We start from the raw sequence: 576716 nt of genomic DNA, 5'->3' as shown, positions 1-576716 counted from the left end.
CTTAGTTTTTGACTATTACAAATAAATCTGGTAAGAACAATTGTGTACAGGTCCTTTTTTATTTTTTTTTTAACAGACTTTAGTCTTTGTGGGTTTTAGATAACAGCAAAATTGGACAGAAAGCACAGAGTTCCCAGAATAACATTTGTTATAATTGGTGAACTTACAACGTAACAGTATTTTCACCCCAAGTCCATAGCTTAAGCACGGGTTCACTCTTGGTGTTGTACATTCTATGGGTTTTGATAAACAAATGATGACATATACCCACCATTATAGCGCCAAACACAATAGACTTACTGCCCTAACAATCGTCTCTCCCCAAGCCCTGGGTCACCATTGACCTTTGTACTATCTCTGTGTCATATAGTAGGAATCAAACAGTAGGTAGCTTTTTCAGATGGTTTCTTTCACCTCGTAATATGCAATGAAGTTATCTCTATGTCTTTTTGCCTTTTTTAAAAGTAGGCTCCACCCAGTGTGGAGCCCAATATAGAGCCCAAACTCATGAACCTGAGATCAAGACCCAAGCTGAGATCAAGAGTTGGATATTCAACCAACGGAGCCACCCAGACACCCCTCCTCCATGTCTTTTTATGGCTTGGTAGCTCATTTCTTTTTAGTGATGCATAATACTCCATTGTCTGGATGTTTCGCAGTTCACTTACCCCATTTGCCTACTGAAGGACATCTCGGTTGCTTCCAAGTTTTGACAATTATGAATAAAGCGTCTATAAACATCATGTGCAGACTTTTTGTATGGACCTAGGTTTTCAAGTCATTTTGGTAAATACCAAGGAGTGATTGCTGGGTCATATATAAGAGTATGTTTAATTTTTTTAAACTGCTAGACTTTCTTCCAAAGTGGCTGTACCATTTTGCATTCCCACCAGCAACAAATGAGAGTTCTTGTTGCTCCACATTGTCACCACATTGGTGTTGTCAGTGATTTGGATTTGAACCATTCTAATAGGTATGTAGTGGTCTTTTTGTGGACATTTTTTTCCCTTTCAGATGAATACCTAGAATTAAATGCCTGGATCATATGACAGGTCGTTTTTTTTGTTTTGTTTTGTTTTGTTTTGTTTTGTTTTGTTTCAGATTTTTAAGAAACTTCCAAAATGTTTTCCAAAATGGTTTTATCATTTATATGATATAAATGGAAGTGTATGGAAGTTCCAGTTACTTCACTCCCTTGCTAACTTGGGAGTTGGTTTGGTCAGCCTTTCTAAGTTTAGCTTTTCTAATAGGCATGTAGTAGCACTTCATTGTGGTTTTAAAAATGCATTTTCCTAATGCTCATGATGTCAAGCATCTTGCCATGTTATCTGCCATCTATATATTATATTTGGTGAAGTATCTGTTCAAACTTGGTGAAGTGCTGCCCCACTGGGATTTTGAATGGAATTTTGTTGAATCAATACATCAATGTGGAGAGGATTAATATCATAAAAATACTGAGTCTCTTAATCCTTGATCACATCTCTACTCATTTAGATCTTTAATTTCTCACAGTAATGTGTTTTAGTTGTCATGGTGTAGATCTTGCACATCTTGTTAGACTTCTCCCTAAGTAGTTTATATTTTTGATGCTAATATAAATAGGATTATTTTTAAACTTCAATTTCTGATTGTTTGTTCCTAACATATGGAAATGCAATTGATTCTAATATATTGCTCTGTTGTTTTGTTTGCTTTCCTCTCTCCTGCTGGATTGCTCATAAATTATTTTCTTTATCATTACTATTATTTTTTAAATCTGCTGTTTGGAAACTACAGAGTCTATTTCAATGTTTGAATTAGTTTCTACTCTTTTGCTTTTAGTATCTATACTTTTGGGCTTTATTGTTGCTTTCTAGAAGCCTGCTGTTTGTCAGTTAAATTAGTTTTCCTTTGTAAATAATCTGGGTTTTTTTCCCCCCTTTGTGATAACTTTAAATATATATGTTTTTTATTTTGAATACTTTTTTGGAATACTTTTAAGTTCAACTTTTCTGTCTAGGTATAGAATCAGCAATACTTATCCTGGTATATAACATGCATTATTTTTTGTTGTTTTGGTTTTTTTCTTTTTAAGATTTTATTTATTTATTCTCAGAGAGAGAGAGAGAGAGAGAGAGAGAGGCAGAGACACAGGCAGAGGGAGAAGCAGGCTCTATGCAGGGAGTCTGTCGTGGGACTCGATCCCGGGACTCCAGGGTCACACCCTGGGCTGAAGGCAGGCGCTAAACCGCTGAGCCCCCCGGGGCTGCCCTATAACATGCATTTTGAATCTGAGGATGCATGAGTTTAGGTACAGTCCCATCTCATATCTTCTCGTAGGGCTCTCTGCTATTTCCTGTACTCTCTTCCTGTAGAATTTCTGTGAGAAGTCATACTCTGTGTTGTGGTTCATAATTCTCATCTTATTCTTTCATGCTTCATTCCTGGTGAATTCCTCAGGACAGCCTTCCAACTCACAAACTCTTTACCCATGTTTAGACCTATTGCCTACTGGGTTGTTTTAAATCCTAATAACTATGCTTTTCATTTTCAAGATTTCTAATTGGCTCTTTTTCTCATCCACCTATTATTGTCCTATTTCTGTCTGTTTTGTTTCATGATTTCTTATAGTTTTATAATTTTTGCTCATAATTTATCATTTTGAAGAATCTAAGGACACTCATTTTCAGATCTTTCTCTCCTTTCCCCACTATTTTAATCCTACCTGGCTTGAATTAATCCCCAAGTAGTTGATTTTGTTGGCTTGTCCTTCTCAGTATTTTAGTTCTTTGTGTATTTGAGCATTTTGATTTGTAAGCTTTTCTCATATTACCAGTTCTTTCTCTTCTCATGCCAGCCCCACTACCTTCTTCCTGCTCAGGAGTTTTGTGCCTGCTTTCTCGTGGTCTTCTAGGACTGTTTAATCTAGAACTAGTCTAGGGGATATTTAAGATTTGGTCACCTAGCCAGATGTCTTGCCTGTTTGCTAGGCTGTATTTGTGTGTGTGCAAAAGGAAACACCAAAGCATAATCTTAAGATGTTATGTTGACTGAAATTGTGTTTTTATGTGCAAAATAAGTGACCACTTCAAAGGGAACTCTTTTGGAGAGGTCATGGTATAAATATTTTCAGAATCAAGTAAATATTTACAAGCATAAATGAATGTTTTCCAAAATTCTATGAAAGTAATTTTATTTTCCTCATACACTATCTCCTGAGATTTTCATATTTTCATTTACCTCTGTAAGAACAAGATTTTCCATCTCATTCTTGGTTATTTTGTTTTAAAAACCACGGAATAGAGACCTTATTTATTTCAAGGCAATACTCAAACTCACGGTATTCAGTGATGTGTAGGGTAGCCTAGTGAGAAGGCCAATTTCAAGTATGTCAGAAGTTCACTAGTCTTTATCTTGTGAAAATTTCAATTGTAGGATGAGACTGAGCAGGGAAATGGGGATTAATAGGTTCTTTCTTTCTCCTTTCTTTCTTTCTTTCTTTCTTTCTTTCTTTCTTCCTTCCTTCCTTCCTTCCTTCCTTCCTTCCTTCCTCCCTCCCTTCCTTCCTTTTTAAAAGAGAGAGCAGGGGAAGGGCAGAAGCAGAGAAAGAGAAAGAATCTCAAGCAGGCTCCACACCCAACATGGAGCCTCAAGTGGGGCTCTATCTCACAACCCTGAGATCATGAACTGAGCCCAAGCCCAAACCCTGAGATCATGAACTGAGCCAATTCAGATGGCCAACCAAATGAGCTACCCAGGTACCTCAGTTTTGAATATTTCTTATTTCCCCAGTCCTCCTAGAATTAAAGCCAGTATCTGACAGACATACCAACAGAGATCTGAAATGGCAGCTAGGAAAAATAGCATATGGGGGTATTTAGATGTCAGATGCATGATGGTAGAATTACCTGTAAGGGAGAGGGGCAGGCCTATTTTTAATTCAGTTGTTTCCTTAGAAAAGCAAACTGCCAGGAATCCAATACTGTGTCCCTGACTGGAGAGTTCAGGGTATTTTTCATTGATTCTACAGCTGGAAAACTCCCAAGTGTGGGCTTAGGGCCACTGAAATGAACAATTATACCTAGAGTTTGATTGACCTTGCTCAACAATAAATCCCTTTGGAAAAGAAAAATAGAATTGACACTGCTTGCTAAACCACTCAATGCTAGATCCAAAGAAATACAGAAATTTGATTTTTTAACACTTTCATCTGAAATTAAGCCTCTTGGGTGATACAACTGAAAACAACATTTCTTTACAGTGAAAATGTGCTTGGCAGCCCCTCAATATACAAAGTTCAACTTTAGGACAAAGAAAAAGAAACATTCATTATGTAATCAGGTCAAATTGTTGGTTACTGAAAAGAATTCCCGGTTTAAACCTCATCTATTATATGAAGTAGATATTAGGTCTTTGATTCTGCCATTGCCAGTTTAATCGCAGCAGTTCTTTATTCTAAATATTTTGACCTTGGGGATGCCTGGGAGGCTCAGCGGTTGAGTGTCTGCCTTCAGCCCAAGGCATCATCCCGGGGTCCCGGGATCGAGTCCTACATCAGGCTCCCCACCAGGAGCCTGCTTCTCCCTCTACCTGTGTCTCTCATGTGTCTCTCATGGATAAATAAATAAAATCTTTAAAACAAACAAATATTTTGACCTTGGAGAACTTTCCCCATGGCTTCTTATTTATTTAGATATTGTTATGTATTCACCATGGCATCAGTGAATGCAGGATGGATCCCTCTTTACTGTTCACAGGACTTGACAATAAATACGTGAAACTGGTGTTGTAAATAAGAAATAAAGTAGTGGTTTTCTAAACTCCCGGGTAAAGAGGGACAGGAGCGGGAGGTGAAGATGGAGCAGAGATCCCTCCAAATTGCAATCTAGGTGATGAGGAAGTGGATGTGGGGATGCCATTCTTTCCTGTCTCTCTTCTCTTTCTCCATTTAACTCAACCTTTGTCAACCTCAAGACACACACCGCCAGTCTCTCCACCTAAAGCAGAGGCACAGACTGACCTCATGTTTGTTGAGTATGACAAGTTTTGAAAACTTAAACCACACGATGAAACAATCAGAAACTTCATCTAAAAATTCAGATTTTTAACTTCTCATGAAAAATGAGATCATCTGGCTACTCCATGTTCATAGCCCATCAAGGAAACAATTGGCAACTTTTCGGTAGTGGCAAAAATTCTCTACTTAGGCAAGGTTCCAACTTTGATTGCTTCCCTCATTATATTAATTGCTGGGTTCTTCAGCTTGTAATTCAGGGTGCAAAGCATATCATTTCCTGCATTTTTATTTATTCATCCAGCAAATATTTATTAAGAATCTCTAAGATCTAAAGGTACAGTAGTGAACAGACATAGCCCTTGCCCTCATAGTGCTCATATTCTGGTGAGAAGAGGCAGATAATAAAAAATAAAATTTATTATAAAATATTAAGGTGAAAAGTATTATAAAGAGGGACACCTGGGTGGCTCAGCAGTTAAATGTCTGCCTTCAGCTCAGGGCATGATCCTGGAGTCCTGGGATCGAGTCCCATATCGGGCTCCCTGCATGGAGCCTACATTATAGAACTGTGTATATTCTTGTACTGTAGGTTAAAAAACTCAATGGTTATGGGGTTTTACTCCTCTCCAAGGTTTTTTATTAAAATAAACATATGGAAGTGGGATAGTCAGTCATTATACTGCTAGCATTTTGTTCCCCACCTAGAATTTTGTGATTAGTGTCACCTACTTTCTATCTGGTTTCAGCCCATGAACAGACACTGCAGACCCCATCAACACATTCATGTGAACATTCAAGCAGCAACAGGGCCAGACAGCTTTCATCAATATGTGAAGATTTGAGCTTATTCCCAAAGGAACAAAAGGCAGAATAACATGCTCTATTTCATTTTGTTTCCATTGGCCTGTTATGACTCTGTTTCAGAGAAACATATAAAGTAAATCAGCTCAAAGATAAAGACGGCATAATGTGCTTTTCAGTCACGAGAACTGTCTTGGATTTATGCAATTACTTTTTCTCTCAGTGTCATACCGATGTTCAAACGATACCATGAATAGGCACTATTTCCCTGTTCACCAGTGCCATCCAGTCATCCAGTAAATAATAATCTAAATTCTGATTTTTCTTATTTAAACACACAAAAGTACATGTTTTCTGTGTTCTGTTATGTATACTTAAATCCACTGTGGTGAACTTGATGCTCTTGTACACTTTGGCCACCGATTTAAATATGAACTCATGATAAAAGTGATTAAGAGAAAAAAAAAGTGATTAAGAGGAAGTAGGTTAGCCTCATTAGCTTTCCCTAACTTTTTCTTTTGTTTACTATTCTCTTCATTTCTGAAAACACCTGAGTCTAGTCATTTCTTGATCACATATTCGTTAGTGTCTGATTTGCATTCTTGGAGCCCGAGGACGGTGTCCTCTTCCACCCAGCAAAACGTACCTGAACACGGGAAATGTTCAGGAAATGTATATTAAATGAGAGATTAAGGAACTCCTTCATTTATTAGATTTGGGGTTTGATATCATAAATGTTGTGTTCACTGATTCTGTCACACTTTCTTCTCATTGTATATCTTAGGGTTTGCATTTTAGAAAATGAATCAGAAATCTATAGGCAAAGAGAAAAGAGACATACCTTAACCTCCCTCCCATCACCAGGAGCATTCCGTGCTCTCCAGTGGGTCTCATTGTTAATGTAAAGAACTCAGCCCTTCATTCACTTAGTTTTTACGGTGTCCCTTGAATAATATGATGTGTTAAGATTTATAGGGCAATGCTCTGATCTCTGAAACTTGCGATCTCATTGCAGAAGCAGTAGTCACACATGTGGAGCAACTGGAGAATGCTGGAATGTGGAGTATAGAGTGTGTGATATTGGCAGTAAGTTCTATGAAAGATGAGGAAGAGGATGTTGGTATTGGCTTCCTGGAAGGGTGAGTGAGGATGGACATGGGTTTTGTGGAATGGAAGGGATTTTGGTGAACAGGGAGGAGGGCAGAGACATTCCAATGGTCAGAAACAATCTACATAATGAAGAGTTACTCTCAGGGTAAGGAAATGACCCAGACAGTGTTCTTCAAACTTTTAATTCTTGCAGAATTACATAGACTTAAATCTTAAACTGGACCAGACTAGGGGAAAAAGTGTAGGCCCTTTTGACTTGCGTTATTTATTAGTGGTTGAAAAGAGTGAAAATAGGGTAAAAATTGTCCTGAATACAGGGGGGAAAAAAGAAATAAGACAGCCAATTTATTAAAATGGCATAAGTATGTGAAACAGATGGAGAAAATGTGAACCTCCACATACTTATCAATAGTGCTTCTCCCATGAGAGGAAAGTTAGGATACAAGAGAATGGTGAAGGTAAGTAGACCTGTCTGGAAGTTTCTCCATATGTAGAATAAGGATACTACTATTTCATTGTTTCATATTTGGGTTTTATCCTGGAATGCTAAATAATATTTCATGAAACAGAATATCCTCTAATGAACAACATAGCACTAATTTTTTTAGGATTATAATATTACAGAATATAATAAAATGTGGACTTTTTCTTGCCCCTTTGTCACAGGGCCTAGAGATTCATTTAGATACATGAGAGCTTTAAAAAAAATTCAGGTACTCTAGATGAGGCTACGATTCCAGTAATTGCACTATTATTTGAGTTAGGTCCATCAGCCTGTTTTTCCTCTAACTCCTTACAGGAGTTGATAACACTACAGAACCTGGAGTCTTCAGAAGTGAGAGAATCCAGGAGGGGGAGAAAGCATGGAGAGTAGAGAATGTGGAGGGCACCAGGGCAGGACACTGGGCAGTCAGAGGGCAGTACGATGGTGCTGGTCATTTTTGGTTATAGGTTCCAACATATGGGTAAGACTTGTGGAACGGAGCCTGGGAGAGACAAAAATATGTTCTTACTTCACAATTTGGTTTAGAGTGGGATCGATTCCAGTAAAGTTAGAAAAAGTGGTTAATGAATGAGAACTTGAGTAGGAGGTAGCACAAACCATTCCAATATACCTATATACCTGTATACTCCAGTATACCCGATCCAGTGGTACCTGTCCCTGGATCCCTCAGTTTGAGAACTGGAGGGAGAGGGAGATAGGCAAGTGAAGAAAGGTTGGCTTCTTGGTTTTTGCTATTAATCTCATCATTTTTCTGGATTCAGTCCGTAGTGGATACAGATAATCCAAAAATAAATCCAGGCATGTAAAGAAGGGGAAAGAAGTGTAATATGGGCAGCAGCTAAAGAGTAGTCAGACACTAGCATGCCAGTCTGCAGAGCAAAGCAGGGCTGAAGCTCACAGTCTGCTGGTTGTTGGCCTTGGACGTTTGCTCAGAGATGGGAGCCTGGGCCCGAAATCTTCTAGGCAAACCATCCTGCCAATCTCCCACTGCCATGGTTTTATATTTATTTCTCTGGCTTACTTATAGTTTGGATATAGTAAAAAGTTTACAATAAATCATGTAGCATAAGATGAAAACAAGTCACATAAAGGCCATACATTCTTCAGGACTGGCATTTTATAAGAAGGGAGACTTGCATTTTGAATTGCGTATCATCTGTCTCCATCTGTGTGGTCTCACTGACACCTCGGACTTGGTAAGGTCACAGGTAAATGCATTGTCTGCTTCCTATGGCAGTTCTTCCTACAAGGTTCTCTGTTTCTTTTTGTGATACCATCAATTCCTCTTTCCATTCCAAGAATGGAGGTGCTATTTCACTTCACTGTTATCATCTCTGTACCACTTTCAATCAGTTTCCAAGTCCTACTGGAATACAAGTCCTCCTTAATGCATCTCGTATGCTGCTCCTTCTTATTGGCTCCACATCCTGAAGCTGGATGATTCTTCCAAAGGCATGGTTTGAATTGTGTCAATCCTCTGCCTACTTCCCTGTTCGAAGTTTTGTCATGGTCTCCATTGACTGAGTCCATTTACACTTCCTCCTTATCTTTATGCGCTATTCTTCACATATATTTGACTTCTACAACTACTATAAACCTATAAATATACCATCATTTTCTTTAAATATTTAATTGACATTTCAGAAATTAAATTTAAAAAGAGAAATCTTTCATACATACATCTATATTTTTAACTATCTTTAGTGTCTTCATTCCTTTCTGCAGATCCAAATTTCTACCTCGTGTCATTCTTCTTTAATCTGAATATTTTCTTTTAGCATATCCTGTAGTGTTGGTTTGCTTGTGACAAGTTGGCTCAGTTTTTGTTCATCCAAGAATGTTTTTATTTAAACTTAATTTTGGAAAGATATTTCACTGATGATAGACTTAAAAGATAACTTTTTTTGTCTTCTGATAGCCATTATTGTTTGATGAAAAGTCAGCTAATATTTTTATCTTTGTTCCCAGGTATGTCGTGTGTCCTTTTTTTCTCCTCTCAGTTAAGATATTTTTTCCTTAACTTTGTTGGGCTTAGTTGTATGTTCTGCTTTAGTTCACTGAGCTTTCTGGATCTGTGGGTTGTTGTTTTTGAATCAAATTTGGAAAAACTTTGTCATATGTTTATTCAAATTGTTCTTCCCTATTTCTATCCCTCCACAACTTTAGTTCTTTCTTGGACACAAATTATATGATTTTTAGATCACTGGGTATTGTCCCCACAGATTGCTGAAGCTTCCTTCATTATTTTGCAAGTTTTTCCTCTCTGTGTTCAGATTGAATGATTTTGTTGACCTGTCTTCAACTTTAGTGGTCTCTTCTGTTGTGTTCACTCAGCTGCCAATCATGTCTAATGAAGTTTTTTAATTAAGATATTGTATTAGTCATTTTTGTTCATTTTGTCCTTTCCTATGGCTTTAATATCTCCTCCTAATCTCTTCACCAATTATATTTAATTTTTCATGTAAGTCCCTTAGCATATTTTTCATGTAAGTCCCTTAGCATATTTTTCACAATCATTTTGATATCCTTCTCATCTAATTTCAAAATCTGCGTCATCTGTGACTCCATTTCTTTTAACTAATTTTCCTTTTGACTCCAGATCACTTTGTTTTTGGTTTATTTTTGCCTAATATTTTTTATTATATATTGAACATAGTGATTGAAACATTGTAGAGAATGTTAATTCTGTCATTTTCCTCTGGAAAGTGTTGAATTTTGTTCCACTCAGGAATTAAATTATTGGCATATCATCTTGAATAAGCGTTGATTTACCCCTAAGTCCTGGAATATAGTCTTTACTCCTGAGGCATGGCTCTTCTGGAAATTATTGATGGGTTGAAATTTTTACTAGGCTTCTCTAATTTTAAACTCTGACTCTCCTACATTGGGCAGCTGCTATAATCTTTTCTTATTTCTTTCATCATTTTAGGTAGTTTTTCTTTGCTGAGTTCCTTGGAGTCTCACTTCTCATGTGAACAGTTCAGCAGTCAGGATTAAGTCAAGGATTAGTCAAAGATTAATAGAGGTTTATATGCAGTTTTTGAGGTTCCCTCTTAGAACTTCTTTCTCTCTAGAATTTCACTCCTTCATTTCTAGCCACTCTAGTAGTCCCAAACTCTCTTATCTTCTGATTCCTATAATAAGATTATGGTTTTGCTTCCAGCTTGATGGGGCTGGGGGCTGCCTCCAGTGGGAAAACCCCGGATGGATCTCAATTAGTGTGGGTCCTTTTTCATCAAGGATCAAATCACTTCCAGTTTCTGCCTGTGTTTGATTACTGTCCAGTGTTTTGAAACAGTTGTTTTCCATTTTTTGATCAGAGTTTATAATTGTTATCTTTGGAAAGGTTAGGTAAATATAAGATACTCAGCCAATTGGATAAAACCAGAACCTCTCTATAAACTATGAATGAATTCAAAATTCCACATCTGGCTTTTAAGACTGTTGTCAGGCTGCTGCAACAAATATACCAGAGACTGGGTGACTTAAACAACAAGTACTTATTTCTCACAATTCTGTAGGCTAGAAGTCTGAGATCAGGTTGACAATGTGATTTGTTCTTATGAGACTGCTTCCTGCCTCGCAGACAGCTACCTTCTCTCTGTATCCTCGCATGGCAGAAATAGTGAGGGGGGAGGCAAGTTCTCTTCTGTCTCCTTTTCTAAGGGCACAAATCTCATCATAAGGGCTTCACTCTCATGACCCAATTACTTCCCAGTGACCCCATCTCCAAATAACATCACTTTGGGAATTTGGGTTTCAATATTTGAATTTTGGGGGAACACAAACATTCAGTTCATAGCATTAACCTTACTTTTTTACTTCATCTTCTACTTCTCCCCATTATTGATGCTCAACTGCTGCCAATTTGACATACTTAAGTGTTCTTCCAAACTTTGTATCTGTGCCTCTGCTTATCTTGCCCCCTCTCTTCTTCTAACTCAACATGTCCAAAGCTACAGTCAGAATTCTTGTGAACTAATAGCAACACCTCTCCTCCTCTTCTCTGATAGACTCAGGGGTCAGGCAGAGATTAAATGATCACTTTTAGTATTGACAAAGATACTTGAAGAAAGATGCTTTAAGGATCTCTCACTACATGGCAGAAAATAGACGAGAATGTAAGACTCATCTAGATGGGCTCTAGCCAAAGGGAAATCAGGAGAGGCTAAGTCGAGCATGCTCAATTTCTGCTTTTAAACTCACTATTTAATTCTCGTGGGAGGACTAATGAGTGAGGACAGAGAGCAGGAGTGTTCCTGTAGCTGGAGTTCCTCCACGTGGAAACATGAAGAAAGGAGAATAAATGGCCTCTCCATCCCAGCTCCCCTGAATGTTAACCAGGACTCAAATCTCAGTCCTCCTTTTTTGCAAATCACCTCCTGTGCCCTTCTACCTGGATGTAGTCTCTCCAGCTGTGAATGCTCATTTTACCTTCTCTGAACTTTTTCAGTAGCATTTATTCTATCTTGTAAGTATAGCAATTTATCTATTTCACTGTGACCTCGCCTCTTTCCTAGAATCTTCTTAAAATGGGGCTATTTATTACTATTCATGCTCTCATATTTCCCAATTATTAACACAGTAACTGACAAATGGTAAGCTCTCCATGAGTATTTATAGAATGAGTAAGTGAAATGAGCCATATTAAAACAAAACAAAACAAAAAAACAAACCAAAACCGCAGGTAGCTTACACCAAATAAGCTCAGGCAAAAAAGGATCTAGTAATTTAAAGCAGAATAGGCCAAGCCATCATGGAAATGAAAGAATACATTTCTGTTTAAAGTAGCTAATTGCTTCTCACTGGAGAAGGTGGTAATGACATCATCAGCACCAATATTGCTTGAGACCATTATCTTCTATTCCACAATATGAGAGGTGTTCTAACAGGTGTGCTTGGAATTGAACTCATGGGACATCTAACAGCAGCTTCTTGGAGCCTCAGCCAGCCTCTCTAGAGGTTTTAAACATTTTAAATTACATAAGAAATTAGAATGAGGGAAATGAATGGATTAAAATGGGGAATTGGGATTCCTCTTGAAGGTTAATTTGAGACTCTTTCTTGACTGTGTTCATTAAATTCTTAGTTCAGAAATAATTATTCATTTTTACCTTTATCCTTAGGTACTACTATCAAGAAATATACTGAGAAGAAAGTTCTGAATCAAAAAGTAATTTTTACATTTCCCCTGGACAGAGTTGTGCCTTTTTAATATTTTTAGAAATTATAAATATTAGATATAATTTTTTTGTATTAGGTTAGGGAAATGTTCCGGCCTAAAGGATGGCTTACGATTTTCCTTTTGCTTTTTGTATCATAAAGTTAAGTATATAGATGAGCAAAATAAGAAAAAAATACTCTCACCCTTAGCAATAAGCAATGTTAACATTTTGATATCTAGCCTTTCATCCTTTTTCTATGTATACATGTGTATATCTAGCTATGAATCTACATATATACAAATTTAGGAAAATCATAGCATATACCCTTTAGTTAATAAACTTTTTATGACGGTTTTAGATTTACAGAAAAATTGAGGGAGTTGTGAAGATAATACAGATTTATATATAACGCATACCAGTTTTCCTATTACATTAATATGATACTAATGCCACATAGCTAATGAACCAATACTGATACATTGTTATTATTGATACCAATATTAATATGCAATTACTAACTGAAGCCTATGATTTATTCATACTTCTTTAGTTTTACCTCATATTCTTTTTCTGTTATACTACATTACACTTAGTTGTCATTTTCCTTAGACTCCTCAGAATGTAACTATTTTGTAGACTTCTGCATTCTTGATGACCTTGATAACTTTGAGGAGTACAGTTTTCAGGTGTTTTGTATAATGTCCTTTCCTTATGATTTGTCTGAGGTTTTTCTCCTGAGGTTATGGATTTGGGGAAAAGAGAACCGTAGAAGTAAAATGGCTATCCTCACCACTTCATATCAAGGGCATATACGGTCAATATGACTCATCACTGTCCATGGTGACCTTGATACTGTGGCTCAGATTGTCTGTTCTTTCCATAGTAGAATTATTTTTTCAGTGTGCAAAGTTTCTAATTTCTCCACATCCCCACCCACACTTGTCTTTAATTGGGTTGTTTTCTGATTGTTGAGCTTTGTGAGGTCTTATCCAATATGTGATATTTTGGATATTTTATCTTTTTACCCTCTTAACAGCATATGCTCTTTTAGCTTGCTTTTTTTCACACAATAATATGTCATTAACATCTTTCCATATTTTTCTTCTGTAATGTCACCTTTTAATGGAGATAAATTACTACATTATATGAATGTACAATACAATGTATTTGTCGGACAAATATTTAGATGGGTTTCAGTTTTTTATTTTTAGACAAAAAGAAGGGAGTAGTGGATATCCTTATAACTAAATATTCTCTTAATAATTACTTATGATAAATTTCTTTAAGTTAAAATTCTATACTCAAAGGTATCAACATTTTAGAGGCCTTTGCTGGGACAGATTCCATTTTTTTCCTGATCTTACATCCTTACAAAGCACTTCATTTCCTCTTTAGGTCAGAGTCAGAGATAGGACAGGAGTGCATTTTGAAGTATCATATGCTTTGATAACTAGTATATTAAACACACATAGATCTGAGGCCTCAGAAGCATTCAGCCTCAAGGGCAATCTTCATTCCAGCCTTTCCAAAAATGTTTTCATTCGTTCAGTTTACATTATATACCTTAATTTAGGCCTCAAGTCCTCTAGAAAACCTACCTACTGATCCTCCCATCTTGACAATGGCTCAAAGGGAAGGTGTTCAATGAAGCAATCTGGATGGTATGTGTCCAGTTCCTCAGATTTGGGAGTTATTTGGGGTTCCTGGAGGGAATGGTCATGGCCCCTTTGTCTCAACATTGCTATCCTTCCTTTCTCAACCTGAGTTACCGTCCCTCCACTGCAATCCCATGGCATCCAATCTTAGCATGCACTTTCCAATGTTTCTGCTCTCTAGGAGATTTTAAATGTCTTGAGCTGAACTGTCTAAAAATCTTATTTTTGTATTTAAAAATAGAGTAAATAGAAACAAATGTTTTGAAAACTCCATAACATTCCCTAAGAGTTGTTTCAAAGTGGGCTTGGGTATTCCTCTCTGCAGTGAAAGAATCACTGAGGCTTTAGCTTTGTTGCTACACATCCAGTGTGGTCTATAAACTTCTACTTGTGGCAGCATGGACTCAGACTCTGAGTAGCAAAGGGAGGAAGCTGTAGCAGGAACTGGGCTCACTGGCCTAACTCTTATTTAAACGTTTTAGATGTGGCTTTGTGCTGCCAGACACTGCTGCTAACCTTTGGCCTACAGTAGTCTTGACAAATATGGAGGCTGTTAGTCAAAGGAACTCGGTCTCCCCAAGAACGTGTTGCGACACATTTAACTCAGAGCCATGTCAGTTGAAGCAGATCTTGTGCTTTAACAAGTACCTTGGATCTTTGGGAGAATAAACTAGTCATAGCTTTACAGGCCTTTTAGGGAAAGCTACTGCTGTGCTGTGTGTTCTTGGCACTTGGGAATGCGTAGCACTGCTGGATGCCAAGAATATAAACAGCCAGAACAATATGTTCAGCATTTAGGAAATACAGCTGGATCTAGCAAATGTATATGACAGGACTCACTCTGTGGCCAAAGAAATTTCCTCTGCACATTTTATTTTCCTAAGTAATGCTGAACTGGAGGTCCTAATAACACACCATGCAAGCCCCACGCAATTTTGGATATATGCTAGTTGAGGGGCATCCATATTGACTTCACTTATGTTTCTCTTGTGTCTTTCACTAGATTCTAGACATCTTAAGGTAAAGGCTCGTGTCTGAACTTCTCTGGAAATCCTGCCACTCCACAAGTAATGCCATGAACTCAGATAAATTGTCGGTAGGATAGAGCAAATGCTGTGACCAAACAAGCAATAGTTATCAATTTAAGGATTAAAACTGACCTAACCTTTGGAACCCAAGTTCTCTCTTCCCTGCCTCCTCCCCTACCCACTCTTTTCCTTAAGTACACGTGGCCTAGGAACACACTTCCAAAGCTTGAAATTTGTACTTCTATCCAGGAAATTTTTAGGACATAATTAAATACGTTATAAGAACATACATAGGTCATTTGTAATCTTTTAATCTGGATGAAAACTAATGTTCTGGGACAGGTGTTGTTGCTACTCTTAAGAATGCATTTTCATTTTCTCTGTCCCTCGTGCATCCTGCCTGAGACTTTCGGAGCTCCTGTATCAAGAGAGTTATAGAATAGGGGGACAAAAAGAGTGAGAAGGATAATGTTCCCTTCTTCCTCTCCATCTTTCAGCTCTTGTTACTAGTGGGAGAGGAAGGAAGTTAATCAAAATTAGAATTACTTTCCACTGTTTATAAAGCATGTGTTCCTTCCATAGCACTTTATGTATGTCATCTTACTTAATTCCATGACAATTTAACAAAGTAGATGTTCCCGTTTTACAGACAGGAAAACTAAAGGGCTAAAAGACTAAGTAGCTTGTTCAAAGCCATAGAGTTACAGATCAGTATTTGAACCTAGCACTATCTGATGGTATAGAGCCTATCAGGTTGTACCCCTACCTGCATCCTGCTGAGTCCTTTTGCCAAGCAACTAGGGTGAACTGCTGTCAGGTGAGCAGGAAATCTTGGTTATGGCTGCAGGCCATGATCACAGGCAAGCATTAAGGAGGAGATGACAAATGAATAATGCTTTTATTTTTTAATTTTTTAAAAGATTTTATGTATTTATTTGGCAGAGAGAGTGAGAGAGCAGAAGCAGGGGGAGCAGCAGAGGGAGAGGGAGAAGCAGGCCCTGAGGTCATGACTGGAGCCAAAGGCAGACACTTAACCGACTGAGCCACCCAGGTGCCCCTGAATAACGCTTTTAAAAAGTATCTACTTGGAGCATTTGGGTGACTTGGTCAGTTAAGTATCTGACTTTTGATTTTGGCTCAGGTCATGATCTCAGGGTTGTAAGATCAAGTCCCAAGCTGGGCTCTGCACTGGATGTGAAGCCTGCTTAAGATTCTCTCTTCCTGGGATCCCTGGGTGGCTCAGCGGTTTGGCGCCTGCCTTTGGCCCAGGGCGCGATCCTGGAGACCCCGGATCGAATCCCACGTCGGGCTCCCGGTGCATGGAGCCTGCTTCTTCCTCCGCCTGTGTCTCTGCCTCTCTCTCTCTCTCTGTGACTATCATAAATAATAAATAAAAATTTAAAAAAAAAAAAAAGATTCTCTCTTCCTTTGCCCCTCCCCTGCTCCCTCTCTAAAAAAAAAAAAAAAAAAAAGTATCTACCAAAATTTTTCACACACAGGGCTGAACAACTTGTTGTTCAGAATTAGTTCCTCTTTCATACCATTTCCACATCACTTTCTAGCAATATCACAGTAATCACTATCTCTGAAAGGACACTACACAATGCAAGGAGGTGGCTGAGGAAAGAGCAGGAAATGGTACAAAGAGAAATGGGAAATACAATGTGATGAATCTTTTCTTCTGCAAATATAATTACCTTCTGGGTAACAGGATAGCCAGACTGATTAAATGGATCATTCGGATTCTGTCTCACTGTTCTCAATCCTAAATCTGTTTTCTGGGTTTTTGTATATGGGTGGGGAAGGGAAGATCCAGTTAAATCTTTGTTACATTCTCATCATGGAAAAAACATTGTGGACGTAACAAAGACTTATTCAGAACAAACTTTATTCCTGGATATTGTCTTTCTTCCAAGGCATCTTTTCCAAAGTACCACTAACATATGTAGACCACTATATTGCATCATCCATTAATCCGTTAACCACCATTTATGGGGTGCCTCCAATGCATCAGATGCTGGGGACATAAAAACAAACGACACACTCCATGCCCTCAAAGGGATCATGTTTAGTAGGGAAGAGAGACAACCGAACAAATAATCACTACATAAAAGTTCAATAATCAACAGCTATGCAAAGTATGATGAGCACATCCGGCACATATAACCGTCTTCCAGGCAGAAAAATTTCTTATGCTTTCCATTAGAAAGCAAATTTCCCTTGTTACGAAAAATAGGTTGCTTTCCCTCAGACTATTAACCCCAAATTAATCAGTCTCTGGTTGTTGTTGCCTTGTAGCTAGAAAGGCTTTAACTCTCCATTACTGAAATCTACTGACATATAGCCAAGCCCAATATAATACAATCCTTGGGGGAAATACCACATTTCTCTGGGCATGCAATTGAGAAAACACCATACTTAGAAGCTATGTCATTTTCATTGCATAACAATTTGGGGAAATCACATCAGGCACATATTTAGAAGGTAACCCATGGTAACCATGAGAAGTTGCTTTGGTCTCACATAGCTGAACATAAAAATTAATCCCAGCTTATCAGATGTCTAGAAGGAACAGGAAAAGTGAAAGTTATCATATCTTCTTTGCATTATTAAATTAAACAGCTCTCTGGGCTTATATGAGCTCTTAGGAAGCAAAAAAACCTTTTGTCCCACACTTGGTCTCATGGTTGTAGTAGGTGTTCTTCATGTTTGATTTTTTTTCCTGAGCTTTTCTGGAATGCATCTTGCTCATGCTTAGGGGACTATGGTTCAGTGGAGGCCCCCCTGAACAGGCAATCTAAGGGCCCTCTCTGCCTTTTAATTTCTTCTGTCTCTGCCTTTCTGTAAAATAAATACTGCAGTCAGTGATTCTGTTTCTTCACTCAAGCGGATTCTCTGTACCCAGGCTTCCTGCATGCAGTTTTGATGAGGATTCACTGAGTAATGGGACAAGTGAGTTTGCTGAGGAGAGGTTCTGGTATGACTTTGTGCAGCTTCCCCCTGAGACCACATCCATTATCTGTTATCATTCACCAACGTGCCCACTTCATTTATAAGTGAAGGAGGGAAGAATTGGTTTGGAGGCAAAATATGAGGGGAGAAAGGAAGTAGGGCACGGGGAGGAGGACATAGCAACTGATCTCTTTCTGGCATTTTATACTGAATCGGTATACTGGCAGTTAGGATATCTGGGAGCCAAAAGCTGATGTACCCCTTTAATTAGATACTTGGGAGTGTGGGTGGGGTGGAGGTCAGAAACACAGGCAGGACTTCAAGAAGCTGTGGCCAGTGCTATTCCAGGGAGGAAGTGATAAACTGGGAAACAGAGCTGGGTGGAGGCCACAATTTTTTTCCATGGTGAGTGATATCTTAAAGAGCCTTCTAGCACCCACAAACTGACTGCCTTGGAATCATCTCCACATAGGCTCCTTGGAGAGGCAGATGTGAGGAGACTTTGTGGTCAGTAGACAAGAGGGATTAGAACATGGGGGAAACTGGGTGGTCACAACTGTGTTGTTGGACTGGTTTGTGAACCCACATGAGGCACTTTGGGGGGGCTTTGAGGGATAATTACAGTCACTCTGAAGAGGTCTTTATTCATTCTGTACTGGAATTTATGTGCATTCTCTCAATTTGAAGTGTTGGTTTAACAAAATATAAACATTATGTTGGCTGAATACATTGTGTTGGGCAGGTGAAATTTAGCCTCAGCCATCAGTTCATATAACTCATTAGAATTTCCTAGAGTTTCCAGTTTTTTGATATGCATCCTTGATGTTCCACCAAATTATTTGTCAGATCATGTGGTGGAGACAGCTATAACACCCAATATCTTTCTTCCTTTGCATCAAAACTAGAGTTGGATTTGTGATGGCAATGGTGCCAGGTAAAAGGCTAAGTTTTCCAACCTCTCTTGTTGCCAAGAATAGATAAGTGATAATATATTGGCCAGTGAAATATAAGAAAATTATCCTGAGAAGCTATCTTGAGAAGTTGCTGACTTGGGATGCCTGGGAGGTACAGTCTGTTAAGTATCAGACTCTTGGTTTCAGCTCAGGTCATGATCTTGGGATCATGAGACAGAGCCAGCTTTGGGCTCTGCACTCAGTGTGGAGTCAGCTTGAGATTCTTTCTCTCTCTCTCTGTCCTTGTGCCCATGCTCTGTCTCTCTCTAAAATAAGTAAAATAGGGCACTTGGGTGGCTCAGCAGTTGAGCATATGCCTTTGGCTCAGGTTGTGATCCCGGGGTGCTGGGATTGAGTCCCGCATCGGGCTCCCCACGCTCCCCAGAGCCTGCTTCTCCCTCTACCTCTCTCTCTGCCTCTCTCTCTGTATCTCTCATGAATAAATAAATAAAATTAAAAATAAATTAATTAATTAAATAAATAAATCTTTTTTTTTTTTCTTTTTTTTTTTTTAACTGCTGATTCAGCTGGGAGGATGTTTGTTCCTCTCTTCCTCCTTCTCCTCCTTCCAGACAACGACTGCAGACAAAATAGCTAAACCTCATTAAGTAACCCACCAGACAGAAGCCATCCACCAAGACAGTGGAGCAGATGAAGGGGTCTGTCTTTAATGACCCCAGACTCTCTCCCTACCTCCAAACTTCTATAGCTTAAGCGAGAAAATCATCTTATTAAACCTTTTTCCTGAGGTTTTTGTTATAGGCAGCCACCTAATTCATGCAAACCATGTGCTATGACTGGTTTGGAAAGCTATGACAGCTTATGTTTTCATTTAAAAAATCATTAACTGCACGTTTGTGTAGGAACATGTAAAAAGTTAAGTGATAAAAAAAATAGTGTTTGATAATTCAAGACAACAAGGTAAGAGACTTCACCTGACAGCAGCTTGTCACACATATGGGATGACCGTAAAGAATGTGGGAATTGTACCTCCGGCTGGGGTGGTTTAGGTTGGCCTGTCTTAGTAAGTGGGGTTTAGACCAGGCAGCAGGTCTAGAGACATATGTGAGGGCAATGACACAAGTCAGGTGAGCATAGTAACAAGACAGGGCAGCCCGTGTTTGTGAAACAGCGAGCAGACCCTCAGCTTGAGGGGAGTTTTTGTGGCGGGGAAAATACCTGACAACCTCCAACAGAGAGCCACCGTCTGTGTTCGTTCATGCTACCTTCATGTGTTGTCTTAGAGACCTCCAGCACATCTTTTCTCAGCTTGGTCTCCTCGGATTGGGAAGTTGTGGTCTTTTTCTCATTTGCTTTCACAGCCCACTCACACTCAGCCTCTCTCCTGAATGGTAACCAGAACCTGGTGCCCAGATTAGCCCATGACTTTCCCTTGGAGGGGACTTCTTTGGTTAGAACACGAAGAAGGTGCTTCCCTGCTACATTTTCAGCAGCCTCCTCCTTTTGGGCTAAGCCCTGGGTCATACCCAAGACTCCCAACTGGAAGATCCCTCTGTCGCTGAAGAAATGGCGGTACCATCAACCAGACTGGTCTCAGTAAAGGACTGGTGTGTGGTATAGAGTGTGGTTCGTGAGCATCCCACGAAGATTCTGGGCCTCTTTGACCATGTGCTCTCAGCCCCATTGCACAACCTGCTGGGCTCCATTACTGTGAAGGAGACTCAAGCCAGGCCAGAGCTGGTCTGAGGCCCTGCCAGGACAAGGCTACTTGCATTAGCTTGAAATTCCCAAAGGAATCTCCTTTGTTGTTGGCAGAAAACCTGGTCTGTTGCTCCTAGCTCTCCCTTTTCAGGAGGAATAGGCAAAAATTAGGCTGAGCTTCATTAATATTCTCAGCAGCTTTCACAGAGCAAAGAATTGGGAGATGTGCCTCGTTGAATTACCTTTTTGTGAGCAGTGCGGGCGAAGGTGGGCAGTGTGGTCTGTGTCTGCAGCTGGCCTCGCCACCTCTGCACTTCTCCCCTTCCTGACCACTCACTCGTCGGAGGGCCAGGGTTAAGGTGCCACGCTGACAGGGCGTTTCAGTCATGCAGCTAATTAAAATCATTCTGAGCCTCGACGTGACAGGTCCTTCAGACTCATAGACCAGGAAACCACTAACAAATGTCCCTTCTCTGACCGCCTCCTCTTTGTTAACCTGTTGATTCACTTTCAGGAGGCATCAGCAAAACAAAATGTGTCTCTCGTGAATAAATGAATGAAATCTTTAAAAAAAAAAAAAATTCAAACCAAACCAAACCAATAAAAATACTGATGAAAAGCCCGGTTTTGTGGCTGACATGTTTTAGGTCTTCCAAGTCAGCAAGACAACAAGCCAAAAAAACAAAATTAAAAAAATAATAATAATAAGCCTCATCTTGGCCTTTTGGGGCATGGATCTGTGAGGAAAATTTAGAATTCTGAAAAAAAAAAAAAATCAGACAGTGATCTATCAGTTACAGACGCATGAGTCACCCCAGGCTGTACGGAGACAGACCAGAGTTACCTGGAAAACACACAAAAAACCCCAGCCTGGCCAAAGTCCAAACACTAGAGGGACCAAAAAAAAAAAAAAAAAAAAAGATTCCCAGTGAAGAAGAGGCTGTAATCAAAGTCCTGACAGCACCCAGCCCCGATGAAAAATCACTGTGCAGAATTCCCATTAAGGATATTTGAAACCAAGGCCCTTATCTTTCCCCGCCTTCCCTTTTACTCAGCTGGGGACCTGCAGCCCCGCTCGCCTCCAATCTTATCCTGTGATAGAGACAAGCTGTGTTCACTTAGGTCAGATGTGGTCAGGGTGCCGGGATTAGGTTACTGCTCCCAGCTGATGGAAAAACAGCAGCTTCAAAGCCACCTGGCTTGCCAGTTCTCTCCAAAAGGTCCACACCCAACAAAAACAATTCTTAAATTCACCCCACTGATGGGAGCACCTGAAAAAAATGGGATGATTACAAAAAAAGGAGACCAAAAAAAAAAAAAAAAAAAAACCAGCTCACTATCAAGTTTGAAGAAGGGAGACTATTTGTAGCCTGGAACGCCTTAACAAGATTTTGAGGAAAGATTGACGTAGAGAAAATAGTTAATATATTTTCATTAATGCACAGCCACAATGGTCTTATCTTTGGAGAGCTTTCTTTTCACAGCCACACAATGGCTGATTTTTCAAACGCTAATTTCCTGTTCCTGGTTCTGTTCCTTGTGGGATTTATTAAAGGAAAGAAGAGTATAATCTTCTCGTTATTATGTGGTGGCCAGATAAATTACCTAAACATTGAAGTGAAAAATTTGCTTAGATTTATTGCATACAGACACTCAAATTTTAAAATGTAATGGCTGAAAAAAGCAGAAATCTATCAGTTCTATTCATGAGAATGTACATTAAGCATTCAACAAATGGATTTCAAGAAATAACTTTAGGAGAAAAGGAATACGTAAGAACACAAGACTTACACGTATTTTCCAAAAGGCACAGCAGAGGTGAAGCGTCTGTGCTAAATGGAAGCCTGCTATACTATGGTATAAACTTTTGGAAGTTCTCAAAATATCAAAACTTCTGCTTAAGATTTTATTTATTTCAAGCGTTTTTTTTTTTATTTTTTATTTTTATTTTTTATTTATTTATGATAGTCACACAGAAATAGAGAGAGAGAGGCAGAGACACAGGCAGAGGGAGAAGCAGGCTCCATGCAGGGAGCCCGATGTGGGATTCGATCCCGGGTCTCCAGGATCGTGCCCTGGGCCAAAGACAGGCGCTAAACCGCTGCACCACCCAGGGATCCCGATTTTATTTATTTCAGGTGAAGGGAGAGAGTGAGAGAGAGAGAGAGAGAGCACAAGCTGGGGGTGAGACAGAGGCAGAGGGAGAAGCAGACTCCCCGCTGAGCAAGGGACCCTGACGTGGGCTCCATCCTGGGATCCTGGGATCATGACCTGAGCAGAAGGCAGACACTTAACTGACTGAGCCACCCAGATGCCCCCAAATACAGATTCTTTAAAATGCTTTTGCAGATGGATATTGCAATATTCAGTAGAGGAGGCCATGCTACAATAAACAACCCCCAAATCTTAGCGACTTAAGACAACAAAGATTTGGGAAGCCTGGGTGGCTCGGTTGGTTGAGCGTCCAACTCCTGATTTCAGCTCAGGTCAGGGTCTCGGGGTCATGAGATCGAGCCCCACTTCAGGTTCCGTGCTGAACGTGGAACCTACTTGGGATTCTCTCTCTCCTTCTCCCTTTGTCCCTTCCTGCTCATGCTCTGTCTTTAAATACAATCTTTAAAAATAAAAAAAAAAAAAAAAAAGATTTTTTTTTGCTCATGCTGTGCATCCATCAAGGGTCAACAGAACTATTTTGGTCACTGTGGTCTGCTTAGAACTCAGGCTGATGCCAATCACAGGCCACCGTCTTTCCTCAGGCATCCGGGGCATCTCGCTATCTCTGGCTATCGCCTGAACTAATGACACAGGGAATTCACAGCAGATTTTAAGACAGTGCCTAAAGGCAGATGCAAATTTTAAATCCCCAGATCATTGTCCTGGGAGTCAGGGCTCTTACAAAACCCTCTTAAACCAGTGGAGTCTTTCTTTTCTTTTTCTTTTTAATACAAAAGGTTTTCTACATTCTAAGTATTATATGGTGACAAGCACTGTGTGGAAAATAAAGTGCCTGACCTTTCTTTTTTTCCTTTTCTTCAGTAATGTTTATCTCCCAGACCTTGTCCCATTGCCCATGTTTTGCTGACAAAAACAGGACACTGTCTGAACTTTTGGAACATGTTTGCCAAGGTTTTCGGCAAATCGTTTCTGCCACATTCTCAAGATCCATCATATGCTACCGTAATAGAGCCAGACTCTGGTGCCAACGGGTGGAAGAAATATTGATGAAAATTTCGAACTAGAAAATCATTGGAATTATTATTTTCTTGTCAAAATGAAATAGGAAATGAAGACTACACTCCCCCCGCCCCTTTTTTTTCTTCTTTTCTTCAGAAGGTGCAGGAGGTTTAGGAGGATACATTGAGGTGGGGAAGTCCTAGGACCCGCTAGTTTCTAGTGTCCTCAACACAAAATAGAAGAATAAAAAGGAGACTTTGGACTTCTCATCAGGCCAATTCAGAAATATACTCGAGGCATGATATAGTAGTAAACCACAATATAACATTTCCATCAACAAGTTTTTAAAAAACAATTTGGATTGTAAGAGTGTTACAGGTTTATTATGGAAAACCAGGAAATAATGAAGGATAAGAAGAAAAAAATGGTCATAATGCTAGACCCTAGAAGTCATAATTGCAAAAATAATTGGTGTTAACCTTCCAACGTGTCTCCTGCCTCTGCAGTTCTTACGTGGTCGAAAATATACTATAGAGGGTATGACCCTTAGTCCACCAACTCAGACATACTTGAAATATCAACTGTCCTCATTTTTCTAAGGCACAAACTCATTTCTATAGCACGTCCTTGCTCTGTCTGCAAATCAAAATTTTATCTCCATCAACTTGAGACAACGCACTTCTTTCTAGGATGTACCTGAGTTGACAGGGGTCCGTGATAATGTGACCTCAAGGGATGGGAGGTGAGCACTCGGGACCTCAAGTAATCATCTGTATATGCCTTGCTAAGAAATTTCCTGTCCCTGCTGTTTCTCCAATTTTTTACCCCCCCCCCCCCCACCTAGAAACAAAATCCCAGGACCCACCCAAATCTAGCTCTTACCCACTCCTGATTTCTTTCCTTCTCAATCCAGTGGGTACCTTTTTTCAGGTATGGGAAGATGCTGGTTATTTACCTGTTGCCTCCCAGCTCCAAACTCACCCCCCTTTTACACTCTGCCCTGTTATGCTGGGACTGGGACTCTGGAAGCTATAATTCCCAGACGTCTTTGCTGGCTGCCTTTCTGCTGGGCCTGCCAGTTGGCAGCAGCAGAGGGAATGGAAGGCAGGAGGAAGGGAGAAGTGGCTTTCCTCCTGTTTGTGGCCAGTCCCGTCGGGGTTGCCCAGGGCTGGCAATTTGTCCTCCAGCAGCAGGTGCCTGGGACCTCGGCTCTCCCACCCTCCAGCGCCCAGAATCTGCCACGTGGGTCCCCCGCTTCGGAGCATGCCTTTGCTGTCTCAGTTCCCTGGCGCCTGGAGAACCAACTTCCAAAATTAAAATACCTGTGAGATTTAGGATTTCCTCACAGGACCCTAACTGGTGTCTGGGAGAAGGATTCTTTCTTCTTAATGTTTTTTCCTCAGAGGAAATCCCTCTGTCAGATGTTTGCATCCCAGGCATCTGGCAGAGGAGCTCCTTAAAGGGTTCAAGTGATCGCAAACACAAAAGCTAGAGACTTTGCTAGTTCCTTCTGGTTCCTGCCCAGTCGTGCTTCTCCAGGCATATGAGCACAGAACTGGACTACGAGCTAGACGGGGTGGGGGTGGGGGTGGGGGGGACAGAGCAATGGAAAAGGAGGAAATTGTTATGGCAAAAATGCTGTTAAATTGTAATACCTTTAAGTCATGTTTTTTTCCTGTTTCCATAGACATCCTTGTAGTCCCTTTCTTTGTCAAGCCCTGCCCAAATTGCAGACCTTCGAGCAACATAAATATTATTATTTTCAGCCATTAAACCATTAAGTTCTGGAGTAATTTCTCATGCATCTACATTATCCATTACTGACTCTGTATTATGTGTGTGTGCACGCACGCGTGTGCTCACATAAATAGATCTCACTATTCTGTATGTTTGGTTTTCAAAGGTTAAAAGTAAGAACCTTCATTAACCCGGCTTCAAATGTGACTATAGACACTCCTGAAAAACATTTAGTAGATTTAATACACAGAGAGCTGAAGAACTGTACATCAGTTAAAAAAAATTTTTTTTAATTTATTTATTTGAAGGGAGAGGAGAGACAGAGAGAGAGCAAGAGCAGGGGGAGGGAGAAGCAGACTCCCCACTGAGCTGGGAGCCTAATGTGGGGCTCCATCCCAGGACCCCAGGATCATGACCTGAGCTGAAGGCAGATGCTTAAAGGACTGAGCCACCCAGGTGCCCCAAAGCCCCCTTTTCTGAGAGTTTTTCAACTTTGTTGAATATATTGTTAAAATCCAAGTTACAATTTTTTTCTTGTCCTGAATTATCAAGCAGTTGACCTATTTTTTTTTTTCTCCATTAAAGTTGATTTAAGTACCCAGGCTTACATAGGTTATATGAGATTTAGTTCCATGGTTGCTTGAACCAAAAGAAACTCAAGATGGATGGTCTGTGTTAACTCTATGCAACCATATGTGTATTTATGGAGCTGAAAAGCAAGTCTGAAATTTTATGTGCCCTTTAAAAGATAAAATCTTTGGAGAGAAGCATGTTCCCGCCTTCATAAATAGTGCACCAGTAGTTTGTGCACCATCTCATAACAATAATAAATATCCCTCAAAGACAACTACACGTTTGCAATTGATTTTGATCATTATTCCACACTGAATAACTGCAGGATTCGACAAAGTCAGAATGATGATGCAGACCAATCTGCAGAGACCATCTGCAGTCAATTTGCATTGCCTGTTTAATCCTCCAAGTGGCTGCAGGCGAGGACAGGATTTGGGGTATCCAAGGCTCAAGTACAGCAAATACAGATAGGTATAGGTATGATGGGGCAGATAGGTAAGAATAAAGGTAATTTAGAAATGTTATAATTGGTCTCAAATATGCATCAGAATGAATAAAGCTCAAAATGTTAAAAGTTGTCTGAAGAGCAAATGTAACAATAAATGAAGGTAACTCACGAATTCCATAAACAGGCGTACAAATTGCATTCATTTTACACGAGGAAAATTAAGCCCACACCTTTAGAAGTATAGAATAATTTCTTGAAGCAATTTTAAATGATAAAATGCTGGAATGATGGCTTAATTGCATAAGAATTCTGCTTAATTCATTGGAAGTCCCCAGAAGAAGTCAGTCTGAGAACTGGGGAATTCCATCATTGGTTAGAGGCCATCTTCATTACTGTTGGAGGTGGGTTCGGTCTGGGGTGACTAATAATAAAAAGGATTCCTGGGTTTGTCAAAACATCATTTGCAAACAGCCTTTGGAAGGGCAACCTGGTTGGTGCTATGGGGTGAGAATTGGGCAGAGTGGATTTCACGTGCTGGGTGGCCTGGGGAGCTGCTGATTCCCATAGGATGCTCAGATAAAACCAACCATAGCCCCTTAGGTGGTTTGGAATTGCTCTGGGCTTTAGAGGTAGAAGGAAAAAGGCTTTCATTGGTCCACCATACCTGCACCAGGAGGCTTGGGGCAATCTTATCAAATAGTTGCAATCTTTAACAGAATTAAAAAAACTGGCTTTAAAATCAAAACACAGACTTTCTTGAGCTAATGAAAGACAAAGGCTTCCTTGGTATTAAGGCAAGATAAAAATAGTTAAATTTTTTTCTTTCTTTTTTATTAACATATGCAATAAAGTGGGCAGGTCCTAAGTGCCCAGATCAATGAATTTTTGTCTATGCAAAGGCCCATGAAACCAGCATCCAGGTCAAGATAGGAAAAATTTTCTGTCCCTCGAGAGGCAGTGTTGCTCCTCTTCCCTGTCAGTACTCCCAAAGGTAACCACTATTCTGACCTTCAATACATAGGTTAGTTTTACTTGTTTTTGAACAGAAAGGGTATTTGAAATACTTAACATAGATATCAGTAGTTATTACCTCCCAGAGATGTCACAGGTCATATATTTATTTTCTTCATTTACTTATTTGTTTGTTCAAAACACTGTCTAATATCAACTCTGTCCACCAGGCATTGAGAATATAATATTGACCAAGAAGGCTTCAGTGTCAGCCTTTGGGAAAGGTTACAGTAAATGCGAGAACACATGCGGGTAAGCAGGTGATTATGGTGCAGAATGGTAAGTGCTGCCACGTGAGGAAGTGCCGGATGCTACGAAGAAGGGTGCGGAATGTGGACTTGGGGAATAGAGGTGGCTAACCGGACAGAGACCAAGAGGAAATCAATACAGAAGCCCAGGGAACAGTAGGAGCAAATGCTCAGGGGCAAAAGAGGGCTTTGACTATTTAGGGAACTGAAAAGACAAAACATTCCTCAGGACCAGTCAGGGGAACTGGGGCCAGATCCTGGGGGACTTTGCAGAGCACGTTTCAGAGTTTATACTTGGCTTCAAGGGCAACGTGAAGCCACTGAAGCCTTTTCAGCAAGGGGCTGTCATCAGCACATTGGTTGTTTGTTTTAAAGCAGCACATAGAAGTGGAAAGAACGGTATGGAGAGAGAAATGATTTGAAAAACAACTTTGAGGTTTTTGTGTGGGGTGAAAAACTCAAGCTGGCACCCCTCCCGCCAGACACAATTTTTATGACACTGAGCGCAAGTGGCGAGAAAGTGTGCAACAAAACATACTCGAGGAAAGAGGCTGTGTCCAGAGAACATGAAGCGATGTTTGGTTGTCAAGCTGCTTGAGTCCATCTCAGTAGAAAGCCATCAATCCTTGGAGCAAGTTAAGTTATACGCCCGATGTTCAAGCTGCACATGCAGGGTTCCCTTCAAAGTCCCTCTAGTGAGACTTGTCCACTGCACCTGGAATTTCACAGGACAACTTTACCTAAATCTTTTTTTTTTTTTTTTTGGCTATCTACATTTCTATGATGATCACCATCAGCCTGAAAAATCTAACGGGGAAAGTGTCAAAACCACCTCCACTAACTTCTCATTTCTGGGGTCCCCTTCTCTGAACCCTGTATTTAGATTAATGTCCTGAATAATCTTTTCAGACACCTGCTCTGTTCACTCGGAGTTCAAATTATCCAAGTGGATATCCAAACTAATTAGATCGACAGGTCATCACCAAAGTCCCATTCTGCGATAATGTGTAGACACAGTTTAAGTTGTTAAAGGCTTTACTCCCTTGGCTGCGACAAATTTCCCTCTTTCCTAGTCATATGGAATCCATGATTGAGCCCTGTGACTTTCTGCCTCATACTAAAAATCACATAACATTTCTCTATCATAGTTTTTTCATTCAACTTTTGTCATGGCTGAGGTATTTGTATAATACTGACGTGTCTGGAAACCGGGCATCTTTATTACCATGCTGACAAATTGTGAAACCAACAGTTGGTAGGTAGGTATCGTTAGAAAAATCCTTGCTATGGAAACTAATTCCAGTACAACTTCACCCTGGCAACTAGTGATTTATAACAAACTTCAGTGACATATATAACTCTTGCCCTAAGTGGATCATAAACCTTTGGAGGACAAGTGTGGGCTGACTTGAGTCCCCCTACCCAAATTCATAAATTGAAGTCCTAAGCCCCATTGCCTCAAAATGGGGCCTTATTTGCAGGTGTAATTAGGTAAGATGAAGTCATACTGCGTTAGGGTGGACCTCTAATCCAATATGACAGGAGTACTTAAAAAGGGGAGAAATCTGAACATAGACAGCATTCAGGGAGGACATCATGTGGAGACTGACATTAGGCTGCCTCAAGCCAAGAAACTATCAGAAGCTGAGAGAGAAGCCTGCAACAGATCCTTCCCCAGTGTCTCCTAAGGGTGACTGGTCCTGCTGATACCTTGAATTTCAGACTTCTGGACTTCAGAACAGCAAGACAATAAAATTCTGTTGTTCTAAGCTATCCAGTTTATGGTACTTTGTTACCGCAGCCTTGGCAAACTAATACAGCAAAGATTATGGTTCACTCATTTTTGTGTGCCCCACAGGGACTGGTGAATGTTGACTAAACTGATGTTGCCATCATAGAACCCAGGAGACCAGAAGTTGAGCCAGTGAAGACACTGACGTGCTTAGAATTGGGACCTGCCAAATTTCCTCCCTGTCTTGAGATACACACTTGGGAATGTGCTGGGGGTGATACCAGTTGCTTGTGCCCAGTGAGCAGACAAACATGCAATCAGAGCATCCAACAATTCCCTATCCCACCCCTACTCTGAAAGGGGACCACAAAGAGGTTTCTTAATGTACCAGACGGGACGCCCATCCAGATGGGGCTGAAGCAACCACAGCAGGGTGTTTTAGAAGGGCACGCAGCCTCCTCTGTGTCCTGGGAAGCTCATCCCCCTCAGTTCTTACAGACATATGTGGAACCAGATGTACCCTTTACCAGCATTAAATGGATTTATAACTCTTGCCTGAGTGCACCTTTCTTTCAGTCAAATCCTTTGTCCATTGTGACTCATGAGAAAAAGTTAATGAAGCTTGTCTGAAATGAGCTTCCACTTAAATTGGAAGGAGGAGCCTACCAGCCACTGAATGGAATGGGAATATACTGGCGGGGGTGGGGGGATGGAGGGTGGGGACCTAGAGAAGACTAGTTTTCATCTTTTCTGTTTTGTGACGTCTTTTCTTCCACTACATATAACACAAGGGTTGCTCAGACTGGCCTTGTCTAAGCTGCACACTCCAAAGTGGAGGCCATTGCCCTGTGTACCCCTGCACTGAAGTTGCTTTCTGATTACATCTGATTATTTTGAAATTCCAAAGTTGGTAGTTTGTTGGTGGGGAGATATATGTGTATGTCTCTACACATACAGACAGATGTGTGACACGTATGAATCTTAAGTGTGCAGCTCAATGACTTTTTATATATGGATACACTGGTCCCATGGCCCAGGTCACCAAGATCTAGAACATTTCCAACACTCCAGAAGATTTCCTGTGTTCCTTCCCAGACTTTTACATGTACAACTTTTAATTAACCATTAAATTATTCTTCCTAAACCTGCTAACAAAGAGTGTCTTCTGTACATTTAAGAAGCTATGGCAGTTCCAAGAAATACAAAATGTAAAATCAGGCCCAAAGCTTGCTGTGTTGTCTGTGTATGGTCTGAGTGGAACCGAGTTTGCAAACTGGCTACCTGTGCATGAAATCTGCTCTTTGGATATGGTTTGTGTAGACTAACTGCAAAGGGTCTTCTAAAAATTGAGCCATAATTTAAAATTAAGGTATTTCCCATGAAAACTCAAATTGGAGAGGGGGAAAGGAGCTTCTCTCCAAAAACTGGGAAATGTTGTGCGTTCCATCTTGGAAGAAGTCACCTGGAGCTAGGCAATGGCTGCCCTCCTTGACATGAATGTGAAGATAGGGGTCCTGCTTCTCTCCACCATTTAAGGCAATGTCCTCATCTGCACTCCTGCCCACTGACCTCAGGCACTCATGTCAGCTGCTCGGTCCTTGGGCCAGCTACAACTAGACAAAATGGTAAATGTAAGGCAGACTTTTAGCAGGAGACTATTTTCCTTCCAGAGGGAAAAAATACCTTCAATACTACCCAAATATTTTTAAAGAAAAATGGAATTGGATTTTAAATTACTACATTATTTCTCATAAGTTAATACAGTGATTTATTTTTCTGAAAGTGGCTATTATTTACTGTATATCATTCCAACTAGGTTTACATGCACACACACATACGCAGATACACAGTGTTGATGTCTAACATCTGCATGCTGGCTAATGTTTAATTTTTCAACATCAGCATTATACTGGAAGGCACTCATCTGTGGTATGACCACAACTTCAAATTTGTTTTTGTATCTTTTCTGCATAACTAGTTCCATTGGGTTTCAAACTACAGAGTGAATTGAGTCATCTTTCGTGACTCTGTTTTCAAAGATGGTCTTGAATCACCTTGTCAGATCAATGTTAGACATGCTTAGTGTTGAACATTACTTCTATGTATTTCTGAAAATTCTCTATGAATGGCATTTGAAAGTAGTGTCTATCATAAAAACCTAAATATTTGTGAAATAAATGTATTGTAAAAGTTCCACATTCAGATGCAGTATAAAAAAATTGCCATTTTCAAGGAAAACTAATGGAATATAGCTTTTGAATGGAGAGTGTCTTGGCTTTGCTTTTTTTCTAAGCAACTTTTTCTCCTTTTATGTTTTGTACAAGCTCATAACAATTTTGTTCCAATCTGTAAGATTTGTAATATCACTACTTTCCATTTGTTCTACAGCATAAACACCCACGTGTCAATGCTACCTTATCATCAAGGGCTCGTGAGCAGAATTTCTTTCTGATATGTCAAATTATTGTTAAGCAGCTCTAGAGTCATCAGAGGTGGTTAATTTGTAAAATCAATTAACAGACATGAGAAGCATACAGACAATGAATAACATGGGAGAAAGAAGGAGGTTAATAATACTAAATGCCTTTAGGAATTTATTTAACCATATTTGATAAAACTATCATTTCACACACACCCATATGCACACCCATATAAACCCATGTGCACACACCACCGTGGTTTTATTTTTTAAGTTGATATGAAGTGCTCTATGTGCTTTTAATATGTATTTTGCATAGGATAAGGATAATCTTCATCTGTGCCAAGTCAATTTATAAGCACGATGACTATTATTCTTCAGTTACCACACATTAAAATGTCATTTTTTAAAAAACAAAGCCTCTAATAGGCTAATCATTTTAAGTATGATTTTGATCCTATTCATCCTCTAGGTTACCAGCAAAGTGCATGCAAGGCCTATAGCCATAGACCCTATACGTAGACTCCTTCATTATTTGCATTGCAAAACCAATGGATACTTGCCTCTTCATTGTGCCAGAAATCTCAACATAGATCTCTTCTTTTCATTCCACCCTAGAGTGGATTTCACAGTAAGAACATCCTGCAACCTCTCCAGCCTCCTTCTCCTTCCCCTGCTCCTTTTTATAGCAACAGTCTTCCAATAAGTTTCCCAAACTAGTTGTTTGTTTCCAACTCCTCCCTTCTCTTGAATATAATCCTATTAGGTCTTCATCTTGGCCCACTGCAGTGAAATGGGTCTCAAATCCTGTGATGCAAAATCCATTGACCAGGACTCAGTACCATTCCCTTCTAGACTTGTTTTCCTTGACTTCAGCCACCACAACTCTTCTAGCTTTCCTCTTACCATTTGTCCCTCTTTCCCAATCTCCTTTGCTGGAGCCTCCTCATGTTCTGAGTCTCTAAACAGGCCTCAGTATTCAGACCTGGAGCCAAACCCTTTGATGCCCTGCCCCATGTCCCTAGGTTCATCTCTCTGTTCTTCTGCCTAAGGACTTTCTCTAGCTCCTCAGGCCTTGAAGATCCAGGGATTTAAAACCCTCAGCAGCATCCTCAATGAATGAAGACAGGAATTGCTGAATAAAGATGGCAGATTCTTGCCTCCTTGGCAGGCCAATTCTGAAGGGTGTTCTATTGGGTCCCTCAGAGGGTCCTTAGTGGAATTGAACTTCAGTTGTCCTTGGTGGAAATCAACTTATAAAAACACCATTTGTTCCTTTAATTGGTTTTTATCCTTTCCTTGCTTTCCTTTCCCACTTCCTTATCTGTATTTTCCAGGATCCCACCTTTCAGTTAAATTGTGTTCATTCAAGTCCTTGTCATAGGGTTATTTTCAGGAGAAATTGAAACTAAGATTTTTCCTTCTTAGTTCATGTCGACTCTTTTAGTAACTGGGGATTCCTAATACTAGTTCTTTAAATATCAACATATTTTTACAACTCTCAAATGTACACCCAGCCAGGTCCTTGCCCATGAATCTGAGACTAGTATTTTTGGCCTCCAATGAGACATCTTTAGTTGATGTCCAATAGGCAGCTCAAATGTAAACTATACTGTTTTCTTCCCCTAAATCTGCTCTTCTTCTGTCTTTCCAATCTCAGTAAATAGCACCTCGTCTGTCAAGTTGCTTAGATTAACTGGCGGTTGTCCTTGACTTGTATGCCTTTTTCTCACATCACATATCCAATCATTCAAGGTGGCTCTATCTTCACCATATATGCAGAAACAGAATGTTTTGGCTTTTTCTTTACCCATTTCACCACCACTGCCCCAGTCCCACTACCATCATTCCTCATCCACATAATCAAATTGGCTCCTAGCTGTTGTCCCAATTTCCACACTTGGCCTCTTACATCCTATTCATGACATAGCCATTGGAATGACCTTGTTGAAACCAAGTCATACTATGTCACTTCTCAGCTAAAAATCTCTCAAAGTTTTCATTACACACTTAGAATAGGAGCTGAAAACCTACAAGATGCTCCATGACCTGGGTACCTTCATTACTCTGAGCTTATCTCCTACCACCTTCCTCCACTCTGCTTCAACCGCATTGACCCTTTATGATACCATTAACATGACAAGCACACTCACCACTCATATCCAATGAGGCTATGATTTCACCAAACTTTAGCTTTAGCCATGATGTGTGTGCTTGTGTGTATTGAGGTCTATGATATCTATTTCTTACTTTGGGTCATAGTTTCAAAAAAGTACTTACCTAGACATTCACTTGAATCAGATTGCCTTTGCCGATGAAGGATTGAGATTTCCATGAATTTATGTTTCAATATTCTCTGAAGTAATCTACCCAGTATTTATATTGTTGCATACCAAAAACAAAAATGAAAAAAATATAATCTAAGTGTTTCAACTCCTAAGACATGAGATGGCAATTAATTAGACTGTTAGACTACTGGGCACAGCACAATTTCTCTTTGGGGTCTATATTCACGGGTAAAAGGACTTCATAGGATTTCCCCCAAACCGTGAAACATTTTACTTTAGCAGCATTTCATCACTGAGAAAGTAGGCGTGTGTGAACATAAATGCCTGACCATTTGGAGAACCAGTAGCACATATTAATTGAAGGCATATAGGAGAGAATAATTTTTCTAATCAGAGAAAACATACAAAAACTCTAGTAATACCTTAAACTTTCCATTTGACCAGTGTCCTGAAATAAGCAGCTTTATTTTATTTTCTCCATGTAACTTTATTTAATCCCTTGTCAGAAGTTACTTGTGATTTTCATGATGGTATCCTTAGAGATGACACAATAAATATTGCACAGAAAATTCCTGTCAAAAAATTAAGGGGAATGTACTGATTTGAACCACGTTAGGAAGAAGGCTGAGCTTAGATGTTGGATGTGGGTTGAGTATCACAAGGAAAAAAAAGCTACGAGATATCAGAATGAGAGCAGAGATTGGAATCATGGATGTAGGAAGGTGATTAAATATTCTAAAGGATGATTTTTGTGCCATCTTGGAGATCAGTTGATATAAATAAATGTGAGAGCCTTCAGTGATTATTATTATCATCATTACTGTACTCATCTAGGAAATTATAGCTTATTTGGCACTTTATTCTTCATATTAATGATGTGAAGTTTCATGACAACCCACTAAGAAAATAAAAATGAAAATAATAAATCAGCCTGCGGCACTTAAAAGCCTAATGAAATCCAAACACTTCCCAATAGAAGATGACTCAGTGACACAGAATTGGCAGCTGTTTGTTGTTAGATCATTAGTTTTTACTGGCTTTTTTCCTATTTTAAGAAGACATCTGTAGAACCCTCCTTTCTCCCATAATCTGCTTGGATTTATTTAGAGAGACCTGGAGTGGAATCATCAATTGGAAAAATAGAGTAGAAGCATCCTTCAACAGTTTAACTACCTTTTTCCAGTGGGTTTTAAATTATAGCAGTTTTTACTGAAAGTACAGAGTAGGCCCATTGAGGCAACTTTATTTGCCCTAAGAAAAAGTGAAAGGAAAAGCCCACCTGTCTTAAACTTGGGTAAGGGAGGCATGATCACATTTGAAATGACAATTTTTACAATACTGTAATTGGAGTGAGAAAATGCTGAGTAAATGCTGAGGGTAACATCTTGTCCTGGCTGGTATCTAGCAAATGAAAACTTGCAAAAATGGCTCCTGGTGCCTCTAAAGTTGGGGATATGTCTGGTTTTTGAAATCTTTTAGGTTTTTCAAAGATTTTTTTGTTAATTCATTTGAAAGAGAGAGAGCACAAGCAGGGAGGAGGGTCAGAGGGAGAGGGAGAAGCAGACTCCCTACTGAGCAAGGAACCTAGTGGAGCAGAAAGCCCAGATAAGCAGAAGGGTCCTCAATCCCAAGACCCTGGGGACACGACCTGAGCTAAAGGCAGATGCTTAACCGACTGAGCCACACAGGTGCCCCTGGGGATAACTTTAAAAAGGAGGCATTCTTGTCTGCTTGAGTGGATAACTTGGCCCCTCAATGGGTCAGCAATGACTGACTCCACGTGGATAATGACTTGACCATATTTTGCTTCTATAGCCCATGTACAGCTACTTTAGCATATTGAACTTGATGTATCTTGTGCCAATTCTGCCCCTAAAGATAATCTTTAAAAAGATTTTTTGCTGCTATATTTATATAGTATGTCATAAATAATATCATCAAATTTGGACGACAACCCTGCAAATGCTAATTTATCTGTGCAACACCCTTTACTGAATACTCTCAGGCACTTTATTGAGCCCTCAGAATATGGCGGTGAGCAAAAGAGCTATAGTCCCTCTGTGAACCTATATTTCAGTAAGATAGCTGAGCAAATGGCAATTAAACCAAACAAATGAAACGATTTTCAATTATGACAAGTGATATGAGACAGAAAATAATAAGGCAGGTCAGGGAAGGCCTCTCCGAAGAGGTAATATGTAAGCTGATCCAAAACAGGAGGTCAGAGCCACCTCCTGTTTCCAGAGCCCTTCCTGGCTTAATGTGAAGTCTGTGTGAAGAGGGAAGTGTTAAAATAGAAGATATTCTTTTTATTCTAGGCAAATAGCCTGGCATTTATTGATAGATAAAAGAATGGAAATTCAGAGAAATTAAACAATACCGTCAAGATTGAACAACAAGACCTCCAGTCTCCTAAGCCAGCTCTGTCTGATTCCAACATGCTTTCTCCAAAGCTACACCCATTTATCCTGCTGAACATTCACCAGCTTTTTAGATTGTATAGACTAGCTTGGGATCACTTAAAATTGAAACTCACCCAGATGCACTCCCTGTCAGCAAAGCAAAAGCTTCCTAATGGCCACTTTGCAGAAGTGCCAATGTTGTTCCCCTTTCCAAGTGAGCTGCTGGGGAAGGCTGTCCACCATATGGAGCAGGACGTGAGCTTTCTGTGTCTCCAGTGGGACTGTAGAGTTTATGGTATAAAATTTTGCACTTCGCAGTCCAAACTCATCGAGTTTTTGATGTGATAATTTAGCGCTATTAAAAGACATCCATGCTAGTGTTTGCCAGAGGGGAGGGGTTTGGGAAGACAGGAGAAATAGGTGAAGAGGTACAAAATTCCAGTTATAAAAGAAATAAGTTATGGGGATGAAAAGTACAGCATAGGGAATACAGTCAATAATATTGTAATAATATTGTACGATGGCAGATGGTAGCTATAGTTATGGTGAGCATAGCGTAATGCATGGAATTGTTGGATCACTATGTTGTGCACTTGAAACTGATATAACACTGTATGTCAGTTATATTTCAATACAAAAAAAAGACATTCATGGGAAGGGCTTCAATGGTCATTGAGTGCTACTATTTTTCTGCTTATTAAATGAATGATGTGTGTTTATTAATAAGTGCATAGACTTCCAAATATATAGCCCTCTCAAATCCACACAATATTATTTTTATTTTGAATCACAAATGCATGTGCTACCTTTAAGAATGATATAGTCAACCATAAAAAAGTCAAAAAACAAGAGATCGAATTCCAATTTATTTTTGAAGCCAAAGATTTATTTCTATTAGCTAAAAATCATGCCGAATACTTTACAGATATTAACGTATAAAATCTTCCCAATAATCCTACTCTGTAACATTTAGAATGTCTATTTTACAGGTGAAAAAATTAGGATTCTATGAGTTTAAGAAAAATGTTCCAGCTCAGAGAACTGAGCATTATCAGTGCTGGGATGAGAATTCAAGTTTTGTACCTTTCCCTGCTGCTCTCCTAAGAGTTCTCAAAAATGTTTTCCTTTTAAAAAAAATTTTTTTTATTTATTTATTTGACAGAGAGAGAGAGAGAGAGAGCACACAAGCAGGGGGAGTGGCAGACAGAGGGAGGAGAAGCAGGCTTCCTGCTGTGCAGGAAGCCCAGCCTGGGCTTGATCCCAGAACTCTGGGATCATGACCCAAGCTGAAGGCAGACACTTAACCGACTGAGCCACCCAGGAGCTCCCAAAATATTTTCTTTTTTTAAGAGGAACCAATAAACTGATGATGCATGTTTACACTCCCGTATTTCAAAGCATAATCTCCTTTCTAGTTCATGCCTTATGGGTTATAAATATTTCTGCAGAAGCTGTTTTCTGATTGAAGGAAGCAATCATTTGAACCTATTATCTAAACTTTTACACATCCTTTGCAATTAATTGCCTAGGACATGCCAACTTTTCTCCTTTCATCAGTTGAAAGATATAAAAATGTCTCTTACTCAATGCTTGTGTGTGTGTGAAAGGAAAAGGTGACAACGTGACACTTCCCTTTCAACCAAATAATTTGAAGGACATATTTGATTCTGCCATCAAATATACAATACATTTTGTTATATTTTCATGATAATAGCACTGAAAAATAGGTACAGTTTCTTTTTTCTTGTTGTTAATCTGTACCTAGCATTCTGCGTAGCATGTTTAAGAGAGAAGGGTCAGGGTGCATGAGAAAAGGAAAAGATAAGAATTATTATTTTATAACTTATCAATCTATGAAGCCTGGCATCTCAGACTTTAAAAAATAAAAATGAAAGAGCCACACCATTACTAAAATTGTCCAAATGTGTGTGTCTGTGTTTATAGCCACCACTTATACTCTAATACTATAGGATCACAGATTTCCTTGTTTAAAATTTAAATAAGCCTAGGGATCAGAAAGAATGAACATATTCTTTTTTATTTTCTATTCACAGTGAGGGTACACATGAGACTGGTCATATCAGAATATGAATATTTTGACACAAGCACTACTACTATATTTGGTATTGTTGATCTAGATTAACTGGGATATAATCAAGAAAAAGTAAAAAGATGTTCTGTAGTAGCATTTTGCTTTCATGCAGTAACACCTTCCAAGCAGAAGCAGGTATTTGGCCCACCCAACCTTTACCACTTGCCAAGAAATGGATGTTTTTAGGGGCTCATATTCTCATGCAAAGGCCCAGCTACACCTCTGCAGAAGCAACAGGGGTGGAAAACCCTAAAGTATGATTTAATTTTTATAAAAATGGAATGGGTTTTCTCCAATGAATGTAAAGCTAAACCAAAGACCAGATGTTCTGCTACTTTTAAAAAATGGTTTGGGGGAGAATGAGTAAGCTTTTTGATATCATTGTGGAAAGAAGTGATATATGGGCTGTGGCTAGATGAGAAAAGAGATGCCCAGCTCTATCTCTTAGGGCAGTGCAGAGTGTAACACTATTGGGCCTCTTGAGTTATTGAGAACAAGAAAACCTATGTTTAGAGCCAAGTGCTTATAGCTTTGTGGCAGTAATAGACAAAGAGAATTGTAGACATTTATATTTGAAAGGGAGCTTGCCCTATCATTTCCTCCATCTCTTTCATAGCTTTTCCAGTAGGTAGACTTCAAATTTTTGCTTTAGAGGGCTCAGAGATGGTGTTCATTCCTAGTACTGATGTCCACAGTTAGAAAGAAAAGATTTACATATTCCTCTATAAAACATAATAGCTGCTTTAATATGTAATATATTTTTTTTATTATTTATTTATGTAGTCATACAGAGAGAGAGAGAGAGAGGCAGAGACATAGGCAGAGGGAGAAGCAGGCTCCATGCACCGGGAGCCTGACATGGGATTCGATCCCAGGTCTCCAGGATCGCACCCTGGGCCAAAGGCAGGCGCCAAACCGCTGCGCCACCCAGGGATCCCTTTAATATGTAATATAACCATCACATCTTCTTTAATCTTTTCTTCTCCACAGTAGACCATTTCATTTTTTTCCCTAACTTTCCTCATCTCATATGCTTCTGTATCTCTAACAGTCTCTTTTGCCTTCCCTCAAATGTTCCCTAGTTTGTTAGTATTATTCTGGTGTCTTTGCACTTACAATTGAACAATATATTCTGGTTAAGCTGAAGGATATGAGGCAGTGATGCTCATAGCTCTGTTTTCACCTTCAAGCCCTATTAGTAACAAAGAGGTGCACTGAATCTGGACTCTTTGACTAAAGGTTTAGGGTATTCAAATACTAAAGTTTCAGATCCCCAAAATTATTGAAAGGCTGCAAGATAGAATGGGGATACCCAGGCTCTTATTCCAGGTTAAAGAAACATCATAGAAAGAAAGAAAGAAAGAAAGAAAGAAAGAAAGAAAGAAAGAAAGAAAGAAAGAGAAAGAAAGAAAGAAAGAAAGAAAGAAAGAAAGAAAGAAAGAAAGAAAGAAAGAAAGAAAGAAACATCATACAACTGTCCTGGGATGATGGTGGCATTAGGGAGAGAGGAAAAGAATGATTTGGTTTCTTTTATAGTCTTAGAGTAGAAATTTAGGGCTCACACTAATTTCTAATAAAAGCTTGTATTTCACTTTTTAAAAAAATTTATGTGGGTTAAAAAATTTCTCCCTAATCTGTATATATATAAAAAATACACATCCATCAGCAAGTAAGCAAATGAAATGCACAGAGAGGGACTATTAGCTACCAAAAATTTTAGCCATATAATTATTGAACAAAAAGAAAACATTGGACAAAGCATTTTTAGAAACCATATAATTCTTCTACTTATCTATCTGCATGTGTATATGTATGCATACATGTGTGTGTATACAGATATATATGTATATCCTTTTCTTATCAGGAGCTCTTAGGCCTCAGCATACCTTGCCCAGAAATAATAGTTAAAATCCTATTAGTTACATACACTTCTTGCCAAGTTTTTACATGGTGGTATCCAGGGGATTTCAGGGCCCATGTAAGGGTCTTCCTGAATATATGGAGGAACTAATGCAAACTACAGTGGGACTATATCAACTCCCAAATCCAGGACCTATAATTCTATTACCTAAAGACTCCAGGCAGGTCTCCAATACCCAATACATATATATAATTAATTTTTGCAACTAAGAGTACCTTCAGTTTGCCTTCATTTTGTTCATTTCACTCTAGCTGTCTGGCCTATGAACAATACTTTGAGTTTTAATTCCATTATGTGTAGTATTGAATAAGTTTCTTTTAAGCTTTGACTTAATATTAAACTCTGGCAATAAACTTTGACAATAACATTAAACTCTGAATATTTAATAAGCATGTATCCCCATTCAAGTCATCAATAAAATGCTAAACAGAACAAGGTCAAGAACAATGTCCTGGGGCACTTTGGTACAACTCTTTTTCTGGCTGACATGGAGATACAACTCCTCCCTTTGTGATATATGGATTTAAATTAACCTCAATGATATCTGGAGAACTGGTAATAAAGTTGACTTGCTGCTAGTTGCCTGAGTGTTGACCTGGGAGTTTCTTAAGGTGCACTTAGCTAAATCAAGATTTGACTCGATGGTCACTTGATTTCCAGCAAGAGTGCAAAGACAATTTAATGGGGAAAGACTAATCTCCTCACCAACAGTGCTGGGATGATTGGACATCTATATAGAGAAGAATGTAGTTGATCATCCTCATACTATGTCAAAAAATAATAATATGATATGAATCAGAAACCTAAATTTAAGAGTTAAATCTATAAAACTGTCAAAAGAAAACAATTTCACTTCATGATCTTGGATTGGGTAATGGATTTTTAGAAATGACACAAAGCACAAGCAACAAAAGAAAATATGTATTTTTTAATTCCTCAAAATTTAAAATTCCAAGGAATTTCAAGGAAGATGAAAGACCGACTAGAAAATTTTGGTGAATCATTCTGCAAAAAGGAATGAAGTACTGATACATGACACTATTTGGATGAACTTTGAAAACATTATGCTAAACAAAAGAAACCAGTCACAAAAGACCACGTATTATATTATTCTGTTGACATGAAATGTCCAGAAAAGCCGAATCTATATAGACAAAAGTAGATTAGTGGTCTCCTAGGCCACTGAGGAGGGAAGGATGGGAAATGACTGCTAACAGATATGGGGTTTCTTGTAGGGGTGGTAAAAATGTTCTAAAATTCATGGTACTGATGGATGCACAAATCTGAATATATTAGAAACCACTGAACTGCATACTGTAAATAAGGTGAATTGTATGGTATGTGGATTGTATTTCAATATACAGTATATAATTAGAATTTAGAATCTGGGACAGTGTTTTGTTAATAAGAAAAAACCAGGATGATTGAGTGACAACCATGGAGTCCCAGACAATCCCAGTTTCCAAAAAAGGAATAGAAAGAAGCCACTGGCCAGCATCCTTTTTGTAATTTTAGAAGAGTTTACGAGCCCTTAGGAAAGAAAGTGATAAGCATTAGGAACCAATGTAAGTCTATGCTATACCAACACCACTTTCCTTTCAACAGTTTTGGTAGGTTGGGAAAGTTCTGTAGACATAGTGCACCTTGATTTCACCTAGTGTACTGAAACTATTTTAAAGATGAAGTTTTGGGGGATCCCTGGGTGGCTCAGCGGTTTCACACCTGCCTTTGGCCCAGGGCGCGATCCTGGAGTCCCAGGATCGAGTCCCACGTCGGGCTCCTGGCATGGAGCCTGCTTCTCCCTCTCCTCTGCCTGTGTCTCTGCTCTCTCTGCCTCTCTCTCTCTCTATGTCTATCATAAATAAATAAAAATAAGTTTAAAAAAATAAAATAAAGATGAAGTTTTCCTGCTTCAAGACTATTTCCTTCAAGAGAATACTTGCATAAATACCAAAAGAGAGCCATGGATCCTGCTTCATCAGAAGAAATTTTTTCTGGCTTCCTTAGTTAAAAGGAACATGTGTGGTCTACAAAAAGCTGGTGTGAGACTTGGATCAAGGTAGGTGTAAGACTTGCATCTCTAACAGATGTCACATTTAGCTTCTGGAGTCATTGAGTAGGTGACATCAGTAATGAACAACATTAAAACAGAACATGAATTTGCCTACGACGAGGCCATATAATGCTAACTGTTCCCAAAACTGCAGTGCCAGAAATCAGCTTCAAGATAAAGAACACCTCTCTCTTTGTCTCTCTCTGACTCTCTCTTTCCCTTCCCTCAGCTCTCTCAAAACAAAAGACAGGGGGAGAAAAAGATATAGACAAATACAGCTCTCAGCCACAGGGAAGAATGAATCTAGAATGAGGTGCTGGAGCTGGTTTGCCCTGGCTCACTTGTGCCTGTGCTCATCTTTTCCCGACTCTGTGTTCACTGAAGTCATTTTGGCAGTCTGAAGTCATTCATGTTGGGAGGATACACCACAAAATTTGGCAAATGCTACAAATCTGGCCTTTATTTCCCCTGGAGAGCCTGTTGTTAAACACTTACCAGCATAGCTCTGGCAAGTCTCTCAGTGCTGGCCAACTCATAGTAGTGTGGAACAACAGGACATATTGTCTCTGAATGTTAGCGGCGTGCAAGTCACAGCACAAAGACACCAAGGTGAGAGCTGTGGTAATACACACTACAGGAAGCAACACCCACATCCACAGTGAAGAACAGCAGTAACTTAGAGACAAGGAAAAAAGGAAATGGGGCGGTACTTTTAATTAAACAACAGCATCCAATTTATATGTGAGGTCCATATTTTGGTGAAACGGTTTAGTTTTTGATATATAACTATGGGAACCATTGTATTCATTAAGTGTTCTAAATTTATTGATTGCTTAGGAACAACTTTGCCTAGTTATAAGATTCAAGAATCCATTTAGTTTTATCCCTTGGAGTTTTTTTCCTTTGCCTCTGACTCACACAGTGGCAGGCATGGCATCCAGGACAATATCCCCCAATAAGAGAACCTTTCTTATAAAGTACGAGTGAATGAGTGACACAACTTTTGGATTAACAGAAATGGTTAGAATAGAAATGTAAAGTAAATATACTTAAAATAGATTCTTGGGAAGACTGAAAATGAAATTAGGTGGGCATATGTTTATACCTATGTACCTTGTAGCCAAGAATTCCAATGGAAAAACCAACATCAGTAGAATTGGATTTTGTTCCCCCAAATGCAGTCAGAAACAGCATGATCTACTTTCTATGGAAGCATCCAGAGGCTTCCCTTATGGGAAGGCAACATCTGTTTTAAGAAGTCCTTTGAAGAAATACTACATAAACATGTGGGAATGGCGTGTTATATACACTCCCTGGCTTAAAGAGTTGCCAGAGGAAGTAGGGAATTGAGCCCCCAAGACAGAGGCCATTTAGTTACCTTGGCTGAGGCAGCAACACCAATTTCAGCCTCTCTGATGTTTAACACATCAAGAGAATGGAGGGAAATAAAGTTACGACTGGAATCAATCTTGCCACTTTCCTGGCATGATATCAAAGGTTGCTTAGGTATACCTTTGCAAATGAAAAATTAAAATTTGGGGCTTGGGGGAAGAATTTGGGAAGAAAGATCTAAAAATTTAGTTGAATCGTCCATACACAAGCCTGTTCTCATAATTAGTCAAAAAGAAAATTTATCAGGTCCAATATAACATCAACTCTTCTAGGCCAGGGGTTCTCAATCTGGGGTCCTTGGATAAAATTCAGAGAGTCTGTGAACTTGAATAAAAAAAAAAAAAGACATCTTTATTTTCACTAACCTCAAACTGAAATTTATCATTGTCTTCAATTATGAATGTAAGCAACAAACCATAGTGACTCTTCCTATGACTCATCGGTAACAGAAATCACAGATACTCTTTTATCACACTGCAGCAATTACAGAAATCTTCATATATCGCTTACTCTCCTGCCATTTTGAAATTATGATAATGATTCTATTTGCCACTATGTCTTGTGATTTAAGTATTGTCTGCACATAAATGGCTATGTCAGAAATTTGGTGTTTTAATGGTTTGAACATTATACTTCAATATAATTGGTTTCCTTTGTGATTACATGTAATTCTTTGTGTTTTATTTTAAGCATTTTGAAACCTCTGGAGAAGGAGTCCTTAGGCTCCATTAGATGGCCTAAAGTGTCAAAGGCTTACAAGTTAAGAACAACTGGATGCAGAAGTGAAGAGCCATGGGGCAATAGATCTTTCATGAAGGCCATCCTTCCTGTGTGTCGGAAGAGGAAAAAAGAGGCTCCTGATATTCCTGTTCAGTTATGATGTCTGCTTAAAGTTTGAAGACAAAGATGGCTTATCTAATATTTCCACCCTTACAAAGAAAAAGAAGCAATGAAATAAGAAGAGTAAGAATCTAAATCTGGAAGGAAGTGAGGGGTAGGGAGAATTATAGTAAGACCATTTGAAAGTGTGAAACCCTTCCTATTAGGTGTGATCAGATAATCCTGGGTCACGGAGTTCATGCTTGAGATGGACTAAGGACAGTGAAGCATCCGAGGGCCAAAGCTGTGAGCAAGAAGCCAGGACAACTCTGTGGTTTGTCAACTCTGACATTACGTTACCTTCCTGTGTGATCTTGGACGAGTGACACAATGTTTGGTGATTCAGCTTCTCCATTTTCTTGGCCCCACATTCCATTCAGCTGGCTGTGCAGAAGTCCCAAGACAAACAGCCTGCTGAAAGAGAGACAGCATTGATGATTTTTTTTTTTTTAAAGGAAAGACAATGCCAAGGAGCCTGCTTCCAGGCCTTCCATGATGGCTCCATTCCTACCTTCAGTTCCCACCCTTTGTCCTTTATGTATTCCTGGTTTCACTCCCAGCTTGGCTTTCCATTTGCTCCAGGCCAACTGTCTGTAACAGTCAGAGAACATAATCCTATCTCAAAAGCCATCCTGTGGGCAGCACAAAAGAAGGGACCTTCTTTCTTTCTTCACTGTCATTTCATCCTTGCACACCTTGCACATCCTTGTTTTTCTCCCAGATACCTTCTTCTCTCTCTCTCCCAATGAAACCTACGGCCAGACCATCCAGTGACACTGGCATGCAGCTCTGTTTTTCTAAACTTGAAAAACATAAAAATGTTCTCAAAAAAAAAAAAAAATTCTCACTTCCTCCCAAAGAAATGAACGTCAATTACCAGTGCAAAGAACGTTTGACTTTATAACACTAAAATGCTACATGTCTGCAGAAATAAGAATACAGTTTTGTGAGAATTCCCCTGGGTCTGCAGACCTCTGAGAAACACCAGTATCCATGCTTCATCACAGCTCTGTTAATCTTTCAACGTTTATTTGATTTTGACAGAAATCAAAGTTTTACCCACACTGGGTGAAGCTCAGGTGATAAGATTTCAGGCATCGGGAATTGGGCAGGAAGAAGCAAAGGCAAATGAATCCTATGGACAATCCTGGAATTACATGCATTGTTAATCACTGATTGTGTCTACACCTAAGATTGGCCTTGGTGAACTTTCTAGCTAAAGTGTTTCAGGTAACCTTTTCACCATATTGAATTGAAAGAGACCAGAGGCCTCCTTACCTGCCCCAAGGTCATGACAAATTGCATCTCTTCTGTCAAGGAAAGAGCAAATGTAGTGCTGGTTGTCAAAATCTCTGTCATGCAAATCAGGCATTTAAATGGTTTTTAAAGATAATATTCAGTTTATCCATTTAATCTTGTGAATAACCTCTGACATTATTAACCAGAAATCAATCTCGTCAACCACTGTCCCATTTAAATAATTGGCCTGGAGGTTTTTCCTTAAATAATCCAGCCCATCATATTTTCCAATGTGCTTCGGAGCAGAGCTAAATAGTTTTTTTTATAAGCCCGCTTTCCTTACATTTACATTTATTTTCCATTTTTAGGCATGCAATCAGTTTTTTCCCCATCAAACTATGTTTTATTAATTGGATTTCCACCTGTGTGTCAGGCAGAGGAAAATGTAAGTTTGAGCACAATAGTAAAGCCTTTCCAATCATAGCAAAGAGATGAAAAAAGGCCAGAATCAGAAAAACAAAAGTTTACTAAGATAAGACTTGTACTTTCACCGTAATGACTTCTGAGTCGGGCTATCTGGGACCCATGCTGATCTCATAAGGATCTATGTACTCATGATCTATAGAGTCTATGTACTCATTCACACCCAGCTATATTTCTCCTCTAACCCTGACCTATGCTCTTTTATTTTTTATTTTTTTAAGATTTTATTTATTTATGAGAGACACAGAGAGAGAGAGAGAGAGAGAGGCAGAGACACAGGCAGAGGGAGAAGCAGGCTCCATGCAGGGAGCCCAACGTGGGACTCGATCCCAGATCTCCAGGATCACGCCCTGGGCTGAAGGCAGCGCTAAACCGCTGAGCCACCCAGGCTGCCCTATGCTCTATTTTATAATGAAAGGAAAGTTTTCTGCCTTCAGGTAACTAAAAATATCTGGTGACCAATCCAATGTCATTTTTTTTTACCCCACTCACTAGCAGATGGACATAAATTAATAGGGATAAGGAAAGAAACCATCGCTCATGAAGCAGGCCTGCATGGCTTTTAAGAGCCTGGATTGCACCTCCTATTCCCAAGCAAGAGCAAAAGAGCCTGGTTCCCACGTACTCTACTGAATGGACAGGTAGTTGTGGCCTCAGCCCTGCCACCAACTTACCATATAGGTGAGACTTCCGGTGGTAGGCCACCAGTGCTGACCCTGAGGTGGGCAAGCCTTAGATAACTATAGCTTTGAATACATCAGAAATGCAGAGCCCTCTCAGCGAGCCACAGGTAAGTGTGCTATTCATCACTGAAAAATCTACTATTCTTTTGATATCAAGATGAAGTTGATGTCAGAGTTTGGGCATCAGGAGGCACATGACCACATTCCTTGGAATGTTTACTCTTGCACCAGAATCAATTCACTTTTGAATCCCAGTTATTTTGGATCAAAGGAACTTTTTTTGTAATCTGGAAATGTTTTGGATTCCATGAACTCCCTCCCCCACAAAATGCAGCAACCTACATTCATACTTTTTTTTTTTTCTCTAAGCACTGAATGTAAAAACATTTTCTCTAACCACTAATCATTTACTTATAAGTAGTGCATTTAATGGGAACTTGACTTTACCTATTCTGCATTCATTCAGATTCATTGCTCTGAACACATTGGAACAGATGTTACAGGGGTCATAACATCAAAGAAATATTTACACTTGTGAGTGTGTAAGGCTTAAAGGAAGTTGTACCAATGGTAAACTGATACGAACCCTTCAAAAGGGGCTCAGTTTTACAAACCTTATTCCAGCAGACTTTTTATTTTTTTAATAAAAGCACATTCCCCTCCCACAGTCTCAACTGTGCCACTAAACCCATATGCATAGTAAGAATTGATATTGGAAAAAAGAGAAGACTCAAAGATAGTTCAAGCTCAATAACATAGGAAAAGATTTTCCTAGAAAACACATCAATGGTACCGAACCCTATATATATATATATATATATATATATATATATATATATATATTATGTTTTTTCCTGTATATGCACACTTATGCTGAAGTTTAATTTATAAATTAAGCACAGTAAGAGATTAACAACAATAACTAATTTAGCCTCATATGCTAAATACTATAATTTACTAAATTATCATATGCAATCAAGTATATTTCTAGATTTTCTATCCTGTTCCATTGGTATATCCAACTACTTTGAGTTTGATTTCTCTCTTCTCCAACACCCTTTTCAGTTACAAGAGCTAAAGATTCACAATATTTTAATGTAGAAAGTACTGGGGGGAAAAAGAGGTTGCTACCATCGATACACTAAATAATTGCTCCATCAATACAAATATTACTATTGAAAGCAATGGTGATTTTTCAGGATGGAATGATCTTCATTTAAAACCTTAAATATGTTTCTAAATTATGCTATTCCTGAGATTTTTCTCATTTATAAATAAGAACCCAAGAAAAGAAATTATTAAGTTCCAATAGATACAAAACTCTTTTGGAAGTAAAAGTACCCATTGGTTGTTTATATGAGTCTTATATAAGTATTTTTATGAATTGGATCTTCTATTAAGACAGCAGTATCACTCAAGTGGCTTTAAAATTTTTGTTTGCCCACCTAAAACCAGTCCAAAAGCTCTAACTAGTCTCTCTGGAAAGAACATCTCAACCAGGTTTGAAAACTGTTACACTTTATCTAGAGGGGGGGAGATTTGTTCTCTAAATATCAGTTAACCAAGACAAAAGACTCACCTTATTCATCTGTTTCAAGTAAGAGGATTTGTCAGTTCTCAGAATTTGAAGTTCATATGTTTTGGAGTTGCTATGTGATTCAATTAGTGTTTCCAATAATTTTATACTTAGAGAAGTGGAGAGGCAGGATGGAGAATCTGGATCAAAGAAAATAACAACATTATGTTAAATCAAGTATAAGGAATAATTTTAAATAGTATTCTTAGAGTACCCATAGCTAGATATTTCTCAGTAGAAAAAAGTCATTAAAATGGACATAAGATTCTTGGATGGCCATTTATGAAGGATTTCTTTCAGCAATTTTCAAATTTGTCTTTGGATTAACTGTCCTCTAAACCAGGCAAATTATACACAATGAAAAGAAGAGATCTCTGGCAATATCGTATGCAACTGAGAGGGCAGAGGAAATGTTTTTAGGCAGCAGTCATAATTTTTCCTTGACTGCTAATATCTGCTTGCTAACACTTGCACACATCCCCAGGGTGCTGGGGTTTGTAAACATTACTTGATGATGACATACTGAATAATATGAAAATGTGTCTCTCATCCACACCCAAAACCCTCCAAAGAACATTTCATATTTTCAGACTGTGGTCAGCATGCTTTTTGGGGACTATTTGTAGTTCTTAAATGGAAAGTTAAATGGGTTCTTTATTAAAAATGAATTCCTGGGCTATCCTTGCAGGAAACAAGATGGCCATAAACCACATAGTCAATTTTACAGTCAAATGCTATAGGAATTGAGGTTGTTTCTCACATGTCTGATAGGAAATGTTGCAAATTCTAAGAATAAATTATTTACTGAAATGAGCATGTAAGTAGCCAGACATGTATGTCTTTGCTAATTTTTAAATACCTAAAAACCTCAAGCACTTTTAGGAGTCAAAAACAAAAACAGTAACATTTCTGTCAGTTCTTGATAACCAATAACACTCATTCATTTTTTAGCAACACAGAATATAGAGTGTGATAATGAGAAGAAAAGATACAATATTTCTGAGAGTTTAAATGCATCTGAAATAAAAAATATTAGTTTGACAGGTTTAGTACTTTTCTGTTGACTAAATTCAATAGGACTGCTGCAAGCAGAGGATCTATGATAGGAAAAGAAACCTCTTGACCTCAAAAGAACTTCTCTTTATAACAAAATACTTACAAAGCCATTGTGATTCATGAAAATTGTGTACACAGCAAGCATCTTCAGTGTAAAATTATGGGTGAATCTATAGTCCCAACCAAATCACAAATGAAAGAGTGAGGTTATATTTTATAAAAAGGGAGAAATAATGGAGAGAGAAAAGAGAAGAAAAATTTGATGCTGTTCTAAAAAAAAGTGTTGCACATTTATTCCTTTATTGTCTGATTCTTGTTTTTTTTTTTTTGCATATGGTCACAGGAAAATGGACACAATGAAAAACATGAAAACTTACTCAACACATGGACATAAATCACAGGAAGAAAACCACCGAAGGATGATACTAGAAAGAAGTTATCAATTAAGTAGAAATGATAACCAAGTTCTTTGGTCCTTATGCATTAAGCTTAATAAATGATATAAATTAATTAAAGTGTATTTACTGAGTCATATTGCCTTAAATCACATTTTTTCTCCAAAAAAAAATGTTTTTATTTTGCCTAACCAAAATTAAGCTCATCAAAACTAAAAGCACAGCCATTTCAAGGAAAAGTCTTCCTAGTTACAGATTCCTTAAAAAACAAAAACAAAACAAAACAAAAAACCCTGTAGAGGTCTTTGCCAAAGTATGAAACTGTCTCATTAGAATGAATGTATACTAATAAGAGCAAAGATCTTACTTTGTTCACTGCTATATCGCAGCGTCTAGAAAAGTTCCCAATAAATACAAAATATTTATGGCAGTTGTCCCTCGCACAGAAGTAATAAAGAGCAAAATAGTACATTTTTTCCGGAATATGGTTGGATTAATTCTTATAATTTAAAAGAAACAGTGCTTATTGGCTGGAAGTAATTGGAACGCTGTTTAAGGAATTCAGAAGATAGTGTTGGTTAAGTGCTATTGTATACTTAATTAATTAAAATACTGAATATACTCTGGCATCTCATGTGTGAACTGGTGAGTCTGGGTCCTCTCTTACTGCCATTTATCTATAGATCAGAGCCAGCTTCCTGTGCATGCAACCTGCACAGCTTCACAAAACCCTGTACTTAGAAGACCCCTTGCTTGGTGTAATGCTGGGCTGCAACCCTGCTGGAATTCCTTACTTATGAACAAGAAGACCAGTAATATTTATTATACTGGGCCTCAAAAATTATGTAGCCGGTCCTGCTGCACATAGTTTCTATAAAACTTGAGTCAACAAGAAAAGGATACTATATGAATGACACAACAGAAGACAGCCGAGGAGGAATTAAATGAAAGCCTATATACTTCAAAAAGTTCAAAATAACATCAACCTGTCTCACTTCTTTAAATTTCCATTGTCCCCTCAAAAACCTGTTCTCAGGTCGTGAGCCATCCCTGTGCATTTATTTGTCATCTCTGTGGCTGACAAAAATCTTCATGGAATTCCAAAGTCCCCAGTAGTCTCTTCGCAGGGCAAGTTTTTATTTTGCAGCTTTTGAGAACCACTCACCCACTCCACTAAACATTTTTAAAGATTTTAATTTCACTTGGTAGGTCGCTCTTTGTAATGTAGAAATCATAGTACTCAAGGGAACTGTAAAGTCAGCTTCTTTAAAAAAATGAAAGTCACATACCGGGGATTTACAAGTCTCCAAAGTCTGAAGGCTGTAGTGGGATGCTATTGTAGACATTCCAGACACACCGCCAGCACTTGTATTATACTTCCTGTATATTCCATGGTTCATGGAAAATGTCCTTCGATGCATTAAGACATAGTATTTGCCATGACTTGAGTTCTTTACACTTAAGATTTTATCACTGAAGGAATATTACCACCTCTTACATTTAAATCTTAAAGACATTTACAATGCAGTAGTTTGGAGTTAAATATACATCTTTACTCTTCTGTCACAAGATATAAGGTCGGACTAATCTCTTTTGGACTGTAGTGAAAGGGCACATGGCATAGTTAAGCTCACTCACTGGGTCACGAGTGTATTTCAAGCAAATTGTAAATCATGTTTAATATCATCATTTGCATGATATGTTTGCAAACCTAAAATTGTCCCGGAAAGAAGAAAATCCATAAGACTATCCTGAAACTATATTTATTTAATTAAAACTAGAACCAGATATATTTGGGAAAAAAAGTAGATTTCAGAACCAATTTTGTCAAATTCATAAACAGGCCTTGGGTTTGAGTTTGGAGGCGGTTGTCTTGGGACACACATTTGCCACCTGTTCCAGTAGGAAAACTCTGCTTCGTTGTTACCTTGATCAAAAACTTAAATCTTTATTGCTAATTTCAACTACTGCAAGTTGAGGGAAACTTCTATGCCCAATACCGTGTTAGAGACTTTCCATACACCTTTTAATTCCTATAATATTCTGAAAAGCCCTGCCCATCTCAAGCCCCTGCCCCATGCCTCTGCCTGGCTTCTATAACTGGACCCCAGTCATGCTACCTCCCTATTCTCATTTTCCCGTCTCTCTTTGCATTCTCCAGTTGCCTCAGTGCATCTCAGAGTGATGCCTGCAGGACACACCACCACTTCTCTGACTGGTCGTCAAGCATCTCCCTGTCTGGAGGGCCCCTCTCTCCTCCTCTCACATATCCAAGGGCTTCTCTTTCTGCACCTGGTTTGTCTTTCTTCTTCCACGAATACTGCCCACATGTATATTCTTCCCATGAATTCCTGGTGTAGAACTTCCCTGGGAGAAGAATGAGAGCCTGGCAGGTAGAATATAGTTTTGAAATAAGGAAAACAGGTAGAAGTGGGAAGGAATGGGCTGTTGTGGCTGGATTATAAAGTGGAGGTGGAGGGGTGTCTGGGTGGCCAGTCAGTTCAGTGTCTGACTTTTGATTTTGGCTTAGGTCTGGATCTCAGAGTTGTGAGATCTGTATCTGGCTCTGTACTCAGCCAGGAGTGTGCTTCCTTCTTCTCCCTCTCCTTCTGCCCTCCCCCTGTTTGCACTCTCTCCCTCTCTCTCTCTCTCTAAATAGATAAACAAATAAACCTTTTTCTTTTTAAAGTGGAGGTTGAGAAATGGGAGCAGAGCAAACCAAAAGAATAGTTAGATTATTAAGGCTGTAGAGAATAATTCATTCTTATAGGCAGTAGTAGCCAGTGAAGGTCTCACCGCATGGGGGAGACCGGATCATATATGTGCTTCAGAGAGGTCACTCTGGTGGTAGTAGGTAGAGGATGGATCGGATGGTGAAGACGCAACAAAGAGAAGAATATATCACAAAAGGATACCAACTGTGTCAAGAGTTTAAGAAACAGCAAGAGGAATGGCCATGTGAAGTAGAGGATATGGAGAAAGAACTTTCCAGGCAGAAGGAACAGCAGTGTAAATGCTTCTGGGTAGAAACGTGCCTGATGTATTGGAAGAACACTAAGGAATCCAGTGTGACTGGGTTATTGAGCAGGAAAGGGAGAACGGCAAGACATGGCTAGGGCCAGAGTATGCAGGACCGTATACACCTCCATAAGGATCTTGGAATATGCTTCTATGTTTGAGGAAGTCATTGGAGGGTTTTGGGCAGTGGATTGAGGTGTTTATGTTTAAGTTTGTAGAAGCATCACTGTCACTGCTATGTAGATGATTAGCTACCGGCAGGGTGGGCAGGGAAACAGGGCTATGACAGTATTCCTGATGGAACATCAGAACTGGTGGCTTGGGGAATCCCTGGGTGGCTCAGCAGTTTAGTGCCTGCCTTTAGTCCAGGGTGTGATCCTGGAGTCCTGGGATCAAGTCCCATATCAGGCTCCCTGCATGGAGTCTGCTTCTCCCTTTGCCTGTGTCTCTGCCTCTGTGTGTGTGTGTGTGTGTCTCTCATGAATAAAAAAATAAAATCTTAAAAAAAAAAAAGAACTGGTGGCTTGGACAAGGGTATGCTGGTGGAAGTCATATGAAGAGCCAAGTGTCAGGACTTGGGGATGTATCAGATATGGAGTGTGGAAGAGAAGGAGCAATCAAGGATGACCTCAAGAGTAAGCAATTACCATTGGCAGTGGATCAGGCTGTGATGAAAATGCAGAAAGCAGTGTGACAGCAACACATGGGATATAACTTGTACTAATGGATGCTCAGTTACTGCCAGGTAATTGAGTAAATGAGAGCCGTGGGCTGATCATCATCTCTACCTAATTGTAAGGCTATGCCTCACACTATTGCAGGAATGAATGGATTTTTCTTTCTTTAATAGTGGCCATAGCACCCACTTTTCCCTGCCTCAAATTCTCTAAGCATCTTATATCTTCAGATTCTTGAAATAGCAGCCCCAAATCCCTCCTCCTCACTGCCTCGTGCAGAATCTGGGATGATTTACTCCAATTTTCTGTATCTCGGATTTGGCTTTGAAATATTATTTCCTTCTGGCGTGCCCTATATTCTAACCAGAATAAGCTGTGTTGTCAAGCTGTTTTTAACCTTAATTTTTTTAAATAAATGGGTACAAATGTATTTTTAAAAGGACTGGTCATGTTTTAGTTTTATATTAAGTCACACACATGGATTTCAGTGAAAAACGGTTTCCTCAAAGTTATAGAAAGAGCCTTTGTTACAAGTTTAAATTGGAACTTTTTTTTTTCACTAGCAGATGAGAGCTCTGTATTGCAGCCAGTATCCAGCTGTGCAAGTTTTCAACAGCTGGAATTATAATAAGCTTCATTCTATGAAAATGAGCTCATTACTCTTTAGTTTGTGCTGATGCTCAATGAATCCATAAAGTGCTTCTCCAGGTTTGAGGAGAATTTCATGAAATTGCATAAAGAATGTTTAAGGCAAAATTTTAGATCTGGCAATATTAAAATTAGAGTATCTTTTTGCTTCCCCTCAATTTTGAAGTCAAGTCTCAAAGCTGGGCAAATTAAAAATATTAGTATGTATATGCTAATGACATACTCAGCTACATTTAGTATATTAAATATGCAACATTGAAATTAATGTTTTAACCAATATTATATTAGAAACCTATATTAAAATAATAAAAGATATCATGAAGCTTGATAATTATAGTAGTTATATTTTTATCCCAATAGTTATATTTTTAAGCTCACCAGACACTATGATGCATTACCTCATCCTTTAAAACATGCATTTTAAATCATGTAGAAAAATGAAAAATAATACAATTAGTTTTAGTTGTTTGTTCTCCTTACTTTCATTCTGATGCTAATATTTCTGTAATGTGATCAAATCCCATCCTTAGGGTTGATTTCATTACGTCTTTAGATTAAGTTTCTGATCACTAACATTGTAATAAAGTACCTTAAATATCTAGAGCTACTGGAAGAAAAAAATGGTATTAAAAATTTATTAGAAGCAGGAACAAAGAGTGAAAGATCAATTTTTGGTCTGAATTTAAGTATGTCTTAATACTTTTGGTTGAACATTTGAGTCATGTAGGAAATAAGAGGGAATAAAAGAGTAAACTTACTAGGTCCTACAATTTAAAACTATCCACTTCTCAGTCAAAACATTTTCAATGTTCCATTTTTATATTCCTTTGATGCGAATTCCAAAAAGCCTCAATGGAGAGACAGAGGACAGAAGACTCATAATTAAAACAATAATGGCAGTGAAATTCAACCTCTAGAGTATTTTTAGTGTCAACTTTCCTCTGTGAAAATTGTAGAAAATCACAAATAACTCAGTTTGATTTTGATCAGCTGGGAGTGTTCTAATCAGCTCAAACTCTGACACCTTTGACCAAAGTCCAAAGCTTCCATTCACTATTAAATCACTGAATGCAGATTTGTTCACTTGAGGATGTAACCTTTAAATGAATGCACTTTTGTAAATGCCACTTAAGAGGATCCTTCTAAAAGCCACAGTGAGATGCCACACTGGTCTTCTTGTTAGATTTTTCCCAAAGCTGATTTCCTCAGAGGGAAGGGAAGAGTGCTGTCTGGCATCAAAACCAAAGAAATTCCTGGGGTTTTAATCCCAAACTCTACCTCTGACCACATTCAACCTGTAAATTTCCTCTGTGCAAGATTTCACAACGCAGAATAATGTCCTCACTTGTGTGTGCCTCGCAGAGTATAAAGTCCCTCTGTAACAGGATAGCATCCTAGGATACGTGAAGGAAGGAGATTCTTAAACAATTTTGAGCCCCACGACTAATTGGCCAGCCCCATCCCTGAGGAAAGATGTTATTAACATTATGTCTTAGATCTAGTTTATGCGTTACAGAAGTGACTCCTATTCTGGAATATTTTCTTCTGACTCCAGTATCTGGATGCTATGTGATTCGAAGAAAGAGCCTTATTATTACCTTAATTTATTCTTGATTTATTAAAACATCAGACCTGCTTTTTGTGCGGTAAACTAAAATTTAGGAATCCTTGGAGCAAGCAGGCCTTAAGAATGCTGAGTTGTAAGGGCAATACTCACTGTTGTTATGTTGCCTAAGATGGTAACTTCTAGATACTTAGGTGAGATGGGAGAAAGTCTCAGACACAGAAAGCCTTTATAGCATACTTGCACTAATTTAGATTATGATAACGCAGCAGAAATGTCTTGCTAACAACCACCTGCTGGCATTGCTAGCTTGCTAACCAAACAATATTTTATTTGGCTTGCATGCAGCCATTTAAAGAAGGAATTATAGAAAAATCCATTAGTGTTTGGTCTAAAAGAAATCTTTCTGTTTGGAATATGAAACATACTCATTTTTCAAAATACTATGCATTGTTTATACAAACTCCTCTGAGAAGTTAGAATCCTAAATCAGCTTGTAAAGATGCTCAGAGACATAGAATTCTCGGCTAATGCTTTGAGGTTCTCACCTCTGAATTTGTTTTGTAGCCTATCCTAATGTGTGAAATGTATAAGATATGGGGAAGAAACCCACAAGCCCATTCCAAAAACAAGATTCAATCCTTTCTTTAAAAAAGAAAAACATTTTTTTAAAATTATTTCTTCACAGAGAGAGAGAGAGGCAGAGACATAGGCAGAAGAGAAGCAGGCTCCCTGCAGGGAGCCCAATGCAGTATTTGATCCCAAGACCCTGGCCCGAGCCAAAGGCAGGCACTTAAACACTGAGCCACCCAGGTGCCCCTAATCCTTTCATTAATAAACAATAATTATTAATTCAATCTATATTTACTGGGAAGTTAACATGTGCCACCAACTTTAGTAGGCACTTAAAATATAGATTTGCATCAAACACAATCACAGCTGTCATGGAGCCTAGGGTTTAACAGGAGATGGCCTACAATAACTAATTATTAGCATGATATATGTCACGATGGAGACATACAGGGGATATGGGACAGTGCAATGGGCTAGGAGACCTAAACTGGCAAATGTCCTCTAGGACTCCTCTGAGGAAAGAGCCCTAAGTGAGGGCTAAAGTTCATATTAATCAGGGGAAAGTGTTGAGAAAGAGAGATGGGGGTTTGGGGGTGTAGGATGATGCCAGAAGCATAGGAAGGGGCTGTGGGAAGCCACAGAAGGGATTTAAGGGTTTAAATATACATATACATATGTCTGTATATGTATCTGTATATATGTAATCATATATAAATATACACATTAGTATATAAATACGTATTTTAGAATATACATATAGATCACACAGCAAGGGAAAATACAGGTAAGGGGGATGAAGTTAATTAGATGTGGATTATCAGTGAGAGGACCACTGAAAAGTCTCAATGACAGGTGCTCCTGGCTTAGTCTAGGTGCATAAAATGCATAAAATGCATTCCAAGATGGTTGGAAAGCCTTGATTTTTCTCTGAGATAAGTGAGAGCTTATCTCACCTCTAAGTAGAGTAAGGAAACAGAACTACCTACCCGCAGGCAAATCCCCACTATTTGGAACTCGGGGTATTAAGAATAAAACTTGCCTCCTTTTCAGTTTGGTTCAAGTTGGCACTATTTTTACCTGCCTTCCTGAAAGAAGAGAAACTTGCTATCTTGACAAAAATTGCAGCCAACATTTTTTGATTAAAGAAAGCAGCATTTATTTTGATCGAACAACTTTTTATTTTATTTCAGTCTTGTCTTTGATCCGGTTCCTGTCAGAACTTTTCTTTTGCAAGAGGCCTTGAATACTACCAGAGGCGATATCTGTAATTTAAAACAAAGTGGTCTAGTCTGGACTAGTAATTGCTTCTGAATGGTTTTCCAAAAGAGGGATGCCTCTATGGTAAATGCTCCTTCCCTGTCCAGCTCTCACCCAACCAGCATCCATCCAATATCTCCTAAGGCCACTTCTAGCCTATGTTTAAATCAAAGCTATGGGTGATCAAAATTATTCATAGATATGAAGCAAATCCACTAGAATACAAGTTCTGAAAGGGAGTTTTTATGTTTTTTCCCCACTATGTACTCCAGAATCTAGATACTCAACAAATAGTCATTGAAACAACAAGAAAACAAATGCTGACTAAGAAATGTCAACATATCTTCAAAGATTACATCTTTTGTCCAATACCCAGGGCTTACTGAACTAAGAAAGTAGATTCTTTTTACCTTGCTATTTAGATCCTCCTCAGCATGGTCCCATTTCATATGTTTTTAGTCTTGTAAACCTATAGCATTCCTGACTCTCCTCCTACAAAAATAGTTGTAGGTTTTTGTTTGTATACCTTTTCTTATTTTGTTCTCTCAGCAGAGAGTTGTGCTTTTTGTCTTGCACCAGTCACTTCCTGTTCTACCATCAATATCCTCATTACCCTTGCAGAACCAGCTCAAAGACCAGCTCTTTCAGGGAGCTTTTCCAAGGAGTGTCTCACCAGATCTAGATATACTCATTTCTCCTCTTAAAAACCTAAGGCCCTTTGTCCCTCGCTGTGTCTCCTTTAGTCTGCCTTTCATTAAAATAATTTATGTACTATCCAGTCCTATTGTATTCAGTATTTGCCAAGGAAAACCAAACCATTCCAGGTATTTCCTCTAGTGGGAATTTAATAGAGGGGATTTATTAGGTAGGTGACAAAATAGGTTTACGAGACAAGCCAGAGATGATCAATAGCAGAAAGCCCTTCCTACACTTAGAGCTGGTGAGATAATGAGAGAAGAGGGCAGAAATCATATTGCCAGGATCCAGAGCCACGGTGGGGGGGGGGGGGGGTCACAGGGAGTTGACTGTCTTCTAGGAGCTGTAGCACTAGAGGTGACACAGCAGCAGCCAGAACTGCCAACCAGTTACATCCAAGGTCTTCTCCCCTTGACCAGGTCTCCAATACCATTAGCCAAATCTACCTGGAAACCAGTTGACAAGGGAGCCTAAGAAATGTAGCTCCATGAAATACGCAGAAGGGCCGGGGAAGGTGGGGATGAATATGAAAACAAATAGACAAATAAGCTGATGATTATTTTATCAAAATAAAAAAAAGAATAGAAAGAAAGAAAGAGAAAGAAAGAAAGAAAGAAAGAAAGAAAGAAAGAAAGAAAGAAAGAAAGAAAGGTCGTGTGACGATAGGTAACTTTATAGTACCCTTCGACACCAGCACGATGCCTTACACAAAAATCGTGATTAAACTGTATTATTATATTCTATGTTTAAAAATAAGAGTATGATTCTGTGCAAAGATGAAAATAAGAAGTTAGACATAAAGTGTTATTTAACCATCACTTCTTTCTGTATGTCCACTAACCACCAAAATAATTTTAAAATATATAGAACCAATTCTTTAAAATGTCTTGATGAATTTGTCACTCCATCTCTGCTAGTCTTGGCTTTCTCTTTTTTCTTCTGAGTCTCTCCTAGGTTGTTTAATTCGCCAAAGCAGAGGTTTTAGATTTTGTCTGGGTCTTGAAACCCTGTGAAAATCTGATGAAACCATCAATTCTCTGCTGGGCATACGGTGGAGAGGAGGATGTACATTTGCATGTGTACTCTGAGTTGTACACATGAGCTGGGGGTTTGCATAGCCCAAGCCCTGCCCATAGTCTCCTACATCACCAACACCTGGAAGTCTTGATATTCACCTTTTAATCAAGTGACATTTAGAAAACAGCACACAGCATATACCTGATGAGCTACCCCTTTCTTCAGTGTGGGCACCTCTAAGTAACCCAAACAGTGACCATAGTTTGAAAGAACATTGTCTAGAGCCTAAATATGTTCTCAGTTGGGGGTGAAATTGCTTCTCAAAAGACATTAGACTATGTCTGGAGCCATTTTTTAAATTTCATGACAGGTACAGGCGTTCTGCTGGCATCCAGTTGGGAAAGTCTACAGTGGTGCTAAGTATCCTATAATGCACAGGATAGCTCCCATTTTAAAGAACCACCCAGTCTTAAAGGTTAGTCCTGTTGTGGCTGAGAAGCCCTATTTCAGAGCAAGAGCAGTTATATGCTTCTACCGGGTTCAAAAAGCTCATAATAGTTTACAATGCAAGATATAACTTCCATTCCTCTAAGAAGCTATTATGTGTCCCCAAATAGGTACTTACATATTGTAGACACACTTAATTAATCAGATTTTACCTGTCTCCTGAGTTCTAAGGTTCTTAATCTTTCATGTCAACTCTGACACTGTACTTTTGTGTCTAGTCTACAGCTTATTCATCTGCAAACAATGAATTTCTAGTACACTGAAAGAAAAACCCATTCTTCAGCCCAAGAAGGCAGGTGTTAAGGAAAATATATACCAAATAACATAAAAAGACATACCCCAAATCTTAACTATATAAAGATTAAGAATATGAACTCAAAGTACCCCAGAGCATCCAAGTACAAGTCTGCTTTGTTCTTTTCCCCCAGACAGGTATGTGTCAAAAGCCCCAGACTAAATACTCCCAGACCTCAAGCCACACTCCTATAATTCCACATCAATAGTAATGAGTTTCCAAAGCTGTTTCAAGGTAGGGCCTTTGGGTAAACTGGACCCAGGAAATCTATTCCAGCATTCTATTTTGGAACAGGTTTATACTTCAGGTCTAGGCTGATCCTAGGGCAGTGGTTTTTCTGCTGGTGGCATATCTGATACACATATCTTACTGACTCAGGCCCCATGTCAGCTCTGTCAGGTGGAGAACCATAGTTCTAGAGAGTATAATCTCCCTTGAGGGGATCTTGTCCAGAAAAGAGCCTGGACTTCAGTAGAGCTTCTCTTCTAGGGAAGGCCAACAGACAAGATTCCATCCATATTATACTGGAACTCTTACACTTTGGCTGTGCCTTGGAGACCTCAGAAATTCTAGAACTGCCAGGCAGTTACCTGCAAACCCAGGCTCCCAGCTGGACCTACTGTCAGACCAACTCCTGAGAACTCATACTTTTGACTTACCCCAGCTACAGGCCTCTGGCTCACTCCAGCACCAGGCCACCCTGAGATCCAAGCTACAAGCAGACTCTCATTATCCCAGGCTCCAGGGTCACCTTGTGCCAGGTCAACCTCAGACTGGTGCCTGCAATACCAGGCTCTGAGCAGGTCCCAGCACCAGACTGGTTCCCATGGATCCAGGTATTGGGCCCTGTGGGCCCAAGGTCCAGGTTGGCACATGTGCACCCAGGTGGAAGAGCCATCACTACAGACTCAAGCTCCAGGCCTACCCCCAGCACCAGCTCATGGGTTGTGGAATGAAGCCCACATCCTTTAGCCTCACACTATCTAAAATTCTGACACCTGACCTCTGCATAACTTTTCTAACTTTATTCACTATTGTAATACTGTGTGCTCCTGTTTTTTTATAAGCTTCTAGCTCTGTGTTTTTTTACTACTATTTCCTCCTTCATCTGAAATGTCCATCTCCAAATATCTTAAATGCCCTTATTTTTGAAATGCCCCCTCTTTCATAAAGACTGACTTCATCCCACAGTCAAAAATACCCTCTTTTCTTTTAGAATATCCTCTGAACTTGCTGTTTCACTAAAAGTACTTTTCACCTCCTTCCTCCTGCAATGTAACTGTGCATGTCCTTTATGGCTTGTTCATTTTGGTGTCCCTCCCCAAAGCCTGCCAGCATGGTGCTTTTCACAAAGTGGATGTCCCCCATGTTTTGGTGGAGTAAAGTCAGCAAGTAAAATATTGCTGCAAGCTTAGTGCTTATGCACACAATGATTTGTGTACAAGTATTTGCAGTTCAGTGTTACTTATAATGAAGAAAGTTTACAAGTCACTTAAATGTCAAATAATAATGATATGGGCTTTAGCCTTATAACGGACTGTAATGGAGATATTAAAATAGTCTTGAAGAAAATTTAGTGATATGAGAAACTATAAAAGTATATATTGTATCAACCAGGATGAGACCAGACAAGCAGAGCCAGTATCAGGTACATATATATGAAGAGATTTATTACAAGGATTGGCTGACATGATCATAAGTCTGAAATCCACAGGGCAGGCTGTCAGGAAGGGGTGCACAGTGGAGCCTGTGGATTGATACTATTGTTCACAGGCTGGGTCTTCCAGTCTCTCTCTTTTGAAAGCCTACTTGTAGGTCCTTTTAACTGATTAAATCAAGCCACACAGATAACTCAGAATGATCTCCTGTCCTCAAGATTAGTTAAAAACCTTCATTTCCACTTAGAGCACATCTTAGTGCTTGATTGCCTCAGTGGAGATGGTAGCCTAGCCACGTTGACACCTGAAAAGCCTTCACATACATACAATTGACCCCAGTTTGGTAAGAAGCAAATATAAAAATAAAAACATAGAAAACAAGACTGAAGAGAAATACCTGAAAATGGTGAAAATGTTTTTTAAGATTACAGAAGATTTGATCTTCTATACATCATCCTGCCTATGTCAAAACTTTTAAATACATATGATATTGCTATTTTAGTCAGAAAAGTATAGGATTTTTTAAAATGTTAACACATTAAATACTCAAGGGGAGGCAAGCAAATAAATTGTCACATATTGGAACTCCTGGGTGGGTCAGCAGTTGAGTGTCTGCCTTTGGCTCAGGGTGTGATCCCAGGGTCCCAGGATCAAGTCCCACATCAGGCTTCCTGCATGGAGCCTGCTTCTCCCTCTCCCTCTGTCTCTGTCTCTGCCTCTCTCTCTGTGTCTCTCATTAATAAACAAATAAAATCTTAAAAATAATAAAATAGTTACTGATTTAATCAATACATTTTACTGTAAAAGCTGCTATCATCTAAATAAGACATTCTATTGAAAAGTATCATTCATCATCTTATGGGCAATGAATCTCAAAATTTGGAAAGCCTTGCCTGACACAAGGTCTCTAGTTAGCTCTTACGGAAAGGGACATGGGAGGGTCTGGGACTCAGCTGGTTTCCCCAGGAAGGTGACATCTCTTATAAGATCTCTTATTGGGATCCCTGGGTGGCGCAGTGGTTTGGCGCTTGCCTTTGGCCCAGGGCGTGATCCTGGAGACCTGGTATCGAATCCCACATCGGGCTCCTGGTGCATGGAGCCTGCTTCTCCCTCTGCCTGTGTCTCTGCCTGCCTCTCTCTCTCTCTCTGTGACTATAATAAATAAAAATTTTTTAAAAAAAAAAGAAGATCTCTTATTGACTCAGGGGAGGCAAAGTTTCTAGATGATTTGGTTTTCAGTTGCATAACTATTGACATCTTGACAAAATCTAGTGTAGTACATCAGTATTATGCTGTGCATTGTGAGTGTAATGAATAAGAAGAGAAAGAGTTTTTTCTAATGTAAACAAAATATTGTTCTCATAATTACTGTCATACAAGTCAGCTTTGATTCCTCAGTGAATTCAAGATTACAAAAAATCACAGCTGGAAGAGATTTTAGACCAACACCTTCTTTTGACAGAGGAGAAAGCCAAGGGTATGAGGAGTGAAATGACTTTCTCAAGGTCATCTCAGTGAGTTGGGACAAAGACCGGACTGTCATCCAAACATCTTATGTGATTTTATTAGGTCACCCTGCCTTCTTCCTATGACTTGTTTGGGTCAGAAAAATCATTAACCCTCATGAAAGCATAATAGGAACAAGAAAAAATACTGTTGAACCTAATAATTTTCCTTAATTGTAGTTATTTTTTAATGTAATTGCATCCATTGTGTTCAAAACTGTGCTGTCAAACATTGTAGCCACCAGCTATATGTGGTTAATGTGAACTTCAAATGTCTCTAGCATGACTGAGGAACTAAATTTTTTTAATTTAATTTTAATTAATTTAAATGTACAGACTTGGGATCCCTGGGTGGCGCAGCAGTTTGGCGCCTGCCTTTGGCCCAGGGCGCGATCCTGGAGACCCAGGATCGAATCCCACATCAGGCTCCCGGTGCATGGAGCCTGCTTCTCCCTCTGCCTGTGTCTCTGCCTCTCTCTCGCTCTCTGTGTGACTATCATAAATAAATAAAAATTTTTTAAAAAATTATTAAAAAAAAATAAATGTACAGACTTACACTTGATTAAGTTATTATAAATAAATGAGCTTAATTCATAATAAATTAAATAAATTAAAATGATTTAAAGTTTGGAACAATGTGGATATATGAATCTACTTTTGTAACAGTAATTTTGTGAAATCTAAAGATTTTTTTTTTTTTTTTTTTTTTATTTATGATAGTCACAGAGAGAGAGAGAGAGAGGCAGAGACACAGGCAGAGGGAGAAGCAGGCTCCATGCACCGGGAGCCCGACGTGGGATTCGATCCCGGGTCTCCAGGATCGCGCCCTGGGCCAAAGGCAGGCGCCAAACCGCTGCGCCACCCAGGGATCCCAATTTTGTGAAATCTAAATGAAGATCGTATTTCCAGTGAAAATTGGTATGGATTGCAAGTATAAAATACACACAGGATTTCAAAGACTTAGTTAAGTACAGAGTAAGAGAACATAAAATACCTCATTAATAACTTTTATATTGATTACATGATGAAATGATAATATTTTGGATATGTTGGTTTAAATAAATATTACTAAAATTAAGTTAACCTGTTTCCTTTATGCTTTTTCCATGTGGCTTACTAGAAAAATTTTAATAATAAAAAATGACCCCCATTATATTTCTATTGGACAGAGCTAATGTAGAACCTCAAATTTTTTCAGATTTGTAATAAGGTTTATCTAAATGTCTCTCTTGTACTTTTAATTACATTGGGGCACATATGAACACACCCTGCTGCTACTCATTCTGGATCCTCCTTTGTTAGTTTCTGAAACACACCAGAGAGGAACACCAGCAATTTGGAAGGTTGGCTTCGCGATGTACTTCTGGTGAAATAGACACTTGTAGGATATTTTAGGGATTTGAGAGTAAAAAAGTAGTTGAAGGAAATCATCCTTATGCAAGGGACCTATGTTGTTCCCCTGTTATTGCACCACATTGAAATAACTGATGTAAATCCTAAAGATATATTTTTAATAGTGTCTGAACCACGATTGTTGTTTTGTTGATGAAGATGTGGAGGCTCTGAGGCTCCAATAGGACCTTTCCCTTGAATAGTGCATTCCTTAGCACCCCCTTACCTTTTCAGTCAGGGTAACTGTAACAAACTTCAATATTGAACTGATACTAGGTTTCTTAGCATAATTCCATTTTCATAATCTTTTAATCCATGACATTTCAGGCATACAGTATGTCCCTCCTCATTGGCAGACAAATGTTTCTTACTAGGCTTTGGTTTCTTTTTTCTGTTACAGGCTATCTTCTGTCCCTTCCCCCAAATTCATTTGTTGAAATCCTAATCCCTATCACATCAAATGTGACTGGGTTTGAAGATAGGGTCTTTAAAGGTATAAATCAAGGAAAAGTGGGGTCAGATGAGTGCATCCTGATCTAATATAACTAATGGCAATATAAGAAGAGATTAGGATACAGACATGAAAACACAGGGGTAAGACCATAAGAGGACATAGTGAGAAGGTGGCCATCTGCAAACCAAGGAGAGAGGGAAGTCTCAGAAGAAACCCCAGACCTGCCAAGACCTTGATCTTGGACTTCCAGCTACTGGAACTGTGAGAAAATGAATTTCGGTTGTTAAAGCCATCCAGTGTGTTGTGTTTGTTATGGCCCACCTGAGCAGATTAGCACAGCATTCTTCTCAATCGCACTTGGCCAAGCAGCACTTCTCTAGATGGCCATCAAATGCCATTCTGTTGGATGTTACTCTTATTTGTCCTTGAAAGAATTGTTCCTCCACTTGTCCTAAGGCATTACCTGTGTATTCCTCAGTTTCCTCCATAGTGAAATTCAGAAGTGCCACATAATCTACTTTCTAAAGTGAGACCATCCCATATATTTCCTCCAGATTTGATGAAAACCTCTCTAGCCAGTTTTTCATGATGGGTTAAGCAAACAGAAAAGTAATTTAATATTTATGGATTATGCCTGGAGTCTAACAATCAGCCTTAGGGAATTTGAGAAGCTGTGAATGAAGTAGAAGGAGCAAGGTCCATGCAGAATTAGTAATCCAGGTTGAAATCTGGCTTTGTACTTATTCCCTCCGTGGTCTTGGGAAAGATTATAATCCTCCTGAGTCTTTATTTCCTCTTCTTTAAATGAGAGCTACTAGTTCCTACCTCAAAGGGTTACTTTGAGGATTAAATGAGATAACATATGCCAGGTTCATGGCAAATAGTACCACATAATAAATATTAATCCCTTTGCCCCTAAGGGAATGAAAGTTCCTTTGAAATATGACTACAGATCCTTTTTAAAAACAACAACAAAAGTGTTTTATAGTTAAAGAAGGGGGAGGAGGAACATCTGTTTATGGTGTCCTTTGGTGAAAGAACATTCATTTGTATTCCAGGGTAATGATTTAGCCCGAATTCTCCAGACGCTTGAATGCAGTTAGTTGAAAATGCATCATCATTTAGCCTCTCTGGAAGGGAGGGGGTCCCTGGTGAGCTCTTGGAATAAAGGCCTCAGAGCAACCATTCCCAAATTCTGAGTTCACTTTACCACATGACTGAATTCTGGAAGACTTGCTTGCTTCTCTCCTTCTCTCTTGATCAAAATAATAATGGTAATGCTTGTTTCACTCAGAAGAAAATTTATGCTTAAGAAATTATTTATGGGAAGATCTAAATATTATACCTAGAATGTTCATATTGTACATTTACACACACACACACACACACTTCCATCTACCTACCGATGAGATGTACCTATTACAATGGGGAATTTTCCATTTTTGTAGAAGATTCAATTCAACAGACACACGGCACCAGTTGTAGGCAAGTTTCTCCCATGCTTCTAAGCAGAGAGGATACAAACAAATAAACTGGACCTAGTATTGCTCTCAAGTCCTGGCCATGATACCGCTATTAAAAATGGAGTTTGAACTCAGCACCTCACATGATTTTGAAGTGAACACTAAATGGAGTAGAAGAGTCATTTGCCCCTCCCACTTCTTCTCTAGTTCACTGCTCTGACAAGACGGCTTAGCCCCCTTGGTTTCATTGCTCTTGGGAACCTGTCCAGGCCATGTAATCCCTTGTTAAACTGCGTCTCCTCACTTGGCGCTGTGCTCCTGGCTGGTGGGACAAAGCCTGGATTTCAGCCCTCCATGCTGCGCTTAGTTGAAGGGGTCTGCTTTAAATACACACACTCTTCATAAAAGAAAATAAATTGGTCTATCCAGATGTTTTAAACAATAACACATCAGCAAGGTGATATTCCACCAACACAAATGACAGGAACAGCAAGTTCATTTATGTATTTTTTCCATCAACTTTTCCAAGATTCAAAGGAAATGTGACTCTTAAAAGCACAATACAATTAGAGCATAATCCTGTTAAATGTCAATATTTTACATTTCCTCCCTAAAGGCGTTAGACGAGAAATAAAATATTTCTATAAAAAACACCTCTTAAAAGTATTAACTAGGTGCTATGAGTGATATGCAGGTACATAAAAGCTTTTCTGTACTTGAATTGGTGAGAATGACTTTGGATGCCGTATTAGTAGCATGCTAGGGCTGCCATTACAAAATACCACAGGCTGGGTGGCTTAGAGAACAGAAATTTATTATCTCACTGTTCTGCAGGCCATTAGCCCCAGATCAAAATGTCGGCAGGATGGGTTTCTGAAGACTTTATTCTTGACTTGTAGTTGCTTTCTCTCTATGTCTTCATGTGGTCACCTCTAGCTCTGTGTGTGTATCCTAACATCCTCTTCATATAGGGACACCAGTCATATTAGATTAGGGTCCACCCATTTGACCTCATTGAATCTTAATTACATCTTTAAAGGCCCTATCCCCAAACATAGTCACATTCTGAGGTACCCGGGGTTATGACTTCAACATATGAATTTTGTGGGGACACAATGCAGTCCATAACAAACACTCAGGGCAGATCTTTGGACTCACCTCATAAGTGAGGACATTGCTGATGTGACATTTGAGCCATCTAGTCATCCCTTATTCACTAGTCATTTGGATTGACCACATAGGGTGGCAGGGTGGTGATGACTACATTCTGGTCATTTGAGTGATATGGGCAGAACCAAAATCAGATTGTGGTTTTTCCTCTCTTCCCCCACTACCCCGTATTCTTGCCTTAGCCAAAGTAGGTCTTTTAGAAGGCAGTTGAGGGATCTCTATAAAGAAGGAACAGATGAAACTAGAAGAAGAATAAAGTTTACTTTGATAATATACATCAATGGCAGCTGCATTCTGTAGAATAGAGACCAAAGGAACAATGTGAAACCTCTCCACTTTGGTCATTCGACAATTTAAGAGAATTTAGAAATGCTGGATTAGAATGTAGACTTTCCTGTCACATGGTAGAAAAATTACATGCCAGGCAGGGCCTGGGCCTCTTTACTTCTTGTATCTATTCAATCGCCCTGAGACTCGTCCCTCCTCAGAATTGGAAGGGCTGGATGGGCTCTCAGGTTTTCTGAGAGCCCATCCAGTCCCACCTGCTTAATCCTATAGGTGAAGAAGCTGAGACTTCTAGAGAAGACGCTTGGCCAAAGTTATAAATATGGAACCAAGTCAAAGCTGCACTTTGTATCCACAACTCTAGCCAGCACCCTTCCCACCACATCTTATTGCCTCTTGTTCTGAAATGCTGTGGTCCTGATGACTTTGTTTCTGGTGGGGGGGGGGGGTTCTGTTGTTAAACTCTCAGCATACTGCCCCCATTGCATGGTATATATTTATGCACATTTTATTACAGTATAGCAGAATTATGCACCTAACAATATATAATCTATACTGCCCTCATATTTTTTATATAGTTTTATAATGATATATATCACATGATACAATAATACAATTGTATTATATTGCATGTAGACATTGCATTAGACTGATGGTGCCACTGTTTTGTCAGGCCCTACCTGTGTCAGGGGCTGCCTCTCCGTACAGTGCCCTCTCTGGCTCTTAACTTCCTACTACTCACCCCTACCAATTTCTTTTGCTTAATGATCATACACTTTTCTCCCTGTAGCCCTAAGAAAACCATGTCTGGCTCCCTTGTCAAGGCCTTTTCTTTTCCATAATGCTTTGCCTCTGTTCTCCTCTTTGCTTTCCCTGTTTCTTCAGATTCTACAGATGACCTGGTTCCTAACTGATTGCCTGTATTGAACACCCCCCATCCCAGCTTCCCCTGAGCTCAGGCATGCTCTTCTAGTTTTTCTATATTCCTCTGGGCTTCTGACCTGTGCTTTCCCTGAGGCCCTCTCTTCCTGTATGTACTGTCCTAGAATCTTGCTGTGATACAGAAGTCTTATTTAAGGCAATTTCATATTCTGGCTGAAGACACTGCTCCCTCATGTTCTTTAATCCCCAGTCCCATTTTCCAAGCATAGAGTGGATAACAATATACCTTAGTTGTAGTTTTCCATACTTGCTAATTTTCTTTCTTTGTTTCTCATTTGAAGCAACATCCCAGTTCCTCCTGACTCAATGGACCCAACCCAACAATTATCCTCTGGGTCGTCTATCCTTTGGTTTCATCCAATAACCAAGAATTGTGATCATAAAGTCATCAGATCACTGCAGCACATAGTCACTGCCAACTCTAAATGCCTTAATGAATTCATGGTTTAGGTCTTCAAAAATTCAGCTAGTCTTGTGTTTCACATAGAAGTGATTTCCTTTTCGTCATGCTGAAAGTTTAATTTGGTTTTAGTGCAAGCTATGTTATATCGAAACATCAGAATCATGACCCTGACTTCCAGAAGATCTAAACACAAGCATGGATTCAGGCTTACTTCAAGAAGCCCTGAAGTGGTAGTCTATCTAAATTTCTCATAAAAACCATACAGACATTTGTTTTGGTCGTTTTTCAAGAACTGAGTTTTTGGCACAAAAAAAAAAAAAAAAGACATTCTGAGAATAAGAAATTTAAGTAGCTATTAATAATACATCTCACCCAAAACTCTCCTGAAGTGCTTTTATACCTTTCCACTGATCACGAGACATGGCAATATCCAGGCTCCAGTGGGCCCAGCACAGAATAAGCGCCATTGGTTGGGAGGTGCTTCATCCAGGCAACATTGCTTTGCTGTGCTTTGCCCACCTGTAAAAGGTTGTGGATTATACTCTACTGGCTTGAAGTTAAGTCTAAGGACTTTGTCTACATTGAAAAAGTTTAATACAGTGGGAAACACTACTATGAAATGAAAAGTAAAATGAGCCTGACTCACCTGTTAATGTTCATTCCTTTGAAATATTTTTAAAGCATAAAATTCCAGTTATATTTTCCTACAAATTACCAAATAACCACAGAGGTGAGTGTAGTCTCCTGTACTCAGACCACCTGGGAACAAGTCTTGCCACTTATTTAACTTCTCTATGTCTCCGTTTTTTTCATCTGTAAAATGGAGATAATCCTAATACCCTCGTTTTCGTTGGTGTGAGGATTAAAGAGTCAATACATGGCTGGTCCCCAGAATCATTTCTGGCACATGGTAAGCACTATACATACAAAAATTAATTGACATAATTAATATAATGGACAGTCTTACATTTGAACTGTAATGAAGAATCTTACTGTCTTATTATTCTTTTATTGCATGAATGTGAAATTATTCACGTAGACTACAAATTATCCTCGCATGTGCTAATGTAATTTAATGTATTAAAGTAGTACACAATGTCCTAATATTCTACATCTGGCCTTCCCAATAATATAAAACATTTAAAACAAGTTGCAGAATTATAGAAGGTGGATTATTGGGGTTCTAGCCCTTGGAAAGTTGGAGAGAGAGTGAGTCAAAGAGGAATAAAGGCAGTTAAGGACAGTGTTTGTCGGTAGCTACCAATAAACTCAGGGGGTCTATTTACACAGTACGTAACCTCAGACTACACCACCACACGTTCTAGGGGACAGTTGGTTTCTCAAAGCCAGATTTCATGAAACCAGCACTGCAAATGAACTTCCATGGAAAGGCTGTTTGGGGCTAAGGCTGTTGGATAACTTCAACCTTTTGGGAAATACATTTGGGAAAAACCCTGATTCATAAAGTTAGAGAAACCACACTCTGCATATTTATTATTTTAAAGTCTGTCCCAGAGGGGAATCAAATCAAAGAGGACTTATTTTTATTAAATAAGATACTAGAATTTGTTGCTAATCAGGGGCCTTTAAAAACAGTCACAGGATTGAAGGTTCAACTTGAACTTCTTTTTTTTTTTTCTTATCTGCTTTACCAAGTGGATGCATTTTCAACTACTCAAACAGATCACATCAAAAAAGATATTAAAGAAGTTTGTTCTCCTTCATCATAGATGGCTTTTACAGAAAGCATAACGAAAATCAGTTTTTCAAAGTAGATTTGGTGCTGAATGTATAAAGACTATAAAAAGTATTTTGCTGAAGTTTTCACAAACAGAATGTTAAGTAGATTCTGTGTAGTAATCAATTTAAAAACTTATTTTTCAGGTAGTAAGAAGGTAATTGGCCTTTTCAAAATATTAAATCATTTTAATAACTGTTTAAAGATCTGGTCTGTGAATTCAGAAAGCCAAATATCTGCCTATTTAACATTGTGTAGAATAAACACCTGAAAAAATTAATACAAATTTCATTTTTCATTTAGAAGTACATATTCCCTTATGCATGAGCCCCCTTGATGCCAAATTGGTGCTTTATTCTTCTTCTTGGAGCCAGCTAATCACTAGACTTTGAGCATTTGAATATTTCTGTGCTGCAATCTTTTCATCCGTAAAACAATTATTTCTGTAATCTATTCTATACAATAAATAATAAAGGTTACAGATTGCTTTGAACTGTTCAAATGAAACAATGTTTCCTAAATATGGGATTATTATTATAGAATAACAGAACAAGGAGGGACAATCAAAGTCCTAATAGTGTTTCTAGACCATTTATCCATCATCTTCTGTGTGCTCTGCTATCTTGTGTGCATTATTTCTAAATATTCTGGGACAGGCAAGATGGTTGCTTGTATATAAATACTTATATATTAAATCCCTCTTTTTTTCCTTTAAGGATGCTGGGATACGAGGCTGGAGGGATGTGAGTAGGTGAGCCTGGAGGAAATCCGAGAAAATTAAATAAATCTGCATTCAAAATAAAGACTGAGAGCTATGGTAAGGAGCTGAGAGGATTTATAAACCATACCTGGCAAGGAACAAGAGAAGAGAAAGATGATTTTTTAAAATACGAGAATAAAATGCAGTATAATGTAAACTGCTCCTTTCATTGCCCATACAACTTTTGAGTAAAATCACTCCACTAAAATGGTTTGGTCTGAGTAGAGTCTTCACTGCAGATGTGAAGAAATGTTGAGTTGGTACCCTGGGCGCCAACAGACGGTGCGCAGGAAGATTGGTGCATATGGGCTTACGCTACAGCACCTCTGAAGCTAAGTATTGACCTGATATCATAGACAAAGAAATCTTGGGCTCCGAAAAACTGCATTGTGTTCTCAGAGTCACCCCCATTATCAAGCAACAGAGTTGGAATCTGAATCAGGTTCTCTCCAGTCTCAAGGTCTATGTGCTGATGATTTCCTACCCAGTGAGAGGTAACGTCCTCCACACTGAGAACCTATTAATTCATCTTCCACTGCTCAAAGCCTAAGAGTGCCTGGCACATGGGAAATGTTCAATCAGGCATTTGTCACTGATTGCAGGCTCACGTAATTCATGGCGGTACTGGATTGTGCAGCATTGTCCTGCTGCTCCGCTTTCCACTGCATGCTCAGCACTTAGCAGAGGACCTGGCATCCAAGAGGTGCCTAGAAAATGCTTAACGAACGCATTCTTGGATCGACACTATCTAGCCCACAAGGTCTTTCAATTCTTCACATTTTTTTGTAGCCCATTATTAAGGTGATAACTTTGGAATGGAATAGTCCAGAATGGTGGCTTTCTGAGTTTTTAATATTACAACCATGCTTAGATTGAAAATATTTTTGTCTGCAATCTACCTATTTCCACAACTGACATCTCATGACAAACCTACTGAATGCACAGGGCTGAGTATTCCAGACAAATCCAACAACTTTGGGCATTCTGAGCAAGAAGGATTTAGCAATAGATTCTGAAGTCTTCATGATCCAGTTATTCCAAAGTGCCTCATTTTTTGCCTGAACATTACATTTCCAGATCGAGATGTGCAAGATTTTGCTGGATGCCTCACAGAGTCTAACACGGGGCTCTTTCATTTGATTGCATGATTCATTTCAAAGAAAAGATTTCTGATTTCAGCCCGTGGCTTAGAGCCCTAGATGTTATCTCAGCATGGACATGTAGAACATAAGTGCCATTTCCAGCATCGTGTAACACAGCAGGGCCTGAGTAGCTTGCTGACAGATAAGCTTCCCTAGGAGCAAGACATGAAATAAAACCTTCCAGAGTTTAAACTTAAGAGCTAGTTTTGTTTACCCTTGAGGAGTTAATGAGATGCATCCTATCATGTTGATATGTCTGCTCACATAACACCATGTACCACTTCTAATAGAATTTGCCAAAGGTGTAATTTCACAATTATCTGTACGATGCTGAGATGAATGTCTATCTCCCTGCCCAAGACTATCAGCTGCCTGACTCTATGCTGTCATTATTGGTTGGTTGTTTTCTTCACCGCTGTATCCCCATTGCCTAGTGTCAGGCTTAAGTCCTCAATAAATATTGTTGAATGGATCGAAGGAAAAACTCTACACTTGTAAATGGACAGGGTCCGTTTCCTAAAAGAAGCATCAAAGCAGTAGTTCTTAACTTTGCTTCAGACTTAGTCCTAAACCAACAGAATCAGGACCATTGAAAATACCTGACTGAAAGCAGAGTCCTGGGTTTCAAATCAGAATCTCTAGGGGTTATGGCCTGGCAATTTACCCTTTTAATACATAATCCAGGAGGAATCTTAGGTGTGCTAAAATTTGGAAACTCGCTGTTACCTAGTTCTCTTATTTGATGGCAGACTGCACTTCAAAGGGACGATTTTCATTTTAAACCTGTGATTTAGAGCCCCAATCTTATTTGGTGCCTATAAATGGAAGGCAAATGCCACCAGAGAAAGACAAGCCTTCACTCAACACTGATTGCACTGTAGACTTGCTTTGACCACGTGTTACTTCTGTCTGTTTTACTTTAAGACAGCACAAGTTCTAACAAAAAGCTATGCTTGAGATTCTGGAATTCTCAGTCATTGGGGACAGACATGCAATTCTTCCCATCATTCAAGAAGCACCTGGGACAAATTGTTCTGAGCCAAGTGTGTATGTTTGATGTGAAAAGCACACCTCTAATTAATCATCTTGTTCCCAGCTGGCCCGCTCTCCCCAGAATTGCTACAAGCATGACTGAAGGCCCAATCCCACCTGTTTTCCAGGCACATAGGATTCATATAAATGGCCTACTAATTTTGTCTCTGAGCTTCCTTTCCTAATTTGGTTCATTTGTTTATTTTTGTCAGATTGTGAACTAGACACTTCACAATCAGGTAGCTGTAATGGGCAAAATGTTGACTCATTTTGTTAGGCATCTAGAAAGGGGGAAAGTGTTTCCTTTATTGAATTTGAATTATGAAAGGTAGGGGTGTTTCAAAACAGAAAAATAACCATACTGCTTATAATTTGTGCTCCCAAAAAGGCTGGTTAATAGCCAGACCAAGTCAAATAACACCTTGTTCCCACTTGCTAGCAGTGAATTTCCAGCAGGATGGCTTTACAGAATAAATCTAATGCAGTCTTCTATTCTCCTTTACCCGTTCTGCTGTATTTCTAGAGCATGTCTCATTTTTTGAAAAGATTGTTTTCATCCATCATGTTCTCCTTTATTTAAAGATCAAAATATTTTTTTTGTTTTACTCTTCTCAAATCTTAAATGAAGCAATTGATTACTATTACATGGAGAACTCTTTACACTTTAATGAATTCTTTATCTTAGAATAACATATTGTTTTATGTTTCAAACATGGTGACAAAAAATGAATCTCAAAGTCAAATCCATTCAAATGCCTGCTGTACTTAAGGTAGGCTTAAACGTTGCCATTCATCTTGGCACTAAGAAAACAAAAACAGTGTAAATTTGTAGAATTTATAGTTCATTGTCAAGCCAATTTGGATTTTCTGAAAGTCTCCCTTGAGGTCACTATCCTGAAGATTCTAGCAAGATCTTTCCTTGTAGGAGACACATCTTCTGTGGACTGGTCTAGTTTTCCAGCCCCATGAATACTTGGAATGGGAAATCTCCTTTTTCTGGAAGCATTGTGCATAGAATGAGTGCCAGCCATAGATAAAATGTTCCCGAAAGTGTCAACAGAACCTTAGTTATATTGCAACATCTCTGTCTCTCAATCAGGTGTCAAACCTGGCAAGGAAGCTTTACTAGAATGAGCACATTCTCCAGTATGACTAGGCTAAAGGAAACCAGCTGTCACAGCTAATTTACCAAGTCCCAGATGGTAGTTGCTATTGAAAATCAAGGAGATGTCTGTAGTTGGAAAGTTAATCCAGTTTGGAGGAAATAAAACGACTGGGTCAAGTGTACACCTCTTTTCTAATAGAACAAGAAAAAAGGACCTAGGATTTGTGCCGATGATATGAAAGAAGAAAAATCTACATCAATATCTAAATGATTTAGTACTTTTTTTCTCAGGACTTTAGATTTAAAGGTAAAAACACAACCTTAAAATATTGAGATGATAACAGACCCAAAATAGCACCTCACAGCCACACACGAACAGTGAACCAACATTTTGTTACCTGCAGCCAATACAAAGCACAGACTATCCTATTACCTCCACAAAAAACCCTTTCCCAGTTTCCTGCCCGGGTCTTCGTTCCTGGTGGCACTTGCTACACGAGAGGCTCTCAGAATATGGGCCTCTACCAGTGGCAGCAGCAGCCCCTGGGAATTTACAAGAAATAGAAAACCTCAAGTAGCTCCCCAGGTCCTACAGAAGCCTCAGCTCTGGGGTAAGGCTTGACAATCTGTGTTTAAAGGATCCCACCAGAGGGGGCGCCTGCGTGGTGGAGTTGGTTAAGCCTTAGTCTCCTGATTTTGACTCAGGTCAAGATCTCAGGTCTTGAGATCAAACCATTTGTGGGGTTCTGCGCTGGGCATGGAGTCTGCTTGAGATTGTCTCTCTTCCTTTCTGTCTCTCTCTGAATCCCATTCCTGGTGCAGGTTATCTCGCGTGCAAAAAAAAGAGCCCACCAGCTGATGCTGAAGTTCACTAAAATTTAAGAACTACAGTGCCAGGCCATGTGTTGCTCTCTCATCTTAATTACAATTTGCTTCATTTACATTTAGGCATTTCTCATTGTAGAAGTGGCAAATGGGAACTGGTGCACGACTTAGGTGGCTAAGAGAGGGGTTCACAATCCACCCACTTTGGGACCTTAAAGGTTGCACAGTGTGAACATTCTGCTGCATCTCTCTCCTTATTTTGATTTTGATGTCAAATAGATGCTTTCCTGAATTCATAGATTCCACACATTCCATATTTTATAACCAGCGATAATTTCTACTTATCCAATCCCATAAGACTTTGTCTATTTCTTTCCAATGGTTCCCAAGAAACAAATTCTTTTTTTAAACAAATTCTTAAAATGACATTTCTATTATATCTCAAGTTCCTCCCATCACCTAGCCATTCGTTTTATTAAATACAAATATAGAGCAACAGTTCTCAATTTTGGCATCATGTTAGAATTATGTAGATGAGCTTTAAAGAAAAATCCCAATACCTGGAATGTACCCCAGATTAATTAAATCAAAATACCTGGGAGTGAGATTCAAGCACCAGTTTTTTTGTTGTTGTTCATTTGTTCATGGGTTTTTGTTTGTTTGTTTTTTAATTTAGAGCTCTTCATTGATTTCAGTGTGCAGCTAGGATTCAGAACCACTAGATTATAGCATATAGATATATTCTATTTTAACATCTTTATTATTCTTGGAAATTCAATTCAGGATCTGGTTGCACAAACCCCTGTGTATCAAGTACTCTTTAATCCATTAAACACTTTTAAAATCCATATACTTGTTGAGGCAAAGAAAATAAACATTTTTTTCTTGGAATTCGATATCCACAAAAGTTGACAATGCCTTATCTCAATGATGAAAATGTGATTTCTTTAAGTAAAATTCAGTATTAAAAGGGGAGAAATAAAAACATTGATAGAAACAAAATTTCGGATTCTCTTATATTTACAACTTGTTCCTGATGCAGACTAGCTTCAAAGGACTATCTCAGAAAGCTGAGTTCGACAATGTCAATACAGTTCTCCCAAATAATGTAAAAGAAAATATGGAGCAAGAAGCTATGTGAGAATAGAATCTTAAACTCAAAATAAAAAACAGCAGCTGCTTATCTGAGAATTGACAGATATCTACTTTCCGACACTTCAGTCACTTTTATGATGCATTTTTAAAAAATAGAATGGAAAAGGACTTTCATTCTTACCAATGCATTTACACTACATAAAATCATGGGTAATCGTGCCCGGAGGAACCCAAATATATAAAATGCGGAAACTTCAAACTTAATCATACCACGCAGTGAAGAACAAGCAAACAGAAGCAGAGTCATGTTTTCCACAGAAGAACAAATCTGACTTCAGTGGATTTATATTAAGAAGCCAATACGTTCAAAAGAAATGAAGGAATACAAAGCATTGTTATAGAAGTATGAAATTTATGCTTATTGAGCATACAGGATACTCTCATAATTATACAACCTGTTTTGGGTACAAAGGAGAAATATAAAGAATCCCAGAGTCACTTGCCTTAGCCCTTAATTTCACTGTCTAGTTCAGGGATGAGAGGCTGTTTTCAGTAAAGAGGCAGGTAGTAAATATTTTCTCTTTTGTAGATCATACAGTCTCTGTTGATATGACACAACTCTGCCATTTTATCACAAAAACAGTCACAGACAATATGAAAACAGACGAGTGTGGCTGTGATCCAATAAAATGTGTTTTAAAAAAACAGGAAGCTTAGCCACATGTGGCCTACAGGGAGTGATTTGCTGACCCCCTGGTCTAGTGCACTGTGACTGTGAGTGACCACCGCAACTCACTTGCCTTGAAAGTCCCTGTCTCTGCCCACACTTAACGTGGCCTTGGGATCTGTCAACAGCCCTTGCATCTTCTCACATTGTATGTGAGAAGTAGTAATCTCATCCATTTCACATTTTATGCTGATGACTCTGAAACCATGATCGCTAGCATAAACCCGTCTCTTGAGATCTAGGCTCTTATAACCCGAAGACTTGATCCTAGAGCCCAATGCCTCCTCTCTATATCATTTAGATGTTCCATTGGCAACTCAATCTCAACACTAAAACCAGTGTCTTCCCTGTAAAACCTGCTCCTCATTTGGACTTTCCTATCTACCCAGTTATCCATGCTGACCCCCTGGGAATTAGGAAACACCCCCCCGCCCCCGGCCATGGCTAGGTAAAACTGTATCTATGAACTACTTCTTGATGCTGTGCAGCATCAAAAGCCATAAATTACAACTACATACAGTAACATGGATAAGTCTCAAAACACAGTGTTTTGAGAGTTCCACTGAGAGTGCCAAAGGTAGAACACATTGTGATTTAATACCATTTGTGTAATTTAAAACATTCAATAATAAAAATAACACTGTATATTTTTCAAAGGTATACAAAAATCCTGGTTCATAAACTAAACATTCTAAAGTGGGAGTCTTCTGAGTGGAGATTGAGGGAAAAATATAATATCAGTGAAATAAGAGAAGTTTACCAGTCCAAAGATAATAGTCACCATCATGATTAACTCAGTTCTGCATTTAAAATAAGTCTTTAAAAAAATAAAATAAGTCTTTTTAAGTAGAAGAGGTATACTACATGGCTGCAAATAATATGTGCTATTAAAATGGCTAAAACGAAGGACTGCCTTTGCCAATACTTATATTTAAAAGTTTTACAAGCTTGACATTGGAATGTAACAATGGAAATCTTAACTATCTAGATATTGATATGTTTCAGTTACATAGCATAAACTTTTGTTCATCGCATTGATCATTCAACTGTATTACCACAAATAGAAGTTTCTAGAGCTTCCTAAAAAGTTTCTAGAGCCTGATGTCAGCCGACTTCATGATGAAAATTTCTTTAAATCTACTATTGTAATGAGCTGTTCAGACATGGTGTGGTGTATCAGAACCCAGTAACACATCCACCCAGGCATTTTTCAACACTACTTAAGGCTTCTTTAGATACATCACATAAAAGTTTGTAAGAGGAAACTTGAGAGAATTAGGTTGTTGGTTTCAATTTGAGAAATTATTGCTGGATCAAAATATAGATATATACCTTTTATTTTCTACAATAATAATTCAAAGTGAAAAAACACCACCAGTTGCTGATAAACAGAGCCTAATCGTACTGAAAGATGATTGGCTGGCCAGTCTCTAATATGTGCCTTGATGAGATTTCCATATATTCTGTTAAATAACACCAACTCCTGAAAATTAGTTAGGTGCTAAGACTTTCTGATTAAGGGAGAATATACTGAATGTGAGACCAAGCCACAACTTTTGTCAATACAAGCATTAAAAAACAGGAAAAGGGTCTTATTTTATACAGAGAGTATAGACCTTTTAACTGGTTACTAAACTTTTCACTTTTTTGTCAGTCACAGTGGCATCATGTAGAGGGACAGACCTAAATGTAGATTATTCCTCTGGCTCTTCAAGATCACTTTAATTCTATTTCTCTCAAGATGATAAGCATATGCAAACTCAACATCAGAAGCATTCTTGGAAAAAGCTGTAACATGGGCAAATACCATTGTGAGGCTCCTATATGTTCCCTGTCCCTTCCTCTTCATAACTTCCTTGCCCCCCCCCCACCTGCCCCGCAAGGTTCTTATTCCAGCTTACTCCAGACATGCCTCCCTCCTCCCATTCAGAAGACTCCTGTGCTCTGTCTCAAGAGACAGTGTGTGTCAAAATGCTTTCCAAACAGCAGGGCACTTTACAAGGGCCTTTTGCATTACCCACAAATTTCAATATCAAGTAGAGTAAAACAGATGCTATTTACTTTAAAATAATAGAAATCTTAACTTGAGGAAGCAAGAATAAATTATTGATAATGGACTCACTGATCTTTTATTTCCAGATAACTTGGCAGTGAATGATGACAAGCTGATGTGTTACGGCCCTTGCTAGCAAAGTCTGCATTTTCATAGAGGGCAGCGTACTCTAACCCTAAGGAACTTAAAGATATCCATATCTAATGGTAAAATTCCAGACCCTGTGCAGGTATGATAGAGACTTTTGGCTGAGAGAGAAGTGTTAGAGTGGAGATCACCCTGGAAACCCCATCTAAGACAGCCACATGCCACACGGTACTGGCTGCCACTAAGCTCAGCCCAGGTTCTATAAATATTGACCTGGCATTCGAGAAAAAGTCCAAAAATAAATGGTGACTATATAAATTCTAATTTTGAGTGTGCTGACCAGTTTCTGTGACTCTATATCCTATTTTGAACAGTTAACACTTTGTCTTTAATTCCTGTCTTATAAGATTTTATGATATGGGGACTTTGCCATTAAAAATAATCTAGGTGAACAGAGATGAAATTATGATTCTTTTAAGCAATATGTATATTTTACATCTATAACTGAAGTTTGTTACTGCTGTATGGATTTTTTTTATTGTTGTTATTTAATGATGAGTCTAAAACTATTCATGTTTTGAAATCTCATTGGAAATGGCAAGCTATGAACAACTGGCCTTCATCCAAACTTTTGGAACAATCACACACGTTGACTCACTGGGGTCTTGTTACATCAGTCTGGATTTCAAACTATAAATTCAAGCCAATTTCCTCAACCTAAAGTGCTATGTCACCATATTTGGGCAAGGACTGTAGTGGTTCTATTATAAGCTTCTGGGCTGAAAAGCAAAGTGGAAGCAAATTTTTTTTCTCTACACAAAGTTAAATCACCGTGATATGGATGGTACACACTAAACAAATAAGTTCATTTTAATGTAATCATGTGCTATAGTTAGGAGACTTTCTGAAAATGATGTTAAAAATCTATGTTTCTTCCTCTTACTCCCACCACCTCTAACTGATGTTTTCGGTAAAAGTGATCCAAGATCTGCACTGGACCTTCGATGAAGATGGGAAACCCTTGCTCATATCAAGTTAATGCCGGAAACAGTTCTATGCCTATGTTGAATACCCTTTTAATATCTGAGTCCCAACTCTCAGGGCAGATGTACAGGCTCAAAGTAAAGTTAGTTTTGTTAAGAGACAGAAGGAAGGACAGAGGCTGGACATCATACATCTTTGACTTAGGGATACACTCTCTTGGATTTCTCTGATATGATTCCAGCCTAAGAATTTTCTCAGCAGTTTATTCAGCAAATATTTATTAAGTCCCTTCTGTTCAGTCATGCACTGAACTGGGTGCTGGTAGTATAGTGGGACACTAAATATCATCTCTACCCACATGGAGCTTATAATCTAGTGTCAGAAACTAACATTTAGCAAATAATTACATAAACATCCATTTAGGTTACAACAAGCATCATAAATTCAGGAGAAAAATAAAGTACTGTTAGATTGCATAATGGGGGATATACTCTGGTTTGAAGAATCAGGGAAAAAATTGAATTGAAGCTGGAGTTTGGTGATAGCCAAAGAGGAGAGAGAAGATTGTATCAGGCAGAGCGACATTCCAAGGTCTAGTCAGAAATGAACTTGGGAAGGCACCTGGGTGGCTCAGTTGGTTAAGCATCTGCCTTCGGTTCAGGTCATGATCCCAAGGTCCTGGGACTGAGCCCCACATTGGGCTCCCTGCTCATCTGGGAGCCTGCTTCTCCCTCTCCTCCCTGCTTGTGCTCTAGCTATATATCTTTGTGGCTATCTCTCTCTTTCTCTCAAATAAACTCTTAAAACAAATGAATTTAGGTTATCCACGGATTGAAAAAAGTCCACAGGGGTGAAGAATAATGGATGGTGGTGAGCATGAGAAAAGTTGATGTTGGTGATATAGGCAGATGCTGGTTACTTAGGACCTCAGAGATCATGGTCAAAATGTAGATCTTTATCCCAAGACTGTGTGGAAACACTGAAGAGTTTTAAGGAGGAGATCTGACCAACTCATTATTTTAAGATGTGGCTGCTTTGTATGAGAATGAACTAGGAAGAGTCAAAAGGATAGAGTGATTATATTAATATAACAACTGTAGGCAGCAGATGGTGGGGGCTAGAACTAAGGTATGTTAAAGAAGAATGCATAGGTGTGAAATATATTTAATTTTCAATTCAAGAGCTTAGTTGGGAATAGAGAGGAGATTAATGAGAAGGAAGTAGGAAAAGTGACTCTAATGCCCAAGTTTATGAAATGAACAACAGCATGAAGAGCAGTTCTTTTACTGAACTTTGACCAGAACAATAATGGCAGGAACGGCAAGAGTTAATTTTGAGGTTGTACATTTGCATTTTCAAACACACCTTAAACATTGAGCAGATAGATCGGATAGTGATCCTGGGATTCAAAATTATGGACTTAAAATTCACAAGAAGGTCGGAGCTCAAGAGTCACATTTGAGCACTTGGGACTCTTGCAGTATGATTAGAAAGCGAACCTATCACCATCTTCCACTGTCTCTGTAAAATACTTCATCCCCATCAGTGGATGAAGACATGGACCAGTACCATGTTAAGATGTCTTTGTGCTTCTCTAGGTTTGAAAGATATTTGATGCTGACTCTTCCCTGGCCACATCTGTGGATTCCTTCAAGAGCTCTCATTAGTGGGAACTTTCCCCCCCGGGGTTGTCAGGTCCCTCCTCTACAGCCCCTGAGGAATCTAGCAGACCACACCCATTTAGTCCTTTTGGCCAGTATCTAAAACATGTCCATGCTGTTATTTCTTGAGAATTGCCCACCTCTCGTCCATGTGTATCCTAGATCAAGCCACAAAATACCATAGACTGAGTGACTTAAACAACATTTTATTTCCTCTCACTTCTGGAGGTTGGAAGTCTGAGATCAGGGTGCCAGCATGGTGGGTTTCTAGTGAGATTTCTCTTTCTAACTTACAGATGGCCACTATCTCGCTGTGTCCTCACATGGCAGCGAGAGAGAGAGAGAGAGAGAGAGAGAGAGAGAGAGAGAAGAGAGGTCTTCCTCTGCTTTTAAGACAGCAGTCCTTAGCAGATTAGGACCCCACCATTGTGACCTCACTTAAGTTTACCTTATCTTGTCTAAAGACCTTATCTCCAGACACAGTCATTGTATTGGGGTTGTGGCTTCAACATATGAATTTGAAGTTGGGGACACAGTTCTGTCCATGGCATTGGGAAACACACAGTCATTTCTCAGACAAATTAATAGCCATCTATCCTTTATTCCTGCCAGTGGCACAGTCACCAAACCTCCACTAAATTTCCAAGGGGATTCAGACATCTGTTTATTGTGTCTTCCAATTCACAAAATAAGTTTAATAAATACAAAATTAAAAATGATTTTCAGTCTCACAAATAATTGATAGCATGTAAATGAATGGAAAAAAGTATCATTTGTACTAATATACTGGCAAAGATTTATTTTTATTTTATTATTTTTTTGAGATTTTATTTATTTTTCATGAGAGACACAGAGAGAGAGGCAGAGACACAGGCAGGGGGAGAAGCAGGCTCCATGCAGGGAGCCCGATGTGGGACTCGATCCTGGGACTTTAGAATCATACCCTGGACTGAAGGCAGGCACTCAATCGCTGAGCCACCCAGGCATCCCTATTAGCAAAGGGATTTTTTAATTTAAAAAATTAAAATTATCTAGTGTTAATGAGATTATATAGAATGAGGCATTCTTTTTTTTAAGATTTTATTTATTTATTTGAGAAAGTGGGAGAGAGAGAGCTCATGCACACCAGCAGCTGGTGGGCGGTAGGGGTGGCAGGGCAGAGGGACAAGCAGACCTCCACTGAATGCCCGATGTAGGGCTTGATCCCAGGACCCTAAGATCATAGCCTGAGGTGAAGTCAAATACTTAGCCCTCAAGCCATCCAGGTGCCCCAAAAGAGGCATTCTTAGAACTGTCAGAGGAACTATAAATCGATAGAATATTTTGGTCAATAAGCAATTAGGCAAAACCCATGATAATATTGAATTGACACACTTTTGGCCCAATTCTCAGAATTTAATATCCAGCATTATTTACATATGTGCTCAAATATACATATTTGGATCTGGATATAGACAGGTTGGTAGGTAGATAGACAAATGGATGTTTGCAGGTACCCTGCTATTTAATAGAATAAAAAAAGGAAATTGTCTATGGCAAAATTATGGCAGGAAACAGAATCAATCCAGGTCACTCAAGTACCCTCAACTTTATGGTCAACTAATATTTGACAAAGCGGAAAGACTATCCACTGGAAAAAAGACAGTCTCTTCAATAAATGGTGCTGGGAAAATTGGACAGCCACATGCAGAAGAATGAAACTAAACCATTCTCTTACACCAGACACAAAGATAAACTCAAAATGGATGAAAAATCTAAATGTGAGACAAGAATCCATGAAAATCCTAGAGGAGAACACAGGCAACACCCTTTATGAACTTGGCCACAGAAACTTCTTGCAAGATACATCCATGAAGGCAAGAGAAACAAAAGCAAAAAATGAATTATTGGGACTTCATCAAGATAAAAAACTTCTGCACGTGGGGGATCCCTGGGTGGCTCAGTGGTTTAGCGCCTGCCTTTGGCCACGGGGTGTGATCCTGAAGTCCTGGGATCAAGTCCCACATTAGGCTCCCTGCGTGGAGCCTGCTTCTCCCTCTGCCTGTGTCTCTGCCTCCCTCTCTCTCTGTGTCTCTCATTAAAAAATAAATAAAATCTTTAAAAAATAAAAAACTTCTGCACAGCAAAAGAAACAGTCAACAAAACTAAAAGACAACCTACAGAATGGGAGAAGATATTTGCAAATGACCTATCAGATAAAAGGCTAGTATCCAAGATCTATAAAGAACTTATGAAACTCAACAGCAAAGAAACGGGCAAAAGACATGAACAGAAATCTCAGAGGAAGACATGGACATGGCCAACAAGCACATGAGAAAATGCCCCACATCACTGGCCATCAGGGAAATACAAATCAAAACCACAATGAGATCCCACCTCACACCAGTGAGAATGGGGAACACTAACAAGACAGGAAACAGCAAATGTTGGAGAGGATGTGGAGAAAGGGGAACCCTCTGCACTGTTGGTGGGAATGTGACCTGGTGCAGCCACTCTGGAAAACTGTGAGGAGGTTCCTCAAAGAGTTAAAAATAGACCTGACCTACGACCCAGCAATTGCACTGCTGGGGATTTACCCCAAAGATACAGATGCAGTGAAACACCAGGACACCTACACCCCGATGTTTCTAGCAGCAATGTCCACAATAGCCAAACTGTGGAAGGAGCCTCGGTGTCCATCAGAAGATGAATGGATAAAGAAGCTGTGGTCTATGTATACAGTGGAATATTCCTCAGCCATTAGAAACGACAAATACCCACCATTTGCTTTGATGTGGATGGAACTGGAGGGTATGATGCTGAGTGAAATAAGTTAATCGGAAAAGTACAAACATATGGTCTCATTAATTTGGAGAATATAAAAATTAGTGAAAGGGAATAAAGGGAAAGGAGAAAAAGTGACTGAAAATATCAGTGAGGGTGACAGAACATGAGAGACTCCTAACTCTGGGAAATGAACAAAGGGTAGTGGAAGGGAAGGTGGGTGGGGGGTTGGGGTGACTGAGTGACAGGCACTAAGGGGGGCACTTGGCCGGATGAGCACTGGGTGTTATGCTAGATGTTGGCATATTGAACTCCAATAAAAAAAAAATTAAAGAAGAAAAAAAAAAAAAGGGAAAGTGCCAGGGTGGATAGGGTGGTGGTGTTCTGTGGCTGGTGCACATCAGCTCCCAAGAGCTGACTGTAATTCTTCCCAATATTGCATTCAGTAATTTCAAGTCGGTATCTTGAAATCAGTTGTTGTGGAAGTATTTATACCCACAGAAAGTGCCAAACGCCAAACATTTCTTAGCCCACGACTGGTTTGGGGGAACAGCAAGGGATGGTGAGGCAGCAGATTAGCAACAGCATGAAGCCATTATCACCCTTAGGCAGAGGAAGGTAATGTTAGCAGAACAGGGGCAGAGGCTTGGCGAAAAGAGCCATCCATGGGGAACGATCTTTATGGAAGAGTTCAGTCACTTCCAGAACATGCAGTTCAGAGAGGAAAGGAGTGGAAAATAAGACCATGATTTCTTTCCACACACCCAAATCCACTGGCTAAGCACCACCAGTGGTTAAGGGTCAGCCTCCGTGGACAGAGAACATCAGGTTAAGAACAGAGCATAATCTGTGAGAAAGGCAAACAGAGACTAGCCAGTTCGTTATTTAAATATCTGTCAAGACGGAATAAATTACGTATTTTGGAACATGTGTTAAAACGAAAGACTACGAAGACATGAAAAAGAAGGAGGCAGGCCTCTGTGTAATAACACAAAATTCCAATAATACATTGTTAAACATGGTGAAAAGTAAGGTATGGAAATGTATGCATTTTTAAATACCATTTTGGAAAAAATATACAAATATATATATATGCTCCTTTTCATAGGCCACACAAAACAGCTAAAAAATATATATATACCAAACTCTGAAAGCGATTACCTTTGGAAGATGGGGTTAATCAAAGCAAAGGGGGGACTTGCACTTTCAACCTCACAGATTCCAAATATGCTTGAAGTTACGGACAGGCAGTATCTTTATAGCACATTTTCAACAAAGCAGTCGGTTAGTGTCTCCAAAGTGGATGACCTCAGGTTGGCTATGCTTTCATGGGTGTCATCTAAAATGCGTGATCTTTTCCTTCAGCTGCACACCTGAAAGTTCTGCAGATCGGTCTCCGGAACGTGAAGGCATCGTCACATCTTCCTGCTACCTGAAAATCAGTATGGACATGGAGGGTATGATCATCAGCCCCGAGGTGTGGGTAGACTCATGTAGGAATATTCTAGGGAACTTACGTGCAGATGTTCGGTGAAGAGGTCGAGGTATCCCCAGTACAACGCCTAAAATCAAAGCATCTTTAGGGACAGCAGCAATTGGCTTTAAACTGTCAAGCACTCCCATAGGTTTCTACGTTTTCATTTTGTTTCCACTTAACAGAAGTGGGGAAAAACAATGATAATTCGTGATATCTCAGTAATCTATCTCTGGAACTCTCTGGCAACATGCTTAGAAAATTATGCTTTTTTTGAAAAATAATCCCCCCCAAATACAACTTATTTTACTACCTAAAATAAATGAATCCTTTGTTCCTAATATTGAGTACACATAAATCATTCCAAGTAGGGCTCTTTTTGTTGTAAAACTTGATTTTTTTTTTCATAGAAAAGAAGACCCCTGTACCATGTATTAGATATATGAGGAAAAACGATCAGGTTTTTCAAAGCCAACAATACTTGCAAACTTGAATATATTTAGATTTCTGGGATGGCTGAATTATAATCAACATGGAAAAGAAAACATCACTAAAACAGTCTCTTGACCAAAATACACACTCCACCCTGCAGCCACTTCCTCATGAGACCACGTGGGCATAAAACCATGTACCCTCTCTTGTCTGCTTGTTACTTGTCAACTAGTCGCCATAGCTCATCAGAGGCATCCAGGTCGAGTTTGCCCAAACATGTCAATTAGAAGCCTTGTTAGCAGATGTTATGGACACCTAGGATAGCTCTATTACCCTCCTATCATCCGGAAGCATCATGAAACTGAAATCGCTTCTTCAGAGATTTGTTGCTCAAATGCTCCATGATGCAGAGCAACTATGAAACACATCTCCTGAATAAGTCAGACAAGACGAAAATAAAAACCGTCATCATTCTATCATTTAGAAGAACTGGAGAGAAGTGACATAAAAAGCGGTACTTAAAAAGGGAATAAAATTCCCCTCAATTCTATACTAGTTAATGATGACAATAAAAACGTTAAATCCTGGAGCAAGCGTGCGAGGGCCTTTATCAGTTCAGCGGCTACTAAAAATCTCTTCTCTTACTTTAAAGTCAAATAGATTGTCAACGCAAACATTTAAAGGCTTTAAAAATATGATTGCTTTTTGGAGGGGTAGGGAGTGGAGGATGTAGGTGGGAAAGGGTAAGTAGGCACAGGGAATATTTAGAAGTATATATTTTTAAAACATATTTCATATCCCTGGGAAATCTATTAAGTTCTCAGATTGATGGTTTTAATGTTCTCAATGGATTCAAAAGATGTTAGGGTATTTTGTGCTTACACTTCCTGGTGAAATGGCATATTATCTAGTCACTTCATTACTTTTTATACTTTAACCTAGGCACTTTGCTTCACGAATCATTATATTAAATGAGTTCTCTTAATAAAACTGCTTGTCAGAGTCTCACTTTATAGAACAGAACTGGTGGGATTGACCAATATCAGCTAACCAAGAAAATAAACAGCAAGCCTTTTCCTTAAAATGAATAGTAGGGTTTACACAATCTGTATGCACACTATGAGCGGTGTAGTCGAGCCCCGGGAAGCCTAAAGAATTATTCTGGATTAGATAAAGTGCCTCCACAAGACATTTTTCCAGCAAAGAAAGAGATAAAGTTCATCTCTTTGAGTGATAGGGAAGTTAGTCTAACAACATGACTTGCCAAGGAATAATTTCACTCTGAATACTTTTTTACACAAAATGGTGACTCACAGATCTGGGAGTAAGGAAAAGGAAAAAAGTTCTGGGAAGCTAAACAGACTTTACCTTTTACATATTTCTGAGCTGAACTGGTAACCAGGGTACATTTTCCTAGCTGAGTATTTGATTCCATGAAAGATACTTTTGTTTTATGAGCATAAGAAATGAGAGCAAGAGAGAGAGGCAGGAAGGGAGAGAAGGAGATGAAATGGTATCTTGTCTCTCGTAAATAGCTAATTACTATACCTACAACGAAAGATCATCTTTTAAAGAGATCTCTATGGGGCACCTGGGGGGCTCAGTTGGTTAAGCAGCCAGCTCTTGATTTCTGCTCAGCTCATGATCTTGGGATTCTGGACTCGAGTCCCGTGGACAGCTCCCGGCTCAGGATCTTATTCCTTGCTTGAAATTCTCTCCCCCCCCCCCACAAAAAAAGAAATTCTCTCTCCCTCTTCTTCTCCCTCTGCCCCTCCCTCTGCCCCTCCCCCTGCTTGTGCCCACTCGCTCTCTCAAATAAATAAATAAATCTTTTTAAAAAACAGATCTCTGATTTTAGTAACAAATAAAATACTTACCTGTAATTATAATCATTTTCCTTATAATTATCTGTGAAAGGTCATCAATATACAAGTCATTTCTTTTTCCAATTGCCAAGGCTGCAAAGGGTTCTCTTGAAATTCTGCTTCATTTCCATTGGACCACAGTCCAAGATCGTTGCCTTTGGGTGTTGCTGATAATATAATAATTCCAAGTGAGATATAGATCCTTGTGTAGGTAAGTGACACTTTATTAGGCCCCGAGAAATGATTTGTCCTAATAAATTTTCTTGAAAGATTTTATTTATTTATTCATGAGAGACACACACAGAGAGAGAGAGAGAGAGGCAGAGATATAGGCAGAGGGAGAAGCAGGCTCCATGCAGGGAGCCCGATGCAGGACTCAATCCTCGGACTCCAGGATCACACCCTGGGCTGAAGGCAGATGCTCAACAACTGAGGCACCCAAGCTTCCCTGTCCCAAAAATTTGAAGGTGGAAATGCATTTCGCACAATGCTTCACTTTCCACTTACCCAAAGCCAGAGTAGACATCATGTCTTCCCCCACTCCCACAGGGTCACATTTGATACTCAGACTGTTTCAACTCACACTACACACCTCTGAGTCATCAATCAGCCATCCAAGTAACATTTTGATTTTTAAAAACAAAGTTTATGGGACCTCGATGACTAACAAAAAGGATTTGTTTTAAAATTCTGGTACATTAACAATGGAATACCATTCAGTCCTTTAAAATAATGTTGAGCACACCAATCAATGACATGAAAATAGGTCTATAATATAGTGTTAGATGGAAAAGGCAGTTGCCAAATACTATGCATAAAAAGTATGTAGTTAGAAATATATGCACATGCAGAGTTACAGATATCTGGAAAATTGTATCGGATTTTTGATGATTATCTTTTGGTGGTGGAATTAATGGTAATTTTTATTCTTTTTGGGGAGAGTACGTATAACTTAGAACAGCAGATTTTTACTTATTTCAGCCCTATATTGGCTCATTTTTCCATGTAGAAATTATGAGTTTGGTAACAAGATTTCACATGGTAACTCTAGTGACAGAATGTTAATAGCCATTGTATCAACCTGATGGTAAAGCTTTCTCTTTGACTCCCTAGTTTGGTTGCCTTCCTTCCATAGCCATTCCATAGGCATTTAGTCATCATGGGATGACCAAGGGTAAAGGGTCAAAATAAATATTGTGATCACTGCCTCATCCTTCCAATTACTCTTCACTCCTCATCTCTCCCAGGCAAACACACTGTTGATAACTTTGATAATCAGACAGAATTGGAACTGAGAGAATCTCCAAAGAGAACTAGCAAGTACTGACATATATACTGACTCACTAATATGTATAATAATATGTATATTGTAATATAATCCACGTTTTATATGCAGATTCTGTGGATTAGAGATTTTAAGTGATGTACTCAAGGTCACCAAGCTAAGTGGCAGAGCTTGGATTTGAACCCAAGTCTAATTGACTGAGGACCCCATACCTTTCTGCCAATAGGTACCAACCTCCCCAAAATATTTCTTGCATACCTACTGCACGTCAGACACTTTATATATATTCATCTGATCCCCAAGATAACCTTGGTGGATAGTTATTATTATCTTCAATTTACAAATGAGGAAACTGGTGTTCAGAGAGTTTAAACGATTTCCCACAGGTCCCACTAGGGTTGCAAACTCTACTCAGATTTTAGTACGTCAGAGCTGATCCTACCACACCAATGTATTTGCTAGTGTTGCTGTAACAAAATACCATAGAGAGGTGGCTTGAACAACAGAAATTAAGTTTCTCACAATTCTGGAAACTGGAAAACTAAGATCGAGGTATTCTCCTGAGGTCTGTCTCATTGGCTTATAGATGGCTATTTTCTCATGCCATCTTCAGAGTCTTCCCTGTGAGCACATCCCTAGTGTGTCTCTGAGTGTCTAAATTTCTTCTTATTTTTTTTCCAGTGCAATACATTTTTATTGATCTTTTTTGTGTGTACCACGTTCAGGGGTAGAAGGGGAGTGGGGATTCAAAAATAAATAGCACATGTTCTCTTGTTCCAAAAAACTTGCCATCTAGTAGATAATCTTTTTCCAGTTTTATTAGAAATAATTGACATACATCATGTATAATTTTAAGGTTTGATTTAAATATATTGTGAGATGGGATCCCTGGGTGGCTCAGCGGTTTGGCACCTACCTTCGGCCCAGGGCGTGATCCTGGAGTCCCAGGATCGAGTCCCACATCGGGCTCCCTGAGTGGATCCTGCTTCCCCCTCTGCCTGTGTCTCTGCCTTTCTCTCTCTCTCTCTCTCTCTCTCTCTGTGTCTCTCATGAATAAATAAATAAAATCTTTTAAAAAATAAATAAATAAACAATAACTAAATAAATATATTGTGAGATGATTACAATAGGTTCGGCTAACATCCATCTTCTCACGTAGATGTGTATGTACATAATACAAAGAAAAGAAAAAATTATCCTTGTGATAAGAACTCATAGGATTTTCTCTCTTAAGCACTTGTCTATATCTCACAAAGCAGTGTTAGCTAGTCCTCATGTTGCGCATTATATATCCCTAGTACTTCTTCTAACCAGTGAAGTTTGTAACTTTTGACCACCTTCCACCAATTCCCCCTCCTCCTTCTCTCCATTTTTGATAATCCTAAGTCTGATCTCTTTTTTCTCTGAGTTTGGTTTGGTTTTGATTCCACAAAAAGTGAGATCATAAAATATTTCTTTCACTCTCTGACTTATTTCATTTCTCATTGATGCCTTCAAGGCCCATCCAAGTTGTTGCAAATGGTGGGATTTCTTCATTTTCTTTTTATGGCTGAATAATGTGCCACTGTGTGTGCGTGTGTGTGTGCGCACTTATGGCAGAACTTCTTTATCCATTCATCCATCAGTGGACACTTAGTTGTTGCCAGGTCTTGGCTATTATTGTACATAATGCTGCTATAAACATAGGGGTGCAGAGCATCACTGGTGAGATTGTAAATTGGCACAGCCTTTATAGAAAACAGCATGGAGGATTCTCAAGAAATCAGAAATAGAGCTTACTATCCAGTAATTCCACTATGGGAAATATATACAAAGGAAATGAAAACACTAACCCCAAGAGGGATCTACACCCCCATATTCAAATTTCCTCTTCTTGTAAGAACACCAGATTAGTGCCTACCCCTACTAAAAGAGGCCTTAATTACCTCTTTAAAGGCCCTGTCTCCAGGTTGTCTTTTAGTTTTGTTGACTGTTTCTTTTGCTGTGCAGAAGCCTTTTATCTTGATTAAGTCCCAATAGTTCATTTTTGCTCTTGCTTCTCTTGCCTTCGTAGATGCATCTTGCAAGAAGTTGCTGTGGCCAAGTTCAAAAAGGGTGTTGCCTGTGTTCTAGGATTTTGATGGATTCTTGTCTCACATTTAGATCTTTCATCCATTCTGAGTTTATGCTGAGTGAAGTAAGTCAATTGGAAAAGGACAGTCATTATATGGCTTCACACATATGGGGAATATAAAAAATAGTGAAAGGGATTATAAGAGAAAGGAGAGAGAATGAGTGGGAAAAATCAGAGAGGGTGACAAACTAACTCTGGGAAATGAACAGGGGGTATTGGAAGGGGAGCTGGGTAGGGGAATGGGGTGACTGGGTGATGGGCCCTGAGGGGGGCACTTGATAGGATGAGCACTGGGTGTTATACTATATGTTGGCAAATCCAACTCCAATTAAAAAAATATAAAAATATAAATTTAAAAAAATAAATAAAATAAAAATAAAGGTCTTGTCTCCAAATGCAGTCGCATTCTGTGGTAATGGAGTTAGGACTTGAACATATGAATTAGGGGTATAGGGGCATGATTCAGCCCATGACAATCATCCCACAAAGTCATAATACTGATCTTTGACGGACTGTCTTCAGTTCAGGTTGCTACCGGTTTCGAGGACTGTAAACTTCTTAATCTCTATGTGTACATAATTCCAATATGCATAATATCCAATATATCCACTACACATAAAAGTTTACAAATATACTCATTGTATTTGAGTGAATAGATGGGCTGAACTACAGGCAGGAGGATAGAATATCTAGCAGCAGGCTAGCTCACTGTTGAAAAGGAAGTGATTACGCCCATCCTTACAATGGTTTATTGTTTCAGCTCCAGAAGGAATAGCATCAATACTGGGCCAATCCTTGCCCCATGTTGCAGAAAACTCAATCTATGCCCTGGGGTTAGGTGGGGTGATGCTTTAGGGATGTTTATGGCTTCCAGACATACCACCTCCTCACATCCTGTGGGGGAAACTACAGCTGAATGAGTCAGCGACTAAGTTGGGAATCAGCCCAGAACTTCTAGAACAGTAGATTCAACATGTAAAAATGAGAATAATACCCCATAATCATTTTCACTACGAACCAGTTGATTTTGAAGATATGATTCATTCAAGATAAAGCCAAGTATTCCATCTACATACTTTTTGAGCCATTAAGAAAAGAATTGTATGTATATATGTATATATATTTAGGGCATTTCTCTTTTTTATACTTCCAGCAAATATGGAAAGAACACAGAAATTCAACTCTGCAGAGATAAGGAGAGAAAGAAAAGATACAGAGCTATGGACATGCACACATACAAACTCACATATATACATATTAGAAGACAAGGGGTAAAGCTAGTCAATGATCATTGTATTCAGATTTTATAGACACACAAAAACTAAGGAATCTGCTTTGAAATCTAGACCACCAACACTACTTCACCTCATAAGACATTTTTCCATTTGTTTCCCCTTTGTTTAGTGTAGACTTCATTTAAGATATCAATTACTAAACAGACTTCTAAAACCAAGAGAAGGGGGATCCTGGGTGGCTCAGCGGTTCAGCGCCTGCCTTTGGCCCAGGGCATGATTCTGGAATCCCGGGAGCAAGTCCCACATCAGGCTCCCTGCATGGAACCTGCTTCTCCCTCTGCCTGTGTCTCTGCCTCTCTCTCTCTCTCTCTCTCTCTCTCTCTCTCTTTCTGTGTGTGTCTCTCAGGAAAAAATAAATAAAATCTTATAAATAAATAAATAAATAACCAAGAGGAATGTCAACAAAATTATGTAGCTAACAAAAAGGTCAGCATTTTTTATTTGTTTGTATTTGTCCTAATAGACAAATGAATTTAATTGTTTAACTAGACAGGTTTATCATTAGAATATTTGTTAATATAATACAAATTAATTCAAAAGGATTCGGATAAGATTTCCGGGAAAAAAAGCTCAACTTGAAGCAATGTAGTTAGATGGTCCAAATTGTTGATGTCACTCTCTACTTTCTACTCAGAAAAAAGCTTTCTTTTGTAAAGTACATGATCTTATGCCAACAAAACATTGTTTTCAGCTCTGCAATGATCTAGTTTCCAATGTAGAACTGCAGACACTTACTTTCTATGGAGCTAGGAACACAATGAGATGATTCATGCTTTGGGTCATTTACTCAGGTTATTACATTTTAGCTTTGGATCCTAGAGTCCCTCATCCTCCTGTATATATGTTTTTGATTCCTGTTTCAGGGAATAAGACTGAAAAAAATAATCCTGGAAGTGGCCTATTACCTCTGGCATTCTATCAGCTGATGAGCTGGAGTGAAAGCCTAATCATAAAGCCCTCTGACAAGATACCCTAACCAGCTGGGTCATGGATTCTCTGTCCATTGCCAGTCATAACATTGGCTACAAAATCTTGGAGAGGACAGGCTTTAGCCAGGTTTTCAGTATCAACAATTACATAACTATGTAATTACAATGGTTGTCTGATTCTTTTAAAAAAATATTTATTTATTCATTTCAGAGAGAGAGAATGAGTGTGGTGGGGAGGGGGAGAGGGAGAGAGGGAATCTTAAGCAGACTGAGCACAGAGCCTAATGTGGGGCTTGATCTCACCACCCTGAGATCATGACCTGAGCTGAAATCAATAGTTGGACCGTTTAAATGACTGATCCACTCAGGTGCCCCTAAGCTTCTAACCACCGTGCTAAATTTAATGTTTCCTTGAGTCAAATACTCAATCCCATAGTTTCTTTAGGTTTCTTTGACCCTGGAAGATTTAAGGAATAGATTCTATGGGGCAGGAAAATAAAATGGGGAGCATTACCCAAAATTTAGAAATACCACTGGTAGGGATCCCTGGGTGGCGCAGCGGTTTGGCGCCTGCCTTTAGCCCAGGGCGCGATCCTGGAGACCCAGGATCGAATCCCACATCGGGCTCCCAGTGCATGGAGCCTGCTTCTCCCTCTGCCTGTGTCTCTGCCTCTCTCTCTCTCTGTGACTATCATAAATAAATAAAAATTAAAAAAAAAAAAAAGAAATACCGCTGGTATCATTTTTAGACTAGAAGAAATAGAAGAAAGTGCACAAAATAACAGCATGTGTGTACAATTTTTAAAAAATAAAATGGTGAAGCTTGTTCTGAAGTTTGTCGGTTGCAACTTTAGGGTCCCCTTTCTGGTTTTCCTTCCTCCTCTGACATTCCATACGTTCACTCATGTTTTTATCACTTATTGTTATAGCAGGGTGTGACTTGCTGTTTTATAACTCTTTCCCACTGTTTTTGGAGTTCAGTGCTCATCCCTCCTCACTAGGGTAATGATAGAACCCTCGCTAGGGTGTGGTCAAGACCATGCCGCTATGGTCTGGTTCCTATTCAGCTCACGTCCTTCTTTTTTTTTTTTTTTTTAAGACATTATTTATTTATTCATGAGAGAGAGACAGACAGAGACAGAGACACAGGCAGAGGGAGAAGCAGGCTCCATGCAGGGAGCCCGACCTGGGACTCGATCCCAGGACTCCAGGATCACGCCCTGGGCCAAAGGCAGGCGCTAAACCACTGAGCCACCCAGGGATCCCAGCTCACCTCCTTCTAAAGTCACTCCTGTTCTGGGTCATCTTGGTATCTTCCGTATACCCGCTAATCCATGGAAAAAGAATCACTTTCCTGCCAAACAGTGGACACGTTGCAGACGTGAATTCTCAGTCTGTAACCGATTGTTCAAATGTTAAACATAAACATACAGAGTTTTCATCAGCTGCGTTTCTGTAAGTGCCCAATCCCCCTCCCCACCCATTTTGCACTTCACATATTCCCACCAGAGCTGAAGGTTTTACATTAATCTGGGAGAATGCCTTCTTTATCTTTTCTGCTGTGCTGGGTGGAGTTTTATAGACTCCTTGAATCCATGGTGGGGAGAAGAGAACTTCCATGCTGAAATATTCCCTAAAATGGTCTCTCTGGCTGTTCTTTGGCAACCCTTGTGTTTGTTGTTTCTCTAAGGAGATACTCTTTGATTCTTACTCACAGTGTATTATGCTGTCTTACTAAGGTTTAGATTTAGCTAACCCACTAAAATAAAACCTACTTTGAATAGTTGGAGAGAAGTTAGCCAGCTCCGTTCTTTCACTCCTGTCTTTCCCAGCTCATCCCTCAATATAAAGCCCATGTGAATCGTGTGTCCATGGTCCACCTTTTGTGCCACAAATCGTGACCTTCTCCGCATCTCATCAGGCCTCTTCAACCAGCGAAAATGGCCATGCCATCTTCCTCCCCAAGCTACCCACTGTCATTGGGCTCAGAATTCTGGAACGGAGGCATAGTTAAAACAAGGAACAGATTGGTTGGGTAGAACACTTGAACAGAACAGAGAACTTGAATTTTGAAATTCAAATTTTTGCAGGGTCCAGACTCTGCGTGAATATATATGAATGTGGGAAAGTATGATGATGTCGCAGGTAATTTATTGGTCTATATGAACAAGGAAAGCTCTTAACATTGATATTGATCATAAATAATGGATAAGTAGGAAGAAAAAGCTTAAAATTTTGATTTGTCTTAGTTGTTACAAAGTATATCTGCTACGCTAGATGGTTTCTAGCATGTTTAATATTAACTGAGCACTTTCCTTCCTAAAACCCACTTTTTCACAACTCCTACCATGCTAGTTTTCTTCAGCCTCTCCTGCTTAGTCTAATTCACAGGTTCCTCACCACATCTCAACCAAAAAATATTGGCATGAATAAGATTCCTTTCTCGTCCTTTCTTCTTTGTTATTTTCATTCTAACTCAGTGAAAATAAGTTCTATTTGTATAACTTTAAATACCTTCTATCTACTAGAAATCCCCAAATTTATATCTCTAGTCCAGACTTTGATTCTGAGCCTCAAACATTTTTGTTTGGAAGATTTTATTTCTTTATTTACTTATTTATTTATGTATGTATGTATTTATTTATTATTTATTTGTGAGAAAGAGAGAGCACAAGTGGGAGGCAGAAATAGACTCTCCACTGAGCAGGGGCCCAATGTAGGGCTCAATCCCAGGACCCTGGGATCCTGACCTGAGCTGAAGGCAGACACCTGACTGAGCCACCCAGGTGCCCCTCTGAGCCTCAAACTTGAATAGCTAATCGCAGGCAGTTATCTGTAGTTGGAGAATGCAACCAAAATGGAATTTACAATACTTTCCCTAATACCCACTTCTACCCCCATCTACCTGACCCTCACCCAGTAGTCCCTACCTTAGAAAATGGCACAATCCTTTTCTATCCAGTTACTAAGGCTAGAAGTCTGGGGGTCATCCTGAGCAAACGCTGAGGGTCCTACCTACAAAATACATTTTTGTTCAACATTTCTGACCTGAGTTGCTGAAATATTTACCTAATCTATATCCTTATTTCATCGATTGAGGCACCTCTCAAAACTATTCTCCACATAGCTGCCAGATGATCATGCTAAATAGGGATTTTTCCCATGTTACTCTCTTGAGTAAAAGCCTTTTGAGGGCTCCTATTGCATCAGAGTAAAATCCAAACTTTTCCCCATATCTTACAAAATTCCCCATGACCCTGTCCTCCCTATTTCACAGTACTCTCCTCCTTACTTAAGTCCTGTCACACCAGCCTCTGTCTTTTCTGGTTTCCTGAAAGATTTTTTCCTTAATTCATCACATGATGACTGTTTCTCCCCCCCTTGAGTTTCTGTTTAAAAAAAAAAAAAAGTCATTAATTTAGGGACGCCTGGGTGGCTCAGCGGTTTAGCTCCGCCTTTGGCCCAGGGAGTGATCCTGGAGTCCCAGGATCAAGTTTCACATCGGGCTCCCTGCATGGAGCCTGCTTCTCCCTCTGCCTGTGTCCCTGCCTCTCCCTCTCTCTCTCTCTCTCTCTTTCTGTGTCTCATGAATAACTAAATAAAATCTTTTTTAAAAAAGTCATTGATTTAACTCAGTTGTGTGTTTACTGTTTGTCTCCCTCACTGAAATGCAAGGATGGGGATCTTGACTGCTGATCACTTGTGTTCACATTGCCCATCATGGTGCATGGCATATGGTGAGGGGCCAATAAACACCACTGAGTGAACGAATAGAAGAATGAGTGCCAAAATTATACAATAGATGATATGTAGGACACTAGCAAAAACTAAAAATGGTAATTAAAATTCAAAGGCAATAATTTATGTCTACCTCTTGTTTAGTCCAGTTAGGATTAAACTTAATTTTCGACATGCTGGAAAAATCTCATTCTTAATTCTGCTTGATCACAGAAGAACATTCCACATACCTATGACACACATACGCTTAGTATTCATGTCTGTAGAGTCTGTCACAGTTAGTTAGTCATGCCTGAAAGTTGTTGGCTTCCAATTCTCGGAAAGAGAAGAAATACTGATTTTATTTGGGAGAGCTTTAGATAATTTTGACAAATCTGTGCATTTACAACTTTGGGGGAAAAAAAGATGCTTTTATTGACCAAATATCTGTACAGATCAAATGCTTTAGCAAAAGTATTTATAAGCTTGTAAATATTACAGTTGCCTATCCTGGGGATGGTTTTAAGAGGTCATTCCTTTTCATTCTTGACATCAGTTCTTTCTCAGAGTGCCCACTTTCTCATTTTTTGTCCTCTATCAATTATTAGTTTGGTCCACAATTGTCATAGGCTGAAAGTAACTATGCTGAATTTCATCCTCTTTTTTGTATATGGAGAAACCTCAGCATGAAACAAAGAAAGTACTGTTTATAAATCTTTATTGGCTGGATACAAAGTTAGCAGCTGCAAGCAGTTAAACATTAGGAGACTTTTACTTCCTTGCCCCCTCATTTTGGCCAGTTAAATCCTCTTCTGATGAACCTACAAACAAATGAGTTGATAGAGATTTGGAACATTATCTAAGTCTTACTTTGACTAATCTAATTTTCTGCAAAAATATGCAAACTTGCCTAGGTTTGCTTGATTAGTATGTTTTGGATTTTCTTTATGAAGAATTTTTTTATTTGATGAATCTATGGACTGTTCGCTGGTGATTATAAAAGGCAATACTTTTTATTATTCTCCTGCTAGGAGAAACACTTTAAAAAAAAAAAAGGCCAACCAACAGTAGCTTCTAGTTTAAGCCTTTAGAGATATGAAAAGTTTTATATCATGTATATTGCTCAGGACAAGAATAAAAATAGGCTCTGCTCTTCCAAAATGGAAATTCCTACTAAGGAACATTTCACCATAACCTCTAAAATTATTAATTAGCCAGCCTACTCACTCATGGCATTAACTTTTCCACTGGAAGAGAATTTCGAGCCAGGTTTCCATGAGTTAATGTAATGTTTACAGGGGATGCACATGGGAAAATGCTGTAGAATAAAACTGATTGTATCGGACTGAATCAAATTAAGTGCCATAAGTAGGTCAGATCCAGGACATCATAAAGAGTTCTTAAGAAATGTCAGGGTTACCATAACTCTCACCCTTAATCCTCATTTGAATGCTAAATGAAAATACTTTAAGAACAAAGATTTTTACAAAAATGTACCCAAGAAAATAATTGTGTGTATTACAGGAGAGAGAAAAAAATTTTTAACCCTCTTAGGATTGCTGGGTGGGTCTAAAAGTTAAAGTGAAAAAAAAAAAATCCAACAAATTTTTTCAATATAGGTCTTATGTGACAGGGGAGCCCAAGAAACCCAAAGAAACAGTTAAGCCTGTGTATTTTTATGCTAGGTTCATGAAAAGTGAACAGCATGTTAGAATAAGATAGGTTAAGGAGTATGTGGTAAGCATAGTAAACTGGAGGAAACTTAGTAAGGCCTGTTTCTTAGAATCCTCCTTGGTGTCCCCTTGTCTTCAGAGATAAAGACGCTCCTTTTCCCTGAGTAGAGGAAGGTTACCTCTGACATGAGGGTTTTATGATCTCTTTTAAGGAAGAAAGGTCAAGTCAGAAGGGGGATGGTCAGAGTGATCTTCTTGCTTCTGTCATTTTCTCAAACTTCTTCAGCTTAAAATATTCAACATGCCAAGGGCACTATATTTGGCGGTAATGTGTCCAGAAACCCACTATTATCAGGAAGAAAACCACATACAATAATATCCAAAGGGTCATAGGTGATTATACATAAAGGTATATACACACAATAACAAGACATGTATATTCCCTTCTTTGGTTTCTCTTTCCTTCATTGGAATGATTGGATGATTTGATTGTAGGGCTCGATTTCTTTTCATAAACAGTAGAATGCTAGAGTTGGACAGAATGGTCTTTGATGTTCATGAATTCAGACAATATTTTCCTGTGAAGAAACAGAGGCCAGGAATAGAAATGAATTATCAAGTAAGGCACATCTACCTAGCAGAGGTGATAGATTTAAAATCCCCACCCCCCCCACCCCCACCCCTCTTCAGTGTTTTCTCAATTACAGCATGCTTTCTCTTGGCACATTTTCTGACTAAAGGAAGATATTCAAAGAGGAAGTTTAAAAGAGTAAATTGAATTGGCAGATGAGTTAATAAGAATGGTTTTCCATATGTCTTCTAGGCTTTCTTCAGGGGTTTCTGTGAAAGAATGGAGTCCTTATGTCTAAGACTTCCATTATGGGTAATGAATTGGTTCTCCCCAGCCCCACCCATGCAGGTAGCCTCGCACTAAAGACCAACCTTGGGAGAAGTGAGAAAAAAGCCACTTGAACCATTTCCTGTGTTCTGTGGTTCAGCTGAGACATGCCAATTGAGAAAGATTGAATCCTCTAACACAGAAAACAGATGAGCAGCAGGCAGGTAATGGCAACCAGAAGTAAAGATTTAACAAACGAAGGAATCAACTTGGTGTAGGGAGACAAGGTGAGAACACTGGCTTTGTGACAATCCAAATTGAGTGTAATCCCATCCATGCCACAGTGAGAAAATGCCTTCTTTTGGCCCGATTTGCTTAATCTGTAAAATGGGGATAATAGAGCCTACCTCTCAAGACCTCTTGTAAAGATTAAATAAGACAACACATATGACAGATTTGGACCAATAAAGATGCTTAATATATTTAAGGAGGGAGTTTGATTAAAGGGGTTGAACACATGGTCTTTGGAATTGGCTATACTTGGCTCATATCTGATGCACCGCTGGACCTCCTACTAAGGTGCCTGGGACATTGTAGAAGCTTCATGAAATGTCAGTTTCTAGCCCTTCTGCTCCTGGCTCTACCTCTTTCCATCAGCATGTTAATATAGAGCCATGGTTTTCAAACTGACGTGTGCACCAGAATTACCTTTCCATTAATATACAGCAGTGGCTCCCAAGCTGCTGTATGGACCTGGAGGACTTGGTAAAACAGATTACTGAGCGCCATCCCCAGAGTTTCTGATTCAATGGGTCTACAGTAGGACACTTTTGATGTCAACGTAGATATAGGGCAATTACTTTTGGATACTGGATGGCAAAGTCTTCAGCTCTTTGGGCTCCTGTATGGTTTCTGATTGAAAGCGCTATTAAAATACCCCAGCTGAAACATCTTAACTTGCTCTGCTACCAAGAGTGACAACACACCTGATTTCTATTCTCAGTTCTACATTGTTTTTAGTTCTCTGTTCCTCTGCATACTGCCTTTGAATGCAGAGCTCAGTTTGAAATCAAAAAGAACAAGACAATTACTAGGTCAATACTTGTTGAACCGAATAATCCATCTCAAGTGAAAAGCATGGAACATATTTTCCAGTTCTATAATTTTCCCAGATTTCTCATTATTTCTTTTTACAGGTGAAAACTTGGGGTAATCAATTAAACAGTAAATCAAATACTGTGATCCAAATACTGTCTAACTCATCACAGCTTGGGACACAAAAAATGCAGTGGATTTAGGGCCAACCTTGTATGTGTAGGCACTTTGTAGTGTTTGTATCAGAGATCAAACACCGGTGTTCCAGTGTTAGCTTGAGGACATGTTTCATTTGTTTTGTTTTACCTAAGTATCTTATTTGATGCCTATCATAGACTGAGTGTGTCTTTCTTCCCCCAAATTTATATATTAAAAACCCTAACCCACAGTATGGCTGTATTTGGAAATGGGGCCTCCATGGTTGTAATCAAGGTTAAATGAGGTCATAAGGGTGGGGCCCTGATTCTATAGGATTAATGTCCTTATAAAAAGAGACACAATAAAGCATGATAAAGATCTTTCCTTTCTCTCTCTCTCTCTCTCTCTCTCTCTCTCAGGGATGGGGGGGGGAACCATGAGTGTGTCTCTCCTCATGCACATACCAAGAAAAGGCTCTGTAAGGACACAGTGAGAAGGTGGCCAGATGCAAACCAGGAAGAGGTATCTCATCAGAAACCAACCATGCTGACACCCTGATCTCAGACTTCCAGCCTCCAGAACTGTGAGAAAATAAATTTCTGTTGTTTAAACCACCTGGTCTATGGTATTTTGTTATGGCAGTCCAAGCAGACTACTACAAGGTTTACATGTTAATCCAGAGTGCCTTCAAAAATTCTGAATTGAGGGTGCCTGGGTGGCTCAGATGGTTAAGCATCTACCTTTGGCTAAGGCCATGATCTCCAGGTCCTGGGATTGAGCCCCAAGTGGGGTGCCCTGCTCAGTGGGGAGTCTGCTTCTCCCTTTCCCTCTGTCTCTTCCTCTGCTTCTGCTCTCTCTACCTCTCTCACTCGTAAATGAGTTAAAAAAAGAAGAAGAAGAAGAAGAAGAAGAAGAAGAAGAAGAAGAAGAAGAAGAAGAAGAAAAGTCTTCAAAAAAAAATACTCTGAATTGGTTGTTGTGCTGGGTATTTTCCATTTGCTCCTACTAATCTATTCTCCACCATTCCCACTCCTCCATTTACACTAATTGGGGTATTTCATCTGTTTTCTTTTAGAAAAACTGATGATATGATTGTCGACATTTTAAAAATTGAGAGATTTTGCATGAAAATAAATCTAGATTGTCAGGTAGTCATGAAGAATGAAAAGATTTGGCAACAATGCTGGCAATGATGAACTGGCATCTCCCTTTAGACTGGGCGTTAGCTCTCAAGTTGGCCACAGCTCCCACTTGGCATACTCCACTCTATTACTTTACCAGGCTGGCTTCTGTGGCCATCTGAGAACATGATCCCTATTCCTCATGAGATGATGGGAAGGGCTCAAAAGCCCAGATGCTTGGAAATTTCTATACTGGCTGTTGTAGCTGTTGCTGGTAACAGCTCACACTTGCAACCTTCCTGGAACATTGTCCTTGGGTGATTGAAACTGTTTTGCTTGGGAGTTCCTAGGAATGTGTCTCTTTCCCCAAGACAAGACCAGCTATACATTCTAAGCTGGATACCCTATCTTGGAAGGAGCAATTGTTTCTCCCAATCAGGACAAAATGTCTTCCAGAGATGAGCTGGCCTTTACTACACACTGGTCTGGTTCATTGGCTTAGCAGCTTACATAGCATTACTTTGGAACAAGGGACCCACTTTACAACCAAAGAAGTTCAATGGTGAGCACGTGACCACGGGCTCTATGAATCATGCCACATATCACACCATCCAGAAGCAACTGGTATGACACAGCAGTGGAATGACCTTTTAAAGACATATAGCTAGGGACACCTGAGTGGCTCAGTCAGTTTAAGACACACAGCTAAGGCATTACTCTTTAGCATGCAGCAAAGAATTTTAACTGATGGTGATTGTATTGGTCTTGTGTGCCCTATAACTAGAAAGTATGGATCTGGTACCCAAGGAGTGGAGCTAGGAATTCAACATCACCTACTCCACCCATGATCAACTTGAGGAATTTTCGTTTCTGGTTCTGGGAGGGGAAATGCTTCCACCAGGAGAACACACTGAAAGTCACTCTAAACCTAAAGCTTTGGTTGCTATCTGGGTATTTTTTTGTGCCAGATCAACAGACAAAGAAAGGACTAACCTACCCTGGTGAGGGAATTTGTTCCCGATTGTTGCAAGAAGGTAGGACTATTTCTACTTAAGGAGGGAAAGGAGGAATGTGTATAGTACTTAGGGGAGTCACTGGGTCATCTCTTGGCTACTTTCAGGTTGTCTTACTGTGGCCTGCACCATGCCCATGACCTAACACAGGCCTGGTACTCAGAGGCTCAGGACCCTCGGGAAGGAGGATTTTGGGTCTTCTATAGATTTTCCTGCACAAGGATCCTCATCTCAGGCTTTTTTTTCTAGGTTATCGCAAGACAACATTCTACTCTAAATTATTGACCGTTTCCCTGATACTATATTAAAACTTCCCCTCTTCCCGCTAACACCTTAAGGGAATTATGCCATTTTGTCGAGAGTCTGATCTCAGGAGCATCTAGAGGAAAGAGTGGCCCACCTTATTGCCATAGAGCATTTTTTCCCCCATGAGCCCCGAGGCATCTGCATATTTTGAAGGCCCTGAAGGCCTCTAAAGCTATAGGAACAGTTACTCCTGTTGCAAGCAAAATGAAGAATGTGGTTAAGCTAATTATCCAGGAGCCTGAAGGTATTCCAACTAAATACCAAAGAAAAAGGTGGATGTGTTTTCAAATCAAATCATTTAAATCATTTAAGTTCTCTATTTCATATAGCTTATGTAGATCTGAAATCATAACCTTTAGAAATTGACAGTAACACTTTATATACAGTAAGCTTTTTTTTAAGAGGGAGAGGGGCAGAAGGAGGAGAAGAGAGAGAACCTTCAGCAGGCTCCACACCCAGCACAGAGCCAGATGAGTGACACCATCTTATAACCCTGAGATCATAACCTGAACCAAAATCAAGAGTTGGATGCTTCACTAATTGAGCCACCCGGTGCCCCAAAGCTTTTTTTTTTTTTTTTAATTTCAGAGCCTAAAAGACCTGAAAAATATGAGTTTAATTACTACACAAGAATTTTCCAAGTAACAAGTATTAATATAACTCTTTTTTATGCCAACTTGAAAATAGTTTCCAAATTGTGATATTCTTTCTCTTCCTCACTTTCCCACATCAGTCATTTCCCAAATCTTAACTATTTCATTGAGTGAAAGGAAACTCTGGAATACAGAGAGAAAATCTTTTCTTAAATATATCTTGTTAGGCTTGTCCCTCATACTGTTGGAATAGTTGGTAGTGACACTTTCTGCTTTTATAAATGGCTTTGCACAATCGCAAAGCACATGGCAAAGAAAACAGTGGTATTTACACTGACAGGGAGAAAAATTCTAATTCTAAAAGTGAAATTTCATTTTATTGGGAGTACAAGTAATAGGTATTGGTGGGGGTTTTTTTGTGTGTTTTTTTTTTGTGGGGTTTTTTTGGTATTACTGTTTTTCTCCATAACAGTTACCCGAACTACTTAGTTTTTATATCAGACTGACATTTATTTTCCTCTAAGATTTCCTTTGGAAAAAAGGCAAGCATTCCAAAAGTGTTTCTACTTTTTCTTAAAACCATAACACATTATTTGGAAAATAAAAATACTCAATGCTTAATACTCAGGTTTGAAAAAGTTTGTAAATTGTGTTTTAAAAATTATGCAAAATCTCTTAAAGTGTAATTGAAAGCATTAAGTACACTTTCTCCAAATTTTGTTTTAATTGTAGAGCCTTTTTTCAGTAAAATCCTGGTACTCTTCAGCTACACCATTTTGAAAGTGCTAACGCTGGAAAAGGTAAGGAGGATATCCATGCGTACAGTCACCCACAATGGGATGTCAGAGCCTGAGTCCAGTGAAGGGCTCCTGTGAAAATGCAGCACCCTCCATGGACAGTTAGAGAGGGGGTAGTGAACCCCGAGCTGAGTCAGAAGGACATCCGTGCAGGAGTCAGCCCAATATGGAACATCAAATGAGGAGAGTGTCTATACAATTTGGAGCCTGGACAAGTTGGAACTAGCGTCCAGTTGAGGAAGGTGGAGCATTGGCCTGGTTTACCGTATTAAAGTCCGAGTTTGAGGGCACCTGGGTGGCTCAGTCGGTTAAGCATCTGCCTTAGGCTCAAGTGGTGATCCCAGAGTCCTGGGATGGAGCCCTGCTTGGAGCCCTGCATTGGACTCCCTGCTCAGTGGGGAATCTGCTTCTCCCTCTTTTTCTGCCCCTCCTCCTGCTCATGCTCTCTCTCTTTCTTTCTCTTTCTTAAATAAATAAAATGTTAGAAGAAAAAAAAATTCTGAGTTTGTGTCCTGGGTAGCCCATCACAGGGCATTGGAATCCAAACAGGTGAGGAGGAGGGTATCCACATGGGAAGTGTGTGTGTGTGTGTGTGTGTGTGTGTGTGTGTGTATTTTGGGGGGGTGATGTTGAATTCACTTGGCTAGGATTTTGTTGAGAACATTTGAGAATCTCTATATTCATCAGAGATATTGGCCTACAGTTTTCTTTTCCTGTAGTGTCCTTGATTGTGGTAATCCTTTCACAAGAGATATGCACCAAATCACCACACTGAACACTTTAAACTTACAGAATGTTATATGTCATTTATATATCAATAAGTCTGGGAGACAAAAGTGCCTAGGTGATGAAAGTCAAGGAAAGACCAAGGAACTGTTCTGATTTGATATAGTCTCTGGAGATGACAACTAAATGCAACATGGGATCCTGAGATGGTTTTTCTATACAGAATGTTACTAGGACATTTGGCAACGCTTGAATGGAGTTTGAGAATTAGAACATCATTATAAAGCAATGTTAGTTTCCTAATTTTGGTGAAGACTTTGCATTTATGTCAGGGAATGTTCTTGTTTGTTGGAAATACATGATAAGGTGTTTGGGTATGATAGAGAATCCTACCACTAACTTATTCTCAAATGGTGCAGGGCAGAAAAAGAGAGACAGAGAGACAGAGAGACAGAGAGAGAGAGAGAGAAGAATTCTTAGTACTGTACTTAAAATTTTTATGCAAATTGGAGACTGCTTCAAAGCCAGAAATTTCAAAAAAATTGTCTCTCATGAATTTTAGTACAGAAGAAAAAATGTATTTCCTTATAATTAGAACATGCTCATTAAACTGCCACAATAATATATTTTCCAGGAAGCTCTGAACAGCAAGGAGGTGAGGGAAAGATGGATAAGGAGTCTGATGAAGGTGCAAAGGACAAACCTCTTTCTCTTGATCCCATTGCTGATCATGCATATTTCAGTAGAGTACAAATATTACCCCAGCCTCTCACCTCTTTTTGTCCAAATTTCTCATGACATATCAAAATGGTTTTTAAGCACTGAATGGGAAATTAATCAAACAGGATAAAAACACATAATGGAGATTTTCCCTTTTCTATTTAGTTCCCATGGTCTTTTAGTAAGGTGTTGCAATTGTCTGAAACCAAGACTTGGCACCACTCACTCAATGAATTCGAGAAACTGACTTACCGTAGGAAAAGCTGGGAGATAACCACTGAATTTAAATCATGTGGACCCTGACAGCAAAGTGATTAAAGTCAAGAATGTAGAAAGGGCTAAGAGTCTGTGCCAGCCAGCAACACGGGTGGCTAAACCACATCCTATGAACTGGTCCATCACTGCCTCTGCAGGTTTTATTCTTTGATTTTTTAAAACATTCTAGTTTTTCAAAGCTTGCTCCATCATGTAAGTCTTCCAGTATAGGATTATATCCAGGAATAGGCAGAAAGGGAGTACATAGCCAATTTCTAGAAGACATGGGTAGGTGATTTTTGAGGGGTTAGTAAGAGGCAGGGATTCCCTGCAACGTAGGATTTCCCCTATTTCTACTCTTCTTCAAACTCTGTGAAAGGGTTCTATATGGATATACTAATAGCATTGCAGAACTGACCCAATACATCAAAATACATTGAGCTGATTTATAATTAATTATTTTATTAATATGTACTTATTATTTTATGTATTTATTATATATTAAATAAATTATAATTATGTATAATTTCTATATAAATATATTATTACATTTTTTTTTAAAGATTTTATTTATTTGAGCCACAGCAAGTGAGTGAGAGCATGAGCTGGGGGCAGAATGGCAGAGGGAGAGGGAGAAGCAGACTCTCCGCTGAGCAGGGAGCCCCATGTGGGACTCGATCCCAGGACCCCCGGATCGTGACCTGAGCCAAAGGCAGACACTTAACCGACTGAGCCACCCAGGCACCCCTATATGTTTTGCATGTAGAAGGGAGCAGTGTGATAAGCAATGTGAAATGGTAGATAAACTAAAAATAGCACTGAAATATATTTTCATTCCACACTTCATTTGGGTGAAGTAAACATTCAACAATGTGCACCACTCCAAAAATGATGAAAATGTGGTGGAGGGTACGCAGTTGGAATTTTGAATTCAGACGGAACTAAATCGAAGTCTAGCTTCACCCCTAGAGGTCATCTGGCAAGTTACTTCATGTCTCCTCACCCCTAATAGGAGTTACACTACCTCATGCCAGCATTGAAGAGGTTAACAAACAGGTAGTCTATGAGTAGACAACCAATGGTCATAACTTTCCAGAAAAAATTGCCCCAGTCCAACCTCCCTTTTGGCCTTGCCCACCAGACTCAGACCCAGATGCTCTTGCTCCATAGTAAGGACAGCACCCAACCTTGATGCACAAAGAACCGTGTCCTAGGAATATTCCTTCCCCTTCTCTCCTCTCCCTTCCTGTCACATTCATGACTAGTTTGAATGTATCACTGATACATAGGAATCAAGGATATAAAGGTCGTAGGACGTTTTCATAAGTACAAAACACTAACAAATAGAGGATTTTATTTTCGAAACAGGGTTAAACTGAGGTCAACGAATTATTGCCACTTTTTGTTTTCTATCTGAATTCTCTCAGATGTGAGTTACATCAGAAATCCAGCTTTTGATATCAGACATCAAGGCCCTTTATACACATGTGCACCCCCTTCTGGGTCCCTAGCAGGAGTGCTTTCATCGATGGAAGATTTAGTCAAAAGAATCCAGGATTTTTTTTTAATCTGGGAAGGTTTGCTGACTCAGCAGAAGTCCTAGAGGAACCTCACACTCCCATCTCTCTTCCCACCACTTTATCCTCCCATCTGCTTTCCACCTCCTCCTGAAGGCTGTCCGATTGTGACAGTATCTTGACCCTGTTCCTCTGAAATTCTTGTGAAAAGCTTTAATTGCTTCCTCTTTGATGATTGCAATTTCTTCTCATGTATGCTTTCAAAACCTTTGCTTGTGAAATTATCTTATCTGTGAAATTGTAGAATCTAACTTCTGAAAACAGTCCTCCCATCCTGCCCTGTTTTGTATTTTATGTAAAGCCACGCCAAATTCAGAACCACCCACTTTCTAGATTTTGATTATACATGAGGATATTTTTGCAGCAAGCCCTATTTGGTTCATTCAACCCTTTTTCTTTTCCCAGCAGTCAGTACAGATCTGAGTTGGGAGGTGATGTTCTACTGAACTTGCTGTCAAATACAAAACATGTATTCCAGCCAAAGAAGTTTGCTTAGTTTGGAATATTGCCTTAAGCATTTATCTCCTCAGTAGGTGAGGCCACTCTGAGAATTTCCTAATGTTCCTGTAAATTAAGGCCATTCCCATGATCTATTTCAATGAGGTGATTTTCCCACTCCATATTTGCTTAACTTCATCATACAACCTAGTATCCTATTTAGAAGGATATTGTCTGTGGATGAGATGGAAGACAGAAAACAAATTGGCTTATTAAATCTTCAGGCAGTAAACAAAGACTTCTTCTAGTCTGAGCTCTTTACCAACAAACACAAATAATCCTAAACACATAAATCTGTGTTGATAAATCTGAAACCCCCATTCCCACCCAACATACAGAACGCCTGTCATTTCCTTGGAAACAACTGTTTAGCTGATTATGCGATTCTTACCACGCTGTTGTCCTTTACCTTCACCAAAAATGTTTTCTGCTCTGTCTTCTGGTTGACTCAGCAGATTTTTTTTCTTGGATAGTTTCTGTTTCTGGGTGTCCTCTTTCCCCAGAAGACATTTCTTTCCATAAGCAGAGGAGGGGCCTTGGGCCCATGCAGAAGAACCACAGAATTTGTGACTCACAGATGGTGAAGAAATTGAAAAGAGATCACACATCTCATGTTGGCTATCTTCAGATGTTTGAAAGACTCATTAACCATCATTCATTAAAGAACAGGTTTATGCTTTACTTCTGTCCAGAGAAATCCACAAAAGAGCTTCCCATATGAAAAGTAGTCTGGTCACAAATCATACCTGCCTTGCAGAACACCTGTCCATGTGGGTTGCCATTTGGGAGGACTATTTGAAATCAGTATTTTATTATATTTCATCTGTGGTATATTGCTACATATGATAGAGTTTCCTCTTAAAAGATATTTATTCAGATCCCTCATTAAATCCTGGGTGATGACTGCTTACTTTTCTGAGGTACCCCAGGACCCTCTAAATGATTTTTATGATATACCATATAACCTAAGTTTTAAATCAGACCTTTCTGAACAATACCCTACAAATTTTGTGAAAGTCCTATTTGGCATTTTTCACATGATACTCATGAATAGAAAAATTAATTTTTCTAATTAATTAACTAATTAATTTTATTGCAAAACAAATTTGTGTGGTCCCCAAAGTGTTTTTCTCATGGTACAGCCTCCTTTTCCACAGGAAGGGGTAGAGAGAAGAGGTCTTTGGTGCACCAGATACTGTATTAGCTGCTTTCTATATATCATCCCATATTTCCTCACAGCAATCTAATGAATTATATTGTTAGCCTCATTTTGCATTTGAGAAACAAAGGCTCAAAGATATCAAGTAGCTCAAGTGGCTGAGCTGGGATTTCATCAGATTCTAATGCTCATGCTGCCTCAATGGAGCATGGCCTCTGCAAGGAAGGTATTTCCCTTCCCTTTCAAAACATTTCCATCTAGAACAGAAAAAGGAAAGAGATAAACCAGTTCATCCTGAATCTGGAGGCAGGGCAAAGCTCTCATTCTCCCAAGCTCAAGAGAAAAAAAAGTATATGTATAGTAATAAATTGCTTTCAGTGAAATCTGTAAGAAAGATTGTAAGACACAGTAAGTTGATGGTTTTGTTTAAATGATACGAACACCAAAAATAAATAAATAATATGAACACCAAACATACAAATATTTATCACTGTCACTTTCTTATAAAAGCACCACACAGAATTTTTCACATAATTATTATACACATCTGTTCCACATCTGTAGTCTTTCTGCTGGGGGGGCAGCAGTGAAATCACACTCTCTCTGTCTGCTGTAAGGCACTTCTCTAATTCTTGTATGAGCATGGAAGGGAACAAAATGGAAGAAAAAGAAATGTTTTGGGACACCCGGGTGGCTCAGTGGTTGAGCATCTGCCTTTGGCTCAGGCTGTGATCCTGGAGACCCAGGATTGAGTCCCACATCAGGCTCCCTGCATGGAGCCTGCTTCTCTTCTGCCTATGTCTCTGTCTCTGTCTCTGTCTCTCTCTCTCCATCTCTCATGAATAAATAAATAAAATCTTTTTAAAAACAAAAAAAAAGAAGTGTTTGGATATGGCTTGGAGGCCTAAGGCAGTTTATAGAAGAAAAAAAATTAAGAATCCAGATAGAAAGTACCTAATATTTCAGATGGTTGAGGTATCCAAGGCAACAGAGCTGTAGAAATATTCTGGGATAAATAACTTTATGGATGGTAATGTTAGTGAGTTAAGATTCTAAGAAGGTCCAATACAAACTGTTCTACCTATATTTGATCTATTGGCTATCAAATGGTTGTTTTTGCTGCTGGTTTTTGTCTTTTTTACTTTACAAACTGTGAAGTAATTACTACTGTGTTTTTTCAGATTTCACAGTGAGTTAATAAACCAGTCCACCAAATTAGAGATAGACTCAACACTGCATTTAGCAAAACGCCTTTTGACTATTTTTCCATAGCTGTTAAATCCACATTATATATTTAACATGAAAGGCTTAAATGTGTATTTGTGAGTCAATGTAAAATATGTCCATTCATGTCCACAACTAGTGAATACGTTAGGTTATGAGGCAAGGGGGAATTAAGGTTGCAGATAGAATTAAGGTTGCTAATTAGTTGACCTTGAATTGGGGAGATTATCCAGTTGGGCCCGAACTAATCACAAGGGTCTGAGCAAAAGGGGGACAGAAGAGAGTACCAGAGTGATTCAATATCAGAAAGACTCAATTGACAATCCTGGTTTTGAAGATGGAAGGGAGTCCTGAGCCAAGGAATGTGGGCAGCCACTAAAAGCTTTGGGGAGGAGGGGGGACAAAAACAAAAACAAAAATGAATTTTCCCTAGAATGTGCAGAAGGTAATAGAGCTCTGCTGACATTGTGTTTTTAGCCCAGCAAGACCCATTTGAGACATCCCTCCTCCAGAGCTATAAGATAATACATATGTGTTGTTTTAAGCCACAGCATTTGTTACAGCAGCAATAGGAAACTAACACAGCTAGTATTCTGAAGCAAAATATTAATCAGCGTGAAAGTCTGGGTATATTGACTAATAAAGATATTTATATTTTAGTTATCTACGAAAATAGAAAATATCAGAAATTCCCAAAGGAATTTTAAGTGCATTTAAATGCTACTAAAAAACTAAAAAAAAAAAAAAAAAAAAAGAAACAACAATGGAGGGGATGAATGGGAGTAGATGAAAAAGTAATATAGCTCATTAAGAATTGTTGAATGACTAGTGATAGGTATATGGGATTCATTATACCATCCTATCTGCTTCTGAATGTTGGAAAATGTCCATAACAAAATTTAAAAATATTTTAATCTCCTTAATTAACTATTTTGCAAAAGGGACACTTCAAGCAAAGCCACTACTATATAAACAAATTCTCTGCATTTTTTTTTCTCCTCGAATGAAATCTAAAGACAAAAATCTAAACCTTTCCTCTTATGATTTAATCCAAAGCCTTTGGCACTGGTATATTTCCACTGGAGATTATTAATACCATATTTTCATTGCAGATGATTTGCTTTATGCCTAAGTCTGAAATACAAAGCTCTCTGTGCCTACTCACAGAGAATTATGTGAACATTTTTGATTCTACTCAACATAAAGAAAGGCTCCTAGTAACTGAATTTTATGAAAAAGAAATCAATGCAATTTACAATAGCATCAAAAACAATGAAATACTTAGCAATAAATTTAATCAAGGAGGTGAAAGATCTCTTCTCTGAAAACTATAAGCCACTGAAGGAAGAAATTAAAAAGACACAAATAAACGGAAGGGTATCTTGTATCATGGATCAGAAGATTTAATTGTTAAAACATGAATATTACTAAAGCCATCTGTAGATTTAATGCCACCCCTATTGAGATTGCAATGGCATTTTCACAGAAATAAAAAAAAATGCTTGTAAAATTTATATGGACCAATAAGAGGCCCCAAGTAGCCAAAAACGTCCTGAGAAAGAAGAACAATTCAGGAGCCATCACACTTTCTGATTTCAAGCTGTAGTAGAAAGCTATAGTAATGAAAAAAAAAAAGTAACGAAAAAATAGGAAGGAACTAGCACAAAAACAGACAAATGGACTAAAGGAACAGAAGAGAGAGCCCAGGAATAAACCCATATTTAATAAACCAATAAACCCAAGCATATACAGTCCGCCAATATTTGACCAGGGAGTCAAGAATACTCAGTGGAGAATAGAAAATCTCTTCAATTAACAGTGCTGGAAAAACTTGAGATTCACATTTAAAAGAATGAAACTGGACTATCTTACATCACTCACAAAAATTAATTTGAAGTGGATTAAACACTTAAATTTAGGACTAGAAACCATGAAATACCTAGATGAAAACATAGAAAGAAACCTCTTTGACATGGTCTTGGTAAGTATTTTTGGATAGAATACTTAAAGCACAAGCAACAAAAATAAACAAGTGGGATGACATCAAACTAAAAAGCTTCTGCACAGCAAAGGAAACCATCAACAAAGTCCAAAAACAATTTGTGGAATGGGAAATCCACATATGATATTAGCAATCCATATGAATATGAGAATCCATATGATATTAGCAAATCATATGTATGATAAGGGCTTATTATCCAAAATACGTAATTCATACAACTCAATAGCGAAGAAACAATAACCCAATTTAAAAAATGGGTAAAGGATCTGAATAGACATTTTTTCAAAGAAAACATGCAAAAGGCCAACAAGTACACAAAAAGATGCTCAACATCACTAGTCAGTAGGGAACTGCAAATGAAAACCACAATGAGATACCACCTCATGTCCGTCAGAATGGCCATCATCAAAAAGCCAAGAGATAACAAATGCTGGCACAGATGTGAAGAAAAGGAAACCTTTGTGCACTGTTGGTGGGATTATAAATTGGTGCAGCCACTATGGAAAACAGTATGGAAGATCTTCAAAAAATAGAACTATCATATGATCCAGCAATTCCATTTCTGGAAATACATCTAAAGGGAATGGAAACACCAATTCAAAACGGTACCTGCACTCCCATGCTCATAGCAGCGTTATTACAATAGCCAAGGCATGAGAACAACCTAACCGTTCATCAATGGATGAATGGATAAAGCTGTGGAAAATATATACATTGAGGAATATTATTTGGCCATAAAAAGGGGAATCAATCCTACCATTTGCAAAAATGTGGATGGACCTTGAGGACATTATGCTAAGCGAAATAAGCCAGACAAAGACAAATACTGCATGATCTCACTTGTATGTGAGATCTTTAAACATAACAAAACTAAGAGAAAAAGAGATTAGGGGCACCTGGGTGGCCCAGCGGTCGAGCCTTAGGCTCAGGTCATAATCCCAGGGTCCTGGATCAAGTCCTGCTTAAGACTCCCTGCTTCTCCCTCTGCCTGTGTCTCTGCCTCTCTCTTTCCGTGCCTCTCATGAATAAATAAATAAAATTCTTTAAAAGAGAGAGAGAGAGAGATTAGACTTGTGCTAACGTGAAGGGGGGAGGTGGAAGGAGAGAGAATTAGAGGAAGTGACCAAAAGGTACAAACCCCCAGGTATAAGATAAATGAATGCCAGGGGCATAATGTACAACATGATGACTATAGCTGACGCTGCTGTATGATATGTAGAGAAGTTGTTGAGAGTAAATCCTATGAGTTGTCACCATTTTTTTCTTTTTTTCTCTCTTTTTATTTATAGGCGATGGTGAATATGAGCTGAACCTGTTGTCATCATTTCACAATGTAAGTCAAAGGATCATGCTGTACACCTTAAACATACACCGTGATGTATGTCAACTACTTCTCAATAAGGTTGGAAAAGAAAAAAAGAAAATGCTCCCAGTGATAAACTGGTGAAGCCAGAATGAATGTCCTTTGCTCATTTTTTAACTGGGTTATTTGTCTTGCGGGTGTTGAGTTGTATAAATTCCTTATATATTCTGGATAGTAATCCTTTATCAGATATGTCATTTTTCAAATATCTTCTCCCTGTCCACAGGTTGCCTATTAGTTTTGTTGACTGTTTCCTTTGCTGTGCAAAAGCTTTTAATTTTGATGAAGTCCCAATAGATTATTTTTTCTTTTGTTTCCCTTGCCTCAGGAGGCATTTCTAGTAAGAAGTTGCTATGGCCATTGTCAGAGAGGTTGCTACCTATGTTTTTCTCTAGGATCATGTTGGTTTCGCATTTAGGTCTTTAATCCATTTTGAATTTATTTTTGTGTAATGTGTAAGAAAGTGATCCAGTTTCATTCTTTTGCGTCTGGCTGTCTAGTTTTCAAGAAATAATCAATCAATCAATCATTTCACACACAGATTTCTGCATGGAAGCAGACCTACTTGTGGATCGACTAGAAGAATTAGCTCAGTTCACTGTAATAAAAAAGAAAAAAGAAAAAAAAATTCTAGGATTATTTTTCGTGCCATTTTAACTGAGGTCTTGGTGCCTACATGATTTGAGTATCTATTGTATGCTTTGTCCGTCTCTGCCCTTTCTTGATTTTTCCTTTTCTTGTGTCAATTAGCAGTAGTATTTTTCTGAGAAAGCCGAGCATCACTCTTAACAGTTGACATCTAATGTCCTTACGGAAATCACATCTCTTTGTCTTGAATTCATGTGTCCTGTGGAAACTAATTCGTAGATTCTTGGCCATTATCTATACATATTCCCTTAAAATAGGTTTCTGTTCTTACAGACTTATAAATTATGATGCAACATTAAGAACCATGACATAAATTTTCTTTTCCAATTCCCAGAAAATAGGAGACTTAAAATCCATTCAGTATTTAAATAACTCCAGGAAAGTTTTCTTTTGTTTTTTTTTTTCTTTTACAAATTCAATAGTTACGCATTTATCTTTTTAACACCACCAACTACTACCACTACTGAGAAGCATTTCCCTACATTTGATCTGTGCAGTGTGAGAATTTGGCCTCTGGTTCTCTTTGCTGGAGAAGGAAAACAGCTGGTAACCATTATGTGTATTATACACCTTCAAACAGTGCAAGACTGTTATTAGGTTACCTTTCTTCTCTCCTCCAAGATAAGCAATTCCAACGTCTTTAACTCTTTCTTACAAGTTCCATTTTCCAACCCTCTCGTCAACATTCATAGTCTCTTCTGAATCCTCTCCAAATTTCAGAGTTCTCTTAAGATCCCCAGCCCAAACTGGAGAGCACTTTCTTGTAAAAATCTGGCCTGTGCTAAGAGAAAGTCCCATCTATTTAATAATCCATCTATTTAAAAAAAAATAAATTAATTAAAAAATAAAAATAAAAAAAAAAAAAAATAATCCATCTATTTAAAGTTAAGTGATCAGGGAGGGACTGCTCCCATAGATCATAGATATTGGGGGTATTTTGGTGCTAAAGTAGCATGAACATCAAAAGCATGTTTTGTTTTTGCCTTAAGCTCTTAGCTTCAGCAAGAAGGGACCTAGAAGGGACCCTAAGGCACGTCTAAAGTCAAATAGCAGACAGCATTTGGTCTAAATCAAAGGCACAAGAATTCTGCTGACTCAGAATCACTATCTTTGAAACCACTTGTTCTTTTTTTTTTTTTTAAGATTTTATTTATTTATTTGAGAAAGAGAGATAGGGAGACAGAGCACAAGTAGTGAGGAGGGGAAGAGGGGGAGAGAGAGAGAAGTCAGCTTCCCAGTGAGTGGGGAGCCCCACATGGGGCTCGATCCCCTGGGATCCTGACCTGAGCAGAGGGCAGACGCTAAACCAACTGAGCCACCCAGGTGCCCCGTGAAGCCACTTGTTCTTACACGGTTAAGTGTTGATCACCAAATCCCACTGTGGGGGTATGAGTGTGTGTGTGCTTGAGAGAGAGAGAGAGGACAGACGCAGTTGCAGTTCCTTCTTATCACGTATCTGTTTGCCAGCCTTCAAATGCAGATAATCCCTTTATGGAAACTTAGCAGTTTTATACAATCGTTTCTTAAAAGAAGCCAAATTGTCTAATGACGCCTGGTGAAACTTGCCCATATTTTAAAGCAGAAATCTTGTCCCACTTCCCTTTTGTCTTTTCTACTCATTTATTTTGTTGCCCCTTTTCTTTCCCTCTGTTTTCTCTGTTCTGCTTCCTTCCTTCACTCATATTATCTTATATCTACATACCTCATCTGCATGGAGCAGGAAAAACATTAGTAAAAATATGAGGAGGGGGGAGGGAAGTGACTTAATCAAAGACAGAAGAGTCACCACGGGCCACATCTGAAAACAGAGAGGAGCGATGGTAGTCGGTCCACACCACTTCCAAAACATGAAGCCATAGAGCAGCCAGGAAATAAAGTGCTCGAGTGATCAAGAAGATGCCACGACACCTCAGACTCCAACAGCTCAAAATCTGAGAAGCTTTTATTCCTAAGATCAGTTGTGAGTTGTTGTTTCATCAAAAACAGAGTTTGGGATAAAACAGTCGTTTTTATTATTCTCTCCACAGCCTGGAGGGGGAAAAAGATCTCCCAGACCCTGCACTTCAAAAAGAAGCTCTGTTTATTAGTGTGGCCAACGTGAGAACTAGGCCTCAAAGTCAGAGGAGTAGAGAGAGGCCTCGCAGCCCCGACAAACCGCTGGCAGGCTGACGTCTTCACAGCCAACCTGCCTGGCAAATTGGTGTCTGAAAATATTATGTCTCGAGTGTTAGGAAGTCCACAGGCGGAGTGTTTGTGGCGTTATCAGACAAAAATCTCTGTGTACCTGGACACCGTGTCCAAGTGTCTTCAAACCCCAGGCTTCGCACTGAGTTATGTCAACATATGACTCAGAAGAGGTGGAAAGGGAAAAACAGGCACAAAGAAGGCAAAGCCGAGGAGAAAAGAGCAAATAAAAACATAAGCCAAAGTAAGCCAGCTTGGTTCTGAAGAGAACTGCGAAGACTTTTGTTGTTGTTCTGAAACCAGCCAGAGGGAAAAGAGAGAGATGAATCCGGGTCTTCTCATGCCTACACCTCTCGTCTCCTCTCAGGGGAACAAGGAGGTAATCAGAAAATGATCTGATTAATTTTTTTTTAAGATTTTATTTGTTTATTCATGAGAGAGAGGCAGAGACACAGGCAGAGGGAGAAGCAGGCTCTGTGTGGGGAGCCCGATGCAGGACTCGAACCCAGAACCCCCGGATCAAGATTTTGTTTATTTATTCATGAGAGACACAGAGACAGAGAGAGAGACAGAGACACAGGCAGAGGGAGAAGCAGGCTCCATGCAGGGAGCCCGATGCAGGACTCGAACCCAGAATCCCCAGATCATGACCTGAGCTGAAGGCAGATGTTCAACCACTGAGCTACCCAGGCGTCCCTGTATCCGATTTTTTTTTAAGATTTTGTTTATTTATTCATGAGAGACACAGAGACAGAGAGAGGCAGAGACACAGGCAGAGGCAGAAGCAGGCTCTGTGCAGGGAGCCCTACGTGGACTCGATTCCGGGTCTCCAGGATCACACCCTGGGCTGGAGGCAGCACTAAACTGCTGAGCCACCCAGGGATCCCCATCCTGTATCCAATTTAAAAAGAGAATTAATGGGATCCCTGGGTGGCGCAGCGGTTTGGCGCCTGCCTTTGGCCCAGGGCACGATCCTGGAGACCCGGGATCGAATCCCACGTCGGGCTCCCGGTGCATGGAGCCTGCTTCTCCCTCTGCCTGTGTCTCTGCCTCTCTCTCTCTCTCTCTATATATATATATATATATCATGAATAAATAAATAAGATCTTTAAAAAAAAAAGAGAGAGAATTAATACTGCCTTTGATAATCCAACCCATTTCCAGAAAACACCAATTATTTACATATTCTGGTCTCTCAGCTTTGGCAGGGAGTTTCCAGAACAGTTTATAAATACAGTTCACTCATTTTTAGAAAACAATCTTATGAGGCAAATCAGACTGTTTCTTTGAGGATAAATTAGGCATTGGTCTCTCACATAACTGAGCCGCACTGAAAAACACTGATCTCAAGTCGGAGGCACTGATGCTTGCCTCAGTATCACCGAGATAATTCTAGTCTCAAAGCATACTCACTTAAAGTGAACATATCTGTATTATTAAAAATGTTTTTGTGAAATGAGGAAGCTTTCATTTCTTTTATTGTGTGCTCAGAACTATCACCACCAGGACGGTGCCTGGGTGGCTCAGTTGGTGAAGCAAGAACTTTTGATTCCAGCTCAGGTTGTGATCTCAGGGTGGTGGGATCACGCCCCTGCATTGGGCTCCAGGCTCAATGGGGAGTCTTGCTTGAGATTCTCTCTCCCTCTCCCTTTGCCCCTCCTCCCCTTCCCACCCTACACACGTGGGTGCACAGGTGCGTGCGCGCTCTCTCTCTCTCTCTCTCTCAAATAAATCAATCAAAGTAAAAAAAAAAAAATCATTGCCAGGAAATGCTAACTGAAAGAAAAAAAAAAAAAACCAATCTCAATTTCTTTTCCAGGATACAATAGCAATGAAGTTTCAGTAAAAATGCAGTGATTTCTGTTTCCTTGTAACTGCCAGTGCTTAAAAAAAAAAAAAAAAGGCTATAAACCTGCCGGTCAGAGACTGAATCTAAAGTGAATTTTTTGTACAGTGCACAACTTACCCTGTATACTCAGTAAAGCCATCAGCATACCTATAGAGTGAATAAACCCTGAGTTAGACTCCTGGAAATAAGAGAGTGTGGTAAAAAATAAAATAAAATAATAATAATAATAATAATAATAAAACACTTAGAGGATTTGGCCCATTTTTACCAGGCAATTTAGAAAATCCAATGTTCTCTGCTTTAATATAATGTGGGGTGGTTGATCAAATAATCCCAAACACATATAATAAAATCCGATGTCCCAGTTCCCCTGGCCCTGCAGACATAACCAACCACATAAATATAATGATTTAAATAGGAGAAAAAGAAGACTGAACAAGGATGGAGAGACGGCAGCTGTCATTCAGTCAGACATGACACTCTTAAGCATTTAATCAACAGTTTAAATCTTAATTGGAAATTAAGACATTTTAAGAGATTTTTTCTTTTAAATATAAAACCTGATGTTTTTCAAAAAAAAAAAACCTGATGTTTTTCATGTTCATATATTTTATACAAGATTCTTAAACATGTCACATATGCTTCTAGTGACATTTTCTGCTCTGAAAAAGAAGAGTAATGAAAAGTTAATGATTGTGAAATGCTAATGACCCAAGAGGTCACATGTAATAAAATCTGTGTCGTTCAATCTGATAAACTGAGAAGGACAATGAATGTGACTTTTCTAATTTTAAGTAGAGTACTATAGGATAAAACAAGTGTTAATCCCACTTCTTCTTTAGGACTTTTATTCTAGACATGATTTCCTTAAATACCACGGAAATAAAGGGTGTCCATGAACTACATGAACACAGACTCTAAAGAATGTGGAAAGAGTGTGCTTGGTCTCTCAGCCACCACAATGAGAGGAGACCCACATGTAGTGTAGCAATGTCACTGCAGCGGCTGCTCTGTGCCAATACTGCACCAGGCTGATAGGCTTGTGGTGGCAAAATCAATGGTTCACACACTCATTCACTGAGCCTCAACATATACTCCCACATATACTAGGTTACGGGCTGGAGAGTCTTTCTGAGACTTCTCAGTGGCAAGCTGTGTTTTGTTTTGAATAGTCATTGCCTTGCAGTAGACCTGCTGGGGTTTTGCTGTTTGTGTATTGTTGTTTTTAACTGCTATGCCACATGTTTCAGAACTTGAGAATAAGTGGTGTTAAATAGCAAAATTCAACCAAATAAATTTGAAGATCTAATTGGCGCTATTAAGCGATTCATGAATTGGGCAGCACCACATCCAGCACATAGAGAGACACTCCAAGGACTTGTACAAAATGGAAGGTTGATATAGCCTGAGTGGCTCAGTCAGTTAAGGGTCCAACTCTTGATTTTGGCTCAGGTCATGATCTCAGGGTCATGAAATCAAGACCTGTATTGGGTTCTGTGCTAGGCAGGGAACCTGCTTAAGATTCTCTCTCTCCCCCTGCCCGAGCCACCCCTCCCACTCACCCGCCTGCATGTGCTGTCTCTCTCTCTCTCAAAAAAAAAAAAAAAAAAAAAAAGACAGTGGGTGAAAGAAAGTTATTAGAAAAAAAAAATTGGGGCAGCCCTGGTGGCTCAGCGGTTTAGTGCTGCCTTTAGCCCAGGGTGATCCTGGAGATCCGGGATCGAGTCCCATGTCGGGCTCCCTGCATGGAGCCTGCTTCTCCCTCTGCCTGTGTCTCTGCCTCTCTCTCTCTCTCTCTCTCTGTGTCTCTCATGAATAAATAAATAAAATCTTAAAAAAAAAAATTGTCCCAGGGCTTTCTATGGGAAAAAGCCAAGGGTCTTACCATGCAGATGACCTCATCTTCCTTTGGGCAATGGAGAGAGGCCATGTAGCAGACTGATTGAAAAACTTCAGACTGAGCAGTTAAGACTACATTTCTGGAGGAATTTAAGACTGCAATTAAACTATGTATTATGCAATTAGATTATGTATGATTTTCCTGAAAAAGGTTTGGGAAATAAAGCTAAGTGACACCATTTTGGGGCTGTGTGGTTTTTTGGGTTGTTTTTAACAGAGGTTTTGGGCCAATGTGTACAAAAAGAAAAAAAGAAAAGAAAAAGAAAGATGGCCAATAGGCAATGTAAATCCATTCCCAGGTGCTACAAAATAGTAAGCAAATGTTACTTCCGCTCTGGGATCTGAGCAGATCCTGTGTTTAAAATGGCTGTTCTAGAGGAAATAGAATTTCTGTCAGTGTGCCTGCTCTCCTGTAGGCACATTGAGAAAGACTTTCATTCATCATGTGGCAAATAAATATAAAAGACCAAGAATGGAGTTACATTGCGTAGTGCCTAGCTACTTGTAGAGGCTCATCAATGTTTCTTGGATGGATGGATGGATGGATGGATGGACGGGAGGAAGGGAGGGAGACAGTGAAGGAAGGAAAGAAACAGAAGATAGCCATCACCTCAACAGTTAGGGAGTCAACATTTTCAATACTAGCCAGGATATATTTTGGTCTCTGGACATTAAAGGGAGAAGTTAAAGGAGAGAGAATTTACCCAACATCCTCTCTCTCTACTTCTTTTCTGCTCCCAAATAAGAAGAGGGCTGATGTGGATGGGTTAGGGATAAGGACATTCTTGGGAACACAGAACTATTGGAAGAGTGCAGACAACAGAGGGCTTGAGGTTCAAGGATTCGGGTCTCAGATATTTCTACCTCTCCATCTCTTTCTACCAAAGACGTGACTTAAAGTTAGATTTATTGGGGCGCCTGAGTGGGTCAGTAGGTTAAAACATCTGACTCTTGATTTCGGCTCGGGTCATGATCTGAGTTGTGAGATTGAGCCCTGCACTGGGCTCTACACTGGGTGTGGAGCCTGCTTAAGATCCTCTCTTTCCCTCCGCCCCACCCCCCTCACTCTCTAAATAAAGAAAGAAAGATGAAAGAAAGAAAGAAAGTTAGATTTCTTAACTCTCCATTTTCTCTAAACAATATTAGAAGAATTTGTGAAATAATCAATGTCTTTCTCAAAGCTATTTAGATATTTAAATTTCATCAGTTCAAAGAATTGTTCACATTGCATGCATTTCTTATTATGGTGTCAGTAGTGAAATTTTGCAATGGTAATTCTTGCCTGAACCAAATTCAACCTTTTGAGTGTCAAAGAAAGTACTTTAGGGACCCTGGGTGGCTCAGTTAGTAAAGTGTCTGCCTTCAGCTCAGGTCATGATCCCAGGATCCTGGGATCAAGCCCCACATCAGGCTCTCTGCTCAGTAGGGAGTCAGCTTCTCCCTCCATCCCCCTTCTGCTTGTGCTCTCTCTCTTGCTCTCTCTCAAATAAATACATAATATCTTTTTTTAAAAAAGGAAGTATTTTAGACAGTATTAATTCATGTCATAGAAATTAAAAGAGTCTCTTCTTTTAAAATGCTGAGGCTGGGATCCCTGGGTGGCGCAGCGGTTTGGCACCTGCCTTTGGCCCAGGGTGCGATCCTGGAGACCCGGGATCGAATCCCACATCGGGCTCCCACATCGGGCTCCCGGTGCATGGAGCCTGCTTCTCCCTCTGCCTGTGTCTCTGCCTCTCTCTCTCTCTCTGTGTGTGTAACTATCATAAATAAATAAAAATTAAAAAAAAAAAACTCTGAGGCCTTCTAACTATATATTTTTCTCTTGCAATACATAGTTACTGGAGAAAAATTGGAAAATATAGAAAAATGTAAAGAAATAGAAATCATTTGTTAGATTTACTCTCAGAGATGAGAAAAGCAATGTTAGAAGTTCCTTTTCTTCCTCTTGGGAATATGTGTCCTAAAACTTTAGGAACATAGTGGGGGTCATATGACTGAGCTCTGGCCAGTATGTGGACAGAGTGATGTGCCTCAATTTCAGGCCATACCTCTGACACCACCTTCCTTTACCTGTCTAATGAATGCATTTTCCCTAGAAGATAGGTAGACCCTGGACCTTCATATAAGTACAGAGAGAAGAGTTGCTCTACATTGTACTATGCTTTGTACTACGATATAACAAGAAATAAATTTTTATCATTAATCAACAGAGACTTAGGGGTTGTCAATTACAACAGGTAGCCCAATCTGACTAATGCAGGTAATCACTAACATTCAGCATTTATTTTCAAGTCCTTTATCTACGTGGATATTCAATATAATTGTAGTCATATGAAAGTATGCCTTTGTATTCTGACTTTTTAAAAATTTAACATTATTTCATAGAATTTTCTGTTTTATTATAAATACTTCATAAGTGTAACTTTTAATGACTACATAGTATTCTGTTGTATATGTACATTATATTTATAGAACTAAAACCTCTTTTAGGGTGATTGAGATCTATCTAGTTTTTCACTGTAACTATATGATGAACATGTTTATGTGCAAATTTGTGTACACATATCTTTTTATTTTCCTTAAGTAGAGTTTTAGAAATAAAATTACTGGGTGAATATTTTAAGTATCAGTTCTGATATAGATTGGCAAACTGTTTTCCCTAAAATTTGCATTCCCATCATAGGTGATATGGGAATAGCTGTCATATCTTCACCAGTATCAAGAATTATTATAATGCATGGAAATAGCATCCCCTTGCCAACAGGGTTAACAGACTATATGGAAAGTAAGTTCCATGATATCTGCTGCATTTTACAGATTATCTACTTCTTAAATTAGACTCACTATGTTTGCAAATTCCAGCATAGGAAGGGTGGAATCATCAAGAATAAGAGACCACTTTAATAGCATAAACTGTTTGAAATCTATTAGAATGAGGGCAAAGGACTGAGAGATAATATTTGAATACAGCTCTGAGGAATAAATTGGGAACCTGCCATTCAGACAAGAGGGCAAAGGACAATACAGATGGAGAAACAAATATGCAAATATGTGGAGCCATAAATGAGAGGCCAAGTGTGGAAAAGAGCAAGCCCATCTGTATTTTCAGAACATGGGATAATGGCATAGAAGCTAAGACCGAAAAGAAGCTACAGCTCATGAAGGGCTAAGCATGTCAGGCTAAGGAGGCTGAGATTTATTCTATAACTAAGAGAAGGGAGATATGTGAATAACTGAGTTGATTTTTAAGAAATCAAAGTGACTTTGTATTATGTACAAGCCACTTTATAGACATTATTGCTTTTGATTATGAAAACAAATCCACGAGGTAAGTTCTAGGACCATATTTACAAGAGATGTCAAAATTGAAATCAGCATCAAGTCACTTAAATGGAAGAACTGAGATTTGAACATAGGTCTTTCTGGCTTCAAGCCTGTGATCTTTTCATTGTGCTATGTTGCTTTCCATGCTATGACAATGTGGAAGACAAGTTGGAAAGAAAACACAGTAGAAGCAAGGAGTCATATATTAGAAGGCCATTGTATTGTTTGGGGAAGAGAAAATGAGATCCTTAATTAAGTATCTCTAGAATAAAGTGGGATTCAAAAAGCCAAGACCAAAGGAAAGACATTTTTAAGAAAAAGGGACTAGATTTAACTTGGCAGCTAGGGAGATGGAAGATAGATTGGAGTTTAAGGGATCGGAGCTGGATTTCAGTGGCTTCCAGACTAAATGAGACATGATCTTATAGGAATTAGGTTTAAAGGTATGGTTGAGACCATTCTGTAAGATTTTCCCCCAAGCCATTTCACACCACTGCTATGCCTACTCATCATAATTCTTCAAGGCTATTACATTCCAGCAATTGATATTGCCAGAAACTGTGTTGTAGTCAAATACATCTTTCTGTTTGTCAACAGAATATACTGTAGGGAAGAAACTTTCTCATAATATTAGGAATTAATTTTCAAGATACTCAACACCCTAGGGAAGTGCCAGCTTCAACAAGATGGTAACAGATTTCTCATGAAGTCCCTGAAAAATTGCACTAAAAAGCATGGCATTCTGTCTACAGTCAGCCTCTGCAATAATTTACTCCAAGTCAGAAATGAACCTTCTGTTTTAAGTAAAATATAGAGGAGATATTTGAGGTTCTAGGCAACTAACGTATCTTTGAATACATTGTGCATACTATGGACTAATCTAATATTATTAGATTAGTTACTAATGTTTTATGTTAAACTCTATAGAGACTATACAAAGACTTTGAAGAAAGACCTTAAGAAGACTCCAAATGTAGCATTTATACATTGGCCTACATTATAGTGCAAACCCACATTATAGTGTTTGCAAAACTTGGCCTTGTCTATGACTATTAATACTTGATCATTAATGGAATGACTGCAGATGCCCAAGCAATCAGTGATTCACAAATGGTTTCAGTTATATCATTTAGACTTTCCGTTACCCTTCAAATCCTTGAATTTTCTAGCATTCTAGAGCGTCTTTCAGACTTCTTATGAAGTTCTACACGTGCCTGTCAGTCAGAGTCTAGTCAGAAAACAGAAATTAGCTGTTTCCATAAGAGGAGTTTAACACAGGAAATTCTTTACACTGGTAATGGAAGATCTGAGAAGGCAAGCAGAGGATGATAAGGAAACCAGAGATTAGCAAGAGGAGGAGGAGGAGGAAGGGAGAATTAATGTTACTAAAGTTCCAAAGCAAAGGCCCAATGTCAAGTGGAATCACGGTAGACAACTCAATGGGAGGAGGAGAAGACACACCCTGTTAGGAGACATACCTTGTTAAAGATATTGCTCAGAGGAAAGAGAGAGGAGAAGTATCTTATTCTCTCCCTTCCTCCTGATTTCCAGTCTCTTGCGTGGGCCTCTTATTGGCCAAACCTATCCAAAGGCCAGAGTGCAAGGGAACCTGGGAAATGGAGCTTCCTCAACACGGAGTAGGTCGAGGAATGCATCTGACAGCAAAACAGACACATGGTTAGCAAAAGGTGCTAATACTTAAACAATATGTTAGTCATGGGCTCAATAAGAAAGCTGAGTTCCACGGAAAAACCTAGACATGTATTGAGAATAATAATCTTGGCTTCACAAATAGTTTCCCATAAGTACTGATAATGGTAAAATACTCATGGTTCTTCGAGGATGAAAAGAGTGCTGATAATCTCATAAAAGGAGGACATAGTGGGCATCCACATCATAAAGGAAGTTTTGGAACAAAGTCTCCCACTGACACCTTCCTGGATTATTCTCCCTGCTCTCAGCATTTAGCCAACTGAGACTAGTATGCGCAGTATCAGATGTGATCTAAAGCTGAACAAGGCTAACTAGCATTTCGTGGGGCTCTGTACTTTCTATTATGTTTCTTCCTCAAAAGTCTGCCATTGCTGGGTCACTTCACTACTTATTGGAGTTGGTCACTTCACTCTATGGAGTTGGTTTCAGCAAAATATTACCTTCTGGGATGTTATGTCATCATTCACTTCCCAGTCAGAGTCAGTTTCTTATGTTGAGAATAAACCAGAATTCCCCACCAATGACTCTTCAGCTTATGGTGACGGAGCTATATACACAGTCCAAACACTGGTGGTAGCTGGCTCGGAGAAGTGCTTTAAAGAATATTATCTACATTTTGAGTTCTCTTGGAAGTCAAAAATCTCCCCACTCCTCCATGTTTACCAATATAATACAAACTTTATTGGAAACTCTAACTGCAGGCTTTTATCTTAATTATCACAATCATGATCTATGCAGCATCGAAGTCACAAACTCAGTGGTCACCATGTGCTTTCTACTTGCCTAGAGTGTAATGGAATCATACACGACCTTGATGTCCAGAGTTGACTGTCACAAAGATTCCTGAAGGGATTATGACACTTCCAGAAAAAGTGTTGATGTTAAAAAAAAAATGTGCTTGAAGTATATCTTCCATCTGAACAAATTGTATGATTAACTGCCTAGAGCCCTAAAATACTTTATAATGGTGAAAGAGTAATGCCTGAGTAATTCAAGACATTCAATTGTTCACTCACAACATAATAGTAATAGTTAACATTTAGTAAGCACTTACGGCATACCAAGCACTGTTGTATGCACTGCACATCTACTAACTCCTTTAAACATTACAGTGTTATCGTTTTCATTCTGAAAATGAGGGAACCGAGACAATGAAAGATTATTTTTCTAATGCTAGAAAATTAGAACTTGCCCTAGAATCACACAATCAGGGTCAGGGACAGAATGTGAACCCAGACAGACTGGCTCCAGAGTCCATATTATTAAATACTCTGCTCCCCGCCTTTTTCTTCTAGATGGTTATTACACTGTCTTGACCATCTTTCATTCTCTGGCACTTTCAGAGAGCATCTTGTGTGAAAGTTTCGACTTGAAGCTTTGCCTAGTGATCCAAAACTGAGTTAGATGTTACAATCGTAGATTATATTGCGGCACATGAGCCCCCTCTATTCTATGAAGAGTATGTCTGTTCAGTGGTTCATATGGAATTTTCATGACCACATCGTAGGAAGAACTATCTTATTAACATAGACTTGTGAAAACACCTGGAAATAAGTTTTCAGCCATATCATGTAGTTGTTACAGATTGCTGTAAACAATTTATCCCAATCAAGTATAAAGGTTCTGCGGACAGGACTCTTATCCAAGCTGCCAAAATTGGAGAGGCAGGCTGAAATGATGTTGATCTTTAAGTTAACCTAAGTGTTTATCTGAGGAGCTGGCCAACACAATTTGACGGATTTCTCTAGCTCATTCTGTGACTCTAAGGTCAACCACAGGAGCCACCCTACTGAGTTGCAAATGGGGAAATAACTCTAAAAACTTGCTACAGCCATATGCTTCCAGCTTACCTGAGGACTCACACAATAAACAGGAACATAACTGAGTTACTGCTCTGTTTGTACACATTACTTACGCATCTGCACCCTCAAAATTATTTTTGTTAGAATTACAGATATAGATCAAGTATGATCGAATCATTCTTGTTTCATAATAGATACACAAGGTTGGCATCATGATGTTGCTAGTTGTGAAAGCTTTCCTCCAAGAGCTGAACTAATGGAAGCATTTTACTGCAAACCAGTTAAGATTTTTTGTAATTCTGAGGACTCACAAAAACCATAAAGCAATAATTCTCTGGCCACTTCCTGTTCTGAAGTGGTCTTGCTTATTTCTGTTTCCAAAGAAATCACAAAAAGCAAACTGTATATTCCTTAAAAGGGGAGATATCTGAAGTATGCCAAGGGTATATGGTTCAGCATTAGTTCTGAGATGGAATAGACTCAAATTACACAAGCAATGTAATTTTTACAACATCAAAGAACTGTCTTGTTGAATGCTGCTATAGTTATGTACACCTACACGTTAAATTATTCCAGGGGTACCTGGGTGGCTCAGTCAATAAAGTGTGTGACTCTTAGTTTTGGCTCAGGTCATGATCTCAGCGTATTGGGATGGAGCCCTGCCTTGGGCTCCATGCTCAGCGGGGAGTCTACTGGAGATTCTCTTTCTTCTGCTCCCCCTGCCCCTCTCTACCCCTCCCCCTAATAAATAAATACATGAAATCTTTAAATTCCTCCAAAACTTAGAGGCTTAAAACAATGACAACACTTATTTTGCTCATAAATCTGAAATTTAGGATACCTTGAGGGTAGCTCATTTTTACTCCACTTGCTATCAGCCAGCACGGCTCAAAGGCTAGGACTCATTCATATATATTAATTGTGGTTGATGTTGACGTCCGCCAAGTTATTAGCCAGGACTTTAAGCCAAAACACTTACCTGTGGCCTCTTCATATGATCTGGACTTCCTTACAACATGATGACGGATTCTGAAGGGCAGGTACCCTGAGAAAGAGAGAACCAGGCAGAGATTGGATTTCTTTCTATGCCCCAGCCTTGGAAATCATGCAACGTCTTATCCATCACATTCTATTGCTTCAAGCAGTTGGAAAGATGTATCCAAGTTCAAGATAGGGAACAGACCTCACCTCTAAATGGAGACAGGTCAGGGCCACTCTGTGGAGAACTTGTGAAATGGGACACATGTTGGTGTAGCAATCTTCAGAAAACACAGTCAGCCACAAAGGTCTACTAGTTTCTTTGAACATTTCTTTAATTTTCCCAAACAGAGCAATGTCACTTTTAGGGAGGCTCGCCTTTCAGCCTCTATTTCTTGGAGGATGCCCATGAAAGTACTTTTCTTTCTCCTTTCTGGTTTCAAAGAAGATTCTTTTTCTCTTACTCCAACATTGGCAACACCAGATAAAGTACATGAAAGGCTGCAAGACACATGACCAGCAAAGTTATGTGTATTACAGACAGTATCTCTTTTTTATGTCTGTGGTCTTTAGAAATATTTTTGTAATGAACTAAAGGGGAAATATATAGAGTATATGGATTAAATTTTTGACAATTGTGATTAGCTTTATAATGCTGTGTAAATGATATTACATAACACTATTCCTGGATGCCTGTGCTTTCTTCTTTGAAAATATTGACGTTAGTATCCTCACACCTTTGGGATATTATAAATATTACCAAGTTAATGAATATGATTTGTTTGCAATGCAAAAAGAAAGCTATGCAACCAAAGGATAATCATTTTACCTTTGAATTTGTAGGTAACAAATCATATTTGATCATAGTCAAGAGTTTTTGGTGTGATTGAGACGGTTTTGTGAGATTCGGTGAATTGGCAATCTATTCCCAAAGAGGATAAGAGCTGTAATATTATTTCAAATCATACTGTGTGTACATTTAAGGATGGGATGATTGACTATGAAGCTTTCAAACCCTCTATAAACATTTTGCTTTGGTCTAGATTTTGCTAATTGTGGTATATCACATTCTATCAAATATTCTGAATTAAGGGAGAAAATAATAGAATATCTTAAAAAGATGGATTTCTGTGACTAACACAATGGTAAATACAGCTGAAGCAAGTGACTGGCATACCCTTAATTCAGAGGATATTACTTAGTGAAAGAAAAGAATGCTATCAAAGAAGGAAGGTTTTGATTCTAACACCTAATCAGACTAGCTGAAAAAAAATAAATAAAGGCAAAAGCGTCTTAGATGTATGGGCAAAGTAGTTCTGCATAACTACTGAGAAGAGTAAAATTTGATCATATTTGTTAAATTGGTAATTTTATAAAGAGAGAAAAGTCAAGAGAGGAAAATATGCTGCTTTTGTTTTAGGAAAAAAGTGTTGAAACAGTGTTGTTTTCACCAGTGTTGTTTACAAATGCTCTGAACATTTGTGGACAAGAACCAAAGAGGGTTTTTGGTGGAGGTTGTTTTGTTTGTATTTGTCTTTGTAGTGTCTGTACTTCCTAAAATTGCCCTGGTAACTGAATTTTAAGACTATTGCTCAAACTCGGTAGATTTGAGGCAAATTGTTTATGAAAGCGTTGTAAAAATTTAAAAAAAACTTGAATAAGACCATCTTTAAAATTAGAAGCTATGAATTGGAGTGGCTGGAAATTAAAAAAAAAAAAACACTTCCTTACTTTCAGCAAAGGCAAAATTGTTAGTGAGTCAAGATAATTTTCTTAAATAGGTGTCTGAATTTGCAGGAAGGAGTGAAAGAATAAATAGCTGAGAGGCCCAATTATTACAGGTTAATGCAAAATAAATAGCACAACTGGAATAACCATTACCCACCCACATACTTGCACATATTAGTAATGAGCCTCCTGTCAATACGTACACATAAGTCACTTTTATTCTTTTACGCTTGTGTATGGAGAAGCATAAAAATGAGGAGAAGAAGAAGCAGAAGGGGAGGTCATAATATAATCATTTTAGAACTCCATGATTTAAATATGATTTCAATCCCATCTTTCTTTTTTTTTCCCCTGCTATTGAATCAGTATCAGGAAATCTTTCAACCTAAGATGACAGTGCTTATAACTAAGAGAGGAAAGTGTCTGTGATGTTTGAAAAAAAGGGAGGAAAAAAAAAGATCAAGAAAAAAGAAGGATATAGGAGAATCGGCAGTGAGATGACAGAAAGCCAAAGAAAGAGAAGAGAATGAATTAGGAAACAAGGAAGAAAGGAAATAAAAGGAAGGAAAAAGGCAGAAGCAAATAAAGGAGGATCCTGTAAGCCAGAGGCTGACCAGGTAGGTTCATTGACTAAACCCAGCCTGTTGTCTGTTGGTGTGCAGCCCTAGTGAAGAATGCTTTGTACATTTTTAATTGGTTGGAAAAAAATGAAAAGAACAGTATTCTATGACATTTAAGGTTGTATGTCTATAAATAAAGTTTTATTAGTTACATAAAAACTTGTGTCCGTAAACAAAGTTTTATTGAAACACACGGATGTCTATTTGTTACATGTTGCTTAGGGTTGCTTTAGTGCTGCAACAGAGGAGTCGAGTAACTGTGAGAAGGACTGTATGGCCCTCAAAGACTAAAATATTTATGATTTGGACCTTACAGCAAAAGTTTGCCAACCCCTGGAGTAATCTATAAATATTTATGAAATATCATCCATGTGCTCAGCACCACCCTCTATGGAGAACACGAAAGAACAGAGAAAATCATGAAGACCTGGCTCTGATCGCCTGGGACTTACAATCTGGCTGCAGAGGGAAAAACTCGTAGCAGCTGTTCTTCATCTTACTAGTAACTACAAAAATGGCATTAATGTATGGTTTATTTCTTCCTTGTTCTTGCTGAACAAGATAGCGTGGATAGCTTATAAGCAGAACTCAGGCATTCAGAATACAATTGCATTCTTAAAATTCCTATTTATATCCTTAACTTCTAGTGCAAGGTGATCATCCACATTTCCAGCAAATACAAAATACCATGAAGGCTTGACCTTGAGTGGATAATCCAGCAAAACCAGTCTCTCAGTAAGACAATTCCTAAAAGAAAAGAAGGTTTGGTGAAGGATGTATAAAAATGTCTGAGGATAGGGGCACCCGGATGGCTAAGTGGTTGAGCATCTGCCTTTGGCTCAGGTCCATGATCCCGGGGTCTTAGGATCGAGTCTAGCATCGGGCTCCCGGCAGGGAGCCTGCTTCTCCCTCTGCTTATGTCTCTGCCTCCCTCTGGTTGTCTCTCATGAATAAATAAATAAAATCTTTTTTAAAAATGTCTAAGGATAAGTGCAACCCTTTATGTCAAGTTACCAACCCAAAGGGAATGGTATGGATTATCCCTTTTGAGCTAAAATAGAAATAAAGTTGCACAGTGCTTTGTTGAAAATAAATTTCTCCCCCACTCCAAATTAAGCTTTCGTCTTCCCCATTGCTCAGGAGCCTGACTTGAAGAGATGGGAAAACAGAGGAACTACTCACTCAAGTGTTTTCTTCAAAAGTAGCAATTTTTCACACTCTGTAAGTCTCCAGCATCTGATTCGATGACTACTAAGTGGCTATTGAAAACTTGACTGTGCCCAGTCCGAATTGAGATGTGCTATAATTATAAAATACACACCCGATGTTAAACACTTACTGCAAAAAAAAAAAAGAAGAATGCACTATATCTAATATTTTTTCTAGATCTCAATTATATGCTGAAATGATATTTGGGATGTATTTAGTTAGTCAAACTTTGTTTTTTAATTTCACCTATTTCCTTTTATTTTTTATTTTTATTTATTTTTAAGATTTTATTTATGAGAGACACAGAGAGAGAGAGAGGCAGAGACACAGGCAGAGGGAGAATCAGGCTCCAGGCAGGGAGCCCAACATGGGACTCAATCTCCGGTCTCCAGGATCATACCTTGGGCCAAAGGCAGGCAATCAACCCCTGAGCCACCTAGGGATCCCCTTTTATTTTTTAAAGTGTTAATTCTACAAAATCTAAAATCGCCTGTGTGGTCTGCATTATATTTCAAGTGGACAGAGCTGCTCTAACATGCTGAAGTAACAGTTGTTAGATCTGGGTTCAAGGAGTAGCCCCCATGGCCTCTTCCCTCACCTCCTTCAAGTCTTTGCTCAAATGTAACCTACTCAACAAAGTCTCTCAATGAAAATTACAATTCCCCAAATTCCCAACCTCCTTACCTAGTTCTCTTTCTTTTCAGTTACTGTTGTCTAGCTTACTACATAGCTTATGTGATGATTATATTTATGGTTCATGGTCTTTCTCCCTGCCCTCCATGTGCTATAACTATTGTATCTGTTTTCTGTCACTGATGTATCCCTAGCACAGAGGGTAATGCCTGGTACTTGGCAGAAAATTTAAAAAATATATACATCTGCTGAATAAATGAATGGTAAATGTTATAAGACACACTGCAAAATTTTCTATTTAAACATCAATGGCCAGCATTTGAAGACTTTAGATAAGGTTGTCAAAGGATGGTGCTTTCTTTAAGCTTCTCTCCTGGCAAGTCTCCCTCCACCCCACACGCAGATCTATCCCCCAGGCCTCCTCACCTCCCATGTTGAGACCTGGCTATTTGTTCTCTACATTTTACTTCTAGACCAGCTAAGAGATTTAGGAGTTGGGATTCCAGAGATCAGATGTTGACACTGGAAGACTATTATTGAGCCTCCTCCATGAAAGTGAATTGATATGCAGCATCTCAACAAAACCTTTCTGAGATACAGTTTGCACATATGCCTTCATTTAACTGGATTAAAGTCTGACAAAGTGAGGTCTGTCCGTTAATCTCTGGGTTTGAATTGAAAGCCATCAGCAGCAGAAGTTCTCAAGAAATGGTATGTAAGACGAACAAAGAGCAGAAACACACTCATAAACACAGAGGGGAGGGCACATAGGATACAGGAATATCCTATACTGGACTATGGGGGGGGATATGGGAAAAATAGGTGAAGGGGAGTGGGAGATCCAAACTTCCAATAATGGAACAAGTAAGTCACAGGGATGAAAAGTACAGCTTAGGGAATACAGTGAACGGTGCTGTAATAGTGTTGTCTGGTGACAGCTGGTGGGCTACACTTACAGTGAGCACGGCACAACATGTAGACTTGAAGTATAGTTGACCCACAATCTCATTGGGGTCACAATGTTATATTAAAGAAAGAAAATACCTCTGAGTGCTGAATTAATGACCTCAAATCTATAATAGTGCAAACCACAGAAATTGGGCTATAGGTCTTAATGACACCCCAAACTTTTCATATCAGGGGAATAAAACGAAATGTGGCTCTGAAAATGGTCCAAATCATTCGGAAGTTCTTGACTTCCTCCAAAGCACATCAAATTCCATACTCTTAAGATGTCTGCTTAAGTTTTAAACACATTAAATCATGCCCAAAACCATACCTAAGTGGAGATTCCTTATGTATGTACAGAAAGAATTATTACAATATCTGCTTATTCCTTACATCAAAGTTGCTAATATCCATTTCACTTTACTTTTTCTTCCATTTCACAAGGAAGAGAAATCATCTTGTTTATTTTTTTGTTTGTTTGTTTAAACCTACTTCTCAACTTCTTGATTGCAAACCTTACATTAAACCCACTTACATTAAACCTACTGCTCAACTTCTCACTGCAAACCTTACACCAAAATAGAGCTAACAACTCCTATTATGTGACCCAGGAGTTGCACTGGTCGCCTTGTAATAGTTTTCCAAAGGAACTCCTGCCTTTGTGGCTGATAAATACTCACCATTAGAGAGTCACTCACTCGTTTATGCTATCTAATCTGAGATAAGATTTTTTATCTTTTTTTTAAAGATTTATTTATTTATTCATGAGAGACACATACAGAGAGAAGCAGAGACATAGGCAGAGGGAGAAGCAGGCTCCCTGCAAGGAGCCCAATGTGGGACTCAATTCCAGGACCTGGGGATCACGACCTGAGCCAAAGGCAGATGCTCAACCACAGCCATCCAGGTGCCTCAAGACTTTTTATCTTTAGAAGTCTCTGTTGAAAGTCAGAACTCCATGGAGTGCCATCCATGATGAGGGCATTATTAGACATTGTATCTCAGCATAAATTAGTATGGCCAATTTTCCCCTATTTAATCAAAGTCCATTGACATTGATGTTTTGAGAAAGTGAGGCATAGGAGGTGAAAATTGATAAGAAGTTCAGGAAATGGGAAAGTACTATATACTTAGAGTATTGGACTTAAATCCAGTAACGATGAGTCCTTACAGATTGGCAATAAAAGGCTTTGGTCGGCCATGAAGACATCAAGCGCTGGGAGAAGAAACAGAGGATCAGGATGAGCAAGTGGAGATGGGAGGAAGGGCGAAGCTGTGTAGACACTTGAGTTAGGGGACACCTGGGTGGCTCAGAGGTTGAACATCTGCCTTCAGCTGAGGTCATGATCCCAGGATCTGGGATCGAGTCCCTCATCGGGTTCCCCGCAGGGAGCCTGCTTCCCTTCAGCCTGTGTCTCTGCCTCCCCCTCTGTCTCTCATGAATAAATAAATAAATCTTTAAAACAAAAACGAAAACAAAGAAACTTCAGTCAGTACTCCATGGCTCCTCTATTCTTTCTCGCTCATCATTAATATTGGTCAAAGTGCCTCTTTTTATTTAAAAAAAAATAAATAAATACTGCCTCACTCAAGGACCTGGCAAAAAACTAGAAGGTACACTGATACCAGAATGTTCGAGGAGACTTTAATTAAAACCACTTTTCCCAAAGATGTGCACAGGGTTTTGGAGAAACAAGAAGACATGGACTCGGTAGCCAGAGACCAGCAACACGAGGGGATTGTTATCCGCCCTGTGTCTGAAAATGCAAAGGCAAGGGAGAGTCCGAGAGGCCAGGTTCAGAACTGGATGGAGAGGTGTCCTCACAGGAGCCACGGCCTTTGGTAGAGGAATAAAGCTATTCCTCAGCAAGCTGGCAGACAGGAGACAGAAACGCCTGCCCTCACACTCCTCCTCACCCCCACCTTCCATCCACCCCACCCCACCATCAACAGGAAGTCCCGGTTAGACCAAGGGAGCCTGACCTCCTCCAAATGCGGCAACAGAAAGAGAATCTGTTTCTGTCAACTTTTTATAGACTATTATATTTTAAATAAATTATTCTTCAGTTCAAAGTGAGTTAATGCTTTCCTCCTCTTCTCCATCTTTAGTCAAGGCCTCAGAGGGAGAGAAGATTTGTACAGGCACTAAATTCTGGGTTGAAAATAACGCATCGTATTGGAGACAATGGAGTACAAATGTAAAGTGCCCCTAACTTAGAACAGATTTTTATTAGTTGTTGCAACTGTATTCAATCAACTGTACCCAAGCAACTGAACTAAACTATTCTAAGCAAAAGCCAAAAAAATGACAGGCCCATGAAAAAGTTATTTTGGAAGCTGGAACATTTGCCTTGGTTATCGCACTCTTAAGTTACTTGAAAATTTTGTACACAGAGCAGACCCAGGATACACAAACACACACATACACACCCTTATAACCAGCAAGCTAATTGGTGCCCAGTAGCTACCCAGTTCATAATTAAGTGAAAAAGAAAGGAAAAAATACCATTGTCAGGCTCAGGAAAACAAATAATTGGGATGTCAGCTCTATGCCAACAACCTACAAGGAATAAAGCACTGAAATGAGATTCCAAGTTAAGTGGAAGGCAGGATGTATTTCTAGAGTTCTGTTTCCTATAACCACTAACAAATAAAATAAAACAAATAGAACCTCAAGGTCCTAAATACTAAAATTTATATCTCGCATAGGAAAGAATCACGGTTTCCAAGTTCCAAGTCTGAGGCTCACGACTTTTCCCATTACAATTCCAACATTTTCTATAAAACAAATGCATAAATTAGTTAACAGTAACCAAGAAATAGTGCTGTTTGGGGCTTGGGAATTTTGTTTATTGGGTTTTGCTGAATTTAGCAAATACTTTTTTCTTAAACCAATGAACTTGTAATAAAAAGAACAAAGTCAAGGCTGTGATAGATGTATGATTCTTTTTTTTTTTTTTTTCTTCAAAAAAAGCTTTGCTTTCATTCCTGGAAGAGAAGAAAGTGACTGTACAGTGAAATCAGGCCTTCAACAGTTCACAGAAATTTACTGCAAGCCCTCTCTTTGAAGCCAGTGCTGAAGGCACCAGAGGCTCTGTATTTACTATGTTTTGAGCACTGGCATTCTAACAATCTAGCATAGTTGATAATGAGTCTCTATCTGTATGTTTGCCTGGGCCTAAAGATAGCAAATCAAAGATAGGAACTTTTTAATCCACCGAATACTTACTATTTCCCCAAAGCCACTGTTCTTACTGAAGAATGACTGGATGTTAACTGAAGGCAAAGAAATCCACTTTTTAAAAAAATCTGATGATTTGGAAATTGCAAATTCCTACCTTTTCCACCACTGATGATCATTTATAGCCAAGGTAGTATTGCTTCTACATGCACCAGGTGAGCGGAGTTGTTACAACTTGTATCTGATCTGATTGGTATATTCTCATAACACACCAGTTTTGTAGCAAACAAAACCACCTAACATTTAGAATCTAAATGTAAAGCTTATAGAAGATGAGAAATGTAGCCAGCCCTCCTTTCATATCTCCTCCCACTCCGTACACACATTTTGTGGAAATGATCCAGTTTTTATGATCTTTATGATAACCTTTTTGTATATTATTTTTTCTTTCAAGAATCATTTTTTCACATATGCTAGGTTTGTTAAGTATGTTAACAATTATTTAGACAGTAAATATGTTTTCTGGTCCTGATATTACCCAGAATGTTTTTAATTCTTATTCTTCTCCTCTTTTAAAATACCATTTTGTGTCTTCACATTGATTCATTTCATTTCTTGATTGGATAGAGAAATACAGGAAGGTTACTTGAGAGGTATACAAGGGAGGTATCTAGGTTTGGGAGGGGACTTGAAACATATAATTTGAGGAGTTCTTTTTTCTTTTAAGGTTTTTATTTATTTATTCATGAGAGACAGAGACATAGGCAGAGGGAGAAGCAGGCTCCCCACAGGGAGCCCAATGAGGGACTCGATCCTGAAACCCCAGTATCATGCCCTGAGACAAAGGCAGACGTTCAACCACTGAGCCACCTAGGCGCCCCTGATTTTAGGAATTCTATTTGGGGGAAAAAGAATACAGAGTTGTGACTGCTCATTTTACTGTATGTAAATTGTAGCTTAATAAAAAACTAGGTATGAAAACAATTTTTTATTCAGAATGAGAAACAACAAATTACAAAATCTTAAAATATGAGCAAACACTACAAATGTCACAAAATCCAGAAAAATAATATAGCATTTATATTAATTAATAGCCAGTATACTTCTATAACGTACTCAATTTTCTCTCCATTTTTTCATTGCATCTTTTTTATTCACCTCTTCATGACAACTATATAATAACATTTTTCAAAAAAAAATTAACATTTTTCTATACAGAGAAGCATAAGAGAATCCCAATGGCATAGTCGATCTAAATTTGTTTCCTATTACTGATAGCGTCAGAAGTACTTTTAATTTCACAACTTGTTATTGGTAAAGTGACATAATTCTTTTGGATCCTTGTTGTATCTGAGAAAATCATTAATTTTTTTTTCACATAGAGTGGCACAGTTGAAATATTCACAGACTCACTTCAGCTTTATACATTTCAAACTCTGCTTCACCTCCACCAACCACTCCCCTCGGGCATTGGGGTTTTTCCCATGGAGATACAATCTGCCTCTGCATCCTGACATCAGATACCTTTAACTATGTGCTAAACGAATTTCCTTTGTCTTTGAAATTCAAAATTCTATGTTTATGACTATATGTGAAGTTTGCTAATGTACTTGTATTTTTTTTCAGCCCTTCAGCCCTTCTATTACAAAAATCAATCCCTTATTGACTGAGGTTTGTGAGTTTCTATCATCAACTCTTAAAAGTCCTCGTGCATATCCTGAACTGCTCAAATCTCCTTTCCAAATCTATTACCTCTTCTCTCTTCATATTTATTTCTTTAATCTTCTTTCAGTAATGGGAGAATTCCTGAGTTGTCTTCCAATTCACTGGTTTTTATGTCCGCCATTTAAATCTGCCATTTACTGCTTCCTTCACCATCACGTCTCACCTCCAGGACATGATTCCTGACCTCATGTCTTGCTATATAAATCAAACGTCCTCACGATTTCTAGTAAGAAAATTATTCACATATTTTCTAAAATTATCTTTTGTTTCTCGCAGTGTCTATTTTATAGGGGATTTTGTCAGAGGCTCTGGAAATCCCTGCATGAGTCTTTCAGAGTCAGGAGAGGGTACCAGGGTAAAACTTAGATTTTTGCAGTTATTGTTGCTTTATTTAGTTGTTTTAGGGGACTGATCTGAGGGAAATAGAAAGTATGCACAACATTTGAAGGCATCACCCTTGAGCTGGAGTCTCTTCCCATTGGTAGCGGTGGCAGCCGACCATTGCTCCATTGTCTGATCAGCAACACAATCTCTCTTTGGGATTAGCTAGGACAGAGTCCTCCTCCTCCTCCTTTGAATGTATGTGGTATAATACAAAGTAAATACTTGGTCTTTGTCCCAGTGATAAAAGTGTCTTTTATATGCTAATGAGATGACTGGTGGCTGGGGAACCCTAGATGCCCTCATACTACCACAAAGGCCAAGGTGTGATTAAAGGGTTGGAACTTTCAGCCCCATCCTCTAACTACCAGGAAGGGAAGTGGGGTCTCTAGGTTGCATTAAATACCCAATGGCTAAATAAATAAATAAATAAATAAATACCCAATGGCCAATGACTTAGTCAATCATACCTATGTAATGAAACCTCCATGAGAACCCCTTAAACAATGGGTTTCTGGGAGCTTCCAGGTTGTCAAAGACACTCACATACCTGTAAGGAGGAACATCCCACTGCAGTTCGGTGTTCAGGATTCTTCCAAATTTCATCCTGTGTACCTCTTCATCTAGCATTTATATCTCTTGTCTCTTTATATCCTTGTCCCTGTATAGCACCCCCGCCACACACACACCATTAAACTGGTAAACCTAAGTTAAACATTTCCCCATGTTTTGTGAACTATTCCAATAAATTATCAAACCTAAACAGGGCAGGAGGGGGACCTCCAATTTGTAGCCACATCAGTCAGAAGTGGGAGCAGCTCTAGACCCAATACTTTTGACTGACATCTAAATTGAGGGCAATCTTGTGAGAGTGAGTCCTTAAGCCCATGGAATCTGATGTTAACTCAGGGTATTTAGTGTCAGAATTGAATCGAATTGTAGGCCCCCCAGTGGGTGTCAGAGCTTGTTGATGCCAGAAGGAAAAAAAAAAACCCTAACAACATATCTTGCCAGAAAAGTGCACAATTGGGACAAAAGCCATTTTCTATAATTCTGTGTGTCACAAGATCATTCTTCTTCAGGGTCTTAGCTTAAACTTCTTCATGCATTTCTTTAAGTACATCAACGCTTACCTTGGCCTCCAACTCCTGCCACTGCAGACTTGGGAAGGCCAATTACCTCAGTGTGATTTAATAAAAGAAACCGAGTAGAAAAAAAAAGAAAAAGAAAAAGAAAAAGAAACCGAGTAGGAAGAAAGTTACTTGTCTAAGAGGAGTAACAAATCAAAGAATCATAAAGACTTAAGTATTGAAAATGTGTAAGTGGAGTCAAGTTTCTCTATTAATTCAGGTCCAACCTACTATTCTATCCAATCTTATAGTTTCTTTCTATATATTCTACTTTCTTACCAGCCAACTGCCTAAACCTTACTCGTGTAAATTTTTCAGTTCATATCTTTTGGCTTTTATATATTATCTCTATAAATAATGATAATTTTCTCTTAACAGGAATGTCTTTGCTATTTCATTGTTTTAAGGAATGTTGGTTATTTATAAGATAGTCTCTATCATGTTTAATAACTGTCCTTCTAGTCCAAGCTAAGAGTTTAGTATTTTTGGTTTTGTTTTTATTTGTCTTTAACGAATTGGACATTAAATGTCATCAGATGCATTTCAAACTCCACTGATACCTCAATGTCAAATAACTTATTTGTTCATTCAAAAATTTTATTAACAAACTTGCTGGTATTAAAACATGTTTGCATCTTTAGAATAAATCCCACTTGGCTATGGCATATTATTCTTCTAGCATACTACTGAAAACAAATTGCAATGATTATTTAAAATTTTTTAGCATTTTTGAAAGTTTGCTTCATATTCATAAGTGAAATTGGCCCACGGTTGATATTTTTCAGCAGTTTGTTACATTTTGATATACAGGTATATGATAATTGCATAAAATGAATCATATACTTTTTATCTTTTCCTGCATTTGTATCTTTTCCTGTGTTGTAGAGTATTTTAAATAAAATGAAAATTATTCATTTCTGTCAAGTGTTAAGAATTCATCTATAAAATTGTCTCAGTCCAACAATTTTTTTGGAAGTATGCTTTCCAAGCAACAGTATTTACTTTTTATAATTACACAGGAAAAATGTGACCATTTATGATTTTATCAAAAATTTAAAACTATCAATCATCAAAAAGATTATAAAATCATCTTAATCACATTATAGCATATGTATTAATTTTTTGCCCATTAATTATTGTGGTTCATAATTTTCCAATATTTATCTGCTTATCATTGATAATGCCCACTCTTGCCTCCCAGCCTCGCACAAGGCTTTGACTGTACTGCCCTCATTAGGAGTCTGCTAACGGAGCCCTGGCTTTTTGCCTAGAAATGGCCATCTACAGCAAGTGTGAATTCAAACTATTTAAAAATTGTGGAAGGTGGGTGCCTGGGTGGCTCAGTCTGTTAAGCATCTCCCTTTGGCTCAGGTCATGATTCCAGGAATCTGGGATCAAGCCCTATATCAGGCTCTCTGCTCAGTGGGGTGTCTGCTTCTCCCTCTCTCTGTGCTCCTCCCCCAGCACATGCTCTCTCTTTCTCTCTCTCAAATAAATATATAAAATCCTTAAAAAAAAAGAAAAAAGCAGTCATGGTAGGTATCATGCTCATGTGGTCTATGATCACTGTCACAGATATTTGTACTTCAAAGACCCGTCAAAGCACACACACCCTCACCTTACTGCCTTTCTTTTAGATCCTATTCCTCTGAGGTGGGAGATACTTCCACCTACTTGTACATCTGCCTTCTTATGCAGTAAACCAACCATTGGTTGTTTGGCCCATCACTCAACCCAATTCAGCTGCATAATATCTCTCATAAATTCCATTCAATTTGAACAAGCAATGGTGTCCTTTCCTGGCCTCAGCAATGCTCCAGATTTTCCTCTGCATTTTCATGGGAATTTGGGGGAAAGGAGGATCCAAACATACGTGCTGATTGCCATCTTGAAGCAGATGCATTGTATACTGTTCTGTGAAACAGGCCTAAATAATATGCTCAAAAATTATTACCTGAAAAATAAAGATTCCCTAGTAAGCAGTTGCTCTCTTTAGTTTTCTCCTACATTTCTCTCCTTGCCTGTTGGAATTCATTACACACCAACAAGCTCTTATGCTTTGGTTCCCTGAAAACAGAGTGGAAGATATTCACTAGACCGAGAATTCAAGATGATCAGAGACTATGGTTTTTGTACTGCTAGCATCTCCCCTAAGAAAGGTGCTTAATAAATATTTTTAAATTGATGGAAGAAATAGCCATGCAGATAACTGCTTCTTTAACACAGGGTGGGTGGCACGCAGAGTCACTGAAAACTCAAGAAACATTGGAGCAGAATGATCACACACAGTGCTACTTATGTCCTTTCCAAAGGTAGAGGAAAAAGTAATTTTCTTCAATCGCAGAGGCAGGAAGTGCAATACCATTGACCCAACCTGAGACTCAGAGTCATAATGATAAAATACATGATGACAGATTTCATAAAAATCAGAACATAACACACTTTGTCATTTTCCTCTACCTGGAGTGTATAAAAGCCTATGTAATAGTAAGGAGGGAGGGTGGGTGGGAAGTGTTTCTTCTAAGATGACTTGCTTCCCCTAAATCCATGAGAAACATATTTTGGAATTCTCACTAGAAGACTGAGATCCTTAGATTTAAAGCTGTATGAGTTCAGGAAATTGATACTTGGCCAGGAATTTAAAGACTGCTTTCTTTATTAGGTAAGAACATAATTTCTGAATTTACTAATGCTTTTGGAACGTGAGTTCCTTTTTAAAAGTCTAAGATGTAGGAAAAAAAATTCTATTTCAAAACATTTAAAATGTAGGGGTAAACTTTATAAATGAAACTATTTTTTAAAGATTTTTAAAAATTTTATTTATGAGAGAGAGCAAGAGAGAGAGAGAGAAAGAGCATAATCCAGGGGGAGGGGCAGAGGGAGTGGGAAAAGCAGACTCCCCACTGAGTGGGGGCCCGATATGGGGCTGGATCCCAGGATCCCAGGATCATGACCTGAGCTGAAGGCAGATGCTTAACCAACTGAGCCACCTAGGAGCCCTTATAAATGAAACTAATAATATTCGCCTAAAGTAACTGTAAAAATTAGTAGCAGAGTATTGCCAATTGTCTTACATTTGAAAGAGCTGAAAATGTGAAAAGGAATTCTTTACTATAAGAAGAAAATACAATTCTTATGAAAAACTTTAAAAAGTCAGAAAGCTTTTTTGAAAAAAAAAAAAAAACCTAAGAATGATAAGATGTGATAAGATTTTTGAAGACAACTAATCCTTCCCTTTGGCAAATCATTAATGAGGATCTAGTATATGTCAGGTACTGTTCTAGATGTTGGGAATTAATAACAAATCCCCTACCCTCATGGAATAATATTCCAGTGGATAGAGACAGAAAGTAAATAAAATAAGTTAGTATTTCCTGTTATACGGTGATAAGTACAGGTGAGGGAAAGAGTACAGAGGTGGGGGATTGTATAAGCTTCCTGTTGCTGCCATAACAAATTACAAGGTGGCTGAAAATAACACAAATGTATTATCTTACAATTCTGGAGGTCAGAAGTCCAAAAAGAGTTTCACCAGGCTAAAGTCAAGTTGTTGGCTGGATTGTGCTCCTTCTGAAGGCTCAAGGGGAGAATCTGTTTCCTGGCTTTCTCCAGCATCTGGAGGCCGCCCACATTCCTTAGCTCCTGGCCGTCTTCCAGCAACTGCATCGCTCCCACCTCTGCTTCTATCACTTAACCTTCTCAGACTCTCACCCACCTGCCTCCCTCTTAGGAGAACCTTCGTGCCTACTTTGGGCTCACCCAGATAATCTAGGATCATCTATCTCTTCAATATAAAAGTCTTATCAGGCTGTGGACTCCAGGTACCCAGTATTGACTGCCTTGCATTTGGCAGAGCTAAAACCAAGATTTTCATCTACTCTGTTTTCTTCAGACATCTCTAAGTCTCTGTAATGCTCTCTGGCAACACTAAATAGTTCTGGGTACATCATTTTGCTGGGGATGACTGCTCTAGGGGGTTGTGTATTATCTTGTTTCCTACAAGTGATAAATGTGAAGCCGGTGCTATGGAAATCTTGTGCATTCTATTAACTCTTCGGGTTCCTCAGAAAATTAGAGATTTGACCATAAACTAATACAACTTCTGAGGGACCTAAAGAATCATACCTCTGCCTGAAAAAATAGCCCAGGCCTGTAAATACATGCACATGTTCAGGGAACCTCACCTCTCCCAGGATACCCAGAGTCCCTCCTCCCCTCCAGAGTAATAAACTGAATAGTAATTTGGAGAGAATAGCTTTTGAGCTTTAATTTTAATGTTAAGAATTTTGAACTTCCTTTTAACTCACAAGGAAAAGGACATTTATTTATAGAATTTAATTTTGCTAGATCTTAGTATCTATGGATTTTAATTTATTTCTTTAAAGATTTATTTATTTATTTTCGAGAGAGAGAGAGAGAGAGAGAGAGAATCATGTAGCGAGAAAGGGGCAGAGGGAGAGGGAGAGAGAATCTCAAGCAGACTCCCCACTGAGCGGGAAGCATGTTGAGAAGCTCTATTTCAAGACCCTGAGATCAGGACCTGAGCCAAAATCAAGAGTCAGACACTTAACTGACTGAACCACGCAGGCACCCTCTGCTGATTTTAATTTAAAAGAGAGGTTGGGCAGCCCGGGTGGCTCAGCAGTTTAGCACCACCTTCAGCCCAGGGCATGACCCTGGAGTCCCAGGATCGAGTCCCACGTCAGGCTCCCTACATGGAGCCTGCTTCTCCCTCTGCCTGTGTCTCTGCCTCTCTCTCTGTGTCTCTCATGAATAAATAAATAAAATCTCAAAAAAAGGGGGGGAGACATTGTTTATAGATATCATAATTTCTTCCTAGGACTGTGAGCTTTGAAAGAATGTTATATTTGTGAAATCTCTAAATTGTTGAAACTGCATTAATGCAATTTCTATACATTTCATTATCGGAATGTCTTTATGATAGCATTTGATCTCTGAAATGACCTGGGACATCATGTGGGCTAGAAAATAGAATAGGAAGTGAACACTAAGCCTTGGATACAAACCGGCTCTGGAGGTAGTTGTATTAATCTATTTATCTGACCCACTACAGAGCTTGCCTCAAAACTACCCTTGCCCACTGGAGGTCTCTGAGGAATCCTCACCCCTGAGGGGTGCTTAGTAATAGGAGTGGCCACATAAAGGAGGAAGCAGGACTGTCCCTGGAGGGGGACAGCCATACTCTGGGCTGCCCATGGGTTCGATGGTGAATGTACCAGTGCGTTGAGAGAACCAAGACCCAGGAAAGACCAGGAAGGAACATTCTCCATGTCCATGACATTTCCTTCCTGCTAGTGGAGCAGTGCTGGCCTTTCTTCCCCCTCCCCAAGCCCTATCCAAGTTTTCAGAGAAAAGTTACTTACCTAACTGGTAAGCTTGAGAAGAATAAATTGTGTACCTTCATCAGACGAGCCTGTTTACCAAGGCCCCTTTGGGAGGCGCAGCCCAGTGCAGCACTGTTTGGACCCAGGAGTGTGTAGGAACGTGTACCCAAATTTATGGTTCATATTAAGAAGTCCATGGGGCTTTAATGCCACCCGGTAGCCTTTGCCAGTAATGAAGGTGATATTTGGGTCACTTAGTGTTTGTCTTATTTCTCCATTAAGTCAGAACCTAGGCATGAAAGAACGATGCTATTTACTGAGCCCTAAAAGATCCCATCAATGGGAAAGAGGCGTTCTTTCTGCTGGAGTTACTAAATTAGCAGATGAGAAAATTGGAGCTGCTAAAAGACAGCTCATCACTGTATTTGGAGATGAGGGAAGTCCTTCCCAAAAATAAGCCTCTTAGAAGAAGGCAGAATCAGGAATATTGGAGAAGAATCCTGATGCCACATATTAACTATCTGTATCCAGCTGGGTCTGATGTCTGTGCACTTTTCCAGTACAGGAGCCAACACATTGTCTCTTTTGCTCAGGCTCTTTGGGTTTTGGACCATTGCATCGCAAGAGACATGACCAATACTGTTTAAGGATGAGCTGTTTTTCTTGAATCGCAGTCATGAAAACATCCGCTTTTCAATTTGTCTCTGAATTAGATAAAATGTAAAGTAAAAAGTTGCAAACCATTAGCACGAGCCTAAGAGGTTAATGGGAACCGGAAGAAATGTGAGAGAAAAATTAAATATGCTTCATTCAAGAAGGTGTCAGAAGAAAAGGCACATTAATTAGAAATTAACAGCGCTAAGAGTGTAAAACTGATTTCGTGTTTGTCTCATTAACGTTTTAGGAGTACCACTATGCCTCTCCTCATAGAAAAGGTTCCCAATGACTGCCTTATCAAGACTCAATTGTAAAACTGAGACAGAATTTTGCTCTGAGCAAAAGAAAACCACGTGGAACTGCAGAGGATGGGGATTCTACTAGAAATGTTCTCCGCCAGCATCAGAGCCACTGGGTCATATCTCTGAAATGGCACACCCACCGGGTACAGAACTGGTGATCACAAGGGAAGAAGACAATAGGGCTTAAGAGACCAAGAGGAAATCTAAACACAGACAACTCACTTAACTGTGAAATTGGTTACTTAATGGTTGGTGTGTCTAGACTGAATCCACACGTCACCCTGCATAGGGACGTCAAGAATAAATAAAAGATGGGGGTGAGAAATAGGCTACCCTGATGCCCGAAATTGTAAAAAGAAATCATGTGTAAATCAGATAACCCCTAGAGTTCATAAATTTTTATGTGCTTTTGTGGGTTCTCTTGCTTTCCTTTTAAATGCAATGGATTCTTAAGGCTATTTACACATTGTTGATCTTACCTCTGAAAGTCACTGTCAAAATTGAATGACTTCACTTCATTAATTTTAGTCAAATCTCTTCATGAATCTGCGTAGTAAGAGATTTTTCTTAAAGGTGCTGCCATTTCAGTCATGAAGTGGATAAAACGGAAAATTAATCTTCTGAAGTAACACAAGTTGATAAGAAATTGATTTTTTTTCTATTCCTCATCACAGAAACTGGAAAAAATTTAGGTAAGACAAAAAAGAAGCAGGATATTGTGCGCCTGAAACTAATATAACATTGTATGTCCACTATACTCCAATAATAAAGAGGTTTTAGTTAAAAATTGTTAAAAATAAAATCGTGTGAGATGCCTGGGTGGCTCAATGGTTAAGCATCTGCCTTTGGCTCAGGGCTTGATCCTGGGGTCCTGGGATCGAGGCCCACATCGGGCTCCCTGCATGGAAACTGCTTCTCCCTCTGCCTGTGTCTCTACCTCTCTCTCTCTCTCTCTCTGTGTCTCTCATGAATAAATAAATAAAATCTTTTATAAAAAAATAAAATAAAATTGTGTAAGCCAGAAAAGAAAAGAAAAGAAAAGGAAAGGAAAGAAAAGAAAAGAAAAGAAAAGAAAAGAAAAGAAAAGGAAAGGAAAGGAAAGAAAAGAAAAGAAAAGAAAAGAAAAGAAAAGAAAAAAAGAAAAGAAAGAAAAGAAAAGAAAGAAAAAAGAAAAGAAAGAAAAGAAAAGAAAGAAAAGAAAAGAAAAGAAAAGAAAAGAAAAGAAAAGAAAAGAAAAGAAAAGAAAGCCCAGTAAAATGACATTATTTACCCTGGGAGAAAAATCTAGCTAATTTGGGTTCTATCCATACTTGTCAAATGTTAACTGATGGAGAGCTTTCAGTATTAACTTTAAAAATTAGATTCCCAGATACTCAAGAAAAAAAACCTTAATGACTATAAAAATGAGATAGCTTTTTAACTGTATGTCCAATGTATGTGACTTGATATGTCATGATAAATACTTCTTTTTTTTTTTTTTTTTTAGATTTTATTTATTTATTTGACAGAGGAAGAGAGAGAAGCAGACTCCCCTCAGAGCAGGGAACCCAATGCAGGGCTCGATCCCAGGATCCCGGGATCATGACCTAAGCTGAAGGCAGACATTTAACCAACTGAGCCCCCCAGGCACCCCTAGATAGTTCTTTAATAAAGTTCATGCACAGTGTTAACACTGTCATTTTTGTCTACATAATCTGTATTTTTTGCAGCTATTATTCTTAATGACACTGAATATGAATATGATCCATTTTATTTTATTTTTTAAGATTTTATTTATTTATTACTGAGAGACACAGAGAGAGAGGTAGAGACACAGGCAGAGGGAGAAGCAGGCTCCATGCAGGGAGCTCGACGTGGGACTCAATCCCAGGACTCCGGGATCACATCCTGAGATGAGCCTCTCAAGTGTCCCATGAATATGATCCATTTTAAAGAGAATCTTTTATACTTCATTTTCTCCTGAAGAATAGCACATATAATCTTTCAATTGTGCACAAAAGCCTCTCAGGCCCAGGCGGCTCAACACACTTTCAGTTGTAAACTTTGACCATTTTGCTACATTTCTTTATTTAGTAAATAAAGTTGAATAACCATCTTCACTGTTACTTGTATATGATCACATTAGCTCGGGTTTTTCCATTTCAAGTAGCAGAAACCAACTTGCGCTATTGTAAGCAAAAAAGGAATGTATTCACAGAATATCAGGGTTTTCTGGAATCAGCATGAAACTGAAGAACGGGGTTTGGGGTCAGACTCTTCTTTGAGCTCCAGACCTGTACCTCCTACAAGTGGATTTCTTAAAAGACATCTCTGGATAACTTCCTCCCCTTTCCAGACAAATTTCTCTCCTGCTGACAACCCTTCCATGGTTCTCCATTGCCCCCAGTAGAGTTGGATATCCTCCACAAGGCAGGGTTCTCTGACCTTAGTTGACCTTGAATGTGTTGCCTGCACTAACTTCCCCTTCTCACCTCCCATCCGCCACCCAGCCCTCTCCTGCCCGGCCCCGTCTCTACTTCATCAGCATCCTTTCATGCCAAGTCCTGTGTTGAACGCCCAGCTAAAACTTCCCATCTGATTTGCCAAAGCCCAAAGCACTTCTGTAAATGGATTGCAGATATGCCAAGATGTGAGCTTTTGGGCTGCCGGAGGCACGAACTTGGCCCATTTACACTTGCAATGGTGTAAAAAAATACCCGTCAACACTGCTGTACTCCAGCTATGCAGATCTCCTTTCAATTCCACAAATGCACCAGCCTCTCCTCCACCTCAGGGCTTTTCCTATTCCCCAACTCTTCACTCAGCTTTTGCATCAGTTCTTCTAGGAGGCCTCGCCTGACTGCCCACATTTGGTTAGCACACCCTATCATTCAGTCCCGCAGAGCCCTTCCTCCCCTTTTGAAATATTTGTGGCACTGAAAACACGAAATTTCTTTCCTCGGTGTCTGACTTCCCCCTCTCTACCCAGTACAGCAGAGAGGCAATCCGGTTCACGACTAAATCCCCAGCAGCAAGAACGATTTATTGAATGGACAGCCAATAAATTTTGTGGCTGAATGATTGTTGGCAATCTTGATTTCCCAGATTTAAGTAAATTAAAAGAACAGCAATTCCCATCTACTGTGTGTGTGTGTGTGTGTGTGTGTGTGTGTGTGTCTGTGTGTGTGCTCTTTAAAATTGTTTTTAGGATCAAAGTCCTAGCTTATTTGAAAAAAAAAAAAAGACGAAGCATTGAAAACAAAAAAGGAGCGACTTGCCCAAGTGTAACCCACCAGGGGGTGATCAGGAGTGAGAATTTGGGTTTCCTGCCTTTCTTGGGCATTAATTAGAAGTTTGGGAACGTTTTGGGCACATCTCTTGACTTTTTAAGCCTGAAATCCTGAACAGCAACTAGAATTCCTTTTTCAGAAAACACGCATGACTCCCACAGTCAAAGACAGACTTTTGGTAGCATGAGATATTTATTAGCCTGCAAATTATACCAGTCACCACATGCTCATATCACTTCCTGCTGGTCTGTCTGAAATTTCAAGAGTTTAGGAGAGATTTGGTTATGAAAATTCTTGATTATCTGTCATCTATAAATCTTGGGTTTTGATTTTAAAATGCATCTAAAAAATGTGTTCCTTAACTAGATGGGGAATCTTTTTGCCATGAATATGCATATCAAGTTGCTATGATGTACACTTAAATATCTTATAATTTTATTTGTCACTTGTCCTTCAATAAAGCTGAAATTAAAAAATAAATAAATGTGATAGTCAAAGTTCTTTTAAAATAATTAACTGATTGATTAAAAATGGGAAAAATATATTGAAAAAGATAAGAGTTTCAAAAATAAGCTGTGTGATAGTTAGACAAAAAAATTTTTTTTTTTTACACTTTTATGAAATTACTGGCTCTCCACCAGGCCTTCCTCTAATGATTCCTCACAATTTATAGAAGCAACCAGTACGGGAAAGCTTCCAGTAAGAAATATGGGAGGTGAAGGTAGCAATCATGTGTAATTCTGATGTCTTTTCAATGGATCATGTGACGTTTCTGATTATAAATATATGGCAGACGAGCACTGGTATGAAAAATGTGCTGTTATGTAATGCGTAACAATATGTGACATGGAAAATGTAAGCACTTTAACTGGAAAGTGAGTTATTTGGTCTTTCCATTTGTGTTTATCTTCAAAGGATAAATTAAAAGCAGAAGATGTACTGTATGGATTTAGGATCTAAGAGCCTCTACTGTACTCTGGAAATCGTTCAGCAATTTGAAAGGACAGCTTACCCAGCTGGCCAGACAGACACTCTTATCTATTCTCTACTATTGTTGTTGCATGTTGAGATGATGGGGTTAAAGAAAAATGTACCCTGAAATGAGAATTTCCAACTTCTAAATATTCAACACAAACCCTAGGGCCAGACAGTGTTTATTTTAGTTTCTGTTCACAATGACCTGTGAGGTGCTTCATGCTGAAAGTTTTCTCATTCAGAAAATATTTCAATCTTTCATGGTTTGGCAGTGTCTATATGAAAGAGGACTCGATAGACAGAGAAATGATCTCTTATATGGCCATTTGAAATGTATTTATTTTATTTTCATATCACCTGAATAATTTATGTGATATATTTTGCTACTTATAGAGACGAGGAACTCAAAGGCAATTTTTTAGAGCTAAGAAAGCTTTTTTCTCCCATAAACATCAAGCCTGTACTCAGAATGTCCTTATGAGCAATATAATAAAATAAAAGATGAATATTTAATATATAAGTAGAAATAGAAAAATTCATCCTTACGTTATTGCTATACACCTCAATGAATAAAAGAATTACAAACCATGAAACTGAAATGTCAAGATGACAAAACCTCCAAAAGGGAAATAGCTCCATTGGCCAAGAATGTATAAATTATTTCTACTTTCAATACCAGCATAGAAAACCATACCGCATATTTTAAGTTTGGAAAATAGGAACTAATTTTAAAGTAGCATGTGAAGATAGCAACAGGGAATATGAAGTGCTTACCATGCCCTGCTCCTTCCTAGCCCGTCCAACACATAAATTGTCAGAAGAGCCTTTCTAAAAAGCACAGTTCTGAACATGTTGCTTCCCAGGTTACAAATACTCGAGGGCTTCCTCCTACCTATAGAATAGCTAAAAACCTTTCTTTCGTTTGGAAATATATACTGAAATATTTATAGATAAATTGATGCTCTGGCTGAGATTTGCTTCAAAACAATCTGGGTTATTGGAAGAAGGGAGGAGGTGGAGACACAGATGGAGTAAAATTAGTTAAGAGTTGATCATTATGGAGGATGTGTCATAACTACACAGGGTCTATTATTGGATTTTATCCACTTTTGCATGTTTTATAAAGTTTTTTATAGGGTAGCCTGGGTGGTTCAGCGGTTTAGCGCTGCCTTCAGCCCAGGGTGTGATCCTGGAGACCCGGAATCAAATCCCATGTCGGGATCCCAGCATGGAGCTCCCTTCTCCCTCTGCCTGTATCTCTGCCACGCTCTCTCTCTCTCTGTGTGTCTCTCATGATTAAATAAAATCTTTAAAAAAAAAAAGTTGTTGTTGTTTTTTTAAAAGAAAGAAAAGGGCATGCCTGGGTGGCTCCATCAGTTAAGTGTCTACCTTTGGCTCAGATCATGATTCCAGGGTCCTGGGATTGAGCCCCACATTAGGCTCCCTGCACTGAAGAGAACCTGCTTCGCCCTCTTCCTCTACTTGCTGCTCCCCCTGCTTGTACTCGCTTGGTCTATCTCTCTCTCTCTCTCTCTCTCTCTCTCTGTCAAGTAAATAAAATCTTAAAAAGGAAAGAAGAGAACGAACAAAAGAGAAAGAAAGAAAGAAAGAAAGAAAGAAAGAAAGAAAGAAAGAAAGAAAGAAAGAAAGAAAGAAAGAAAGAAAGAGGGATCCCTGGGTGGCGCAGCGGTTTGGCGCCTGCCTTTGGCCCAGGGCGCGATCCTGGAGACCCGGGATCGAATCCCACATCAGGCTCCCGGCGCATGGAGCCTGCTTCTCCCTCTGCCTGTGTCTCTGCCTCTCTCTCTTTCTCTCTGTATGACTATCATAAATAAATAAAATTAAAAAAAAAAAAAAAAAAAAAAAAAAAAAAAAGAAAGAAAGAAAGAAAAAGAAAGATTGATTCTTCAGATTGACTTGCAAATTTCTCTGTGATTTGGACCTAATAATTTTACCTTTCCTCAGTTTACAGTCCACTTCTCACATCCAAATTCATTGTCAAAAGTGTTATCCCTGAGCATAAACTTTTCTCGGCGTGGTGCCTTTGTTCAAGTAGTTTTTCCTTCCTGGAATGCTCTTCTCTCTTAGCTTCACTTGTTAGACTTCATTTTCTGAGCCTGGGTCCCCCCTTCTGTAAAATGATGGTGTTAGAACAGATTAACTTCAAACAGCCCTTCCACTCTGTGATGAATGAGCTTGGTTGACCATTCACTACTAAAGAAAAAGGATTGACTTAGAAGTAAAGGACTGAGGACACAACCAGCCACAGTCTGCGTTGGGACTGATAACCACTGATAAGGTGGTTGGGGATTTTTGATCAAATTATGTCCCCCCCCTTTCTTATATTTCATAATAAGTAACTTCTTAGAAACATAACCCAAATGAAAACTGTTTTAAATAGTCTCTAAAGTCTACTTAGCAGTAGGTCAGGTGATTTCATGGAATGAGTGTGCCTTAGAGAGATAAGTAGTTAGAGATCGAATGGATCCTAGGGACTGGCTATAGGAATTCGGCTCAAGAGCATGAGACTATATGAAGCACAGAAAGGAAGAATGCCTCACCTGACTTGAGCTCCCCACATATCATCTCAGGACTATTTCCCCTTGTTTCAAATGACCTAGAGGAAACATTTTTGCTGCATGAATTTCCATCATCAAATGTTAACTACAATTATTTGGAGAATAAAAACTCTTAACAGGCACTGAATTTAGCAAAAGAACAAGATTTTTTTTCCCTTTTTTAAATAAATGTTCTTATTCCCTGATTATAAAAGTCACACACATTTTACTTGTTATAGTTTTACAATAATTAGGGAAAAATTCACTTTAATGATTGCTCTTTTTCAAAATGTTCTTAGAAAATGAACCAAAGGACTTTTGGTATATATCTCTGTCCCTCTTTGATGAAAAGTACCTTTCCTTACCCACCCACTGGGGTAAGTACTAACAAAAGGCATATTTGTGCTCTGTGAGCTCATCTGATACCACACGCAATTGATTGGACCAGGAGATAGAAATTCTGTCCACCAGGATTCTATAATTGGGACTGAAATTAATCAATCTGGATGGGTAATGTAGCAATATTAAATCTGAATTAGAACATGTTTGGATGATAGTAACAGAAATGAAAATTCAGATGTACTTAAACAACATATAAATAAATTATTGGCTCATAAACTTAGAAATCCAGGGAGATGGGATCCCTGGGTGGCTCAGTGGTTTAGCGCCTGCCTTTGGCCCAGGGCGTGATCCTGGACTCCCCAGGATCAAGTCCCACATCGGGCTTTCTGCATGGAGCCTGCTTCTCCCTCTGCTTGTATATATATATCTCTCTCTCATAAATAAACACATAAAATCTTTAAAAAAAAAAAAAAAGAAAGAAAAGAAATCCAGGGAGATGATGTATACTGCATGGCTGGATGTAGGTGTTCAAATGACATCTTCAGGACTGAGTCTCTCCAGTTCTGAGTTTGTTTTCTTTGGGTTCTCTTCATTCCCAGGCAACCTCTTCCCCTATAAAGAAGTTACCCATCGGTAGCTTTACACCTATACTCTACCATTTTAGCACCCTAAAAGAAAGCACAATTGTTAATTCTACAAAAATTCTCAGGGAAGATTTTAATGGCCTAATTTGAATTCTGAATCCATGAACCAAGAGCAAGGCATTTCAATAAACTGAGAGACAACTCAAAAGCCTACACTTGAGGTCAGCCTACACTTTTCCTTGAGAAAAGTCAAGGTGCTTTATTTCATCATAGGATTATATATTGGAAAAGAGGTGATTATTAATTGGTTAATTGGATATTGGTTAATTGGTCTGTGGACTAGGGCCAGTCTTGGATTAGCCAGTTCTTGAATAGGAAATGTATAAACAAAAAGGTCTTAGCAGAATGGACGGACTGGATGGCTGAGCTAAATGGCTGTGATGCTTTCTCAATCTTCTGACAGGAAGTTGAGCCTTACTCATTGGTCATTGTTCATCTTGGCTTGGATTTTGTTGGAAGAGAATGACTAAGGCATTTGGACCAATCAAATGATGAAAAATATACATAGCACTCCTTCCTAGTCTAGATAAATATCAAAACTTGGTTTTCCAATTTCCTGGGTTAAGTCTCACGTATTGGGAACAAGCTGGTGTATCCAATATGACATGGTGGCCTATTGATCCAGTGGGCCTTATTGGTTTGTGTGCTTGTTACTATGGTCTGAATGTTTGTGTCCTTCCAAAATTCATATGCTTAACCCTAACACCCAATGTAATGATAGTTGGAGATGGGACCTTTGGGAGGTGATTAGGCCCCACCCTCATGAATCAGACTAATTCCTTATAAGAGAACAGAGAGAGATTCCTAGTCCCTTCCATCCTGTGAGGACACAGTAAGAAGTTGGCAGTCTGCAATGCAGCAGAGGATTTTCACCAAAATCCAACCACATTGGCACCCTGATCTTAGACTTCCAGCCTCCAAAACTGTGAGAAATAAATTCTTTTGTTTATGAGTCATCCAGTTGGTGGTATTTTATTATAGCCGCCTGAATGGAGTAGACACTTGTTTACTTATCTTTGAAGAAAATGAAGTTATACAGGCTTAGTATTTGCCAACAGGAAGAATGTGTGGGTTTCCTCTAGTATCATTCATGTCCAAAGAAAAGTACATAATCAGTTTCTTATTTCTACAAAATAAAAACTCTTTTTGGTAAATTTTAAATAATTTAGAATTAATATAGACCCTTGAACAACATAGGAGTTAGAGGTAGCACCCACCACAAAGTTGAAAATCCACATATAATTTTGATTCCCCCAAAACCTTACTAATATCCTACTGTTGACCAGAAGGCTTACTGATAACATAGTCATTTACAAAATATGTTGTATGGTATATATATATTGTATTCTTACAATAAAGTTAGCTAGAGAAAAGAAAATCATAAGGAAGAGAAAATATATTTATATATCTTATATATTTTATAACATATACTTATATATAATACATATTTTATATATATTTATATTACATATATATTTATATGTATATTTATATATTAAGAAAATCATAAGGCAGAGAAAATATATTTATAGTACTGTGTTGTACTATATATTTTGGAGAAACAAATCCAAAAATCCACATATAAGTGGACCCACACAGTTCAAACATACGTCGTTTGTGTTCCATGGTGAACTGTATAAAAATTCAGTTAAATTCCATTCAAGTCAAGCTTATCTTGGTTATAAATCCTTTCCTGATCACTCTACCTGTATCAATTTCCTTCCACTTTTTTCCCCATCTTCTTTTCCTCTAATAATATTATTATATATATTGCTCATTGAGCAATTGTTATGTGCCAGGCACTGTGCTAAATATTTCTCTAAGAAGAAATTAAAGTATCTAATTAAATAGAGTATCTAATTAAATCCACTCAATGAATAGGTTATTGGTTATTGAAGATGGTGTTTATGTCCCAGTAACAGAGAGGCTAAAACGCTTTGTCCACCATATAATTAGTGATCAAGCATAGCTTTGAACCAAGACAGCCTGATTCCTGAGGCCACACCTTCAGCCAGTTCCCCACACAACCTATCACTGCACTTTAGTCTGTGCCACTTATCTATATAGTACAGTGCCTGGCACATAGTAAGCACTCAATAAATGTCATTGTTTTTTTAAATTACATTACAACATTAGGCTCTCAAAAAAAATCCTGTATTTTCTTCTCCCCATAACATAGCCCCCTAAAACTTGTGAAGCATGCATAACAGTTAATGTCTTATTGAATTTAATCTATCAAATAGACCAGAAGTGGAAATCTGCTAAAAATATCATTATGTCTACTAGCAGGAGTAATGCACACTTTTTTTCAAAGTTAAAAAGCAGAGATCTCTTGTAATTTCTTCCAGTTTCATAAATGTACTAATTACTTCAACTCTTGGCTATTTTTTTTTACTGTAAGAATTGCTGTTATTAATTATTGCATACATATTACCTCCCGTGCTCAACTCTTCCAGTTCTTTTTTTAAAAGGTTTTACTTAAATTCCAGTTAGTTAACATAGTGTAATATTAGTTTCACGTGCACAACATAGTGATTCAGCACTTCTATACAACACCTGGTGCTCATCACAAGTGCACCCCTTCATTCCCATCACCTATTTAACCCATGCCCCCACCCACCACCCTTCTGGTAACCATCAGTTTGTTCTTTATAGTTAAGAGTCTGTTTTTTGGTTTGTCTCTCTCACCCTTTCTTTTTTTCCCTTTGCTTGTTTGTTTTGTTTCTTAAATTCCACATATGAATGAGATCATATGGTACTTGTCTTTCTCTGACTTATTTTGCTTAGCATAATACTTTCTAGCTCTGTCCATGTCATTGCAAATGGTAAGATTTCATTCTTCTTTATAGCTTGGAAATATTCTTGGCTATTGTTTTAAGGTGGTGCCAGGTAAAAAATACAGGATGGATTCTCTGGAACACATTCTCAGATTCCCATCAGATTTATTATTAATTAATTTTCTTTTATTTCCAACTTTATTGAGGTATAATTGGCATACAACAGTGTGTAAGTTTCAGGAGTACAATGTAATGACTTGATACATGTATATATTGCAAAATGAGATTTATTTTATTTTATTGAGCTTAATTTTATTTTTATCATAACATTTTCCAAATACTTTTAATACTGATGCATGAAATAATGAGTATTATTTTATAATTTAGAATAGAGCTAAGATTAAAATTGAACCGTGTTAGGAAAATACTGATTACATTTAATGCACTAGAAAAATCCTTCAAAGTTTATCATTTTTGAAAATATACCCTATCCTCTTGTGGACATCTTATACAAGGAGAAAGATCCCAGGTCACATATAACACAGTTATGGCAATTGAAGACTTTTCCAAGACATTTGGGGTCATGTTTAATATGCATGGTAGGCAAAATTCTAAAATGATCCCTGAAGATTTCCAATTCTATTATGATGAGCTATCAAGCCCCGATTAGTTATGTTACATGGCAAAAGGGATTTTGTGGGTATCATCAAGATCACTAATCAATTGACTTTGGGTTAATCAAAATGATTATCGGGTAGGTCTAATCAATCACATGAGTCCTTTAAAAGAGAGTGCTTTCTCAGGCTGGTGGCAGAAGTCAGAGATTCGAAGTACAAGGATTCAACACACCATTGCTGGCATGAAGATGGAGAGGTCCACATCTAGGAACAAAAAGCAGCTTCTTGTTTCTGAGACCAGCACCTGGCAACAATCACAAGCACTGGATTCTACCAAAAATCTCACTGAGCTCGGGAGCAGAATCTTCTCTAGAGCCTCCAAAAAAGATCCCTGCCCCACCTTGATTTGGTGCTGGTAAAACCCTAATGGGAGAATCCAATCAAGTACACCCAAACTTCTGATCTACTCAACTGTGAGATAATAAATGTAATTTTAAAGTCGCTAAATATGTGGCAGTTTGCATACAGCAATATAAAACTAACGCAGGCTTTTTTTAAATTCTTTTTATTGACTTAAAAATTGCCAATATTCACCTACATAAATAATTATATCATTTGGTTCAAACTAATATTATTTTACAGTTTAGAACATAGATTGAAACTTAAAATTCTTTTCTACAAAGTAAAAGAGGAGTTGAGGAATGTAGTAATTTCCTATGCACAGAAACAGGACTCCAAGAACTGATAATTGAGTTGAGAATTCAACAAGCCATCCTTTCAAAATAGCTCATGAAAGCTTTTAAGAACAGAAAGGGACAGAAGAATCTTCACTGGCAGAAGGAGTACCAGCAATTATGTTTTCTTCACAAAACATGTGTTTTTCTTTACTCTTTACATATGCAAACCAAAAGATTCAAAAGGTGAACTCAGTGCAAGTAGATAGAATGTTTTGATGCCACAGTGGGGATTTTAGGAGTAAAGACCAAACAGCTCCTCCTAGTTGTCACTGAGGGTGTGGCGTTTATTATCAAATCAGGAAATGTGTTTCTGGTGAAGCTTAACTCTGAGATGCAAAAAAGAAATTAGTCATGTGTTCTGACCATTGTTGCCTCCATGACTCTAAATCAATGTTGCTCCATCCATCTAGATAAAAAGAAGCTGTGGCTAATTTTGAAACTTATGGCCAATACAGTGGAATCCATCTACTTAGCGAATCCTCAGGACCATACTTCCAAATTAATAGTGTCCATTCTTTGGGCAGCTTTTGTTCATGAGTTTCCTCTTATATATTTTAGAATTTGCCAGGTAATTTTAACAACAAAATTTTCATCATTTGCAATATTATTTAAGGATTATACATAGAAACTATTTTCAGAACAAAGGAAAACTAATAGAATAAGATACTTCATACTCGCAAGAATCTTTTTTAATATCCTTAGAAAATTGATACGGTTCTCAATACTTTAGTTTGTGAAAATTCATTTCCAGGGGTCCTCTTCTTCCCCTAGCTGATTTAAATGTTCCTGATTATTTTCTGTAAGCAGAGGCATGATGGGTGGTTTTTGTATATTCTATTAACTAATATAAAAGGGGGGAAAAAGCTTTGTTAACATCATTACATATTCAGTAGCTCTTACAGAATATTAGAAGAGAATTTAGAAGTCACCCAACACAATACAAGCATGAATGTTTCTCCTTCAAGTGCCATCAGTGACTGATCATACAGCCTTTTTGTGACTACGACAGTCCATTTCAGTCCTGGATAGCTCTTACCATTGAGGGTCATCGTTATGTTGAAATAAAATTTCCACCTCCTTATAATTTCTATCCATTGTCACAGAAGTCAAACTGTACTTAAGATTGTAGCTATTTTGTTCTTAACTTGCTAATTATTATTTCATTATAGGTCTTTATCTAGTCACTGAAAATTCTGGCCAACATACTCATTCTATCAAACCACATTCTACATTGTACCCTGACACATGTTTCCACAGAAGCAATTCCCACAAGTAGGATTTTAATTTCCAAGTGGCATAGTCTTAAACAGTATCTCCATAGCCATTTCATTCTTAAAATTCATGCAAAGCCATTTCTCACGTTCCTTCTGAGACACTCACGTGAACTGAGATTGTGAAAATGAGTTACAGTGCCTTTAAAGTCAAGGGTGTTTTAATTCCTCCAAATAGAAATAGTAAAACTAAAATGTCAGAGTAAGCAGTAGTAACGCTAACACAGTTAATATTGAAGATAAATGTTAAACATGTGCACACGTTTCCTTGTAAAGAGCACTGGCAAATGTAGAACCAAGAGTACTTTCATTATGGACAAATCTACCTGAAAAGTTCTATTAAATTGCTCTACATGCCATATCTTGGCATTCTCTAAGATTAAAAGAAAATCACAAAGGTTTATTTCTAGAGAAAGGTAACTAGTAATGACTATGACTGTAGATTTAAAAAAGAAGCACCTTTACCCTATTCCTGATGATTTTCCATTAGCACAATCCTGGTAGCTTTGGTTGACCTTTTTCTTGTTTTGTCTCTCCTCTGGAGAAGTGAAATGACTTGCTGAAGTAAATTTGGAAAGAATAACCATGTGACACCTGGGTGGCTCAGTGGTTGAGCGTCTGCCTTCAGCCCAGGGCCTGATCCTGGGGACCCGGGATCAAGTCCCGCATCAGGCTCCCTGCATGGGGCCTGCTTCTCCCTCTGCCTGTGTCTCTGTGTCTCTCTCTGGGTCTCTCATGAATAAATCAATAAAATCTTAAAAAAAAAAAAAAAAAAAAGGAATAATCAGACAAGCCAGCTGAACTCTGCACTCCTTTTACCCCTAGGTATGGAGCCTGGTCATTGAGATCTTTATTGCTTCACTGTTCCTCCATGCATCTGGCCTTGCTGGAACAGTCACCTGCCCTCCGTGGGTCAGTCCAGTGGGGCCTTCAGTGGGCAGATGAGCCTTCCTACTTCCCGGCACAGTTAGCAGGCCCATGTCACTCCCATTGTGAACCATTTCCTCCATCCTAGCCCTCACTGGCCATCTCTGTATGATGCAGGCAGGGAAGAGATGGCTGTTTTATGAGCTACACTGCCCACCTCCAGGGACCCCAAGAAGAGGAAATCATGAAGTAGAGTGAGAAAGATTTTTCTGATGATTTAAACAGAAGGGAGAAACAAAGTTTTTATTCTAGCTAGAGAAAGAGCTTTATCTCTTCACCTTTTCTCTTCGAAACAATGCAAGTTGGGATACAAGCCCATATTCCTTGCTAAAATATAAATTTCAATTTTCTAGGTATATGTAAAGTGTGCACATGGATACTTAGTGACTATAAATGTGTCCGCATTTTATATTCAGCCATCATTGAAGGTGAAGTTAAAAAATTGTAATTGATAAGAGCTGTTTTATAATGATGTAATTGTTTAACCCAAGAGTAAGAAATAATCTAATTCAACAGACTCATTCTACATATAAGGAAGCAGGCACAGAGAGATTTTTTCTTCTAAAGTGTAATCAAAGGGACACAGATAGCTGTACTGATAAATCAAGGACCAGAGTGCCAACTGTATAAAACTAATTGATAAATATGGAACCAAAAGCTACCTTAAATGCCACGCTGCAGACCACTCTTACAAATCTTTGCAATATACTAATGATGTAGACAGATATTATTTTATCCAGTTTTTACAAAAGAGGGTGATTAAGTAATAAAAATCAGCACTTCTGGGGCACGTGGGTGGCTCAGTGGTTGAGCATCTGCATTTGGCTCAGGTTGTGATCCTGGGGTCCTGGGATCGAGTCCCACATCAGGCTCCCCACGGGGAATCTGCTTCTTCTGCTTGTGTCTCTGCCTCTCTCTCTCTCTCTGCGTCTCTCATGAATAAATAAATAAAATCTTTTTTTAGATTTTTTTAGAGAGGCAGAGACACAGGCAGAGGGAGAAGCAGGCTCCATGCAGGGTGCCTGATGTAGGACTCGATCCCGGGTCTCCAGGATCACAACCTGGGCCGAAGGCAGGCACTAAACCGCTGAGCCACCCAGACTGCCTGAATAAATAAAAAAATCTTTTTTAAAAATCCGCACCTCTCCTGAACTCATAAGGCAAATGAAGAATAAAATGAATAACCTAATTTTTATCAGTGCTTCCTACACGAGATTACACATACTTAACATTTGACAGTTAATTATACATTCAGTAATTATAGGTTGAGATATATACCTTGTATATATACAAAGTGTTGGGTTAATTTTCAATAGAAAAGCATTTTCCTCTTAGGGTAATGAGGAGCTTTAGATGAGGCTGCACAACTATAGATTCTTAATCATATTCCCAAGTAAGTAAAAATGAAAATATTTAAGGCAAGAATTATGCAAATTTTATATGACAACGGGCCTTCAAGACAGTTTTTTGCTGTTGTCAATATTAATGACATCTTGTAACTTGTGTCTTAGGTAGCGGGCAGCAAGCTTTCCGTTCTCACCAAAACTGAGCAAGCTTTCCATTGCATCCCCATCTTGGTCAGGAACAATAAGTAATGTGCCCATTTTCACTCCCATTGTTTTATGCACTATGAAGTCATTTGAACCTTCTGGTCTTCTTTCACATCAGCAATTCTGACAGGAGACTTTTCTTTGAATTTTGCTGCTTAGGCAAGAGTCCAATATTGAAGCGGTAGACGAGAAAGCATAAAAATGAATCAGGAAAGCTGAAGTGTCATTTGGGAGAATGGCAAAAAAGAAATACAGCATCGCAAATCAGAACAGATTGAGGGCTTAAAATCAGTGGTTGAGCAGACCTTTCCATGTGGCTGTGAGGACCGACTTACCCCAGGAATTGTCACCTTGCAGGAGCTTCACCTGTCACCTGCAGGCTTGCAGGAGCTTCATTAAATAACCTCCCATCAGGAGGCTCTGACTGTAGCTTGGCCGTGTGCTGTGTTCAGCTCTCCACGCTTGGGGAAAGGATACAAAGGAGTGTGAGAATAACCCTCTGCCCTTTGGGGGTTTATACTTTAGTTGGGGCAAGGAAACTAGACAGCTGAAATAATCAGACCACAATTTCAATGTAAAATGTCTTAAACAACTCAATCCATGGACCATGTTAACCTGCGCTCTGTTTTCTCTCCTTAGAACATAATGGCGATACCAGGCATGCTCAAAGCCCATGGTCCTGTCCAACATGCCAAAGCCCTTCTGCTCCAATCAGTTGGGTTGTATATTTACAGGGGTCAGTTGTCAGGTACCAGACTGTTTATCCCATCTGTACTTGTCTTTACAATCATGCAATTTAATTATTTTTGAACCTTTGAAATAGAAGTGTGAAATGCGCATTTTCCTTGAAAATTAATTTGAATTACTTTGGAAAGACGTGATCAAGTGGGGAATTTAAGATATTGGTTTTGACTTGGGTGTGGGCAAGACAATTGAGAAGATTAGAAGAAACAGGATAGTAATCTGGAAAGATACTTCACTCAGTCGGTCTACATCAAGAGTCAGCAAACTTTTTTTCCTAAAGTGACAAATAAGTAAGTATTTTCAGTTTTGCGGTTCACATGGTCTCTCTTGCTGCATAACTCTGTCGCTGTAGCTAGAAAGCAGCCATAGGCAATATGTCTAAAAAATGGGCATGGTGGTATTCCAGTAAAATTTCATTTATGAACACTGAAATTTGAATTTCATGTAATTGTCTTATACAATATTATTCTCCTGGTTTTCCCGACTGTTTGAAAATCTTTTTTTTGACTGTTTGAAAATCTAAAACCTGTTCTTAGCTCACAGGCTGCACAGAAACAAAAGATGGGCTAGATTTGGCCCCTAGATCTGGTGATCTGTGCATTGTTAGGTATCCTAAAAAAAAAAAAAAAAAGATATGAATTCGAGATTGCTACATTGAAAGGCATACGCATTTTTATTTTCAGTTATTTAATTTCACTTCATACAGTATAGCCATGGTATAATTTTGACTATTTTTAATAGCTATACATTAGATCATCAGTACACCCTAGAAATAATCACAAGTCCTCCCCTAGGATTTCTGATCTAGTGTCTACTATCCCCTTGTTCTTCAAATGTCCCCTTGGTCAGGACATGTTGAAGTATCTGAGCTCTGGAATAAGACTTTTGATTCATCCCCAAGGAGCTGAAATAAATAAATAAATTTTGTTTGCCAAAGATAGCTTGTGGCTTGGGTAGTGGAAATCTCTCATTTGTCCTGGCCTCTCACTGTCCTTCCAACTTGGAAAGCTATTGAATTGGAGAAAACTGCAATATCTATCTCCAGTGCTAGAACAACTAAGAACATTCAGTTTAAATCAAGTGTCTTGACAGTTCTTTTTCCTTATTATTTTGCTTTTTTTATAATTTGATTCTATTTTTATCAAATGATAATTAGTATAAAGGTTTTTTTTTTAAGATTTTATTTATTCAGGAGAGAAACAGAGAGAGAGGCAGAGACATAGGCAGAGGGAGAAGCAGGCTCCCCATGGGAAGCCAGATGTGGGACTCGATCCCAGGACCCCAGGATCACTACCTGAGCCGAAGGTAGACGCTCAACCACTGAGCCACCCAGCTGTCCCTAGTACAAAGTTGATAATGAAAAACAGCTATTTTACCCCATCCCTCCCCATCTTTCCTTCCTCTGCCACCTTACTCACTCCCTGTACACACTTCCCTTTCTTTTATCTTCCTGATTCCACCATAATTCCTCGTAAAATCAATACTTAGAGTTTCTGCTACCCTAGTTTTTTTAATTTGATTGTAATTTCTTCCCTCTGAATGCCCATACATCCATAGTTACTTTTTTAAAATTCATACAATAAGTATTTCCTCTCTGTACAGTCATGGATTTTTGGGTTTCGTTTATTTTGTTTTTTGTTTTCTTCCATTTCTTGCATTGTCACTCACCCAAATCTTTTTGTTCTGTCCATTGGGATCTTTTTTTCACATAAGAGGTTTTCTTTAAATGTTTGGTGACCTTTGGCTGTCTATTTAGATTTAGAATTGAGGCACCAAAGATCTGTTTGGAAACTCTGGGCACATGATGGAGCTTATTAATGGGCTGGCATCACTGGAGATGACTGGGTTGGCATCTGGCCATTTCATTGTATCTACCCATCACTCTTTCCAAAGAGACTCAGTCCAGAGAGAAATTCTCTCATCTGCCACATGAAGAGTAAACATGTAAACTCTTGGTCAACAATCCTCCCTTAGGACTGTGTTTTCAACTGGTAGGAAGAAATACAAGCATCTGAACGAGGCAGGCTCACTGAATTAAGTCTCAGACCCCACAGTAGGGACACATCACTTCTCACATTCCACTGGTGAGAACTATTTCCATTGCAATTCCTAACTGCAGAGGAGGCTGTAAAATGGAGTCCAGTTGTGCACAAAGGGACTAACTGTGGAAGAAGAGAATATGGCCAGTCTCCATCATATTCCTTACAGAACCTCAACGAACAGAAATAAAAAGTCTTTTAGTAGGAGTGAATTCAATGCCTACCATCAAAGAGTTTACAGTGTTACTGGGGAGAAAAGAATCCATATAAAAATTTCTTTTAAGGAGCCATAACAATACGCCAGTCTATGTGGAAAGGAATATAAGTATAATCAACACAAGAGGAAAAATATCATATTGGGCCAGAATAACCAGAGAAGACCTATACTTATCATTATTGTTGCCACTAATAATCATCATTTTCTTAGATCGTAAATTTGTTTCCTATAATCCTATCTTAGCTGAAAGTGGGAGTCCTCTTGAGTTTTCAGAGATCTTGAATATATTAATAAGTTGCAAAAAAATGCTATGCCTTCCTTCAAATATTTTTCTCACTTGCACACAGAGACAACAATCATCAGGAACAACTTCACACAGAGCACAATTTATATCACCTTATTTATACACTAATTATATTAAATGATAATAGATGCCAGGATTATCTGCCAATTAGCTTAATAACCATTTCATTCAGCACCTAGAGTAGCCATGGTTATAGCATTTGTTTCCTGTGTCGTCTTTTCCATGGATTTGAGCTTACACTTTCTTCCAATTTCAGTCTTTGACATCATGTTCCAAGAGAAATAAAATTTGTTTTCAAAAAGCAAACTGGTAGAAAAGGAAATAATGTGTTATATTAAGGAAAGGAAATATTAAGACAGTAGTTAAAGAATCTATGTAATAAAAAATTGCTAAAAGTAATACTTCTACTGGGCACAAAATAAAAGAGACACAAACATATCTAAAAATGTATAATAGAACTCCAAGTTATATTTGAAGGAAGACATAGCATTTTTTTGCAGCTTATTAATATATTCAAGATCTCTGAAAACTCAAGAGGACTCCCACTTTCAGCTAAGATAGGATTATAGGAAACAAATTTACAATCTCATTTGAAACAACTTAAAAAAATGTGGAGAGAGAGAGCTTGATCTCTCTCAAGAGAGAGGGAGAGAGAAAAAAAGTATATGAAACCATAGTCTTCAAGATGCAAGACATCAGGTAACAAGGGACAATAAACCATAAGAAACCCAAACAAATGAGGTAGGACAACAACTATGAACTTTACTTAATCAAATTGGAAAATTTTGCAATTCAAAACATACCACTGTAGAAAAAAAGACAAGTTATACACCATGAGACAATATTTTCAAAGCATGTATCTGATAACTTGTATCTTAGAATACATAGAAAGTTCTCAAAACTCAACAACAAAAAATACAACTTAAAAACGAGAAAAAATTTGGAACAGCCATTTTACAAGATATATAAATGGCAGATAAGCACATTGAAAGATGCTTAACATCACTAGTCATTAAGAAAATGCAAGTTAAAATCATAAAGTCACTATATATTTATTAGAATGGTTAAAATGTAAAAGATGGACCATTGTAAGTGTTGACAAGAATGTTAAGAAACTGCAGTCTGCATACATTGCTGGTGGGAATGCAAAATGGTACAACTGGCTTGGAAAACCATTTGGGATTTTCTTAAGATGTTAAAAAATATACCTATGATATGATCCAGCCATTCCACTCTTAAACATTTACCCAAAAGAAGAACATTCACATGCAAATATTTTTTTATGGTTTCTATTTCTAGTAATCAAAAACCACTCAAATGTCCATCAGCAGATGAATAGGCAAATACATCATAGTTTATTTAATTGAATACTATTTAGTAATAGAAAGAATGAATATATGTGTATATATTCATTTGTATGAATGTCCATACAGTGTGTGGATATGTATCTCCACACAGTATGGCTCTGTTTATATAAGAATCTAGAATATGCAAACTCATCCATAGTGACAGAAAACAAATTAGTGGTCACCTGAGGATAGATGAGGCAGGAGGATGGGATTCCCAAGGGAATAGGGGAACCTTTGAAGGTGATGGATATGTTCACTATCTTAATCGTGGTGATCATTTCTTGAGTGTACACACAGACCAACATTTATCAAATTGTACTCTCAAGTATGTGCAGTTTATTATGTGTCAATTATACCATTAAACTGTTAAAAATCTTAAAGGAACATTTTAGAGAAAACAGTTTGTCCATGTTTTTTTAAATTTTTAAAAATTCTCTCATTATAGCGCTCTCTAAATAATGTTATTATTTGAGAATAACCAAAATCAGTTTGCTGGAATATTAGAGTCAGTTGTCTAGGTCATAACTTCAGGTGATTTTAATTAGCCCACAATTAAAAAACAAATTTAATAACGAACAGAGAATGGGAGCACCCGGGTGGCTCAGTCGGTTAAGCATCCAGACTCCTGGTTTTGCCCTGATCTCATGGGTTGTGAGATGGAACACCACCGCCTGGGGCTCAGTCCTCAGCGGCAGTCTGCTCAGATATTCTCTCTCCCTCTGCCCTGCCCCCCTCATTTGCACACTTGAGCTTCTTTCTCTCTCTTTCAAATAAATAAATCAGTCTTAAAAAAAAAAAAAAGAAACATAATGAAAAAACAAAGATTTTCATAAGTCAAGGAGAATATCTTCTAATTTGATATATCATGTGCTTAAGTTGAAAAACTCACTTCCTCGGAGAGGTTAGAAAGTATCAGAACAAATGTGATGTTCTAACTAGAATTCATGGTTAGTATTGCTCCCTTCCAAACTGAAATGAATTTATAATTTGGGCCTGTATACATTTGGGTTATTCTGCTTCAGAATTGAATTGGACCAAGAAAATGGGAAAATCAATAGAATGTGTGAGTGAGTAAGCTATCAGGAATCCTTCAAGAATTTTGTATATATTGACAAAAATGTGACCACTGTGCTGTAAAAAAGAGAGGATAAATGATCAAGTATCTTTAAGATGAGCTGTAATGAATCACACAGAGCTGACAAAGATACTACAATTGCTTTTAGTTTCCAAATTAACCTAAACATAAATGGGTTCTTCAGTTTTTAAAAGATGAGTAAACTGAAACATCAGCAGAACACGATACGGGATGTTTCAAAACGTTTTATGAAAAATTGTGTTCCTAAATACCATGTTGTATTTTAAGATGAAAAGTATAACAGACTATTGTGTGTTTTTGATGGAGAGTCTCTGAAAGGCTATAAATGATCACTGATCCGTAAGATCTGTCCAAGAAAGTTTTGCTCCTGCGTAAGGAATTAATCTACACTGAATATTGATAAGGCCTCGGAGTTCACTGCTTGCAAAAGTAGAGCAATCCGAATAAACTTTCCTTGACTTTGCAAGCTCTCAGCTAAATTATTTCAGAATCTAAATGTATTCAAAGCCAAACTCATCTTTACATATATGGGAAATGTGTAAAAACCGTTAGCTTTTACATATATGACATTTGTAGATTCATGAGGGACTTTTAAAGATCAGTTTCTGTTTCTGGGGTGGTAAGGCTCTTGATCCCAACTTCTTTGTATGAACAAATTACTTGGTGGATAAGTCAATTTCCAAGGGAGTCAAGAAGTTAAAGCATACATACCTAAAAATAAAATCTTGTTTTCTTTTCTTTGTAATTGTATAGCCATTAGATCATTTGTTCCAGTCATCAGAGCATTTTGCTCTGGGAAAGATATAGTATTTGAGGGGCACGTATTCAGCAGAGAGAGAAACAGAAAAAAAAAAAAAAAAAAGCCAAGACATGGGAAATACAAGGAGAAAGCACTAAGTCATATTATTTGCTAAGTTTGAAAAAGAATTCATGTTCCCTACATCTGTTTGGCTATAATTTACAACTTATATTAAAAAAAACCTTTTTTTTTATTTAAGATTTTATTAATTTATTCATGAGAGACACAGAGAGAGAGGCAGGGACACAGGCAGAGGGAGAAGCAGGCTCCCTGTGGGGAGCCCGATGCAGGACTCGATCCCAGGACCCCAGGATCACGCCCTGAGCCGAAGGCAGACGCTCACCACTGAGCAACCCAGGTGCCCCTAAACCATAACTTATGTGAACTATTCTCGTCATCGTTAGAAACTGTTGGCATCTGTATTGTCAGAGTTCATCAGGAAACAGAATTCAAATAATTTCCCCCTGAAAGACGTTGGTGAAGGCTCTGGTAAAAAGGCAAGGGTACAGCCAAGGGATGAAGGGATGTTTGAGACCCCGAGGGCCCAGCAAGGTGTGAAGTCTTGTCACTTTGAGGGCTGCCATCATAGGAGGGAGCCAGTGAGGGCTGGAGCTTCAGAGATCAGTCTGGCAGACAATGTGGTTCCAGACCAGTGTTCTCCGCCATTTCTTTATAGTTCTTACATCTACCTCAACCTGCCTCACTCCAAAAATTAAATCTAATCCAAATTCTACCTAATGAAATAAAAATTACCAATGAAGAAATAAGATTTTATCAGGTAGGGTTGGGTTGTTTGGTTTTTTTTGTGTTTTTTTTAACCCCTACCCACACCTCAAGAACCAGTTTTCACCCTCCAAGAATGCATGTTCTAGAGAGAGGCAGGGGCCATCAGAACCGTGGCCCCGGAGAGGGAGCAGGTTTCAAACCAAGGCCTCCAGGAAGCAGAGGAGTCTTTCGTCTAGTCCAAGGGTCAGCCCCCAGGGGCAGAACAAGGTCGTGAAGGAGATGGAGGGGGACCAGCATGGAGATCTGGGGGGACCAGAAAAATAAGTAACCATCCAAGAATTTTCCAGATTTCTTAAAACTTAAATGAGGTGAATGGTGAAGGGCATGGATTTTATGTCAGGAAGCTCTTGACTGATGTCCCGGCTTTGTCCCTCTCTTTATGGCACAAGCTTAAGGACCAGCTTCAAAACTCTCTGAGCCTCAGAGAGAAAATTGGGGCTATTTATATCCATTTCTGGCAGTTACTTTGACAATAAATTAAAATAGCACATGCAGAGCACTTAGTAATGGGATCAGCTGGATAAATAATTCCCAAATGTGAATAATTTGAGAGCTCTCATCATCTAGCCTTCCTTCCTTTCATTCATCATCCCAAGTGCTTACCCCATAGTGCCTTGTGCCTTGTGCTGGGCACACAGAGTAAACAGGACAGAGACTCTGCTCCAGCATGCTTGTAGGCTGGGGGGGCCGGGGTAACAGTCCTCCTTGTGCGATTCAGAACATCCAAACATAGTTGGACGGTTTGAAGGAAACTGGTTCACAAAAAGAATGGCCCTGGATACCACAGGTGACAAACGGTAACGTATCAGGTTACAGAGTCCTGTGTGACATCTTCTGAATAAATCTGTCCCCTGCTGAAGCAACCAGCCACTAAATTCTCCAGCCCATTGCTTTGCCCACACCTTCGTTCCAGAGGAGGATCATTAGGTGGTATCATAATTTCAACCAGGCTGGTGATTCATAAAACATCATTCCAAGCTTCAGACCTTGTGACTGAGCAGAGGACAGTATTTATTTCATACTGTTGTTGATGGTTGAATTAAAAAAAAAAAAAAAAGCACTTACTATAGAGTCTGAGTCTAGCTCAGTACTTAATGAAATCTAAATGTATTATTTCTCTTCAGGTGCCCGGAATCTCCATGACCTGATGCTGGCACTTGAGCTTGCCTTCGTTTTCCATGTTTGACCCAGGAATGATTTTTAAATTTTCTTTCCTTTTTTTTTTTTTTTTTTTTGAGATTTTATTTTTAAGGAATATCTACACCCAGAATGAGTCTCGAACTCACAAGCCGGAGATCAAGAATCACCTACTCTTCTGACTGAGCCAGCCAGGCACCCCAATTTAGTAATGATCTTAAATATCTATCTGTTGCATCTCATGTTCAGAGTTAATAACAGAGTATCTTAAATTTATCTAGAAAATGGTCAGCATAGATTTAGAGATGTAATTAGACTTTCACTTTTATAATTCAGTTGAATCTCTTTGTTATAACTAATTAATCAACTAAAAAGAGTCGATAGAATGAGCACCTATTGACCACCTATTATCGCAATACTCTCATTGGTTTGAAAGTTTATTTAAGAGATAATGGGTACAGTTATTTTTAAGCATCTGACACAACCTTCAGGATTAGCTGCATATGAGATACCAGAAGCACACGAATGTAAAAGGATGGAAAATAATTTAAGGAGTGGAAATCCTTGACGTGTTTTAAAAAATATTTTAAGTTTGTAAAAACAAAACAAAAACAACAACAAAAAAATTCAGCCTTTCGAAACAAATCTTTAAAGCCACCAATATAAAATAAAAGTAAAACCGGAAAAAGGAGCAATGCACAAAAATAAAAATTCTCCCGGAAACTGTTACCTACCTTGGGAAGCTGAGCGTTCTCTGTCATAGTTTTGGTGAAGTGTTCCAGGATGAATTAGACTCCTTTGCAAAAAAAAAAAAAGCCTTTTGGGAGTTACTTTAATGAGAAAAGAGTGCTCCTGGTAAAAAACAAAGGGCACAGATGAAGGCTTTTAAAAGTGCTGATTAAATAATAAAGTAACTTAAAATATAAACAAAATGCTTATGAAGTGGAAACTGGCTAGCTTTCAAGGTCTAATTTAAAGCCCTTATCACATATTTTCCCCCCTGGTTGTAGGCGCCCTGACAAACTGCTCAGACAGGCTGCCCATGAGGGCTGCCCATGGGGCAGTTTATTTTTCCTTCTCACACCTGTGTTTAGCCAGTAGGAGTTTTGCAAGCTTGGCCGCTTTCAAGGGAAGAAGATGGGAAGGATCTCCTGCGGAAAAAAAAATACAATCAAGATAAAGAAACAAAACTGCTGCAATTTATCTCCATCCAGCCTTCCTTCCTGTAGAAAGCCGTGAAATAGAAAAAGACACTATGGGCTCTGAAGGCAGAAAGTTCCAAAGGTCACTAGTCAATGGCCTCCCTTCTAACCAGACCCAGAAAGATGAAGAACAAGATAAAAGCCAAAGGTTTTCAGAAAAAAAAAAAACAGCCTACCTTCCTTTAAAGTAAACTTTGGGTCAGAAGTTATTTCTTATCAGGGATAGGTTTTTTTTTTTTTCAATAGGCCAGGGTTTCAACTCGAAAGGGTATTGTCTGCAATATGAGTATTACTCTTAAAGGAAACTCATTTTCACTTGGAAAAAAAACCCCTGCCTTTTAAAATGTAGCCCTTAACAAAATTTAAAAAATAAAAATAAATAAAAAATAAATTTAGCCCTTAAATTGTTTTAATTTCAATCCTCTTGAAATGACTGGATCTGATAAATTCTTTTTGTGCATAACCATGATCTTCAACTAATGAAGTCAATTCAGTTCAGATTTCATAATTGCTCATAATCCCCAATCACCGCCTGCCTAAGGAAACATCCAAATGACAACTTCACCACCTCCCCACACACAGACATGTGCATCTTTTCGTTCTTGACATTTTGAGTTGTTCTAAATTCTGGGAGAGCCCCATCGCCACGGCATTTCCACGGAGAAACAGGGCACGGTTCGAAGTGAGGATTTGTTCTGTCTCGAAACATACATGCCATCCCACAAATCCTGGGTTTCCTAAGGGGTTTCTGGGGTAGAGGAAAGAACCCGCTACTTATTAAAGGTAGGCTTCCTCTCAGAAAAAAAAAAAAAAAACGAAGAAAGGAGGCTGCCTTGTGCATGCTGCAGCCTCTTGGGACTGTGTCCTTGAAACAAAATCAGAAGAGGTGCAAGCAAAAAGACTTTTTGATCAATTTTTTAAAACACAACTTTGTCAAGGTGTAATTTACGCACCATAAAACTTCACCCATGTGAAGTGTACAACTCCATGATTTTTAGTCGCTTTACCAATTTGTGCAGTTACCATCACAATCTAGTTTTAGAACATTTATTTTCATCCCCCCCCACACACCCCAGTAAGATTTCTGCCCATTTACAGTCCATTCCTGGGCCCCGCTCCAGCCCCCTATGAATTTACTTTCTATCTCTTGTCACACTTCCCTCTCCAAACCTGCAGGAGAAAAAGAAACCCAAGGATCTATCTACTAAACCCAAGTATATGGTAGGATGCTACTTACTACTGTAGAGCCCACCCTGTCCAAAGAGTCCCCAGCATTCTTAAGAACTGCAAGGGCGTCTGGGATCCCAGGCATTATCAGCTGAGTTAGAACAGAGTCAGTGAGGTCTTCAATATTTAATTATCTCTCCAGTTGGAGATAATAGACTTACAGAGTTACCAGGGATTTTGATAATAAAAGAATACCAAAGCAAGCCCTGTTATCTTAACTGAGGAAATGTCTCTGTGTGCAAAGTAAAGAAAAATAACCAAAAATTTCAAGTAAAAGGGTAAACTTCCAAACAGTCCCACAAAATTCAGTTAAATGTTTTCATATTTTTGCTTATAATTTATAAGAGATACACGGTTTCCTCAAACAAATTATTTTTCAGTAAGATTGAAATATAAAAGCTTCTTCTGAAATGTAGGGCGGTCCTTTTCCCCCCAAGCTCTCATATGCATGTTATTCTAATGTATTTTGAGTACAGTAAATATATCAAACTCTCATGCTTTTTGTTGACAAAATATTTGTCTAACCACTTATTTCCTTCCCCCAGAATCTATGTATTTTAAGAAAGCTTTAGCTTTGGGTTTATCTTGCTTACAGCCTGATTTCCAGGTATCCTTCCCTCTGGCTTCCCAGAACTTTACTAGGAATTTTACAAGGGGCCTTTTTATAGTTGAAAGAGAAAACTCCTTTGTCAAATGATGATGAGAAAAATTAAAAAAAAAAAAAAAAAAAGAAACCTCTAGCCCAGACAGGACTCTAAATTTGGGGAAATCCATGGCACTCTCTCAACTTGAAATGTTGGTCACCAAGATTACTCATGAAGTTATTTTACACTGTTTGTAAGAACCGATATTTGCTGTGTTTTTTTTTTTTTTTTTAATCTGTGCGTTAACAAAAACAAATGTTAGTTTTGTGTCTTTGATGTGTTGGGCATTTTATAGACCATAGAGTTCTTTACCCCGTGGCAGTTACCGGAGGTGGAACTTTTGGAGAAAACAAGTACTTGCAGAAATAAACATTTTGCCAGTAGCTTTCATAGGTTCTCAAAGCAAACAAGAGGTCGGTACCACCAGCACGACTGGAGGGCAGAGCTTTGAGTTGGGGTCTCTTGGGGCTTGGGGAAGAAAACTGTAGAGTCCTTTTTTTGAAGATCTTTTAAAGCAAGTGTGACTTGGTCTGAAAACAGTCTGATGTGATGAGTTGCTAAATGCTAGAGTCTTTCAGCTCTGCCTTTAGAGGGAAAGAGGGAGAAACTTTAAATGGGAACCTTCCACATTCTTGGAATACATAACAATTGAAATATAAGGTTGGGGGGGGGGTTGGCAGCAGGGGCCGGGGGAAGGGCATTCACTCTGTGATGAAACTGATGTCTACCCCCCAAAAATGCCAAATCAAAGCGAGGAAGGGACTCCGGGAAGGAAGGCTGTAAATGGCCTTAGCTTTGGGGGAGCCCAACGAGATCTGTCTCCAGGTGTGACGGGCCCGGTGGACGGGGGCAGCGACTTGCAGCCCTTTCTCCCCCGCAGCCCGTCCAACTTGGCAGCGCTGAGGTCGTCCACGACTGACTGCACTTCGAGTGGAAACAGGCGCCCCAGCCGCAGCCAAGACGGGCTTCCCTGCACATTTTGAAAAGCAAACTGCTCCTTTGTCTTTTTGCAAAAAAAAAAAAAAAAAAGTCTCCCCTGAATTTCTCCCAGACCGTCCCAGCCCCCCAGAGAACTTAGTGGAAACTCATGGGAGATGCTTAGTGGCAGCTCCTTGAACGCTGGCTTCTTCCCGCGCTCCCCAGCCGCCGGCCGGGTGCAGGGGTGCAGGAGTCCAGGGGGTGCGGGGTGCGGGGGTGCAAGGGTGCAGGAGTCCAGGATGCAAGGCTGCAGGGGTGCAAGGGTGCAGGAGTCCAGGGGTGCAGGAGTCCAGGGGGTGCGGGGTGCAGGGGTGCAGGAGTCCAGGGGTGCAAGGGTGCAGGAGTCCAGGGGTGCAAGGCTGCAGGGGTGCAAGGGTGCAGGAGTCCAGGGGTGCAAGGCTGCAGGGGTGCAGGAGGTGCGGGGATGCAGGGGCGCGGGGGTGAAGGGGGTGGAGGCTTGCGGGAGGTCCTGGACGCGGCGCCGCGGCCGCGAGGAAAGGGAGTCCCAAGTCGTGCACTTTGGAGGGAAGCGGGGAACCGGAGGAGGGCCAGCCCCGTCCCTGCAGCTGCACGGAGGTGGCCCTGGACGGCCTTGCCTCCCCGCGAAGTACGCCCCCGCGAGCACACCTTTTCCTTTCCAGAGGTGATGCGATTCCTCCTCACCCCCCCCCACCCCGCTGCAGCCCCCAGGAAAAGAGGGGGGTGAGCGGGGCCCCCGCGCGCCCGGCCCCTCCCCTTCCTCGCCGCCTACCCCTTCCAGCCGCTTCCCATCCCTCCCCCTCCAGCCCCGAGAAAGTTTGACGACCGCAAAGGAAACCGAAAAAAAAGTTGTCGGGCCCGGGTCCTGGCGGGCGATCAGCATCTCTTTTGTTCGCGGCGAACCCACAGCCCCCCTGACGTCACCCGGGGCCCGGGCCAATGGGCGCGCGGTCGGCGGCGGCGGCGGCGGCGGCCGGGGGGGGGGCGGAGGGGGAGGGGGGCGGGGGCAGGGGGGCGGGGGGCGGGGGCCGGGCGTCCCTCCTCCGCGGCGCCCCGGGCCTGGCGGGGGGCGGGAGGGGACCGTCCCATATAAGCCCGGGCGCCCCGGGCTCGGCCGCCCGCGCCGGCTGCGCTCTGCAGGGGGAGGAGGGCAGCGCCGCCGCCTCCCGTGCCGCCCTCTGCTCGCCCCCCGGCCCGCCCGGCCCCTGCGCCCTCGGCGGCCCCGCAGGGAGCCCCCCGCGCCCCGCCCCGCCCCCCGCAGCTCGCACGCGGAGCCCGGCTCGGCGGCCTGTCGCCCGCTGCTGAGCGCGTGTCCGCGCGGCGCTCGCGATGCTCGGGGCTCCGGGGGCCCGGCTGCGGCTGCGGCTGCTGCTGCTGCTCGCGGTGCCCGCCCTGGGGGCCGCGCTGCGCCCGGCGGGGGCCGCCCGGGGCCGGCGGCAGGCGCAGCAGATCGTGCAGCCCCAGGGCCCCGCGGCCGGCGGCCAGAGCAAGCGTGAGTACCGCCGCGCGCCGCCCGCCCCTGGCGCCCAAGTTTGCAGCGCGCGTGGGCGGGAGCGCGTGGGAGCCGGGGCGGCCTTTGCATGCTCCCTGCGGGCGGGACCCCTCGGTCCGTGCGCTCCGGGCTCCCTTTGTTACTGAATAACTGAGCAGTTTTGAACTGGGAATGGGGGGAGAGGGGGCCCTAGGTGGCTGTGGGGCTGCCAACCAACTTGAGAGCGCTTTGGGGGCCCCTCAGGCCCCTTCTCCAAGGACACGGATGGGAACAACTTTCCCAGCTTTGCAGAGACACACCCTCCCCTAGCCTGGGCTAACGGAAACTGCGTAAAGTCCTTCTTGACTTACCCCACCCCACCCCACCCCAAAAGCATTGAAGGTCCTTGCATATTTTAAAAGGAGATTGCAGGTATCTGCTTTCCAAAATGTTCCCATTCCTTTGATGTAGCCCCCTGGCCAGATGGAAATGACATCACTGTAGAACATTTAGCTAAGTTAAAAGAGGAGGGAGGGTGGGGTGGGCGGAAGGAATACCCAAATATCTACGTGTGCAGATTGTGGTTGACTCTTCCGGGAGCTAATTTCTTATATTTTTTTTGTGGAATATTGTTATCAGGATACTAATTCTGATGTTCTGATGAGTGAGTTATTTTTCTGTGTTTGTCGCTCAGTGTCATCCATTTAGTTGTGCAAGAAAATTCCATACTTGGGAAGAAAGGGGGGATGCAGATGGAATAACTTTGTTTCTTGAATCCTTTATAGCTGGCTGTTACGACAATGGGAAACACTATCAGATAAACCAACAATGGGAGCGCACCTACCTGGGAAATGCCTTGGTTTGTACCTGTTACGGAGGGAGCCGAGGCTTTAACTGCGAGAGTAAACCTGAACGTAAGTGGGGGGGGAGCCTGGCAGTTGGAATCCTTTAGTATATGGGGAACTGGTACCTGTTAATTAAACTTAGCATTGGTAATAAAAATACACACACCTTTTCCCCAGTACAATTTTCTGTCTTTTCCTCTTTAGAAAGTGTTAAGAACCGCTTCCATTTGCCTTTCACAGGTTACTTCTACCTTTAAAACAAAAGAACCCGTGTATCCCAAAGTAGTCCCTAGAGTCTCCTTTTTGTTTTATTCTCCCAAAGTTGTTGATGAGAAAACGGAAGGTTTTGTGTTCCCCGTCCAAAAAAAAAAAAAAATACTTATAAAATTTTAATTTATTAGAAAGGAATTTCAGATTTTCAACTGTAAGGTTATGGGCCAGGAAACTCTCTGGGCACTATATTATAAAGTGATTTGCCAGCTACCAAAAAACCACTAACCACTTGCTTCAAAGTTCTCGTTCTTTTATGACCGTTGTCCTGTTTCTTGTTAATCATGGCAACTCCTACAGAGGAGCACTGGTGAGGCTGACATGGAAATAGTAGGATTAAGAAATGACAGTGCCTGGTGGGAGGTGGGGCTCTTCACATTGTTTGCTTTTCCGTGGACCTTGGGTTGGCTGGCTGAGTCAGAGATCGGAATCTGGAGCCTTCCTTCACAATCCAGCAGCTTTTTCCTAAGGGCCTGAGAAGCCTCTACAATAGAAGTTAATTTACGGAAAATTGGGAGAACTGGTCAAAATTCAAACGCTGAGGCTTCATTAAAGCCTGGGGTACAATCTAGATCTCCCATTTAAATGTTTTCACATTCTTCGGTTGTACCATGCTACTCAGGGTGGAAGAGTGAGTGTTTCTCTGGATGGGATTAGTGGAATAGAAATGCTTTCACATACGTGAGGCCCACGTGGACTTTCCTTCTCTCCTCAGCTGAAGAGACTTGCTTTGACAAGTACACGGGGAACACCTACCGCGTGGGTGACACTTATGAGCGCCCTAAGGACTCCATGATCTGGGACTGTACGTGCATCGGAGCTGGGCGTGGAAGAATTAGCTGCACCATTGCAAGTAAGAAGGATATTCCGTAAAATGACGCTAAAATATCATTTATGTCAAGTAAGAAAGACATTCCATAAAGACGCTCAAATATCATATATGTGAATTTCTCCAGTACCATCATTGTCGCTTTCTGTTACGCATGACTGGTTTACCCCCCCGCCCCCCTCACCGTGACCAGTTGCTCTGATGTGGTCACCCGGCTGGTTCCGGGGCTTCTGGAAGGTGGCTCTGTGCCCAGGTGGAAATGGTGTTGAGCCTGTGTGGAGTTACGAGTACCAACCGGATCTCTTGAGTTCCATTTCAGTTAAGACATACTTAGAGGAATTGTCCATTTTATATTACCTGGGCATCTTCAAGCCAGCCTGATGAAATGATCATCCTCAGTGATTAGGAAGATGGTCACAAAGAGTGAATTAGCCACCGTGGGGTGTGCTCTTCTTGCTTGTGAGGCAGAGACCTCTTGCATCTCACAGATGCAGTCTGGTGGCTTTGTGACCTATAGTTTTTACCCAGGAAGCAAATCTCTCTATTCCCAAAGGTAGGATGGAGTGATAAGCCTACTAGTGTTTCCAGAGACCTTTGGGGACTGTGTCGACTCTCATCAATTCTAGTTTAGCCAAGGCAGTCTTTCCACTATGATTCACCGGGTTACCAACAGGCTCCAGTAAAGTATTCCGTTTGTTTAATCCATCCTTTAAGTATAAGTTGCTTGAAAGGCTTCTCTCCAAAAGAACAAAGCAGTCCCTTGTGAACAGACCCAATCAGCTTTTCCTATATTTAACGTTAGGGTTTATTCAAGTTTGTTGGCAGTCTTAAGACTCAATGGTCCACAGCATTTATAGTTGAGGGGACATTCAGCCTTTGGATGTGCCACTATGCCTAACAGCTTGGAAGGGTACCCAGATTGCCTTACTTGCGAGGTATATACGTCTACTTGATTTGTGCCAATATGACATATTTGTCTTCGGGTAAAATGGGGGCTCTCCCACTCCTGAAAGCTGGACAGCTATGCCCAATGTGATGTGGCCTTGTCATTCAGTCGGGCTCACCCTGCTGTGTGTGTGTGGAGGTCATGCCTGCCAGCCTTTCTTTTCTGCTCTAGGACCAATTTCCTGTGATCTCTGTGAGGAACCAGGATTTATGACCTCTTTTCTTGCCATTCAGTTTTCTGTGTGATTTCCCATCATGCTTAAATTAAGACATTTAATTGAGTAACCCAAAGTGGCCAGATCTGTTAAGTTTTCCCCTACTTCTGATGGGCAAGGTGTTCTCTGTGTCCTTACTTTGGCTAACCTAAATACCTACCCAAATGGAATATGAAATCTTCTCTCCTCTCCTCTCCTCTCCTCTCTTCTCCTCTCCTCTCCTCTCCTCTCCTCTCCTCTCCTCTCCTCTCCTCTCCTCTCCTCTCCTTTTTCTCTCTTTCTTTTAATATTCTCTCTCTCTCTCTAACATTTGCCTTTTGTCTTGAACAGACCGGTGCCATGAAGGTGGTCAGTCCTACAAGATCGGTGACACCTGGAGGAGACCACATGAGACTGGTGGTTACATGTTAGAGTGTGTCTGTCTCGGTAATGGGAAAGGAGAATGGACCTGCAAGCCCATAGGTGTGTGACTCTGAGGGATGAATGAGATGTGGGGAGGCAGAGTCAAAATGTTGGGTTAAGTGAAAACCCATGGGGACCTGGGATCTGAATGTCAATTCAAAAAAGAATGAAATGGAAATTTCATTTCAAATACTGAAATATTTTATAATCTGTGGTCCTGAAGGAGCCAGATCAAAAAGTGCAAATCATTGATAAAAGTCTTAATTTTGTTTCAAAAGCACAAGATAGAATTGAAAGGTTTAGAAAAAAGTCATTTCTTTGGTTTAATATTTGGTCTCAGATTTCTCCTTGGCCAAGTTGTAAATTAGTTAAAAGGAAAAGAATGGCACTTTTGACACATTCCTATATTGGAACAGGCTGGGCTGAAACAATATTGTGTGTGCTCTATCACACCTTGGTAGTTTGTTTTTTTTTTTTTTTTTTTTTCAAAATAAACATTTTTGAGCTTCTTTTGGCCTCAATCTTCAGTTGAACTCTATAAATACAAATCTAAGTTTCTGCCTATAAATTTCACTGTTTACTTCTTATTCGTGAATTCAAGGGCTTTTGTTTTGCTTTGTGTTATAGTTGTTTTTGCAGGAATCAAATTTTAAACAACTTTCTCATCTTTTTTTTTTTAACCCATTCATAATTAAGATTGGAATTGTGCATAGTTTCCCACAGATGAACACATATCTAGATCGTTTTCACCGAAATACTGGTGTGAACAGTGGTGCTAGCTGAGTATATGCAGTCCATGTACTTATTAGGAGAATAGAATTTCTGTCTGCCAGCTGGGCTTGAGCTTTCTTTCGCTTTGGTTACTTACTGTGTGCTTAGTTACAGGGCGTGCCCTTCTTTTTGAACAGAGTGCCACTTAAAAAAAATGTGGCTGGATTTTTGCTTACACAATATACTTTAAATTACAAGGAGACTGCACAATTCAAAATAACCCTTTTTTCCCCCCTGTTTTTCATCCAAATTTCCCTACAGCGGAGAAATGTTTTGATCACGCTGCTGGGACTTCCTACGTTGTTGGAGAGACCTGGGAAAAGCCGTATCAAGGCTGGATGATGGTGGATTGTACTTGTCTGGGAGAAGGCAGTGGACGTATCACCTGTACTTCTAGAAGTATGTTTTAACTCTTTATGCTCAAGATGAGGCCAGGTATTGTTTTCTGGATTCCTAGAGAGAGTTGTAATATGATGTCACTTGGAGCACACCCAGTATATCAGGATGCTTTGGTAACATTTGGATGTCCCCAATCAACTTATTCTGCTTCTTCAAAGAAAAGGAAAGAGTTTAATAAGGTCTTAGCAATCAGCTACTAAGAAGGAACCCGAGTAGTCATTTAAATGCCAACTGTGCTATGGACTTGAAGATCAGTTGCAAGTGTTTAAATTATCACTGAGATATTTTCCAAGTATTAAGAGCAAAGAAATCGTTAAAATAACATGCAAACACCTCTTTGGGCATGTAGATACTATTGACCTAGACTGGAGGAAAATTCTAAAGTTTTAGGTTTCCTTCTATGTTTGAAGTTTATTTATTTTTTAAAGATTTTCTTTATTTATTCATGAGAGACACACAGAGATAGAGAGGGAGGGAAAGAGGGAGGGCAGAGACACGCCCTGGGCCAAAGGCAGGCGCTAAACCGCTGAGCCACCCAGGGATCCCCTCTTTCTATGTTTGAAGTTTAAATAGGGCATATTCATCAGCAAAATTGAGGAAAATAAAAAGTACTTATAGGTTAAAATTGTGTGTCTACCTGGGGTTAAGGACAGTGTTTCTTACCCAAAGCTCCTAAGTGGGCTTCTTGTGCCATAAAGAAGCTGGCCTCTGGCACACACGACTCCTCCTTCTGAGATTGCCTTGGGGATTCAAGGCTCCTTTCTTTTATACCTTTCAAACAAATAGCAACCATAGAATTGATTGAAGCAAAACCATCATTAACAGTTGGTGTTATTAATAAATCTTAAATCTAAAATATATTGAAACCTATTTTCTTTCTTTATCTAGCTTAAAGTATTTAACCGTCTTCACATGCTCATCACCCAAATTTGAATTCTTTGCTAATAAAAAATAAGTCTTTGACGGAAAGTGATAATAATTCTGACAGTCTTTCCCAGAAACTTGCTGGTTCATTAGATCTTTTGCATTTAAAATGGTATTATGATCGTCAGACTTTCAAGACCTTGGTGGCGATGACTCAAACCCTCATCTATTATTTAAAGCTCTTCTAATAACAAGTTTGGGATAAGTTCCTCAAAGAAAAGCCGTTTATTCCATGAAGTTTTATAAGTCCTCCACTTTGTACAGAATGGTATAGGAACACAAAACTGAATTGGACAGTAGCCCAGCCTCCGAAGAGCACTTAGTAAGTAGGTCAGGGAGATGAGAAAGGCTTATACATATTCATCTTCTACAGAGCACAAAATTAAGGACTTCAAGACAAATACTGAGAATAGTGCTATGGGGGTTTTAGGGAAGACAGTCCTTTTAGCTGGGATTTGGGGAAAGGCTGTATGTAACCAGCCTGTCTTCATCCAGACCTCCATTCTGGTGGTAGATCCACGTGTCTGGGTATTTGTATGGACTTATATCAACGGTCTGATTGTTTTCTCTCACCCAGTGAGATGACTTTCTGATTCTGATGCAAATAAGATCCTCTCTTCTCTCTGGATAGCATATGGGCAAAACTGGATTATTACTGAAACAATCCACTCACCGGATGATTGAACACATAGGCTGATGGCAATTCAGTCACAAATTACAAAATGCCATTTTTTCCATGGAGGGTTAATGCCAAGCAATTCAAAAGAAACCATTTGATTGGTGATTTTAAATCCATGTGTGCTGGGGGAGGAGGGAAAGAGAACATTTTAGTCAAAGTTGGTAGTCCCCTGAATTTTCTTACATAACAAATGAAGAGGCAGATGCTGCTGTCTTTTTAGCTTCTTTGGGGCAAGTGGGGGAGACCTTTTGAAGCTTACTCTCCTCTCTATTGTTTATTAATCTCTGAAGAAAGTTCCCTCTTGGAAGGCCGGTCATATACAGTAATTATAGGGAGAAAGCAGAGAGAGCCTGGGAAGGAAAGAGAGGGAAGAACAGAAAGCCAGAGAATGAACTTGATCAAAGGACCAATGTGAAAACAATTTTTAAAAAAATTAATGAGTGAGAGATGACGAAAAAGTATTTTGGCAAACAGGGAAGCAGAACAAGACTAAATCATGCAAAATCACACGTCTCTCTTTCTGCTGTAACAAACCAAATCCCATCTTTCAGGAGGTCGATGCCAGTGGTCGCCAGAGCTGGGTATAAACATTTCATCGCCAAAGATTAGCTCACTGAACTTTCAGTGACTGCACTCTTTTTTGGGGGGTTGATTCTGGAGCTTTTTTTCAGGTTGACCTGATTTGCATATTTAAATGCTTCCTTTCTGACACAGACAGATGCAATGATCAGGACACCAGGACATCCTACAGAATCGGAGATACCTGGAGCAAGAAGGATAACCGGGGGAACCTGCTTCAGTGCATTTGTACGGGCAACGGCAGAGGGGAGTGGAAGTGTGAAAGGCACGCGTCTCTGCAGACCACTTCCACCGGTGAGCATGGAACCAGCAGGGCCCGAATCGGGAAGGCATTCCAAAAAAATATTTCAGCAACTCTATCTTTCCTTTGACGTGCCATTTGAGGATGAGTTGCAAGGTTTCTGCTAATAATCTGAGTTCGTTTACAGATTGTTAGTCATTAAGACTTTGTCTAATGTCAGGTTTTAAATATAAATAAAAATGAAATAACAATCTTAGTGGGGGGGAGAAAAGCAGTGTTAGCCCCAAGAGATTAAACTGACCTTTAAGGAAATGCTAATATTATAAAAGCTACACAACTGATGTATAGATATATATACACATACACATCCCCACGCCTGTGCATTTTTAATACCTGAAGTGCATTTTAATGGAAACGGAAGAGTTATGATAAGTTACATGACTATTTGATTCTTCTGCTAGAACAAGGGGAAAAAAAGTACAGTTGTTCTTTTTCAAAATGGAATATATTTCCTTGTCCTGACATTCAGCTTTCTTTGTAGCAGAAACAATCCTTTATGTGTGGTTTCCATGCTCCAGCAAAACTTTGTTGCATTCCATAAAATAATGCACAATCATTTTCTTCATGTATTGGCATTCACAATTCCAGAAATTCAAAAGAGGCCTAGAGATGAGAATAAATGACACAATGTCTAAGGATTTAAAAAGAGAGAGAGAGAAGTTTTCATTATTTCTAGTATGAGAATGAGATCTTTGCATTGTAGCTTGCTTTGGAAGAGTCTGAAAGACAGAAATACGACGATTGAGGGTGTGTGCTTGTTACATTCTTAATAATTTCTCAAGTTTTCACTGAATAACGTACTAGCCATTGTTGCTTAGCCTTTTATCAATGAGTCATTAGGCTAAAAATATTTATGCTTTGTTTAGATTTTCCTCCTTTTGATGAGTTTTCATCTTGTTCTGAGCACTTCTGAAGGTGAACAAGATTAGATTCGGTGGTATCTTTGAGTTATGTGATTATTATCAGTGAAATTACTGTTAACCAAAAAAAGAAAGAAAAAAGAAAAACCAATTACAAAGATCAATCTCCTGAAATAGTTTAAATTAAGACTGTAGTTGGGATTTAATGGGGGTAAAGATTCAATAAATGTCTATTTTTATTAATCTTATGAATATTATAGAGAAAATGTTCTGTTCAAAAAAGTTTGAGAAACATTGGGTTGAACAAAATGGAACCTCTTTCTGTAGGATCTTTACGTTCTTTTGCGTTGTGGCTCTTCAGTGGAGTACATAAATACAGATGACGTCTTCCTAGCGTGTGTGACCATGGGACCCACTGTCTGACATGTCTTTGGGTGACTTAGGGAGACGCCGATTTCAGTCTGCAGTTATTCTGGCATCAGTTCTCCCTGGCCTTTGGGAGAACAGATTTCTAAAAGTTTTTTTTTTAAAAAAAGAACAACATATTCTGTTGTTGTCTTACTCTGAAAGGAAAGCTGTGTTAAGAGGATGGATTGGTTTTAGAAACACACACAAATCCCCAAATGATCCGGAGGAGAAACAAAATGTGGAAGGAGGGGCAACTTCTAGAAAATCCCAAGGTGTTCTCTGATGAGCTCAGAGGCACACAGATGACCATGGGGGGGACTTCTCAAAAACAACATCAGGAAGAGAAATGCCCAATGCTATTGAACTTACGAAAGCTGCTAAGAGAGCAAGGGTGAGGCAGACCGTCTCAGGACAAGGGAGAGGCATGAAGACAGCACAGGGTACGTGAGGGAATGAGGAGATGAGGCCATGGCAAGGGAGAAGGGGACCATGAGCTTCCTGGCGTGAGTAGGAATTGTTGAGGGCATCTGCTCTGTTGAGTGGCGGGATAGTGCCTGCGATGTAGAAATACAATCCCAGTAGCTGCAGATAAGCTGGGAGATGGAGACCATCTGGAGGACTCTTACAGAGTATTTCCTAGGCTGCATGTAGAAGCTTCTGCAGAAAGGAAGGGGCATTTCCTTCCAGTTGCAGGTGGTAACGCGGTGGATTTCAGAGCGATCTGTGTGGGACCCTGAAGATCCCTAGTCTGGAAGGTAGTTGTTGTCTCTTATCCAGCATTGTGACTGTCCCTTCTCATGCCCTCAGGATCTGGCCCCTTCACAGATGTCCGGACGGCCATTTACCAGCCCCAGCCTCACCCGCAGCCGGCTCCCTATGGTCACTGCGTCACGGACAGTGGCGTGGTTTACTCTGTGGGGATGCAGTGGCTGAAGACACAAGGAAATAAGCAAATGCTTTGCACTTGCCTGGGCAATGGAGTCAGCTGCCAAGAGACAGGTCTGCATTATCTTTTCAAAAAACAGTGCTGATAACTTTTTATTATTTAATTTTTGGAAGGCAATACATTCATTTACAGGAAAAAAAAAGGTAAAACAATAAAACAAGCTTATAATCTATAGAAAAGCTTATAATCTTACCACCCTGTGATAGCAACCAGGTTGGCATTTCATATATTTTCTTCCAATCTTTTTAATCTATGTATTTTCTTTCCCCTACTGGGGATTCAACTGCTATGTATTATCTTTATTTGTCTAAAATGTTGTTACAAGAGAGTTGCTTTCTGAATAGCAAATCAGCCTTAGTTTAGACTCTAAATCGCACGTTTCTGGAGCTTCTCGATGGAAGCTTCTCTCAACAACCTGATGCGTTTTTCTCTGGGCTACCAAGTGGTAGTAACGATAGCAGTAACAATCGATGCACTTAACTTTTCCCCTAGAATAACCTCGTGTATTAATGATGAAGGCACCCACAGAGTCATATACACCCCTCCAGTATACTCTGAGCACCATTCTTAGTCAACCTGTATTCATATACCTTTACAAATGGGGAAACTGAGGCATGGCAGCAGAGATGGCAACAAAAGACATGGACAGAACTCAAGCATCCCTCCATCTGCAAAAGACCGGTTTCCTGAGTAACACATATTTTTTAAAGATTTTATTTATTCATGAGAGACAGAGAGAGGCAGAGACATAGGCAGAGGGAGAAGCAGGCTCCATGCAGGGAGCCCAATGCGGGACTCGATCCCAGGACCGCGGGATCAACTCAACCACTGAGCCACTCAGGTGCCCCCCAAAGTGACACATTTTGACTGACATTAACTAGGTGATTATCTCTACTGGCAGCTTGAGGGCACAAGCTCAGTCTCAAGCTAGAAATAAGCAGCTACTGGTAGGAGATAAGTGCAGCCTTATTTACCGAGACCCTTTTGGTTTTGCTTGTAGCCGTCACCCAAACTTACGGTGGCAATTCAAACGGGGAACCCTGTGTCTTACCATTCACCTACAACGGCAGGACTTTCTACTCCTGCACCACAGAAGGGCGGCAGGATGGACATCTGTGGTGCAGCACAACTTCCAATTACGAGCAAGACCAGAAATACTCCTTCTGTACAGACCATACTGGTGAGTCTCCCAAGGGCAACACACAGCAGAGAAAAAAAGTCATTTCTCATCCCTACTTTCATTTGCCAGCCTTCTAGCCATTAATCTTGAGGCTGCAGAAGAAGTAGCACTTTTGTTTGACCTGGACCCAAGAGGCACGAAGCCGACTTGGCCGCCCAAGATCCTTCCATGTTCCCCAGGACCCTTGGGAAGTGACACCAAGGGGGAAGCCCTCCAGTTCAATTATTTTAGACGTGTTGGGATCACGATGTGATTAAAGATACGGGTATATTAAAGTCCGTAGGCAATCCCGCAGGGCTAAAGAACACACAGGGTGGATCCCTGAGTGCTTGTGCTTCTCTTCTGGTTAAAACTATGTTTTATTCAAAGCAACCATTTGATCTTTTCTTTCCTGGCTGGGAAAATGAGAGTGAGATTGGATTTAAATCTCTTTTGAAGGTGAAGGTGAATACGCCAAGGAAGCTTGCAACTCTATTATCAGGCCTCCTTTATTCTGAGGTAGACTCCCTGTGAATTAGCTTCAGAAACCTGGCTCACTTGGAACCTTCCTGTAGATATGCCCCGCTGTACGCTGAGAGGCTCAGTTGTGTAATATTTTCCTTCCTATTTGTGTACTACCCTGGGCAGTTTTGGTTCAGACTCGAGGTGGAAATTCCAATGGTGCCTTGTGCCACTTCCCCTTCCTGTACAACAACCACAACTACACGGACTGTACTTCTGAGGGCAGGAGAGACAACATGAAGTGGTGCGGAACCACGCCGAACTACGATGCTGACCAGAAGTTTGGATTTTGCCCCATGGCCGGTAAGATGAAACCCCGTGGGCCATCCAATCATGGAGTTAGACAAAAGAATAGTGTCCAATTTACTCCCATTTCACCCATTAAGGGTTTAATTTTCAGACAGCACAAAACTTCATAAGATATATGCACAGAATTATATGTTACATACAATTAATATATACTATACAATTACTTATATGATTGTAAAATCCTTTTGATATAATTTAACACCCAAAAATATGTAAATACATTAAGAAGAATACTTTTTAAAACATCTGGAAATGCAGATTTTTCGCAGGTTTGTCGTTTGTAAGGAGCACACAACTGAGTAGCTTAAAACATTCCGTGTGCAACTGCTGCAGACACGGACCTGCAATATTGACACACAACTGTGGTTCACTCAGAATCAGCTCTATCACTTAGGAAATACCAAAATAGCCAAAACTATGTTTTCTGATAAGTATGGGATCTTTTCTCATTTAGAGAGATCAAGTTGGTACAGATAGGGAAAGGGAAGTCCATACCTTTTGTTTTCAAGTTTCAAGAACCCCGTAGATTACATTTGATCTTTGACTTGTAGAACCAAGAACCACGAACTATGCATCATCAGGTGTACGTATAAGGCAGTGAAACCCAAGAATACTACTTAAACTCACTTTCATTTCTTTCAACATTTCATTCTCAAGAGAGAAGGTTGGATGTAGAAGAACACAGAGTTTCCCTCTGGGATAGAATAAACTGGAACTAGAAAAAGTTATGGGGCAGTAGTCAACATCGGTCTTCTAGAACAATGCAGACCCGTTGTGTGAACCTGTAGGTATTATCGTGCTTTAACATCCCCCAACCTTTCCTGCAACAATTCCCTACCACCTACTTCCCCTTTGGATTGAGTTTGCTCTCTGGGACTCAAAGCTCTACACAGGCCCAGGATAGCACTGAGACTTCTTTGAGGCACACCAGACTGCTTTCACAGTGAGAGTTCTTAGGATAACCACGCTGCACCGATGACACCGCATATGTTTTTAGACCCTGTATCATTTTCCCATCCATTTCTATCCAGCCCATGAGGAAATCTGCACAACCAATGAAGGGGTCATGTATCGCATTGGAGATCAGTGGGACAAACAGCACGATATGGGCCACATGATGAGGTGCACATGCGTTGGGAATGGTCGTGGAGAATGGACTTGTGTTGCCTACTCCCAGCTCCGAGGTATGCTTGCTTATTAATGAGAACATTTGATAGAAACAGGAGCACAGAGAGGACCAAGTTTGTATGCGGAAACTTGTAGTTTACCAAGAGCAGGAGAGGAACTATGCGGGGCCACACCATCGGTCTCCTGTGCAGGATAAGCCTCTCATGTTAGGCAGCCAGTGGAGAAAAGCTGGCAGAGCAATTCTAGAATTCTGAAGCATCCCAGGATGTGAGTACTTACACTGAGCTGAGAAGATGACTCCAAAGGCACAAGGATCTGATCCTTTTAGCTTCTAGATATGTCATTGGAGTCACGTCAAGGAAAGATTGGATAGTTTCTGTAAAGAAAAGAGACTTTGCTGGGTTTTTAAAAATATTTTATTTGAGAAAGTGAGAGAAGACTAGTAGGGGAAGGGCAGAGGGAGAGGAAGAAACAGGCTCCCCGCTGAGCTGGGTCCCAGGACCCTGAGATCATGATCTGAGCTGAAGGCAGACACTTAACCCATTGAGCCACCCAGGTGCCCTGACACTTTGCTGTTCTAAAATCAGATCCTTGCAGATCCAAACTGAAGGTGACAGAGAGACCTATTTCTTTTGCTCAACTCAAATGTTTTCCTTTGGATCCTGGTCTATGATAGAGGGATGGCGATTTATTAAAACCATTTTAGTACTTCCGTTTCTTTGATTTGAAAACCAAGATTTAGGTAGAACTCTGAGCTAATAAATATTTCGTGTAACTGGTATGTTGACCTTGGCCTGAACTCGTTCTCCTTTTGTGGGTAACACACTGCAGGAGTAATCATAATTCCGCATGATATTGCAGAAGTGAAAGGAACCCTAGAAAGACATACAGACCAACTCTTCACTTTCCAAATGAAGGAACTGAGACCCAAATGGGGAAAGTAATTTCTCAGGATCTCTCAGAGAGTTAGGAGCAGAGTTGGCCTAATTTTCTTTTTAATTTCACAAATGCCATAGATGTTATATTATTTCCCAAATCCAAGTATCCCCCCACCCCACCTGTTACAGAAATCAGACCATGACACCGTGCTGGGTGCTTCCTAAGTATATTTGATCTTTATCCCTATTTCTCAGAGCAAGCAGAGATCTGAAGGACGTTATCATCTAAGCAAGAACTTTTCCAAAAGTAAAACGCACATTTATTAAAAAATTACCTTTCCACGGGAAGGTATATTTTACCACATCCTGGTAGTTGTATATACTTTGGCCTCTGATATTTAAGTTTGTAAGAAAGAGCTTATGTGATAAAGAATTATTTTTTCCAAAAATTGTATTCCTGACCAAACTTTGAAAAAGTGCTCATTCTATGCTGGTAGAAAAGTTATTTCAGTGGAAGGTGTTGATAATTTGGTGAAAAAAACTGTACACTTTGAGAAGCTTGGTATTTTGGGGGTGCCTGGGTGGCTCAGTTGGTTAAGTGTCCACTCGGGTCATAATCTCAGGGTCCTGAGATCGAGCCCAGTTCCACACTCAGTGTGGAGTCCACTTGAGATTCTCTCTCTCTCCCTCTGCCCCTCCCCCAGCTTGCACAAGCTCTCTCCCTCTCTCTCTAATAAATAAATAAATCTTTATTTGAGAAAGAGAGCACACACACCAGGTGGAGGAAGGTACGGAGGGAGAGGGAAGAGCAGACTCCATGCTAGGCAGGGAGCCCAATGTGGGGCTCAATCCCAGGTCTCCAAGATCATAACCTGAGCCAGAGGCAGATGCTTAATGGACTGAGCCACTCAGGCCCCCTAAATAAATCTTAAAAAAAAAAAAAAAAGCATGGCATTTTTAAATTTCATTGCAAAACTTAAGAAAGTTCTCCACCATCCCACTGTTTCCTAAACAGATCAGTGCATTGTTGATGACATCACGTACAATGTGAACGACACATTCCACAAGCGTCATGAAGAGGGGCACATGCTGAATTGTACCTGCTTTGGTCAGGGCCGGGGCAGATGGAAGTGCGATCCCATTGGTAATTAACTCTCGGGTCTAGATGGTTTTGGTTGCTGGGACTCGTTAACAAGTTTCAGATGAGGAGAGCGATTTCATATTACATCACTGAAGTTGACTTTGATCAGTGGCTTGCGGAGAGCTTGGTAAAATCTTTTCCCTAGTCATGACCCAGTATATCAACTTGATGTTGTCACTGAGTTTGGTAACCCATGCAGGTTTATTTTAATGGAATAGAATTAGTTCTTTGGTTCTGAATCATAAAGAGAATCCGTGTTATGAAAGAGAACTTTCCTTTGCTGACTGTGCAGATGCTCATGCCAGTAAATACCTCCTTCCAAATACTTTATTTTTCTTGGCTGCCCTTTATAATAGGTCTAAGCAAATAGCGAAGGTTGAGCCTTGACAGAGCTGCATGGCCAGCTTTAAGGTAACCCATTAATATTCCTTTACCAAAGGAGACCTGTTGCTCACTAAGAAAACAAACCCATCAGATGAGTTTGTTTGACCTGAGATGATCAAAGCTGATACAGAAGCCGGAGAGCTCTTTTCAGAAACTGCTCAGCAAGTATTCATAGTCAAAGTCTAGTTCATCCATTTACATGTAAACTGGAGTCCTTCAAAATTTAAAGAGGTGTTTAAAGTGATATTTTGTTCTTACTATTCAAGCGGCGAGTTGCATTAATGTAGGCAAAATAATATCTAATTTAGTTTTCTCAAACTGCCATTCAGAATGTCAGTATGTACTGAAATCTAAATCATACGATTTTTGTTTAGAAATAACTGTCTTTTTAGAAAACTAAGCATTTCTTCCACTGGGTGTTTTTTTTTTTTTCTTTTGTATGTTTTTTTATTGGAGTTCGATTTGCCAACGTATTTTTTTTTCTTTACTAATTGTCTTGTAAGGTGAAAGATATGAACAAAATATTTAGTAACCACATATATTTGTAAGGACAAATAAATTGTAAGTTTCCAATAAACTAAGAATATGCTAGCTCCAGCACACTGAAATTCAGTTTGTAGCTCTGAGTCTTCAATGCTGCTTCTTTTACTTTGTGTGTATTTTAGACCAATGCCAGGATTCAGAAACCCGAACATTTTATCAAATTGGAGACTCATGGGAGAAGTATGTGCATGGTGTCCGGTACCAGTGCTACTGCTATGGCCGTGGCATTGGGGAGTGGCATTGCCAGCCTTTGCAGACCTATCCAGGTAAGTAGCTGTGTTGGTGCAAACCGAGAACTTCCAACTGAGTTGTGAAAACGGGGCAGCATCAGTGTTTTTAACACTCTGACACCTGTATTGGCTTCCTCTCTCTTTCCCATCTTTTGCTCTTATCACAATCTAAGAATCCGATATTTGACTAAAATGATTTTCCTTTCTCCCCAGTCAAGTAAAATATGTATAAGGCGGTGAAAATGTGCTGGTGTGTCAATTTGTTTCTGAACACTGTAGAGCATTCCGTTAAGTTAAAACGCTCCAACTAATTTGATCTCCTGTCTGCACATGGAAATAGAAACCATGCTGGGAGCTACGCTGGGAGCGAAGGGTTGGGGTTTTATGTTATGACTCTCAACAGAGAGATTGCATAGGGGGATGATATGAAATACAGTATAGGGTATGTGGGTTCGCTGTGTGTGTTCGCTCAACATTTCATCCAGGGCCTCTTTGTGTCAAAATTTTCATTTGTTTGATCAATTGGAGTCTAGAACAAAGTATTCTGGGTCAAGAGTTGAGTAATTTAGTCAATTTTCTGCCCACGCAGTTCAAATACGCCCAAATGTTTATTGCTGGGGATTTTTTAGGTCACAGGACATAATGAATGCCTAGCTGTAGGTGTGATTAACTCATTTTAGAAAAAGAAAACAAGTTTTTAAATTTAATTATAATAAGACATGGTGAATTGGGAAGCTCTCATCTTTAGTACCGGTTATTTGAGCAGCTACCGAGGTGCGGAGCCTCCTAGATTTCTGTTAACCTTAGGCTTGAAATAGGGCCCAGATTCAGAAACCAAAAGAAGTTTTCAGAATGTCAGAATCTGCCTATGACAGAAATTAAGATTAAGTAAACTAAACCCCTCCATAGTGTAGTCAGAGATTCACTATCGTAGGGAATCAGATACGGAACAATTTGGCCAAAGGTAGAGTTTGCCAAGACGTGGGTCCGGGCTGTCCGTGTGCTGTGAAAGAGATCCATGTCAAGCTCCACTCATCGTGTTCCCATTTGTAAAATGAGGAGTTGAAAGCCCATTGCCTTTAAAGGTCTTTCTAGCACTAACAATCTAACGATCTCTGATCCTAAATACTAACCACCCAGATATACCCTTTCAACAAACTTGGAAGAAACCTGGTTCTCCCCAACCCTCAGGTACTGGTAGGGCTGTCAGAGGTGACTTTGCCTTCACAGGCTCACAGCACAAATTCACCTGGCTCTTAAGTTGTGTTTCATGGCAGATTTGGGTGAAGAAATCACTTAATATAATTTTTTTTGTTTAATAATTTTTTAAAAATCTGATTGCAGAAATACCTTAAGTTCAGAAATTACATAATTGTTATTTTTCTTTAGTGAGGCAACTAAATGATAGAAACATCTAAAGAAATGCTCCCTGGTTTCTATGTTAATGATTGTTACTGGTGTGGCAACTTGTTGAAAATCATCCTCCATGATTTAGAGGGAAATTTTTTTTCTCACTCTTAACACGAGCCTTTTCACAAAGCGGCTCTCTGGGAGCGTTTAGGTGGACATGATGGGGTGAAATCTGGATGGGAAGGAAGCCTTCTGCTTTGGGGTTTTACAAGTCGACTTTGTTCCTACTATTTAAAAAGGGTAAGCGGAATGCCCAGTGAATATAGAGGAGGAGATTTGGAGAGGGGGACGGTGTTTGCCCTCAGCACGTGGTTGGGTGCTTATCTCCATGCCTGGTTTGCTTAATGGTTCATGCCTAGCACATGGGGCTTTATGGGTGTGGAAAGAATGAAGGCGCCACAGATTACCGGTAGACTGCCTCTGAGCCTTGCCCTGTTTGCTCCTCCTACAGAGGATTTGGTGGAGTTGTTCAAACTGAGAGTAGATAAGAGGCATTTGGTTTGTCAATAAACAGCTAGGAAAGCACAGATCTCAGCAAATAAAATAGAGAAAAAAAGGACTGAGTCGCAAACTCATAAATATTTAACTTCCCCAGGGTCATCGGTACTGGAAATGATTCCTTTCAGCCTTATTTTAAACTGATTTTAAAAGTATACACATTGTGTCATGTTTCTACTTAGCTGTTTTATGGTTAGTCTGACCATACTGAATAAGAGAGGGAGTCCGGTTTTTACAATGGTAATTGCTAGTGTAGACCAGTTGGGTTCATTTTTGTTTTATCACATCTAATTGATGTCAGTGATGTCAGAATTTTCAGATTTCCTGTCTTCAGATCATATGTAGATGAAGGTAGAGTGGTAATCAGAATTTAGTTGACCTTACACATGATGGACACGGTCGCTTTACTTTCTGAACAAAAATATACTAAATGCATGAAATCCACACTACTGTTCTGTGCAGTTCCCTTAAGGAACTGGGCTATGGTTCAAGCGTGACTTTCAAAACCTACAATTTTGAACCAGTGCTTAAAGTTTTAGAAAGAAAAGAAACTTCTGTAGTTTTGCTCCATCGTGGAGGTAAAAACCAATGAGTCGCCTTTTCCTTTTGCCACCCTCCTCTTCGTGGACCAAGGGAACATGATTATGGCTAAAGATGGGCAGTAGAGGACATTTGTATTGCCTTCCTGAAACTTGATAGATATTTTACCGTCATAACCTTTTGCTTTTAATTACACGCTGGTTTTTTGTTTTGGGGGGTTTTTTTAGAGCAGTTTTAGGTTCCCAGCAAAATTGAAAGGAAGGTACAGAGCTTTCCCATAGAGCTCCTGCTCCCACACATGCACAACCTCCCCATTACCCACATTCCCCACCACACTGGTGCATGTGTCACCATCGATAAACCTGCGTCGACACCGTCTTCACCCAATGTCTGTGGTTGACATTAAGGATCTCTCTCGTTGTACATTCTGTAGCATTGTAAACTTTTCCTTCCCTCAAAATTATGATTGCCAAACTACGTAAAATACACATCAGGTGTCTCTTTCCTTAAGGAAAAAAAAAATTAATTGGATTTCAATTTGCCAACATAGGTCATATCACCCAGTGCTCATCCAGTCAAGTGCCCCCCTCAGTGCCCATCCCCCAGTCACCCCAACCCCCAGTCCACCTCCCTTTCCACCACCCCTTGTTCATTTTCCCAGAGAGTTAGGAGTCTCTCATGTTCTGTCTCCCTCCCTGATATCCCACTCATCTTCGCTCCTTTCCCCTTTATTCCCTTTCACTATTTTTTATATTCCCTGAATGAATGAAACCATATAATATTTGTCCTTCTCTGATGGACTTACTTCACTCAGCATAATACCCTCCAGTTCCATCCATGTTGAAGCAAATGGTGGATATTTGTTGTTTCTAATGGCTGAGGAATATTCCATTGTATACATAGACCACAGCTTCTTTATCCATTCATCTTTCAATGGACACCGAGGCTCCTTCCTTAAGGAAATTATAGTAGGACTTCTTTAGAGGATCATATTTAAACAACTTTATGCCAGTAATCATAAATAATTTATTGATGTTCACAGAAGTCACATCTCCAACATTTAACTCCATTATTTGTCTTATTTATTGAAATTTATTAAAAAACTTATTTATCTTTGTAAGGATCTTCATGAACAAGAAGACTAAGTTAAAAAGTCACATGCAACTAACTTATGCCAATTGATTAAAACAAACATCCAACCATGTTCTGCGAAATATACACTGCTTTAGAATGGAAAACTGAGAATTTTATTTGTGGATTTTGGTATTCACGTGGCTTTGAAATATGTACATTAAATGGAATTAAGATCCAGAGAATATTTGTTAGTCTTCCACCACTTTGAATTATTCCCAGTGTGGAAACGAGTTTATTATTTTAAAACTTCTGAGTCTACAGAGACATGCAAGTTATGTATTTGTTCTACTATAGAAAGCCTTGTTTTTAAAGAGAATTCAACAGCAAAGATAATAATTAAGTTTGAAAATCCCCTTTTATTTTTTCCTATGAGCTTTCAGAAAACTTAAATCTGTTAACAGTCTGGTGAAATGCCTTATGAAACTTGCAAAATGTGGCTTTTTTTGATAGAGTAGCAGTTAGAGATTCTTGGAAAGGTTATGACAGGGAACTTTATTTTATTTCTAATAAGTAGACCATTGATTGGCATTGTAAAAAAGACAGTGTTTAGGAAAAAGACGCTGTTCTGTTCTGCAAGCTTAAATGCTATTTCATTATTATCTCTTTTTCATTATTATCTTAAATGGCATCTACACTATTAAGAAATTAATTCTGCTTCCCTTATATGTTTTTGTTTTTGTTGTTTTTAAAGAAGAACCAAAACCATACTTTAAATTTTGTTGGAAACAGTCATACGTATTGAGTTGTGGAAATACTGAATTTAGTATATACTGCAAAATGCCATTTCAGTTGGTAACTGCTGAAAAGAAAAAAGTTGATATCTTAATAATTTGAGCACTCTGTAGTAGGATTTTGGAATACAGTTATTTAGTAAAACTGGAACTAAAACTTTTCCTCTAATAGGATGCATAGGCTGATAAATAAAACTGAGTCTTGCGGCGTCTGGCTGGCTGAGTCAGAAGAGTGTGCAACTCTTGATCTTGCCCAAGGTCATGAGTTCAAGCCCCATGTTGGGTGTAGAGAGCCCCACGTTGGTTAAATTTGAAAAAGGAAAGAAAGAAAGAAAACTGAGCCTATAATTATTCACCTAGGATTCCATCCCATTTAGAAATTGAGTTTTACATCATGTCGTATGGCCTTTGGAATGTTCCCTTTTTAGTGGGTAGATTTGTTCATGATGAAGATGTTCACAAATGAGAATTTGCTTTAAAGAAGCTTAGTATGCTAAATAAATAGAGTTTGGATTCTGTGTCCCTTTATTTGGGTTAGGGTAGTTTCGCAATTTTCTCAAAATTCTTACTTTGAAAATGGAGAGTAAAAGCAAACTAAGAGGCATTTTTCAAATTTTATTTGCTATAAACAAGTTCTATTTGCATTTCTCATGTGAAGGACAACGATCTATTGACCAAGAAAGAATTTTGTTGCATTGATTTCCAAGGTCGGATGTAGAAAAGTGATCCCAGAATTTTTTTTTTTTTTTTTTACTCTACTCACATTTACTGATCAGCAAAACTGTCTTTTAATGATGGCCATCCATGTGCACTAACTTTTTAAGCCAAAGTAAGTGAATACCCAAGATCACCAAATCTCATATTTTCATTTTCAGGCACAACTGGCCCCGTCCAAGTAATCATCACTGAGACCCCCAGTCAACCCAATTCCCACCCCATCCAGTGGAATGCCCCAGAACCATCTCACATTTCCAAGTACATTCTCAGATGGAAGCCTGTGAGTATCCCACTCAGAAACTGGTCACACTGAGGCTGCCGAAATGAACACATTCTAAACATTTTTTTTTTTCCAGCTTTTGAGCCAACAGGTCTGATTAACTGTCTGTGACTGGACATACAGATTTAGCTTTTTTGATATTTAGAAGGATTTAGAAAGATCTTCTTAACAAGGACTTAGAAATGATAATCCCTGAAACAATTCTTCCCCAATGTGGGAAGAGAATCTAAAGGCATCGTATGTCTTGCAACTCTATCAGAGGAAAACAATTACTGGCATCATTTCCATGATTTGAAAAATTAACATTTAGTGATTTGTGTTCACTTTTATAAGGGAGCACTTCTTAAAACATTACTTTTGATCCTCTGAAGTTATTTAGATTGAAGGGAAAAAGAGATGGTGCAAGGGAAGAACACATGAGGGATGCTAGTTGGTTTAAAAAGTAAACCTTGTGATATGCTCCTGCTCCTTCTAATAAGGAGCATCTGGAAATTGCCATGCTGAGGAAGATACAGGTCCAGTAAGCTTTAGTTTTTCTTATCCTTTAAACCTGTCTGCTTTCTCTCCAAAATTCGTAAAGAACAACTTGAGAGACACTATTTTAAATACAGGTAGAAAATGCCCACTTTTAGTCACAGCTATTACATTCTAGCAATTAACAACAAATCGAGGGGCACCTGGGTGGCTCAGTTGGTTGAGTGTCTGCCTTTGGTTGGGGTCCTGATCCCAGGTTCCTGTTCAGCGTCAGCTCCATGGTCAGCGAGGAGCCTACTTTTCCCCTCTGTCCCTTCTTTTTTTTTTTTTTTTTTAAGATTTTATTTATTTATTCATGAGAGACGTAGAGAGAGAAGCAGGCTCCATGCAGGGAGCCTGACGTGGAACTCGATCCGGGCTCTCCAGGATCATGCCCTGGGCTGAAGGCGGTGCTAAACCGCTGAGCCACCCGGGCTGCCCTGTGCCTTCCTTTCTGCTCCTGCTCTCTCTCTCGCTCTCTCTCACTCTTAAATAAATAAACAAACAAATAAATAATTTGATTCATGCAGCTGTATTTAAACTCTCAAGGGAAAATCCAAACTGTGAAGTCATTTATTTTTTTGTAGTATACTCAGTGCTCTTGTCCACAGTATGTGGAGCAGCCATTTCCAGAACTTTGTATCTAGTAGATGTTAGTCAATGGGATCACCATATTTTCTCCTCCAACACTTCCTTGTCTTTCATCTTTTCATCTCATCACCAATTTTATTTACTTTAAAGCTAACTCTGAAGTGTTATGTGAGATCTCTGTAATAAGGAACATTTACAGGTAGGTCTAAAATGTACATTGAATTGGAAAAATCTTCATTGAAACCGCAGTGATAAATTTCTTTGAGATTTTTAACAACTAAGAATTTTCAGGTTTTTCCTCAATGGATGTTACCTGAGAGTTTGTTCTTCAGTGTTTTCTTCTGATAAGCTAACTGCCTAGAAAAGTTCACATTGAATGAAAGATTAATCATTAAATCTGAGCTAATTGTAATGACTAATTTCAGATTTTTTTTTCAGGGTATTTGAGTTAAATTTTAGATTTAAAATATACTAGGATCCATCTCATTGGTTTCAAAAATATAAATGGACACTGGAGTATTTGAATTATTGAGGAACTGGTTGATTGGATAATTTAAAAAACTCATTGGGCATTAAAAATGTATTTTGACTTAGTTTAGAATATTTACACTTAAAAGGATCTCATCTTGTTTGAAGTAAGGCTGTTTCTTTTCCACACATTTTATTGCAATGAGTTTTGTGATCCATGACATGTTAATGAAGTTGGACAGGATGTGAAAATGTAAACTGGAAGCAAAGATTAAATAAACCGAAATCACATTCTTTTGCAGTCTTGCCCAAAGTTGGGAACTGCTTTTGATGGGGTAATTCATATCCAAGAATGAGTCATACAGCCAGACCAGTCGAACCTTATATGCGATCGTCCCAGGAACTGAGTCACAAAGCAATATTTTACTTTTGACTGTTTCTGCAGGGCAAGAAATTTCTATCCTACAAAGTAAAAGATAGAATATGTGGCCTTTTCCCACTTCAGAGAAGAATGTCTCTTTGTTCATTGTAGAAATTTTGAAAAATGGGAGAGGCAAAACTTGGATTCATCATATTTTCATGCTGATCTGAAATAAATTATTCTGACAAAAAAGGAAGGTGCCCAGCACCTGCAACTGTGTGACCTTGGGCGTGTCACATAACTATGTTTCTTTACCATAAAATGAGGGCAATTATACTATTAAGTAAAACAACACAGAGCATGGCACACAGTGAGCTACCGGTAAATATTAGCTAAAATAATAATAAGTATTAAACTGCTGCAGGTCCCTGTTCTGATTCCAGTTTTCCGTGATTTTCCTCCACAATGGAGCTGCAGAGGTCTCCGTTTCTTTGACGATTCCTCGGTATCATCTATGACTGTTCATCCTTGTGAATACTTGGGTGATTTTTTTTTTTTTTTTTTTTTTTGCTTTTAAATCTTTAGAAAAACTCTCCAGGCCGTTGGAAGGAAGCCACCATTCCTGGCCACCTGAATTCGTACACCATCAAAGGCCTGACGCCAGGCGTGGTCTATGAGGGCCAGCTCATCAGCGTCCAGCACTACGGCCACAGAGAGGTGACACGCTTCGACTTCACCACCACCAGCACCAGCCCGGCGGTGACCAGTACGTACCCCACCCCCCCTACCCCCTACCCCCCCACCCGCCCCTCACCCCCCGTCCTCATGTCTGTACCTGTGTTCCTCAGAGAAGCGCTTCGCTTCTCAAGTCCTGTGCTTCCACAGCGGGCACCCACTTTTAAGTGGTGTCCCCACAGCGGCGAACGTTCTCCGTGGCTGAAGGCTCCCTCTCCCCTTTCCGTGACTCTCTCTAGGTAACACCGTGACGGGAGAGACGACGCCCCTTTCTCCCGTCGTGGCCACTTCTGAATCCGTGACTGAAATCACGGCCAGCAGCTTCGTGGTCTCGTGGGTCTCGGCTTCGGACACCGTGTCAGGGTTCCGTGTGGAATACGAGCTGAGCGAGGAGGGAGATGAACCACAGTATCTCGGTAAGCTCCGTGTGCCGTCATGGCAGCCTTGGGACTGGTGCTCGCCTCAGACTGAACACGCTTCCGGTGTGAGGAAGGGAAAGGGCTCACCTCTAGAACTGAGCGCGCTATTTCCTGAGCCATATACTCACATTTTTCCTGCTCCCCAGTATGAGCTGCATTACCCATTTGCCTCAGCACAAGTCTGTGCAACCATAGTATTTTCTTTCTTATATGACTTTTTAAAAGGTTTTATATATTTATTTGGGGGTGGGGTAAGGGAGGAGCAGAGGGAGAGGAGCAAGCAGACTCTGCACTGAGCGTGGAGCCCTACGTGGGGCTTGATCTCAGGACCCTGAGATTGTGACCTGAGCTGAAATCCAGTCAGATGCTCAACCGTCTAAGCCACCTAGAAGCTCCTGGTGTTTTCTTTGGGGAAGGGGTTGTGGGTTTGAGGACCACGGCAGAAAATGTTAGCCTTTGCGGGTGCACGGTACCCTCATTCGTGCTTTTCGAGTTCTCATGGTTAGGGCCCCTTAAAAAACTGCATTGTAGCATAATATATTCATGGGCACAGAGCTTGATGAATTTTTATAAAATGAACACACCCATGTGACCAGCACCCAGATTAAGAAAAAGAACATCTGTCCTATCCCATCATCCCTTGCCCATGACCACTACCCTGACTTCTGACTACAGAGAGCTATTTTTACAACATGGGGGTGGATTATAAAAATTATGTATCTATAGAGAAGAAATTTAGAAAAATGGCAGACAAAAGAAGAATGAGGCCATAATGGATTGATAATTATTGATTATCCATGAGTACATTTCCTTCTAGACTTGCCCCCTTCCCTTATGAACGGATAGTTTTAAAAGTACCGCTCTTATGGGCTGTGGAGTGATTTGAGGGATTGATTTGCTCCGACTGGTAACCTTTCCTTTTTATTTTAAAGACCTTCCAAGCACGGCCACTTCTGTGAACATCCCTGACCTGCTTCCTGGCCGAAAATACATTGTAAATGTCTATCAGATATCTGAAGAGGGAGAGCAGAGTCTGATCCTGTCTACTTCGCAGACAACAGGTACATGTGTACTACGCGCTGTGAAAAGAGTCTTTTTTTCTGTAGAACAGGCCTCGAGCAATATTTCCTGACTGTTTTTCTCATTTGCTCCTTTTTTTTTTTTAGCACCTGATGCTCCTCCTGACCCTGCTGTGGACAGAGTTGATGACACCTCGATTGTTGTTCGCTGGAGCAGACCCCAGGCGCCCATAACAGGTGAGGCTAGCCTCCTTCTCTTGGCCTCCGTGTTAATCCTGATGGCACTGGTGGTGAGGGAGCCAGTTCTGAGCTGTGGACAGGGATCGTAATTCAGAATGTGATTTTTTTCAAGTCTGACAGCTGGACTTTCTTACAGATCATTTCTAGTCATGTCCATTTTATTGACCGCCTACACACACACACACACACACCACGCACAACCTCTAAAGCCAGCCCACTGACTTTTTAAACCAGGCATTTCTGAGGTCGAAGAGGGGTAATTTTTCTGAAAACCTCACTCTAAGACTTCTTCTTAAAGAGGTGGCGCAGTTGCCTTCTTAGCTCATTAAGTTACTCAGTTGCCTCTGAAGTTTTTAAAAGACACAGACAGCGCTAGACAACCTGCACTCAAGGTGATTCATTAATTGCTTTCATTGCCCAGAGCTCAAAGACAAGAAATCGTTTTAACGTGAATATTTTCGCCTCATGGTGTCTCTAATAGACATTTATTAAGGATATCAGGTCTTCAAGGATGATATTTATTATTAAAAAGGTTTGCATGGCTGCTCTTACTCTATCTTTGTACCGAATAGCCCTTATAAGAAGTGGCAACATCTAAAGAGAAAGAATCACTAGTTCTTAACTAATCAAGCAAGATGCTAAGGGATTTTCTGGGAAGAGGGATTTATGACTCATCAAACCTCTGTTTCATGAAACAGCGTGGCTGACTTTTTCCCCTTGAATCTGCAGGATACAGAATAGTGTATTCGCCATCAGTAGAAGGGAGCAGCACAGAACTCAACCTTCCTGAAACTGCCAACTCCGTCACCCTCAGTGACTTGCAACCTGGCGTTCAGTATAACATCACTATCTATGCGGTGGAAGAAAACCAAGAAAGTACCCCTGTTTTCATCCAACAAGAAACCACTGGCGTCCCGCGTTCAGGTAACTTAAAGTCACTTCCTATGGTATCTATGTCTTAGAGCTTACCAGGGTAACACGTCTGACCTCACTTTTGTTGGAGGAATAAAACCGCCCTCGGACTGTCCTCGTTTCGCGGGCCTGCTGGGGAGAACCAGAAGTGTAAGATGAGAGAATAATTATTCCCATGGGAGGGTTGTTTTGTGTCTGTCAACAGTTCCCATATGCAAGTAATCTTACAGATTAGTTTATCCCTAAACTTAAGAAAATTGGCTGAGATGTCCATACTATAAAGTAACTTATCGAAGCTGGCTGCTGCCCCTCCTGATTAAAAATTGTCACCATAAAGTCTTCATAGTCTTCCCCAGAAACTTCCGTGTCAGTTCATCTGTGACTCTCAAGTTCTACAAAATGGTTCAGTAAAATGCAAACCACATTTTTTCAGTGGTCACAATTAGGGTTGTTTTTGTATTTTTTAAAAATTTTATTTTGTGTGTGTTTATTTTAAATTCCTTGATGGGACACTTAATACATTGGAAACTCATCTGCTTTCCTACATATTTTAGGTAAAATAAAATAAAAAGCTTCATATGTCATATGTAAGCAGTATGACTGAACCATAGAAATATAAGCCAAAAATGCATATTCTCTGGTTAAGAGACAAAACTTAGCATTGCTTTGGGATGAGAGGCACCATGAATTTCCTTACATGCCTCTGGGAAATTGGCTTTTAAAAAATCACCTTCAGCAGGAATTGTGAATGACCAGTTGGCTCTTGTCCATTAGATAAAGTTCCCCCTCCTCGGGACCTGCAGTTTGTAGAAGTGACAGACGTGAAGATCACCATCATGTGGACCCCCCCTGAGAGCACAGTGACTGGTTACCGCGTAGACGTGATCCCTGTCAACCTGCCCGGAGAACACGGGCAGAGGCTTCCCATCAACAGGAACACCTTCGCAGAAGTCACCGGACTGTCCCCCGGGGTCACCTATCACTTCAAAGTCTTCGCCGTGAACCAAGGAAGGGAGAGCAGGCCTCTGACAGCGGAACAAACGACCAGTACGTCCTGCTCCTGACCATCTCCACCCCCAATTCTCCACCCTCACTTCCAATCTATGGTGATTGTGCAGCAAACCAGGAACTCCTAGGTGTACAGTTAGAAATAGGAAAATGCCCAGTGGCTAAGGGGGAAGGGGAGGCAGAAATCACATTACACTTTGAAACCAAACGGAGACCAGCTCCATGGATGCTAAACAGTGACCATTTCCCGAATACACGTAGCCCTGTAATGGCACCAAGAGAGGAGGGCTGGAGAGAACCTAATTTTCTTTGCTAACAGAGATGTGGATTGTAAATTTGAGTCTATTTTTTTGTAACTAAAAATATATAGATGAAACTGCAAATGTACACTCTTAACCCTTTCATAGCAGAATTATTTACGAATAGTAGTTGCTAAAACAGTAATTGCATGTGAAGAACCAGGGCCTCTGCTCTGTTCCTTACAAGTATTGTCCTGACATTTAATACTCTTTTGACCTAATGAGAGAGGTCTTCTTATCCGCATTGGATTCATGAAAAAGTTGAAGCTCACAAAAATCTGCAACTTGTGAAATCCCAGAGCTAGGAAGCAATTAAGCGGAGTCCATATAGATTTCTGCCATTTTGACTCCAAGTCCTGTTCTTTCAGCTTCTGTACTCGATTACCTCTTCAGCATTTCCTTCATCGGATAAAGGTTTTAAATTACTGCGGAGAAAGTGCTAGTTACCACACTCAAGGAAACTCACAATTTGTGTGATTTTTCTGATAGTGTGCACTTACCAGTGTCCTACCATGATTCTGACAGATGTTATAATTATTATCTAATAATTCGTATTATCTAATACAAACCATGGGAAAATTACTTTTATTTCTCTAGCAAAGGACTAGCCATTCAATAAATGCAGACAATATTCTTTATGTTCCTTCTAGTGGAACATAAGGGGCAAGGATGATGCCCCTTCATCTTGCCCTCCTTTTTTTTTTTTTTTTTTTTATTCATGATAGGCACACAGTGAGAGAGAGAGAGGCAGAGACATAGGCATAGGGAGAAGCAGGCTCCATGCACCAGGAGCCCGACGTGGGATTCGATCCCGGGTTTCCAGGATCACGCCCTGGGCCAAAAACAAGCGCTAAACCGCTGTACCACCCAGGGATCCCTTGCCCTCCTTTTATTGGGCTTATCTCTCCTTTCTTAACCTGTTTGATTCAGAGCACATTGTGGCATTCATGAGTGGGTTTTTTTTTTGTTATTGTTTTTGTTTTTATAGCACTATCTCTATAATGTTAGTATAATTTTAGAGGGTGATGGGAAAATCATGCTGGAACATTCCACTTTCTCAGGATCAAAGTCAAAGCAAAAAAAAAAAAAAAAAAAGGCTGCAATTTCTCATGATTGACACAATTTTGCAAAGTTTCAAGTAGCACTCCATTTCATAATGGCTCAACATTTCCAAAGTTTTGAGTTTTACTTAGCTTCAACCTTAAGAAAACTTTAGAAAATTCAGTCAAGCTTTTTGAGTTTCAGTATGATCATTACTGAGGGTCAAATATTTCTTGATGTGTTTCCTCTTTTTTTCTAGAATTGGATGCTCCCACTAACCTCCAGTTTGTCAACGAAACTGACTCAACTGTCTTAGTGATCTGGACTCCACCTCGGGCCCGGATAGCTGGGTACCGACTGACCGTGGGTCCAACCCGAGGAGGCCACCCCAAGCAGTACAATGTGGGACCCTCTGCCTCGCAGTACCCCTTGAGGAATCTGCAGCCTGCAACTGAGTACACTGTCTCCCTTGTGGCTGTCAAAGGCAACCAGCAGAGCCCCAAAGCCACTGGAGTCTTCACCACTCGTAAGCCAAAGTTTGCATGTCTTTTCTTAGTGATGTCTAGATTCTTACCTATATTTACACTCTCCCTGCTTCATCCAATTTTTAAAAAGTTAACTAAGGAAGGCACTTGATGGGATGAGCACTGAGTGTTATACTATATGTTGGAAAATTGAATATAAATTTTAAAAAAGTTAACTTAAAAGACCTTAATACAAGGTTAAAATAAAAAGGAAGATTTAAGTGCTGCTCAAAATGTGGTCACGGACCAGCCCCTTGATCCATTTATTATTGGACAGTAAGGAGCTTGTGGCGGCATATAAATCATGGAACACGGTATTCAGTTCAGTTGGTCATGTTTTGACGCAAGATTTTCTTGATGAAGGTAGCAGTGTGTTAAATTTCAAATGTTGCCAAGCTTCTTATCTCCTCCAGGACCACTTTGAGTAACACGGTTTAAAGCACTCAGTTATTTGAAAGTCGAATGCTATTGTATTAAATGAACATACCAAATACCAGTTGAGGTGAGGAAAAAAAATCAGCACCTATGTCTACATCCTGCTACTATGGGTTTTGAGTGGTAGCAGTAAGTGTAGAATGAAAACATTGACCAACTGAATGGAAACCAATAGAACAAGAAGCTAAGGAAATGATTTCTTTATGAGACAGCAGCAGATTAAAGTATTTCTGCAGAACAGAATAGGTTTTTTCTTTTCTTTTCATCTTTCTTAAATTACTCTTGAAGTTCCACAGAGGGAAGAATGCTGACAGTTTTTGGTCACGACACTTTATGGGAAGTGGCCTTAAATCTCCTACACATCTACATCACAATAAAGACCTATATTCATAAACTGATTTCTATTAAAAATATTCTCATTTACATTACAATGAATTATGAGACCCATAATTTCTAGCTGAGCATCAGTTATTATTTTTAACTTGACATTTTGAATTGTAGAAGTGCCCAATACTTTTCAACATATATTACGACTATGAACTAGTTTGCATTTTTCCAAAAGCCTTTAAAAATATAGAAGTTAAGAAGCCTTCAAAAAGTGAATATAAATTTTGCTGTAAATAACTATGGGATTTGCCTCCCAAAGAAAATTCTTTACAAACTTGTCCTGGTAAGAATTCATAATTTACCAGAAATGTATTTCTACTTAAATTTGGTGTATGATTTTTGGCTAGGGAAGTCTTTTTCTTAAGTAGTTGCTAACTATCAGCAAGGAAAATCTGCTTTTCATTTGTAAGTTAACCTTTGAATTTTGCTATATTATGTTATGTGTTACTCTAAAATCTATTAATATTAAATCAGTGTCTTGTAATTCTTATAAATACCTATTTCTTAGAGATGCACTTCATGAGTTAGATTTAAATCGGTAGATTTATCCTTCTATTGATCACATATAATTCTACGAATGAGCATTTTTACTTTTTCACTCATTAACGTAAGAACTGTTTTATGTAGTTTCTGTTGTTGGATAAAAGCATTTTGGGGATCCCTGGGTAGCTCAGTGGTTTGGCGCCTGCCTTTGGCCCAGGGCGTGATCCTGGAGTCCTGGGATCGAGTCCCGCGTCAGGCTCCCGGCATGGAGCCTGCTTCTCCCTCCTCCTGTGTCTCTGCCTCTCTCTCTCTCTCTCTAGGTCTATCACAAATAAATAAATAAATCTTTTTAAAAAAGGCATTTTTAGTGATACTAACAATAATCTAATTTTTGAAAATTAAAAGCATTTTAATGATACATAATTAAGTATTGTTAAGTAAATAATAATTAATTAAGTACGGTGGCTCAATTTCGACTATTTCAATTACTTTCGGAAACTGATATATTGGACATGTTATCTTTATGCTCTGCACGGTGTATTTATATAAAATATAATTAAATATGAGTTAAGGCACTGATTGTCAAAACTAATTTTATTGGCTAAAGGCTAACCTAGTGCCTTGCACACAGCATACCTTCCAGAAATATTCACTGACTAGGCGATTGAGGGAAGAATGAGAATGAAAGCAGTTCAACCAAGCTTCAATTTAAATAAACCTACTTAAGTAGGCAGTTCCACAACTTCATTTAAACTTGAAGTACTCTCTGAGGCTGTAAACATCAGTAGAGCTTGCATATTTTTGCAATTGCTGTTAAGTTTCTGTAGCTTTTTACTGTCTTACCATGCTTAATTCTGGGAATAACTTTTCTGGATTTTATAACTTGTGCTAAATTCTTAAAAGCAAAAGTGAGGGTGGAATGGTGGTGGGGGCTGCTGTTTCTGGGGAAAATACAGCTTACTCTTTTATAAATAGGGCAAATTTTATTTCTTTAACAGCCAGGCTGTTCTTCACCTACCAAGACCTTCCAGAACTCATAACTCATACTTACAGTCACATCCTTTGTTTGACATCAGTTTGTGGGTTTGTGGTTTGGAGATTTTCCTGTAATGGTCTTCCCAGGCAGAGAGCATCATCAGAAACTTGGGAAGATTCTAGCTGGCTGGCTCGAGCAATAGAAAACACCCAGTCTTAAAGCCCAAGAGAGTTGGAGAGAATGTAATTGGTGAAAAGGTTGTGGCTTTTACAGACGTTCCATGCAAGAAGCTGCTCGTTCTCCGAATTGTTTCTTGTGGCCATTGACATGGTCCCATAGGGCAAAGCCACGGCATTTCGGCAAAGTCAGCAGCAGCCAAGTGGTGTGTGATTTCAGAAACTCTGGCAAGGCACCATGGGTCACCCATCCTGGTTCACCCTGAAGACACCATTGAAATAATAACGTAGTTAGGAAACAGCTCACTAAACCAGTAGAACTCTAGGTCAGTCGTTAGAGCAGTTATTACAGAGCAGCCCACACACATACTTGATTTTTCTCCACACAGTATTTTCAAATCAATTTTTTAAAAGCACACAGTAAAGTCTAGCCGGGAGACAAATAGGAGAATTGCAGTGGTGCCCAAATCCCCACATGGTCGAAGGGAAAACAAGTGACTGCAGCTGAGGTGTGAGCAGGGTCTCAAGACTTTTCATCTCCATGGGGTACCTCTGGAGGATAACTATCTCCCCGGCCATTCATAATTTAGCATGAGTGCATTTAATAGTTTCCACCCCCCAGCCCCAGTAGGCACAGAATTTGGTTGGGGCATAAAAAGGGAGGAATTATGAAGGCACCAAACATGTGACCTGGGCTGGCAACACAACTCGAAACCCTTGAATTTGACTCACTCTGTTCAAATGTCTTGGCTTCTGAGACCTCATTTTTCCCATAGCAGCCAGTTATTGGAATGCTTATTCCCCTTATTACAAGATAGAGTTGTTCAGCCGATTACATTTTAGAGACTCTAAATCTGTAATAAGGTTTGTAGAACTGCTGCAAATGTCTGTCTTCAGTTTGTGTACACATACTCATTTCTCTTCTTTTCTTGTTTTTTTTTTTAAAGCTGATACTTTCACTGAAATAACAGCGAGGTCAGGATGCTAAGAGATGCAAAATTAACTTATAATTCTTAATTCCAGTTGCAGAGTACTAAATTTTTGCAATGTGGTCTAGGAATCTTTAGAAATTAGAAGTATGTCCACGTCGCAGGTTTTGTTTAATTTTTGTATGGTATTTCTCATTGCAGCCAAAAATAATGGGCTATTGTTATGGAATAATTCAGCATAGAGCTCTTTTCAGATCACATCTATAATTTAACAATTGTTTTTAAATTAATGATTGAAAAAGCAGAATGATAGTCCATTTGTGGTGACCAGTTTTACATTTCAAATGGGATTTTATACTGACTGCATAGGGAAATTTATCATCATTAAACTTAAATCCCAAACTTGATGAAAAGACAAAATCAAAGAATCCAAGGACTTGAAAGTGTCCTCTGAGGTCCTACTGAGACCTTGTTACTCAAGTTATTCATGGACTGGCGTCACTGGCATCAGCATCACAGAAATGCAAACTTCTAGCCCCACGTCGGTCCTACAGAATCAGAACCTGCGTGTCAGCCAGGTGTCAGATACTTTGTGTGGCGCATCAAAGACTGGGAAGCACGGACCTACTCCAGATTCCTACCCAGTGAGGGCTATTACATTCAGGAGCCCGTAGCTGGGTAAACAGAGGCTCTCCATGAAAATACTTGCTCTGAACGTTCGGTAGCATCATCTGTGATTCCAAGGTTTGACCATGTGTATCGATTCTGGTTCACAGTGCAGCCTCTCAGCTCCATTCCACCTTACAACACGGAGGTCACCGAGACCACCATTGTGATCACATGGACCCCTGCTCCAAGGATTGGTTTTAAGGTAAGTTGCGGATGTTCCTCATCTCCTGTGATACAGCCCCAAAGTACCCTCGTGTTTCTGGATGTGGTGGAAATAGGACGTTTGGGAGTCAGCAGACCTGGGTTTTGTTAGCCACCTCCGTCTGCGCCTCTCGGCCCGCACCATCCAGGTATATAACGTGCCCGTTGCTTCAGTGAATGGCTGGAGGGCTGGACTGAGGCTGTGGAAGTGCTTTGCAAAGGATAGAACGTTAGTATGGAACCGTTGCTGTGATGTGATTTTTCTCCAGCCTTTCCCCCAGGGGACTGCATTTTAAAATATCTAGGGAAATGCCATTTGTGGTGTTGTTCTAAATGGATGTCAACAAGTTCACGAAAACCAATCTAGGGAGACCAATTAAACTCAGAGTCACTTAAAAATCACATTTTAGTCCAATCGGTTTCATCTCCACTTGTTCAAAGCCCCTTGGGTGAATCTCTTAATAGAAGTCAAGATTAAGGTCTTCCCTGTAGATATCTGGATTCATGTTCTTTAAAGTCATGATATTAGGGAAGTGATGAATACAAATGAATATGCTTAAAAGAATTCCTTTCTTTGGCATTTAGAGTATGGGGAGAGAAATATTTATTATAATTGGAAATCAAGACTAAATCCCCATGATTGCATGTTTAAAAAAATACACCAAAGGTCACTTCTTTTTTGAAATATGCAAATAGCCATATTGATGATTATGCTACTTAAATATAGAGAGAGCCTTTTTGAAGATTGCCGTTTTAAATTTCCCTTAATCGTGTCATTCTGACTTTCAGAGAAGCCTTATAACCTACAAAGGACATCTCTAGAGTTGAATACTGTTTGATGAGACAATATTACCTAGGTTTTGAAATAAAATACCAAAAAATTGAAAATTATGGGCACATTCATTTTAATTCTTCTTTTGTAATATATTGTCCTACAGTGTAAGCTGTGAACATACTTCTTCAAAAGGCATGTTTCTGAAGTACAAAATGTTAAAGGGGCTGCTACCTTTAAATTGAATGTTCATAACTCATTAAAGAGAGTGCTGGAGGAGTTCTTCCAGCAGCAAAGAAAATAGAAATGAACTGCCCTGTGGCCCAACGCCCCTAGGTACTTCTGGTTTATATTGGGAGATTATTTATCAAGCAAAACAGCATGTAATGACATTTTTCTGGAACCTTCCATGACAAGCCAGTGAAATGCGGTTTTGGAAGACACCTCTTCCACCTTGCCCCCCAGTCCGAGGAATTTCCAGCTAAAATCTCTAAAAGAGCTAAAGGCAGGCCCCAACTCATCCCCTACTAAAGTCGCAGTGTGCACAGGAGTTCACATTATACAAAGCATAACCACAACCTCTCAGCAGTAATCCAGCTATGGAAATACTTGTCCTTGGTGTTTATTTTGCTTTCCTTCTTCTAGCTGGGTGTACGACCAAGCCAGGGAGGGGAAGCACCACGAGAAGTGACTTCAGACTCGGGAAGCATTGTTGTGTCTGGCCTGACTCCCGGTGTGGAATACGTTTACACCATCTCAGTCCTGAGGGACGGACAGGAGAGAGATACTCCAATTGTAAAGAAAGTGGTGACACGTAAGAGGAGTTGTCTCTCTTAGTTTCTAAAACTGTTCTGATTTTTAACATAGCTAGATATTAGTATCACTTTTTGCTTCTGATAATGGCACGAGGGAAAGATCCCATCCCTACTCAACTTATTGGCTATTTCTAAATTTGGAGTGGCAAGTTCAACTCTTGTCTTATACGCGTTGCCACCAGAACTCTTCTTTCCATGTCAGGAGTATTTATGAACTGGCAAGACAAAAGAATTTCGATAGTATTGCAAAATCATTAACTGTAAAAGGAAATGCTCTTGGAGAATTGCTGTTCACTATGGTTTCATAGTATAGCTTCTCTATTTTTATTGATTCTTGAAGGGAGGGAGGGGGGAAGGAAGAAGAGAAAGAAAGAAAAAGGAAGGAGGGAGGGAAGATGGGAGGAAGAAAGGAAGAAAGAGAGAGAGAGAGAAAGCAAGGAAGGAAGGAAAAGAAGAAAGAAAAAAAAAAAAAACCTTTCCATAGGTCAAGTGCTTGACTATGGAAGTTAGCTTTAACTTTTAATTTTTTTTTTCTGCATAGCATTGTCTCCACCAACAAACTTGCACCTGGAGACAAACCCTGACACTGGAGTGCTCACCGTCTCCTGGGAGAGGAGCACTACTCCAGGTAAGCCTGGGATGTATCAGAGGGCAAGCCCTGGGTAATCACTCCCCTGTCCCAAGATTTTCTTTAAACTGAGGATATTACTATTTGCCTCAAAGGGCTGTTGTAGGACACCTGGGTGGCTCAGTGGTTGAGCGTTTGCCTTTGGCTCAGGTCGTGATCCCGGAGTCCTGGGATCCAGTCCCACATCAGGCTCCCTGCAGAGAGCCTGCTTCTCCCTCTGCCTATGTCTCTGCCTCTCTTTCTCTGTGTCTCTCATGAATAAACAAATCTTTAAAAAAAAAAGGGGGGGGGCTGTCATAGCACTGAACAACAAGAGAACCCTCAATAAATGCCGAGTCTTCCTTCTTTCCCCCTTGTGGGTCCATCATTGGAGTCCAGCTTAATATGCCCTGAGTCACAAATGCTTGGTGCAGTAACTTCCTCCTTTCTGTTTTCTCTAGACATTACTGGTTATAGAATTACCACCACCCCTACAAATGGCCAACAGGGATATTCTTTGGAAGAAGTGGTCCATGCAGATCAGAGCTCTTGCACTTTTGAAAACCTGAGTCCTGGCCTGGAGTACAATGTCAGTGTTTACACTGTTAAAGATGACAAGGAAAGTGTCCCTATCTCTGATACCATCATCCCAGGTAATGGAAAAATAAACTGTTATCCTACGAGTGGCAGTTTCGATGAGAGTGGGGATTAATGTCTTAATCCCCGGGTGGTTGAGTGTGTCAGGTACATTTGGGATTTAGTTCTGACCTCCCAACCACACTCTCCAAAACCATGAAGTCAAAGCAACTGTTTGGACAAATGCTTGCTGTTAACACTGCTTTACTGTCTGTGCCTCACCAGGATGCTGTTTGTTGCGATGGGTATGTAATGGAGTGGCAACCATGGCATTAACTCTGTACTGTCCGCTCACGTGGAAATATTACTAAAATGATGTCATGTGTCGTCCTCGGTACTGACAGGCTAAAAGTAATATGGTAAATGCATCCCATCGGTACATTTGTCCCTGATTTTACAGTCTATATCAATTTTCAACAGCTGTCTATAAAATCGTACCTGTCTCCATATGTGAGCATTGAAAAATAGCACTTGGTTGACTCGTCCAGTTCTCCGTCTTGCAGTTTCAAATCCTTTCTCTTTATAAAATTGAAAAAGACCAAGAAAGGCTACGCCTTCAGCTGTTCTTTCTTGTGGACTGAAAGGCAACCCTGAAAAGACCTATAGGGATAGGTTTGTTATTTGTCCAAAATTGGATTGTGACAGAGTGAAAGCATTGGACAGACTGTGTTCTCCTCTGCACTGTTTGCTAGAATGCTTTTACTAATGCTGATGAAATAACTTTGATTATGAGTGCAGCAAAATATTGGCAGTGGTCTTGGACTCAAGTCTATCTGTCTTGCTCCTGAACGTGCTTTTGAACGGCACATTTCACACGATGCATTCATAATGCGTTAGCGGTATGGCCATAACGTTGTCATGAGTTTTTCTATGGGAAAACAAAGACAACTCACCGGCCGATTTTTTTTTTTTTTTTTTTTTTAGCCTTCTTCATGCAAGCTCTGTTTTCTTACTAAAAAAGTTCTGGCTTTTTTAAAAAAAAAAAAATTGCAGATGCTTATTACAGATATCATGCCTAGGTTCTAAGAATGGTTTTGACATGGTAAACAGGCCTGTAATTTTTAAGAACCTGAGAGGTTCACACTCTACTGTTTAGAGACACTTTTCAAATGTAAGAAAATCCCTTAAGAATACTGTAACCTGTTTTATCCTCCCAGGGAAGCAAACTATATTCATGATGCTTAGAACGTCTTTTCAGAAAATTTGGCAAAGATCGCATATTACCATCATTGCTTTAACATTCTGTCAAGTTTGCCACTAGTAACCTGATGTACACTGCTTTATTTTTTCCTTTTTTGCCTCTATCTTCCTTTTGCCCCCCCCCTTTACTTTGTAACTCAATAGAGGTGCCCCAACTCACTGACCTAAGCTTTGTTGATATAACCGATTCAAGCATCGGCCTGAGGTGGACCCCGCTAAACTCTTCCACCATTATTGGGTACCGCATCACAGTAGTTGCGGCAGGAGAAGGTATCCCTATTTTTGAAGATTTTGTGGACTCCTCGGTAGGATACTACACAGTTACAGGGCTGGAACCGGGCATTGACTATGACATCAGCGTTATCACTCTCATTAATGGCGGAGAGAGTGCCCCTACTACACTGACACAGCAAACGGGTGAATTTTGAAAACTTCTGTGTTTGAGACATGGATGGGGTGTTGCATGCTGCCACCAGTCACTCTGGTTAAATATGGATGTTTCACTGGAAAAGCCAGCAATTTGCCAGCGATCGAGAGGAGGGTGGGTTGGGGTTGGGGGTAAGGAATTGGATGTATCTGCTCAACTGAGTGGTCAGAGGCATGTGCAAGATACACTTTCATTTAAACCACAAGTGTGCAGAAAGCTAGAGAGATCGAATCTGTTCAATCCAAAATGGCAAAGGTTAAATGAATTTGCAGACCTGGAGCTTTTTCTAAACATATCTTACACGAATACCAAATTGGGTCATGAGCACCAGTTCATAAGAAATGTAGTTCCAAATTGTACCATTATGCTCTTACTTCTCCTCTTTGGTAAACCCTCCCGTGTTCCTGCTTCATAGTTGACTAAAAACCCAGTCAAATTTAGGGTGGATTGGAAGGGGGTTGGTTTGACATAGGAGAAACAGAAACTTTGGAGCACAGTGGACTGCCTTGCCACGGCCAGGTAAAGAAACTCCTGTTTAACCAGTCTGGGGCCGAGCATGCAACATCACCAAGGTTCTCTGCCCTGCATGGTAAGAAACATGCTGAGAACCAATTTGCATGAAACTTTTCACTTGTAGGTAGAATTCACGGAGTGGGATTGTAGCGATGCCAGTAGCTGTAGTCACCTCGTGTCAGGGGAAATTTAGGACCCTCTTGTCTTTTTGTCTGTGTGCATGTTTCTTTGGAAAGTACTGCTGTGTTTCTGCTGTGTGGCAACTTAAGCCTCTTCAGCTTGGGATAAAATAACTGTCGGTGGTATTAATAATGTACTGAAAATCCACATATTTGAACGTAGATTAAAATTATTCTTTGATATGTACTGATGGCAGAAAGGTTAAAGGGGCCTAACCGTACTGTGAGTAGTGTTTTATTTTTAACAGTAGTTCACTGTGATTTAGATTAGACTTAGATTAGACTATTTGCATGATAATGACTCATTTCCTTTATGCATGAAATACTGTGTTTACCTTTCCAGCTATTTTTATTAGCTTTAGTTTTAAAATTACTTTAACCCGGTCTTCCTTCTTATTTGAAACCAGCTGTCCCGCCTCCTACTGACCTGCGATTCACCAATATTGGTCCAGACACTATGCGTGTCACCTGGGCCCCACCTCCATCCATTGAATTGACCAACTTCCTGGTGCGCTACTCCCCTGTGAAAAACGAGGAAGACGTTGCGGAGTTGTCAATCTCTCCTTCAGACAACGTAGTGGTCTTAACAAGTAAGCAGTCAACTGTATCTGTTCAATAAATACTAAGTGAGAGCCTGAGGAAAGAATTCCGAGTTCTCAGGTAGGAGCAGCTGAAATCAAGGCAGCTACAAGATGGCGAGCTAAACTCCCAATCTGCTGTGCAGCTCTATACGTTTTGAAAGATGTCGTGTTTATGGCTATTTTCATGTATGTATTTTTGAGATCTGTAACTTTTTAAAGATCATAGTAGAAAAACACCAGCAGTGAATTTCGAAGCCTTCAAACAAGTTTTGCTTCCAGATGAGCACATAAAAATAAACGAATGTCAAGAGAAAAATGTCTGACTAAATCTAAATGTTTGGAGAGAGAAACAATGAGGATTGAAAATAGTGTCACCATATCTGTTTAATTCCCATTTTTTAAAAAAAAGCATCAAGCAGGTAATCTCTAGCGTTTGAAAGCCTGGAAACAGTGGCTTGTTACTCAGGATAGATCAGGACGCTTTTTTGAAGAAGGAGCCAGAAGCGTAACTGGTACTTCAGAAAGAATCTGTTGGCAGGATTTCTCTGAAGGCTGAGGACCTAGGAAAACAGCAACCATTTATGGAAGCTGTGTCTTTCTAGATCCTACCTTTTTGAAATAGACATCGTTGATTAAAGAAAAGAGGAGGCTGAGACATGGTGCTGTGTTGCCTGTCAGCGTCCCTTCTCGTTCTTCTCCCTGAAACACTAAAATAAACACATGAGAGCAGCATAGGTTTCTCCATGAGGAAAGAAGGAGCTCACAGGTACCTTAGCAAAGGATGGTCTAGAAACATCCTCTATGTCGCAGACATTTTAGAGCAGAAAAGGCAGCTCAACATGACCATAGTCTTATAGTCTTGGCTTCTCATTTCATGACTTAGGGTGAGGACATCCTTATATCCACATATCATCGGGGCTGTTGTTTCTGTTCTGGAGCACTCTGGAGTCAGTAGTTAAAGCATCACTCAGTACACAGCCCCTGCTCCGGGACCACTGTCCGCCTCAGCTGACTGGTCACATGTTCGTCATGTGTTCTAAGATTTTATTCTAGATCCTGCTCTAGTTTGCAAAGTAGACATTTCCCACCGCCCCGAGAAGCCATTATTTCCCAGTTTTATAGATGAAGCAACTAAGGTCTCTAGTGGTTCCAGTAAATCACCCCTGGGCAAGCAGGAGAATAAGGAAAGTGGAGTCCAAGCATCCAAACCTTGTGGGGTGACCTCTACAGAAATGGTATGGAGGGGAACGGGGTCTATGGAGGAAGAATTCAAAGGTTAAAAACCTTACTCTGTACTTTTTGGGGAACTTGAAAACAAGAGAAAAGGATACCCGGGAAAGCATAGGTAATGTTTTAAAGTGTCCTGTTCTTCAGTGTGGCAGAAGCAAACGTGGACTATGACTCTTTTTCAGTCAATGTTAATTATTGAGACCACTCGTCTTGGCCTGGGTCAAATCCTTTATGATCTCAGGCAAGTATGTCAAAGAAGATAACTTCTCTGTGCCTCTGTCCCCTCGTATGTAAAACGAGACTTTTGGAGGTGAGGACACATTCGTTGTCGTGAATGTGGCGATAGTTTCACAATTCACACATATGCCAAAACCTGTCAAATCTGTACACTTTAAATATTTGCAGTTTCTTGTATGGCCACAAGTCTGCTTCAAAGAGTAGCAAACTGCTTCCTACGGTTGTTGGTGACGGGTCAATGATAATCCACAGAGCCCGGGTCACTGTCATCACGTGCCCTCAACAGATGTACTATTAAGTGGATGACAGAGATAATACTGTGTGGCAGCAACCATCTTACTGCAGACCAGCTGAATCGTCCTCTCAGGGGTGCATCTGAGGGCAGGGCTCAGAGATGTCAGAGGGCAAGGTGACCTTTCCATATCACCTCATTGCAGCCCACCTCCAGGGAGCAACATTCACATCAGTATAAGTAGGTTACAGGACCAAACGTTGGTGTATTTTATTTTATCAGTTGAAATAGTCCTAAAGGTGCTTTGGTTTTTCATGCTTTTGAGCACGATTTAAAAATAAGTCCCCTTTGCTTCTTCAGATCTCCTGCCTGGCACGGAATATTTGGTCAGTGTCTCCAGTGTGTACGAACAGCACGAGAGCACACCCCTTAGAGGAAGGCAGAAAACAGGTGGGTCATGTTGGCAGGGTGCTGATCAAACAGCTTCACCTACCAGTTTTCAAGAGCAAAACGGGATGCTGCTTCTGAAAATACATCTCCATTTTTGGGGTGGCAGCGTGCTTATAGCCGTATCATTACTTTCTGATCACTCTGGTCTTAAAAACGAAATGACCCTTCTGCAAGTAGTACCCTGACTTTTAGTCACTAAGGTTATACTCTCTGTTTCCAAAGGGGACCCCAAATAGTCCAGAAACTTTCTTGTCTATCCTTGTAAAACATCTCCCAAGAACAATATAATCTTTATCATTTAGAGATGGTGAATATTCCTTCTTATTAGGCGGCTCTGGTCAAGCCTGACCCAACACTGTCATTGTCATGGAAGTCTTGTCCCTCCTTTGCTAAGCCAACAAGTTTATCTACTTTTTTCTGCTTGATGAAATATCCATTTGCTATATAAGGAAGTTGAATCGAATCCCGTAATATTACATTTCTTCTTTAACATGAGGGATTCTATTAATTTTTCCCTTTTAAAAAAAATGCTATGTGGTATATCCATTAATTTATTTGTCATTGTCCACTTGGTTCCAAAAAGGAGTTGTGATATTTCAATTTATTGATACTACAATAAAAATTTTCTGGATGGCCCAGAGAAATTAAGTGATTTGAATTTGAGATAAACTCTCAATTCTTATTAATTTTTTTGCAGTACGCTAAATTTTCGACTCATGAGGGCTTACCTGCATTGTGATTTGTCTGGGATGATGTCTTATTTTAGTTTTTGAGAGTTTTATGTTTGGCATTATTACTACCCTGTTGACCTGTCAATTCCCTCTTGAATGCAAAAGGCTTCTTTGAGAACCAAACACTTAACTTGAGAGTGAGCATATCTTGCCTTATTTTGAGAGACACATTTAAAGGATAGAGACAGAATACTTGAACACTGAAGCATTTGAAAGTAATTCCCAGAATATCTTAGACACCTGTCTTCAAAAGGGATGCAGAAACCTTGGGTAACAACACGTATAAATCACTTATATTACTTAGCAAAAGAAAAGAGAAAGCTTGAGTTGGCCATTTTAACTGGGTCAGTTTATGATTTTGAAATTTATGTGTGGTTTAGAATCAGTGCATCATGACCTGAGGTTTACGGCAATTTGTCGTGCTAATGAGAAAGGACAGAAACTCTGGCTGTGTGTTACCTTCCCTACATTCTTCCTCAGCTCCTAACCTGGTGATGTCTTTTTCTTCCCTCGGGTGGGAAAAACAGGTCTTGATTCCCCCTCTGGCATTGACTTTTCTGATATCACTGCCAACTCTTTCACTGTCCATTGGATTGCTCCTCGAGCCACGATCACTGGCTATCGGATTCGCCATCATCCAGAGCATACCAGTGGAAGACCTCGGGAGGATCGAGTGCCTCCCTCTCGGAATTCCATCACCCTCACCAACCTCAATCCCGGCACAGAATATGTGGTCAGCATCATTGCTCTTAATGGCAGAGAAGAGAGTCCTCCCTTGATTGGCCAACAGTCAACAGGTAACTTGTTTTCTGGTCTGCCAAGAAACTCAGAGGACTTTCTGTGCAGGTGGGATCTTCTATGAAACGGCTTTGTGTTGTCTGAGTCATCATCTCTTAAAAAAATAAGATTGTAGTTAGGAGGCATGGAGAGAGAAGTGAGAGAATATGTGGAGAAAATCTTCTTAGACTATATTGCAGATAATTTATCACCAAAATTGTCTCACCAGATTTAGGTATTTATACGTTTCTAATACCCAAAGTTTTATTATTCAAATATTAAATAAGACAATCCCTATTTCAAAAGTTCCCTTACAAACAAGCATTATTTTAATGAAATGGTGTCAGTATTTTTGGGAGACAGATGCTGAAGTCTTTAGGGGAGAAGGAGCATCATGATACCTATACCTCAGTCTCAAGTTGATTAACAGAAAAACACAGGAAGAGAAACAAGCAAATGTGGCAGATGTTACCAATTAGCCAGTGCCCAAAAGGGGATATATTCTTTTTGTAACTTCTGTGTTGTTTTAATTTTTTTTTACGTGTTCTCCATGCTCAGCATGGAGCTCAGACTCACAACCCTGAGATCAAAACCTGAGCTGAGATCAAGGGTTGGATGCTTAACCGACTGAGCCACCCCAGGTGCCCCTGTTTTAAAAAATTTCAAAATAAAAAGTAGAAGGAAAAAAGTGCTTCAATAAATTTGCAATAAGCATTTTATCACAATTTGAGTTGCCTCCTTAACCCTTTACCTTTAAATTCTTCATGATTTTTCATTCTGCTAATTTTGTGTAATATTTACATTTTTATAAAGGCAGTTATTTGAAAAAAAGAGCAAAGAGTGAATCTGGGTGTCGTTTGAAAGTTACAGATGTGGGATCTTTTGCTTTTTTTTTTCTAGTTTCTGATGTTCCAAGGGACCTAGAGGTCATCGCTGCAACCCCCACCAGCCTATTGATTAGCTGGGATGCTCCTGCTGTCACAGTGAGATATTACAGGATCACCTATGGAGAAACAGGTGTGTTAGTAAAATGCTCTGTCACTCTGATCAAGTCAGATTCTGCTGTGGGTAACCTGATAGCTCAAGGGCGGATACATATTTAAAGAGACTTTGGCAAGTCCATTCAGTGGAGCCTTGTCTCTTTCAAGAATATGTGAAAAAAATGTGTATGCTGTAATTGGTGGCAAAATCAAGGTATAAAGTTGTTTGTATAATACTCAAGGAGGAACAATGGAGCTGAGAAAGAGTTACAAATTCACAAATATAGTATCAGTGGTGCAATGATAAGCGATTTGTTTTTTTTTTTTTTTTTTTTACTTTCCTGTATTTTCGAAATTTCATCTAAACTGAATATATTTCATTACTATTTTGAAAAGGGAATACAATATATGCCATCTTGGGTCGAGGCCTTACCTTCTTTCTCCCTCTAATGTTAATGTCACGACTCAGTGACATTTGAAATCTGGAATGTTCAAATAGCATTAAACTGCAATTTTCTCCCAATTTTTACACACTTACTAAGGTTCACTACATGCATAAATCAGTATGTTTCCACGAAGGCCCTGTTAATAGTACTGTCTTAAAGGGAATAATCAAAGGTGTGGCTAAATGCTGTCTCAATATGTCAACGTCATCACTGTTCAATCCCCCACTGTTCCTCAGCCCCTCACACTTGGAAATGACCCCTTTTCACACAGGAGGAAATAGCCCTGTCCAGGAGTTCACTGTGCCTGGGAGCAAGTCCACAGCTACCATCAGCGGCCTCAAACCTGGAGCAGACTACACTATCACCGTGTACGCTGTCACTGGCCGTGGAGACAGCCCGGCAAGCAGCAAGCCAGTTTCCATTGATTACCGAACAGGTACCGACTCCTCCGCTGGGTAGACAGACGAGTATTTACTCAGATAGTCTTGCAGTGTTCTCCCAATTTATTTTCCTCATGGTGGATGGAGTCGCTTTCCTTTGTTAAAAAAAGACGAAGCAGCACAGGCAGCTTGTAGAGTTTTGAGCCAGATATACAAAGAAGCACCACAAAGGGCTGAGATGTCGTCTGTTATGTAACTGGATATAGTCTGTGCCTACAATAGAGATAGGCATAGAGGCCTAAAGGGTGTTCAATAATATTTGCTAGTGAATGAATGAATGAGTTGATAAGGTAAGAAGACAAATGCCTACTTGGAATATAGTTTCCTTGTGAATGAAACAGGCACCTGGGAAGTAGGTAATGGTATCTAAATGCACACCCCACCTCCCCAAGGCAATGTCCCTGCTTCTGCAAAAAACAAAACAAAAACACCGGGGAGTCATTCATGGTAATTAATGGTAATAAGAGAGCTCCCTGTGTCTACCAGGACTAGAAACAAGCTTTGTCCACTCTTGCCTCCTGGCCTGGGGCTTCACTGGTTTCTCCTTGTTTTTCTTTGTAGAAATTGACAAGCCATCCCAGATGCAAGTGACTGATGTTCAGGACAACAGTATTAGTGTCAGGTGGCTGCCTTCCAGTTCTCCTGTCACTGGTTATAGAGTGACCACTACTCCCAAAAATGGCCCCGGACCATCAAAAACTAAGACTGCAGGTCCAGGTAAGAATAGCCAGTGTCTCACATACATCAAGATAAACAGAAGAGGGCCACGCAGGATGCCCTTTAAAATGAATGGCCACCGAGGTCTGAGCGCTATCCATTTTCATATGTCCAAGTTTTCCCGATTGTAAATTCAGGGCTCGAGATTGTTACAGACTCCCACCACAGTAGAATTTTTAGGGTAAATGCTTTTCTGATTTTACATGCAGAGTTCTGTTGGATGGTATGGACATCTTGCATTATTAGCTCTCCCTTTGTGGTTTTGTTGAGTCGTGCACGCAAAGGAGAGCGATGGCCTAACTTTTTAAGATCCTTTTAGCTCTTGTTTTTGTTTTTATAGAAAATCCTGGTAAAGTTAGGGTCCTAAGGCAGTATCTTTAAAGTCCAACTAATTTTCTTTTTTTTTGCCCCCAAGAGCAGCCTCATTCGTTGTTGGAAACATCATATTCAATTTTAGAGTGTATCCTTTGGAGGACTTTACTCCAGTATGGCAGTTTGCATTAGAAATGAACATATTTGTCCAAGAGAAATCCATATCTGACTCTTCCATGTTTTCATGATAATGCTACACATGAAAATTCCAGGCCACTAAGCATTTCTTACCGAACTCGGGAAGTCACTTAGCTGGCCTTCCAGTGGATGACACAGACGCTGCATTTACTTTTCACTCCCTTTGCAGATCAAACAGAAATGACCATTGAAGGTTTGCAGCCCACAGTGGAGTATGTGGTCAGTGTCTATGCTCAGAATCGAAACGGAGAGAGTCAGCCTCTGGTCCAAACTGCAGTAACCAGTACGTAACCAATGCTTATTTCTCATTTTCAAAGTCAGTTTTGTTCTTAGGCATCTGAATGCCCTCTGCATGTCTTTTGCAAGTACACCTAGAGAAAACCCAGCTTGGTTAGTTTATCATCTTGAGCTGAGCCCTTTACAAACATTTTTTCCTTCTTGGTGCCAAGCAATGAACATACAGGGAAAGAAGCTGAGCTATCATGGTTGCTGTGCTTGGAATTTCTTTTGCTCATATGGCCTCAGCAGAATCTTATTTGCCTATAGCAAATCCACAGAATATTTTGCCTGGACCTTCTTTTCTACGACTGGATGGTAAAGTTGATTGCAGCATGCTTCATGAAGCTATTATGATTGGAGCATTTGGAAAACTGTCTGGAGCAGCATTTAATGTAAATAATAGAGGGGGGAGAGAAGGGTTCAAGAAAGATTATAATGATCGGAATCTAACATTGAAAATCAACCTTACCACTTCCAAGGTATAGAAAATCCAGGTCTATGAGACTAACATCACACTGCCAAAACAAATCTTGGTAGAATATCGTAAAATTGATACAAATAAATTGTGGGGACATTTTGCAGGGTGTCTGTGTGGCTCACATACACCTACTTTTTAATAAGTGATGTAACATTAAATCTTCTCTAAACCAAAAGAAACTTAATCAGGTGTCAAGTAATTTTCCATTTGAGAGTGGGTTAATCGGAATTTAATTCATCAAAGAAAATGATATCTGCAGAACTGCTTTGCACGTTATAAAAATGCTTATTTCACAACTTGCTTTTCACATAACCTCTTACCATTAATTTGCCTAACAGACATTGATCGCCCTAAAGGACTGGCATTCACTGATGTGGATGTCGATTCCATCAAAATTGCTTGGGAAAGCCCACAGGGGCAAGTTTCCAGGTACAGGGTGACCTACTCAAGCCCTGAGGATGGAATCCATGAGCTATTCCCTGCACCTGATGGTGAAGAAGACACTGCAGAGCTGCAAGGCCTCAGGCCGGGTTCTGAGTACACAGTCAGTGTGGTTGCCTTGCACGATGATATGGAGAGCCAGCCCCTGATTGGAACCCAGTCCACAGGTATATCGTTCACTGCCACCGCTGGGTATTCACGGGCGCCGTGGCTTTATGCCCTGCTGAATGAGTTAATTATATCGGGCTATTGAGTCCCTATAAGGGGGTTAAAAAAAAAAAGAAAGAAAGAAAGAAAGAACAGTCCCTCTATTAGGAAAGACCCTCTTTAGAAAGGAATAGTCATGCACAATAAAGTTTAGGTGATATTCAGATACAGTCTAATAAAGGGAAGTTTTAGAGTGGTTTGGTTTAAGGCCATAAAGCAAGATATTCAAAGATGATCCTAAAATTGTGGATTGTTTCCTGAACCCTGACTCCCTGTGGTTACACCCACTGTGCATAAAGGAAAGAAGTTTGGCATCCTAGAGCTTACTCTAAAAAAAGAATCCAAACTGGGCCATTTCTTAGCAGCATGATTCTGAGAACACGTAGGTAAGACCTTCCTTCTCTGGTTAGATATCCTGTGCTGGGTGTGTGGTTTGCTTAAAGGACTGAGAATCGGACGCATAGGAAAGAGTTTAGGGCAAATGCTTTCCACAATACTTTATCTGCTTGTGCTTTGTTTCTGAAGCAGAGTGGAATGCTAAATTTGTGTCCTTGTGACAGCATAAACCCTGGAGGTGACTATCTGTATTATTGCTCTTTGCTTCTCTTTTCTGCTTCTGTTGTGAGCCAATTTTCTTCTTATGCTGCACCACAGAGAATACTTCAGATTTAGCAGCACTGTCTGCTGTGGGGTTCAAATAAAGAGGATAAAAACATAATTCTATCTTTTGGGGGTTGGAACACTGTGAAATGGTTTTCCATACAAAGATCATTTATCTAGAAAAAGGGCTATTGCTCATCTTTCCATACAAATGGAAGATCAGTCCTAATGCCAATAAGTCATTTTGATTTTTTTTTTGTTTTTATTTTTTAAGGGAAGGCAAAAAAAAAAAACAACCCAAAAATAAAACAAAAAACAAAAACAAAAAATGACTTTTAAACCCTAAAGTCTCTTACTTAGATTTCTGGCATTTACCCAAGTGCTTCGAGTGATTCTGAGAATTGGTGGATATAAAACCCAGTTTTTCAGCAAACATTTTCTTTATTTTGTATCCCCTCTTGTACTTTCTCATGCTGAATCTTCGCTTGACCAGGGAACCCACCTAACCAAACAAGCACAGTTTATTCTACTTCTTGGAATTCACTTTTATTTTCCCTTTCCTCAGTTCCTATAAGATAACCTCTAACCAATGACCATCCCGACAGCCATTCCCGCGCCAGCTGACTTGAAGTTCACTCAGGTTACACCAACAAGCCTGACCGCCCAGTGGACAGCACCCAATGTTCAGCTCACTGGGTATCGAGTGCGGGTGACCCCCAAGGAGAAGACAGGACCGATGAAAGAAATCAACCTTGCTCCTGACAGCTCCTCTGTGGTTGTGTCAGGACTCATGGTAAGAAGTGCCCTTTTCCATGGGAATCAAGTACAGTTGACCCTTGAACAACGTGATTTTGAATGGGTGGATCCACGTATATACACTGATTTTTTTTTCATATTACAGGACTATAAATGAATTTTTTCTTTTTTAGATTTTATTAATAACATTGTCCTTCTCTAGCTTGCTTTATTGTTAGAATACAGTATATAATATAAATAATGTACAAAGTATGTGGTAATCAACTATATTTATCAGTAAGGCTTGTGGTCAGCAGTACTAGTTGACCACATCTAGTTAAAAGTACAACTTTTACTAGTTGAGTTTTGGGGGGAGTCAAAAGTGATAAGCAGATTTTCAGCTATGCAGGGGGTCAGCACTCCTTCCTCCCACATTGTGCAAGGATCAACTGTAGTGCCTCTTTCACAGTGTGAAAGTCACAGAGACAAAATATAGTAAATCTAATTGTGTTCTTTGCCTCTGCCATCAAATAATCAAGTAGAATTCTCTGTATTGACCTAAGCTCTTCCAGATGACTGTCTGGGTGGGACTTTTATAAATCACGTTGGATTTTACACAGCTCTTTAAGTGTATATGCATGTTATGTATTTTAAAATGGTTTTATGAGTGTATGTGGGGGTGGGAGGCAATTCATATGTCCATAGGCTGAATGCATAAATCCACTCCGGTTATGCATTTTCTCAGCTTTGTTACCTTGGCAAGGAGTATTCTCCAGTTTATACCAACCTACCTGACCCTCCCTCCAGTGAAACGTTTTTAATCCTTTTAGACACGCATGTGGAAAACTAGCCCGGAATCTAGGAAATTGATGTACTTCTTAACATAAGGCCAACCCCAGAAGAAATGACAGAAAGAGTATTCAGAGATAGGATATTCTCTCTGCCTCTCCATGATCAGACAGATTCATGATTGGCACTTGTCAGATCATAAAGGAGAAAAGCAGGCTAATACCTATTCTCCCCATTTTAAATCAGCTCAGTGTAACTATGTAAGTTATAGCTTACTTGGTGTTAACCCCTAAGCACATTTTTAAATTCCTAGAATTTACATGTGTTATTGATCATCTGCAGTGTAGGAATGAAATTCATCTAGGAATTTATAATTCTGTGCCAGTTTATTTTTTCATTTTATAACCATTGTGTTTTTCTGGTGCTGTAGTGAAAACACCTGGGCTTCCGAAGATCATGTTGCTGAAGCTTACCGTGTCCTTCTTTCTAGGTGGCCACCAAATATGAAGTGAGCGTCTATGCCCTTAAGGACACGTTGACAAGCAGACCGGCTCAGGGAGTTGTCACTACTCTGGAGAGTGAGTAATCAACAAACATTCTCCATAAACAAAAATTAAAGAATGGTAGATGATTTTCTAGATCACCAAATTAATAGGATTCCCAGTTTGGAAACCGCTTTGCCTGCCCATCTTTTTACAACTGTCACCTTTTACGCCCCTCCAGAAGCTGGCATACTGGCACATAAATGGGATCACTTCAAAAACGTTATCATGTTAGTGTTAGGAACTAGGACTGACACCTAGTTTATGCTCTACATGTTGGAACTTGTTTTCATGATGTTTGGGAAAGACACCCTGGCTTCTGCTGTACCTTAATAGTGCAGTAAGTATCGGACGAACCTGGGCCTGCAATCTAGTTTTGTGCCGTATCAGTAATTTATACTATGCTCTTTCAGAAATCACATAAAATATCAAAGTTTTCTCATCTATAATATATGGATGCCATTGCATACATTGAGAGAGAAAAAATGAAGCCCTATAAGAAAGACCACTCTACCAACAAAACATATACATATATATATATTATTGCTGGCCGGCCATATCATTGTAACGCCTGCTACACATATTTTATATCAACAAATTAATAACTTTAACACACTTATTGAGGTATTTGTAGATACCATAAACCCAGACTTGGGAACCACTGGTAGTATCTGTAAAGGTTTTTAGTTAAAAAAAAAAATAGTTTTAAAAAAAAGGTACGTGAGGTGAATCTTTTCGTATTTTCTAATTCCCATCAAGCTCTCTCTCTCAATGCAACAGGAGAAAAATCTATACATGGTTAGTTATGTGTAGAAATGGACATATTTGGTGTATAGTAAAGAAATGCTTAGAATATCAAAACCTTATCAAAGTGAGTTAGCCAGGCACTAACCTCTAGTTTTGATCTGTGCAGATGTCAGCCCTCCAAGAAGGGCCCGGGTGACAGATGCTACCGAGACCACCATCACCATTAGCTGGAGAACCAAGACCGAGACAATCACCGGCTTCCAAGTTGATGCCATCCCAGCAAATGGCCAGAATCCGATTCAGAGAACCATCAGGCCAGATGTCAGAAGCTACACCATCACAGGTCAGGGAACTCACCTTACTCATCCCGTTCATTGATTGCCACTCACAACATACATTAGCTTATCAGTTACTCTACCACTTACACAGATTAAATTTATTGTCAATGTTTTAAATAATCCAGCTATAATTTTTAAAAACTTATTTTCATGTTATGATTAGAAATAGCTGTGTCCTGTGAATGCTTGATTTTATCTAATGTTTGTCAGAGAAATGGCATAAGTTCCATTTATGAAATCTAAGCTTTCATCAGTGCACCCTTTCTTACTAGAAAAAAATGTAACACAATGCTTAAAACCAAGAGAAACTTAATAGTGGCCTATAGTTCTTAGATTATAAAACATAATCCAATTTTAAAAAGCAAACAATACTACTTCATAAAGATCCAAGTTGTAGTCAGAGAATGTTCAATATCTTGCTCAGTTTAGGTCTTTCTGAAATTTAAAATTCTGATTCTAGTTACCAATCAGTGACTCATTACAACAAAGAGAAAACACACTTAGTAGGTGCTTGCCCCTCATTCTCTGAGACAGCCACTAATTTTTTTTTTCTTAAGATTTATTTATTTGAGGGATCCCTGGGTGGCTCAGCGGTTTGGCATCTGCCTTTGGCCCAGGGCGCGATCCTGGAGACCCAGGATCGAGTCCCACATCGGGCTCCCGGTATGGAGCCTGCTTCTCCCTCTGCCTGTGTCTCTGCCTCTCTCTCTCTCTGTCTATCATAAATAAATAAATTTAAAAAAAAGAAGATTCTTTAAAAAAAATTTATTTATTTGAGAGAGAGCAAGAGATTGAGAGCATAAGTGGGACAGGCAGAGAGAGAGGGAGAGAGAGAATATCAGGTAGACTCCATGCTGAGCATGGAGCCCCACATGGGGCTCAATCTCATGACCCTGAAATCACGACCTGAGCCAAAACCAAAAACCAGACGTTCAACTGACTGGCCACCTATGCACCCCTCTCCATGACGGCCACTTCTAACATAGCATTTTTTAATTTTAAAAATTTACTTTAGCCAGTATCTCTGTAGGCACCGGTGATTTTCTTTTGAGATAATGTTTTTCATTAACAGCACCCATGCCAGGCTCTAATTTATTGCTCAAATATGGACCACTGGGATCCCTGGGTGGCGCAGCGGTTTGGCGCCTGCCTTTGGCCCAGGGCGCGATCCTGGAGACCCGGGATCGAATCCCACGTCAGGCTCCCGGTGCATGGAGCCTGCTTCTCCCTCTGCCTGTGTCTCTGCCTCTCTCTCTCTCTCTCTCTGTGACTATCATAAATAAATAAAAAATTAAAAAAAAAAAAATTAAAAAAAAAAAAAAAAAAAGAAAATGTGGACCACTTCTGTGGTCCATATACACAGGAGATGATAGAGGAACTGTGAAAATTACAGATGAGTGTGAAAATTTTCCTAATAAATTAAGATCAGATAAAAGGCATCTATCTCTTCACAAATCGCAGGTTTACAACCCGGCACTGACTACAAGATCTACTTGTACACCCTGAATGACAATGCCCGGAGCTCCCCTGTGGTCATTGACGCCTCCACTGGTAACTACTTTTTTCTGAAGAAATGCCACTGACTTATGTGTGATCAGTCACGTGAACTTAAGAAACAAAAATGAGGCTGACTGTGAACCATTTTTATAGTTATGGAACTCTTAGATTCTCTAAAGTCTGTTTCTAAGGGTGGGGAAAGAGTGTGGAAATAAGTTCCCTGGTTATTCATTTTCTTAGAGATTTACTTTTGTTTTCTTTCAGCCATTGATGCACCATCCAACCTGCGTTTCCTGGCCACCACACCTAACTCCTTGCTGGTATCATGGCAGCCACCCCGTGCCAGGATTACTGGTTACATCATCAAGTATGAGAAGCCCGGGTCCCCTCCCAGAGAAGTGGTCCCTCGTCCCCGCCCTGGCGTCACAGAGGCTACTATCACTGGTATTGCTGCTTCCGTGTTGCCTTTTTTCCTGCGGACTCCCTAGGACGCACGAAGTGCTTAGCAGATTCCAATTGTGTCTTTGATGCTGTATCATGAAAACAAGAAGCCCCATTTCTGTTAACTTCAAAAAGCACCCTCTATGGAGGAGCTGTAGGTCTCAATACATCTCAAAAGGCATGAATTCATGAAAACACAATAATTCTAATACTGTCATAATGGCATAACTAGAATCTTTTTATTGGCTGTACGTTTACCAAATATTTGTCAATCCTGTCCTAGGAAAAGACATTTTTCAAAACAAACTAGCAAATTGTGATCCTGCCCTCCCACCAGCTCCCTAAAGATCTGATGATCTTATAGGACTTGTCAGAGTACCACCTGCCACCACCTTCATTACCCAGTTTCACAGAATGGGTTTTGAGGCAAAGTGATTCCCAACCACCCACACTGGACAACATGCCTGGAATGGGGAATAACATGGTCTATTTCAATGGGAAAGATCACAAGCCTCTGGTATTATTTTTGGCCAGGAGATTAAAATTTTAAACTCTGTATAGGATAGCATCTGGACTTAAATATCCAACAGAACACAGAGATACCAGAAGGAGATTCTGCTTTTTTAGAAACTTTGGGGAGAGGAAAATAGAATGAGATATGGAAGGAAGTAGCATTGGATACTTCTTACAGGGACCACACAAAGATTGGCCACTCTCTCCTACAGAGTACTTCGCCATAGTCTAAGTTTTCATTGATCCCGCCACTGAGGACCATCTGGTTATTAGGCCCTAAATAGATTCATGTATACAATCTGCAGTGATCTCTCCCAAATGTATATCCTGCCAGTGGTGTATGATGCTGAGAGATTTCCTTGAATTCAAAAGGGCAAATAAGAACACACGTTAAAAGAATACCCATAAAAAGTTAGCATAGAAGCACTTAGCTGTTAGATTTGGGAGGAAAGTTATTAATTTACCAAGTGGCCATGATATGCAGAATACTGGGGTTTTGTGGAAAAAAAGTGAAGTCGATTTTTACCTGTCAAGAGGCCAAAGGCTAACTAGAGAGGATGCTTGCTTCCCAGTAGCATCTCCTGGTCAGATGAACTCCCACTTGACTAGCTGAGCCCATGGACATAACGTGATGATCTGTCCTTCCATCAGGTCTGGAACCAGGCACCGAGTACACCATCCAAGTCATTGCCCTCAAGAACAACCAGAAGAGTGAGCCTCTGATTGGAAGGAAAAAGACAGGTAAAGGGCGCCTTCTGGGTAATAGGAAGGTAATCAAGATAAAACTAATTTGAAGTAAAAAAAAAAAAAAAACTAATTCTAAGTCATCAATTTTGCGGTGAAAAGTTTCTTCAGATTTTGATACTTTTCTCACGGAAATTTTTTCTTAGACAGCTTAGCATGTGTGCTGTGCTCTTTGATAGCACAAATAACCTGACATAATCTGCAGCATTTGGTTTTATTTTTTCTTAGCCAGTTAATATAAAGCCTTTTATTCACCTTTAAAAAAAAAAAATCTAAGCCACATAGTAAAATGTAGAAACCAGGCTGCTATTATTGCTATTCTTCTATACCTTCTGTTGAAGTTAATGTTAAAAAAAAAAAAAATAGGGAAAATAATCCTTCCTATTACCTTTATTTATTATTTGGTTTCTGAAACTTGAACTAAATAATCTTACATTTTCATCTAATTTCAGTTTAATTTGAAGAAAATTCTCTATTTATACCAATAGGAGAGTTTTAGAAATAAACATGTATGTGGTTTTATCTATTTTTACCATTTCAATTCATGAAAAATTGTTGAGTAAAACGTCTGGAATTCAAATAATTAGTGTGGATTCTAGTCCCTGTAATATGATTCTCGAGTGAAGAAAAGAAGAAAAAAGGTCTGCACATTTCAGCTCCATTAGGCTTAATTTGAGCAGAAGTAGCTTCTATGGGGCTTAGCGGTTCAAAGCTTTGTGGGTATGATAAATTCATACTAACGCTTTTTTCATTCTAAACTATGAAGAAACCTTTGAGAAAAATCATAAAGATTTCTTTTTTGGAAAAAGTGTCTTGTGATCTAAGAACTGCTAATGTTCTCGGGGCTTTGATCAGATTGATAAACAGTCATTGTTGCCTGAATTGGTAATGACTACTGCTGCTACTTTTGGGAGCTTAACACGCTTTGCTTTTTTGGCTCTAACCTCTCTTGGCTAGATGAGCTTCCCCAACTGGTAACCCTTCCACACCCCAATCTTCACGGACCAGAGATCTTGGATGTTCCCTCCACAGTTCAAAAGACCCCTTTCATCACCAACCCTGGGTATGACACTGGAAACGGTATTCAGCTTCCTGGCACTTCGGGTCAGCAGCCCAGTGTTGGGCAACAAATGATCTTTGAGGAGCATGGTTTTAGGCGCACCACACCGCCCACAACGGCCACCCCTGTAAGGCATAGGCCAAGACCATATCCGCCGAATGTAAATGAGGAGATCCAAGTTGGTCATGTCCCCAGGGGAGACGTAGACCATCACCTCTACCCTCACGTTATGGGACTCAATCCAAATGCCTCTACAGGACAAGAAGCTCTCTCTCAGACAACCATCTCTTGGACTCCATTCCAAGAAAGCTCTGAGTATATCATTTCATGTCATCCAGTTGGCATTGATGAAGAACCTTTACAGGTAATTGATTTTCTCTCTACTTCTGGGCAGCCTAGAAATAAGTGAGCTAGGTAACGGAAGTGACCAGAGCTCTAACATAAGGTGGCTACATTTTTAGGGCCTCTTAGAAAGGTAGCATGCCTAAGCCCTGATATTTCTTTTTTTTAATCTCAGTATGGCTGTACTTTGGGGGATGTACTGTACCAAAGAATAGCATCAGCTTTTGTTTAGTAGAGAAAATAAAACCATTTCTATTATTCTCGCACATTTGAGGCTCCTTAGTAGTATGGACAAAGAAATGATCTGAGGAAAGGGAGATAAATATTCGGCCTGAAGTTACGTTTGCCCAGGAAGGGCTACAACACCATCCTCGGGGCGCCTGGCTGGCTCAGTTGGGAGAGCACGTGACTCTTGATCTCAGGGTCGTGAGTTCAGAGCTTCACGCTGGGTGTAGAGATTGCTTGAAAATGACATCTTTAAAAATAAATTAAAAAAATAAAATGCCATCCTTATGGCTCGTCCTTGAAGAATCCCATTATCTACAATACGTCCGAGGAAAAAGAACTTAAGTGAAGCTGTGCACATCAGCTGTTAGAAGTGACTGATTCTCTAAAAGCACTTTTTGGTTTGGCCTGCTGGTATCAATTTTTAGTGCGTTCTTGTTTTTGGAAAGTGGCAGAACTTTAAAAACTGACTGCACTGTGAAACATCTATGGGCTCAGAAACATGAGTTTGAGGATTTGCCCAAATGCTCTAAGGGCCCCCATGTGAGGGTCACATGCCACCGTGCAGATGATGAATGTATCTCCCCCACAGCACCATGTCCCCGTGTCATGTGCCAAGGGCATGGCCGGGGGACCCCAGTGGGCTGGCGCAGACCTACAGGCAGGGCAGGACGAACAGGCAGCCCTCTGTTGGATTACTGAGGGCTCCAGGTGATGGACGGGAGATTTTTGGCAGATTGAGAAGATGGCCCCCCAGCCAAGTTCCATTTCTCCCCATGGCTGGTTTGGGACCTTCACACCCTCCTTCTTTGTCTCCCTTCGTTTTATGAGCACAGTACAGGCTGTTGATAAGAGAATAGGGTGAGTCGTGTCAATTCCTCACGATAACACTTTCTCCCTCACTTTGGATGTGCCAATGATTGCAGTTCCGAGTTCCTGGCACTTCTGCTAGTGCCACCCTGACAGGCCTTACCAGAGGGGCCACCTACAACATCATAGTCGAGGCACTGAAAGACCAGAAGAGGCACAAGGTTCGGGAGGAGGTTGTTACCGTGGGCAACTCTGGTATGTGAATGCCTGGTTCCTCAGGCGCGGGCTCCCCTCTGGACTACCCCAGGGACGCTTCTTCTCTCGACTGTTCCTTTGTGGCTCTTGTCATTTAACTTTGGCACGTGGTGCCGTGAAGTAAAGGAGCAACTTGAAATTCGGTGATTTTCTTTTCCCTCATAGTATGCTAGTTTCGTTGTAAAATCTTTATTTATCTCAATAGATAGAGCCTCACAGAGTGACATGAGGATAGACCTGGAAGGGACCTCAAACCTGGCTCAGGCCAACACTCTGATGCCCTGCTAGCGAGTGTCTTGAGGTTGATACAGGGCACAAGTCTCCCAATGGCTTTTGCCAGACCCTCTGCTCCTCACCGTGTTGCTGTCCTCCTGAGTGATTGCTGAGTACAGAAACCGATTACCTGTAAAGGAAATTCTCGATCTGCAGACACTAGTAACTGCTGGTTTTTATTCCTGCTATCAAATGCTACTAACATAGCCCCTTTCTGTTCAAAGAGCTACCCTTCTTCCAATGTTACTTCAATTTCTTTTTCTGATTATATAAGCCCAGAGCCGAAATAGAGGTTAAATGATCGCTGACTCCTCTTTGTAGCACCTGCAAAGTCCTTTTAAACCAGTCGTTGTAGCACCTGGCTTTTCAACCTGCATCAGCTGAAGAGTCACCAAGAAACATGAGATAGGGAATCATCAAAACCATGAGTCTTCATTTTTCCCACCAGAGGGTTCTCTCTATTCCTCAGCAGCAGGGAGTGCTAAATTCTGTCTCCGTCAAGTGATGGGCTCTAATCCTAGGGCCAGTTACTGAATCCAGGGTTGCAGATGATGGTGCTATTTCACCTGCATAAATACATGTGAATTTAAGCAGTTGACATTTTGGTGGGGGATCATTTTGTGCTTGTTGGGTTATGTATCCATGGTCATGCATGCCTTCTGCTTTGCGTGGTTTTACTAGTAGAAAGCCACATGAAAGGAATTTTCAAAGACATTTGTGCTTTTTCCACATCGTTTTCTTTAATAGGTTCCATCTCCATAACTTAAGTCAGGTGGAATTTTAACTGGTGGCTATTTTTAGGAGGGTTCCTGAAACCCCTCGTAACACTTTAGGTTCCTTTCATTTTCCTTTCCAAACCCGTATCCCCAGCAGCCGTATTTTGCATTCTAGCCAGGTGCTCCTGGCTTTCAGACATGTCAGACGTTAGTTTTTCCCACTCTTATTTTCTTCCAGGGCGACGCCTTTTTCACTGTTACACATTTCAAATATCTATTGCTTTGGAGTTTTTGATTTTTGCACCGTAAAAAGAAACATACACGGTGGGATTCAAAGTCACAGAAGTTAGTTTATGTAATTTTTAGAGAATCATTGGAAGTATGCTTTGTTTACACAGATTACTTTAAGCTTTCTCAAAACATAAAGACCAGTATCTTAGGCAACATGAAGAAACTCCATTATTTATTCTTAGTCATTCGTATTCCTTGCTTTCTCATACTTGGAGCAATTGATTTTATTGCCAAAGTAAAGCTGTCCTACTACTATCATACTGATGTACAAAATCTAGGATCTTTGCACTATGGTGCAAAAAATGCAGTAATAAAAGTGAATATTGCCATTTTCATGGTGTATAAAAATGGCCAAGACTTTTGCATTAAAAGCAAAGGATGCTTTTGTGTGTGTGTTGGCAATGGACCAGTGCTTTGAATTCATGATATCCTGTAATCTTTACAAGATCCTGAGCAGGTAGATATATTTTTATTATTAATCCCATGTTACAGATGAGGGAAGGAAGGCAGAGAAATGAGAAATAACTAGCTTAGGGTCGGTCAGGTACTGATGACGCGACATTCCAGTCTTTGCCTCCTCGAGTTCTTAACTAGCTTAAAATGCCTTAAGATATGTTCCATGTGCTATGGACTAGTTTTACCAGAAATGATTACCTTTTTTTAATATTGGTGGCAAAAAATATAAGATGGGCTCCTTTTGAGGTGTTTGTGGCAGGTGTCCGTGGGCAACATCTAAGCATTGTTTATTAAGCAACTAATGCATTGGTGAATCTTAATGCTGCTGGGATTTCTGTTTTAGACTAAATCGTTAGAATAACAATTCCGTTTTCTTCTTCTGGTCCAAAACCACCAATAAGATGTCTTTTTTTTTTTTCTTTTTCTTCCTTTTCTTCATGTAGTGGACCAAGGCCTAAACCAGCCTACAGATGACTCGTGCTTCGACCCCTACACGGTTTCCCATTATGCCATTGGAGAGGAGTGGGAGCGGTTGTCTGAATCTGGCTTTAAGCTCTCGTGCCAGTGCTTAGGCTTTGGCAGTGGTCATTTCAGATGTGACTCATCTAGTGAGTAGCTTGCTTTGTCCATCCCCTCTAGTTCCATGCATTTGCACAAGGTGCCGAGGAAGCATGTTTGGCAGATACGGGCTCTTCCAAACATGAAGCAGACGAGGGGAGATTGCTTAACTCAAAGTAACATTTTGCATCATGAAAAATGATGGGAAATTTTACTTGTTGAATATTGCTTCACTTCAGGGGTTCTGTGTCAGTACAACTATTAATTAAAAATAAATTTGTGATGGTAATAGGATTTTTAAAAATTTTCTGTTAAGATGATAAAGTCAAACTCTCTGGAGCCAAGTCTAATGAAGAGTATCAGAGACAAAAGAATTCCAAATCTCTTTTAATCTTTAATGTTGAATGAGCTCAGAGGTGAGAATTTATACTCACACTCTCTTTCAAAACAAACCAAACATACACATATCATTGTACACATACTTTCATATATACACACACTCATATCACACATACACATAAGCACATCAGATAGCTTGAATCTTGCCAGATAGAGAGTACTGATAATCATCTGTAGATAATTGAGAATCAAATCAATATTTGATTTTCAAACTATAAAAAGATTTTAATATTTTAAATTGTATTTTCAGTTAAAATGATCCAGGGGGTAACTTACTCTGCTTTGAGATTTAACATTAGAATTTATAAAACTTTCATTTATGCTTTGTTTTTAGGGGGTGTGATTATTATTATTATTTTAAGATTTTATTTATTCATTTATTCGTGAGAGGCACAGAGAGAGACTGGCAGAGACACAGGCAGAGAGAGAAGCAGGCTCCATGCAGGGAGCCTGACGTGGGACTCGATCCCGGGTCTCCAGGATCATGCCCTGGGCTGAAGGCGGCACTGAACCACTGGGCCACCGAGGCTGCCCTGGGGATGTGATTATTATTAACAGTTGCTTTATTTTTATAGGCATTAACCATTATAGCTTATAAAAAAGACATATCCAGAAATTATATTTAGAGAAATCCAACATAATAGATTTTTTAAAGATTTCACACTAAAGTATGAAATGGTTTAGTTCAGACTAAAATATGAAGGTGAGTAATTTTTTCAATGCAGACTACTGTGTTCAACCATCTGAACATGGAAATATTGAGCAGGTGTGTCCTATGCCATTTAGGAGTTGGAAGTTTTAACATTTGGCATCAGTTGGGTGGTTTTTCATTTCTGAAACTGAACTATTTTAAGTTTGTGTATTTATTACCTAGGTAAGTACTTAGGCACAATTGTGGGAACAGAGAAAGTGATTTCTGTGATTCTTGGGCTCAACTTATATATTCTTTGCTTAGATTTCATAATTGTCGAATAATTTTTCAAGTTTAGGAATGAAAAAAGTTTAAGGGATGGCTGACTTCTACAAACTTCTGAAGTGCATTTTGTTTCAGTTAAAACCTTGGAGATTAAAAGTCATCCTTTATGGATAGATAGCAGTTAAAAATATGTAACTGTGAGTTTTAGATATTCCTCAGAACCTATCTTACCTAATAACCAGTGATTTATAATTTTGTTTTTGTTTTGTTTTGGGTACCCAGGTTAATTCTTTCACTCTTTCCATTTACAAGAAACAGATTGTGGCATGTAGAAACCAGCTGAGCTTTGTTTCTTGGTTAATGGAACTACTTTGTATCCAGGTTCTCTGCAAATCCGAAAAGTGACTTTTCATTTATGATCCATTCCCAAAAGACTATTTAAATCCTACTTTGGTTTTCAATAGTCTTAATCCTTAAGAGTGAGAATGCAAATGAAGGTCACTGACAATTGACAATTCTCGGGACATGATTGTGGTGGAATGAATTGCATCTTAAAATATCCTAGAGAATGTTAAATGGTAAAGATAATATTTTTAAAGCGAACCAAAAAAGTGGTCTGTCATGGAGATCGTGACCCTCAACTTTTCTTGCCACTCCTTCCAGGTACCTGCCTTTTAAAAATCCCGTGACATGTTCCAGCATGCGGTCTTGTTGAGTCAGAACACACCAATCACTCTTTGCCTCTGCTTTTCCCCACCCCACAGAATGGTGCCATGATAACGGTGTGAACTACAAGATTGGCGAGAAGTGGGATCGTCAGGGGGAGAATGGCCAGATGATGAGCTGCACATGTCTTGGAAATGGAAAAGGAGAATTCAAGTGTGATCCTCGTACGTGCATTGCCACAGATCATTTTTAGTGCCTTATTAAGCACTCCCCCTTTTATTACGGAGCTGTAACTCTCATTCACAGAAATGATTGGAGACTTTAGGTCTCCTTGAGGAGTGGACACTGGGTTTGTTAATCTTTTGATTTGGGAAAGTGGAGACAAGCTTCAAAAATGAGCCGTGATTTAATGTTATTACAGGACACAGTAGCATTTTCCCGACCTGAGTGTTTTGACCATAATCTGCAGTGAAATATTGCAAGAAAGCTTTATGGATCTTTAGATTCAACTTTTAAAATATGAACCTTTTCCAGTTGATCAGATTTAGTTTTTGGGAGTGCTGCCCTGAGATCTGTCCAGCAGTACCTCTGTTACCAATGTATCCCATAAACATGTGGGATTTTGGCTGTGGTGATACATATTTTGGAGAGAAACAGAACCCACCCCTATATAAAGGTGAAGTCTGTATTCTCAGCCTTACGTGAGCTTCTGATTTGTGTCTCCATGTAGATGAGGCAACATGTTACGACGATGGGAAGACATACCATGTGGGAGAACAGTGGCAGAAGGAATATCTCGGTGCTATTTGCTCCTGCACATGCTTTGGAGGCCAGCGGGTAAGGCCAGCCTCCCTGCACAATTTAGATACTATAAAGGGGAGGCTCCGCACTGGTGATTAAGGGGTCAGCTTCCTGGGTGTATGCTGTACACAAAGGTGTGGTGGTGTCCCTTAGGAAAGTTGAAATGCTTCATTTCCTGTGGGCATGTAGCTGCCAACATGAGGCTACTCTATACCCCTTCCCAGTTCTCCATCTCCTTGGACGTCTCAGCCACTTTCACATCTACTATTCTGAGGCTGCCTCTATTTTTCAGCAACTGAAGTGTTAAATGCTGGGTGGCATTGGACCTCTAGATCCATGATGATGGATAAGGTGTCCCCGTGGCGTTGTTAAATATTTTGAATAGCATCCTGGATCTAAGAAAATACCACTTCCTTATACCTTCTGTCAATCCAGTAATAGGTTCCTGCTACAGGTCTAGCACTGTGCTTGAGGAATATGGGACAGACAGAGGGATTGAGAAATGGTCCTGGCTGTTAATGATACAACTGGAGACATTAAATTAGCATACATTGGAAGTCAAGCTTAATTAAGTGAGTTTCTTAGTGGGTCTGACAAAGAGTTTTCAGGTAGGCTGGAATCAGCAAGAAAATTTCATGGAACAGAGGAACATACACTGGCTGGGGTTTAGGATGTTTAAAATAGGCTAAGACCAGAGTTACGCATACCACCTGGGATGGGAAGGAGTGGGCATATGTAGGTTCTAGTGAGCCAGCCCTCTGCTCAGTGCTTGTGGTAACAAATCAGATGGGAAGAAGTGTGGGCCACTTATGAAAGGCCTGGAAGCCTACAGTTTAAGCCAGAAGTTCTCAACCATTTCTAATCTGTGCCCTCCTTCACTATAATAAAAAAAAAATGCTGTGCTTTCCTCTAATGTTATTTGAAATTTCAAAATTAAATGACTCTTGTAACTCAAAAGAATGGAACATAACATGCCTTTTGTTTTCAGTGAAAACGTCCCCTCCGATAGCTCCTCACATTCTGATACATGAAGACCATGCTCCTTACCCCAGGGTAGGATTCACTGGTTGATGCCTTTGGCATTAGCCAGTTGTAAGTGTCCAAAAAGAAAGGGAGGGAGTATGATGGAAAATGATTTTTAGGAAAAGTAATCTTGCAGCAGGGAAGGGTCTTCAAGGGTCTGGGTCTGCCCTCACCTGAGGACTGGGACAGCCTGAGGAAACTACTCTGATCTCGTTCCACCTCTAGTGGTTAGGTGGGGAGGGAGAGGCCCCCTATTCTGATAGAGAGAAGCTATGGAGGTGCTCTCTGTCTCTCATTAACACTTACAAAAGAGTGTGATGGTGGACACTTGTGGTAAGCGACTGGTATAGAAATGTGTGATGAGAAGTGACTTTGTAGGCTATGGTCTCACTTTAGCATCTCCTCATTATTTATGCACATGAAACCTTTCATTTGTGACACCTGTTCTAAGAAAGTACCAAATGAGACACTTAAGACAGCAGTGGAAACTGTTACATTTTTATGTGAAAGCAAGATTCAGTGATTCTAGAAGTAGGTTTTTACCTGTATCATATTAGGTATCGTGAGGAATATGCTTTTAAATGAGAAAGATGTCTGAAATATTTAAGTGACAGTGTAAGACAGAAAGTGATTGTATTATTTAAGGTTCTTTTGGTTGTAAGAGGAAAGCTGGATTCAGGTTAGTTTAGGCTTTTAAAAAAAGACTCACATGACTGAAGAGTCCAGGATCTGCCTGCTGCAGGGCTGCCCCAGCAGTGGCCTTGAGTCTCTCACTCTCTCATGTGCTTTCTTCCTTTGTATTGGCTTTGTTTTCCAAAGGCTTCTGCTGATAGAAAGGTGAATCTGTCAGCCCCATGTTTATCCCCTATAGGCCTCGGAGCAACAGTGAAAGAGAACATGTTTCCTCGCACTTTGAACAAAAATCTCAGAGAGAAGTCTTAGTGGTCCAGCTGGGTCCTGGTCCCGTCTTTCATCCCATGTCTAGCGATGGGAGTTTAAGAAGGAAGTGACGACAGAAGGAGCATGGCCAGGAGTTGCTCAGCTGTGGGACAGTCCCAAATCCACCAGCAGTTCAGTGTGGCTCTCCCACTCACTCTTCGGGTCTGAGTTTCCTATAAAATGAGGGTGTTTGGCCCTGTGATCTCAACTCCCATTTAAAAAAGCTCTAGGATTCTCAGAAAACTTCTCTGTGACTTCTAGTACAGAAAGCTTCTTAGGACATGGGGACTGGAACGAGACTTAGCCGGTGGGTGGGGTTTGAATAGGAAGAGAAAGGAGGACATTGCGGGAAAAGCATAAGTGGACAGGGGCAATTATAAGATATGAATAATACGCCAAAACGTATTCTATAAGTTATAAATGCATAAAATCATCCTCAGAGCTTCCCTAGTGGTCAACTGCTCATACTTTGCCAGGTGGGTAAGACCTGAAACTCTTGGTTAACACAAGCCCTAACTGATGTTCCCAGGTTACTGTAAACCTCATCTGACTTCATGCCTGTGTTCCCTCAGGGCTGGCGCTGTGACAACTGCCGCAGACCGGGGGCCGAACCCGGTCACGAAGGCTCCAGCGGCCACTACAATCAGTACTCGCAAAGATACCATCAGAGAACAAACACTGTATGTGCACCTGCACCCTGAGTGTTTCTACCCTAAACGCGGTTAGATACCTAGTAGGGAGTCTCTTTCTGTAGGCAGCTCTCTTCTGAATGAACCCAATATTCTTTTTTTCTAAAAAAAAAAGTATTTTAAATGCCTTGAGGAGGAGACTGTACCCTGTGACATAATGAAGGTTCAAATGTATGAAACTCTTGATTGAATATCTCCTCTTGCCTAATAAGTTCATTGCTAAGTTCTTGAAGCTAGAGATACTCTCCTCTCTGTAAATAGTTGTCATAAAAACCTCCCCGCTTTTGTTCTGTACACTTTATGGGATTTTTTCGTAAATTTTGCTTCTATTTTAACAATGCTGGTTTTTTTTTTTCCCCCTTTTTCTGTTTTAACAGAATGTCAACTGCCCAATTGAGTGCTTCATGCCTTTAGATGTACAGGCTGACAGAGAAGATTCCCGGGAGTAATATTTTCAACCCAGAGAAACAAGCATGGATCTCCGCCAAGGTCCATCCAAACTGGAGTGATGTTAGCAGACCCCATCTTAGAGTGTTTCTTTCTTAAGCCCTTTGCTCTGGAGTAACTTCTCCAGCTTCAGCTCAACTCACAGCTTCTCCAAGCATCACCCTGGGAGTGTTTTGAGACTTTTCTCATAAATGAGGGCAGTACATTCCTGTTTTGCTCCGAAGTATTCAGTACCGCTCAGTATTTTAAATGAAATGATTCTCACTTGTGATTTGGTTTGGGATTGATAGGGAAGCACAGGCACCAACCAACATATAAAATGTATTGAAATGATTTTCTCAGAATTTAAAGTAGGAAAGTTACCCAAACACTTCTGCTTCCACTTAACTGGCCTGCAATATTGTAAGAATGGCATATCCTTGTTACTGTGATATTTAAAATATCCACAGTGTCCACCTTTTCCAAAAGATTCTAGTAATGATCTAGAAATATCTTTCTCTTATCTGTTATTTATCAATTTTTCCCAGTATTTTTATATGGAAAAAATTGTATTGAAGACATTTAGTATGCAGGTGATAAGAGGAATTTGGTATAATTATGGTTGGTGATTATTTTTTATACTGTATGTGCCAAAGCTTTACTACTGTGGAAAGACAACTGTTTAATAAAAGATTTACATTCCACAACTTGAACGTCGTGGCTTCTTTTTTTGCATAAAGAAATTTGGGGGAAAAGAAGAATCCCCATGAAGGTTTCTTTTCAGTTCAGCAGGCATTTGAAAACGTATGATCTTGTACAGCTCTCTCCTTCTTGGAGATTTAAGTACAAAATTCTCCAAGTCTCTCATACAAAAATGGATCCATTCTTGTCACTTCATCTTTTCAGTCATGGAACTGGTTTCCTATTCCTGCTTTCCTCGATTTTAGTGGACTCAAATATTTGTTGAACTTGCTAGCCAGCTCTTCAGAAGTGGGATTGAAAGAACCTTTCTTTCCCTGTTCTTTTCCAAACATCATTCTTCCCTCCCTCCCTCTCCTTTTTTCCCTTCATTGAATAAACACCTATTCAAAGAGGCTACCTACAAGGAAGATAAAAAGAGGACAGAGATGTTAAGCTACTTGAATAGTACATCCTAGAGGATTTTCCTTGTGGGGAAGTGGTGTGGTACAAGAACCCCAACCCCACTCATCTTGATTCCTGCCAGCTGACACTTTCTGGGTGCCCCAGCAGAATAGAGTTTGCAAACTCCTGATCGACAAAGGATATCTCCTTTTCGATTTAACTTTGGGGAAACAACAAAACTTTGAGATTAAATCTGGCATCTAGAATAGTAAATATTGTCACTGGAAATAGTTAATTTTTAGTTAGCAAATATTAGTAATTCATGCTATACAAGATGTGGAAAATATTTCTTATTCACTGTTGTGTAATCAAAGAAAATATTTCCTAAGTATCTGTCAATGAGGGATGCCTGGCTGGCTCAGTGGTTGACCATCTGCCTTCAGCTCAGGGTGTGATCCCAAAGTCCTGGGATCAAGTCCCTTGTTGAGCTCCCATGGGGACCCTGCTTCTCCCTCTGCCTATGTCCCTGTGTCTCTCATGAATAAATAAACAAAATCTTAAAAAAAAAATGTCAGTGAATATTAAGACTAAATATAGAAAGATTTCCTCAGGGTTCATTTGTTATAAAAAAAAAATCTCACATTTGAATTGATTTAGTTTATAAAATGCCCTGACATTTAATATCTCACTGGGATGAGGTTTTGCAGTCTAATTCTATAAAGAATGCAACTCAGATTAGTTTCCCTTAGCAAGACACAGACCCAAACCCTAGATTTCTGTTTAATATTCTTAATCATTGTTTTATTAGGGCAGTAATGACCAAGGTAGCAGCAGCTCTATGTTAAAAAAAAAAAAAAAAAAAAAAAGATATAGGAAGAGATTGTGGCGCTGTTACATGACTGTCTCACATAAAGTGTCATCATTGGTCACTCAAGAGAAAATGTGCTTCAATATAAATCTACACACCACTTAAGATGCAGGCCTGAGGGAAAGCAGGCTGGTCCCTCTGTCTTCATATATGAAGAGGGGGCCCCGGGTACCATGCGGGTGAAGGTCTATACCTCGACTCCATCTTGCTTAAAAGCTTAAAAGTTTTGTATCTTAAAACATAAAAAGCAGCTATCAGTTGAGAATGTGTTTTGCACCACTTGCCTATCTGCAAACCTAGAACTATCTTTCCCAAATGTGAGTTTAAGTAAATCCGCTTGGACTATATTAATCAAATGAATAGCAATCCCTTTTGACAATTTATACTCTGAAATGGAAAAGACACAAGCTCTACATTTAAGATTTAAAAATACCACTTTTTCCAGAATGTCTGCTAGAGTCTCAAAAGAAATATATTAATCTTAAAATAATTAAACTTTCAATAGTGAATCAGTAACTGTATTTCAATAATAAGCACAAATTAAGCACATTTTATGTTTTGGCATCATAATGCAAGAATGGTAAAATTTTCTTTTTAACTATTTCTCAGCAAAATTATTCAAACATGGGAACTAAGAGGATTTCCAAAGTTCTTTCACAGTTTTTACTGACTCGTGATACTTCTTCCCCTGAGAATTCTTAAACAGGCCAGATTGAAAAGGCATAATTAAATGACCAATCTGTTTTCAGGCAAGAAATTGCCAAGTCAAGAAAAAAATCAGGTAAAATCAGATTTTAAAAAGAAAATTTGTAGATTTGAAGCTTTACTTTGCCTTGCTGCATTTGATTTGTAACAATTTATTGTGTATTTATATTGTTTTCAGCTCTAATGACCTAAGTGAATGATGCAAATTAATATGTATAATAATATCACTGTAAATCTGTGGGGCACACTTTCCAAGGTAGTGAATAAAGAAATGATCACGTGGAAATTACAAGTATAGGAAATGACTTTTCTACTTAATTATATTTCCATTGAAAATTCTATTCCATTTCTAGTTGCATGAAACTCATTAAAGTGATTAAGGAACATCACGTCAGCGCATTTAAATACTGAAATTGCTTCCTATTCAGTAAATTCCCATTACTGTGGTAGGGAAACTGGTAGGCTACAATTAAAAAATCCCATTTTCAGGAGATTCATTTCAACCATTAAAAAAAAAAAAATAAGAAGACCACTCCTGGGATTTCTCATATTTGGGAACATTTAAAGATAACCATAAAGGCTGATAAAGCAGAAGCCGTGCAAAGATGACCTTGCACTGCCGTGGATTTTTCTAAGAAAACTCTTTTAAAGAGTATGTGGTGTTCATATTTGAAATAAGAGCTGTTGTCATTGCTACATTGTCTCACTCCATATCTTCATTAAAATAAAAGATTAATTTGAATTCCAAACAAAAATCTATATATTAAAAAGGAAGGAAAGAAAATAGTACAATAAAAGAGCAGAGAAATGGTGCTTCCGCTGAAAGCCAAAAACGGAAATTCCTTTTTTAACATTTCTTAGTAGAATAGGTATGATATTAAAGCATGTTCTACATTTCCTTGAATTCCTTTTTACTTACTCTTTAGAGACATGTGGGTTTCAACAATATTAGCCAAATTTATCTCTGAAATAGCTCCTGTGTGGAGCCCCAACGACCCACAATTAGCACAGCTTGGAGGCTGTGGGAGGCAGCCAGCAGGTGATTGTTGGCAACCTGTACTCACGGGGGCCGGAATCCCATGTCCTGCACACTGCCCACCACGACAGACTCCTCTTATATAAAATATAACGAAGGCTAAAGATTCTCCCTTGGTCTTTTCTTTTCTATCTTTGCATTAAGATACTTTGGAAACTACCATTTTGTTCCAGAGGGAAACATTGCCTCTGCCAGCAAACCACTGGACAGGACTTTACAATGAAATCTACTGATCTGTGTAATTTAGCATTAGTTGTAAGATGCTGAGCCAAGTGCTGAAAAGCTATATTTGACTCAAAGACATGCTGCCTTGGTGGAGAAATGGAAACCCTCATACATTGCTAGTGGAGCAGTAAAATGGCCCAGCTGCTGTGGAAAACAGTTTGGTGGTTCTCCAAAAAGTTAACCCCAGAATTCCCATAGGATTGAGCAACTCCACTCCAAGGTATATACCCTGGAGAACTGAAAACATATGTTCACATAAAAACTTGGGATGCCTGTGTGGCTCAGCGGTGGAGCGTCTGTTTTTACCTTAGGCTGTGATCCCGGAGTTTCTGGATCTAGTCCCATATTGGGCTCCCTGCATGGAGCCTGCTTCTCCCTTTGTCCCTGTCTCTGCCTGCCTCTCTTTGTGTCTCTCGTGAATAAATAAAATATATATTTAAAAAAACAAACTTGTACACATGTGTTCATCACACCACTATTCATAGTCTAAAAGGTGGAAACAATCCAAATGTGTATTAACTTATGACGAGATAAACAATATGGGATATATCCATACAATGGAATACTATTTGTTAAAAGGAATGAAGTTCTGAAACATGCTACAACATGAACCTTGAAAACACTATGTTAAATGAGAGAAGTCGGGCACACAAGGCCACATAAGAGTCCATTTATATGAAGTGTCCAGAATAGGCAAACCAATAGAGAAAGTAGATTAATGGGACAGGGGGAAGGAATAGAAAATAACTCCTAATGGGGATGGGCTTCATTTTGGAGTGATGAAAATGTTATAGAACTAAGCAGTGGTGATGGTGATACAGCTTTGTGAATATATAGCACTTAAAATCACTGACTTGTACATTAGGAAATAGTTAAAATGGTCAATTTTATGTTATGTGAATCTTATTTCAATAAAAAAAGAGAAGACAATGCCACTTTATTTATAGAAAGTTTCTGCAATATACTTTTATTTATTGATAAGATGTGAGGTGTGGGGAAACAGAGTAGATGGAAGGTTTAAAAAGCTCAGAAATCTTTTGGCTACCTATTCAGAAACTGAAAAACATCTTCTACAAATATACACTATTTTTTTAGTGATTTTTTTTTAATTTTTATTTATTTATGATAGTCACACACAGAGAGAGAGGCAGAGACATAGGCAGAGGGAGAAGCAGGCTCCATGCATCGGGAGCCCGACGTGGGATTCAATCCCGGGTCTCCAGGATTGCGCCCTGGGCCAAAGGCAGGTGCTAAACCGCTGCGCCACCCAGGGATCCCAATATACACTATTTTTAAAGCAATTTCCATGCACTAATATCATCCTCCACTACCTTCCTTATGCTTCCATATACACAAAAGCATTATGAATAATAACTATCATTTTAAAAAGATTTATTTATTTATTTATTTATTTATTTATTTATTTATTTATTATTTATTTAATTTGATAGAGAGAGTACAAGCAGAAGGGGCAGGGAGAAGGAGAGAATCTCAAGCCGACTCTGTGCTGAGTGTAGAGACTGATACAGGAGTCTATCTTACAACCAACCATGAGATCACAGCCCGAGCTGAAATCAAGAGTTAGACACCTACCTAATTGTCCCACCCAGGGGACCCTAGCATTTTTCACAAATGGTTATTTTTTATGTTCCAGGTGGTGTTCTAAGTGTTCTTACATACTTTGTCTCATCTACTTCTCATAATAACCCTACAGGGTGGGTACTGTTATCATTTTACAAACAGAAAAGTGAGGGAAAGGCTGAGTAGAACTGCCTAACATCACACAGCTCCTAAGTAGCAGAGTTGGGTCTTGAATCTGACAAACTAGTTTTGTGTGGTTTTAACCAGAAGTGCTTTCAACTGAGAGCTACTCACCCTCTCCAAGAGCAAATCCATTCCTATTTTATAGGTGAGGAAACAAACTGCAAGAGGTCAAACAACATGCCCAAGATCACACAACTGGTGAGAGGCAAAACATGTGATTATCATAAAAAGCACAAGGTAGTATTCTGGAGGGAAAAAATGGGAAAAAAATCCAGAACACGCATACCAGTGGGTATGGGAAAATTATTTTCTTGACCTGGTTAGTGGTGACCTAGGTGTTTGTTTATAAATTATTCTTTAAACTGTAGGTGTTTTTTCTTTTTTTAAGATTTTATTTCTTTGAGAGAGAGGGAATGAGGGAGAAAGCACAAGAGGGGTAGGGTCAGAGGGAAGTAGACTCCTCACTGAGCAGGGAGCCTGATGTGGGGCTCAATCCCAGGACTCTGGGATCATGACCTGAGCCAAAGACAGCTGTCTAACCAACTGAGCCATGCAAGTGCCCCAAACGGTAGGTGTTTTATGCACTTTCCATAGCTATGATTCATTAGAATTTATTTTTTAAAATGGATTTGTGCCTAGTAGACCACATTACATACAGTTTCTACCTGAGAGATAAACTCAGGAGAGATGGCAAGAGATATGTGAGGTAAAGGTTAACAGAAACTTTGGAAAGTTTGTCTTAAGAAACAACAACGACAACAACAACAACAACAAAAAACTAAGAGAAAATGTCTCTCTCTAACCCAGAACTGAAAGTCTAGGAACAATCTTATGGGAGTTTTGTGGGGTGGAAACGGGGAAATGTTCATTAAGCAGGTGGAAGTTCTTATTATGGGAGAAATACAGTTATAAATTTAAAGCAATAGTACAGCGGAAATAAAAAGTGGTTCAAGCTTTATAGGATGATATAAGCAGGGTCCAAAAATATCAATCATTGAAATGAATATAAATGAGCTGAACGCAAAGGTAAAGGCTGGCAAACTGCATTTAAAACAAAAACAGGGGATCCCTGGGTGGCGCAGCGGTTTAGCGCCTGCCTTTGGCCCAGGGCGCGATCCTGGAGACCCGGGATCGAATCCCACATCGGGCTCCCGGTGCATGGAGCCTGCTTCTCCCTCTGCCTGTGTCTCTGCCTCTCTCTCTCTCTCTCTCTCTGTGACTATCATAAATAATAAAATAAAAAAAAATTAAAACAAAAACAGATTTCAGATATATCTGCACTTAAGGCATAAGAGCACCAAAGAATGAAAGAAGTAATAGACATATATAAACCAAAAAAGAGCTAGTCTCGCTATGTTTATATTATATAAAATAACTTTCTATATATTTTATCTAAGAAAAAATTTTTAGTAGTATTGGAGTTAGTACATAATAAAATCACTATAAAAAATAGTAACTTAATGCATGCAAGCACTTTTTTAGCTTCAAATATACATGAAGCACATTTATAAATCTGCAGGGAGAAACCAGTAAACTCATCTTCACAGGGGGAGGTTTCAATCCATCTTTCTCCACTGTTGATAGATTAAACTTAAAAATCATTAAACTACAACTATCAGTTTAAAAGAAATAAAGGAACAGAGGCACAAATGTAATAAAATGACATCACAGGAATGCAACAACGAAATTCAGATATTGGGAACTCTATGGAACCAAAACCCTGGTATCTTCAATAATTCACTGCAAAAAATAAATAAAAATTTAAAAAGAGGAATCAGACAACTAAGAGACTTGAGATGCACCAGTCAAATGCAATGTGTCTCAGGCTTGGATCTTACTAACAAACTCGGGGTGGGGTGGGGGGAAGCTAATGTGGAAAGTGACTGGGTATTTGATATTAAGAATTGTTATGCCTTTTTATTTATTTTTTTTAAACTTTTTTAAATTCTTTTTTATTTATTTATGATAGGCACACAGTGAGAGAGAGAGAGAGAGGCAGAGACACAGGCAGAGGGAGAAGCAGGCTCCATGCACCGGGAGCCCGACGTGGGATTCGATCCCCGGTCTCCAGGATCGCGCCCTGGGCCAAAAGCAGGCGCTAAACCACTGCGCCACCCAGGGATCCCTGTTATGCCTTTTTAAAAAAAGATTTATTTGAGAGAGTGCAGGGAGAGGGGGAGATAAAGAGAATCTCAAGCAGACTCCCCACTGAGCCTGATGCAGGGCTTGATCCTAGGACCCTGAGATCATGATCTGAGTTGAAATCAAAAGCCAGAGAGTTACTTAACCGAGTCACACAGGTGCTGTAGAACTGGGATGACTTTTAATGTGATACTTGAAATATGGTTACATATATTTTTAAATACTTTTTTATTTTCTAATACCTGTATTTATAGAAAAAATTGTGAAGATGGTCGAGTTCCCATATGCCCTATACTGTTTCTCGTTAGAGTTAAGAAATTAACTGTGACTCACAATAGCTAAAACATATTTCATTCATACTTTTGTTTTCCTGGTGACCTTCCTCTGTTCAAGCAGTCCATCTTGGAGCCATTATATTTAGTTGACATGTCTCAGTGTCTTCTAGACTGAGTTCCTCAGACTTCCCTTGCTTTTGAAGATCTTGAGTTTTCAGTACTGGTATTTTGTAAACTGTCCTTCAACTGGGTGTTGCCGGGTGTTTCTCTTATGACTGAACTGGAGTTGTAGATTTTTGGAAAGACCACAGAGGTAAAGAGACAATTCCATTTAGAGGTACACATTACATACGTGACATGCTTATTTAACCCTCGTCACCAGGCTGAGGTCCAACAAAAGTCACTATGCAGTCTGCACTTAAGGGGTAGGGAGTTATGCTCATCTTCTTCAAAGTGGAGTATCTATATAAATTACTTAAAATTCTGCACAGATTTATTCTCCATTCGTATATTCAATGATTCATTAGGACAGCCATAAAATCATTGATTGGGTTATAATTCAACACTACATTACTTCACTGCTTAAGTGATTCCAGTTTTGGCTATTAGGAATTCTTTTGGTTTGCTCCTATGTCCTTTGACATACTCGCATCATCGTGTGTCTGTTTTTAAAGTACTTCCTTAATTTCTGGCACTGTAAGGCGCTCCAGCAGTCTTATCTCGTATTATTTCCTGTCCTAGTTAGTCCTAGAGTTAGCTATTTCTCTAAGGCGTCCTGAATCCTTTTATTGGTGTGACATTAGAAACCACGAATTTGGCACTAGGTGTGCTCATTGCTACTGAGGTATCATTATTTCTTGGCCCTCTCAGCAGATAAGCATTATTATATATTTTAAAGAGTAAAAATGCTACTTAAAATTTTTTTAGAGGTAACTTAAATATCTGTAGAAGAAATACCTATGTTGTGCTTCACAATAATCAGTGTTGAGCAGTAAGTGGGGAAATAGTAGATAAAACTAGTGATCATGAGATGTATTTGGATGACAAATAGAGTTTAACTAATTTGATTGTGTCCACCTCAAAACTTCCATAAAATGGCATTTTAAAAATTCAGAATACTATGTACCAACAATCTTAAAAACTTAAGACAAAATGGTCAAATTCTTAGGAGCAAAAAACTACTTTGCTAGAATTGACTGAAAAAAAAAAAAAAAAACAGACAAACCAAGAAGTGGAAACAGTGACTAGAAATTTTCCCATGATATTTATACGTGTTCCTGATTCCCTTATGGATAGAGTAGATTACATATATTTGACTAACCCTCCTACAGATAATTATGAACACAGGACAAAAATATTACAAAATCTCTTTGAAACCATTGGAGACCAACCAAAAGGTGGTGGAAACCAGACAGGATCAACCTTGAAAGGTAAAGAAGGGTTATGTCAAGTCTCCACAAATTGATCTATGGATTTAATGCAATTCCAAATCAACATCCCAACAAATTCTTTCGTAGAAATAGACTAGTTTGCCCTAAAGATGATATGGAAGTACCAAAGCCCTGGAATAGCCAAAACAAGTTTTAAAAAGGATAAGTATGAAGGACTCCCATTACCTTATTTCAAAATTTACTACAAAGATGCAATTTTCAAGACAGTGTGGCACTTGTGTCAGGACAAATATAACTATGGAACGGAAAAGAGTCCAGAAATAGACCCATTGCAAATAACGGTTAACTGACGAAATAAGCAATCCAATAGAGTTTTTTCAAATGATAATGAAACACCTACATAAGTGTATGGAAAGAAACTGAAATGAAATTTAACCCATACATCATACTAAGATTGAAACATTTCAAACAAACTGTAATAGTAAAAACCATAAATTGTCTACAGCAAAACCAAGAGTAAATCTTTATAATCTTTGGGTAGGTAGACAAAGAATTCTAATGTTTAGGGATAAAGATGCAAAGATCATCATGGGAATCATGATGCCTTTGGGTAGTTCTGGCTCAGGACTCTCTAGAGGTTGCAGCCAGATGTTGTCCAGGACTGGAGCTGGAGGAGCACTTCCAACACAGCTGGCTCACAGAGGTGGCAGGCAGTGTTGGCAAGATGGTTCCTGTCTTTGTGGACTGTTGCTTAAATGTCTTTACAACATGGTGTTCGCCAACCCCAGGGCAAATTACCCAAAAAATTCAGGCTGAAGTTGCAATGCCTGTTATGATCTTGCATCAGAAATCAACAGTATTTTTATATTTTATTGATTACACAATATTATGATAGAATGATGACCTTAAAAAAAAAAGACCACTTCAGAAACTTTGATTTTGGGAGGAGGTAGATTAAAGACAATAGAAAGAGAGGATCTCTATATTAAGATGAAAAATGACAAAAGGTTTTAATTGGCCACCGGTATCATCTCTATCAACAGTCAAGGCCACATGTGCAGGGTACATGAGGGTACCATTCTGTCCTCATGCAGGTAGACACTAGCCTCCCTCTGGGTCCCACTTTGGGTAATAAGCCTGTAGATGGAATGCTGGGTCCACTTTTGAACAGCAAACATTGATTACATTTTATGCACCTCCAGAGGAGACGAGAAGAGATTGTGGATTGTGGATGTTATGTGAAACATTTTATTTGACATGAAAGGAAAAGTATGTACTAGTATTTATTACTCATATATGGGATCAACAGAAAACTTACTCATGCCCTCTATGATTCTAGGTCCCACGCTGCAATCTGCTGTTTGCTTAGAAAGTAGACAAGCTTTTTAGAACTGACTAAAAGAAAGGCTGCAGGAATGGAATCCCCATGAGAAAACCAGTGAGACTGCAGGATGCTTATGCTAGTTAACTCTAGGATCTGCTCAGTTTCTCTGGCTTACTTGATAATTTTTAGATGTTTCACACAATGTTTTGGGGAATGAGCTGAGCTCTAGGAGGCAGAAATGTTCCCTGTATTTCGTAGACTCAAATATTTGTGGATAATGTTTGTCATGCTAGAGAGCTTATAACTTTAAGATATTCAATACAACCAAAAGCAAAGAATCCAAGATAACTAAGGCTTAATGTTTTATTTTTTAAAAAAGATATTGTCAAATATCACATGTAATTTTCCATCTACACATAAGCAAACCATAAAATACTATGCAATGAAATCAGTGATGAAAGAGCCGAAGGTTTGTATGAGCAAGGATTATTCCCAGTTCATCGCAAGCCTCAATCACAACTTTGTCAGCAGCAGAACCAGAAGGAGCAGCAATGTAGGCCACACCACTCTGAGGGAAGAAGAGACACTGACTTTCAAAACACAATTTTATGTCAAGACATACAAAAATGAAAATCCCCCTCTAGAAAGCATAAGCTAACAATGATTCACAATGCAGACCGATTCACTCAGTTAAAACAGCAAAATAATAGGATCTGAGTTATTCGTACATCAAATGCAGAAGTAAAATAAATATTACTGATATATCACACTGCCCTAACTTGAATATAAAACTCAAAACTTAAACAAAAGCAGGATTCTAAAATAGTTTTTACATGATAATCAATTCTATGCAAATGCACATCAATACCACACTTACCCTTTTAGCTCTGTCTACATTATCCCTGAAAGGAAAGAAGGCGTCAGAGCTGATAGAAACTTCACTAAGTTTGTCCACCCATTCCTTCTTCTCTGTTTCAGTTAATAATTCAGGGACTTCCTCAAACAATGCCTTCCACTTTATCAAATCTTCATCCTATGAGTAGGGCGGATAGAAAGAGGAGAGAAAGATTTTGGACATGACCTTTAGTACTTTTTGATGCAAATCAGAATGCCAGAAAGCAGTTGGGCATTTCTCCCAGGATTTAATTACAATGGCTCATTCCAGTTTACATCTCTAGAATCTTTTTTTTTTTTTTTAATGTTTTAACATTTCATTAAAGAAGAGTAATTCTAAGTGTACTAAACAAAGATTATACCACTTACTTTGTGAATCAGTTTATTTTAAATATATTTTGGTTTTTAATCTCTGCCTAAATTAGATCTATTACCTTATATTCCTGTGTCAAAGCAAGCAAACAGATGATGATGGATGTTCTAGAACTATATTTACACAGCCTCAAGTCTATAGTCAGTCTTAACAGATGAATCAAGGTATGATTCATGGTATTCATATTTTTTAAAACGTGCTTCTATTTTGGATGGTATTTTGGCAAAACAATGTACTTTTAACTCCTGTTCACATACATATAAAGCTTCTTCCAGAACTATGAACAGGATTTTGCTAGGTAATATTAAATAGGCAAATAGAAATATTAAAGTAGAAAAGAGAACGGCTTATGTGTTAAGTACCTTATGGTTATAGGGCACACTCTTCAGGGACACTTATTAGGTCATGGATTCCTGTCCTTGAACTTGTAAGACAAGGTAGTGTGGTCCACTCACCCCCTCAGAAGACCATCTAGAGTCTGATTACCAGACTTCTCTCTTTCGTTTTCCATACAGGATTAAGTACTTGCTATGTCCAAAAATGGGGCTAATTTCTCTATTTTTGGGAGGCTACTTGATAGCTGTAATTTTATGGCTCTTATAATGCCTTTTTCAAAATAGAAAATTATTAGAGAACATGAAATGTAACAAAAATTATCAAAGGCACTGGTACAAAATGTGGGGAGAAGACACTGGTTACCTGCTATCAGACAACTGTATTTCATGTTGCATACACACCTATCATGTAGCAAGCATCATCATGCTTGGCGCTTGGCGCTAACCTCAGGATAGGTGAAAACATAGTCCCTGCCATCAAACGCTTAAAAATCAACAGGGGAAATACAACATATAAAACTAAACCAATGGTTATAATTTAAAAAGACAAGGAAGGTCTGTGGTGTCAGAAAGGGATGAAGAAATGTAAAGAAGGTTAAAGACAGAAGACAATAAAGAATTGTTAAGAATGTAAAATTATAGACAATGTAAAATTTTAAGAAAAATCCATTTTCTCTCAGTGACGAAGGTAAAGTCTTACAGAAACAGGTAAGCTAAGCACACCAATATACTCCACCCACAAACCCAATGACAAGACTTTTACCTCGCCAATCGTTCCAGTAACATACTGATCAATGGCATTGGAGATTTCTGCTCTCTTCACTCCAGTTTTAAACTTCATTGAAAGCACTCGTGGATGATGTCTAAGCCACCAACAGTTGGCCTTATCCCCTGCAAGGCGTGTGCAGTGGATTCGAGATTGCTGTCCTGCTCCAATACCGATAACCTGAAGTAGATGAACATTAGATGAATATCTCTTCCAACAACTTATTTTTCAACAACGTATTTTTCTTAACAGATCTTTGGTGTATATTCCCCCAAATTTAGCGATTTTGTGGGAAAAAAAATGAGGCCAAAATACAAATTAATTTTAAGTCATTATATTTTATAGAAATTTTTAACTGCTATTTTTACATTTTACCTCTTCAGTGACATCTGAACTATAGCTACTAATACTGTGGAAGTTTATAGAACTCTGGGATATCAGTAATGAGGCAGGTTTAGTGGACTTTCTTAGAACCAGAGTCAAAGGAGACCAGTAACCACAATCTCCCAAGTTTCCATTATTAGAGACAAGCTGTCTTTTAACAATCGACAATCAACTAAAATACTGAATTTCAAAGTATCTTCCAAGGCATATGCTAATATCCACACTTTTCCTCCCCCACTTATGGGCCAAATAATTTAACAGATGCCAAGAGAAGTGCTCAAGACACTGTGAGAAGGGTTCCCACTGCTGCTGAAGCTATGGCAAAACCAGAACCAGGTTAGTTCAGAGTTAGGAGAGGCCCCAGTGATAAGCTAGCTCAGACCTGCATTCTATGGCTTAATGCACTAGGAAACAAGTTAAATATCTTGCTTAATGTAAGCAAGAAATGTTCAACATCTTCATTGTGGCCGTGTTCATGTAGCTACATAATTTGGGAAAACTGCTCACAACTTGATACTTTAAAGAGTGAATTTTATAAATATATATAAATTACATCTTAGTAAACTGGATTTTAAAAGATCACATTAACTTGCAATCTGCTGATTCTTAGTAACCTTAAAAATACACATAAAAATACCCAACAAGCTGCAAATCATGGAATAATGGGTGGCAGTACTATCTCTTACTCTCTTTTCACTGGAAATACCACACTACTCAGGAGGAGGGGAGCGAATAAACTAGTTTTATAGCAGCTATTAGAGTCCCACCAATCCAAATATGTCAACTCAGTCTGAGCAAGAAGCAATACGACCAATTTTAATATGTCATTCCAAAGATAGTTTGTTGTCACTGCTGGCTTTAACAGTGCCCCATGATACTGAGTAAATACTGATAAACCCAGAAGAGAAAGACCGAGCAGATTTTCCTTTTCAAGCAGCCTAGGACCTGAGGGATGAACAACATTTTTTTGTAAAATGACAGTCTGTCCAAAGTGTGTCCGAGTGCTTGGTTACCTGGCCATTCTTGGCATAGCACACAGAGTTAGACTGCGTGTACTTCACAGCAATGGTGGCTACAATGAGGTCTCTGAGTGCAGACTCTGGCAACTGAAAAAACAGAGGATGGTCAATTGCAACAGACTTTTGTAACTCTAAGTATCTTACGTGTTGTTTATTTAAACAGACCCATAATGTAGTTGTATCCTTCAAATGACAGGATGAAATGAATTCATAGAAAATTCTACTGTGTTTTACTGAAAAAACCCAATCAATAATCAACATACTTGTCATGGAACTCAGCAGTGCTTAATGCATCACAGACTCAGACTAATGCCATCTGTAGTGACTCTTGCTTAAGCCTGTTTACACGGCATACTAGTGATGACATACCATATCTACTACCCCAAACTGACAAATACCTTCTTAACCACAGAACAAAAAAACATATATGGAAGCATGATAAAATTTATGATCAGAAAAAACACAGAATAGTTTTCAGACATCACAAACAACTGTGATGTCCATACACAGCCAAGGCCATTCAGGAAAAAAAAAATTAAGATCATTTTCTGCATTGTCTAGAAAGTTTTAGGTAGAAACTATTCAAAAATACTTGTAAACTACCAGTCCAAACAGAATAAAACAATTGTAGCAAAAAATATCACTATGTTTAATAAAAAGAACAAATATAAACTGAAAAAAGGATGATCTAATATAGGTATGCTAAGTGGACAAAGGCTATAAGCAGCAGCTAACTGATCAATTAGCTAAGTAAGTGAAAACCTGATAAATCAGACTTCATCAAAATGAAAACTTCTATTCTTGCAAAAGACCCTGTATTAAGAGGATAAAAAGACAAGCTACAAACTGGGAGAAAATATCTGTAAACCACGTATCCAAAAAATAACTAGTATCTAAAATATGTAAAGACCTCTCAAAACTTAGTGACAAAAGCAATCTAATTAGAAAATGGGCAAAAGACACGAAGAAACATTTCACTAAAAGGATATACAGATGGCAAATAAATTATGAAAAAACACGCATCATTAGCCATTAGAAAATTCTAACTAAAATCATACCTAACTAATGAAAGGAGACAACAAACACTAAAAGGTAGTAAGGATGCAGAGACCTGGATCACTCATATGTTGCTGGTGCAGAATGTAAAATGGCACAGGCTCTCTGGAAAATAGTCTGGCAGTTTAAAAAACTAAATATGCAATTGTGATACTACCCAGCAGCCACCAATTACACTCCTGGGTCTTTGTAACAGAAAAATGAAAACTTAAGTTCACATAAAAACCCATTCATGAATGTACTCTGAATAAAAATTATGAAAGGGGGAAAAGATTAGAGGTCACCCAAGGTTAAGGAGGGGGTGGAAGCAGGGCAGAAGTCAGTGTGATTCATGAGGAACCCTCATGGTCATGGAAATTTCTTTCTGTCCCTCGACTGTTATCGGTATCATTAGCATGTACTATAAAAAGCAGGAAACTACTACCAGGGGAAATGGGGCAAAGAGTACATGGGAATTCTTAACAGTGCAGGTGAATCTGCAATTTTTATCTCAAAATTAAAAACAATTAAAAAACAAGGTTAGAATTTAAGAGTTTATTATTCCAAGACAGTATTAATGTAGTATATATTTTCCTATTTGTATCTGTTGAGTCACAAAATATACATTTTATTCTTTTGGTTCTAAGAAAGATTAACATAACCCAGCTTCCCTACAGGTCTGCCTTGAAATGTAACCCTGGTATTCTGAGTTAGGATTGAGGAGTATAAGACATTTCATGGGGTGGGGATGGGAGTGAGGGAATCCAGTCATATAAACATATCACAAATAGTTAAAACAAATTAAAGCATGATTTAAGAAAAATGGGAGAGGAAGTAATTCAAGCATGATCACCAATGCTTATTAATATACACTCCTGCTTCTCCCACTGTTCTAAACCTAAAAGGATGTTGAGGCTGACATGTTAACAAAACACTGTTTTAAAAGAAGAGGAGGAACATAAATATAAAACTATCACTCTTATGCTTGAGTTTCTACATTTCTAAATAAAAATACACATGAAACAAGTAGAGAGGAATTTAGATAAAACATGAATTAAAACCATATCTCATTTCTTGGAAAAAAAACATCCAAGTTAGCACAGCCAGGGCACAAAACCTTTCAGGGGCTAAATTATTGATCAGTACAATACCTATTAACCTACAAGGAAAACTTACAAAAGTAAAAGCCTCAAGAGTTAGGCAGACCTGTCAACACAGGTACCATGGAATCTAGGTCAATACTAACTAGCCAGATTAATAAAGAAATACAACAACAACAAAAAAACCCCCGCCTCATGTTACTGTGAGCTGCTTGCGGTAAGTAATGTTGGAAACAATGCTTCCACCTGAAAATCCCAGTACCTTATAGCCTTGACCAAAGGAGCAGACTGCATAGAATTTAAAGGTATTTTTACACATGACGCCTACCTACTGTGTTCCTTTATTTCAGGGCACCATTAATTTTCAAAAATAAAAATGGAGGAGTATCTACTAAATCAACAAAGACCACATCCTCTTTACCATATACTTATTAACAGACTGAACTCTTCCAATAAAGGTTTTAAAGCTTATTTTTAGCAATTCTACTTAAATCCTCAGGTGTCACATCTGGGAACAACTGCATCTCCTCATGTTTTATTTCTGTTATAAGGAAGGACTTAAGAGACTAAACCTTTCCCAGGAACGAACAGAAAAACTCAACACTAAGGTAGTAAAATAGCAAATACTGAGAGACAAAGATCCCAGAGATAAAGGAAGTAGGAAGAATTGAGTGTGACCATCTATGGTTTTTGCCTCAAGGTATTTTCCAAGTTACAAGGCAATAAGCTAAATGGTAAAAGGGACACTAAACACCTGGTGCTTTCAGCAGGAGAGGGGTGGACCATGAACAGACCAGTCCTCACAAAGACTCAAGCCCAAATTCAAATCCTGCCAGAATAAAGACCGTCTGACTTCCACCTGATTCGCCTGGCAAAAGTAGAAGTCAGTTCTTTTTAGAGGGGAAAAAAAATACCATCCAGACACTAAAAATACGTGTACAGTTTTTTTCACATTAAATGCCCAGCATTTAATCAAAAATACCAGACGTTATCAGCAGATAAGACCACAAAACACTGTAGTCACACATCTTAACTACTAGGGGGGAAAAAAGAGCCAAAAAGAGCCAATGTTAGAACCAGCAAAAAAAATCCTTCAAAACTAAAGTTCCAAATAAGAGAGTTCAGAAAATAAATACTAGCTCATCTGTTTCCATGTTATGAAACCTTGGGCAAATTTCTTTTCTTTTTTTTTTTAAAGATTTTATTTATTTATTCATAGAGACACAGAGAGAGAATGAGAGGCAGAGACACAGGCAGAGGGAGAAGCAGGCTCCATCCAGAGAGCCCAATGTGAGACTCGATCCAGGGTCTCCAGGATCACGCCCTGGGCTGCAGGCGGCACTAAACCGCTGCGCCACCCGGGCTGCCCTTGGGCAAATTTCTTAACTGTAACTTAGGTCACAGTTTTGTGATCTTTACAACAGAGATGAGTGCTCACTTCAGCAGCACATATACAACAGATGATAGTAGTCACCCACTCCCAGTATCCAGAGTGCTATGCATATTAAATGACAGAATACACTTATGTAAATGAAAAAGAATCACGCTATCACCCCAGGGATATGTCCTTCCTAAAGGATGACAGACAGCACCAGAGCAAAAATATGACCACAAAAAAACGGTGATCATAGCACTGAAAATGGAAAACAAAATATCGTAATACATCTATACACAGATTGCCACGTGGACTTTCAGATGAAGGTGTGGTTCTATATTTATTTAACTAGAAGCCTATTTGTAGCTTAGCACAGGGAATAAAGGCAAGTCAAAGAACAGAATTATGAAAGACATGATTCCATTATATATAATTGAAGATAAATACCTCTATGTATGTACATACGCACAGAAGTTTCTGGTATGGTCATTTCTTCTCTTTTTAAGCTCTCAAACTTATCTGATAACTCAAAGCTGAGCTAGACATTTGCAGATCAACCAGTTTTGAATATGAGTCTTAGTAAATGCATAACCTTATACATATTAAAAACAAATTTACTGAATTACTAGCATTCAGTTCAGAGATTTTCAAACTTACATCTTTATTCTTGGTCACAATGTTGCTAAATAATGACCTGTCAATGACACCATTATTTCTCTTCTGACTTAAACGAAGACCAAAGAGAGTTCGAACTTCGTTTTCATCTGGATTGTAAGACTGATCCATCTAAAATGCAAATTTAGAGTCAAAAGTAAAACATCTACAATCTTCAACATTTTTCACCTAACTCATGTTCAAAAAAAAAAAATCATTATAGCAAGGTCATATGCATTTTTTCTAATTTAGGCATGTGTAAGATCACTTTAGCATAGGTTTAATAGAATGGCCATGCACCAGTATTTTTTTCCTTTTTAAAGATTGTATTTATTTATAAGAGAGAGAGAGAGAGAGAGAGAGAGAGAGAGAGGCAACAACATAGGCAGAGGGAGAAGCACGCTCCATGCGGGGAGCCTGACTTTGGACTTCATCCCTGGTCTCCAGGATCACACCCTGGGCTGAAGGTGGCGCTAAACCACTGAGCCACCCAGGCTGCCCGCACCAGTATTTTGTTCTAAAAAATTTTATAGGTTTTGCAACTGTGTTGTTTTGTAACAGCAAACATATTAAAATCAATGATTCTAGTGATAGCATTTCTGGCTATACTAACTGAAAGCACTATGGAAAAAAGATAGATTTGCTTAAAAAAAAAAAAACACAGGTAGTGGCATAAAAAATAAATTCTAATTCTGCCTTCTTTCTAATAATGTATTATAAAAAATACAGAGGTAACACTTGATCTAAAAGGTTAAAAGGGGGAAAGCAGCATTTGGAGTCGAGGTCTTTGTTATTTGAAAGGAATATATGTCTTTTTTGGGTTTGTTTTTATTTTAAGTAATCCTTACACCCAACGTGGGGATTGAATTCACAACCCTGATCCTGATATCAAGAGTCACCGACTCTTACTAACTGAACCAGTCAGGCACTCCAGGAATATATGTGATTTGTTGCTATCTTCCTCTCACAAAATTTGAACTGGAAAGATATTAAGATGTAAAAATCACCTGTAAAGGCCACTCTCTCTGTAGATATTTTCCTAAACTTGACAGTATCTCTTCATTTATCCTTTGAACGATCTTTGCCTTAGAAAGCACTGAATTAGAATTTCCATTATATTGAGTTAGGATTCCACAAATTTTTTGACATCAACACTTTCTGTAAAATGGTATTATGAATTTCTATTTTAACTCAAAGAACTCTTTGCTTTATCCATGTACAATTTTAGACCATGAGCTAGTTCCTAATAGATAAAAGCTAGTATAAATCACTAAGGAAAAATTTCAACAATTAGAAAAACAGGCAAAGAATATGGTCAAATACTTCATAAAAGGAACTGAAAATAATCTTAAATATGAAAAGATGTTCTTTACCCCACATATAATGGGAAACTAAAGCTGCAATGAGAGGTCATTTTTATCTATCACATCGATCAGATGAAAAAACTAAAGAACACAACGCTGGCAAAGGTATTAGAAACTGGCACCCTTCACATTCCCATTAAAACATAAAATCTGTTGGAACAACCTCAAAGAGGAACAGGACCTATCAAAACTACTAATACACACCAACCATGACCTGCTCCTAAGCTCACTGCGGTTTTGTGTACTAGCTAAGGATTGGTGACTGGCTACATAAGCCACACAGACGTGGAGTAAACTTCCAGGACGGTTAAACTATGTGCATTTGTGTCAGTGGGAAAAAACAACAACAAAAAAGAAATAAAATTTTGCTGGAAAGTATCAACTATTTCAGGAAGGATGACCAAGAAATTTAAAATATTAGTTACTTTTTAAAGTAATAGAAGGGAAGGTTGGGGAGACTTCACCAAGTAACAGTTAATACCTTTTGAACAGGAGAAACCATACGTATGTATTAACTACTTCCTTAAAAATTTTAAATTTATAACTAAGAGAGTCAAGAAGCTCTCTCTCCTCATCCAAAACCCAAAAATCAACAGAAAGGAAAAAGAAAATTTGTGGGATTAAGAATTAAAGAAACCTCAGCAAAGAAAGATAAATTAAAAGTTTCTAACCATAAACACTAATTATGGGGAAAAAGAAACACAAACTAAAAGAGCAAATTACTATTTAAACATGAATTAAACTAACCTGAAGAACACAGTAGTTCCCATTTTTCTTTTTAGAAAGTATTTTCAAAGCTTCATCTTCATAGCCTGGGGCAACAATACCATCAGATACCTGTAATTACATAAAACAATTTGTACTTTCAAAAATTAAGGAATGCTTCTTAAGCAATCTAAACACAAGTATCTATCTTAATGCAGCAGCGTTTTCTGGTTTCTACTTCCAAAAGACAATGCTAACACCTAAACTCGGAAAAGCCTACATTCGAATACAGCTTTGTACAGCTAACCTTATCTCATTTGTTATCCTTTCAGTTTTAACTAAGAATATACAAATGATTCACTCTAATACATGTACCTTAGGAAGAAAAATGATTTCTCACAATTTTGTTAAGGGAGTGGTGTTTTGCACTAGAAAGAACATGTTCTAGTCCCTACCAGGTAAAATTTTTTACCCTACCAGGTAAAATGACCTTAGGCAAAGCAAGTTCCACTAGAGCAAGACACGGGGCTCAGATTACATCTCTGCTAATAACCTTAGGCAAGGCGAGTACCTCAACAGCAAGTCAAAGGGATCAGGTTTAACATCTCTGACAGAAGACTCATAGTTCATCCTACAAAGCCTTGTGCTATAACATAAAATGCAGCAGGTCAGCTCTACTGCGAGTGGGGATGGTAGTGGTCATGGGAAGAATCCCTAAAGGAACTAAATATTCTCAAGGCCACGTAGCCTTCATTTCTACCTATTTGTTTTCCTTCCAAGCTAATCTGAGCTATCTTCTTTTTTCTTTCTGTCTCCTCACTTAAAATCTCACCTTTCTGGAATGCCTGCTTGGTATTCAACTGATGGGGGTTAGCTTTTCAGAGTAGTTTATAATCTTCCCTTACACATCTCTTTTGTTACAGACCTACAGAGGTTTATAGGAAGGTTCATTATTACATCAATCAAGAGCGTATCCTATGATCTTTAGAAACAATAACTGGCATTAAGATAATGACTACTAGATAACAAAAAAGGACTAAGTATGTAAGTTAAAACCTAACAGCAAAATATCCATTTGAAATATTCATTAATCTCAAAATTACAATTCAGTCAAGGATTCATGTTCTACATAAAATATGAACGTTCTAAACGATAAACTTAACCAACTTACAGATGGCGTAAATAAATATAAATTACGGTTTCAACAAACACTATGAATATAGCGAGCTTTACTCAGTTATGAATGGATCAATATATGTGAATGTCCACTAACCTCTCTGGAGATAATTTTGGCAGTAGGGACATCACAGATATCAGATAATGCAATAAAGTCACCAAATGAGGACATCCTATCAGCCCCTGCAAATAAAAATTAAAATGAGGTATGTATCACAAATACCCTTACTCAGAAAGATGTTTAAAAAAACCCCTAAGGCGATCATAAAAAATCCATTTCTCTAAATCTAACTTTATTATTTAAGATCTAAATAATAGATTAACAAGTCATTTAACTGAAATAATTGACAAAGTATTCTTTAGTTTTACCCTTTAACAAAGTGTTTGGCAAACTTTTTCTGGAAGGGCCTGATAGCAAATATTTTTTAAGTTTTATAGGTACCTAATCTGTTATACCTATTCAGCTCTGCAGTTGTAGAAATCAGTCACATCAACAAAGGGACATGGCCCTGTTTCAAACACACTGTATTTACAAAAACAGGTGGCAGGCTGGATTTATTTAGTGCATGCACCATAGTATGCTAGATGCTAGAAGGTCAATTGTGCTATCAAGTTTCTCTATGATCTTCCAAAAATGTTACAATAATATTCACAGGTTATTAACCTCATGAATTAGATATTTCTAAAACATATAGAATACAACTCTAACCAAATTCCGTGTAGTTAAAATAATCATATAATTTTATTCATATATTAATAAACAATACAAATGCATTCAATAGCCTAATGTGAAATTAGATGCACCAAATTCCACCTGTGTTTCCATTTATTACATGAAAATACGAACACATACTTTTATAAACAAACTTATTCCAAGGCACTCAGAGTCATTCCTAAGTATTAAAAAAAAACCAAGATAATTTGAAATCTGAAACAAAGATTATTACTACTTTATCTATTTAGGATAAAATATTTTTTTTCTCCTTCAAAAACAAAGAAACAAGAACTTCATTACTGTTCTGACCTCTTGCTCTTGCATATGCAGTTGATATGGGTGTAAGGGTTTTATACAGATCATAGACCATGCAGACTTTGGCCTCATCTTCACTGAGTGGAATTCCAACAGCAGCACCTGATACAGAAAACCATAAAATAAACCCCCAAGTCTCAAGTTACTACTTGTCCTCTCCTAAATCAAGACAACAATTTTCTTAACATCTAGTCTATGCAGCATAATTTCTGGTGCCTGTGCCAAATTAAACAAAACATCTGGCTAGATAATTAGACACCAAAAATATAGTTGCAGGGGAGAGGGCAAATGGAATCTTTTCCCTCTGGCTTCTGAAAAGAACCACTGTGTGAGTCAGCCAGCACCATGCATGCGTATGAAGCTAGTTTACTCCATTAAGGACTCTCGATCTCCACCCTGCTTGATACCACATACCATTTATTTCCTCCTCCCTGTTTACATTAATATCAAAAGTAAATATCAAAGAATTATGTGTTAGAGTTGACATAGAAGCAAAAAGGTATCTCATACAACGGCTATAAAAAGCTACAGATAAGGTGTCAATTCCATTTTCAACCATGTAGAAAAATATTTAGGCATACTGCATTAAGCCATTTTACTTTATTTTTTACACGTTTCTAACGCAAAAAAAAACGTGATTTTCTAATCCTATCTCACAGTAATGTCATACAATTACATATATAAAAAACATGTACATGTTATTACCAGATTTTGTCCTACTACACTAAAACTGTTAACAGACTTCACAAAAGCAGTTTGAAACTTTAGAAAATGTTTATATTCACATTAGAACATGCCAATTTTTTCCAAAATAGAAAAACTGCATCTTGAACAGATTCAGAGCATTCTAGAGAGTAACGCTTTTTTACCTGCTGGGCTGACATGTTTGAAAGAGGCAGCGGCTGGAATGCCTAAAGCTTCTTTGAGTTCCTTCACCAGCTGCCAGGCATTCAAAGCATCGCACAAGTTTATAAATCCAGGGGCTCCATTTAGAACTACATATAGAAACATATATATAACACATTACCAAGCAGGATCAATAAAATCAGATATATGTAACATTTCTGAAAAAAAATTATGTAAAGGCTGCACAAATGTTTTCAGAGAAGTATAATTAAAAGGCAAACACATATATACAAACATAAAAAAGAACCTGATGAGAAAAGAACAAAATACTAGAGCCTAGGCCTGCCTCACAAACAAGCAAGCAAACAAAAACTCAAACCACATACACACACTCACATACATAATGCTACTGGAGAAACCAAATCCAGCCAATCTAGAAATAAACCAATAGAGAATTCAGGAATGGGAAGAACAATGACAAGACCAGTGATCACCAGGGATCTACTTCAGTACACAAGTAAGATAACACAGTCACGGCAATTACAGAGATAGTATAAAATCTAACTTATAAACCCTGTCAACATAAGAACATTATTACAAACTAATCCAAGAGCTGTGGGTGGGAGAAAACAAGGGAAAAAATGCATTGGATTTTTCCTCTTTTATACCAGACTCATTAGGCTCTGCCTAAAGTTGAAATGTAGTTAGAAGGATTACAACTCCCAAAGTTTCTCATTGCCTATTTTCTTAACAATGGCAGGATTTTTTTTTTTAGGGGCTATTATCTCTTGTGAATAAATTTCAGAGTCTGCACTTACAAAAAAAAAATGGTGACCATTAATTAAAAACAAATTTACAATTGCATTTTCTTTCTTTCTTCTTCTTCTTTTTTTTTTTTTTCCTACAATTGCATTTTCTTGTGTTATCTTGGATGGCACATACTTTTAAAAATAAACTTCAACAAGTATTTACTGAGTGCCTACCACAGTGTTAGGACTGTGCTAGGTACTGGGGATATTATCAATGAATAAACTAGCCCCTCCCACAAAGAGATTACAGGAAAGACAGAAAAACAAAATAGGCAATTAATTGTAAACAATAAAAGAAAATATTAGGTATTTATACAAATGAGTTGAAAACAAGTCCACAGAAAAACTTGTACTTGAATGTTTTTAGCAGCTTTATTCATAGTTAAAAACGGTCTATTTCTGTTGTCTTTCAAGAGGTAAATGGATAAACCAACTAGAATATATCTATATACAATGCATTATTATTAAATAGCAAAAAGAAATGTGCTTTCAAGCCACCAAAACCATGGAGGAACCTCAAATGCATATTGCTAAGTGAAACAAGCCAGCATGAAAGGCTATATACTATAGGATTACAACCTTATGATGCTATGGAAACAGTAAAAGTATGTGGCTGCAGGAGTCAGGAAGCTAGAATGCAGGGAATTTTTAGGTGATAAAGCTATTCTGCATGATACTGTCAAGGTGGATACATGACACTACACATGTCAAAACCCAAAGAATATACAACACGAAGAGTGAGTCCTAATGTAAACGATGGATTTTAGTTAATAATAATGAATCACTACTGGTTCATCAATTTCAACAAATGTACATCTGTAAGTAATGGAAGATATTAAAAGGGGAAACTAGGGAGAGGAGACTCAGAGGGAGGGGATCTCTACGAACTCTACTTTCTGAGAGATTTCTCTGTAAACGTAAAACTACTTTATAAAAGAAAGTCTATTAAAAAAAACAAAACAAGGATGCACCTCGGTGCCTCAGTTAAGCGTCAAATTTTTAAAAAATTTTTATTTAAATTCAATTTAACATATACTGTACTACTAGTTTCAGAGATAGAATTTAGTGATTCATCAGTGCATAGAACACCCAGTGCTCACTGTATCACATGCCCACCTTAACGCCCATCACGTGGTTACCCCATGCCCTACCCACCTCCCCTCCAGCAATCCTGTTTCCTAGAGTTAAGTCTCTTATGGTTTGCCTCCCTCTGTTTTCTTTTTTCATTTTTCTATCCCTTCATCTATGTTCATCCACTTTGTTTCTTAAATTCCACGAGTAAAATCATATGGTATTTGTTTTTCTGATTTCACTTAGCATAATACCCTTTAGTTCCATCCACGTTGTTGCAAACAGCATTTCATTCTATAGCTATAAAAAATAGCTAAGTAATATTCCACTGTACGTATACAGTGTTTAACTCATGATTTTGGCATAGGTCATGATCTCAGGGTCATGGGATCAAACCCTGCATCAGGTTCCAGTGGGGAGACTCAGTGGGGAGTCTGCTTCTTTCTCTCTCTCTCTTCTGCCCCGCCCTCTGCTCATACTCTCTTTCTCCAAAATAAGTCTTAAAAAGAAAAGCACCTCAAAAACAGGTATCTTGACCAATATGAATGAAAGAGTTTTGAAAAAAACATGAAATTACATATAAGGATTTCTTGCCTCAGAATCTAAATGGGAAACATTATAAGAAAATATAAAATAGTAATTTCTAATTTTAAGAAATTCTAAAAGTAAAAATCATACAAAATGTCGTTTCTAATTATTCATTCAATAGAGACTTACAGAACATGTCAAGCAATATTCTAAGTACTGAGGATGCAGCAATGAACAAAGACAAGGTCTCTGCTCTCAAAGATGATTAATTGGGAGATGATGATTAAAACATAAGTAAATGCAGCAAATAGTGCTGTGATAAAAGTGACAAGCAGCTACTTCATTCTGGGTGATCAGAGAAAGCTTCCCTGAGGAGGTGACTTTAAGGTGCGATGTAAATGACAAGCAAGTAAGACCTTGAAGACCAGAGCAAAGGCCACAGACACCAGGCCTGCGGACCAAACAGAAAACAGGCCCTGGGAAGCAGAGGACAGGGGAGTGTTGTCAAGGATGTAGACCAGTCAGATAATAGGGTCTGCAGGGCACACAGAGGCATCTAAGTCGGAAGAAGAGCCAATGAATGGTCTCAAATAGGGCATACTATCTGATTTTATGTTTATGATTACTCCACTGTGAATAGAAAAGACAAAGCAGAGAGCAATTAGATTTCTGCAGTCTGGGAGACTTCTGGAGTCACTGTGGAGGCTTCCGCAGTGTTAGAAAGATTCAAAATATAACTGAAGTAGCCTAATAATAGAACTTGATTCAATGGGGAAAGAAAAGAGTTTTTCACCATCTCCTCAAATCTCTGACACTGCTCCCTCTTCCTCCTCTCTCAGCAGCTAACAAGGAGAAAAGAAGAGACAGGAGTACCTGCATCTTCCCACCGTCAAATGTACCAACCAGTACATGAAGAAACCTGTCCTTGCTGTCACTCAAGGCCAGCCCTCCTACTGATGCTTGGGCCTTCAAGGCCTGCATACCCTCAACTCTCTCCCCGGCCCCCTGCATCTACTTCCCCCTCTACCCAACATACAACATGCTCCAATTCCCACCTCAAGAGTAAAACAGAATAAAAAAGTGAAAAGCCTCTTTTAATTTTACAGACCCATGGAAGTCCTAATTAACCTTTCTGTTCAAAGAATTATCTTTATTATTGTTATTTCCTACTGTCATATCCAGCCCACTTCACTTGGGCTGCCACATCCATTATTCCAAGGAAATTGTTCTTGAAATTTTTCCTAGATCAAACAGTTGCTTTTCTGTTCTCAGCAGCATTCCAAACCAGTTGAAACCCAGCGGTCTTCCAGCCTTGTTTTTCCTCTGCTAGTTCGTCCACTGCTTGACCTCTTCTATGAAATCCATCCTGCCTGTCCTACATCTTCAAAATCATCTACATGCCAAAGACATTCCAAACTGTTATCTCCCATCTGACCTCTCTGAGGAACCTGTAGTTATCTCAACAGTTTTTGCTCACACGTTCACCCAGCAGCTCAAACTTCAGGTGGCTATAAAAGACATTATGTAATTTATCTTCTCAATGTGAACCACATCGGATACAATACAGAGAAAGACCCGCACACCCCCAGACACAGCAAACTAGGCCACATAACACACAGCCTTTACCTGTGATGGGAAGCTTGGGCTTCAGTGTGTATAACTGGGCAGGAGTTTGATGAGGGTTCATTCCATACCTCAAGGGCATTTGAGATATTCCTTTGCTATACTGTCTCCTGAAGTAATCTGAAATTGCCTCATCATATTGTGCCGTATGAGTGAAAGCCTACAGAAAATGTAAGATTTGTGAAACACCAGCAGCACTTAAAAAGGCAGAACAAGAGAGTTGTAGGTAGCATGCAGCAAACTATACTCCTTGTCACATACTTGACTGTGCAGGAAAGACACCCAGTAACACTGAAAATCACAACAAATCATTCTCTTTCCAAGTCTCTTCCAATCTTTTCAATATTATACCTCTATAATAATAGGGTCTCTTCATTTATAGGAAAAGGATAGCCGCTCCAGGCAGATCCAGTGAAAACTGAATACCATGTGGTTTGGCAAACACTGCACTGGATAAAAGTGCATCCCTACCTTCAAGGCTAACTGGCGTCTGGTCTCCAAGGAGGTGTCTTTACTGTCGGAGCTCTGCATCTCTGTGGACACGGCCACATAGTCCTCGGGTTCACATACTACTGTCACCCGAGCATGGTTTTTGGCTGCTGCTCTCAATAGGGTTACTCCACCTTGGGAGAACAGAAGACAATTTTTATATTTCCATATCAGTTTAATCTCTTTCAAATAAAGTCACTGTACACATACTCCTACTTTAATTCTTGACTTAAAAAACAAGGAAAACATACCCCAGGTGAATCTCTATACAATTAAACAGCTTAGAAAATACAGATGAATTAGTCATCCCAGAAGAAACTGGGAGCAATAATGATTTTCTGCTCCCCCAATTTTCTGATTCTCAGTGAACCTATTTTAAAACATAAATAGTGCTTGGGGTATGTGGGTGGCTCAGTTGGTCAAACATCTGACTCGTGATTCCAGCACAGGTCATGATCTCAGGGTTGTAAGATCGAGCTCCACATCGGGATCTGGGCTCAGAGTAGAGTCTTGCTTGTCCTCCCTCTGCTCCTCCCCCTGCACGTGCGCGCGCGCTCTCTCTCTCTCTCAAATAAATAATATCTTTTAAAAATATACAGATAGTAACAAAAATAAGTAAATAAAATATAAGTAATCTTCCCCTGTCAGGCTTCAAATACGGTTTTGCTGACTTACCAATATCAATCTGCTCAACAGCCTGTTCAACAGTTACATCTGGAGAATCCACGGTCTTCACAAAGGGATACAGATTACAGACAACGACTCTACACCAAAAAGGAATTTAGCTGTTGTTAGAAATGCAAACTTATGGGGTTTACATATAAATCTCTTGCTAGCTTTAATGTGATCAGAGTCTAAAGATCTAAAATATAAACTGTAATCCTAACATTTTAGAATTCTAAAAAAAATATATATTGAAATGTCAGGAGCTCCCACTGTTGTACAACACAGGTAACTAAAAGTGGCTTTGATCAGCATGTGCTCTCACAACATTATCTCCTCCAAATCATATTGCAATGTTACTGCCTGGATAAACTTAGCTACCCATTATATAATTCAGCTATCTTTTTTTTTTTTTAATTTTAACAAATGTAAAATACAAGGCTACAAACAACATCCTCAGTTTGGAATATAATCACTTTTATCTACAACATTCAATTTTAGAATCTATTTCTAATGGGTCACATACAATGATGAAAAATGACAGACCATTCTAAGAGTGAAATACGTTTCTTTGCTTGTTTTGTCTTCAGAGAGATCATATACAATGACATTAACAGGCAGGCCAAAAGAATAATTTAAAATACAGAACTAATATAAAATCAACAACCAGTAATAAAGTAGAGTTCCATGCCAAGGCCTGCAACGTGAGAAGCTCTGTAGGCAAGTTCACTGCCAGTGAAATAAGCACAACTGGTAAAAACCAATAAAAAAAGAATAAAAGATAAGGAGAAAACACTTCCCAATGCCTATAATCCTGATAACAAAACCAAACAAAATGTCACAAGAAAAATAGACACCAGTAACAACAAAAAAATCCTCAACAAAATACTACCAAACTGAAAACAACAAAATATAAAGAAGCATACGCTGCATCCAAATCTGGTTTACCCCAGGAATGTAAGGTTGATTTAACATCTAAAAACCAATTAATATAAGAGCTTATGTCCATAAAACAAAGGACTGAAACTACCTGAGCATCTCAACAGAAGCACAAAAAGGATTTGAGAAGACTGAACATTCACTCATAATAAAAACACTCAATAAATAGAAGAGAACTTGTTCAAAATGATAAAAAGTATTTAAGAAAACCCCCCAAACCTACAGCTAATGTTATATTTAAAGGTGAACTATTAAATGTTTTCCCCTTAGATCAGTTGCAAGACAAGGATGTCTACCCTCACCACTTCTATTCAACACCATACTGGAGGTTCTAGGAATGTCAATTAACAAAGAAAATTAAGTAAAAAGCAAGAAGATTGGAAAGAAAAAAGTAAAACTATTTCTATTAAGGAGATGACTAGATCATATATATAGAAAATCTTAAGGAATTCAACCAAAAAAACTATTAGTACTTAGTTCAGCAAGGTTGTAGACATATGATTAACTGAATTTACATACATGAGCAATGAAAAACCCAAGGTGAAATAAGAAAACAATTTTACTAACAGTAGCATCAAAATAACAAAAACACAAGACTTATGCTAAAAAGCATAAACCGGGATCCCTGGGTGGCGCAGCGGTTTGGCGCCTGCCTTTGGCCCAGGGCGCGATCCTGGAGACCCGGGATCGAATCCCACATCAGGCTCCCGGTGCATGGAGCCTGCTTCTCCCTCCGCCTGTGTCTCTGCCTCTCTCTCTCTCTCTGTGACTATCATAAATAAAAAATTAAAAACAAAACAAAACAAAACAAAAAAAGCATAAACCATTGTTGAAAGAAATTTTTTAAAAATCTAAACAAATGAAAAGATATTCCAGTTCACAGACTGAAGATTTAATATTAGAATGGCAACCTCCCCTAATCTGATACAGATTCAATCCAATCTTTAGGAAATTCCAACTTTTTGCAGAAATAGGCTAGATGACCCTAAAATTCATGCTGAAATGCAAAGGACCCCAGATACCCAAAACAATCCTGAAAAAGAACAAAATTGGAGGACTCACACATCTCAATTTCAAAATTTGTCACAAAGATCCAATAATGATGTGGTGCCAGCAAGATGACAGAGATATAGTTCAAGTGTGCCAAGATCATTCACTGGGGGAAAAAGTTTCTTCAACAGACGATGCTGGGACAACTGGCCAGCCACATTCAGAAGAATGAAGTTGGACACCCTAATTCACACTCATATATAAAAAGTAAAAGAAATCAAAGACCTAAGCATTAGAGCTATAACTAAAAAACTGTACAACTTCACTATCTTGATTATGCCATTGCTTCTTAGGTATAATACCAAAAGCATAGACAACAAAAGAATAGATAAAATGGACATTACCAAAATTTAAAGGTTTTATGATGGTCAAAAGATACCATAAAGAAAGGACAATCCACAGAATGGGATAAAATGAACTCTTATAATTCAATAAGAAAATGATAAATAACACGAAGAAGATGGGCAAAGGATTAGAAAGCACATTTCTCCAAAGGTATACAAATGGACAATGAGCACACAAGATGCTCAACATTACTACAAAATGCCAATAATAATCACAATGACATGCCACATCATGGGTAACATATGTTGGCGAGGATGTGGAGAAACTTCCTACACTACTGCAATATAAAATGATGCAGTACTTTTGAAAATAGTCTGGCAGCTTCTGGAAAGGTTAAACATACTTATCAGATGACCAAGAATTTCACTCCTAGGTATGTAACCAAGAAAAATGAAAATATATATCCACACAAAAACTTGTACATGACTGCTCATGTTTGCACTGTTTCTACTATTCAAAATGTGAAAATAATCCAAATGCCCATCAGCTGATAAACCGATAAATAAAATGAAGTATATAATGGGCTATTTTTCAGTAATAAAAAAAATAATAAAGTGCTAAGACATACGAACATGGATGAACCTTGAGAATAAGTTTAAGAAGTCAGTCACAAAGGCCCACATGTTATATGATTCCATTGGTATAAAATGCTATGTATCAATAAATCTATATACACAGAAAAGACTATGGTTTCACAGGGCCTAGAGGTTTTGGGGGAAATGACGAATGAATGCTAATGGGTATGGGACTTTTTTGGGGAGGGTTGATGAATAGTTCTAATATTAACTGTGGTGATGGATGCCCAATTCTGAATATACGGAATACCACTGAATTATACATTTTGATTTGGGAAATTATATGGTATATGGGTCATATCTCAAAAAGTTGTTATATGTATTGAAAAGAAAGAGTGTATATTTTTATGCAAATAACTATGTTGTTATAACTATAATTGTACCAAAATTTAGGTCATAACTTCCTACAAAAATAAAGGCTTGTTTTGTTTTGGTTTAGCTTAAGTATGAACTTTGGTAACATAAACTTGGCAAAATTAAAAATGTTTATGTATGTACTATGTCACACAGAAGGTACTCAATGAATGTTTATAAGTGAATAAATAGGAAACTAAACCTAATGTTAATTTTGGTCTTAAAAGGGGAGGGGGCACCAGGTTTGGCATACACATTGTCTTTGATCCTTAATGCATTAAAAATTTACCTTCCAATTTTTACCTTATAAGACTAAAATCAAGTCTGGCCATGTCAGCATTATCTTCTGGGATATTACGAGCCAAGATTCCTAATTTAACGAAGTTAAGTATTAGGTTCAAAAAACACATCAGAATAAGGTCCAAAATGGACCCATCAATCAAGTTAAAGCATCTAATGACTGCCTAATTAAGAAGACAGTAGAGTTAAAAATTTAGATTAGCAAGTATATTTAAAAAGCTTTTGTATCAGTTCCTCATTCCCTCTTTCTTTCTTTTAAAGATTTTTATCTTCAAGTAATCCCTATACCTTATACTCACAACCCTGAGATCAAGAGCCATACACTCTACCAAGTCAGCCAGGCTCCCCCCAGGCTTACTCACCCTCTTTAAGCAACAAAATGTAAAAGAATTTTCACATAACTGTTGCCAGTTCCATTAACCTACGTGCTCCCATTGGTAAATGGCTTGTCTGATGATCCTCAGCCTTCCTCAGCCTAACAGCCTTTAGTTCTGCCGAATTTTACTCTAACTTGTAAAGTAGCAAGATACTGGTTTCTCACCATTTCTGGTTGCTACGTAATTTGGTGTCTCAAACGAGCAAATTAAAACACTCTGAAAAAGAATTCTTTTGAAAGTCAGTTACAAGGGTGCCTGGGTAGCTCAGTCAGTTGAGTGTCTGACTTGTGATTTCAGTTCAGGTCATGATGTCAGGATTCTGGGATGGAGTCCCTAGTCTGTCTTGCATTCCTCACACAGTCCGCTTTGGGATTCTCTCCCTCCCTCTACCCCTTCCTCCACTCATGCACATGTGCACGTTCTCTCTCAAATAAATCTTTTTTAAAAAAAGTCAGTTACACTGTGAGACTTCATTTTAAGTTGAATTGTAATAAAAGTCTTCTCACATATGAAACTGAAACACTTTCATTAGCTCCAGCAGAAAGTATCACTCTAAATTAGTTATCAGGTCAGGACTAATAGCAAGCAGAGGAAAACCATGTAAATCCATCACGTAATAAAGCAAACTAGATTTTTTTTTTTTTTTTTTAGCAAACTAGATTTTAAACAGGTTCTAACATATTATGAACGTTGGCAGCAAATGTGACAAAACCAATACAGACTCACAGATAATCTTCTGAGTTTATGACCTGCCTTCTTCCTCATTTATTCTACAAAGTAATCAACCAAAATATTCCTGAAGACCACTGACTTTTAAATGAAGGCAGCACCAATCACTTACCAGCATGGACTGCAGGATGCAAGGTTTTCACACGTCCCCCTAACATTTCAGGAAATCCTGTGAGCTCAGAGACATCTCTGAAAACAGATGAACAGAATATTGCTGTTCCTGCTGAACTAACATTTTATTACACTATTCTAAAGCATCTTCCAACATTACATCTTTTGTTCTCATTTGGGGGATTTTTCAGAGCCTCAATGTTCAGAATTCAGAAACTGAATCATAAGCCATCCATTCAGCTGAGAAGTAATTTTACAATATATACAAAAGACACTAAAAATAGATCTCAGAAAGAGACTGAAGTAAAAACAAAAATTTAGCTTTATGATTAAACGAACATAAAGACAGCAAATCAAATGAGTGGAGAAATAAAAGACTGTTTTATGTTTTAGTAAGGTGGTGTTAGTATTGGAATAAGACTGGTTTAGCCCACATAAAAATAAATTCCCAATGAATCCAAGGTATGAGTATTAAAAAAAAAAATCAAAGAACTACCAAAATTCAATATATAATATGCTCAAATCATTAAACAAAATACTAGATGTCGGGATCCCTGGGTGGCTCAGCAGCTTAGTGCCTGCCTTTGGCCCAGGGCTTGATCCTGGAGTTCCAGGATCGATTCCCACGTCAGGCTCCCTCCATGGAGTCTGCTTCTCCCTCTGCCTGCGTCTCTGCCTCTCTCTCTCTCTCTGTGTCTCTCATGAATAAAGAAATAAAATCTAAAAACAAACAAAAAACCCCAAAAAACAAAATACTAGATGTCTATACAAAACGTTAAAAGTTTTATACAGAAAAAAATAAGTTGGGGAAAAAACTGTAAAATATGACAACGGGTCGAATGCAAAACAAAACTTAAATATTGATTCAGATCACCAAACTGGCATGAACTGCCCAACCGTAGCCTGATTTACAAGCAAATTTTAATGACATGAAAAAATGTCAACAATATGTTAGGCGAACAAAATCAAGAAGCAAAACTATCTTCTGCATGAGCTATAAATTAAATATTAAAAGACTAGAAGGAAACATATCAACATGTTAAACAGAATTATAAGCTATTTACTACCTTCTTTATAATTTTCTACAACTACCATTGTAGTAAAAAAAAAAAATTTAAAGCAGCAAATTCCAACAGGATATAGAATTTCCTGGGTAGAGTCTCCTATTAAGAAGCATTTGCAGATGACTAGTATCTGACCAAGGGCTCACAGTATTTTCAACATCAACTAAAAGGTGGCAATATTATGGCATCCAAATCAAAATTCCCTTTCCTGACATCCAGGAAATAAAATCCAGTTTCTCCAACTGAGGATTACTGCTGAAAATAGAGAAGGCAGATCTATTTTTAGAATGCAAAACCATGTGGGGTAATCAAAAAGTTTGTTGCTCCTTTAGATTTCAATTTGCACACAACGGGCAACAGGTGCGGTCTTCCAACAATTCTCTGCAAGCTCACTGCTGAACAGTCACCAATTAAAATCCCATCAGTTCACCTCACACCTCCAGGTTAACTCCCTTGGATAAAATCTTGGTTCTGTGATTTTACTAGCTGCGTTGGCTGTATGAGCTTGGGAAAGTTATCTACCCTCTTTGTGCCTCAGTTTCCTTATCCATTAAATTTATTTCCTTATTTATAACACTACCTACACTGAAAAGTTGTAGTAAGGGTAACATGAGTGTGCGTGTAATGATGACGTGGGAACAGTCTCACACTTTAACGGGAGAGGAATACATTTACATTCCCAGTTTTTAAGAAACACGTAACTATAATGCGTAAGCGAGGAATGAATGGGTAGAAGTTCAGATCAGACTAGACTCAAGAGCTGTTAAGTTTTTAAACTGGGGAATGGATATGCAACAGGAGGGCTCATTACATTCTTCTACTTTTGATTAAGTCTGAAATGTTTCTCTTTATAGTTCAGTTCGGTGGAGGAAAAAAAAGGTTTGTAGAAGAGCGGCTTAATTTGGAGGGTCCAACTACAACAGCATCCAGCATGCTCCAAAAGAAAGAACAGTCTAGAGTTTTCGGATCCTCGCCCTGCTGCTCTTCAGAAAAGGCTGACCTGTCTTTCAGGATTCTTACACGGCTCTTGGGAGAACATCGGAGAGCTGACACCAAAAAAAAACTTTGGAAGCTCTGCAGCATTTATTTAATAAATACAGTTAGGCAGGGGATCCCTGGGTGGCGCAGCGGTTTGGCGCCTGCCTTTGGCCCAGGGCGCGATCCTGGAGACCCGGGATCGAATCCCACGTCGGGCTCCCGGTGCATGGAGCCTGCTTCTCCCTCTGCCTGTGTCTCTGCCTCTCTCTCTCTCTCTGTGTGACTATCATAAATAAAAAAATAAAAAAAAAGAAATAGTTAGGCATCCTCGCCACGTGAACTCGACACATCCAGGAAGAGCTGCGGACTGCCCACAGAGGGCAGGATTCTAGGTTAATCATCTGACCTAGAGGGCAAGCGGCAAAAATGTTTCACGTGGCAACAGAAGCACACGGATGTCTCACTCCTACTCCACAATGTGTTTCAGGAGTGGGCCTGTATGTCCTCCTGCTGGTGTCCCTGCCGTTCCTTAGGGCGGTCGGCCCCCGGGCCTTTTTTTGCACCCCGAGTAGGTAGGTGCCTCGTCTCCCGGCCGGGAGGCCAGCTCTGGGGGTGCGGGATGGCGGCCCGATCGACCTTTCGCTCCTTCCTTCCTTCTTCCCGCCGCCTGGCCAGGTAACCAACAGCTTGTGGATGAGGCAACCCCAGGCCGACCGGTGCCCTTCAGGTCCTGGGGAACCGGTGCGGGTGTTCCTGGGACCCTAAGCTCCTCGACGGCTCGGCCGCAGGGCCCCGGGCGGGGGGGGGGGGGGGCGCTCGGGGTTTCCCTCCGCCCCAGGAAGCGGGCCCCGACGGCCGGGCCCCTCCGGGGCGCCGCGACCCCAGACCTCGCCCCGGGAGCTGCAGCGCGGGCCGACGGCTGGGGCGGGCCCGGGGGGGGAGGGGGGGGTCCTGCGGGCCGGGGCGGGCCGGGGCGGGGCGTCCCCACGCACCTGGCGCGAAGCCCGGTGGCGCCTTACCTGACCGCCAGCCCGGCATCCCGGAGAGCTTTCGCGGTCCCCCCAGAGGCGAGGAGGCTCAGACCCACAGAACTGAGGCTTCTGGCAAATTCCACCAGGCCCGTTTTGTCAGAGACGCTGAACAGGGCTGCGAAGGGAGACGCTTCCCCGTCAGCCGCGGCGCGGCGCAGCTCAGGGCGGGAATCCTCAAGGGCCCGGGCTGGCGGGGCGCGGACGGGGTCGGCCCTCCCCCGCCCCCCTCCCGGGCCCTCCCCCGCCCCCCTCCCGGGTCCCCGGCCCTCCCCCGCCCCCTCCCGGGTCCCCGGGCCTCCCCCGCCCCCCTCCCGGGTCCCCGGCCCTCCCCCGCCCCCCTCCCCCCTCCCGGGTCCCCGGCCCTCCCCCGCCCCCCTCCCGGGTCCTCCCCCGCCCCCCTCCCGGGTCCCCGGGCCTCCCCGGCCCCCCTCCCGGGTCCCCGGGCCCTCCCCCGCCCCCCTCCCGGGTCCCCGGGCCTCCCCCGCCCCCCGTCCCGGGTTCCCGGCCTCCCCCGGGTCAGGCACCTGCCGGGCCGCCATGGCGGGCTCGGGGCGCCGCGGGCGGGGCTCGGCGCGGGCGCGCAGGGCTGCGGGGCGCTCACCGAGCTGGCCGGGCGCCATGGCTGCGGGCGGCGGGGTCGGGCCGAGCGGGGCGGCGGCGGCGGCGGCACGTGCGGGGGGCGGCGGGCGGCGGGGCGGCCGGGCGCGCGCGGGAGCGGGGGGAGGGCGCGCCGGGCGGTCACCTGACCCGCCACGTGACCCGGAGCCCCGCCCCGCCCCGGCCGCCGGCGGCCCAGGCCTGGAGCCGAGGGAAGGGCGGGGGGAGGGGCAGGGCCCTGCGCCGGGGGCGGCCGGTCCCCAGAGGCGGAGCCGCAGCCCCGGGGTCTGGACGTAACCGAGCAACACCCGGAGGGGTTCCCGCCCCGGAGAACGGAGGGAGCGGCTGGGCCCCGTCTCCTCCCTTTTTAGTAACTTAAAAATAAATTAAAAAAACATATATATAAATAGATAAATAAATGACGAAGACCTGATGGTCAAAGATTAAGCGATTGACGCCACAATTCGCGCGATATAGGCACAAACGAAGTGAGATGCACATTTAAGTTTTTTTTTAAGATTTCTTTTTTTTTTTTTATTTTTTCATGATAGGCACAGAGAGAGAGAGAGAGGGAGGGAGGCAGAGACACAGGCAGAGGGAGAAGCAGGCCCCATGCAGGGAGCCCGACGGGGGACTCGATCCTGGGTCTCCGGGGTCGCGCCCTGGGCTGAAGGCAGATGCTCAACCACTGGGCCACCCAGACGTCCCATTTACAGATTTTTTAAAACGTTCCTTGTTAGAATTATATTGCAAAACACTGCTATCTTTTATTCTTAGTCTGCGGTTCACAGCTGCAGAAAGGAGTCTTATTTTCTTATTACCCATATGCTATTTATTTGTGTTTTTCCTATTAGCCTAATTCTTCCATGTCTTTTTTACTCCCCCAAATGAATGCTTATTGGCTAGAATTTATAACCTCTGATTATGTGTATTTCTTGCTCTGAATATTTCTCACATTTGTAAAAGAAATATTAAGATTAATACACTGTCATCAGATTGTTTGCCGACCTGGCATTTAAGAAAGATAAGATTCATAGCTAACGATAAAGGAAATCTCCCTGCCTGGTCATCATTAGGTTTTTTAGAGGAAATAGCAGACAAAAAACGAAAATAATGCTAAGGTTAGTGACAGGAGGAAAATCAACAGTATTTAGGCATCGGGTAGTTTTCCTGCATGTGAATTTCAACTATTTAATTTAATGAATATTTATTGAGCCCTTTCTGCCTGAATGACAGAAATACAGTATCAGGAAGAAAAAGATGGTTATTATCTAATCATTATCCTTTGGGGCTCATGATGAAACGAAAGTATAGAAATAAAGGTACAATGAGAAAATAATATAAAGAGAAAATATCAGATTAAATTGAATTTTTTTGTGGTCTTTCAGAATGATGTCATATGTACCTACTAAGAAAGAATGAACCCTGGGCTCCAGACCAAGTCACAACTTTTTCATTTAAAGATGTTACTAAAATAGATTCTGATGATTCCCACCTTATTTTTAAAGTCCAGACCTGGAAAAAAAAAAAAAAAAAGAAAGTTCAGACCTGGTAACTACCTCATATGCTAATGGCAAGAAGAGTAAATGAATTTTTGGCTAGCTTCGTGACCCTGGCCACATCACTCCGATTTTAGGGGCTGTAATTGCCTTGTGTATAATATGGACATAATATTTGTTCTCCAGGCTTCTTCAGCTTGTAAGAAGCTAAAATTAATCTATTGAAAATGAAAACCGTAAAGTGACTGATAAGGGTAACAAAAACTTGTAATTTCCTTTTTGGTTCATCCCCCTGAATAACTGTGTCTCTCTCTGGGCTTCAGAGTACTCCCTCCTTAAAGATGCTAGTCCCAGGCAAGCTGGTGTATTAGATGGGGGGGTGCTCCCACGAAGACGGGAGTTCATCTCCCAGGGGTTTGTCACTAGGATTACAGTTTCAGACAGAAAAGAACCTTCTAGCGACTACATCTTGGTTTCTTCTCTTCTTACTTCACGCCCCTCCCAAAGGACACTTGAAGGCCCCGAGGTCATCTTTATATACCCTAGTCCCAGTCCGCCCTTACCTGTAGTTTCGCTTCCCGCAGTTTCAGTTATCTGCGGGGTCACCTGCTGCGGGGAAGCTGAGGATCCCCGTCATGACCAATCAGCAGAAGGCCAATAGTCGCCTAACTCTACATCACAGCTGCTACGTCATCGTCATCATGTCACGGAGGCGTTTCATCATCTTGAGTCATCAGGAAGGTGAGTACAATAGAGTAAGATACTTTGAAAGAGCAAGATTTATGTAACTATCATTAGAGTATAATTGTTCTATTTTATTGTTAATCTCTGTGACTGATTTATGAATTTAACTTTATTATTCTTATAATAGAGGAGGAAAAGGTGCGGTATATTATATACAGGGTTCAGTACTGTCTTTGGTGTCAGGCAACCAATGGGGGTCTTGGAACGTTTCCCCTGTGGATAAGGGGACTACTGTATCTAAAAATATTTAATATATTTATAAGTGATTTCAGCTCCTCAAGTGTGCTATAATATGTTTTGACTATATCTTATTTCTTCCTTACCCCTTTTTCCAAAAAGCCTCCATCTCATTCCTAAAACTGGGATTTCTTACCAACCTCTAAGGATTAGTAGTAAAACTGCTCCATTTTAGGCTAACTTATTCCAAGGGTTTATCCACTCATGTGGATATAGTTTACCATAAATGGAGTGATTCCCAGGAGAGAATAAGATTAATTCTACAAACTCCCTCTCTAATCTAAAGGTTAAAGTATTTTATGAAGCATTTGAACATTTTCCTTGAAGGGTATCGAGCCGTTTGGAATTGTAAAGTTGGCAATGATACAAAGAATGAATTGAATATTTGGAAGCCAATTGGGAGACCAATTAGGAAGGTTTTGCATTAACAAACTCCTAACATTAACAAACTCCTAACCAAACATTAACAACTCCTAACATTAACAAACTCCTAACCAAAGACTTGAAAGCAAGGAAAAGGAAAGATTTGTGCGAGACAAAATCAGGTAAAACCAGCAGCACATGGGGATCAATTGCATAAAGGAAATATGAAATGGAAAGAAATAAGGGAGACTCCATTGTTTCTAGGTTGGTCATCTGAGTAGTCAGTGAAGCACATAATCAACATTATAAACAATAATACTAAAAGAAAAACAGTTTCAGCATGTGTCTATTTTTATTTGAGGTCAATGTGAGAGTTTGAGTAAATAAATTTGAGTTTCTAAATGTTGATTTTGAAGTATAAATAATGATGATATCAAAATGAAAATATACAGTAAGTTTTTGGAAATACAAATGCAAATAAGGAATAGGCATGAGGCTAAAGATAAATAAATTTGGAAAGTTAATGACACTGAAGTAGTAGTTTAAGCCTAAAAGAAGATACCCTTGCTTAATTAGGCTCAGCAAATAGACTAAGTCAGAAGGCCAAAAAAAGGAAATTTGCTCAAGCAAGTATTTAATGTCCTAGGAGTACATGTGGATTTTAACTGTTTAGCTTTCATATAATTAATACGGTAAGCTGGTAGTTTAATAATAAAAAAAAATTGCTACTACGGCAGATGTTCATCTGATGAATATTTATTGAGAATGCTATTCACTTACAGATTCACTCAAAAAAATATTGACTGAGGCCCTAGTATGCACAGACTAGAGGGCAATGAGATTGCAAAGGTAAGCCAGACAGACAAAAAAAAAAAAAAAAAAAAAAGAGTCCCTGACATCATGGAGTTTATGTTTTTAGAAGAGATGAGAGTCAATAACAAGAGATACATAAAATTTATAATATGCTAGATAAAAAGAGACTTCATGGAAAAAAAAAAAGCAGAATGAGAAGAGCGTTTTGGACTAAATCTTAAGGGAGAAGTAGCTCAAGATGTCATGAAAGCCAAGGACAGAGAATAAAAAAAAAAAAAAAAGCTATTTTAAATATTTTTGGAAGGCACTAAAAAGACCAGAAGGTGATCATTATGACTAGCAGTGTTATCATTATCAAGATTAATGGTGACGTTGGTAAGACCAGCTTCAGTTAGCGGAAGCCAGGCTGAAGGAAGACTGCCAAGGCAATCTTGAAACCCATTTGAACTTGGTGATTGTGAACTTGGACTGTTAAAATGTATCATTTTCCTGTAGCAGCTCAGTAGTCTTCATGCAGACACAAAGAAGGTAAATGGTTCAATTCATCCAGGATTGGGGTTTTGCCAGGAGGGTGAGAAAAGAACAAGAGTCAAGGGACTTTGGTATTTTGGCAAGTGTGATTGACTCGATAGGCTGTAAAATCTAAGCTGGTCAGGAGGAGAAATAAAGACAAGAGGGAGGCTTTAGCAAGTCAACGGTGAGGATCAAGAATAGTAGTTATGGCAAGCTGGAAGGACAGAAGGAAACACTGTTTTAGAGAATGAGTTTCTTTCTTTTTTTTTTTTTTAAAGATTTATTTATTTATTTATGATAGAGAGAGGGAGAGAAAGAGACAGAGACACAGGCAGAGGGAGAAGCAGGCTCCATGCAGGGAGCCTGACGCAGGACTCGATCCCGGGGCTCCAGGATTGCGCCCTGGGCCAAAGGCAGGCGCTAAACCCCTGAGCCACCCAGGGATCCCCCGGGAATGGGTTTCTAAGGGTGGAGCAGTTTTGGTTGTTGAACATGTTCAGGGTGTGGTCATGTGAGTGAGAAGTTGAGGTAGAGTGTAGAGAGGCTAATTCAGGTCCCCAGGACTTTGCCAGTTTATAGCTCTTGTCCTTGGGTACTTGTTGATAGCATCAAATTCTACCTTCAAAAGTATCTTGATTTGGAAGATAAATTATATGGTCTGAGTGGAATTTTTATCATTTTGATATTAATTTAATAATATATAACTCAGCCTAGAAAATGCATTTTAGGGGCGTCTGGGTGGTATAGTTGGTTTAGCATCTGATTCTTGGTTTTAGCTCAGGTTGTAAAATCAAGCCCCGTGTTGGGCTCCAGGGACAGAGTCTACTTGAGAGTCTCTTTCTCTCTGTCTCTCTCTCTCTCTCTCTCTTCCTCCTCCTCCCTCTGCCCCTCCCCCCAGCGCACTCTCATGTGTGCTCATGCTTTTTTGTCTCTCAAAATAAACAAATCTTTAAAAAAAGAATACCAATTTTCATAATATATTAAACAGGAATTTCTTAAAGGCAATTATAATGGATTATATTCACAAATTCCTCTTACATTTAACATTTTCAGGTATCTTTTTCATTTTGACAATAGCTTTAGCTCCCCTGGGTATTTAAGGAACTTGAAATTAAAGCCAAATTATCATGATTTTGCAATTCCAGTATTAAGAATTGATTCATCAGTGGATGTTAAAACTGCAAATGGGGTCCAGCTACTGTGCAGATAATAAGCATTCTGGGGAAAGATTTACAAAAAAGTCCTTTAGTTTTGGTTTTTAATATGAAGTTCCTTTTCCAGCTATCTACCAATTAGACCAGTCCCCAGCTGGGATTGGTGCTCTTCTTTGTCAGTGCCCCTAATCCTATTTTTCCTAGACAAAACTGCCTGGATTTTCAAATATTTGCTAATATCTTGGTCTTTCTGGCCAGCCCTGCCCAACTGTTGAATTCCTCTGCCACTTATATGAGATCACTTGTGTCCCCATTTGTCAGAACTAGGGCTGGAGATTACTACTTAGCCCCAGCCTCCATTATATTTAACCCTTTACTAAATAACTACAGTTTTGTTTTTTTTTTTTATAGTTTTTACAGCTTTCTTAGCACCTGGACCCCTGCTACTCACTGCTTCAAATGATAAAATGTCATAATGAATTAATCCCAAGTTAGAAAAAGAGCTTTTCCGTTATCTTTCCTACTAAAGTCGTTCTTTATCACTGTGTCCCCAGATCAATGATTCTTTCTCTTGCTTTAATCCCAGAGTTTACTTTAATGTAACATTGTATTGCATTTATCTCTTTATAAAACTGTCTATCCCATTGTATTTTATGGCCAGGGAATATGTTTTATTTTTCTGTATTTACCTGAATGCCTAATGTAATAACTAGTAGATAATAGACATTAACTTCAGAGGCTCAAAAGACCAGGCTCTACTGCTCTCTCTTCTTAGTCTTTGTCACCTCAATTTCATAAACACCATTCTTATTTATAGAGATTTTGGCACCAGGCTCACAGGCTTTTTTTTCTACCTCAACTTCTGTGATTATCTTGGTAATTCACTCTCCTTATCAGAGACACATTCAGTACTCTGGTCTTTCAGTTCCTCAACTCTGTGTGCAAAAAGGTAACTCAGAAGCTTTTAACTGATACCAATTTGTGGCAAAATTCCTTAGAATTGTCCTGGAGAAACTCCTTATATATTATTAGAATTGTATCCCAATGTGAAATTTTACTTGTTAATGACATTATATTTAGTTGGATCAAAATTTATTATCCAAAGTCAAAGCTGACAACCTCTGCCTTTTGAGTTGGTTGTTTACCCCATTCACATTTAACATTATTACTAATATATTTGAATTTATGTCTGTAGTTTTACTATTTGTTCTCTAGTCTTGTGTCTCTTTTTGTTTTGTTATTTAAATGTCGTCTTCTGGATTAAGCAGGTATTTTCTAACGTACGATTTTAATTCCTTTATTGAGGGCAGCCCCGGTGGTTCAGCGGTTTAGCGCCCCCGTAAGCCAGGGGGCATGATCCTGGAGACCCAGGATCGAGTCCCACATCAGGCTACCTACATGGAGCCTGCTTCTCCCTCTGCCTGTGTCTCTGACTTTCTCTCTCTGTGTCTCTCATGAATAAATGAATAAAATCTTAAAAAATAATTCCTTTATTGATTTTTAAGTATATTTTTGAGTTATTTTTCTAAGTAGTTGCTCCAAGAATTGCAATACATGTCTTAATTGATCAGAATATATTTGAGATGTATACTAACTTAATTCCAGTGAGATATAGAACACTTGCTCCACTATGGTTTCCTTCTTTCCTTACTTGTGTTGCTGTTGTTAAATATATATCTCTGTGTTATAAGCTCCAAAATTAATATTTATATAAACTTATATAAGCTATAAATCCCCGTATTCAATTTTATAGGCATTATTTTGTGCTGTTGTTTTTTAAAAAATAATTAAGAGAAGAAAAGAGAAGAATGTAATTTTGCTATCTTTTGTATTTGCTATATAATTGTCTTTAGTGGCACTCTATTTTTTTCATGTGGGTTCAGATTACAGTATAATGTCACTTCACTTCTTTCTCCAATTTTTTTATTTTTTTAGATTTTATTTATTTATTCATGAGAGACACACATAGAGAGGCAGAGACACAGGCAGAGGGAGAAGTAGGCTCCATGCAGGAAGCCCGATGTGGGACTTGATCCCAGGTCTCCAGGATCACACCCTAGGCTGAAGGTGGCGCTAAACCGCTGAGCCACCAGGGCCGCCCAATGTCACTTCTTTTCTGTTTGAAGAACTTCAGTTAGTATTTCTTGCAAGGTAGTTCTGCTAGCAACAAATTCTTTTGGTCTTTGTTTATCTGGAATTATCTTGCTTTCTCAGTTTTGGAAGGGGGTTTGCTACAGGTAGGATTCTTGTGTGACAGCTTTTTTTTCTTTATCTTTTTCTTGTAAGTAGTTTGAATATGTTATCATACTTCCCTCTGGTTTCCGTTTTTTTATTAGAAGTCAGTTATGAATATTACTGGAATTCGCTTGTACATGATGAATTATTTTCTTTTGCTGCTTTCAAGATTTTCTCTTTGCTTTGCATTTTAACATTTTGACTATAATATGCCTAGTTGTGGATGTGATGTCTTTGATTTTACCCTATTTAGAGTTTATTGAACTTCTTAATTGTGTAAATTAATTTTTAAATCAAATTTGGGAAGCTTTCAAACATTGTTTCTTCAAATATTTGTTTCTGTTCTTTTTCTCTCTTCTCCTTCTAGTAGTCCCATTATTCATATGTTCATGTACTTTCTCATAGCCCATGTTTTTCTGAGACTCTTTATTTTTCTCATTTTCTTTTCTTTCTATTCTTGAAATTGTTTTATCTGTATGACTCTATCTTTGAGTTCACACATTCTTTTTCTGTCAGCTCAAATCTATTCTCAAGCCTCTCTAGTGAAAATTTTATTTCTATTATTATATTTTTCAATTCTAGCATCTCACTTGATTCTTTTTTATAATCTGTATCTTTTTATTGATGTTCTTAATTCAATGAATTGTTGTCATTGTCCTTTCCTTTAATTCTTTAAATATGATTTCCTCTAGTTCTTTGAACATATTTATAGTAACTACTTTGAAGTTGTGTTTGCTAAATTCAAAACTTCCTGAAAGGCAATTTTTATTATCTTTTTTTTTTAAAGAAATAAGACACTTTTGAGAATGAACATCATTGTTGTTTAAGAATATTTAATTTACAGTCAGATAAAATGCATGGAATTTCACGGTTCTGGTAAAACTGGGATGTATAGTTACACAATGTGACAACTGAAAAATGAGATTCCATATTTCTTTTTTGAATTTCTATATACAGAAATGATGCATTTCTGAGACAGAGAAATTCTTTGTTCAGAAAGGAATAAGAAAAAAAAGCAGAAAGGAATACATGAGTTTGGGAACTTGATATAAATAAGGAAATGTCCTAATACTTTCTATTGAAGAAAATCTTAAAAGTCGTATTAGAAAGTTTGTTTAAAGATGATGTGTGGCAGACACTTAATTGCCTATGTAAAATTTAATCCACTCCCCCCCCCCACTTACTTATTGCTGGAAGACCCAAAATTTTTTTTTAAGATTTTATTTATTTATTCATGAGAGACAGAAAGAGGCAGAGACATAGGCTGAGGGAGAAGCAGGCTCCGTGCAAGGAGCCTGATATGGGACTTGATCCCAGGTCTCGAGATCACGCCCTGAGCCAAAAGCAGATGCTCAACCACTGAGCCACCCAGGCATCCCAGAAGACCCAAATTTTATTCCAATTCACTCCTTTCAGAAGCCCAGATATACTTACAAAATAAGCTATTTGTTGTAATCCTATTTCCCTTGGCAGTGATAGGTGCACATATGACCACTTTTTAGGTAATTAAACATGGTAGAAAGTCTATTGTAGGGCCTCTGGAAAATTCTTCTTATCTCTTAAAAATAGAATCATGGAAGCAACCCCTTTTCTGTTGGCTATGATTCTTAGAACTGTAGCAACCACCTTTTAACTCTCTTCTAACTATTATAAGATCTACTTTGAGTCTAAAGAAAGATGAGAAGACTCTGGGGTTTTGATACCATTATGAAGCCTCTGAATTAGCCAAACATTGAGCCACCCCATTTTCAAACTTCTTAGTATTTGAGTAATTCTTTCATTTGTTGTTGTCCAAGCCAGTTGATTTTTGTCTTCTATACAAGTAGCTTAAAGCATCCTTAAAAAAAAAAAAAAAAAAAAGTTTCAAAAAGGCTAGCAAAGAGTAGGACTCATTCACACTTAATAGAGTGTATTGTTGACTGTTGTAGTATGTAATCCTGTGCTGTCCAGTATGGCAGTCATTAGTCACATGTGACTGTTAAGCACTTGAAATGGCCCAGTCTGAACTGAAAGTTCAGTAAGTGTAAAATAAAAATCATGTTTTGAAGACTTAGAACTAAAATGGTAAAAAATATAAAGAATTTCTAATAATTTTAATTGATTACATGTTGAAATGACATTATTTAGGACATACTGGGTTAAATAAAATATATTATTAAAATTAATTTTTTTTTTTTTACTGTTTTTAATGTGACTACTAGAAAATTTAAAGATATGTAGTTCCCATTGTATTTTTACTGGACAGCACTAATCTAGATAGAATCCAAGAATTGTCCTATCATTTGCCAACTGAGGTAAGGCACAGAGTTCTTTGAAATGCTTTATATTTGACACTTTGCAAATACTATTTATATAGCAAGATTCAAATATAAACTGCAAATTTAGAAATTATCTAAAATGAGGAAAGTGGCACATTTGGTTTTGCCTGCATTCTTAAAAGTTCCAGAGTCTCTGAGATACCAAAAAATGTACAGGCGCAAATAAATACATATTGTATTATTTCAGTTCTCTAGATCAGAAATGTAAGTTGCTCTAACCCTAAAACCCTGAATTTGGGGTTCTATCATTGGTATGTTTCTATCAGCAGGAAAAGCTAAATTAAAACTTGATTTAAAAATATCATTAAAAAAAAAAAAGAAATAGAACACAGCCTGATATAGGCTCTCCTTATGTTCCTATATAAGACTCCAAGGAAGTGGGTGAACCTTACCCTTTCCCTCATGCTGAAAAGTAATCACCATGTAAAAATGTTGTTTTATTTCAGAGTTGCTTGCCAATATGTCAGTTTTTAAATTTAGAAATAAAATAGTTGAATATATAAGTAGATTTTAAAGTGTACATTTTGGCTGAATGCATAGGAAAGTAGAATTCTGTATTTTAAGGTTTTTATAAAACTCTTGTTTGCGTTAACTTTTAAAGGAATAATTTGTATGTCTTTATATTTTATATAATTTCTTTCAGCAAAGTATGTTATACTGATTTCTAGCAATATATATATATATATATCCCCATTACAAAAGTATAGCAATGTTTATGTATCATCATAAACATATATATAATATGTATTTATATAAATATAAATTATATATATTGCTACATGCTGCACACTGCTCTCTATACTTCACATAGATTAATTCATTTAATCAGCTGTATTTTCTCAGAATTTATTCATAAAAATCAAAACTTCAATATTACATCATAATTTAGCACTTAGATCCAATATCCTTAGTGTTTGAAGAGAAAAGGTCAGCTTGCAAGGTTAAAGTAAAATCTTCAATCTAACATCTGGAAAGGTTCCATATAAAAATCAATAGCAAAAGAAAAATATTTTGGATCGCTAGAAATAGTAAGAGCATAGTAAGATACTTGGATGCTTTTCTTGCAGCAAAAAAACATGTATCCTTCAAGAGTAGAAAAAAGACTCCATATGTGCAATTATAGATGAAATACAATTGTCATCTGTCATATGTCTCCTTTCTCCACGGAGAACCTAGTTTAGGATTAAGATTAAATATCAGACCCAGAGACCACATGCTGCATCAATTTATTGTTGAGCCTGGATGTCAAAAGAACTTCCAAGTAGAAGAATTATTTCAGAATAGTGTCAGTATAATTTATTATTACTTTTTTTGATCATTAAATGCAAAGGGATGTCAACTATAAATTCGTATGATGTTTACATTTAAGTTTTGTGAAGGCCAAGTGTAACGTGTTTGGGTTCTTTGATACCAAGTTTTCAATAAGCATTTAAGAATATGTCTCCTTTATTTATTTATTTTTTTGAGAGGACCATTGATTCAATATGTGGATAGTAGCAGAAGATTATAAGGCAACAATTAGGTCCTTTAAATAACATAATAAAGAATAAACATGATTTTTGCTCTTAGGGAAAACTTGATGTGTTCTGGTTAAGAGTGAAAGGAAGCTAGAAAAGCTTATTTTGGATAAAATTCTTAGTTTTCATTTTTAAGAATAATACAAACTAGAAAGGGACCAGAGGACCCATGGGAACACAACATAAATGTGTAATCACCAAAAATTCATGCTTACTAAGAAGTTAAAGGCAAGGAGATGGGAAGGAATAAAAGGAGGCCATTTAGGTCATTTAAGCTTAACAAGGGCAGAGAAATGAGGATGTTCAAGAAAGTGCAATCACAGAAGAATATGTAGACCATTTCCTGCTTAGATTATTCTCTACGTATTCATGCAATGAATTCATGCAGTTCTACACACAGTATTCAGCATATCAAAAGAAAGGCATTTCCTCAGAGTAATGAAAGCAAAGATGATTTATTTCTAGACCAGCACTCCCAGGAGAACGTACCACCGCTAGGGAGCAGCAGAGGCTGTTCCTTGGGTCATCAGCTTCCACTCAGAATCTCACATCAAAAATAATCAACTGCATTTGCACAATGCTTTCGAGTCAATGAGGAGTTCTTATCACTCGTTTTCATTATAACACCATCTGGGATATCCCATTCTTACCCATTTTTCAGATGCAGAAGGGAAAGGCCTATGGAAGTCACAGTGCCAGGAAGAAGTAGAGTTGGAGCTGCCTTTTCCCACCCCAAAATCTGTGCTAGTACTAATAGTGAGCATGTGATAAAAGGCACCCTCCAGAGAGCATACATTTCAGTCTAGAAAGGGGCCACCACTGAATGTTTCAATTCTAAGGTACACCATCTATTTTATATCAGGTTTTTTGTTGGTAGGTAGAAACAGAGGTGTAATACTTCACATTAATTTTTAAGTTGCATTTTAATTTCAGAAGACTGAAAGAAAGAATGTTGTAAACTTAAGGAAATAGCATATATGGATAATTCATGTTTATATTTGTGTGGGTATTCATATTTGTGTGTGTGTGTGTGTGTGTGTGTGTGTGTGTGGGTGTATGTGTTGATAACCTTTTAAAGAAATTGATACATTGGAACTGTACTTTTTCACTCCTGGGCTTGTCTTTCTAAATCTCCCTCTTTTTTTGTTTCATACTAAATTTTATCTTGTATAACACTTTAGGGCCAATTCTCACTTGAAATCTCAAAGTGATATTTACCAGATGATTCCTGATTGACTAACAAAGTTAGAGAAGGATGCTATGGTAGCCCTTCTCGAAAAACATTTATTCCTTTAAAATGGCAGTGTTCAATTTCAGGTCAGGTAGTAGTGGTGGTTAGTGGCAAAATAGGAGATATTTTGCTGGAAGTGGACTTTGCAGTACTGCTCAGTTACACTATGAGGGGGGATACATTCTTCACCCTTATTCTGTACCTTTATGAAAGACCACCCCTTTTTTGCTTTACATATATTTCCATCTGCCAACAATGACCAGACAATTTTTAGCATGCAGGAAATATGATTGCTCTGACACACAGGGTTTTTAAAGGGTTGAGAAACCATGGGCTAAGGAAATCAAGGAATTAGATCATTTGAAGGATCTATGCATTCAATAAACATTCATAAAACACCTAGTATGGGGCAGCCTGGGTGGCTCAGCGGTTTAGTGCCGCCTTCAGCCCACGTCGGGTACCCTGCATGGAGCCTGCTTCTCCCTCTGTGTCTCTGCCTCTCTCTCTGTCTTTCTCTGTCTCTCTCATGAATAAATAAATAAAATCTTAAAAAAAAAAACACCTCGTATGTGTCTTACACTAGGTTGGCACTGGGAACATTAAGATTAAGAAATAATTTTCAAGCAAAAAAAGAAAAACCAACAAACTTTTCCATATCACATGGTAAGATTAAGAAATTGCCAACATTAAATGCAAAATGGGTGCTTGTAGGTCAGTAGAAGATCCTTCTTCTTAGCTTTAAGTAAAGGAATAATAGTGCAATGCTATTTAACAAATATTTCATTATCAATTTTTTGATTATAGAAAAACATAGAAATACATAGAAATTGATAAAACTGGGTTTGTGTAATCAGCTTCCCAAATAGTCCCTGATGATGCCCATCTTCTTGTCCACTCATCTTTGTGGCTCCCCTTCTGCCCTGAGGCAGGCAGGGTTGGTCTTTATGACCAATAACATACTGCAGAAGCAATGGGGCAGCTGTCATCTGGGACTCTCTTTCTTTCTCTGTCTTGGCTCATTCCTTTAGGTGAGGTTATCAGCCATGTTGTTGTGAGCAGCCGTATTTAGAGGCCCAAGTGGTGAGGAGCTGACATGGGTTCTCCTTTTCCAGTTGGAGTCAGGTTTTCCAAGGTCTACAGCCTCAGTGGTCAATTTGACCACACCCTTGTGAGAGACTCTAAGCCAGAACCTCCCAGCTAAGCCACTGCTGGATTTCAGAATCACGGGAAGGAACTATGAGGTTAAAAATGTTTTTTTTTGTTTTGTTTTTTTGTTTGTTATTTTAAGCTGCCAAAGCTTGGGGTAATTTGTTACACAGTGTTGAAGTAACTTTCTAGTGGAGCTCCTCCTGCCTGCGGTGCTGCATCAGCAAACCAAAGGTTAGATTCTATAAAAACTTCCTGCCTTCTGCCTTTTGCAGTTCTCCAGAAGGAGACTGTCTGCTTCATGAAGTATTAAATAAAGTTTGTTTGTATTACCTAAATTGTCTTCTTTAATCATTTTTTAAACAGCTTTTCATGATGAAGAATGGGATCCAAAGCCTTCAGCTACTGGCCTATGGGATGAGGTGTACAGGCAAGGTTCTCACCGAACCCTTAGATTTCACTGTTCCTCTCTTCCTCACAGAAGAGCCACGGGTAAGTCACACTTAGATTTGAGCTCCACTCCCCTGCGTGCAGCTCTCTGATGCAAACAAACTTTATGTATATGTGTGTATATATATTCCCAGAAAGGTTCTGGACTCCTAGAAAGATTCCTCAGTGGTTACATTGAGAATCTGCAATGGGTAGCAGCCATTAGGGAACTCAAAAGGCCTGGAGCTGAGTCCATGGCCTAAACCGCCTGGTGGTTTGGGAAAATAAGAAAATAAGACAAGAAATTCAAACCATTTTGACCACCAAAATGAAAACTTAACAGGAAAATATTGATTCTCAACACCTTTTTTCGTTCTCCCCAAGAATGTCTCCCATAGTCTTCACGTCTTACTCAGTGGCATTTATTTCCACTTGCTTAGGTCAAACATTTTGAAGTCACCTTGAGTTTCTTTCTTACTCTTATACCTCACAGCCAATCTGTCAATAAATCCCATCAATTACATCTTCAAAATATGTGCAAAATCTGTCTACTCTACTACTGCTAAGTAATTGTCATCTCCTTCCTGGATTATTGCAACCATCTTCTAAATGTTTTTCTCATGTCTGCCCCCTGCAGTCTATTCTCAACAGAGTAGCCAGACAGAGAAATTCTTCTAAAAGCATATATAATCCTGGGGTACTTGGGGGGTGCTCAGTCAGCTAAGTGGCTGATTCTTGATTTCTGCTCAGGTCATAAACTGAGGGTCCTGGAATCAAGTCTCACATCATCTCTGCACTTAGTGGGGAGTCAGCTTGAGGATTCCTTGAGGATTATCTCTCTCTGCCCCTTGCTCTGTCTCAAAAAAATAAAAGTAAATAAATCTTTGAAAAAGATAAAAGCATGTATAATCCTGATTTAACTCTGCTCTGCCAATGGCCTCCCTCTCACTCCAAGTAAAAGGCAGAGCACTTATAATGACCCACAGACACTGTGCATCTGCCCCCTCACTTCCCTGTCATCTTCCACCATTCTCTTTCTTGTTCCACTGCAACAGCAGTAGAGTCTCTGTTGCTTCTTCAACTCTCCAGGCATGAAACCACCTTCAGGGCTGGAGAACTTTTACATCTCTTCTCATTGTTAGGTTTCCAGAGTAGCCATCCCTGCTGACTACACTTTCCGTTCATTCCATATATATATATAGAGAGAGAGAGAGGGAGCGCGCGCAAGAGAGAGCGTGTGCACACACTCACCCTTACTCTGTAATGCTCCAAAACCTTAGGAAACAATAGTGAATTAAAATTAAATGGACAAAAATTCTTTTTTTTTTTTTATTAAGATTTTATTTACTTATTCATGAGAGACACAGAGAGAGAGGCAGACACACAGGCAGAGAAGAAGCAGGCTCCTTGCAGGGAGCCTGATGTGGGACTGGATCCCACGTCTCCAGGATCACGCCCTGAGCTGAAGGTAGGCGCCAAACTGCTGAACCACCTAGGTGTCCCATGAAAATTCATGCCTCGTGGAGTAAGGGGAAGCAGCTGATAAGCAATGCACATAACAAAGACATAAATTTGGCTCTAAGTCTTATCAACAAAAGCAGAACACATGATAGAAGATCAAAGTGATATATTGCAATGACCAGGGCAGGCCTCACTAAGAGGAAAGACTGGAGGGAGAAAAAAGAGAGCTACTCAGGTGCTTGCAAATCCCCTTCACATCCTTCTATACTTTCTCCCCATTTCTTGCACAGCTTCCTCTATATAGAGCCTTATCACCATCTAATATACTGTAAATTTCATATATAAATGAGAAAATGATTTTACTAACTTATTTGATGTTCCATGATGAAATAATGGAATGAAGTTAGTCTCTGAGAAACCTCTGGAAGGAGCCTTTCTCATTTGAATGTATGTAAAACATTGCTTGAAAAATATCTGTTTAATAGAGAATAGCCTTGCAAAAACTAAATACCAAACAGATTTTTAGGGAAATGCTGCTTTTGATATGGAATCCTGTTGGACTTGGCATAGGAAATCCATCAATTAAAAAAATCTGATAGGTGGCAAGAATGTCATGATATTCAGAAAAGGATTCTCTCTCTCTCTCTCTCTCTCTTTCTTTTGTCATATAGAACAGAAAAACTAATTTCTTCCTTATGTAAAAAGAACAAAAAAGACTGAGATACTGAAAGTATCTTTTCTTAAAGCCACTGAAAGCCTGTGGCAAAGGAAGAAGGGCTGCAGGGGTTTTAACACTCTTAGAATTGGTTTAATGATGGAATCTACAATCTCTGGATGAACCCAGTAAGTCAGAGTGAGTTCAGTATAAGCTGAGGATAGATCATCAGATGAAGCTCCAATTTATAATACCTGATGGTTAGAGCCAAATCAATCTCAATATAAGAGAAACCCTATTAATGTTGGTGAATGGATTATTAAAACTAAAGCATTCTGTGAAATTTTATGGCCAACCTTCTTATTTTTCTTTAGTTAGGAAAAAAAAAATCATCGGCTATAGTCAGCTCCAGGTTTGACATGTTTCTGTGTAGGCTGCACACTATGATAAAGAATGCTATCAACCTGTGAAATTTGGGGTGTATAGTTGAGGTTATTTGGGGGTTGATGGATTTGTGCTGCTTCATCCATATTCTTACTAAACGTTAGATCTCTCTTGTGACTAATGATACAGCATGAGTTTGTGAGACTAGCTTGATCGTTTGGGGATCAGATCTGAGGCCGTGGCCTCATTAGCACAGTAACTAACAAGCTGAGCTAATTGGTCACACACCACAGTCACTTACAAAATGATTATTTATGAAACACCAAAGATAAAGTCTTAAAGTATATTTGTGGCAAGCATAGCATTTTGGTTTATTTATGTGATTTAAAAATAAGAGCAGTAAACAGAATACTGCCTCATACTTCCAGGCATGGGGTTTACAATACTGAACAATTTCCTAAAGGAACATTTTGCAATTCTTTTGACCATAATCCCTCTTTTCTAATAAACCTAAAATTATCATGCTCCATCTGAAAATTATTGTCATCTACATGTTCCCACCGGCCCAAATCAATGTTGAAGGTTTATTTACTATAGTCAAACATAAAATATCATATTGTTTGCTTTTACAAACTACAAATGTATGTCCTGAAGTGTCTGATATGTCCTTTTTTTGTTGCTCTTCCTTATAAGGGAAGTTTGTTCTGTCTCTAACAAACCAGGCTCAAAATTAAAAGTATGTCTTTTTTTTTTTTTTTTGAGAGAGAGAGACAGATTGAGAGAGAGAGAGAGAATGTCAAGCAGGCTCCATGCTAAGCCCTGCCTGATACAGGGCATGATCCCACGACCCTGTCAAGAGTCAGAGCCACTCAGACATCTCTAAAATATTTGTCTTTTGATAGGACTTGCTACAAATGTATGAAGGTGTTAAAGTAATTTGAAAACATAAATATGATTGGCATACAAGTAGATAGCACAGACCAAACTTTTTGATGAGTAGGTTAACAAAACCAGTGCAAACAAGAATATGAGACTGTTATATAGATGATAAGTAAAAAATGTCAATAAAAAGGAGTTCTGAATTTCAGTTGCTTAATCACATGCAAATCTAGTTAATGTCCCACATGGCAGTAACCATAGCATTCAGGGTTAGCTTCTCTTTAGGACCAACATCATTTGCAATTGATCAGTTTCTTACACCTAACTTGACAGATATCAGAGTAGTGAATAGTAAGTAAATCAAAGAAAGTTCCATTCTCTGTTTAGATGGCCCTTAGGTAGTCTTATTTATGTGATATTAAAAGATAACATCATCATCTTTTCTCTAAATTTCTGGTAACTTTTCTTAATGCAAATCATAAAAATGTGAACATGTAATACAAGAGTATGAAGTGGTGGGGTTTTGTGGGAGAGCTTTGCAGTGACTGTGTAATTGCACACACTCTCTCTATTCATAGATCTCCCAAGATCGCTTTTTTAAAGAAATTTTGTTTATCTTTCACGAAGTCCTGAATAGTCCCCTGGACTGTTGCCTTTCTTGGCTTTCTGATCTTCCCCATCTCATGCTGTTCTGCTTTGAGACTGATCGGTACTCTTTTTTGACATGAACAATGCTTTCATTTTCTGGAAAATAGGCTCCCTTGATTGGATGCTGAGGGATAGATGAACAACTGGCTATACTTGCCTTAACTACTTTACCCCTTAACTCCATACCTCACTTGCTGGGCTGTACAGATATATCTGACTCACTTACTGTGTTGGACTAAAGAGAATTATGATGCAGAGAAAAAATTTTAAACTATATGCTACATGTCCTTATTCTCCTTGCCCAAGGGAAAAGCTCCCAAAGGCTGGAACCTTTGTGGAGGATTTCCTTCATGGATGCAACTCAGGTTCCTTCCTTGACCTCCTGCTCTCTATGCCACATTTCTCAGCAATTGCTTTCTTATTCATACCTACATTAAAATGACCCGCTAATCCCCTCTTGGGAAACTAACTTCTCTATTTGCAGGGTTGTGTCTGATATTTCTCTACCATGCAGTCTCTAGAAATAATAATGCAGGGCATAGCATTTCTAAATATCTGAGTTATTCAAGCTAGATCATCCCTGGGGGCTTCAACATAATAGACTACGGTGGGTGCTAGATTTAAGTCAAACCGCTTTCTCCATTCTCTCTTTCTCATCCCTTCTCCAATGTTAAATAGATATATTCTCTCTCAATGGAAGTCTCCAATTACCAAATTTAATTTACACACAGACACGCATATATCCCAGGGATAAAGGTACTTCTCAGAGAGGAAGAGAAACCTTTACCTAAATGTAATACTTTGCCAGGGTCACTGCTCACATATATATATATATATATATATATATATATATATATATATATATATATATATATATATATAATGTTTATTTAAATTTATTACCTTGAAGTACCCTTTAATAAAGTTTCCTCAAAACTATGCCTTTTTAAAATACTCTGTAGCCATTTGCCCTTGTTCTGAAACTTTTTAATACAGAAGGAACTGGATGAACTTTGAAATGACTACATTTCTGAGTGCAAAATGGAGCATCTCCATTTCACTTTTTTAAGCAGAAAGAAGAGACATACATAAGAGAATTTCTTTCCCTCGTGCCCAAGTATCATTTCCTCTCTTCTCAGGAATCAGCAAGGAGTTCTTTCAGTTAAACTTACTGTTTGGCAAGAACATAACAAAGTTCTTAAGCATTTTTTACGGGCTGAATTGTGTGTCTCCTCAAGATACAGGCTGAGGGGATCCCTGGGTGGCGCAGCGGTTTGGCGCCTGCCTTTGGCTCAGGGCGCGATCCTGGAGACCCGGGATCGAATCCCACGGCGGGCTCCCGGTGCATGGAGCCTGCTTCTCCCTCTGCCTATGTCTCTGCCTCTCTCTCTCTCTCTGTGACTATCATAAGTAAATAAAAATTAAAAAAAAAAAAAAGATACAGGCTGAGGTCCTAACCCCCAGTACCTGTGAATATGACTGTGTTTTGAAATTGGGTCTTTGCAGATGTAATCAAGTTAAGATGAGATCATACTGAATATGGGGAGGGAGGCCCTGATCCAATATGAATAGTGTCCTAAAGTAGATGCGAAGAAGGAGAGATCTTCCCCTAGAGGCTTTTGAAGGATCATGGCCCTGCTGACACCCTGATTTTGGATTTTTAGCCTCCAAAACTATGGGGGAATAAATTTTTATTGTTTTATACCTCTCAATTTGTGATACTTTGTTATAGCAGACCTAGCAAACTAATAATGCAAGCATCATCATCATTATCATCATCATCATCATCATCACCACAGATACTGTTAATGACATCTGCTTTGTGGCATTCACTGTGTCATATGCTTGGCTGATTTGCATGCTCAATGACAGTGTAGATTCTGGGGTCAGAGACCCAAATGTGACCCAATTCTGGCTCATACTTACTAGGTGTATGATATAGGGCAAGTTGTATAACTGTTACCTATTATTTCTCTTATTTTCTCAAGTCATTATAATAGCCTTGAAAGATAGATATTAATATCCCCATCTCTGTGCTTTCTAAGGCATAGAGAAATTTACCTCTAAATTTGACTATAAACTCATGGAAATGCAGTCTGTAAGTGGAACTGTTAGATGTATTTTAAATATGCTTTTTAACTTATTTTGAAATAATCTCAAATTCATAGAAAAATTTTAAGAATAACACAAAGAGGGGGATCCCTGGGTGGCTCAGTGGTTTCGTGCCTGCCTTCGGCCCAGGCGTGATCCTGGGGTCCCGGGATCGAGCCCCGCATCGGGCTCCCTGCATAGAGCCTGCTTCTCCCTCTGCCTATGTCTCTGCCTCTCTCTCTCAGTCTGTGTCTCTCATGAATAAATAAATAAAATCTTAAAAAAAAAAAAAAAAAGAATAACAAAGAACTCTCACATACTTTGACCCAGACTCCCCGATTGTTAACCTTTTTTTTTTTTTTTTACACATTTTTCTCATCACTGGGTTTCTCTCTTTGTGTGTGTGTATATATAAAAATATATATATTTAGTTACTTATATAAATAAAATATATAATTTTATTGTGTGTATTCACTGTTTAATTATACATAGTATATATGTTTATTATTTATGTATTTTGTTTACTTATATAAATAGAAACCTAGCGATAAGAAGAATGTATAAAAACATAATTATGTATATAATTTCTATGTTCTATTTTTTCCTAAGCCACTTGTGAATTATAGACATGTGCCCTCTTCTCCCTTAATCCTTCAATATGTGATTCCTAAAAACAAGAGTTCTCCCCCATCTAATGAAAGTTCAACCATGAAAATAAATTAAGGTTGATACTTAGTATGTTGTATACTTTTTATTTTATTTTATTTTATTTTATTTTTATTTTTATTTTTTTTAATAATTTTTATTTATTTATGATAGTCACAGAGAGAGAGGGAGAGTGAGAGAGGCAGAGACACAGGCAGAGGGAGAAGCAGGCTCCATGCACCGGGAGCCCGACGTGGGATTCTATCCCGGCTCCCCAAGATCGCGCCCTGGGCCAAAGGCAGGCGCCAAACCGCTGCGCCACCCAGGGATCCCCCTTGTATACTTTTTAAATGAAATTTTTTTATCAAAGAAAAGCCTACCTACAAAAAAGTACACAAATCATAGATATACAGCTTAATGAATTTTCCACCAAGTGATCACACTGAAGTAACCACTGGGAAGATCAGGAAATAGATCCTTGTCAGCATCCAAAATCTCCCCACCCTGTCCCTTCCCAGCCATTTCCTCCTCTTTGACTTCCTTCTCCCCAGAGATAACCATTATCCTGGCTTTTATTAACATAGATAGTTTTGACCAGTTTTGAACTTTATTTAAACAGAATTATATAACTGCATTATTTTTCTTTCCTTTTTTTTTCTTTTTACTTTAAAAGATTGGCTTTTTTCACTCAATATGTGAAGTTAATTCTTGTTGAGTATCTCTGTAATTTGTTTTTTTGTGGGGTTTATTACTACAAGTGCAGTGGTTAGGTTGTAGCGCCTAGATAAGTTCAGTTTTAGTACATACTGTACTGCTAAATAGTTTACCCTCTTCTGTAGTATATGAGAATTCCAGGTGCTTCATTTCCTTATCAATACTTGGTATTATCATTCTTTTTAATCCTAGCCCTTGTGGTGGGTGTACAGTTGTATCTTATTGTGGTTTTAATTTGAATCACTCTGATGACTAATGAAGTTGAGTATTTTTTTCGTATATTTACAGATTACTTAAATATCCTACTTACCTGACCCTAATTATTTTTTTAGTTAATCTGTATACTTTTTACACATCATGAAGGAAAGTTTTACTTGGTTAATGTGAATTAAATGAGTACTCTAATAACAATGCTGTAAGAGCACCAGCTTCAGTTGTATTATCTATATATCATTGCATACATACAAATTACTTCAAAACTTACTGCCTTAAAACATTTATTTTATCACAAATTTCTTATAGGTCAAGAAATTGGGGGCACCCAACTAGGTTAGTGAAATGATTCCAGCTCAAGGTCTCAAGGATTACAGAGTTACAGTCAAGATGTCAGCTAGAGCATCTCAACAGGGTCTGGAGGTCTTGCTTCAGAGGTAGCTCACTCCTAAGGCTAGCAAGCGAGGCTGTCTAGAGGCAGGAGGCCTCAGCTCCTCATGACATGGCCCTCTCCGTAGGGCTGCTTAAGTGGCCTCAAAACATGGTGGTTGGCTTCCACCAGAGTGAGTGATCTAGGAGAGAGCAAGGTGGAAGCTACAGTGTGTTTGATGAGCTGGCCTCTTAAGTTATAGTCCGTCATTTCCAAGGTATTCTATTGGCTACGCACGTAAACTATATTCCATGTGACAATACAATGGCCATCCTGGCTGCCACAGTTGTTCTTTAAACTCCATTGCCCAAGTTTACGTGCTTGTTTTTTAATTCAGATAGAGAAAAAAAATGATCTACTTAATACATGTGCATTCATATGACAAAAGCAATAAATTGATTTTTAGGGTAACTTATTTCTTACAGGTGTTTCAGAGATTTGTGAGAGTAAATGAGTGGATATTTTTAAGTTCCCTTTTACACCTTCTTTCCTGTTCTCTTTCTCATATTTGATGAGTTATGGAGTAAACAGATTTTGTGTGTCTGAAAGTATGTTGCAGTGAAGTCAGCATCTGTACAGAAGACCAGTTAGCAGCTACTTCTCTGGGTTAGCTGTGGGTAAGGGATGAATAAAAGGAAAGAAGGAAATGTTCAGATAGATTTTAAGTCTGGGCAGGTCAGAGTTACTGCATGTTAAAGGTGTTATTTCTTCTAAGGTATGTACAAAATACTGTACATCTCCTGTTTGTCATCTAACATCTTTTACTGAGTGGACCAGTTATCTTTCTATTTTTAACATCATCTGAGGAATCAATGAATAATTCCAAGTGAAATAGGTATTCACAAAATGTTTTGTTCCTGCAACATTTAAATCAGTAGCTATTCCATGTTGTCTTGCTAGTTTGCTTACCCTAAGTAATCTAACATATTATGACAAAGTATAGTCACTGTTCAACAGTTTCTCTTGGCTGTACTCAAAGCTGAAAAGTACTTTTTAAAATATACTCTCCTATTTCTAATCTTCTTGGCATATGTCTAAATAAAGAACTAGACCAACGTTATCTGACCTAAGATGTTCATCATAGCATCAAAATAATTAACATTTAATGAGAAAAGGCAGACCCTATGTTTAGCTCTTTTATATGCATCATCTTGTTTACTATTGCAACCCTATTAAGTAGCTGGTATTATTATCCTAATTTTTATAGATGAGAAAATTACAGTTTAGAGAGATTAAGAACTTGACTATGGTCACATAGCTAATAAGTGGCAGAGTCAGCCAGGAATTGAACTAATTATTGATTCTGAAAGCATCTCCTTAACCTCTTTAAAAAGTTAAGTGTTCAACCATAGGAGGATGCTCATGTGGATAACTTAAATACAATATAATAACATACAGTCACTGGAAATTACTCAAAAGATATTTATTGGGTTTGAAAAATATTTATAGTTTAATAGTAAATGAATAAGATACACAATGATATAGGATATTCACATTATAGTCTCTGCTATACAGAAAACTAAATATGTATGAATCTCTACAGGAAAAAGAAAAGTAATATACAAATGTTAATGATGTTTATCTGTAAATGTGGTGAGACTATGGATGACTTTTGCTTCTTTATGCATTTCTATAATGAACATGTATTACTCTTATAATCAGGAAAAAAGTAATAAAAATCTTTAATACTTAATATATGAGAGAGGAAATATAAAGACTTGGTTTCTATGATTAAAGGAATAAGTCTATTTAATAGCTGTTGTATCCGTTAAAAGGTGCAAACCATTCAATTAGATCTGTTTCTGATGTGTGGGGCTATCAGATGTTCAGACACAATGTAATATTCTCCTACTTGCTGTATTCTCTTTTTCTTTCTGCCTTATGTTGGAGATAAAGCAGAAAGTGTGTGTTTCTCATTGGGAAGTTGGCATTTGAATGAGACTGCTGCTTTTCTCAGCTTAAAGAAGATAAAAGGAGTTATCAAGTAATGTTTTCTTTCACCTAAGGATGTTGGTCCCACTCCAACAATTGGAATTGATTGAACTCCAGTGCTTGCAAATTTAAAAGCCTAACACAGGGATCTGCTCACTCTGAATTTTACAAATCAATGGATAAACTCAAAACAAAAACCCATTACAGAGCACCTTAATGTTTATCTGTTTGGTAAGATAAACATTTGTAAACGAACATTTTCAACTATGAGCTTCAGGAATAACACTATGAGATCTGTATTGGATATTAAAAATTTGCATAGAACTATAAAGCTAGTACAAACCCAAAGGAGAAAATTGCCTTTTTAAAAATCAAGTCTTCTGATCCACATTCTCAATTAAATTGTGTTTCATTCATCTAGACTGGAGTCATTTCTCTTGCCTTTTGATAACATTTTTATTATTGCCTCTGTAATGTAGCATCACATGAAACAAGTGTGCCATTGGTATTTGATTAAGAGTATTGCTTCATGGAAGTCTAGAAAGCATTGAACCAGGCAAAAGAAATGATATTAAATAGACGTATGTTTGATGAGCATAATGATTGTTAATTAGTTTTCCATTTAGCTCTGATGTTGTCAAATCTAAATCTTGATATTAAATTTGGACGTCAGCGCTGGACTTACTGAGATTACCCTAACCGGAGGACAAGTTTTAAAACAGACCATGTCTATATGAAATCAATACTTTTTATATAAAAAGATTAGTTAATAGATTTCAGTCAGTAGGCTTAAGGGCTATAACATCTAGATTAGGGCTTCACACATTGTCTTTGATGGTGGACCAGGTTCCCTCCTCCCATTTTGTCACAGACCAGTACTTTGATAAAATATGATAAAACTGAAATACTGGAATAGTGGAAACTTGAAAATAAAGACATACAAAACGGAAGAACATTTTTTATTATTCGTTTCTATAGATACACATTTTTTCAAATTTTTCTAAAAGTCTAAAATCTTTACCCTTAATTTTTTGTGCTTATCCTACCATGAAGCAACAACAAACACTTTTAGGACCTGCAGCAGTCTATAAACCACATGTCCTTGCTGCAGTGGGTTCCTCTGTACATCTCCAAGCCCATGCCATTGTTTGGCTTAGGCTGGGAATCTGATAGGAACTTCAGGTTAGGGACTTCTTGATCCCAGAGAATCTGATGAGGCTGACTTTGTCATCCTCACCTCCACCTCCCGTTGAGAAGGTCTGCAGACTACTTATACCTGCGTGGCACCACAATCTGTCACTTTCAGCGTCCTGATGTTATCCTTGTATTTAGAAACACTGAGGTATGTTTTCCCAAGGCTCTGCTGGCTGTGTTGTCACTAGGATTCAAATTCAGATTTGCCTCCATACAGAGACCAAGCTCTTTTCACAAATCTAGTCTTTCCATCTGAAATAAAACATTACACTCTGGTAGTTTGGTGCTGGGCACTTTTGAATTTCTCTAAGGAGAATTCTAGAAGTCCAGGGCATGGTCCACCTTGCCATAGATCATTAACATGGTTAAGGTCCCAATGCCATATTGGTCTTCTACATTTACTTGGCTACTAACAATCTGCTTGGTATGCATAGCACTATGAGTAACTTTATAGCCACTCAGTGTATTCCAATTAGGAGTTATTTCCCCCCCACATTACTCCATTTATTCCTAACTAGGAATTAACTCTCAAATTAACTGCAGCATGTTCATTTACCTCAGAAAATGAAACGTGTGAGTTGTTGAATGTCAGGCTCTGCCTCATGAGAAGGAAATTTTAGAGTGAATTCTCATTCACTGTGGGTAAGGTAAAATTATTTGTCTTTTTTGGTTGGTTGTGAAAAATGCTGATTGTAGTCTAATGCTGAATATTTAATTATTGTGTTGATACTCACCACCAGGTTACCTGTAGGAATATTTTAAAGACATTGGTTCTTAAAAAAGTTTTTTTTTGAGTTTTACTTATTTAAGTAATCTCTACACCCAACATGGGGCTTGAACTCACAACCCCAAGATCAAGAGTTGCATGCCCTTCCAACTGAGCCAGCCAGGCACCCCAAGACAGATTGGTTTTAAAGGAAATCATTTAGGATGGATGGAACTTGCTTTAGAAGGTAGCCTAAATGTAAACAAGATTTAAAAAAATAACTCAAAATATCCAAATATTCAGATCAATTTAGGTGCTTTGGAAATATGTATTTGAGGAAGCCACATTGATGGGTCCATGTCTTAAGATGGTGGTTGCATACAGGATATCTTCATTTTGCTTTAATCCTTATTTTTCGCCCCACTCCATTCAAAACTGTTTCAAGAGTGTATGTTGGACATTTCTGAGTTCATATTAGGCCAGGACTCACTCAAAGAGCAGGAAATTCAAAATAGGCACTCATGCACAGCTGCTTCTCCTGGATTCTCCATAGGAAATACATGCACTAAGGAGGAGTCCAAGCCCATGAATACTGTTTATTACTATATGTGCTTGGTGCCAATACCCTGCTTGGAATTCCTAGCCCAGCTAAATTGTGCTGGGGGCTACAAAGGGCTGAAACCGTTAACTATGTGTCTTTTGTCAAAGACCAAACTAAAAGGAATTCCTCTTACTCTAGTTGGGGGGAGAAAAAAAGAAAAAAAAAACAAAAACAAAAAGGAGTGGGATGATTTTTCTCCCCCTAAGACCTAGAATGAAGCTGTCTAAAGCTCTACCCCAGGACAAAGCCCTCCTTTTGCAAGACAGGAAGTGTGGTTTGGGTGGGCGGTGAGAGGAGGCAGGAGGAGTTAATTGATGGAAAACAGGGCCTGGTCTCTTGCTAGAGCAGCAGCGGGTGGGCAAGTTCCTCTTTATGAGACAAGTTAGAAAGGGCAGCGCCTCTAAGAAACCAAATCCAGCTGGAGAACATTGACAGAGAAGTGGAAGGTTTTGTGCTGCTTCCCTAATGACACTGGAAGTTCTTCCCTCTGACTCGACACCATGGCCCAGCAAAGGTCCTCAGAAATTAGCATTGCTTCTCCTTAAGGGTGCAGGGCAGGGACGACTGCAGTGTTGATCTGACCCCCAGAAGCCAGCGATGTACATTGTCCAACAGATGGGTAATGCTGTGGTCTGAGTTAGCTCCCTGGGCATAGCCAGGGTCTGCCCGCTGTACCAACGGAGAGGTGAACTAGGAGCTAATGCCTCTTCCCTACAGTCTCCCATATTTCCAGTGCTGCCTCATTCCTCCCACATTCCATTTAAATCAAGGGAGGCACAAGACCCTGCTGCTTTGCATTGGGACGAGCTGTATCTGATGGCAGCCTCTGAACACTCCGGGATGCTATGCGGCAGAGCAGCTACAAGCATGAATCAATTAGGCGGCTATTAGGTTCAGCCTCTCAGGCCATGGCATAGTCAGCTTCACGCTGACTTTGTTATATATGAAATTCCCAGGGAGAATAATACCTTATCTAAACTTTCATTATATTTTATAGTAGAATGAATATGGATCGATAATAAATTTTGCTCTAATCTAACATTAGTTTCAGAAGAATTTCACCCTTTTCCTCTTTCTCTATCAAGAAATCAAATTATAACCATAAAAATAAAAGCTATTCTACTCAAGGACTCTGTGAAGAGAACAATGGTTCTTTTTATAATATTAATGTCTTAGCTTATATTTTAAAATAAGCTTGGGTGATTTATATAATGTAGAATTAAATTTGTTTTTCAGAACACGAACCTACATTTAGATGTTTTTGAAAACTAACCTTTTATATGTAAGAACCGCAGGGGAGAAAAACTTTTCTTCCCTTCTAAGATCTTTGGCTTGCATAATAATTAGATTGACATAGACAAGTTAACAGGAGGAAAGCAATTTAATTTTGTTGGTATGGGAGCTCATAGAAATATGAGATTCAAAAGAGTAACCAAAGCAGGCAGCTTTTATACCTTTTAAATAAATAAACAATTATTTGTGAATAGTTTTGGCAAATGGCTTTGGACTTGTGGTAGCAAATTAATAAAGAATTAGCAAGGTTTGTTTATATAGCCTTCTTGGCCCTGAATTCCCTCTCTCTGGCAATAAGCATGCCTTCTACCTACCAGGTGCAGGGTGGATGCTCTTCACAGGGGAATTTATTTCCTGCTTTCAGAGGGACAGAAGACAGAGCACCTTTCCTGCATGAGCTGTTTCTTAAGTAATTTTAATTCAAAATAATTAGTATGTTAAAGTTCCATATTTTGAAGTGGCCTGCTCTGAACTCCATCACTCTGAAATTAGATCATATGTTATTAAAATATGATAATTATATATTTTAAATTTAACTCTTTATTTTATTTTTTTTTAAATTTAACTCTTTAAAATTGAAAACTCCATCAAATATATGATCAAGAATGGGAAATATATGTTTATATATCTACTATTGAGGTTTAGTAAAATAGTTTTATACCCTTTACACCTGAATAGTTTCTGAAGAAATGGTATACTACAGGTGGCCACCTTTAACTTTTCCTCATCCCATTACCCCCCCTTGCTCTGAGAGATGACCATTATTATGAAATCAATGTGCATCATTCCCATGGTTTGTATATTTTTTTACTCTGTCTACATAGAAACTATACAGTCTTAGTTTGCATACTGTCAAACTGTACATATCTTTCTCCAACTTGATTTCCAATTTCTACATTTCAGAGAATTTCTGACCTGGGGAACTGGGACATGTATATAGCTAGATAAACCCGAAGCCTTTGAACTGGTGCTACCTGAATTCCAGAAAGTATAGGTGTTTGCATAATTTTCTGAGAAGTAGGTCCGTAGCTTTCTCAAAATTCTCAACTTTATCTTTGACCTCAGAAGTCACCTTTCTTCAAAATCTTAAGATTCCATTAATGTCAAAGCTTTTTTTTTTTCTAATCACAATGTATAATTTATTTTATTTTATTTTATTTTTTTCTACATGTTCTTCTATTCTGGATGAAGCATTAAAAAAAAAAAAAAAAAAAGATGATTCCGAGGTACCTGAATGGCTTAGTTGGCTAAGCGGCCAACTCTTGGCTTTGGCTCAGATCTTGATCTCCGGGTCCTGGGGTCCGGCCTTGTTGGGCTAGGCGTAAGGAGTCAGCTTGAGGATTCTCTCTCCCTCTCTCCATCTGCCCTGCCCCCTGGGCACGTGTGTGAGTGCAGTCTCTCACTCTCTCTCAAATAAGTAAATACATCTTTAAAAATTAGAGATGATTCCATTGATAGGCTTTTTCTTTCTTTCTTTCTTTTTTTGGGAGGTAAGTGACCCCGGTTTTGAAGGCTGGGAAGGACGCAGTAAAACTGCAGGTGCCACTCCGACCGCTAGAGGGCACGAACACAATTAAAAACGGAGAAGGTGTCTTCCTGGAGTACAGAAATACAGATGCCAGAGGAGTAGCTTGCAAGATCTTCACATATTTATTTGTCTCTGTTTATAGATTCCTACATCGAGCTTCTAATATGTTCTAAAACATTCATGTTCAAGCTATTTTAGTGTTATCAGTTTCGTAAAGCAAATTTAAAGCAGGCCTGAAAGAGAGGCCTTAAATAAGTGAAGACACCATAGCTTGATTCTGGCTAATTATTTAGTCATTGCTGAATTTTTAAGATACCCTTTACTGGTCAATTAATCGATATCTTTATCAGTAAAAATTAAAGAACATAACTTAGGAATTTAGATAGAAAAAGCAGCCTCTTCAATTAAGACTTTCCTAAAAATGCTTTGTCATTTGGGCATCCCTTGTTGCACCTCTACTCTTTGGGATCACAACATATCTTCCTTTTGCCAATGAAGAAGAAGGCTGTGAGCATTTTGAATCCTGAAGGCTGAGCTCTGGGACTCTGGCAGCAGGGAGTTCTTTTGCCAGAGATCCTGCCCATGATCCATTTACTTTTCTGTGTGTGTACGGAGAGAGCTAAAGTAGACAGGAATCAATTCCCCTTCTCCTAAATGAGAACTACTCGAGGGCTTTCTGTGTGCTAACTGCCAATTGTCAATTACGAGCTGAGAAAAGGCAACCCAAGCAAGTATTTTAACATTAAAATAACTTATGTGTATAAAGTACTTTACTATTCACAAGAAGCATTTGTCTGACAATAATTTCCTGAGATAAATTAATTTATGGCTATCCCCGTTTTTTGGATCCGGAAACTGATGCTCCTGCAGTAGTCCATGCTGTGGACTATTCATGACCTTGGTGGCCCCTTCTTGTTAACAAGTACAGAGTAAAGACCTCTCTGGAGGTTTTCTGATTTCTAGTCAGCTAGGAGTCTTACCTACTTATTGATCCATTTCTTTCCTTACTTGTTTTGAATAAATTTATTTTTGATGCCTAATTAACCAATAGCATGGAATCTTTTTTAAAGATCAGTGTTATTTAAGCCATTTTCCTTATTTTGTTCTACATTCCCCCCCTGAATCTTTGTGTCTTAACTATTATTTTGATAGTCTCAGGATTATCTAGTAAGTAGGTAGCTATTAATTTACTCTATTAAAAAAAAAACAAAGATCTCATCCAAATGGAGCTTACGTTCTAGAGGTGGGGAGGACATCATAAATAGTAAACATAATAAGTAAATTACATCATATGTGAGAAGGTGCCACATGCTATAGAAAATTGATAACGGAGCAGAATTAGGACCCTGGAGAGTCAGAGAGTTTTCAGTAGGGCTTTCCTGAGAGGGAGGTGAGGGAATTAATCATCTGAGTTGCTGGAAGAAGGAAGACAGAACTGGTAAGAAACAGGTCTTCAAGCCAGAGAATACCTGGCTTGCTGAGGGTTACAAAGGAGTGGACTGGTGTGTTTGGGGTGGAGTGAATGGTGGGGAACACACACGGGGAAGCAGTCGGAGAAGTGTGCTGTAGGGTAGCCCATTGGAAGATCTTATGGGCTGTACGAGGACTTTAATTCTGATTTTGAGTGAAATGAAGTGGAAAGATAGAATCAGAGCCAGTATTTTAAAGAGGATCACTCTGGCTGGAGAGTAGACTATGTCTGTCATTGAGGGGAGAGGAAGTGTAAAAGCAAAACAAATAGGTGATAACTATACCAATCCAGATCAAATGGAGCAGGGCAATGGTGGTGGAGGGGTGAGAGGTGGTCTGCCAACCCAATTTCCTGATGACTGAAAGTATGATGTGAGAGAAAGAGAGGAGGTAAGAATGGCTCCAGGTCTTGCATGCCAGGAACTAGATAGAAGGAGTTGCCATCAACAGAGAGGGTGAGTAAAGGCTGTGAATGGCATAGGCTGGGGAGCTGAGGGGGCAGATCAGGAATTCAGGTTGGAAGTATTAGCTTTTAGATGTATTTAGACATGGAGTGTTGATCAGGTGGCAGGATTTGGAGTTCAGGAGAAAAGTCGGACCTGGACGAGGTATAAGATCATCAGTGTTATAGGCATGAGGCTGGATATTGTTGGGGGAAAGTGAAGCACCAAGGACCTGTTCCTGGGTACTCCAATGTTACGGGGATGAGAGGAGGAACCAGCAAAGGACAAGGCGTGGGTGGCCAGGTAGCATGATAGTCAAGCAAGTCTACCGTCCTCGTGAAGAAAGAAAGGGTCATGGGGTAAAGAGGCTGCAGATGTCCATTGACCTTCATCAGACCCTGTGAGCCCCCTGCATTTTCCTACCCAGAAGAATTACCAGGTGGTCTTGTAGCATGGAAGCTTTCCTCTGACGGAAAACACAGGAGAGGGAATTTATGTCATTCCCAGTGTTCCCCCACCCCCATTAGTTACACATTTTTTAAAAGAAAATATTAGTATCAATTAAAGTTTACTATCCAAGAATAAAATGCAGTAAATAGAAACTTGCTGAAATAATTTAAACTACCACACCTTACTTCTGAGATAATAACTCTGTATTTCATAGAATTCTATATTCTATACTCCTTATGTATGTGTTATTTGACTATTTTGATTATTTCAGTAATCAGATTGGAAGACTTGTAGTATCCTATTTTACAGGAGCAGGAACTGAGGCTTTTTTTTTTTTTAAGATTTTATTTGTTTTATTCATGAGAGGTACAGAGAGGCAAAGACATAGGCAGAGAGAGAAGTAGGCTCCCTACAGGGAGCCCGACTCGGGCACTCGATCCCAGGACCCCGGGATCATGACCTGAGCCACCCAGGAGTCCCTACAACTGAGGCTTTAAAAGTAAAAGTTACTTCTTATGACCACTTCCTTGACATAACCAATATTATAGATTTCCACAAAGAATATACTTTTAAGATGTGTGTCTGTGACTAAAATTTGAGGTATAATATATCTATGAGAAGAATATCAATTTTATCTGCTTCTCTCTCATAAGGGTACTTTATAAAGACATGTATTAAAGTATATTTATTCCCAACGTTCTGAAAGAACTGTTGGGAAATTTTCACCCAGAAAATATGCAATATTTTACACTTAAAATCTCTAGCAAGGTGGATCTGATATAAATTGGGAAAACCTCTTTATCCGGCAGGTTTGCAATATTTACCAAATCTTAAAAACTTTAGAATATCCAATTTTGATCCAACAATTCTACAATTAGAAATTTGCCCTAAGAAAATAGAGATTAGAAGGAGCACCTGGGTGGCTCAGTTGGTTAAGTGTCCAGCTCTTGATTTTGGCTCAGCTCATGACCTCAGGGTCCTGGGATCCAGCCCTGCGTCGGGCTCTGGGCTCCAGGAGGAGTCTGCTGGAGGTTATCTCCCTCTCCCTCTGCTCCGTCCCCTGCTGTCACATGCATGTGCGTGCGCGCGCGCTCTCTCTCTCTCTTTCTCTTTCTAAAATAAAATCTTTTTTTAAAAAAGTAGAGATAAGTAGAAAGGGGTAGGGGTGCCTGGCAGTTCAGTTGGTTAAGTGTCTGCCTTCATTTCAGGTCATGATCTCAGGGCCCTGGGAGGGATCCCTGCATTGGGCTCGCTGCTCAGGGGGAGCCTTCTCCCTCTCACTCTTTGCCTCCCCTCTGCTTGTGCACATGCTTTTTCTCTCTCTTTTTCTCAAATAAATGAATAAATAATCTTAAAAAAAAAGAAGAAGAAAGGGTTAGACTGAAGAATACTTATTACCTAAGAAAACAATTAGAACCAATCAATTTTGTTATATCAAGATGATGGAACACTACACTATTATAAAAAAAAAATAATGCAGTATAATACTTAAAGATATGGAGTGATACCCACTAAATAGTATAAGTGGGAGGAGAAAACAGGTTATTAAGCAATATATATGACACAGTTCTCTTTTTTTTTTTTTTATTTATTTATGATAGTCAGAGAGAGAGAGAGAGAGAGAGAGGCAGAGACACAGGCAGAGGGAGAAGCAGGCTCCATGCACTGGGAGCCCGACGTGGGATTTGATCCCGGGTCTCCAGGATCGCGCCCTGGGCCAAAGGCAGGCACCAAACCGCTGCGCCACCCAGGGATCCCGACACAGTCCTCTTTTTATTGCAGATTGTATCTCTATAGAAACACTGGAGGTCAGCAAGTTTTTAAGTAAAGGGCCAGATAGTAAATGTATTAGGTTTGTGGGCCACATGGTTTCCGTTGTAACTACTCAGCTTGGCCATTGTAGCAAAAACAGTCATCCCCAGTAAATAAATGGGCATGGATGAGTTCAGCTCCTAGGAAAGTTTGCCGGGCGATGGGGCTTGGTAGTTTGCTGACCACTGATCTAGAACGATAAACAGTGATTATCTCTAGGAGCTTTAATTCTTGATTTAGTATTCTTCTCTTTGCTTCTCTACAAGATCATAGTTCTTTGTTGCCAACAGACATACAGATTTGAGGAAATGAGGAGAAAGCATTTAATTATATTTCATTTTTATATTATCAATGATATATTGCTTATTGATAGTAATTCAATCTGAACAGGATCGGGTCACAAAACTATTACAAAATATCAGAAGAATAAGTGAAAATAAAGGCAACTCTTGATTACTCAGATACTGAGCATAATCTTTTATAGTCTAGTTCTTTGCAATGGTTTAAACTCCGGACCAGCTTTCCCTGTGACACAAAAGATTTCCTATGCAAGATGCGTGCCCCCAAAATAAAAGATGATTTTAATATGAGCTTTGGAAAAACATAGCTAGGAATCAGGAAGTTTTGTTGGTAGGGTAAATAGACATTACATTTCCAAGAATTTTCCAAAGCCGCCTAAATTTCGAGTATCAGAAGCATTCATTGCTTCACTGGAGGAGAGAACAGGGTCAGTTGCTCGTGTAACTCAAGTGACCTGCCAGCGTTCTCAGGGCTCCCAGCCTTGTGGAGTCCATTGAGTGGTGTGCTGGCAGGTATTTCACAGCCAGCATTGGTGGGGAAGAGGAAGGAAGAGAGGGTGGGTGGGGACGATGTGGGGGCGGGGTAAACCCTGATTTGTACTATTTGCCATTTCTGTGGTGTAAATATTCCCAGCTGTGGGCAATTTCAAGCTATCAGTGGGACTCATAAAATTCCTGAATATTTAACAATCACCCGTGTGAGCCAGTGTTCACCAGCCCCAGTATACCACTGGGTCCAGTTGAAATGAACTGAGCCCCTATCCCACTTACCATAAAATCCCCTGGGCCCTACTCTTCTACCTCTCAGCCTCTACTGCATCTTTCTGGGGAGCCCCGAGTGCTTACGTGCTCTTGGCAGGGCTCTCCTGCTGCTTGCTTTTTCAGAGTTACTGTGCCCCTGACAATCCCTGAGGCTGCTGTCTGCTGCCATGTGGGCCTCAGCACTATTCCTTCTTTCAGAAGGCTGTGGTAGGAGGCCTTGTCATCTTCGCTTCTGTGCTGGCAAGTCTTGCTAGCTCCAGCTTGAAAATGGGTTCTGAACCCTGGATAACACTGTTCTGTCCTCCATCTACCAGACTCCTCCAACATGCTGGCGTCTCTTCACCTAGATGACTGCAGCAACCTCATAATTGGCCTTCTGTTCATCCCACATAGGAACCAGAGACATTAAAAAAAAAAATTAAAATGTAATGTTTACATGTACCAAGCACCGAAGAAAAATTATTTCAACATAAGAGTAATCAGAAACCTTTTGCTATGAAGCTGTTCAAATGTCAGCATTTAGTTATAAAACATGTATCAAGAGAACTCAAACGAACAATTTTAAATGGACGCGTGTCCCTTGGTTTTAATAAAATTCCATTTAGTATGCTACCACCAGTCTCAAGTGGCAGAGGCAGCATTTGAGTTCACGCCTTTGTGACCAAAGAATCTATGCATGACGCTCAAACAGAACTGACCTTGTGTTAAGAGTTGTGGCCTGAGCAACCAGAAGGAATCAGAATCTCATTGGTCTCACCTAGTATTGGCCATTATAGATTCCAGGATGGCTTTGGTGGGATGAACTACAGGGAATGGGATGAGGGGGACCTTTGCACTTTCATGACTATCGTGGTTGCTGCTGGGGGAATCTGAATGCCTGTTTAGGGGGGTGGGGGGGGGGTGAGTGGCTTCCAGAGCCCGTGCTCGAGTCCGGCAGCAAGAGAGTGTGATTTTTCTCCGCAGCTCTGACTGCTCTTCATAGTTTCAGCTAGACCACAGAGGCCTGACACCTTCCCTCCCTGCATCCTGGGGATGGCACTGGAGGAACTCTGAGGAGAGTGGCAGCCCTCCCCACTCAAAACCCTGGCAGTGCAGGACACACTCTGGGAGGGGTAGGCTGGTCACAGAGCTGTGACCATCTTCTGCCTGAGGCCAGTTAAGTCTGTAGTCACACAGCTCAGGACATTCCATCAGCTTGAACCTTACCCCTCCAAGCTGCTGCCCTGCTGAAAGCTTCCATTTACGCTTACTGTGGGGCTGGCCATGGAGTCATGAACATCATTTAGATATAATCTAACTTTTGTATGATAAGACTACGGGGCATTGGGCTGTACTGTCTTTGTATTTCAATTTTACTATTATGAAAGAAAGGACTTACTGACAATATTTTTTCCTGACGATAATTCATTAGGTGCTGTCAACAGCAGAAATCTTAATGGACTTCGCCATGTGAGCCATGTGTGTTATTCCTTTCCTTCTTACCCTCAGGGCCATTTGGAATGAAGGATTCTTAGGAAATGCACAGCATATTGTCAAGTTTGAAAGCATATGGGGCTGAACAGGATTCTGCTGAAGGCTCGTGGTCTTATAACACAATATTTATCAGCAATTAAAGTTCACAAAAGTCTGTAAAAACTGGCCAAGGCTGTGAATCAAATTAGTGCCTTGACCCACCCAATTAGACAAAGAAAATATCAATATCATAGTGAGGCAGCCAATTCCCTTCCTAGAATTAGTGTAAATAGTGATTGTGCTTTAAAATCTAACGAACGGGGATCCCTGGGTGGCGCAGCGGTTTGGCGCCTGCCTTTGGCCCAGGGCGCGATCCTGGAGACCCAGGATCGAATCCCACGTCGGGCTCCTGGTGCATGGAGCCTGCTTCTCCCTCTGCCTGTGTCTCTGCCTCTCTCTCTCTCTCTCTGTGTGTGACTATCATAAATAAATAAAATTTTATAAAAAAAAATAAAAATAAAATAAAATCTAACGAACGCTGTTTTCAAACTAGAGGAAAGAGGCTATGCTAAGAGATTCAAAGTTGCAGGAGGGAGAGAGTTCCTTCAGGTTTGATTAGTGAACTGACAAGGAGAAATGTTTTTTGGTATCTCAGCAAAAATTTCCTTTTGATTCCAATCAATCTCTTTCCTTTTTTATGAGGACTGACTGCCCATAGATTTAAAGTCATTGCCTTGTCAGTTGAGGTTGAAGAGTGAAAAGTTTGAAGCCTTGTAGTGAGCCGTTGCTGAATTATTCAGTAATTTCAAACTACACCCAGATGCAGGTGTAACGGCGAGCCATCTGCCTGCCGAGGTCCTTCATCCTTGTCGAGGAGAGAAGGATGTCTCAGATCTTTGGCGGGAGCCTCTATTATAATGAAACAAGAACAATTATATAAGTACTCACTTCCGGCCTCTAGTTTTCTATTCTCATTTCCTCTCTGCTTTCTCTATTCATCGGTCAGAGTTTTCAATTACAGAACCAATCAGGAAGCATGAACTTGGCAATAAATTTAAGAAATCTAGATGAGGGCGTGCAAAGTAGGGAAGACTTCCTGTAAATTGTCAATTTTCCAGTTGGAAGGGTTTTTTTAGGGTCTTCTCTAGATGAAAATCGGCCTCCCATCAAAATTCTTTTGTACTTTAAGTAGCAACTGAAAGGTGTTTTGCTCTGAAATTTCTAAAAACAAATGCATTTTAAAAAATGTTTTGCTGGAAGAGAATAGCGAGGCAACAGTGGAAATGGTTTTCTCAGTTTTCATGGTATGTATTTTGTCTGTATATTCAAAATAATCCTCCACAGGCTGTGGAATAAGTTGGTCTCATTATTTTGATTATCTTCAGTCAGGCCATTAATAGATTTGTAGGATGTCCTACCACCAGCATGTGGCATAGTCTTGACATCTTGATTATTTACCCTTGGGATTTAAGAATCATAATGCTGTATTTTTTCCCAGACTATACCTGGTGCCCTGCAGACAAGTTAAACGGCACATTTTTTTTTTTTTCCCTGAGATACTTGAGTAGCAAGTGTAAAATATGTTATCAGTGTCTTAGATAAGATTTTACCAGAGGGGGGTGAAGGATATAATACATCTCATAGATGTGAAAACTTTATAAAAATTATTTGAAGATTATGCCAGAAATGAGCTCTTAAATTCAAATGTTGTCATTTTTCCTTTTAGACTTGATGTATTTCTTTAAAAACTCAGGAAATGTAAAGGTAAATTATTTGCATCCTTCCATTTTAGGGGGAGCTTACTAGTGTGGGGAAGTCAACAAGAATATTAAACTCTCCTGGCTTCCACTTCTTGCAGCAATTCACCTGTTTCTTCCTCCTTCCTAAAGATTTCAGTGGGATTGTTAGCTACAGCGTTTGTATGATTCTTGACAAGGAGCCAATACTTGTACTGAGTAAAAATACATACTTTCTCTATTGATCAGAGAGGGTAAATAACCCATTCTGTCATCATCTTCAATGCCATTGAAGATGCACTTCCACTAATTGAATTATGTTTTCTAGTAGTTTGAATTTTTTTTTTTTTTTTTGAAACAGAACAGTGAAACAAAATAGTATCTTTTTCCTCTGAACTTTCCTGGTTTATTGAACATTACAGTACAGAGTGCATTTATTCAATATGATCCGTTAGTTGTCGTTAGTCACCATTATGCTTTATTTATATTTTCAGGTTAAATAAAATTTGTAGACATTCGTGAAGCCTTAAATTGAATTTATTATATAAGTGAAACTGTAACGCATCAATGTTCAGCTGATATATTCCATTTCCCCCACTAATTCATTCTCTATCCTTCCTTTCCTTTTTTCCCCTTTCCTTTACGCCCATTTATTTGCTACATATCTACGGTATTTTATTCAAAGTTGAGTAGACATCCCCTTGCTTCCAAGGAGCACCCAGTTGTGGGTCAGCTGATGAGCTAACCTCTGAAAATCTACCTGTTTTGTGACCGGTGAATTTTCCTTGATTGAGACATGTTACTTATTATCCATTTGTATACAGTTTTCTTCCATTGTTTCCCACCACATGGCAGGCTATTTTTTGTGACTTATTTGATGTTAATTGCTTCAATCACTCCTTTAAAAGATACAATTACATTTGTTTTCTTTCAGTTCCCTAGCAACTCCTCAGTTCTTCGAAACCTCACAAAAATAATTCAGGCTGTGGTGAATTCATTAACAAATTCCCTTTGTCACTTAGGATTCTTGTCAGGCCTGCCAGTGTGTGCAGAGCATATTAGAAATGAGCATCTTCCCTAACCTGCTTATAAAACAAAAACAAATAACAATTCCTATTCTCTTAATAATTCTCATTCTACCTTGAAACTGTCCATTGTTATGTTCTTTTTAATGAAAATACTTTTTTCTCAGCCATCGTAGACCATAACTATTTCAGATTTTTCATGTATCTATAGGTTTGCAGTGTTTTAAGGGAAATGTAGTATTGGAAAAGTTATTTATTTCTTTGTAAATTTTTGAGCTGACATCAATTTTCTGATGTTATTTAATTGTCAATGGTGATAATTCTTACTTTGTGAGAATAATTTATACACAAAAGTCCTCCTGAGGTCATCTTTCCTTTCAGTTTTCCCAGAAATTAGATTTATTGCATAATTACTTATTAACCATTAAGTGCTTATATTTCCATAATACAATGGAGACATTAATCATTTCAATTTTTAAACTTTCATCTATACTCATGAATATATGTGCTCAAGTATTATCTAATATTTACCACTAGGTTTTAAAATATATATGTTATATATACATGTATATATTTAAAGATTTATTTATCAGAGGCAGAAAGAGAGTACATGAGCAGGGGGAGGGGCAAAAGGAGAGGGAGAGGGAGAAGGAGATTTCTGCAGAGCCCAACATGGGGCTTGATCCCACAACCCTGAGATCATGACATGATCCGAAATCAAGAGTCTTAGCTTAACCATTTGAGCCACCTATAGACCCCTAAAAATATATTTCTACCTTTTATTATATACCATGGGAAATTATTATTTACTGTTTCTTTAGATGTCTTAGTAACTGATAGCCAACCTTAGTTCTTTAAAATTTTATTTTGAAATTATTGTAATCTCATTAAAAATTTACAAGAATAATATAGTGACCTCTCTATAGCATTTACCTAGGTTCGTTATTTGTTTTCAGTTTGCAACACTTACTTTATCATTTCCTAGTGCACTTGGTCTCCCACTCTGTTTTTTTTTTTTTTTTTTTTGTAGGTTGGTATTATAACATTTATTAAAATAATGCTATGGGTTAATAGAAACAGCAAAGAACCAAAGAATTAAAATGCAAGCTATGTAAAATCCCAACTAAAACCCAAAAGTGTCTAATGTATTCATTCATTAGCTAACTAAAAGCCCAAGAAAGACAAGACACCCAATATAATAAAGTACTGCAAAACAATTGGCAATTTTCAGTTATCAAAATTGTGGATTCTGCATTTTGTATCCTTTTCTCAATCAAGAAAAAAATTCTTTTTGAATGTTATATAACATACATATAAAACAAGATAGAAAAATACATTATAAACTTGTAACAATGGCTGTAAATACATTATCTTACATGTTTCTCATAGGCAATAGGTTGGTTATGATACATACATAGCATGAAACTACTAAGATAATAAAGAATTGACAAAAATACATGTCAGCTGTACGGTAACATACAAGCGACACTCCCATCTACCCACACTAAAAAATTACATAATACTGTCAGAAAAGAAGTCTTAAAAACTACATATTTTAATAAGAAATAAATTCAATAAAGAATGATAATACTGAGAACCAAGGCATTCAGAGATTTCAAAAGTCATGCTTTTTTTCAGTTGATCCAAAATTTTATCAACTAAGTTTTCAAAAGTTTGTTCAGAGCCAGCTTATCAACTCATTCCCTCTTGCATACCTCCACTCTGTTTTTTAGAGAGTGGCTGTAACACCCCAAGGGAAGAGAGCAGGTGGTGCTGGTGCTCTTTTTAGGCCCATATATGTGTGTGTACATATGTACGTGTATATGTGTATATATGTATTTGGATAGGTAGAGATATATATATATATTTAAATAGATAATTTTTTCCATGAGACTTTTTTTTTTTAAGATTATTTATTTGAGAGTGAGAGAGCATGTGCGAGTGAGTGCTGGGGGAAGAGCAGAGGGAGATGGACAAGCAGACTCTGTGCTGAGTGTAGAGCCTGATGCAGGGCTCAATCCTACAACCCTAAGATCATGACCTGAACCGAAATCCAGAGTCATTCAATTGACTAAGCCACTCAGGTGCCCCTTTCGTGAGCCATTTGAGAGCAAGTTGTAGGCATCATGGTCCTTTACTCTTAAATACCTCAGTGTGCATGTCATAAGAATAAGGACTTTACCTTACATAACCACAGTACAATGACCAAAATCAGGAAATTAAACATGGATCTCATATCATTATCTAATCTACACAAGACAGTTTACAGTGCTGCAGTTTCACCACTATTTTGATAACATTCTTTGTATATTTCCTCCTAGCCCAGGATCCAATCTAAAAACCAAATTACATTACATTCAGTTCTTATTACTCTTTAGTTTCCTTCACCTGGAACAATACCTTAGCCTTTCTTTGTCTAAAATGATGTTAATAGGTTTTTAAAAATATTTTTATGCATGAGAGAACATTTTTCTTAAAGTTTATTTATTTGAGAGAGCAAAAGAGAAGAGAATGGTGGTGGGTGAGAGAGGGAGAGGGATAAGCAGACTCCACACTGAGTGTGGAGCTTGATCCCACAACCCTGAAACCATGACCTGAGCCAAAAAACCAAGAGTCAGACACTTAACCGACTGAGCCAACTAGGTGCCCCTGTGTGCATGAGAACATTTAAGTTCCACTCTCTTAGCAGATTTTAAGTATACAATACAGTTATCAACTGTCGTCACCTTATTATTCATCTCATAGCTAAAAGTTTATATTCTTTCAAGAACTTCTCTTCCTCTTTCTGCTGTACCTTGTGCCCCTGGTAATCACCAGTCTCTTCTTTGTTTCTATGACTTATTTTTTTATTTTTTTGGTTTTTGTTTCATTTTTATTTTTAGATTCCACATGTGAGATCATGGAGACTTTCTATTTTTTTTTTTTTTTTACGATTTATTTATTCATGAATGACACAGAGAGAGAGAGAGAGAGGCAGAGACACAGGCAGAGGGAGAAGCAGGCTCAGTGCCAGGAGCCCGATGTGGGACTGGATCTCTGGACTCCAGGATCACACCCTGAGCTGAAGGCAGGCGCTAAACTGCTGAGCCACCCAGGGATCCTGGAGTCTTTGTGTTTATCTGTTTGTCTTTAGCATAATGCCCTCAAGGCCTGTTCATGTTACTGCAAATGGCAAGATTTCCTTTCTTTGCATGACTAAATAATATTCCATTATATACACATTACCACATCATCTTTGTCCATTCATCCATTGATGGATACTTTGGAAGGTGCACATACAAGTGTCCAAATGAGGTATGATTCCATATGCTGGCTATTGTCAATAATGTTGCAATGAGCATAGGAAAGCAGATATCTCATTGATAACTTGTTTCTATTTCCTTTGGATGTATACCCAGAATGAGATTGCTGGGTCATATGGTAGCTTTATTTTTAATTTTTTGAGGAGCCTCCATAGTTTTTTTTCATAGTGGCTGTACCAATTTCCTACTAATAGTACACAAGGGTGCCTTTTTTTTCCACAAAATGTCATAAATATTTTTGAAGAACAAGAACACTGGTTAGTTTTGTTTAGTTTAGTTTTGTTTTTTTTACAGACAGTTCCTAGGTTTATCCCTAGTTCGCAATTTCCTCAATATTTAGGTTACGCATTTTGGGGGAGGAATATCAATGAAGGAAAATTGTGTCCTTCTCAGGGCACATACCTTCTTATATCTTTGTAATTTATATCACTTTGTGATTTATAACAAGTTTATGGGGAGATAGTTTGAGATTATATAAATAACCTGTTCTTCATGAAAACTTCACTAGTTTTAGCATCTATTGATGATTCTTGCCTGAATCATTTATTGATTAATTAATAATCAGTTAAAAAGATAATTTTCTGTATTATTTATTCTTTTTACATTGTAGTGTAAAGAAGACCTTCCTTTGTCCTTCATTCATTCATTCACTCATTTACTTATGTTGGCCTATAATCTATATTCTTATTTTAATTACTTGGATTATATACTGTTATTTTCATTGTCTAAATTGACGCGCAAATCATCCAAGATTTGGTCAGTGAGAGCTCTTTTTTTTTTTTTTCTTAAGGAGAGGGCAAGGGGGAGAGGAGAGGGAGGGAGAGAGAGAATCTTTTTTTTTTTTTTTTTTTTTATGATAGTCACAGAGAGAGAGAGAGAGAGAGAGGCAGAGACACAGGCAGAGGGAGAAGCAGGCTCCATGCACCGGGAGCCTGACGTGGGATTCGATCCCGGGTCTCCAGGATCGCGCCCTGGGCCAAAGGCAGGCGCCAAACCGCTGCATCACCCAGGGATCCCGGAGAGAGAGAATCTTAAACAGGCTCTACACCCAGCACGGAGCCTGATTCAGGGCTCAATCTCATCACCCTAAGAGCATGACCTGAGCTAAAATCTAGAGTCAGAAGCTTAGCTGACTGAGCCACCCAAGCACTCTGATGAGAGGTCCTTTTGAACTTTGTCTTTATATTCTCATTTTCTTTCATTCAATAACAAATAGATCTATAAGAAATTTCTTTGCTTATATTCATGTAGTATCTGAATCATGAAGGTGTCATCTTAATGAAATCAAATAGTGGCATTAGGTGAAAGTATAATATTCAAAAAATTAAAAATATGACTCATTATAGCCATAGACAGCATGTGTGTTAAAGAATTATTTAACACAATAACAAAGGGACCAGTAGGATGGTAAATCTGATTAAAAGGAGGCATTTGAGAGTCTGAGTACTTATAGCCAATGAAACACAGAATGCTGAAATAAGATTGCACAGTTAAATACCAAACTGGTTAATGTACTACATAGCAATAAACTAAATATTTGTATTACAGAATTCTGAAAACATCATTTTTTTAAAAAAGATTTGATTTATTCATAGAGACACGCAGAGAGAGAGGGGGGCAGAGGCACAGGGAGAGGGAGAAGCAGGCTCCATGCAGGGAGCCTGACGCGGGACTTGGTCCAGGGTCCCCAGGATCACACCCCAGGCTGCAGGCAGTGCTATACCACTGCGCCACCGGGGCTGCCCTGAAAATGAACTACTAATTTCACAGAGACTAAGGCACTAACTGATATAAAACAGTACATCAAACAAAGGTACATTTGTCCTAGAAATTGAAGTAATCCCGGGATACCTGGGGGTTCAGGTGGTTAAGTAGCTGCCTTCTACTTAGGTCATGATCCCAGGGTTCTGGGATCAAGCCCCAAATCAGGCTCTCTGCTCTACAGGGAGTCTGCTTCTCCCTCTAGCTCTCCTTCTCATGCTCATTTGTGCATGCTCTCTCTCTTTCTCAAATAAATAAACAAAATATTTTTTAAAAAAGAAATTGAAGTAATCCTCAAGTGAGTCTGTTACACAGTACTTCCTATTACATTGCAAGAACATGCACTATCCTTTGCCTTATGTCCAAATTTTAGATAGTTTTCCTTATTCCCTTGAAGTTTTATTTCTCTTAAAATTCCAAGTCAGACCTTTTGAGTTCTACTCTTCAATTTTATTAGAAAATCTAAAATGGGGGATCCCTGGGTGGCACAGCGGTTTGGCGCCTGCCTTTGGCCCAGGGCACGATCCTGGAGACCTGGGATCGAATCCCACGTCAGGCTCCTGGTGCATGGAGCCTGCTTCTCCCTCTTCCTATGTCTCTGCCTCTCTCTCTCTCTCTCTCTCTCTCTGTATGACTATCATAAATAAATAATAAAAAAAAATTTTAGAAAATCTAAAATGTTCATTGGTGTCTTTTGTGGATCCTCTTAAATCTCTCTTACTGCAATTTAAGTCAGTTTCACCTGTGAAGTTAAAATTTGCTATAATAATCCAACCTGAATGTGAAGACTCAGAAGATTCTTGGCTTCCACTTCATTAAAATAATTAATTCTTTACATGTTTTCTGTTTTTTTTTTTCTGTCTTCTTATCTTTGAATGTTCCTTTATTGAAGATTTTTTGCTTTTTTCACAGTTCTTAAAACTACAAAACCCCAAATACAATATTACATTCTGATGAGTCTAATAAATACCAATGGCAATCCGTGGCATCTGTGCTGTTTCACTGTACCCATATCTGCAAATGTTGTACAAGATAGTGTTACTGACTTATTATTTTTTAACCAACAAATTAAAACATGATATATCCTAAGTATATCATAAATCATTTATATCATATATTGCTAGATTTTCTCTTTTATTTTACTGTTTATTATTTACTCATTAATTCATTCATTTAGCCTTGCATTCATTTACTCATTTATTCATTAAACATTTTGTTATTGTAGTAAAAACTACATAACATAAAATTTACCATCTTAATGATTTTTAAATATACAGTTCAGTAGTATTAAGCATATTCACGTTCTTGTGCAAATATCTCCAGGACATTTTCATCTTGCAAAACTGAAACTCTATACTCATTAAACAATGATTCCCCATGTTCCTCTCCTCCAGCTTCTGGCAACCACCATTTTACTTTATGTTTCTATGAATTTGACTACTCTAGATACTTTGTGTAAGTGGAAACCTACAATGTTTGCCTCTCTGTGACTGGTTTATTTCACTGAGCATAATGTCCTCAAGCTTCCTCCATGTTGTAATATCTGTCAGAATTTCCTTACTTCTTAAGGCTGAAACCATTATATGTATATACCGCATTTTGTTTAGTCGCCTTCCAGTAGACACTTGGATTGCCTGCATCACTTGACTATTGTAGATTAATGGTGCCATGAACAGTTATGCAAACACTTCTTTGAGATTCTGCTTTTAGTTCTTTTGGGTAGATACCTGAGAAGTGGAATTACTGAGTCAATGGTAACTTTATGTTTAATTTTTTGAGGAATCACCATACCGTTCTCCATTGTAGCTGCAGCATTTTCCATTCCCACCAACAGTACACAAGGATTCTAGTTTCTCCATATCCTTGCCATACTTATTTTCTGTTTTTGTGATAGTGACCATCCTAATGGGTATAAAGTGATATCTTAATATCTTTTGACTTTGCATTTCTGGAATATTACTGATGTTGAGCATCTTTTCATATGCTTGTTGGCCATGTGTGTATCCTCTTCAGTCACTCAGTCATTTTTAGCCATTTATCAGGTGCCTATTAAAGCCCCAGACCTTGTACCCAGTGCTACAAAGATAATTAGAATAAGTTTCTAGAGCTCAATAAGTTTGTAGCCTACGTGGGAAAGTAACCTGTCAACAAGTGACTCTGAAACAAAGGGATAAGTATCTTGAGAAAGGTATGCACAAAGTGCTTTCTAGTCATTCTACTCTCAAGCTACTTTTAGTTACCACACACCTGTTTATGGCCTATCATGATGTCCAGGCAACATATTGCCTCACTGTCAATCCCTAAATTACATAGGAATTTCTTATCTCTGAAACTAATTGAGGAGGTCAACATTTTCTCCCTAAATTCCAGAGATAATTTCTTCTCTCCTTATCTCCTTATCTCCTATAAATCAATCCTTAAATTCCAGAGATAATTTCTTATCTCTGAAACAAATTGTGGAGGTCAACATTTTCTCCCTCAACAATTGTTCTGTACTTCCTTTCATGTAAACATACTCAAAGACTGTATTGCATTTCTTTTCCCAGTTCTTACTTTTTGACAAAGACTCAGGAAGCACCAGGAGAAGGAGGAATACAGAGAAATATGAGAGAAGATCTGTTACCAGCATGTGATTAGTTGACCTGGGATCCTGCCTATACTTATTAAATTATCACTGATCAAGAAAATTATTTCAAGTTTACATTGAGCCAGTCTTGGTTCTTAAAGTGTAACCAATTTAACGTCTTGGTTCAAGCCACAAACCTAATACCTTTATGGTGTGATAATAGAAATCCAGGGGCGCGTGGTGGCTCAGTTGGTTACACGTCTGCCTTTGGCACAGGTCATGGTCTCAGGGTCCTCAGGATTGTGCCCCGCAACGAGCTCCCTACTCAGGAGGTTGCCTCTTTCTCCCTCTCCCCCTGCTTATTCTTTCTCTCTGTCTCAAAGAAATCAAAATATATAAAAAAAAGAAATCTATTCCTTTATCTCTGAGGAAATAGCTAAAATAGTAGCAGAATCAGAGTTATATATATTATAACTTACCAAGGACTCAAAACAGATCTCTCCAGGCAGGGAAAGTATCAATAATTCCCACTAGACTAATATTTAGCCGTTAATCACCCATTAACCTTTGACTTCGTATGTTGTATTCTTCAGTTATATAATATGTCAGCACGTGGTAATTTGGTACTTAGAAATCACTGCTGCTGCAGTATTCTGGGATAGGCAAAAACAGGGTAACATTTACTCAAATCCACAAAATAGTTCCAGTTATAGCCTGTCATTTTATTTCTACCTTGAGACAAGATCCTCTGAGTATAAGGATGTGATCCTGTTTATATATTTTTTTAAGCTGGACAAGAATAGATGCTAAAAGTCACTCACAATTATTCTTGACAGTTGAATATGACTTGTATTCTAAAACTTGAACATATTGTGACTTAAATGTCTATTTGGGATAATATTTAAGAATTTGATGTCACTCTGTTTCCTGAGATTTATATCCTGAGAGGTTTTCTCTGTAAATTATAGCAAATAAAAGAGTAACTACCTAACAGAAATCTGTTATGCTCCTGACAGTTTATAGTGATATAGTACAATGGTATCAAAGTACTGTCCTGTATACCATATCAATATCTGGGAGCTTTTTATAAAGGCAAATTCTCATTGAAATGGAAAAATTCCTTGATAAGACAGGAGTTTCCAAATGAACCCAAGAAGAAATAGAAAACCTAAATGGCTATATGACTATAGAGAATAAATGTGTAAAATCTGTATACTAAAAGCTACAAAACTTTACTGAAGAGAATTAAAGAAGACCTAAACAAAGGGAGATATTTGCCATACATACATTGGAAGTCCCATAGTAGGATAGCAGTTCTCTTTACATTGAATCAATGCAATACAAATCCAAATCCTGGCAAGTTTATTTTAAAATCTAAATGGAAATTCCAAAATTCAGAATAGCCAAATCAATTTTGAAGAAAGAAGAACAACTTTAGAGGACTAACAGTACCTGAATTTTGGAGGCTTACTATAAAGCTACCATATTCAATCCAGTGTGAAGCAGATGGACAATCCAGAGAGATATATCCACACATACATGGTCCAGTTGATTTTCACAGATATGCTAGAGTAACTTAATGGTGCTGAAATAATTGGATATACGTATGGGGAAAAAAATGAACCCCTATTCTTAATATTATACCCCAAATCAACTTGAAATGGAGCTTGAAAGTGAGAGCTAAAACTATCAGACTTCTAGAAGAAAAGATAAGATAATTGTAAACAGAATAATCTTTTTTTTTTTTTTCAGAATAATCATTTTGACTTTGGATTAGGCAAAGATTTCTTAAAGAACAGACAAACCATGAAAGAAATGCAATTTTATAGATTTGACTACACAGCTACTTAAATGATAACCTCTATTGGTGGAGCTCAGAAATCTGTTCTAACAAGATCTCCAGATGATTCTTTTTCACACTATACTTGAGATGCCTCATGAGTGTAAAAACATATTATCATGTGAGTATCCAAATTTCTCCTCATTCCACCATTAAAATAATTGGAGAAGAGAAGTGTGGAAAAGACATATGATTCTTTAAAACAAAACTAAACCAAGCCTCCCCCTCAAACAAAAAAAAACAGACAGTGAGAGTTGAGACAAATTACAGTGTCCAGTGTGGAGTGTACTCCAGGAAGCAAGACGACATGGCACAGAGTTGAAAGTAGGATATAATGAGTATGTGCTAATATTTGAGGAGTGAAATCTTCAGGAAATTGTGTGAGTCTTCAGATTGTTTTTAAAAGGGGTAGATGAGGATATTGGATTAACTTTATAATTCTTCAAGAAACTCAAGTTAATAATTCTAGAACATTTTCCAAGTTCCTTCTGGTGGCTGGAAGATGCTTTTGTTGAACCCAACTCTGCTCTAAGATTTACCACATGGATCTCTAGGTTTGTAAGAATTACTGAAGGTCTTTTTATTTACTCCTCTAACAATTATTGATTTAATGAGTTATGAAATAATTGAAACCATACTTCTCCCAGTATTATCAGATATTATCTAAACAAGAACATTTCACAAATAGGTCCACATCAAGGTCAACCATTGCCATTAATTTCACAGAGCTATGTCATCTCTCTCCACATTATGATTTTGGTATTGGGTGATACATTTAGGCTAGCCAATAGGGTTCACAAGAAAGCCTCCTAAAAATACACGTTTATAAGGCCCAGAAAAATACTCTGTCCATTAAAATGTGTGCTTCATATCATAAATTTGAAGTAGTATCGACTACAGTGCAGTTTAAAACAAGCAGCTGAAAGAACTTGAAAACATTGAACGTATGTTTTGAACATATGTATTGTATAATTTAACATTTTAAAATACTTAGAATGGTACTAGCATGTAGTAAACACACAGCAAGTATTTGATAAGGAAATGAATTCAATAAAATATGTACATATATTTATTATTGAACACTTACCATATGACAGGCACTGAGCAAAGTGCTGGGGTTAGATGATGGGCCAAAAGGAAAAGACCCTATCTCCACAGAACTTAGAGTCTAAAAGTTAGACCCTCAAATAATCACATAAATAAATATATAATTAATTGTAATAAAATGGTATCTGGAGCAATGAGTACATATGATTTAGTCTGATGAGTCAAGGAGGTTTCATAGAGGAAGTAATATTTGAACTTAGTTCTGAGTCATGGAAAGAAATTAACTGGGGCAAGGAAAGAGCATGTGTTAATTCTCTGAGGAATAAAAATGTCACCTTTCTAAAAATGGGAGCAGGTTTATTTGACTGACATAAAGAGTATAAGGCCTACAGGTGCCTATAGTGAAGTTGTAAGGTAGGTAAGTGTTATTTTCTGCAAATCTTTTAAACCATGCTAAGAAAAGGTTGTAGATCCTCATACCAAAATCAGTGAAGGACATCAGAGGTTATAAGTACAGAATGAGTTTGTCTGTGTGTGTGTATATCTGCCTGCAAGCATGAGTATGAGAGGAGAGAGACAAAGACAAAGAGAGGCGAGTGACAGAGAGAGAGATACTAATTGAAAAGAATTCTGGCCCCAGTTCAGAGAACAGGGTATGGGTGCAGGGGCAAGAGTGAATACAGGGAGATAGTCAGATAGCTAATATAGTTATTCAGGAAAGAAACAATGATGCCTTAGACTAGGAAATTAAAGTGGTAGCTTGTGGCTTTAGGAAGAAATAGATAGGTTTGCCTGTTAAATCAATAAAATTTGTTACTGGATTGGATTTTGGGGAGCTGTGATTAAAAAAGCAGTATTAAGGATGATTCATGTGTTTTCATTTTATATGTCTTTTGTTGATATAATGAAGAGTAGAGAGGTGGAAGGTTTTGGAATTTGGCTTTAAGTGTTTTGAGTTTGAAGTAGCTTTGTGATTTTTTTTTTAAAGTAGAGCTATGAAGGAGGCAATTGCTATTTGGGCTTTGAGCTCAAAGAATGGTTTCAAGTTGGAGATATCAATTTGGGAGTTAACTCTGTTTAGTTGGTCATGGAAGCCATGTGCATGAATGAATTTGTACAGAGATTATAGAGTGAGATGAATACAGACTTTATGGTGAATCCTGAGGAATTTCAATGTCTAGTGACTGCATAGAGTGAACAGAGCTTTCAGAGGAGACCAATAAGAATATAAGAAAAGCAGGAGCCATCAAAGGAGGAGGTGTTTCTAGAAGAGTGGAATGATCAACAGTGTGGAATGCTGCTGAGAACTGGTGAGAAGGATTGAAGCAACAGGACAGTCACTGCTGGCATTGGACAGGGCACTTTTGGGGGAGTGTAGGCGCAGATGATTGAAGTGCATTGAAGAATATGTTCTAGAAAATAGCAAATTGGATCAAACAGACTAATTTCTGATTAGGAGAGGAGAAGGCTTAGTCTGAAGTTCTGCTTACAGATTCCAAAATGTGCATGAAACAGTACCAGGAATTGGCAGACACCATCTTAACCAAGTAATGCAAGTTAGCATCTTCAGTAATAGGATAAACTGACATTCTGTGCTTCCTAATGGGATTATCTCAGAAGAATCCAATAGAATTTATGTAGACGTTCAGCCAACAATGCATAATCTGAACTCAGTCATGAGTAAAAAGACAAGCTCAAATTGAATTGGCCTATACTCTTAAAAATCCATGTCATGGAAGATAAAGGAAGGCAGAGGCACTACCTCAGATCAAAGGTGACTAAACCAACACATAACTAAACGCATCATGTGACATTGAATTGGATCCTAAATCCAAAAGGAAAAAAAATCTATAGAAGACATTATTGGGACAATTGATGGAATTTAAATATGTACTGTATGTTTGACACGAATAGTCTGGCAATACTGTTAAATTTCCTGAATTTTACTGCAGCGATTACATGAGGAAACGTCCTTGTTTTTAGGAGATATGGGTCGAACTGTTTAGGAGTAAGGAATCTCAAAGCTGCATATTACTTTCAAGTGATTCAGCAAAAGTAGTATGTGTATATGTATATAATGTACACAACACAGAGAACACAGACAAAGCAAATGTGGCACAATGTCAGAAATTTTGCTGACTCTGTTCTTGCAAGATTTCTGTAAATTTGAATTTTACCAAAAAGTTCATTATGCCTTTTATGCAGGTTTTCTGTAAATTTGACTTTTTTCCACAGGAAAAAAATAAAATTTAGCAACTACCAGAGCTCCAATATCAGCACCATCTGCTGATATTTGTTATTCAAAAAATGTGTTGTACACAGACTGGAAAGACCAATTTTGGATATTGTATCAGTAACAGCATTCATCTGTGGCCATCAGTATAATTTGAAACCTAATTTCAGTGGTTAACTGAGGAACCAGGACAGATTCCTCCCATGACTTTTGCTTCACAGGACATTGTATCCTTTCTCTCAAAAATCATCACAATGATACACGAGAACTTAACTAGATTTAACTAGCATCCATGCAGACCATTCTAAGTGTTAATCTGGATTCTAGGTATCATAGGGAACGTGGACATGAATGTGACCATCGGGGCTCTCAAGAAGCCTGTAGTCCAAAGTTGGTGCTCAGACAAGATCCCACTACCACAGAAATTTGTGGAAACATAATAAATGAAATTCAGCGGAAGAAGGCGGCTGCAGAGCAATATTTCTCAGCCTCTGGATTGCCCAGAGTGGTAAAATGTCACCACCAGCAAAAATGTTGGGGAAATCTACTTACAAGGATATGAGAAAGCTACTTTCACTGTCATTTTGTACAGAAAGGGCGTATTAATACCAAAAACAATGAAAGACAATATCATAGTATAGAAAAATTCTAAAAAATGAAATGAATTTCATGTTATTGAGGGGGAAAAAAAAGGACAATAATTAAAGCTCAGTGAGTGGTGCCAGCCAAAGAAATTAAGGAGTTCTGAGAAAGTCAAAGCAGTTTTTTAATATTGAAAGGAAATAAGACTTACTTGAGTCCTTAAGCAGCTATGCCTATTGCAAGTTATAGAAATAGGCTTTGAGAAATGGACTTGTAGGAAACCCACATGCAGGAAAAAGGCCTGTATTATTTTCTGCCCACATCGTGGGCATTGAGTGAGCTACAGATACATAATCGGGGTAGATATAGTAGATTTTGAATTAAGTAATTAAATAGTGTCATGAAGTTTTGAAAGCTTGAGACTAACTTCAAAAGCACTGAAGAAAATGTGAGGCAAGTTGCTTCTTTAAGAAGAAAAGTATAAGTGAGTGTACATATCAATATACATAGATATGCATATACATATTCCTTCTAAAAAGATTGAAAATAATGCTTTAAATTGAGAGAAATACTGAATTACATTATGGATACTACTGTCGACAATCTGTCCAAATCTCCCTAGTTTTAATTTTAAAAAGTACATGTAATACCTGTTCAATATGAGAAGCAAAGATTAAAAGTCATAATGCTGATTTTGTATAATACTTTGAACTACTGGTAAATATTTCCAGTGGGTATATTTAAAAAGGTCTTTCAACTTAATATGACAGTGAAACTTGTTCTTTTGGAAATTCAGTGAACTCACCCTATAATCAAAAAGAAAGCAGTTACATGATAGTAAAGCAAGGTTTTGGAAGACCCCAGAAAAAAAAAAAAAGTGGTTTCTTTGTACCTCGTTTCCATAAATGTTTGAAAGCAATTAATTTATGCACAATAAAAACAAACTTGCAGACATTAAATGTGTATCCATTTTGCATTGTATCCTTAGATTAGTTTCTTCCAAGCATACTAATGTAAGCTGTGGAGTAAACTACATTTTCCCAGTTTAAAAGTTGGGTTCGATATTAAAGACTCTTTTACCTTGTAACATCCTGCTAAAGCCTTGAGCACGTTCACTAACGATGAACGTTATCTCCTGGCTTTCTGAGTGCTGTGTCCTAGAGACGCATTGTAAAGAGTGAGGTGCATACTTAACAGTTAAGAGGAAATCCTGCACCAGGGATGGCTGTCAATCAAACCAGCTCTCCTGTTCTTTTTATCATCAGAAAACTGCAGATAAAGATGAATGCAACTGACAAACAGGAATACAAAACTGGAAAAAATTGAGGTCTCCTTACAATATCTTCATCACAGATCAGTGAAATGCAGTTTGATCATGATATCATTAAAATCAGAAATATATCTTATTACTGGATTTGTAGACAGAGAGAGGTATTTCTTAATATTCTCAAAACATTTTGACTTTGTACACTTGTCTAGCCTGTGGGATTGAGTTTGAGTAAGAGGCCTGTTTGTTGATCTTATCCCCTCAGTCTTTAATGCATTTATTACTACAGATTCCAGTCACTGTCACCAAGATCTGGATATTGTATATACTACAATTCCTGGCAGAGGAAAATCGGCTGTGAAAGTGTGATGCCTCCGTGTTGTTATCCTGCCTTGAAGGGTTTTCATTTTATTTTAAATTTTATTTGAGAGGGAAGGAGGGAGAGAATAGGTGAGCAGGGGGACAGGCAGAGGAAGAGGAAGAGAGAGAAAGAATCTCAAGCTGACTCCATGCCAAGCCCTGAGCCGGGAGCCAGATGTGGGGTGATCCTAAACCCCAAGATCATGATCTGAGTCTAAACCAAAAGTCAGATGCTCAACCAACTGAGCCCTCTACTCTGCCTGTTTTTTTTAAAATTTAATTTTATTTAAATTCAATTTACCAACATATAGTATAACACCCAGTGCTCATCCCATCATGTGCCCTCCTCAGTGCCCATCACCAGTCACCCCATCCCCTCACCCTCCTCCCCTTCTGCAACCCTTTGTTCGTTTCTCAGAGTTAGGAGTCTCTCATCGCTTGTCTTCCTCTAATTTTCCTCCACTCAGTTTCACCCCCTTCCCTTATAGTCCCTTTCTGCCTCAGTTTCTTCGTCCCCATATTAGAATCATTTTCCAGCCCTCCCTTCCCCCCCACAGGGTGTGAGCTAATAGCACCATAGACAGTATGCACATGAAATTAGTACCTCCTTAATGATATACCTAATCTAGAAAAATAGCTCATGGGGATTGCAAAACGTGAATAAAATGCAGACGCAGGGAGTTTGGAAGTCTTGTGACGCTGAGAGAATGCACTTAAGGCCGTTTATTGTTCAAAGCTGCGATGGAAAGCCCTATAGCACAAGAAATAGATTTGAATGGATGAGATCCATCGCTCAGGTATTTTCTGAGCTGTGCTTATTTACTCACCTTAGAGAAGAAATAGCTGAGAAGAAACACTATTGGGTAATGGGGAGAAAGCAAGGAAAAATAATAGGAAATGGCTCAGTGGAGCTATTTATGGCAACTGCAGTTCATAGCCATGTTTCCTATTTTCCTCTGCCCTGAAGTTAGAACAGAATGCCTTTTCAGGGTGACTTTTTTTGAAAAAAAGTCCTTGGAAAGTGGCTTTTTTAGATTTAGAAGCAGACCACTGGGATTTAGAATTAATGTTTAAACTTTCTGTCCTCCTGTATTTACAGGGGAGTAATCTGGAATTTAGGGAAAGACAGTCTTCTAATTCCAAAGATAATCTTGGCTCATGTAGTTTTGTTTTGTTTTTTTTAAGATTTTTTATTTATTTATTCATGAGAGACACACACACACAGAGAGAGAGAGAGAGAGAGGCAGAGAAGACACAGGCAGAGGGAGAAGCAGGCTCCATGCAGGGAGCCCGATGCGGGACTCGATCCCGGGTCTCCAGGATCGTGCCCTGGGCTGAAGGTGGTGCTAAACAGCTGAGCCACCCGGGCTGCCCCGGCTCTTGTAGTTTTTGAGACTAGTCATCAAATATTTTACTTACAGGAATTTTTTTTTCCATTTTTTCTTGTGCTGCAACTTCATTGCATGTGCATAGACTTGATTCCATCTAAGTTAGCTTTTGGTCCCTAAAGCTCAATGCATAAGGAAAGAGAGAAAAAGCTTTAATAATTTTACTGTTTTACATCTTATATTCAAATAAATTATTATAACCAATCTGAGCTGAATTAAAAGCACATATGGGGAGGGTGCAGTTAAAACTTTTTTCACTGACACTTTCAGGACTATAAATTTACCAAAGGTACTTCGGGGCAAACCAATCAAATCAGAGTTCATTCAAATGTCAACACAATAATGTAAAAGGAGCATACACTGTGTGTGAAGACGAGAGGGAGGGACAGTGCATTATCCACCACTAAGGAATGCCAAGATGGTAGGTAGGTAGTGTCTCTATTGCTATTTTAGAAAAATATGTGGGTCAGCATTTGCAAGCCTGGCAAAACAAACAACTATTTCTTCACAGACCAAAACCAGCTCTTTAATGAGCAGAGAGTACTTGGCGAGTTGGTCAGGATTATTACTAAACTGATCTTCTGCTACCATTTGATTTTCATGTTATTTCATATTTTGGAAATTAATTAATTCTCATTATTTTCCTTATTTAACAGTTGGCATACCTATGTACAAACGGTATATCTATATACATGAAAAGTGTTCTGCAACTTATCTTACTTTAACAAAATATCAGGAGCATCTTTTCATGCGAACCCACACTACCTGGTTGCAGAGTATTCTGAATTCTGCATGTAATTATTTACGAAGGCAGTCTTGTATTGAAGTTGTTCCTCACCTCCGTTTTTTTCCTGCGTATACAATTATTCATTCAACTGATGTTTTTGGTCTCCAAATATCAAATTTTAGAGGGATGGTGACTCTGGATGCCAGTGGCTTGGTGTTAATACTGAGGTAATCCTGGCATGATCTCATTACTGAGTTCTTAGAGACACTAGTTGACCTGACAGAGAGGTAGCAAAGATTTGATTGTCTTTGATGATGTCTAACTTTGTGTTAGTTTTAAAATATTTTTAAAATAAATTATATGTTCATGTAAGCCCTCTGTGCATCAGCTGTAGTGTTGTGTTTACTTCTAATATTAAACTTTTATTAGAATGAGGTATAGAATTAAATTAACAATGGCTGGCATTTATTATCGAATCTCAAATTTTAATTGTGACGTATACATCACTGTACATATGTGGCAGGTTCAGTTGCTGGTATGTATAGTTGCACATACTATGTATGTAGTAGGTAAAGAATCATAGTAAAATTAATATATAATGTCCTCACCACTCAAGTTAGGGAATAAAACTAGACTAGCACTTTAGAAGATCTCTCTAGTGCTCTGCCTTGATGCATCTCCTCCTTCCCCACCCCACCCACAGTTACCACCATATCGAATTTTGTCTTAATAATTCCTGTAGTTGGGGATCCCTGAGTAGTGCAGTGGTTTAGCGCCTGCCTTTGGTCCAAGGCGTGATTCTGGGGTCCCGGGATCGAGTCCCACATCGGGTTCCCTGTATAGAGCCTGCTTCTCCCTCTGCCTATGTCTCTGCCTCTCTCTCCCTCTCTGTGTCTCTCATGAATAAATAAATAAAATCTTAAAAAAAATAATTCCTGTCGTCTTCATAGTTTGGCCACCCAGTTTTGTTTTTTTTTTTTTTTTAAAGACTTATTTATTCATGAATGATGCAGAGAGAAAGGCAGAGACATAGGCAGAGAGAGAAGCAGGCTCCCTGCGGGGAGCCCCATGTGGAACTCAATCCTGGATCCTGGGATCATGCCCTGAGCCAAAGGCAGATGCCCAACCGCTGAGCCACCCAGGTGTCCCTGGCCACCTAATTTTGCTACAAGAGTACCTAGGTTGTGCTCCCAAGCAACATATTTACTTCTCCTTATTTTTGAATTACATATGAATGGTACGATACAGTATGTATGCTTCTGGGACTTGCTGTTATATTTTTCTTCACAATTCAGTTAACGTACATACGTAATGTGTAAAGAAAACAGTTTTGCAGAATACTTACCCTTACTAATTGTAGTGCATTCTGATCTTTCTAGTTAATTCTGTTTCATTTTTATTTTTTTTAATTTTTTAAAGAGATTTTATTTATTTATTCATGACAGACACAGGGAGAGAGAGAGAGAGAGAGAGAGAGAGAGAGAGGCAGAGACACAGACAGAGGGAGAAGCAGGCTCCATGCAGGGAGCCCGACATGGGACTTGATCCTGGGTCTCCAGGATCACACCCCGGGCTGAAGATGGCGCTAAACCGCTGGGCCACCAGGGTTGCCCTCTATTTCATTTTTTTTTTTTTTAAGATTTTATTTTATTTACTCATGAGAGATACAGAGCAAGCGAGAGAGAGGCAGAGGGAGAAGCAGGCTCCACGCAGGGAGCCCGACGTGGGACTCAATCCCGGGTCTCCAGGATCAGGCCCTGGGCTGCAGGCGACACTAAACCGCTGCGCCACCAGGGCTGCCCCTCTATTTCATTTTTATAAGTTTTTTTTTTTTAATATTTTTTTTTAATTTTTTTTATTTATTTATGATAGTCACAGAGAGAGAGAGAGAGAGGCAGAGACATAGGCAGAGGGAGAAGCAGGCTCCATGCACCGGGAGCCTGACGTGGGATTCGATCCTGGGTCTCCAGGATCACGCCCTGGGCCAAAGGCAGGCGCCAAACCGCTGCGCCACCCAGGGATCCCCCTCTATTTCATTTTTAAATGAGTGTGTCATAACACGCAGTTTGAAACCCACGGCCTTTGAATATATACATAGGAGTGAAAGTATTGTGTCCCTGCATATTGTCCAGTTGTATTAGATGATGCCAAACCCTTCTCCAATGACCTTTTGTGGTTCTTTCTTCATTTTTTCATTTTTCATTCATTCATCCTTTCAATCAATCCTTTGACTATTTTTCAGTTGGGCAGCTTGTCTTTTCCTTATTGATTCATAAAGTGTACTCTTCATGGTCTGGATGCAAATTCATCATCAGTTAAATATATTGCAAATATTTTAGTCAATTTGTAGATCATTTTTTCACCCTTTTAATGGTGTCATTTGATGAACAAAAGTTCTTAATTCTCAAATCTTGCCTAAGAATGTTGATTTTTAGGTCTTGCTTCAAAAATCCCTTTTTTACCTTGAGGTTGTGAAGATATTTTCTTATGTAATCTTTTGAAAGTTTTATTCTTCACCTTATAAATCTTTAACAAATATGAAATTGATTTTTTGTATGGTGTGAAGTAGGAGACAAATTTCATTTTTTTCCCAGTGGATACACTGAATTATTTCAGGACTTTTCCCTGTGCTGCCTTTTCTCCACTTCTTCAATGCCAACTGCATTTTTCTGTGTGGGTGTTTCTTGACTCTATTCCATTGGTCTATTTGCCTCCGTATCAATACCACACTGTCTTAATCATACAACTTTGTGATAAGACTTGATATTTTAGGTAGGGTCAGTTTCTTCAACTTGCTCTTTTTCTTCAGTTAACTTGACCTTGGTCCTAAGGTCTCCTATATAAAATTTTAGAATTACTTTGACAGTTTCCCCAAAATAACCTTTGGAGATCTTGATCAGAATTGCTTTGAGTCTCTAGATCAGTATCGGAAGAAGCAACTTTTTTAGGACAAAGTTTTCCCAGCCAGAAAAATGGTCTAACTCTCCATTTTATTTATTTCTACTTCAACATCTGTTACTATGTTTTATAATTTTCTCCAGAAAGATCTTTCTACTTATTGAATTTATTTATTAGTATGTGAAATGTTTGTTGCTATTATACATTTGTTATGTAAAAAATGTGATATATTTAAAAATATTTATGTATACAACTTCTCTTTGCAGTCTAATAATATTCTATCTGTAAATAATTTGTATTTTATACTGAAACTATCATATGATTTAGAAATGATATTATTTTTCTTTTCTGATTTTTATACTTTTTTTTTTTTCATTTCCTTATTGCTGTATCCTGGAGAAGGTCTCAAGAATATTCTGAAAGGAAGTGATGACAGCAGGCATTTTGTTTTGTTCCTAATCTTAAGAGAATCTTCACAACTATTTATCACTAAGTGCTATGTGTATTTAGTTTTGTTGTTTGTAGATACTACTTTGTGCTGTATATCTTCCATTATCCCTTTAGATTAATTGCCACTTTCCTCACCCAGCTGGGGCCCTGGGTGACTGACCTACATGGGCCACTTCAGTGGCTTTTCCTGGCTTCCATGGGCTTCTTCCTGAGTTCAGTCACCGGAGACTGCTGACAGTAGAGCAAGAAGCACAGAGGGAGAAAGAGAGGTGTCAGAGTTCACCTGGTTCTTTCACTGTGGATTCTTTTGTGGGCCAACTGTATCACTAAGGGGAAGGCCCAGCTTATTCCTATCTCTGTGTTGTTCTTGTTTTTTTTCTTTTTAACATAAAAAAATAGACATAATGTAAAAAAGACTTTTTTTAAAGAACAATTTTAGGTCCATAGCAAAATTGAGGGGAAGGTAGAGATTTTTCATATACCCCTGTCCCTCCATATATATGGTTTCCTCCATTACCAATTTCAGTCACCAAAATGGTACATTTATTACAACTGATAAACCTACACTGACGTGTCATAATCACCCAAGTCCCTAGTTTACTTTAGGGTTTACTCTTAATTTTGTATGTTCTTCAGGTTTAGAAAATGTATAATGACATGTAGCCATCATTTTCAGTGTCCTAAAAATCATCTGTGCTCCAGCTATTTATCTATCTCTCCCTACTCCTGGCAACCACTGATCTTTTTTACATTTTTCCATAGTTTTGCCTTTTCTAGAGTGTCATAAAATTGGAATCATGTAGTTTGTAGCCTTTTCAGACTGACTTCTTTCATGTAGTAATATGCCCTTATTGTCCAACCATGTATTTTCATAGCTTGATAGCTCATTTCTTTTTAGCTTTAAATAATATTCATTCCATTGCCTGGATATATGATAGTTTTATTTACCCATTCACCTGCTGAGGGACATTTTGGTTGCTTCTAAGTTTTGGCAGTTATGGGTAAAGCTGCTATAAACATCATGTGCAGGTGTTTGTGTGGGCATAAGTTTTCACCTCGTTTGGGTAAATACCAAGAGATGTTATTGCTGGATCATATGCTAAGAATAAACTGTCTTCCAAAATGATTGTGCTATTTTGCACTCCCACCAACAATGAATGAGTGTTCCTATTGCTTCACATCCTCTCAGCATTTGGTGTGGTCACTGTTCTGGATCAGGGCCATTTTGAAAGATGTTAGTGATATTTAATTGTAATTTGCATTTCCCTGATGACATATGATGTAGACCATCACTAGTCTAACTTAGTTCCTCTGTAGTCAGAAAGTGTGATGTGTTTGATATCCTTGAAATCTCTGAGGCTAGCTTTATGGCTTAGCCCATAGTTAATTTTTGCATAATTTTTATGTCTGTTTAAAAAAATTATATTTTGCCATTGTTGAATGCAATATTCAGTCTGTCAACAAAAATTTATTGAGGATCTACTATGTGCCAAGCATTGTTTTAGTTGGTGTAGATACAGCAGTAAACAAAAGGACACAAATTCCTGCTTTTTTGGAGAGCATATCTAGAAGGAGGAATTAATTTAAAAATTAATTAAACATTAAAATTAAAAAGTGGAACAAATATATGCAATAATGATAAATGGTAAGAGGGAAAATAAAGCAGGAGAAGGGTCAGGAGTGCTAGAGGTAAAGTTTGTTAGTATTGGTCAAAGATCACTTCCCTAAGAAAGGCATTTTGAGACAAGCCTTAAGAAAGTAAGAAAGTCATTCAACTCTTTGTTAAATTGAATACAAAAGCCTAGCTGTTATATTTGCATTTTATTCTAATAATTTTCATCAGCTATATATTCTAGAAATTTATTTTAGTTATTTTGTGAGGACTTTGAGAATTTCTAGAAGTTCCTTTTTTTTTTTTAATTTTATTTTTAAGTAATCTCTACACCCAACATGGGGCTTAGATTTACAACCCTGAGATCAAGAGCTGCATACTCTAGTGTCCAAGCCAGGCAGGCACCCCTAGAAGTTCCTTTTAAAATCACTACAACTATTAAATTTTTTTTTTTTTGTTATTTTTTTTTTTAATTTTTTTATTTATTTATGATAGTCACAGAGAGAGAGAGAGGCAGAGACACAGGCGGAGGGAGAAGCAGGCTCCATGCACCGGGAGCCCGATGTGGGATTCGATCCCGGGTCTCCAGGATCGCGCCCTGGGCCAAAGGCAGGCGCCAAACCGCTGCGCCACCCAGGGATCCCTAAAATCACTACAACTATTCATATTTTCTCCACCAACCTGAAAATGAGCCTATTCCTTTCCTAAAGAAACTACATTATTTTTAAAGATTTTATTTATTTATTCATAGAGACAGAGAGAGAGAGAGAGAGAGAGAGAGAGAGAGAAAGGCAGAGATACAGGCAGAGGGAGAAGCAGGCATTATACAGAGAGCCTGACCTGGGACTTGATCCAGGGTCTCTAGGATCACGCCCTGGGCTGCAGGCGGCGCTAACCCACTGTGCCATAGGGGCTGCCCAAGAAACTACCTTTGAGAGAAATTTTGGAAGTTTCTACCAGTTTGGATATCTCCTGCCTTACCCCAATTAATATCGTTAACAATAGTGTTTTATACAATAGTTTATGGTAAATTCATGATAGTTAAATTATTCATCTAATCTACTAATGTGAATACTTAACAACATTTTCCTTCCTGGGAAGATACCAGTTTTTCAGTTCTGAAAAACCAATTTACGATTGGATCAAATATCACTATATATCTATCCCTGAATTAAATTTGTACTTTATTTGATTAAAACTCCCCCCATCCTATTAGAAAAGTTTTAATGAGCCTAAAATAACCCACTTTTAATACTTAATTTGAATTTTTTAGTTCAGTGTAAAATATTTCTTTATATTACAGCAAGCGATATATTTTCTTTAATAATGAATTAATATATGTGAACAAATTATTTCTGGGCCTTAGATTTTTCAACTATAAAAAATAAGTAGATATTCTTATTTATTTTCCTTTTTGGCCTTCTCCAATCTTGCTTACCAGTATATCTTCCAAGATACAGTTAGTACCAGGATTCTTTTTATGAGGGAAGGATCTTTGTTTTGGAGAATAATTTCTGAAATTTCTTTGCTAATGGGGAGCAGGGTACATATAAGAAAGTGCTCTGTGTAGAGGTGAGGAGAAGCAGGAAAAAAAAAAAAAAAGACCTGGAGCCTAACAACATGGTTGGAAGTTGGAACCTGAATTGATGAAAATAGCCAGAAGAGTTTTTAAGGAGGATACTTAATACTCAATTTAAAATCCTTTGTGTTTCTTCAGTGTAAATCGTCTATTTCCCTAATGGTCAGAATGGCCCAGTGTAATTTTCAAAAGTTAATAATATGGCTCTTGTGCAGATATAAAGTGAACATATGTCAAGGATTTTATTCAACTAATTAATTAATATAAGAAACTATGATATTAAGACTAGTTCAAATGAGAATGTGAAGAACAGGGATAAATATGAAATCAGGAATGCCAAAGTATATTTGCTAATAGATACAAAACTGGTTAATTTCTTACAAAGCAGTAACATTTTATGTTTGGGATGGATCTTTTCTATAAAGCAGAAATGAATTGTATCTTTACTGGGCACAATTAATTCCCACTGCTGAGGACAGGAATTATTTGCATTACTCTCAGTTTTTTACAACCCTAAAGGAGTTGTGAAACAGCCTAGTTAATAGAAAGATAATCAGAGGTGCACACCTGGATAAAATCAGATAATCTCTAGAGGGTCCACTAGACCATGCCCAGGCCTTCACTGAAAGGACACGCCGTAATCTCAGTATTATCTGTTGCTCATTTCCAAGTCATAGGCAATTTTTCGTGACAGAAAGGACAAGTAGCACCCACGAAGTCATATGAAAATTGTGGTAGAGGATTGAAGTACTTGTTTGAGTTGATGTGTTAAGGAAACAAGAGAGCATGGGCAGAATAGTGTGACCGCCTGTGCACTAATCCAATTAAGTAGAAACTGGAGTTCTAAGACTTGGGTGATCCTAAGAACAGAGACTGTCTGGGAGGTCTTGGAGGAGGACACTGGACTGTCTATGAGATGTAAACTGGGGCCCAACCAATGTCACCTGGATTTTAGTTGACAAGGAGACCACAACCACACCTGACCTCTTGGCTATACGTTTCATAAAATTATACTCAATTATGAGAGTTAACTTCCTTCAACTTCTGTGAGGAAGCTTTGGAAAAATAAAAAAAATCCCAAAACCTATTAAGTAATGTAGTATCTTCAAACATAGTAACGGTTACATTGCTTTTCCAAAGGCCAGTCTAACACTTCAACATCCCTAAACCGTAGCTGCTCCTGACTTGGTAGCTAATATTAACAAAAACCATGAGTAGATAAACAGACGTGCTTTATCAGCAGTAGCTTCTGAAGTATACCCACTGATAGTGGCTGAGGAATCTTCTCATCTGCTTTGTGCATCCCTGTTCCTATCAGAGACTGTGGATCACTGTTTGATAAGTTTGGAGTTAACTAGAGAGATCAGAGATCTAGCTGAATTTGGTTCCAACAACCAGATCAAAATCCAAAAATGGCTGTTTTAGACTTCTTAATGCTACAGTGCCATTTTCTAATCTTTGGGAGAAATTCAGGACTGGTTCCGAGAGGCAGCATAGCAGTATGGGTAAGAGTTCTGATTCTATAGCCATACTCCTTGAGTTTTTTTTTTTTTTTTTTTTTTACTCCTTGAGTTTGAATCATGATGCTACCTCTTACTACTCATGTAGGCCTGGGTGAGTCATCTAATTTCTTTCTGGCTTTTACCTAACTGTAAAACAGGATGGCAGGCATACCATTTTCTTAGAGTTGAAATGAGCATTACATAAATCAATTTGTGTAAAATAAGTTTGACACTTATTAATTACTACATGTATGTTGGCTTTTGTTTTGACAGTTTTATCTCACAAGATCAATGTTGAAAAATGTTTCCACGAGTAATATACTTTCCTATGTGTTCAAATACACATACATATGTATACATGTACATATGCATACCTGTGCATTATATATGGTCTATATAAAATATTACGTGTATGAATATGTGTGTATATATGTATGTATATTTACCAGAGGTATATGAATCAGAATATTACTAGAGAAATAGAACAGGTAAGATATATACACACACACTATATATATATATATATATTATATATATATATATGAAACACATTGAAGAGAGAAAACATGTAGCATATATTTTATATATTATGTATGTATTATATAATATACATTATTATTTAATATGTATAGAAATTATATAATATATGATTATAAATCATATAAATATAAAAAAATAAAAAATATAAATATAAATATAATATAAATATAAAAAATAAAAAATAAAAAATAATAAATATAAATAAAAAATAAAAATAAAAAAATAAAAATAATAAATATAAATATAAATATAAAAAATATAAATATATGGATTTCAAGGAATTGGCTGGTTTCCATAGTTGTGGGGTCTGGCTAGATAAGTCTGATATCTAAGGACAGACCTAACAGGCTAGAACCTCTTGGGCAGCAGCTAACACTGCAGAGGACAGGCAAAATTTTTTGTTTCTCAAAGAAACCTCAGTTTTGCTCTTAAGGCCCTTCAATTGATTAGATGAGGCCCACCCATATTATTGAGAAGAATCAACTGAGTGTAGATGTTAACCACATCTGCAGAATACCTTTATAGCAGCAACTAGATTAGTGTTTGAATAAGTGGTTACAATAGCCTAAAACTTACCATCATTAGAGGCTTTCGATTCCAGATTGTACTCCCTGATGTCCTGACTTTAATAAAGGATTATGAGGAAGACTTTCTTCTGGGCACTATTATTCCTACTCTGCTGGAATCTTTTGTTTTCAATTCTGAGAGATACAATTAAGTAGTTATTTGTTAACAATATCCAGCTGCTAATATCCAGAAGCTATTTTTCCTTTATTTTTCCCACTTGACAAGTGCTTTAAGAAAATCATCAATAAGTCAGTTGTTCTAAAAAAGAAAAAAAAAATAAGTCAGTTATTCCTGGCACAAGGGTCTGTCACTTTCTATCATCCACTTGGGGCACAACTTTCATCACAGGAACTGAAGAGAGTCTTAGGGTGGGGGGAAAGGCCTTACTTTTCTCTCATTTAAGATCCTTGAAATCATGGAATTTCAGAAGATGAAGAGCCGCCCTCCTTCATCATTTTACAACAGAGGCACAGAAGCCAAAGGATCCAGCATCACATAGCAAACCAGTGTCTGAAACAGGAATACCACAAGATTTTCTAATTCCCCAATGCATCTTTAATCCCTCCTGATCTTTTCCATCCTCCTTGTCTTGGTTTACACATTTTCCTCAGGTACTCAAAGTATAATGACAAAAGTTTAGCATTCAACCCAATGATGCTATAAAGCATCTTAAAAGCCTTTTTGAGGAAACTTAATGTTAAGTTAGGTAGCTATAATTTCATTTTTCCTTCTTTCTGGCAGTAGTGGGGTGAATGGTGGAATACTTGATAGTATAATGATGTAGATAAGCACAAAAAAGTCTAAAGAGAGAATAGATACTTCAGTTTGAATTACTAAAAATGTAAAAAATGTAAATGAATCTTCATTTCTAAAATGTCTCAACCTATGTAAAAATGGGGAGACCGCTCTGTTTCATTATCTTATAGACCAGTAACAGCTACAATCGATGTTATCTGAAACACATGGATTTATTTCAAGTGAACATTAATCCACATGGACTTGGAGGACACAGTTAGCCTTGTATTAGAATTACCTATGAGCATGTCTGTCTCCTTACACCCTGCAGAAGCCATTGGATAATCAAATATCATTCATCTGTTTTAACCTCTAGCTCCTAGAGGAGTCCTTGACACATATCTGGCAATTAATAGATGAGATGAATATAGAGCACTGTAGAATTAAAGTCTTCCTCTTGCTGTAATAGAGGTGGTTAGTAATGACAAAACACTTCCCAGTTCTTTTTGAGATGGAGCAAATAGCCATTACTTATTAGTTATTTATAACATATACTTTCAGAAAATAGATTCAGTGAATTTACACTGGAGCTACCATCAGATGTTTTCAAAGAGGAATGACAAGGCATGAAGATAATATGACATTAAAAGTAACTCTGTGAGTTACTACTTTGCCTCATTATACATAGTAAGAATGGAACATGAGCTATATTACAGTTTTTTGTGAATATTTTCACTTTTTTCCATTAGAAAGGGGCTTAATGGTAAAGATAAGAATTAATATGTAGTATTTACTTAGTATTATATTGCACATCTAATTAAATGTTGGGCTTGTAATATATAAAAAAGCAATGCCTCAAACTTTTATAACTTTGTTACATGTGTACAGGACTTGTAAAGTTACATTTACACTACTGCAGGGTTAAACATGCAGGAAGATAAAAGTGAAATGGCTAAAACGCAGAAGGGTTTCTTTTGGAAGAGAGATTGAGTTATCGTGAGCCCAGCAGTAGACATTATAATACAAGCAGACCTTCTCCTTGTCTAAGCCACAGGCAAATGTCATTATTCAGCAAGATCTTAGCTAGGAAATCCTTTGTGGGTAGTATTTGTTGAAGGCTGAAATGATTTCCAATTTGGAATTTATAAATCAATCATTCTTTGATAGACCTGCATTTCTTAAACATAATTTGAATTCCAGAGCAAGCTCCATCTCAGGACGTTCTTATGTTTTAGAGTAAAGTCTGTGAAATGTACTCTACTTGAATTTCTTAATTTTCAGTATTTGGGACCAACCTTATATTACCTTGGAGAGGCTTATGCATTTCTCTCTAAGATTTGAGCCAGGGCAGGGACAGTGTACTTGTTTCTTATGCACTATTGTACTTAACATATGTAAAAATGGTAGCTGCAATTTCCATTTATTGAACATTTATTTAATGGCCAGCAATTACATGAATAATATCAAAATATCAATTAATAAATAATTAATAAATTCAAATTAATAAATCATGGCTCTAGGCACTTGAAACACATTACAGTATTTGATGCCTACACTAGCTTTGCAAGGTGGATTTATTATCTCCATTGTAAAGGGGAGAACTAGAATCAGAGAAATAAAGGAATCTACCTGGGAAGTAGCAGAGCCAAATTTCAAAGTGAGATTTGTCAAATTCCCCTAAGTCTGTTTCCTCTCTTCCATGGGGTCTGCACTCAACAGATGTTGAATGAATGAATGCTCTTCTTTAAAATCTTTGTAAACTATGTGACAGTTGCCCAGTAATGCATGTAATTTTAAGGATCTCATGGGACATTTAAACTTTTAAGGAATTAATACTGTGTTCTGAAGTAGACATTTTATTTCTAATAGCACAAGAGCAAACATCTGGAGATTACATTAACTCATAAGGTTTGGGAGTATCTCAGTGGTTCTGATAGACCTTGTTTGTTTACACATCCACACAATACATTGATTTGCTATGGTGCCCCCACCCAGGAGGGGACTCCTTATTCACACATGCCAGATCATCGCTTTGATAAGCACATGTTCAACTGAAATCACCTCGAGTAGAGTAGGATATAAAAGTGTGATGAATTGACACATAATTCTCATCATGATTACATGCAAAATGTTACAAAATTCTCCTGACCTCTATAGGTAAAGAGTTTTGTCAAACACTGTGTCTCATCACCACAGGAAAGAGCTCACCAACTGTCACTGACCATGAAGCTTGAATACAGTTTTGAGAACAAAGAGGAAGTGATCCTGTGTTACCTAAGGATAATCTAGACTTTTTATATGGGTTCTTATTTAAGTAAGGCTGAATAAAGCAGTGAACAAAGAGTAAGGTTTATAATTTGTACATACACCATTTACTATATGCCAAGAAATATTAAAAGTGGTCTACTTAAATTTTCTCATTTAATCCTCCCACCTAACCCTATGGGGGAGGCACTGTTAACTCCATTTTACGGAAGAAGGTGCTGAGTAGAGAAAGTAGCTTGCCAAAAGGCACCAACCCGAGGAGTGGAGGCAAGATTGAAACCAACATCTGCCTAATTCCAGGGCCCATATTTTTAACTTCTTTCCAAATTGCTTCTGAGAAGTCTTTCTTTACTCAAGGGTTGAGGAACTTTGACACAGTATAGGATGTGTATGAGCATCCGAGACTTCACATATTCATAGCTGACTTTCTTCTCCTGTCTTGTTCCACCATCCTGGCCCTGATCCTCCTCTTCTTTCTTTGTCCCTCATTCTTTTTCATATGGTCCCCAAACCTGAAAAATTGGCATCTCTCAGTGCCGTACTATTTTATTTGTTGCCAAGCTCTGCAACTTCTTCGTGTACCATGCCTTGAATCAGTCTCTGACTTTTCCTACTGAATTCTCACTACTTCAGAGCTCATTGCTTCTTATCTAGAAACCTGAAGTCATTTTCTGACTACTCCTTTACTATTATTGTTGTTGTTAGTACTATTATTAATATCACATCTTGTCATTGTTCTAAGATTCATCCCAAAGTTAAGCTGTGGTGATTCCTGTCCCCCTAATTAAAAAAAAAAAAAATCCTTTCATCTCTTTTGCATTTGGAATTATGTCCAAGTTTTTCATGTAAGGTTGTGGGGAGATAAATTGAGACCTCTTTTCCCAGGGGCTATCTGAAAATACTTGGAGATTTTTCCGTCCGTTCTCAAGGAAGTTTGGAATTCAAACAGCTCCAGGAAGTAAGTCACATGCTTCTTATCATGAGTCCTGGGGTGTTATTTTACAAGCAGGGCAGTCAAAGCCATGTTACAAAGAGAAACATGATTTCCTCATAGGAGACTAAACTGTGTTGTTTTTAGAAGAAAATTAATGTTTGCTTTAGTGAGATGTGTTTGCCTTGGAGTGACTAGGGAGGGACCCAACTGTGGCCTTTGATGGTTCAACATCTTCCTACCTCAAGGAAGCAGAACACACTTACCCTTCCTTAGAGCCTGGAAACTCTTAAGAAAGGAAAGACTGCTTTAGTATTTGGTTGAATATCAAGGCTCCAATGCTGGCAAAATTCAAGAAGGAGAGGAGTTTTCTTTTCCTAATGAGAGAGGAGTGAAGCTTTGAGATGAAAGAGTTTGGGATCCCATGTGTGGAGAATTGAGATTGAAAAGGCAATTGTGAGATGATTGCCAGGGGAATCTAAAAGGTGAACCATGGCTGGGAATGAGAGGGACAATCTCCCTTTCTGTCACTCTCTATAAGCATTAACTCTTATTCTGATTTTTCCTTTCCCTTCCTTTTCTTTTATCCTCCTTTTTCTCCCCCCTTCCTCTTGTCCACTTACACGCCATCATCTATAAACCAGTTTGTCTGATTATTATCTATCTCCCTCTACTAAAATATAAGCACCTGAAGGCACATAACTTTATATTAATCTGGCTGTCTCTCCAAAGTCTTGATCAGAGAGCATGGCTCAAGTTAGGCACTGAGTAAATGTGTATTGAATGGATGAAGGCAGGCTAGAATAAAGGAAGGCATGAAAGAACCTTCAGAAGGAAAAAAACTGTGAAATTTTACCCATCATGTAGACTCTGTGGGCCTCAGTTGGACTCAGTTTTTCTATACCATTCTGCTTTGAGAAGGTTATCTGACTTTTTAAAAAGCAAGCTACTTCAATAAGGCTAATATTGAGCAAAAGAAGTAAGGCACAGAGAATACATAGTATGATTCCATTTATATAAAGTTTAAACCGACAAAAAGAAGCCATATTGTTAAAGGATGTCTTTAAGGTTTGTAAGGCCACTCTTAAAAAAAAAAAAAAGGACAAGGAAATGATTATCAACTCCAGGATGATGAAAGTTGGGAAGAAAGTGTGGTGGGCTGGGTTATTTTCAGCCGGTGTGTACTCTCACAGTTCTCACGGGTTGCTTGCTCTCGGTTGTACTATTCTGACTTTTCCATGAACTTGAATATATCTTGAATAATACCTGTAGTGGTTTGGAAGGTGTTCTGCTTACTATTATTGTATAACAAACTATCCCAAAACTTAATGATCTAAGGAAACATTTTATTGTGTTCATAGACTTAGCCAGAGAGTACTGGACTAATTAATTGCTGATCTAGGGCTTGAATCAAGCCCCAAGTTCCAGTAGTTACTTTGTGTACTCTGGCCCTTTACTTCTCTTTCACTGCATTTTTTCCCTCTTCATCTCCAAGTATTTTGGTCTTCAGGGAATCAGAAACAATAAAGGATGCCATTCTTTTCCTAGGTAAACTTCAAAGCCGGAGATGGCCTTTAACCAGTCTATTGATTTGTCTGAGAGCTTCCACCCTCTAGACTCTGCCTCAGGCCAACGTTTGATGAAGAGGAGAGAACAGAACCACAAACATAAGGTAAGGATAACAAGTCAGCTGAAACCTTGAGTAAAAATTCATTATTACAATAGGAGGGAGGAACAGTTTCTTCTCAATAAACTAGTCAAAGAGGAGTTGTAGATGAGATTATACAGTGACACCCACATCCAGGAATCCAGACTTTGAAACAAGGCAGTTTGTTGTTTTGGTTGTATAAGGCATGAATATAAACTCATGGTAAAACAAGATCTAGGGTTCCCATTGGGCTTTATCAGTCTTCATGCTGGGTGTGCTCTCTTACTTGGAGGTGATGTTGACAGGTTGACGGACTCTCTTACTTGGAGGTGATGTTGACAGGTTGACAGACTCTCTCTCTGCCTGGAGCACAGACACACTCTGTACGTGGCATCTGGAGGCAAGACTGTAGGGTAGAAAAAGGTTGAGAAGAGTTAAAAAGCATAGACCAGATTGGCCATTTATACTCAAAGTGTTATTTGCTGGTTACTTTCTTAAAAATGGATTCTCAAAGTAAAAAGAAACTTACACCCATAAAACACTATGATGGATCCCTTATGCTCATGCTAGTTATTGGTCTCATTTCAGAATTTTCTCATACTCACATCTATCTACCCAGTGGGCAAGAAGACATGGCCATAGAGCATGTGGTGAAATGTTCGCATTTGTAAAAAAATTGGGGCAAGAGTAATAATGTTTTTTTGGGTTTTTTTGTTTTTTTGGTTTTTTTTGCCTTGGGGACTGCTGCAGAGCTTAAAGCATGAAAGAATTTGTCCAGAGCACCTATTCAGATTAGTTTATACTTGTCATCCAAAAAAAAAAAAAAAAAAATTCTGATGTTTAGAACGTTGATGAGAATATGAAATACCTCTCACAATACTTTTTCTTTTTGATGTGATTTCTAATATACAACCAAACCTGTGGGTTAACATCACTGCATAATTTTTCACTCAGAAAAATTTTTCACTCAGTGATGACTTCTGAGCCCTCTTCCATCAAATACTGTATGAATGCCCTGTTTGCACTTGAAGAGACTTTCCTTACACTGCCCATCACTGCAGCATTTCTTGCTCAGTTCTGGGTGGCTACCTGCTTTTTTCTTTATACCTGTGCTTCTGTGTACCTCTTTGCTGGCTCCAGGCCACCCACACATCTCTCTTCCTCTTGACTCTGTAGGAGGCAGGGAGCATCTGCGTGGGGAAGGTGCCGGCTCACATTAATCTTACTCTTCTCTTTGGCTCTTCTCCATGATATGGATTTTAAATCACTTTCAGTGGAAGTTAGCAAATAGTCATATATCAATAAAAGGCTGGCAGTAGGCTGAAAAAAGAAAGGCCAAAGAAGTCTAGATAACCCATAAACTATTGTTAATTATGCTGTTGTTAATCACTTTCTTTTTAAGATGGTAGGAATAGAATTTTGGAAGTTAGGATATAAAGAATATTTCATTTTGGATCAACCAAACTGATTGTGAAATCTTCCAGAACCAAATTATCTCTCCATATCTCTCTCTTTCTGATTTTTTACTACATTTTGGCTCATGGTATTTTTGAAGTGCTGTACTAATTATATGTAAAATATAATAGTTGAGCTTGATTGCACATATTGCTCCATAGTCTTTAATGCATTTTATTGTTTGCCTAAGGGTTAAATATAATTGTTTTAATTCTTAAAGAGGTAGAAGGTAAAATGACTGGCACACGAGGTCATTTTTTTCAATATGTGATTTGTTAACTATCCCTAAAGTATCTGGTATTAAAGGCAAGAATTTGAACAAGAGTGGAGCATCCAGTTATATATAATAAACTGTTCAGTGAAATATGTCTGCAGGCTAATTAAAGATACTGAGACATTTTAGACTGCTCAGTACTTTTTTTATTCCAGCAATTTGGCATGTACAGGCCCTGTCTGAACTTCTAAATTAACGTTTACAGCATGAACATAACTTTGCCTGCTAGACAGCCAATCACCAGTATTGTGTTAAAAACAAAAACAAAAACCAGCTTGTGAATGTGAAAGGCTGTAGAGAGAAGTGGCCACAATGGATGAAACCATTAGAAAGGATCCAGAGAGTGTGGCTATTTTGTAGTTTGAAACTTTAGAAGAAAGCAGAAATCCATGTTCCAGTGCAAGCCAGGCACTATTTACACAATTCTCTGATTAAAACTGAAATAATAATATAGTTGATCCTCTACAGGTAGGAGCTTTATTATGGAATAAATTTAAAATCAATACCTGTGAAGTTCAAGAGAGGGCCATTGCATGAAAATATTGATAGTAGTCAAAAGTCCTGCAAAAAAAGCCTAAAATGTGGAAATTTGCACTCAACTTTGCATTTAGAGATGAAGCTAAAATAAAGGCTAATATGTAAAAAATGGGGCTGTGTAGAGGATCCTTGAACCCTAGATCTTGCACAAAATTTGGGGATCTTCTTGTAAGAGAATCTACCTTTCTTCTTACCTAATTCTCACCTGGTAACTCCCTTTAGCCAACGGGCCAGGCCCCTCTTGGCAGTGTTAATCTTTCACAGATAGCGCTTGGTGAGAAACAGGGCATTTCTCTCTCAGAGACCATCCAGAGATGAGCAGTCCCACCTTGTTCATTCACTGTGATTTCCCTCCATACCAAGTCATTTGAGGTTTTATGAGACCAAGTGTGCTTGTCTTCTTTCATAAGAAGATTGTACAGCCTGGACTAGACACAAAACCCCAGGAAGTCCCTTCTAGCCACTGTGACTCCTTCCCCCGAGTCCTTAGGAGACCCCTTCGTAAGGTCTTTGCTATTTATTTTTAAAGATTTTATTTATTTATTCATGAGATAGAGAGAGATTGGCAGAGACACAGGCAGAGGGAGAAGCAGGCTCCATGCAGGGAGCCCCACGTGGGACTCAATCCTGGGTCTCCAGGATCATGCTCTGGGCTGAAGACGCACTAAACCACTGAGCCACCCAGGCTGCCCTAGGTCTTTGCTATTGAAGTCAGAGTGTTGTCTTTTTTCCCCATCTTATTCTTGAAACTAAAAATGACTCTACTTTTTTGTCTTTATTATAGTTTCATAACATTGCTCCTTTTTGTTGCTAATAAATTTCATTGGCTATGCCTAAGATCAAAGCTAATATATCCTTCAAACCTCAGAGATTTTTCCCGGTTGGGTACCAAGTGAATCACCAACCCCACCACCCTGCCATTTTACTTATTCCGTTTGGGGGAAATCTTGGGCTGGTCATTCTCCTCCTTATGAGAACATAGATCCTTTTTGGAGACATTTGCTGAGGTCAACTATCTGTTGCTAAAGGACTTTTACATTTTATACTCTCCCTTCTGCTTTTCTACCAATAGCAATGAATAATTAGCATCTAGCCCCACAAAGTGAACAGATGCATGCAAGAGAACTGAATTCACCAAATATTAGTAGACCATCTGAAAAAAAAATGACTCCTAATTTTCTAATAAATAACCTTGTAATTAAATACAAACTAATGAATATTTTTGTGAGTGATTATTTGTTAGATTCATTTGTTACTGTTTAGATTTATTATGGGCATTGATTTTTTTTCAGTCTCTTTTTATTTTAGGTTTTGAATAGGCAATACATAGATATGTTTCAGAACTGAAAAGTATATAAAAATGCATACTCAGAGAAGTCTCACTCCTGTTTACCCATTCATATAAATAGTCTTTGCTATTAGTTTCTGGTTTATTGACCCTGTGTTTCTTTTTCCAAAATTAGTGTAAATATGTGTATGTTTATGTATATAATGAGTATTTCTTTTTTCTTATGCAAAAGCATATATGCATATATATATATTTTTTTTTTTTTGCTCTTTCACAATAGTAGTTTGTAGAGACCTTGTTCTTTTTTGTTAGTTTCTACAGAGTACTCCGTTTTGTAAATATCGTAATAAATATTTTTGGCCAAAATATCCCAAAATAAGACTTAAAATGATAAAAGCTATACATTATAAAAATGGTTCAAGGATTAAAATTCTTTGGAAGAAGCATATTGGGAAAGATTACACAAAATTAGAGTTAGTATAAGTAGTCATCATAAAATAAAACTCAAAGAGCTAAAACTTCATGTAATAATGTTTATGAATCACTAAAATCTGATACCAGAATAAAATCTGATATCAGAATCTTAACAAAATTTAGACATGTCAAATTTGACCTGGGGAAATTGAGTTTGTTAGAAGAGCTTCTAAATAAAAATCATAATAGCAGAAGCTATAATTAGGAAAATATGATGTTTTCAAGAAATCCAATAGAATAATCATAGCTTGAGAATAATACTTAAGTTGGAAAAAAAATCAATTTCAATGAAAGTAATTTCAGTTACATTAAATATAAAAATGAAAAAAAAATTAACTGCCCTGTATAGAAAATTTATGAAAGAATCAACTTGGCTTAATGGCATAAGCTCCAGAAAATATTTTCGTGATGAAAATTGATTACATTTATATAATCCTGCTTAACATAACTTATATGGGATCAAATTATCTACTGGGGCATAAAGTGGTGTCAAAATAAGCTGTTCTGGTTTGTCCTAGGGTCCTTTTCTGTAAATTCGGCCCTTGATTTTTTTCTCACCTCCTCTTCTCTTCTCTAGAGTCCTTGATGTAACATTTCAGAGCTGCTTAACTATGAATCAACTCATCTTTTCTTTGAAGCACTTCTTTCTCCTTCCCATTTTTCAACAACTCAAAGCCTCTTTGCTCTTCAAACTCTTGACTTCATCTGGCAGATTCGACCTCCTTCCTTCCTTTCATCACACATCATATTTGCTGATATTTGCATATTTTAAATATTCATTAGCATGATGAAGAAATCAACCAGCCTTCCCTGCAAGTGCCCTTATCACCTTCCTTTGAAATCTATGCTGACCTTTTTGGCTCCCTGCCTCTTCTCTTTTTTCCTTCACCCAAATTCCCGATAATCCAAAGCATGTTTAGTCCAGCTGTGGCTGGGACCAATCATATTTTTGGTTGGGGGAACCCTAGTAGAAGCCCCTGGTGAGGAGCTCCAATAATTAAGCATCTCACTAACATGGCTACCATTTCTAAGTTGGCAATGTGCCCTGAGTAGGTAAACATATTGAGGCTTGTGCTTCGATAAAACTTCCATCATGGATCCTAATTCCAGAGTTTATATTCTTGTCTCCTTACTGTTTGCCACAGTTTCTGTTTTGATAGCATGCTTGGTACTCCCGCCTCACTAGGACTGCGTTGTCAGCCTTTATAAGGACCTAGAGTCCTCCTCTTGCCTTGTAGACTCAGGCCTGGGGCCCTGTTTCTAGAGATTCCTGATGTCTATCAGCCACTTGCCTGGCTAACTTCTGGTTATTGCCTGCTCTACACTACCCATTTCCAGGCTTCTACTGGAACACCTACCCTTAATCTCATGTTGAAGTTCCCAGGCACTGACCATTTGACTAGAATCCTCCCCTATCCTCACACAGTTTTCTCCAGATAGGATCTAGGTCAGGTTATGCTCCTTTCCATTTCCGGGTACTGGCCTCACCCTCTAGCATCTGCTCAATTCTGGGAAATAATTTTTTGTCCAAATTTCAGGTTATACCTTCATTCCAAATTTCCATTTTGACAAAACTTTTAATATATTTAAGTACCTACATCAATATTTTTATTATATTATTCTCCACTCTTTTTTTTTAAGATTTTATTTATTATTATTTTTTTTTTTGAGAGAGAGTGCATGAGCAGGGTGAGGGGCAGAATGAGAAGCATACTCCTCACCGAGCAGGGAGCCCAATGTGGGGCTCGATGTGGGGCTTAATGTGGGGCTTAATCCCAGGATTCCAGGATCATGACCTGAGCCAAAGGCAGACACTTAAGTGACTGAGCCACCCAGGCACCCTCATTCTCCACTCTTTTTGGAGTTTACCCTTTAGTGCTAATTTCCTCCTAGACGAGACTTTTTTGATTGATTGATTGCTATTGATTTTTATTTATTTGCCCGATTGTGCTCTTAAGTATCCTTAAAATAACAAATAATTCACCTACTATCTACAGTTGTCCAAAGATTTCATATCATCACTGTTACTAAAATAGTAGTTATCCATGATTAATTTGTTGAAAACTTGTCCTGTGCAGTGCAAAAAGAGACAAAGATAAATAAGATATAGTCCTTAGAGAGCTCAGACACCATATAGTTAAAATGCAATATGCTAAAAGTTCCACCAGGTGGGATATGCAAGGGACTGTGGGAGCACAGAGGTAAGCTTGACTTACTTACTTGGACGTAAGAGGATCAGGGGTTGCTTCACAGCTTATTTGAGGTGGTTTCTGAAGAATGAGTAAGAGTTTGCCATAAGGGCAAGGATATGCCTGGCAGAAGAAACAAGAAGGAGAAAGATACACAGGCATGCCGGAGCATGGCACATTCCCCTGGAAGAAGCATGAATAATTTGGGTGGCCCCATTGTGAGCTCTATTGAGTGGGAGAGGGACAGGAAACATACCTGGAGAGACAGGTTGGGGACCACTGGTGAAAGATCTTACCTGCTATGCTAAGGAGTTAGGATCAGATTCTATTGGTGAGGGATCCCTGGGTGGCGCAGCAGTTTGGCGCCTGCCTTTGGCCCTGGGCGTGATCTTGGAAACCGGGGATCGAATCCCACGTCGGGCTCCCGGTGCATGGAGCCTGGTTCTCCCTCTGCCTATGTCTCTGCCTCTTTCTCTCTCTCTCTGTGTGTGACTATCATAAAAAAAAAAAAAAAAAAAAGATTCTATTGGTGATAGGGACTTATCCCTGAGAGTTGAGCAGCTCCACCGCCTGATGGAGTAACCTAGCTCTTCTTGCCTGCCCCAAAATGTATCCACAGCATTTGAAGAAGCAGCATGACTTCTGTGCTCTGTGACTCTTCCAAAAGGCAGGTATCACTCTAGATGCTATCCCTATAGATATCGCATTTTACACACAAATCTCTTTCTCTACTTTGCAGACACCTTATAGAAAACTACACTTAATAGCACTTAATATCAGATTGGCCTGATATCTTGATATTTATTTATTTACCTACTTACATTTGAATTTCATGGTGAGTGTAGAAAATTTTTTATAAAAATAGTAACTTTTCGTGTGTGTGTGTGCGTCTGCACACATGTGAAAGAAGGATAAAGACCAAGAGAGTGAGAGAGAGATTGGAGGGGTTTTCTGATTTGGCAGTGTACATTTTGTATTTCTCTAAGTTGTATTGATCATATATGGCTTCTTCCCTGTCTTGTTAGGATAAGCTGTCAAAATTTTCTGGCAAAAGACTAACAACTTTAATTTTATCATATAGTTCTATAAAAGAAATTATCTGTCAAGTAGCCATGAAGATATTTTCAAAACTTTACCCTGTCATGAATATTTTCAACAGCTGTGATCTAGAGAAACATGAAAAAGTATAGTCCTGAGAATGGTGAATTTTGTGCCTTGTTTGTACATGCGAATCTGAGTGAGATGCAGCAGGATGGATCATTTATGTGTTCAGCGTTTATTTAGCATTTACACCAGGCACTTGTCAAGGTGCTAGGGGTGAGGTTTACAAAGATAGAGGGTGATTCCCTTTTTTCTGGTGTCATCTTGAGAGCTATTGGTCACTTCCTTCTATATCCTCTAGCTTGAAGCTACTTCAGTCCAGCAGGCTTGGCCCTGCATTCCACCAGGGTGAAAAGTACATGGGCATTTATGTACTATGGAGAGACTATAGCCAGTGACAGAGGGAGGGGACTTCTTCTGAAATTGCTTCTGTGCCTGGCTTCCCATTCTCTCTCTTGCTTCCTCCATCCTCTACCAGTTTTTCCTGGGAACACTGAGGACAATTGGTGATGGTAGCCATGTGTATCAACCAGGGTTCTTCAGAGAGGTAGAACCAATAAAAGATAGTTATATAGATCTACACATATATTTATGCATATGTACTTAGAGTTGACTCTTGTTATTCACAAATCACAGTGGTTATGTTCTGTTAGTTCCTGCGAACACTGAATTAGCAAGTACTGAACCGTTGGTCCTAGAGGAAATACAGGATTGGGTTCCTGGAGCCACTCCTGGCAACATTTTCCTCAATGATCAACACATAACCTTGTTTCATGTGTGTTTCTATTCTAAAGACACCTTATTCAATAACATCAGAATCATTAACCCTGAACTCAACTCATGCCTAACACATGTTTTTTCTCCACAAGGCATATCATAGCCTCCCTGAACTTGGAAACATAAGACAGCACTTTATCACTCTGCTGGGGAGGGTGGGGGGGCATTTTAAACAGAAAAATCAACAAAAAGCACAAAAATATGATACTAACTCGACCATTAAAAGGATATTTATTTACAGTTGTGAGAGCTAAAAGAAGGCAGAGATTTGCCTGTTTGACCTCAGATGAAAATGTGCACATTGGACAACTTAGACTTTTCATTATTCTGTGCACGACATCTGTGAGTGATTGCAAAACCATCTTGAGTATTGGTTTGGGGGTTACTAATAATTTTAGTGAGTAGGCAAATTAGTTAACACAAAATCACCAATAATAAGGGTTGATTGCATATGTATATATGTCATATATAAGTATAAAAGTATATACACTTGTGTTGTACATATTATATTTGCATGTGTATAAATGTTACATACGTATGTGTGCAATTATACATAGTAAATATACATACATTGTGTATGATGGAGGTAGGCTGGGTCCCAGGATGTGGAAGAGCATCCCATAGGACTAACCAAGAGGATCCTTGACTTCATGCAGGTTAGAAATCAAACATGGGCCAGAGAAGGTGAAAGCAGAGTTTATTGAATAACATGGGTGACAGGTAAAGAATAGCAGACGGAGAGTCCGGGAGACTTGGATAGGAAAGGAGAATACATATCATCATTGTGTTGAGTTAGGGATTTATATTAGAAAGGGGCCCAGGGTATGTGTTCCTTCAGGAATCCAGTATAGAGTCTGATTGAAGGTGAGTGTCAGGTGAACAATAGGTGTCAACCCATAAATCACTGTAGGTAGGGGATATTGATGCTAGTGTCAGCTAGGGTTTCTTCAAAGCTAATGTCCTGGAATGTGTTTGGGATCCATCTCTTCTTAGATGTTACTGGGTATCAGGGTCTATGACAAAACTCAGAGAATGATTAACTTCCTTTTTTCTCTCCTTGAAGTGGGAGCATAGCTTCTTTGGCTTATTCAGAAGCAAAATATAGAACATGAATAAATGAGGCCTAACAGAAAACCAGAAGAGATGGAGACTTTCTAAACTAGAGTTCTTTCAGGTTCCCTATGTTATATATATATATAGTATATGTATTATGTATATGTAATATATTTATATATATATAATATATTTATATATATTTTTATATATATAAATATAACATATATATGTATATACATTCTGTGTGTCTGTGTGTGTGTGTGTGTGTGTGTACACACACACACACACATAGGCTGGATCCCAGGCAGGACTTAATTTTGCAATCTTGAGACAGGATTTCTTTTCCAGGAAACCTGTTTTTTGTTCTTAAAGCCTTCAACTGATTGGATAAAGCCCAACCACACTAATAAAAGTAATCTCCTTTATTTAAAGTCAGCTGATTATAGATGTTTATCCACATTTACAAGATACCTTCACAGCAACACCTAGACTAGTGTTTGGTTAATAGCGGGGGTACCAGAACTTAGTCAAGTTGCCATAAAAACCAACTCTTACACCATGTAAGCAACTTTAATCTTCAGTTGGTCTTCTCCATTCTTAAAATATCTGTAGCTATGCAGCCACCTGATATCTCCACTGGCAGCTTCCCTGCAAGGCCTTTATCTCATCTCTTACTAGAAATCTTTCTCTTTCCTTTCTTTGAAAGAACAGGATAACCATCATTTTGTTTCTTGGGATTGTGCCCCATGTCTCAAGAAGTTTAGCCAAGCATTTTCTCACATAGCTGTAAAAAATAATCCAGTTGACATCTTGTTATATCTGGATAGGGGATCGGAAATAAAGGGTTTGGGTAGATTTGCAATGACTTTTGCAGAATGAATAGGATTCGAGGAGGCTGAGATAGATTGGGTGTGACTGGGTGGTGGTGGTGGGGGAACAAGTGTGAAAAAAGGCACAGGCATGAGATAAATGCAGAGCATCCTCCTGAGAGAGAGATTGTTCTGAGCTGGTTGAACTTGAAAATAGTATCCGTGGGCTGAGGGAGATGGGCATGGAAAGGTGGGCATGGTGCATATAGCAAAGCTTCTTGAATGAAATGATGAGTGATGACATTACAGGGTTCTTGTCTCATGGAGTCAAAGAATGAATCTTGCAGACACAGAAGGGTGAAGTGATAATTTATTAAGTGAAGGTGAGAACAGAGAAACCAAAAGCTCTCTGGAGCGAGAGGAGTCCCAAATGTGTTGCCACGGAGGGCTTTTATTGGCACTCTTTTATTTAAAACTGGCCAGGAAACTTGCTGCCCTAGAACTCCATGACCTGTTCTGTTGAGCAAGGATTTAACATCTTTAATGCTTAACTTCTCCGTTGAGGCCTGGTCATTTTTCTTTGTGGTCATTTTCTGTTTCCTGTGGTCACAACGTAACTACCATCCCACATGTCAACCCTAGTGTTTGGGGCCAGTGGTCGGATTTCTTTCTTTTTTTTTTTTTTTTAATTAATTTTTATTGGTGTTCAATTTACCAACATACAGAAAAACACCCAGTGCTCATCCCGTCAAGTGTCCACCTCAGTGCCCGTCACCCATTCCCCTCCAACACCCGCCCTCCTCCCCTTCCACCACCCCTAGTTCGTTTCCCAGAGTTAGGAGTCTTTATGTTCTGTCTCCCTTCCTGATATTTCCCAACATTTCTTTTCCCTTCCTTTATATTCCCTTTCACTATTATTTATATTCCCCAAATGAATGAGAACATACACTGTTTGTCCTTCTCCGATTGACTTACTTCACTCAGCATAATACCCCCCAGTTCCATCCACGTTGAAGCAAATGGTGGGTATTTGTCGTTTCTAATGGCTGAGGAATATTCCATTGTATACGTAAACCACATCTTCTTTATCCATCATCTTTCGATGGACACCGAGGCTCCTTCCACAGTTTGGCTGTTGTGGCCATTGCTGATAGAAACATCGGGGTGCAGGTGTCCCGGCGTTTCACTGCATCTGTATCTTTGGGGTAAATCCCCAACAGTGCAATTGCTGGGTCGTAGGGCAGGTCTATTTTTAACTCTTTGAGGAACCTCCACCCAGTTTTCCAGAGTGGCTGCACCAGTTCACATTCCCACCAACAGTGTAAGAGGGTTCCCTTTTCTCCGCATCCTCTCCAACATTTGTGGTTTCCTGCCTTGTTAATTTTCACCATTCTCACTGGTGTGAGGTGGTATCTCATTGTGGTTTTGATTTGTATTTCTCTTCCTGATCTTTGTTTTTGTTCTCGGTAGACCTGTTTAGTTCTCTGTAGACCTGAAATACCCTCCTCTTTCCCTAGCCAAAGCCCTGTCCTTTCCCCATTCAGCGAGGTGCCCCTGTATGAACACAGTAGCTGAGGCACTGTGTCTGTTCTCATTCCCACCTCTCCCTGCCCCCTCACCTCCCTCTCTCCTCGAAGAACACCCTGCCTGAGCCATCCTGACACCTTACATTCATACAGGGAATATAAGAAATAGTGAAAGGGATAATAAGGGAAAGAAAGGAGGGGAACTGAGTGGGGAAAATTAGAGAGGGAGACAAACCATGAGAGACTTCTGACTCTGGGAAACAAAGGGTTGCAGAGGGGAGAGTAGGGGAATGGGGTGACTGGGTGGTGGGCCTTGAGGAGGGCACTTGATGAGATGAGCACTGATGTTATACTATATGTTGAAAATTGAATTTAAATTTTAAAAAGGCGGGATCCCTGGGTGGCACAGTGGTTTGGCGCCTGCCTTTGGCCCAGGGCGTGATCCTGGAGACCCGGGATCAAATCCCACGTCAGGCTCCCGGTGCATGGAGCCTGCTTCTCCCTCTGCCTGTGTCTCTGCCTCTCTCTCTCTCTCTCTCTCTCTCTCTCTCTCTGTGTGTGTGTGTGTGTGACTATCATAAATAAATAAATAAATTTAAAAAAATAAAGTAGAGATTACTTACAAAAAAAATAAATTTTAAAAAGGTAAATAAAAAAATTAACTATGGCCACATCACAAAACAAAACCGCCCCACTGGAGCTCAAAGTCTTTGAATGCAGCCTGTTGCTAGCAGACCCTGGCTGAAGGTCCAGGAATACTTGCTGTAAAGGGGGAGGGAGGTAATACAGTTGAAAAGAAAGACTTGGGGGGTAAACACTTAATAAGTCGTAAAGAGTGTGATACATACCACACCTTTCACTCACCACTTAAGTGGAAAACCAGGAGAAACTCTGTTCAGGCAACCGTCTCCCCTCCCCTCCCCTCCCCTCCCTTCTGGGTGCACGCAGGGCTGTCAGGGGAGACGCCACAGACAGAAAGGAAAGGCATTGGCAAGTGTAAAAAACCACCTCTTCCTCTCCATTCCAGAGTGACCCCAAAGAGAGTGGAGTGCATCCTCTATTCTCTTCTACAGGCGGTGAAATACAGAACTCACAAAGCACTGACTGAAAGTGGCTGTTTCCTTTATTCTCCTGCATACAGCTAAGGGACTTGGGGAGGTATTTACAGGCAGTTCAAGTGCAAATGGATGTTGCGCAGTTTTCACTTTCCAGAAGACAGAAAAAAAAAAAAAAAAACACCTCAAACAAGTTGCCTCCAGGTGCATCCCAAATGGCATGTTGATTGACTCGGTTCAAAAAGAAATTAAGGATGTAAATGTGTTTGAGAAAATTATTACCCAAATCACAACATCCTCTTCAGACAGTTGTTTGATTGAATACTGAAAAGAACATTAAAAATCTTCCAGCAAAAACCTTTGCCAAAGTATTAAATGATAAACTGGTATGAATTCTCTTCTTGCCCTCTGAGAAAAAGATCTTCTTTGCCTTTGATATTAATTCAGGTTTGTTTGCATGTATAATTCAGACACATTTGTAGGTGGCCTTCTGTCAAAATGTCATGAGATTTCATATTTAGAATTACTAATACTTGGAGTGATGTAATGTGTATTAAAATTATTGGCCTAGACAGCTGTCGCTAGTATCTTAAAGCAAATGGGGTGCAATGTATCTCAAAGCAAATATGCTTACCCTGACATGACAATAGTAATATTATTTTTCATTTAGTATGTTAGTTAATCTTTCCAACTATTTTTTTACTTTTATTATCTTTTATGCAGACCTACTAAATACCTGAAATTTCCCTTGATCAAAGATTTCTGCCTTATTAATTGATTAATTGGTCCCTTCTGTAAATAAAGTTCGGTTATCCTTAGATCCTAGAGAAAAATGGCAGTGAACAAGACAGTCAAGGATGCTGTTTGTGTAGAGTTTAAATCCTACTGTGGCAAGACAGACAGTATAAATTAAAGAAATGTGTAAGAACATCTCAGAACTTGATCTCCAGTTCTTCCCCTTCCACCATTAAATCTACCATTGATGATTAATTTCATAAAACAACATCATCCATCACTGTAAATTGTTACTGGTTATTTCATAGAGTTTCAGCAGTAATTTTGTAACATGCATATATATGGAGCTAGGAGGATGGAGGGGAAAAAAAAGAATGTAATTTTTTCTGATGTCAATCTTTTGTAAGTACCTAACAAGTTGACTTTTCTGTGTTCGCTCAAGGATGGTTAATGGATAATTCTGGAAAGATAATGCTGTTATTTTACTGTTACATGACTGGTCCTTTCATGATATTCTTGTTTCTTGAAGATTTCTGAGGACTATGAGGAACATTTATAAAAGCCCATAAACAACACGAAAAATTGTATTGACCAGCAATGCATTCATTTGGTCAATGAACCAAAATTATGTATTGCAAACTGCTCTGAACGATGTCCAATAACTAATAACTGTAGTTTTCGGTTCTCAACCAAGTGAAAAACTCCATTATCTTTTAGTTGGACTGAGTCTCTCATTCCCTCTCTCTTTCTCTGTCTCTCTGTTTCTCTCTCTCACCTTCAGTAGCTCAGCAGTCTCTCAAGAACCACAAATTGAAGGCAGGGGGCCAGCATCCACAGGCCAGGGCCATCTCAGAGGGCTTTAATCCCTTCCTCCATTTGTTGGAACCTTGTCTCCCCTTTTTTCAGGGACAATACACTTTTTTTTTTTTCTTTTTGGTAAATGAATATATCACTGCATACAGAGAATTGAGATTTGGTTGCATAGGTAATAGGAGAGATTAAGGCCAGAGGGCAACCTTCTTAGGAACAAACCAAGGAGTAACCCATTTAAATGAACAACCTGCTATATATTTTCATATGCAAATGTGACACAGAGCCCACACCTCTGGCCTGGTTTCTCTACTGATATAACTTTCCACCCACAGGAGGTGGGAGAGAGAGAGAGAGACAGGCTGTCTGGGAACTAAAATGATAGATTTTTTTTTTCATTTGGCTGAGTTCTGAAAATTACAAAATTATAGTTATTAGTAAAAGGACATAGAAAGGATTGTATTTTGCCACTTTAACAAAATTTCCAAATATACATATTTTCCCCTACTGTGCCATAGAATGTTTAAATTGTACATTTAGGTGTATGTCCTCCTGTCTTTGGAAAGAACAGCAAATTGTAGTTTTGTAGAAAAAATAAAAAAATATAAAAAATACTAGATTTGGAGGCAGAAGACTAGATTATACAATTTAAGAATTCTGAGACTTCTGGAAGTTCACTTCATATTTCTGGGCCAGTCTTTTTCATCTATAAAACAATAGGGATCCTTAGATGATCTCTAAGCTGCCTTTCAAGCTTAATTATTCACCTGCTTTGAATAATCAGCCAACAGTAGTCAGACTGGACTCCCAGATTCTGTTGCCATCTGAAATCCACTTCCTTCTTGTCCCCTCTTATTAGCTATGCCAGTTCTCCAGTGACTCGTAGAACTACTCTTAGGGTGAGGGAAGGGGAGAACAGATTTTTAAAAAATCAATTATTGGCCTCTTTCTGTGAATATGTTGTGTTTGTATAATATTTTTATTAAAAATTATTTTCATATGGAACAACCGTATGGAAATGCTGTGGAAAATGAAAAGTTCACTTAAAATCCGTTCCAAGCACATTTTGTTTTTGCTCACTGTCTCCACACATTTATTACATGGGAAGTTCTTTCCATGCCTCTATTCCGGAGACAGAAATCAATGCAGAATTCTGATGTGATTTTTTTTTTTTTAATAAACTGGAGCTGACTCAAGTAAAGAAATGCTTCCAGTTTTCATAATTGTACTCATGCCTAGATTGTGTCTCAGACAATTCCCTTCTGACAATCCTTTCCTTGGGCCGCACCTGTCACCATATTTCTTAAGTCTGCTAGTACTCTTCCACTTCCACCTTTTCACCTAAATTCAGACTGCTGACCTGCTGGGTGAATCTGCCAGTCTCTTCATTTTAAACAAGTCCTTAGGAGCTGTGTGTGTGTGTGTGTGTGTGTGTGTGTGTGTGTTTAATTTTAATTCGCTTCTGGGGGGTGTATAATTATGCAAGTTCTGACCAATGCGTAGTCATAGAACTAGCATCACAATTAAGATATAGAAAAATACCCTACACCAAAATTTTGTTGAGCTGCCCCTGTGTAGTCAAACCCTTCCCCTGCCCTGACTCTTGTCAATTACTGATTTGTTTCCTGACCCTAAAGTTTCACATTTTCCAGAATATCATCTAATTGGAATTACACAGTAGTAATCTTTTGAGTCTGATTTCTTTCACTTAGCTTAATGTCTTTGAGATTTATTTCTGTTGGTGCAAGTACTGGTGTAGTTCATTCCTTCTGATTGCTGAGTAGTATTCTATCAAATGGATGTACCATGGTTTATTAATCCGCTGAAAGGGCATTTTAAGTTGTTTGAGTTTTTGGCCATTAAAAATAATGCTTCTCTAAATTCATGTACAAATTCCTGTGTAAATGTGAGTTTTAACTTCTCTTGGGCACATACCTACTGGAATTGTTGGGTTATATGCTAAGTATATGTTTAATTTTATTAGAAACTGCCAAACTGTTTTACAGAATGCTCATACCATTTTCACTTGCCCACCAGCAATGTATGAGAGTTGCAGAAACTCCTCTAACAATACTTGGTATAGCCAGGGTTTTGGTTTTATAGGTGAATACTGAAATGTGCTTTTTTTTTTAAACCACAAGAATGTCTTTTACATTGTAAAACAAGGGATCCCTGGGTGGCGCAGTGGTTTGGCGCCTGCCTTTGGCCCAGGGCGCGATCCTGGAGACCCTGGATCGAATCCCACATCAGGCTCCCTGCATGGAGCCTGCTTCTCCCTCTGCCTGTGTCTCTGCCTCTCTCTCTCTCAGTCTGTGACTATGATGAATAAATAAATAAGATCTTTAAAAAAATACATTGTAAAACAAAATACTTCTCATTCCAGTTTAATGTATTTGCACTTGTATAACCAGTATCTGGAAAATCCCAGGGACCCTGAGTAGGCATTTGACTTACATCTGGTTAATCAATGTATAAAATGTATAAAATATATAAAAGAGATGCATCTTCAAGCAAAGACAGGCTCCTACAATGATGAACTACACATTCCGAGCTAAATAGGAAGCAAATGCATAGTTTTAGACTAGCCCTCTTGTCCCTCTAGCGCCCTGTGAAGTGTTCAGAAACAACTAAAGACTCATCAGATCACACTTCTAAACAACTAGGGAATATTTAAAATAATGAGACATTTGCTTTATTGCACAAGTTAAAATTTGGGACTGCTGTGTTTAAGATAAGACACAAGACACCTTTAGTCATATTTTTAATTGGAATTACATCGGAATCCTTTCTTGGAATTTACTTCTCTCCTGCTATTTGCTGACTGCATAGAACTCCTGGTCTTTGAAGTGAGGAAGTCTCAGATTTATGGTCTTGTAGGTATACATTAGAGTAGCCGATATCCTTACCATGACTTTTGTCCTGATAGCATCCCAAAATCTTATCGACTTCCTCATTTACTAGATTAGCCTGGTGCTCATGGCTTCCCCCTGTCTTGAGACTGCTTAGAATCTGGTAGAGCTGGATTCTATCTTAAATTGGAGTTAGGTTCTCAAGTCAGTGAGAAAGGAAAAAACTGCCTGTAGTTCCGGTTACTACCAGAATTCCTTTAGGATGATGCCAATTTGGAGGCCACCGCAGCATCTCACAGCTGAACTCAACTCAGCCAGTTTTTCCTCCAGCTTTGGAACAAGGTAGTTTTTCTTCCGTTAAGCACCAGATGAAGGAGTTGGCTTCTGTTTAAGGGCCATGTTGTAAGAAAACTATCTTCCATGTCTGAGTACCAGAATTTATTTAGTGCATCTGATTCTCACACTATGAAAAGCTCAGAGGAACTGAGATAAACTGAGAGAACAGATTCATGTCTCCTACTTTTACTCATCTTGGGCATAGTTTCAGCATATTGAGAGATGGCAGGTGGATTTTTCTGGCACCATCTTATTTTCTTTCTGTCTTTCCTGGTACCCTCTGCCTACCTTTCCAAGGTATATGGCTGGATTGCCACAAGAAATAAATGTTATAAATGTTTGTAATCCTACTTTTCTGTACTGGCAGTGTCATAGCTGAACACTATATTCTTTTCCTTTTCTTCACAATGAAATGGGAAAAAGTTGATAGGTTTTACATACCTCTTGATAACTAACAGCAGACTTAGCCAGCCCTACTCCTGCCCCAGGCAGTGCCCCCTGCAAGTGGCATATTTGATGAGCTTGCCCCCAGAGCAGCCATACCCAGCACCATCCTTGCACTAGTGAGAGACATTCTCTGATGCTGCTTTGTGCCTGAAGCTGTAGAGTTCTCCTCCTGAGGTCTATAAATGCTCAGGCAGATTGTAGAGTTGGGCTCATTAAAATCTGGCTTTAGAGCAATGGTGGTAACAGAATATGATGTGTTATTACTTCCATTTTCATTTTCTGAAACGACTGTGGCATTACTCATTGGAGATACATTAGACCTTTTGGACATGTTTTTATGCAATTAAGTTCACGGAAGTAAAAATGCCAACAAAATTTCCGAAATATGGCAACGCAAATTTCCAAGTCTGGTTTAATAACACAAAATAACTGCTGTTTACATGTAATAAATAAAGTATGTAGAAATAGGTAAAGACTCATAAATGCACTTAATAAAAACAGTATTTTAAAAATAGGTAGATAAGAATTGAAAAATTGCTGGCATAGAGACTTGCATAATGGCATTCATTAAATATTAATATCCCTGTTTTCTTTCATTTTTAACGCTCTGTATTTAGAAGATGGGTTTGTTAAAGTCCTATTGATAGCAAAAAGGAGGGGCAAAAAAAAACGTAAGAGTTAGTCCTTGGATCATCCATTTCATTGTTTATTTTGGGAAAGAAATGTGGTACAATAGAAATATTATTAATCAGACAAATCCAGACTCAAATTCCACCTAGCTGTGTGACCTTAGGTAAACTACTTAATTTTCTGAGGATTGGTTCCTTATTCTTAGAATAAAAAAATAATCTGAATATTCAAGGCAGTGGATAATAACACTGCCTTGCAAAATCATAAAGGATGAAGCCATTAAATATTCAATTCATTGCATTTGTTTCGTTTTGGTTCCAGGCAACCTTCTACCCATGTAATTTCCTAGGTATCACTCACTAGAGAGAGATTTTAAGGCAAGCATATGGGCTTCTGGACCTTCTCAGTCATTTCTCAGTGGAAACCGGTGACTCTTGGTTACCTAACCATGTTGTTTTACCATAGAAAAAGAAGGCACCATTTTTACAGACATAGACATGCTGGATACCAGAATAGTGGGGCCTCATCCTAACTTATTATACTTTATCTCATGAATGTGATCGACTTTCACTGCTTCTGTCAGAGATGTACCCATATTTTTAGGTGCAGATGAAATTAAATTTTCGAGCCTACAAAGTTGAGGACTGGAAACTGTAGGTTATACATTTAGCATGGTAAGGAATGTAAACCAATGAGACCTTCTGGATAGAATGGGTGAACTTCCTTACTGACTACTTTACTTTACATTCCCATTAAAATTTAAACTTAATCATTATTGAAGTAATGACTGAATGTAATTTTAAAAATAAAAAGTAATACTTGGCTTATAATGAAAAACTCCTAACTCCTGCTGCTCAGAGGCAACCACATTCAACTCTTTAAGCTGTTTCTTCTGGTGTTTGCCTTCGTATTTCTAAATTGCATGTTTCTTTTATCAGTTTCTTGGTTTTTAAAGTTTTAGACATTTTCTATGTTTATTTCATACTAACGAAGAAGAGGAATTTGCTACCCTATACTCCAACTAACCCGTATCCCTGATGCTAATGCGCGAGCACGCGCACACACACACAAACACACAGACCCTCCATATGCTTATAATTTTTGTTTAGAACAGTTGAATCATTTTAATGGTTATGTAAACATTATTCATAACTGAGACATTGTTCATTTGAGCATTATAATTGTACATATTTTCCTGCATTAACTTTTGCTTTTTTCTAATTAACATTGAGGAAGGAGCCACTCTATAAGATCATGCTGTATACCTAGTTAAAGTGCTCCAATCTCAGCAGATGACATACTCTAAATATTCTGCTGGAGCAGACTCCGGGGTCCTTTTAAAGTGTTTGTTGTCCACACTCCCTTCAAATGCCCATTTTGAAGTTTGTTTACTTATACCTTCAAGCCCTATGCTCTGAAGTCTCCTCTCAACCTGGAGATCCTGCTGACTCCAAGGCAGATCCTGGAAGAAACCTTAGGTTTTATTCAAGTACATTAAAAAAAAAATCTCACTCTGCTGTGCTGAGAATCTGGGACGGGATGGTTTCAGCCTCTGGCTGATGAGCATTTCTTTTCTCTTCTTGCCTGCTGTTCTTCTTAATGACAAGATTTATTTCTAAATTCTGAGTTTGAGTCTTTATTTCCTCAACAGTTACATCTGTTCTGGTTTTGATATGTTTTTCATAAACTCCTCTGACTAATTTCAAACATATTAGGATGTTGTCCTATTTATTCCTTTTGGGAGATAGGTCTCCTGAGGCTTCGGTCCTGCTGTAATGAGGACTGGCTGGTCCAAGGCTGGTGGCACAGCTGTCCTGCTAGGAATTCCTTCTCCCTCCCCACCACAGAGAAGGCAGTCTACCTCTCTTCTCCTGGAGGCTCTGTTTTCTGCAGTGCATGTCTTTATCTTTTCTGACTTACTCCTTTGTTTGAGGCAGCACATGCTTCGGTAGATTCCTGGGAAAAGATTCATGGTAGATACTTCTGTTTACTTTTTTTATGACCTAAAATAGTTGTCCTGTTATCACACTTGCTAGTTTGGGTTCAAGTACTAGGGTAGAAATCCTTTTTTTTTTTATTCATATTTTGAATGCATTGTTCTGTTACTTTCAGCTTCTGCTGATGAAGCTTCTGCTGATGCTATAACTGATTATCTTTTCATTATTAGTATTAACAGCTTTATTGAATGATCATTTTAAACTGATTCTTGATCCTTTATTAAAAAAATCAGGATTTCTTTCTTTAATTTCTGAGGATGTTTAAGATTTATCCTTTATACCTATTATTCATGAATTTTATATGATGTGGTTTGACGTAGGATTTATCTGTGGGTCCCTTAAATCTAGAAATACATGCCTTCCAGTTCTGGAAAATATTCTTGTTTTATCCTTCAGTAATCTGCTATCTTCGGTTTTCTCTAAATTTCTGGAACTATGATTTAATTTATTTAAGATTTTATTTATTTGAGACAGAGAGAGAGATTGAGACAGCAAGAGAAAGACAGAGCACAAGTAGCAGGGAGGGGCAGCAGGAGAGGGAGAAGCAGGCTTCCCACTGAGCAGTTGCGGGGCAATCCCAAAACCCTGAGATCATGACCTGAGTCAGTCTTTTCTTTTGGGTAGATTAGTTTCCCCTGAAAGAAAGCCTCCAATTTCCTACCTCATTATATAAAATTGAAAGCATTTTAGGAGTCCAGCAGGAAAAAGATGCCAGTGAAGGGATAGAGAAGGGTGGAGCAACAGATTTTTATCACCCTCTAAAAGTTAAGAGCTTTTTGAAGAACAAGCCAAACTTTACTCATTTTAGTATTCTTTGTGGCATTGAACTTGATCCTTTACATATTGTGATATGGGGGTGCACGGACAGTTTGGCTGGAATATTTGTCACACTATTACTTGTTGGCCTTGATTTGAGTATATGCTTTAATATGCATGTGCATTTCTTTAAAAACTGAAAGAGGATGGATGGCCTTCACCAATTGAGAAAGCCTGATGAATACCTGAGTACCCAGCTACAAATTAGAAGATAACAGAGTTAACATGTATAAAGTACTTAAAATTGTTTTGGGTACAGGAACTATTATTAGATTCATAGGTATTGATGATTTTAAATCAATTTATTAATTTACTATAACCTTGAAAACAAAAATTGTAAGAAAAAGATTCCAATGATTGTGCTGTGGATTTTATTACCAAGATGTTTACACCTCCCTTTTACCTGTCATTTTGAGGAACTGTCGACTCTTCTCCCTTAATGGCTTGTAGTCTTTCCTATGTCATAATAAAGCAACATTTTCTTCTGAAAAAAAAATGACTTTTTAGCCTTATATATGTAAATAATACTCTTCCCTCAAGTGTCTTACGTTCTAGGAGAGACATATGAAAAATTGATAAATTAAATAATTAGATTTACAATAGTGTTAAAAATAACAAAATACTTAGGAATAAACTTTTTTTAAACAATTTCCTTCTTTTTTTTTTAAAGATTTATTTATTCATTTATGATAGACACAGAGAGAGAGAGGCAGAGACACAGGAGGAGGGAGAAGCAGGCTCCATGCAGGGAGCCTGACGTGGGACTCGATCCCGGGACTCCAGGATCGCGCCCGGCCCAAAGGCAGGCGCTAAACTGCTGAGCCACCCAGGGATCCCCACTTAGGAATAAACTTAACCAAGGAGGTAAAAGAGCTGTATACTAAAAATTATAAGACATTGGTGAAAGAAATAGAATATATAAATAAATGGAAAGTTATCCCATGTATATAGATCAGAAGAAATAATATTGTTAAAATGTTTATACTGCCCTAGGCAGTCTGTAGATTCAATGCAATCCCTGTCATTTCCAATGAAATCAGTAACAAATAGTGAAAAAAATCCTAAAATTCATATAGAATCACAAAAGACATCAAAGAGCCAAAATAATCTTGAGAAAGAAGAACAAAGCTAGAGGCATCACACTTCCAGTTTTGAAACTTTGTTATAAAGCTATAGTGATCAAAACAGGATGGTACCAGCATAGAAGTAGACACATAAACCAATAAAGCAAAGCTGAGAGCCCAGAAATAATAAAAATATCAGTTGATATTTTTATCAAAAATATTTGATAAAATATTTTTTCAAAATATTTTATCAAAAATATTTTTTTATCTCAAACTGATATTTGAGAAGCGGCTCAAGAAGACTCAATAGAGAAAGGATATTCTCTTCAATAAATTTCTCTTCAGAGAAAACTGGGTAACTGCGTGGAGAAAAATGAAGTTGAGGGTGCTTGGGTGTCTCAGTCAGTTAAGCATCCTACTCTTGATTTCAGCTCAGGTCATGATCTCAGGGTTGTTTAGATCAAGCCCTGTATGGCACTCTGTGCTGGACATAGAGCCTGCTTAAGACTTTCTCTTTTCCTCTGTCCCTCCCTCACCTCCCTTTTAAAATAAGTAAACAAATGAATGAATGAATGAATGAATGAATGAACGAATGAATGAATGAAATTGGATTCATATCTTATACCAATCACAAAAACTAACTTAAAATGGATTGAAGGCTTAACTGCATGACCCCAAACTGTAAAATAAGAAGAAAACATGGGGAAAAAGCACCTGGATTTTGGCTTTGGCAGCAATTTTTTTGGATATGACATCAAATGTGTAAGCAACAAAAGCAAAAGTAAAAAAAAAAAAAGTGGGACTATATCAACCTAAAATCTTAAAAGAAACAAACATTAAAATAAAAAGGCAACCTATGGAATGGAAGAAAATATTTGGAAATCATTTATCTGATAACGGGTTAATGTCCAAAATATATAAAAAGCTTATATAACTCAATAGCAAAAAAAAACTCCAATTAAAATATGGACAGAGGAACTAAATAGACATTTTTCCAAAGAAGAGATACAAATGTCCAATGGATACATGAAAAGATGTTCAACATCACTATTCATTAGGGAAATGAAAATCAAAACCACAATGAGGCATCACCTCATACCTGGCTGTTATCAAGAAGGCAAGATATAACAAGTGTTGACAAGGATATGGAGAAGAGAGAACTCTTAGGCACTATTGCTAGGAATGTAAATTGATATAGCCACTGTGGAAAAACAGTATGGAGGTTCCCCCCAAAAATTAAAAATAGAACTACTATATTATCCAGCAATCCCACTTCTGGTTATATATCTGAAGAAAATGGAACCACTACCTCTAAGAGAGATGTGCATCCCTAGTTCGCTGCAACATTATTTATGATAGCCATGAGCCAGGAACAACTAAGTTGTTATCCCATCAACAAATATATGGAGAGAGAAACTGGTACACATATACAATGGAATATTCGTCTACAGTAAAAGGAAGGAAATCCTGCTATATGTGATAACTTGAATGGACCTTGAGAGCATGATGCTAAGTGACATAAGTCAGAGAGAGAAAGACAAATACTGTATGTTCTCATTTACATGTAGGATATAAAAAAGTTCAACTCAAAGAAATAGTAGAATGGTGGTTGCCAAGGGTTGGGACAGGGGAAGTATGGGAGCTGTTTATCACAGGATATAAACTTCTAACTATAAGATAAATAACATTTGGGAATTTAATGTGCAGCATGATGACTATAATTAGCAATATTGTGTTATATATTTGAAAGCTGATAAGAGAATAGACCTTAAATATCCTCACCACATACGCAAAAAATGGTAGTTATGTAAGGGAATGGAGGCATTAACTAACCTTATTGTGTTAATCATTTCACAATATACTTGTTTATTGAGTCATTGAATTGTAGACCTTAAACTTAAATTAACATATATTACATAATAACATCTCAATACAGCTGGGAAAAATATAAATAATTGGGGATAACACCCACAGGATGAAAAACAGAGAATGAGAGAATGAATATCTATGTTACTTAAGAGAATAACAGAGACCCAAAGAAGTCACCTTGCTCAAAGGTAGAATGAATCCTGTTTCCACTCAAGAGAGAATCAAGGACTCCTTCCTTCCAGATGTCTGGGGATTCCACCAATACACATTTGCTTTGGTTTTTATTCTACTTTCGAAAGGTGCTCTGAGGTCCTTTAATTCATGTAGTCCAAATATTTCCTCTGAGAGGTGGCTCACTTGGATGTTTGTTTCCTCCTTGATAGATTATATTTTTAAAGATGTGCTATCATTTAAGGATGGGTTTTATTTTCATAGAAACTGGAAGCATACACCACTCAGAATACTTTTGATAAGAATTTTAGCTCTTTTCTGTTACCCTTAAAGAAACAAGGTGCCCAGAGGACTTTAGCAATAGGAAGCTAAAATGAATAGCATTATCCCACAAGAGGATTAAATAGGGTAGAGGAAAGCATTAGCACATAATAAAATGATGGGAAACTAGGTTAGTCCTTTTAGCAGGCTGGACTGTTGTGTTTTGAGGGGCAACTCTGAGACCTACTAATGCGTTTCCACAGTGGCTGCTGATCAGCCCTGCATTTCTATTCCTTATTGAGATCAAGGGAGGCTTATGTTCTCAATAAAGATGCCAGGTTCGAAAAGAAGTTGATTTTGTAAAAACTAGCTTTTTGAAAGAAAGATCTTGAATAGCTATTGGCATCATTACCAACATATTGCTTTGCTTATTTGTCGTGAGTACAGAGGTCATGCAAAAAGGGAGCTTCTTCCCCATGCAGGCCCTTGACTGCCTTCAGTTACAAGAGAATATAGAAATAAATTATTTAGGCAACTATTATTTATTTTAAAAAATTTACTGAGAGACTTTTTTTGTGTGTGAGGCACCGTGTAAGCCCTGGGACACAATGTGATTCCAGCATATCATGGATTTTGATAGGTGTACAATCTAGTAGATGAGATAGCCAGTGATGAAACAAGCATACACAAAAATCTAAATTGCAACAGTAATAAGTGCTATGAAGTAGATAAGCACAGTGCTATGGATATTAGACTAGACATTTTTAAGGAAGTGGCAAGTCAAAAAGAGTTGAGTAGGTATGAACTTGGAGAAGAGAGGAGGGGAAGTGTGTGTTAGGCCTTGGCCCTAGGGCAGGAGGGAAGGCAGTGAGAGGCATTGGAGAGAATTTGGGAAGAGGGTAGTATGAACATAGGCATCAGACCATAGTAGCTTTTCACTGTAATAGGTTTTGTGGATCATTAAGGTGTTCTGTCTTTGTCCTAAACACAAAGGAAAGGCAGTCAGGGGCTCTAAAAGGGGTGTGTATGCTATCTTTACACCTGTGTTTTGAAAAGATCATTGCGGCTGCAATCTGAAAAATGATTTGGAGAGGCAGGAGTAGATGACAGAGCATGTATCACTGATCAAACCTTATTGAGAACTGTTACATGAAAGCAACATGTAATTTATAAGAGAATAAAGCAGAAAAGGATGTTAAGAAATTTAATCCGACGTTCTCCTTTCAGACCAGCAGATGTTGCAAACTTTCAGGACAAATGACTTCATAAAGTCTCCTCGAAGAGAAAAATCCACCATATCTCTTGGGAACAGATACTGACATTTGACTTTATTGCTGGGGAGCTCATTTCAGTGTTTTAAAATGGTATGCGTCTTATTGGATAACCTTCACAACAACATTGAAAAGCAAGTTGAGGGATCCCTGGGTGGCTCAGAGGTTTAGCGCCACCTTCAGCCCGGGGCGTGATCCTGGAGTCCCGGGATCGAGTCCCGCATCGGGCTCCCTGCATGGAGCCTGCTTCTCCCTCTGCCTGTGTCTCTGCCTCTTTCTCTCTCTGTCTCTCATGAATAAATAAGTAAAATCTTTAAAAAAAAAAAAAAGAAGAAGAAAGAAAAGCAACTTGATATCATAATTTCAGTTTTACCAATGTGGAGTTTAAGAATTTAGACGCAGTGAGTGAATAGTGTCATATCTTGGGTCATGAAAAAAATTTAGTAGCAGTGCTAATTGATGACTTTCTTCGCTACCTTCTGGTTCTCTGAGTTGCCCAGATGACTTTGCCTTTGCCAGAAATTTCCCAGAGTGCTTAAACTTGGACGCATATCGGGTATAATGTTTACACTTTCGGAGCTTCTCCCTGAAATTAGTCTAAGCATGAGGCTACTCAATTTTTACTTTTTACATACACATTATGTGCATTTTTTACACTTAATCTCACCAATCTCTCTTCGTTCCTTTTAACTCTTAAAAGCAGGTTTATAAACAATAGTCTTATGAACTCCTACACCTTTTGTTAAGTTCTCCCCTTCTCCACACGGACCCAATAAAAGCTGTGTGTCCAATGCAATACAAGTAGTAAAGTTTTCGAAGTGTTGATGTGTGTTAGTTAACAGAAAATGATGTACACGAACTTTGGCCTTCTAATGCAAACTTTATCCATTTTTTTCCTTTGATGATAAAATATGAAATCTATAAATTATTTTTTTTAAGATTTATTTATTTATTTATTTATTTATTTATTTATTTATTTATTTATGATAGACATAGAGAGGCAGAGACACAGGAGGAGGGAGAAGCAGGCTCCATGCCGGGAGCCCAACGTGGGACTCGATCACTCCAGGATCGTGCCCTGGGCCAAAGGCAGGTGCCAAACCACTAAACCACCCAGGGATCCCTTATAAATTATTTTAAACATGACTTTGTAACCTTTTTCATAAGGTTTGGTTTTAATTAGTATCTCTTGTTTGACCTAGATTTGTAATATTGTCTCCCTATGTTCTAGCATTTCCAAGAAGCTCTAAATCTATTTTATGTTATAAAACAATTATTGGAGAACATCAATGGGAACATGTTCGTTCTATCTCTCTCCTCCCAATTCAGGCATAATTCTTGTTTAGAATCTGAACTCAGGACTTTTCATAAGCTCTTTGCATTAGAGAAAGTAGTTTAAATAGTTTGAGTATTCATCATAGTACAGCATTATCAGAGAAGGAAGTATTCATATCATACTGAAATTCACCTTTGAAATGTGGGCAAGGCATATAATGTTATATTGGGGTCATTCAACTGTATTTCCTGAATTATTTAAAACCACTTATTTGGTTTTTTTTTTTTTTTTTTTTTTTTTTTTTTTTTGATGGTTAACAAATATTTATCGTGGTATTTTTTTTTTTTTTTCACTTATTTGTTTTTAACTAAAACACCCAAGTAACAGAGAAAAGCCTTGGGCTTTTTGAGATTTTTTTTTTTTTTTTTTTTTTTTTTGCCTAAACTTCTATACCATGTCAGGCTAATACATTTTCCTGAAGAGATTTCTAATTTTACCATTATTTAGTCAAAGTATTTTGAATTCTTTAGATCCCATAATGAGCTAAGTATCAGTCTGGATGAGTGAACTTAGTGGGTAAAATTAGTAAATGTTTAAGGAGGAACAGGATAGTAGCATGTCTTAAAGCATCTCTCCCAATTTAGTTAATAACTTCACAGTTCAGAAACTTAGCAGATTCTGTTTTAACCAAGGGTTTAACATTAATATTTTGATGTACGATACAATCATGGTATTAAATTAAAACTGTGCTCTGGAAAGCAACTCCATGTTCTTTGATCTTAATACCATGATGGAATAAAAGCCTGTGAAAATGTAAACTTCATAAGGTTTATAAGGCAGGGACATAATCTTTATTCAACATAGTTATCTATACCTTTAGGGTTTAATAAGTATTCAGTTTTAAGCAACTACTAATTTATTTGGCATTTATTGGGCATCTACAGCAGATCTACTATAGAACACACACAAAGAAACATACGCATTAAGACAGAATTCTGTAATGAATTCTATTACATGGTTGGGCCTACACTGAGTTCAGAATTTTGACATAAGCAATCATGTTAGGTCTTTCCAGTCCAGGTGCCTTTAACTCTGAACTTTATAAAAGCTAATTGGGTTAATTGAAGTTAACCCAAAGAATGAAATAAATATTAATGAGTTCATATCGATATAAATACTTGAACAACTATCTAAATAGTATACAAAGGACAGCACTACTTTATAGAAGAATTTCATTTAATAAGTGCTGAAAGAAGATGGGAAATAGAAAATCACTATTATAACACCACAGTATTAATTGCTATAGGCAAGATCCACCAACGGGTGCTACAATTTGTGGGTGCAAGTTTAAGGAGGAACAGAATATTTGTATAGTCTTATGGTATCTCTTCCAAAATAGTAACTTTATAATGAAGAAGCCTTTAAATATAACAGAATATTCTCTTGATTTCCATCTATATTTCAGTTTTCCTTTCATACAAACAAATTTCAGCATTTTCCCTGGACAGAAATGATGAGAGTATCTTTAGAGCAGGGATTATGTGAGAAATACTTGTAGTTTCAAGATCCACCTGGGTGCTTACTTCTTCAGTACGTTCTGGTGTCTTCAAAGTACTTTCTTTGTAAACAACTACTGGCTGTTAGTAAGTCTTGTTAGGTGGGTATTATTATTTGCAAAGTACAATATTAAGGCTTTTGTTGTTGTTTGAGCTGACTCATAATATGTAATACCTAATAGCACTGTTCTTTTTGCTAGAATATCTTTTTTTTTAAGATTTTTTTATTTATTCATGAGAGACACACAGAGAGAGAGGCAGAGACACAGGCAGAGGGAGAAGCAGGCCCCCCTGCAGGGAGCCCGAAGTGGGACTCAATCCTGGGACTCCAAGATCACACCCTGGGCCAAAGGCAGGCACTAAACCACTGGGCCACCCAGGCATCCCCTTGCTAGAATATCTTATATAAAAAAATGGATAAAGCAGTTCTCAAATTTCTTATATGTTATATAGAGTATTTGTGGTAGAAGAATGTTGAGAGGGGCCTTTGTCTTTATCTTTATGGCTAGTAATTTTGCTGTACTATTCTGTTCCATGATGACATATTGGTTCTATGTATTTTTTATAGTATACATACATATACATATAGCATATTCAGTAATAAACCACTAATTTAATTCATAAAGTATTCATAAAATTAACATAATTATAACATAGCATAATGGATATGATACGATATGATACGCTATGACATAATATGATATAATTCAGGAGAAAGATGTTCAACAACATGTTTCTTAAAAGGAACTTTGGACCTAGGATTCATACCTTGTCAAATCTCAAAAATTCTTTATTTTCAACCATGAAAAATCTTGGCAGTTGATAAGCTTTTTGTTTGCATTTGTAATCTTTTTAGACCCAGAACTATAAGAAAATTGTTTGTTTAAATCTTAGTGAAGCCTTGTGTTGTGCAGTATGACCGATGTGATTAACAAGAACAAAATGTGTCTGGGGTACTTGATTTTTCCTTAATGTACTTTTTTCCTCATGGTTTTCATTATGACTGGATCAAAGATAATTTATCATGCATGTTTTTATACACAATTTTGGAGGTTTTTCTTCTGGAGAAATTCTGAGGATGCAAAGTTGCCTTTTGTTTGTGGTTCCCTCTCAGAACATGAAGATTCCAACTACGTCCTTTTCTTGAAATATTTGAGGCTTAAATGTAATTAAGTAACTAATAGAAAAGCATTATTCTTAAAAGCTATTATTACTGGTGGTAAATACTAGTACATTAAACAATTCTCCAAAGATTAGAAATATGGTATAATCTAATCTCTCTCTTTTTTTTAAGATTTATTTATTTATTCATGATAGACATAGAGAGAGAGAGAGAGGCAGAGACATAGGAGGAGGAAGAAGCAGGCTCCATGCCGGGAACCCGACGTGGGACTGGATCTCAAAGACTCCAGGATCACGCCCTGGGCCAAAGGCAGGCGCTAAACCGCCGAGCCACCCAGGGATCCCCTATAATCTAATCTCTATTGCTGTTTTTTTATTTTGTTATTAATTAAAAATAATTATTAGGGGGCACCTGGATGGCTTAGTTGGTTAAGCATCTGCCTTCGGCTTGGGTCATGATCCTGGGGTCCTGGGATGAAGTCCCCCATCGGGGTCTCAGCTCAGCAAGTGTCTGCTTTTCCCTCTCCCCCTGCTTGTGTGTGCGTGCGCTCTCTCACTCTCTCTCCGCCAAATAAATAAATAAAATATTTTTTAAAAAATTATTAGGCTAAGAAGTATTATATTTGGAATAGTTGTATATTGCTGTATCAGAAATTATCCCAAAACCTAGTGCTTTAAAACAATAAGCATTTACTATCCTCAGTTTCTGTGGGTGAGAGACTTCAAGTATCTATCTTGGACATTCGGAGTTAGGGTCTTGAGGTTGTAGTCCAGATGTTGGTCAGGGATGCAGTCATTAAAAACCTCAGGTGGGGCTGGAGGACCTGCTTCCAAGTTGGCTCACACACAAGTGACTTGAGAGAGCAAGGTAGCAGCCTCAATGCCTATTTTGACATAGCCCTAGAAATCACACTATGTGATTATTATTTACAGAGGTCATTTTTATTCAGTAGGGGAGGGTACTACAAAAGATTGTAAATGCCAAGATGTGAGGAGGTGAGGATCACTGGGTACCATCTTGGAGACTTGTTACTACATTAGTCTCTGTAAAATAGCAAGCTTGTGTGCTCTCTCTTAGCATTCATATTAGTGGTCAATGTATTTTCCTAATTACTTAACAGTTTCAGCGCTCTTAATAATTTTTTTTGTACATTGAATTAACAGCTTTGAAAGCACACCATTATAGCAATGTTTTAATCTTGCAATTAATAAATATACAACTTATATGTCAGTTGACATAGAATTTCAATATGATGGGGCACCTGAGCATCTGCCTTTGGCTCAGGTCGTGACCCTGGGGACCTGAGATTGAGTCCCGCATTGGGCTTCTGCAGGGAGCCTGCGTCTCCCTCTTCCCATGTCTCTGCCTCTCACTCTGTGTCTCTCATGAGTAAATGAATTAAAAATTTTTAAAAATAAGAATTTCAATATGAAAATATGTAAACAAATTTTAATTCCAAATTATATTCAGATATTTTACCAGTTTTTAAGAAGGACAATTAAGATAACAATGAGGGAACCCTGGGTGGCGCAGTGGTTTAGCGCCTGCCTTTGGCCCAGGGCGCGATCCTGGAGTCCTGAGATCGAGTCCCACGTTGGGCTCCCGGCATGGAGCCTGCTTCTCCCTCCTCCTATGTCTCTACCTCTCTCTCTCTCTCTCTCTGTGTGACTATCATAAATAAATAAAAAATTTTTAAAAATTTAAGATAACAATGAACCCAAACATACCTTATATTAATGACTCTGAAATTTTGACTGGGTGTAATGGCAGCATACATGATGACACAATTCTCAGCCACAGATAGGATCAAGAATGTCTGAAATGGCAAAAACTAAGTATTTGACTCTTCATCTTCCAATGGCTGAGACCATAGGGACAGATTTTGGTTAAATACTGAGGCTAAAGCCAAACTTCAGGATAGTTCCACTACAAAAGGCCTTGAGAATTCTGATATGAAGCTCCATTTCCTCCTCACTAAGGAGCTAGTGCTAACTCTTATAGGACTACAAGTTGTCTTAGAGGATCAGTCTGGATTGTTTGGGATCCCCTTTGCTTTTTTTTTTTTCCCTCCAGGTTTGCTCTATGCCAGAAAGTTTGAGGTCAGAAGGAAATTCAGAGCCTTAATTCCTGATTATAAATGGTTCTTAACCTTTAGCAGGAAGACCAATCTCAGTTTTTCTAATTTTATGCTACATTTTATCACTTTGGTTCCAAAGAAATTCTGCTTGTACTCCGTTTCACAAGATCTTTTGTGAACGTTTCCATCAGTTTTTGGCTCTCAACGCTAAACAACTCAGTGATTAAAATTTAGCCTGGATTATTTGAAAAGGAATAGATGTTATGGGTTTATTTCATTTTCTTTCTATTCTAACTCAGTCTTAAATAAAATTCCTCCCACTTCTCATAGTTATAAAACAAACAAAAAACACCTCTTGGTATATTCCTGGATACTAGCTGGGGAGCAGGTTTTGGTGAACCATTTGATAACACTAGTACTTTGATTTCAGTTCTTTCAAAAAAGAGCCTAGAATACTTTTGTGTATAACCATGAGGTTAAAAACAATTCTACAAGTTTGGTAATACAGAGTCTTTTCCAGTCTGCATAACCTGTTTATGGTAACTCAGTGTGTTTGGTATAAAGCCTCGGTCTTTTGTATTTCTTCTCACACTTTGTGATCCTCTTCAGGATGGTGGAGGGGTTTATTAAGGGCTGGTTGCATGATCTGGAAGTATCAGGAGCCAAGTTGACAATGAGATTTGTGAAATGGGAGGCTCATAAATCCACAATCATTCTGGATCCTCACTGGTCTCTACTAGAGATACAGATCTTGTTTGTTCTCTGCACTTGTTACCCCTGAGATAGTTCTCTATGATGGTTTAGAGCATCATGCTGGTTCCTACCACCAGTGGCCATTTGCCAAGACTATTTGTCTAGTATTGGAATTTCCCTATACTGCAATATCTTTGATATTCATTCAATGGTGTTTATAGAAATTGTTTGAAACTTTCCCATTTTTATAATCCATAATGTTCCTTCATAAGAAGTAGAGAACATTAAAGAAATTACTGAAAGCAAATGCTTTTTTTTTCTTTCAAGTATTTGTATATAGGTGTAACAGTTTCAGAAATTTTTTAAAAATAGAGTTAAAATTTTTGAGAGGTTAGTTTTCAAATACCTACAAAGTTCTGCTGCATTTAAATTTGTGTTTGATATCAGTTCCTTGTAATTGCTGAACATCTGCATGCCTTCACGTTATTAGGGTTCTGTTTTCATTTGGTTCCACCAGAGAAGCAGAATCATCAGGAGATGTATATTAAGAGATTTACTGCAAGGAGTTGGCTTATGCAATTGGGAGGGGGTGGTCAGGCAAGTCTGAAATCTGTGGCTCAGGATGTCAGGAAAGGCAGGCTGGAGCTCTGGGCTGAAGTGCTATCTACAGGCTGAATCTCTTCTTAAATCAGGGAAGCCTCAGTGCCACTCACTCTTAAAGCCTTTCAACCATTGAATGAGGCTCATCCAGATTATCTAGGGTAATCTCTCTTAATTTAAAGTGAACTGATTATGGACTTTAATGACATTTAGGAATGCCTTCACAAAACAGCTAGATTAGTTTTTGGTTGAATAACTAGGGACTTAGTCTAGCCAAGTAACACATCTAGACTGTCTCAGGACCCAAAGGGTTTGTTCCCAGAATTTCTCAATGTTGATCATGATCTAATTTTTATCCTTCATCCCTTTAATCATAGGGGTGCAGTGTGCATGGTTACTTGATATTTTTGGATTTTTAAAAAGATTTTATTTATTTATTCATGAGACACACACACACACACAGAGAGAGAGAGAGAGAGAGAGAGAGAGAGAGGCAGAGACACAGGCAGAGGGAGAAGCAGGCTCCTGCAGGGAGCCTGACTTGGGACTTGATGCCGGGCCTCCAGGTTCAGGCCCTGGGCTGAAGGTGGCGCTAAACTGCTGAGCCACCTGGGCTGCCCTATTTTTGCATATTTAAATGGATTGAGTCTAATCTACAAAGAAGAATCACTATAGTCAGTATATTCTAAGTGTGAGAAATATGTGTTCATATAAGTCATACGTAATGGCATTAATGACTTTAAATTTTTACTAGTTCAGACTCTGTATCTACCCAGAATCTTTCAAAGATCAATCAGTCTTTAAATTCAAGTATAACCAAGAAATCTTGATCTATGCTCAAATAGTTTATTAAGTGCCATGAACAAGTCACTTACTACTGATTTCCTTCTTCTGCTGAACCTGTAAGTTTTTCTAAAGCATGTGTATGCATTTGTTTGATACTACTGTGAATGTATAATTTCTGTATTAAGTCTACCTCTTTTTTTCCCAATGACCCACTAGAATTACAGTATTTACTTTGCTTCACTATATCATGTTAATGATGTCAGATCAAAGCCTTAATATACATAAAAATTAGAATTTCAGCTATGAAAAATCATTGCTACAGAGAATTGCTATTAGTAAAGAAATTTAACAGTTCTTCTGAGTTTGAGTTCTAATAGCAGATATGTAACAACTATTTTCATTTTATTATTTTTTTAAATTTTTATTTATTTATGATAGTCACACACAGAGAGAGAGAGAGAGGCAGAGACATAGGCAGAGGGAGAAGCAGGCTCCATGCACCAGGAGCCTGATGTGGGATTCGATCCCGGGTCTCCAGGATCGTGCCCTGGGCCAAAGGCAGGCGCTAAACCGCTGCGCCACCCAGGGATCCCCAACTATTTTCATTTTAATATTAGGAGGGGACATAGAGAAGTTTATCAGTTCACTAAAAGGTTGAACACAGATGATCACTAGACAATTGTTCATAGGCGTTCATCCAGATGAAGTGGAAGAGACTTACTTTAATTTTTCATAGTATCATAAATCTGAAACCCCAAATGTTAAATCTTTAGAAAGAATGCCCAGGTCCCTGAGAGTATGTCACAGATCACAGAGGGGTCTGTACTTCTACTCAGACTGCCTTGGGTATAGGAAAAATAGAAAGTGACAATATTTCATAGGCCCTGATATGTAATTGAATATTGCTTTGAGTGTGAAATAATTGCCGTGAAATTAATCTCATTATCTTCCCTGATTGTCATTGTTCTGGAGGTTCCAAGTGATCAAGCTTTATTTTAGCCAGTAATAATAGTAATTAACTGTAAGGAGTTGGTGAAATTTTACTCCTTTAGCAGCTGCTACCAGAGTTTCTTATGGAAAGAGTACAGCCCTTATTCTAGTGACTTCTATATAAGCTTTGGTGTTAATGCATCCCTCTGGAAATCAGGAGGTACCCAGGCTTTAAAGAAGGAGAAAGAATTACTCAGGAAGAGAAAAGGAAAGAAATGTAATGGTCCCAGAATGGAAGAAGGAAATAATGAAGAGAAGAAGGAAATGGGAAGGGGAGAGAGAAGAGGGAAAGTTCGTAACATTGAGAGTTCACACACTCTACAACTTGTGGCCTCACTAAGGGCAGCAGTGAGGGCACCAAGATCACCAAATACTTTGTGTGCATTTTTGTTTTTGTTTTCCTGTATAGACCATCCATGGGGTAAGTTCCCCTCTGGGCTGTATAGGATGTTACCTTAAGCCACATGCATAGACATAGGAATTGAGCATAGAGGCCTTAGTTAACATCTAGGTCTGATCCTTTCATTTAATTCCCCAGCAAATCTGTGGACTATTACCCCACTTTCTAAGTAGAGCATTTGAGCCTGAGAAATTGATCTCACTGGGAAGTGACAGAGTGGCCTCTACATCCATCTCATCACTAGGTTTCCTCTGCTCTTTCCCGCAAAACATTCTGCTTCTTTGTTAGTCAAAACAAGTCTTCTTTAAATAAGCCCTTGTAGTGTTCTCCTCCACCCAGAAGTCAGTGCCTTCTCTTTCAGCGTGATTTGACATTTCTCACGGGGTCTCTAGTTTAGGGAATGAAGCTGCTATGTCAAAATGGCATCTTACCAGTGACCTCCTGAGTCTGCAGAACCAGTACATCAACAGAACTCCATTTCATAGGCTCCTTGTGCTACACAAAATGCTTGTTGTTTACTCTAAGCAATGAACTTTCTTTATTGAAAGAAGGTTGAAGATTTGAGGGTCAAGCTGTAGGTGAGAATGGGATTATGTTTCCCATAAGAGCTTCAGTGGGGGGAAAGTTTGTGCAAGGCTCTTGGAGAGTTTTGAACGAGTTTCTTCTTTATTATAGCCTATATCTAGATCACAACCAGCTTTCAAAACAATTCCATGATCCAGAGAGAAAGCCCAAATAAGTACAGAATGGTCAAGATTAGCTTCATTGCAGTCATTCAAATTGTTATTTTAGATTAAGATGTATTTGTTTTGTGTTTATGTGAGTGTTTCCTCCTAGGAAGAAGATTAGTGTGTGAACTTAGTAAAACAATGAATGTACAGTTATTTAATTTAAAATGGTTTTAAATGTGTTTAGAAAAATACTGTAGATATATCTATATACTACAAAGTTTGGTTCAAAAGATCTGTCCAGTACTCTGTAGCAAGACTTTACTGATATCATGGCCATATGCTCCATTTGTCATATGCTCTCATTAAGGCATTCATTAAAATGCATTTCTGGAGGGCCAGATGTTTCATTTTTATTATATACCATTTTCTTCACATTTACAATCCATGTATGCTTATATAAAGGCTAAATTTTTGTGAATGGTTCTTTACATACCTATGCATATGCTTTGTATCTCTAGCTACATGTTCATAAAGAAGCATATATTCATGCCTTATAAACACATGCAAAAATGGATATTGAGTTTGGAATTTTGAATTTACTCCACCCTATTTTAAAAATACATTCTTTTGTTCAAAAATCAAGCCACAGATGCCAATATATATGACAAGTGGCTACTCCTTTCCATTTCTTCCTGCTATTTTTCCTCCTCCTTAGTTCCAAAATATTGCATGTGAGAGTCTGATGAAAGGAAAGTGCTGTTAAAAGAAGGCATGTAGAGGGGCAGAAAACAAAGATCTTAATTCTTTGTACTCTGGACAATTAGTTTTTGAATCATCAGACTTTTTACCTAAAATATTTTATTATTGATTTGAATTAGAAGTCATTGACCAGTTCTGTGTCCCCCAGTCCTTTATTCTTTTAAATGAGTTTAGTAATGACACATGTAGGAAATATGTAGGAATATTGTGTGTGGCTCAAGGTTGAACAGATAACTGGGTGATATTTTTCCTATACTGAAGGTTTGGAATTTTTAAATTCTAGGAATGAAAGTTTTCCAGCTAATTCAAGAAAAATCTATTTTCTGAAATAGTTTCTGTTGTATTCAAGAGAATGCAGGCTGCTACATGAATATAGAAACCTTTAATATTTGTGATATTCTCCTTTAAATTTCTCTGGGAACAGGCAAGTCACCAAAGACTAAAACACATGCTGAAATTGGTTTCTTGCATTTTTTTGTGATGAAAGAATAAGTGATACTAGATAAAAACATATATTTGTCTTAAAAGCTGCTTTAGGTTTTATGGAGGGAGAAAGACATAAGATCCAAAGAAGAAAACAATAGTATTTTTCATTTTCAGTTTTTCCTCTTAAGTGAAGAACTAAAACTTCCACTGCAAAACTAGGACTGATCTTTCTCCTTTAAAAAAAAAAGATTTTTATTTATTAATTTGAGAGAGTGAGACAGAGTGCACACATAAGGGGTAGGGAGAGGGTAGAGGGAGAGGGTAGAAGGAGAGGAAGAAGCAGACACCCCACTAAGCAAGGAGCCCAACATAGGGCTCGATCCCAAGACCCTGAGATCATGACCTAAACTGAAGGCAGACACTTAACCGCTTAACCGACTGAGCCACCCAGATGCCTCAGGACTGATCTTTCTTAATACTCTACCTCAGATTTTTCCTTAAGTTTTAATAGCTTGACCCAAAAAGTGCCAAGTATTTCTTATTTCGTATCCCTATAAGACTATAGCAACACATGTAGTAAAATTAATTAATTCAACACACTTTACCAGTCTAACCAAGTAAATTATTACTCATCCAAGGTGAGTAGGTGATTAATTCTTCGCAAGACTGTAAATCACCCTGAAATTCCCAGAGTCACATGGCTCAATGGTAAGCAAGATAATCAGTTAGTTTATCAGACTGGCTTTACTGACAAGACCATGTTATTTGTGATGGGACATTCTGTATCATTGTACCATCTTGGAGAGAGAAGCTGCCTTATAACTTAGCTTGGAGAGAGTCTTGTTTTAAGCCCCTTTTAAATGTGCCTTACTTCTTGATTTTGTGGATCAGATCTTTACCAGTTGCTTCTTGATGTAGTTCTATCCACATCATCATTGGAGTGCCTCAGTGCTGATAAAGCACCTGAAAATCCTGAATCTAACACCTTCCTGACACCTACCTTCTTCATAGCACTGGCTATCACCACCTTACATCGCAGGTAAGGTGGAGCTTAGGTAATGAGGTATTAGCAATTGGTGCCTCATTATCTTAAGCCTCTGATGGAGCCCCACCCTCCTTATAAAAGAAGGATGCTGTTATTTTTGCCAGGAGTTAGCTTCAGTTTCTCAACTTATTGCACATTTCCACCTGGGTCAAATGCACGCACTTGCCATGTTTTCTTATTCATGATTGCTTTATGAGGCTGCTTGGAGAACAGGCTTTGCAGACACAGAGGCCTGGGTTCAAGTCACTGTTCTGACACTCATTAGCTGTGTGACCTAGGAAAGCTATTTACCCTATGTTTCCTCTTCTATAGTGCAGGGATTCTAAAATTGTCCTTACAGGTTTATTATAAAGATTAGATTCTGTATGTGATGAGAATCCCATAGCATCTTTTTTTTTTTTTTTAAGTAAGCTTTGTGCCCAATGTGAGGCTTGAACTCATGACCCCAAGATTAAGTGTCACATGCTCTACCACCTGAGCCAGCCAGGCGCCTCCATCCCATAGCATATTAATGTAAAAGTCAATTAATGGGGGGAGGAAAAAAAGTAAGTTGTCTCCGATGCTATGGACAAAAACCAGGGTGGAAGTGAAGGAGTAAAATAATGGATCTGGTTGCTGTTAAAAATTTTTTTTTTATTTTATTTATTTATTCATGAGAGACACAGAGAGAGAGAGAGAGAGGCAGAGACACAGGCAGAGGGAGAAGCAGGCTCCATGCAGGGAGCCTGACGTAGGACTTGATCCCGGGTCCCCAGGAACAGACCCTGAGCTGAAGGCGGCGCTAAACCACTGAGCCACCCCGGCTGCTTGCCATTAAATTTCTAAGCCCTTTCACTTCATCATTGACTCAATCCCACATTTGTTTCCCATTCAGGATAGAGGTTTCAGGTCTAAACCACTAACATTTTCTTTTTTCTTTTTTTTTTTTAAGATTGATTTATTTATTTGAGAGAGAGAGAATTGGGGGAGCCCCGAGGGGGGAAGGAGAGAGAGAATCTCCAGTAGATTTCCCGCTGAGTGTAGAGCCCCACATGGGGCTCAATCTCAAGACCCTGTGATCATGACCTGAGCTAAAATCATGAGTTAGACACTTAACTGACTGAACCAGCAGGTGCTCCCCAACCATTAACATTTTCATCTTCCCACAGCATCAGTTTTATCTCGCTCTTTCTCTTTAGAAGAGTTAGGATCTTCCCATTCTGAATCCTTACAATGGCATCCTGAGTTCTTTAGCATTAAAGTCCCTCCCTCTTCAAGTTTTATCTGCTACCACTTCAAACCAGTTTCTTAAGTCTAGTCAGGTCAGAGTTCTCACCATTCTCCAAGGATATAAACTTAATCCCAACTCAGTGTTTGTGTCCTCAAGGGGCTCAGAGTGTAGATGAGGAGAAAGCCTGACTATGACAGAGGCTTATAAGGAGTTGAGTATCTTTATGAACAGAGGTCTATAATGAAACAGATGAAGGGGTGATTAATCCATCCTGGAGTGGGGGCGTGGTGGGTGGAAGGGCCGGGAAAGGCTTCAGAGAGGAAGTAACACTTGAGTCAGTTGCTTAGGAATGAGCACGAATTCATTTTGGGCTGAGGGAGCAGCATGACAAAGCCTGAAAGTGAATAGTCTTCATCCAAGGCATTGCAGCAGATGGCAGCAGGGATGATTGAGAGTGGAGAGACACACCTAATGGAGCTGGCAAGGGCCACACTGGGAACTTCTTTTCTGTTCTACCAAGAAGCCTAAAAAGAGCAGCCTTCCTTTTCCTGGCTTACTGGTGCAATAATTCCTGTGCACTTATTTTGGCAATAATTTTTCATTTTAATAAATCTCTACAAAAGATTTATGGGCCCCTAGAAAACCAGGGAAAACCCTGAAGTTCTTTTCTTTCCTTCTCAGCTCTTCCCACACAGTAAAGTACACGGGATTGGAGGCAGCATGACACAGAGATGAAAAATATTGATGTGGGAGTTATTCCCACCGTCTCCACTTCTAACTGGGTGAACTTAGGCAAGTTATATCCTCTATGAATGTCACTGTCTTCCTCTGAAAATGGGGATAATGCCACTCTACTTTCTATACAATAGCCCTCCTATGATGATTCAGTAAGTGCTTAACAAATGTTTGCTACTCAGTTATTCAATAAGCATTAATTGACCACCTACTATAAGGCAAAATCTATGTTAAATTCCTATTATACAATGATGAGTTAAACAAACATAGGCTTTATAATCTAGCATTTATTATTATGATTAATATAGATCTTTAGTTAATACTATTAAAACAAATTAATGTGTTTCAATAACAATATCCTATTCATGGTTGGACCATTCCCTCTTTCTTTGGTCCTGGAGAGCAGCACTACACAATGATTGACCGCCAGGAGCTGCCACTCCAATGCTTATGGTGCCTGTCAGTTACATGTTTGTGCAGGCTTGGCCAAGCCACCCTTCTAAGTAGGTTCAGTAGGTGAAATGACTCTAGAGGTGGTCCTAGATAAGACCAACCTTAGGATAACCATGCATGCTCAAAACTAATTCTATACAAAAAAACCCCAAACAATAACAACAACAACAAAAACTAATTCTGTGCATGGCTCAATCAAATTTGGGCTGTTTGAACTGTTCTCCAAAACTTGCCATTACTGGAGCTCAGGAAAGCAGAACACTGGAATCCTAGGATTAACTAATTTTTGTGCGAACTATTCCATGGTAAAGCTATATATATATTTTTTGTTTTTTATATTTTTTGGTTTTGTTTTATAGGTTGGCGAAGTGAGCACACAAGAGCAAACACTACCTAAGCTCTGGTAGATTGTGTTAACTCCTTGTTTGATAAAGGGATGCACCTGTTGGTCACCAAGAAGTAGAATCACCACCATCAAAGAAAGGGAGTGGAGGCAGATATTATGGTCCAAGACTTGGATCTCATCCTAAAGACAAACCAGGTCTGCTGGTCTCTGGCAGAAGCACTAGAACACTGAGTAGTATGGCAGGTCACCATGGTTCAGCCACGTAGAGTAATTTAACTTCTTAGTACGACCATAGGAATAAAATCTGTTGACAGTTTACTGGTAAATGTATGGATTCCTCAAAATCCATTCATGGATTTTGTATTATTCTATTTTGCTTCTGTTTATTTGCTTTTTTTTTAAAGATTTTATTTATTCATGATAGATAGATATATATATATAGAGAGAGAGAGAGGCAGAGATACAGGCAGAGGGAGAAGCAGGCTCCATGCCAGGAGACTCGATCCCGGGACTCCAGGATCGCGCCCTGGGCCAAAGGCAGGCACCAAACCGCTGAGCCACCCAGGGATCCCCGCTTTTTTTTTTTTTTTGCAATTTAGTTTTTTATAAAACTTTTTTTTTTTTTTTTAGTGGCTGTATGTCCTGGATACAGCTTATTTCCTTTGCTAAATTGTTCTTTCTTCCCACAAGGGGAATTCCTAAAATATCTGCCAGAGCACCTCAGTCTGTAGTCAGGAGTGGGGTACAAAGCTATATTTTTCTCTGCACAAAACAAAATAAAAAGGAATTCACTGTCTTTAATCTCCTTCCACATGCTCTTCCATTTCCTTTTGGTTGGTCTAATAATCGCTTTCAGTTTTATTCTGATCAGAGATTATGATTAGTGATTTACATAAGCTGTAGCTTCCAAGGTTGATGTTAGGTAAGGAAGGCCTTTTCTGCAATGAAATTATAAAAGATGCTTTTAAAAGTAAATTTTAAGAGAAGTTTGACAACCTCAAAGAAGATAGTAGAAGCTGATATGGCCAACATAGATGCCAAAATATAGATATTCAGAGTGGGGCAAAATTTGGAGGTCTCATTGTGTATGTACCTCACCTTAAACTACTTTGAGTTAGGTTTTGTGAAAGAATACCCCAGACCCCGAGTAAGTATGTGCGACATTTGGAGTTATGACATTGTGTGCCTTCCAGTGTAAAGGGATTTCTAACATATCTTAAACACTTAATGCATAGTTTTGAAATTACTTTGAGGAGATAAATCTCCTGGGAAGTCATGGGTTGTAATAAAATACAATATCATCATCAGATAATTAGAGGTAGTAGATGAAGGTGTCCAGGCAAGAGAACACCCTGAGAGAGAGACTCCTTAACCAAAGTTAAACAAACAGCAACAGAACAACTCCATGATTACAATGGAAAGATGACAAGAAGCTACTAGGAGAAACCATTTGATACTTTTTTGAGCTGACCTCTCACCTACGTCAGTCACGTGGTGAGTAGGTACTTTTTAAGCTGAAGTAACCCGACTGAATAAATTTGTACACCTGTAATGTCCCTTAGCATGTAGAATCACATCCCAAATCCCACATTGACTTCACAAGTGAGTAATATTTATTTGTGAATCAAACCATTTGTGACTTGTAGACTGTGGCAGATGGCAGGAAAAGGAGGCAGGGAGTAGGAGCTCAAGTCATCTGCAAAGTTTGAGAAAGCCAGAAGAATCTTAGACACTGAATCCCAGGAGTGGCAAAGGAGAGTGTTATCTCCAGAGGCACCTAGTGTCTGAAGAGGATCTTGTCTTTTTAACCTTGTTCAGAAAAAAAAAAAAAAATTAAAGAGCCAAATTCTAGATATTCGGGATTGGCTGCCTAATGGGGATTAGGCTTGGAAAAATTCATCACAGCAGAGACAGAGCCAAAGTTGAAGTAATGGGCATGTGCCAACATGGCTCCAGTCAACCCCAGGCTGGCTGCCATCAACACTGCAGAGTCGGTATGGGGACCAGGGAGCTGAACCAGCATTTGAACTTAAGCACTGAAGGGATAACTCACATGTTGCTTTTATTGATTTTACAAATAGAACCTGGATCAATCACAGAAAGGTATGAGGACCAAAGGAGAGTTATACTAACATTGGCTCAAATAGTCTCTTCAATATTCAGTTAAATTTAGCAGCAGTTATTGAGCATTGATCATTTGAAGGTATTTTGATATAAAATAGTTTATGACCTTAAAGAACTGACAATCTAGTGGAAAAAATAAGAAATGCAAGATCCTAGAGGGAAATATAAACAAAGAACTCTGCTGGATTCAAAGGCAGGAGAGAGGATACCCTAAGGGTATTTCTCAAAAGACATCATGGAAGATGTCAACCTGAGGATGATATTGAGAGGTGGATGCTTAGAGAGGGATAAGTTTATCCCAGGTAGTAGAGATGGCATGAGCAAGTCGAGGACCAGAAAGCAGAGGTATGTTTGCACATTGTAATACATATAGGTTTGGCAAGCAGTCAAATATTTGTAGTAGATTATTGAAAAATTGGCTGGAGCCAGATTGTGGAGGCACTGGTATCACAGGGAATAGGTTGGCATTAAGGTGTTTAAGCAAGGTTACTCCTGGAAACCTTAATGCCAGACTTCTCCTTCACATGTATCCTGAAGAGCCTTTTCCCTTTTCTCCTAATTTACAGTAGACATCTTTTGCTGATTTGGATATTCAAGTGCATTAGACTCCTACTATATCATAAGTTCAGTAATGTCCTGGGTCAGCCTATGTCTTCTTTAATTATAAAAGCCTAAAACAGGGGACGCTGGGTGGCTCAGTGTTGAGCATCTGCCTTTGACTCAAGTCATGGTCCCAGGGTCCTGGGATCAAGTCCCACATCAGGCTCCCCGCAGGGAGCCTGCTTCTCCCTCTGCCTGTATCTCTGACTTTCCCTCTGTGTCTCTCATGAATAAATAAATAAAATCTTAAAAAAAAAGTCTAAATGACATGGTTTTCCTGTAATGGACTCATGAACCCTGATCCCCCAAAGAAAGGAATCTACTGTATGTTATTTATACCACTACAGCCTACCTTTTATTTTCTGCAATTTGTTTAACCTAATAATTTGTAGCAGAAGGCGAGACCTCGGCATAGTTAACTTCTCTTCAAATTAAAGCATTCAACTTAACAAGTTGTATAAACTTGTAGATTTTGAAGCAGAAATAGTTTAAGCTAGCTTCCATTTCTTAGATGACTAATTATCTGAAGGCTAATATTGAATATGCAATTCAACTCTTGCCTGTATGGATACTCCTCTCCTCTTTTACATTCTCCTTTTACCCAGAAGGAGCAAATGTGGGGTCGATTCCTCTTGTAGTAGGGTGTGGTCCAGGCCAGCTTGAACAGCATGTCACTGGTGATGTAGCTTTCCCCAACATGCCAACTGGTCGCGTTCCATCAGAGTTAGAAATCTATAGAGAGATGACAAGTTCAAAAGGTAAATTATGTAGACTGTGTCAATCCACTAGGATTCTACCAAAAATAAAATTACATCAAGAAAGTGGCAGCATACTTCTCTCTCCATATTCAGTGTGTAGTACTCTTTGTTGACATCTGACTTTGGCATGTCATCCTTAAAAGACAATCCTGCATCACGAACCTGGATGGGCAGGCCTAGTCCAAAAGAAAAGAGGGCTAAAGACTGAGACTTTCTCCATGTGCTGAGATTCAGAGTGTTTCAGCTGAGCTCTGGCCATACTGAGTTAAAACATCTTACTGACAGGGGATCCCTGGGTGGCGCAGCGGTTTGGCACCTGCCTTTGGCCCAGGGCGCGATCCTGGAGACCCGGGATCGAGTCCCGCGTCAGGCTCCCGGTGCATGGAGCCTGCTTCTCCCTCTGCCTGTGTCTCTGTCTCTCTCTCTTTCTCTCTCTCTATCATAAATAAATAAGAAAAAAATTAAAAAAAAAAAAACCATCTTACTGACAGTTTAAATATGAGTCAGTGGGCCCAGAGTCTGGAAAATGCTATGTGTCCTGCCTCTGCTACAGCAGGCACTATGTAGAAAAGAAGGCGAGAGAATGTAAGACAAGTCCTACTGGCTTGGCAGGAGTCCCACCTAATTCCTCATGACGTGTCCAATGCAGGTGACACCTCTGGAAGGTGTGGATAGGTAGTTAATTTCATGGAGAGTAGGAGGTGTGGGTTTAGCTTTTTTTTTTTTTTTTTTTTTTTTTTTTCACAGTAGGGCATTATCTGAATGATATTCATTCTCTCTTGAGGCTGGACTTCATGCAACAAGCAGTAACCTGGATGTTATTTTAAAATAAGCAAAGCCACTGACAGATCTGGTCTGGGTTCTTGTTTCAGAGGAAGAGTTGGCTGAGAAGTGTTCCTTGGTCAAAGATTAACCTAAAGGAAAAAAATCCAGCAGTAGAAGAACTGTGGGTTTCTTACCCCAGCCCTCAGGAAAGCTATGCCTTGAAAAGGCTTTGGCCCATTGACACAGCAAGTTGGACAGGGTACCAATTCTTCTGTGAGGTGGAAGAAAAGAGAAGAATTCTCTTGTTTGTGGTGTTTGGAGGATGGCTTCCCAGTTTCATCAGCTTCGGGTTCTGGTCTGGAAAAATTGGCTAGGTGTCAAAAGGCAGCCGGTAAGTAGAAAAAGGGAAGGAGGGGGGTCCAGGGCCAATACTCCAGGCAATCCTTAAGTGTGATGTTAATGAGAGGTAAAGAGAGAAGAGTTTTAAGCCATTTTCTAAAGCAAGATTAACATATTTAGAAAACATCCCTGTATCTGTCTTATAGCTAATGGGGCAAGTCTAAACAGGCCCCCAAAGCTGCCTTTTGATTTCAGTAAATTAAAAGGGTAAAGCAGGACATGCCCTGGGCGAAGAAAAGGATGCACTTTGTTACTGGAACTAGTGTTGAACTAGTGTTGAATTCTAGGTTTCAGGCCAAAATGTTTTCAGAAATTTTCTTAATGAATTTAGTTAAAAATGAGATGAAGAAAAATATCAGATGAAAGGAATAATAAATGGGGGAAAATGCGTTTGAAAACCCAAAGTGATGGAAGGCCTGTTCAAAATGTAAGATATAGAACAGAAATAGTTTGACGGTTGTTGATATAGAAGAGCTTCTAAGAAACTTCAGTGCCTAAAAACTACTTACTGGGAATGTCAAACAAGAGTCCATATATGTGCCATGCCTCAAGAATATTATTGAGTCACTTTAACTTTACGGTTACAGTCTGTCTACTCAATTTATTACAACATCATTTTTGTGCTCTTACATTCATGTTTGCTTTTTAAATTACAAATCTAGCTATTAGATCCTCATCAGATGGGGGTGTAGGGAGATTAAGATAGGAATCGGCTTCTATGAGTTGTCACATACTCAGAAGAATGTTTGAAAACCAGAGAAATTCAAAAAGGCACTCCATATACTTCATTTTAGAGTGGTAATTCCCAGCTTCAAATGAATAATATATATTTTATGCAGATAATGTGTGTCATAGCAACCAACATTTTATCTGTGTGCCTTATCTCACTCTGGGTTTCCTGGAAGTGCCTTGACACCTTACTTAAGTATTCTGATGTATATATCAAGAAAGAGAAGTAGTGCTCACTCACCTTTGTGAGTGTGGGGTTTGGACATAAAGTTTTAAATCATTAATGTTTTTTATTTAAATCATTAGTGTTCCTTTTAAATTGGAAGCAACACAAAAGAAAACCTCCCATGATTATTCTGTGGTAGGTTCTATATAGAATTCAACAGGAAAAGAGTCTGGGTAGGTGGATGTGGTCAGAAGAGGAGGAGAGTTGGATTCTTGGTTCTGCTTCTTGCGACTGCATGACTTGAATAGCGAACCAGTTTCTGTGAGCACTGGTTTCCCTATTTGCAAAATGGGCAAATGGGTTTTACCATATCTATCTCATACCGTGGTAAGAACCAGATGTGCCAAGGTATTTCAGAGTGTTTTACAAATGGTGAGACACTTGGCAGATTATAGGGGGACTTGGAGTAATGTGTGTGTGTGTGTGTGTGTCATATTTTATTCAAAGTACCGGTGAAAAGAAATCCAGGAGAAGGGATTGTGGGAGAGAGGAAGAAATTTATATACAGCACGGTTCTTAAGTGATGAAAACTCACTAGTTAAAAATAAAAGCATAGAGGAACTGAAAACTTAACGTCTGTTATTGACGATAAACTTGAATACTGACGTGATGTATTTTTCCTTACAACTTCATTTTACCTAAAAATTTAAAAAAAGTTAAAAACCCTCAGGTTTTCCCCTTTTTCCATTGAGAAATTTTATCTTTAGAAACTTTAATAAATTCTTTCCTTATCTGTAAAGTAGCTAGTATATCAATTTTCTGCTTTAGAGTTTTTCTTCATTTTAGTCAATTTCTGCTGGATATGGCATATTTAAGGAGATGGAATTCAGGCATGCTAAAACATTTTCACCATGATACGTTGTCTTATTCCTATGTAGTCAAAATCCCTAAAAAGCCCCTGGTCATTATATTTTTGCCCAAGGAAAGAGAATACATGATCTGTTAGTTCATTTGAGGACTTCAGAGGACTCCGATCTTAAGGCTCCCTTGAGTCCCAGGACAGGTTAAGTATTGATTGCAGGAAATGAAATCAGAAATAGTTTTGAATTTGGGGAAATACAGAAGGGTCACTTGAATCCATTATGACCAACTAGAGGGACATAAGAGATCTTTAGAAAATGGTGGTGCCCAAAGAAGAAGGAAGCACACTTCTAGGTGGAGGGCAAGAGGGCAAAGTTGGTTCAGGTCAGCCCTATTTCCTGCTCTTGGAAAGAAGACTTGAGAACACAGGTGGAAAGGATGTACCTATGATAGTGTTAACAGGGAAGGATGAGACAATCAAGAGGTTGGAAAGTTAGGATTAAAGACAGTAAAAGGAGGTGAAATGAAAAAAGAAATTGTGAAAAGAGAAAATATAAACAAATTAAAAGAGAATGCTAAAAGAAAAGGTATATAAATTGAGAAGAGAACATAGTCTATATGTAGGGACTGGACTCTGTCATCCATCAAGCAATTATTTAAAGTATTTAAATTATTATTTAAAATGCAAGTATTTTTATTTCTCTTGTAAACTTTCTCAATATGATACTTTAAAAATGTAGTTTTTTACCTAAGAAAATAGAAATGAAGTTGTGTGACACTGGAAATATACAGTCTTTAGTGAATGTTAAAGAATAAATCACTACCTGGAATCCCTGGGTGGCTCAGTGGTTTGGCGCCTGCCTTGGGGCACAGGGTGTGATCCTGGAGACCCGGGATCGAGTCCCGCATCGGGCTCCCTGCATGGAGTCTGCTTGTCTTCTGCCTGTGTCTCTTCCTCTGTGTGTGTTTGTGTGTGTGTGTGTGTGTGTGTGTGTGTGTGTGTCTTTCATGAGCAAATAAATAATCTTAAAAAAAAAAAGAGAGAATAATCACTACCAAGACATCCTCCTCCATGTGTTTTCAAGAGATTCTGTCACAAAGCAAAATGATGGGAAGGATAGTCTCTAAAGGAAGAAATTAGAAATCTACTAGTGGAGAAACAAATGACATATAAGAGAAGAAAAACATGAAAAACAAATATATAGTAAAATAATTAGAGTGGGAATTACTGAGGAAATACATTATAAAAATATATACTAGAATACAAAGTGAGAAAAGAATCTCAAACACCCATATAAGAAATTGAGACATTGCAATAAGCTAAATGTTGAATTTGGCTACAAAAAAAGTAATGCAGGATCTTTAATTTTGGAGGTGACCTCCCTCAAAATTGTTCTGAGAGTAAATATTTCTCTTTCTCTCCTTTTTTATAAAACCGAATATCAGATTTATGAAATATTTGGTATTAACTGCCTTAATTTTATTGGGCCCCAGAGAGCGTAAGGGAATTGTCCAAGGTCACACAATGAGTTTAAGAACACAAAATCAGATTTCCCCCCAAATCATTCTATTATTTTCACTACCTCTTGCTGTTTCCCTATAGCCACTGAGGCCACTGAGTTGTTTCCTTTTCCAACATTCTCGGATCCCTACTCAGAGTTCAGCTCACCAGTGAAGAGATCATATTTACTAAGGAGGCCTTAGATATTGCTGATTTTTAGTATTAGTGGCTACATCAATTCTCAATCATAAAGAAAAAAAAGAATGCTACAGGAGTGTGAAAAAAATACATTAAGCACCAACAGAAATGGTAGGTAATACAGAAAATCAATTAGATACAGTGGCTACCCTGCTGGGCTTGTAATTTAACTCTAGAAATAATGCAGAATGAAGAAAAATTCCACTGGAGATGGTTAGCAACAGGGAGGCTTACCTAATGAGAGGCTAGTTAATGATAGGAAACTGAGTCCTGGCACAGCAGATTCTGCAGGATGAAAGAATAGATAGTGCAAGATCAGAGTTTATCTTCCATTAAGAGGATGAATTCTAAATAGGCATATCAAAGAATGACTTTAAATCTCTATAGAAGTGGAATCTAATTCCAGACTCACAACAGAAGAAGGAAAATTACCTTGAGTTGTTTATGTTAATCTCACTTTTTGGCTAGTGGAACACACTTTAGCTCAGTTGGTAATAGTACCAGTTTTTCTATCACAGACATTCCCACAACTTGACTGATTTCTAATACTTTGTTTTTTGTTTAATTTTTTAAAAGATTTTATTTATGTATTTGAGAGAGTGAGTGCAAGTGTTCACATGAGTGGGGAGAGGGGCGGAAGGAGAGGGAGAGAGAGAGAAGCAGAATCCATGCTGAGTGCAGATCCCTGCGGGGGGGATGGGGGGGTGATGGAACTCATGACCCTGAGATCATGACCTGAGCTGAAATCAAGAGTCTGCACTTAGCTAGCTGGGTTGCCCAGGCACCCCTGATTTTTAACCCTTTGGATAGAGTTTGACACTTCCTACCCAACCCCCACCTTGCTCATGTAACATCCTCCCACAGTGTCTAGAAAAAGAGGAAGTCCTAGCTTCAAAATTTTGGAGAAGGTTGATTTATGTATTAAAATAATTTTTTGATTAAAGCAATTTAGGATTAAACTGTAACCTCAAATTTAATTCTAAATTGGATTAAAAAAATAAACTAGGTCCTGAACAATTCAGGCAACTACTGGATCAAATGTCCCAGGCCCATTTACCTCTTCCACATCTATACTGTTTATTCCCTTAACCCCTTTTAATTGTTCACAAAAAAATTTAGATCTACCTGTTGATGTTGGGACCTGGCACATAGCAGACATGCACATTTTGTTAGTTTAGTCAAACAATAAAAACCAAATGAGGGGAGCCTGTGTGGCTCGTTGAGTAAGCATCCAACTCTTGATTTTGGCTCAGGTCATGATCTCACAGTTGTGAGACTGCGCCCCCACCCCAGTGGGGCTCTGCACTGAGCCTGCTTAAGATTCTCTCTCTCCTTCTCCCTCTGTCCCCCATTCCTAACTCACATACTCTGTCTCTCTCTCAAAGAAACAAAAAAATGAGATGAAGACCTTAGAAATGAGAGCAATCGAGAAATAAATTAGCTTGAAGTCCAATAAAAAGTTTTGTTTTAATATGCATCATTGAAAATTTACCAGTTTCCAAAATGTATTATAATCTGTAAGTATAGATTTCAGAAAATGTCCTTGATCCCAGTTTTTAGATGAGTCATTTCTATGGATGGCAGCAGTGTTCAGTAGCAGAAAGGCCAATTAACTGAGAGCTCTGTCACTTTTATTTCCTTGTTTTGGGGATAGAACTAAGGTTTATTCCAGATCTAAAAAAACCAGCCTCTTACTTCGAATGTGAACCCTGGAATACTCTTGTAACCACCAAGTATCGGGTCATCCTTGATATATGGGAGAATCCAAAAGGAAAAGAACAAAAGAAGGAAGAAACCATATACTTTATACATGGAAATTTGGGCAATTTTTACTTTGAAGTGTATAATAAAAAGTTATGATTCTAGGGATGCCTGAGTGGTACAGTCAGTTGAGCATCTGGCTCTTGGTTTTGGCTCAGATCTTGGTCTTAGGGTCCTGGGATGAGCCCCACCTCAGGTGCTGTGGGGAAGTCTGCTTGAGATTCTCTCTCTCTCTCCACCCCCCCCCCACCTCTTCCACTTGTATTATCTCATTCTCTATCTCTCTAAAAGAAATAAATCCTTTTTTTAAAGTTATGGTTCTATGTTACGTGACAACCTTTAAGTGATTCGCAGTGCTCATATTCGTTGAACTAATAGAAGTATGGCATTGTGAGCAAAGAGCGCTAGTAGTATATCCTATAGTGGTTTGACTACACAGTTTAGTGATTAACTATGCAGGTCCTGAAGCCAGGCTTCTTGGGTTCAAATACCAGCTCTGCCATTTGGTGGTTTATGGAATGAAGGCTTACTTATCTCTTTAAGATTCTGATTTCCCATCTGCAGGAGGAAATGAGGTGATCATATTAAATGAGATAATGCATGTTAAGTATTTAACATAGCATCTTTCACATTCTAAGCAGTCAATAAATATTAGCTATTATCATTTGGAGTACTATACTGAATTGATACTAATTATAAAACCACTTGACAAGAATTTATCCTGAGGAAGATATTTTGAAATCATATTTAACAGAAAGTTGTGGAAGGAACTGACATTGGTACCCAAGAGGAGAGGGGACTCTGTCTACAAATACTTGCTGATTTCTCATGTAGAAAAAAAGAGCCAAACTAAGATGAATGAGTGGTAGTTTCAGGAAGAAGGATATCATCTTGACATGAGAAAAAAAATCAGACAATATGCATTGTCCAGTAACGAAGTCTCTTGAAAGAGTGAACTTTTAGTCACTAGAAGCGTTCAGGTAGAGGCTGAATAACCATATGGCAAAGATGTTTACCCTAACTTTTGATATACCAGTCATTCTGGACTTATTTCTTTTCCCAGAATATTCCACCCTCTTTCCCATCTGTGGGTCTTCACCCATATGTTTCCTCTGCTTGAAAGACTCCCACTTCTTTCTCACATTTCATCCAACATACATATCTTTTCTTCTGCTTGACCCTTTTTCATCTTGTAGGTTTTAGTCTCAGCTCCCCTTGCTTTATCTTCCTTTTGCACTCTACTTCCTTTATCTTAGCATCATCTGTTACATTTGGTTATAAATTTTTTAATGTTTTCCTTCCTTAAGAGACCTATTTTTTTCATTGCTCCATCCTCAGTGCCTGGTACCCACTGGTGCATAAATTTTTCTATTGTATTATGAATGTAAGACTCTCTAAGACTATGATTCCATGGAAAGGAATAGAGAATCTTCATCTCAAGCATTTTATTTTTGATTTTCAGAGTTAGGCAAAAGAATTCCCATTGCAGTTTGGAAATTGTACTGATATTCAGTATCATTCATTTTAGACACAACCAACTTCAAACCACCCTAGTGCAAGAGACACAAACTCAAATATCTATACAGGAAAGAAAGTAATATCATTGTGTGAAGTGGGCCAAGCATAAGACAGTAGGGAATGGTGACATTTATGATGAAGACTGGAGCATGGATGCCTTATTTAAAAGCGTTCAAATAGTAGTAGTCTCCTCAAAGTTTTAAATATATGGTAACACTTATTCATTTAAAGTTCACCTGTATCTTATTTTCTTATTTACTTCCAGTGAAAATGATTTTTAAGACTAATAAAAATGGTGGACACAAGTAGAATCAGATGGACCAGCAGTAATTAGAATAAAAGGTTCTGACAAAGTAATGGTGTATGAATTACCTAAAGCTGAAATTATGTGCCGTGCTCATAATTTCAGATTTTTCAGAAAATTACATTTGAGAGGTTTTCAAAGATTCAAAACAATAGTTCTTAGCAAATGCAGAGCAAATGTTACTATGAAATTCAGTTAGTTAATAGGTAATACAGATGAGCTCTAAATGAAAATTTTGGAGTGAATTTATATTTCGTTCATTCAAGGGATTTCTTAAGGTTTAAACTTGAGATTTTGAGTGAATGGCTTTGCTGACTTTAATGTCATTGAAATGTATCCTGCCATCACCATTAATTTCCCAAAACTTGTCCCATGTGTGCAATAAGATAGAATTCCCAGATATGAAACATGTTTGTTTTTTGTCTCTTTTCTTGGCTCTTCATCTTTTCTCTTTTGCTATCTTTTAAAAATTGGCTCTGGATTTTTAAAAAGAATTAAAAAAATAATTTCTAAATTTTACATGTTGAAACAATTTCAAATTTAAAGAAAAGTTGCAAGAACAGTGCAAATAACTTTATTTCTAGAGCCAGTTGAGATTGGATATTTTAGTGTGACTATTTTACAAACAAGGACATTCATTCACCTATATAACCCAATTTCACCATCAGTTCTTTAGATGCAATTCAAGCTTCATCAGTTGTCCCAACCATGTCTTTTATAACAAAAGATTCTAGTTCAGAATCACGTTCTGCATCCAGTTTTCATGTCTCTGGTCTTGCCTTTCCAACAGTTTGTTAGTCTTTCCTTGACTTTTGTGACCCTCACACATTTTGAACATTTAAGACTAGTTCTTTTGTAGAGTATCTGTTGTTTCCTTACTTTTAGACTCTGGTTATTTATCTTTGGCAAGAATGCTGCAAAGATGGTCCTGTGTTCTTACACCATTGCTTTGCATCAGGAGGTGCACAATGTCAATTTGTCCCATTTTGGGGGGAAACTATTTTGGTACTACATACATATTCCCATTCCTCATTAAACTTTTAATTTATATATTTGTTTGCTTATATGTTTATGCCAAATAAATTCCCAGATTCCTAGTTTATTCAGTTAAACTTTGTTTTTAAAATTTTTATTTATTTATGATAGTCACAGAGAGAGAGAGAGAGAGGCAGAGACACAGGCAGAGGGAGAAGCAGGCTCCATGCACCGGGAGCCCGACGTGGGATTTGATCCCGGGTCTCCAGGATCGCGCCCTGGGCCAAAGGCAGGCGCCAAACCGCTGCGCCACCCAGGGATCCCTAGTTTATTCAGTTAGATGTAATTTTTATTGTCATAATATTTTTAATGTTTAAATTTGACCAGTGAGTCAAATTTGATGCTTGAGTTTGTGATAGGCTGGTATTTTTATGCATTTTGGAAACCAGGAGTTCATACCCATGTCTTTAGTTCCAACCCAATGCTATACCATTCTCATTTTCCTGTTTTTCATATTAATAATGCCCTGGATGGATAGTAAGAAACCTGGCTCCTCTTCTGGATAATGTGTTTACTTTTTGGTGTACCTTCCTACATGAAACTAATCATCTGCTTCTCACATTGAAGACCCCCTCCTTACCCAGCCTGGGTTTTGCCCACCCAGGTCTGACTGCTGCACTATGCATTTCTTCTTCACCTTGCTAGGGACCCACCTTCTTCCGTCTGTTACTGTTGTGCCCTTGGTCCTAGTGTGGACTAGCCCTCCTGGGCCTCACTGAAAGGCTTTTCAGCCACTGAATTGTTCCAGAAAAGACAGGGAAGAGGAAGAGAACAGAATGGGGCATCTCAATGGAAAATAAACCCTGGGGAAATAAAAGGAGACAAATATAGTCCACTAAGGAATTTTAAATTACTCCGTGTGCATATGCTTTTAGATGTCAAGAATGTGGGGTAGAGGGTGGAATGTAAATGATGTATAGAGGCAAATGTGAGATCATTAAAATATTAGCATAAATATGAAACTTTTAAAAACTGCTTTTCCTTTAGTTTTCAAGTAGTCCAATATCTATATGTATAAAAATCAATATATCAGCCCTTTCTCCAAAGAAACAAAATGAGCCATGGCTCATTGGTTTACTACTTGGATACTTGACACTGCATTTGCTTCTAGGTTGTTTATGATAATATTTCAAATGGCGTTGGGAGCAATCCTGCTGCTATGAAAATTTAAATTTTGTTTATTTCTTGCTTTTGTGATTAACTTGTCAACCTTAACATTCCCTAGATCACAGTGTGGAGGGCTTTGTGTTTATTATTATAAACACATTATTTCTGATATACTTTCTACTTTCTATAAAGCATTATTTGTTCCTTAGAGTAGGATGAAATTTTTAAAAATTTAACCTACGTATCTTAATATTCAGATCCTCATCCTCTGCTCTGCCTCCCAACTGGGTATGTGACTGGATAAGTTCATGGACAAAGCTGTGACAAACTCTGCACCCCAGAGAACAAAAAAGAAAGTTGGATCAGATCAAGGCTTCTTAGCTTCTTCTGTGCCATGGATGTCTTTCACATCCTGCTGAGGCCTATGGCCCTTCTAAGAATAGTGTTTTTAAATCAATAAAATAAATAGAATTACAAATAAAACCAATTATATTGAAATTCATTTCTTAAGGTATTAAAAAGCAAATTTATGATATGGTAGTATGTGTTTATTATAGCACTAAATAAATAACTAAATAAATATGATAATTCTATAACTACTATAATTTTCAATGTCACCATGAGTAGAAACAAAACTTTGAGGTATCTGCAATATTAATGTGATTTGCAAAGTCACAAATACTTCTAATAATGTGATTTGTTGCCTATATTTCTCATTAATGGAAATGGTTAATTTCAATCAAAAGGTAGAGGAAATAAAAATGTAATTTTCTTTTTCCTATCAAAGTTTACAAATGCCTTGAATTCTATCCATTAGATGTTAAAGGAACTTCCCAGTAAAAATATTCTAGGACTTTATAAACAATCCTGCTAGTTAGGTAAGGCAGCATACATTTAGAACTGCCCTACTACAAGTGTGGTTCATGGACAGCAGCCACAGCATCATCCACCTGCAGCTTGCAGGAATGCAGAATCTCTACCCCACCTCAGATCTTCTGAATCTGAGTCTACATGTTTACAAGATCCGTAGGTGATTTGTTGTGCATATTAATACTTGAGAAGCGCTGCTACAGATTAAGCTGTTCAGCCTGTCTGGGAGTTTTTCAGCTATGATCAAACCAAGTACCCTAGGATTTCTTAGATCTACAGTTAACTTCTTCCATTTGCTAAAAACTTGCCCTTAAACCTGCAGTCCAGGAAGCTGGTGATAGGCCTTCCAGCTGTATACACACAGTGGAGATTTTCAGTTACCTAAGGATCAATGATTGAATAGGTCTAGATTGTTTTGGAGATTCAAAGAGCCCCAGGCAGTAGTTTGAGATTTGTCAGAAGCAAATTGTCTCTGAAGTGGTGGAGAGTGGGGGAAGAGTGGTAACAAGTCTGCATAACCAGACAGAAACATAGTTCCAAGTTGAACTCTATTAAGTATAGGTGAAGCAGGAGAGGGAAGCAGGAAAGGGAGGTTCTTGCCTCGTGGAGTCGAAGAATCTTGAGGACAAAGGAGAATGAGCAAAATGATGGAATTTTATTAAGCAAGGATACAGGAAAAGCTCTCAGGAGTTGAGAAGGGTCCTGACCAGGTTGCCAATGTGGGACTCCACCAATAATCTTTTATTTAGAACTTACCAGGGAGCTTGTGGCCTTAATATTCTTGTGACATCTTAGTTTTAGTGAGGACTAGGGATAACATCTTTAATGACTTCTTTGGGGTCTGGTCATTCTTTGTGGTACCAATGTGACTGCCATAAAAAGACACCACCTCTGATGAACAGGGCAAGGTGGTCTGGTTTGTTCCCTTATCTCTGGTTTCATTGCGCCTCAACGTTTTTGGAATTTTTGGTGAGCCTAGTCCCATAGTCCCCTACCTATCCCTCCCTGCCTAACCCCACTTGTCCCTTACTCATTGGTAGGGTTTATTCTTTAGGGTTTGGCTTGAGAACTATAACTATTTGCATGTCACAGTTGATTTTTTTGCAAATATGTGTTTTTTACTGCTCTGAAACCAGTTTTATACATATGCAAAATATTAAGTAATTCACATTTTACAAACTGAATCATGTCTACGTGAATCATGTCTACCAACTGAAGTGTCTTATAGTGAAATCCTCTAATAGAAATTTTGATGCAGTGTTTGGTTTATTGAAAGTCTGTTTTGTACCAGTGAAAATTCAGAAATGAAGAAGACACTGTTCCTGCCATAAAAGAGTTGCCAATCTGTTGTAATCCAAGCAAAAAAAAATAAATAAATAAATTTAAAAAATAAAATAAAATAATAAAAAAATATATACACCTATTGTAGATAGGTAGGTAGATACAGATAGATAATAAGAATATAAGTTCTATGATAAAAGCAGACACAAGATACTATTTATAGTGGCATGAGGGGTTGCACATAACTTTAAGTTCCCGTTTACTCATTGACTTATTCATTTGTTTACTAATGTTTATTGAGCCATTATCCAATGTCACAAAGTATCTTTATGGCTGACTGCAGAATGCTGACAATGGGAAGTGGTAAGATAAGTCTAGGTTGAAGTTATTTTGGGTTTTGTATGCCCTGTTTAGAATGTTGAACCTTATCCAACAAGCAACTAAGAGATTTTTTAAGTATGGAAATTACTGATGAGATTTGAATTTTAAGATCATCACTCTTGGGACAGTCATGAGAGGTGACTATAAAAGGGGGCTTCAGGGATCCCTGGGTGGCGCAGCGGTTTGGCGCCTGCCTTTGGCCCAGGGCGCGATCCTGGAGACCCAGGATCGAATCCCACGTCGGGCTCCCGGTGCATGGAGCCTGCTTCTCCCTCTGCCTGTGTCTCTGCCTCTCTCTCTCTCTCTTCTGTGACTATCATAAATAAATTAAAAAAATAAAAATAAAAATAAAAGGGGGCTTCAGAAGCTCACTTTAAGGAAAAAGCATTCTTGTGTTCACCTCAAGGTCTCTTATAGTTTTAAAAATCTCTCGTTCCTTTATAATTAATAGTATTTATAAGCAAATATCTGATTTGTGTTTGAATTTTATAAGATGTTGTACTTCTTGTCAAATTTTTGGTTCAACAATACAATTAACGTTTTTTTCTATCATTATTTTGCAGCTTTGGACACTTGTCCTGATTTTATGGCCAGTAATTATTTTCATAATTTTGGCTATTACCCGGACCAAATTTCCTCCAAGAGCAAAACCAACTTGTAAGTAAATGAGATTTATTTGTTTCCCTAATTGTGGAATTCTTTAAAAAAAAAAAAAAACTATAAAAGTGAGAGATACAGAATGCGTGCACTCGTGTGCCCAGTGGGGAGGGGCAGAGAGAGAGAGAATCTGGAGCAAACTCCTTGCTGAGCACAAGTCCCAGATGGGGCTCAATCTCATGACCCTGAGATCATAATCTAAGCCAAAAACCAAGAGTTGGATGCTTAACCAACCGTGCCAACCAGGTGCCCCTAATTTGGGGATCTAGTTAAAATTTATTTTAATACCACCCTAGTGTTTTATTGTAAACTTTTTAATAATGTTTCCACCTGGAAGTCTGTATAAATAGCCTGTTTTTTTCTCCATTTTTTGAATTGCTTAGAAAGGGGAGCCTGTAATATTTATCTAAAAAACTATGAAGCATGTAGGAGAATATATTTTAATTTTTACAAAATTTTGACTCATTTATTATTCACCTCATAAAGCTCATCATGCTATGTACAACACAAACAAGTAGCAATCTCAAGTTAGGTCATCCATTACTTTTATATTGTAGCAGAAACCATAGACTGGTATTTAATCAACTGAACAAATGAAATGCAGAGTACCATACAGATCTCTCTTCAGGACTTGTATGAGTGGTGCAAATGTATCAACATATTTAATTTGAAAGAACATTGTTTTCCAGTTATTGCTATTTTAACCACATTATTTAGTCATCACCAAGTTGAAAAATGGGCAGAAGGCCACCTCAGGCCTTTATTTTCTTTTGGATCCAGAATGGAGATGCAGGAAAGACTCAGAAAAGTCCTCAAAACTGAGAGAGATGAGCTTTTTAACCCCAATGATCTGACCAGTGTTGTTTTTGCTTTTGTTCTTAAACTTTGGGGGCACTTTTCTTGGTAGAAGAGTGAAGATTGGGTGAGATACTTCATGTTTCACAAAGCAGCCATCTCCTAAAAATCTGCTTGTAGACCAAATTTCTGAAAATCAAATTGTATTTCAGATAAATTATGGTAATTTTCTTTGTAAAAGAAAACTATGCTGAATTATTTGCAAAGAGAAGAATGAGCTAGTGTCTTTAAGTGTTTTTTTAATCACCCAGTCCCAAGAAGTAAGATGACAGCAATGGTGGAATCTTGATTCATACACAATAGAATAATTTGGAGAGAACATCATTTCAATTAGTGTATTTAAACTCTTGGTACTAGAATAAATAATTCCTTACATTTGAAAAGCATTTTGCCATTTCTAAAGGACTTTTGCTCAAGTTATTATGCATAGTTGTTGATGAGATTTTATTAGGCTGTTGATAAAAGCAGCATAATTTTGTTCTCTTCATATTGTATGTATATTAGTTCTTTATAACAGATTAAGTCCATTCTATATTGTTGAAATGTATGTATTCTTGCCTCTCTTAAGTAGCATGGACTTTAGAAATAATGCATTTAGCATATAAGGACAAACACTCTTTGAATAACTCTGGTTTAAGATGTTAATTATCAATTTACTAATGATAGTGCCAAAGGAGTTTATTAGCTTCTTTCAACAACTTATTTCTATAAATTTATTGTTTCTAAGGATTTTTTATTGATAAGTTTCTCTTACAAAACTTGTGAAGACAGAAATATAAGGTGTGTGAGTGAATAGTCTTAATTGGTGCTACCTGATGGGATTTAGAGATTCATAGAGAAAAAAAATGAAAAGCTCTTAGAGTTCCACTAAATTATGAAGAAAAAAATTGGAAAAACCATGTGATGAATGTGTCAGAGACCTAATCTTTAAAAGGTTCTTCAAAAATATTACATCCAGAAGGAAATAAATAACCACTTCTTACTATGGACTTATGATTATGCTGATAATAATTAGTTATCAGGTAGTTGTCTTTATGTTTGTGGGTAGGAGAGAACAAAATTATAGGGAAGCTCAAACATTGGAAATATTTTTGCTAGTCTCTCAGGCCTTATAAGACTCAGTTAAAAAATACTTTATTGTTTTTATTAGAACTTTTTGAGAACTATTAGAGGGAAGGTTCCCTCTCACTTTACAGAGGAGAACATTGGGACCCAGGGAGATTGTATTTTGCCAAAATTCAATCATGCGGGATAGGAGCAAAAGATTTTGGAAACTACCTTTACTTTGTTTTTGAGATTTGTCTCATATTTTACCCACTTACACAAAAAGCCAAAATACAAATTGTGTCCAAAATGTCAACTCACCCTATAATCAATAGAGTATAAAATGTGATTTTATAATTGAAGGTGCTATCTGTACAGCAAATTAAATAATCTAAAACTAGTGTAAACACAGTTACTTTTTTCACCCTTATGGTAGAGAGGGAATAACTCCAAAATGAAAAATTTGGATTCAGGAGTTTTTATTCTTTTTTAAAATCATTTTTGTGTTTCTTTGTTTTTCTTATCTATTTACAGTGAAAAATTAAAGTGAGTTCATAATAACAAATGATAAAAATAAATATTTCTTGATCCCACATGTGCCAGACACTTAGGGAGGTAATGGCAGTGTTATTCAGTTGACAGGGAGAAAACGAGTGCACAGAGAAATTAAGTAACTTGCCCAAGATTGCACAGTTAATAAGTGGTAGTATCAGGATTTGAACCCAGGCAGTCTAGCTCCAGACTCTAGTTTTAAAAACATGGACTCACATTTCTTAACATCTAGGAGTCAGTACTAATTTCTTATGCTGCATTATTTGGGTTTCACAAAAGTAGACTAAAAGTTAGAAATTAGGGATATAAACACCCCCATCTCTGTCTCTACCATGAAATCAAGAAATATGAGGGAAAGGTGCATGCTGATGTATGAATCAGAGTTATCCTAAACATTAGTATTCAGTGGAGAATGCTGCCTCTCTCCGACTAATTGTGTGTGAATCATTGTAGTTGTATCGTGGAAATCAGGTCCCGTTTAACAGAGTTAAAAATCCTTTCTGCGCTACAGTGACTGCTTCAGTGCCAGTTGGGCAACAGAGAAATGAAAAAGAAACTCCAGGCTACACCCCGGCTGAAACCCAGCTATGGTGAGAACAGGAGTTGTCATCCTGTGGGCACATTCTGCTCCTAGAATAGCTGGGCAGGTGTGTGGGACTGATAAATCATTCAGAACCAATGTAATTAGTGACTCAAAGGGCTCCCTCCATAGTTTTCTTGACTGATGGGTGTCCAGAGAAGTCTGAATTTTTGGTGAGTAAGGAAGCTGCTGAAGTCTCTGCCATGGTGAGCACCCGTCCTGAGCAAAATACTAAACTTTTGGCATCGTCTGCCTTCACTTAACGCCCTTCTGTGTCATCACAAACAGCTTAGGTAACTAGCTTCTGAAAATAATAAGTTCCAGGTAAGAAAAGCTTCCCAAGCCTGGCAGACAGGCCAGGATGCTTCTTGTTCACATAGTGAAGAAATGGGCTACGGCACCACATCTGAAATAGTTCCAACCTCTTATAATCTGTACATGCAGTGACTTGTCAGGAGGCAAACTTTAAAGCCGAAACATCATGCTTAGGGAGCAAAGACAAGCAAAACAAAACAAAACAGACCCTCCAAAACACATTTAGACTAAGCAAAGACAAGCAAAACAAAACAAAACAGACCCTCCAAAACACATTTAGACTAAGCCCAGCTATAATGTGCAGTGAGTTATCCTTGTCTCATTTACACACACATACCCATGAAGTGCAGGCAAGCAGTTCCTAATTACTGCGGAGCTCACTACTTTTCAAGAACGGAAAAAATCCTGCCATAATGAGATAAGTGGACTCCAAAAATTGCACTCCTGCCAAATAAGGAGTCACATTTTTATGAAGTTAATGAAAAACAATATTTTTCAAGTGGTTGAAAATATCACTAACAGCACAATAGAAATGATACTGTGTAAATATGACTGTAGCCTGGATTAAACTCCAACTATCTCAAGGCCATCACTTCCTAATACCTCAGCTCCTCATAAAAGAAGAAATTAGGTCCATCTCACATCTGCACATGAGCTGGTGGAAGGCAGGAGCCAACTGCTAATTGAATCATATACAAATTTGTGCTAGCACAGGGCTATACTGGTTATACTGTGACTGTGGTCACATCCACCTATCTGGATGTGACTCCATTAGCTTTGGTAAATGCAAGATCGCCATTACCAGCATGTTTTTTGACCTCCAGAGCCTACCTTTTGTCTTCAGGGATGCAATAAAAGTAATAATAGGGGTGAAAATTTATTGAACACTTTACTATGTGTCAGACACTGTGCTGAGTACTTCACATGTATTTCCTTAGTGAATACATCAAACTATATGAATGTCCCGATATTAGAGATGACAAAACTGAGACAAAGAGATGTTAAGTAATTTACCCATATTCACATGGGTACTATGTGCCTGAGCCTGGATTTTAAATACAGTTTTACCTGTAGGTACAGTAGTTGTATTCAGGTCGTGACCGCCAACAAAGGCAATACTAAGGTCCAGCTCATTTCAGTTTCCAGTGCCTCCTTTTTCTTCCTCATGCCACCTGTTAGCACAATCATAGATTGAACATGGCTATAAAAGTGAACTCAATTGGCTTTTCTACTTGTCAGCAGCTCTAGGAAAAAATATGAGAAGGAAGATTGAAAATATTGATTAATAGGTGGTTTGTGGGATCCATGCGTGTTGCCATACCTACAGTCCCTGCATTGTTAAGAGGAAGCTCTTGTGTGGTTTTATGTTGAAAGAGCCGATGAGGCATCTAACTAGTGATGCTTGTGAAAGTCAGAGGAGCCAGGCTTTTTCTGGCCCTGCTCTCCCTTCTGACCTCTCGTGTGGCATGTTTTCGTGGAAGGGATGGCAAGTGCATGAGGACAGGATTCTGTCCTGGGGTACAGCATGCTTTCCAGCATGCTCATGATTTCATAGTAATATTTGGAGCACCCATAGTAAATAATTTCCTATTCTATTTTGATTGGCTCAAAATTAATGTAGGTTTTGTTTTGGGGAGCTCAGAACTCATCATTCATCGCCTGCCAGCTATTTCCCCATCTAATTTCTCCATTCTCACGTGTGCCAGCAGCACCAGGCAGTCTCCCAGGTTAGAAACATCTGAGTCATCCCTGACTGCTCCCTTTCCTTTACCTCCCATAACCACAAGCCTTCAAGACAGAATCTATCTTGTGAAATGTATCCTGGAATTACCCCTTCTCCATCCTTCCTGCAGTCCCTTGGTTCAAGGTCTCATTGTCTTATGCCTTTATTTCTTCAACAGCTTTTTATTTTGGGAGTGGTGAAGGGCACTCGGGGAGCTCAACCTCTACCTCTTTCCAGAGTGTATCATCAGATAGTCCCTTAAAATATTCTTTGTATCTATTAAGTTTTAACTCCTCTTTATCCTGCTTTAAAGACCTTCATAATCAGAATTCATCCAACTTTCTGTTCACTGTGTTCTGTGGTATATGGCCTTTGCCTAAAGAAGCAGTGTCCGAATGTCTTCCACACATCTCATGTTCATTCCCACTTGGACACACATGCTCTTGCCTCCTCCTCCTCGTCTATCAGAAGACAAGCTGACACTTAGGGCTTATACTTTTGCCTTCCCTGATCACTCAAAACTCCAATTATTTGTCCTTTATATTAAATCTCTTGTGACTGTATGGGCCAATGGTGGTTTTTGAATGCTTTATGCTTTAATCTTGACTCACTCATTAGACAGATAGTACATTAGTAGCAGAAATCATGTCACAGCATCATACTAATATCAGATACAGCATGATTCCTACCAGAGGGAACAAAATAGAATGTAATACATCATTCAGAATTTAGTGCAGTTTGAAAGATATGGGTGATTGGATTATAAAATTCACCCAGAGATGCATAGTAATAAAGCTCAATGTGAGTCTGAGACAGGTAAAGGACAAGAAGTTAGCTTGCTTTGGGCTTGGTTTTTACTTCTCAGATCCAGGTAAATCAGACTGTGATATCAAAAAATATCTATAAGGCTAATATTGGGACAAGAAAAGGGATATAAAGCTCTCTCACTCCTCCCCAAGTAGATCCACCTGGGAATTTCCCTCACAAATACCTAAGAGTTCGTGTGAATGTGTACAGAAGATTTTTGTGTGGGAGAGAGTTATAGTCTACTTCTTGCTTAAGTTCCAGAAAATGTTGGAGCAACTTTTGAATTTCCCAGCCAAAGCCCCATTGTTTACTTTTTTCATCTGCAAATCAGTAGTTAACACATTTTTGGGGAAACATTACTGACCCTTTAGATGGCACCATCGAGATAAACTCTGTGAAACTCAGAGACAGAGACTGTGACAGTGTCCCCTACAGACTGTGACAGTGTTTTCACCGAGCTGTAGGAAGCAGCAGGAAAGGGGCAAGGTGAACGTGGCCTGGGCACACTCCTACAGAGGGGCGGCTGAAGCTCCTGCTGGTAACTGCCCATCTCCCCCTCCTCCTAGTTAGAAATCCTTCCAAGCTCTCATGCAATGTCAGCAGGCACACCCTGATGCCAGATAAACACGACAAAAGGATTTCTCAACTAATGCCCTCTTGGGCTTAGTACACAGAGTTGCATCAGAGAGCCGGAAATATCTTTAAGTATAATAAAATTTAATTTAACCAAGTAGAAGAATAGGGGCACCTGGGTGGCTCAGTCAGTTAAGTGTGGGGCTCTTGGTTTCAGCTCAGGTCGTGCTCTCAGGATGGGGGTTCAATCCCCACATTGAGATGTGTGTTCAGCCAAGAGTCTGCTTGAGATTCTCTCTCCCTCTCCCTTTACCCACCGCCACTCCACATTTTTTCTCTCTCAAATAAATAAGTGTTTTTAAAAAGAACAAGTAGAAAATAAAGACTAGAGAAATTATTGATTGCACACTGGAAGATCTCTTGTCTTTTGGGTTTTATTCCCCTGTCTATTCTATATCATCCCTACTTCTGATGATTTACCTTACTGGCTTCCCAGAGGTGACTACTCCCCTGACATCGTCTCTGGGGCCATGTGTCTTCTCTTTTTCACTCCTTGCCTCTCTCCTTCCCTTCAAAAAGAGCAGAGGGGGCTCCTTTTACTTTCAGGTAGAGACTTCTAATACTCAAGTCTATATGACAAATAAAGATAAATAATTATTTATAAAATTTTCACAAGTATAGTAATATCACTTGATGAGGTCCCCAGTATCAATGGATGTCTCCGATATACCCCTGAAGCTAAGAGCCAGATTTAACAAAGTTAAGCTTAACCTGTTCTCCTTCACTTATGCCCAGACACGGGCTCACAGGTGAGGATCTGGCTGTGTGGTTGGATGATGGGATGGTATGTATTCCTGAGTGACTGTTAAACATTCTTCTAAGTATCACCCAGGAAACCTGGCCTAGCAAACCTTGGTCATTTTATGTTGCTCTCACTATTCAACTTTTCTCATTCTCTTTGATTAGGTCACATTGTGTCTTTTGCTTTGATAAATGAACAAGGGTATATTTTTAGAACAGAGCAAGCGTCATCGAAGAAATGCCCCAGCATACAATATTTTCTGGTCTTGAGTCAATTAGAATTTCATTGTGCATTAAAATTAGAATGACTTATGATATTTCTCATTAAGAAAAATAAAATCTTTGGGTTTTGATTATATACTTACATATTTATATTTATATGTAAAAATTATTATTATTGTGAGAAGCAGTATAAGGGCTTAACACATAGACTCCAGGTTCAAACTACCTAGATTCAAACACAAGCCTTGAATAAGTCTCCTGGATGCTACCAAGCCTCAGTTTTCACATCTGTATATAGAAGCTAATAACAGCAACCACCTCACGGAGTTATTGTGAAAATTGAATGAGTTAATACTTGTTAAATACTTAGATAAATGTCTGGCATGCAATAAGAGCTATATTAGTGTTAGGTTTTTTTTTTTTTTAAGATTTTATTTATTCCTTCATGAAAGACACAGAGAGAGAGAGAGGCAGAGACATAGGCAGAGGGAGAAGCAGGCCTGTAGGGAGCCTGATGCAAGACTTGATCCCAAGACCCCTGGATCATGACCTGAGCCAAAAGGCAGATACTCAACCACTGAGCCACCCAGGTGCCCCTGGTTATTATGTTTTATATTATATATTTATACTATTGTTTAGATATAGGGTATAACATCAGTCATTGAGTATCATTAAGCTAATCTAGTATATTATTTGACAGATGAGAAAACTGAAGCTCAGAAAATTTAAGACTTGATTAAAATTTCACATTTATTCTTGCCTCTATCACATATTTAAAGGGTACCTGTTATGTCTGCACTGATCAAGAAAGCCATGAGCCCTTAGAACAATCAAGTCTGTAAGAGGTTAATAAATATGTCAGAATCTGTAATAAATAACTATGCAATGTGATAAATTCCACAGTGGAGGTAGGTTCAAAAGCGAATCAGCAGAGGAGGAGGAGTCCAGACAACCTTACCAGGGATCAGGGATGGGACAGTGGGGATGCTAGTGCTATACAAACTTTGAGGGGTTAGCAAAATCTCGGTAATCAAGACCAATCATATTTCAATACAGTATTCTAAAATATAAAAATTAATTTAAAAATTCTATAATGAAGAAAATGTTAAAATTTTAGATAGTCTCAGTATTATTTTTGCCTTGGGCTCCATTTTGGCTCTAGTAGCACTGCCTAGGTAGGATATCAGGAAAGGCTTCACAGGGAAGTCCTACATCTTCACACTAGTTTTAATGAGAAGGATTTTGTCAGCTAGACAACGAGCGTCTTTACATTCCTCACAGACAGCGACCGACATGAGTGAGGACACAGGACATGACAGAATTAGGTGTGCTAGGAATTTGTAGTTTGTTTTGTCTGGAAAAGGAGGATTTTTTGTTGCAAGTGGGGAGCTGAAGCTATTTTTTGTCAATACTAAGATCCTTGAACTTTATTTTGGAGAGGATGAAAAACCATTGGAAGTTTTTAGTAAACTAGCTTTGTTTCAACATATTTATATTTTTTCTGGTCATACAAATACATGCTTATTATTTAAAGATAATGTAAGTATGCATACTGTAAAAAGCAGAAGTCTTGCTTAATCTGGCCTTCTAAAGATAACTGCTGTTAGCATTTCCGTGTACATTTTCTCAGGCTGTTTTCCATGTGCAAATCAAACACACACACACTCTCACACATGCACACACACACACTCAACACACACCAAAATGTGACCATTGGGATCAGATAATATTTTAGAAGGAGCTCTTGCAGCAGCATGGAGATGGTTTCATAGAAGGTGGTGATTGGATTGGGCACAGAGTTCTGGTTTTAAGACTCCCACTTCAGTTTTCCTTTCATGATCTCTTGATTGCCCTGGAAATGCTATGTGGCTACAATGTCGATAGACTTCTATGTCACAGCTGGCTGTGTCCTCCTCAATTCTTTTAACATCCTCTCTTTCAATCACTCACTTTATTTCCAGATTTTAAGATCCAGATTTCTTTAACGAATAGAGAATTACTCTTTGTAATAAGGAGGTTTTCAAAATACAACTAACTATAACCCTCTAATTTCATCCAAATGAAATTAACACAATTTAAGACAAATTTGGGGAGTAGAATGCAGTTAACTACAGAGACAGTAATAGGAATTACATAATATTACTGGTGTTTTTCCTTATCTTGTCTCTATGTTAGTGATTTATAAACAGATATACTTAGCCACTTTACTTAAATCCAAATCATATAAATACACCTGTTGAGACATATGGATTACCCTGGGCTTTCTAAATGGGCATTTGGTGGTGGTGGTGGTGGTGGTAGAGGGGATGTTAGAGATGATGCACTGGATGGTGAATGGATGAGGTGCTGTGGAGTGGAGCCTACAGAAGGACCAGATAGCCTACAGAATCCCCCAGGTGGTTCTGATGCAGCTTCAAATTTGAGAGCTACTTTTTCCTTTCTTTTCAGTTATCTTCTCAGTTATCTTGTAAATCAGTTGCATTTCTTTACTAGCTCACTACTGTGAAAGCCAACCAGGGAAGGGATTTAATTCTTTTTTTTTTTTTAAGATTTTATTTATTTACTCATGAGAGACCCAGAGAGACAGAGACATAGAGGGAGAAGCAGGGTCCCTTCAGGGAGCCTGATACGGGACTCATTCCCAGGACCCCAGGATCATGACCTGAGCCAAAGGCAGAGCTCAACCAGAGCCTCCCAGGCATCCCACAGCAAGTTTTTAAAAAGGAATAGGTTGCTGTGCATTAGTGTCATCAAGAATTACCCTAGGATTTAAATTAAGCTTGAAAGGAAAACAAATGAATATGCAACAAGAAGAGATATGCCCTTTAAGAGTGAGGAAGGTCATTCAAAACCTGGCTGAGGATAGGTAGACTGGTTCAGCCCCGGAGAGTGACAATGCTGGAGAGTAAGAGAGACCAAGCTGTGTCTGATCATGTGATCATGTGAGGCTTTCAACACTAGACGTAGGAGTTTGGATTTTCCCCTATAGGAAAAGAAACACTAGAAGACTGCAAGGAACTATTTAATTTTTCTTTTTTCCAACATGGGAGATAAACTAAGAGAAACTTGAAAAGGTCTTCTACCGTAATTTTTTATCTTCATCCAGATGGTTATATCACAGGCTCAATTAGTTATCTACTGGCCTATGAGAAATTGCCTCCCCAAACTTAGCAGTGACAGCAGTAAACATTTACTATCCTCCAGTTCCCATGGGTCCAGAATTTGGAAGTGGCTTAACTGTGCAGTTTTTTCTTAAGGTCTCTCATGAGATTGCAGTGGAATTTTGGCTGGAATTGGCCCCCCATGATAGCTTGATTAGGGTTGGCCATCTGTTTTAAAGGTGGATTGCTCACATGGTTAGCAAGTTGGTACCACTTGTAGGCACCAAGTTGGTGGCTTCTCTCCACAGGCTGTTTTAGTGTTTTCATGACACGGCAGTAAGCTTCCCCAGACCAAACAATCCAACAGACAGTCGGGCAGACACTTGCCTTTTTATGACCTCGCCTTGGAAGCCTCCAAGCAAATTGTTAAACCTGCACCCATATGCAAGGGCAAGAGAATTAGGTTCTACCTTTTGAAGGAAAAAGTGTCAGAGATTCTGTGGGCACATTTTAAAGCCACCACAGAGATTAACAAGAGTCAGGTGCAATAATAGTATGTGCTGAACATGCTTGGAATATTTAGCCCCACCACAGCAGAATCCATATTTGCTTGGGGCCATACTGCCTTCCTATCACGGAGCATAGTGCCTACACATGGAGGCATCATTAAATTTTTTTTTTAACTGTTACTATTTTATAGATGAAGATATTTATTTTCAGAGCTTTTAGCGACAGATCTCACTAAGTAAGTGTTGAGGCCAAGATCTAATTTGGTCCTAATACTCAAATCCTCTTTCTACTCCCCATGCTCTCTGTCAAGCAGAATCATTCATCTCTGTTAGAAACACTTACCTTGCTGTTGGCATAGCTAACAGAACCACTCTCTGGAATATTGCCTGGTACTTAGTAGTCACCCAACAAATATTTGTTGAACAAATGAACAAACTTGGTACTATGATATATGAAGGCTAACGATATGAAGAAATCTGTTCAAATTTACTTACAAGTCAATGGAAAACTGTGAAATACAGACCAGAATGTTTGCCTCTTGTGCAGGTTATTATTTTGTCATATTCATTGGAAGGATGCTGTGTTTAAAGTGTAGAAGTGAGATACTAAAAATACAGAAAATATGGAGTTGCTGTGTTCTGAGAGTAGCTTGTGATCTGATGACCACCTACAAGGAGTCTACAGAGAATGAAGTTTATATCATTGCATCATTATTTTGAATATAGTCTCTTTGAGAGTGGGAGTGGAATAGAGGAGAAACAACTGCGCATCACTAGAATTCCTCTCTTTTGAGTAGTATTATGCTCCAACATTTAACCATAGAAAAAAGGAAAAAATGCATTTGAGGTACAGCATGACATAATTAAGCTCTCACGCACCTCTCTACACAACTAACACTGTTTACTTTGGCAGATTTTTTTTTTTTCTGGCAGAATTTTGTACCAAAATTGAACTTTGTCTGCTTTGAAAACTTCACTCACCTCCACTGAATCCTTTTAGCTTTAATTAGCTGTTTTAAGATTGCATGCTAAGCAGAACTCTTAAAACTAGAAAAAACAAAAACGAAGCAACAGAACTTTGTTATGGATCACGTTTCTTTCGAAGGCATGCCAAGAGCTGAGATTTAAGGTCTTTATTTTGTTGATTTATCTTTAGTTTTAGTGGAGATTTGGCATTAAATATATAATCCGGAAGGCAAATGACAGGGATGAGTGGATCTCATAGGCGAGTTCAGTTTTTGGCTTATTAGGAAGCCTGTGTTAACATTAGGTAATGTAGCCAAACCTCCAGAACAATAAGCAGTCAGTTTTTCTGCAATGTTAATGCAAATAGTGTCAAATTTTAGCTCAAATAAAACCTAAAGCAAATGAACAAGAGTGGGATTAGGTTAATCTCAAGCATTAGGAAGGTTGCTTAAGGTATTAGAGCCATGTGTCTGATCCCTACTTGTGTTGCATAGATTTCTGGACATCTAGATGCACACACCCACTGAACACTCAGCTATTCATTAAATAAATACTCATTTATCATAGCACTGTGTGGAATCTAAAGGTGATGAACACGGGCTTTTAGATAAAAACATCAGTAGTCAAGTTGTGAGGGCAAGACATACTGTACCTGACCTTAAAACCCATAATCTGTCACATTACTTCGATAAGGAACAAAGAACAACAAATGCACTATTTTTTTTAATACAACCCTTGGAAGCTAGAGAAGTTAGCAAACCTTCATATTGTGAGTAGGACTTAAACTGCATCCTGAGGAAGACTAATAGGATAATTGGATTTGCATGGAGGAGAACAGGGACATTTTTCAAGGGAAGGAAAGGAACAAACCAAATTCATGGTGTTCCCTAAGATGAATGGTCTTTTTTTTTTTTTTTTAAGATGAATGGTCTTATTTTGCCTCAGGCAACGTTTCCTGAACCTCTACACTAGTTTAGTTTCACCCCCACTTACCTTTCCTTTATATAATTGTGATTTGCTATATATGTATTTATTTGATATTTATGTTTCTGGTCTCTACTTCATGAGGCCCCTGCCTAATCAAGCTTGTCTTTTCTACCAAATATTAGCAGTGCCTCGTACTAACAGACAGTCAATAAAGAAGTTTTTCCTCCCTATTCCATTAGATGCTACTGAGAAATGAGTTTGAATGGTCATATAGGACCAAGAAACCCAGAATCTCAAGTACCAGGGTGATGTCATTAGGATGTCTTTACCTGACAAGCAGTAAAGAATGACACATGGTAATAGGAATATTGTGTTTTGTGTATATTAATCAGATGGCATGGGAAGGTTATATAAGGCTTGAGCAAGAAAAGGAATTACACAATTGTTGGAATTACAAAAAGTGATGGACACCGTCATTAACACAACTGATAAAACAAATGGGAAAGAATGAGTGGTATTGGGAAGAGTCAGTATGGGATGATGGAGATCGGGTTTGGGGGAGAAAGGAATACTTGGAAATAAAAGAGCTCTCCTAGTTTTTAATATGAAATAGTGAGAAAATGGAATAGCAAAAACTATAACAACAGTAATGACCCCTTTATGCAAATTGTCTTTTAATTATTATAAAAATCTTGAGAGATTCATTAATGTGATTTCCATTTTACACATTAAAAACTCAAAATTCTTGGGCTAATTGAGCCTGCTGATCAAACCCATGGGCCTCTGGTCTGAGCGTTCAACTCCCAGTTCAACCTTTGTGTTCTTGAAAAGTGATTTGACTTCTCTAAGTCTCGGTTTCTTCATCTGTAAAATGAAGATAATCACACTACCTATCTTATAGCATTTTTGGAAGAAGTTACATAAGATAACACATCTAATAAGAGAGCATATAATAAGTTAATTTGTGATATCGATACCTGTAGTCTTCAGATGTATGTAGTAAGGGCTCAATAAAAGATTTTGATTAGATGGTTTATCCTGATATTAAACAGCTAGTAAGTGGAAGAGCCTGTGATTTGAACCCAGGCCTTTGACATGTTTGTTATACATATCTGTTGCTATTAGAGGAAAAAAATTAAGGCATGGGGATATAATGGTGAAAATATAAATTGCTTACTAGCCAAAGGACACTTGTTTATTGCAGTCCATGCATTAAGAAACATTCATGTTTGAAGAATAAAATAAAACAGGGTGATTTTCATCTGAGTTCTGCCAATCTAAATTATCCTAAAATTTGGAAAGGGCTGTAAATTGTTCTTTAGTTTCTATGCTTCTATGCTAGATCATATATGTGAAATTCTGCCAAGAGAGACACACTGGAAAAAAAAACCCTCTTAATGCTAAATTAGTCCTATAATCTTCAGCAACAACCACCATTAATGGAACTTGTTTCTCTTCGTGAGGCTGCACTTTAAAACTGAAGGCAATAAAGATGTTACATCAACTGTTTATAGTTGAGAAGCCAAGTACATTTTAATAGAACCAACATTTGAAAGAATCCTACTCCCTTCAGTAGGCCCCAGACAGCAATCACACAGGAAAGGGAAATTGATGAGAAAATGTTTTTGAGACAGAAATATTCAGAGGCTTTCATTTGTAAAAGCCCTTGCTTTGCTCTCATATCCTTGCTAATATTTATCTTTATTTCCTTGCATGAGGAGGTTCCTAATAGTTGTAGAGTATCAATAATCACTCTTTTCATTTTGACATGTTCTTGTTCCATTCTTAGGAGAAGGAATGTGGATATCACAAAACAATAAGCAAGAGAAGATTATATACTTATAAGGAACTTATTTGAGCATAAGTAAGGCTTAGGAAAAAAGAAAAGAACAACTTGAGCTAAAGCTAAAAAGAATCCAATCAATCCAGAGTAGGTATTCATTCACTTTAGTTATTCCTGTCATATCTCTGGGTCCTTATTTCTACAGTAGAGGTCTGAAGTACCAAAACCTCCTTTGAATGAGTTCTGACCAAGATTTTATTTTTTCTTTTTAAATTTGTTCCAGCTCTCCTAGATCTTTCAGTGTGCATGGGCCTTAACAGATGCTTAATAAGTATTTACTAGATAGATGGATGGATATTGGAGTGCCTTTTGGAGAGACTAAATGCATCACGGAGGAGTTTCCCCACAAAATACCAACTCCCTGTTTGCTACTAACACTCATTTGAGGGGCACCTGGGTGGCTCAGTAGGTTAAGCATCTGACTTTGGCTCAGGTCATGATCCTGGGGTCCTGGGATCAAGCCCCGCATCAGGCTCCCTGCTCAGCGGGGAGTCTGTTTCTCCCTCTTCCTCTGCTGGCTCCCTCTGCTTGTTCTCTCTGTGTGTCAAGTAAATAAATAAAATCTTAAAAAAAAATAACCACACACCTCATTTGCAGAGCCGCTGTGTTACATCACCAACATCCTTCAGCATTACTAATAACCAATGCATGATCATAGCTGGGAATTAACAAGCTTTTGTCCAAGAATAAATGTCTCCATTCTCATTTCCCTTTCTTAAATTTTACCTCCTCCCATTTATTAAAATCCTAGTTTGGGCTGATGACAAATAACCCCAAACTAAGCCTCTGACAGCTTCCTTTCCAGATCTCCCAGTCAACTCATGATAAATGTCTCTAATCCAGCTCAGCTCAAGCTACTGAAATCTAATGGCTTTTTATTATGGTAGACTAACCCAATTGCAATACCTAGAGAAAAATAATGAAGGAAATGTGGGTTTGTTAGAAGTGTTCAACAAATCTATTACTAACTCTCTTTTCTTCCCTTTTTCCCAACCTGGCCATTTCATAATGTGAGGAATGGATCCCCCCATCCTTTGATTCATCCAAAGCAATAAAATTGTGTCCTTTCCCTTCACTTTCAAATCCTTCAGCCACCATGTCCAATCACTTCTTCCTTCCTAATGAAACTCTTCTGTCTCCATCTCCACTGTCACTGCCTTAGGTTAGATCTTCCTCCTGTCCCTTTGCTAGAACTACAGCACCTTTTTATCTGCTTTTTGTGCCCTGATCTAGCTCCCTACAGTCTATCATTTATGCTTATGCCAGTTTTTTTCTTTTTCCTTTTTTTAAAGATTAAAAAAAACATTTTTAAGTAATCTCAATGCCAATTTAGAACTTGAACTTATAACTCTGAGGTCAAGAGTTGCTTTCTCCACCAACTGAGCCAGCCAGGCACCCCTGATGCTGGTTATTTTTCTAAACACAAATTTCCATGCCATTTTCATACCTAATATTCTTCTGACTCAACATCACTTTTGGGATAAAATCTAGACTCTACCACGTGGCACCTAAAACCTTTCATGTTCATGCCTAACTCTTCAGCACCTTCTCTGGCCATAATCCTCTTCCTATCAATCACAGCCCTGTACTTCACACTCCAGCCAGTTTCAACAGACGACAGGAAATGCTGCCATTACATTATAAGTGGCATCCAGAACATCCAATCATGTAAAATTCAGGAGCCTGTTTTGCAAGGATAATGAAATGACCTGGTGAGCCTATTGCTTTATATCTGAATTTAAGTTATTGCATTATCGTGGAGTTTTATTGTAGTTCAGCTTTCTCAAGGGCTTTCTTACATTTATGCCTTTGCATATATTATTTTCTCCCTTCCTTGTCATTCTCTCTGCTAGCTCCAACTTGTCCTTCAAAACTCATGGCAGGTACTGGCTTCTTTACCCCCCACCCACCCACTTTACCTTCTGCCACAAATTGTGTTGGGAGTCCAAATTTCATACTTTAGTAGCAAACACAGTGCATGACCCTATCATCATAGCCGGTATCATGTCAATGATAATTATTTAGATATATGCTTGTCTCTTTTCTTTTATCTTCCTGAGCTCCTCATCACACACACACACACACACACACACACACACACACACACACACACCTCATGCATGCACACACACACAGCTTGAATGTCCATTTAGGGTAAGAATTTTATTTTTCATATCTATATTTTCTCTTAATATGCAGCCCAGTGACAAGCACAAAGAATAAATTCATGATCTAAATGGAAGCTAAAGATCTGCATTTGCAGTAAACCATTTGAATAAATATTTGCTATTTTGTGCTTTCCAATCTGCTAAGAATATCTTAATCCTTAGCGTCAGGGTGGCTCAGTCTGTTGAGCATCTGGCTCTTGGTTTCAGCTCAGGTCATGATCTCCGGGTTGTGGGATCAAGCCCTGCATATGCACTAATTGAGGAGTTTTCTTCCCTTCTCCCTTTCTCTCTACTCCTCCTGCTGCTGTGCATTCTCTCTCTCTTAATAAATAAATCTTGAAAGAAAGAAGAAAGAAAGAAAGAAAGAAAGAAAGAAAGAAAGAAAGAAAGAAAGATTATCCCTCTCTCTGCTCCTCCCCTCCCTCTCAAAAAAAAAAATCTTAAGCCAATTTGGCCATTCGTGATCTCATTAGGTTCTTCATGGTAGACAATATTAATAATTGATAACTTGAGATAAGTGAGCCTATGAGTTTCCTCCCTCACAATCTTTTCGGCAACATTTGCAATGACAAATCTCACAGTTTGCCATCCATAAAAACATTTATTGGCAAGCTTGAACAAAAGAAGTGACACAAAGCTGTTCATGAACTTCCACGGAGTCCCAATTCTTTGTCCTTGCAGGCATTCTAACAAAGGCCTTCCTAGAAAGGTGCATTGGAGACACATGAAGCCATATATCTAGCAACGATGGGCTTTAGCCCAGAATCACCTAGTTAGTGCTGGAGCACAGGGCTGAATGGGACTCCGAGACCACAGGTATACTCTAGAGGGTATTGAGACCCTGGGTTTGCTGATCTTCACACCTAGTTCATGAATAGGTGGAGGGGAGGTACATTTATAATATTTTCTAGCCAAGCCACATTAACTTCAACACCATTCATTTCACCCATGAAAACTTATTTCTAACACCTCTTATGCTACCTAACACATTTCAGGGCTGCCTGAAATAAAAACAGGAGAATTGCTTCTGCAGAATGTCATCCTAGCTCGGGTCCTCCTAGAGTTTCTCATTTAGATTTAATTCTTCCTGGACTGTGTACCCCTGATTTGGGAACTTCAAAAATTAATAACAGCCTCTGGATTTTAAGCTAGAATTAACTTCAAGATTAGTAGATAGTTGCTAGGTTAAAATTAAGGAACACACTTAACCCACTGTATCCCAAAGTATTTTAAAATCAAGTATCAACTACATAACATCAATTAGCTCTTGAATCTTAGAGACAGTCACACTGATTTTTGCCAGCCCCCTCCTAAAGATGGTGCACAATAAATTCCACTGACAGCAATTAATTTTGGCCAGAATGATTGGTTAACTGAGCAAATACTTTCCTGTCACACAACTTAAAACATTTCCCATTCCTTACTCCCTCCTCTGTTCACCTTCAGATGTGATTGCTCTCTCACTGTCCTTCTTCAACCTGGAGGTTCTGGCTTCTTCTACCAGCTTTATTTTTATGTTTTATATTGAAATTATATAATGGTCTTTTCACTCATATTGAGGTCTGTCAATTACATAGTATTGTTTGATTGTTCAAGTGCCTATATGTTTAATACTCCTGTGGAAGCACATGAATGCTTTGTTGAACATTTCTGCCCTTCTTCTCGCCTTCTACTTTCCCTTCCCTGTGGCAGTAACTCTGTGTAGAACTTTTACTTGCACATATAAAGTCCTAGAATGTTGATAGCATGGATGAGTGACATTCCAAGTTATGGAAGGGAGAAACTTATCCTTGTATACATAATGCTAAAATGAAAGAGATGGAATTTCAGCATACAGAAGCAAATTAATTTAGCCCAGTTCTTGTTGAAGCAAATCCCATTATAAAAAAATATTTATGCATGAGGAATTAACATTTATTGTACCCAGGACTATGGTGAATCTTTTACATATAACATCTCATTTGATCTTTATAATAGGACTTGGAGATAGATGCTATTATCTCCTTTGTGTCCTAAAGAAAAGAGGAAGTGAAATCAATTGGCTCAAGTCGTACAGTGGTGAAGCTGGAGCCAGGCTTTGAGTCCAGGCCCTGGCTAACACCATTACAAATTCCCTTTATAACCCATTGCCAAAAATATTTTGAAATCTTGATCTGGTTCACTTAATTTCAATTAATATTTATAACAGTGAAAGCCTAGTACCTCTGAAGTATGGGGAGCTCATTGTAATTGAGATTTAGGTGCTATAGCATTAGCTTCCTGCATAAACACCAGACAGTGTCATAAATTGATTGGTTCATTCTTTCATTCAATAATATTATTTTGAGCCCCCACTCCAGCCATATTTTGACAGACCTATATATGGCATAATATGCATTATAAACTGTTGCCAGTAGGTCAAATTGAACTTCATGGAGAGTTGTAACTAATAGGCTCTTGAGTTCAAATGAGCGTGTTGATCTTTATGTAGTTGGGATAATACTTATGAGAAGCTTCTGGCCAAACTCTCTCTTTGGAGGGGTAAGGATTTTAACTCAGCCTTGGTCACTGCATCTTTCAGCATTTCAGCAAGATTTTGCAGCCATTTCAGATCAGCAGAAGACTATTATCGATCTTATCATACTTATTTCCATCTCCAACTTTATAGGTTAGATTTTAAAGAACTACAGAAAGACATAAGCAAACATTTTGTTTGAGTAATAAGACAATCAATTATTGCTACTCTGATTGACATTTAATAAGTAAAAGGTCACAATGCTTTTTTGCTCCTTGACATAATGCTGTCTATAAGCATAAGTTGTGATTCACATGTAAATTATATACTGATGTGGTAGGTGCAAATTGAAAATATTCTTTATAAGACAAAACATGGAAAGAGAAACATAATGATAACATTAATATAAAAATATTTCCACTAAAAAAAAATATTTCCACTTTGAAATAATAGCTTAAGGGGAAAAGATGCACAGTAGTTAAAGCTAAGTTATTCTGCATGGCATACCACATACCTTTGCCATTGGACTGAATGCCCATTATTTTCTTTTAAAGGATTTATTTATTTATTTATTTATTTATTTATTTATTTATTTAAGAGAAAGAGAGATCATGCCTGTGAGGGAAGGAGTAGAGAGAGAGGGACAAGCAGACTCCTCCCAGAGTGCAGATCCTGGCGGGCCTGATCCCAGGACCCCAAGATCCTATATAGCTGAAGCCAAAATCAAGAGTCAGAAACCCAACCGACTGAGCCACTCAGGCACCCTTGAATACCCGTTATAAGCCACTTGACATGCCACATGAGCTACTCTGCCTCAGCACATCCCCTTGAACTATGGGTTTCAACCTCATTGTCCCCAAGAGAGCACCACGGTTGTAGTATATATAGGACTTCTAGTTAGTATAATCTAGAGAAACAAAAGCAGTAATACGCTTATGCAAAAGACAAGTGAATATGGTTAATTTTTTCCCTTCTTGCAAATACTTTCTGATTTTTCAGTGTAAACAGACTTTGCCAGATAATCTCTTACAATGACCAAAGTCAATTAGCAGTTTTAGATTATAGGATATTCCTGGCCTTTTTCTTTGGTTTCTATATTGCATCCATCCCTCTCTGATACTTTTGTACTGAATGCTGATGTCTAGATCTCTCATTCTGATGCCCTACTCAGGGTCAGCTCCATGCTCAGGACAATTTCCAGGCTTCTTCCTCAATCAGACTTTCACATTCCACTATTCATTGCCCTAGACACCTGTTCTCTCCTAGGTGACTCTACATGTTAATGACTAATAAACACTAATCCCTATGGTTAATTCAGATATCCAATGCCTTACATAATTCAGGTAACATAACCTATTAATCTAGTTAAAAGCATGCTATCAGGAGTGCCTGGCTGGCTCAGTCCGTGGACTGTGTCTCTTGATCTCAGGGTTGTGAGTTTGAGCCCCACATTGGGTATAGAGATTATTTAAAAATAAAATCTTTAAAAATAAATAAATAAAAGCACACATATCCAGACAGCCGTTACTATATGGAAATACCTATCATATGACCAAATTAGGGAAGAATAGTTAGAGGTAGGGGGAGTTCCTGGACCTGCATCAGCTTTCAGATCACACAATATAAACAGATTGATATGGAGGAAAGAGTATGGGATTTGAAACCACAACTCCTGGTTTTAAGTTCCAATTTTGTTTACCTACAAATGTCACTGAGCTTTTATTACCTGATCCATAAAAGAGGAAATGATGCTTACCTCCCATGGTTATGTGAATGAGGCTCAAACGTAATGTTATTTCAGAAAGTACTTTTAAGCTGAAAAGCATTAAAATGCTAGAGTTATATACAGTTATATGTGTTATTATTATACTAATTGAAAAGGACACTTGCTTGAGTCAACTTTTCTTTTTTTTTTTAAATTAATTTTTATTGGTGTTCAATTTACCAACATACAGAGAAACACCCAGTGCTCATCCCGTCAAGTGTCCGCCTCAGTGCCCGTCACCGTCACCCATTCCCCTCCACCCCCCGCCCTCCTCCCCTTCCACCACCCCTAGTTCGTTTTCTAGAGTTAGGAATCTTTATGTTCTGTCTCCCTTCAACTTTTCAAGATCAGCCAAGTTACATGTATTCCATGAGCTACAAGAGCACTGGCAGCAAGGGGCTTGTGTTTGGAATGATGGGTCACAGACATTGGCCTTTTCATCAACTCTTCACAGGCCATTGATCCTTCTTGCCCCTCAGCTCAGCCTGAAGACCATCAGGCTAGAAGCACTGAGGCGAAAGAAGGCAAGTGCTTGAATAAGGAAGATTATCTGCCCCAGGCCTATACTCCTGTGAACTCTGTGGCACAATTATAAGTCGTATTGCAAAATATAAACAAAATGATTCATTTTAATGTGTGGGAAAGACATCCTGTTGTTGGGAGTTAGTCAAGCGTGGGGGCCAGGAGGAGTCTTACCCAGGGCTAAGGTTTGGACTTTATCCTGAAGATGGGAAGGCTGCTCAGAAGAGGGCATTAACACATTATAGTGGCATTCCACGTCTCTGCCTGAGCACTCTTGTTCTCTCACCTGAGGTCTACATAACTGTGTAACACTCTCAGTAAGGACAATCCCAATAGCCTAGAAACAAAACAGATCTAGAGCCTTTTTAAGATTGGCTTTGTGTCAGAAATTGCAAGATCCTCTATTTATTTCATAGTGTAACAGACCTCCACTCTGAATCTCTTCTTCCTGGATACTCCTTTTTTCCCTGTCTGAATTTCCCCTCTTGCATTCCGTTGGGCTCTTCTAAAGACATATGTTGTGTGTGTGTGTGTGTGTGTGTGTGTGTGTGTGTGTATAAGTTCACAAATATATATAATATATAATACACAATAACAGATATATATAATATACTTAGATGTACAATTTTAAATGTTATCTCTGTGATGCATTATAAAGTAAGTGGTGTATATCAAAGTATCCCGATGTTTAAAAGTAATTCACCATTATTTAGGGGAAAACCTCTCATTTTTGCTTGTTTGTTTTGTCAAGAAGTGAAGGTAGATAGACTAAAGAGAGCCAGTCAAGTTTAATTTTAACTGGATCTTTTGAATACACATATGCACACATCAAGTTTAACAGGACAATTGGTATCTTCCTTTTCCTGGCCAGAAATCGGCATTATAAAGCCAAATTAAGGATAAATCAAATGATTCTCAATTTTGATCAACAAATTCTTAATTCTCAATCAACTGATAGGGGAATATCCTAGCGTTGCTCAAGAAAAGATTAAAAATAATATAGTTCTGAAGGGAAAGGAGAGAGGCTTAACTTACACTTCCTTGGAAGAATTGCCTTGTGCTTCTAGTATTGTCGATCTGAAATCCCAGTTACTGCAGTAAGCAGAAGCAGGAGGATGGAGCATTGAGTGAGACTTAAGATACAATCTTGACTTCCCAACAGAGAATCCCATGGGACAGGGAAAGGCATGGTTGTTACTTAGAGCCACTGGGCTGTCTCTGGTGTATCTTTCACTCCTGTCCTGTCTTTCGTTTTTAATCTATAAAATGTAAATAAGTAATTTTTCTCTTTTTAAATCTCCTAGGCCAGTTGTTTCTTAGATTTATAAATATCTATTTTTAAACCATTTTGAAACTTAATCAGGAATGCTTTCATTCTATGATAAATCATAAATTCGTGACTCTTTTGGCTGCATCTTAAGGGGAGAGTATCCACTTTATATTTTTTAAGGAATTTTAAGAAACTACACTAGAAGTTATTAATAATAGATCTCATTTTCCTATCAACAAGCAAGAAAAATTATGTGGGACTAAAGATGCAAAATAGGCAGGTTATTCTGAATTACTATATGTAATGGAAAAGAAAATCACCTTTCAGAGTTGTAAGAATTACAAATGATACATGTCACATAGAGGAATAATTATTAGGAATACAATGAATTATAGTCATCCATTTATCCATTTATCCTTTGGGGCATCCAGCCTCAACTAGTATTATGACATCAATCCTACTGGTATGTCTAACTTTAACTTCTTCCAAACTGTCCATATTGTACTTGATTTCATCAGCCTTTTTAAATATTGTAAGTACTGGCCTGGGATTTAAAGTTTCTGTTAACTATCTTCTAAACATTTTATTAAGTAACAGAACAAGAGCTGTTCAGTACTGCCAAAAGGAATAATTAAAAAGAGTCTGATGCTTTGGAGGAAATTGGTGCATGTCTAGTAGCAATTAAGCAAAAGCTGGTAACTCATTTTGTTGATTTGAATGATACAAAACAAGAGGGCCAATGATCAGGAAAAGATAAAATTGAATTGGAGAAGACTACTGGAATTTATCCTGACTCCATTGTTCCTTTGCGCATAGTAAGCAGTCAGTGAAGTTACATAGATTTTGGTGTTTGAAAATTGAAGATTGGCTTGAACTTTCAGATATCTTCCCTGTTTCATTTCTGTTATTTACCAATATTCTCTAGGACTGGCCCTGACAGTTTGATTTTGAATAGCTAGTAAGACCCCCTCATTTACACTTTGTTGCCTCATAGCCAAGAAGAAACTGTCATAACCTTAACTTTCTTTTTTTTAGTCCTTTTTAGCTTTTGTATGCTTTATTTTTATTTATTGTTTACATTTTTAAAATTTAAATTCAATTTGCCAACATATAGTATAACACCCAGTGGTCATCCCATCAAATGCTGAGTGAAATGAGTCCATTGGAGAATGACTTCTAAGTTCTAATCCTTTAGTTTTATGTAGTTGCTCACCTTTTTTTCTAAAAAGAAACCCACCAGTGTCTACGGAAGGATTTTCTTGTGTGTTACAGCACAGCTTCTTTCACCACTTCCAGATACCGAACTGGGAAGACGGGATGGTGTGAGGAATGCAATTGCAGTATCTATTGTCTCTGAAGATGAAGCACTTGGAGACTTTTTTGCATCCTTCTGTTTTCCTCCACATCATTAGGCTAGGAGAGTAAAAGCATCTGCTTGCCTCAGATACAAAAGAGGCTGCTACAAAGTCCACTAAATATGCATAAAAGGAGACAGGATGGAAGAAAAAATACATATACTAAGCTACTCGCCTAGTTCGTGTGCTGATTCATATCCCAGCTTGTTGTAATTATTGGATGTATGGGAAGGATTTAATTTCACTGTTAGCTCGGAGTAGTCTAATCCTGGGAGGCAGTTGCAGTTACAAAGTAGGAAAAGGGGGTGGGGGTACCTGGGGGTTACTGTGCCAATTAGATATAATTCTCAGCTATTAATAACCCCAAAATAGAGAGGGGTGGCTATAGTTTGTTTTACTAACCTGGTAACTCCTGTGTTTTCTCCTGTCCTTCATAAGTCTAAGAATGAAGATAGCTTTGGTTCCCTTGTCCATCAACAGCATTTCCATGTTATGTCCATAAAAGGTTTTCAGTGGCCATTCGTGGATTCATTGAATGAGTAATGATGCTACATTGCTAATGTAGATAGATAATTGGAATAATGTCTACCCAAGAAAGGATAACAAAAGACAAATTTATCAGCAGGGCTACATAAACTAAGACTTTTAAAATTAAGAAGAGATCTGAAGGCAATATTGCTTACAATTCAAAAAAGTAACAAGCATTCTCTGATAGCGTCTATGTGGTAAAGTCAGAGGAGTCTGTTAGATCAAGATTCTCTCAAACAGGTAGTCAAGCAGGACAGAGGCTAAATGCGATGCCCCATGATCTTGTGTTACTGTCATCCACACAGTGATGCAGACCACTGACCTGAGTTTGGCAATGAAAGCCATAGGAATCTGGGGGAATGAAACAGCACTGCTTGCCTTGGTTATCATTTTTGAAAATCTGAGGAAACTGCAGAATGAAACTGACCCACTAGAAAAGCTGTATCATTTACCATTAGTTGTGAGAATATCTTTAAAGAGCTGCCAGCTGGCTAATGGCTAACCTGTTTTGCTTTTTTCTTTTTTTTAATGTGAGAAGAGAGACCTGGGAATTCACATTAGATGTGAGAAATTTTTCCTTTAGCAGGAAAAACAAAAACAAAAACAAAAAAAAACCTTCCCAGGCAGTTCATTCAATGTAGTTTTCATAAACTCAGTTATGTCTTTTTAACCTGCTGAAACTCCTTGAGATAATTAACTGAGTATTTGCAGTTAGGTAAGCCAGTGGTTGGCACTTTGTTGTGATCTTCCCACAGGGCTCTGAATGAAGGGTCCTTTAAATAAGTTGAGGCGTAGGGGATCTCTGGGTGGCTCAGTGGTTTAGCGCCTGCCTTTGGCCCAGGGTGTGATCCTGGAGGCCCTGGATCGAGTCCCACATCAGGCTTTCTGCATGGAGCCTGCTTCTCTCTCTGCCTGTGTCTCTGCCTCTCTCTCTCTCTGTATCTCTCATGAATAAATAAATAAAATCTTTTAAAAATAATAATAAATAAATAAGTTGAGGTGCAAGTTAATAGATGAAGAGATGAAAGATTAGATCCCAGGTACTTCCAAAAACCAGTTGAAATAGGAAATATGTAAAGTAGAGCATGACAACCAGTTTGAACATTGTGATGACTTTTAGAAGCCTAGAAACAATTTTAAAACGTATTTATCATTGATTCGGAAGCAATGCAAATAAATGGTACATATTTGCCAACAACAAGTTTGGAGGATTATGAGAAACTCTTGGAGGACTTAATTAAGCTCAGTAATGGGGTAAACACAATAGCAGATGATGCTCAATGGAGAGAGGATGGAGGTAATATATAATGAACAGTTTGGAGTCGTGCATTTAATGAGTTCTGAATTAGCCATGCCTCTCAGGGAAGAGAGACTCCCAGCTAGTATCATAATAAACAGGGCAAGGAAGACAATGCATTAAAAAAATAGATTAATGAGTTACTCAACATTTACAAAAAGTGGATGGAATTTATCAACCCAGAGAGCATTGTTATAAAGCTATTCTTGAATTGGCTTACAGGTTAGATTGCATTATAATGAGCTTTCTCTGATATTTCAGTGAGTAAAACTTCCTAAATTTTATTTTATTTTTTTAACTTCCTAAATTTTAATGTAATCCCCATATATAGTTCCCAACTTATAATGGTTCAACTTACAATTTTCACCTTTATGATGGTGTAAAAGCAATATACATTTGGTAGAAACCATACCATACGAATTTTAAATCTCGATCTTTTTCCCAAGCTAGCAATATTCCATAGAACCCTCTATCATGATACTGGGCACCAGCAGCCAGCCCACAGCTCCCAGTCAGCCATGCATGATGAGAGTAAATAACCGATGGTCTTAACCATTCTGTATCCATACAGCCATTCTGTTTGTCACTTTCAACACAGTATTCAATAAATTAAATGAGATAGTCAATACTCTATTACAAAACAGTCTATATGCTCAGTGATTTTGCCCAACTGTAGGCTAAATGTAAGTATTCTGAGTATGTTTAAGGTAGGCTAGACTAGGTTATGACGTTCAGTAGACTAGTTGTATTAAATGCATTTTTGACTTACCTCATTTTCAACTTATCAGTTTCTCGGACATAACACCATCATAAGTGGAGGAAGATTTACAGCTTTATCTTTAAAAGGAAAAGTGTGGGGCAGCCGGGGTGGCTCAGTGGTTTAGCGCCGCCTTCAGCCCAGGGCCTGATCCTGGAGACCCGGGATCGAGTCCCACGTCAGGCTCCCTGCATGGAGCCTGCTTCTCCCTCTGCCTATGTCTCTCTCTCATTAATAAATAAAATATTTTTTTAAAAATGCATTAAAAAAAAGGAAAAGTGTGTCCCATTTCAAACATATTGGCAATCATAAAAGCAGCACAAACATTCATGTATCCACTATCTAACTTTATCAAACCCTAACATTTTTAGCCATATTTCTTTCAGAATCATTTATTTAAAAGAAATCAAACATTAAGGTACCATTGAAGCCCCTTTGTAAACTACTCAGATTAATTTCTCTCCTGCCTGCCTGCACCCCTCTTTCCCTTCTGAAGGATGTCATTATCATTTCATTTGGTGTATAACATTCCCATGCCTGTTTTATATTTTTTACTATATATTTATATACCTGACTACATTATATAATTTTTCAGATTTTATTTAAAAATTCTGTGATTTCTTGTTTTTTGTTTTTGTTTTTAAAGATTTTATTTATTTATTCATGAGAGACACACACAGAGAGAGAGAGAGAGAGAGAGAGAGAGGCAGAGGTAGAAGCAGGCTCCATGTGGGGAGCCTGATACAGAACTCGATCCTGGGACCGTGGGATCATGACCCAAGCCAAAGGCAGATGCTCAACCACTGAGCCATCCAGGCATCCTGTTTTCTTGGTTTTATTTAACTTTGTTGTTGTTGTTGAATAAGTTGTGTTTATTCCTCCTGGAAGCTAGGGAAGAGTCTGCACCATGAGGAACTGTGGAGTGTCTCAGTAGGAAAATGCTAGCAGGAACCTGTTATAGGAGTTGGACTTTGGGTGACAACTGAGGAAGATCCTAGGAAACAGAGCTTTGTTCTGAAATGGGTGCTGTGGAGAATCAGGGATAATTCTAGGATTCATTGCCAAGGGTGTCTTTGATAATTTCTTTGCTATGTACTATATCGAGTGGTTCTTTTCTTCCTCTTTTATTTCATATGTCTCCTAGTATAACTGTAAGGTTTTTTCCAGTTTTATTGAAATATAGTTGACATATAGCATATTAGTTTCAGATGTGCAACATAATGAATTGGTCTATGTATAGATTGTGAAATGATCACAGTAAGTTTAATTAATATTTGTTACTTCACATGGTTACTAATTTTTTTCTCATGTTGAGAACTTTTAAGATCCACTCACTTAGCAACTTACAAATATACAATATGATATTGTTAACCATAGTCACCATGATATATATTAAGTGCCCAAGACTTATTTATCTTATAACTGAAAGTTTGTTCTTTTTGACCATAGGTTTTTAAACTTTATAGAAATGGTACCCCAACTTAGCATCCTTTTGCACCATGCTTTTTTGACTGAATACTATGTTATTGTTCAGCATGGCATTTCATATTTTTATCTCCATTGATTTATGCAGCTTTAGTGAATTCATTTTGACCATGTATTCCGCGTATAGCTATATCACAATCTATTTATCCATGGTCTTTTGATGAGCACCTAGGTTATTTTTTCAATTATTTCCAGTAGTGTTGTGATGGATGTCTTAAATATGTCTCTTGGTGCCTGTGTGCACATGTCTCCAGGGTATATACCTACAGCTATGCATATTTTAAACTTTGTTCAGTGTGGCCAAATGCATTCCACGATGGCTTTATTTTTACTTTTTATTTTACTTTTTCCCCACAATGGGATGAGAGTTCCCACTGCTGTATATCCTCTCCAACACTTGGTGTTGTCAGACTTTTTACACTTTTGCCAATCTGACTGACAGGCAAATGGAATCTTGAAGTTTCCATTTGTATTTTTCTGAAATATTTCGTTTTTTAGAAAAAAAAAAAAACTTTTTTTCTTAGGAAAAAAAAAAAACACAGAAAATACTAATTGCCATGTTAGCATTTTTTTTCCCCTCTACAAAATACCCCCTGGGGATTTTTCTCTGCTTTCTTTCTTTTCTCTTCCGAATGACAAAAAAGTGGTTTGATGAAAAGTTGTTTTACATAGAAGGAGAGAAAAGACCAGTAATATGTTGTGGTTTCAAAGCAAGCCACAGGTCACTTAAATTGTCTCTTTGTGATTGGCAGAGGTCTTGGTAAGAGAATCTCTGGTTTAGGAGAAAGTCAAGTCTGACAAGAAGATGAGGTTGCTACCTGTCAGCAGCGTTGCTTGAAGGAAAAGGTTGCGACATACATTTTCCACTGGCAGGTTGTCACACGTATCATTTGTAAATAGACGCAATATGAGTTCCAAAGACATAAATATTACACAAGCTGTTGAGAAGTGATAGGATCCGAAACCAGACCCTTTTCTTCCCAAGTGAATAGACCATCTGTTGAATTAGAGATGTTACTAAGCTTCTGTGTTTATGGGACTTTCTTTTTTTTTTTTTTCCTGCACAATGTTCCTAGCAAAACTTCACTGGCTTTTATTTTTACACTATAACACATAAAATTCTCTGGGATAACTGAATCCGATTTCTGAATGAAAAAAATAGTTGTTAGTAACATACCTTTATAGGGGTAATTACTAAAATTCTTTTCTCCATATCATTACTCTTAATGGGTTACTGAGATCACATTTTAATTTCCAAACATAATTTTCATCTTATGTTAAGTGCTTAATACTTCAGCATGGCTAATCTCCTTTTACAGGAGATTCTTCTACTTGTAATAGTTGTGATGGATGGGTAGTCCAGATTTATGTTTCCTGCATAAGTGAGGAAATGACTCAAGGTAGAGGGTCGTGGTTGCATAATAAATCATTTGCAAAGCTAGGGTTAGAAGGATGCTTTTTAACTCTTGCTCCTGCCTGGTGCTTTACTCACTAGAGTAATTCCTAAAATTTCTCCCAACATGTAGCTTGTGGTAATGACTCAGAACTTAGTCGAGATGTCAGTGAGGCAAATATTTGGGAGACAAGTTGAAGGGGACATTTTTCTGGCTAACTCCCAAACAACTTTACACTATTGTCATTGTCTTGTTTGATATTCTGCATCCCGTCCCACGATCATGGTGCCCCGACTTGGCAATGGACCCCTTTCCTAGGTGGTAAAGGGAGAATGGCACCTCAGTTTCTCCCCAATCTGCCTCCTAGGACAAACAGCTTTGAGACAGGTCACTCACTTCCCATTAGGGATGGATCACTAGGATGATGAGTCACTTTTACTGGTGCTCCTTTTCTGGATGGAGGCAAAAACACTAAGACCCACTGAAGTTCATGGTGCCTGACGGGTATGATTTCTTTCTGTATAATAAAAGCTGTACCTCCCCCTATACATTTATTTAGTTTTATTTTATTTTGGGACATTCCAAATGATTGTTTCTGTGTTCCTTAGGACACTCAGATTCAAATTTGCAGCCAACCTCTAAGAATACACATACCTTTGGCACTTATTATTGTGCTGGATTAATTCTTTCCTAAGTTTGTTTGCTCTTATTTCTGATTTCTTCATTACCTTATTTTTTCCCATTTAGAGGGTGTACTTTGTTAAGGTTTCCCAAATCCTTCTGGAATGAAATTCCCCTTCCCTAAACATTGTCTTAAACAAGTTTCACTGAAGGACTTCCACAAATAGTTGGAGGACAGTTGTAACGGACTTTCACAAATAAATACTAAGGGGCTTGTTGAATTGCTTACTGTATTTAGGCCAAGTTAGTAAGGTGGCTGTATACAAGTAAGTTCTAGCACATCAAGGCTCAAAGCCAAGATACTTCTTTATGGTAAAAGTTCCCTCCTGGGGAGAATAAATAAATTTCTAGTTCCAGGTTCCTTTTCAGTTGGGAATATGTGAGATCATGGTAAAGGCACTATTTTCCAAAGTGTGCCTCATGGAATATTCTTTCCCAGGAATCTTAAGTAAAACAGGAAGAGAAAGAAAAAAATCAGAATTAATATTCTGTACTCACATTTGTGGAAGTGTGAAATTAACCAAAGTTATTCAGATTTTTTTACTGAAAAACTTCTCAGAATCTTTAATATGTTATGTACTCTGGCTTTCCCAGAACAGGAGATGGAGCTCAGTTTCCTAAACTCATGTAGCCCCAGAACCTGGTTTATGGAAATGCTTATCCTCCCCTACTCCCCCAAACCCCAACATCACGTTGGAGACCACCATGATGAGAGAAGAATTGGTTCTTCAGTTTATCCCCCAGTGTGGATTTTGTGACTTAACTACCTAGACGCCTGAGTGAGATCACTGTGGGTAACAATTAGTGCAGCACTTCCCTGACAAATCAGAATGAATGTGGTGGCACTGGAGGAAGTACCACCACCCTTTGCTAGGTGTTAACAGATGTCACTGGATTTGTGGAAGGGGAGGGGGTCATGTCTCAAGAGAATCTGTGACTGATGGGGTGCAGCACAGTGGCTCTCATCCCACTGGTGTCAGGTCTTCTTGACCTTAGCAGTCAACCCAGCCATACCAGTGTGGATCCAGCTTCAGATCAGCCCTGCCCAAAAGCTGTAAGGTACTTTTCTAGCTGGCCATATCTAAGAAGAATTAGAAGACCAAGTTTTATAGGAACAAGGTTCCACAATGGAACAAAGATCTAGCGTTCATTTTTCTTTTAACTTTAGATTTAGAAGGAAATAAAACAGTTGCCCAGATTCTGTTTGCAAATGGCCATGGCAAGGAAGATTTTTAAAAATACAACTGTGCGGGATCCCTGGGTGGCGCAGCAGTTTGGCTCCTGCCTTTGGCCCAGGACGTGATCCTGGAGACCCGGGATCGAATCCCACATCGGGCTCCCGGTGCATGGAGGCTGCTTCTCCCTCCGCCTGTGTCTCTGCCTCTCTCTCTCTCTCTCTCTCTCTGTGACTATCATAAATAAATAAATAAATTTTTTAAAAAATGCAATTGTGCATCTTTGTTGCTGATAGACAAGTTTCAGCTGGCTTCTCTTAGTCTTGTCTGATGGACCCTACTCACCCAGGAAGAGCCAAGACTCACTATTCCTTGCCAAGTGCAAATATTTTTAATAGTATTAGTGAGTGTTTTTAAACTCCAGATTCAGTCCATGTGGGAGTTTATAATCCAGCATGTATGTATTACAATGATGTCTCCTCACCTTGAATCAAATCATTTTGTTTACAATTTAAATAAATCAAGCCATGGTCTTTGGAACTCATCACCCAACAGGGTCTCCTTAACCTTCAGAAAGAAAGGAGGCACATTGTCCTCTGGAAACTAAGGAAGATGGGTTATGGAGCCCTTTGGGTTGACCATCAGTTCAAGTGTGCACTTTAGGATCAAAGGGATGATATCCAAAGAGATAGCAAGGTCCTGAGTCTAAAGCCCCTCAACCCTTTATCTTAAAAAAATAATAATAGTAAAAAGCCAAATATATAAAAAGGGCAAGAATCTTTTTGTACCTTGTATAGCACTTGCAGTTTTGTAGCAGAGTCCCCAAATTATCTTTTCTGGGATACTTTTTTTTACATTTCACAACCTGTTGGTTGTGGTATTTAGAGACAACACTGAGGAATGTGGGAAAGATCCCAGCATGTAGGACACCATGTCAAATGACCCAAGGTTTGTTCTTGTTCTCTGTGGCATCCAAAGATGCCAACCTTTTGAGTATAGGACCCTCTTACCCTCTGCTTTAAGGATTGAGCATCTTGTCGCAACTCTCACTGCCAGAAACAGTCTACCTTTTTGCCAAAGGATTTGAACTTGGAAAAGCACCTGTATGAAGGAGCAAGACTTGCCTGGGGAGAATTAGGAAGAATGTATCATGGTGCCACACCCACTGAGCACGCAGTAATTGAAGCACTGTAGCAGGTGATATAGGTGCCTATTATGAATTACTAGGGAGAGAAGCACATCATGCAATACTCCTAACCATTCATTGGTTCAAGACACAGAGATGGGAGACCAGGTGGAGCAGCACAGCCCTGGTCACTGCCTGGTAAATTATACACATGATGCAACAGCGATGATTCCACACGGCCTTCCCTCTCTAGTTGTCACAGTTCCTTACACAAGTTATCTGATTAATCTTCCTTGTGCCCTGTGAGGTGGCAAGGCCCATTATCCTCCATTTGGTAAATGTGGAAATAGAGACATGGAGAGGTTAACTTCCCCCTGGTGATACAATGAATCAGCATCAAAACCAGAAGTGGTACCGGTTTTTCAAATTCTCAGTCTGCTCACTCCAAGATATGCTGAAACTTAGCTGAACAGAAGGTTGTGTTCTTTATTGTCATATATCATGTAACTCTGGCACTTAACTTTTCAGGTGACCTTAAGCAAATTGCTTGGTCTCTCTGAGGTTATCTGCAAAATGGGCATCGCGCTTGCCCTGCTGATCCTATAGGACTGCCATAGAGTTGTATGAAATGATCATTGTTTAATTACTCCAAAAAACAGGAAGGTTCCTCTCTTACCGATGTTTTGCTATCTATTTTCAAACATATGCTATTTCTATACATTATATTTCTGATAGGTTAGGAAAACAATGGTTTCTGTATGCATATTATATAATGAAAGTGTGATGAGCTTTGAAAATGGATGGTCTTTCTCCCTGTCTCTCTCTTTCTCACACACACATAACCTAGAAATTAATTTTTAAGATGTTTAAATGAAATATTTGTAATTTAAAAAAAATAGAAGAATGACCTTTATTTAGCACCTTACTCAGGGGCAGACACACAGTGTCTGTTTGGTAAATATTCTGAATAGATTATGAATGGATTCCCTCTGTGGATAAAAATTTCAGTGGTCGATATTACAGATGTCAATGTGTACTCACTAGATTTGCAAAGAAACTGAAACCTAAGGAGCCTAAAACAATGAGTATTACTGGTTTTATCAATATCAGTTTATCCATTTTTATTTTTATAAGGCACATGAATATGATGCTATAGTATATTATCCTTTGTACTTATTATCAATTGAATTGACAATATCCATTATTATCTATTGAACTTACTGTAATATGGGATAAAATTTGAAAATTTGCCCTATAAATAATAAAGATGTATATTATGCTAAAGTCCTAAATCATACAGGCTTTCTGTGACCTTCAGGGGTTTGTTCATTCATTCATTCATTCATTCATTCATTCATATAGTTAATAATTGCTTGAGTATTGTGCTAAGAACTATGTAAAGATTTTTCTTTCAAGTAGCTTGTTCTTTATCTAGTCTCTCAGAGGGTGCAATTTTATTGAGCTAGTGACTTTACCTGAAGATTCAAAGTCATATCAGTATTAAGCCCTAGGCTAAAGTCTCTCTGGGCCACAAAGATTTTAAAAAACAAAAACAGAAACAAAGCCTTCATTCAGAGGGATTAGAATCAGGAAGAGCCAGTGTATTTGAGTTTACCTGGTGATAAGTGGGGAATAGGACACCTCCCCCCAGGGATCAGCTCTCTCCTCTAAATGAAAAGTTCAAGTGAAGAACAAGGGCAGTCTTATGGGCTCTTGATATAATGTCATAAAATAATTTAAAAGGCTAGGGTTATGTCGTATACATTTTAATTATATCTTTAAAAATGTTATTGAGAACAAAATTTGCTGAAAAACTATAAGAAGAATAAAAAAGACTTTAATAAATTATTACAAATATCCTTCTGAGATTCATTTCCTTTCTCATATTTTCTTTTACTCTTATCTGGTTATTTGATTGTTTATCGGTGATGTTCATTTCTAGATATGTTTGTCTCATTTTGTACTCTTGTCATGATGAGAAATTCTTGTGGTGTTTCATGAGGAGACTTATCATTTAATTGATCAGAAGTCCTGATACGTATTCTGCTAATGTGACCCTGTATCTAAAAAGTTAAGAAAAATATAACACCCAAAATGAATAACTCCATATTTTAAAGTCAGAATTTCCTTCCAAGGTACATCATTTCTTTACTGGAGTAAAGACCAAATTCTTTTCACCTGGAAACACAAAATATCATCTAGGTTGGGTTCTGACCTGCTTTGAGAAAAACACAAAGAAACGCAGTGGAAATTCTCCAATATCTACCATTATTATAATATCTACAAATGTCACCAAGGTAGCCTACAGAATGTTTCCTAAGCCTAATGATGTCAAATGGAAGTAGCTTCATTGTTGAAAAGACTGTGACATTTCTTTCTTTAATAATACAGTAAATAGAAAACAGCACTTCTGTGGATAGTGCCAATGAGCAATGTGCTCCTGAATTTATATGGAAGGGTACAAAATCCTTCTGTGGAGGTGAAAAAGGAAAAGAAGTAAGGGAAGGTATTGGGAGCAATGTGCATTCTTGGCTGTAACAGTGAGTAAAGAGATACAAGAGTTGGTGAAGGGAGTAGCAGGAAAAAGAAATAAAAAGAGAGGGATGTTCAGTGGAAAGGAAAGAATAAAATATTGAGAAATACAGGAAAGGGAATATTAAGTAAATTAGATAAGATGGAAAAAGAGAAAAAGAAGGATGGGGAAGTTGTGAAAAATAAGAAGTGAGCAAGGCAGGAGAGGGAGAGGGACAAATGTAAGAGGTCATCCTCTTAAGGATCAGGAAACTAGAGCCTGTAGGCCAACCCTAGTCTGTTGCCATTTTTTTTGTAAATAAAGTTTTATTTGAATGCAGTTAGGCCCATTAATGTTCACTGTCTATGTCTGCTTCCATACTACATTGAAGGAGTTTAATAACTATGATGAAGACAGTTGAGTTTCACAGCTAAAAATATTCACTATTTGACTCTCCTGCAAAAAAGTTTATAATCTAATCCTATTGCTGGCAAACTTTAGTGTGCATCAGAATTACCTAGAGGGCATGTTAAAATAAAGAGTGCTGAACCCCTTTCCCAGAATTTCTGAGTAAGTAGATCTGGGATGGGATCTCAGATTTGCATTTCCAGCAAGTTCTCAGGCTGTGCTGTTGCTGTTGGTCCAAGATTTGAGCTTTCAGAACCCCTGCTCTAATCTCACATTATGTCACTTAAATATTGTTCCAAGTAAGGAATTTGGTGAAGAAAGGGAAAGGAAAACCAAACCTGATCCCCTTTATAGGTAAACACAGATGTATAGGTTGATAGCACAATTCTTTACAGAGTTGTTTTTTTAAATTCTTAAAACTAGATCTTTTTATAATGCCAGTTTCATTCTTGAAACAATGAAAACTTAATCTGATTTAGTTAAAAACTTAGCTAATTAATGGCTTATTCCTCAAAATGTTTTATAGTTTGGTTTGATTCAACTCCCTGAAATAATGTTGGAATCTGGCAATGCTATTTTTATGGAGGTAATGTTGACTGTGTCTGTTTTATGAGACTAACTTCTCCCCACCAGTGGGTGGCTGCTCAGACCACTTCACTGCCTCTGCATGGGGGCCCTAAGAAACCAACCCATAGGTAAATTGGGATCTTGCTTACTACTCACCTACCTCACTCTCAGAATATGCTAGCATCTTCTGGCCCAATTTCCCCATGACATTGCAAGTTCTTCAATAGTTTTTTCTCCTGGAGATAGTCATGAATGTTGTCCTGAGTTTAAGACCTTTGGGAATCATGATATCAAGGAATTTATCTTGCTTTACTACTCCATCCCAAGCCCCTAAGATTTGGGTTTTTTTTTTTTAACCTGCAAGTAGTACTGTAGTTTGCATAGTTATGATCTTCCTCTACTTATGTCCTTAAATCTGTGCTCTGGCTGTGAATATGGGCAACCAATTTTTAGCCCTAACTTTGCATGTTTCATGCTTGCTGCACGGAAGTCCTGTGAGGGAAAGAGAAATGTTTCTCTTTTTCCCGCATCCTAGCATTTACAGATATAAAGAGAAACACAGTTTTGGAACCTGAAAGTGCCAGAGACACCTTCAGAATAGAATGAGTTCAACTTAGAATTAGCAGCTCTTTAAAACATGTGATGGTTTGACTCCACCATTGCTCTGAGTGGTTATTACTTCCTGACACAAAAGTAACCGAGATGGGTAGAAGATGGGGGAAAAAAAATCCACTTTTCCCCCGCTAAGAAGACTACTAAATAAAGTTTAATTATATTTAATTCTGACTTGTTAGTTTTAGAGGATCTCCAGATTATGTGAAAAGTTGACATGTATGAGAAACCATATTATGGATATCAAAGCAGGATGTGACGTAAATGTATGTCACATTCCTACCAAATTATGATGAATAAGTGGATGCTTAATAAGTCAGTTATTGTTGCAACAGACTTCCTTATCTTAATGAGTGTATGGTTCTTAGTTAAAAGGTCATAGTAAAATAAATAATGCAGGCCGTCCATGCTGTGCGTGGCACTGTTTATTAAAAATAAAACATGTACACACCTAAACCAATTCCTCATTAGCATGAACCCATTTTAACAAGTTAAATATCAGTTATCAGGAGCACCTGAGTGGCTCACTCAGTTAAGTGTCTGCCTTTGGCTTGAGTCGTGGTCCTGGGATCGAGCCCCACAATGGGCTCCCTGCTCAGTGGGGAGCCTGCTTCTCCCTCTGCCTCTGCCTGCTACTCTGCCTGCTTGTACTCTCTCTTTCTCTGTCAAATAATAAATTTTAAAAATCTTTTTAAAAAATTAAATATCAGTTATCAGAAAAATCTGCGTGAGGCGTGAGCTGTCTGTACTTTGAATATGTAGGGACTTTTAAAAAGTTTTTAAAGAAACCCTGTGATGGATTTTCCTATAAAATAGACAAATCTGTAGTAATCGCGCGAGGAATCTTGTGGGTGTAAATGCTTCCAGATTCCTCTCTAATAATTTGAAGGTCAATGTCAGAGAAACTAAAATTGGATGTAATAGGCCACCTCCTTTCAGATCCCCTTCCTGTGATGTCTTTCCCCTTTTTTTTTCCTTCTCTTCTTGTTGTGACATGGCTTCTCGTGGGCTGGTGTTCTCAGCACTGTGTGGCTCAGCTATACCATCACCTTGATAAGTGGCGGACAGCAAAGGAGTCATCTGCTTCTGTTGCCCTGATGTCTTCTTTCCATTCGAAGGAGCCACTGCCTGTGTTTGAGATCAAATAGGACTTAGACCATTTGCAGACCCGCCCTCTGGGAGAGCGGCTGCCATTGGGATCTGTGTGGTGTAGGGTAGATCACCATTAATGGTGAAATTCCACTGCAGAATTGTGAAGGTCTTGCTGTAGGCAGTCCACTGTGGCAGAATTGTGGTAGACGGGTGATGTGAAGAGTTAACTGCTACTCTCTAGTTCGTCCAGGGAATTGCACTACAAAAAAACCCAGTTGAGGTCCACTTCCCAGTGAAATTTTCACTGGGTTTAATGTTAGGAGAAATGCTGGTCTTTCTGGTGTCAGGAAGCGATGCAGCTCAGAAGGTAGTGGTGAATAGTTTGGTGGATTTAAAGTTTTTTCCAGTTTTTCTGAATTCCCAAAACTGTAACTCATACCAGTCGTATTTCATGTATTAGTTGCCTGTGGCTTCTCTAACAAACCACAGACTTTAGTGGTTTAAAAAGTAATTTAGTGGTGGGGTTGGGAGATGGGCGAAATAGGTGAAGGGGATTAGAGGTACAAACCTCCAGTTATAAAATATATGTTATGGAGATGTGTAAAGTACAGTGTAGGGAATATAGTCGATAATATTATAACAACTTTTTATGGTGACAGATGATAACTAGACTTATTGTGGTGAGCATTTCATAATGTATTTAAGTGTCAAAATACTGTGTTGGGTATACTATGTTGTATACCCAAATCTGATATAATATTGTGTGTCAATTATACTTCAATTTAAAAAAACCCACCAACTTATTATTTTATAGTTCTGGAGATAAAAAGTCTAAAATTTCACTTTACCAGGTTAAAAATTAAGGTGTCAGCAGGGCTACAGTTCTTCTGTAGGCTCTAGGAGAATTTGTGTCCTTGCCTTTTCTAACATCTAGAGGTCACCTGCTTACCTTGGCTTTTGGCTTCTTCCTGCATCTTCAAAGTCAACAGTACAACATCTTCCCATCTCCTTTTTTCCCCCTCTTTACTTCTGGCCAACTTTCTTATTATCCCTTCACTTTTATTTCCAATTTTATGTATGTAGAGCTGTATTTAAATTACTTAGATCAAATTTCTACCACTTCCTCTGCTAATCTATTAATGCTTACTTTGCCCTGTTGCTCATACTATTTTCTTTTTTTTTAACCTTTTCTCTTTCTTTTTACAATGAAAACAGACTTGTACTGACACCTTTTTTGACAGATTCATGAAGTTAAGGTTTTGCTTTTTAGTTCTCAGTTTGGAGGTTACTCTTATCTTTTCTAAACCTGCCTTTTTTGAAAGTTCATTGTCTTCATATTCTCCCCAAAAGAGGAACCTAGTGTTTTAATATTAGACTTACTTGCAAAAAGATTGGTGTTTTGCAGTTTGCCTATTTCTTTTTTTTTTTTTCAGTTTGCCTATTTCTTGACATGTATATGCCATCATCATATTTTATAAAACAAATGTTAAAGGTTACAAAACCCTTTACTTTTGCAGTTCTTGTTTTCTGTGATCTTAATTCGGGAAATTTATTTAATCAATTATTATTGGTTTTTAAATAGGAAAAAATATTGTGTATAGAATAATTATTCTATCTGTTATGCTAAATTTTGAGAAGACCAAAAGTATTTCCCAGTATCTAGAAGATTGGCTGCATTTATAATGACTTTGATAACAAAAGAAGACATGTACATTGTGGGGAAAAAAATAGCTACTGTATAATTAAATGAAAATAAACAAAAATCATGTGAAATATAGCTCCAAGGAAATCCCTCCGGGTTTTAAATATACATATATTTACATAATTTTTAAAGATTCTGGTCATGCTGTTTTCTGATCTAGTCATTTTAATTAGCAAAATATTATAAACATTTTCTATATTATTTGACATTTTTATTAGCTGCATTGTGTTTTACCATATAGATAAACTGTGCTTTATTTTTAAAACACTCTAGCAGACATTCTTGCAGCTAATTCCAGGAAAAGAAATTTGTAGGGCAAAAGACATTTTTATATCTTTTGATACATAGTGGACCCAGAGAGTCATAATACAAGAGGTAATTTCACAAAATAGAGTTACTACAGTCCCTTCCCTTCCCAGGCAAATGCCACAGTGATGTAATTATTGTTTTTTTTTTGTTTTGTTTTTTAATTTCAGGTTACCTTGCACCTCGAAACCTTCCTAGTACTGGCTTCTTCCCGTTCCTGCAAACCCTACTCTGTGACACAGACTCTAAATGCAAAGACACACCCTATGGGCCGCAAGATCTGCTTCGTAGGAAAGGAATTGATGATGCGCTATTGAAGGGCAGGTAGGGGCCTTCAGTTGTCTTCATGTTTAGTTGTCTTCGAAAGATTCAAATTTGTTTTCTTACGAGATATTCAGAAAGCCATCCTGGGTTAGACATACAACTTTATTTTCTTTATATATCTGCAAATGTGGTGATCTAAATATGAATGAACAGGTTGGATACACACTGGAATTACCATGTTTATATGAGATTAAGCATAATTTACTTGGCATGAATATCCAAACTTTGCTTTTTAAGCTAGGTAGCCAAGGCATTCCTCAACTTTCCTCAAAGATTCTCTTTTCCACCTCAATTTGTCAGTGACACATTGTCCTAAGCTTGATCACAAAGTTCAGATACAGGGCAATGTTAGGGGCATTATATCTTGGAAGCATGATATATTTATATTACTCTATGTGGTACTTCCAGATGTAATAGAAACCAGGAGATGCAAATGTGGAAATTAAAGTTCTAGAAATTGGGGACACCTGGGTGGCTCGGTCAGTTAAGCATCTGACTGCTGCTCATGATCTCAGGGTCCTGGCATCGAGCCCCACATCTAGCTCCACATTCAGTGGGGAGTCTGCTTCTCCCTCTCCTCCCCCTCTGTCCCTCCCCTGACTCGTGCTTTCTCTGTCTCTGTCTCTCTCTTTCAAATGAATAAAGTTCTAGAAATCAAAGTAATAAAGTTGAAAGTATACTTAATAAATAACAACCCTTAAATGAGGTTAATACATGTCCTATTTTATGGTGTGAGAGGCAGCTGAAGAATAAAGATAGGAAATCTAGACCATTTACAACCTGATTATGATCTCAATTTTCTGTCTTGGGATTCTAAACCTAAAGAGACTCCCAGGAACCCACCTGTCTGTAGAACTGAAAACAATACTGTTATCTGAATCGACCATGAGATAATTCTGGCTAGAGATTTTTAAAAAGTGTTTCTCAAGGGAATATTACATTTATCTCTAATCAGAGATATTTTATTCTGAAATTTTAATTTAACTTCCTTGGCATTTAACACTATTTCTCTATTAACATTATTATCATGATTTTATTTTGTTCATCAAATATTTTAAGAGAGAACAACTGAAAGCTGTTTAGCATAAAATATAAACATATCAAGAATTATCATGGGCAGTGGCTTAGAAAACACAATTGTCGAGTTGCTAATTCATATTGGTTTTGTTGGTTCAATAAGTTAATGAATCTTAAAGCTTAAAATATTTTCAGGTTCTTCATTTATTTATTAATTTACTCAGGAAATAATGACTGAGAAATTTCGATGTGCCAGGCACTATTTTAGGCCCTGTGACTCAGAAGTAAATCAGACAAATCCTCTACTCTTGTTACTTGCATTCTAATGAAAAAGCAAGCAAAACAAAAAAAAGAGCAATCAAATAAATAGCATAATAACTAGTGTGCTAGCAAGAAAGGAAAGCAGGTTATGAGCTAGAAGTTGTAAGGTAGGAAGTTAATAGGGTGGCAGGAGAAGGCTTCTGCTAGCAGGTGGCATTTGGGTCGAGACCAACAAGGACAGGAAGAGACCAGCCACAGCATGTGAAGAGAGAGTTTTAGGCAAAGCAGCAACTAATCCTCAGATGGGGATAAACCTGACCATTTAGAGGAACAGAAAGATGGTTAATATTGCTAAAACAGTGAGAAAGGCAGGATCCCTGGGTGGCGCAGCAGTTTGGCGCCTGCCTTTGGCCCAGGGCGCGATCCTGGAGACCCGGGATCGAATCCCACATCGGGCTCCCGGTGCATGGAGCCTGCTTCTCCCTCTGCCTGTGTCTCTGCCTCTCTCTCTCTCTCTCTCTCTGTGACTATCATAAATAAAAAAAATGAAAAAAAAAAAACCAGTGAGAAAGGATACAAGGGGTGGGGAATGCAGAACTAAGCCTATAGGGAAAGGGAAGGGATTTGCATTTTATTTTATTATAATGAGAAGCCATTGGAAAGTGTTAAGTGGGGAGATGATATGGCATATTGTGTTTGAAACCAGCATGTTCTAAGCATTACCTCAACTAGCACCAGTTGCATTACTTCTGCAATGGGACCAAGAGCTAACAAGAGCCTGTGCCCTCTTGTGTAATCAGAATAGAGCTAAGACGGAAGCATGACATCTTGGTTGTTCAATGAATTCATAGATGGCCTGTGGTCCCCTGTGAGTGGTGAATTAGGTACATGATCTGTGCCTGTATTCTAATAGGAAAGGAAATATATTTTTTTTTTAAAAAAGGAAAGGGAATATATATTATATATATTATATAATATATGTAATATAATATATCATCATGATGGGAGAGTGTGATGAAGAGTACCAGAAGGATGCTGAAGGAAGGCACCTTCCATATTAAAAGTAGAGAGAGCTGGGGATTTTTAAAGATTTTATTTATGTATTTGACAGCAGGGGAGAGAGAGTGTGTGCAAGCATAAGCAGGGGGAGAGGCAGAGAGAGAAGGAGAAGCAGGTTCCCTGCTGAGCAGGGAGCTCCATGTGGGGCTCAATCCCAGGTCCCTGGGATTGTGACCTGAGCTGAAGGCAGACTCAACCGAATGAGCCACTCAGGCGCCCCCTAGAGAGAGCTTTCAGGTAAAATAATCCAGTAGATCTTCATGAAGAGATTGTTCCTGAGACAGACACTTCATGAATAGAGGGTTAGAGAAGACATGGGATGTCCTTTATTAACAAATTGGATTGCAGCTCTACCTGGGGCTGTCATCTTTGTATCTTTTTTTTTTTTTCATGAAGAACTAAGTTACAATGAGGGAAATTGTTAACACTATCTAAGACTATAAATGTACCTTCCCAAAAAAGAGTATTTTTCTGTGTGATATCATAGAGAACCACACTCAGAGTTGCCTGAGATGAGCCACTGAGCTGGTTTTGGAACTAGACTTAAATTCCAGCTTTATTTTATTTTCTGTTGATGATTCTCTAGGCAGATGACCATGTCTGCTTTTTTGTTTTGTTTTATTCTAACCCCCAGGTAGTTTGTCTAGCTCAAACTGTATATTGCTGTATATTCAGTATTTTCTCTAAACTACCAAATAATTGGAACTTAATTTAGAAAATTATGTACAATAATAAAATTGCATTAATGATATTTCCCACCATGCTATTAACTTTTATGGTTTATACAGCCGTGCAGCAAAATTGGGGCATGGCTACTGGGTAAGCAGTTCCACTAAATTGCTTCCCTTTGGTAAAGGAAGATTCACCAGTGTAGCTTCATTAAGAAATAAAACAGTCTTTTTTTTCTGCTTACAAGTGAAGGGAAGGAAATGCCATCTTTGGCTTCATCAAAAGAGGCCCAACATGTTTATTTTAATAGACTGCTCTTCTTAAAGGCGTGATCATGTTGCTGCCACTACTTGCTGGTCAGTTGCCAAGTGTTTTGATGTTTTTTCATCGGCAACAGCTTTCTGTTATTAAATTCATACTCTTTAGGCATTAGCTTCAGGATGAGGTGCTTTAAAATAAAAATCCAACACCATACTCAGCATCAACTTTGGCTGTCTGGAAAAAGAAACATTACATTTATGGTTTTCTCGTTCGTTTGTACAACTGATGATCCAACATCACAAGACTTACCCTTGTGGTCCTTCCTCCCTCTGCACTGCCTCTAAGAATACATCAGAGCAGTGGGAGCCCTTGGCTGTGCCATTGTTCACACAGCTGGTGAACGGTGCAGATCATCCTCCAGAGCTCACAGGGTCGTTATTTGGAGAAGTGATTTAGCATTCCTGAAAATCCTATGGGAGAATTGCCTCTGTGCGTTTGCTTTCTATCTCTGTCTTGCCAGCACACATCCATGACCTGTGGTTTCCAATCTCATGCCTCTGCTCCTATTGGCTTATACACAACTTTTAATATAGTTAACCATATGTTTTTCAGGGATAATTTTATTTTTTATTTTTTATTTTTTAAAGATATTTATTTATTTATTTGAGAGAGAGAGAGTGTGTGAGCGCAAGGAAGAGCGGGAGGAGAGGGACAACCAGACTTTGCACTAAGCGTAGAGCCCAATATGGGCCTCGATCTCACAACCCTGAGATCATGACCTGAGCCAGAATCAAGAGTCGAACGCTTAACCAACTGAGCCACCCAGATGATTTTAAAATGCCAAGGCTTTTGTTTAGTGGTGAAAAATACGGTTGTGTTTAGAAACTGACCTAAAGATACTGTTGGGAATGTAAGGTAAGTGGAAATAGAATGGATGTGTGTCCTCATTTGACTACAAAGGTGATGTGAGTTGTACATGAAAGGTCTCATATTGTAAGTAATCCATAGCCATTTTGCAACCATTTTAGAATCATTTGGTCATGTAAAAATCAAGGGTTAAAATTTTATCTAGCAAAGTGGGAGGATATCTTAACTGCCGTGCAGGCAAAATTGTTAGTTCACTGAGTGAGAATGTATTGAATGTGTATCATGTGCTGGAGACTATGCAGGTCGGTGCAGGTATGAAGATGAATAAGGCCTGTCCTATGCTCTATACAAACTTACAAACGAGTGAGAGAAAGAGACAGAGAGACAGATAAGCAGGTAAATTACCATATAATGTGGGAAACGTGATGAGTATTTGTTTAGGTCTCACTATGCTCGGAACAGAAGACAACAAAGTGGGGGGGTGGGGGACGTGTTATTGGAATGGAGAGAGGTTTAGGTGGGGTGATGTCTGGAGAATTCTCCAGAGGCCTTTAAGGGTGTGATCATTAAGGACAGGTAGGGTGGTGGATACCAGACTAGAGCAAGCTGTATTTGAGATAGGCCACAGAGATAGAACCCCAGAATTTAATGAAAGAGAGAAAAAAATAAAGGCTCTTGTGTAGCTTGGAGGAATAGGCAAACAGTGGTGGAAAAAAAATGATAAATTCCTTTGTAGTGTTGCCAGATTAATCAACCTGTTTCAGGACTAGATAAAACATAATCTGTGTAGTATCACCTGAAAGACACTGTGATGTTGTCTCCAACCATATTCTGTGTGTTTTTGATATGCATCTACCCCCCTAAGACATTTCCTCATCTGTCCATCATAGAACCTTTAGAAACTTTTAGAACGGTGTTAGTTCATATATATTAGATATATATATATTAGATCTCAAAAGTCCCTCCTACGAATACAAAAAATAACCAGGGACAGAGGAACATATTAAGACATTTTAAAATCTTAACATCTTAACTGATAAAGATTTTTGGATTAGTTACTGGGCCACCTAGAAAAGATATGTATTTTGAACATGAGGAGGCAGGGATTATATCTGAAGCACAGATAACCCTGAAAGAATGAACATTAGATGAAATAGAAGAAAACAATGAAAAAAAACCTAAGATTTTTCCTGTGAATGACATCTGCTTGGGAGTAGCCAGGAGGGACAGTTGCATCAAATGAGTAAGGAAGCCTCAGTGCCAGACTGTGTCCTTATTTGTAGCTAAAAGTCAGGTAATGAATGTCGTCTGAAGCTGGGATCAGAACTGGCCCAGAGCACATCTCACATCTTCTTTTCATGTGTCACTACACACCTGTGTGATTATTCTGGGAAAAAAGGGGAAAAATATAAAAAAGTTTAACTAACCCTTAGAGGCAAAGAAGAATGTCAGAATTTTCTTTCTAGGACTTGACATATGTGTCTTCCCTAAAAGCAATTCTTTTTATAGACAGAATTTACCATGGCACACATGGATACCACCTACACAGGTAATCTTTCCCACTCACAGGAAATAGAGAGACATCCAGTATGAGTGCATAAATTCCACCATTATAATGATATCTATAAATGTGACATTTCACAAATGTTACTGTTGGTAGACATGTCTGAGAAGACGTAAGAGCTACTCTGGGCCTAGTTTCCCTTCCAGTACCTTAAATTTAACATTTGAATCTAAGCTATTTCTTTTATTGAATTCCATCCCAAAACAGAGACCTATAAATGCCACTGAGGCAGAATCTACTTCCTCAGCATCATAGGAGAATCCCTTAGACATCTCCTTGGTACTGTACAAATGTCTGGGTCCCATAAAAGGTAGTTGACTTATACCATGGGCCGCTTAGAAATTTAGTTCAAGGCTTTCTTGCCCCACCTAGATGGTTGGATTGTGCGGGCTCATGTGCCTGTATGCTGGATTCAGGGGGCTTCTAGGTTTTGCATTTGCTTTAATATTCTTCCCAGAGATATTCAGCATGAGATAGATCCTCTGAGACTTCCTCAGAGCTTTTGGAGTTCTTGAATAGGATTAGGTCTCCTGAGTTCATTGTCGGGAGTGGGAATGGGGTTGAGTCATCACAGAATAAATCTGTAATAGCATATTGCAGGGTTTCTCAACATCAGCACTATTGCTACTTGGGGCCAGGTAATTCTTTGTTGTGCTGTGCATTGTAGGATGGTCAGCAGCATCCCTGTCCTTTACCCCCTAGATGACAGTAGCAACCCCCCTGCCCCCGATACGACAAACAAAAAATATGTCTCTAGTCATTGCCAAGCATCTGCTGGGACGGGGGCCAAGATTGCCCAGAGTTGAGAACCACTGGTCTAGTGAAAAGATGAAGGAAAAATTTTAAGATAGCAAGAGGCTTGAATTAAGGTTGTAATTCTAGAATCTTGCTCTCTAAGGAACAAATTAGATAGCTCTCTGATTTAGCAGCCCCTGTCATGTGTTCCCATTGTCCCCATATCTGTACTTAACTATTATTATTAGTGGATTATAATCTCAACCCCTTATTTGACTATTCCATTATATGTAGTGTGAATTGAATAAATGTTGGCGAGTTTATCAATGAAAAATGGTAGGCACATTGTTGTCCGCCATACCATTCCGGGTGCTTTCTCTTTTAAGGACCTTGCAGAAACAGGTACGCAACAATGGAGGGCAGCCTAAGCTATCAAAAAAAATATATGCTTCCTTAGCTATCTGTTCTTCCAAATGATACTCATTATCTAGTATTCAGTGCTCGCCATGTGCAAGGCATCCTCCCATCTGCCAGTGAAGTACGCTGCAGTCTTTTCTGATGAATTTTACAGTTTAAGAAGGGGAAAAACTGATCATCACTACAAATGAAGCACTGCTTTTATAAGTAAACTTACAAATAAATAATAAAATGAAGAAAGGATTACACAACCCTGGGTGAGATCCTTTGCCTTGTCCTACCCCACTAGCCAATGGTTACAGGCTCTAGAGCTGTGAAAAAATAAGGGTATATCCATTTGGTGTCCAGAGATCTTGAAGTTTTGAGTATTCCAGAGGGATTATATGTAGACCTTGGATGTATGATAGGGCCCCAGCTCCATCCTGATGGTGAGCGCAGTGTCTGTGCCATCTTTTTTTTTGTGAGTACTTTGACAGTTAATATGGGCAAGTAATGACAGAGCCCAGAGGGGCACTCGATAAGCACATCCTGTGTAGTTCCCACAACTCTTGCAAGGTAGTTATATCGTTCCTAAATCGCAGATGAGGAAGGGAATGACTGAGATGTTTTAGGAAATGGCAGAGCGGGGATTCCACAGGTATCTTCTAACACCAAAGTACTTTCTGACACTCCCCCCGCCCCCCGCAGCATTGCTGCCTCTTTTTATTTAACCAACCATCTGATCTTATGGTCTAATACTGTGCTAGGTGTTTGGAATAAAAAGAGGAATGACACATGGTGCCTACTTCCAAAGATGTCATTGCCTAAAATGGAGAAGCAGTAGGAATAGGTACACAAATAAGCACAATGCACTAAAAATTGGTATGAATCGGTGCTTCAATTCTCTGAAATGATGGAAAGAAAACCGTTTCTTACCTATCATTCCCAGAAGCATATAGTGCTCTGTCTATAAGCGTGGTCATGCTAATGAGAAAGTTCAGCGCAACCATTAATTCAGTCGTACTGGCTACCTTCCTGCCCTGCATTAGTAATTTAATAGGGACTTAAAAGAATTAATTACTTTTGCTTGGGGGAAGTAAACTGCATTTCAGTATATGACCTTAATTCATCTTTTTACCCATAGTGCTCTCTTGTACATTTATTTTGTAGTTTCCATTTTAGGAGTTTAAAGGCAATAATTTCCGTTGTACAGTGGCAGTGGCCACATGCCATCACACCACATTTTGTAAATGCAAAATGAAACTGGGGGGAATTTGTCGGCCATTGAACGGCAAAGCCCACTAGATATCCTGATCTGTCACCCCAGCAAAAAGGCACACCCAGGCCACACACAAGGAGAGAGATCACCTCCCCCCTCCTGTAATATATATGCATGGGTGACCATGTGACCATGGGTACCTTCTGGTCAAGGACAGGTGCTATTAGAAGAGATGCCTCCGTGGTTCCTTGTCTGGAAGCAGCCATTTTACTGTTGGGCAAATGCAGACCTGCTGAGCCAGCTGCTTGCTCAGAAGGGGATGAGCTTATTTTTCTTTGGTCTTTAAAGAATACTTGAAGGAGTAGTTTTAGGGTGCTTCTCTGAATGTGGGAAGATGAGCAAGGTGTCCTCTGTCTAGTAGATGCAGCTTTTGCTTCTCTAAACTCACATTTTCTTAGTTCCCTATCAACTCTTCTATTTTTCTCTCCCATTCCCATTTATTATTCTGTTTTCTCTTGCTCCTTCTTTGCTCATGTTGATCTTTGTTGTTCTTCCTTTGGTTTTTGGTGCTATCCTTATTCCTTAAAATTTTTATAAAGGCAGTTTTCCCCTTTATTTTCAAAATGTGTTGATATTCAGTAGTCTTCCTTATAGTATTTCAGGCTAAACTAAAAAATATATATATTGAGTAAAAGAAAAGTGAAACCGACTTTCTCAAACTTTCTAAAACTTCTGTTGAGAGAAGGGAAAATGTACAGGTCAGTTCTTATTTTTATCTGAGCAGTTTTCCCATCCAAATAGTCGGCATAAGGAATATAAAAAGATTTAGGGGAATACAGTCATGGTCATGAATAATTCAAATATACATTAAGAATGCAGAACTTTTGGAGCAACCAGTGCATTTTATAGAGAATATTGGAAAAACACTAGGGAATGAAAACAAATATCACCTCTTCTTATCATTTTTACTAAAAGGACACACTAAAAAAAAAAAAAAAAAACAATTACAAATTACAAAGTACCCTGGAACCATGATTCAGATCTTGTTTCTGAAAAGGAAGTTAAGTTGAACAACAGAAGTGAGTAGAACTTCTTGCTTTTTCACTATTATATTTTTATATCCATCCTTACATATCTTAAGTAAGCTTTTTTTTTAAATAAACAACTACACAAAATTCACCAGCTTTTAGGAATTCCAAAAAGTATTCACATCCAGGCATCTGGACTGATTTCACCCTTGAAATATGTACATTTATTTTAGGCACTTTAGGTATATCAAGTTTTCAAGAAAATATGATTATCTCCATTTTGATAATCAACTAAACAGGCAGTGAATTTTTAAAATGGTTACTAAAGGTTTCATAACTTTTTTTCCAAGAGCCAGCATGATCATGACATGCAGATTTCTGGCACCACAATGCTATTATTACCACACTGATATATTCAGTACAATAAAAGATCTACTCACATCATTATACATTCCTTTGAACACCTGGTGCCATTCCTAATGACAACAGCCACAGAACATGGCATAGACTAGATACTCAATAAATGTATGTTTTTTCCTTTCTTCCTTGAATCTGTCTTATAAGCATTTGATTTTGCTAGCTATAATTTAACATATAAAACTTGTTTTCCTAATGAGGTTGACAAATAAACATACCTTTGTTTTAGGACCTGAAGCACTATTGGGCTATTATCTATTTGGGATCCATCATCTTTTCAAAAGAAAAAAAATATATATATATATACACCTCATGATTATTTTTAATATTTAGCTCTAATGTCTTTTGAAAATAATTTTCTTTTTATAAGATTAAAGTAAAAACAACTATTTTAAACCTCATCTAGTTACCATTTTCTCTGAATAAAAATTTACCTTGTAGGAGATTTTATATATTCATTGGTGTATGGTTAGGTGAGTTCTTCCATTACAATCCTAGGAAGTAGATTAAAAATTTTCAAGTCCTTCGAGAGCCCTGGAATCTGCCACATAATACATGACTGTAACTAACTGAAATTAATGTGGGTGAAGTTACAGAGTTCTTGCTTTTTCTTCACTAGTGGAATTCAGAGAAAGTCATCCAACCTGGAGAAGGACAGCAATTTATCACTCTGGAGCACCAAAGTTCCAGAAAGAAAGCACACATCACCAGGTAAGCTGTTCTCTTCTGTCAAGTTTAGAGCAGGCCTCTTGGAACAGCCAGCAAGGTCTAATCTTTGAAAGGGTTATACTTTTAACTTTTGGAATGCTTATAATATTCCCAAGAGATCTAAATGTTCCTTAAGGTTGCCTGAATGCGGTGGTGTAATTATGCAAAGTTCTTGAGAATAATTGGAAATTAAGTTCTTACTAAAATACTTTCTAGGAGCAAAAGCCTAGATGGTACTAAAGATGATGTTGAGAATTGCACAATTTCCCAGAATTGGCTAGGGACTCTAGTTGTCGGCAATTAGATAATGTTGGGATGGTTTAGAAAGCCCAGTAATAAAAAATTACCATTTGCATATTACTCAGCCATTAGAAACGACAAACACCCACCATTTGCTTCGACGTGGATGGAACTGGAGAGTATTATGCTGAGTGAAATAAGTCAGTCAGAGAAGGACAAACATTATATGGTCTCATTCATTTGGGGAATATAAATAATAGTGAAAGGGAATAAAGGGGAAAGGAGAAAAAATAAGTGGGAAATATCAGAAAGGGAGACAGAACATGGAAGACTCCTAACTCTGGGAAATGAACTAGGGGTGGTGGAAGGGGAGGAGGGCGGGGGGCGGGGGTGACTGGGTGGCGGGTACTGAGGTGGGCGCTTGACGGCATGAGCACTGGGTGTTATTCTGTATGTTGGCAAATTGAACACCAATAAAAAATAAATTTATTATTAAAATTTTTTAAAAAATAAACTGTGGAGAATAAAAAAATTAAAAATAAGAAATAAAAAAATAAAAACTACTATTTGCAACAACATGGATGAACCTAACGGGTTTAACATTAAGTGAAATCAATCAGAGAAAGACAAATACCATATGATTTCTCTTCTATGTGGAATTTAAGAAACACAACAAATGAACAAATGCAGAAAAAAAAACAAAACTAAAAAACAGGTCCTTAAATCCAGAGAACAAACTGGTGGTCGCCAGAAGGGAGGTAAGTAGGGCAGGAGGGATGAAATAGACAAAGAGGATCACTCATGTTGATGAGCACGAGGAATGTACAGATTGTGGAATCACCGTACTGTATACGGAAACTCATGTAATACTGTCTGTTAATCATACTTCAAGTTTGAAAAAGAAAAAAAAAGTTATTGGATTGAAATCTCAGAGATCGGGCAGCCCCTGTGGCTTAGCGGTTTAGCGCCACCTTCAGCCCGGGGTGTGATCCTGGAGACCCGGGATCGAGTACCACGTCGGGCTCCCTGCATGGAGCCTGCTTCTCCCTCTGCCTGTGTCTCTGCCTCTCTCTCTCTGTCTCCATGTCTCTCATGAATAAATAAATAAAATCTTAAAAAAAAAAAAAGAAAAAAAGAAATCTCAGATATTTGTCCAAACGAGGCCCAACAAAGTTACGTGCCCTGTCCATGCTTATCCAGCAGACCGGGTTCTAGAGTAACAGCCAAGCCAGGACTCTTTCCACTATATCCTTACTCCTCTCTCTCAGCGCTCAGTATCATAGTCTTTAAATGGGACTGTGTGCTTCCTTTATAGCTACACCAGGGACCCTCACACTTGAGAGTGCAGAAAACCTTCCAGCTGAGCTGCATGAGCCTTACACCAAGTAATTCTGACACCGATGGTCATGAGACACCCATAAGAAGCTGTAAATTGGAAATAAACTAAAAAGCAGGACTGTTTTACATTCATTTGACAAATATTTATTAGGTGCCTGCTATCATGTAAGCTCAGTCGTATCTCTGGGGGATATATTAGTGAACAAAACGAAGATTCCTGTATGTTTGTAATGTGATTGGTGCTCTGAAATAAAAAAAAGAAGTACTGTTAAAAATGCCATGGAATATATAAGATTCTATAACATTGTGTAAGTTGGTACAGCCACTGTGGAAAACAGTATGGAGTTTCCTCAAGAAACGAAAAATAGAAATACCGCATGATCCAATAATTCTACTACTGGGTATTTACTCAAATAAAATGAAATACTAATTTGAAAAGATATATGCACCCTTTGTTTACTGCAGCTTTATTTACAATACCCAAGACATGGGGCAGCATAAGTGTTCATTGATAGGTAAAATAGGATAAAGTTGATGTGGTGTACACACACACACACACACACACACACACACACATACACACACTGGAATATTATGCCACCATAAAAAAGGATGAGATCTTGCCATTTGCAACAACAGGACAGACCTAGAGGGTATTATGCGAAGTAAAATAAGCCAGACTGAGAGAGATAAATACCATATGAGTTCATTCATAAATGGAATCTAAAAAAACAAAACAAATGAATAAACAAACAAGAAGAATCAGGCCTATAAATACAGAGAACAAATTGATGGTTGTCAGAGGGAAGGAAATAGTGGAGGAGGGACAGACAATATAGGTGAAGGGGCATGGGAGATACAAGACTCCACTTACAGAATAAATAAGTCACAGCAGTAAAGGGCACAGAATAGGGAATACGGAATATAGTCGATGATGTTGTCATAGTATTATATGGTGATAGATGATAGCTGCACTTGTGAGCATAGCATAACATATAGGGAGGTTGAATCACTATGTTGTACCCCTAAAACTAACGTAACACTGTATGTGAACTATACGCAAATAAAAACAAAAAACTATGACATTAAATAACATTCCAATACAGGTTGATGGACCAAATGACAAAGGTCCTGTGTTAATGTAGTAGGAATATAGTAGTGAGTGGTTCTGAGGAGTTAATGTTCTGTTGTGAATGATCTGAGGGTATTTGGCTGAGTAGCTTAAAGCACAGTAGAAATAAGATCATGGTGTTGTGATCTAGTAAGCTCTGTCTTTGCTCAGTAGCCACAGATTATGTTTTTACCCTGGCCACTCATCTCACAAATGTATCACCTTGATCCAGAGGAATCAGTTGGTAAATTCTTCAGCCCCACGGGCATTATAACAAAACTTAGGCCACCATGATAATAGATCACTCTATCTTTGAATACTAAGATTCTTTGCTGTGAGGATAACAAAGTATGTGTGTCCAAAACTTATTAAAGGTAACATACTGGCCTAATGAACATCCATGCTATAGGTATGAACATAATCTTCTAGCTAATACTCCTAACCACAATACCCTACCACATCATAAATAGTACTAGATGAGGCTACTTTGAGAATTACTTAATTAGAGTATATTGTAGTTTGGACTAATTGCTTCATCCCATTTATTTGATCTGAAATATCTTTCAGAAAACACTTTGGGGAGGAAAGAATTTATGATCCTAAGCAGATTTCAGCCTCCCAATTGAATAATTAAAAAGAAAACCATTATCACCAGATGTGCATTGGCAGATCCTTTGAACAGATGTTAGATATGATGGATCTGTGGAGCTTGTAGAGGCACCTTAAATCCTCTAAGCCTGCACAGAAATGATTCACTTTATTAGGCAATAATATTGGTGATGAAGTTTAATGACATAAACTGGAATGAAAGCAAATGACATCTAAAATGATTGGAAGAAACCCAAGAGCAGACCAAAACCATCACAATTTTATGTGAAAAGAAATAATAATGGAATTTGCCATTTTGCCAGTACAAAACTTTCATGGAAGTTGCATATTTGAGCACATTTTTGCTGTGGGGTATGTAAGGGCACAAGTGATATTTATGGATTCTTATGCGAATCTGCCCATTTTTGTGTATTTGTTTAGAATGTTAATCTGTTCTTTCTTCTATTACAGCCACAGTATTTCCCAGTCCAAGTTCTGTTTTGAAAAGCACTGGAACAGATACTTTCAATAGTAGTCAAGTCCTTGCCCGGATCCTTGGTTTGGAAAAGGTAATTTCACTCAGTTTTATAATGGGCTGATAATAAATAGCAGTTGAACAAATGCTTCTTAGCTTAATAAAAGGATCTCCCAAATAGGAAGATATTTGGGACCCCCTCCCATTTGGAGTAATGTCTCAGGGAGATTCTTTTCTCAGGAACCTTTCCATAAAAAAAGCTTAATTCTCCAACATTCTGAATTCTTTTTAAGGTCTTGGACATTTTATTTCCCTGTTAAGTGCCTTAATCAAAGTTAAGATTATCCTTTAGTAAGAGATAGAGTCACATTATATATGATCTTCTAATTTTCTGAAACAGGGAAGGGAAAAAAGGTACATGACAGCAAATGAAGCTCTAATATGAAATTTGCTGCCTCATCCATACTGATAATGCCTTTGGAAAATTTGGAGCTATGGAAAATACCTCCCTAAAGTAGTAAAATTCTTTTCTTTAGCATAGTTTGGAGAGCTTGCCAATGGATCCTTCTTATTTTAAGATTCCAACTGGCAAAAAAATAATTTCTATCAGAGGCATAAACTGGCAGCCTGTGAGCTAAATGTGTGTGTGTGTGTGTGTGTGTGTGTGTGTGTGTGTGTGTGTGTGTAGGGATCTTAGGTAATTGAATTTGAATGCCTTTAGGCAGAACGGGTACTCTTCTGTTGACCACAATCCTGACTTTTCCTTACTGTCTTTCATCCAGCCAGACTCCTACTTTTATTTGGCTGGCCCCTGCTCTATGTGCTCTTCAGAAATTAAAGAGATCATTTTTTTCAATAGTTGCTAATGGACTTCTGTCTCTCTTGCTCACTGTCTCTCTCGGTCATACACACGTGCACACATACGCAATCCATGTTTTGTGTAGTAGACACTTCTTCCATCTGGATGGAACATAGGATATAGGACATAGCTTTGACTTTTATTCATTCTTCAGTGATCATAACCTCTGCTACTTAATATGTCTCTGTTAGTTACCTTTGAATTAACATTCTGTGTGAGGCATCTTCATAAACTGGTTTATGTAAATAAGCCAAAGGACCATGCAAATAGGGTAGGGATTCCAGCAAAGCCATTTTTAAGCATCAAGGCAGTTCTGTCAGTGTGGGCTGAAATATAAGACTTTCCTGTTCAGTTTAGTCTAGACGTTGAAAGTCCAGTTCCAACGAGAATAATATTTGAGATACCTAAAGCTCCCTATTTGGCATAAGAAGCCCCCAGTATGCTCAGTTAATTCCAATTTAAAGGCTCCCTAAATCAGGCCAGCAATGTAAATGGGGAGAAAGTTATTTTATTCCATTCCATTTCTTCCATATTAGTTTTTAGAAGCAAACAGTCTTCCCTGGATCAGTTAAATTCTTTAATATCTAGGATAACAACACTATTCTCAAAGATACACTTCATTGTATTGAAACTCCCACATTCTCTTTCTCACACGGAATGAAATTTCAGAATCTTGTGAGGCAGCACAGAGTCATATATCCAGTGGAGATAAGTCAAAAATGAATTTTCTATGTATAGATACATATTTTTAGAGTAGTTGCAGCAGAGAAGGGATGTAAAAATTAGGATGACATATTGATGCCTGTGTCAGCAATCTCTCTCAATCTCTCTGATTCCTTTCTTTCTCTTTGCTGCTTTTTTGCAACCTTTGCAAAAATGAGTAGAGAAATCATTTTGGAGTGAGTTTATGTGTAATGTTAAGAAAGAGATATGGATGAATGACTAGAAGACTTGGCACTTCTAGTATATCCTAGAATTAGTGGATCCTGTCTTATTCCATTCACTTAGAAGCTGCGTCACTGGAAGGCAGAGTGTAGCTTTTGTGACATAATCTTAAAGGGGAAGATAAAGTTAATTGGCCCTCACTCATGGGGTTCTAAGAATTAATTGTTAGAAAGGACCCATTCAACATTATAAATAAATATAATTGGCTCTGTAAATACCTAAACAACTTAAAATAATGAATGTGATCACTATTATACCTGAAATTAGTGCTGTGTCTATGACTGGTCTGTACTGTGAAATATATGAAAGACTTACGATTCCATCACAGAAACACTTTCCAATCATTGCTATTGTAAATTATATACTTTTATGTGTTTTTATATATATTTTCCTTTTCTCTTCATAAGTATAATTCCTAAATGAAGTATTTGCTTTGCAGATGAAACATAATCCATGTTGGTCCACTCTCTAAAAAAAAAAACTACTGTGGGTTTTGGAAGCCAAAGCTCCTCCTCTCTGGAAGTCTTCCAAAGATCGCAGCCAGTTTCCCTTGAAGTGTCACAAAGAGTTAGGACAATCGAATTTGCTGCTTAAATGCCTAGGAAAAAACTCAGATTTTAAGTCTGAAGATTTTTGTCAGAAAAGATCTGATGCATTTAGCTTCTCTGGTCAGACAGGAAATCAATTAAACAAATCATATATGAATCATTTAAAACATAACAATGACAAGAATTACCACATTCACACATTCTCTTGTAACTTTTCATAAATAAACCAAATGTATTTTGGTGTTATTTTAAAACCAGCTATAATGTAGGAGCCTTAAAATAGCTATTCTAAAGGTAAGTCAGTTTCCTTGAAGACTAGACAACTTTATATCTATATTTATTAACATATTATTTCACTCTTCTCACACGTATTTTTAGCTGTTAGAGCAAAATTCAACTTCAGAAGACATACGAAGAAAACTGTGTGAGAGCTATCCAGACTATATCACTCGTTACGCCTTCTCTTGGACCACTCTGGGGAAAAACGTTTTTAACAAATTTTGCCTATCAAATATGACTTTTTTAGAGTCTTCTCTCCATGAACTAACCAACCAATTCTCTCAGGTGAGTGTAAATATTTTAATTTGATCAGGACATCTTAAACAATGAAAGGAAATGTATTGTTTCCATTCTTGTATCCACAAGGTGATTCCACTTGAGTCAGAGAGTAAGTCTATAACCTACATGGCCTGGGAAATGCTGACTGGAATATGTGCTCACGCTTGGCATGGATTCCTCACACAGAGGTTCACACACAATATCTAAGTCATGTCTGCTTTGCATTTAAAGGTGCAAGATTTAAAAATAAATATAAATAAATAAATAAATAAATAAGCAAGATTGAAATTATTACAATGTTGGACTGAAAATATTGCACTATGGATATTATAAACATATCTTTGTAGATGGTTTTGCTCTATGGTGAATGAAGATTGTTTTGTCTGAGCTATTTAAGGAAGATTACTCAGGCTGTAATAGTGTAGTAATTAAACTATTGGAGCCATATAACTCTCAGCCCCCGTGGCTCAGTGGTTTAGTGCCGCCTGCAGACCAGGGCATGATCCTGGAGATCCTGGATCGAGTCCCACGTCAGGCTCTCTGCATGGAGCCTGCTTCTCCCTCTGCCTGTGCCTCTGCCTCTCATTCTCTCTCTGTGTTTCTATGAATAAATAAATAAAATCTTTAAAAAAAAAGTTAGAATAATGGGTTATCTTTTTAATTTTTCACATTAACATCAAACTTACTTAAAAAATCTGATTTTTGATGAGACGATATGTCCCTCTCTTCAAAACATTATATATTGGGGTCAAGGAGTTTATATTGTAAAGCGGTAATGACCACTTTTATATGCTATTCTTAAATTATGATGTGCAAAGAAGGTACCCATAGTCTACATTTAATGAACCCCCATATACAATGAAGATCACAAAAATACTCAGAATTTTCTTGAAATTTTATAAACAGGAATAAATGAAACATATCCACTTTTGATACTTTCCTCTTGATTCTCTGAATTTTATTGTAGTTTTTGTTAAGTACAGAATGCTTGAATTACCTTTAGTAATCTGAGTTTTCTAAATGAACCAGATTAGAGACACTGTTATAATAACCCCAATTCAACATAGAGCACTTAAAATGCTTTCTAAACAAATTCAGCAGTCATGTAGGGTAGAATGTGTGGTTAAGAATACATTGTTCAAAATCACATTCTCAGCATGAAAGAACTTGAATTACAACTGAACACAAAGCCTGACTTTACCAGTAAGAATGAGTTTATTAAGAAAATTACTTCGGGTGGGAATATAATGAAGACATACTTTACTTTGAAAGTACTCATTGGGTCCTATGATCCAGAGCAAGAGCAAAAGTCACAGTTTTTGTTATTTGTTTGCTTATAATATAAAAATGTGATTAATAAATAGATTCACTCACCGTAAATCATTTATTATAACTAAAGTTTCTGGTATGGCAACAGAACTTTGGAAATATTTTATTCCACTAAGTATGTGTGTATGTGTAATTATGGTAGCAAATATATATAGTTGTAAGGGTTCTGAACGCAAATAATAATTAAGATAAAGTCTGCTAATAGACACAGAGAAGATATGTCTATAACTCCTAAACCAGATCCTAGGGAAAAGCAAAAACATTTCTCAGACTCTAATTTCATTTTAAGAAATTAATTTTAATTTTCAAAAATGCAATTTAAAATCTTTCTTATAAATACAGCTAAAAATATAACCAAATTTGAAATATGCCAATTTCTGGAGGTATAGAAAAAAATCCAATTATGTTTAAGGACATTAAAAAGTGTTGTAATTTTTCCAAGCAAAGAATGACTTCAAAGTATATGGAAATCAGAAAGAATTATGTGAAAATCTAAATTTTTAATGCTTTTGAAAACGGTAAGTCATATGATACAAATGCTGAACTCTCATTTTGCCCTGTTTGTTATTTTATAAGATATCAAGTGATCCCAGCAACCAGAAGACAGTATTCCAGGAAATGGTCAAAGTGCTGTCCTTCTTCTCACAAGTCCAAGAGCAGACCGCTGTGTGGCAGCTTCTTTCTAGTTTTCCAAATGTGTTCCAGAATGACACAACACTAAGCAATCTACTTGATGTTCTTCGAAATGCAAACAGGTAAGAAAATACAAGAATCAAGTGGAACAAAGAAATTTTTTTTTAATGTTACCTGTGAGGATCACTGCTAGGTAAGTAATTTAAACATGGGGCAAATAATCCTTCATGCTTTATTGCAAATTTAGCAATGAAGATGAGGGCATTGGTTAAGCAAAGGCAAAACACACACTACAGTCATCAGGGCTATCCAAGAGTATGTGAGGAAGTGAGGGAGGGATCTTTTTTTTTAAAGATCTTTTTATTTATTTATTCTTGAGAGACACAGAGGCAGAGACATAGGCAGAGGGAGAAGCAGGCTCCCTGTGGGGAGCCTGATATGGGACTCGATCTCAGGACCCCAGGATCATGACCTGAGCCAAAGGCAGATGCTCAACCACAGGCCCCCCCCAAGCCCCCCAGAAGGATCTATTATCAGTTGTTATTGCAGACCTTTTGAGAAAGAGGTGTATAAAAGGACCAATAGTCAATTAGAACATTGGCTCAGGCTCATTCAGGGGCAACCAGCACTCTGTGCATTTAGCATTTAAACTGCCCAAGAATAAACTGTCCCACTGGGTTTTAGTTGATACCATCCAATGTAAAATAACCTGTTGGTTGGAGTTTTGAATTGAGTCACCTCAGTGGGGTTGGCTTCCAACACGTGCAGCCAACCTATAAATAAATGATTTCAAAACTTGCATACTAGTTTGGCTTTGTTTGGCACAAAGATCTGAAATTATTTTTGCAGAAGAAACCCCTTTAAGGCTACTTTCCTTATAAAAGAGTTCAGACTAGCGTTTCGAATTTAATGGAATCGTACTTAGTTTGACTTTGACTCCTGTGTAGCTGATTTAGAAATGCACATTGAAGACAACAACAACACTACATCAACAACTATCAGTTATTGTGTGTCTGTTTTATACCAGACACTTTACTGAGTCCTTTATATATACCACATTAAACACTACAACTAAACTAGTGTTTATTTTGTAAATGATGTGACAAAGGGTCAAGAAAATGAAATATTTGATGATTATACAGCAAGGAAGATTTAATCCTGAGTTTTCTAACTCCAGAATCCAGGCTGCCTCTCTAATATGCCACTAAGAACACAACGTATTCCATCTCTAATGTCTGAAGTACCAGAAGAGAGTGTTCTCATCTTCTTTGGAAAGCTTCCAAGAGCTTCCAAAGACCTTATAATAAGACCTTATGTTGGTGCATTAATCTCTTTTGATTCCACAACAATGCTATCAGATTGAGACAACTGATATCTCCATTTTGTAGAAGAGGAAACAAAGCTTTTCAAATGACCTAGCCAAAGTTCTAGAACTAGTAAGTGGCAAAGATAGGACTCAGGGCCGAGGAATCCAAAGCCAAGTCCTATGCTCCTTCCACAGTAGCACATCATAACTAAATTACAGAAGGAGCAAGATCTTAAGAAGTTTGGTTCTCTAGACTTGTCCTCATTTTAGCAGTTGGGGTGATTTTCACTCACCCAGAATTTTGACACTTCATCCCCTTGCTCTTATTTGTATTCTGTTTTAACAAGCAAATGGATAAATCAATTAAAAGAGAAAGAGAATCATTTGAATCACATAGTGTAGCAATAAAAAGAGTCAAAGTAACAATCAGACCACATTAAGACATCACTACACACTCACACTAGAATGTATAAAATTTTAAAAGATGGACAAGCCCAATTGTTGGCAAAAATGTAGAACAGATAGAACTCTTTGGAATACAGTGTGATAGCTTCTAATGAAGTTAACAGTAGGCCCATATGAATTCTATTCTTGGATATTTACCCAATAAAATAAAAAACATATGCCCACATGAAGACTTATATGCTATGTTTACAGCAGATTTATTCATAATAGCTAAAAATTGGAGGAAAAAGCCAAATATCCATAAATAGAATTATAAAAGAATTATAGTTCATTTATAATTCTACTCAACAAGAAAAACAGATTACTGAATCACACAATAATGTAAATAAATATGAATATTATGCTGGCAAAAGAATCCAGTCCCCCCCCCCCCAAAAAAAAAGAACACCTACAGGATGTATAGGTATTATATTATTCCATTTATATGATGTTCTAAAATTGCTAAAATAAGTTTATTGCATTAGAAATTAGATGAGTGGGTCCCAGGACATCTCTTGGGGGAGCATGAGAAAACTTTCTGGGGATTATCGACATGCTTTTATGTCTTACTAGCGTAATGGCTGTATCAGTATACATATTTGTTAAAACTCACTGAATTATCACCTAAAATAAGTGCATATTATTGCATGTGAATTATACCTCAATGAAATTTGGCTAAGAAACAAAAAACAAAAATCCCACCAAATAATATTCCATATAAGATAGGAGATCCAAAAAATACTTTAGATTTAAAAACAAATAAGTAAATAAAATACTTTAGGCATTATTTTAGTGAAGTAAATTATGGGAATGCACTGTGGCTATTTTAACTGTCTTAAAATTTTAAATAAAATTGTTGTGTATTATAGCTTTATGCAATAGAGCATACTTTCTGTCAATAATTACAAATGTTGTAAACCCGTCTACATAATAATGAAAAAGAAGACAGAAATAGCTAAAAGAAATAGCTTCAAATTATTTGAAAGTAAATGACTCAGTCAGTTAAGCATCCAACTCTCGATTTTGGCTCAGGTCATGATCTTAGGATTATCAGGCCACACACTGGAGCCTGCTTGGGATTCTCTCTCTCCCTCCACCCTTCCCTCCTTAAGAAAAAAAAAAAAAGTGAATGACATTTGACTTTAAACAACTCTTTTTTTAAGTGGTCAATATTTAATTTAGCTTTTTATTACTAATTTATACACTTGTTCTTTTCTAGTATGATAGCCCTGGGCTACCACATGTGGATTTTACTAAAATTCTGAATTGTTAACTGTATTTAAATTGTAAACACTGATATTTCATTCAGTTAATGTTAACATTTTGAGTATCTTCGGAACAATGTTGGTATATGAACTTGCTTTTTCATCTGTCATTGTAATGAAATGGAAATACAGATTAAATATTTCTTTTTTTTTTAAAGATTTCTTTCTTCGTCTCTCTCTTTTTTTTTTTTTTTTTTGAGAGAGAGACTGTGCACATGAGTGAGAAAGGGGCAAAGGGAGAGGGGAAGACTTCCCAAGCAGACTTCCCATTGAGCATGGAGCCTGACATGGTGCTTTAATCCCAGGACCCTAAGATCATGACCTGAGCCAAAATCAAGTGGCAGACGTTTAACTGACTGAGTCACCCTGAACCCCCCTGAATATTTAAATATTCAATAAAAATTTAGCATCTGAGTTGAGATGCTCCAAAAATATAAAATTCATTCTGAGTTTTGAAAACTTAGAATAGTAAGAGATTTAAAATTATTTCATTAATAATTTTATATCAATTAGCTATTGACATAATAACATTTTGGATATATTGGATTCAATAGAATATTTTATTAAAATTAATTTCCTCTGTTTAACTTTTTTAAGATGACTACTATACAATTTAAATATGTGACTTGCATTATATTTCTATTGGAGAGTGCTTTGAAACCATTTTTTAGAGATAAATCTTCTTTATTACTGTTATTAAACTGACAGTGTAGTTAAGAGCCATACTTTCCTCACATAATTGACTGTATATGAAATTAGTTTCATTGGTTTATCTTACTCTTGTTGGTCAAGTAATAGGGATAAATGAACCCCACAAAAACTTTAGTCATTTCCCTCAAAAACTTTTTTATTTTTTTGAGGTATACATCATTATTAACCCATCACCAAAACTAAATTATATAATGTTAATGTTATGGCAGAAATTAGCAAAAATGAGCAACCCCCCAAAAACCATGAAGTCTATATGGAAAAAATGTATGTGATTTTCACCATTTATGAGAGAGCTGTGCTGAAATACAAATCATGAAAACTCTTTTGTAAAATTATCTTTACTTATGACTTTTGGGGGGTAACTTCTGTTTTTATGTGATAAAGAGCAGTGGGAAAAAGTCTGTGAAGTAAAATAAAAATATTTGATCAACGAATGGTTCAAAGGATTTCAGAGAGGATGAAGGCCAGGTGTCATTATTTTTAAGTTAAACGTTTTGGAAGAAAAAGATAAATTAAGTCTACTGACATTTAATTAACGATGTTAATAACAATAATGTTGACAGCTTTAATGAGATTGCCAATGGTTCAGTCTCTGAAGGTGTTACTGTTTGACAACAGAGCAGGTGAGTCAGGCAGAGGGCCAAGCTGGGAGAAGGCTGGCAGAAATCTGTACACTGAGACCATCTAACTTGTCTCTGCGGTCACCAGGATTTAGAAAACCCAAAGTCTGAGAACTGGAAGATTCTTTGGGCAAATATAAAAATGCCTGAGGTATCCACTGTTATATAGAGAGAGCACAGATGAAAAAAATACAGCTAAGCATCTATGGCCAAACACAATAACAAGTTACCAATGCCCATGGGCTCTGTGCAGGAAATCTCTGCCTTCCTCTTGCCCAGCAATGTTGGGTCAAAGTTTCAGTGTCAGAGGCAAGATTTAGAATGGAAAGAGTGTAAACTTTGAAATTAGACAATATCAGCTGCATGTATACATACTGGGCAACCTTGTTTACGTTAGGTAACTTTTCAAGCTCTAATTTTCCCATTGTAAAACAGGGCAAATAAAGTGGACTTTACAGAATCATTGGAGTACTAAATAAAATTATATATGTATGTGTGTATCTACACATATGCACATATCTATATGTGTACCTCATACTATACTAGAATCTAGAAGATGCTCAAAATTTACTTTTCTGAATACAGCTTTTATTCATAGCTAAGGAGCTGAAACTAAAATGACCTTCATCTAAATATTAAAAATGTCAAAAATACTGTAGAAAACCATGAAAATATGTGCACATACTAAATCTATTGCTGGAGTGAGCCTTTAGTTGACTAAGGTACATAGGGAAAAACTATTAGCTCATTTGTACATTTAGCCCTAAAATGGCAGAGTGTTAACAAAGCCTATTGTTCTAGTTACTACTCATGTAAATTAACACACTGTCCTTGATTATTGATATAAATCAGAGTATTTGGGAAATTCAGACATACAATGACAACTTTTTTTAATGTACTAATGACAATAAGGGAATTAAAAAGACATTTCTTAAGAAACAAATTGCTTTTTTGAAAGTATGGAATGAACTCAAGTGTAAGTGAATTTGCTGATTGGCCTTCCCCAGTGCAGACTGCCCATCTCATTTGTAACATAAAAATTCTAGGAAGATAGTGCCAGTTAGTCTGGATATTAATTTTGAGCTACCCTTGGAGCAGTGCCTACGGGACACTTAGAGGATAGAATGCAGTCTTTAATTAGGGCAAGCTCCATTTCTTTTTCAAAAATATTACCATTTGTTTAGCAAAAGATAAATTTTATCAAATGCTTAAGTAATTATTATTCCTGAAGTGGGGTCCCTTTTCTGGGTTTGATTTTTAATGAAAATATTTTCCAGTATTTAATTTTTCCTTTAAAAAGAGAAAAAAGGCATCCTTTCATTGGACCTTGCTTTTCCTAACCACCTACTTGTAAGTCTTAACAGAAACACTTGATGTGAACTTTACTCCCTCACTTTTAGGCTGTTGAATTCCCCAGTCTTTAGAATCCGGGAAACGTAATGTGCTCTGTCTGGTTCAAGAACATTTTGGGGGGATTTTGTGCATGAACAGACAAGTAATTAAACGACAAAAGCAGCATCTTGTCTCTTATGCTATAAAAATAATTTTCTATACTGTAGCCATTTTCTCCTTGAATTAACCTTTTGTTTCTGTCTGCAAACCCTGAAATGTGATCTGGTTTAATTGTTTTTTGACTCTCTAGTGCGCTGCTGGTCGTGCAGAAGGTTTATCCACATGTCACAACTAACGAAGGTTTCAAAACACTCCATAAATCTGTTAAACATCTGCTGTACACTCTGGACTCCCCAGCTCGAGGTATTATAGTTCCAGCTTACTCTATTCTGTTATGATCATGATGTGAAGCCTGTTGGAAATATAAAACAGAGTGCAACCGAAGTAATCATTTATAGATGATATTATTCTTAGGTAGCCAAATATGCCTCAATGAAATCTGGATCTCTAGCTAATCAAAGAAAGGGAGAAATGGCCAAAAAAGAGGCTGTGACTTTTGAGAATTTTTATATTTAGGTGAAAATTATCTCTCTTAGTTTGTAAAGCTGTGTTTATACTTGATATAGAAAATAAATAATCAGGACCAAGCCTCAACAAATAGATTTCTACCACTTTTTCAAATAAAAGCCTACACTGAATTGTGGTATTTTTACCCTCATTTCCAAATTTTGACTTTTTATTCGAGATGAATCTTTCATTGGTAAAAATATATATCGGGACATCTGGGTGGCTTGGCAGTTTAGTGCCTGCCTTCGGCCCAGGGTGTGATCCTGGAGTCCCGGGATCGAGTCCCACATTGGGCTCCCCACAGACAGCCTGCTTCTCCCTCTGCCTGTGTCTCTGCCTCTCTCTCTCTCTCTCTCTCTCTCTCTGTCTCTCATGAATAAATAAATAAATTATACACACACACACACATATATATATATATCCCTTAACCAGACATCTTGAAAATATATGATGAACATCTGTGTAATAGACTGTCATTCCCAGTAAGACAAGACATGTTTCTAGTGAGTCATATAATGTCATCTTTGCATATGTAAAATAGCATTATATACCACATGCATGGAAATACACAGATACATACACACAGGCACATATAAACAAAGATTTAGGGTTGTAAGGAATCAATCTCTACTCTCAGGTACCAAGTAAAATGTTTGGTACTTGGTTGGCTGAGTTTGTTAGTTTTCAAATATGTAGATTTTACCTTTGGATTACAAATTAAGTATCCTGAGAGCATCAGGTCACAAGCTGATTGTTCATTATACTATTGCTCATTAAACTGTTAGTTTTCCTATGGATAGCAAGTTTGGATAGGCTTTGCAGAATTCTCCTTGGACGATCTAACATACCATTGGAAACCAATTTCTGTGAGGCTAGAGCATTTTTTTTTGTATATATAATTACAGAATTAATGACTAGTTTGCAAGATTGATTGTTGTTAAATTTAATGGTCTTGACAAACATTGGGAAAAAAATGCTTGTTCTTTAAAAAAAAAAAAAAGTCCTGGCCAGAAAACCAGACTGTACACTAACAAACACTAATTATTTCCTCTGTATTTTTTTATTTGCATTTTGAAGACTTGAGAACTTTGAGTTTCTTCTTACCATTCTTTTTCTTTTCATCTTCAGACTCACACCTTGTAATTATATAAGTTAAGGGATAAAGTTAAAAAAAAAATCTTACAAAGGACAAAAAAGCTCATCAGTGGTCTACTTAGAAGCCAAAGAAGTAAGCACCACTTCTAATTAACTGAAGCATCAAAACACTTTTCCTGGCGAACAGTACAGCTCAGTTTTCAATATTTAAGAATGGTCCTGTCTCAGGTCTATGAACATGCTAATGATTTTACATGTATTAAAACATGTTTTGGGTGGTCAGGTTGACCAGGAAATACAATCAAAGAAATATGTTATTTATAAAATTAGAGCCGCTTACATTTGTTTGTGTTTTTAATTTCCTGCACTTGCGACTTCTTTGGTCTGAAGATTAATAAAAGTCAATTAAAGTCTTTAAAGTCAATTCTTGGAAAACATTAGCCCCAAATCCCTACCTGCTTGAGTGGAAATTTTGTGGTCTTTGAAAAATTCTTCTAGTTATTCCTGGGAGTTCTTCAGAGAACTAAAACTTGTCATTGAAGGCTGAACCGGTGGCCCTAGTTCAACAGTGCAAGGGCCTCTAGCCCCAAGTACAGACACCTCTATGTTGCCTAGGCCACCTGGTGCTTAGTCTTCATGGCTTTTTGGAGTATTTGTGAAACCGGCACACTTCTCCTTTGGCTTTGTACTCAGTTAAGCTGGAGTTGGGTATTGTCTCACAGCAAAGTTGCTTGGGCTCTCTCTAATGGATGACACGGTTCAGATAGCCTTGAATGTTTTGTACCACTCTTTCAAAGAAGAAAGATAAGAGTTAGTACTCTTTGTATCAATGCTAAGTGCTTTACTATCGTAAATCACTTTCTTCATGAAAATAAGTCTATGAGATAGAATTATTCTTCTATTTTTACAGACAAAGAAACTGAGGCATAAGGAGGCTGGGCACTTTGCCTATGTTACCTACCCTGCAAGTGACCAAAATGAGATTAGATAACCTCGATCTGTCTGTCCACAAAGCCAATTGCTTTAACTCTTTGCCAAATGGCCTTACTCACATTTACTTTCTGGGACATATACGCACTTGATTCCAAGATATTTCATGTGGTCATGCAAGTACCTGCCATCATCAGACCTCAAAATGGCTCCCACTTCTAGCCATTGTAGAGTTTGACTCATCATGACAGATTCCTTCCAACATAAGTTTTTCAACAACCAGGGAACCCTGGGTGGCTCAGCGGTTTAACGCCTGCCTTTGGCCCAGGGCGTGATCCTGGAAACCTGGGATCAAATCCCACGTCGGGCTCCCTGCATGGAGCCTGCTGCTCCCTCTGCCTATGTCTCTGCCTCTCTCTCTCTCTCTCTCTGTGACTATCATAAATAAATAAATAAATAAATAAATAAATAAATAAATAAATAAAGTTTTTCAACAACCATCCCCTCCATTCCTCTCTGCACTCTGATTCCTACAAACCTTTCCCATCTCCTGTCCATCTGTTATTCAACACACTGTAAGGTTTCTTTAGGAGACTACTCAGAGCCATGACAATATGAAGATTCTAATATACAGGAAGAAGATTGTCTCCTCAATTCCTGTCTTAGGGATCTAATTCTCAGCTCTGCCCTAGTGAAGATCCCTGCCTCACAGTTAATATGCTTTAGCATTTCCATTTATAAACACTGAGTTTTGAGAACAGGGATATCTTTGTGACTCATTAAAGTTTGCTCTTTTGCAAAGTAGTAAATTATATGAAATTACTTCTTTAAATGGAAAGCCATCCTTACTGATGAAAAGAGATTATTTGTGCACTAGATTTCTTTCTACATCTATGGGTACGTTTTTAAAATATGCCTAGCCCTACAAATAAAAAAACAAGTAAAGTCTTACTGTTTCAAAGCTCTGTAAAAGTTTGTATTTCACTAAAGCCTATTTAGTACATTATTTCTTCCAAGATATTTTATAGTCTAGAGGGAATAGTGGCCAGAGGGAAGAGTCCCTACTCAACGTCAGGGTCAAGTCTATCATTGATATATACAAAGCTAATTTCTATTAGTTACTCGTCCAAATAGTTTAATGAGGAAGAGAATTCTGTAACCATTTGGCATACAAATGCCAATAAACTTGCTCAGCATTACATAAGAATTTAAAGTGAGCAAGATTCGATCTTGGAAAAATTGTTTATATACTTTTACTTTGCAAATGTGTAAGTCCCAACAGAGCTCTATCCTTAATTCTTCTATATATGCATGCCAACAAATAATAGATATTACCATTATTAATTAAGCTTATTTATTCTGGGTATCTTCATTCTTGGTTCTTTACCTCACTGATGCATTGCTATCGCTAGAGCAATAACATTCAGCTACACCTTGAGCAGAACACAGGAAACCTCTGCTCTGCTGCACAGGAAGACTGAAAAAGCCCCTGTACCAAGTCCAAGCAATGGCAGAAACATTACTCATCCACCACTGATACAGAGGTGGACAAGGAGGTCTTTCATTTAGTGATAGTCTCTTTTACACACATCCTAATTTAAACAAACTCATTGATCAGCACCAGAAAAGTATGGATGATTGCATAGTTTTGCAATAGGACCTTTATAAAAGCCTTTAAGACACACTAACTAGGGACGATGAGAGAACAATTAATGCCAGTAATAAAATATGCTTCTGAAAGAGATTAGACCAGTGTTAAAAATATCAGCACTGAAAGATATTGGATTATAAGGAATAAGTAGTGTCTCAAGAGAAGACTGCAAAAATTGATTCCATTTCCCTAAAGGGGCTGAATGAAAGCTTCGGATTTATGATTTTTATTTATGCAGTAGCCATTAAAAGTACTCTCATGTTCAATTTTTCATGTGAATACTGTTGCACACTTATTCTTTTACGATACAATGTTATGTGGCAAGCTGAATCAGCAACCTATTTAACTTCTAGGGGCAATCCACAGTGTTGAATTAGACCTTCCCATATGGTTTCCATTAGTTAGCGAAGCTTTCCACACTTTGAACCTTCATATTATTTGAGACCACTCAGAACAGTTCTGTTAATATGAGCCAATTTGCATTCACAGCTGCATTCAGTTGAAATCAGTGGCTGCTTTTTGAAAGATGGAAAATATAGATTAGTGATAGCAGATGTTTCCTAAGGCTACATTCTTGACAACTGAAGGCAAAAAAATCCAGTGACCTGTAAGACTGAAACTGGGCCTCATTTGGTTAACAAATCACGTGGTAGGCAGTCTGCATTATAGTATTCAAGAGTCATCTATGCATACAGGTCTTAGGAGAAAATAACGTTTTGACAGAGAAAGAATTTCTTACAGAAATGCATGTGCTTGACCATTGGGGTTATTCTGATTAGCAGGCATCTATTATTTATAAATATCCTCACTGTTTCGAAAACAAAAAGAGCATAGCTATCCTTTGTAAAATCTTTTGGAGAAGAATTCTGCAGATTTTTCTGCATTTTCTTCCCATTTATTTACCTGTGATCATTTTTGCTATGAAAAATAAATCCTTGAAGCAAATATGTTTACTGCTTAATTATATAAATGTCATTTCTGCAGGTGGCTCTGATAATGTGACGCATGTGTGGCACGAGGAAGGTGGGCAGTTATCCCCAAGCAGCCTGGCTGCACAGTAAGTCTTCCTTTGTTGGTCTGTTGGTTTATTTCTGAACTAGTAGGTAACTTGTGTGAATAAGCAAGTGACACAATTTGTAAACATAATTCTTTTATCAGTTTGTAAGACTTTGAAATAGAAAAATCCACTGTTGACTGACCTAAGAAAAGGACATAGCTGAAATGTAGTAAAGTTGAAACTTATTTTTTCATATTATCCAGTGACACTTTTGGAGAATGCAACATGAGCATCTCTTTTTCAGTTGTGTCATTGTATATAACTAGATCCAGTGTGTCCTGTCTGGTTTGATTACCTTACGTCTCTGAGGAAAATCTAGGTGGAGGTCCAATTTCCAACTTTTTAAGGTCTTTCATTATGAAAGATATATAAGCATCTGATTTTTCACATTATGACTTATTTTATTTTATTATTTTATTTTTTTTAAGATTTTATTTATTTATTCATGAGAGATACAGAGAGAGAGGCAGGGACACAGGCAGAGGAAGAAGCAGGCTCCATGCAGGAAGCCCGATATGGGACTTGATCCTGGGTCTCCAGGATCAGGCCCTGGGCTGAAGGCGGGCTCTAAACCGGTGAGCCACCCAGGGATCCCATTATGACTTATTTTAGTTTTTAAAAATCATGATATTTCTTACACCAGTCAAGGTAATACAACATCTGTTTGCTTCTGTAGCATATGCGTGGGTAAAACTGTTTGTAGATCATTTAATTTTGGACTCTTATTGGGGCATGTGAATATATTGTCCCAGAAATAAGCAATGGAAATGACAACAGCAGTCTTGGCCTCTAAAGACCATTAATGTAAGCAGTTCTCTGAAGGAACTGTAATAATCATGGTAGGGAATGCATGCAGTTGCCTGTAGAAGCTGATTGAAGTAAATTCCTATAGCTCAAGGCAAATTTAGAGACTAGATGGCCTGTTATGTAAACGTTGTTTTGGCCTGATAAATTATACTATTGAATTTTTTTGACTTTCGTCCCAAAGGATATATTTCTGTGCTAATGGAAATTTGCACAAATAAAATAAAATAGTAGGATTTATTTTTAGCCATTATTTTTTTCTGAAATAGGATTTATGCAGTTGTTTATAATCTTTTTATTATTTAATGAGAAGTTCTCCAGCTCTGGGTAAATTCTAGGTAAATTCTTTCCATAAACAACCACCTCCTATGTCTACTCCCACCTCTAAGATGGCTGAAGCAGGTTCTCTTTCCAGAGCAATCAAGTGGCCTTGCACCCCGGCTAGGATGCCATATTCCAAATAGTCAGGTCTTTTAAACACATTCCTTATATAGCCATCAAAAATATTTAAAAAAAAAACACAACTTTGTATTGAGACCAGGCTTATTGTTGAAACCAGTACCTTTCTCAGAGCCTTGAGGATCCATAGCATTGATAATACTAGCACTTTAGACCACAGATTCTGCAGCTAGCTGGCAGTATTAGGAAGAATTCAGTACTTTTAAGATGGTTCTTGTTAAGATTGGTGAAATTAAGGAATTTCTTATCTTTGAACTTCCTTTACATTACCATTTTAAAATAATCACAGAGTGGCAATATTTGGCATAAGATAAAAGGTTTTTTTTTAGTCCAGAGTTTTCTAAAGAAGGCTGCTCAAAAATATTTTTCCCTCATTGCTTTTCTCCCTCTTTATTATTTTTGCCCTAAGGTTATTATTTGTATTATTCTGTGTGTGTGTGTGTATGTGTGTGCGCGCGCGCACATGCATATGTACACACATAAGCTCATCCTTCATTGCAAACATTTTTGGAAAAAAGTAGGATTATATACAAAGATACATAAATGGTTTAAAAGAATTATTAGATGTTTATACTAAAGAAGTGGCATGTAGATGTGGAATCTTAATTTTCAGAGTACATTAAACGCAATCGTCAAAATCTTGGCAGTCACATGTTTTTCCTGAAACTAAGAAGAATGGCTTGGATATTTCAAGGTCACTTTTAGTGCAACATTCTTCTACTTCTTCTATTTTAAGCTTGAAAATTCACCGTGAGAATTCCTTGTATCATTTCATGTAGAAGGTTAGACCAATATTTTGCTATTGAGCACTGTACCAGGATGCAAATGGCTCTATGCTATAATACTACAACACATGGAAATGGTTACCATTTTTTATGTGGAGGCTATCAATTGTAGTTATTTATCTTTATATTTTTAAAGATTTTATTCATTTGCTAGAGAGAGAGCAGGGTGAGAGAGAGCATGCCCCCCCCCCACACACACACACATACTAGTGGGGGGAGGGACAGAGGGAAAGGAAGAAGCAGCTTCCCCGCTGAGCAGGGATCCGGATGCAGGGCTCCATCCCAGGACCCTGAGATCACAAGATGAGCTGATGGCAGACACTTAACTGAGCCACCCAGGCACCTCTATCAATTATTTAAAGGAAAGTTAGCTATCTAACCAATTACCTGTGCTCTGTCTACCAAATTAGAGACTTGTCTTGATGTAGATTTTTTTTTCTCTTTAAAGTTCTTCAAGCATCCAGTGGTATTAACCCACATCTAAATATCTAAATACCTTATGAGGGCTTTAATGTTAATGCAAACATTTTCCTACATCTTTACTAGCTATTGCCAGGATGAGTCTCTTCCCTTAGTATTTGAACAAAATCTAAGTTAAACATCTGACAGAACTAGTTAATTTGTGTATTGTGTTGTTTGATTCAAAGTATATGGTCCCCAAATCAGCTATTGACATTTATTTTCTCTCTCCTGTACCTAAAATTCAATCATAGACACTAAGGAAAGATGTCACAAAATGAAGAAATGAAGCCTCATAGTTGAAGTGACAGAGCATTCAGGACACACACACATATTCACTTATACTGATGCCACAAAAACCTTAGGCTATATTCTATGCCAGCCAGGTTGAAAGGAGAGCTGAAAGTGGTTAATTTGAAAAACTGAATTGGTTGCTTAAAGAAAAGAAAAGAACTTGTATTTTCAATTAGATTCCACTATTTTTTAAAATCACAATTAAATGAATTTAAATTTATTTGAAGATTGTTATAGGTGGATGGGATTAGCAGATCATCAGCCCCCTACATCTCATTTGACAAGGGAAGAAACTGAGATCCAGAGGGCATTTGCCAGATTTAGAGGAGAGAAAAAAAGAATAGAAAAGAAAAACATCCAAGACCTGTAGGTTGCACTTACATTGGAAAAAATTCATTGTTAAAAAAAAGAAAAGAAAAATTATGCATTGTTTATCTGAAATTCAGATTTAACTGAGAAGTCCTGTATTTCATCTGGCAGTCCTAGCCCCATTTTTTTTTTCTTTCATGTGCCTAGAAATAATCTTAAGATCACTTATGACTGGATTTAAAATAACTAAATGTAAAGATAATAAGTAAATGTAAAGATAAGGCCCACAGAGAAGTAAGCACTCAGAGGATGCAGAACCAGTACACACTTAGTCCAGGTGGAAGATGTTCTACTTAAAGTTTCAATGCTCAAGTCAACCAATGCCAAACACCTGGGGACTTAAGTGATCTCAACAACATAGCTTTATTCTCATTTTATACAACTTAATTTATGTATTCTTTTCTAATTCTATAGGCTCCTAATACTGGAAAACTTTGAAGATGCTCTCTTAAATATATCAGCAGATAGTCCTTATATTCCTTACCTGGCCTGTGTGAGAAATGTCACGGACAGTTTGGCCAGAGGATCACAAGGTAATACTCTTTTTAGTAGTCAAAATGCTGCTTAGGGTTTGAATTCTGTTCTAAGTTTTTTAAGACATTTGCTTAAAAAATAAAAAGGTTTTTAAAAGATCTTAGTTACCATATGCTCAAGTTTCAGTTTGGTAGTTTGATGTATGAAGGGAATATCTAATCGTATTATTACATTATTACTTCTGTTCCTGCTGCTAATACCCTCTGGCCACCTGGACAAACCTTAATATATGAGAGCCATGTAACAGAGAATATGATAATGACCACCCAGACAAACTTGCCAAGTTTCTGGAATTATTAGTAGTTCATATAACCCTTCATGACATTTTGTGTGCTCTTAATAATTTTAGTTATCAAAAAATAATGAAGAATGATAATGTAGACTTCCCGAAGCAGGTATAAATTATATAAACAAAGGATTTTTGTGTGGTAGACTATTTTTACTTCCCACCCTTATACACCTTGTTTTCAGTTTTTTGCCTGCATGGACAACCATGAAGACGGCATTTAATCAAACATTTCTTCTCCTTTTTAAAGAGAAATATCGGTTTTTCTCACTTTTTTCGAAAGATCTACATTCACTTTTTCTCCCACACCAAAGAGTTCCTTGAGACTTAATGGCAAGCAAATAGCACAACAAGTATTTAAGCGTGGTCTCTGTTTACTAGGCATGAATTAATCAAGGCTGGAAGGGCGTATCTGTGTCACAGTGATTATATAATCAATTTCCCCCTAATGCTTCAACTTAACAGTATATCCAAAAGTCAGAAATAAAAGCAGATTCAGTTCACAAAGAGCCAAAAGTGCGTAGCACCTTTGCTAGAAATATTTTTGTCTCTAAGCAGAATATCTATGAATATTTTAAAAATAATGAACTCTGTAGTCTCCATGGTTCAAGGAAAGGTTAAATTTTCACTTGTCGTATATTTAGATTGAACTAGGCCATTATTTTAGGAAAAACTTAGCAATAAATTAGGATAAAGGTGTCTTTCAAATGGATTTCCTAAATGACCTTGCAGTTCACATAAGGTAACTCTTCTCTCTTCCTTTACAGAAAATTTAAGACTCCTGCAGTCCATAATTTCATTTAAAAAATCTTTTCTTCAAAATGGTTTTTATGAGGATTACTTTTCTTCAGTTCCTGAAGTCCTGAAATCAAAAGTAAGCCATGAAAGGAAAAAATAAACAAATCTTCAACATTTTCTGTAATACTCTGGCAAGATGTAATTTTGGTTTAAGTTTTAATCTGTATCTTCCTAAATATTGGTCCTATTTTGACTAGATTAATGCCAGAAAAGGGGGGGAAAGGGTTCCTGTGCTATAAAATGGCACTTTGTTCTTAATCAGTGGATATCTTTATATGAAATGACCCATAAAAGCCTAATTACAGCATTCACATACATAAAGGAATGGCTAGTAATATAGTTATCTCATTAAACTTCATAATTTCAAAAATATTCATAATATGATTTCTAATTTAATATGTCTTCAGTTTTTAAAACTCTAAAAGTTGATTTTAAAAGCTCGTGTTTAGACTTCACACTGTGTGCAAAGATCTCAGAAGTCGACTAACCTTATTTTATTGTCATCAGAAGCAGAAACTATAAATCATTTTAAGGTATATGATATTAAAAAAAGGAGAGAAAGCAACAGAAAAAAATCTTAAACTCTAGTTTGAATTGATTCACACTTATTTATTCTTTGTTTAGCTCATGCATATAGTATACAGGTTATCATGATATTCATTTTATTTCTTAAATAACCCTATTAAAATTTGAAAGCAGCTTTCCTAGTAAGAACAGCAGTTTAATTGAATTTATGTAGGCAGGGATAAAGCAAAATTAGAACTGGTTTATTCAGGGCAAGCAAGATGACTTTCTGTATAGTCAACGTGGTCCAATTAAGCAGGCATCCAAAACATATGTCCTTGTGTATTATAAGTAGGTATGCTAGTGAGATTACCTACATTTTGTCCTGGTCTTCTACACAAATCAAAATTTCTAATGCACCTAATTTAGCACTATCTTAATTTGTTTGTGTAAATGAAAAGAAAGTTATGCATTCATCTGGAAAATCCCTACTCATCCTTCAAGGACAAGTTTAAATGTCACTTCTGTAATATTAGAGCATTGCCTTTCTCCCTGTTTCCCAGCCAGGATAATGGCATTGTGTGCACATAATATTTATCCATTCATTCATTCAGTTCATCATCTGTGGTCCCATAACACTAATCTATTTGTTTAAAGACATAATCTCTAACCCCAAAGTCCTTATAGCAATCCACTGTAGCAGATGGAAAAGCAGACCAGTAATTAGAACACAGTGAGATAAGTGTTGTGGTATGTGGACGGGCAGGATTCTGTGTATGGAGGTGGAATATTTAACTCTGATTGTGAGGGATGAAGGTGGAAAGAAATTTCATGGAGGAGATCATGCTTGCTCATACAGGCAGAGTAGGATTGGGTTACAGTCCTACATCGCAGACATGGAGACCTGCATTTGTTAAGACAGAGGTGTGATCCTGAAGGACAGATATAGGTTACCTGGAGTCATGTGCCCCTCTGGAGCAGAAGGTCCCTATAGGAGAGGCAGGAAATGGGACTGCACAGAGATGGGGCCCAGATCCCAGAGTCCTCTTTCTACTTAGTCAAGGAGTTTGAATCTGATCTGGAAAGTTGTGCATTTGAAGAAAGTAAAATTTGCATTTTAGAAAGAGATCTCTGTGGGAGAGTTATGGAGGACTGATTGGAGAAAAGTCAAGCAGGTGATTTTTGTGGTAAACTAAGCAAAAGTGAGCCCTGCATTATGTCAATGGCAGAGAAAGAAGGAAGAGACCATTTCAAGAGTGGCATAGGAAGTCAGATGATACAACACAGCAGCCATAAAGAAGAGGAGTCTGATACCAATGAGACTTCTGGCTCTTGGAACTTGTTACTTAGCATTATCGTAACTTGTTGTATGAGTGAGGTCTGTTTCCCACACTAGAATATAAACTCATAACATTTAGCCTTCTGTATCCCTAAAGCCCCATATCTAGCACATAGTAGGAGCTTAAGACAACTCACGGATATGTGTACAAATGAGGGTGTTAAAATAAAGACCTGGTGATGTAAAGAGCCCTGGTGATGTAATTGCACTACCTGGACAATTATTCATTGTAGTTCTCAACTTGTGAAATAACCGGGCAGCACAAAATATATACCAGGGAAACTAAAACAATAATCCTCAGTCATTTACACTAATGGAATGGGAAATAGATGTAAGCATCCACATTTTGAATATACTGCTCCACTTGAGGGTTACCTTATGAAAAAAGTCCTAGAAGCCACAAAGTGGAAATACACTACAATCTTGTCCCTTGGGCAGAAAATCCATTGTCATTTACAACAGGCATGGCTGCTGTCTGCAACTGACACAGCCCCTGCATTCCGAGACTGTAAGCTCTGCGAGGAACGTTGTTAAGTCCATCTCTCTACTGTTGTACTCTCAGCACCGAGTATATAGTCTGACCCATGGAAAATATTCAATACATATCACTGAAAGAAGGAAGACAATTTCCTACAGCTTTACAACAAGAGATGATTTAACTTGCTTGCTTTGCCTTCTCTGGTAATTAGTATCTTAATTGTGACAGTCAGTTAGGGCCTATGCATTCGAAAACTTTACCTGTGGTATTTCTAAGAAGGTTTAGACCCTCCAAAATGTCAAATGCTTGCCATTCAAAGATGACTTCTCCTTCTGTTCCTACCCTTCTTTTATAGTCCTGACATTGTATTCTTCCTGAGTTTTTGTGTTTTCTCCTCCCTTCGTTGTGAGAAGGATAGCTTCCTGATTGGGGAACTACTCATAAAGTGGATATTCCCCATATTGGGCAGAAATATGGGTAACACAATGTTTTTATTATAATACCTTTAAATTTTTAAATAGGTGCCTTTCGCTTGCATTTACTTGGCAAGAGCCCAGGAACATTGCTGTTCTATCACTTTTATGACATTTTGAGAGATTTTGGGGAGGGACACAGGTGGGGGCAGAAGGAGAGGTAGAGAATCTTAGGCAGGCTTCATAACCAGCGTGAGCCCAATGCAGGGTTCGATCCCATGACCCTGAGATCATGAACTGAGCCGAAATCAAGACTTGGACACTCAGCCAACTGAACGACCCTGATATTTTGAGTTCTTACTTAAATATAACTTAAATTTCTGATTCAGATGCATTCAGGGACCACGGACACTGGGGAATTTAGTCACAGCTGAACATGGTGTTAGTTTATGGGTTATTGTTCAAGTTTGACCTGAGCCTGCCTTATTCATTATGTGGACCAGGGCCATGATAGAGGAGAGGAGGACTGTATATGAGACTCTGACAAACCTACAATCTGGATTTGACACTAAGTTTGAAGAGAGAATTTTAGTTCTCTGAATTTATGATTGATTATTAATGATCCATGAAACTTCTAAAAATTTAATGCTTGTATTGCTTTTAGAAGAAACTAGAAAATAATGACAAATACTAAATGATCATCAAGTTGATCCTCAGTGAATGTGTCCCACGATGCATTCCACATTATTGACCCTGAATGAAACCCTTATTTCAGAGAACCAATTCTACTTCAGTAGCATGGCTAGATTTCCAGTTTCTCCTTCAATACCTTTAATCAAGCCAAGATTATATTTTATGGGCTTCTACTGGTTTCTCATATATGTATGTCAAACTTGCAATTAAAAAATATATTTGGGTCAAAAAACATATATATAGGTCTCTATTGAGTAAAAGTTTTATATTTACTATACCCTCAAAGCTTGATGAAAACAAATTCATTGGGCTACCAGTATTTATCCTTTTATTTTAAGAAACCACTAAAAGTCCCTGGAGGATGTGGCAGGGGGGCTTGGCTCCATTCATTAAAAGTTTAATCGTGATATTTGGGAAATCAAAGGAAGAAATAGAGTGTCAAAAAAATAGTTACAGCTGGTAAAACAATTGGACCTATAATGGAAATTTTCTCATCGCAGTAAGACTAGTGAGTAGAATTTTCATATGCACGAAGCTATTTTAGATAGTTCAAAGCCAGAAGTCAATTAGAATATTAAATACAGTAAAAAACAGACCAGTGATATTTACTAATTTGCTACTGCCTACATGTAGTTACTATAAATCTCTCATCTAAGACACATAATTGTGCCTTCCCCATTTGATATATGGAAAGAAACATCCCTAAACATTTGTTTGTATCATAAAATATTTCATTTCTATCAAAATGCAACTTCTGGTTGAAATTGAAGTTGCAATGAATGACACATACATTTGCTTCTTTAGATATCACTACAAATGATTGGACTTCTCTTTTGTTTTCTTTTAGAGACAGAGAGGAGGGGGAGGAGCAGAGGGAGAGGGAGAGAGAATCTTTTTTTTTTTTTTTTTTGAGGGAGAGAGAATCTTAAGCAGGCTCCACACACTCAGCATGGAGCCCAGTGTGGGGCTCAATCGTATGACCCTGAGATCATGACCTGTGCTGAAATCAAGAGTCAGATGCTTAACTGACTGAGCCACCCAGGCATCTCAAATTATTTGATTTCTTAGAAGGAATACCCCCATGCACAACAGAACTTTTAAGCACTTCCATAGAACAAAGGCACCCCGTTTCCCTCAGTACATAAGAGGGTGGAAGATAATGTCCAAAACAGCGCAGACACTTCTGAAAATTCAAGTGTATTCCCATCCATATTTTAAATACAATCTTATTAAAATGTATGTGATTCACATGCTGCATTTTAAAATAAAAAGCTTTTTTTCTTTTCAATGCAGTTTTAAAAATTGTGGTAAAATACACATAACAAAATTTTCTACCTGAAGCATTTCTAACTGCACGGTTCGATCTTGTTAAATATATCCACACTGTTGTGCAACCAATCTCCAGAACTCTTTTAATCTTGCAAACCTCTTCCCTATGCCCATTACAATAATTCCCATTCCTCTCTTCCCCAGCCCCTGGCAACCACAATTCTCCTTTTTTTAAAAATTTATTTAAAAAATAAACACAGAGAGAGAGAGAGAGAGAGGCAGAGACATAGGCAGAGGGAAAAGCAGGCTCCATGCACCGGGAGCCCGATGTGGGATTTGATCCCGGGTCTCCAGGATGGTGCCCCGGGCCAAAGGCAGGTGCCAAACCGCTGCGCCACCCAGGGATCCCCCAATTCTCCTTTCTGTCACTATGAATTTGACTAGTCTACATACCTCATTTAAGTGAAATCATCCAGTATTTATTTTTTTTTGTCACTGGCTTATTTCACATAGCACAAGATCCTCCAGATTCATCCGTGTTGTAGCATGTGTCACAATTTCTTTCCTTTTTAAGGCAGAATAATATCCCATTGTGTGTATACATACTACCCTGTGTTTACCCATTCATCTGTCAGTGGACACTTGGGTTGCTTTTGCCTCTTAGTTATTGTGAATAATGTTGCCATGGGCCTGGGGGCACAAATATTTATTTTTTAATTTTTTAAATTTTTTAAAAATATTTTATTTATATTCATGAGAGACACAGAGAGAGAAAGGAAGAGACAGGGAGAGGGAGAAGCAGGCTCCCCGCAGGGAGCGAATGTGGGACTCAATCCCCAGTCTGGGGATCACCCCTGAGCCGAAGGCAGACGCCCAACAACTGAGTCACCCAGGCATCCCACAAATATTTATTTAAAACTCAGCTTTCAGTACTTTTGGGTATATACACAGAAGTGGATGGCTGGATCAAAGGGTAATTCTGTTTTTATTTCTGAGGAAAACTCCATACTGTTTTCCATAGTGGCTGCATCATTTTCCATCCCCACCAGCAGTGCACAAGGGTTCCAATCTCTCCACATCTTTTCCAGCACTTGTCTGTTTGTTTCTTTCTTTCTTTCTTTCTTTCTTTCTTTCTTTCTTTCTTTCTTTCTTTTTTTATTTTTATTTTTTATTTACTATAGCTGTTCTAATGGGTATGAGGAAGAAAGACTTTTTTGAAGTTTCATGCCCAACTCATTTTGCTTTCTGCCTTTCTGCGTGATTTAACACATAAACTAAAATATAAATTAGTTGATGTACTTGTGATTTAAATGAGAGAAAACAAAACTACATCTTTTTTAACCTTTGAATCTACAAAATCTAGGTCCAGTTGGGAAATATAGGTCTAATAGGTCTAGAAGTCTTATAAAATTCTTAGAAAACAATTAACCCAAATGACAGAAAATAATGCTTTGTGTTAAAAACTTGCCAAATGCCAACTAACTAAACACATATGCACGTGGTTTTTTTGAAGTAAATAATTTTTGGTTGCTTATTATCAACTACCAAATATTTATAGTAATGTAACTAATCTATTTCCCACTCCTTCCCCCTTCTGGAAAGCTGTCTCAACTTCGAAACGTGACCGAACTTCTTTGCGAATCTGAAACTTTCGATTCAATACAGAGAATGTGCCAGCTCTCTGACGTGAACTTTAGGAACCTATGTGAAGAAAGTGCATTTCATGTGCAGCTCCTCGAAGCTGCCGAGCTTGGCACCGAAATAGCAGCCAACTTACTGTACCATGACGATATTATATCTAAAAAACTGAGGGATTTGCTTACTGGGGATCCAAGCAAAATTAATTTAAATATGGATTGGTAAGTATCTCCATTGCCTTTTTCCTTGGCAAAATCCCTTCTCAAATAATTATGGATATGCTTAGTTCAGTTTCTTCTTCTCTTCTGTTTTGTTCCAGGTTTCTAGAACAGGCACTGCAAATGAATTACTTGGAAAATATCACACAGTTAATGCCAACCATAGAGGCCATGCTGCATGTCAATAACAGCGCAGACACTTCTGAAAAGCCAGGTGTTTCCCCATCCATATTTTAAGTGCTGTCTTAATAAGAATGTGTGTGATTCTCATGCTGCAGCTTAAGAAAGGATTTTTTGAAGTTCCCAACCAAACCTGCTTTGTATCTGCCCTTACACATGAGAAACCTGAAGCTTTCAAATATGGTTACTTGTCTAAAACAAACACACAGAAAGCCAGGAGAGGATGAAATAGGGAAATTTGATTTCACAGCAAAAAGATCTTCAAAATTTTAACTAGTTAGACCATTCACCTTTTATTTCACTGATATATTAAAGCGCATTAGCCAGGATGGAATTTATTTACTTCCATGAAAATAATCTGATTTAAAAAATAAAAAAGATGCGCTGCTGTCTATAGAAATCGCAATTCAGAACCTCTTATTTATATTCTGAGCGTGATGCCCCATGCAATACGTTTCTTCTTTGCATAATACCTCAATACTGAAAAGAAAGGCATTCAGGCATCAGAATCTTGGACAACAGGCAGCTGCAAAATTCAAAGGGCACTAAGTCCAGAAATAAAGAGAGTATATTTGCATAAGGGATACTTCATAAAGAAATTGAAAGATTTTTGCAGAATGAAGATTATAATCTGCTAAAATAAAATCAAAATATTATTTGTTATGCATTAAATGACCCAGATATGAAGTAATTATAATCACTATCCTAAAAAAGTTTGAAGTTAAACACATTCTATTTAAAAGTGAGGTAATGACTATTGAAAATCCTTTATAAACTATAATGTGCTGGGCAGACTTAAGGAAAAATGCTCTGCAGAATTATGGTGCAGACTTAGCAAACCTTGTCCTAAGTTGACAATACTATATGATCCATGGTTGAAAAGCATTTTGAATTTGTGTGATGTTTTAAATCAAACAGGGGGATATATATATTTAGTGCATTATATGATCAGAGTCTGTGAGGAAACCCCATTTCTTTAAATCAACTTCATATTGTAGACATTTAAGGAAAATTTATGACCCAGAGCAATCTGTTACCTTGGATCAATGATATCATAATAGAAACAAGTTTAAATCAGATAGAAACAGATCCTAAAGATGCAGTTTGCCAAAACGGAGAGACCTCTGCTCCTGACACAAGACATGTGTGTTGAGTGTCTATTTTAGTCTAGAAGGCTTCTCTAATGTTAGTACAACAACTGAAAAAGAATTACATTGCAACCAACATGAGTTTTGTTTGTTTTACCTTCAGGTCGGTTAATAGAAATGTTTAAAAATGTTGAAGAGCTGAAAGAAGAACTGAGGAGAACAACAGGCATGTCCCCTAGGAGTATTGACAGTCTGCTGGCCACTCCTATCCCTGATAACAGAGCTGAGGTGAGGTGTCATATATTCGTACTGACAGCCAGATCTTTAAAAAAGTTTAAGTAATGTTTAGTATTTGTTGAACACTTTCAGTAAAACACTGAGAAGTCATACCACAGATCTGGTGAATTTTCCATGCAAATGATAAAATTAGCAGCTGAATTCCTAGTGGCCTTAGAAGAAAAATCCTGAAGCAAGATGATTATCACTATCATTTCCTTTCCTTCTACTTCTGAGATAAATTTGCCAGTCTGTCATGATGACATCAGAGTCAGATTTCAGTAACCTAATTGGGGGAAAAGAAAACATCTGACCATTTACAATTTGTTCAAATGAATACTTACTCAGTTTTGCTTTTTAAAAGTCCCAAGACAAGACATAGTATATAAAATAGATAGGATCCAGGGAATATGTTTTGGTGAGAAAATGAATAATGTCATTTCCTCATAGGCTGATAATAGGGTTTTCCATTGAAATGTCTCTTCTTTTATCCATTTTCCAAATCCATTGTCTGGAAACGTCATAGAGATTTTCCAAAAGAACTGCAGGGCTTAAGACCTCATCCTTTCAAAACTTACGTGTGACAGGGTGTGTCATTTCTAAGCACAGCACAGCTATTCTCCAATATCGGATAAAGTTTTTTGAAAGCCTTTAAGACTGCCTTTGGGAAATATTTAGGTGTACTTGCGTCCTGTTCATTGGTTCCCTCATACAAAAAAAGTAAAACTGCTTTCCCTTCTGTTTTTTTCCTCTTGTTCCCGCAAATGCTAATCATTGACCTTTTCCCCTGGATCTCACCTTTTACTCATTTTTTCCTAATATCTAATTTCAGCAATCAAGTGTGTGACTTCTGGTGAACAGATTCATTTGTAGTAAATAAAAGCATATATATGGAGAGTGTACATTATTACTTTCAAAAGGAAAGAGAGAAAAGTTTCAGCAACCTTGATTTCATAAACTTTTCTCTTGATTTCAACTCAATGGCAATAGAGACCTCTTCTTCTCATATGCATACCCTACTTTTCACATGGCACATTACTGTCCAGGATGGTTAATTCATATTATTATGTAATTCTGGTCTTTTTCTTATTTGCCCTTTATCTTTTTTTTTAAGATTTTATTTATTTATTCATGAGAGACACACACAGAGGGAGAGGCAGAGACACAGGCAGAGGGAGAAGTAGGCTCCACACAGGGAGCCTAACATGGGACTCGATTCTGGGTCTCTAGAATCCCGCCATGGGCTGAAGGGGCACTAAGCCACTGAGCCACCCGGGCTGCCCTATCTCTTGATAGAGATATCTAGAGGATCTTGCATAGGATTATTATAACTTCAAAAAAAAAGATTATAACTTCAAATGATTTAAAAATGAAATATAATTTACATAAACTAAAATTTCAAAGGGAAAAAGAGTCTTAAGCAAGTATTTTTTCCAAACTTAATTCCAGTCAATCCTTTCTTGGTACCATCATTCAAACAAGAAATCTCAGATCATTACATATATTTCTTTGTCTCTTTTTCTCCCTCTTGTTTCCTAAGTTTTCCAGTGAACTCTGGGCTCTCTATAGTTTATTGATAGTAATGAAGGCTTTATTATTGTTTTAAAGATTTATTTAATTATTTATTTGAGAGAGAGGGAGGCCTAGTAGATTGGTTGATCCAATAAATAGGATTAATGACATTAGTATTAGGGTGCGTGCGCAAGAGAAAGAGAAAGAGAGAGAGAGAGAGAACATAATGGGGGCAGACAGAGAGAGAGAAAGAGAGAATCTCAAGTGGACTGCACACTGAGCATGGAGCCTGACATGGGACTTGATCTCATGACTCTGAGATCATGACCTGAGCTGAAACCAGGAGTTGGACACTTAACCAACTGAGCCACCCAGGTGTCCAGTGATTAGTGCTTTAAATGAAAAAAAAAATTGACTTGGAGCATAATTTATCATATTATTAAAGGAAATCTAAGGGTAAAGATAAACCTTTCTTTTGAGAGATACCTGTCAAAGGATTGACACCTAAAATCTTTTTCTTTCTCCAACCTGCAGATTATTTCTCGGGTGTTCTGGTTGTATTCTTGTGATGCTAATATGACCTATTCCAACATGGAAGATGAGATGAAGGAATTCTGCAACCTGCCTCTTACAGAAAGATCCCGGCAGTCTTACCTCATTGGACTCACCCTTTTGCACTACTTGGACATTTACAACTTCACATACAAGGCAAGTTACTGTTAGTGAAATATTTTATATTCACAATTTAGTATAAAAATATTTGATTACATGAGGATGCTCCCTGATACTGTAATGAATGAGATCCATTTATAGCTTTTAGAATTATAGCTTTATTTTAGAGCTAAATAGGACCTTAGTGATCATATACTGCAAATTTGCACATTTTATAGATGAGGAAATTAATATTATTGCCTTATTAACTCTCAGTTTGTATATCCAAGACCACATATTAAATTCAATATATACATACTAAAGTATGAAATATAGATGTTATGTGTGTGTGTACGTCTGTGTGTATATATATATTTTACAGTGAATCAGCATTAATTTGGTAGGATAATAAAGATTAGAGCAAAGTTTTTTGGTTTTTTTTTTGTAAAAAAAAGTAGGAGGTTTTTTGGTGTTAAAAATGTGTGTGTGTGTTTTGCCTCAAGATAGAAAGAAAGAGGCTACTGTTACTTAGGCAAAACAACAAAACAACAGGTCATTATCAGAGCTTAAAAGTCAGCAGTGAGCCTGCCTTCAACCCAGGGTGTCATCCTGGAGTCCCGGGATCGAGTCCCACATCAGGCTCCCTGCTTCTCCCTCTGCCTGTGTCTCTGCCTCTCTCTCTCCTCTGTGTCTTTCATGAATAAATAAATAAAATCCAAAAAAAAGAAAGACAGAAATGACCTCATCTTACAATAAGTACGTGCTTCATAAGTACTTGTGTAACACAAAACTGAAAGAAAAATGTAAGCACAAAAGAATTAAACACCTATTTCACCCATATCTATACTAGATCAAAAATATTTACATGTTATTGCAAACACTGAAAAAAATGTTTTTCCCTTTAAAATAAAAAAGAACCAGAAGCAACATGGCTGACTTACATTGTTACAACAAAAAGGGTGAAAATGGTTTAGGACTAGTTATCAAAAATCCTATTCTGGGTCATCATTTTCTCACACCTGTATTTCTGCAGTGGCCTCTTAACTGGCCTCCCTGTCTCCATCCTTGCAACTCCCCACCACCACCACCCTGCCCCACCATCCCAAAGCAGCCAGAGTGATCCTTTTAAAACTTATGTCACATTGTGCCGACCCTGTGCTCAGTACCTTCCAGTGTTTCTTATTCTGTTCAAGTAAACCCCCCAGATCCTACAGGAACCCCATGATCTGCAAAACCTCTCCCATCTTTAAAATTTTCTTTCCTACTCATTGACTCCTTGGGCCCATGACTGCTACAAGAAACCAGTCAATATTTCAAAAGCCGAAACAGTGCCAGGCCCAAAGAGGCACTCAGCAAATATCTGTTAACTAGACAAAGGGTTACTTAACATCAGCTGTAAACTAAAATGCATATGAAGTGAAATTATTAATTTTGTTCATATAAAATGTTAATCCTCATTTTATGGTATGTCCACAAAGCAGATAATCAAACCAAATATTTTGTGTTGAGTCTAGTAAATAAATATGTGCATTTGACAAGCAGAAAACCAATCCTGCTTCTTTTAGGTATTGCAAAGAAAAATAAACATTTCTCATCACTAGTCAATTTATTTCACATCAGTGTAGGAATGCCCAGAATTTTTGCAGAACTGAAGAAAAATGGAAATGCTGATTTGTAATTTAGAAAAAAATATGACTGAAGTTAGTAGCTGTGATAGTGAGGTAGCTTTGTATCTTCACAGTATCATTCCAGTGGCATCTTGTGCTCCTAATGGTTGTTGACTTTCCTGGACATGTCAAGAGCTTTCCCTCCTCATGAACCTCACACATCTTTCCTGCCCTGCCTTAAACTTTCCTTTGCTTATTATCCCTCTGGTTTGTTTTCCACTGGGGTGCCATGTGGCAAAGATCTTTCTTGATTCTTAGCAAAACTCTCTACCTCTTCAATCTTTTGTTTATTGATTTGTTTGAGATCTGTTCCTTCTATTAGACCAAGGGCTTGAGTGAAGGGATGGTATCTATTTGTGTACCAACATATACCTATCACCTCACCCATGCTGGGGACGTAGCAGGCACTCAATTAATGTTTGGTAATTAAATGAATGAGAGGATGAAAAAACTTGAAATTTTAAAATATTTCCAGTGTATCTTCATGCAGCAAAAAGTGTTGTGGGATTATGATTAATCTTGATGAATCACATGAGCTTCTTGACAGAGCTTTTCTGATTTTAAGGATCATATTATATGATTTTTGAGTGATAGTATATACATGAAGAGTTATATAATTGACATTTGCCTTTCTGACTTTTAAGATCATTTATTTTTGGCAACTTTATTAAGGTATAATTTAGATACCACAAAATTCACTTGTTTGAAGTGTCCAATTCGATGATTCTTTTAATCAATGTATGGAATTGTGCAACTCTTACCACAATCTAATTTTCAAACATTTCCAACAATGTCCTAGAAACCTTGTATCTATATGCAGCTACTTCTCATTCTGACCTCTAGCCCAGGCAGCCCCTGATCTATTTTTCTGTCTCTCGAGATTTGCCTTTTTTAGGCACATTATATATACTGAATTATATAATACGTGGTCTTTGTGTTTGGCTTGTTTTACTCAGTATAATGTTTTTTAATTTCGGGCATGTTGCAGCAACATGTGTCAGCATTTTATATCTTTCTATTGCAAAATAGTATTCTAGTTTAAGGATATATATTTTGTTTGCCCGTTCATTTGGATCATTTCCACTTTTATGGCTATTGTGAATGATACCACTATGGACGACCTTCACATACAAATCTTGGTTGTGGAGATATGTTTTCATTTCACTTAGATGAATACTTAAGAATGTAATTGCTGGGTTCCATGGTAAACATATGTTTAACTATTTAATAATCTTCCACAATTTTGTCCAAAATGACTGTACCTTTTAAGATTCTTATCAACTGTGTGTGTGCGGGTTCCAATGTCTCTACATATATCATTTATTTTTATTCTGTTCCTGTTAGGTGTTTTTCCCTAGGGAAGATCAAAAGCCAGTAGAAAAGATGATAGAACTCTTCATGAGGCTAAAAGAGATTCTCAATCAGATGGCTTCCGGCACACATCCGCTGCTAGATAAAATGACATCCCTGAGACAAATGCATCTGCCCAGAAGTGTTCCATTATCACAGGTAGGAAAATCACCCAGTAATACATTTATTGGGAAATTCCTTTTGTCACATTAACTTTTACTTGAGATTGGTTATAATACATTCAGCTACAAATATAGTATGTTGGGAAAAAGCACCTACAGGAAAACTCTTCTACTCTGGCAAAAGTTTTCTCCACTAAGTTAGTGAAGTTCAGCATTCTGCATTTATATTTGGGATACATACTTTAAGGGAATTATGGAAGCTGTACGGGTACTCTAAGCACTACCAGGTTTTCTTCTGTATTGTTCTCAGTAGCATTTATAGCTTTATAATGTTAATAAATCTTGGATTTTTATCTCATAGGCAATGTATAGAAGCAACCGGATGAACACACCCCAAGGATCATTTAGCACCATCTCCCAAGCATTGTGTTCCCAGGGAATTACCACTGAATATTTAACGGCCATGCTGCCCTCTTCTCAAAGGCGAAAAGGCAACCACACCAAGGATTTTTTGACTTATAAATTAAGCAAAGAACAGATTGCTTCCAAATATGGAATTCCCATACATACCAGTAAGTACGCTTCAAAATCAGCACAGTAACATCATCTCCTGACAACATTGTCTACTATAGCTTAGCTTTTTATAATCAATGAAGTATTAATTTTCTCCAACACTTTGACAGCACTTACCACACATCAAACATGTTTGCGTATTAACTGATTCACACTTCACAACAACCTAGGAGGTGTGCATCTCCATCTTAGTAAGGGGAATTGAGACACAAATAGACTAAATACCTGGCCACAGTCACCCAAACTGAAAGTGTCATAGCTGTGATCTGAACTCAGCGATCTACTGCAAGGTCTTAATTACCACACTGAGAATTTGCCAGTCACAACTACACCATCCTTGCCAGTAAATAATTTAAAAAAAAACAAAACAAAACCATGCTTTAAATCTGCTTAGGTCAACATTTTTGTTGACCTCCAGAATTAGAAAAGTTCTGAATGCAGCAGAACTATAAACATTTAGGGGCACATCAACCCCATGATGCTTGAGATGCGAAATTCCATCAACTGAGCTCTTCCACATAATATATGGATATTTAGTATACCAATTGGATTGACTCATTTATTCATCTTTTTATTCATTCAACATTCAGGGAACAACTCTTATGTATCTGGTACTACTATTCTAGTAGCAGATTTTTGTATATGTGTTCTTAAATTAAGCACTAGTGAGATGAATCTGTTGGGAGATATTCTGAAATGTGATGTTCAACCTCTCTAACTCCTTTTTAGCAAAATGCCATCACTTATTATAAGGTTGTTGAATGGGTTAAACTTACATACCTAAAAAAAAATTGTTACTACACTTTCTTCCTTTGATACCAGAGGCCTCATAACCATTAATAAGAAGGGAAGTAGAAGACATGTATCTTTGAGTGTGATAACAATAAGCTGTGTCAATTTACCATAAGGAAATAGATTTTAGATACATATACTAAATGGTTTTATTCACTTTTTCTTTCCAGCACCATTTTGCTTCTCCCTTTATAAAGACATCATTAATATGCCTGCTGGACCTGTGATTTGGGCCTTCTTAAAACCTATGTTGTTGGGAAAAATTTTGTATGCACCATATAACCCCATCACAAAGGCAATAATGGAAAAGGTTTGACCATCATAACTCAAAGTTTCTATCTTGAATATTAAGATGATTTTTAAAGTAATCAACTTCCAAATTTACTTTAGCTGACTCCGCTTTCTTTATATCTTACCTACTGCTACCCTTGGCTTTCTGAAACTCTTAATTCTCAAAGTCTGCTCTTTATATGTGTAAACAATGTTGATTGGTTGGTAGCTCTTTAAAGAGACAGGAACTGTGTAGACCCTTGAGAATGAGATTAGTTGAAGCAAGACCTCAGATTTTTCAGCCTGTCTCCAAAAGCAGAAAAGTTTTCTACAAGCAGTGTCTAATTTTCAAAGTGTGTAAAAATAATGGCACTAGAAAAAAATGATATTAAAGCATTATATAGCTAGTTTGAGCAAAAACAATCCCTACATTTTAAAGTTTTGGCTTCATATTAGGTTGTACAATTCAACATGTTATGTTTATATAAGAGATGGATGTCGAGAAAGACATTATTAATAGTAACTGTACTTATCTACCTAATTTAACCATAGTTACATTTCTCTACAACTTTTAAAGTTAGCTTTCATGATTTGAATTATAAACGTGCTATTTTTAAAATGATAGAGTGAAAGTAAAAAAAAAAGTCTCTGCTTTACCATTACTTGGTCATTAGACCATAGTTTAAGTGAATATGACATCAGTTTAGGTCTATATAAAAATGGACATGAGTTCATCACTAGTTTCTAAAAGGTTCTTTGTTTTTATTGTTGCATTTTATTTTTTTTTTTTTTTATTTTTTATTTTTTTTTTTTTTTTGCAATTAGCAAGAGGGTTTATTGGACGTTTGCGCAAACGGGCTCTCCGCCTCCGAAGAGGAAGAGAGCCCTGATTAGCAATTACAGGTATCTTTTAAAGGCAAAAGGAACAAAAAAACCGCTTAAAGACAAAAGAACCTCGGGAGTTGCATAGCATTCAGGTTATTGATTTCACAGAGGGTCAACATGAACCTATTCAGGGACATTCCAATCAGGGTGTGGGGGGAAATGGTTTTCTTATTGTAAACAGAATGCTTTTAGTTGCTAAAATTTCAGGAAGACGCCTGGATGGGCTGCCTCTGGATTAGGGCACGCCCTACTTACAAGGGGGGAGGTTTCTTCATTCCTTCCTCTTGTTTGGGCTGATTTTAACCTTAAAATCTTAGGGAACATTTATTTCTTCTGTTTGGAGGGCCCGACATTGCTGAGTTAATACCAGAGCTTGGGTAATAGACATCTTTCTCGGACGAACTGGAGCGGCCAGTTGAGTACTCAGGGGCGAAAGTTAGCAGCAGGAGCAGAATAACTAGAGGGCCCATAATGGTAGAGATTAGGGTGGTCAACCAGGGAGACTGATTAAACCAGCTTTCAAACCAGCCCTGCTGGGCCTCCTGGTCCCTTTGTCTTTTATTTAACCTTTTCCTGAGTTTGGCCATGGAGTCTCTGATGACTCCAGAATGGCCTGCACAGAAGCAGCATCCCTCTCCCAGGGCCGCACACAGTCCTCCCTCTTTCAGGAGTAGTAAATCCAAGCCTCTCCTGTTTTGAAGTCCTACTTCTGAAAGTGAGGTGAGGGACTGTTCTAACTTAGAAACGGACTGCTCTAGTGCCCGTAGATCCTCATCTACAGCTGCCTGGAGTTCTATATAACGTCGTGAGCCCTGGATCAGAGCAGCTGCGCCAGTACCCACCCCAGTAGCGACCCCTAGTCCCAACATAACGGCTAGGGTTAGGGAGACAGGTTCGCGCCAAAAACGGGTGGGATGTTCATTATACTGATTTTCTAGAGTTTCAGCAGGGTGATAGAACACCCTGGGTATGATCTGCACCATGACACAGAAGTCGTTTGAGCTATTTAGAACCTTAGCTGACACACAGGGGGTGAGGCCTTTGTTGCATGCCCACCAAGTTCCCGGCTGGGACTCCAGGTAAGAGTCAGTCCCTAAAATCGGGGCGGTAGTATTGCAGAGTTCCTGGTAACCCCGGGTGAGTATAGTTAGCCTTGACAGTGATGTAATCCCAGGAGGAGGAGGGCCTCCATCCTGTGTCCCCCGTAGTCTCGCACCCCCAATTTTTACAATAGAAGTATTCCCCTCCTCCACAGGTGGGATTTAGCCTGCGATCTCTGTGGTACCCAGGACAGACATAAAAGGGAAGAGTGCTGAGCATGGCCCTTCTGTCAGGCGTGCCACATCCTCCCCATGGGTCTAATCCCAGTCACCCTGGACTGATGTTTCCTGATGTAGACGGAGTCACCGATCTGGAACGGGTTGTCTCCGGGGCGGTAGACAGCTGCAAGGGGTTTCCAGATCTGGCGCTGGATAATCTGGAGCGCCTTTAGCCTGTCCTGTAAACCGGGAGTGTTAGCAAGAGGGTCAATAGCAGAATCTAGCAAGTCCGTCACTGGTGGGGGACCTCCATAGAGAATCTCGTAAGGAGTTAGCCCATGGCGCGCGGGAGTGTTCCGGACTCGGAACAGAACCATAGGGAGGAGTTGGACCCAGTCTCTAGTGCCAGTCTCCAATGTCAATTTGGTTAGGGTCTCTTTAATTGTTCTATTCATTCTTTCTACCTGCCCTGAGCTCTGGGGTCTGTATGCACAATGTAATTTTTAATTTATCCCCAGTAATCTGGCCACCAACTGACTTACCTGGGAGACGAAGGCGGGGCCGTTGTCCGACCCTATTACCTTGGGCAGTCCAAACCGGGGGAAAATTTCTTCTAGGATTTTCTTGACAACCACCTGGGCAGTTTCTCGTTTGGTGGGGGATGCTTCTGTCCATCCTCCTGTGGGCCTAGTGCAGCGGCTCGTGCTGTTTCATCGGCCATCCTGTTCCCCTCTGCTACCGGGTCGTTGCCGTGCTGATGCCCAGGACAGTGAATTATCTACCACGGCCGCCCCGGCTTTACGTTCACCATTTCGTAGAAAGCTACTCCCCTCGGTGTACCAGGTTGCTTCAGCATCTGGCAAAGGCTGGTCCATCAAGTCCCCTATGGTGCCATGGACCTCGGCTAGGATCTGGTGGCAATCATGCATTAGCAGGGAGGGGGACTCGGCTTCTGGAAGCAAGGTGGCCGGGTTTAGGGATGTAGCCGTTCCGAACCATATCCGCTCAGAATTCAGTAACATGGCCTGATAATGGGTGACCCGGCGTTTGAGAGCCATCGATCAGGGGGCTGGCGGATGACTGTCTCTATGGCATGGGGGGGCCACCACAGTGAGGGGTTGGCTGAAGGCCAACTTATCTGAGTCTTTTACCAGGACTGCCACAGCCACTATTATTCGGAGACATGGGGGCCATCCTGCAGCCACTCTGTCTAATTTTCTTTTGAAAAGTATGCCACGGGCCTTTTCCAGGGTCCCAGTTTCTGAGTTAGGACCCCTTTGGGTATTCCTTGGTGTTCATCAGCATATAGCGCAAATGGCTTGGTTACATCTGGGAGGCTCAGGGCAGGGGCGGTCAATAAGGCCCTTTTTATTTTGTCAAAAGCCAATTGTTGCTCCTTTCCCCAGTGGTAGGGGGTGTTGGATTTCATGAGAGGATATAGGGGAGTCGCCAGCTCTGCAAACCCGGGTACCCAGAGGCGGCAGAACCCGGCACTGCTGAGGAACTCTCGTAGCCCTCTGGCATCAGTGGGTGCTGGGATCAGGGCTACAGCCTTTTTGCGGCTCTCTGTCAGCCACCTCTGGCCTCCTTCCAGGAGATATCCCAGATAGGTCACTCGTCTCTGGCCTATTTGGGCCTTTTTGGCGGAGGCCCTATACCCCAGTCCTCCCAGTCTCTCGAGCAGGGCCCCCGTACCTTTTACACAATCCTGTTCTGTCTTAGCCGCTATGAGCAAATCATCCACGTACTGCAGGAGAACGAGGTCCGGATGGCCAACTCGGAAGTCTGCCAAGTCCTGATGCAAGGCTTCGTTGAACAAGGTGGGGGAGTTTTTGAATACCTGTGGTAGCTTTGTCCAAGTGAGTTGTCCTGAGAATCCCGTCTCAGGATCTTTCCATTCAAAGGCAAAAATAGGCTGGCTTTGAGAGCTTAACTTTAGGCAAAAGAATGCATCTTCTAGATAGAGCTCAAGGGTCCTTCTGCCTCAGTTAAAACTGAATGTTGAGCTCCCGTAGCAACCAGGAAGGTCACTGGTTGACCCCCCCCCACTTTAAGGGTTATCTGAGGCTCGGGGGGGGGGCTCCTGGCCCTGACACCCCCAATCTTCATCCTCTAGGGACAGTACGGGAATGGGCTTCTTAGGTCCCTGCGTTTGGCCCTTCTTTGGACAATCTTTAACCCAATGTCCTTTTTCCTTGCAGTAGGCACGCTGGTCTCGTTCAACCCGTGGTCTTCTTGTCTCCCAGGTCCTTACTCTGTCCTGACTTACTCTGCCCTGAGCTCTGTACTACGGTGGCCAGTATCCCAGTCAGTTCTTTATTGCGTTTCCTTTATCTCTTTTATTTTGTCTCTCTCTCTCTCTCTCTCTCTCTCTCTCTCTCCTCTCTCTCTCTAAGTATACATACGGTAGCCTTCCATTAATCTTTCCAGAAAACCTGCACTATAGCACGTACCTTTGCCAAATTGGTGGGGCGTCGCCCTGCCCCTTTGAGACCCACTAGGAGTACCTGGCGATAGAGACGGAGCCGCTCCCTCCCAGCAGCAGTGTCGTAGTCCCAGGTCGGGCGAACCAAGGGGAAAACGTCCTCGATTTCATTAGGCAGCTGGGTCGGCCTCCCATCCGCCCTGGGGACGTTTTTCTGTAGACGCGCGGTCTCTCCTCCGTGGTGAGGAGAGTCTGCAGGAGCTGATCAGGGTGCCCATGGGGTCCTGGCTGAGAGACCCGGGCCTTCACCTGCAAGATAATATCAATATTAAAAGTTCCGTCCCTGGGCCACCCGACGTTGAGAGTCAGCCACTCTGAGGAGCAGAAGGTGACCCATCTTCGTTTTCTGACTTCGACCGACAGGTTGTGTGCTCGGCCGGCGACTTCTTTCCAGTGATCTAGAGCGAGGCTTAAAGGGGTGGTTACAGTTTGCCCCGCGGGTGTAGAAAAGAGGTGAGCGGGGAGGAGGAGGACAGGAAGAAAGACACAGAACAGACAGACGCACACAGATGACAGGACCGGCACGGCGGATTCAGACGGGAGCGGTCGCCAACAACGACCCTCCCCGAAGAGGAGGGAGTGCCGGGCTCCCTCCCTCTTCCAGACCACTCCAGAGTCCGACTCCGGAGCGGGACCAGAAAGACACGGAACGAACAGACTCACACGAATGACAGGACTGGCGCGGCAGATTCAGATGGGAGCGGTCGCGAACAACGACCCTCCCTGAAGAGGAGGGAGAGCCGGGGCTCCGTTCCTCTTCCAGACCACTCCGGAGTCCGACTCCGGAGGGGGACCAGGGGTCTCAGGGCACGTCTGCCTCCCCCGCTGGTCCAAATACAGAGTACAGCGTCCTGCAGGCACAATACAGACCCGGCACAGACCCGGCCAGTCAGACAAACGGACGAGACAGATATGACATTTAGCGAGCTCGGTCTTACCTCCTACCGGTCTTAGGATTGAGCCTGGGGCGTCTCGGATCCCGGACGAGCCCCCAAATGTTGGACCCTGGCTCACGGGTGCCAACGTGTCCCGGCGGACGCCCCAGAGACTCAGACCCCAGACAGGCAGATGCAATTAGCAAGAGGGTTTATTGGACGTTTGCGCAAACGGGCTCTCCGCCTCCGAAGAGGAAGAGAGCCTATTGTTGCATTTTAATATCTTATTTGCTTTATTGGCTATACCTCTGTATAACTTTGCATAAATGAAGTCATCACCTGCCTATTTCCTAAGTGCAGTCATTTTTTTGTCTTTCCTTTTTGTTTGGTTCTCTTTTTCTCTCCTCTTGATCTTACTCTTTCTTTCATGTTACTAACGAATTTTAGCATTCAAAAATGTGTTTTCCTGTAATTTATGCACATTTCTCTAATTCTTTATAGGTTATTACGCTACATATCTATTCATATGCAGAGTTTTGGTCATTGTTTGCATTATTAAAATGGGGTTGCGTTATAATGCTTTTCTACCTACGCATTGCTTTATTCACACAACAATACCTTGTGGAAATTTTTCCAACTCAGTTGGTGTAGTTTAATTCATCCTTTTTGAAAATTGCAAACTTTTTCATATCATAGAATTTACTCAGCCAGTCCTCAATTTTAGGGCATTCATTTTGTTTCGAGTGTTTCCTTCTAATTTTTTTACTAATGTAAATAATGTGACAACAAATGCTCTCGTGCATATTATTTATACGGTGGTATTTTTATTTTAATGAGATGATTGTTCAGAATTGAAGGATTGAGGAATAACGTATTTTATTTCATGACTGTTATCAGATTACTTTCCAAACAGGGCTGTAACATATTCATTTCCACCAGTGGTATGTGAAAACATCTTTCTCATATCCTTGAACTAGGGTGTTTCTGTAGTAGTAAAGTTAAATGTGTCACTGGAAAAAATAATTTCTGAGAACTCCAGAAGGTACATCTTCATTTTGACTCTAAATTAACTGTGGACAGTGAAGCAAACCTTACAGTTTCCAGAATTTTTACAAGTGATCTTGACCCTATAAAAAGTCGCCACTTAAAAACTCTGACATTGTGGGATTTCTGACACTATGCTTTTACTAGCTCCACCTTTTAGAATTGTTTCTTAAAGCTCTGTAACATGACAACCTTAAAAATGCCTTTTTGAAATATAGGAAAAATAGTAATGGGCTGGATCTATTTTTGTTTCTTTGTCTTTTAGTCTAATGTGACTCTGAGGCAGCTGTCGGAATTAAGAGAAAAATCTCAAGAGTGGATGGATAACTCGCCACTTTTCATGAATTCCTTCCACCTGTTAAACCAGACGATTCCCATGCTCCAAGTAAGACATGGCTCTGTCTTTCTCTTTCATAGGAATTGTAATTCTTTAGATTTTAATCACCTTCATTATGGGAATGGGCAGGTAGTAACTCAGAATCCATATTCAGTAGATTAAATTGAGTCTAAGAAAAAGTCTAAGACAGGATAATAGATCTGTGTCACTCCCATTCATAGTCCTCTTCATCTCCTGTGGTGGGTCCTCTCTCTGTAATTCAGAGAGAAGCCATCTTATAGGTCGAACTTGACTTAAATAGTGACTTAAATCTTGTTTTCCAAAAATAAAATGCTGTAAAAAGTACTTTAAACGTGCTGATATTATTGGTTCCTCCACATTAGATTATCTTTAGCTATTTTAACAGAACCAGAACCTAAAATATTAATATTCTGGAGAAGAATGTTAAATTTGGGGAATTCTTTGGTTGAAACATACGACACTCTAGGTTAAAGATTTGACAATGCAACTCAAATACAATGCACACTGGCTCAAAAGTGTAATTGGCAATTCTTGCAAAAGATTCAAGGCTTTCTGAAGATGATGAAGATCATGTAGGGAAATGTTCCAATCACAAACAGAGCTATTGACAACTTAACGATGGAGCAGCAGAGTCAGGCCAGTTACCAACTAAAGAAGAGAAAACTGGCAGGAAGGATGGCAACCTAGGAACTTGAAGAGAGAATGCCTTCCATATCAGAATATTGAGAGAGGCCCATGGAAAACTGATGGAGAGCTAAAATATATTTGCCACCCACCTCAAAAAGGCCTTCTTATAATCATGCTCAAGAAGCTAAACATAAAGGATTTGTGTCACACAACTTTGTCAGAAAAATTACAACCAAATGATGCTTTTCTCAATCTTTGTTTTGACTAACAATTAGCTCATAGTTACAATTACAATCTGGCTTTTACTGTAAATAATACATAAAATTTATACTATAGTGCGATAAATGATAAAATACATTTCTAAAAAGATACTTAATAATTTTATTAATAGAAGAACGTAAACTTTCATCAAACATCTTCCCCACAATTTACTATTTAGTGTGGTTCTAATTTTCTAATTTTATGTATGTTCATTTTAATTGGCCTTTTTTTTTTGATGAGTCTTATATAACCAAGACCACTTGAGTAGTACATTATTGACATATGTATTTTCCTAAATGGAAGACTGCTCCTTTTTTCCTAAAACTTTTTTCCTGTGGAGCAGAAAAAAACTCTACACATATGATTTCATTAGGGAAAGTTTTGTTGGCCAAAGTAGTGAATTAACAAAAGACATGATCTAAAAAAAAAAAAAAAGACATGATCTATGCCTAGTAGTTCCAAAATGCAGTAATTTGCTGTGGAGAAACTCTGTGACCATGTCCATAAAAGGCCCATCATCTCATCAAAGTAATTTTCTGGTCTATGCTAGACCAGAATAAATCATCATTCTAAGCTATTAAGGAAAAACTTATTTCTACACATGTACACAAATTTGAAATTTAAAACTTTTAGGACAACACCTGGCTTTGCCAATGTGAAGCCCAAGGCAAAAGATTAAGACACTTGATCTACAGTTTATGAATCTCTAAAATTAGAATCTTTTTTTTTTTTAGATTTTATTTATTTATTCATGAAAGACAGAGAGAGAGGCAGAGACATAGAGAGAGGGAGAAACAGGCTCCTTGCAGGAAGCCTGATGTGGGACTCGATCCCCAAACCGGGATCACACCCTGAGCCAAAGGCAGATGCTCAACCGCTGAGCCACCCAGGGATCCCTAAAATGAGCATTTTGATAGCCACTTCATGGATTTGTGAGGATCATATGTGTGGAAGTATATAAAAACAGTATTACATATCATAAGACTGTTTGGAAAAAGAAGTACTAGGAGAATGGCAATATGGATCAGGGGGTCAGCTCTGAACTGCAACTAACACAGTGCTTTATTTATTAGTAATGCTCTGATTCAGTTTTTTCATGATGCACAAGTTAATTCCTGGTAAATAGAAGTTAAAGGACTTGGGTCATCATGTAGCTGTGTGATAGCCATTGGTCTGTATGCTGCCAACTTTTCTTAGACTTATAGATTTAGTGAATTAATTCTATTGTGTATATGCTCTGTTAATACATATTATTCTTAATCACTTACCTCCGTGATAACAAAACCAAAGACATTGGTAAGAAGGACAGAATAATAAGTGGTACTGAATTGTCCTCTAAAGGGAAAACCAACTTAAGCCTGGCTCACATAAAAAGTAGGCCATAAATTAACACATAAGGTAAACATTTCTTTAATCAAGTTGATTTCTCTGCCTTCAACTTTCCCCTTGGCCCTTACTAATTTTGTGTCTGTAGGCAACCTCAAGGTGTTAGGGAAAACTGTGCAAGAAAATTAAGGTAAAGTGTATTAGACAGTGCCCAGTACACAATAAGATCTCAGTAAGTGTTACCTAGTTGTACTTCTACAGTAGTAAAAGCTGTGTCTCCTAATTTGGAAGATAGCTATAAAAGTCTTTATATGTTAAAGCATTTATGCTTTTTAAAAAATTTTCAGCCTTTCCATGGATATAGAGTAATTTAAAGTTTTATTATCAGCTCATTTTTCTGTGTTCACATAATTGTGCTTTTTACAATATAAAATGATATTATAGTAATTTACATTTGACTGTTCTGATAAGATGAGCCATTCATTCTTTCTTTACAGAAAAGTAACATGAAGCTGGAAAAAAGCTGAGTGCTTGCTGAGAGCCCATAGCTAGGAAGTAGGAGAAGTGGGATACAATCAACTGTGTTATCACAATTTTGAGGAGTTGTTTTAGTTTATTTCAGTTGAACAAAATTCAACTATGAACCACTACAATTGTATACAACATATATCAAAAAACAATGTAGTGGACATGGGTAAAAATGACTTTTAACGTTGAATATAATTTTCTGATGTTGATAATTAGGGTCAGAGCTGGCTACTTTAGCTTGCTGACCAATTTGTGTCTAGTGATTCTTTCTTTCTAGTCATTAGCAGCCATATACCTTCTCTTTTCTTTCTCAAGGATTTTTATGTGAGGGCTGCAAGGTGATGCATTTATAATGTGGAGTAGTGGTTACTTCATTTCACTGTAGGTGTTGTTAGAGAAACGGTGATTAGACAGACATGTTTTCTTCTTCTGTTGACACTGATTCCCTATTACTATTTGTTAGAATACTCTAAGGAACCCCTTTGTGCAAGTTTTTGTGAAGTTCTCTGTGGGACTCGATGCTGTTGAACTATTGAAACAGATAGATGAACTCGGTAAGTCCAGATTCACAAAACTTTGTTCACTAGTCATGTCAGAAATATGAGAAACATGGTTGCATATGGAAACTTTTTGTTTTCTTCTGTATTTGATTTTTAGCTAGTTATTCTAAGAAAAGTAAAATCCTGTATATCTTTTTCCTAGATCATTGTATAATTACAAGTAATAACAACTATTTGGATGCCCAATATCTGCAGTTAGTTTCAGGATTATATACTTCATATAAATGCAGTTTCCTACAATCATTGGTAGGTTGATAGAAATAATAGGACCCTTTTTTTTTGATAACTTGATGAAAAGCAAGTCCTTAAGGACAAAGGAAGATGAAATGGTTTATTTCTGGATATATTTCACATTTTATCTCCACCAGTCTCAGAATCATTTTGACTAACCCAGAATGTAACTGGATGAGGTTATTGAGTTAGCAACAGCAAAACAAAGCAATGAAGAGACTCAGAGGAAAATAAACTTAAATCAGTATTCAAGGTTGGATCCTCCTCTCACGGTCATTTAAAAGGAACAGGCAAAGAGGATCAAAGGAACCTGTCTGAACTTATGCATTCCCTCTGCCACATCCCCACCTTCAACCTAAGGGATGCAAGACATCTAATTCAGTCTGTGTCTCATTCACTGTTGCTATGCAACCACAAGTATTTGGAAGAGATTGAGAGCATCAGAATTTGGCTGCAGTGGAGCAGGTGCCCCTCCTCCTCGTCCCTGGTACTACTGGAACAGAAGTAACACAGGTTGTAAACCAGTAGGGAGGAATTATGCTTACATTTGTCTTGTATATAGTTGTGTGCACGTTATGATAGTTGACTGAATTTTGATTAAAGGAAGATATTAGTGGATTTATTCTCTGAAAGTATCATTTGGGTAAGAAACCATTTGATCAAAATATTGGAGATACAACACAAAGTTCTTATGTAAGTTTTATCTTCCTAACCTCATATGGGAGGGGAGTTCTAGAATTTAAAATTAGACTAAAATTAATGTAGCAGTGAGACTTGATGTTTGTATAATTGTATATGTAACTCAGTATCTAGGAGTTTATATAGTTGGAACTAAAGGAGCGCTGACCCTCATGGCTCCTCTTTGAGCCTAACTGCCAGCGTTTCTAAGGAATCCTTGGTGTGTGTTGATTTGCAGTGGCCGCTGGAGGCCACTGTTCAACCACAGTTTTGCCCCTCCCCCACCAATGTCTATATCAAACAAACCATTTCACTTTAAATTCTAATGAGAAATGCATTTAATAAGTTGCCCTCTGTGAGAAATTAAGTCTTACGTTGGACTATGGAAGAGTCATGTTTGGGTTCTGTGAGAAGGGATTTATGATACTCACAACATTCTTGGTATTCACGACGATCAAGTCAGTGAAAATTTAATTGGCCAAGTGATTTATTAACTTGCAATTTCATATTTACCCTTTGTCTCGGTTGATTTCCTCATAAGGAATCATGAAATTGAAGAGCAATTAAATCCTCTTTCTTCCAGAGTAATTACCTGAAATAAAATCTTGATCATTTTGTCTAGATTAATACAGATATCAATAGAGATAACTCATATGAGGTTTTAAATCAAACATTTTTAGAAAGTTGTTCACTATGTGGCATAGATTCTCACAGTCTCCTAAGAAATGATTCTGTAGCACAAATTATTGAATGGTAGAGTTTATTTTTTCTACACACGCTACATAAATTTCCCTTTGTTTAAATTCTTACATTCACATTCACATTCCCTGAACAAGGAAAGCATTTCTGTTTTACTCGAAAGTTTTGTCTCTAGTTTTCTTCCTGATTATATGTAAATGTATTTTTTAAATTATTCACTTTTAGCCACTGGTTAATTAAATTGTAGCAGAATATACTTTTAAGTTGGCTTAAGTTGGGTATCACTCTCTGAACTTGGATCTACTGTGTTGGTACTAGCTCAGCTTTCTTTTCAATGAATATCTGCACACCTGGACACATTTTCCCAGGTGTTACTTGATATTTTTATTACCAGATATTTTAGAATAAATTCTACAAGTTCCTATTATTCGTTATCTATTAAGTGGTAGGCACTGAACAAAAAGTCGGTATTTTGTCTCATTACTACTAGAAACAGCATTACAACATTATAATATGTGTTTTGTCTGTTTTGTTTTGCTTTTTTAGATATTCTAAGGCTGAAATTAGAAAACAGCATTGACCTCATTGATCATCTTAACACACTATCCTCCCTGACAGTAAATATTTCCTCCTGTGTATTATATGACCGTATTCAGGCAGCAGAAAACGTAGATGAAATGGAGAGAGAGGCCAACAGGCTTTACAAAAGCAATGAACTCTTTGGAAGTAAGTGTTATTCTACTAGAGTTTGAGCTTCTCTTTGTACTAAAATTGGCCAAATTCTTCCTTCACCCCTTTCATCCAGAACTCAGGAAAGTAGTGGCAGGGGGAGGGGTCACTGTGCCCTCTGATGTCCTGAGAAATGAAAACCTTTCATGTAGTCAACCCACTATATCGTCTGACGAGACTTCTGCATATGTGTGATTTTGTTGGCATGGTTAAGATGAAGACGAAGACTGAAATGGATTACATAGTTACAGGGTGAAGTTGAGTCCATAATCAGTCAAGATTATTCATTTTATTGTGTTTTTTTTTAATTTTAGTAAGTGGCTTGGAGTGATATATTTAATCTGGCCACTTAGTTTGTAATTATATTCTCAGACCCCTGCTTTGAATCTCTGAAGTTGTCACTTCCAATTAGCCATCTTTTCTGTAAATTAGGGGCCTGAACTTAGTGTCACATTACAAACTCAATTGCCTGTTTGGCTGCCCCCTAAGTGTACCCTCCAAACAGTGAATAATGTCAACCATAAAATAACCTTTCTGCTGTTGTTGCCATTTTATTTTTAGGTGTTATTTTTAAGCTTCCTTCTAACAGAAGCCAACATAGACGCTATGACTCTGAAAATGTGTCCCTTCCTCCTGTCATAAAATATACCATCCGCATGAGTCTCAAGACTGCACAGACCACAAGAAGCATAAGGACCAAGATTTGGGCCCCGGGGCCACACAATTCTCCATCACATAACCAGATCTATGGCAGGGCTTTTGTTTACTTGCAGGATAGTATTGAAAGAGCAATCATTGAATTGCAGACTGGAAGAAACTCCCAAGAAGTAGCGGTTCAGGTCCAGGCAATTCCATATCCCTGCTACATGAAAGACAAGTAAGTCTGGGTGGTTGTAGCCCTTTTTAATAGCCTTTTTTTTTTTTTATAACTCATTTCTGTTTATCCATTCACATGGATCAAGATCTCTTCCACCAAATTGTTGTCAAATGCTCATTTCCAGGAAAGGGTCCACACTACAGGGCATGGCTCTACAACAGCTGCTCATTGTTACCAAAATGATGGCAAAGTTCTTCTCAAATGATTCAGGTTTTCTTGATCATAACCCTGAGCTTCCCAAGGACCTTGGCCCTCAAATCAGGAGAATCAGACTCCACACCTGAGTGCGTTGCTGCATGATTTTGACACTACCCACTATGTACTGCTCTTCCCTTTCTCTAGTTAAAGGAGGGGATTAAATGAGTCAATCTTAGCATCTCTTCCAACTCTCAAATTTCATTAAAATTTACGAGCATATGGCCAATCTTAAGGAAAAATTTCAATAAAACATATCACTGATCAACTCTCCAGGATAAATATTATGCTATCTGAAACTACGTTATGCACTACTAGTCCGCTTGCTAGGAATCTTTATCTAAAATGGTTTGCTAAATGAACAAAAGATATAAAGACCATGATTTAGACAACTGAATTTGAATGGCCAAGAAATCTACCAGGTGGGTAGCACTGACTGACTCCTCCACTTTGACCACAGTTAGTCTCATCCTCCTACATAAAAGCTGGAGGCTGAATATTACTTTAAAGACATTGCACTTGTTATCCAGCCCAGTTACTGCAGTTTATATGCAATTCAGATGGTTGTTCTGGACTTTTTTTTTTTTCATTTTTCCTTCTATTGATGCATCTGTCTCCTTTGGCTGCTTCAAGAGCTATAGATGAAATGAGGTTATGTAACCCTTGTGCAGTAGCGATACAGGGAGACGAATGAGGATTCCATCAGTGGGTTGTCAAGGTCAGCTGCTTATTGTGGAGGCCAGTCAGTCCTTTGCAGCCTGAACTGTGTGTGAACTGCAATGGCCTGCATGAATAGTAAAGACCTGTGGGTTCAATTAAAAGAAAATTCTCATCTATTTTCCTGCTCATCTTTTTCTCCTTGTAAATTTTGGTACCTAAGATTGTGGGTGCCCGGTTTTCTTTTTAAGAAGAAAAGTGACTCTGTTCTGTCTTCTTCATGGAGCAGAATGATCCTAATATCTTCCACATACATATAAATTCTTTATTGCATACAAGGTGCTCCCACATATATTATTTCCTTTGTTCTATACAATGACTTCAGTAAGATAAGCAGGAGCAGGTATCATTAGTTGTATTTTCCTGATGAAGAAAACTGAAATCCAACCCCCCAAAAGGGTTAAATAACATGTCCAAAGTACAGCTGGTACGTTACTTGTCCTTCAGTTAGGAGACCAGCATTTTCTTCTTTATATTAAACCAAACCTAAACCAAACCAATCTCAAAATACACAATCACGTGGAAGAAACGTTACAGGGGATATGTTATTAATGAATGAGGGCCTTTGCCTAATTCTAGGGCCAGAAATACCATTAAGGCTGGACCTGAGCCAAGAGAAAATTCATTCAACAAATATTGTTTAAGTGCCTACCTCATGCCAGACAGTTTCCCAGGAATGAAGAAAATTGGATATGGCCCCAATATCAGTCGTCCCTCATCCAAAAAAAAGCCCAAATAACCCTTATATCTTTGATGGTGATACACTTCTGATGGCTAAAGTTATAATGAATGATGGTGATGTCATGTTCCATTAATATTTGCATTTTTCATGAGGAACTTGAAGGTAATACCTTAGCCTTACAGATTAAAAAGGAAATGGCCTTGGTACCTATCTCCTCATGAAAATGTCAGGGGAGCCTACTATGGGAAACAGGTCAACTTACAGTTCCTCTCTTTGAAAACTACTCATTTGCCCTACCCCATAAAAAGGTGGCCAGTGTTAGAACCATGATTCTCAAATTATGATCCCTGCACCAGCAACATCGGCATCACCTGGGAAGTTGTCTAAAATGCAAATTCCTTGTCTTACCCTAGATATAATAAATGAGAAGCTTATTAGTGAGGCTTAGAAATTTGTGTTTTACTAAGCCTTTCAGGTGTGTGATGCATGGTTAACTTAAAGAAACACTGCATTGGAACTTTCCAGGACGGGCAGGCCACTTAGGAGTATATTTGCCGCCTGATGAAGCCTTCCAGTGACTGCCTAGTTCAGCACATTATCAGAAAAGACATTGCTATACTACATGTGAAACATCTCGTAGAGCATTATTTTGAGGAATCGAACTTCTTTGTTTGCATTTTAAATTGAATGCTTTGAGTTGTATTTTATTTCATTTTGGGAAATTTAGTTTAATAATAAGTATGAGCTTCTGAAGAGTAGATAAATACAGTAATTTGGGAAGATATGGCTTTTAGCTAGATAAACCAATCATCATCTAATTTTATATCTGCCTTTTAGATAAAAATTTAGACAGAAGGGTTTTGAGTTTTGCAATTATATCTATGTAATAATTATTTTTCTAGATAGGACATACTCAAACACACTCTAAACAATATGATAATTTCATCTAACAATCCAGAGTTGTTTTTTACTTTTGCAACATTACAGCAAGAAAATCATGGCCCTACTGTTAAGTCGGCTTCACACTTCAAAAACAAAGGGGTAATATTAATAACTATGCTCAATTTCAAAACAGGAGTATGATTTCACTGTAAGAGGGAATGTGTTCTTTATATATTACAGTCTGCACAAATGATACTCATTTGGGTCACTGAATTTTTTTGTTGCTTTTGTTTTTGTTCTTTTTTACAGCTTCCTAACCAGTGTCTCTTATTCTCTTCCAATTGTGCTCATGGTTGCCTGGGTTGTATTTATAGCTGCATTTGTAAAAAAGCTTGTTTATGAGAAAGATCTCCGGCTTCATGAGGTATGTCGAGAATCTCCTCTTATGAATAAGATCTATTTGTGTAATAATTACTATGACTTTCATCATGCCTATTCAAACCCAGAAAGCCTGACCTGTACATGAATTAAAAAGAAAACTACTTTATGAATCAAAAAGGCAACTGATATGGCAATATTTTGTTTTCTCAAAAAGTTACATAGCAGTCATTTTATAAGTCCCTCTAAGAGGGGATCTCTGGGTAGCTCAGTGGTTTAGTGCCTGCCTTTGGCCCAGGGCGCGATCCCTGGAGTCCCGGGATCAAATCCCACATCAGGCTCCCGGCATGGAGCCTGCTTCTCCCTCTGCCTGTGTCTCTGCCTCTCTCTCCCTCTCTGTCTATCATGAATGAATAAATAAAATCTTAAAAAAAAAAAGTTCCTCTAAGAAATGAAATATAAATAATTCTGAATAAAATCTGAATACAATTTATGATCCTAAGAATAATTTTTGTCCAAGAAGTTCCTATAGGACTTAGGATCTAACACAGGAAGTTTAAATAATAACAGTAATAACTGTTGGCATGGTAACTAAATGAGTCCAAATGAAAATAGATATAGATATATAGACGTAGACACAGACACAGACACAGTCATAGACAGACAGATGGCTTGTTTCAGCTCTCAAGAAGGAAATTCTCTTTCCAGTATGCCTTGTCTTCTTCGATTATCTTCTCCCCTATCTTCCATTGACTGGTGATTTATAGACTAAGAATTTCATGTTCTGCTACTGACTAGGTTAATAATATGATGATGAAAGACAAGACCTGCGATGTAAAGCACGATCTCTTCTTGAGCATGCTCATCATTATCTCCAAATCCAAAATATCTTCTTCTTTAGAGTTTATGAAAAAGCATTGTGTGATTTGGGGACTGTATTGGAATAAGAACTATCTTATCTGCTCATCCTGTAATGAGTCCATTCTTACACTCACTCATGGAGCGAAGAGAAAGCAGAAACATTTCAAAACTGGGGGACAATAATTATTGCAAAGCCTCGCTGACAATCTGAAATAATGAGGTTAGAGTAACCTGTTAGTCCACTTGTGCTTTTCAAACTTACTTTGCCAGTGCTTCCAGGCAATTGATTATTTCTCCTTCCAAGGTACAAATTACTGCTTCATGTTTTTGTGAGCTCAGCATCAGGCTTCCAGGGGTGTCCTGGAGTTTGAACCTATACTTCTTACTTTTTCTATTTGAATTCTGGTTGATCCTCACAGCTGTATTTTTTTTTTTTAATTTCAGTTATAATTTGGTAAACCCCTCATCAACTGGTTTGAGCTCTGTTGTATTTAAGATGGAGTGCAATGCTTTCTTAATTCCAATTTAGAAACTTGAATCAATGCCCTCAACCAGAATTTTGGTTGCAGGCTCCTACCTATATTTTTCTTTCAGATTCCTGTACTCAGAAGTGAATCTTCACAGATTAAAGGAAAACTTTAAAGTAGAAAACTGTGATAGAAACTGAGTTCTTTTCTACTTCAAAATAAATATCTACTTTAAAAATAGTACTTGTGGTAGAAACACACAGTAAATATAAGTATTATATTGTATATATATGTGATACACACTATTATTTTGTGTTTGAAGATGATGCTCTTTGAATATATCTATGGATGTCACACACACAAAAACCGAAGCGTAATGAATAGTTCTTTCTTAATTGAAGACATGAAAGATGCATTTTTAATGAACCACTTTCTGTTTGGTAGCTTTGTGTCTTTGTTTTACATGCATTTACTTTCAAAATTTAATTACCTGATCTTGCGGGTCAAAGTCCGATAGTGGAAGATCACTGAACTTGGCATCAGAGAATGAGGCTTTGAGTCTTCCAGTTCATAGTCACTTGGACTCAATCCATTAAACTTTCTAGCTGTTACCATCTAGACTTAATTCAGCAATACATTTCCAAAATGTGGCTCTATTGTCACAACAAAGAAGGTTGTCTATTTTTATCAGTTCTAAGGCAAACATTTTTTTTCTTTGCTTCTTAATGCCTCTGAAATTGGGATGCATTTGATAAGGTATCATCACTTATTTGGTGATTTTTCTTTCTTGCTGCCATGTCAAATAATGGCATGTCTTAAAATCAGCATCCTAAATTCAAAGGAATGCAGTCTATTTGTGATATAAATTGATGGAAGTAGGGGTGGAATGAGTGGAGTATTCTCAATGCCTCCTGCTCAGCCTTCCAGTACTGCCCATGGTTCTTATCTTTCCTCTTTCTTTTTAGAAGTGAGGAAGCTGAGCCCAATAAGTGAGAAGTGACTTGCTGAAAACTGCAGAGCTAGTTAGTGGTAGATCTTGTTCTGGAACTCCAATGTCTTGACTTTCAACCAATGCTTTTCCACATCATAGCTACTTTCCCTCTCACAATCTTATTTTGATAGCATGGACCCCTAAAGACTTTTGAAGATGATGATGGATAATCTTTTAGGTTCCCAGAGACTCAAAATCACTTTTTAATACCATCATTTTAATATTCACTAGGTTCTAAAGCTTTTAATTTCCTACATCGTTTTAATTCAAAAAAAAATTTTTTTAGAAAGGTTAAAAAAATACCTTTTTTCTTCTCTAATTGTTCTTAAATCTGGGCAGGAAAACTAAATTAGTTGCTATGTCGATGAAGCCATTAATCTTTGACCTTGGTATAGTATGACTACAGTGGATTCCTTTAAGTTGTTAAAAGAATTAGCACAAATATTAATGCCCAATAAGTTAGTTGATGAAATTAAGCCTGTAGTTTAAAAAGAAACTATTTTGAAATACCTTTCAGTTGGATTTTGTTCTGTGTTTCTTGCTTTTAACATTAAAATATTAAAGGTAAGCCAAAACTGATTTACAACACACAGAAAAATACTTTTTCACATTATTTTCTTGATTTATGGGTTAGCTTCTAATATGTCATTTATGGGGATTTCAGTGCTTATATTCAGCTTGAGAAAAAATTTTGGAGTTCTTTCTCAGTTCAGATAAATAATCTAAAATATCTCTGGTCTGGAGAGATGGTGTCAAGAATTATGTAAGGGATTTTTAGTCCTTTGGTGCTTCACTTTAGACAATTTTTGTGTCTTCTTGATAGACACTATCCATCATACTAGTGGGAATTTGGAACATTTCATGTAGTGACCCCAATATCCTTTATATCTTACTAAAAAATAATAGTAGAAATATCTGGTGTTAAGAAAATAATTTTAACTGAGTTAGAAAATGGTATTATTCCTTATAAATTAGTACTTGACATTCTTGTTGAATTTAATGAAGACTTTGTTGCCAAGTAAATATATGAATATTTGTGATTTCTTTTCCCGAAAGCGTTAATGTCAATCCCCGTGCAAAAGCTTTTCTTGAATGTGGCAACACATTTATCCCAAATCTTACACAATCTCTTCTTATTATCTTCTGCCATAAACTGGAGCAAACTCTGACCACTGTGTAGAGGGGTTTTCCTTGAGCAACAGGTTATCCGATATTGATGAATTGCTTCAGGCAGGTTTGGGAGGCTTGAGACAAGTGATTCTTTGATTGCAAAGCTGGCACCTGACATATGTCACTCTGAGGAGCAACTAATGACATCCAGGAAAGCATAGCCAGACGTTCTCTGTGGGCCATCTTCCATCAGCAAGTTTGGTCTTATTTATTATAACGAAGTTGGCAGTGAATCTGGATAATTTATGGATGACTTACATGCTCTCATTGCTCTTTCTCTTTATGAATAACAGCTGTTCTCCTCGTGGCATAAAATCCTGAAGTTTAACACTGAAGTTTCATACTAGAATGTTAAATAGTGAACACTTTTGGAAGCATCTTAGTCTGTTTCAATAAGAAGCAATGATCATTCTCAGGAACTTTTACCAACTCTCAAGAATAGGAATCTGATCTTGAGTCTTGAAAATTTCAAAATTACAGTGATATATACCTTAAGTCTGGTCTTCAGCTTTGCCAGAATATCTTTTAATAAGGCTGTGAATGGAGAATTTTCTAAATATATGGGTTTTATACCATAGCTATCAAGTGTTGGGGAAGGAAAACATGTTTGTACACACCAAGTCAGCTTTATTTCATGTTGTTGATATTGTCCTAGATATTTTTAAGCCACCTTGTGAAATATATTAGCATTGTCTCCTACTAATATATACTGCTATTGGAGAGAAAATATTTTTTGTATTAGGCACAAGAAATTAAGTTGTGAATATAAGCTTTAGAGTAGTTATATGAGTCTCCTAACTCCACAGTTAACTATAAACTCAGTTAAATCTCAAAACACAAATAGGAAAGGCAAATAAAAAGAGCTAACATATCATGACCATATATGAATAGATGAATGTCTCTAAAATGCAGTCATCAAATATGACACAGTAATTTTCTCAAATGGGTGGGGAGCAGAGAAAAAAAATCAAAAGTAAGACCTGTGAAATATTTTCTCACATTGAAATGTGATTTTATTTTCAATGATAGATGCATAGCGACTGGAGGAAACCTTTCCATAGTGCCTCTTCGCTCCATGCTGATTTTTTTTACTTTGACCCACACTTCCATTCCTATGGAAACATAAGTTGAGTCTTTACTGCAAAGGGCAGGAGGGCCTGGGAGGAGGGTGAGGAACAGGGCAAAGTTAAGAGGAAAAGTCACAGGCTTTTTCTCAGTGGTGATTAGCTTAAGGCCCACAGCTTAGACTGTTGGCAGTCAGGTAGCTGTTTCCATGGCAACAAGAGGAGCAGCAGAGTTATCAAAATGTGATAACTTGCAAAGGCAGAAAGTAAAATTCACTATTTTATGTGTAGAGCAAAAGATTCGGCAATTTTTTTTTTCTAGACAAGTTAGTGTTAAAGAAGGACACTGAAAATCCTTGATTTCACGCAAAATACTGGATTATTATAAGCTGTTAGTGGAGTATTTCTTTTTAAAAATGGACTGTTAGGTTCATAAGCTTAGCATTAATCATGTATTATTAAAACTAGAAACCAGGATATCCAGGTTCTGCTGAAGGCAACTTGTCACCAAATTCAAGACAACCAAGATCCAGGGGAATTTAGAAATATCAGAATCCCTTTGAGTTAATGCTCAAACACATCATGTTGATCTGTTTTCCCACCTTGGTGGAATGCCGTGGCCTCTAGAGATATCACTGAGTTATTAAAGAATGTAAGTTGAGAGAGAAGTATAGATGATCTCAGATACATGAGTTCATTTTGGGTGCATGAATGTCTTTTTGGAAAACAAAGATGACAAACCTGCCCTAAACTACCAGTTATCTTAAAGGTGGGAAAGCTGTACCAAAAGTCAGAAAATCTCCCTTAAAAGTTTCCATGTTTTAATTCTTAGGGGTCAAGTTTATTCTCTTTCTCTCAGGAACAAGAGTACTGATTGTGTTGTCCATTAATGTTTCATTTTTTTTTTAATGGAGTTTTATTATCTCAGTCACTACAGCATTTGAAATAAACCATGTTTTCCTACCAGCTTGAAATATTCATGACTGTACAAATGTCAAATTCGTGTTGTAAAATTCTGCAAGAGATACCATAAATTTTGATAATCTATTCTAAACTAATTTAATCTGGATACATCAGTTAGATACCAGTTATAAAATGAAATTGAAAAAAAAAAGAAGCTCATCATCCAAATTATCCATTATACTGGGGCACTCTGAAAGCATATAATTTAAAATGGACCGATATAAATGGTCATATTCATTTTACATAGCAAATACAGACAAATCCTCAACTTATGAAAATTATTAAGATGCTTAGTTCCATATATATGAAGAGTCTCATGGGCATTTTGGCATGGTGCAGAAATAATTGCTATTTGAGAGAATATCAGTTCAAAAGTGACTAATGCTTTTTCCTTTTCACAGTACATGAAGATGATGGGTGTGAACTCCTGCAGTCACTTTTTTGCCTGGCTTATAGAGAGTGTTGGATTTTTACTGGTGACCATCATCATCCTCATCATTATACTCAAGTTTGGCAATATTCTTCCTAAGACAAATGGGTTCATTTTGTTCCTATATTTTTCGGACTATAGCTTCTCAGTTATTTCTATGAGTTATCTTATCAGTGTCTTCTTCAACAACACCAATATTGCAGCCCTGATTGGAAGCCTCATCTACATCATTGCCTTTTTTCCATTTATTGTTCTGATTACAGTTGAGGATGAGTTGAGCTATGTAATAAAAGTATTCATGGTGAGTCAACTGTCACAACTGAATGGCCAGGGGGTGATAAGAATTGATTCTTTTTATGTTTTTAGACTCTTTAAACCGAAAGTTCGTTTGTCTAATTGAAAAGTTCTGTGATTGCAAAATAAGCTTAACGTCCTGATGATAGTTTTTCCTACATTGTTGTATACTGTACAAGCAGTATAATACAATGAAAAGGAAACTTTCCCCCACAGCTTTAAAAAATCATAATATTTAATGCTGTTAAGAAATAATTTCTGAAGAAAGAATAGTTATAATATGTAACATTTTAAAGATCATCAAAAATTCTGACTTCTTCTCTGGTTGAATTCCTTAAATATCTTAAAGCCCTTATTTAACTGGAGTTATTCTCACATGTGAATAACTTTCACGTTTTTCCTAATATACAATAAAACTTATAGGCATACATACAAATGCACTGACAGTATATTATCAATTTTGAGTCCTTTTTTGCTTGTTTCAATTCAAAAGTACTGAATTAATTTAAGAAATTTAATGAAATCATTAAGAATACTTACTTTGGAATTTGAAAGGCAGAAAACTAAATCTCATTGAGAGTCATATTGAAACTTTGATATTTATGGAAATAGAAAGTATTAAATAACTTTCATTTAACGTTGACTACTTTGGGTTAAAATGACATTAGATTTCTAATGTGTTGCATTAGAAGTATTCAATCAAGTCATATTTTAGTATATTTTCGTTCATAATACATCTGTTACCTGTAATCAATTTATGAAATAAAAATATCTTCTGGGGCAGCCCCGGTGGCGCAGCGGTTTAGCGCTGCCTGCAGCCCAGGGTGTGATCCTGGAGACCTGGGATCGAGCCCCACGTCAGGCTCCCTGCATGGAGCCTGCTTCTCCTTCTGCCTGTGATTCTGCCTCTCTCTCTCTCTCTCTCTATGAATAAATAAAACTAAAAAATCTTTAAAAAACTTTTCATATATATATATATCTTCTGATTCCTGTTTATATGATTTTAGTCTTAACATTGCATTACCCTGTAATTACCTATATGATAAATTGCTAAGCAATATTTACCAAGTTTAGAATATACATTGTGGATTTTTGACAAATCTTTTCCAAGTTGTAATTTTGCTTCTTTTGTTTTCTGCTGTTCCTCTTCTCTTCATTCATTCATTCTTCTCTTCTTGGTAACAGACTTCTGTATTTTTAAATATGCTTAGGAAGTTAGTGTCAATTTTACCTATATAAATGTCCAAAGTTTTAAATATGGTTAGATATTTCTTGTACAAAATCTATAAGAACTATCATTGCTGTTTGTTTTCTTCACAGAGCCTGCTGTCGCCAACAGCATTCAGTTATGCAAGTCAGTATATTGCAAGATATGAAGAGCAAGGCATTGGTAGGCCCACTTCCTTTAAAACTAGATTTTAGCATTTGCATCTGCAGTATGTCTCACAGAAGTATAAATATATATGTTCACTTTTTAGGTCTTCAGTGGGAAAATATGTATAGTTCCCCAGTTCAGGATGACACAACCTCATTTGGCTGGCTGTGCTGTCTAATCCTAGCTGACTCTTTCATTTATTTCATTATCGCGTGGTACGTCAGGAATGTGTTCCCAGGTATGAACATGCTTCCTACAGAGATATTTTTCTATAGTTTTCATAATTATAAATCAGCTAATAAATACTTCCTAGTATTTGATTTGCCATATATAGTCTCAAAAAACCATACCAAAAAACCCAACTTAAATCCCAAAACTAATGATGATTTTCCAGGATGAGCTAATACACTGGTGAATTCCTTCATTTCCTTTTTTATTTTATTTTATTTTATTTTATTTATTTTTATTTTATTATTTTTATTTAAATTTTAATTAGTTAACATATAGTGCAGTATTGATTTCAGGAATAGAATTCAGTGATTCAGCATTTACATACAATACCCAGTGCTCATCCCCAGCACTTGCTCTCTTAAATACCCATCATCCATCTAGTCCATCCCCCACCCACCTCCCTCTATCAACCCTGTTTTTTCTCTATTGTTAAGAGTCTCTTAGTCTTGCTTCCCTCTCTCTTTTTTTTTACTCCCTTCCCATATGTTGTACTGTTTTGTTTCTTAAATTCCACATTTGAGTGAAATCATATGGTCTTTGTCTTTCTCTGATTTATTTCATTTAATATAATAGACTCTGGCTCCATCCACATCATTGCAAATGTCAAGATTTTATTATTTTTGATGGCTGAGTAATATCCCATTGTGTTTATATACCACATCTTCCTTATCCATTCATTGGTCTATGGACAATTTGACTCCAGTTTGGTTATTGATGATAATCTTATGTTCCTACAAAGGATGGAGTGGATTAAGAAGCATGGAATCCAGTCTTTCCAAATGCACTTTTGAGATGTGATAAAGCAAACACCAGGTTTTGTAATTCTAAGAAGAATTTACCAAATTCTAATGGAAAACAGTCATTGGGTTCCCCATCCAGGTCTCAAGTAGTCATCACTTTTAATATGATTGGGAGCTTTTCCATTTGTACATTTTCCTTGTGTTCTAAATGAATAAAATAATATTGTCCCATTTATAAAATTCCTATAAAATACAAATATGTAGAGATAGAAAGCAAATCAGTGATTGTCTAGAACTTGGGGTAGAAACAGGGATTATCTGTAAATAGTCATGAAAATACTTTTTGAAGCTATATTGCATGCATGGTGGTGATGGTTGCAAAACTTTTTATATTTACTAAAAATCATCTATCTCTACACCTGATGAGTAAATTTTATGAAATATAATTATACCTCAATGAAGCTGTTTTTAAAAAAGAATAAAAGAGAGCTTATCTTTTTTGCTTTACTTTGGAAACTGAGATTACCCTTCAGTTTGATATGGATCAAAAAAATGAAAATACTTTCTGAATCATATATAATGTTCTGTTTAGTTTCTGATACTTCATGTCAATAATCAACTAATATTTACTCTTCCTAATGTATTTTTGTTATAGGTACATATGGTATGGCAGCTCCGTGGTATTTTCCTGTCCTTCCTTCCTATTGGAAGGAGCGATTGGGATGTACAGATGTGAAGCATGAGAAAAGCAATGGCCTTATGTTTACTAATATCATGATGCAGAACACCAATCCATCTGCTAGTAAGACAAGTAGGTCAACGACAAGCATTATTATGACAGAAGTGATATAAAATTTACATGACTAGTGATTTTAATTATGTTTTTCTAAATGGCAAAATTATCATCCTTTTAATCATGGATGAATGTCTACACATATGTGTTTAGACTCTTACGACAATTAAACAGTGGCTTTTTCTGGGCTCATTAGCTTGGTTGGTTAGCATATGGCGCTAATTAGGCCAAGATTGGAGATCCCTTTGTGGTCCAGTTAGACACACACAGAGAAAAATTTTGTTCCTTGGCCACAGTCTACACCCCTAACTCCAGCCATCTGTCACTAGTCAAAAAAAAGTAACCAAGTTACAAGTACAGATAATATATCATAACTCGTCATCAACACTGGACACAAACAGTTGAAAGGTCATGACTTGGGTAAGTAGTGCCATTTTTATAAAGTAAGGATGACCCATATCCATGGTCTACATGTGATGCCTGAAACACATGTAGATAATAATCAGATGAATTGAATTCTGTAAACCACAGATCTGAGCTGGCCTTTCACTATAGAATCAACCTTGTAGATGTTTTTCCATAAGTTGGTATTATCTTTTCTGATCAGAGAAATAAGACTTAGATTATCCTTTGAATATTTGAGATCTGTTGTATAAAAGAGAATTTATTATTATGATACCATATTCTACAACTACCTATTCTGACAGAGAAGGGTGATACCAACCTGGGAGAACCTGGTTCCTCACTCTCATTTATTCTTTAACCAAATGGGAAGGAAACTAAAGATAACAGATCATTTGTTTCCAGAATTATTTTTATTTAGAGGGCTGTATTGTTATAGTCTTCAATTTTTAATTAAGGAAAGGTCTAGCTCTAGTTGCATTTTCCTTCTTTGTGAGCTTATAATGTTTCTCTTGGTTTCCCTCCAGGTCCTGAGTACATGTTTCCCTCCAACATTGAGCCTGAGCCTAAAGATCTCACAGTTGGGGTTGCCCTACATGGGGTCACAAAGATCTATGGCTCAAAAATTGCTGTCGATCACCTCAATCTGAACTTTTATGAAGGACATATTACTTCATTGCTCGGTCCCAACGGCGCCGGGAAAACTACTACAATGTACGTTACTTGTTTAATAGTTACTGTCACTGCAGCATATTACTTAGCATTTCCTCGCCTCTTTCATAAAGAATCACATTATGACGTCTCCCAGATGGATTAAGGTAGCTCACTTTGTATACTGTAGAATCGAGTCCAAATCATAGGTACCAACCTGTGAGCTTAAAGGTCAGATCAGGCCTCAGTACTTCTTAAAATTTTTAATCCAGGGACAATATTTTAAAATGGAGAAATTTCCTAATAAGAAAAAAATAGTCTTGACGTTTCTTGGGTAATAGGAAGTTCAGGCAACATTGGGTACATAGTCCTAAGCGAGGACAATTGGTGGGGGCTTACTGGTGGCTGTTCTCTTAAAGGGGACATCTGCCTTCTGATTTATTCCTGTTCCCCCCAACTCTGCACTGTCTCATATGCCCAGTCTGTTTCATTTATTTGCATTTCTATTCTGGCCCGTGTATAATTTTGAGTTTACACACTCTGCTATAAACACACTCAGCCCCAGCTGTTCCTTGCCTTGATTCATGAAGAAAGAAAAGAATCACCAGCCATCAGATATAGATCAAAAGGGCTAGGAGCAGTATATGTGCTGTTCTTTCTCACTCTTCATTTAACTAACATTTTCCTGTGTCTAAAAGGAGAAGAGACTCAAATGTTGTTGAAGAGACATTCTTTTGAATTTTTTTTTGTGACTCACCGCCAGCGCTCCACATGGCTTAGCTCGAAGTCCACACTAAGATGCTGTTGCTACCCTCGCCCTCATTTGAAAAAATATGTCAGTTGCTGGATATCCTATTTAATATCATCATAAGTAAGCTCAGTGACTGCCAAAATATATTCAAATTAATTTTTCTTTTGTAAATAAGAGGGGACAAAGGAAGGTCATGGAATGAGTGAACATGTAGCTGCTCTTATTTATATGGCCTGTTTAAATTCAAAGCTGGCTTTCTAGTGAGCATACAGTGCTTAACAACATGATTTCTAATAGGCAATAGGAGACTGATGAAGAAAAGGGATGGAGAAGGCTTTTGAAAAGGCTGTAATTTTAGCTGAGGAAGTCTCAATTTTATTCTGCTGAATATAAAGAATGAAGTATAGTGTACGTAGTTCAATGTGTTTTTATGGGAAGAATTGCGTATAATATTGATTCCCTATCAAATCCATGGTGGTCATTTAAGGTCTATAATACACAAGGTACAAGGTACTAGTTAGGTACTGAGAGAGTGATGAGAAAATAGGTCCTTTGCCAGACCTCATGGAGCTTACATTTTACTGAAGAAGGAGAATATTAAATAATTGCCCAGTTTACTAACCATCTGAAAGATGATGAGCAATCATCTGATAAGATAGAGAATAATCAGTGTAGAGATAGGGGCTGAAGGTGACTGATGTTCACATACAAAGGCAGGTTAATAAGAGATTACAGTGGTCAAGAGCAGGTGGTATTGTGAGCTTGTACTGTAGTGTGGCTGGGAAAATGGGACATAAGGCCACAGGTAGAAAACAGATTTAGGAGGAGGATGCAAACATAACTTCTGGATCCCAGGCTTGTACAACTAGTATGTAGATTCATCGTGTGGTGAAAGGGAACACCAGTGGGGGCCTGCGTTTGAGGGCAAATATATTCTAAGTTAAGTTTTAAACATGTTGAGGATCCTGTAAGACATCTCAGGGAGAAGTGACACTGTCTGCTGGATGTATAGTGCAAGCCTGGAACTGAGTGATGAGGTCTTGGCTACAGTTATAAATTTGGGACTTCGCGACCTCTAGAGACTGTCTGATGCCAGAGAAGTGCATGAGTTTGCTCAAGGAGAGAGCATTCTTTTTTTCTTTTCTTTCTTTCTTTTTTTTTTTTTAGGAGAGAGCATTCCTGCAATTGAAGCACACAACCATGCCCTTCATTACTACCACCAACCCATCCCCATCATTGTCACTGGGTAGTGTTTATGTAATCCTCTAAATAATTAAAAGCTTACAAGTAATTTAATGTTTGTTCTCATTTAATACCATTTTATTTTATAGCTTGATCTTGCCTGAGGACGTATACTGTAATATTGGTTGCTAATGACTGAGATATATTTAGCCTCAAAATCAAACTTAAATGCTTGGTTGAGACTTTTATTATTTCTTCACTTTCAGCTCCATGTTGACTGGGCTCTTTGGGGCCTCAGCAGGTACCATCTTTGTTTATGGAAAAGATCTCAAAACAGACTTACACACTGTACGGAAGAACATGGGTGTCTGCATGCAGCACGACGTCTTGTTTAGTTACCTCACTACCAAAGAACACCTGCTCTTATATGGCTCCATCAAAGTTCCTCACTGGACTAAAAAGCAGCTGCATGAGGAAGTAAAAAGGTCAGTTATAGGAGCAACCAGGAAGTGCATTGGTAAGGCCTCTCAAAATGAGGTCAAGCCACGGTAATCCAATAGGAACGTTTGGTCACAAAACAACTGATTTTTAGTTTTTCTACTTTTCTGGCACTGTATACATATATCACTATCTTCACCAGCCAGCTATTACACTGAAACTGTTTAACTCTCTTCATCTCAGGCTACCATATTGCCCTAAATCCTCTGTTTCTAATGGCTACTATACTGTAACCCGTCCCCATCTTACTTCTGATGTCATTTCCTTCTACTCTCCCCCAATTCACTATGCTCTAGGAACACTGGCCAAGCCACATGCTGGCTTACACTCCAGCCAAAGGACTTCTCACTGTTTCCTCTACGTAGAGCAGCCTTCTCCAGACACAGTTTGACTCACTCTTCCACTTTCCTGGTCTCTGATCAAATGTCACCTTCTTTGAGGGGATGACCATATATAAAATAGATGCTTAAAATAGCATGCCCTAAGCTACAACTTATCTCATGTACCCTGCTTTATGTATTTTTTTATTGCACTTGTCACCACCTGGAAAATTATAAACTTACTTGGGAAGATGTTTCTTGGCTGAATTTTATCTGCATCTGTCCTAATACGTACATATACTAGGACCTAATCTCCTAATAGGAATATTATTTTCTCACTACTTTTCTCCAGCAGCTAAAACATGGTCTGGCACAAAATAGGCCCTCCATAAATTTTTTTCAAATAAACAAATAAAAAATGAGTCATATATCCCCTGTGTTTTCTGGGTAATAATTTTGTGCCTCCAACTAGATGATAAACAATAAAAAAAATCTATATCATGAGTCCTCAACAGTTTATTGCACCTTGCTGAGCACATAATAGTTGCTTAATAAAGACCTATTATGTAAAATGCTTATTGTATTTTTCAATATTCAAATATTTTTTGTCAAAAATAACCACCATACATTATTTTTGAAGGACACTAAAAGATACTGGACTATATAGCCATCGTCATAAGAGAGTTGGAACATTGTCAGGAGGAATGAAGAGGAAGTTATCCATATCTATAGCTCTTATTGGTGGATCTCGGGTGGTCATTTTGGATGAACCATCCACTGGAGTTGATCCATGTTCTCGCCGAAGTATATGGGATGTTATATCCAAGAACAAAACTGGTATGAGTACTTTCTTATAACTTTGCACCCAGAAGTCATAATTTGCCCTTTGGGATGCACACAACCCAATTTACAACTTTTCTGTTTAGAAGCCCTGTTAAGAGTCTCAGACAGGGTCTTCCCCTTCCCAGGTCTTCTCTTCCCACCACTAAATTTCTGGGTCCGTTAGTTAATATCCATGTAGTTGAGCACTGTGAACTGATCACTTCACTGACCTTTTTGAGAGCATGCACATCTGATAGAAGTCCCACATTCTGCCTCCAGCTTAGAATCTAATTAGAGATACCAAACATACACAAACGAAAATAAACTGAAAACAGACTAAACAAGTGCTAACAGGATGTGAAGCAAAGAAGCAATCAAACTGGAGTGCATTAATCAGAGAAGAATATTCAAAAAGTCTTTAAAATTATTGCTTCTTCATAGTGAGGAGAGGGTGGGGGGGAGAGACAGAGAGAAAACTGAAAATGAAGACAAGGGAGCAAACTAAGGAAGGAGTCACTAATGCACACGCTCCAAAGGATGGACATTTAGCCCTACAGCACGACAAATGCTTATTCGCTGCCAACGTAGAAGAAAACAGCCCTGGATATTTAGTAATATCCCTTCTGAATTTCTCTTTGTTTATTTTGAAAGCTCCTTCTGGTCATTCTTTCAGTTTGCTCATAAAACATGCCTCTTCTCCTCATAAATCATGGGATTTACTTGGGCTAACTCTGTAGATCTCAGAAACTGTGTCTTCATTTTTCATCCTCGGTTGTTGTCCTCTGTATTTTTAAGCCAGAACAATCATTCTGTCGACACACCACTTGGACGAAGCCGAAGTGCTGAGTGACCGTATCGCCTTCCTGGAGCAGGGTGGACTGCGCTGCTGTGGGTCACCTTTTTACCTCAAGGAAGCATTTGGGGATGGGTATCACCTCACGCTCACCAAGAAAAAGGTTTGTAAGGGAGAAAATGCAAGTCAGTTATAGGGTCATAAATTAATTTTTGTGTGAAATGGATGCCGGATCTCTCCAACTTTATTAATTGCTAAAATTCGTTATTAATATGTTAGTCTCATGTTTCTCAAACTTGAGGGAGCATCAGAACACCTGGAGGTATCTGTTAAACCTAGATTTCTGGCCTCACCCCAAGAGTCTCTGATTCAGTAGGTCTGGGGTGGAGCTCCAGAATTGACTACATTTCTAACAAGGGCCCAGGTGATGCTGATGCTGCGGGTTGCTAACCTGTTAACAAAAGGATCTATATCCTCAGATTACTGATAGAGGATCAGCCTTTTAGTTTCCCTAGCATTTCAGTCTATAAGGCTAAAAATTAGATTTTTTGCATTAAAGCAAATAAAGAAAATATGCAGTTGTGTATTCACCTTCGGATCAGTACCTCTCAAGTGGCAATGTGAAGACTAACTCAGGCCAGTGATGCTTTGAAATCTTTGAAGAATGGCAGTGCTGAATAAGAACCCCTGTTCCACCTAAAAATAGCATATGATTATCAATACTGTGCAGATGTGTATGCCATTAGGTAGGCTTTGACTACAGCGATTTATTCTACATCTGAACATCCTGATGTGACTTCCAAATAAAAAGTAGTTTATTGTTATATTCATTAATTCATTAAGAAATGTGTGTATTATGTATGTATTACGCTTCTGTGTGTGACCAGGGCACTATACTAGGCCCTTAGGATTATAGCAGTGAACTTGATGATATTAAAATCTCTACCCTCGTGGAGTTTATATTCTAATAGAGAGTGGAGAATTCAGATAATACCATTGATAAGTGTATTATTAAGTGTATTAGCGGGTGGTAAATGCTGTGGGTAGAAATAAGGAAAGGAGGGGGAATAGGGAATGCTGAGTGGTGCCAATTTAGGTAGGGTGGAAGAGAAAGGGTCTCTGAGATGATGACTGAGATGATGACAGTTGAGCCAGGAGTTGGGGCTTGGGAGAGAAGGAGCCATGTCACTATCTGGGGGCAAAGAGACCACAGTTGAGAAGGCCCGAGGAGGGTGTGGCTGAGTTCACCACGCTGATAACACAAAGAGGCTGCTGAGGCTGGAGTGGGGCAGATGAGGGCCGTGAGTAGTGGGCAGTGCGGCTGGAGAAGGGACAGGGGAGGCGGGAGAATGAAGCCAATAGAATAGTAACTTGTAGACAGCTCTAGAGACCCCCGCAGGACAGGGAGCCATTGGAGGAGGGATGTGTCATCGGACTCAGGTCTGGGTGGTTTGAAAGAATCTCTCCATCCCCCGATTAGGGCCCTTGGGTGCCACCAGAGTGTAGGGACAAGGGAGTGGTAACCTCTATTTTTGTCCCTAGACTCCAAATCTAAGTGCAAATACAACATGCGACACGATGGCTGTGACAGCAATGATCCGATCACATCTCGCTGAAGCCTACCTCAAGGAGGACATCGGGGGAGAGCTTGTGTATGTGCTTCCTCCATTTAGCACCAAAGTTTCTGGGGCATACCTGTCACTCCTGAGGGCGCTGGACAATGGCATGGGTGACCTCAACATCGGGTGCTACGGCATTTCAGATACCACTGTGGAAGAGGTGTGTTTCTTCTTTTCTTGAAGCTGATATAACTTGTTGTTCCCTTAGAATAAATATGCAGTTCTTTTAAAACGAGAAAAGAAATAAATAAACATTTCCAGAAAATCTTAAAACTATCTCAAAACCATTCTTAAACAAACATGTTTATCCAATTAGAGAACACATACCTTTCACGTACCAAAACACTTACTTAGGGGGGTAGGGGATGAGTGAAACAGGGGAAGGGACTTAAGAGCTACAGACTTCCAGATATAAGTAAGTCACAGAGATGAAAGGTACAGCATAGAGAATGTACTCAGTAATATTTGATAACATTGTATGGTTAAAAATGTTCACTTAAAATCGCTGTCAGAAATATTAGAAATATTCACTTAAAGTCACACTTACTTGTCTCAGTAAATGTGATAAAAATTCAAAAATCAAAATTGAGCTTAGAAGTTAGAAAGGACATACATGTTTTGTGTTAATGAAGTGTTCTGATTTCTCTTTTTAGGTCTTTCTGAACTTGACTAAAGAGTCACAAAAAAATAGTAGTATGAGTCTTGAGCACTTAACACAAAAGAAAATTGGAAATCCCAGTACCAACGGCATCTCAACTCCTGATGATTTATCTGTGAGCAGCAGCAATTTCACAGACAGAGATGGTATTAATCTAATGTGCATATTTTGCTTAATTCCAATAATGACATAAATGAGAAAAATAACAGGACAAAGTTCAGCTTCACATTTTCTTTCTAAATTCAAAAAGAATAAAGAAAAATAAGCTTTTTTTAATATGCCAAGTATTTATTAAACAAAATCAAATTCTCTATTTCAAAAATATATTGAAGAGCGTGAAAGAACTTGCTTGTTAGGGTCGTGGTGCATATTCCTGATACCCACCAGAAGTCACTTTCAAGACGTTTCTTACTACAGTTTTATTTATTTTTTTATTTTTTTATGATAGTCACAGAGAGAGAGAGAGAGAGAGAGAGGCAGAGGACACAGGCAGAGGGAGAAGCAGGCTCCACGCACCGGGAGCCCGACGTGGGATTCGATCCCGGGTCTCCAGGATCGCGCCCTGGGCCAAAGGCAGGCGCCAAACCGCTGCGCCACCCAGGGATCCCCCTTACTACAGTTTTAGATTTGTGTTCAACAAGTTAAAATCTTTCCTGTAATTGGTGCTGTTCAGCAATGGACAGTTACCTTGCAAGATAGCTGACTCGTTGCTTATTAAACATTCAGCAAAGAAGTCTTCGAAAAAAAGTTGTAAGAAAAGAGTCATCCCTCTTTATGGGGCCTCGTTGGAAAACATGTCTAATCTTTCCCTTCTGTGAACAATTCAGGTGCTGAGAAAATTCTGACTCTGAGAAAATGCTTTTGGGGGAGGGTCTTAGTTTTGATGAAGTCGGACTCCATGGCTAAGAATCTATAATAATAGTTTCCCCCCAATTCTTCAGACAAGATATGTTTCAAAAATCGTGCTTCTTGATATGACTTTGAGGAATTGACCTCCTTTGAACCTCACTTTTATCCTCTCTTATTCTCTTTCTGACAGTTAATTTATGCCTTTGGAAACACTATTTACTTAAGGAAGCATATAGTAAAATGATGTATAAATTATGGAATAGTCATTTCAACAGTTTGCTTAACTTGGAAAAAATCTCTAGGAATAGAACTTTTAATTAAACATTTGCCTGGCTCTAAAACTTAGAAAAGATCATCTCTGATGTTTGCATAGTTCTGGAACTTGGGAGTCTCATTTGTCCTCTGCCATATTCCTCACTTATCATCTTTTGGGGAATATAATTGTTGAGCCCATGGAATTGAGGACTTTGATTAGAAAGTGGTCATCTGCCTCAGGAAGTAAATGTTATGTATTTGCCTCTGCATTTGTCTCATAATTTGAAACTATTCTTCAGTCAAAATGTTTCCCTCATTGACATTATCTTTTAGAAAGCACATTTGCTCCATTTGATACACCTGTAAGTCATCCACATGTAATTTCTCAAGAAACAGAAAAGCATACTAATTAACTTAAAATATTCAGCTCCTTCTACAATTCCCCTTTGCAGAGATATGAGTTTGCATTTAAACTTGTTCACTCTGTTTAATTGGAATTCATTTTAAATTAAGCAGCTTTGTATTTTTCCTTATCAGCTAAATGAAGATCATGATTTTTTGTGCTGCATAATTTGTGATAGAGAATTAAAAATATCCACAGAGTTGACGGTCATCTTATCACATTAGAGGAGTGCTTGGCAGCAGGCCCTTGGAAAGAATATTATATTTTTAGAGGGGGCTATGGAATTATCAGTTGTAAGAGTACCACTGAGGAAGCAGCCGTTTATGGCCTCCACAGCTACTCATGCTCAGAAGTCAGGGGATTTTTCTCTGCACCTGAAGAACATTTCAGGGTGGTAGGGGTAGCATAGACAGTTTTTTTTCCAATGAGGTTTCTTTTGTGATTATAGTGGTAAAAACGGAGTTTTGAAATGCCATATGAAATCGGTCCAAATTTCTGAAGGGAATGTAATGATTGAGTGTTTGAACTAGAATCACACTTTGGAGGAGACCATTTCCCTTTTCCCAAGTGGAAGATGAATTCATTGGACCTCCCAGTAGAATGAGAGCCAGTTAGACTTATAATCACTAAGTTACCCACAGTAGGATTAAGTTCTTAGACGAGGCAGATGTTTTGGTTGCCATTTATGTTTTTTACATTTTATTTTATTTATTTTTTATCTTTTTTAATCTGTAGTTATTTGTTGTATTAGTTTACATCCTATTAGTTTCAGGTGTTGGTTTCTGTTTATCTTATTTGAATTCAGTCTCTCAATGGAAGCTATCTCTTGAATATTAGTAATTAGCAATACATACCAACCAGGCATTGAGACTTTGGAGCTTGGGGACAATATTCATTTGCCAAATTATAGATCTCTCACTCTGACGTGTAAAACGACTGTGTATATAACTAATAATGTTTTGTGTATAGTGGTTTATAATTCACAAAGCACTTTTACATACAGCTCTATGACATGGAGAGGCTCGGGCCCAATGTTAAAAAAGAAAGAACTGAACCTCAAATCAGAACCTTCAAAATACAAGCTATTCCTGCCATATCACATTATACTATCTATCCATGGTTTTTGAAGTTACTTTGTTAGGTGATTTGCCAGTGTTTCCGAGAACCATATTATCAAATCTCTCTCTCTCTCTCTCTCTCTCTCTCCAACCCTATGCCCCCCCCCTTTTTTTTTAATCAGACAAAATCCTGACAAGAGGAGAGAGGTTGGGTGGTTTTGATCTGTTACTGAAGAAGATCATGGCTATCCTCATTAAGAGGTTCCACCACACACGCAGGAACTGGAAAGGTATCATTGCTCAGGTTATCCTCCCCATCGTCTTTGTCACCACTGCCATGGGCCTTGGCACACTGAGAAACTCCAGCAACAGTTATCCAGAGATCCAGATCTCCCCATCTCTCTACGGTACCTCTGAGCAGACAGCCTTCTATGCGTAAGTTTCTTTCCTTTAAAACCTCTCCCCAGCCTCCAGAGGCGTGAGTGCACCTCCGTGACTGCCTGCAATACTGGAGGATAAAGAATTGTGAGGTGCTGTTCCTGATTCTACCAAAGGAATGGACAGTTTGATTTATTGCAATATGACATTTCTATTGCCAACAAATAACTTTTTAAGAGTTTATGTGTTTGTCTAAAAGTAAAGTTATAGCAGGTTTTTATCTTTAATGACTAGACTTTAATCAAGAAAACCAGGTTAGGTGTGGCTTCCCAATCTGTTGTAATATATAGCAAAGAATTTGTTAACAGCCTCACAAGTATTAGATAGTAAGGTCAGAATTCTGCATAATATAATATTACATATATACAATAGGTGATCACTAAATGCATGTGATGATTAGGAGAATAACAAGGCAGCCAAAGAGAGAGTTGTGCTGATTTTTTTTCCACGATACTTATTTTTTTTTTCCTGATACTGAGTCTCAGGTTTTTAAGAAGACTATCCCATAGACAACATATTTTATTTTTCCAAACTATTCATGAGCATGACTTGAATATAGAAGACTAGTGGGAGATCAAGAATGTGTTCCTTTCCTTTAATATTACAGGAATTCTCACCCAAGCACACAAGGCCTGGTGTCAGCAATGTGGAACTTCCCTGGCATCGACAACATGTGTTTGAACATCAGTGATCCGTAAGTGGTTCTTGGGTTTCTTTTTTTTTCTTTTTCTTCTCTTGACACTCCAATTTGTGTGTGTACATGTACAGGCGTGTGTGTGTGTGTGTGTGTGTGTATGAATAGGTGTGTGTTGGGGGCTGGGATTTCTCCCCCTCTAAGAAAAATCTGTATTGAACAGATTTTCTCTCTCCCCTCTAGCTCATTCCATGCCTATGCTATCCTGTAATAATAAACATGAAGGCCTGTATAACTTGTGGAGTTCTCTTATGTACCCATTTCCATTTACAATCACAGCAACCCTGTGAATTATAAACCCTATTTTTTACTGAAACTTATACAGACTGAGATTCTTGTCTAAAAAAAAATATCTAGATTGTAAGTCAATCGGCTAAAACTAAGGAACAAGTCTTCTGAGTCCAATCCCTGTCTTTGCTCTGTGTAGTATTGCCTATTTGAACTTCCAAGATATGGTACACAGTGCATGTGAACCTGACATTGGTGCACTATTTTGCTAAAGTATCACCTTCCTGTCAGAGGACAGGATGAAAGAGCAAAGAAAGGCATCAAAAAACCCCATCCGGCCACATTAAAACAATTCAGTGAGCTTTGGTTCAACACTGTTCGATCAATAAGTGCTCTCTCTTATTCCTCGTAAAATGTCAGATCATTTGAAAATGGTAGTATAATGTATATTTGAGTTATGAAAAACCAGTAGACTGTACCTAAGACTATACACCTGAATTTAATACCAAATACTCGCTTATATATTCATACATAAACATGAGAACACACACACATCACTTTAATAACATTTTTATTTGCAGAAGGTGTTTAAAGAAAGGCAGTCTGGGAAAATGGAACACCAGTGGGGAGCCTGTCACTAATTTTGGTGTTTGCTCCTGCTCAGAAAATATTCAGGTAAGATGGAATTCCATTCCAGTGAAGTAGGAAAAAGAAAGTAATAAATATTGAAACTTGAAAGATCCATCCAGGTTACCAAAGAGTCAGTATAATTTCATTTTATGGAAGCTAGTAGCTCAGAGACGTGGAGCGGGGCAGCTCAAAAATATTGCCTTTGAACTTCAGGTCACTGTCTTAAATCCATCTCAGAACAAATTTCCAAAGGCAGGTAATTCTATGACAATCTTTGTGGAAACCAACTAAAAATGAATTTTTGGTCTCAGTTCAGTTCTAACCAGAAAGCTCTATGTTTCAGACAACAAAGCCACCATAAGTGTCACATTTGAAAACAGAGTGAGACTGCCCATTTGATGGTCAGCTATGAAGTCAATAATGTGCAAGTCCAGAACAGAACTTCATTTGTCTCTAAGGTGTACCTCCAGGATGCAAGAAAAATCCATGTCCTGATAGAAACAGAAAAGATTGTCCAACCATCCCTTATGCCATCTGTATTTTATAGATACCTTACTCTTCTAGACCTATCAATGCCACATACTTTTAAGAAAACCAAATTCACTGGGGAAATGAAAGACTGTTGAAGAGGTCACTGTTAGTTTCTAAGAGGGACTCTGTTGTCAACTTACTTCCCCAAAAGAGAGGAATCTAGCAATATTTGCTTAATAGCATTGTATCATTGAAACTTTTAGAATGAAAATGTTTTCTGTAAATGCAACCTATTTTTGTGTTCTCATGCAGGATAATTACTAACAATAAAAGCTGGGATCGCATAAGCATCTTTAGAAATCCTTGCAAATTTCAATACCAGTCTTACCTAGTACTCAGAGAGTTCTAATCCCTCATCTGATTTAGCTAATTTCTGAAATTCATCATCTATTTTCTTTAGTTCACACTAAGAGTCAAATGGTTAAGCATCTGCCTTGAGCTCAGGTCATGATCTCAGGGTCCTGGGATTGAGCCTCCCCTCCCCCAGTTGGGCTTCCTGCTCAGTGGGGAGCCTACTTCTCCCTCTCCTGTTACCCCTGCTTGTTCTCTCTCTCTCTCTCTGTCAAATAAATAAATAAAAATATATATGTGTGTGCGTATATATATACATATATATTTATATAAATTGGAATTAGATAAATTTCATTAATCAAAGGGAAAAATAAGAGAGTCAAAACAAGAAAGAGACTTTTTTAATTATAGAACAATTGATGTTTACGAGAGAGGGTGGGGGGATGGATGAAATAGGTGATGGGATTAAGGAGCTCACTTGCTGTGATGAGCACAGGGTGACATATGGAAGTGTTGAATATATTGTAGCCCTGAAACAAATATAACATTGTATATTAACTAACTGGGATTAAAATAAAAACTTTTAAAAAATAGAAGTAAATCACTAAATATGTATATAAAACATTTGACAGTACCTAATAATGCTGAAGATGTACATACCCTAGGGCCAGCAATTCCATTTGTATTGTATTCCCATCAGAGGCGTGAATGTGTTCATCAAGAGGCATATGCTAGGTATTCATAGCACTACTGTTCGTAATAGCCACTCAGATTCCCACCAACATTAGAGTGGATAAATCGAATGTAATACATTTTCACACTGGAATTCTATATACAGCAAAATGAGAATGATTGATCTACAACTACACATATTATATGGAGAATTCTCACAAAGGAATGATGAGTAGAAAAAAAAAGGAATGATGAGTGGAAAAAGTCAAATACAAGGGAGTATATACCATACGATTCTGTTTATATAATGTACAGAAACAGACTAAACTATTCTGTGCTGGGTACTTTGGGAGTGGTCCTTGCATTGTTATGTTTTCTGATCTGGTTTCTGGTTATATGAGTGTGTTCAGTTTGTCAAAATGTATCAAGCAGCATACCTATATGTGCTCTTCTGTATATTTAATTCAACAAAAGATTAAAGCCAGATAATTACATTCATAAGAGTGTCTCTAATTGTAGAACCAGTAGCATTTCTTAAGTATGATCTAATTGTTCATCTGATTCGATGTAAGAGGAAATTCAGCATTCGTTTTTTAGAGCAACTTTATGATCTCAGTACACACATGTGGTGCTAGCCTTAGCCTCTGGGGCATCATGTGAAAGGATGGAAGGAGAAACTGGAAAAATACTAGCATTCTCCCAACTAAACCTCATGTCACAGAAGCATGGGTAACTTCAGTGAAAAAAGAAAGCTTATGAGCATAAAAATAAGTGGTTAAAACCAAGCTGTGAGGTTGGTTAATAGTAATGTACCAGCGCATTTAATTTTGACAAATGTACGATGGCAGTAATGTAAGATGCTAACAATGGGGAGAACTAGGTAAAGGGTACACAGAGACTCTCAGTATTAAATTTGCAATATATGTGTGTGCATATAGACATATATAAGCAACTTTACAATATATATAAACTTTATTTTGGAATAACTTTACATTTGCATGTGTAAAGATTAGATTTAAATTTATTTAAAATTAAGTTATATAGATTTAGATATACGTAAACATGAGCTCTGAAACCCAGGTTTGGTACCTTAAAAATAATACAACACAAACTTCACTGCTGTCACCTGAGAACTTTATGTCCATTAATGTTATCTTTACAAATCCAGGTAAACATTTTTTCTTTCCTGTGAATTATTAAGGGAATTTTGAGTCATCCTAACGTTATTCTCCATGCATATCAAACTTGTTTAGTACAGTAAAAAGAAAATTGCACATTGGTTAACTTGTATTCTTTTTGGCTTCAAATGAGTCCTAAGCATATGTATATGCTCTATATAAATAATAATTATTCTAATTTCTTGGAATAGGAAGATGCCTTCCTTTTCAATGCTCTTCAGAGTCAGAAGACAGTCCTGTAACACTCTACCTGTTGCAGCAGTAGACAAATCATGAGACCGAAGCTCCTTGACATTGTCTATTTGATTTGCAAAGCATCAGTCAGAACTTAATTTTTAACTTTATTTTTCAGGAGTGTCCTAAATTTAACTACTCTCCACCACATAGAAGAACTTATTCTTCTCAAATAATTTACAACCTCACTGGACACCGCTTAGAAAATTATCTTATATCAACTGCTAATGAATTTATGCAAAAAAGGTAAAAATATTCTACTTATAGCATATTAATTTAGCATACCTTGCTTTCAAATTTTTTAATGGCAACCGCCTTATAACCTTGAAACAATAGATGAAAATTTCCGGGGTGCCTGGGTGGCTCAGTTGGTTAAGTGTCTGACTCTTGGTTTCGGCTCAGGTCATGACCTCAGAGTCTTGAGATCAAGCCCCATGTCATGCTCCCCACTCAGCAGGGAGTCTGCTTCTCTCCCTCTTCCTCTGTCCCTCCCCTCGGTCATGCTGTCTTGCTTGCTTGCTTTCTTTAAAATAAATAAATCCTTAAAAAAATAGATGAAAATTTCTATTGGCTATTTACTTGGTTAAATTCTCTATTTTAGGGCAGCCCGGGTGGCTCAGTGGTTTAGCACTGCCTTCAGTCCAGGACATGATCCTGGGGACCTGGGATCGAGTCCCACGTCGGGCTCCCTGCATGGAGCCTGCTTCTCCCTCTGCCTGTGTCTCTGCCTCTCTCTCTCTCTCTCTCTCTCTCTCACTCTCTCTCTCTCTGTGTCTCTCATAAGTTAATAAATAAAATCTTTTTTAAAAATTCTCTATTTTATAAAGAGTCTTATGTATTAAAATTTCTTTAAAAAATATCAATCTCTCAAAAAAAAATTTAAGTCTCGCAAATTAAGACTCATTTTAGGAAATTGAGAAGCACTGGAGTTTCTTTAGGCCACAAAGACATATTGTTAAACTTGTACGTTTTTTTCTTTCTTGAAGCAAAATTGTTTATTGGCTAGATTACACCAATTTGGAGAGTTTTAAGGCATGGCTTTAGGTGACAGTTGGCTTGATTCCAATATAAATATCTCAAATTTAGATTATGATATCTGTGTCGGAATAAAATGTGTCCATGTAGTAAGGCCACAGGCTTGTACCTAAGCCACTTAAAGGCTTGCTGTGGATGTAAGGTTGGTAGGCTTGTATTTGGGATACCGTGAATGGACCTGGAGGAGATTCTATACTAAGTGAAATAAATCAGAAAGGCAGATACTGCACGATCCCACTTATATATGGGATTTGAATAGTCAGACTCACAAAGCAGAAAGTAGAATGGTGGTTGCCATGGTCTGGGGGGTAGCAGAAAATGGGAAAATGTGGTTAAGGGCGACAAAGTTTCAGTTATGCAAGATGAATAGATTCTGGAAAGCTAATCTACAGCAATGTGTCTACACTTAAACAATACTGTATTGTAGACTTGAAATTTGGTAAAAGGATGGATCTTAAGAGTTCTCACCACACACACAAACACACATATACATGCATGCATGTGCACACTAAAAGAAAATGGTAACTATGTGAGGTGATGGACATTTTAATTAGCTTGATTGTGATTATTTCAGAGTGTACACATGTATCAAAATATCAAGTTGTGTGCTCTGAATACATACAATTTTTATTTGTCAGTTATACCTCAAATAAAGCAGGGGCAGGGGGAGTTGGTCATTTTGCAATAGCTACTATTTCCTCCATCTCTTCCCTCTTTTATTTCTCAATGTACATAAATGACTGATATTCACTAAAATAATTAGAAACCACATATAAGAGAAGGAAAAAGGAATCTCTGTCTAGATATAACCACTATTGATGATATATCCTTCCAGAAATTTTCTAGATACAGATACATGTAAATATTCTAAACAAAATGAGGTTTATTATAAAAAAACTTTTTAAACCTACTTTTTAAAAAGTAGACAATATACTGTAGTGTTCTTTGCATGTCAAAAATACAGCTCTATAGTATCACATTTAGGATGATAGTCACAAGTAGTCTAGTATGACTGTGCCATTATTTATTTAACCCAAATCTAATTTGGGACATTTAATCTATTCTTAAAATTACTGCTTGGATTTTTTAAATCCACTTTTTTATTTTTAAGAGACTATAATTGACCAGTGCCAGGCAATTATATAGGCACAATTCACCTTCAAATACCAGAAAGAGAAAGTATAACACCAGGGGACAAGCTAGAGGGAAAAGTCTGGAGAATCGAAGAAAACAGCCATTTGAAAAAAGATGAGAACTGATCTTATATCCCTTTAGTATTAAGTCACTTCTTTAAAAAGGATTTTTTTAAGGGCTAAAAGTATTCTAAATTTTCAGATGGTGCATGATCCAGTTAAGTTTGAAAGAATTGGTTAGATTACAGATCACTTATTTTCAGAATGATTACTCTACATTTGCAATTGTTTAAAGGAATTTTTTACTTCTAATAATGTACACTTTAGATTAAATAATGTGCACTTTAGATTAAAATATAGAAAAGAAATCAATAAAAATGAAAATATTCATCAGGCAGTATTTCATACTTTACGTGTTCCTAATGGAAAGAAAACATTGAACCCTCAGTTAAACATTTTAGATCCAAAAAAAATTTTTAGATCCATTTATGACTATTTTCTCCATTAAAACAAATATAAATTTTGTTATTCTATATAGATATGGAGGTTGGAGTTTTGGACTGCCTTTGACTAAAGACCTTCGTTTTGATATAACAGAAGTTCCTGCCAATAGAACACTTGCTAAGGTAAATCATAACCTTTCTTCTGGGATGTCATACAAATGAGAATGTGAACTTGAAATGCTCAAGCATTTTCATGAGGTAGAAACAAAACATGCATTCAATCAAGCTGAAGAGCTGTTTGGCATGATGCTTTTCCTGTAGCACTGGGGTTCCAGTCCTATGTATTTGCCCCAGGGAAACATAGATACAAAAGCACCAGGATACATATACAAAAATTTACACAGTAGTGTTTCTCATATGAGCCAAAAACACAACCCCAAATGTCTATATACAGTAGCATAAATGAATTGTTGTGTATTCCAGTAGAACTTTCAACAATGAAATGAGCTCAGTTCCCTGCAAGCAGGTAAATATCTCAAACATTATTAATAAGCAAAAGAAAAAACAAAAAGAAACACTTAACCATGATTGCATTTACTGTAAACTTTAAGAGTTGGCAAAACTCAACCATATTGTCTAGAGACAGTATTATAATTTTGAGGGACACAGAGAGTCCCAAGAAGATATTCTGGATGCTGGCAATTTTTGTTCCTCAACACGAGTGATAGTTCAATGGGTATACTCTTTTTATAATTTTTTGTTAAACTATACATTAATGTTTTATCCTTTTTTCTTTATGTATGTTTTATATTTGTTTATCCTTGTTTCTTACAGACCTGGATACTTAACAGAATTTGATGGAGATAAATACTCCTGTAGGCTTTCTTTGTTTCTTTCTTTTTTTTTAACCTTTAGATCATACCTATGCTTTCAAAAAGCTAGAGTCATGCATATATGATCTATGTAGTCTTAGGAATTTTAAATTATCCTTCACATACTTCTCATTTGGTGATGAGTCATATATAGACTTGGGGGAAGTGGAGAAATTAATATTTATTTAGTGTCTGTGATAAGCCAAGCACTGATAACCTGTTATACAAACTACCTAACTACATCCTCACAACATTCCTATGAGATAGATATCATATGGCCTATTTTAACCGATTTTTATAGGGTCATGTAAAAAGTAGACAGTAGGGGCACCTGGGGGGCTCAGTCAGTTAACTGCCTTCAGCTCAGGTCATGATCTCAGGGTCTTGGGATGGAGCCCCACTTTGTGCTCCCTGCTCAGCCAGGAGTCTGCTTCTCCTTCTGCCCCTCCCCAGCCTAAATAAATAAATAAAATCTTTTTTTAAAAAAGTAGACAGCAGGGCAGCCCCGGTGGTGCAGCGGTTTAGCGCCGCCTACAGCCCAGGGCGTGATCCTGGAGACCCTGGATCGAGTCCCACGTCAGGCTCTCTGTATGATGCCTGCTTCTCCCTCTGCCTGTGTCTCTACCTCTCTCTCTCTCTCTCTCTCTCTCTCTCTGTCTCTATGAATAAATAAATAAAATCTTAAAAAAAAAAAAGTAGACAGTAGTGTTGGAGATTTGAATGTCCTTGACCTGCCATTTGTTCTTTTTCTTCCTCTCGCCACACACAGAGTAAACATTCTTGCATAAACAAAGAGTTCTAATGTTAAATAAGTTTTCTCTTGTAATTTTAAATTATCAACAGGGTTTCCTGAATTGAAGCACACCAGTATTATAAGTCCCTCTGTTTTTGACAGAGAAGATAAAGTAACTCACTTCCTTGTGGGTTATAAGTAGGGATGGAAAGTTGGTGTAGGAATTTCAAGGTTACCAGTCTTGTTGCTAAGGACACAATGTTTGTGTATATATTTAATGTCTTTGTACAGACTGGCCCAGATGCCACTTGTTGTTGTTATTATTATTGAGAATGTTTTAGCTCTAGCCCCAGAATCCCGGTAGACTAGTCACAGAGATGGAGATATTAACAATTTCTGCAGTTTATTTCAAGCTTTGCCTATGCAGAAGATACAGAATAACTAACTAATAACTTAGTGCTATCACACAGGAAAAGAAAAAAACTATTTTCCCAATCTCTGCCCATCTCTAAATTGGAAACGTAGAGGTCTGTGGTCAACACTCTGGGGAATGGTTCTCATCTTCCAAGATAAAATAAGTTATTGGGAAATTGGTGCTCTGATTTTAAATATAAATTCTGTGGGCTATCAGATGCATAAGCAGCCTAATTTATTTTAACACAATACTGATCTTGCCCTCTTTTGGAATTTAACAGGTATGGTATGATCCAGAAGGCTATCACTCACTTCCAGCTTACCTCAACAGCTTGAATAATTTCCTCCTGCGAGTTAACATGTCAAAATACGATGCTGCCCGACACGGTAAAGTTACTTACACAGAAGCTTCTCATACTGCAACTTTTGCCTCTCTCCATATAAAAATGCATGTTAGGTTCCGTTTCTTCCAGGTATTTTATGGTATCTAAATCACAGATCTTTAAAAGAAGTCTAAAAGTAGTAACTACCACCAGATGGAACATTCTGGATCATCTCCTTAACTTTGAGTTAATTTAGTTTCCTCATTTATCAAGTCAGGATAATAATGCTTACTTCATCCTTATTTCTGGTCTCACATCTAGTAGCTGTAACTCCTACAAAAACATTTTATTACTATTTGCTTGTATATAGGCTAAGAAATTTAAAATAATTAAATGTTAATAAATCTAAACATAAAGCTGGAAATTTTATAATAAAGCGTTCTACACTGACCCAAACTGTTACCATTAATGAAACAATTGCCATAATATGTGCTCTATATGAAATATTGCTAATCCTTACAGCCTTTTGGGATGAACATTACTGTTCCCTACTGTTATTCTTCTGGGGCTCCAAAGTGGGATTTGAACCCAAGTCTGTCTGGTTCCTGTCTCATCATTTTTCTAATATTTCTCTGGACTCAGCTAGGTTTCCTTCAGTTGAATTTCCCAGGAGGCATCCACCTAGTTTTCAAAACAGGGTTTGGGATTTGAAAGAGACTGATTTATTTTTTTCTAATTTGATTACTGTTCATCAAACCATTTCATCTTCTTAAGCCTGCTCAAAATATTTTTCATACCAATCCTAAAAATTAATAATAATAAAGATGGAGAAGAATGAGTAAGCTATTTCCTGGCCAAGACTGAGTTTCTAGCCTAATAAACAGACTAACAGCCTATTAAATAGGAGACCAGACACAACATATCTTCCAGAAATGCCAACCTCTGTTTTTCCTTCATCTCCTTACTGGGGTGCAAAATAGTGTGTGCTGGATGTTCTGGTACTTGTAGAAGTGGTATTTCTAGAAGTAATTATAGAGTCAAATCCTCCATTCTAGCAAGAGAATCTTTCGGTCTTCATTTTAGAGAGAAGAGTGTTTTTTCCCAATTGCTTTGGCATTTTCCTAGCGGGAGGGACCATGAAGAAAAGAACAAGACTAATAAACGGTGCTTAGATCTGGAGCATCAATAAAGAGCATAGTCAAAAGAGGCCAATTAAATTCAGTAGTGACTGAACCCAGACAGGTTTAACATAACCTGGTTTGAAATACAATTGAACACTTGACTTTTGGTAGGATGTCTTCATCAGAACAAAGGATGTTTGTTTCTGTGACAGATAATGAAAGTACGAGTGCTAGAAATGTGAGGTAGGTGAGAACAAGAGACCAATGCCACTTTTGAAGACTCAGCTTTTGAAACCTGTGTGCAGGTTTCGTATAATTATTATTAGTATTCTTTGCCAAGACCGAAGCAATCCGAATCACTCTGGATTCTAACAGGCTTATTGTGGCTCCACCACTATATTTTTTAAGTTACAGAATTTAAAGAATTAAGAATTCTGGAACATAAACTTTGTATTGATCCTAAAAGGAAATTTGTATTTTAGGTTTAAAAATAAGGCTTAGTTTGAATTATATAGCTATTTTTATTAACTTCTCTTGTGTAAACTCATGAAGGTGGTAGCTTTTCACTTTCTCAGGAAGGAGTTTGATTTTCTTCAAAGAAGAAATCATGTTACCCTAAGATACTTTTATTGTTTTGTAACCCATGTAAGGGGTCTGCCATGGTAATATGGTCTTTAAAAATCAACTCAATTATTCTCATGCCACCCCCCGCCCCCTACAACACTAGCTGTTTTAAAGACATGTTTGTTGAATTCTGCATGAATTGGTATTTTGTTTTAGCTATAAAATTGATTTTCTTTGAATTCTAACATGCTAGTAAATATCTTTTAATTAGTTTTCCTTTGCCATGTCAATATCTATTATTTTCATGGAGTTCCCTCTAGTGGTTAATTTAACATGAAAAGTCTGTTTTTCTCAAGCGATATAGGTCTAACAAATATTCTACAACTAGGCTCTTTTCCAAACATACTGACACATTGTCCCTCCACCGACATGTTCGTTCTGTCCCTTTATTGCATTAGTACCAGTGATCAACGGGAAGCATCTCATTTTAGTTTGACAACTACAGAGACAACAGAAACAGATAATGTATTACTTTTAATGTAATTGCATATGGGGGGAAATCATTAGAATTTTAAGATTCAGTTTGACTTAATAAGTATTCATTGACTGATCACTGTACTCAAGACATTATACTGGATGCTATAGAACCCAGAGAAGATTTCCATATACATCCTTATGCCTTATGCCTAATGCATTTACTTGATCTTTCTGCTAAAAATATGTATAAAACAATTGGTTCAGCAGCATTTTTCAGAGTGGAGTAAATGCATTTGCAAAGATTCCCCTGGTGATATAGAGTAGTTCTTGATTCTGAAATACAAAGCAGAAAGAAAGAAATGTTTTCCCCCTGCCTATATTATAATTCAGCAATAAGGTTTAAGTAAGGCCCCAAGGAAAACTGAATCTCAGTAAAAAAAAAAAGAGAGAGAGAGAGAGAGACCATATCTCCCCATAAAAGATAGGGAAAGTACATTCCCCCAATGATGTGATTAAAGTTATACACCACATTGATTGTTGTTAGTTTGTTTTGCTCTAATTGTATATTTTTAACATGTAAAAATTTCAGAATTCAACCTCAAAATATATTACATTCTACTTAATAAAAATTATAAATTTGAGTTAATGGGAAGAATATAACTTTAGAATAATTTATATTTGGCTGCTGTGAAGGGTCTTAATATCCTTTTTTTTTTAATTTTTTTATCTATTATGATAGTCACACACACACAGAGAGAGAGAGAGAGAGAGAGGCAGAGACACAGGCAGAGGGAGAAGCAGGCTCCATGCACCGGGAGCCTGACCGCTGCGCCACCCAGGGATCCCGGGTCTTAATATCCTGACATAATAAACATATACTAAATGAGCAGTGAGAAAGTTCTTGCTCAGCTTAGAACTCTATAAAAAACAGATGTTTAAGGGTCATCCCCTCCCATTCTTACCCAAAGTTACTCAGACTGTATAGACTTTGCTTTCACACTGTGGTCTCTTGGGAAACTGCTGCCAGCCACCTATTTTGACTATGGCTAACTATAGCTATCAGCATCCTCTGATAAGTGGAGGAAAGAACCTTGCTTCTAACACAGAAACTATAACTGACTATGGGACATCCCAATAACTTAGAATTGTATTGGATTTAAATGACTAGTTTTTCAGAGACATCTAGTTTCTCTGAATTCTCTTGGAGATTTATGTCTCCATGAAAATCCCTCAGGGATGGCTGAAACCCCCAAGCCTTACCCTGATAGAGTTCTGGAACAATTGTTATCTTGGAAGTAGTGAAAAAGGAGGAATCTTCTAGGGCTACAGTATTTTCCCAACAAAAGACAATAAAGAGGGATGGTGGTGGCTAATGTTCTTTAGAAGCTTCTCATATAATTGGTCTAAATACTAATACAGTAAGTGCTACTGAAATGCCAACTTATGGCACTTCGGTGGCTCAACTGGTTGGGTGTCTGCCTTCAGCTCAGGTCATGATCTCAGGGTCCTGAGATCAAGGCCCACATCAGGTTCTGTGCTCAGCATGGAGTCTGCTTCTCCCCTCTCCCTCTGTGTGTGCTCTCTCAAATAAATAAATAAAATCTTTAAAAAAAAAATTACAAACATGATTAGGTGGAGAGAATAAAATGGAAAACAAAAATGTAATAGAGGGGAAATGCTATATAAGAAGGGGAAATTTCTTGCCTCTTTCTCCAAAATTCCATACACAATGTGAAAAAGATTTGTTTTCTTTTTATGTGAGTGACACTAACTTTATGGCATTGATGAGATTGGGGAGGGCGGTTGGATAATTTTCCTTTCAAATAGTATCCCCAAAGTAAAATTATAGCATAAGGAGGAAAGTATTATGTATTAGCCATCCAAAAACTGGTATTTCTGAATATCTACTAATGAAAAGAGCTGTCTCTCCTTTCAGGCATCATCATGTATAGCCATCCTTATCCAGGAGTGCAAGACCAAGAACAAGCCACGTAAGTAGAAATATCTGGCATGACTCCTTACTCCTTGGCATAGTCAAGCCTCTGTATAAAGTACTATAATTGGAAATCACAGTTGTATCTGAATGAATGTCAATCTAGGAGAGCTGTTAATATAAGTCACTGACTGGGATAAAAGGAAGTTTCTGAGAGTCTGTACAGTGAGTTGCCAAGTGAGCTTGCCGACTATAGAATCAGAATCTGCTGCTTTTATAAGTCAAGTGCATAAGTGCTTTATCATTTCAATTTCCTTGCATAGCATTTAAGTACTGTTTCTGTGCTCAGAACCGTATATGCCTTGCATACACTCAGTAACTCATAGAGACCGAGGTTTGTTGTTGTTTCTTTTATATATATATATGTCAAATACCCCTAGTCAATTTAGATGCACTAGAGCTATATTTATCCAGGGTCATAGCCGAGTCATGTAGAGGATATTATCTGGCTGCCTTGCAGGAAGACTTATTTGTGTCAGAGCCAACCAAGTCTTACACTGTTTCGTTGATGGTTTTGGTCATGAATCTTTCTGAAAGGAAAAGAGTTCCAAAAACTTATGTATGCTTTCCTCTTCCTATTGCTCACTCCAGAATGAGCAGCTTAATCGATATTTTAGTGGCACTCTCCATCCTGATGGGCTACTCTGTCACTACTGCCAGCTTTGTCACCTATGTTGTAAGGGAGCATCAGACCAAAGCCAAGCAGCTGCAGCACATTTCAGGCATTGGCGTGACATGCTACTGGGTCACAAACTTTATTTATGACATGGTGAGTAGCTTGTATCATTGCAGAAAACACAGGATTGATTTGGGGAGAAGGCATCAGTTTTAGGGGCACCTGCGTGGCTCAGTTGGTTGAGTGTCCACCTCTTAGTTTCAGCTCAGGTCATGATTTTCAGGGTTGTGAGATGGAGCCCCATGTCAGGCTTCACACTCAGAGAGGAGTCTGCTTAAGATTCCCTCTCTCCCTCCCTCCTCCACTCACTCATACTCTCTCTCTCTCTCTCTCTGTCTCTCTCTCTCTCAAAATAAATAAATAAATAAATAAATCTTAAAGAATACATTAGTTTTATTTGCCCTATTTTGTTCAGATTATTACAAATCAGTAAATTAAGGGAAAATAATTTGCATCAATGTTACAGTCAATTCCATAGTTAGAGGAAAGATCCACCTCTCTTCTTATCAATGGTCTAAGGACCATCTATATCAAATTCCCCAGGACATTTATTGAAATGCAGATTCCTGGGCCCCACTCCAGACCTACTAGTTCTATATCTTGGGAGTGGAGCCAGGATATGCGTTTTTAACAAAATCCTTTAAATGATTTTATGCATACTAAAGTTTGAGAGCCACCACTCTGGAGAAATAGAAGTTAGCAAAATAGCCTTGTCCAATGGTCCCAGATAATCAAGCTTCTAAAAATTTAATCAACCAATAGTAAAAACTTTGAAGTAGCATTCCCTGATGAGTGACATATTAGAGAAAATAAGCTGGGACGTTACAGGATGAACTTCATTGACGGCTCTCTCAGTTGCATAAAATGGTCCCAAAGTCCAAATGGTTTTGTTGACTCCAAATGTACCCGTATTGGCGAAAAGCCCAGGATGTGGTATGCATTTGCCTGGTGATTATGGCAAAATTGTCTGAGTTACTGTATAGATCATTGTCTTGAAGAGCTGGAGAGTAATTAACTGCATATCCACTTTGTTAATGTATCCAGTGGGGTCTGAAATGCATTTGTGGAAGGAGTCAAATCTAAAAGAATTGGTAATGACTCCTCTGGACTAATAGGAGCTTTAATGCTAAGAAAGCTTAAAGTACACATTTCTGTGAAGGGCTCCTTACTACTTAGATTTTGTCGTCATCTGTCTTGTGCTTCTTCCAATTTAGGAGATTCCCCCCCCCCCACATCCCCAAATTAAATTATCATCTCCTTCATAGTGTGCATCTTGCTGCAACCTGCACAGCGTTTAATATTTCTGTTTGTCAATAAAACACTGAGTTCTTTGTTCATATACCCGTGATTCCAAGAATGTGCAGAACCCACTGCCCTGCTGTTTTACACAGAGTGGCTCACACTGATAACCAAGCCTTAGAAATCAACCACCTGAGAGTGTTCCAGCATTCAAAATGAAATCAATACTTTGAGGACCGAATCTAATACCAAGACACCCGACTGTCTTATCTTTCTTGCTGCACCTCTGTCACTGAATGATCCCCAGTCTCAAAGCCTGGAGGCATGAACACCAGGGACTCCATGTACATTTATAAAGATGGAGCCTGGCTTGACCTTATATTTCAGGAGACAAAATCTAGAGTGAAATCAGTGTAAAATGAGCTGAACATTGCAAGGAATGGGAACATATACAAAAACTCATTCCTTAACGTATGTCAAGGTCAACTTATTATAGTTTTAATTAGATGGGCTATTGATGTTTTTGGGAAAATATTTGCCATATATTAAGCCTTGTTTTACATGCTCCCCTCCCCCAGGCCTTCTACTTGGTGCCTGTGGCATTTTCAATTGGTGTCATTGCAATTTTCAAGTTACCTGCCTTCTACAGTGGAAACAATCTCGGTGCTGTATCTCTCCTACTTCTGCTGTTTGGGTAAGCTGCTGTGAAAGAATGAACAAAATTAAGTGTTCCTAGGCACAGAACCTAAATCTCATTAGGTAATTTACAATTATCTTGGGGTTTCAGAAGCCAGGAATGATGACTAACAGTACATTACACATGCTAGTCCACAGTTTGTAAAATACAATACTTCTGAAAATGAATGCCATTGTCATTAATAGTAATATATAACATTAATAAGTACTTACAAAGTATCAAGTGTCATGCTTAGCAATCTACATATGTAATTTAATTTATATAAAAATGGATGTTTTAGAATGGTCAGCAAAATGTGTGTACATGTAAGGATTTATGTATTGACAAATCATGAGAATATGTAGCATAAGGTATGTGTACCATGTATATTTTATTTTATTTTATTTTTAAATATTTTATTTACTCATTGATGAGAGACACACACAGAGAGAGAGAGAGGCAGAGACACAGGCAGAGGGAGAAACAGGCCCCATGCAGGGAGCCCAATATGGGACTCAATCCCAGGACTCCAGGATCACGCCCTGGGCCAAAGGCAGGCGCTTAACTGCTGAGCCACCCAGAGATCCCCTTATTTATATTTTTATAGATATCTAACACACACACAGTATTATGTCTGCATTAGAGGGCAATGCAGGTAGTACAGGTTGATATAATCAGTGCTCAGCATAGCAGTTCTGTCTGCCTAAATGCTTGGATAGTATCCATCGGCTTCACAATGTAGCTGATGAAGGATGATTTTGTCTCTAGTTCTTCTTCATAACCAGAAAGGTTGCTCTAATGTTTGCTCATAGCAGGACATGCAGCTTCTGAGCAATCCCTGTCTGCTTAGCTAGCTTATAATAATGTCATTATTTTTCCTCAACATTAAATTATAAGATTTATATTGATTAAATCTTATTCTGAGAAAACAAACAAAAACTTCCTGGGTAGGATGAAACCATCTCTAGAAGGAATCACTTTGTAGTTGTGATGATATAGAATTACTCAAATTTCCATAAAAGAGAGGCTTCTTACTATCACTTTAAAAAATCCAAAGGATTTGTCAAAAAATGTTGTAAAAAAGAGATCTAACTATAAGAGCTCTAGCAATTATCCCTAATGTTTATTTTCAAAACCCTATCAAAGGTTTTATTTGTTTGTTTGTGAAAGAATAATAATGAAGGCATAAATTTAATCCTCAGTATTATTAACATGCAGGTATGCCACATTTTCTTGGATGTACTTGCTGGCTGGGCTCTTCCATGAAACCGGAATGGCTTTCATCACTTACGTCTGCATCAACCTTTTTTTTGGCATCAATTCCATTGTTTCCTTGTCAGTGGTGTACTTTCTTTCCAAGGAAAAGCCTAATGATCCGGTAAGGTCCATTATTAGTCTGCTAAACTTCAATAAATGTATTAAACATTTCAACATGTTCAAGGTGAAAAGATTTTTCTGTACTTCACATTATCTAATAGAAAAAAGGAATTTCATTTAATTCTATTAAATGTAGTAGAGGAGAAGCTACAGTCTTTTGAAATTCTTTTTAGGCTCCATCTGGGTTAAGGCCTATGATTATATTTACCCGGTGTCAAAGCTACCAACATTTGATAGGGTTTAAGTGGGGTAGTGGAGGTTAAATCAAATATATAGTATGACACTATAAAAATCATGCAACCAACTGGTCGGCTAAACTTTTTACTCATTAACCAATTGTTATTGTATGATAGTAACAAGGACAATAGCTTATAGTTCTATGACTATGGGTTAAGACTTTTTTGAATGTTCACAGAGAACAAACCTAATTCATTCCCTTTCAATCATGTATTGGAGTCTACTTCATTGTAAGCATCACTTTCCATTCAGAGCTGACAACTATAATTAGTGGGAAGGGAAGCACTAACAGTACTAGGCAATTGAATGGGAAAGAATAGAGAGGAAATGAACTGAACTGAGGAATACATGAGCATACTCCAGGAGGAAGAAGACAATTCATGAGTTGCAAGTGGTTGGCCCAAGTGTGAATAACACGAAAATGAGCCATTTGCTCCTCATTGAGATAGGTTGTCTCTCTTTTCATCTCATTTCACCATTTTAATCCCTCTTCAAGTAGAGTTATCTAAGGTTCTAAAACTTGACCTTCCAACTACCTCCTCTACTCAGGCATGACCAATAACCTGCATCAGATCCCAACACCTTGGCTATTTCTGCATTCCTGGGATGTCAGGCAGGACTAGAAGTGATTCTGCTGCCAGGATTTGGTCTAATCATACATCATCTCAAGAAAAAGATAATCCTTTTCTGCTTGTTTTTTAGTCATAAATCTCTACTGTTTGGTTATAGTAAATACGTGTAAATTCAACATACATGAGAAATAATTGCCAATCTAGATGAATTTCTCAAGTTTTAATATTTGTCCACATCTAGTTATACTTTTTTGTCAATTTGTTGGAAGTCTAACAACTTTGTTTTTTTTTTTTTTTTCTCTCATTTCAGACTTTAGAACTTATTTCTGAAACCCTCAAGCGCATTTTCCTGATTTTTCCACAATTCTGCTTTGGCTACGGTTTGATTGAACTTTCTCAACAGCAGTCAGTCCTAGACTTCTTAAAAGCATATGGAGTGGAGTACCCGAGTGAAACCTTTGAGATGGATAAACTAGGTGCAATGTTCGTGGCTTTGGTTTCTCAGGGCACCATGTTCTTTTTCTTGCGGCTCTTAATCAATGAATGGCTAATAAAGAAACTCAGGTAAATAAAATGAAAGCATAGCATTTGACATCCATGAGAGAACCCAATTCAAAATATTTAGGAAGGGGTCCCTAGTCATCTTTCCTTTAGTAAAATGGAAATGTTGTACTCAAAAAACTTTAAAAAATGGTAGTGTAATTTATTATTCATTTCATTCAGAAAATAGTTATCAAACCTTACCAAGTGTAAGTATTATTGTAGAATGAGAGAATAAAATTAAATAAGCTCAATTGTTAGCCTTAAAGAAATTAAAATTCAGTGGTACAGAGAAAATACATAAACAAAAGATGTAGTGTTTGAGTTGAGTTTAAGAGGATGGAAAGAAAGTAGAAATGGGGGAGAAGACTAAGTATAATATTAGCAGTGGGTTTGGGAGAAGGAGATTGAGTGAAAACAATCATAAATAAAAAGAAATATATATACCATTTACCCAGCTATTCCATTTCTAGCAGTTTTTCCTATAAATATGTTCACATATTTGCAGAATTATGTATCTGTAAAGTCATCCATCATAGCAACCATTCTTAATAGCAAAAGAATGAAACAACCTAAATGTCTAGCATGTAAAGATGGTTCAATAAATTGTATGATTTTTTCATAAGTGAAACACTATGGCAGCCATTAGACCCATACAGTTCTATATGTAATATTTGGGGTTACTACTGATTTTTATTAAATGAAAAATGCAAGTTTCAGAACTTTGTGTAATGTATATTACCATTTGAGTTAAAAGAACTATAATTTATATATCCATATGCATAGACTGTCTCTAATTATGGGTGCCCTACTGAAGAGAACTGTATAGAATTGAAGGAAACTTACTTCTCACTATATATTCTTTAGTACCTTTTTAATACATAAGACACAGGCATCACCTATGGAAAAATAAAATATAAATTAAATATAATGAAAAAAATGACAAAAGCAAAGATCTAGCAAAAAAACTTGGATTGTATTTGATAAGTGAGTAATAAATACAATGTGATTAGAACATAGAATAAATGTAATAAAATAGTAGGAGCTCCAGCACATGGCTGGAAGACTGTGGGGTCTCTACTTAGTTAGAGAGATGATTTGGACTTTATTCAACAAATAGTAGTCCAATAAAGGTTTTGACCAGAAAGCAACCTGATCAAATGGTGCTTTAGGGAATGTGATTCTGTGAAGGTCCTACAGATTAGAATGGAAGAGTCAGAGATACTGGAGCAATTTGAGATTCCTGAAGAATTTAGGTGAGAAAGAGTGAAAGCCTCTGATGATAATAGAAATAGACAGAACATGATTGATGACTGGGTGTTACAAGGCATTTCCAGTGCTAGGAGACTGACTACATGAGCAGAGTTTGGAATGGGGAAGATTCAAAGAATACATCACAGTTGGAATCTCTGGGGATATCATTAAAAGAAACAGGGACATTGGGAGGAAGACCTGAATTGATTTGTTGGGTTTTTAAATTTGGTTTGGTTCACTTTAGTGTATGTTAGGCAAGATACTGAGGTAGCTTTGAGACTTAGTTCTCAGGACTGATAACCTTAATATATTGGCTAGATCCTTGGTAAGACATTCACAGTAAACAGAACATAGAGGAACATTCATGTCATTGGTGATTAAAGAAGAAATAAAAAGGAAAGGATTTTTTTTTTAAAGATGCTCATTGATCATGGACTTCTAAGTGTTGCTTACTAATGACCTAATGACTCTGGTCTCTCTTTTAGGAAGTAACTTTCAAACCCAAACTAACTGAATTATTACAATGGATCTGAAAGCATTTAAGGCATGGAAAGCAGACTTGCTTTCCAAATACCATATTGAATATGGTGAAGGGCATTCGTACTAATTTTTAACTTATTTAAGTAGCATCATACATAACAAATTTAAAACAAACCTAGTGTGTGATTGCACACTTTTGGTGAAGTGAGAACCCATTAAAACATGTCAAAATTGAGTGGTGCCAATTCAAAATTACTGATGCAAAATCACTGGGCCCATATTTTAGACTCTTCTTCAGAAAATTTAATTCTTCGCCTGTAATGGAGACAATAGACGAAGATGAAGATGTAAGGGCTGAGAGACTCAGAGTGGAGAATGGTGCCGGTGAATTTGACCTGGTCCAGCTCCATCGGCTCACAAAAACCTATCAGCTGATCCACAAAAAGATTATCGCTGTAAACAACATCAGCATCGGGATACCCGCTGGGGAGGTGAGGAGCACTGCTTTGTTGTCAACAGTCCTTTATATTGGCGTGCTAAGTGATAAAAATCTTTATCTTTTCCTATATTTTTTTCTAGAAATATGGATGTCAACTCCTGAATATCTTGATGTATGCTGTATTTAAAATTTATACACGTCCATGTGTTATTTACCCTCTAAATCTTCCCTCTTAACAGAGAGGACTTACCACACCCCCAGTCCTGAGCCCCTTGCCAAGCTGTTGTCCTCACTGGGGTGGCTTCTGGTCAAGATGCCTGTGCAGGGTGCTCTCTTCAACTTTTAGTTTTCAGCCATCTGTGAAAGACAGCATAAAGAGACCAGTGGTCAGAAGTGAGGTCCTAGAACTGTACCTGTAGTTATTCTTGTTGTTTTTATGGAAGAAATATTGGGGCAGCTGGGTGACTCAGTTAAGTATCTGACTCTTAATTTCAGCTCAGGTCATAATCTCAGGGTCATGGGATCGAGCCCCGAGCTGGATTCGGTGCTTTGCGTGGAGTCTGCTTTAGCTTCTCCCTCTTCCTTTCCCCCTTCCCCCGCTCATGTGTGCACTCAAGCACTCTCTGTCTAATAAGTAAATCTTTAAAAACAAAAAAGGAAGAAATATTAAGGCAGCGTTGAAAGGTGAAAGAGAATGTGAGCATTTCCCTTAGTTGTTTTTTTTTTTTTTAAGATTTATTTATTCATAGAGACAGAGAGAGAGAGAGAGAGAAAGAGAGGCAGAGGGAGAAGCAGGCTCCATGCAGGGAGCCCGACCTGGTACTCCATCCCCGGTCTCCAGGATCACGCCCTGGACTGAAGGTGGCGCTAAACCGCTGAGCCACCCAGGCTGCCCAGCATTTTCCTTAGTTTTGGGAGCAGAGCTGCAAACCAAATGCATCAAATCTATTCAACAGCATAAAGAAATTATTCCTTCAGCGGCTTATCCAGTAAAGTTGTGATTTTGTGTAAATAATGTGAAATCTATAAATATAATTACTTTGTCAAGGTAGCATATCTTTCTTGTGGGATGTTTTATCATGTCACAGAGATAATATAAGATAATATGTAAAATAAGTCCTATGTATACATACAAATGTTCAGATATGTAAGTAACCATTTGTTTTAAAAGAGAAAGTTTTATCAAACGTCAACGGAATACTACAGTATCTATGAATAATTCCAATGATTTATTTTTCTTTGTAATTTATTTCACCCAGAGAGAAAGAGGAACAGGACATAATAGTAACATGTCTTTGGTTTGGATTAAGATTTATATCTTTTTTTTTTTCTCTCCCAAACCAGTGCTTTGGCCTTCTTGGGGTGAATGGAGCAGGAAAGACAACTATCTTCAAGATGCTGACAGGAGACATAATTCCTTCAAGTGGAAATATTCTGATAAGAAATAAAACTGGGTATGAAAAACCATGGCTTCAACTTAACGAGCACAACATAATTACATGAAAAAAAATTAAAATGAAGCCTCTTTTATTTTGTAATCCTTAGAGAAAAAATAGCTATTCCAGATCAAGTGTGAATTTTTAAACTTTCCAGTGTGATGTGGGATATGGTGGGATATTTTACCTCTTTTTAGTAGAATCACCAATCACCATGACCAAAATAGAGCTGTTTTCCCAACATTTGGGAACTAGAAGGGACATACCTTTTGAAATGCATCTGTGTCTTTGCTTTTTTTCAATTCAGATCTCTGGGTCACGTTGACTCACACAGCTCATTGGTTGGATACTGCCCTCAGGAAGATGCCTTAGATGACCTGGTGTCCGTAGAAGAACACCTGTATTTCTATGCCAGGATACATGGAATTCCAGAAAAAGATATTAAAGAAGTGAGTAGAAGTGTGAAAACTAGTTCATTTGAAAACGATTACTGTCACCGCCACCGCCCACCCACCCCTATGCTCACAACTAAGTTGAAATCTGGAAAACTATAGCATTTCCTTCCTGTCAGTGAGCACTGAGGCAGTCTTACCTTAGTTGTGAAGATCAGCTATACACCTCTGAACTCAGCTGCAGAAGCTCCTGGACCTGTGTTTGCTCGGTTACCTTTTAAGAACTATCCAATAAAAGATCCTTAGGCTCTGGGCTAAGCATTGGTTGGTGATGTCTGTACATCCTCTAGTGTTTAGATAAGTTTCGAAACATGGAATTCCCTGCAAACTGCCCACATAAAATCAAATAGCTTCCAGTTTGGTTTTTTTAATGTGGTTTCGGACTTCACTGCAATCATTTGCCTTTTTAATGGAATGGCTAACCCTTCCGGCAGGTTCCTCTATTTGTGCAATCTGAGGACCTGTTGAAATCTTCCTAGGATTCCACTATTTGCCAGAGCTGTTTACAGAAATAGTCTCAAGAACCCATGATTCCTAAGTTAATGTGCTGAAATTTTGATACTGGGTCAGTTTTAAATAGACATAAAGCCTTTGTGACAACTTGCCCCCTCCATAAGAAGAAAGATGAAACAGTGAGGACGATCCATGAGAAACCTGCCTTATGAAGGGTCAAATTCTCTTTCAGCTCTTTTAAGTTGTATAAAGAAATCCTGCAGAAAGTGCAACCCACAATTGTAAACACACACACTCACATTTAGGGGAAAAAATCCCATCTGAAAATGAGCCTCTACAGAATTTCTTCTCCCTTTAAATGATTATTAATTTTTAGGTGGACCTTTAAAAGTAAAAATAAAATATGTTGGGTATAGTGTTGAATTGTTTTCAGGTATGTGTTTCTTCACTATAGAACTTTCACAATTCTTTTTTCCATGTAATGCTGTTAGAATTTTGGCAGGGGAAGATCACAACCTAACTCCTGTTTTCCACCCACAGACTGTTCATAAACTCCTTAGGAGACTTCACCTGATGCCCTACAAGGACAGAGCTACCTCTTTGTGCAGTTATGGCACGAAAAGAAAATTATCCACAGCACTAGCCTTGATAGGGAAACCTTCCATTCTGCTGCTGGTAAGAGGATCATTATGGAAAAGGCGACCACATAATTAGACCCACATACCCAATAGTGTGTGTAACATTTTATTTTCATCGTTGCCATAAACCTTTACTGAAGTCTCACTATATGCTGATTATTTTGCAAAACATCTTACATATACTATCTCATTAAGGGAATTTATATCAGCAAAGAGCTATGGCTAGTCCATTTCAGAAGAAACACTTGTCATGTGAACAGGAAGTAGCCAAAACAAATTCAGGTATTCAAATAAGTAATATTATGAAATATGGAAGAATTTGACTGTCTATTACTGAAGAAATCTGTAGTTAGTAACTCATCAGGTGAACCAACATATTTTCCAACTTCTGCTAAAACAGAAAGATACATTTTAGGGCAATGTGTTGTTCTGAAATTTCATTTCCTTGTTACTTAAAAATATGAGTTACCTAGTTTGGGGTGTGATTGACAATGTTGCCTTTCTATTTTATTTGAATTCTTTGGAGGCAAGAAATGCATTCTACATATTTTATTTTGGTTAAGAGCTGGAAAATTAATCATTTGGAAATACAAATTACCCATAGAGATTATAGGGCATCCTGCTCTTCAGGCCAAACATTGTGAAAGGGCTTATTTCTGAGAAATGAACTTGCCCTTATCTTGGAAGATCCCTTCATTCAAAGAACTCCAAACTTCAGAAGGGTTTTAATCATATGCCATACAAATTCAGCTATAAATCAGCACATTATTCCAGGGACTAAGTCATACAGAGGACCAAATCATTTAAACTGCCCAGCAGAGGGATGCCAACCTCTCTTTCTATAATACCAGAAGCTTATAATGCATTACGTCCCTACCAACTGACGCTTATGGTGTAATTTTATTGTCTAAGTATCCCTTAACTTGAACAAAACAACCCTGAGGCACCCCCATGAGACAATCGATGTAAAGTACTTAAAATGTTTAAAAGTGCTATGCAAATGTTATGCAGTAATGAGATGAACTGAAATACAAGCTATGAGAGAAAGCTATCATATTTTCTGCCATATGCATTTGCCATATATGCTATCACCTTCAAAAATAGGAGCAGTGACAAGATATCTTTTCCTGTTTCCCCAAATCAACACTCATTCCTTTAATCTCTTACTATAATAAGCCTCAGATAATCCTATGTACAACTGCAAATACGTTATCTTTAATTATTTCCACATCTTGACCTCTAATTTGTTAATTTAATTCTCTCTCAGAATCTATTACTGCTTGTTTAGATTATCTATTTTTGCATTTTGAATTTATGTCTGTATAATTTTCCAAACATTTACTTTAAAATATAATTTATATTTTCTACATGGCAATTTCTGCAAATCTTATTTTTTATTTCTCCAAAGAGGATTACATTTCAATTAATACCATAGAATTTTAAATACACCTCAAATATTAACTGAAAAGTCAAATTATGTTCTCTGCGTATCACTCATAGCCACAATTCTACTATCAGGAGCAAGGTAGCAATCTTGTTGATGCAGCTTCAGATATATATATGTGACAATGTAGTATTAAATGAAGAAACTCCACTTTGTCAGTAATTGAAGCAGATTTTTTTTCCAAAGAAATATGAGACAAGTGTAAAGTAACAGGGTGTCAACTTCACTGAGACACTTTTTAAAACAGATTGACAATTTTAAATGATTAATTTTGAGCTTTTTGACAGCAGCAGAAAGAAGCCTATTAAGTATAAAACAAGTTCGTCACAGGACTTTGCAAAGTAATTTCTGTTCTAGGCAAGTGAGACGCAGTGATTCATGTAAAGAACCTCATCAAAAATTAATTAATTTGATAAATTTTTCTTGTAACTTTCTATTAAGGATGAGCCGAGCTCTGGGATGGATCCTAAGTCGAAACGGCACCTCTGGAAGATCATTTCAGAAGAAGTTCAGAATAAATGTTCAGTCATCCTCACGTCTCACAGGTAAACTGCATGTGGCAACTTTAAAGCCATTGACAGGATTTTAGGAGGAGAGAGGGGAAGAGGTAATCCTACGTATTACGTATTGATAGTGAATCCACAATTGGATTAAAGTATTTTATGTTTGCAGTCAGAGGAGGAAGTCAGGCAGGTTTCGTGTGAGAATCCAGCTCCTGTGGCGGGTAGGATGGGGCCTAAGCAATCTTTCTAAAAACAAATTTCTCTTAGGGCCCCTGGGTGGCTAAGCCTCTTAAGCATCCAACTCTTGATTTCGGCTCAGGTCACGATCTCATGGGTCTTGAGATCAAGCCGCACATGGGGCTTTGCGCTCCATGCAGAGTCCACCACTTGATTCTCTCCCCTTGCCCCTCTCCCACTTGTGTGCGTGCGCATGCATGTGCTCTCTCTCTCTCTCTCTCTCTCTAAAACAAATGAATAAATCTTTAAAAAGAAATTTTTTTTAAAAAGTAAAAACAAATTTCTCTTAAATGAAAAGGGACTTGTGACTTTCTCAATTTAACTAAGAATCCCTGTTGCCTATTGCATAAAATTCATTATCCTCCACCTTAGTATGAAAGGTCTTTTATTTTCTGGCCTTATCTAAATTTCCAGTCTTTTTTTTTTTTTTTTTTTACCATGACAACCCCACCTACCAGTCCATCTGAATGACTAGTGGTTCCACATACATTCACTGCCCTTCCCTATCACCACACCCTCTCTCTGCCTGTGCTTTCTACCTGAAATGGTCTTTTCACAAAATCTAAGTTTTAATCTCTAAGCCTCCTCTATGAAGTAGACCCTTCCAATCAATTCAGTAAAAAGGCTACTGAAGCATCTTATCTGTGCCTTCCTTACAAGGTAAGCCTGTATTAAAGTCATCCCTTCACTGCAATTACCATATAATAGAAAAAATTCTAGATTTATTTATAATTAAGAGACTTGTTCATATCCTAGCTTTGCCCGGCACACTACATGTTCTGAAGGCAATCTTTAATTTCCATTTACTTTTGTACAAAGTGGAGAGGATCTCTACTAGTTGTCATAGTTCTTGAAATGAGAGATTATATAATCAAGTACAGGTTAACTACTTATAAATAACAAAGCATAAAAGCCAACTGAATATGGAGTATGAAGCATCATGAAAAAAGCTCAAGATTATTTTGGAAACATTTCTCAGGGAATGTAGGTCTTAAGCCTAAGCTTGAAAGAGGTTGAAAGAAATACTGTGTTTGATGAGAGGGCATTCCAGGTGAGAGAGATGGCTTCAAGCTGGAGAATAAAGAGTAATAAACCCTATGTGAAGACATTTCATTTATATTTTAAAATATATTTTTTGTGTCCTTCAAGGGAAAAGACATTTTAAGGAACTAAAATAGTATTTCTAAGGTGCCATAATGAAACATTTAAGCTTATGCTTATGAGCACTTTTCTGTGCTCAGAATGCTGATGTGATTCTGTCTTTCAGCATGGAAGAATGTGAGGCTCTCTGTACCAGGTTGGCCATTATGGTAAATGGAAGGTTCCAATGTATTGGATCTTTGCAGCATATAAAAAGCAGGTAAGGTGGGTGCCCGGGTCGCATAGTTGGCTAAGCAGTTGAATCTTGGTTTTAGCTCAGGCTGTGATCTTAAGGTTGAGAATGAGCCCCACATTGGGCTCTGCACTCAGCAGGGTGTCTGCTTGCCATTCTCTCTTCCTCTCCCTCTGCCCCTCCCCACCATGCTCGCTCTCTCTCTCTCTCTCTTTCTCTCAAATAGATAAATCTTTTAAAAAAATAAAACAGGTGAAGAACAATTGTATTGTTTAACATATGATGTTGGGAAGTCAATCTAAAAGTACCATACTTACCTTAGAGGAATACTCAACAATTTTCCTATAATGAGAGGTAAAACTGGAAAGAAAAAGTTGATAATCGATTTACCTTAAATTATCTTACTAAAAGATCTTAAAAGAAAATCTACAACACAAATACTCTCGGAAAGTAGTTTTCAAGAATTTACTCGATAACAAATTAGACCTTGACAAGTACATGAAAGCACAGATTTTTATCTAGCGTGTTCATTTGCCATTTGCACAGGCTTTCAGCAAGCTACTTAACATTTTTACTGCATTCAAAACCTTTTAATCAAGAATACTTTGGGGAAATGTACATAAATATATTATCAAATTAAAATTAAATTAATATTTATATTTGCCAGAGTGCATATGCACTTATACATATCTATGTTAATCTCAAAACTTCAGGACATTACTTTATACCTTTATCTGTACAACCTGGTTTTCTTATAAAATAGTATTAAACAAGATAATTAAGGTAGAAGGAGGAAAGGGACATTATACATTGTTCTCAGAGAGTCTGTTGTGACTTGCTTACAAACTCTATTCTTGGGCAAACAGCTAGCATATTGATTTCTTATTCATTTTTAAAATCCTAGTGACTTTAATCTTCGCTTTGGACACCAAAACTCCAATGACTTGCCTTTTAAGACCTTGTTTGTTTTAAATTAGAAAGTATTTAACCCCAGATATTGACATCCACTGCCAATTGATTGATATCAATGAAAGCCAAGTTATGTTTTCTTTCTAATGCAGCTTTTGTCCAAGGAGTGTTACTTTGTACAGTGGTAGAACTAAATAAAAAATCATGGCAGGGCACTATTTCCAGTTGCAACATACCTTGAACTTTTATGAGAAAATGGCAGTCTTTATATTAAAAAGGGGGAAATAATGGTCAGCTGGGGGCCTGTTTCATTACCTAGAATTCCAGGAGAGCTATTTCAGCAAAATAGAACTCCTATCACATTTTGCACTTTTTCTTTCTAGGTTTGGACGAGGATTTACTGTCAAAGTTCACTTGAAGAATACCAAAGTGAGCATGGATACCCTCACAAGGTTTATGCAACTGCACTTCCCAAAAACATACTTAAAAGTAAGTAGGAAATTGTCCTGCCTTTTGGTCTTGATTAGTTTTGATAGTCATAATCTAATACGGTTGTTTACTATTTTCAAGTTGAACATAGCCTTATTATTAATATATTAGTTCAAGCTACATATTATATTCTGAAACACACTTAGTAGGAACAAATAGAATCTTCAAATTAATTATATCATTTTATAGCTAGTTGAAAGTAATGTAGTCCTAGGGCACCTGGCTGGCTCAATCTTTAGAGCCTGCAACTCCTCATCTCAGGGTCATGAGTTTGAGCCCCACAATGGGGGTAGGGCTTACATTAAAATAAATACATACGTACATAACATATATACATAAATAAAATGTGATCCTTTTATATAGCTTTATTTATTTCTTCCTCACAAAGACCTTATGACCATGCTATTAGTTTTTGAGTTATATTCCCAACTAGTTTACTAGTTACATATGTTAAGGAACTAAAGGATGACAAATATTATATGACCAAGGACATTTCATCTTACAAAAAAAAAAATAGAGTTTGTGAATGTCAGAGCTAGAGAAGATTATCTTCTTGCTTCTCTCATTTGAAAGATAAGACCACAGTAGTTTAAACAGAACTGCTTGGAAATCAAGTTCTTAATTCCCACACTAGTTGAAACATTTTTCACTTAATTTGATCTTATATATGCATATCCACAGGATGGGCAGGCATATATATTTATATATCTCACATAGTACATACTTAAAATAAATGCATGTGACAGAAAAAGCTATCATCATAACATCTTTGATGTACAGGTAGTTTGTACAAGATGATTATAGCAAATGAATGTTTTTAAAGGAAAGCAGATGTAGGGGTACTTGAACAGCTCAGTTAGTGAAGCATCTGATTCTGGTTCAAGTCATCATCTCAGGGTCCTGGGATGGAGCCCTGCATCAGGCTTCTTGCTCAAAGGGGAATGTGCTTCTCCCTCTGCCCCTCCCACTAGTCGTGTTTTCTCTCTCAAATAAATAAATTCTTTAAAAAACTAAAATAAAAGAAATTAGGTGTGGAATGATGGACAGAAATGGGAAGACTTGGGCTCTGCCTGTGTGATTACCAGCAAGACATTTAAAGTCTCTTAACTTCATTTTTCCCCGTTGTAAAATAGGAATAATGACATCTACTTCATAAGATTGGTGTGAGAAACAAATGATAAAATGTCTACAAAGCTACTTCATAAACTATAAGGCACCATATTAATGTGACATGATTATAGAGAGCAAAATAGAGTGTATTTTTTTAAAACAATTCTTTTATCTCTATAAAATACCTTTGTCTCTACCTCCCAAACCTTGGCTTCTCCAGGAAATAATAGCTTTTATGATTCTTATCAAAGTCCATTTTCTACCACCTAAATTAAAATCAAATTTAAAAATTAAAGGACTCTGTTTTGCACAAATCACAATAGTGCTTTTTCTTTTGGTGAGTTTCTGAGTTGAAATCTGTGTTTAGCCAAAAAAAAAAAAAAATCTATGTTTATTCACTGGGTTTGAGATTACATTCACCCTGGTCTGTTACTTGTAGGACCAGAGCTATACAAAGCAAATAGAGTGATCATAAAAGTTTCATTCCTTTCTAAACAGAACATTCTTGACAAGTATGTAGTTGTTTCTAGATCCCTAGAAGAGAAATAGCAAGAGCAACATTTTGGGAATAAAAATAAGATAGCCTGATGGTAGTGACAGGTGCAATGCATAACCAGTCAATAAGAGGGGTTAGCCAGTGAACAAAGATAGTGAGAAGAGGAGGGGTATCCAGTAACAGAAGTTTTAAAAACCAGGTGGAAAAAAAATAAAAATAAAAATAAATAAAAACCAGGTGAAATACACAGTCTTCATCTGATCCATTTAGGTTGCAGGGATAGATTCTGGAGTAAGAACATATCTTGATAAAATAGTTCTCAGGAAAGATTATCCTAGCTGCTTTGTGCCAGGATATGTGAATAAATACAGGTTCTAGGCCACGGAAGAGGCCGAGGCAGTCACTCAGGTATGGAGTGGTGAGAATGGAGTTAATGGTGCAAGTAGAGAGGGAAGATTTAAATGCGAGACTCATTTTAGAAGAAAAAACAAGTAGGATATAGTAACTGATTGAATATGTAGAAAATTAAGGTATTAAAGATGCTCCATGGAAACAAAAATAGATTACTAAGTAGATGGTGATACTATGGACTAAATAAAGAAATTGGAAAGCATTTTAGGGTAAATTAAGAAACAATGTGGCATATTTTTTTAAGATTTGATTTATTTGAGAGAGAGAAAGCAGGCACCAGTGGGCACCAGTGGGGATTAGGAGAAAGTGAGGAGCAGAGGGAGAGGGAGAAGCAGACTACCACTGAGCAGGGAGCCCCATCTGGGGCTCGATCCCAGGACTCTGAGATCGTGACCGGAGCTGAAGGCAGTCTTAACCAACTGAGCCGTCCAGATGCCCCAGATATGGCATATATTAATGAAAGTTTTCCTACACAGCACTTTTGAAATCTAGCTTCTTTAGCCAATATAAATTGAACAGTTAATCCTTAGCCTTTTAGTACAGTTCTAGCATTAAAACAACAAAATTTCTAAATGTGATCTCTTTTAAAAAAAATCTTATGTGAGCTGAGCATAATCTGACATCTGAAATACCATTTCACAATATTTTTTTCTAGGCAAGACTATAAGGACTTTATAAGTGCACAGGAAAATAGAATACTTGGGAATTTTCATTAGATTTTTAATTTTATTTCCTCTTTGACATTTGTAAAACTTTTCATCTCATCTTTGCGGGTTGTTAGCTGCAAAACATAGCCATCCTTTACACTGTCTCATGATTGTCAACGGAATGAATTTCAGTATTTTCCTTAGCTCTTGGTCAAGTTATGTCTAGTCAACTCAATATTACCTGACATTGCAGAATTAATTTTTTCCTTTGGTTCCCACAGGATCAGCACCTCAGCATGCTAGAGTATCATGTGCCAGTCACGGCAGGAGGAGTAGCAAACATTTTTGATCTGCTGGAAACCAACAAGACTGCTTTAAATATCACAAATTTCTTAGTGAGTCAGACTACTCTGGAAGAGGTAAGCTGGTTACCATGATCCATGTGCATAATGCCACATTTAATTATTACACATTCTGGTTATTTCTTTTTAATGACATTCAATTTGTTTGTAATTGAAACAATATCTAAGCTTGCACCTGAAAAACTTAGCTGAATTTATTTCTAACAGCATTTTAGGATGTTCAAAAAAAAAATGTGAAAGGCATTAACCATTTTTTAATGGAGAAAAGATTTTTCCTTTCTATAAGACATTTATATTCATTAGGCTGTAGGAATATATAAAGGAACAAAATGTTATTTTCATCCATAAAACAAATAGTTATTAACACTTTGCTTTCTCCTTGATAAATTTTTCTCCCCCCCCCACCCCCGCCCTTGGTAGATTTCTTAAATAACATTATTGATTGGCTTCCAGGGTTAGCACAGGACGGGGGTTTCTAGAGAGAATTCAGTGCCAGACCTGTAGATCTGCTAGGTCCAGGCAACCAAACTAGTAAATGCAGAATTTTTTTGTTTCACTCACATCATCTGTCTTATTTTATTTTATCTTCTATAACTGGAGACTTTAGAGGTCATCCGTCATCCTCTTTGCCCTGTGTTAATTTTGTAGAGCTCAACCAACCTGATGTATAGAACATTGAATAGCATCTATTGTAAGGACGAGTCTAAACGTTAGGCCTCAGGGGCCTCTTAAGTGCTGCATTTTATGGACAATTTTTTATGAGGGTTTTAGCCAATTATGGCTTTACTGACCCAGAAATGTTAGCCTTTGACTTATAATCAACTACCAGGACCCTGTCTGACACAAAAGTAGAATCTCAGGTTCTGGAGGAATCTATGACCAAGTCCTAAAGGTCTGCCTATTAAATAATTGGCTTACTGAACATAATGTGGGCTCTTGATACAAATTTTATTTTAGTACACTAACTCTTGAAACTAGTGAAATTTCTCTCAACATCATTATATAAACATTTGATAATGGCTTGGCTTGGGTTCCTGGATTATACTTGATAGAAATATTAATGTAAATCTTATAAATGCAAATATGTGGTTATAGACATTTAATTATAGCTTTAGATTGATATTATGATTATAGTTCTATAAAATAGATTTTATTTTCAAACCTCAGTTAATTTTCTTAAAGACTTTATTTAATTTTGAGAGAGAAAGAGTGTGAGTAGAGGGAGAGGCAGAAGGAGAAGGGCAAGCTGACTCTATGCCAAGCACAGAGCCTAGCATGGGGCTCCATCCAACAGCCCTGACAACCAAGGAGAAATCAGGAGTGGGACACTTAACTGACTGAGCCATCCAGGCATCCCCTGCCCCAGTTAAATTTGAATATATAAAAGGAATACTAGTGAGAATGTATGTTTCTGTGTGGACATGTCCCTATAATATCTACTTTACTTCTCTTTTTTCTCTTTCACTGTGTGTGTGTGTGTGTGTGTGTGTGTGTGTGAACTAACCCTATTTCTTCCTTTGGCTTACCAAGCACTAATGGTTTTATTTCCCTTAAAAAATAGGTTTTCATCAACTTTGCCAAAGATCAAAAGTCCTATGAAACTGCTGATACCAGTAGCCAAGGTTCCACCATAAGCGTTGATTCACAGGATGACCGGATGGAATCTTAGTATTATCTCTATCAAAGTCAAGCACAGCAAATGGTCAATGGCTTCCTTTTAAGGAAGAGCCACAGAAGATATCACTTCCTCAAGCTGTCTTAATTTTAAAGTATTATACTGTATGGAAGGTACAATTGTGTGAGACTAACAAGTAACTAACTAACTATAAGTGGAAAGTTTTTTTTCTAAACTCAGTGAATGTTGTTGCTACTGAAATGAATTTTGGTAAACTGAATACTCCGAGCGTGCTAACGTATATGCTGGTCACAATGCACTTAAAAATAAATGTCTTAATTTATTACTTTTAATAAAAAGACAACTTAAAAGGCATAGTTATTAGTAGCTGAAAAGTAAGAGTGGAGAAGAAAAGTAAGATAGTTTGGGGTAGATAGAATTGGGAAAACAAAATAATTTATTTCCAGAAAACAACAGAATGAGCATCATCATTGGATATAGATTAGCAATGGCAGTAAGCAGTGGGCTCGATGTCTGCAATATATGTGGTGTGTCATTTTCAGTACCTATAAATATTTGGGGAATACTGAATGCCAAAAAAAGTGCCTTTCCACAAGAATGCAATAAGAGGGCAGTTTACCCTGGTGGTAAACAGAATTTAGATTTATTCCTGCCAGGCCTTAACGTAGTAAGGCACTGAGCAGAGTAAGAAGCTATTTGTTCTTCAGAGGAAATGGGTGTATCAGCTGAACAGATAGAAATCCTAAAAACTGATGGAAAATTCATGTGCTGCTGGCAGGCAATTTTTTTTTTTAAATCTCTTACAGAAACCCTCATATTGTGGGCCTCTCTGCAGGAAACATTCCTGTGGAGAGAAAATGAATATGGAGATAAATTTCAGCTAATCACCCTGCTGACCCAGAATCATGCATATGACTATAGGATAGACTTCATAATGATATGGCCCTCGGGGAAGGTGCTTTTATGTAATGTGTGTGTGTGTGTATGTGTGTACATATTTGCCAGCTTTGGCACAATTGTATTGGTTTCAAAAACCAATAAACTCAAAGTTTAGAAAAAATAATTCATGAAGTCATTTCATTTGTCAGAGAAGATTCAGGAACCTAAAAACTGGAGTCATGTGACCTACAAGGTTCCACGTGATCAGGTCCCTGCTCACCTCTCCACCTTCATCCCTTTCTTTCTCTTCTTCCTCTTTAGGGTATAGTCATGCTGGTTCTTTTTAGTTTTCCCAGTGCACCAAACCCCTCGCATCTCCAGACCCACTACTTGAAATATTCTTCCTTCCTCTTTGTCAGTAGACTATGCTAACAGTCTTCAGAAATGTTTTACTCTTTCTCACAGAAGCCTTCCTTTTTTACCTCCTCAGTTTAAGCCCAATCCCTCTGTTTTAATACTGTACTTTATTGTACCGTCTACTTTTCTGTCAGAGCATGCATCCTAATTTGTAATATATCCAGACTAAAAATACACATCTTAACAGATGGCAACAGAATTTCTCTTAGTATAGAAAAAGCCTGTATTGAGTATAATATGTAGATAAGGTTTTCAGAGTAGAAGTTGTAACTCTGAGAGCATGAATGTCTTCGGGAGCCCAAAGACAAAAAAAGGTGGTCAGGCTTCACGAAAGAATAAAAGGATTTATCGTTCATTGTGTTTGTTATTGTGATGATGGTGGTTGGTTGGTTGGTTGGTTGCCTTCTCATTTCTGAGTAGTGGTAGGAATGAAAGCAAAAGGCAAGGAGAGAAGTGGAGAAGGAGAAAGCAGGGAAGACTGAGTATTAAAGAGATGAAAGCCCAGAGAGAAGGTAGAGTGGTTGAGCGGACTTTGAAAACCATGGATTTCCAAATACATTTTCACATTCATTCACTGTGCAACCATGCTATGGACTGTCCTCATGACTTCTAGAAATCTGCATTAAAGTCAACCACACTTACAAATGAGTGGTAAAAATTAAGAAGGGGTGAGTTGATGTCTTACTTAAAAGAGGTGAAGAACAGAATCTAACAATATATCAAAAAAAAAAATCATTCACCACAATCAAGTGGGATTTATTCCTGAGATGCAATGAGATGCAAGACTGGTTTAATATTCACAAATCAATCAACATGATACATCATATCAATAAGAGAAAGGATAAAAACCAAATGTCATTTCAATAGACTAAGAAAAAGCATTTGACAAAGTACAACATCCCTTCATGATAAAAGTTCTCAAGAGGGTAGGTTTAGAGGCAGTATACTTCAACATAATAAAAGCTACATATGAAAAACTAACAGCGAGCATCATACTCAGTGGAGAAAAACTGTTCCCCCTAAGGTCAGGAACGAGTCAAGGATGTCCACTCTCACTACTTTTATTCAACGTAATACTGGAAGTCCTTGCCACAGCAATCAGACAACAAAAAGAAATAAAAGGCATCCAAATTGGTAAGAAAGAAGTGCAACTTTCACTATTTGCAGACAACATGATACTATAGATATAAAACCTGAAAGACTCCACCAAAAAACTGCCAGAACTGATAAATAAATCCAGTGAAGTCATAGGATACAAAATAAAAATGCAGAAAACAGGCAGCCCCAGTGGCCCAGCGGTTTAGTGCCACCTTCAGTCCAGGATGTGATCCTGGAGACCCAGGATCAAGTCCCATGTCAGGTTCCCTGCACGGAGCCTGCTTCTCCCTCTGTGTCTCTGCCTCTCTCTCTCTCTCTCTCTCTCTCTGTCATAAATAAATAAAATATTTTTTAAAAAAAGGAGAAATCTGTTGTGTTTCAATACACTAATAATGAAGCAGCAGAAAAAGAAGACAATCCCATTTACACTTACACAAAAAATAGTAAGATACCTAGGAATAAACCTCACCAAAGAGTTAAAGACATGTACTCTGAAAACTATAAAATACTAATAAAAGAAAATGAAGATGACACAAATGAAAAGACATCCCATGCTCACGGATTAGAACAAATATTGTTAAAATGTCTGTGCTACCTAAAGCAATCTACACATTCAGTGCAATCCCTATCAAAATGCCATCAGCACGTTTCATAAAACTAGAACAAACAATCCTAAAATTTAAATGGAACCACTAAAGACTCTGAATAGCCAAAGCAATTTTGAAAAAGAAAAGTGAAGCTGGAGATACCATAACTTCAGACTTCAAGTTATATTACAAAGCTGTAGTGATCAAAACAGTCACAAAAACAAACAAAAATGTGGTCTTTCACAAAAATAGATCAATAAAACAGAATAGAAAACCCAGAAATAAACCCACAGTTACATGATCAGTTAATCTTCAACAGAGCAGGAAAGAATATCCAATGGAAAAAGGATAGTATTGGTAAATAAATGGTATTGGAAAATCTGGTCAGCTACATGCAAAAGAATGAAACTGGACCACTTTGTTACACCATACACACACAAAAAAAATACTCAAAATGGATTAAAGACCTAAATGTGAGACCTGAAACCATAAAAATCCTAAAAGAGAGCAGAGGCAGTAATGTCTCTGGCATTGGACACAGCAACATTTTTCTAAATATGTCTCCTGAGACAAAGGAAACAAAAGCAAAAGTAAAGTATTGGGACTATATCAAAATAAAAAGCTTCTACACAGCAAAGGAAACAGTCAACAAAATTAAGTACAGCCTACTAAATGAGCAAAGATATTTGCAAATGATGTATCCAGTAAAGGGTCAGTATTCAAAATATATAAAGAACTTCTACAACTGAACACCCAAAAACAAATAATCCAATTTAAAAATGGACAGGAGAGATGAACAGACATTTCTCCAAAGAAGACATCCAGATGGCCTACAGACACATGAAAAGATGCTCAACCTCACAGATCATCAGGGAAATGCACATCAGAACCACAGTGAGCTAACACCTCACACAGGTTGGAATGTTTAAAATCAAATGCTTAAGAAACAAGAGTTTACAGAGATGTAGAGAAAAAGGAACCCTTTTGCACTGTTGGTGGCAATGCAAACTGGTGGAGCCACGTTGGAAAACAGTATGGAGGCTCCTCAAAATGTTAAAAAAACAGAACTACCATACAACCCAATGAACATACTCCTGGGTATTTACAAAAAAAAAAAAAAAAAAAACTCCACAAAAATACTAAATCAAAGGGACACATGCACCCCTATGTTTATAGTAGCATTATTTAAAATAGTTAAATTATGGAAGTAGCCCAAGGGGTCATCAATAGATGAATAAAGAAGTTGTGATGTCTATGTGCAATGGAATATTATTCAGCCATAAAATGAATGAAATCTTGCCTTTTGCAACCACATAGATAGATCTAGGGAGTATGAACCTAAGCAAAAAAAGTCAAACAAAGACAAATACCATATGATTTCAATCATATATAGATTTTAAGAAACAAACAAGCAAAGAAAAGAAGAGCAAAACAATTCAAAAAATAAAATCTTAACTATAGAGAACAAACTGCTGGTTACCAGGGGGGAGGGTTTGGGGGAGGGTTAGGTGATGGGTTTAAGGAGGGCACTTGTGATGAGCACCGGTGATTATGGAAGTGTTGAATTGCTGTATTGTACACCTGAAACTAATATAATCCTGCATGTTAACTGTATTGTAATTAATTAAAAAAAAAAAAAAAGAAGTGCAACAGTGACTGCTTCACCATAGGGAAGCCTAAAGGCAGAGGAGACCCTGAAATAGAAGCCTGGATATGCAGAATGGAGCTTCTGACCCCACAGAGTGGATCTGGGGGGGTCCCAGCCAATCTCATCTACCCTTCCATAGGCAGGGAAGCCCAAGCTGGCCTCTATACTGTAGTCATTGCATTTTTATTTAAATGTTCATTCAGTATTTCTCTCCTTCACTAGACATGAAGCTCTGTGAAGACAGAAAATCTATTTTAATCTTCCTAATTTTCCCACCTACACACATACAATGAGTATTTGTGCCACTCAACAAATATTTGTTGGTTAAATAAATGAAGGAGAAACAAAAGAGGAGCTGGCATGGTTGATATGAAAAACAAGCATCCTTTTTCAGTATAAATCTCTGAAATGCAGTGAAGTTTCCCAAGGGCTAGTTTATTCATGGAGAAGAAAAAGGAAATATGATGCTTTATTCCATATTAGATATTACAGTGAATCCACTAGTGTGGGAGGATTTTGGTATCTTCCTGGAAATCAGAATTCTAATGCTTTGCTTTTATACATCTCTATTATTTCTTCTTTGTCCTTTTGTCTGTAAGGATGTGCTGCACAGGAGTGTCATGACATTTTTACATAGAAGTAAGGAACATGCATAAAAAACTGTTAGGACTCACATCCCTTCAGATTTCTCTGCAATAGAGAAAATGTTTTGAGAATTTCCAGTTCTCAGAGGACTGCCTCCACTCTGGATAACACGAACAGAATCTGCTTTTTTTTTTTTTTTATGAGTTATGTGAATTACTTCTGAGGATTGTGGCAATCTTCAGTTCACCTATAAAACCTGATTCTTATTAAAACATTTGGTGCAAAATCAGAAGAATAGAAAAATGATATGTACAACTACTTTCTCCAACCATGCTCTCTGCCTGAATGATGGGTCCATTCTCCTTGGAGATCATCCCGGTACTTGAACAGCAGGTGCCCTCCTGGGCGAGGGTGGGGGTGACAAGGTTTGCATTCTCCTGCCCCTTCGGGACCTGGGAGCCTGCTTGCTTCATTACTGTAAGCTTCTCAATGAACTTTTTAAATATAATAACAACAAGCTAAAAAAGAATTATTTCCTTTGACATCATTTGATACAAAATCAATCCTGTTGCTTATAAACCCAGACTAATTTTCCATAATCTGTAAAATGAAATGCAGACGCTTTAACCAGTCCTCAAAGTATTCCATCATCCAGCTCCCAATGCTTCCACTTCTCTTCTCCATGTAGTATCTGCTCCAACTTCAGTGCATTTCTTGCTATTTTCTAGTATGTTAGACCTTTTTTCGATTCTATGGCACTTTGCTCACACTACTTTCTTCTTGAAAGACCTCTTCCCTGTCCCCACTTAGCTTTTATCTAGAAACTTCTCTTCATCTTAGTTACCACTCTTCTCTTGTGTTTTCTTTTTAAGGTAACCTGCCCGGAAAGCCTTAGGCAGAGTTAATTGTCCTATCCTCTGCTACAAAAGCATTTTGTGCAGGGCTCTGCAGGAAGCAATCCCTGTGCTGCCTTCCTCTTCCCACTACACTAAGAACTACTCCTTTCCTTCATCCTTGTATGGCCCACGTCCAGCACAATATTCACATATTGTTGCTAAATAAATCTCTGAAAGACCAAAGAAGTCCATGTCAACTCAGAAATATTTTCATAATTTTTATCCTAATTTTTTTTTTGCACTTATGTTTGTTCTTAATCTTAGAAGAGTAGGGGGATCCCCGGGTAGCTCAGCGGTTTAGTGCCTGCCTTTGGCCCAGGGTGTGATCCTGGAGCCCCAGGTTCGAATCCCATGTCAGGCTCCCGGCACAGAGCCTGCTTCCACCTCCCTCTCTCTTTATGTCTATCATAAATAAATAAATCTTTAAAAAAATATATTAAAAAATCTTAGAAGAGTAGCCATGAAAATTTAAAGTTGACTCCTGGGGATAATATGCAGATGACCAGCATTTTATTTTATTTTATTTTATTTTTATTCATGATAGTCACAGAGAGAGAGAGAGAGGCAGAGACACAGGTGGAGGGAGAAGCAGGCTCCATGCACCGGGAGCCTGATGTGGGATTCGATCCCGGGTCTCCAGGATCGCGCCCTGGGCCAAAGGCAGGCGCCAAACCGCTGTGCCACCCAGGGATCCCTGACCAGCATTTTAAAACCAAAATGTTGATCCTGCATACAGCATATCTCATTAAAATGCCAGCCACTGGACGTACTATTATTTTACTAACAGTATTGCCTAATACAGTATTTGCCCTGCGATATTAAAATAAAAATACTGTTTAAAATCAAATACTTTGATTTGATTTGGCTCGGCAATTTGGCACCGCCTTCAGTCCAGGATGTGAATTTGGAGACCCGGGATCGAGTCCCGCGTCTGGCTCCTTGCATGGAGCCTGCTTCTCCCTCTGCCTCTCTCTCTCTCTCTCTCTCTCTCTCTCTCTCTCTCTGTGTCTATCATGGATAAATAAATAAAATACTTTTTAAATTTTT

The 576716-nt window shown here is 38.3% G+C and overlaps 3 protein-coding genes across 15 annotated transcripts; 2 read left to right on the top strand and 1 right to left on the bottom strand.

Moving 5' to 3' along the window:
- Nucleotides 1–177901: 177901 nt before the first annotated feature.
- Nucleotides 177902–243976, top strand: FN1 (fibronectin 1). 12 transcript variants are annotated; one of them, XM_041737090.1, is made up of 46 exons: nt 177902–178251; nt 179016–179144; nt 180061–180198; nt 181665–181796; nt 182769–182906; nt 185224–185382; nt 187465–187656; nt 188604–188783; nt 189411–189587; nt 190625–190777; nt 192615–192743; nt 193790–193933; nt 199086–199207; nt 201726–201906; nt 202115–202291; nt 203227–203355; nt 203461–203550; nt 204283–204477; nt 205240–205512; nt 207073–207339; nt 211500–211594; nt 213011–213179; nt 213722–213808; nt 214249–214440; nt 215768–216040; nt 217150–217332; nt 219383–219472; nt 220731–221000; nt 221881–221997; nt 222678–222842; nt 223408–223563; nt 224243–224356; nt 225169–225438; nt 226684–226871; nt 228093–228180; nt 229058–229234; nt 230691–230780; nt 230991–231170; nt 232332–232421; nt 233457–233848; nt 234978–235116; nt 237296–237460; nt 239490–239615; nt 240122–240228; nt 242727–242834; nt 243221–243976. In XM_041737090.1, the coding sequence occupies exons 1-46, from the start codon at nt 178089–178091 to the stop codon at nt 243290–243292; spliced, it is 7371 nt and encodes a 2456-aa protein (XP_041593024.1). In that variant the 5' UTR covers nt 177902–178088; the 3' UTR covers nt 243293–243976. The 12 variants fall into 12 exon arrangements, with proteins under 12 accessions (XP_041593024.1, XP_041593023.1, XP_041593029.1 ...); XM_041737089.1 differs by having other exon boundaries at nt 233382–233848; XM_041737095.1 differs by having other exon boundaries at nt 177903–178251; nt 233742–233848.
- Nucleotides 243977–254431: 10455 nt separating this feature from the next.
- Nucleotides 254432–280830, bottom strand: ATIC (5-aminoimidazole-4-carboxamide ribonucleotide formyltransferase/IMP cyclohydrolase). Its single transcript, XM_041737638.1, has 16 exons — nt 280776–280830; nt 280163–280289; nt 277103–277179; nt 275888–275954; nt 272334–272422; nt 271641–271792; nt 271173–271329; nt 267162–267287; nt 266287–266394; nt 265360–265445; nt 264129–264218; nt 262021–262149; nt 257848–257940; nt 256448–256630; nt 254960–255115; nt 254432–254650 (listed from the first exon to the last, which is right to left on the bottom strand). The coding sequence occupies exons 1-16, from the start codon at nt 280792–280794 to the stop codon at nt 254531–254533; spliced, it is 1779 nt and encodes a 592-aa protein (XP_041593572.1). The 5' UTR covers nt 280795–280830; the 3' UTR covers nt 254432–254530.
- Nucleotides 280831–282383: 1553 nt separating this feature from the next.
- ABCA12 (ATP binding cassette subfamily A member 12) lies at nt 282384–570578 on the top strand. 2 transcript variants are annotated; one of them, XM_041736980.1, is made up of 55 exons: nt 282384–283011; nt 294908–295033; nt 351494–351617; nt 409458–409551; nt 449756–449909; nt 460022–460113; nt 463859–463956; nt 466593–466778; nt 468678–468856; nt 474723–474835; nt 479700–479772; nt 483357–483475; nt 484530–484636; nt 490859–491115; nt 491214–491326; nt 492544–492668; nt 494703–494876; nt 497831–497995; nt 498320–498530; nt 499494–499633; nt 506407–506526; nt 509705–509795; nt 511956–512135; nt 512700–513015; nt 515801–515915; nt 521787–522116; nt 523430–523499; nt 523588–523722; nt 525111–525266; nt 526178–526364; nt 528501–528719; nt 529693–529889; nt 530670–530830; nt 532210–532446; nt 532940–533090; nt 535692–535944; nt 536555–536641; nt 537451–537544; nt 540524–540651; nt 543112–543199; nt 545317–545422; nt 549457–549511; nt 550105–550282; nt 552007–552122; nt 553323–553482; nt 554601–554854; nt 556851–557055; nt 558348–558457; nt 558747–558888; nt 559885–560019; nt 561868–561971; nt 563434–563526; nt 564792–564897; nt 567843–567980; nt 569485–570578. In XM_041736980.1, exons 3-55 carry the CDS (start codon nt 351513–351515, stop codon nt 569590–569592), a joined length of 7830 nt encoding a protein of 2609 aa, XP_041592914.1. In that variant the 5' UTR covers nt 282384–283011; nt 294908–295033; nt 351494–351512; the 3' UTR covers nt 569593–570578. The 2 variants fall into 2 exon arrangements, with proteins under 2 accessions (XP_041592914.1, XP_041592915.1); XM_041736981.1 differs by lacking the exons at nt 282384–283011; nt 294908–295033 and adding an exon at nt 396891–397174 and having other exon boundaries at nt 351563–351617.
- Nucleotides 570579–576716: the final 6138 nt, after the last annotated feature.

The sequence above is a fragment of the Vulpes lagopus genome, chromosome 22, assembly GCF_018345385.1.
Source record: "Vulpes lagopus strain Blue_001 chromosome 22, ASM1834538v1, whole genome shotgun sequence".
NCBI classification, from domain to species: domain Eukaryota; kingdom Metazoa; phylum Chordata; class Mammalia; order Carnivora; family Canidae; genus Vulpes; species Vulpes lagopus.
This window is presented reverse-complemented; position numbering and strand designations above follow the sequence as displayed.

Coding starts and splice junctions, on each gene's coding strand:
- FN1 (XM_041737089.1), top strand. CDS start 178,089: ATGCTCGGGGCTCCGGGGGCCCGGCTGCGGCTGCGGCTGCTGCTGCTG. Junction 207,340..211,499: donor CACTGGAGTCTTCACCACTC/GTAAGCCAAAGT, acceptor TCTGGTTCACAG/TGCAGCCTCTCAGCTCCATT. Junction 229,235..230,690: donor CAGAAGCTACACCATCACAG/GTCAGGGAACTC, acceptor CACAAATCGCAG/GTTTACAACCCGGCACTGAC.
- ATIC (XM_041737638.1), bottom strand. Junction 265,446..266,286: donor TGCATATGCAAGAGCAAGAG/GTCAGAACAGTA, acceptor TTTTATTTGCAG/GGGCTGATAGGATGTCCTCA. Junction 256,631..257,847: donor GCTATGCCAAGAATGGCCAG/GTAACCAAGCAC, acceptor CATCTACTTCAG/GTTATCGGTATTGGAGCAGG.
- ABCA12 (XM_041736980.1), top strand. CDS start 351,513: ATGGCCTTTAACCAGTCTATTGATTTGTCTGAGAGCTTCCACCCTCTA. Junction 492,669..494,702: donor TCCCTGATAACAGAGCTGAG/GTGAGGTGTCAT, acceptor TCCAACCTGCAG/ATTATTTCTCGGGTGTTCTG. Junction 537,545..540,523: donor CCTGCTCAGAAAATATTCAG/GTAAGATGGAAT, acceptor TTTATTTTTCAG/GAGTGTCCTAAATTTAACTA.